General features: G+C 42.8%; 3 protein-coding genes and 1 long non-coding RNA gene across 8 annotated transcripts; 3 read left to right on the top strand and 1 right to left on the bottom strand.

The window, feature by feature from the left end:
* The first annotated feature begins 7,484 nt into the window (after positions 1–7,484).
* REPS2 (RALBP1 associated Eps domain containing 2) lies at positions 7,485–105,678 on the top strand. 2 transcript variants are annotated; one of them, XM_065677383.1, is made up of 18 exons: positions 7,485–7,761; positions 43,468–43,591; positions 46,302–46,450; positions 47,939–48,062; positions 50,799–50,896; positions 52,657–52,795; positions 54,770–54,833; positions 57,221–57,363; positions 60,650–60,744; positions 63,920–63,986; positions 66,207–66,272; positions 70,615–70,657; positions 73,253–73,389; positions 85,622–85,686; positions 97,333–97,416; positions 99,879–100,024; positions 101,293–101,398; positions 103,440–105,678. In XM_065677383.1, the coding sequence occupies exons 1-18, from the start codon at positions 7,510–7,512 to the stop codon at positions 103,506–103,508; spliced, it is 1,971 nt and encodes a 656-aa protein (XP_065533455.1). In that variant the 5' UTR covers positions 7,485–7,509; the 3' UTR covers positions 103,509–105,678. The 2 variants fall into 2 exon arrangements, with proteins under 2 accessions (XP_065533455.1, XP_065533454.1); XM_065677382.1 differs by having other exon boundaries at positions 63,917–63,986.
* Positions 105,679–143,837: 38,159 nt separating this feature from the next.
* Positions 143,838–151,004, bottom strand: LOC136012650 (uncharacterized). Its single transcript, XR_010611875.1, has 3 exons — positions 150,783–151,004; positions 145,664–145,853; positions 143,838–145,515 (listed from the first exon to the last, which is right to left on the bottom strand). It is a non-coding gene; the product is annotated as an uncharacterized LOC136012650 (long non-coding RNA).
* Positions 151,005–186,947: 35,943 nt separating this feature from the next.
* NHS (NHS actin remodeling regulator) lies at positions 186,948–441,785 on the top strand. 4 transcript variants are annotated; one of them, XM_065677378.1, is made up of 9 exons: positions 186,951–187,870; positions 415,224–415,376; positions 417,691–417,824; positions 426,403–426,465; positions 428,735–428,927; positions 432,200–432,331; positions 433,587–436,544; positions 437,012–437,138; positions 437,642–441,785. In XM_065677378.1, exons 1-9 carry the CDS (start codon positions 187,477–187,479, stop codon positions 438,264–438,266), a joined length of 4,779 nt encoding a protein of 1,592 aa, XP_065533450.1. In that variant the 5' UTR covers positions 186,951–187,476; the 3' UTR covers positions 438,267–441,785. The 4 variants fall into 4 exon arrangements, with proteins under 4 accessions (XP_065533453.1, XP_065533450.1, XP_065533452.1 ...); XM_065677380.1 differs by lacking the exon at positions 186,951–187,870 and adding an exon at positions 285,546–285,618; XM_065677379.1 differs by lacking the exon at positions 186,951–187,870 and adding an exon at positions 393,273–393,351.
* Positions 441,786–450,908: 9,123 nt separating this feature from the next.
* BEND2 (BEN domain containing 2) lies at positions 450,909–484,553 on the top strand. The gene is made up of 13 exons (XM_065677137.1): positions 450,909–451,310; positions 455,188–455,245; positions 458,928–459,074; positions 462,337–462,497; positions 463,607–463,678; positions 463,852–463,926; positions 467,260–467,364; positions 469,474–469,987; positions 471,146–471,346; positions 472,315–472,436; positions 473,070–473,277; positions 474,425–474,628; positions 479,917–484,553. Exons 1-13 carry the CDS (start codon positions 450,909–450,911, stop codon positions 480,150–480,152), a joined length of 2,505 nt encoding a protein of 834 aa, XP_065533209.1. The 3' UTR covers positions 480,153–484,553.
* The last annotated feature ends 85,214 nt before the right edge of the window (positions 484,554–569,767 follow it).

Here is a 569,767-nt window from a genome sequence, read left to right as displayed (position 1 = left end):
CCAGGCAGACCCATGCAGGCAGACGAGCTCTTCTCTGCTGTGCTCTGACCAAGACAGGGGACAGGAGAATGGTTGCAACTAGACAGCTTCCCACTCACAACCATTTCATGTACCGCTAACCTGGGGGAAAGGCAGAGCTCTGAAACACTTTTCTTTCTTTCTCTCTTTCTCTCCTTCTCTCTTTCTTTTTCTCCTTTTCTTCATCTCTTTGCCTGTCTGCCTGCCTCAGCTGGTCTCCAGTGTTACAAAATTGCTGCAGTTTATAACTGAATATTCAAGAGTGGCATCAACCATAGATTCCAAATGATGCACTTGGGCACAGAAGCAGGTTTTCCTGATCTAAAGGACTGTATCCTCTGACAGAAGTGAAGAAAGTCCTCTAGCACTTGCAAAGAGAAGAGAAGGGAAAGGTACCTTGTGGGGGGAGGTCCAGCATCAGAAGATATGGAACACAGTCATAAGTCACTGGCAAGGAGGATGAGAGAGGGATGATAGGAAAGGTCCAAGTCACCCAAAGGCAGGGCCAGGAACAGTAGGATCACTCCAAGGAGGGAGATGAAATAGGGCAGGTGCAGCCTAGGAGATGCTCTTTTCTTCTTTTATTTAAAAGATACATCTAAAACCTGATCTGTCCTTTTTACTGTGCCACTGATCATTCATACATCTAGAGCTTTCCTTGCAGGTGTTGTGTTCCCATGCTTCTCCATGGGAAGCTTCTCTAATGTGCAAACTACTCCTGATGCACATCTGTGTGACACTCCTCTGAGCAACACTGGAAATCCTGAAGCTAACACCAAAGAGCTGGTATCTCACCACAACCTTGCCAAGTGCCATTCGCAGATGGTAGCTTGAACTCAAGAAGGGTAGTTCAGCCACTAGCCTTCACCTGAACTTGCCAGCTTAGGCATGGGCAGCTGTACCACTCTGATTTGCAGTCTAGTGGGTCTGGCTCGTGCATGGGATCTCTGAACTCAGCTGTATTGTGGGGTCTTGTTGACTGTACAGAAAACTGAAGTACCTTCTGAACCATGTAATCAAATCCTGCATTTCACTAGCTTATTTCCTATTAGTCACCATCATCACACCTGAAGTGGTTCCAAAGTCAGCCAGGAATAATCTGATTGCTAGTCCTATACTGACTTCATTTGCTCCCCATCACCCTCTGAGAGAATCTGAATGCCAACAATTGCCTGTATCTCACAAGAGACTACATGTATCTCAAAAGTCTGCTGAAATATTAGAAGACATTTTCTCTGTACTACTAACAAAGGGTCTGCAGACTTACATGGCAAATGTAGCAAAGGTAGCAGCAGTACCAAATTTTTCTTAGTCTTGCTAAGATAAACTTCTCAATCACAAGACTGTAATTTAGCCTCCTTATATGCACCTTCTTTCTCCACTATGATGAGACTTAATATCTAATCTCTATACTGAATAATAATATGTCAGCTGTCAACTGCCTGGAATTCTTACGGGGGGGGGGGGGGGGGGATTAAAAAAATTGTAAATGACAAAGCAAATACTATTCTAACAATATTTAGTCTTTGCTAGTCAGTAGTGGCAATTAAAACATATGTGACTAAAATAACAAGATTTTATATAATAATTAACATGATGTTGCCTCAATAACATAATGTTGAGAGCCCAGCTGTGGTCTATTTTACCTGTGCAGTCTCCTATTTGGCTTCAGGGGCTCTGATGGTCAGAAGCTGTCCCTGCTATATGACGTCTTTACTAGAAAACGGGAAGACCTTCTTCTGTGCTGCTGATAAACAATGCCTGATTCAAATGAACACCACCCAGGTCTCTGAGCTTTCTTTAAAAGCAATATCTGAAGTATCTGTTGGGAGCTTGGAGGGGTGGGATAAGGGAAAACCACTACGCTACAGTAGTATAGAGACCATGCAACCCAGCCTATCCCTGGTGCCTGAGTGCTTGTTCCATCACCCTGCCCAGCTCCAGACAAACCCCACCTTGTGACAGAGGTTATTAAGAGATAGAGAGGTCATTGTGTGGTGCTGCAGATGAGGGAGATGCAGCTCTGCCTGCTAAAAAATATGGGCCATATATGTGTTTCTTCATCCTTGCATGTGACATCTAACAGTTGGAGGTTGCTACCACACTGCAGGCCAGGCAGCAGTTACAGGTGCTTTTGCATAACAAGCAATGCAGTGAAAGTATAGCCCTTCCCAAACTGATGCTTAATGATTTGTCAAGTGCAGGTTACAAGGTTTCTGGCACAGTGCACGTTCCTGCAGAAAATGCCTGTCTGGGTACTTTCTGCAATTGCAGTGACATTGGTATAGCTGTGTTTGGTCTGGGAAAATCAGTCATAAATAGAGCTTATTGCTGGTGTATCTCCACTGTCTGCTAACAGCAGAAGCTGTATAGTACTGCAGCTGATTTGTTTGTGGTTTATACAGAGTTCACGAATTAGCTAGGGGACAAGGTGGACCATTTTCTGTGTTAAAATGTAACTAGGAAAATGGCATAAGGGCATAGTATTTGCCTTAAAGGGAACTTAGGGCAAAACTGCATATGAAGCATGAGACTGTAGTAGCAGCACTGAAAATCCTTTTTGGTCATCAGGTTATCTCACAACAGAATGCTTCTTAGAACCGTTTTCCAAGTCTGAAGGCAAAACTTTTAAGATGCAAATTAGCTGAAGGATACACGAAAGAGTGACTGTGCAGTGAGTTTTCACTTAATTGCAATTTCTTCAAATGGAAAATATAAACTCTGCTTTGCATTAATGGCTTCACTGCAATGATTAATGTCTCTGTGCATTTCTGTGATTATTTTTCACTTAAGAGTGTGGTTCCCAGTAACAGTTCATCAAAGAAACAAATGATGGAACATTAGCCACCTCACCAAGCACTATGAAATTTTCTTTAATTAGTTAAATCTATGCTGTTGTAATAGCCCCTTCTTCCTCACATGCATTCCCCTCCTCTTCCACAAGAATACAGTTAACTTCCACAATATATTGCAAGATCTTTTGTCTTGTGTCTATGGGAGAAGACAATAGATCCCTCTTTTTATTTATTTGTCTATTTATTTAGTTAGTTAGTTTTAAGGTTTTGTTTTTTTTCTGTATGTGACTTCCAAGATCATGTAAATCAGCCCCCGGCAGCATTTCTGGGTTCAGGCTTTCGAGTGTGCTGACAATACGACCTCTAGGAACCATTGCCCTGCAATACGGTAAAGCTGGGTGTATTCTGCTTGGAACTGGGTATCTGGTTAGTTGCTGAAAGCTTTGTGAATTTCCTAAGTTAAAGTATAAATGATAGAGAAACCACACTCTAATGCTTGGTTTGTTGAGTGACCTTCTGCATCTATGGAATATAAAAGTAAGTGGATAATCATTTGAAATTAAAACTAAAAATAAATATGCATCTAATTTTATTCTATTTTATTTTTATTTTATTTATGTCATGCGGAGCCATTATTAAAATAAAAAAAAAAATAAACTGCCAGGAGCTTTGATGAAATTAATGTGAATGAGGCTGTACGTTCCTGGAAAGCTACCTAAAAAGCAGTATACTATTATTGGCCTTGCCTTTACACAGATGTGTGCAGGGGCTTAGCCTTATGCCACTAAAGCTCACACTACATCTATAAATCTTTGTGAAAGGACTTTGTAAAAAGACTCTTCTAAACACAATTAGCTGTGATATCATTGTAAGTTACAAAACTTCCCCAGAACTAAGAAACTGTACATTCCTGTAAAGCAAAGCAATTCAAGTAATTATTGTTTGCTAGAAAAAATAATGTCAGTTATGTAAACTGAATTGAAATTTGACTTCTGAAAGTACAGTTTTTAGATTTGTGTGTGGTCCTGCTTCCCTCCCCACCAAAAAAAATAAATACAGAGTTGTCAAATATTTTATGACACCAGCTTCTATTCTCTATTATGTACTTAGCTGCTTACAGAAAAAACTATCAGGAGCTGCATCCTCCACGAGCTGCTCAGAGAAGGCAGTTTTCACCTATGATGCCTATGATGCCATCTAATTTTGAAAACCATGAATTGGGCAGAGCTGGAAACAGTTCCTATTTCATAGGGGGTTTTCATGCATTAGAGGTAGTAACAAGTTGGAAAACAGGGAATCAAATTTTACAGTTAATTAACAATTTTTCCTGTTTTTCTTAGACGTGGAATATCTTCATGCAAGCAACAAGGCTAATAATAATGACAGTATTCATACGCTGAATCAATACATGAAACTACAAGCTTGCCTGTTATACTCCAAGCATGCCTGATGCCATGGCTGGGAAACCTGCCCCACCAGTTGCTTGTCATCAAAATCTCCTTTCATTTTGCAGAGTAAATAGAAAGAGTTGGTATTAGGAACAACAGGTGAGATTAATTCAAATTGATTTGGGAAAAGCCAAATCACAGTTTTTCAGCCAACCATTTGGGTTCACTTCCAAAGCCTCACTTAGTGATATGTGAGGCATTTTCACTGTCAATGGGCAGCAGCTGCCAGACAGATCTCATGCCTTTTGGACCAGGGCAAGTTTGACAGGATCTAAACCATAAGGCTAGTGAGGTAACATACAGATTTGAGTGACCGGTCTTTGGTTATACTGCTTAAATAAAAATAGTTCCCAGGATCCCCTATATACTAAAATACTGGTAGGGATTTTTTTTGCTGGGGATTATGTATTCTACGCCATATTATACATGACAGTTTATACTGATGATCTTGGATATATCTATCATACACATTACTCCTATTCCTACTAGCACTTCTTTGGAAGTAGTATTTTTTACTATGACTTCGGTCTCCCTCTCACACGCAAACATACGATTATTTGCAGGACTGCTGCTGGCTGCATTTGGAGCAAGTCATTGCATTACTAGTTGGGTGGGGAGGGAAGCAGGAAAGGAGGACCACACACAGATCTAAACCATAGTTTGATAAGTCAGATTTCAATCCAGTTTATGTTACTGGATTTATTTCTTTCCCAGCAAACAATAAACACTTGAATTGTTTTGATTTACTGGTACGTAGCATGTCTTAGTTATAGGGAAATCTTATAACCTGTAATGACATCACAACTTCCCTGTAAACAGGAAAGTTGAATCTCTCTTCCTATGATAATTGTATGGCTTCTGTTATCACAAAGTGCCTCGCAGTCTGATTCAAGGCATCCTAACGAGAACTTTAAAGCATGTGAGGACCATCAGTGCCATTGCACAAGGCGCATTGGACCATACGGAAAGTGGCTCTGGCTCCCAGGGCAGGCTAAAGTTCCCCCTAAGTGCTGGGCTCAGCAGAGTAGATGAGTGGGGTTAGCTGCAGAGGTGGCAGGCACCTGAACATCCCCCTGTATTCCCCAAAGGGGTGCTCATGCCCACAGGGTATTCAGCTCACACCTATTACACCTGTAAGCTCACATTTCTTTTGCAGAAAGAAGGGTCCTGCTGTCTCCCTCAGCTCATGGGGGGTTCATTTCTTTAGTGTATTAGAGATGACAGGTTGGAGTTTACAATAGTGGGGTGGACTGCTTTTGAACACAGCTACTGTGTTGTTTCTGATGAGAACGGGATGTATCACGAGAGGAATGCAAGTTTTACAGGTCAAGCAAGAAGAGAAAATTGTCTAAAGATGAAATAAAGCTGCAGTGTTTGCAGTAAGAGGTGTGGCTGGTAGGGCAGACTACTGTGTTCTGGGACAGTGGGTGTTTCCCCTATCTTCCTGCCTTGGTCCACCTTAGAAACACTTAAAAAACTGAGCCCGAAGCATCAGCAAAGGTCAAACAGTGTCTGATGGGGTGTTGGAGCAGGGATTTTTTGTCATGAGACATGAGCATCGCCAAGTATTGAGCTGGTCAGTTATCAGTGACAATCTTCAGACACAGGAAAATGCACAATTCGTACAAATTGCTGACAGTATTTTCCTTTGCTTGTCAGCATAACATCTCTCTTGTTCAGGATGAGCTCTAGAACAGCTGTTCTGCCAAAAGCTAGCTTGGAAATATTATTCTGTTATCATAAGGCTCATACAGTTATATAAGGCAACAGTTAGGCGAAGCCTGACATCGTCTCCCCATGGCTGGTACCATTTTCTCTGATCAGTGTCCTGTACCTGACAGAAAAAGGCCAGCAACATCCAACAACTTAGGACTCTCCAGGGGAAGAACTCTGCTCTGCAGAGCCTTCTCAAGAGGATTCATGGAAAATTACCTTACTCTTTGAAATGCCACAAAGAACTTCCTGGACAAAAAGCTGTGAAAACCAGCTTGAGAGCCACAAACATCCTCTTCACAGGGATGTACCCAGCTCCACCTCCCTCCCTGGGTGATGACCTGCCTAACTTCCAAGGTGGTGTTCAGCCTCCAAGGAGAGCATTTGCAGTGTCACTGCTGGCAGAGGAGTGTTGGAGTCTTGATTCCATAACAAGGGCCTCTCTGCCTTTAATGTCAAAGCACAAACTGTAGGGAACGTGGTGAGACGCTTCTCTGGTAACTGCCATGGCTGACCTATTATGCCTCAATTCAGGTGTGACACGCATTGCAGTGTCACTGCTGTGCTTTCATCAGCAGGCAGCAGTTTTGGAAACATTCCCATCATCTCAGGAAGGAAAACCGAGTGCTGCCAAGCTCCACAAGCATGGGCACCGCAGTGGGGTGGGAATCCCTTGAGGGCTAGGAGGTGTATGGCAAAGATGGGCACCGTGCAGTGGTGGCATGGGATGGGCGAGGTGAGCCACCCAGCTGCATTGAGGGGTTCCAACGCCTCTGCACCTGCTCGGTGGCAGTGGTGGCGGTGCAGGACTCCTGTGGGCCTGTCCTGGTGCCAAACACAGGACACATTTAAGATTAATCACAGAATCACAGACTGGTTTGGGTTGGAAGGGACCCTAAAAATTATCCAGTTCCAACCTCCCTGCCATGGGCAGGGACACCTCCCACTAGACCAGGTTGCTCCAAGCTCCATCCAACCTGGCCTTGAACACTGCCAGGGATGGGGCAGCCACAGCTTCTCTGGGCAGCCTGTGCCAGTGTCTGTGCAGTGCCTCATGACACTCACAGTGAAGAGCTTCTTCCTAATGTCTAATATAAATCTCCCCTCTTTCAGTTTAAAGCCATGCCCTCCTGTCCTATCCTTCATGCCCTTGTAAAAAGTCCCTCTCCGTGTTTCTTATAGGCGCCTTTAGGTACTGGAAGCTGCTCCAAGGTCTCCCCTGAACGCAACCAGCTAAAACAAAAGAAAGGGCCCCGGGCGAGGGCCGGGCTGACTGCAGAGGAGCCATGCGGGACCCCCGCCGCCGGGGTCCGCAGGCAAGGCCGCTGGCTGCGGGGCGGAGCGGAGCGGCGCGGCGGGTCGAGGCGAGGCGGGGACTGGAGCACGGCGGAGCTGGGGCACTGCGAGGCGCTCACCGGCGGGGAGCGGGGGCTCCACCTTCCGCGCCGCAGCGCGGCACCGCCTCCCCCCCGCCACACCTCCCGCCCCGTTCCCCCCGCTGCCCCGCCGCGCGGCTCTGCGTGCGCCGCCCCGCCATGGAGCAGGGGCCAGCGGGGGTGCCCGCTCCTGCTGCCGCCGCCGCCGCCGCCACTGCCACTACCACCACCACCACCGCCGCCGCTACCGCTGGCACCGGGGGTCTGCTCCTGCCGCTGAGCGAGAGCGAGCAGCAGCGCTACTCCGAGCTCTTCTCGCGGTGCTGCCCGCCCCCCGAGGCGGCCGCCGGGGGCAGCAGTGTGGGCGAGCTGTTCCGGGCCTCGCAGCTGCCCCCGGACACGCTGCACCAGGTGGGTCTGGGGGCGGCCGGCTCGCCCCGAGCTTGCTGGGTGCGGGGAGGGAGGGAGGGAGGGACGCGAGCGGACCTGCTCCCTCAGCCTTGCGGGAGAGGCGCTGCCTCTGCGCGAAAGTTAGGGGCTGCGCGGTGCCCCTGTGCCTCTGCGGGGCTCTGTCCGCGGCGGTGGGTGCGGGCACGGAGCAGAGCGCTGCGGGAGCGGGGCACGTCCTCTCAGCGCGGCGGCGCTGCTTCGTGCCCGCTGTCTTGTCAGGCAGGCTCCCCGTGCTGCTGGTGTTCTGCAGCCGCGTTCCTTGCCTCCTCCCGGGTGCTGGTGTCCGTGCCGCCTGTGCGGAGCGCGGTGTGCGGGCAGGGTCGGTGATGGCACGGCTTTATTGAGTAGGGCCCCCGAATCTTACACGGAGACAGCTGTGTTCGCAGAGCTGTAAAGGACATGTGGTGAGTCCAGTTCCTGCCTTAACAGTGGTACTCTTCTTTAAGTGGTGTTTAAGTGACAGAAATGCTGTAGGTGAAATGGTGTTGCAGTGTTTACATGACTGTTCTTGGGAGCGAATACATTTAGCTTTGAAGTAAGAGGGTCTCATGCTATCAGGGCAGCAGGGACCCAGAAGTGATCCCCAACCGTGGCAGGGAGACACAGCCCTCCTTAACTGTGAGGAGGAGCTCAGTCAGAGGGCAGGAAGGCTTGTGTCATCCAGTTTCCAGTGGCAGGGGTATACTGCAAGCCGGACTTGAGGTATTCCCCACCTGTGGGTTAGTGATTCGACTAATGCACCATAGGTGCATAATACTTCTGACAATAAACTAAACAGAGGTAGGGTATTCCTGCTTTTCTGAAGTTTTGCTTACAGGAATTCTGTTCTTCAGGAGCTCTTTATTTATTAAGCAGAAAAAAAGTTACATTGAAATTGAGCTGAAATACACTTCTACCTGGGTTCTGCCTGAGGGTACCAACCTCCTCTCCTGCTTTCCTGGTGGCTACCAGGTCATCTCCTAATGACTTATATAAATTCACATTATACATGAATGAAAATTATGATATTTCAAGGATGTTTTCCCTCTCTTAGTTGTGGTGTTTACCAGAGTTGTCAAATCAAAAATGTTAGCAAGTACTGTTGTACTATTTCATTTTAAGCCGCACTGCGGCCTTGCTCTTGCAAGTGAATGGGGTGGTGAAAATACATTTTTCACGCAGATCTAGCACCAGGAGTTGGTCTTTTGCAAAGAGGAAGAAGTGGGCATTTAATTTCAAATAAGAAGGTATATTTAAGAAACTTGCTAAAGACTTACTAGTTGATTCGTGTGACTTTGGTATTAGTAATTTCGTTTTCCAAAGAAGTATGGAAAACCTCTCTTATTTTTGCATTGTACTTCCTTACCTTATCATATAAGTGAAATTTATTATTATATTATTATCAGAATATGTTTTGGGGGTCATTTGGTAGTAATATGTGTGAATTAAGCCTGAGAATTTTGGGTTTTTCTTTAATGCTTTTGTTGGTTTTTACTGTTTTTCCAAGTGTATTTGTGCTGTGAGGAGAATGTTACTGGAAAATAGCCCTGTAATTGGCTTTAGGAATATTCAGAAAATAAGGCCAGTGGGATCTGGGGATGTTTGTCTTCCTTCTTAGTGCCCTCCCCCTCTTGTGTATATGGCATTAATCATAGGCTTTCTCCTCTATGGCTACAGTGCCTGTCCTCAGAACCTATTGCTGTCAGGTGTTCTTACTAATATTTAACGGAATTTAAGTAAAAAAGAATTAACATAATGTGTTTGGGAGGGGAGAGGAAGAAAAATGGAAATGTGGATGTTTTTACAGGGGGAAACCCCCACAAAGTTGTTTGAGGTATCTGCTGATATTTTGTATTTTATAATCCTCCGAAAATGCAGTCTAATAGTTTCTGTTTAAAGAACCCCACCATTCTAACAATTAAGGGAACCAGGCACAGAGGTGCATGGTAGATGTTTTCTGCTTATTAGAGAGAGCACCCATTTTAGGCAGAGTCAGCTTGTGTGGGTTAAGATATTGAAATAATTGTTGACCATGGAAGTTTTTTGCCTTTTCTAATGCTTTTTAAATCCTTGTGTGACACAATTGGTGCTATACAGGCATCCCTACTGACCGGCTGAGAAATGGTCATGCTGAAATTCGCTATGTCAGAAATGGGGAGATTTGGACTAGAAACCAGTTCTGGATTTCTACTAAGCAGAGCCTGCACAGTCCAGAAGGTGCTTTATACCATTCCTTGGTTCTTGTCTGGGCTATGACAAGGAGCTGCTGTGGACCATTAGTAAGCAATATGCAGTTTACAGCTTTTTATTCTCAAGGTATTAATTGAGAAACAATTTTACAGATCAGTATGCTTCTAGAACTAGGATTTAGTGCCACTGGACTTGAATTTGTACTTGTGTAATAAGTGGAATAAATCTTTAAGAAAGAATGAGCCTTTTCTTATAGCCTGATGCACATAACCGTCATGGGAAATCTTCCATCTTCGTTAATGGTAATGGCAGGGTTTGCCATCTAGACAGAAATCACGTGGGTACATCCTGGCTGGAGTACTGCTGTTCAATGTGTCAGTTCCTGGGAGAAAAAAACAGGGATGCGTGCTCCCAGACAGCAAATAGGCAAGGGTTTTGATTGGTTTAAAGGTTAATTTAGTTCATCCAAGAGGCTATTTAGGTGAAAGAGGCTATGTAACAGTGAGTAGGTAGGGAATGTCAGAGCATGTGCCAGAAGCGGAAATGGTGGAATAAATGGAAAAATTCCAGGCTGCGGCCAGGTCAGCAGGAGCAGATGGTGTGCACCCGAGAGTCCTGGGTCTTGCTAAGAATGAAGTGACTGAACACAAATTCATTACACCCAGGCTCATTAAAGCCAGCTATTCTGCTGGACAGGAGGGTACAGCAGAAATTGTACCTATTTAACTTTCCTGATGGGATCAAAGGATGAACTTGTCGAGTTATTTCAGTTCTGAAAAAATGGATGAAATTAGCACTAAAATTAAAAATGTCAGACACTTTGCAGGGTGGAGAAGGGCATGACAGGGACAGGACAGCGTGGTTTTTGCAGACTGTATAATCATACCTCCCCCGTGTGCTGAAAGTCTTCAACTAGCCATATAGTGTGGTTAAGGACAGAACCAGTAAGATTTTATTTAGACTTGCGCAAAGCCTGTGGCAGATCTTTCACCTTTCGTCTTCAGGGGCTTCTGAACTCTGTAAAATGCCTATACTCTCTTATAGGCAGATCTGAAAGATCTGTGCTAGGATTGGTTTTAGTCTTGTTTTTATTTTATTTATTTATTTGTTTTTAACAATATTTAAGTCAAAGGAGGAAGGAGCAGATTAGTCATGTGCCACGAGGTTATGTAGACTGTCAGAAATAGAAGAAACTCATCAGCATCAGCTGGATTTATATTTACCCATGTTGGTCGAGTTGAAGATGGTGCTCCTTATGTTTCGGCCCCTAATAAAGGGAAAAAGAACTGAATTTGTGAAGAAAAATCCCGAAAAAATAAATGTTTGGAGCTCCCCAGAGCCACAGAAATATTGCTGAGGTAAAGACAATCTCACAGTATACTCTGTTACATAGGTCAGTATTGGTAACACTGCTTGTGAGGGGAGAAGGCTGGCAGAGGTACTCTAGTGGTAAAAGTAAGAGGGGAGAAGTATATGTGTCTCTGGGCAGGAGGCACTGCTGATGGCCATCAGTAGATGACAGCAACAGGTTTGCATGCCCACAAGGGCAAACCCTCCCTGAGGTTTCTGGTCTTTTCCTTGGAGGAATCAGTGGGATTATGCTCCCTGTGAGTATTGGTATGTCAGTACACGAACTTCTGTGCCACAGGTGTTGATGATGGCTGGCTTGGCTTGCCTTGCCTCACTTTGGGCAACCAATTTGTGACCCCATTTTGAGTACAGCCTTTGCTCCTCGAGTCCAGGACCCCAAAGTGCCTTTTTTGTGGGTGCCAATTACCAATGGTACTGATGACTGCATGGATTTCAGATAAAAGAGTGCTTTATAGAGTCATTGCGCACTGATCAGAAAAGGAGAGCTACCTTGAGCTACTTTTACCATTTGTTGGTATTACTGTGGTCTCTGGAGATTTTGCCTTAGGAAATTAGGGAACAAGATTAGACTCAAGATTTACACTGAAATGCTTGTCATTTTTTATTAGTTTCTGACTTACTCTCACTTGTTGTCTGATGGCATCTTTAATTCCCAGTTTTATAAACTTTATTCTGATAGGCAGACTTATGCTGTATCAGCATAGAGACCCAAAACCACATTCTTTCCTCTGTAAATGAACACCCTGTTGTTTTGAGCTCTGAGGGTGACAAATACTAATTGTGTGATGCTGGAGCTGCACAAATGCTGCATTTCTTCTAGCTGGGACTCTCCTTCCAGCTCTGTGTGAAGAGGGAACACAGACCAGCGATCTTGTCTTTGTGAGTTAATTTGTGTTTATCATGACTTGTCTCTATAGTTACAACTCTACATTGTATCTTCGTGTTCAAAAAAGCAGAAGTGTGATTAGATTAAAAAAACAAATTGCCAAGTTGTTATTTTTTTGGAAAAATGCCACTAAGGGTTGGCTTATCTATATTTTTTAACTTTTATTTCCGTAAGCATAAATTATTACCTGCATAATAGCTGGGGTGGTATTAACTGTCTGCCTCAACCAGGCAGAAAAGAGCAAGAACTGTGCCAGTTAAAACAGGAGCTTTTTGAGTGAGAAAAGTCTGGCTACTTTATATAAGATAAAATTCACTCTGTTGTACCTCAGTAGAGAAAAGGAAAGGAAAACTGCCATTTCAGTATCATCATATCAGTACTTCTGGCCACAATCCCCCAAACTGTGATTGCTGTTCTAGAGTCACAATGAAATCTGTGTTTATGTAAGTAGGAACATGCAAAATCCAAAGGTAAAAATCACAGTGGTGTTGTCTATTAAAAAAAAAAAAAAAAAAAAAAAAAAAAGGTGTTTCAAATCACACTGTAAAACCAGATACTCCTAGGCCTGCTTGTCACAGGCATTCAGCGGGATGGTCAGAATTAGCCTGCTCAGGGCCTGCAGCCTTCAGTAATTAACACTCATAACAACCAAGTATGAATTAATTATTTTATTTTCCAATAAAATAATGCTTAGCTGTGCCAGTGATTTAAAATAACTCAAGAGGAAAAAGACTGGATGAAGCGCAGTAACTTTCTTCGTAAGAGTTTGCTGCAATATGAAGCTGGGATGATGATGAGTGTTTATTATTACTATTTTTTAAAAATAATTGGTTTTGTCATGGTACTTGCATACATGCTGTGGGTTCAGCAAACAGCTGAGAATAACCTTTTTTACTTGTGCATGTATCTAAAGCAATATGCTGTCAGTATCATGATGTTTATATGCAGACTGATGTTGTTCACAATCTGTTTTGCAAAGGAGATATTTTATGTGGGATTCACCTGTTTCAGTGGGTGAATCTAGCACAGACACCTACCACAAACACCTGCCACAAAGGAGCATTGGTATAAACTCTGAGAACATGAATTCATTTGAGCTGAAAAATTTAGCCAAGATGCACTCATAAAAGATGGAACAAGCATTTCTGTGACAAGGAATCAGGATAAATAATCTATTTAAATTTAAAATATTATGAATCATGAGAGACATTTGATGCAGTATTTGTAAAGCAAGACTCTTTGATGTATCAACATCTAAACACACCAAGAGTATGGTAAAATAAAAAATTAATGAGCAACTTTTGAAGACAGTCAAACCATTGAACAGCTGAGTTAGTGGATAATTAACTAGAAGAGGTTGCTGGAGTAGAAAGCCAACTGTGGACAAATAGAAATCCGATCTTCCTGAACAAAGGGAATATTTTCTTTTCCCAGTGTATTAAGGAGCATTATTTAGTGACCACTGTATAAAATTGAGAACTCTGTCAGGAAGAACTGTTTTTTTTTTTTTTTCTTTTTTTTTCTCCCCACTGCAGTTTAGACACAATGATGAGGTGGAAGGATGTGGTGGGAGGAGAGCCAGCAGTTCTTGTGGTCTTGTAGGACACAGTGACCGGAAATAATCAGCTAAATCACTAGCTGCAAATTACACTTTATTTATTTACCAGTCTGTTTAATAGACAAAACATCTTTTTATAAACTTCGAAATGTTTGTATATATAAGAAATGTGTGGTTTTTGTTTCCTAGCAGATGTAGATGGTCTGTGTATTTTTAAATGAATTCCAGTTTTCCTCTAAATTTAACTTTGCATGTATCACATGTACTTACATAAGTAGGCGTATATCTTATTAGAGCTGATAATGGAGCAAAATTCCTACAAAATAAAATTTAAAATGTCTAGTTGCTTAAATAGGTTTTAAAATATTATTTGCTGGCAAAAGAAAAATGCTACCATATTTATTTAAAAAAATTAATCTTGTTTTAATGATGATCTTTAATGATTCAACTGATGAGACAGATCTTAAGCTAAAAAAATAGGAAGTTACAGTCTTATATCTTTGGACTTAAATAATGTTTTAAATAGTTTATTTAATAATGTTTATTTCTCCCATGGATCTGCCTTGCAAACATTAAGGTTGGGTTGCTTCATGCTGGCAGCTGTTTTAGACTAGATGGTACATTTGGAGAGGAGTATTGAAGAAGCTGCCTCTGACAAGTGGTGCCCTATGCAGAGCATGCCTCTGGTGTGTGGTGGGTGCTCTCCTGTTGGGACTAGGTCTGCTTAACACTATCCTATGGTTACATGCTGCCTGTTAAATAGTCTCTTGGACCTGTGAGAGTTATTCAGTGGCCTTCCTAATGAACAGAAATCACTGAGAAGAGCAACAAGAGTGCCCTGTTTACAGCAGCATTACCAACAAATGTCTTAATAAATCCCCAGCAGGGTCTTGAGAAACTTTAGGTAGCCTGTCTACCAAAGGACATCTTCAGTGTTTTTTCCTGCTGCTTTGTTTTTTATCTCTATGGGGTTTTAACTCCCCTGAGCAGTAATACGCCATGCAAAAAAGCTGCAAATGGTTCTTTTAGTATCCTTCTGTCACATCTCCGTAATCTTGCAGTCTGAATGTGTACCTCGGTAGGTCTTCCTTTCTGACAGAAGGTGGTGGGGAGCTACTCCTTTGAGCAGGGCCATACTTGAAACACTGGATTTAGACCTTGTAATTCCCACTGGCTTAGTGGCACTGAAAATTTAGAGTCGGCTAATGGGAAACACTTGGCTGAGCTTGAATTTAAGATGTCTGAACATAATCTATGGTGCCTGCTTGCTCACTGCAGTATGAGTCATGAACTGAATTCTACTTTCAATAGCAAATGTCTGTAGCATTACTTTATTATTACTGTTATTATTATTATAAAATTCAAGTGTTTTTTGGCATGAGCCTTTCAAATGAATTTACTTTTTAAAAAATCATTTCTTCTTCTTAAAGTCTCGCTTTCCACACCAAGAAACATTAGATCAGCTTTGGCATAGGTAACGTTTCACTTTTCATGCATTATTTACTTTTGGCATAATTTACACAGTGATGTCCTGTGGAAGCCAAGATGATGGTCTTTCAGAATAAAACAATGTGTCTAATCATTTGCAGAACAGGATGACTGCTATGGGCTAACAAATACAGTCAGAATTAGTTTGTTACCAACAGTAACAGCAGTGGAGCAGTAAAAGGTGATGTACTCTGAGGTTTCAAGTGCCAAAAATAAAAATAAACGTGAAGGGAAGCAAAATGAACTCAATAGTGTGATTTACATGTGGTTTTGTTTATTTGTTTTTCTTTCCCGCCTCTGAATAATTGCTGTCTTTAGGAACAACTTTGTTTTAATAGCCATAGGCTGCTTTTCCTTTAGTATGTACAGACAGAAATGCAAATATAAGTTGTGATATAAAATGTGCTATACCATGCTGACATGGTATAGCATGGGCAGTGGAGACAATGTTGTTTTTGACTGTCTGATGGTGCTTCTTTAAAGTCCTGTGCTCTTTAGCTGAATTGAGGAAAAGCACTTGGTTTAGATGCAAGCAAGTAGGTTCTCACTGGCTGCACGACACATTTCAGCACATAAGGTGCAAGCATGTTGGGTGAAATGGTGGTAATTTTAGGGTGTGTCAAGGTTTTTTGTTTGTGGGGTGTTTTTTTGGTGGTGGTTTTTGGTTTTGGGGTTTTGTTTTTGTTTTTGATTTTTTTTTTCCCCCCCCTCAGGAAGAAACTCAAGATTTTGCAGTATTTTCAATTAGTGTAGTTCAAGATGACTAGATCTGGTGGCTGCCATCTAGCTGGATTTGTCAGACTTTGTGTGTGGTGTTCGTCCCTTCTTGGATACTGTCTCCTGTCATTTTTAGCAACTTGAAGCACTTTCTGCCACTGCTTTCGGAATGAGGACTGGGAGACACCAAACGTCAGATCCACCGTGCACAGTTGTCTATAACTGATCCTCATTCTGAGAATTGAGACGCAAATGTTTAAACCTCTGAAGAATGAGTTTTTTTCTATCATTGTTAGAAGTTGTGGAAGACCTAGATAATTGTAGCTTCTCTTATTTAGCTATGTGGACATGTCCCATATATCCTGGCTGTCTGCTCTTCTGTAAATTCTGAATTTAGTATTAATGGTAAAAAGGGGTCCTGGAAATTTTCCTTTGGACGCAGAATACAGTAATTTCCTTCTTAAATAGAGTAAGAGGGAGAAACTCAATACAAGGCTCTTCCCAAGCAATAGTATGTTTCTGTAGGTTATTGTCAGCTGACTTCTAGGTTACTGGCTGGGTTCCTTTCTGGGATTGGAACTATGATATTCATGCCTCTCAGTAGCTTTTTGTACTTCTAGTGCTTACATGGGATCCCTTATTGAGCTGGTAGGAAGCATAAAGAACCTTGCATGAGGATGAGGGAGGTGGGAGGTAGAAAAACAGGGCAGTAGTGAATCTCATTACAAGCAGCAGCTGTGAAACAAATTGGAAAAGAAGCTCAAAGGAGTTGGCCAACGTGTGTATTGGGAGATATCTGGTTTGGGAGAAGATCAGAAGGCAAAAATAAATATGTTGTTAACTGCCGTTCTCTATTGTTGAATAATAAAAGGCAGGAACCAGGAAGTTGCTTGTTTCTGTTTTTTATTAGATGCTTTAGATAGCATGGTGATGAGCAGGTTATAAATACAAATGTCTGCTGCAGACAGAAGGTGAAACAGGCTAGAACCTGGTAACCTTTAAAGAGGGATAATGTAAGGTTTAAAATTACGCTGGTGCCTGAAGCTTCCTACAGAGTCCTTGAGTGGTCTTATGAAAAGCCTGTCAATAGCAACAACCCCAAAACCTCCCCAAAACAAAAAAAACCCGAACAAAACTACAGAGCCCAAATCCCATCTGTTTTTTAGGTTGAGTTAATAATGAGATGCCACTAAAGTTAGAAACTGAGAACCTCAGCCTGTTTTCTACATGTCATATGTGATGGAGGTGTACATACAACGAATAGTATGTTTGGGGTTTTTTGCACTTGTAAACTACTGCTATACTTGCTTAACTATGGACTTTTATAAAAACAGCACTAAGTTGTTATTCCAAAGATACTTATAAAATAATACTGTGAAGTCATGCCTCTCAAAACATGTTTTGAGCATTGTGAGAGAAAAGAACCAGGATGGGGAGCCAGGGGGTGATGATGTTGCAGCAGCTGGCCCCTCATAGAGTGGTAGGTTGCGGGTCCACTGGCCAGAGCAAATACAGTTTCAGGACAAGAAAGAGCAGCACTGGGCAGTGTTGATGTCAGCAGGAGGATCTTTTTTAATTCTATTTACATCATGTTATCAGTCCCTTTATTTTCCTTCTCTCCCTGCTGTCCCTCCCCCCAGGCTATGTTACAGTAATTATATCTTTTATTTGATCTAATCTAAATCAGGGCTGTTCTTGAGGAGGATATTTTCCAAAGGAATATTTTTTCCTTTGGAAATACTCATTAGCTGTTTTTAGACTGCGTTATTTGCCATGCATATATTTGATTGCAGGGGGAGTATGCAAGAGGCAAAGCATTAAGTATACCAAGGCACTTTATTTTAGTACAACTACTAAATTTAAGCCCTGCAATAAAATAAGGCACTCTGCGTTTGGACTGATGGTCTTCTGTTCAGATACTGAATGACAGGTCTTAAGGTCAGTATCTCTGAGTAGGGGAAACATCCAAAAGTGCAAAAAGTAGGGTATAGGTTGGTGAAGCTCCTCTTCCCTTTCCCCCCCCACTATACAGTTTAAATTATTTGGCAAAATTTAAGTGCCAATATTAGTAACAACCAAATTAATACTGAGACAGGCCAATAATACTTTGGTAATACTTCTAATAACTGGGTCACTCAGGGTAAGTTAAGTTTCAAAATCTGAGTGTTTGGTATCTTAATGAAAACAGAGAGGAGCAATGTGTCAGGGGCTGTAGATGTGAAATACATTTAAAGAAGTGGATGAATAGTGCTATCTAGTTTTCTGTGTTCCTGATTCCCTTCCAGATGGAAAATTTTGGTAATACATGGTTGCAGGACTGTCCTATGGTGAAATTGTCGTTTTCCCAGAACAGCATTTCTACAGTTTCCACAGCACTGTCTAGTTGAGTGCTGTGGTTTGTATGCGACTCTGCAGAGCACAGAGAAGAACTTCGTCTGGAGCAGTAAGATTATTTGGGCCAGCTCTAAATACTTGAAATTTTGCTTTGCACACTGGTGGCTACTGCAAGACAACATGTCTTGCAAGCAACATTGTACAGCAGTTTTAATTTGTAGAAGGTCATTAACCAATTTCAAAACCAGTTCACCATTGCTGTCAGATTGATGTAAGGGCTATAGTTTTGTAACAAAAGTGTACTGGAGTTGTATAGTTCCAAGGAAAGATGAATTTGGATCATAAACTAATACATATTGACATAGTGAACATTTCCCAAACTTAATGCTTAAAAAATTTTTAACCTAAAATGACACTTGGGTCCCCTGAAATACAAAATGTTTATTTTGCTGCTAATGTTTCTGTTCTGTTAGAAGTTTGCCTGTCCGTGCTTTTAATACCTTGTTATGATATGTTTCACTGTGTTGTCTTAGCCTTTTCTTGTGGCCTGTTTGGGAGAACTGCTACAAATGTAATGTTAGAAGGACTCATTTGCGATAGGAATGCTAAGTTTACCCCTCAATGGCAGTAGCTCATTTATTATGCAGTTTGCAAGCAGAATATGAAAGCTAGTTATATTCTTGTGTGAACATCCATCAGTCTAATTAACCATTAAATGGTCAAATGGCTGAAGATGCGTTTGAGTTTCTGAATGTGTAACATCTACAGGGAAGACATTCTTCCTCTGGTTCTCTATTAGGGGCTTGCTTAACCTGTCACCCTGCTCTTTATGCAACACAAGCTTTCATCTTCTGCTGGGAATGACCAGCCAACTAATGATCTTTTCACTATCATTATATGGCTAAACATGAGCTTACATTCCTGAAAAGTCTTGCCATTTCCTACATAGCCATGTGGTTTCAGATCAAAAATGAGCACAAAAAAGAGGTGATCTCCTTTGATACTGCTTATTCCACATCATCTTTCATAATGTAATCTAAAATTTGCCAGTTTCCCATGTCGTGGGTTGGGTTCTTTTTGGCCTGGTTTTCAAAAGAAATGAAGCTTGTGCAATGATGCTGTTAATTCAGCCTAGTAGTAACTCTGAATTTAACTGTTTCACCAAAATTTCAAGAAAATTGAGAGACTTTGAAGTATGAAAGACCCAAGTTATTTGGTAAAGGACAACCCTGTTAATTTTCCTGCTGAGAAAAAAGTCCCCAGGTGAACTCAGCCCTTGTTAAACATTAAAGAATCAGTAGAGGAGTGTCACATGAAGTTAGAGGTCCAGAGAAAGTTGGGATTTGTCAGTTCTGTTGCTCAGGGGCAACTTAATAGAGCTGATGTAGGCTGCTCAGGGAAGTGATGGAGTTGCCATCCCTGGAAGTATTTAACAGACATGTAGATGTGGCACTTAAGGACATGGTTTAGTGGTGGACTTGGCAGTGCTAGGTTAATGGTTGGACTTCATGATCTTAAAGGTCTTTTCCAACCTAAATAATTCTGTGATTCTAAATAGAGGTGTGGGCAGGAGATAGAAGATGGCTGTAGAATAGTATTTTAAAAGTTACTGTGGTAGTGAGTGGAGAGGAAGGGGAGTCTCTCTGTATCTGCTCAATGTCGCTATTTCTGTGCCCCTGTTTGCATCCCCCATCTCTTCCCACGCGGCTCCACCTGCGCTGCTCTTTGTTCCCTTTGCTTCCAGCTGGTGACTTCCACCAGCCAAGAGAGCTGCTGGTTCAGCACTTCTCTGCATCTGCCAGGAAATAAATAAATAGTGGGAAGAGAAACGGAAGGGATGTGTTCTTGCTCTTTTTGTCAGCTTTACTTAGGGCTTTTTTTTTTTTTTTTTTTTTTAAATAATCGTATGTCTTGCAAAAATGGATTACTGTGAGAAAATGTCCTTGAAACTACAGCAGAATCCTATCGCCCCTTTGGTTTCCTTAGTTTTTTTGGCATTAACAAAAATGCAAGTACTTTGGCACTGATGCATTGCAGATGGATTCTTATTCGTATGGCTAGTAAATATGCCATTGCCATTGAGAGGTTTACTGTAGTCCCCTAAGAGCTTGCCAGGCATCTTGTTCTCATGCAGCCCAAATTTGATGCATCTCTGTATTACTTCCAAAGTGTATTTTCTGCCTTGGATGTGGTGTGAAACACTTGGTGCAGAGGCACAAAATATGACACTGATTGCAAACTGCAGAGTGCTGCCAAATGGTCAATACGTTCCTGTGAAGTTCATGAGGCTGGTAAAACACTGGCACAGGTTGCCCAGAGAGGTGGTGGATGCACCATCCCTAGAGACATTCAAGGCCAGGCTGGATGTGGTTCTGAGCAACCTGGTTTGACTGAAGATGTCCCTGCTCATGGCAGGGGGATTGGACCGGATGACCTTTGAAGGTCCCTTCCAACCCAAACTATTCTGTGATTGTATGATCACTGCTGGGCTTTCTGTCCTATAAATTCCCTCTAACTCCCTGGGAAGCTGAAGGCAATGTGCCGGTACTATTTTTGCTCCTTTAGTGCCAGTACTTTCTCTTAGTGTTTCCAGACTTTGTGACTGCTGTCTGTCTGGGAGCTGGAGAGGACATGCCCATTCCTTTTTTTTGCCCTAGTTATACTTAGGTTCAGGTTCCTTGTGATCCCATGTGATGTCTCATCTCAAGTGGGGGTTTTGGATAAACAGGTGGATTATACTTGGCATAAGCAGCAAGCAAGCCTCTCGCACACAATATGGCATCTCAGCATGTCACAACTGATAGCTGCTTGTAAATTAAGTATCCAACTTCATTGCTATTTGCTCATTGCTCATATGTTTGTGAAAGGAGACATTAATTTCTTCAGCCATGTTTAACAAGTTTTGATCATTCAGCAGTGGTTTCCCTTCAGGAAGCTTCACTGTTTGTGGTGCAGGAACTGCTGTTGCTGTGCTGATGTGCAGGAGATTCCCCTGGCTGCCTGATTCCCCTCTACAGCAAGGATATGTCGTGACAAAAAATATTTATCTTGCATAGATATATCTCATTAATTATTTCATTCTTAATTAAGAGGATCATGTAACCTTTTGAAAATATTTACAGGTTTTTATGTATACTTAAAAAATTTCAGTGGCTATTACTAGGAGTAAAAGTGGGCAATAGATTTCCCTTAATTTCTTACTATGTCTCTGCTGTCTGTTTTTCTCAGCTTGGAAGGAAAATTTGCCTTATTTTCAAACTTTCCTTACAGAAATGTTTAAGTATAAACATTGCAGGGTAATACTTTCTTGTACAAAAACTGCACAACTATTTCCAGTGGAATTTGCAAATAACAAATTCCATCATTCATCTCATTGCAGAAGTGTTTCTGTGATACTGAAACTTGGAAAACATTATCTAATTATGAGCCAGACTTTGCTTGACCATGTACCTTTTGACGTTGGAAATGTGTTTGAGGTCTTAAGCTATACAAAATGTTTGTGAAGTTTTTTTGAAAGACTATTTGGAATGCAAAATAATTTCACAGGATGTGAGTCCTGTATGCTTGTGTTTAAGCAGCTTGCCAGGTGTAGAGAGAACTTCATGCATGTGCTGAAAACACCATAGCTGAGCATCTGCTGAGAAGCAGGATATTGAGCAACAGACCATATACCCTTCATCCCTCTAACCCTAGTCAACTAGATATGAACATTTCTTTGCTCTTTGTCATTGACTCTGCTACTTGCAGTGCAAGAAACTGGTGGGGAGGAGCACCATTCCACAAGTTTGATCATCAGGAAGAGTGGCAGTACTAACAGTGAGTAAGGTTTGATCATCAATAAGAGTGAGATGGGATTTTGTCTGTCATTTTTACTTTTCAGGGTGTGACAGGGAGTAAAAGGAAGGATAATCATAGAATGGTTAGGGTTGAAAAGGACCTCTAGATCATCTAGTTCCAATCCCCCTGCCATGGGCAGGGATACCTTCCACTAAACCAAGTTGCTCAGAGCCTGTCCAACCCAGCCCTGAACACTGTCAGTAATGGGGCATTCACAGATTTCTTGGCCCGCCTGTTCCAGTGCCTCATCACTCTCATAGTAAAGACTTCTTCCTTATATCTAACCTAAGCCTCCCCTGTTTAAGTTTGAACCCATTACCCCTTGTCCTGTCACTACAGTCCCTAATGAAGAATCCATCACCAGCATCCTTATAGGCCCCCTTCAGATACTGGATGGCTGCTATGAGGTCCCCACACAGCCTTCCCTCTCCAGGCTGAACAGCCCCGACTTCCTCAGCCTGTCTTCATACAGGAGGTGCTCCAGTCCCCTGATCATCCTCGTGGCCCTCCTCTGGGCTTGTTCCAGCAGTTCCATGTCCTTTGTATGTTGAGGACACCAGAACTGCACACAGTACTCCAGGTGAGGTCTCATGAGAGCAGAGGGGCAGGATCACCTCCTTTGACCTGCTGGTCACGCTCCTTTTGATGCAGCCCAGGATACAGTTGGCTTTCTGAGGTGCGAGTGCACACTGAAGCTGGCTCATGTTAAGTTTCTCATCATCCAGCACCCCCAAGTCCTTCTCCGCAGGGCTGCTCTGAATCTCTTCTCCACCCAGCCTGGAGCTGTGCAATGTATGTAAACAACACTCAACAATAATCATAGAATCATAGAACAGTTAGGGTTGGAAAGGACCTCAAGATCATCTAGTTCCAACCCCCCTGCCATAGGCAGGGACACCTCACACTAAACCATGTCACCCAAGGCTCTGCCCAGCCCAGCCTTGAACACTGCCAGAGATGGAGCATTCACAACTTCCTTGGGCAACCCATTCCAGTGCCTCACCACCCTCACAGTAAAGAACTTCCTCCTTATATCCAATCTAAACTTCCCCTGTTTAAGTCTGAACCCGTTACCCCTTGTCCTATCACTACAGTCCCTAATGCAGAGTCCCTCCCCAGCATCTCTATAGCCCCCTTTCGTCACCAAAAGCATGTCTGAGGGTTTTGTAGATGTTAGATACCACTGAAAATAAATGATGTTTCTGTAGTTTTCTCATGAAACAGCAACTGAGGTAGGAACCCAGAGGCATTGTTTTGTCTTATAGTACTTATAACTCATGTCCTAAGAGTTGCCCCAGAGGTGCCTTCCTTCTCTCGCTTCTGGCCGTGACCGTTGCCTTTTTCATAGGGAAAAGGCAAATGGCAGCATGAGCACTGCATAGCACTTTCATGGGCCAGCAGCAGCATAAACATTAACTGAATCAGAAACAGCCCGTACCCTGATGCATGTGTCAGCAATTCCGCTAAGATCCATGAAAATCAGAGGCTGGGAAATGCACTTCTCTTGACACCTCTGCCCTTCTTTCAAACCAAATGGATGCCAAAGCTAATGGGCTGTGAAAAGTACTGGGGAGAGTTTGGTGTGGTCAGCCTTATCTTTACAGGAGGCTGGATTATCTACAGCTATAGAAAGGACCTCAGACCATCGCTAGGCACCCTCTCCTGTCTGCAGCAAAATCCCATTTCTGTGTTAGTCTTGAGAAATTTGTTAATCCCTGGTGATAACTGTAACTTTTGTAGGCAATGTACGCCTCAGCTGCCTTATCTTTAGATTTAAGAAGGTTGTTTTTAAGCCTTGTGTTTATGGTCTGTCTGTAGAGCATATGAAGAACAGATTATTCCTCTCCCTTTTCAAGCCAACTGTTATCATGCCTCCTTTTAGTTCCGTGTTGCAAACTGTCATTTACACATTTGAATATTTCTGCAGCAAATCTTGGGAAAATGAAAGCAGAGAAATTTTTACTTCAAGAATCTTGACGTAGCATTATCTAATAAGACAGACAACGGTACAAGTGGTCACATCAGACATAAAAGCCATATGGGCATGATTCTTCAGATCCTTTGGGCTTTGAGCAGGGACTCTCTTGCGCCTGAGGCATGCCAGTAAGTTTCCAGGGTCCCTGGGGAACTGAGGTGCCAAGAGAGGCCCTCCCTATGAACAGGGCTATGCCACCTGGTCATGGGTCTGCTGTGTGCCCTGGTGATGCTGCTGCCCCCAAGGCAGCCAAAACGTACTGACTGACTGCAGGAACTTCACTGTCCATTGGTGAATCGTGCCCAGGGGTCATTGCCTGCCTCAAGACCATCTCCTCATCCCAGTGAGCAGATCTAAAGAATTCATGAAGATTTTGATGTTCATTAACCCATCTTAGTTTCCACAAAGGCAGGCTGGAAGTTAAGAGTTCCTCCTGATGCATTAAAATGGTGGACTCTACTGTATAGTGTGTTTGCCAGTGTTTGGGATTGTTGGGTTTTTTGGTTGGTGGGGTTGGTTTTTTTTTTTTTGTCTGTGTGTGTGGTTTTGTTGTTGTTTTTGTTTTTCCTTAAAATTATAGTTTTAAAAAGACGATTGTTCCTGCTGCTAGTGGCTTCCATTTGTGGTCATGTATGCTTTTGGCTTTGAAACCAGCCTTGGTTGTGGACCAGAAGAGAAGGCCTGTTATCAGAGGCCAGTTTTCGGAGGGCCTTTGTTGCAAATCCTGGCACCAATGTGTAATAAAAAACCCCACCAACAAAAAAACCACACAAACCCCCCAAACCTAGCTCCTCTCTAAGGGAATGAACTCACAGTAAGCGTCTTGTTGAGTAGGAAATGTTTCTTACTCATTCCTTGAAAAGCAAACCATACATGAAGCTCATGGTGGTAAGATAGGTTGGATGGTTGCCATCTTATGTGCCTGTTAAAATGTATAGAAGAGTAGCAGTTACCGTGAAAACTATTTCATTAGGGGATGCTTTATAAGAAGACTTAGAACAAAAATGTTAAACTCTTGAATTGTGTGTTTTGATACCTTCCACTCTGCTCCTCTGGGACTTCTGTGCTCAACAGTTTTGTTTGGTGCCAGCTTGTTCAGTGTGTTGTTTTTTATATGCTGCACTCTCATCTGTGGGCTATGTTGTACGTTTGGACCTAAAGAGGCTGTAAATACCTTGTGCGAGAATCCAAGTTGAATCCTTCCCAAAGTTTTTGTAGAAATTCAATTTCCTGCTGGGGAGTGTCAAGATTTTTAAGGTTAATAGTCCGTGGAAATTCCTCCAGCTTTTATAGCAAGCTGGGAAAAAAGAGAAATCTGGTATTCTTACGCAATCTGAATTAAATTTGTACTCTTGATGTGCAGTAAATACAGTTATATACCTCATTAAAATTTCTTTTTTAAAAGGACAGAAGGTTTTGTATTTTTTCAGTTTGAATTAATTCCTTTTGACATTGAAGTATGGTGCCAAAGATTTTCAGTGTTGTGTGAATTATTATTATGAAAGCAGTTCTGAGGGATTTGAAAACAAAGAGACCCAAGGGTACGGTGCCCAAATATGTGACATTAAAAAGAAAGGTACAAAATGCAAATATTTTCTATTATAAACTCTATTTAATTGGATCATTTTTGCATGACTTGTTGTGAGCAAAGGGTTTTCCACATTCTGAATCTGGAAGAATGAAAAGTACAGGTAAACAAATAGGTTTCTAAAAGGGCAGGTCAATTTTAAGGAATCAGAGTTATTTTTCTGAACAATGGTTTTGTTTTTTTGTTGTTTTTTTTTGTTGTTTTTTTTTTTTTTTTTGTTTGTTTGTTAATTGTTGTTCCCAAAGTGCTAATATTATTTTTGTAGTATTTTGCATGATTTTGCTCTTTAATGGAACATTTACAGTTGTCACATTTTTCCACGATGGTTTGCATAGGAAGATAAAAGTAAACAGCAGATGGATATATTTCTCACTGTTCGTGAGAAAAAGGTAGCACAATTTGTCATCATTAGTCAGAGTTAAAATCCTCCTGGTTTTGTATGTATCTAAAGATCACCTGAATGTACAGGCATACAGTTCGTCAAAGCTATATTTTATCTGTCAGTAGTAAATACCTCCTTTGAGCTAGTAAGGTACGTACCATGCAGAGATTCAGAATTATTTGTGACATAAATTGCAAATGTGGTTTTGAAGTTGTAGTGAATTTATGCAGTGTATCTGCCATGCATCCTGGTCTGGTGGAAGATGTCCCTGGCCATGGCAGGGGGTTTGGAACTAGGTGATATTATGGTCCTTTCCAACCCAAACCATTCTGTGATTCTGTGATACATGTTGTGAAAAGGCTCCCTCTGTCCCCAGTACTTCAAGACTTTGTACTCACCAGAAACTTTTCAGAGAATTAGAAATTCTTCTTTTTTTTTTTTTTTGTTTTGTTTGGTTTTTGTTTTGTTTTATTTTCAACTGTATAATGCACAAGGCTGTACTTAATTGTCTTGTCGGAGCAGGCAAGTTGTTTTAATCCAGAACTAACATCATAGCACAGATTATTTTAAAAATAATTTTACCTTGATGTAAGATTTTCTATAAAATCTGAGTCTTTCAAATGGGTAATGTTATGAAATACGTATACAGTGGTTTGTTTACAGAAGAAAAAGTGCTTCTGAGTAGAAGCATTGAGATTTTTTCTGCTTGAAACTACTGTTGTTTGTAGAGCCTGAATATGCTTTGTACATGTGTTGCAGAACAGTTTTCTTAGAAAGTTAGCATGGCAGAGAAGTTGAAGACAGACAAAACTCCTGTTTGTGCTCAGCAGTGAGCCTATAGCTGTGGTGAGAAGCAGGTCATGGATAGAGGAACTTTTTTGGTTACTCTGTGGATGGGTAATACAGGAGAAAAGTGTAAAACTGGCATTTCTTCCCTGTTTCTGTGCAAGCCACAGGCACTTGTACAGCAAAAAAACTGCAAACAACACTATCTTAACTCTTCTTCCCTCCTTTCCTCCGTTCAGCCTACCCCAATACCAGTGATGAAATGCAATCTATATTTAAGTATTCACACAAGTGGAAAAAATACTCCTGTGTTTTGACCTAGTTTCAACAGGAAAATTAAACTAAGCCACAGTTGAAAGATTTCAAGTGAAGAAATGCAGCACTAATGTCTGTTCTGTCTTATTTAAATATTTTTCTTGTCTATTTATCTTGCTTTCTGTAAGCTGCTGTTGTGGTTTAAGAACATCTGAAATTTAACTTCCCATGGTAAAATAAAACTTCATCCCAAGTTGAAGGCAGTTTCTGTGGCAACCCCCTTGCCGCGCAGCAGCCAGGTAGGTAAAGCAACATTTGTTAGGTGGGACCAGAGTGGAGGCGACTGTTGGGGATAGGACTTTTCCTGTATCTTGCTTCTCGTGCTTAACAAAGTGCTTGTTGTAAGTCTACTAAGCCAACAGATTCCTGTGTAAAAGCACTGACGGAATTAAAAGCTTAAGTAGTTCCTGCACTCTCAGGAGTTTAAGTGGCTTAGGCAAGGAAAACAGGGGCAAGAGTATATATTTATTAAGTACTACTGCTTTTGCTTATTCTCAGTTAGGCTTCAAACTAACAAAGCAGTTAAACTTGGGGGTTTTCAGCCCATGAGCTTTCCTAGTGAATTTTCATGGGGCTGTTTAATGTGAATCTCAGAAGTTCTTTGAATTGTACAGCTCTTAGAGAAGAATTTCTAGCTCAGTCATACAAAGAGTATGTGCTTACTAAAATACAGATTTATTAAAAGTCTTCTGTGGTTTAGCTCTTAATAAAGCTTTTGCACTTTGGCTCCCTTTTGTGAATGTGTTGTAGGGCTTAATTGCAAGATAAACTATTTGATCTGCAGGATTCCTGTTTCATTTAGTACAGATATTGTGCAAAGTGAAAGGTAGAGAGTTAGAAGAAGGAAGAGAGAGGCTGCCTTTAAGACATGAATTGGCATGCAATTCAAGCTTGGTTTTTTGGTACCTAGCTTTCATTTACATAAAGCAATAATTTGCCTAAAGACTTCTGCTAATGTGAAGCTTCCCAGTATTAAAGAACAAGGAAGAAAATAAAGCAATTGAAACGAAAAAATGATTGCTTAGTTGTTCATTCACTGACCTAGTGCATAGGATTAGTTTTCAATACTGAAGCAAAGTAATGCTAAAAATTAAGAGGTATTTAGAAAAGCCACATGTCTTTTACAAATCCTTTTTATTTTAATATATAGTAATGTGTACAGATGTCTTTTTTTTTCTAGATTAACTCCAGAAAGTCCTGTGAAAGAGTCATAAAAGCCTCACAGCTAATATTTTTCAATACCTTGCCTGCTGTGTGATTAGTCCTGATAATGGAGTTATATTAAAATAAGCACGTTAGTTGTTGCATTTGACTGAAGAAATGAGGAACTCTGAATAATTTGAGCATTTCAAATACATTGTGAGCTCAACTTGCACACTTCACTATGTGCAAGAGCAGGAGAAGGTGTTTTGGTGGCAGCCATGGGTGGAACCGGTACGTGACCACCCTTTCCCAGTGCATCCCTCTGCTGTCTCTCCTGAGCTCCTTTTCCTTAAACAATGGACCAGTGCTAAAAAAGTGCTTAATGTAGCCATTATGAGAGCAGAATGTAGATACCGAGTTTACAGATGAACAGGGTTTGTGAAGAGAAGGTCAGAGCTGTCTTTCTAAGGCAGGTGGAGACTTACAGCCTTGTTTTTTGGATATTATTCAAACATCGGTGATGCTGGCTTTGTGAATTGTCCCATTTGATTGTAGGAGGATTTCTTGCAGGCTTAAAGATAAGTGCTGGCTCATGTGCCTTTTGTGAAATGAGACCTGGGTCACAAGTACCCATGTTCATATTCTTGTAACATTGGCCTGTGGAAATGAGAGACGGGGATAGAAGCTTTCATTTGCTTAGTGAAAAAATGGGAAAATGTTCCTTGTGAATGTGTAGGAGGAGGAAGCACAGACATAGGAATTATTTTGGAAACAGTTGTAGTATTTTGTGTAAAAAATGAGGGAAAAATCTTTCTTAAAATCAGTGTATGGGGTTTCTGCTACTAGATGAAAATCAGCAAGATTTCATTGAACACTTCCTTCTTGCTTTGCAGATAGCATATGTCTCCTGCTGTGATCATTAGTGCCTTTGGAGATCTGAAATCAGTATGCAATACCAGCCATAGATCACTTTCCATTTTACCCATCTCTTCAGAGTCAAATAAATCATCAGTCTTTGCCCAATGTGTTAAGTTCTTCTGTATTAATTTGCTATATTTTGAGCCACAAATGTTTGTTGGAAGTTGGACCAGAGCTTAGAAATTAAACGGGGATTTGCGTATCTATTGCGAATTTCAGGCATTGGGTTGCTACCCTCAGCTGTGCAAGCCTGTGCAGCTCCCTGGTGCAGTGCAGCAGATATCCTGTGTGGAGAAGGGGCTGGTAGAGATGTACTTTCAGTATTTGATTGAAGTCTTAGAAGTCCAAAGCAGTTTTTGACAGTCTCTTGCAAGGGCAGATTATGCTATTGTTATCTTTAGCTGAGGATGGGAGAGAAAGGTTGAGCAGAAATTGCTGCAGCAGCGATGTGTGATGGATCATGCAGCATCTGTGATGGATGAAAAATAGGCTGTGCCATTAGTGACTTTTGTCTTTCCAGAGTGAACTGGCCTCTGGTGTTCCACTCAAATTGCCCCTGACCTGGTGGTTAGAAAATCACTTTACAGAATTTCTCTTCAGACTTGCCTCTCTGTCAGTGAATTATGGCTATTTCAGTTGAGGGCAATGCTCCTAATAACGTGTCAATTAATTTTAAATTGCACAGATCTTCACTCTGCTACCAAGACTTGGAAAACAAGTTCCATCAACTGCTCCCTTTGGGACTTCGCAAAAGACATAAAGCACTCTGTGTGACTCTTGGTCTCTCTCTTTTTTTTTTTTTTTTTTTTTTTTAATGTACAGATTTTGATTTTTTTCAAGTGGGTTTACATTAAAAAAAAAAGAACGTATTTTTACTAAATAGTTTGCTATATCTTTAAACCTGTTTTGCTAAAAGTTACTGCTGAGTAATGATGTATTATTTGTGTAATGCTATGGAAGATTTTGCAAGAGAGCTGTGTTTTGTGAGTGGTGTGTTATTTGGTTTTGCATATTGTGATATTTAGGTCTTACAGTTGTCTTAAGCAATTAAAGATTTGGGAGGAAAAGAAATGGAAACAAGCATAAAGGTGTTGCTGTACTGAATATTTAAGCACTCATTTATGTTGCGCTGTCCAGAGTTAGAAAAATCTTGTGTTACAAGGTGAATGACACTATTATGTTAAGCATTAATGTGTAAGAAAAGCTTTATTCTTTTATTTACTGGAACCAAGACCTACTGAAAACAAATAGATGCAGAGGGATTAACTTGAGATTTGTCTTGTAGAAAAAACTTGCTATGAACTTGCCTCTCTGTTGGAGAGGCCATCCTGCTTTAATCCATGCACCAGGCTTTCTGCAGTGAAATCCAGAAGCTTGCAGCTAATAACTTTGCTGCTATGGTTTTTTTTGCCAGCTCTGCTATATATCAGTCCCCTGTTAGGTTTAGGTTACTGTATTTTGGTGGGGTCTTTGCATGTTTCCCATGTGCATGCCCTGGGAGTGCCTTGTGCATGGAAGTGCTGGGAGGTGCTCCAGGAGCCTGCTTATGTCCCCCTTTGTCCCAAAAGTCATGGGAGAGCTGAATCAATCAATTGCATGCTTTGTTTTGGTTTTGTTTTTTTTGGAGCAACACTTGCTTTACCCCTTTGTCTAGCCCTTTGTTTGCATGCCTACATAAAAAATGAGGAGCTCTCCGTACTGCTATGAAAATGCTCACTCAGGGGTGTGAGCCCATGGAGGGGGAAGGTTGGCAGCCAGACAGGCACATCGGGGTACTGCCTTGCTGCTTGTCCCCTGAGCTGCTGAGGGTTTTGTGGAAGGGCTCCAGTACTGGCAGAGAAGGATGGAGAAGTGGGTGTCTCTTGAGCTTTGGATAGGCATTTTGTAAGAGTTTGTGGGAGGAAACCTGAAGGATGGCTCAATATGCTTGCAGTCCACTGTGCTACTGCTGCTCGTGACCAGAAGATCTTGGCCAAAATGAGGTAAAATACTGATGATTGCTGAGTGGAGAGGTTTGATCGCTACCTTTCCCAGTGGCTGGAGTGACTCTGAGCCATGTCTGCCTGTGGCTTTTTAGTTTCTCAGACTACCTCATTATTTGGCGTAAAATCCTGTGTACTAGATCTTACACAGCAGAAATCCGTGTTTACGCAGAAACTTCAAAGCTAAAAGATTCTTAGTTTCCTCACAGGCCTTGTACTGTAATAATTTGAGCTGCCACTGAAATGTAAAACTGTAAACATTAGATGTTTTACTGTAATCTTTGTGGTCAACTTCAGGTATGTTCTGTGTTTGATCTCTTGTCATCTGCAACCAATTTGATTCCACAGAGGTACTATGAGTTAAAACAGGGCCTGTGGGGTTCAGCATCCAAGTGTCTTGTGCCTGTGTAGAGGGGTAGGGTGAGGTGCCTTGTTTGATTTTAATCAGAGATGAGTGAGGTGCCTTGTTTGATTATGATTTGAGATGAATTATTTATTTACATCTAATTTGGCTGAGATGTGTGACTGGGTGCAGCAGGACTGCAATGGTGGCTGGAGGGATTGTGTCCCATCAACAAGTTAAAGTGCACTCACTGAGAAGAAAAGGCAGGCAGGTCAACTTCCAAAATAAGTAGAGAAATGTTTTTGCATGGGTATGTAAAGATAACAGTAATTGTCACAAGGCTTGCGCTCGGTTGCTCTTGGTATGCTTTCAGCTGTGAAAACGCCTACAAATGGAACACATTGTAAAGTTATCCTGGCATAGCATCTGAGAGTGAAACTCCTGAAGTATTTCCTTGTTGTAGTTGCAAAGAAATGTGGAAATAATAAGGCAGCTGTTGTAGAGGCAGCATACTGCGGTACTGTCTGTAGGCAGTCCTGTTGACCTCTCCACGGTGATGGCAAGTTAAAATAGCTTTGTTTTCCAAGATTCACCCCTAACAATACAGTGTACTTGGGCAGAGTGAGGTCTTTAAATGTTACCATTGAATGAGAAAAGAAAAATTTGACTGAAAAGCTCCATTATTTTGTGTAGCCTTCACTTGAGTTCAACATTAGAAGTATCAAAAGAGACTTTTGATAGCAGTTAATCTTTATGCATTCACAAAGCAGATTACATGCCTTTCTGCCCATTTTCTTCACTGTACTTTGACTTAACCATTTATCAAGCAGTTGTTTCCATTGTTTTTTCCTTAGGTGCTGAAAGAGTCTCTGAATTTGAGAGGATATTTTGATTGTCTATTCATAAAACCTTACAGTGTGTCCACAGATGTTATCTCCTTACTACTAAACTCAAAGCTTGGCACTTTCAGCCATTTCAAGTTATTTTTTGGGTCTTTAGGTGTGCTTGGTGAGCTTCCTTATGGGTGGTAGGGAGGTGTTTTTACAAACTGTGTTATTCACACTGAAGCTTTTTATGATGATATTTTAACAGGAGAACAAAATGGAATTATGTTGCTGAACGTTGTAAGTTAGCTCATTTATTGAAGAGTAAGTTGAACGAAGAGTTGGTAAGGTAAATCCAGTCTTAACATTTCATGATGCATATAAATAAAGTGGATTTTTCTGTAATACTTATTTGTTTCGTATGAGCAATACTCAAACTGAATTTTGACTTCAACAAAAAAAATTACTTCAGTCCAAACCAGTGGAGATTTTTTTCCAGAAGAATAATTGGTTTCTCAGTCCATGGTGAGACTGAAATTTGACAAAAGGTAGGATAAGAATTCTCTGTATAAATAACAAACTGCAAGATTCAGTCAAGTGTTTTTAAGCAGGCTAGGTAAGTCCTGCATTATAAACGTATTCATGCTCCATTATAAAATCTCAGTATTTTCAATTTATTTATTTTAAACTCAGGGTATGCTTTTTAATCCATATCTGAACTGCAGCAATGGAGAGACCATTTATAAATTCCATTTATAAAAAAGGCTTGGACAGATTGCAGAAACCTTTCCAACAAAAGTTTGGATGTTGAGGCTGATCTTCAAGTTCCATTTAATTTTAGTTTTGTATGTATAGACAGTGTTTTGAGTGGATATTAAAAAATAAGTATATTGAAACACATTTGAGTTAATAATGTCATTTTAAGTAATGAATTTAAGCTTATAAATGGCTGCCACATTTTAAGTCAGTGAAAATGACTCTCGAAATGAAAATGTGCTAATGTATATACTGCTTGTATAAAGTATTCCTTGAAGTAATGAACAGCTTGGTTGCTGAAGTGATCTAAAATGCTAAAACCACAAGAACATACTACTTTTCCCTAAAATCTGTCCCTTGATAAAAATAGTGTTGTCCTTTTAATGTTTGTGATCATCCAGTATTTTCATTCCTACTGGGTGCTGTTGCAGCTTCTGCGCTGAAGAAGATATCTCCATTCGCTGTCACGAGTAGTAAGGTTTCTGTATTACTTTCATTTCAGCCCCTAGAAAATGAAAGTTTTAGGAACAGATGTGTATTTTGGTTGGCTGAGTGCCAGCCCTGTTAAAATTCCAGTGTGGGATAGTTATATCGTGCCTCCATCAAGCTCCCCTTCTAGTGTCAGTTGCCTGTGGTTAAGGGAGTTCAGCGTACTGTCTCTGCAAAGCGGGCAGGAGTTTGAGGGTGTGGGTTCTCTTCCGTAATGTCCTGGACCTTCTCTGTGTTATGTCCCTAGGTATGTTCTTGGAAGAGAAGAGGTGAGCAGGAAAATAAACAGAAATCCTTGGAATGACTAGTGCCTTTAAAGAAGCATATTTGCAACATATCAAATGTATGGTATTAACCGTCTGTAGGATGGGCTTTATGAAACTCATGTCTCAAGTCCAAGAGAATGAAATGTTCTTAGCAGGGGATTGCATCAGGAGAAATTTGGATTAAGTCCTGTGGATGCTTCCTGCAATTTACTTGGGTGGATGGGACAGTGCGACACCTCTGTACTTGCCATTTTACTTGGGACATTTTGCTTCCTCTCCTGCTTCTTCAGTAGGATTTGAAAAGCAGATAAAATATCCATAACCCATTTCTGTGTACTCTGCAGTTTTTCATGGGATTTCGGGTCTTAATAGTGACTTTGGCAAGGCTGTGCGTGCAGTATTTTAGAGAGTGACCTGCTGAATATCTCGGTTTCCATTTCCAGATGCTAAGGAACTGATTATCTACAAAGAATGTAAAGCAGTTCAGTGAATAAGTGGACTCATACTTGCATAAAAATCCTTACTGCTGGTTGATATCTTTATGCTGAGTTCTAAAATCTGGAGTAACCTGTTTTCAGACTTTTAATTTTTGCATTCCAAGTGTCATAAACTTATTAAAATTTCACCCTATACAAATTTATTTGCACAAGCTGTATTTATTGACCCAGAGAGGTTTTTTTATATGGGTTTGATAGAAACTAGTGAACATGAAACACAGCTAGAACAATTTCAGGTGGATGAATGCTGTTCTTGGAGCATTCATTTTCCCAATAGCGAGAAGAAAAAGGCAAGGAGGTTTTGGAAACAATTTACTTTCTCTTTCATCCCTGCAGGCTTTTTACACACTCTTAAAGGCATGTGTTTAGTGAAGATGATACTAGGCTTTTGTTTCAAAGGAAAGACAGAATGAAGTATCAGCAATGAATATAACAACCTCTGACCTAATTCTGTAGGCATTGCTATCATGAAAATAATTTACTTGGTGTGGAGACTGTCAGGAATTTCTCAATAGTTCTTAAACCTCCCAGTAAGATTGACATTAGATGAAAGTGTCCACCTTTTCCATGTCACATGCTGATAAAAGATTAATTAACACTTGCATATTAAAGACGAAAGGTTGAGTGTAGGAGATGGGATTTCTTTCAGCTATACTTCAGTGCTTATGAATATTAGCATGCATCAGCAGCTTTTAGTCCCTGGCAGCATTTTTCTAACCAACACTCCTTAATAATTGAAATATTTTGATTAACAGTGCTGACTCGCATGGCTTGGTACCTGTGCAATTCAGATCAATATTTTGTGGTATGCTGGCATTGTCAGTCTTCCTACTTGAAGACAAGTACTGCATGATTCATGTGCTTGAGTTTCTGTAGGTATCTGCATCTGATTGTTGTGCAAGACTTGGAAGACCTTTACACTGACTGAGCACAAGTGCCCTGCTCCTGCCCTGCTTGCTTGCAAGGCTCTGCTAAGTGGAAACATTTGTGTTTGTACTTTTGGGGGTTTTGACCTCTGCTCAGTAATCGAGTTTTTCTAGTATATAAAATACTTCTGCTGTTAAGCTTCACTGTGAGACTCAAGAGTTGTTTGAAAATGGCTTTGGTGTTTGTTTCATGTGATTCTGTCTGGGACTGTGCTTATGTGTGTGCACAAGTGTGTGCTGAATTATAAGCCTTGTAGTTCTTTGTGTTGGCATAGAGCATTCTGCTTGGGGCTGCTTGAAGAATGCTTCCATGATCTGAAGTGCTTCCCGATGAATGTACAAAGGTGTGGCATGTGAATGTAAATGGTTCTGGGTAGTGCCAGAGGAGGGAATTTGGGGAAACCCTGGCAGTGCTATCAGCAGTCTTTTTCCTAACAGATGTGGTTGGTATCTGCTGCTTTTACCGCTGTGTTAACTGAAGTTGCTATGCTTTGGCAGTTTATCAGGAGCATGCCTTGCAATTTAAAGCTGTGGTGGTTTTCAGTGTAAAGAGATGATCATGCAGAGCTGAAATGATGAGAACGTTTTGTAGTCAGGTCTTTAAAAATTTACTGTATATCTGCTGTCTCATGCCTTAAGCTACACTGTTCTAAATGCCTTTTTTTTTTTTTTAGCTGTTGGAACCCTGCTTGCTCAAAATAGCTAGATTTTTAGTAAGCACTTCAGGTGATGCTTAAAAAAAGTTTAAAATGGATAAACCATCTGTTTTTAAAAGGCAAGACGACAGAAGAAATAAATTGTTGCAGAAATACCACTGATAGGAAGGAACAGAGCTAAAGAACCTAATCCATAGCAGAGCCTCTTCTCAGTACAGCTGGATACGTAACTGCTCCAGCATGTTCCTCTTCCTCCTGTTGCCTTCCCAGGCAGTAATCCTCCTGGATCCAGGATGCCTTTTTTCTTGCTTTGCTTTAAATAATGCAGAGATAGATACATTCTGTTTAAGAATATAGCAAAACTTGTCTGTAACAAGCAGATCAAAAACTCTGTAAACACGAATTAAAAAAAGGGAAAAAAAGGTGAAATAGGTCAGATGCATGACACAACTCTGAGATAAGCTGCTGCTAAGTTGCTGTTGATAAGCCACTGCTGCAAATATTTGTCTTTGAAACAGTTATGAGAGGGTGGTTGATCCAGAAGGGAGCCTGGGGTTGCTCCGTGGCTAAGTCTGAGCTATGGCTTGAAGGCTGGTTGCTGTCCACAGAGCATTGGGTGAGGAGGAGGTGTGCACAAGTGGCTAGCGGCAGTAGTGGCAGAAGCTTTTCAACATGTTCAACATCTGTGTCGGTGACATAGACAGTGGGATTGAGTGCTCCCTCAGCAAGTTTGCTGATGACACCAAGCTGTGTGGTTTGGATGATACGCTGGAGGGAAGGGATGCCATCCAGAGGGACCTCGACATGCTTGTGAGGTGGGCTGATGCCAACCTTATGAAGTTTAACCCTAACAAGTGCAAGGTCCTACACCTGGGTTGGAGCAATCCCAGGCACAGCTACAGGTTGGGCAAAGAAGAGATTCAGAGCAGCCCTGCGGAGGACTTGGGGGTGCTGGTTAATGAGAAAATGAACATGAGCCAGCTTCAGTGTGCACTCGCACCCCAGAAAGCCAGCTGTATCCTGGGCTGCATCAAAAGGAGCGTGACCAGCAGGTCAAAAGAGGTGATCCTGCCCCTCTACTCTGCTCTTGTGAGACCTCACCTGGAGTATTGTGTGCAGTTCTGGTGTCTTCAACATAAAAAGGACATGGAACTGCTGGAACAAGTCCAGAGGAGGCCACAAGGATGATCAGGGGACTGGAGCACCTCCCGTATGAAGACAGGCTGAGAAAGTTGGTGCTGTTCAGCCTGCAGAAGAGAAGGCTGCGTGGAGACCTCATAGCAGCCTTCCAGTGTCTGAAGGGGGCCTATAAGGATACTGGGGAGGGACTCTTCATCAGGGACTGTAGTGATAGGATAAGGGGTAATGGGTCCAAACTTAAGCAGGGAAAGTTTAGATTGGATATAAGGAAGACGTTTTTTACTGTAAGGATGGTGAGGCACTGGAATGGGTTGCCCAATGAAGTTGTGAATGCTCCATCCCTGGCAGTGTTGAAGGCCAGGTTGGATGAAGCCTTGTGTGGGATGGTTTAGTGTGAGGTGTCCCTGCCCATGGCAGGGCGTTTGGAACTAGATGATCTTGAGGTCCTTTCCAACCTTAACTATTCTATGACTCTATGTTCTTTAAAACACAGTGGTAGGTGATGAACTGGAAAATCTTTCTACCTCATTATGGCTTGAGTAAGGGCAAGTAAAAAAGTTGTGCTTTCTGTGATTAGGCTGAGATGGAAGGTACAAGAAGAAAGTTTCCTTTAATGTAGGTGCCAGTGATGTGGCCTTTCAGTTCTTAAAAGGGGCCTATAAGGAAGATGGGGAGAGACTTTTTAGCACAGCCTGTTGCAAGAGGGAAAGGAGCAATGGTTTTAAACTAAAAGAGGGGAGATTGAGGCTGGATATGAGGATAAAATTCTTGACAATTGGAATGGTAAAGTACTGGCACAGGTTGCCGAAGAGGTGGTGGATGTGTCATCCCTGGAGACATTCGAGGCCAGGCTGGATGTGGTTCTTAGCAACTTAAGCTAGTTGAAGTTATCCCGGCCCATTGCATAGGATTTGGACCAGATGACCTGTATAGGTCCATTCCAACTCAAACTACTGTGTGATTCTTTCCAAGTGCATTGAATATGTATTCAGCTTACACGTGTTCCTTTTAGAATCTCACAGCCTACACAGATTTGAGTGCCTTTGGGCTGGGCTTGCCCACAAGTGACAAGCAGTGACCATCTTTTTGGCAGGTAGCAACAGGGGCACAGAACAGGGGAAAACTGTGCTAGCTAGATACAGAGGGTGCTGTAGTAATGTTAATGAATAAATGAAAAGCAAAAATCCCAGCTCTGCCTTTGCCTTACAGCTGGAAACCTTTCCTTGAGGCAGCAGGATGGTCATCTCAGCCTATCCGTAGGATTGTGGAATAGCTATTTCTGATTTTACCTCTTTTTCAACTTAAGGAAAACACACTTCAGCTCTAGGCTCATGTTCATTTCCTGAAGTTTAGCTCTTGCAATCTAAATTAGACCTGCCCAGGGTGTTTGCGAGGTCAGTGCTTTTGGAGGCTGCAGTGGAAACTTGTTTGGAGAGTGCTCAGGAGAGCTGGAACAATGTCAGATTGTGCTGGGAAAAGCTGTTTCATGTGGGATGTCTTCAAGGAGCAATTACAAAAATAACACTCGCTGTCAGCCGATAGAGCAGAGCAGTGAGTGGATAATAAATACAAAAATCTGCTTTGTCTTCTAGCATCTCAAGATTTAGAGCTTTTTTATTAGAAGTTTGCATGGAGAACGGTAATGTAAAACAGCCGCTTTTCCGAACAGGCCATAGCTACATTTTGAATTTTAATGTTGATGAGTTGGTAATCTGTTTAAAAGAAAGCATATATTTTTACAAGCATAGAAAAACTTCTGGCCTGTCAGAAAAGTGTGCAAGCACCTAGATCTGGCTTCTTCTCCCTTTCTTATGGCTGCATGGTTGTGTGTTTTACGGGTGCCTGCTGAAATTCCGTGAACTGAGAGGGGCTGTTCCAGAACAGACTGAGAGCAAACACAATATTAGACATGACAGCTTTCCCTCCTTCTCTGAGAAATATTTTTACATATTGTATGAAATGAACTTTTATCCATAACTGGCAAATGACCTGTGAAATTGTTTTATATAAGCAGTTACACCTTGCAGTAAATTTAAACTCAGTTCTGGTCCACTCAGCATCATGTTCTTTCCTCACAAACCATTTAATAGATCAATTTTTGACTAATTCTGTTTATCATCCTGAGGTTAGTTTTGGCAAGCAACATCTGTAACCTGCCACCATGAAAAATTATTTCCAACATGTTCTTCATTAAACTTTTCTACAGTATTCAGCTGTCACTGGAGGATTACGGCTTTCTGCTGAAGACCAAAAAACCCTGCAGTGAATATTGACTGTCAGTTGTTCTTCATTAAAATCTCTTGTTTGGATTTACATTTGTGTCTGTTTAGCAGCGCACTAATAGAAAATATCAGTTTCCTTGCTAGTTTGCTGAAAAGTATGCAACCCAAACTGACAACAGGAAAGGATAGATATTTTATTTTAAACATCATTTGAATGAAATCAGAACTGATGTTTCCCCTGTATTTCAGGGGATATTTTCATGTATCTTAATTGCAAAGTGCTCTCTGTTTTATTAGAAAAAGAGCCTAGTTTCAGCTTGAAAAAAAAAAAAAATCACATTAATATACAGTGCCTTTAATTCAGATGGATCTTGGAGACTTTTAATAGTATATTGCATAAAGTAGCCTGATCTCAGTATTGCATATCACTAAATGTAATCTGCCCATCAAGAGGCTATGTGCCATGACCCTGCAAAAGGTAAAACTGGGAAACAAAAAAATAATGCAGTATTCAGTCTAAGCTGCTGTGGAAATTTGAGCAGGCAGCATGTTCTGAGGAATTAAATTTGGATAAAGGCTAATCTGATACCTACCTCTAGGTTCACTGGAGACAGGGGCTGCTCCCATTAGCAGCTCTAAGCAGGGTCCTGGTGTAGTAGTACGAAATGCTGTCTGGAAGGAATGAACCCAAGACCCTCTCCTGTAAATGTACAAGAAACCTTTAAATGTAGGAGTAAATGCCTGTACCTGCAATTAATCTATAGGAATACCTGCAATTAATTGGGTAATGTTTTTGGCTACTTTTGTCAGCTTGTATCTTTTGCTCTTGGCTGTTAAGAAAGAGATTAGGATTTAATTGCACAAATAGCAGAGAAGAGCTTGCACCTACAACATATATTTCTGTTGTTGCCACCACAGAGCAGAATTAGAGAGGCAGTTTCAGGTTGTTTGGCTGTAAGTGTGCTTGAGAAACAGCACTGTGCTCTTGAAACATGGTGTACCCTTGATAAAATTTTTTTAGTCTGCTTGATCTGAATAAAATGTTCACGTTTCTGTATCAGAAGCAAGCAGAGCATTTATGGCATTCAGCAACCTTAATATTTTAAAGTTAGAAAAATATACGGAAAATTAACTCTCAGTATTTTTTTCAGGAAGGTGACAGCATCACAAATCAGTGTGAATGTTGCTATTGCTCAGTGTTTCTTCTTTCCAGCAGCCAGTGAGAGGAAACGCAGATCACTGTGAAGCTGTTGCTCCATGCCAGCAAGTGTGGGATGCCATAGCAGGAAAGCAGTCTTAAGAAACCTCACTCTAAGGTACACCCCTTGTACACCTAGGGATTTTGCGTGGTGTTTGTATGCCACAGCAGCTGCCATCCGAGCACTGTCTGTGGGTGAAGCAGGAGTTGAGCACCGTAATCCCCACAGGAGGGCGTGGGTGCAGGGGGATGTCCAGCTTTTGCAGACTCACTTATTTAGTACTGGCCTTTGTTTAACAAACATCTCCCATAATAAAACAGGGCTGTCTACCCAGTCTGAATTTCAGCTTGGTTGTGCCCCTTCTTCACTGCTTTTCCCCAGGTTGTTGAATTTGTGTGCCTGGTATGCACAATAAACCCCAGGCTGGTGGCTTTCCACATACCCGCCACAGTGGTGTTGTCCCCAGAGCTGTGGGGTCTGGTGTGCCTGGGCAGTTTGTGCCCATGGGGAGACAGCTGGGCCACAGCCGTCGTGTATGCTTCGTGTTCTGGGTCAAGCCTGATCGGTTTGTAGCTCTACACTGCCATGTCAGGCAGAAACAGTGCCACTGGTGGGGAAGGATCATGCAGGAGTGGGAGGTGCAAGCAGCAGAACAGAGTGAATTGGGAACATCCAGGGGCAAAGAGAAAGAACCTGCTTTGGAGTTTAGAAATGGTACTGATGCTCTGCCCAGCCCTCCCAAACCACTGCAGGTACTGTGGTGGGCTGTCCCAGCAGCACATCCATGCCACAAGCAGGCAGCCATGACTGAGACAGGCTGAGAGAGTTGGCTGGAGAAGGCTCTGGGGAAACCTTGGAGTAGCCTTCCAGTACCTAAAGGGACCTACAAAAAAGCTGGAGAGGGACTTTTTACAAGAGCATGTAGTGATAGGACAAGGAGTAATGGATAGGACAAGGAGCTGAAAGACAGGAGATACAGATCAGATACAAGGAAGAAATTCTTCACTACAAGGGTGGTGAGGCCCTGGCACAGGTTGCCTAGGGAAGTTGTGGCTGCCTCATTCCTGAAAGTGTTTGAGGCCAGGTTGGACAGGGCTTTGAACAACCAAGTCTAGTGTAAGGTGTCCCTGCCTGTGACAGGGGAGTTGGAACTGGATGACCTTTAAGATCCCTTCCACCCCAAACCATTCTGTGATTCTGTGCTCCCACAGCTCAGCAGGCATCCGCCTGTAGTGTCAGCTCCTGCCCCGGGACCCCAGTAGGCTGCTGTTGGAGGACCCTCTGGTGCAGTGGGACCCTACACTGGACAGTGCTGCTCCTTGTGGCAGTGGGGAGCCCTCTGCAACACTGGTGTCTGCATAGTGTCATCCACTGAGGTGTGGCTTCTTCTATTGCCCCAGATGTGGCATAGTTCTCATCAGAGGAGTTCCCTTTCACCTGCTTCTTCATCCCCGCCATGCTCCCATGTTAATCATGCTTCAGCACTGTCCATCTCAGTCACATGCCAAGAGCCCTGTGTTCCCATTGGAAAAGAAATAAGGCCAGCAATGGGCGAGGGTGGTAGTGTAAAAAAGAAATAATTAGAAAAAGCCAGAGTGACTTCAGGAAAAAAGATATTTAGAAGAAAGGGGATGGCAAATAACACCAGTTAATTGAAGCTGTCCTCATACAGAGAATCAATCTCGCTTTTCATCAAGCAGTAAGAGAAGAGAAAGCTGCTTGATGCATCTTGTGATCAAGGAATTAAGCCATGCATCTCTGAATCTTGTAGGAAGAGAAGGAAGGCAGAGCTCATTCACGCAAAACAGGAACCACATTCAGGGAAGAGTTTGTTTGAAGATAATTTTTGTTCATTAGTAAGAATTACCATTCTAAAACTTTCTTAGTAATTGTTCACATGACATTTTGCTGCTGTATGTGTGTATATGTATACATATATAAATAAATTAAAAAATTAGATTGTTTATGTTTGTGCGTGCTATTCGTTTATACACACCACATGGGAATAGTTTCTGTCATGTTTTTGTAGCTTGGGACATGATTTTCCAGAGAGCACGAAAGACTGGCACAGCTTTGCTGTCCTTCCGCGTGTCGGCAATGCACCTCACCAACTAGGAGATGTTGCTAATCTATGTGTATTTTCAGGGAAACAATATGGGGCTTCCCTTTACATCTGGGGAGAATGGCTTTCACTCTAACCTCAGTGCCCAGCTGAGGTTTGTTTGTGAACATCTGGGAGCTCCAGGGATGGGAGAATTTGTGCCTGTACTTAAAACCTGCTGATAGCTGTTGTTTGTTTAGCTGTTGTCTGAGCGTGTGAATGTGGAGCCATTTTCTTCATAGAGGTGGCTGAGTGAAGCTGTGAAGTGTATATATAGAAATTAAGCTTCAGTGCTGAGACCATGTTAATTTTCATAAAGGAAAATATTCTGCTCAAGCACTGCAATGAGGTATTTCTTCTGTGGTGTTTATGTTCCAGTGACAGTAATTGTCTGAACTGTTGTTATAAGGGCTATTATTAAGTACAGTTTTCTGTGAATATTATAGCTTGTGCAGTGGAATTGTTCTACTGGACAGTGTACTTAACAAGTTATAATTTCACTTGTTGTTAAAATCATATGTAGTATGAAAACCCGTAAGTTGTTTTACAATAGCAGTGTTGCCTAGCAGTGCTTCTGAAAAGTTTAACCACTACCTACCTGTCCCTGACATAACTAAGGACAGTGAGATCAAACAGCAATGTGCAGAGTTGAAACAAATATGTTTGTTAGAAATCATTAAATACAACAAGCATTTATCATGGTTTAAAGATTTTTTTTTTCTTTGTTTATGTAGAGGTGTTTACGTTCTCTGGGAAGAGTGAAATGCATTTAACCAACAGTGTGTCTCTTCTCTCTTAGATTACCGAACTTTGTGGAGCCAAGCGTGTGGGTTATTTTGGTCCCGCTCAGTTTTATATTGCTTTGAAGTTAATTGCAGCAGCTCAGTCAGGGTTCCCAGTACGGATTGAGAGCATTAAGAATGGTAAGTAGCAAATTTTGCTTGCAGCGCTCTGCACTTTTTTCTTACTTTCTTTAATGCTTGTCAGCTCCATGGTGGTAAACTTTTTCTTCTAACATATCTATGCGTAGAAGGTAATGTTATATTCTCTAAGTGATTGGTAGAAAATTTCAGTGAATTACATGTGTGGCAAAGCTGAGATGACATCCCCTTCTAGAAAAGAGTTACCAAAGGAGTGGAATGAATGACAGCTGATCAGTGCTAGGGATTCATTTTTCTCTCACCTTCAGCCTCTCTGATCTTGATAGCTGTCCAGAATGGGAGCTTATTGCTGAGTTGGGTGGAGGCTTGTTGTGGCGGATGTCGCCACGTCAGGGTTCCCCCTGTGCAGGGCAGCTTGCAACATTCATCATGCTTTAGCAAATAACCCTGCTTAAATAAATAGGTAATGGTGACAAAATCCTAATGCTTCCTATCAGTAGGTATGAAAATGTGTATTAGATGTAATTTAAAACAGCTTTGTTCTTCCCAGTGACTTGACAGCAGTATTAGATGTACTATTTTTGATGGAGAAAAATGCTTCTCAAAGAGGCTTATCAAATTCAAATGATGAGGAGAGAAAGCAAGTCCCTTTTAGCTGCAAAATCTTGATAGCAGCTAAATGGCAGAAATTCTGTTTTTAGCTTGGTGATGCATGCTCTGCCTTGCTGATGGATGCCTCGCCTTAGCAGGGCTCAGGCTTTAAAACACATGGCTTTTCACTTGAGCCTGAACAGGTTTGAACCTTTAGCTCCCATATGCCAGGCAGATATTTAAACCATGCCATGAGGCCGTACCCTGGGCAAGAGTGCTTACTACCATCCAGCTGAAGGCCATGATGCAACCAGCCACGAGACCAGAGAGGAGATAGGAAAGGCAGGACAACCATAGCCTCACAGTTGAGTCACTATTCACAGCACAGTTTCTGTTCTCCTGTCCCTGCTAAGGGCAATGAAATGTAAAATCCACCTATGTTACAAGGCACAGTGAAGGGATTCCCGGTCTGCCTCCATCTGAGGGGGAAGCCAAGCTGGCAAGCATGTGCAGACCTGTGTGAACTGAGCTCCTGGGGTGCAGGGCTCCCAACCAAGTGGAAGGGATTGGATGCAGGTGCCTGGCTGGAAGGGGGGTGTAAACCAGAGGTGAAGCAGGGTGGCTTGAATTTGTCTGTCAGTTTTTCTTACAGACAGTTTGTGCGCTCTCTCGGCACTGCTATCCTTGTTAAGCATGTTAATTTGAGCCTCACCCCCAAAATAACCCCTAACCCAACCCTAAAAACCACCACCAAATTCATGTAGAAACATCAACTAAGTGAGATTTACTTTGTTTTACACATATAGCAATGGTTTGGGTTGGAAAGGACCTTAAGATCATCAAGGTCCAACCCTACCACCATGGGCAGGGATACCTGACCCTAGACCATGTTGTCCCAGGCTCTGTCCAACCTGGCGTTGAACGCTGCCAGGGATGGAGCATTTACCACTTCTTTGGGCAACCTGTTCCAGTGACTCACCACCCTCACGGTAGAGAGCTTCTTCCTTTATATCTAACCTGAACCTTCCCTTAAACTTAAGTTTAAACCCATTACCCCTTGTCCTATTACTACAGTTCCTACTGAAGAGTCCCTCTCCAGCATCCTTGTAGGACTCCTTCAGATACTGGAAGGCTGCTATGAGATCTCCACTCAGCTTTCTCTTCCCCAGGCTGAGCAGCCCCTACTTTCTCAGCCTATCTTCATACGGGAGGTGTTCCAGCCCCTGATCATCCTTGTAGCCCTCCTCTGGACTTGTTCCAACAGCTACATGCCCTTCTTACATTGAGGACACCAGAAATGCACACAGTATTCTAAGTGGGGAGTGCAAATAATCTGCATACTTGAGTGAGGAAGGGTACTTGCAGTCCTTGCATTGATATCCTGCTTGCTTACTGTTACTGAAATGCTTCCAGTGCTAATTTCGTTTTCTCTTGAAATATACGAGTGCCTTTAGAGTGGGGTGAGTTACATGTACCAACCCAAATTGAGTTCTTTTTCTTCTTGGTAGTAGCTGTTAGGTGTAAATTATTACAGAAGTAACGTATGGCTTTGCTAGGTTTTGAGCATTCTGTTAATTTGAATTGTACTGATCTTTCAGGGTGACTGCGTGCAAAAGTAAAGGGTGTTTCTTCAAATTAATCATGAATTGTCTTAAGGGTGACAAAGTGTCCCCCTGCTGTTCTGCAGAGCAGATGCGACACGGGACCTTTCGACACTGTCATTTCACCAGGCCTTGGCATGATCTCTGAACCCTACCATTTTGAATTTGTTCCTTTTATGATGGCAGTGTTGAGGATACTGTGATCCTGACTGATTAATTCATCAGTCCCACGGTTTCTGTGGGAAACCATTCTTTTCATTACACACAACGTTTTGAAGACAGGAAATGAGTTTGCCGCTTGCTTTAATAATGTGCACAAGGCTTACTTCTTTCTCTGTGCATGGAGAGATTATATATTAAGCTAGTGAATGTAGCTTTGTGTAACATTCACATTTTTATTAAGATACAAAATAATCACAGGAGTTCCACACTTACAAATGTTACAAAATATAAATAGTAGTCTTTTACAGATAAACTTCATTGGTTTTACAAGACGATACTGCTTGAAGTACTTTTAATGTGCTGTAGTCTCAGCTGAATTTTTCTCTCTTTTAATGAAGAATTGCCCCTGCCACGGTTTATGGCGCTGAAAAATGACAGTGAAGCTCGTTACGGGACTCCAGCAGAACTCCATGGAGTTAAGTTTCAGGTTCCACATGCAGCTTTGGAAAAAAATTCCTACAAAAGAACAGATGAAGGGGACAAACAGGTAACAGGCTTGTCTCCTTCAGGCCAGTATGTCATTACACAGTCTCCTTCTGGGTCCAATGATTACACTCACATGGGCTTACTCAGTTTTGCAGTACTAGACAGGAGATGAACTCCTGTCATGCAAATAATCCCCGTTGGGCTCTGCTCTAGTTTTGATGCATCCCAGTTGCATCCCTGAAGGGAATTTCTCTATATGAGCTTGTATAAAGCTGCCAGTACTGTAATATTCTGTGTGAGTTCTTTCAGCATTGTCCTCCTACTTAGTCCAGCACTGTTTCTTGGAGAGGCCTAAGGGAGGAGCAGCAAATAGAAACCTGTCTGTGAAAGAGAACAAAACCAGGCAATTTCTCATGGCCAGTATGATATTTAGTAACTACAGAAATATTCAGCTGGAGAAGAGTTGTTGAATCATGAGCAACTATTTCTGGGTGGGATAAGACCACCAGGTTTTCTTCCATTCTATCCTTTTAGAGGAGTGGTCCAGAGTAAATCTGCTTTTCTTTGTCCTCAATGAAATATTGTCCCAGCATTCTTTGTTCTGAGTAGCCAATTTAATAAAGCTCTCTAAGGGAGGTTTGTATTACCTGTACCTAGTAGAGTTGAGAGCACTTAGGTACAAGCAGCTTCACAATGCAACCTCGATTTGCATAATCTTCCCCAGGCCTGACACCACCTTCTCTGGTACTGTATCAAGTAATGTTGTAAGTGCCTGATGGCAGGCACTTTATCTTCCTGTAATGTGCACACACATTTATCACACATTGTGCCAGTGTGAGTAACAGCATTCCCTGCCTGAGGTCAACCAACAGGAATGAGCTGATGACAAGATGGTGAGAATAACAGGATGAGGAAGAAGAGCATGTATGTTTATCTGGCTGCGTGTACTGACACTGAAGCGGAACGCTGTCTTCAAACCCTGGCTCCATCTAGGTTATCTTTGTTGTGCTATATTTTCCTTCTTACTCAGTAAAACTGTTTCAGGATCACATCCTCCTCCTAAACAATCTCTGTATGTCAAGGGAAAGAGAAAGCTTTAGGGTAGTTACCCAGTAACACCTACAAATCTACAGAGTGCCTAAAATACTGATTCAAGAGATTTATTTTGATTTTTAATAAGTTTTTATATGAAAAATCCTCTCCCACAAAGAATGCACTCACACTGTGTTATGTAAATTCAAAGATACCCACTCACATTAAGCCTTCTACGTGTACTTCTTAAGGCGTCTTTGGAAGCAAAATATCTTAAGCTGTTCATTGCAAAGCTTTTCTATGGCATTGCCATGCTTTACCTGTAGAAGGCTCAATACCAAAATCTGTCTTTTGCTTTCTCAGGAGCTTTTTCTTGGAAATAAAGGGCCTGAAAGAGCTGCAGTATTTGCGGCTTCTTTGTCCATCATGCTGTATGTGTTCGGATAACTGTGCAGGATTACTTGGTGGTTTTTTGGTCTCAGAATTGCTTTTTTTGTGTTGGTGTGTTTTAAAATAGGAGCCCAGATCTCCTCCAGTGTCTCCAATATGCTCACCTCCTGCTTCTCCATCTACTTACCAGAGAATACCCCTAAGTTATGGATATGGTAAATCAAGAAGTCGTCTGGAGCAGCAGCACGGAGGTAGGATAAAAATTGGGATGCACACATTGTTTACAATTTTTTTTTGGTTTTTTTTTCTTTCTCAGAAGCATCGAATTTCAAATGCAACTGACAATCAGCATAATGATTAAAAATTTAGCTAGACCTGTAGTTTGAAAAATTATTTAGTCAACTTTATTTTGATTGTTCAGTCCTGTCTTCCTGTTCACAATCTGGTAAATAAGTTAGATTTATATGTCATGGCTCACAGATAGCCTTGTCACAGATTAGTTATTCGCATCTATGTGCAATGTATTACAGTGGCAGGGTGTTTGTGAGTATTTTCAGAGTGCATGGTGCCTTTGGTTTTATTAGAAGGGAAGAAAATCTCCTGATTTCAGCAGCTACTATATTAGTTTTCAGAATGGCAGTGAACCTTCCTTTGCCAGGCAGGATAATAATCTCTCTAGTCTCTTTGGTTTTTTAACAGAAATAACACTAAAATATGAATATAAAACCAGTCCCACAATGTCACATAGGCAAAACAGTCAAAAATAAGGCTTCGTCCTTGATCTCGCTGCCATTAGAGTAGGCGGCAAAACATTCTGATTTTAGTAAGAAGGTAGTGGGCAGGAGCCAGTTTTATTAGTAACAGGAACTTCTAAAGCCTTAGTAACGTTCTTGTGCTCTCCTAATTGCAACATCTGGTGACCAAGATGCTGGCAATAGTAGGCATTTGTGTCTATCATCCTTCCCTCATTCTTCCTGCCTTCAGTTAGTGTGTTTGCAGTGAGTGGAGTGTGGTGCTAGTCCTTTTAGCTGTTGTCCTTGTTTACAAATGAGTGAAAATTCAGAGCTATTTCATTTTGAAACTCAGTACAACCATGATAAGACTGTGTTTGACACTGTCAAGTGGCCTTCATGTGAAAATCATACCAGTACTGAGTCACAGACACTCATTTGCCGATTAGGTAAACTGCTGTTTGTTCAGTGATGGGATTTTTCCTCACCCCACCTTTGGCATAACTGATCAAAACAGTGATGGTTGACTTCTGAAGTAAGCAATACTATTGAGGTGGTACATTTCATTTCTGCTCCAGTGAAGAAGACATGTAGCAAATAGCCTACGCCCTGAAGAGCTGGGCAGGAGGTGGCCATCAGGAGCAGCTGACTGTGCCACCTCAGCTCTTTTCTGGGACTCTGTTCCAGATTGGTCAGTGCTATGGGGGCATTTTGGGTGTTGGGGGTTTTATATTTGTTCCTCCTGTCTCCCCTTCTTCCCCCCTGAATTTGGTTGCAAACATAACTCATGGGGTCAGTGGCTGTGCAAAGTGAGTAGAGGCATCCAATCTAAGCTATCAATTTCTTCTAAAATTAATTATTAAACAGCTTGAATTTTTAAGGTGAAAAAATACTACAGCTATAGAACACTACAGTTATTTTCCAGAAAGAGAATTTCTCCTATATTCGAGAAAAGGAAGCTCTCCTATGCTAATCCCACCGGTGATACTTAAGCCAAATGTATCCTCAGTGGCAGTAAGTGGGTCACATTTTAGGGCCCATGCTGTGCTAAGTGCCAGGCTAGGTGACCTACTGGTTCTTCCTGGCCTTTAAGATGAGGACTCCTCCAGTTCTTTGAAGATCACTTGAAAGGATAGTTCTGGAAGCCACTGTGTTAGTGTATGCACAGGAGGTGCTGGTCGGCTGGTCTGCACTGCAGGTCTGACCATGAAACTGAGTGGTGCATCTTCAAGGGCAGCCCTTTGCACTGCAAACATGACTGTACTTTTTTCTTGATAGTTTTGGATGCTTTTCTTGCTAGCAAACACAGCAATGTGGCCTTGTGTTTAAATCTCCTCTCTAAGGGCACCTGTATGTTTGACAACTTCCTTCCCATATTTTTTTTTTTTCTGAAATTAGAAGTTGCTTGTACAGGAATAAAAATAGATGCCTTACGGGAATAAAAATAGATGCCAATACAGGATAAGAACACTTAGAAAAACAAGGGAGTTAGGGGTATAATTTTTAAGGTCTGGACCTATTTTAAGATTTCTTCATCTTGCTTTTCATTATGGGTCTTTTGAGCTCTGCCTGTAAGTTTTGGATAGGCTGGCAGCAGAAGTTCTGAGATCTGTAAGGGTCTGTGAGTGGGTTGCCTTTTTGTTTGCATGCTTGGCCTATTTTTAAAACACTGTTCATAAATGTGTTGTTATGCCACCACTTACTGTATTTTCTGCAGTGGAATGTGACTTATTATAGCAAGAAAAGAAGTAGTTGTTACTTTTATTTACAACTTTACTCCAAATAATGCAAAATATATTTTGATTTTCAATAGAAATTAGGGAAGGAGGAAATAAGAGTATATAAAAAATAGTGATTTACTAATGGGTAACATTGTCAAAGTATGTTTTTTGCAGCTCCATTGAATTATTTCTTCTTATTTGTAATGAATTCTTGTGCTATATATGGCTATAAGTATATAAAACATATAAACAGGCTATATAAATATATATTTCAACATGGTGAACAATGATTTTTGTTATCTAGTAATATATAACCGACAGTTTCTATCAGTAATGTCTGAAGAATGATGTAACATGAAAGACAAGTATGTGGCTGGAATATTGTTGCAGAAGACAAAATGGATTTTGATACTAGGTTCACAAGGTAGATTCTTGACCTTGTGGTATTTAATGATTTCCTTTACCCTAGTAGGATCTTTTTTATTATCCTTTTATTTTTATTTTATTTATGTACTTAATTTTTAAATGTCTGTAGTTCCTTATGAAGTCAGACACTCTACTCACCAGCAAGATGGACCATCATCAGGGAATTACGGAGCCAAGCCTTCACTCACCTGCTCAGCTCCAAATCGGGTAATGAGTTACATGTTTTTCTTTAGTAGTACTGCTAATAAAACAATAGAGAAAGAAAAAAAAGGGCAGAAAAATCCTCACATCAGAAGTAAGAAGTGTTCTTCATGGTGTTTTTAAAGTAGAGGCTGAAACATGCTTTTTTAGTATATGAAAAAGGAAATAAAAAGCGGATGAGGAAGGAGGAATTAAAATAAATAATCCAATTAATTAAATAGCTGAAGCTAAGTAGAAGTAGTATCAAAGAGCATAGATAGGAAAGCTATACTAAGAATCTTCAGTTAAAAAGTAAAAAATTAAAATTGAGGTTATCCTAGCAGAAGTAAAAGTTTTCATTTAAAACCTATGAGGTTTCACAGAGATCCTTGTTTGATTTAGAATGTTGTCTGTAACACATGCACAGAATTTATGGCCTAATATTCTGTGTATTGTTTTTTCACCCCAGTTAGTTAAATCACATTGCAGATAGAAGAAATGAATTTCTGATCATATTTTTGGTTTTATGAGATGGGTCTTATGTTTTCCTGCTTTTTGCAAAAGCAGATCTTTCCAGTTCCTGCATACCTGCTGTGCATTTATTATGTGAACAGGTAGTTTACCCTAAGGATTAGCTTTTCCTAAATAAGTAAGACTCAGAGACTCTGTGCCTTTCCCCAAGTGCTTAGCACTCAACACCCATATTAAAATGTCACTTGAGCCTCAGGAAAAGATGTATAGGTAGTGTCGCATAATTTGTGCTAACTTGAAAGGAAAGTGAGTGCATTAGTGTAGCGCTTTGAAATGAAAATTAGTTTAAGGCTTTATGATGTTGCCTGTTTTGGGGATATTTTGATGTATTTCAGAACAAGTGTTTTGTGTTGGATTCTTAGGAAGTGGTCAGGTATGTCAGAGAAAGGGTTTCGGAGCTGGTTGGAGTCAGGCCGTTGTTAATTCTTGCCCTTCCTCTTTAAAAGCATCGTCAGCCAGGCCTGTATCTTGACTATTAAGTCATTCCACTTTAACAAAGATAGTAACTGTACCAGCAGCCCTCTTCTAGACATCACCACTCAACTACCAAACATACAGACCCCCCTTAGACAACTCAATCAGAAAACAAAGACATAAATGGATAAAATGTCCTTTTCATCCAGAATATTCATCTTCCTGAAGTAGGATTTTTTTACCTAAACCGTAGGAAGTGACAGAGGGTTGAGGAGATCTCAAGAGTTTTGCATGTCTTCCTGGCTCGGTTTAGTGTGTTCTTGAGTTACTTGGGGCATGTAGAAGGTCCAGAAGCAGTGTAGCTCTGTAATAACTAAATATATAGTTTCTTAGCAAAGCTAAGTTGTCATGCACTGTGCTGCATAAATACAGCTTTAGGTCCTTTACTGTTTCCATCCGTTTCAGGTGTACAGTGTGCATTTCAGGGTTGTAATGCATGGCAGCCAAAATGAACCCCTAAAATGAATCTAAAGGTAATAAATTTTGACATGGACTTTGCTTTTTTGCAGTCAGCAGTTATAAGATTTCTTTTTTTCTTTTAGCTTGGGTCATGTAAAACTTCCGTTAATTGTCTGGGTAAAGATGCCTAACATTAGCCTTAGCTTTACTGGAAAAGAAGTGAGGCAGTAATCTGTGTGTCTGTTTCTGTGTCACATCTTTTAAAAATACATATTTTAAATGTAAGTCACTCCCTAACAGAACAGAGTGAGTGTAGCTTCTTGAGGTGCCCAGTGCCCTTCTATCCCACCACTGGTGGCTGGTACCAGTGTCCCTCCCTTCAGTCTCTTTCAGCAGAGCGGGAGCAGCAGGACAGCAACACCCACTATTCAGATGACCCTTGGAGGATAACAGAGGAGCAGCGAGACTACTATATCAACCAATTCAGGTCCCTGCAGCCTGACCTGAACTCCTTTGTTTCAGGTAATTTCTACCAAACAGCATGCATGTCAAACAGAGGGACCAGGCTGAGAAGTGAGAAGTGTTAAGTAGATAATTCTTTTTTTTCTGTCTGGAGTGAGTTTATGAGAAAAAATTAGTTGTGGCAGACAGCTCAAAGAGCAAACCAATACTGTGGCTATTACGTTTTTTCTTAAATATCCTAATTTTAGCAAAAATTGTATCTAAAGGAGAAGTGTTGGCAATTCAGCAGAAATGAAAGTGAACTCTCTATTTCATCCACTGTATTTCTGGATCACATCTGCAGTGTATACTGAGCTGAAAAGCTTAGGGTATATACTGAGCTAAGGGCTGTGCTTGTTTTCCCAGCAGAAATGTGGCACTGTTCATGGGGTGAAAGTGAAGCATGCAGTTAACTGTCACATGTGGCCAAGTCTGAATGTTTATGGCTCTGCAGACTGAGATTTTGATCTTTAGGTGATTAGAAGCAAATCCTGGATAGCACGCGTGTGCTAAAATTATTGTTAACAGCATGAGATTACCTTTCCATCCTGAATAGGAGGATCAGGGTGCTCATGAGAGTCACTGTGGGTATAGGCAGTACCTTTTCATGCTTTGGTTTGGTAAGGAAGACATCACAGTTTGTAAACTGAGGCATTTTTACAGAGCCCTGCTGGATTACTAGGGTTCAGGAGGCTTGGATCCAGCCAAAAATTTAAATAACTTGCTGCTGACAGGAATCAGTGCATCACCAGTTCTTTGACTCAGTTAAGACTCCTTCATATAATCTTCTTGAAAGAGAAAATGATTGTCCAACAACATTGTATTTCCTTACAGACTTATTATGTGTCTGGAACTGTGTATGCATGTATATATATATGCATATACAGCCTCTCAGGTAGTTGTGCATTTTTCTTTATGGTGAGGAAGATTCTCAGGCAGGCCTTGCCTATCTGAATTTACTGTTTATAAATGGTAAATTTGAGCTTCCACAGCATCCTACAATAATTAAGTTGTAGGAATCCTTGCTACAGCATGTTATGGACACTAGAGGTTTGTTCAGGTTCAGGAAGTTACTTGAGAAATCTGTGATTGAAGAAATCTGTCATAAGTTATTGAATATTTAAGTGCTGCCCCTGGTTGAGAAAATTCCTGAATTGCAGGTGATCAGAGGGTGGGGGATATTGTGGAGGTACATTGTTATTATATGGCTTCTTCACGATTACATATTCCTCTCTTGGTATCAGGTGTTGGAGAGGACATGGCTGTGCTAGGCAAATCTTGGACAGCTTTTCTTATGTACTGCAGTGGGTGATCTGACCTGAATGCCCAAGGGGAAAAGGAGTATAGATCTGGAAGTCTGTGCTTCATGTTGCCTTATGTTTTGTAAGAGCCTGTATCCAGCTACGGTTTCCAGATAACCCTGACAGCCTATGCATATGGGATGGTGAAGAAGCAAATGTGTTAGCTAGGAGAAGAAGAATGAGAAGGACTGTTGTGGCAGGATGAATGAGAATGCCTGCAGCAGGATAGTAGCTCTGTGGAAGCTGAATCTCCTTGTTCCCCTTCCTGCAAAAATCTGAGCCTGAAGGGAAAGGTCATGGTTGAAGCAGCTTCTTGGGAGAGCAGTGTAGATACTAAAGCACTGTACTGCCACACACATGGCTTCTGAGTGAAGTAGAGCTGTTTGTGTCTGTTATTTAATCATTAGTGACATACTAATTATGCTGGTTAGAATCACTAGTACTAAAGCGTGGTTTTGTTCCTTCAATTTTTCCCATATGGAGGGAATGGGGAAATGAGGTCAACAGCTTCATCTGGCTTTCTCTGTCACTTATTCAGCAAGAGACATGGTCCAACAGCCACAGTAGCATTCAGTTAATCTGAGCTTCTCTTGGATGTAAAGTAACCAGCTGCTTCTGGCATGGCAGCTCTGGTCAAAGGTAAATAATTGGAGAACTAATTTCCAATGGTTGATAAGGCACGGTTTCCCAACAGGTTCTGTGGCAAAGAATTTCTTCACAAAATCAAAGCTGCCCATCCCAGAGCTCTCTCACATCTGGTAAGTACTGTAATAAGTGTTGGGGATGTGTATCCTTGTATCCTTCCCCGCCCCCCCCCCCCCCCTTTTTTTTTTCCATAAAAGATGCTTAATTCAAGAGTTCTTGTTAAATTCTGAAAAGTGTCTTCAATTATGATTATTGCTCTTAACTCCAGAATCACTTTCAGGGCCAAGCAGCAGGGTGCTCATTGATCTTCCTGACACGCTTGTTTTCTGGGGAGATGTTCACCTACTCAGCAGGACTGGGAAGGTTTGAAGAGATATATAACTGAGAGCTGTTCTTAAGCAGCATCATTAGCTCCATGAAAGTGATGGGTTTTCATTAAATGACACAGAGGAGAAGCACCTCTGGAATGTTTTAGATGTGTTGTTGGTTTTATGTTTCTGGCTGTGTTTTGTCAGAGGAGGCCTAATTAATGCCTAATTTTTAGTAAGTACAGCTACATGATTCATCAGTGCCTTTCTAATGAACCAGTACACTTTTAATGAGCTTATTTAGAAATGATTGCAGATGGAACTGTACATGATAAAATTTGACAATAAACAACATGCTGCTTTGTAATTCAGTGTCATCCTTGCATCTCAGATAGGAAGAACAGTTTTAAACATTGATCAGAAATGGTGATAGAATTTATATATGGTTTTATAAAGAGAGATGAGAAGAAAAGCTTGCAAGAGCTTAAACATCTGTTGGGGTCAAAGAATATGTCTGGAATCTTTTCAAAGTGAATTCTCAGTTGTGAAAATAAAAAAAATAATCAAAACCCAAACAACTGAAGAAAAATAGTGTTGAGGGAAGTGAATATTGGAATTTAAATTTAAGAATACTCAAGAAGAATGGATTAACCTGATATGTTAACAAAACACGTTTTCTTTTTATTGCTGACACAAGTTATTCTCTGTGCAAAACTTACAGAAAAGTATTCCTTTCTAGTAGATAATTATGATTTTGTGTTGTGATGTATCAGGTCATGTTGCTATGTTAAACACATGGGAGGTTTCAAGTCTTCATCACTATAACCTCAACAGCTTGAAAAAATCTCATTAATTTCAAAGAGTAGGAAGTTTTATGTTTATTTACTTTAGTCCATGTGCTCATGATAAAATATTACAGTTCTTGCAAATAGTTAATTTATAAAATTAGTCTGGAGAAGGCCGCGTGGAGACCTCATAGCAGCCTTCCAGTATCTGAAGGGGGCATATAGGGATGCTGGGGAGGGACTCTTCATCAGGGACTGTAGTGACAGGACAAGGGGTAACGGGTTCAAACTTGAACAGGGGAAGTTTAGATTGGGTATAAGGAGGAAATTCTTTCCTGTTAGGGTGGTGAGGCACTGGAATCAGTTGCCCAGGGAGGTTGTGAGTGCTCCATCCCTGGCAGTGTTGAAGGCCAGGTTGGATGAAGCCTTGTGTGGGATGGTTTAGTGTGAGGTGTCCCTGCCTATGGCAGGGGGGTTGGAACTAGATGATCTTGAGGTCCTTTCCAACCCTAACTATCCTATGATTCTATGATTCTATAATTGAATCCTTGCATTTATGAAGACCGGTTTTTGTGTTTAAGAAGAATCCTAGAATTAGAACTGCTTTAGTTGGAAGTTAACAATAACACTTAAACTTGTGAAGATCATTAATTCAACTCTTTTCTTGAGGCTTGTCAATGGTGCTAACTAACCATTGCTGAAGTCTGTAACCTTCTCTGCCTGAACTGGTTTAAGATCCTGCATGGATTGGTGAAAAGTGCTTTCAACCTTTGGAAAGTTAATTTCACCCTTGAAAGTACAAGATACGTATTTCATGTTCTAAAATATGCATATCATCATATTATATGGTATGATATATAACAAAAAAATTACTTAATTAAAAAAGCAAAATGTGACAGGTCACTTTAGAAACATAGAATGGTTTGGGGTGGAAGGGACCTTCAAAGGTCATCTAGTCCAACCCCCCTCCAATGGGCAGGGACATCTTCAACTACATCAGGTTGCTCAGAACCACATCCATCCTGGCCTTGAACACTACCAGGAATGGGGCAGCTACAGCTTCTCTGGGCAACCTGTGCCTGTATTTTACCGCCCTCATTGTAAAGATTTTTTTTCCTCACATCCAGCCTGAATCTCCTCTCTTTTATTTTAAAACCATTATCCCTTGTCCTGTCACAACAGGCCGTGCTGAAAAGTCTCACCACATCTTTCTTATAGGCTTCTTCTATGAACTGAAAGGCCCCAATAAATTAACTTGCTTCACTAGAATCAAGTGCAAATGAGAGAGATGTTCATCTTGTATTAAAATATTCCTTCTCAAAGTTGCATTTCTGTCTCCCATGTGATTGCACATGTACATTTCCCTGAGGTAATGGGTTGGAAAACATGTGTCTCTTGTATCCGCAGGGAGCTGAGCGATGTGGATTGTGATGGGGCACTGACACTCCCGGAGTTTTGTGCCGCTTTCCACCTTGTGGTTGCAAGGAAGAATGGTTACCAGCTGCCAGAGAAACTGCCGGAAACACTGCTGCCAGAGTACCTCCAAGCAGGTAATGTCTCTGCGGCAGGTCATGTTCCTGCTGCCATCTTAAGAACCCAACGTGCCTGTAAGACAGGTTTCATGTTCCATCCTGCAGATAGGATGGCTCTCCAGATGCTTTCTAATGCATACGTTTTTAATGTTGCTGTAAAAGGAATGTATAAAAGCAAAAAAATAGCGATGCAAAGTGTAGCAGTTACCTGCTTCGTTATGTCTGCCTTTTCTCTCAAGTGTGCTTCAGGTGTCATTATAGCTAAAATGGCAGATGATACCCATAGCAAAGATAATCCAGTGACTCTTCTGATGATTTTTTTTCCCTTAAGTATCTGTCTCTTGAAGATGTGTTGAAAACGAGACTGGACTGCTTTAGAACTTAGTATGCCAATATATTTTCTTAGATGCAGTTACTGGTTTATATCAAAGTTTGATTTATTTTTTTTTTCTTTTGTAATTTATTTTATGTAATCCACAGGTTCTTCTATAAGCAATTGACAGTAATGATGGGGGGATTACAACAATTTGTGTAGTACAGGGATGAATTAATCCGAAATATAACATACCTCAGTACGAAAGTGCAGTAAGAGACCTGCCCCTTCATTGCCCCTTCATTCGTTCTCTTCAGTTATGTCTCTTTTAATTATAAATGAGCATTGAAATACATACTGTTCCATCTAAAAAATGTGCATGACTTTCTAGGGCAAGGAGGATTAATCACAGATGATAATTACAGTGCTAAGGGATAATATTTAAGACCTAATAAAATCTCCATTGAATTTGATGACACTGAATATATTAAAAGACAGGAAAAGAGCTAATCAAGCTGCAGTTAGGAAAATTAAATGTTCACCCTGTATCAGATTCATGAAATAATTTCTGGTGTAGTCATGTTCCTTATAATTCACTATCTTCATATCCAAAGTGAGAAGCTCCTCTAAAACTTGCACTTCCAAGTCTTCTTCTCTTTAAGTCTCTCTAATTACATTCCCTTTTCATAATTACAGCTACCCTTTTCCCTCCAGGACCACCACTTTGTTCACTACTCTCGCACCTCATGATAATGAACTTGTAAGCAGGTTCTCATAGTGTGTCTTCACATCAAGCCTTTTTGGGTAAAACCACAATGGAAATAATTCTCTCTAGTTGTAGGGAATATTAGTGTCTATGGGAGGAGAAGCATGGCAAGCTGTGGTTGTTGCCTGGAGGAGTCCTCCATTTCCCTGATTTCCCCCTTTCAGCACTGGGGTCTTAACCACTTTTTTAGGTAATTGTTTTATGGTGTTGTACACAACCAAGCATTTCAAGCTGATGTATGTGGAAAAGATGAGAGGACTGGTTATTGTGGACACTTTAAATTCCTTATCTAATAATGCTAATTCTGGTTACCCTGAGGATCTGAAAATGTCTTGTGCTTGTTCTTCTACCTAGTCAGGGTTCAGAAATCTGTCATTTGAAAGACTTGCATTAATAAAAAGAACAGCATCCCAACACACTAACACCATGAATAGCATAGAGCCTGGTTGTATCAACTTCTGAAATTAAGCAGTGATAAGTAAGCAAGTACCTCATACACCTGCCTGAAGTCCTAAAATGTCAAGAAACTGTTTTCATGTTTCCGTAATAACCCCAATGAGGATTACTGGAAGCTGTTTTTCATTAGGTTATTGTATTAGTTTCAGAATGAAGCAAAATTTGGTTCAAGTGAAATATTTGCATCTGATAAGAGTACTAAAGCTTCAAATAAAGTGACTCAGAGCATAAGACAGAGCATTTAAGAATGATTTAATCTTGCTGGTTTATAGCTTGTTCTGTAAACTGCAAGTGCAGGTTCCAGTGCTGTCCTGGCACAGCTCCATTAAAAATCTGACCCGCCACCTCCTTTTCTGAAAGTTTTTATTTAAAACTAATTTAGAGACTCTGTTAAGCTATTTGCTCTGTATGTAACCCACTGTATGGTAAGTCAAGAAAGATTGCAAGAGCTTAATTTATGCAAGAAGATTAGATGCTAGTCAGAAACTAGAAATTTGATGTGCAAACTGATTATTCTGCCTTTCAGTATATTTCATGTTGAAGAGCTCAACATGACCTGGCAATGTGCATTTGCAGCTCAGAAAGCCAAGCGTATGCTGAGCTGCATCAGAAAATGAGTATGACCAGCAAATTCAGGGAAATTATTCTCCCCCTCTTTTCTGCTTTCATGAGACCCCACCTGCAGTACTGTGTTCAGCTCTGGGCTACCCAACATAAGAGGGACATGGAGCTTTTGGAGCGAGTCCTGAGGAGGCCACAAGGATGATCAGAGGGCTGGAACACCTCTGCTATGAAGAGGTTGAGGCTGAGAGAGTTGGGGCTGTTAAGCCTGGAGAAGGCTCCGGGAGGATGTGAGAGAGCAGCCTTCCAGTACCTAAAGGGGGCCTATAACAGAGCTGGAGAGGGACGTTTCACAAGGGCCTGTAGATGTAGGACAAGGGGGAATGGCTTAACTGAAAGAGGGTGGATTTAGACAAGATATTAGGAAGACGTTCTTCACTGTGGGGGTGGTGAGACACTGGTACAGGTTGCTGAGAGAAGCTGTGGCTGCCCCATCTGTGGAAGTGTCTACGGCCAGGCTTCTTGGGGCTTTGAGCAATGTGGTCTAGTGGAAGGTGTCCCTGTCTGTGGCAAGGGGCTTGGAACTAGATGATCTTTTGGGTCCCTTCCACCTAGTGCAGTAGAAGTGAGGTTCTTGTGAATATTCCCATGAGAAGTTAGAGTTGATTTCCCCTCCCCCGTTTTTATTGTTTTCCCCTCTTCTCAGTGTCATACAGGTAAAGATGCTATATACTACAGCATCTAGTGTCTGGTGTCTTTGCTTTTTGCTTCAATTTTAGTGTATAATGTAGATTCCACTATACTTTTCAGTATTTAGAATGTCAAAAAATTGGAGTAGAAGGTTTGGTGAGTACCTTCAACATTCCTAGGACAACAAACTATAAACTATGAGGACAACTAAATTGATACTGGAATGTGAGGAGGAAAAATCCAAATAAATAGTCTTTGGCAGTTAATGTTTGCTAAGAATCACTTCTCCCAAATTTCACAGTTATGCCTGCAACAGAAATACATGTGGACCCTTTCATGACATAGATTTACTCAAAATACAGGACAGATTTTCTTCATGGTGTTTGTCATCTGTGGTGTACAGGTCAGTAGTGATATGTAGAAATGAAGAGCAGATGGTGCTGGAATACATTCTTAAGAAGTGTGTATTAACCGAAAACTTGGCATATCTCTTCCTGCTCTTTTTCCTTCCCTTGCAGCTTCTCTGAAGCCCATGCGTGACTGTGCACTATTTGATTCTTATTCTGAGCCGCTGCCAGGCAGTCAACAGACTCGGGACTTCAGTCGGTCAGAGGTAAGGAGGCATGAGCAGAGCAGTTTGCTTGCAGAGTGCAGAGGAATAGGCCACCTTCACAGTGACTGTGGTATGGGTAGCAGCAGATCTGCGAGTCTCTGAGGGGATTTTGGGAGTCTCCAGGTTTCTCATTAAGCCATCTTGAACCCCCCTCTCAACAGTTTCTGAAGTGTGTGGAAAGGGCTGACACACTTTTTAAAAGATACTCCCACATAACAGAGTTTGCAGTAGTCATCAGGGAACTCCAGCCTTGTGTGACGTTGGAGCCTGCAGGGAAATACACCTTACCTGCTCGTGTTCTGTGAGGCTACCTCTGGTCCTCTGTCATTGGGAGCCAGTGGTGAGGAGCAGAACCTACACTGCTGGAGTAGCAGTGTGGCACAAGGATAGTGCTCAGGTGAAATACCTCCTGAACTGGAATTGGTCCAAAATGTGAGGCTTCAGGCACAGACTTTGTCCTAGTCAGGCACTCCTGACCATGTAGCTCTCAAGTGTTTCTTCCATTTACAGTGAATGCTCCATTTGCACAGTTGCTCCCCCAGTTTTGGTGATGAGAAGAAAATGTCTTAGCTTGTCCTGATTCCTTGTACTTTGCTTGTTTGGAGGCTGAAATTATTCCGGAGTTTGTACAGTATGGACAGGTATAGTTCTGATCTAAGCAATTCAGTCTTCATTTTAATGTCCAGCCTTTTCATAGTCTAAGGAGCTACCATGCAAGGGTCTAGGTAATAACTATAAGGAGCTGGGAAGAGTGTTTTGAGGGAAGAATGTGGATCCACCATAGCAATATCACAACAGATACCAGCCTTATAATGTAAGACTGTTGCAAGCAAAGCTATATTGAGAAGAGTTTATCACTGAGGTTAAAACTCGGAACTTCAAAGAGCTGAACTAAACATGGCCACTGAGTTGTACTTGGATGTTGCTGCTCTGTATATATACACCGCGGGATTTATGGGTTTAGTACTTAAGGTAGTCGATCAAATGGCAGACTGACTGCAAGAATGGGCCCTTGTGATGCTGCTTACAAGTTAAAAAGGTATAATTTATAATTAAATTATATTAAAATAGATCTAAGCTTATAATTATGCATCTTTTATTCAAATAATGATAAAGCTTCAGTTTATGTAACTTCTTGACTTCAGAATCTACTTCAGTATCTCTGTGGCCTAGGGAGTTTTTTGGGGGTTTTTTTTTGTTAGGATACTGCCCTCACAAGTGACTACGCATATATGCAAATTGGTCTTTGGCTATTGCAGAGTTGTGAGGAAATTTGCTCTTTAGTAGCACAGGACTGCGAGATTAGAATGTTCTTTTACACATTTCAGAGGGCTCAGAAATCTTGATTTCACAGTTATCTTGTGTTTCTTAGAAATAAAGTATCATTTCAGTAACCTAACCAATACAATTTTATCATCTTATTAAATGTCTGGTTTTTAGGCTTGCTGTTGTTTGTGGTCCTTAAATGTATGTGCAGAGTAAGGATAAATCTAGAAGGAGATGATTTCCTGAGAAATGAAACTGTATTGTATTTTGATTTTTAAATTTTTCTGCTGCAGTGGAGATGATAATAGTAGGAATATTACAGTAATAATTAAAGATTATCAATGCAATCAGTTATCCATTATCTCTGTTTCTTTTCACCTATCATCCATTCAGGCTATTTCATTTCAGAAGACCGTTTTTACTGTGACTGCTGCACTACAGTACTGCAGTACAGTAAGAACAGTTCTTGAATGCATCCATGAAGAAAATAATAGCAGGAGACAGGCCAGCTGAATGCTAGGCTTTGTTAAACTGACAAAACACACAAAGACTGCTAATGTTATGCTCTGGAATGACAAGGGTGACTACATTTTCTTGACCATGAGGTTTTATCATCCCATTTGTTTTTTCTCAAGTTTTTGTCTCCCACTCTGGTTCTAGTCCTCCGTTTTTTATTTCTTTTTCTTTTTCCTCCATTCCTTTGGCTCTTTTGCACAAGCTTTCTCACTGCCAAAAACTTAAACACAAGATTTCACACTGTATGCATATAACGACTGGCTGGGGTTGCTCTAAACTCCCTCAGAAATGTCATGCTCACAGTTCACTGAAAGTTTTGAGAGTCATTCCATTGATTCAAGCATTTACTGAATTAGGCCTTTAGTCTGACACTCTTTAGAGTGCCAGGGCTAGTTGTGGATGGGAACTGTTTTGTCCATACATTTTCATAGTCCTCAAGCCATTTTTTTGCTGTGTTGCTTCCTCAGAAGCATTAGGAAATCACACATGCAACTTCATAAAACAGATCTTAAAGACCTTTACTCTGGACTTGGCCTTCTTGAATTACTGACTTGAGATGTTTTGTTTGTTTAATGCCTACAGAATCTGTTTCTCAATTGTTTCAGGCCCAACCTCTTCCCTGGGAACAAACCCAGCATCATTTAAGATTTAGAGGAGCTTGAGGTTTATGATGTTTGTTTTATGGCTGTTTTGGTTGCAGAGTTTATCCTTGTTCTTAGAGGTAATGGAGGTAGAATTTGTTCCTGGTTCCATTTTGCGAGATAGGCAGCAGAAGTTACAAGAACTACAAATGCCTATAAGTCACTACTGAAATAAAGAAAAATTAAGGAATAAGGCTGGGGAGAAGTTCCCCATTTTCCAGTCGGAGGCCTGAATGAGCCTTCAAATGACATGCTAATGAAATTTGTTTTTCCCATCTCAATGACTGCATGTTGAAAGAAAAGAGTAGTTGAAGGATTGGCCATCTCAGCCTGGAAGGCATTAAATGCAGAACTACTGGATTGTAGAGTTTTGGCTTGGGAGATTGGCTTTTGGGAAGGGGCTAGAGAAGGTTTCCTCAACCCTAACATGGATGTGACATCCAAGGAGTAAACACAAAATGACATTTCTCTGTTGGTAGAAGTTTCTCCTTGCATATAGTCCTTAACTCCTTGTAATTCGTTGTGGAAGTGCTTCGCTAACTAATTTCAGGTATGGAACTGCTGTACTTTAAAAAGCAAAGTTATATTGTCTTTCTGTAGGTCCTCTATGCTTCTTCAATCTGACAAAGCAAATCATGGTGCGAGAGAGATTATCACCTTTATTTGTGTTAACCTGTGTTCTTAAGTACTTGACTGGAAATGTGTGAGCTCTACTAATCAGTATAATAAGTAGATCTTCTTTCTTTAAGAAGACATTAGCTGAAGAGGTACCTGATAACTCTGCCCTGTTACAAGATGGAAAGAAAGATGACAAAGAAGGTATTGTAATAAATATATTTTTTTCCTCATTAAGGGTTAAATTCTCTGTGTTTTTAGTAATCCCATATATTTGCTGATAGAAACAATGGTATGTTTAATTTCTAAGATGTCTATGTGTTGCTGTAGGTTAAAGAGGCAACTTATTGGTAGCAGCTGAGTTGAAGATGAATGAATGGGTTTGCTTCAAAATTGGTTTTATCATATAAGAATGATATTAAATGCACCTTCTAAAATAAGTCTAGTCTGAAGGCAATTAATGCTGGACTTTTTATTTTAACAAAGTTGTAGTTGTTGTTATCAATGCTAAACATTGTGCCGTATCTTGGATTCCCCCTTTTGCAGAAAATAGCGACACCTAAAAATTAGTTTTTATTAAAACAAAAAAACCACACCTACAAACAAACAACAAAAAACAAGCACACAAAAAACCCAAAACAAAACAAAAAAACAAAACACCCCCCCAACCAACCCAAACCAACCAACCCCCCCCCCCAAAAAAACCAACAACCCCCCCCCCAAAAAAAACCACAAAACAAACAAACCACCAACCTATGTTTTCTTGCCAAACAAAAGTTTTTGACAAACTGGGTTGAATAGACTTGATTCATTTACTTCACTTAAAATCCATCAGGAGCAAGCCATGTGAAATTGAAGTGATCTATTCCACTCAGTAGCTTCCGGGGCTTACAGAATTGTCAGTGAATTCATTCCCTTTTACATTTCTTTAGCCAGCATTTCAGGTTCTCACTTGCTGTCCCTCAGTTGTGCAAACAAAACAGTTGTGGGTATTTTGTTGCCTGATTCTCAGAACTGTGGATTATACATTAAATTAAAAAAAACAAATAAATAAAATCTTGACCTCCCAGGTGTCCACGTTAAGTTTGCATCAGAGCTGTAGTCCACATTCCTAAATCACCTCCACATTCAAGTGTGACAGGGTTTGTCAGAGTCCCAGTGTTCCTTCCTTGTTCAAAGAATGGTTGTCAGAGTTGATGGGTGTTTGTAAAACATTTTGGTAAGTCAAGGTAGGTCAAGAAAGTAATGTTTTCTTGACAAGGTTTGTTTTGTTGTAAAATTCATAATGAACCAGAGCAGGACTTGGAACCTTGAAGGTTTTTCCTTGAAGTGTCTGGAGAAGGCTTACTTTTTATTAAGGGAAATTTTTTTCTTCTCTTTTTAGGTGAAGAACTGCTTTGTTTTTCATAGCTGACATGTTAAGTCAGATGAGAACCTGTTTTGGTACATGCAGTCCTTCAGGGCTGAAGATTTGCTGTATCTGTGACACAGATTCCTAGCTTTTCAGGCAAAGAACAAGTACTCTTGTTCTACCATTTATTGCTATTCTGACAAATGTAAGAGCAGATTGCTCCCCTGACTGAGGAAATGTCCCCAGAAGCCAAGAACCTATAGTTCAGGACTGTAGAAGCAACTTCTTCCACATTTTCAAAACTGTACATGTAAATTAGCTCCACTGTCAGGTTATAATACAGTTAAATGTCAAAGATAATGTAAATAGAATTGCATCACAAGAACCAGACTTTTCCCATGTGTTTTATTTGATAAAGGCAGATGGAGATGAGGGACTTCAGTCAAGTGGTCATTGGTAATACTGTGGATTACAGTACATTAAAATATGCTATAGTGAATTTGGATTACAGTACATTAAAATATGCTATAGTGAATTAAGGACACCTAAGTAAAGTAATTTAAAAAGGGTGTGTAGGCATCAGTGGAAGGGGAATAAGCACAAAGATTGGGATTTCCTAAATTTTGACCCCAGCTGTCTTGGTGCCCTGTGAGATTCCTGGCTGGTGAGTTGCCAGGAGCAGTCAGTCCTTCACCATGCCTTGGCTTTCCAGGTTTGTAACCTGGGAGAGATGAGTTCCAGCTCTGCCAAGTGTCCCCAGCTTCTGCCTCTGTGAGAGTGTTCCATCTCTAAAACAGAAATCGTCCTTGATTTTAGACACTCAAACCCCCAAATTCGCAAAATTTGAGGTTATTTGGACACTTGGGTGTGCGCCTTTCTGTTCTTGACTTTTGTACCCTTAAAATTATTACTTTTTTAAGTGCTTGGGTGTTCTGAGGGTATTTTGGCTACTTTTCAAGTATGGTGCTATTAGATGTTCTAATACTGGTTTAGATGCTCCTTTCTCAGAGCTGATACCTGTAGATTTTACCTGCACATACTTTAATTCTCATTGTTGTGCTTTTTTTATTAAGCTCTTAAAGTAAACACTGCTCTCAAAATGATACCAAAGGAATTTCAGCACTTGACTGTGAAAACAGGTAAGAAGAAAAAGATTTTATGTGTTACTTCCATTAGAATTTTGATAGAATATTTTTGTCACAGCCTAAATCAGTGTAATTTGATTAATTTTATTAAGATAATTTTGCTTTTATACTATTTTACTGCTGAAATTAGCTTCTACTTCAGAATGACTACTACGTGCAAGGTAAATACTGAATACTAATTAAGAATGTCAGAGGCTTTCTTGTTTTCTTTGTGTTCTTCATATATGGGAAATACTTGTAGTATTTTTTAAGGAGTCGGAAGCTTTTCTGTGCTACAAAGAATATGCAAGTGCATGAATGTCATACTTAGAGTAAGACTTCTTCCAAAGTGCAGAATAACTATGCAGTGTTTCAGTAACCACTCTGAGATGGTCTGTTTTTTTTTTTTTTTTTGTGAGAACTGAGCATTCATATTTTCCGTCAAGAAGTTTAAGAGTAACACCAACTTTGAGGCATTTACGGCACTGATGCAGGCTTTTGATTTGGAGGGGGTGTTTCTATGTTGAAACCGTCCCTGATTTTTCTCTCTCCAACTCCAACATACACTCCTTGTTCCTATCATACTGTAAAATGTTATTTCTGGAACAGCGTATGACAGAATTACTTAGTTGCTCCAGAAACTTTGGGTGCATTCAGTTCAGTTCATCAGACCTCCCTTGTCTTTGTCATTGTTAATCTCTCCTAGAGTGGTAAGAGTGTTCACAAGCCCTTCCTGCTCCCAGTCAAGCTAAAATCTGGACTTGCTTTCTTTTTCCTTTGCATAAATGTTTTCACTTGTAAAGATTTCCTTGATTAAGAAAACTGACCCCACATGTCTGTCACAGCAGTTTTGTCTTATAGTTCGATTTCTTCATGGCTGCTCAACAGCTGCACGCCTCATTTCCCAACTCTTTTTTTTTCCTGGCTTCTTCCCAAACACTTGGCAGCTGCCAGATTTGTTATCTTCAGCTCCTATTCTCAAATGATTGCTGCTTCTCCTTTACACACACACTTACACTTCCTTCTCAGGGGGAGAGGAGGGTGGTTGTTAAGACTTTCAGTTCTGTTCTCCTTCCCCCCACAGTTATACCCAGAGCACCCTGGAGAGTTTTATTTTCAGTTCAGCAATTCCGTTTTAGATTCACTTAAGGAAAAAACCCCAAACCGTACTATCACCTGAACGTCTCCTTTGCCACCAACTTCTTTTCCCCATGTCCTTTATTTCCTAGTCAGGGAGGTCATCCCAATGCTTGTGTGCTCCTCCAGCAGTGTTGCAGTGTTTCTGCACCAGCGGAGACGGTGGCAGAGTTTCACCCCATCATCATGACTTCCATCACTGTAGGGATTTTTTCCTTGGTGTCCTGCATATTGAGGGTTTGAGCAAGCACATTCACAGGTTGCGTGATGTAGTTGATGTTAGGAGTAAAAATGGTTATCCATCCAATGGGCTGGATACAGCACAGTAATTGAGGGCTATTTCAGAATTGGTCACCATTCTGAAGGTCATTGTCATCGTTAACCTTCAGAATGAAAACTCAGTTGGGATGAAGCAGGAGAAATTTTACATACTGCTTTGGTTATTCATTTGGACTGTTTATATAAATGATGTAATTTATGCAAAGATGATATTGTCATGCTTCATTATGAGAGAGTTTTCTTTGCCATCTGGAGGACTAGAAGTTTGAAATCAGTAAAATCTTTGTATGCTCAACATCTCCAAATATCTGGCCAGTTTATTTAGGCTCCTAAGTGCAAGATCGTTGTTGGCCTTATACTATTAAAGGGTTGAGGTCTAAATTTGCAAGAGTTTAGACTAGCTTTCTGCCTAGGCCACCACTAAGAGTTGAGTCAGTGGAGGGGATTTAGACTAGTGAGGAATTCTTTGGGATTTTTTTTTTTCTTACCCATGTGGCATATTTGTACCTTTTATGGTAAAATTTTCCACCAGATCTTCAGCCTGTAAAGCAAGGTGGCACCAGCTGAGTGTAACATATTAGGCTACAGATGAAAGTACTGAATCAGCATCCTATGGAATCTTAAAATGATGTTGCATTGGAAAAGGGGTGTGGGAGCAGTTAAACACCCAAAACTGGAACCTTCACACTCTCCTGTGAATGAATAAATAAGAGTTCATGAATGTCTATGACTTTAATTATAGCAGACCGAGCTGTTTAGTTCATCAGGCTCTACTACTCTAGGAATCGTACAAACTTCTAAATAATAAATGTAATTAATTTTCTCAACAGCTTTAACTTTTTATCAGTTCCATGTAAGTTAGGCTTATGTATCCATAGCTGTAGAAATATGAAAGACTCATGAACTGAATAGTCTTGTATCATCTTGAATGATTATGTTGTGTATGTGAATAAACTAAACACAAAGTCAGCACAGACTGAGTGTACCAGAGTAACTGCACGTTTATGGAAATCCTGCCACAATGATTTGTATGTCCTAATAATGAACTACCTGCTTTACAGTTTTTTTTTTATAGTATGCTCCTACTTTTGAAAGGTAAAGCTCAGTCTGGGTACTGATTATTGTAGCCTTGGAGGTCCTGATTTTTCAAAAGCTTAAAAGAAAATCCTTGGCAGTAGTATACTGTTGCTATCATTTTTTATTAGTAGTCATTTTGGGATTCTCTTTTCTTTGTGTACTTTCCTGTTTACCTCAACAAGATGTCCTTGGAGAGTTAGAATGTCAGTTCTACCTGCAGGTTTTTAGAGGAAAGGCTTTCTAAAAGAAGTATGAAGAGAATTACTGTCTCCATAAAAGAAGGAAAACTTGAAGGTTCTTAAACATTGCTTAGCTTGTAAAGGATTTATGCTTCCTATTTCTAAGTGGCATATATTTAATAATTGTGTATGTAATTAAATAATCAGCAATTTCAGCATTGGAAAAATTGGGTCATATGGCTGTAGGGAAGCGGTGTTTCAAGTTGTATTCTGGGAGTTTGACAGAGAGGAGGATTATCACCACTGCGTATTTTAATAATAATTCCCTCTCCCTGCTTTAGTTGCCAGGAAGAGTTTGTTGCACAGACATCTGGAATGACTATGCGCCAGTTTGGTGGTGACAGTAATCTACTAGAACTTGATTTATAAGTGTCCCTTTATGTCACTGCCAGCTGCATTTGGGTTTATTCCATCGAAAGCACCAACTATCAGTGCGTGACCTTAAAAGCGGTTTCTGTTATGAAGAAACTGTGTGGCTTTACATGTGCCATATGCTGCTGCTTGTCTTCTGTGAGCTTAAAGCCTCCTGTGGAGGGTCTATGCAGTAGTACAGTGCAAGCTATTAAAAAGTCAGTATTTGCCAGAGGCTACCTCAGGTAGCTTCTGCTTTGTGTTTTGAAGGATATGCCGTATTTCAGCTAATGCTGTATAGTAGCTGGTGATAAATATCTGACTTGGAAGTAGGCATATATCTGAAGGAAGCTAGAAACTGAGAATTATGGGGTTTGTTTGGTTTTTTTTTTTCTCCAACCTACTTGGTTCTCTCTAAGTGTTGTAGCTTGATTGGGAGAAAAGGAAAAGTACATGGATTCACTTTGTATGTGCATTGGGATCATTGATGCTACTGTAGTACTTTGAGGATATCGCAGTGGCCTGAATGAAAGCAATCACAGATATGTTTTCTCAAAATGATCTGATGTTAGTAAAAGTCACAAAAAGACAATGTAAACCAAGGAACAGCCTCAAAGAATTACCCAGAGAAGATAATCAGCACTGTTGTTTTCCTATTATGTGAAACCTGTGTGCGGCAGCATGTTTGGAATTCATCCAAATAAAAGAAACTGATTTTTACATTGATAGAAATGTGGTTTATCAACCCTTAGCCTGTAAAACGTTCTACCTTCAAGTATCTTTCCTTCCAAACTTCAAAGTAGTCTCAACCTGATGTGTTAATTTTTTTTTTATGAATGATAAGATGCACGTTTATACTAATTAGTTAAAGTATTTAGGAAAGACATAAAACTTCATGCTTTGGGAAGCAGAACAACTGATAGATATCTAGCTAGGACTAAGATGTTTTCTGTGGAAAGTTTATGCTATTCCTTATGTTGCTTTGTCACAACTACGTCCAGGAGCACAGGTCAGCTGTCAGACCTATTGCTTTACCTGTGTCTGGTAACCAAATTAAAAGGTGAAGCTCTGACCACATGTGGGCTTCTGTGAATTCTTAGGACATCCACACCCTACAAAAACAAAGGGGAAGGAGAAGCAAAAATTGCTCATGTGAGATGAGCACACTCTCACATCCACATTTGCAACACTCTCATTTTTAACAAACACTGATACTGCAGCTAAAAGTTTTTATTTTAAATATGATGTTTGAGTGATTCTCTTTTCTGTTCCAGCCACTCAGGAATCTAATGCACTTAAAGCCAGACCACGATCCAGGTACTGCTTTCATTTCTATTTCAGGACAAGACATACGTTCTTCTGGTGTTAGATGCAAGGCATAAGAACTGATGTCACTTTTTTGACTTTTTTTTTTTCTTAAATATATTTAATTGGTGTTGTGCTGAAAGTTCAGCTCAGACCAGTCAGGTTTACCAGGAGGAGTCTGTAACTACAGACCCTATATAAGTACTGTCCTTGGGCCCTGTGGTCTCCGGTCATAAAGCACTAGGGTGTTTGCCTCTGCCCAGCCCTGCTGCCTCGTTGGGGTGGTGACTGCCTCCAGCCCAGCCCCAGGGGCACTGGGGAGGGACAGTGGGGATCACCCCATCACAGGGAACGTTTTAGCAAGTTTGTGCTGTGAAACCTACACAGTGGTTGCATATGGAGGGAGACACTGCATGCTCCCATAGAAACAGCAATAGTATCTCAGCTCTCGGATGTGGGTGAGTGAATCCTTTCATTGGTGTGTATGCACTTGACTATGGCTAGTTGGTGTGTGATGGAAAAACTAATAAGCTTACACTGTTGTGTGCTAGAAATGATGTATGCTGAAGTTGGATATTTAAAAGTAAAGGGAAACCTGTGCCAGAAAATACTGTGTATAAATGGATTATGTGTTGGGTTTGAAGTTCACCATTCCCATATGCAGCCATATGGTTCCTTTAAAACTTTTGGTTTAGGTGCTAATTAGAGGGTTTCATTTTTTATTCTTTTGTTTCCTCAGTTAATGACAGTATAATCAGGAGCTCCCTTCTTACAAAGCCTGCTAATAAGACAGAATCAGCTGTAAGCATGATAGAGGAAGACTGAAATGCTCTCTTCCTAGGACCTACATCCAGGCAGGCTGAACTGCCTTGTGTGCCATTTTTCTCTTGCTAGCTAAAGCTTTCTAGTTTTCATACTGTTCTAAATTTCCTTGCTGTGTTAGAGAATCATAAATTGCAAATATGAAAAAAAAGGTTTAAAAAAGTATTTTATGCAAAAATATATAAAATAGCAAATGCTTAAACAAGTTGGAAAAAAGTCACTTGAATGTGACTACTGTATCATATCTGACTGTCTCACATCTGACTATGTGTCACTGCTTCAATGCAGAACTTGAGGCTAAAGGTTCTTGAGCACATCTTTGAACTCAGACCTTCTGCTGCACTTGTCCTGCATAGCCTGGAGGGCTCTGTAGAATTGAGGGTCTCTGTCTTCAGCTGTGCCTGGCCACCAGAGGCCACAATTTGTGTCTGTTACAGCTCTCAGGTCTGGAGAGATTCTTGGCTTTCTAGCCTAAGCTGTGTAGATTCTTCGGCTGTTGACTCTTAACTAACTTCTAGATGCCAAGTCTGCCTGCTGCAAGCAACGATTCACTGTCACAGGGCTCTGTGCTGGCACTGTTGGGTTGGCATATTTTTGCCTGATAGCTGCTATCTTACTTGATCTTTTAAAAAAATTTAAGGATCTAAAACTATTAAGTTGCACAATTTTAATTCAAAGAAAATACACTGGATAATATGGAAAGTAGAAGTATAAAACCTTAAGATCCCAATTGAAAGGTTTTCCATTTATTTCAGGGGGTTTAGTTAGGTTTGATCTGATAAGGCTATGGAATTCAAAACTCTACCAAGACAAAAAATTCATCATCAGTAGAGGTTTTTGTGTTGCGTGTAAAATTTGAGGCAATAACGTCTTTCACTCCTGTATTTATTAAAGTTTATATCAGAAACATAGGATGAGCATTGCCAAATGTCTGTCCTGCTGAAGAGCTGTTTTCTAACAACAGCCTGTTTGGGGAAAAAAAAAAAAAAAAAGATCAGTTTCCCATTAGTGAGAGTTATTTCTGTTCTACTCGAATGTGTTTTGGTCTTGCCTGGCATGCGTAATGTGTAACATCTCACATTGTCAATGCTCATTTTGAACAAAGCTCTCAGTCTTGCAGAAAAAATGGTAACTACAACAGCTGAAAAATATTGGACACTATTCAGAAAAATCAAAATTCGTAGCAAATGTACTGCATTGGGTTTGATGTAATGTGGGAAGGCCTGGAAAGAGGTACTTAGTCATATATTTCATCAGTTTGGGTCACTTCGGAGCCATTTGATTTTTCTGGATTTTGTGGAATTTGGTGTCTTAGGAAAAATTTATTTTAAATATTAGAATATTGTGAATGACGAAATATGTACTTGCAAGAGGTAGGTTGAAAGTATACATGTAGAAACACTATCCTTACAGTTGGGAAAGGCAGCAGAAACTCCAAGTGGTGGGGGGAATTTTACTCGGTTTTATTCAATGGAGTTGCTACAATTATCCTGTTGACAGTTAAAGTTGGGTAAGAAGGCCTGAAGCTATGACATAAAAGGCCTTAAAATAATACTAGCCCTGTGAACATGACTCGTTCCTTTCTCCAGATGCTTAGGTCCTTCTGTTGCCAAATTACAAGTGGCTTAGTACAAGTGGGAGCTTCTAGTCATTAGGGCAAGGGATTTCCACCATGAACCTGAGTTCTGCTCACTGTATTTTTAGGTACTGTTCACTGTAGTTGTTTAAAATTAATTTCTGAAATAAAATAATTTTCTGCCTTTCGTGCCCTCTGTTTTTCCTTAGGTCTTACTCTAGTACATCAATAGAAGATGCCATGAAAAAGGGAGAAGAACCCCCTACTCCACCTCCAAGGCCACAGAAATCACATTCCAGAGCTTCCTCTTTGGATCTGAACAAAATATTTCAACAAAACACACAGGGTAATGTTTGCTTTCTTTCCCCATTTTGAGACCATTTAGGTTAGTTACGTACTTGGCAACTTGATCTGTTTGCACAAATGCTTGACAGTATGTGTGTATGCTAACCTTTGCTATAGACATTAATACACTACAGAACAGAAGTAGTTGCACTTTCTTGCATTACATTGCCATTGAGGGGAAAAAAATCACTTTTGCTATAATTAAGGTGATTATAATGTTTTCTGGCACAATAATGGGAAGTTTAACATATGGTAGTCTGTCATCACTCACTGTTTATATCTAGTCTGGCTGTTTAGACAACTCTCATCAGTAACTACAATATATTTGATTTTTATTACTATTTTTTTTGTGGTTCAGAAGCTGGAAGAAACCCCTTAGTGTTTAAACTGGGAGAGAAGTGAGCAAACATTTTTGATGTTAAAAGTCTACTGCATGGGGACAGTCAGAAACTATTCTTTAAGTAAAAAGAAAGGGTGATTTCTTTTGACATGGGTGCATACTGAGGAGAGAGAAAGAAGATGTAGAATAGTAGCTGGAATGAACTGAAAGAAAATAGCCTTCCAGCACGTTAGCGTTTGAGTGTTCCTCTTGCCTTGCACAGGGACCAGTGGAAAGAGGAGCTTTCTGTTCAGGGTAGCAGTCATCCAGCATCGCTGTGATTTAGCAGTGTCCTTGAACCAGATCAGAGCTGTATGTGGTGCAGACCAATCATCTGACTCAAAGACTAGGTTAAACACTGTCATGTTTATGCTTCGGAAGAAAGCTAATGTTTGTGTCAAGGAATGTTTTAACTGCACTCTCTAATGTGGTTGTTAGAGAAGAGGAAGAGTTTCACCTCTTGCTGTATGGGCCTTTTTTTTGTGCAAACACCAGAGAGAATTCAAGAGTCCTGCTCTGAGGAGCAGGAGTCCTGTGCTAAGGAATAAAAAAATAAATTACTTCTTTTTTTCTTTCTTCCCTCTCCCCTTCCTCCCCCACCCCCTCACCCCTGCCTTACACAGAGAAGCAATTCCTTGATCTTTGACTGTGGTTCATGTTGAGAGACCTATTGCCTCCAATTTGGGTTTCATTTGTATATCAAAGTAAAACCCCAGACAGAGCCAAGGACACATTTTCTAACGCAGTAAATACTCTCAGAATCCAGACAAAAAGTATAATTGGAAGGAAGTAAAGTTGGATTTAAGTTTCTCTTGGAACACAAATGAAAAGAGAATCTAAATTATCGAAGAAGTAATTCTGTGAATGAAAATTATCATCTTACTTTTGAAATGGATTATTTTGAAAGCTACCATTACTTCTGAAGTAACATAACATTTTTTTTTTCTGTGCAACAGACAAACAAGCTGACAGTGTTATAGTGAGTGCTGAAATGGGTAACTTGTCTTATCAATACTTTTTGGAGGGTTTCCTCACAGGAAATGGGACAGTTAAGTAAGGAGAGGCAGTTAATTGCTTGCAGAAAAAGTGCTTTGGTCACCCTAAGACTGTTCAGCATAGTAGGCTGAAATTTATGACTATTTATAGTTGGAACAAAAATTGGCTCTAGGCTTACAAACCTGAAGTATAGTGTGCTACCAGATTGCAGAAATGTGGAAGACCTCCCAGAGGCTCAGCTTCTTCCTGTGCTTTCAGGGTGTTGGCTTGTAATTTTTTGCTCTCTTGAATGTTCCCTGATGGCAATGCTAAATATTTGTGGTGGTTATCTTCCTCTAATGGAGCTGTTCTATTTTGTGTCAAAAATGTAAATACTCGTCGTGAAAGATGAGGAGGAATTTGTAGTCTTGGAGGATTTAAGGAAGAACTTGTTAAACAATTTGTAGCCCACCCCGAAGAAGGGTTCCAGTTCAAAGAAACATGAATTATCAGGAGGGGATTAAATCAATCCATCCCAGTGTGCCCAGGTACCATGGTGTATTTACCATGCTCTGTTTTGAAGTAAAATGTCAGCATTGGAAGTCCTATTTTCAGAAACATGCGCATTCTTTCCTGTCATTAAGCCCTGAATAGCTGTTCTGTAACATCCTATTGATAATGGGGTTTTATATAGCTGCTTGTTTTTCTTCCACTTCCCTTGTTTTGATCATCTCACTTTTTTCTCATCATTTTCACTACTGATTTTGCTTCTCAGTTAGAAATTCCAGTCTCATCACTTTCAGATACCTTTTTCACCTAGGGACAGTTCTTCCTCAGGGAGTGGTCATTGTTTCAGAGCCAGTATCTTTACCAAGGTGCACTTTGCACTTTCTGAAAAGGCAGTTTGAAGGAAGACATAGATTAAGCGCTAACTGCCTTGCCAAAAAGGAAATGTGTTTGTGTGAAGTAAGTTGCACGCATTTGTATAATAACAAGCTGTATTCATACTTCTGCTGACAGTATAAAAAATAGAATAGTTTCCATCTGCCATCAGAAGATACAGATTTATAATATAGATTATGTGGCGGCAATGTACCATTTACATTTCTTGGCTACTGGGATAACACAGCCTGCCATAAACATGAAACCTGATGTGTTTCTATCCACAGGTCAGTTGATTACTTTCTGTCCCAATGTACTCTCGACTGAATTTAGGCTTTATGTTTTCTAAGTTTTCCTTCCTTTCTAGGTTTTCAAAAATAGTCTGTCACAGCTGAACAAGAAAAAATAGCTGTAACAGCCATCTCTTCTAGCACCACTGTGTTGCCTAGTGTCAGTAGAGAAAATGAGACTATAAAATCCACCATTTAAATAGTTTTCGGAGTATAACCAACATGATTAAAATAATCGCATTTTGTTACATTGGTTTTTGTCCTGCTAATTCTTGTTCAAAAATAAATCTGATTTTAGGAGTTTGGTGGATAATGTTCTCCCACATCTATGAGGAGTGCTCAGTAGTATTGAGTTGTATTTTCATTTCCTCAATTGTAAAGTGATAGGTATCCATAGGTATCAGTTCTTCAATTGTAAAGCGGTTTGAATTGAATTGTAAAGTCATTTGAAGCATTTTTTTGTCTATTGAATTTTAAAGGGCAGAGAAAGAAAAATCTCTTTTCTTCAAGTAAGTTTGGCGAAAGACTGGCAGATTCTTGTTGCATGCACTGGTTTTTTTTTGGAAGGGTATTTTTGTTTGGTTTTATTTATTGTTGGTATATCATGTCTGCCACCATCTTATGATTCCCCTCTCCTGGCAACTATGAACATGGAACACTTATTTGTGATGGCTGGGACATCCAGCAATTCATTACTCACAGAAACTGTGCTTCAGAATTGTTGAATTGGGATGTAAGTGCACTTGAAGGAGGTGCCTTCATTCATACTCCATAGCTGCACTCTTCTGGGACACCTTAGCTAGTGTTACTCAGGAAAAAAATACAAAAAAATATGAGAACTTACTGAAAGGCCCCACCTTCTGGAATGTCCGTATGGGAATTTCTGTTAAGAGATGTTAAGAAACAGAAATCTCTTTGATTTTATGGTTTTGTTGTTTTCGGGGTTTTTTTTAATTGTGTAGTCTTTTTGATAACATCTGAGAAAAATTCAGTCCTACTAGATTCTCAGAGTATTTCTTTTTGTTGAATGTACAATCTCTGGCATTTGGCCTGTGTACATATTAAGAAAATACTTGGCTACATTTTATGCATTCCTGGAGAGACAACAGCAGGTTTTAAGTAGAAGCAAAAATGTCAGTTAAAATGCTTACTTGACCTGCTTTACAGCATCTTTTCTTCTCTAGCCCGCTGTCTAGTTTTACTCTGGGAGCCAAGAGTGAGACCTGAGAGCCTGTGGCCCTCAGAGCCTTCCTGCTCTGTTCACAAAGGTCATTTGCAGAATTAGTTGCTCTCTGGAGCTTCTTGTGCTCTCTTTCATCTGTCCTGTGATCTGGGTGATGGGGCAGGCATTGAGGGGGGCAAAACTGGCACAGCTCAGAGCCTGGTGCTCCTGCAGCCACCTTTTACCCTCAGCAGCAACTGTAAGCTAGGGTCTTGCCTTGGGGTAACTCTGGGACTGGGGCAAGTCTCAGCTTAAATGTTAAAACCCCAAATGTGTCTATTGTCTTCTGGTGTTTTGCTCAATTATATTTTCTGCCCATGACAACTATTAAAGGATTTATTTCTTGGAGATTACAGGCAGAGACAGCAGTCTGGGCCTTGTTAGATTGATAGAGATGCCTCTGAAATACATTTTATTTCCCATTTAGTTTCATTTCTTAATTGCATGACATCTTTTAATTAGCAGTTCTGTTGAACAAAGGATACTTGTTTGGAAAAGAGATTTTGCTTTGATGAAACAACAAATTGTCACAAGCAGTGTAGCTGATGTGGGAGCAGACTGAGTATCTCTGTGTAATTCATCAAAACCACCATATAACTATTTACAAATGAATTCTTGACTGAAGGTTTTCAGCACTCATTTGCTTTCCAAACTCGCCTCCTGCTGTGGCTGTCCCTGCAGTGAAGAACGTGTGGAATGCAGGCACTATTTCTAACGTTGTCTTGCAAGCAAATACTATATAACCTGGATTTGCTCCTTTGGTGTGCTGATTTCAGCCAGCTACGTGGGGCTAGTATTTTTGGATTTTTTCTCTCTTTTAAAATGTGAGGTGTTAAGTACCACACTTGGTAAGGGGAAACATAGCTAGCATTTTATTGTAAGTGCAGTGTTTTCTGCTACAGATGTTTTCCTAACTAGAGTCAGATCTGTAACCTCTGCTTATCTCTGCTGGGCTAGTGATGGCTGCCAAACAAGAACATGTTCCCTCTACTCTAAATGTTTTCACAGAAAAGGAATAAGAGAACAGATTTATTGGTGTGCATCAGCATTCCTGTGATACAAATGTGTCCCCACATCACTTTTGTATTTCTTAATATACACGTTTCCTACACGGTTTAAAGTGGTTCTTTTCTCAGAAGGCTCAGTCAGTACAAACTTCTTCTGCACACTTTCATTAGTGCTAGAGGAAGACTGTTGTTCAGCATCACATTTTATCCTGTGTTTCATACCTCTGAAGACAACTCTTAGTTACTTCGTTTAGTTCATCAAGCCTTCATTACTTCGTTCAGATAACACCACCTTTCCTCAAATGTACAGGCTTGGTGGGTTTTATTTGTAAAATGTGTAATTTCTGAATAGCGGTGTTGAGATGTCTTTTTTTTTTTTCATATTTGCCTAATCACAGACCAAATTTTATGTATTTCTGAATTTTCAGTCCACATATCAAATAGAACAGTTCTGTAATTGTGTAGGAAAGAGGATTTGCAGAATTAAAATGACTGTTTCTCCATTGTCATACTCTTCTTAATAAAAACTGGTCCAAATAGTTACCCTAGTACTATTTCCAGCTGGTTTCAGCAATCTTTTTTTCAGCTACATCATATTTTTAGTTTAGTGAGCCAAATGCAGGTGACTTTACTTTCTGGGCAAATGGAACTGGGTACTGAAAAACCTGCCAAGCCTAACATAGATAAGTGTGATTACTGCATTAACTTCAGTATTTTTTAAAGCTTAATTGTATTTGCTAGGAAATATCTGCATCTATTGAGTTAAGCTGTATGCAAGTCTTAAGTTACTGAAGGCAGCCTTTTAAGGGGCTTATGCAGGGGTTTATGTTGTTTGTGTTACTATAAATACAGATTTCTCAACTAACTTACTGGTTCAAAAGTAACAAGGGGAACCTAGAATAGTAGTGTTCTTTTTTGTGCTAAATGTAGGTGACAGTGAATTTAATTCAGTAATTAGTTTTCAGAACCCATTCCTCTCATTTTTCTTGTATTCATAGAATTGTTTAGGTTGGAAAAGACTGTTAAGCTCATCAAATCCAGCCATTAACCTAGCACTGCCAAGCCTACCACTTGTGGACATCAAGTCCACAAGTGTCACATCCGCATGTCTCAAATACCTCCAGGAATGGTAACTGAACCACTTCCCTGGGCAGATCTGTATTGGTCTTGATTTAGTAAAATCCAGCTGTTTCCTTAGGTAATGGGGCTGGATTTTACTCATATTGTAGTGCTGTGCTGTCTTGCATGTTACTGCGTTGTGTTTATTAATCAGACTAAAACAATAAATTAGGAAGATAAGTCTGAAAGACATTTCTTTTAGAATAGCAATAATGGCAGATACCGTCAGCAAAATATGCCATTTCACTGAACAGCATTTGCAGAGTATACAAGAGTTCTAATGCTGTCAGCTTCATTGAGTTAAGAATGCAGAGTCAATTTAATATCTTTAGTTGTAAGGGTTGCAACAACAACTGCAATTTACATTAAATTAAATTTGAAGCATACAGTTTTTTCTTTTGGGACTCAGATCCTCATCTGTTACTGGAGCTGCTGTTTCCTTCTAGTCCTGTTGCCCTCCACAATATATGTGATCACTGAACAGAGCTTACTCTGAACAAAATATGAATGTCTTCCCTCTGATTTGAATGGAGGATTTTTACGCTTCTCAGCCTTTTGGAATTTTTTTATGAAGGGTTTATGTGTTTACAACTATGTAACTTATTTCTCTGCTCAACTGGACAAGGAGATAGTTAAGATTGAATAAACTGGAGAAAATAGTGAGGGCATAAATGGATGAATGGTTATTACATGATAGGAATCTAATGGGGTAACTTATTTCTGTGCTTTAAGATTTTAAAGTTTTCATGTGAATCTCTGAGGGCTGAGTCCAGAGAGTACTTGTGTGCAAACTGGGGTAAATCTCAGCAGCTTTTACGTGTAAATGTTTCTTGGCAGTTTTGTGTAAGTGGAACTTACTTGAATTACTTTTTTTCCTTTTTTTTTTTTTTATTTCTAATTGTAGCTCTTTGTAGGATTGAGGCATGGTTATCAGTCTATTTTCATTCTATTCCAGGTTGTTTAAAAAATAAAATTTTAATCCAAAACCTCTTTTATACCGAAAATTGTTAAGATTTAAATGTTCTGACTACCCCTGCCAACCCCACCGACCTATTTTCATGACTCTGTGTGGGTTCCTTGAGAAATACTCTGTTCCTTGAATACCCTGTTCCTTGAAAAAATGTCCCTCATACCTGCTGTTTCTCATGTGGAAGAGGGGGCAAGTTACCTCCCTTGCAGAGAAGACACTGGAGATGCAGATGTCCTCTGGAAGCGCCTGAGCCATAGGTGGGACTAGAGGAGGGTGGTAGCTCACTGCACTTTCTGGCTCCCCTGTGCCTGCTCCAAGTTGATCTGTGTTGAAAAAGGTGGCAAGTGTTGGAGCCTCCAGCACTCCCACTGGGATCTCCAGAGGTGAGAAGCTCTGATGGATGTGTGGGAGGTAGGTGGGAGGGACTGTGCCTCACTACGGGTGGAGAATGAAGCTAAATGTGAAGGGAGAGGGAACAAAATCATTAATAGTTTACTTTAAGGGTTGGAAGCAGAGGGGGAGAAACAGTCCCCAAATACAAACACACAGGAAAGGAAGGGGTAGAGAAAACTGTAACTAGAAAATGAAATGCTTTAGAGAAAATTGGAGACAGGAAGTTAAAAATATAGATGTTGTGGTCATATGATATTTAAAAAAACAAAACAAACAAAAACCCCCAACCAACCAACAACAACAACAAAAAAAAAAAAAACCCAAAAAACCAAACCAAACCAAAAAAAACCCCAAAACCCAAACCCCCAAAACAAACTAGAAAATAAGTGTATAAAAAATACCTGGTTTGCAGATTTTACGGAAAACATGCTGAACTTCATGGATAGGGCATTAAAAAAGAGATGTAAAACCCCGCCCCAGTGGTGTCTTGCTTGTTTGATTAGAAAGTGACCCATCAAATACATAAGCACACCAGTGCCCTAAAATGAAGTCATACCTGTGAGATCACTGTGCAGAAGCATTAATTGCTTAAGGTCTGGCTGTATCTCTTTCTAATTACTTGGAAAGTACTTGGATAACTTTCCATGCAGTTGAGGTATGAATAATGCTCTGTATGATTAGCACATGAAACACATCTGTAACAAGTGTGTCTGTGACATCAGGTGTGCCATATCATTCACACTGTGCAGCATGTTGCTCTTACTGGTTTCTCTGAAGGATCCCAAAGGCCCAAATTTGTTCCACCCTCGTTTTGGCATCCTCCCCTGCTGTTGTGCCTAGTGAGCTGAAGACCTGCTTCCCATAGGTTTGACTGGATTATGATAATTTTATGTTTTCCCTGGTCTCCCCTTCTTAGATTGTTGTCTGCTAGGGAAGGTGAAGGCAGAGCGGCATGGCCAGATAGCATGACGTGACCTGTTCTCAGAGTGTACAATTACAGCCTGGTGTTTGTTTTAAAATATTAATCTAACTTCAGATAGGAAAAACCTGTTTCTTTTTTTTTTTTTTTATCTAGTGTGATGTCCTGTTAGTGCTATCAGACCTTTGTGATTGCCAAAATAGGGCAGAAAAAATGGTCCTGGAAGCTTTCCATGCAGATAATCTGCCTTAAAGTGTAAACATGCTAAGTAAAGAGCCATGATTTTTGAAGCAAAAGCCTTATCACTGTCATTGTGGGAGTAACTAGTGCATGAAAATGCTCTCATTTACAGGAATACTTGTGATAGGGATGCTGGATATGCTTAAATCTATTCTACTGGTACCTCTATGGCCTTTCTACAGTGCTGTCTCTGAGATCTGCTTTATGTGGCTCACCCTGGTTTGAATGCCAGCGAACTGCTCACTTACAAGGCAACCTGTGCAAGGCTCATTGTGCTCCCTCCAGCTCCCTCTACTTTTGCACAGCCTGTGAAGACTTGTTTTCCAAGAGCAGTGGCATGCAGCTTATCCAGGCTCTGGGGTGTGCACCTGAAATAGGACATTTGGCTCTTTGCTGCTCAGTCACAGTGTACCTTCATTTTAAAACCAGACCTCCCTCCCGTATTAGTGTTGGCTTACAGAGCTAACATGCTGTCTCTAACAGCAAGAGTCTATCTGTTTCAAGGGGCAGTCTCCCAGGGAGGAAGGTATTCTGGAATAACCTAATATTACAAGTCACCTGCTAACACACATAAAAATCTATGAGTATCTGGTAATGTCCTCTTTTAGGGTAATGGCACTAGAGAAGGCTGAAGCATGCAGCATTTGTCATTAATTTTTTTGTTTCATTGCCCTGTGGGGGAAAAAAAGGGAGGTTTTATATAAGTTTTTATGAGTCCTCAAAGTCAAGTAACTTGTGTTTAGCAATTGTGCTCATATAAGTATGATTTCCTTCTAACAACAGGCCAAAGATGTTCTGCAACAGCAGGAATTTTATGAATATTTCATGAGTAGCTTAAGCTAGATTCTGCAGGATTAAAAAGAGGAAACTGGGTCAAATGCACATGGTGCAAGCATCTAACTTCTTTAATGCTAAATTCATTTATGCTGTATTTTGAAAGCTGAAGAAGCAGGTTGGGGGGGGGGTTGTGGTTTATATTTATTTTTCTTCTATTAATTTTTAATAGACCATCTTATGGAAGAATTACTTCTGAAATTTTGTGGGCCAAATCTCAGGAGACTTGTGGAGTTTCACAGTGTGTGCAGCCATTTCAGGAGATGCTTTTCCAGCAAGCCCAGTGGCTTTGTGCATAAAGACTACACTGCTGCTTTCCTGGGTATATTGCTGGTTTTGAAGAATCAGGGAGCAAGGACAGTAAGTGCTGTATCCTCTAGAGCTGAAGTTGTGGTGAATTCTCAATGGATGCAGCACTTGCAGTAAAGCTTTTGAGGTCCTGCAAGAGTAAACCAGCAAATACAAAAATGATGGGGCCCTGGAGGGGACTGTGTATATTCAGAAGGGCCAAGGGGAGCTGCTGGGGCCAGTGCCTGCCCTCAGCACCTCTGACCTCCACAGCATGTGCCACTTCCCAGGGACTCCCATGCTGGTGGCAGCAATGTACTACTCCGTAACTCCATGTTTGGGCTCCTGTGGGCTCGTTAGGAAGCGTGCATGATTTGTGCTGCCCCATGACGTTGGAGCTGTTTGGAGAGCAGAGATGAAACCCTCACAGTGCTAATCACTGGTGGTGGCGGGAGGGTAATGTGCACAAAGGTATTCTCCATGGGGTGTCACAGCACAGCTCCATCAAGGTTTCCTGAAGATGCCATATTGAACAGACCTACTGTCGTGGTTTAAACCAATCCACACAGGTCGTCCACTCACACCCCCCCCCCCCAGACCCTCCCTGCTCCCGGAGGGATGGGGAGGAGAATCAAGAGAATGTAACTCCCACGGGTTGAGATAACAACAGCCCAGTAACTAAGGTATAACACAAATCACTGCTGCTACCACCAGTGATAATATTGATAAGAGAAAATAACAAGAGAATACAATACCACCGCTGAACGAGTTCAACCCCCCCAAAGAGAGAGTGTGCCCTTCCAGGTAACTCACAGTTACCTCCCTGGGCATGACGTGCTGTGGTATGGAATACCTCTTTGGCTAGCATGGGTCAGGTGTCCTGTGTCTGCTTCCTCCCGGCCTCCCCTCATCCCCAGCAGACCATGAGGCTCACAAAGTCCTTGGCCAGAATGAACATTACTTAACAACAGTTAAAAACAATCGGTGTTATCAGCTCTGCCCAGGCTGGAAGTCAAAACACAGAGCTTGCACCAGTTACTAAGAAGGAGCAAAACGGCTCCTGGTAGACCCAGGACACCTACCAATTGGCTATTCTTGTGTGTGGCTGGTGGACATACAGAGTGCTGGTGTTTGAATTGGATGGTGTTTTCAAATATTGTTACTAGCTGGTGTTGCCAGTGCTCAGATAAAGTAAATAATAACCTGAAGTTCAGACCAAAGGAAAGGAAGTTTTCTTACTCCACTGTTCCTTTGTAAAGATCAGTTGCACAGCAGAGGTTGAAAAGTAGTGATGACATTGTGCTGCTATGGCAGTGGTCTTAAAACAGAGCTAATTAAATGCGAGACAAAGGATCCTAATGACCATGTTTTTTCAAATCTCTTACACCTGTAGGTGTGTTAGTGGCTCCCTTGCTTAAGCTAAGTTGGGTTTTAATTGTCTTTGGCATTGCATACATTAATAATAGGCTTCGTTTTGCTCGGAAGATGATCAGTGATTTTAGGCCTCGTTATTATTTAGCAGACGAATATACAGAAAGCATTAAGAAAACTGATACGTTGTAAGTCTCTTTGGAGCTGTATATATTCAATCTGACTTATCACTGTTTTCACCCACACATTTTTACTCTGTCACTGCTGTCCTTCCTTAATGGTTAATATGTTTTGTCTTCATATTTTCAACTATGTAAACATTTTTAGACTTGGTGTGTAAAATATGTAAATGGTTAAGCCATTTACAAGGTTCATAATGGTCTTTGTGGCTTTTTAAAATATGCATAAAAATAAAAAGTGTATAAATGTAATTACTGGCTTCAAATTATTGTGGTAAACGGCATTTCTAGGTTTAATATTGTTGGGGTTTTTTTGCTATGCAAATAATCACCTAAGTGCAGAGCCCTCAGTGTGACAGGAACCTGGGGAGGGTAACCCATCTAAGGACTCCTGGTTGCTGTCTTTGTGCTAGCTTCCTGTCTTCCGATGCCTTTGGAAGCCATCATGTGTCCTGCAGTATTTTCCCCGTGGTGGGTTTTAGGTGTTTTACAGAAACTCAGAGATACTGTGGCTGGACCTACATGATTATTGCCCTCCCTTGTGCTGGCTCAAATTAAAAGCGGACATTGCGTTACGTTAGAGGGGCCTGAACTAACCATGAGGATGTCTTCCTCTCCTTACTTCTCCTTCCTTTAAAATAGCTCCAGTAAGTGATAAGATGCAAATACAAAGCATCAAGCCAAAGAAATGGATTTCTTTTTGCTTCATTTAAGCTTTTATCCTGTTAATTCCGTGGTAGATGTTTTCTTTTTAAGCCTGCACTCTGTTACATAGTGTATTTTATCTGGAGTGAATGCTGAAGCATCACTTTAAAAAAAAAACCTGTTAATGGCAAAGAGCAAAGTCCCAAGGACAAGTAGATGACGTTTCTGTTTGGTTTTTCTTAACTAGAATTGGATTGCTTTAGTGACAGCTTTTGTGGCTTACTGCCTTCCATCTCTGCTGTTTTATCATAACATTGTGGGTTTTTACAGCAAATAAGTCACTACTCATTCGGCTACTCAGGAAGTTATTTCAAACAAGGTTTTGTTCAATAAAGTTTGGTTTCTGTTATTAAAATATTGAATATGGCCTCTTCACTAGTAATTAACATGGAAATTAATTCTGGTTTTATTTAGAATTAATGTGGGTTTTATTTTTTTTTCTTCTTGTCTCACTGTTCAGCTGTGAGGTCTGGCTGGCTGCCCCCACCACCGCCTGCACTGCCCCCTCGACCTTCTGCGTCTCAGGTATGGACAAAGGATAAATAATACTTTGTGTGTTATTCACTTACTTATGTTACTGTTGCAGTGGTTAGCACCAGTTGAGTTGGGTATGGCAGTTATTCTTGCTTCCAAGTTAATGCGCATCTGCAGTCTGCTCTGCAGTTTCATATGTGTCCTTCATCAGTCTTTCTAGCCTGGTGTGTTACTGTGTCAAATTACACACTAATTGCATCTCTTTGTAGTGGAGCTGACATGCACCCACTACACAAAACTTTAAATTAAAGGGCGCTAATGCTAGCCTTCTGAGAGTTTTATGCCCGAAAGGCATGGGCTTGATACCTGCTATTTGCTTCTCAAGCTTCAGCTGCTCGGAGGACATCTGCTATGGGAGCTGCAGCATATAACAGCTTATTTCACTCATGGGTTTAAAAAGTAATGCTGAAAGGAAGTGTATGTAATGTCAGTGATGTTACAAAATTTCATACCATTAGTGGTGTGCTTTTGGTTTGCTTTTGGATGAGTTTTTGTTTGTTTGCTTTTAGAACATGACACAACCACATCACAATGCAAATTGACTAAATCACGTGTATTTGAATCCCAATTCTTCTTCAGGCTTTAGGTAATGATGGAGGATCGATGTCTTGTTCTTTTTATGTTCTTGGCTCTCTTAAGTCTTAGGCAGAAGTATGCTTCATGTATTACTCCTTTAGGTGAAGTATAATAATAGAAAACAAGGCCATAGCGGAACTAACTGCCTATTACGTATAAAAACCATCCATGGGCCAGAAACATTTGTCACTTGCTTTTTGGATCTGCTCTTAAGAGTCTGCTGTTGAACTCCTATGGCACAGTGCTTACAATAGAGATGATAAAAGGCTCGTTGTCATCCTGAGCTCCACCAGCAGCTAGTTGCTCTTTTGTTCTCCACAACCTTTTTTAGTATCTGGGTGCAGCTAGTTTCTACCTTGAGGACTATAGAGCGTTCCGTTTTGAGCTTGCATGCTTCCCCCAAGTTGGTATGGCATTAGCCATACTGCTAATACCACATGCTGCTTGTTTCACCTATCACATTCCTGCTTTCTCTAACACTTTATAGAGAACAGAGTTTCCCTTTGGCTTCTCCTGATCCCACAACAGGCTCACTGCCTCCCTGCCTTGTGCCTGCAGCAGCTATTGCTGCAACCCACACTGGCCCTCCTGCCACTGCTTGGACTTGCCACAGCACACCAACTCTGTGCTGTGCAAGCCCTCTTGCTGCTATTGTGAAAAGCAGTGAATATAACAAATCCTGTTCTTGGGGGAGGAAAACCACTGTTTTCAAGCAAGGTTCTGCTATTTGTTAGTTTTCTTGTTCTAAGGTAGATTTGCGTTTCCTTAGCAGAGCAGTGAAGAGAGATGTTAGTTTATTTATGCATGTCCAGCAGCTTTCTTGCCAGAAAATACTGAACCAACTGGTCATCCTACGCTGGGCCATGCAGATTATAGGCCCTTTTTAAACTGATAAACACAAGAAGATTCTTATGTGAAATTCTTGATCCATTCCCCTCCAATATAACTATCTGGTTTCTGAAAGAAAAGAAAAAAAGAGTGGCTTCTGTGCCTACTCAGTAATGAATATATAGCTGATGCTTTGCTTACATGCATCACTTACATTTATTCATTTCTGATGCTTTTTAAAGATATCAAATATCTCATAAAAATATTCTTGTTCTGACATCTAGCAAAAATGTACATAAAACTGGTTCTTGAAAGCATAATAAACCATGCTGGTCACATTGCTTATTTTATCTCCAAGCGTGCCTTTCTGTGATAGAGGTAACAGGCAGTAAGGAAGTATGTGTGATGGGGTCATAATTCAGCTGAGCTGACCCTTACGAATAGGATGTAAGCATATGGATTACATTAGTCCAGTGGGGCCCTAGATTTAAAGAGCATGAAGAAGTTGGAGGGAGGAATCTGCTTTCAAATCTGAGGCAGGATCAAGAACTGAAGAAAAGTCATGATGCTGAAATTGCACCTTCAGCTTTTCCTGTTTCAGAGTTTACCAAATTCTTCTTAAATTTCTGGTTTAACTTATTTTTCAGCAATGCTATTGAAAATCCTATTTTATTGCCATATCATTTCGCTATATGCCTGCAGTTAAGCACTGTGAATGACAAATCTGGCTTGTAAATGAAGCGAATCCCACATACATTTCAGGTGGCTGTGCACCATACAAGTGTGCTCATGGTGTGATTATTTTGGCTCAGCTTTGGAAATCAATTGATGGAGGAGGAGGAGAGGGAAATAATTTCTTCTGGGGACTGCAGTTTTCTATGGATGGCTGGGTAGCAGCTTGAACCAGTTGGCTCTTCAGAGTGAGATTAAAGGCCTCGTGGGATGTAAAGGCCAAAGTGTGTAAAAGAGAGGTACCAAGGCATAGGTATTACATTTCAGTGGAGCAGAAGTCCTTCTGTGAGCTTAATCAATAGCAACATAGAAATGGCATCTTGACTTTGGTCCTGGGTTGCTGTTGGTTTTAGGGGAATTTGCTTCAACCTTTAGGAAAACATTATTTTTCCTGTCAGAACCTCCAAGATAATCAAGCTTGGTAAGACTGAAACACTGCTTATTCAGAGTGTGCCAAATGTCTCTAGTCACATCACAAACTGCTTAAATTATGCCTGTGTCCAAGTCTGCCTCCATAGCGCAGTCAGCTGAATGAGGGTGGAGGACTGTATCACTGCGTGAGCATAGTACAAGGTAAATCTTGGAGCTAATACGGCTGCGCCCTTGACTCCAGAGCTCAGTGGGTGCCCAGGCTTACTATGGGAGGCTCAGATCTTGGGATCCTGTGAGGACATGGCTGGTTTATGGGGAAATAGCAGTGGGGCTGGCTTCTCTGTGCTGAGTTGCTGGGTGGTCAGCCTGTGCCGTTCCACACCTCTGGTGGGTAGACACCTTTACAGATGTGGCTGCATCTGTTCTTACCTCTACGATGGGTTTTAGAATTGGTGGATTAACTTTGCCTTTTCTTTTCCTCTTCTTGGTGGCCTCTAAAAGGCTATGGTAGCTCCATCTCCTTGGGATTTTTCTCCATTGCTAAAGTCAACATTTTGTCAACTTTGTATCAGTCCACAAACTTTACCCAGGTTTTCCTCAGAGCTTTCACCAGACATTTCTCTGATGCAGTGGTGCTTTCGTCTGAGGTTGTTATGGTGATTGTAAATAAATTGAATACATAAAGAGGGGCAAAAGACAATTTTCTATAATGTGGATACTCCATTATCTCCAATTTATGATCTTTTAACCCCAGTTCGAGCTCATATGATGTTTCCAGTAAGATATTGTGAAATGCAGTATGTAATGCTTTATTAGTATTGTCAGTTCATGTTGCTTTCCTATTAAGAAAAGTAAGTAATTTGAGATTTGCCTAAATCCTATAAAGGGCACTTGTATAGAAACAGGTTTATACAAAGACTATAGTTTCATTTGGGATAATACATCATCTTGAAGCATTTTATTGCTGTGTATATGCCTGTGTAAATTCATTGACACCTTCTGTAATCCCTTGTAGCACATCTCACACTTAGCAAGTCTGCAGTAGCTGCCTGGATTTAAGGATAATTTTCTCTTCATTGGTTTCCCTATTTCTTTGGACCACAAATATTTAACATGCTGCAAACTGTTGTACAGACTTTGGGCAGTGGCAATGGTTTAACTCTCTCACTTCCCATGACGTGCTATAGTTATGGCTTTTCCACTCTTTTTTTTTAATTCTGGGGGCTTTTAAAAAGCTTTTAGGGGGTTTTGCATCATCCACTGACCCTGAGTGATGCTATACAGAACAGATAACCTGTAGCTTGTTGGAATATCTACGTTTTTTTTTCTCTGGGCTTGTAGAGGACTGAATTCACGGGCTCAGGTAATTTTTCCTTATCCCATGTTCCTAACTTAATAGTAAGCTGAAATCATCAAGGAGAAATGGCATAAAGATGGCCCCCAAACTTTTTGTGCAGATCCAGGGCTGTACATAGAATATATGTGTAACTTGGAGGCAGTAAGAATCACAAAAGGAAGGCAATAGCTCTGTAGCTGACTGGCAGTGACACAGATTCCAGGTAGGAAATAAATTTGGGTGCTCATGAGTAACATTCCACTGGAATCAAATGTGTACACACATCTCATTTAAGCCTCTGTTATTTTTTTAAATGGAAAACAAAGTAATACTTCATTACTGTCGGCTTTTAGGCCCACAGGAGTTGTTTACCACAGCTGCTTACTGTGTTAGATTTAGTGACATATTTATGTTACAGGAATTATGGATGGACACTGAAGAGCAACTATGACTTTAGGATTTTATCCAACATCAGCTCACTATCTGCAACATTGCCCAATCAGATCAACATTCCTTTATTTCACTACCTTCCTGTGCAGTAATGAAGGCGTATCTTCAGACCTGCCTGTGCTGTATAAGGGCATTTGAAAACAGTGCGACTGGAAAAAGCCCTGTGTACCTTGGCTGAAAAAACTAATGTTCCTAGTCTCTTTTCCCAGACTCTAAATTTTAAGCCTGTTGATTTTGTACATTCACTCTGGCTTGTTCTGGACTTTTATTTCTGGAGACTTTGGGACCTGGTTTTCCCACTGGTTCTATGCTGGCAGTTTTGACAGGCACTGAAAAAATTATGGGTGAAGGCAAAGTGTTCAAGTGGAGTGAAGTAGGTAGGCAGCTGTTAACATTATCAAATTGAGGTATCCTGAGTGCAGTGCAGCTCTGAAGATTAAAATCTCACCGTGTTACATGAGCTCAGAATTAGGCTGTCAGTTTAGTGGTGATCGTTACCATTACATGCTATGGATTTGGTGAAGTCATCATGGAAACCAAGTGCTGTGAGGGATGATGGGTGGGTCACCCTGCCCAGTCGCAGGCACCTGGTGTTTTTGGAAAACAAAGATATTATTCTTTTTAGCATATTGAATGTTCTGCTCTCCAAATGTTACTTGATACTTCAAAATTCCGTGAAGCTTTTTGGCCATTCATCATCCAGAATTGCAAGTGGAAACTGGGACCCAGTTCAAAAAGTTGTCTTCACTAACATGGCTCCAAGTTCTGCTGAATCCACTGAGAGCTGCAAGTGTGGGGTATGCTCAGCCTGGGTCTGTCATTTTTGATTACACATGCCCATGCTGATCTGCAGCACTGAGGCTGAGAGGTGGGGAAGGGCTCCTGTCTGTTCTGCTGGGACCTCATGGCCTCCTGAGAGGCCATCTGTAGGGTCTGTGCTGGGATCTGGTCTGGCTGTTTCCCCACCACCAATGCCTGTGTAAAGCTGAGATACGTGGAGGATGAGGTAGGGCTTGCTTGTATCTGTTATCACAGAATTATAGGTTTGGATTGGAAGGGACCTTAGAGATCATCCAGTTCCAACCCCTGTGCCATGGGCAGGGACACCTCCTACTAGACCAGGTTGCTCGAAGCCACATCCAGCCTGGCCTTGGACACTGCCAGGGATGAGGCCAGCCACAGCTTCTCTGGGCAACCCGTGGCAGGGCCTCACCACCCTCATAGTGAAGAATTTCTTCCTCATATCTAATCTACATCTCCCCTCTTTCAGTTTAACGCCATTCCCCCTTGTCCTATCAGTACATGCTCTTGTGAAAAGTCCCTCTCCAGATTTCTTGTAGGCCCCTTTAGATACTGGAAGGCTGCACTGAGGTCTCCCCAGAACCTTCTGTTCTCCAGGCTGAACAAGCCCAGCTCTCTCAGTTATGAGGTTGTTTGGAGAAAATATTCATCCAGCTGAGGTACTGTCTTACTCTGTAAAATTATGTGAGGAATTTCAGGTACTGGCAGGACACCTGGAGTTTTACAGGAAGCAACTTTTTTTGTAATAGAAATAGAAATTCCAAAACAAAAAAATGTATGAAGAATTTGCTTTTGGCAGCATGCTATTTGTATACTTGGTGGTATTGTACTGGACAACCATTTTATATAAAACCAAATGAATGCTTTCTTATCTTGCATTTACAACCACTGTGCAAGAAGAGGGAGAGTTTTTTGATCATCTCCATGGTCTTGGCTGCAGAATAACATATGTAGTATAATCAATGCAGCAAGTACTGAAGAAGCCTGTAACTGTAATAGAACTGAAAGTCTTCTATAACATGAAAGATTTTGCCATCTGCCACTTTAATATAGTACAAGTGGATTATCTTCCTCTCATGAAAATTATATATTAAATCTACACCAGCCAGACAATATAAATTACAGTTTAAGAAGTGGTGGAAAGTAGCACAGTTAAAATCAAATTTGGGGAGTAGTTGATGGATGCCATAAAATCCTTTCTGAAGAGGTTTCTGGGAGAGTAGAGGAAGGGCGACTACCTTAATTAAAATGTGTTTTAACAATTTTTGAATTTGGCTTCACATTTATTGTAACAACAACAAAAAAGCTAAGAATCCAATGCCTGTATCTCAAGTGGAATAAACATACCCCTTTCTAGCTTACGTTAATCTGGTTTTGTGGAAGCAGAGTATTAGAACAGATTGTTAATGCTTCCATCTGGGTCCTGTTCTTTCCCTTCAAATGGGCTGTACTTTGCAGCAATTTGTTTGTATTTACTGCTTCTTTCCTCAATGTTATCACCAGCCCTCAGATAGCTTGGGGAAAGAAAAAGCTTGTCAAAACTTCAGGGCTCCACAGTGCTGAGAAAGCAGGCAGCACACTAAGACCCTGGCAGCTTGTTGCATTTGCATCCGTATGGGTTTTCTTTCCATCTTGCCATTTTCAGTTTCTGAAACAAGCAATAAAAAGAATTGATGATTCAGTGTGGGATGCACAAGACTCACAGAAACTGGAATTGAGACATCTTGACTTCTTAGGAATTGTCATTTAGTGCAAAAATATGAATGTTTAGAAAGGAGCAAAATACCTCATAAATGAACTTGCATAGAGATGATAGAAGATTGCAGTGGGCACATACTGAGCATTAATCATATTTAGTATCCTCCTTTTTCTTGCAGATAAGCTGTTCTCAATACTTTTTTTTCAGAGCTAAGCAGTGGTATTGTATAGGTAATGATTATAGGCTATTCCAATGAATGCACTGAAATAATTTCATTTCTGTGAGTAGTACCATTGACTACAATGGGACTATTTCCATGTGTAAAGTTGGCCTGGAGCATAAGTGTGGGCGAGATTGAATTGGGGGGAAGATTGAATGTATACTTCACCTCTTGAGAAAAGGCTCTTGGGTAACAAAAATATGAAAGCTCCATGTAGCTTCTGTTCTTGAAGATCACTGACAGATTGTCTTGAAAAGTGTATGTGAAATCTACGTATAATCCAGCATTGCAAAGTAGAAGAACTGGAAATATAAGTGGAGAACCAGTTGTTAAGGTAATGTGCTTACAGTTATGAAGATCTTTCATCTGAGGCTTTCAAAGCATGTAGTGCTTAAGTGAGAATTATGTATTCTTTTAAAAAGGTACTCTTAAGTATCGTCACATGGAGCAGTGAGGGGATTATGAATACCTGGTCAAAGGTCATGTGATGAAAGAATGAGCATTTGTGATTTCCTCATGCTCTCCTTAACGATGAGGAGTTATCTCTCATAATGCTTACTGTTGGCTGTAGGTCACAGGTTGGTGTCTGGCCATAGCAGATGTACAGAATCTTTGTTGGCTAGTTTTTTCTTCTGCCTGGAAGAATGAGGAAGGTATGGCTATTCTTAGAAAATACAAGACTGCAGTGGGGAAAAAGGAGGTACTGCCTGTTAATAACTGGACTTACATCTTTGCTAAGAGAAGATCTTCAGAGGTTTGGGATAGGACACTGTCTTGCTCTTTTCTGTGATCCCTTACTTTTCTAAAATCAAGACACTCTTAGTCCTGGTCTGCAGATCCTTTTTTGCCCTGCTGACGGCGCACATGAGCAGGATATTCTTTGTCCATCTTGCAAACCTTGGATATGGATCCAGCTGTACCCGCCAGCACAGCAGCACTTCTATACCAGTAGTTTGCTCAGTTCTCTGAATATGAGTGAGAAACTTCCATTGAAGCACTTTTGCACTACTAACTGAATTTTCTTCCCGAAGACCATATTGCATACTGTATAACCTTTCAGTTTTATAAACCAGTGGTGAAGATTTTTAAACTCTAATATAATGGTGAGAAGCATCAAAGATGTGGGGAAAATTGTAAGACATTGCTGTGATAGAAGGAGACAGTTCATTGCTGAGTTTCTGAATGAGAAACGAGTTGCCCAGATATTATACTAAGCATGGTATAAAACCAGTGCAAAACTGAAGGGAACCCAACTCAGCTGCTCCTGATGGATTACCTTTTCTTTACACTGTACTGTAGGAGATCAGACTGGAGTATCCTTTAGCCAGTCTCACTGTATCCATGACTGGAAGACTACAGGGGCTTGTTTTCATCCCACAGTGAAGGAAAGGCAATCTGTCAAATCTATCAAAATTAAAAGCAGGAGCTATTTTTCCTTGAAAAATCTGTGTGGGGCCAATGTGGGGAGACATCAACTTGAAAATGTATTTGTAAAGCTTCTGAGGCCTTAGCTGGAGGACTTGTTGGGTTAGCTAGATGAGCAAACCTTTTTTGCATTTATGTATGTTGCAGTCAAAAGATTTTTGCCTGGTTTAATGCCTGCCCATCTTCAGGCACGTCACACTGAAGAATGGAGCTTTTTCATAGAGGAGAACTTGTAGCTCTGATGGCAGATCATTAATATGTAGACCTGGCCTCTGCATGACAGGGAAAGGAGACTCCAAAGAGCAGAGTCTTAACTGTGTCCAGCCCAGCTGTCTGCCCACCTTGCCGACCAGGCTGAGTCTGCAGACTCTGAATAATGCAGTGGAGTTTTTGTACTCTCCTCTAAGCAGGGAGCTCAGAAATGGCCTGTGGCACATACCACTAGGTGGCACTTCAGGGACGTGGCAGTCGCTTGGTTTTATTCGTTATGCATGAGCTGCATCACCCGAACGAGTTGTTTTGGGGGTTTATTTTCCTTTTTTTTTTTTTCCCTAATGTAACTACTTATTTATTTCTGCCACCTGCCTGGTCCAGCCATCCCCTGCCCGGCTGGCTGATGAGCTTTGCCATCCTCATGTCCTGGCAGTGCATACTGCAGCCTTGCAGCACAGTGGCTGCCACAGCTGTTAGGCTGACAGCCACATCACAGCACTTAGCTAGTGAAGACATGTCCTGCATCAGTAGGAACAGTGATGTCAAGCTGTTGGAAATTTTGAAATCTTGCCCTTTTTGGCATCAGCACTCTGATTTGTATTTTCTTCCGCATAAAGTTTATGTGTCCCTCCCCGCCCTTTTCAATTCCCTTCAGTTTAAAACAGTATTCTTCTGCAATGAGACCATAAAACAAAAAAAGGGAGGGGGGAAGAATGTGGATGTTCCTGCAAAAGTTTGTGAGCTGTTTTTGTTTTTCTTCTCTAGGTCCTTTACCTTATGGTCGTTTCAATTTTCCTGCTTGTTTGCAATTGACACTGTAAGGTGCCATGGTATTTAGTTACATCTACACTGTTCAAACACATTGGTTCTTGAAAAACTGCATTTTTTTCTATATGCAAATAACATGGGTGTTGGTCTCCATTCTTTTTAGTTCTGTGGAATAAGTTGATATATTCTTGCTTTTCATGCAAGGTGTAGTGTAGATTCCGACAACAGCGTGAAGCACCAGAAACTGCCCACCTGCCCAGGTTAGGGGGGTATCTAGTGCTCCCTGTCCAAGAAGGGTCATTAGGAGCTGGTTCTCATATTCCTCTGTTACTGCTCTGTGTTGTGCAGCAAAGCTATGCCATGAGGAGTTTATAATATGTATATTATGTGACTCTCTGAAAGACTGTGTTCACTCTTGCTGTCTGTATATGAATGATTTGTCAAAGTGATGTTGTTTGGGCCCAAATTTATTGTGTGGCTCTGTTGAGTATTTGAGCGAGCTTTCCTATCTCCAAATCATTCATGAAAGCCCTGTAGACTTTGTCGGGCCACTGTTACAGTGCTTAGAGCCTTCATTTCTTTCAAATACATAAAAGGTGGACGTAGAAATTGCAGAGATTGTGCATTGTTCAGCTTGCTGGTAAAGAAATGCTCTGTTGCATTAAATGGACTTTTAAAGGTCTTTGATTTTTGTAGACAGAAAAAAAAAAAGATTGCTTTTTTCCATTTCACTCTCCTGTTTGCACCAGAAATCTAGTTACAGAAGCATTACTTCAACCCATGAAAAGCTTTCCAGAATTCAAATCTCAGTATCCAATAGTTATTAAAATCCAAATATTTAGGATATTAGTATTAAAATATTGGAAAATGACAGGGTGAGGTTTTATTTGTCTAACCATCACATAACACTACAGATATAGCATACTTAAAAAGGGGAGAGAGAAATCTTGTCAGCCAAAACCTTTTCCTGCTCTCCCAAGGAATTACATATGTGTCTTAAAAAAAGATCTCCAATCTCCCTCCTCTGTGCACATGTTCAATGCCATATGGTTGGAGAGCAGCAGTAACCTGACAGAACCATGTTTCCCCTGCATCTTACTGTACAGTTTTTACTCCTGTTTAAGTACGCCAAATTCTGTGCTGTCATTTTTGTTTGCCTTATGGTTAAACCCTGGGTAATCCTGGCCCCTTAAAAGTTTGTGCTTTACCCTGAACTTGGTTTTAAATGCAGGCTTTCACCTTTGAGAAATGTGCCTTTTTTGAGAAGGGAGCAGTACGGCGGGTTGCCTGGAGGCTGCTGTCAGTGTGGCTCCAATTTGGCAGGAGTTGGGAAAGAGGAGAAGTCTGCCAGTGCCCGGTGCCCTCAGTCTCCTGCTCCTGCCTGCCTTTCCCCTCTGGGAGAGCCAGCTCATCCCTTCTGGACAGAAAACAGCCACACAGTGTTTATACCGTGTTTGCTGCTGCACACCCAGGGGCACGCAGCTCCAAATCCTGCTGCCCTCCCTTAGCTGATGTGCTGTTCCCTGTCCTGGTGAAGGATGTGGAAAGATCTGGAAAGATTTTGGGAGAGGCAAAGCAATGGATTAACCCTGTGTTTTAATTTGCTGCTCAGTCAGATATGCTAGTGGGAGTGTATTCTGTTTTGCAGAAGCGTAGACCTGTGTGGTGAGCATTCAGCTCAGTTTCTGTTTGAAAGGTGAGAAGGAAGGAGGGAAAACTTACTTGGCTTCTTCTATGACTTGTGTTTTCAGAAGCTTTCCTGGGATTTTTGGTATAATTCCAACTTTCTAACTCTAGGCTTGCAAACTTCAAAGGCAGAGGCTTACTCCAATGAATTTTCATCACTGTCAGGAGATAATAAGGTGAAAGGGCACATCCAAGATCTTTCTAGCGTTTCTCTACCTCTTCTTCTCTGATTATTTAGACCATAAGAGTAACTCTAGAAGAAATTCTGGGTATTAGGTCATTTACAGAGACATGTTTTTTCACAGAAAAACTTTTCTCTTGTTTTCCTAGTACTATAAAATACAAGAAAGCCATTTCATTAAAAATCTGCAAAATACATATGTCATCCATTCTGCTGTCACCCTAAATCCATTTCCCCTGCTGCTGAATTGTTAAAATAACTTTTGTGTATAACGTTTCCTTTCATTGACTTTATTGTATGTGACTGCTAGTCATTTTCTGGGTGTAGCAATGACTGACTTCTTGTTGCAGACAGAGCAACCATCTGAGGTTGAATTACATCCTCAAATGAATAGACCTCCGATGCAGGCAGAAGAAAACAGTTCAGCAAAAAAGGTGAGACCTGCGCACATTGTACCATTGTGGAGTGGTTTGTCTTCATCAACAAATGTGGTTGTTTTAAGTTCTAAAGCAATTAAACAGAGGGTTGGGGTTACAAATTTTACATGTTTACCTTCTCTGGAGGTCAAGGCGCTAGAGAGAGCTGGGTTCGTGTGTGACATCAGCTCAGATAAATCATTAAGAAAGCTCTCATTAGATACACACTGATGCATGTGCTTTAAGAGAGGCAGCTCACCATTTGTTTCAAATCAATAGGGACTTGTGGAGCCTTAGAGAAGAAAAAGAGTTTGATTGTGCTCGACCCCCATCTCGCTTGTGATGCACTTCTTGCTTCCAGTTACTGAGGATTTGGGTTTGATGTAAACACACCCGTTTGCTAGAGGTCAGGATCTGCCACTAAATGTACATAGACTGGGAGAGATTTGCTCAAGATGTGCTGTTTCTAGTATGTTTCTGTATGAACATAACATTTGTATAAATTGCAGTGACGCTCTTCAGAGGGCTTGCTTAGGGATAGAGTGGTCTGTGAGCATTTTCCCACTCTTGGCACGATCCCACTGCCTTCTTCCACCCAGAAGGAATGTTCCAGTCCCAGGCAGAACAGGTTTTGACAGATCTGCCCTCAGATCCTCCCCTCTCTGGCAGCCAGGAAGCACCTGCAAGACCTTTGCTCAGCCCAACTGAGAACCGTTGGCAGGTGCTGTATGTAGTATGTACTTTGACCAGGCAGAGTTATTGCACTTCTTACCCTAATGGGGGGCACAGACAAATATCCAGCGTAATTTCCTATACATGATAGGGTTTTCTGAGCAGCATCCTTGATTCGTTTGTGCTCACTGCATGCTACTTTTAGCCTGGCCCTGCTTTATCCTTGCCTTGCTTTGCAGCCCTGCTGGGGAAATTAAATACTTGTGGTCTACCTTCTTCATGCTTGCCCTCACTCCATCTGGATCCATAAATACAGAGAAGCCCCAGCCTGTGAGGCTCAGGAGGCAGGTTGTTGGCTCAGTGTTGACCCACCTTCCAGAGGCTGGTGCAACAGCAGCCAGCCAAAGGGCCCTTGTGGAGGATTCTGCTTTTAGATATTGGATCTTTTAGGTATTTCTTCCAATAATGCATTTGAAATGGAAGAGGGACTTATCCTATGGTTTTTATTAGGTTTTTGGCAGTTTATGATAGACTGGGGTAATGTATTTGGCATCTAGCCAGTGTATAGTTGTAGAAAGCATATGCAAGTTTCTCAGTTGCCATACGTGGTATGTTTGCAGGAGCTGCACATATGTGTAGGATTTCAGAGTATTATGTTCTCTGAGATCTGTGCAGTGTTGGTATGCTGACATCCTGATCAAAAGATCTAATGGTACTTTTAGATTTTTCCAATAATGGCAGAACTGGTTTTTAATGTTGAAATCTCTTGTTTCCTTATAATTCTACTTCCTCTAATAAGTGTAATCCCACATTATTGTAATACTCATTATTGATGGTCCTATGTTGGTTTCATTCTGTATCACTCATAGTAGTCTCTTCTGCTGAGTGAGGCTGCTTACTACAGTGTTGGGGTTTTGTTGTTTTTTTTCTCCTTATGATTGTTAAGTCATTAAATGCTTCCTTTTTTTTTTTCTTTTTTCTTTTTTTTCCGTTATATTAACATATGTAAGGAAGAAAGTCTGGCTCAGTAAAACGTGCACTCTTGAAGTGATAATAAAATTTGGTCTCCGATCTGTGACTGACACCTTTGTCAAGTCACTTCATCCTTTTAAGTCTTAGCTTTCTCATTCATGAAATGGGGCAGTAATAGCTATATTGCTTGTAAAAGAGCGCTAATAATAGACTGCATTGGAAAGGATATATTTATATTTCAGATTTAAAACAGACATAAGGCATTAAAACTGCTTCTCATTGCAAAAGAAAGGATGTCTTAATTTAAAATAATGAAAACACTTCTTACTACTGAGTTGTTAAAAATCCAAGACACTTTCTTTTACCTAGAAACCAGACTATTTCTTTGATATAACTTATCAAGAGAAATAACTGGCTTTCTACACTTCCAGCATGTTAATTTTGCATGGATAATTTTATACTTTTGTCTTCCTAAGCTATTTTCAGTGTTGCTTCATGTAAGAGAGGAGGGGAGAAGGCAGAGCCTCCATGCTGTATGGGTGAGGTAATAAGTTGCACACAGAGCTATACAATCCAGTTCTGAAAAGCCTGTCATCTAGATGAAGACAAAACACCAGTATAATCATTTCATTCATTAAGGGGTTGCAGGAGTTATTGTTCCTTTTTCGAAGTCAGAAACCTGAGAGGCTATTACTAAATCTGAATTAAGCTCTGTACCTCTTTAAATTATGAAATCTTAGGCCAGCTGTCAACAATTTCTGTGTCACAAATATTCCCCAGCCTAATGATGGGACACATATGGCCTGACTTAATGTTGATGTGTTTCTTCTTTGCAGGAGGTTGTTCTTGCTCAGCCACCCTCCAAACCCACCCGCAGGAAGCTCCGGGCAGAGGCACAGGGGCTGGAGACCCCTGAGCTTTCTCCCACTATAAATGTGACTTCTTCCTCGCCAGCAGTCAAGCCTCACCTCCCAGTCCAAAAGTAAAAACCTGTACCAAGCACTTCAAACTGCGCCATGAGATCTGATAGGGCCGGGTTTGCTCTTCACGTGATTTTGTGCTTAATAGTTCTTGTTTTGAGAATGCTTCACAAGATGCAGATCTCTGACATCTACCTGTGTCTTCTCAAATGCAAACTAAGTCTATGGTGACTGTTTAAGTTGGAAATACTTGATTGATAGCCTCTTCAAAGGTGTTTTACCTCTGTGTGTGGTAGACATGTCTGAAGAGCAAACCTAGCTGTTCAACCAGCACCTCTCACACAACCTCTTTTAGATCTGTGGATGTGTGTTTTTCCTTGCATATATCTTCTGAAGTTTTCCTCATTCATATGGACAGATAGAACCAGAGAAATGTCCAGGAAACTGAGTCATGAAGTGCTTGATGTTGGTCATATCTTTGTGATATTTCTTCATCGCAAGGCAGATTGGAAATGAGCTCGCCGCTGGTATGAGCTGAGCCATAGACCACTTGTGATAAACTGTGATTGCGAACCCCAGCATGTGTTGTTTCTTCTTGTAAATATAGCTGTTGAAGATGTCAGCAGCCAAAGACTTGTAGGTATTTCACTACATATTTATTTAATGGCAGTGGAGAAGGGGCTGTACAAACGGTAAATGAAGGCACTTGAAACCCAACTGGATCTATACATCTCCCTCAACTGAAAGTGTGCAAACATTGTAGTCCATCTTCACTGAAAGCTTGTAAAGACATCTGCTTTAGTCTGAAACAAAACCAAGCTGCCCAAATCAGTTGAGCAGCCCTTAGCAAACTGTTTATCAGTAGACTGAATCTGTGCTGCATAACTGGAGATTGGAATAAGTAGTAAGACTCCTAGAATGCTCTTAAAGTGCTATTTTGTGCTTAGGGAGTGCCTATTCCATTAGTGGTTCAAAGAAAGATAATAGTACTGTTCACACTTCAGCTTAATCCTGCTTTCGCTATATCTTTCCTAAAATGTTTAAATGACCACAGACATATATCGCCCTGTTTTTAATTGTTTTTCCTATCATTTATTACCTTATAGCCTATATTTTACTTTCAGATAGTCTACCTGATTCATTTCAGTGTTACGTTTTTCTTCTCTTCAATCTGTAGTTTGTTCCTTGTCTTTGAAGTGTAGTCCAGTGTGTCTAGAGCTGTAGTCCAGTGTGTATAGAGTACAGACATGCAAAATGGATGGCTGATCTTCTGGCATCGGCCACTATTGAGGCTCTTAATTGAAACATTTTGTATTTATCTGTCTGGCAGACAGTCTTCCAAGCAGAAAAGGGCTATTCAGACCGCTATACGAAAAAACAAAGAAGCCAATGCTGTGCTCGCCAGGTTGAACAGTGAGCTCCAGCAGCAGCTGAAGGTAAGGAATGCATTGAAAATCGGTGACAAAGCTCTCTACAATCAGTTATGTGTCAACTCCAGCAGAGAATCTTGTTCATCCTTTCAGATGAGACCTGCTGTGTTACTTCCTGCTTTCTGGAAGGGAATAAGTATGCTGTATGAGTGGGTTGGATGAGGCTTTCTGGGAAAAGTTATAGCCTATGAGCCTGCAGCTCCACTGGCAGTTAGAGTAAATTGAAAGGGTGAACTTTGTCTTTCTGAAAAATTTGATACTGTGATGGAGTCACCTAGTGCAGGAGAGCAACTCAAGTGTAGCTTTCTTGTCTTCTGGTCAGTTGTGCGATGTAACTGTCTCCTGGAGTTAGGCATTGGGTATGCATGGACTGCCTAAACTGTGTGTTACGTGAACATCTAATACTGATATTTAATGTCTGCTGATTTCTCTTTTAACATCAAATCGTGGAATAGCTAGGTTGGAAAGGACCTTAAGATCATTCAGCTCCAACCCCCCTGCCTTGGGCAGGGACACCTTCCACTAGACCAGGTTGCTCAAAGCCCCATCCAACCTGACCTTTAACACTGCTGGGGATGGGGCAGCCACAGCTTCTCTGGGCAACCTGTGCCAGTGTCTCACCCTCATAGTGAAAAACATCTTCCTAATATCTAATAAGAGTCTACTTTCTTTCAGTTTAAAGCCATTCCCCCTTGTCCTCTCCCTACATGTCCTTGTAAAAAGTCCTTCCCCAGCATCCTTTCTTCAGGCACTGGAAGGCTGCTATAAGGTCTCCCCTGAGCCTTCTCAGGCTGAGCAACCCCAGCTCTCTCAGCCTGTCTTTACAGGAGAGGTGCTCCAGCCCTCTGGTCATCTTTGTGGCCCTGCTCTGGACTCACTCCAACAGGTCCACATCCTTCTTATGTTGTGGGCCCTAGAGCTGAACACAGTTCTCAAGGGGCTGCGTTCTTTTAAATACCAGTTCTTATTTTTCTGTTGTCTTAGTTCAAGGCTAATACAGACTTTAGTTTTTGATCAGCTACAGCTTTTTCTTCTTTGTATATTGTGAATGGGCACTTGATTGGAAAGAGAGGTGAACTCCCAGTTCAGTCAGTGTGAAAGTTTGATTGCATATTCAACTTTATTTAATATAATTTTTTAACTGCTTTTCAGGGATCTCCTGAGAAAGAAGCAGGGTGGATGCTTTATACTGAACTCATAGCAAAATATAGGACAGCAACTGAAATAAGCATGGAGATTAAAGCTTTTAATGACAGCACATTGCTGACGTTCCTTGGCTCAGATCTTACTTGCTTCCGTGCACTATCTTCAGTATGCTTAAATTCTCTGACCTTCACAAAGCAGGCCAGTGCTGTTACCAGTATTTTACAGCAGGGTAGAAGAGGCACAGAAAGAGATTTGCCTAAGTTCACACAAGAGCAGAAAACTGAATTTTTCCTTTAAGTCATATTGCTGCCTGGAAGCTTTCTGATGGAGCAGGGCTTTTGCAGTTTTTATGAATGTCCCTCAGTGCAGGGCCAGCCTTGAGACCAGGAAAGGCTTTCCCAAAAATCACTGATTCCCAAAGCCTTCACAGTTAGTTTCTGACTGAGGCGGATGATCTTCCTGCTACAGCTGTCAAAGAGGTAGATTGCAAAACCTGTGTTGTCTTAGAAAGGCGGTCTCATTCATTTCCGAAAGGAAAGAGATGAGTTTTGGCAACCAGAAGTTCTCAGAAAGCAGTTTTGAGGGAAACGTGATTTCAAGATAACCTGATTTTCTTTGGTAAAAATAGACATTTGTGGCCAGCTTCCCTTCATCCCAGGGTATTGGATGACTGCTCCTCTCCATGATTGTCCAAACAAATATTGCTCCACTGTAAGGAGGAGACACTAGATGGCTATGCAGGGTGGTTGTGTGGTACAGTGTTTTGAGACCACAAGAATTACTTCACAGCAGAGCCTGAAGCCTCGAGTCAGTGACAGTGGTTTGCCTCAATGCTTTTCACTGGAGTTAGCTGGGGCATGTGAGCATCACAGAAGTTACAGCACATCTCTCCATCCTGCAGGAAGTTCACAAGGAACGAATTGCCTTGGAAACGCAGCTGGAGCAGCTACGTCCTGTCACAGTCTTGTGACTTCCCTCACTGCCATGCAGCAGCAAGAGCAGAGCACGTGTCCCAAGCAGCCTTGCAAGAAGAGGAGCCTGCTGGGGCTAAGCAGGGTTTCTGCCAAGCTGGTGATGGTGGGGAGGACTGGCTTGTTGGGTCTCCCTTCACCCCACAGCATGCAATTGCCTTTGCAGGTGAAGAAGGTACAGAAAATAAATATCTGACTGATGGATGTTTCTGAGCAGAGGGATGCTTTGCCTTTTTTTCTCCCTCTTCCCAGTCTAACGTGTAAATGCAGTTTATCACTGAAATGAATAACCTGAGAGTATTTTATTTATGTAAAGAATTCCTGATTTATACATGTTCTGTGAGCACCTTCTGCCCTGGTCATTAAGAGGTACAGCGTTCCTGGATTCTTGCTTACATTTAAAACTCATTCTCTGAGGTGGGCTATTGGATGCTACTGATTCCTGTAGGATTGTATCATGGTAGAGTTCCTGTGATTTTAATATGCTACAGGAATAAAACTCACTAGACATAGAGTCTTTATCTGCAATCATATGTCAGATAATTATTTTCTTAGTACTGTTTATTATGCAATCATGGATGTATTTTAATGTTAGAGAACTTGTATTTTATAAGTTCAAATCATATCAGAGAACAGTGAAAAATACAAAAATATAATTATTTTGGTAATTACAAAAAAAAAAAAAGAGTGGGTTTTCAGCTATAACTGTTTCCCCTCCACTAGTGTTTGATCACTTGCAACTGCCAGTGTCTCTGCATACTTTCAGCATGTCAGAGATCACTGATTTATAGCTTTTTTTCTTTTTTTTTTTTTTTTTTAACCAACTATTTATAACAAGAGGTTAAAAATGCATTCGGGGCATTTTATAAAAGCTATTGTATGTACATTTGTATTAGTCTGCTTTGTCTTAATAGCTGCTGATCTGTTCCAAGGATGTGTACAAGAACTGTATTTCCTAAAGAAGAAAGATAGCAAAAGTGCTATACATGAGATTATAAAATGTGTGATGGAAATAATTGCCTTCTACAACAGGATTTCATTAAGGTTCCTTTGCACCTCACTGGAGATGCTACTGATAGGGTGAAACTGCTGATGCCCATCTATTTTCTAAATGAAGAAGCAATGATTATTTTTTAAGCTGATCCAGGGCAAACTGAATCCCATGGGGATTTTTCCATGGATGCAGTGGTCCTTGGCTTCGGTCTCAGTTCTAGCAATGGAAGCTGGCTCAGTACTCTTAGATGGGGTGACTTCAGACATAATGATGTCAGCCCTGCTCCCACCATGGATATGATGTGTGCTTCAATGCAAAAGAATGTCACTTACCTGTTATCCATCTTAAATGTGATGCTGCAGGTGTTTCATCTCCTGTTGTTCACTGACCTGCTTTAAGTGTACAAGTTTGCCTTGCAGAAATGATGGCAAAGGTTTTTACTGTTGCTGATGTGAAGCTGTAGGGAGAAAGCAAAAGGATGGCTCTGGGGCTGAGAGGAAGAAGTGCGTTTGAAGTAACTGGCTAGCCTTCCTTCAGGGTGTATCACAGAATGGCTGCAGAGGGATATCAGAGGACTACAGAGCAGCTAAACATTTTGTTGAGAGATAAGGCAGACATCAATGGGAACATTTAAAGTGATGAGGAAACAGCTTACTCTTGCTGAAAGTGATATGGATGTGGGACATGGATCCAGAATTCTGAAGGTGAAAATAAGCATTTGCAGTATTGTTACTAAAAATCTGTTTTTGTAACATGTTGGGTTTGATTCAACTAAACGTCACTATGTCGACAAGCAACAACCATTTCTCTGGATTTGGGACTTCTGTGCAGCTGTTGCATACCTGGGTTCAGACAGTCATTCATGGTCTATGACAGAATGTGAGAACTGCAGACTTTTCTGGGAAGCTGCAAAAGAGCTGCTGTCCTCTTATCAGTAGTGGTACTGTTCAGAAGTTACCATTTATTTTGTATCTTCATAACAGTCGTAGAATCATAAAATAGTTAGGGTAGGAAAGGAGCTTAAGATCATTTAGCTCCAACCCCCCTGCCATGGGCAGGGACACCTCCCACTAAACCATCCCACACAAGGCTCTGTCCAACCCCACCTTGAACACCACCAGGAATGGAGCATTTACAACTTCCTTGGGCCCATTACCCCTTATTCTATCACTACAGTCCCTCCCCCGCATCCCTATAGGCCCCCTTCAGGTATTGGAAGGCTGCTATGGGGTCTCCACGCAGCCTTCTCTTCTCCAGGCTGAACAGCCCCAACTTCCTCAGCCTGTCTTCATACAGGAGGTGCTCCAGTCCCCTGATCATCTTCGTGGCCCTCCTCTGGACTTGTTCCAACACTTCCATGTCCTTTTTATGTTGAGGACACCAGAACTGCACACAATACTCCAGGTGAGGTCTCACAAGAGCAGAATAGAGGGGCAGGATCACCTCCTTTGACCTGCTGGTCATGCTTCATTCCTGAGCCTTTAATGAGGTTGAGCGCTTGCTCTGTTTGATTTCTAGCTCTTACGTTGTCATTTGGTTAATAAGCTCCTACTATGCAATAGGAAAAAAACATGGCATGCTTGTTTTTTCTTTTAAGAGTGATTTTTTTAAGGAAGGCTCTTCCATTATTACAAAGAACTGTGCACCTTCCATTTTTAAGGCAGTGGAGACTTTTTCATGTTTCATAGGGACATCCTTTAGAATAATCCCCCATGTATTTCACTTGTGTTATTCATGGAATAGATGCTGTTCAAAGGAAGAGTGGAAAAGTCTGCTTTATATGTCTTTTTCAGATGTCTCCTTTCAAATAATACAGTTTTTTTTTGTCCACTGGAAATTAGGATACCTGGTTAGACAACAGTGAAATATTTGCTCAGTTGTTATGCTACCACAGGACTTAATACATTAAAAATTTTAAATATTCCTGCATTTTTGCATTCAAATGTCCCACTCAGCTTCAAGGCCTAGAGTGAGCTGATTTATATTCCCTTTGATGGAATGTTGGCCCTGATGATCATGTACTACTTCACAGAGAGAGTAAAGCACAATATTCAAGGAGAAATGTTGGTGGGTTATACATACGATGCAGGAAGTTAACTCTTCTGTATGTCTCAGTACTTAAGCATTCGTGATAACCCATGCACAATGCGAAAGTGTGACTGGTTTTTGGGAGGCTGTTAGGATTTTGAGAGGGAGAGGAGTGCATTATGAAGCTATAGACAGTGCTTCTGGCAGTTGCTCCATGCAGGAACACTCATGGCTACCATGAACAGACCCTGGCTGATCAAAATTCACGTATGAATCCAGTTTCACAGATTCTCTCAAAAAATATTCTTCCTGTGGAAAAATGTGGGTACAGCAAAATGATAATTTCTTGCAAAAACCTTTACTTTCTGAAATGCTGGGTGGAAGATCCTCCTAGACCCAAACAGACCAGCTGGTCAGAAAGGGAGAACTTCACAAGCAGTCTGCCACTGTTCAGGGGACTTTATTGAGCTACAGGAGAGCAATTAACTTCAAGCCCCTGGCTGGCCTAACCCAGGACAGCACCTAGGATCTGCCTGACTAAGGAATGAGAGCAGCTTCCTACAGGTGAGGTCTCAACTCTTCTCACTTCCTGGTTTCTGTAGGTACTTCTGCAGGACAAAACATGCCCAGCAAGAGAGGATAAGTGGGAGCATGAGCTGGAGCACAGCTTCCCTGCATCTGAGAGGATGCACTGACCATGAACTTGGGTCCCCTTCTAAATCTTTAGTTTACTGCAGCTATTCTGGTTTGGATAATTAAATATTTTTGTCTGCAGGACAAGGCTAGGCAGAACAGAGAAGGGTCTAAGGGTTTTCCTCAGTGTGTATGTAAGTGTGCATTCACATGTCTTCGTTTTGATGAGGCATTTCTTCATGGATCTGTTAATGTTCATATCACCTGGTATCTTTCTGTGAAATATTTGTTTCACTACATGGTAATTCCGTGGTGAAAAAAGAAAAATGCCCAGCTAAGGGTAGTGACTGGTTGCCTTTGTAGATCAAGCCATTTTTATTTGAGCCTTTAAATATAAATAATGACCTGGTAATTAGGCAAGGCAAGCAGCTTCCATTCGTTTCACAGGCATTCCTTTAAACAAATTGCCTGTGAACAAACATTAATCCTTAATGATCAATGTCCTTCTCCTAGTTATTAATTTTATAGTAGGATGCAGTGGAAACACTAGCTCTCAGTTCTGTCTTCCAGAGAGTTTCAGTGACATAGCAAAATGTCAGTGATTAGTGGATTCAGCCCTGTTACTGGTCAGTTGGTGAATATCCTTTTTAACGCAAAAGATTATCTCCAGACTGTTTTCATGTGCGTGGCAATAGTTTTGCTGCTGGGAATTCTGTATCTGTGTTGGAGAAAGGAACTTGATTTGACTATCATCCATACAGTCCCAGCCTGATACTGCCTGGGCTAACCAGCATGGGTGGTGACAACTTGCACAGTAAAATGACCCAAGTGGGATGGCTGGGACTTGGAACCCCTCCCAGGAAGCATTTAGGCTGTGCATGATAGGAAAATTGCCTTTTGGTGGTATATAAGCTGCTTTCCTCTCAGTTGAACTTCCAGATCAGGAAGAAGGAGAGCTTGTAAAAGCTGCGAGTCAGGGAATGAGGGGTATCCTTTTTCCAGGACTATCAGCCCTTTGGCCTTCAGCACACACAGTTCTTGACAAGAAAATACACAGGCTCATGAAGCCACATATTTTATTGACTAAAGAGTGGAAGTATTTTTTCAGGAAAAATAATGAAGTGATGTAGTACCTTTGAGAAGAGATGATGTATTTTCAAGCTTTTTTCAGTTATCTTCATGATAATGTGCTATGAACATATGCATTATGTTTTACTCTGTTACTGATTTTTTTTTATATATGAAAAATTGTATTGCAAGCATTATCACTGTTAATCTAAAAAGAAAAAAATACCCTGAGGCTAGTATATATTTGAATTTTAACTTATAAAGTAGATAACCAGATTTAAGCAATTTGTTTTCACAGCTGCAGACTGTCCATGTGGTAAGCTGCAAAATGCATAGTGTTCTCTACTATGCCCGTCTAATTTTGGAAAATGTATGTGATACGGAGCTGGGTGCTACATTAAAATAAAAGCGTCCAAATAACTTCAGATTCCCTTGCTTTTGTGGCTTATTTAGTATGTTGATTGTGCAGATCTGCCAGGAGAGCAGAAACTGTGACTTGCTGTGGAAAAAATATGCCATTGAAATGGCTGACCTTCAACTATGAAAGATAAAATCACGTTGGGATTGTGTGCAAGTGAGAGAGACAGAGACTTATTTAAAGTGAAATCATATTTCCTTAGGCTTCGCTTAAGTCAAAACTTCACCTTTACTTTCTCAGGCCTCCCTTTGTCTTCGTTCAGACTTAGCTTCGCGATGAAGCCCAAAGAGGCGCACCCTCTTCTAACCTGGATGTTACAGCCGTGCAGGCAAAGCCTTTCCCAGCCTCCAGCAGACCCTTGGTCTGAGGATACCCAGGCAGGAGCAGAAGAGGACTAAAGCCATTCTCCCCAGCACCCCCTGTGATCAGTGTTTCTGGCCTCTTGTGCAAGAGCTGAAATTAAACTGGGAAAAGAGAAACATTTGAATAGCTGGCATTCATGGGCAGGGGGCTGGAGGGGACAGCGTACTTCTGCTCTTCAACTAGTGTGATTTTTAAGAATTATGTCACAGCTATCCAAAGAGCAGGGCTTTAGAAGAGGAAATAATTAGTGATAAATTAATTCTTACAGCATTAAGCCATGACAATGGATGTTTTATTTACGTAAAAGTATGTCTCTGGTGCATGTGAGGCACAAGGCCAAAGCATTAAAAACTCGTAAATATCCTGTAGGGACCTATTCTGTATCTGTAATGGGATGGATTTAGATGGCTCCTCCATTCCTAGTTTTTACAATTAGATGGTACTCTGGGGTGTCTTCATGCAAATCTAGATTGGGTCTCCATATTTAAATTTATGTTCCAAATACTCTTCTTAAAAATTAAAAGATCCAGCTTCCTGCCCTAGGAAAAAAAGTTCTTAGTGTGTAAGTGGGAAAGAAAAGAAACAGAAGCTTCAGAAGTCCTTTTTTATCCTTCTGCTGTTTTTAAGGTTACAGTGCTTCATTCCTTCTTAAGTTGGGATGCTTACATTGCTTCTGTGGCAAAGCAGAATAAAGGGAAATTACTGAGTGAGTGAACAAACCTCCTGGGTATCCACAGTCTGTAGCCAAGTGAGAGCTCTTTCACCTGATCGTATGATTGCTACCTCCTCCACCAGCCCCTTGTGTACTGTGTGCCCCCAAACAAATGCTCTTTGAAGAAGGAGGCCTTGGGTATGTAAGGTCAGCTTGCAGCAGTCTCTGATGTATTCCCTCAGTGCCCAGTGTTTTGGGCACATGTTAGCTGTGTCCCAGAGAGAGGTTCCTATGCTAAATGCCTAATCAGTATTCCCAATTAAATCCTGAATTGTTTTAAATTTATTGATTGTTAAATAGCATGGGGTAGGAAGAATGTCTTACCTGTGGATATTTTGAGGATGCTTTACATACCAGAAATGCGATGGGATAGGTAAGGCCAAGGCTATATATTACATCTAGTCTGTTTTTTTATTGGAGGAGGGAAGGAGGAAGGAAGAGGGGATTTTTCCCTTAGCTAGGCTGCTTGCACAACAAATGTCATTTTATTTACTTCCCTTGTAGTTCATGTAGGCAAATTATTAACCACTGTGCCATTGTCTTCAATGAAATTTGGATGTAACAGTTGGCAAACATACGGGTAAGGTCTTTGCCACAGGTCCTTCTTGCCCACGGAGAAGAGCAGTAAAGGAGCAGTGATAGTGTGTGCAGCCCCGTGACACAACAAATGGCACGCAGAGCTCAGCAAGGAGGAAAGCAGAGGAGGAGTCAGTGTGTCAGCTCTGGTGGGACCATAAGGGAGGGAAAAGGTGACTCAAGGAAAGTAATCGTGCTTCTGAGGTAGCAGGGAGGCAGTATACCTCTATCACCTTGCTTCACCCCACACAAAAGAGCACTGTGCTTAAAAAAGCTTTGCTTGCTACCAGGAGGCTTGGTTGTAGGGCTGCCACTTGATATATGAGCTATTGTCTTCCAAGGTCACTTAAGGAATTCAGTAGTTCATGCTGTCTGTCACAGGTTTAGGGTGTGTTAAACCAGTGATACTGGTGTTCAGCAGCCAGATACAGAGCATGCATTGTTTACTATGGTTTTCACCCTCTTATCTGAGAGGAAAAAGCCAGCACATGATCTCACCTGGTTTCTTGTTTCATAGCTCCATGCTGTTCCTAAAGGACACTGTATACTCAATGAGAAATAATGGCTTCCTGTTTCATTAATGAGTCCTTACATTAATTTCCCGTCAGGGTAATCACCTTAGGTGATAGAGGTGTGCACTTCCAATACAATAGCTCTCCTGGGAGGCATGTTGGGCCGCACCATTCTCCACTATCAGAAAAGCAACTCGCATTTGGGTGTCTCAGCTTCTGATGTCAAAGCAATCAGTACTGCCAGAAGCATCAGCCACTTGAAGCTGTTAGCCAAAATGTCTCCTGGGATTTAAAGAGCCCTCTTTGGGAAGAAGTTTTTTTTCCAGTGCTTAGTGCCATACTGCATGGCAAAGAAAAAGAAAGTTGCTTTGATTGCTTTCCAAATATCTGGGTAATTGTGTTACTCAGAAGGTGCCCCTTCAGGGCTGTGCTTTCTTTATTACTGCAAAAAACCTCAATTGGGAACTTTGATCCAGGCATCCCAGGTCTTTTAGGGTGCTCTGATATGGAACTGGCCTTCATGTTTCACCCCAACCCGTTTACTCTAATCACCCACATTAGTGCAAATGATAACCCATATTTTTAAGCCTGTATGTTTATCCTTATGTATATCATGCTCCAGTTAGTGCTGTCTATTAAGTGCCCATGGAGCTATGTCAAAGCGACAGTGCTACTGTCAAGTGTGGCAGGCAATAGGGCTAGCACCTTCCTCATGCATTGAGTTTTACCACCCTGGGTAAGCACTAATTTAAGGAAGAAAAATACAGTTTGATTTCCTCCACCTTAGTTATGAAGCTAACTTAGCTTAATGTGTATTTTTAACGGGTTGTATCCTCAGCCATACTTTCTTACTCTTCCCTCTAGTTTGATTCTTTGCCTTGTTTTGAATTTGCCTGGCACCGCGCAATTGCTTGGTTTTGCGCAAACTGGAAAGACTGAGCAGAGTGATGAAACTCGGAGGCCTTTTCATGCTGTAACAGCTGGGCCCAGAAAAGCTGTGGCTGCCCCCATCGCTGGCAGTATTCACGGCCAGGCTGGATTGGGCTTGGAGCAACCTGCTCTAGTGGAAGGTGTCCCTGCCTGTGGCAGGGGGGTTGGAACTGGATGATCTCTAAAGGTCCCTTCCAACCCAAACCATTCTGTGATCCTATTACTTGCAGCATTGCAAGCTGGATATCGAAGCAGTCCAGGGAAACCTGCAATCAATTCAGACTTTGAGCACAGAAACCTGAGGGTGTTTGGCAGAGTTTGGGAAGAGTTTCAGAAATAATCTGAGGCCGATAGCAACACTAATGCAGAAGACGTGGAGCTGTTGCTCCATGTTGGCCCATCTCATCCAGGATGTCACTCTGACATTGGGCCGTGCCAGAAAGTGTTAAGAGGAAAAGGAAGAACAACAAAGTTGTCAAAAAATGTTCAGCAAATAGACTTTGGATGACCACTGCCTTGGCTAACATGCTGGCTTATCTCCTGCCATCTCTGGAAGCTGAAGCATGGATTGCTGTGGTCTGTTCAAGGCCAACATCTGCTTCACTTTTGACCACAGCAATTTCTCTCCTATAGCAGATAATCTGTAACTGTGCATTTCTCAGAGAACTGCATGGAAAGGTCTCTGCATGAGCTGGAGAGGAAACCTCAGGGTTTATCTGATGGAGAGCCTGCATCTCCCTGAAAAACAGTGCCAAAAAAGCTGTCTCTTCAGCCGGATAAAAACTGTCCCCTGACATTGTGAGCTTTGATTTCTGCTCCCTCAGATAACAGCATTGATGTGTGCATCACCTGAGAATGCAGATCCCAAGCTCAGGAGCTGCTTTGCAGCTTATGGTAGTGGTGACTGTGAGCCTGGGCTTGGGGAGCTCCCAGGGAGAAGGACAACTTTGCAGGTAATTTTACATCCTGAGGTGTCTCATTAGCAGTCTAATCTATTTAGTCTCAAGAAGAAGTGGGATCAAAGGCAGGAGAGGAGTGAGATATCAAAATTAGTTCTAATAAAATTAGAAGTAACTCGATTTTTATTTCCCTCAAACAGGAGTGTTTATTGATCCTCTTTGAATTTTCCAAAGCCTTTTGAGAGTTGCTCTCATTTTTGTGCTCAGACATCACTGTGAATTTTGCTGTGTGCAGCTGTCTTATCATTAGGGAAGAAGTAATAATTCAGGCCTCAAATTAACTTTTGTCTAAAAGAAATCAGGTTGATTATTTACTGCCTACACAATAGAATACCATATAATCCTCTCATCTGTTAGAAGGGCACAAGTTATTTATGTTAATCCTCAACCTAGATGTATGTGTTAGTAGCTGTTACTTTGCAACAATACTTTCATTAAGCATCTTTTAATACAATGGGAAGTGGGTGACATATAGGGGAATGTGAATTTGCTCACTGCATGTGTAAATTTACTGTAGGCAGGTGTGGAAGGTTTAAAGCAGTAATTTAAAGAAGGCACAGTACTCAGAAAGGCTGGTTTGTTTTCATTGTCCAAGTTGAGTGAAATGCAAAAGTCGATACACACCACAAGTGGTAAAAATAAATTAAATTTTAGAAATTCTTTAGGGACTTAAGAAATTAGTAGGAAAAACAACTTAATCTAAAAGGGTTTGATTTTTGCTTTCCCTGTGTTGTATTGGCCAACGTGTTACAAGCCCCAGTGACTGAAATTTATGGATCCAGCTTTCAACATCACAGGGTGGGCTTAAAACCAGCAAAAGCTAAAAACAAAATGGGAAGTTTGTTTAGCATGACTTCTGGCTCCTGACTCTATCCAGGGCACCTTTTTAATGCTTGGGCACAGATTTTTCAGAATTAAAGCAGCTAAGCTTACTTTTTTCTTTTTTTAATCCCTTGCTTCCAGCAGCTGGAACTTTAAGAAACACAGTCAATACCCAGAGCAAATAGGCAGCATTGCTGTTCAGCTGTTGATACACATGTAACAGCATTGCTGCTATCCTAAAGCATTGCATCTAATGTGTAAGTAATAGCCATATATAAAAAAAAAAAAACAAAAACAAACAGCTTTGGTATTATTCTTTTCATTCTCCAAAACAAATAAGAGAATTTCAGTGAGTGCATAATTTTTTTTTTTTTGCTCGGTTTCTACTTATTCTAAATCAAAAGTGTCAAAACGGCTAGTATTTTACTCAAACCTGTCCTGTCTTTGGTACCAACTGCAGAGCATGAAAGCTGCCAGACTGACTTGCCTAGATGTGGAATTCCTGCTGCTGTAGATAAAAGTGTTTCCAGCTTCTCTTCTAAAGGTCTTTCTGCTGGTGGAGGGTTCAGTAGTTGTGACTTCCAAGGGCCTGCCATAAAGGACTAAATGCGCACGACCTGTATTTTCCTCTAGCACCAAGGCTTCCTTCTCAGAGACAATTTCCAATGTTTGGGATTACAAGGTGCCCAGTGGCAGAACTAGAGGCAAAGGGCACAACCGGAAGGAGGAGGCTCCCCCTGAACAACAGGAAACACATTTTACTGTGAGGGTGACCAAGTGCTGACACAGGTTGGCCAGGAAGGTTATAAAGTCTTCATCCCTGGAGATATTAAAAAGCCATCTGACCATGGTCCAGGGCAACCAGCTATAGGTAGCCTTGTTTGAGTATGGGGGTTGGACCAGGTGATCTCCAGAGGTCCGTTCCAAACTCAACCAGTCTGTGATTCTGTGATTAATACAAGGTAGGTATTGTCCTGTTAGAAAGGGGAACATTGTATCTTTATTAACCACTATGTCCAGCTTTGTAAAAGAAATTAGAAGACATCCCTTGCTGTATTTTGCTTACGTATTGTGCCCTGCATATATTTCATGTTCAGGCATCAGCCTATATAATTATTTAGCTGAGTTTCCACAGGGAAAATTTATGAAGGAGAATTCTTTTTTCTGTGCCCTGGAGAGGCAGGAGAGCAGTCATCTTTGCTCTGAAAACACTCTGGGCCCAGAAATCACAGCCTGTGTTTCTGACAAAGCCAGCAACTCTTTTTCCATCAAAAATCTCACTCAACCCAACAGTGCTGGCCAGTACCACCAGCCTTCCTTGAGGCAAACAGGACTGCCCTCAGCACATAACCTACTTTTCTGAGGACTGTCCTTTCAGAGAGATGATTGAATTATTTAATCAGCAGCAACCTAATAACATGTATGTGGCAGGTGCAACAAGGCTCAGTGAACTAATGAAGTATGGATGGCCCTGGCTCAAGAGTCTGGGGGATGAATCAGGAAGCTAATATGGGATGAGCCAGCCAAAGAGATTATTTTCTTGCACAGGCAACAGGGAGAGCTCCACAAAGCTGTCTGAAATCCTGCCTTCACAGAAATCCACTCCTTTAAGCTTAGGGACTGGGTTCTTTGGCTCCACAGAGGGAGCCAGGACATCCTTCCACTTCTCTGCAGCCATCTGACCAGGAAACAAGAGAAAGCTGGACTTTATTCAGCATTAGTGTCAAGACAACTGTAAAAAACCTGTACTGGTGCTGCTGATGGGGGGAGATGCTGAAGCTCTCAGCAAGCATCCTGTCCAGTGTACAGCAGTACACTGACAGGCAGCCCATGACAGGCAGCCACTCATAAATAAAGGTGTAAATGGAATGGGTTACAGTTACATTAATAAAATATTATCCTGGGGAAATAACTTGATTAGTTCTAAGAGGAAAAAGTGCTTGAGTCTGTCTCTACTGTTGTAGAGTTTGATCATTTGCCACTGACACTGCAGATGACAGTCTGGGTCTCAGATGCCTGTCTCCAGAGATTAAAGATCATCGGAGGTCTGGTGAGCACCGGCGGGCTCCCAGCACCTCACACTTTCACCTTAAACTGCCTTGTGGCAGCACTACCCTCCTGCCTTCCCGGCCCCACAGCTCCTCCTTCCCACCCTGGCAGAACCCTGTGACCCCTGTGCTACACAAATCTAGTGAGAGAAATGAATAAATGCAAACCTGGCAAAAAATCTGTCTTTTTAACACAGATTTCTTCCTTTGGCTTGCTGTGAGGCCATTTGTGCTGGCAAAAGGCAGAAGCAGTGGGAAACAAGGTGCAGGTGGTGGACATGTGGGGAGCAGGGCTGCCACAAATGGAAACTTTAAATAGATGCCTGTTTTTTAACTGGTTGGCATGAGGGGAGGTGAGCCCCATCACCAGCCTCCCTGTGTTGGCCCAGGGCACTTCCCTCTGCCAAAGGGAGGATGTGTGTGCTGCCAGAGAGATGAGTCCTGCCCCATCGTGGGGACAGGCAGGCACCAGCTGGGCAGGAGTCTGAAGAAAAGGGTAGGAAAGGGATGCCCTCTGGCTCCTGAAATACTAGCACAAATTGGGAATGCCTGGGACAAGCTCACTGCAGGTAGAGGATGCCACCAGACCTATCAGCACAACCTTCACTGCTGGCTTTCAAATCCAGACCTACTACCACCAGCTGACTGGGGCAGCAATCCAGTGGCTGGGGCTAATGAAAAGATGAGCATGAAAGAGAAATACCCTGGCTATGAGCTTTGCATGTGAAACAAAAGCTGTTGCCCTGGGCTGTGAATGGAGGCACATCTCTTTGCCATACAGGCGGCCTCTGCCCTGCTCAGCCACATGGAGGAACCCAAATAGCACCCTCACAGTCCTGAGTGCTCCTCCCATTTTTGAAAGGTAATGTCACGAGTAAGCAAATGAGGAGGCCTGTGAGGCAGGTGTCCATCCTACTTTAGCTCTCTTCCCTCAGGCAAAAGTTTTTAAACTTCTGAAGGTTATGAAACTGTGTTCGGCAGCAAGCAAAAGGAGAAGTTGCATCTGAGCACATGCTTGTAATCTGCAGTCACCTTGTTAGAGTGGGTCCAAGCTTTTGGGCACTGTGGGGACCACAGGCAGACACAGGTACACACGCATGCATATGCCTGCCTGCAGTGACAGCCATAGCACTGCTTCAGCAACCAAGCCAAGGAGCCTGTACCATCCCCTAAATCTACACTCAATAGCCAAATACCTTTTTCTGCAAATAAAGTCATTATCTGTGATGGGCTCCATCCATGAAAAGAATTAAGGCTGTTTGACCGAACAAAGGCAGAGCCAAATCCTCACTCAGCCCTACAGGGAGATTTTTGGCAGGCCAGGGCTCTGAGCCACCTGTTTTGGAAGAGCCCTTTCCCTTGGCATTGCTGCAGAATAACCACGGCATGGTGTCACGACAGTGTAGCACCATGACTCATCACCACAGCGGCTCCCTGTCTGCTTAATCCATCCCAGCCTGTTTCTCACATCAAATTGTTTTGAAAGTTTGAGAAAGTTTTCTTTACTCTTGATTTCTCATTTCTGCACAGTTCATTCCATCTGGGGCTGAAAGTCAAAGCACTGAAATGCTGCAATAACAGCTGTGCTTGCAAGCCTTCCATCCCAGCTGATAATTAAATGCAGAATAACTCAAGAAAAACTCATATCTAGAGAAGACAAGCCCAGTAAAAAAATAAATACTGAAATAAGCATCTGAATCTGTAGGTGCTTGTGCAAACCAAATCTGCTCTCCTCAAGTTAAAGATTTAGCTGAAGGACCTTGCCTACTGTTTAAACCTGCTGGTGCCTGGTTCTTGCAAGAACCTGTGGTTATGCTGGCAGGGACACAAAGCGTCCGCAACCATGGCTGTCCCTCCCACCATCCATCATCTGGAAAGACTGATTCTCTCCAGGCATGGACAGAGCTTGTAAGCTTGCCCTGCTTCTGCTGTTTCCCAGCCTGTGAGCTGGTGCAGTGGCATGGGTCAGTGTTTGCGGCCCTAGAGCTAGAGGGGAAAATAATTTACTCAAGGCTGGCTGAGGGTAGGGCTTCAGCCTGAACCAGCTGGCCTTTCCCAAGGTAGGATTGACTGTGCCTGCATGTTATTGATAGGAAAAGATGCACTTGATTATGGATCATGTCTAGCATGGGTTGACTGCTATCTTGAAGTGTACAGGTTGCTGAGCAAAATGTGAGCTGAGGAGCTGACCTAAACAAATATCTATTTTTCCTCTCTTCAGCTAGGACTTCTGTTGAGTTTAATTTGCTTATGGACTGCAGCACAGTAAGCAATACCTGCGGACCCCAAGTTTGGGTTAGTATAGTGCAGTCCTCCTGGCAGCTCCAGTGGGGGACAGTAGGTAGGGACAGTAGTCACTTTGTGTGGGTATGTCTTGTCTGAAGAGTGCCTGTGTCTCATCCCTGACTTCCATGATCCAGCTAGGGACAACTCCAGAGGACATCTGAAAGCTGGAAATGGTGTGGAACCTCCTCTTGTAAAAGACGACCTAGTTTTCTCATGGGGTGACACTTCAGTATTTCAGGTGAAGAGCAGTGGCTTGGGGTTTGGCAAAGGCAGCCCTGGGGTCCAAGCAAGAGACAGGATGCTGGGGGCACCCAGGCCCCCAGGACAACTCTCCAGGCAGTACACAGCAGGCTGGAAGGCAGACATCCCTGCCCAGTGTGGGACCAGGCAGCGCTGCCAAGCAGATGTGCTCCAGCTTCTCACATGTAGATGAAGGCACCGAAGTATTTTCAACAAGAAGTCTTTCTCTTCCTTCAGTCTGTAAAATCTTGATCTATTTGGACAATATTTCTTCCTCCAGGCTTAGAGGTAAGGGGTAGGAAGAGGACAATTTATGGGAGGAGTATCAAGTGCTTGTTCCCAGGGGTGGAGAGAGCATTTTGAAAGGGATGCTGCACATCAGCACTTTGGTGAAAGGTGCTGTGTTGTACACGCACTTGAACTTCCAGAAAAGCACACTTCATAAATCAAGGAAAATCTTCCCTGGAAACAGGAAGTTGCAGCAAACAAGGGAGATGATGGGTAAAGACTCAGGTAGTTGATGGCTAGCTTGTTCTTCACAGAATTAGCCATTTAACTCAACACTGAAATGCTCAGCAGGAATTATAAGGAGACATATCTAGCCTTTGTGTTTGGGAACTGAATTTTGAAAACTGTGGACTAAGTACAAGCTGCCATTGGGTTTTCTTCACAGGTCTACAGAAGTCTTGAAACCACAGTTTTGAGAGAGGCAATTAACTCCTCAACCTAAAGATGTGCATTGACATGCAGCGTTATTAACGGTTCCCTTGCTAATCACTTCTGTGGTCCTAATCACCTGACACACACATTCCTCCACTCCAGACAGCTTCTCAGACAGCCAGAAGAAATGACCCTCCTCTAACTCAACCTCTACAACACTTCCTTAATACTTTCCATGTTGCACATGTTTTCGTAATATGAAAAGCTGTGGTATATTGAACTTGTGGGGCAGCATAAAATTAATATGAAAACAAATAACACTGAATCTACCATGCTTATTTTATTACTCTGGCTTGTATTTTATTTATTAAAATACTCTTTTTTTTCTTTTTTTTTTTCACTTCAGTGAGCTATCATCTGACAAATTCCCCAGCTCTTACACTGGAGATTTGCTGAACTTAGGGGACTTGCTGGAAAATATGGTTTGATCTTACAACCTCTTGAGACAGAGAGCCAAATTCCCACTTCAGTTCTAAACTCAAGATGATAGACTTCAGCAAGAACCTCAGTCAGGCTGTTACCACCTCCATTAACTTCCCCTTCTCAGCGAGGCTCCAGGAGTTCAGGCGCTTCCAGACCTAAAATAGTTCCCCCCACACAATCCTTAGCTTCTGGGTGTGGCTCCCATATGGAAAAGAGGTGCACAGGTTGCTGCCGCTATCCAAGTTGCCTCTCCTGGGAGAATGTTGCTCAATGATGCTTTTGCTGAAGCTGGTAAACATTGTCATTAACCAATGCTGCAAGGTTTGGGTATTGCGACTGGAGGATTATTGGCATTTTTCAAGGTAAACATGGGGATTTAGTTGAGAAATAGCTTCTGCCACAAATGTTAGCCTAGCTTTCAGCACCATTTGGTGTGTAATGTCAGCTCAAGATGAGAGGCCGTAACCTTCTAGGGGAAAAAAGAAAAAGGCCAAATGGGCACAACAGAGAAATGAACTACACCCTGCTTATTCCTCCTTGTTTTAGTACTGACTGAAGGACTATGAAAGCTCCATTTTGTTTCCAAATATAAACAAAAGATAATGGATGCTGTTTCTTCCAAAAATGCAAACCATTACTATTTTAAAATAATAGAAAAATCCTCAAACTATAGTAGTTTCACCTGTAGGTGAAACTACAGATCATTTCAAAATAAGATTTTTTTTAAAAACAGATAAATTTGGTCTTTCCCAGAAGTGTCCTGTCAGCTTAGATCTTTCTATTTTGCCCATTCAGTATGGGGCACTTTTTTAATCTGAGAGAATTCGAAAATTAAAGGCTTTCGGTTTCTCTGCATGGATAGGTGCTTTCCAACCCTAACTATTCCATGATTCTGTGATACATATGGACAGTGAAGTCAGAGTTTTATAATCTTCAGCAGGCTCATGACTATTCCCTTTCCCTCAGCCAGTCGGCAAATCCCTATTTTGCTCCACTACCTGCCGTCAGCCCCCTGTTACTCTTGATTCAGATATCTCCAAACGTCACTAGGGATTTTAAAAAGCCCTTTTCTGCAGTCATTCCTATTGAAAGGATACCCAAGTTTTGTTTTTTATCTCATTCTTGATGTTTTTCTCTGACATTTTCTATTTCTCTCAGCTTGCGTGAGAAAATGGCCCACAATCACCTCCTAGTTCACCTACTCATTTACTGCTAATCCTGATAAACTGTCAGTAGTTACCTGTGTGAACTGTAGGCACCATCGGCAGGGTTTCCTGACACAAGGTGTTCAATCATTTTATCATAGAATCATAGACCAGTTAGGGTTGGAAAGGACCTTAAGATCATCTAGTTCCAACCCCCCTGCCATAGGCAGGGATGTCACACACTAAACCATGTCACCAACGGCTCCATCCAACCTAAAACACTGCCAGGGATGGAGCATTCACAATGTCATTGGGCAACCTGTTCCAGTGCATCTCTGCCCTTCAGACTAGAATCACTCACTACTATGACCCACCGTATTTTTCTTGGAGGCACATGTAGTGATCCTCTTTACTGGTGCATCAGCTCGTTGTTCATGTGGTATGGTGTGTGTTTCCTTGTTAGACCCCAGCAGAGCTGCAAAGAAGTTCTGCATCATGAAGCCAGGTTTCAGAGGAAACCACTTGCTGTTAATTCTGTTCTATTTATTTTTTTTGTTTTTGCTTTTTTGTTACCAGCTCCCAGCTCCCTGGATTACTGTTCTCCTCCTTTTCTGTATGCGCTATGAGGGACACTTGAGGCCCCTGCCCAGTCTGGGCCTGGAGCAAGCAGTCCAGCTCCCTCTCAGCTTCCCTGACACCTTTCAGATACTGACGGTGTCCCACAGCTCAGACCCTGCTGCAGAAGGGCTTCACTGATGGGAAATCCTTTCTGATCAATTTGATGGCATTCTGTGATGGGGCTATAGAATATAGTTCTGCATGACAAGCTCTGATGTAGGTCTGAGGGGCTACCTGCAGTGCAGGTCCCAGGGGAGGCCGGGCCCCCTGACGGACCACTCAAGAAATAAGCCTATGGGAGAGAGACCAGCGGCCATTCTGCATTGCAAGGGTTTGAACAAATGTGCTGGAGGGATCTGTTGCCAATCTCTACATCTGCGCCCTCTGTACGGTACCCTGACGTGATACTCAGCAGAGCGCTTGAAAACTGTTCTACGCAACTGAGTCAGTTATACTTTTTTCCTGAGTGTCGCAGGGAAAAGCTGCTAAGTACACGGGGTTTAAACAGAGTTGGGATCAAAACACTTCAGTAAGGTACCAAGAACATGGAATTGGGCAGCAGTCAGTGAAGCGTTTCATTCAAGTAGTAATACAAGAGGTAAGCCCCCAAACTAGACACACGAATGTTAATAAACATTGAAATGACCTACACTAAACTAAACTTCATAAATAAATAAAGTACTCTTTCCGTCTACAAGCTTTCTGATTTCTGCCTCCACCAATGCGCGGTGCGGCCACCCCCTGCACCCCGAGCTCCTCACTGCAGCCTCCCCTCTCAGCAGCTCTGTCTGGTGCCGACGCTGCCCCCGCCGGGGCAGCCAGGGCAGCGCTCCCAGACCGGGCCCTGGTCCTGAGGCGACCGCTCCCCATCCCGCCCACCGCCCGCTCTCGCTGCCGACGCCACCCGCCGCCCCACGCGCTGCTCCCGCGCTCCCTGGGGCGGGGTTTCCCCGCTCAGGGCGGGGCCAGCAGGGACGGCCCCGCCCCCTGTGAGCCCCTGCCCGCCTCAGCGGAGCTGCCGGCTCCTGGGCAAGGCCTGGCGGGGGCTCGGGGCTCCCTCGGTGGCTCTCGCCGCTCGGGGCTGAGGCTCCTGGACGCGGGGTTTCCCCTCGCCGCGGGGCTGGGGGCTCCTCTCTGGAGCTGCTCAGCTCGGCCAATGACCGTTAGCTGCCGAGGATGAGCGGCTTCCCTTATTACAGTGGTAAACACATAGGGAGATTTTACTTCTTGATTGGAACCTGTTTTAATTAAAAAAATGGGGGAGCATTGAAGACTGTGAATGGCACATGCTCAAAAAAAAAAAAAACAAAAACCAAACCAACCCAAAGTGAAGGAGAAGAAAATAGAGGAGAGGTGAAGAAAAGAGAAGAGAGGAGATAGGAAAGGGAAAAAGGAAAGGAAAGGGAAGGGAGAGTAAAGGGAAAGGAAAGAGAGAGGAAGTGAAAGGAAAAGGAAAAAGAAAGGACTCGGCATGGTTGATGGTGTCCTTTCAGTTACCTCAGAATCTACAGGTTTGCAGTAGTTGAAGACAGCACTGGTTCTGAATCCACAGATGGACTCTGGCAGTGTTTGAAACATCAGCCTGCATCCTGTTCCCCATTTCATCTACCTCCTCCCTGTTCTGCACAGACAAACAAAGTTCATGTCCATGTTCCCCAGGCTCCCACAGCTGCCCCACACATCTGCACTGAAGGTTGTGCCCTGCAGTGGACAAATGAGCTTGAGCGTGTGAACACAGGTGTGAGCTGGAGGGCAGCTCCTGATCTCCAGTGCTTTCGGACCAGGGCTGATCACACTGCCTATCACCATGCAAAAGGGCACTTCTGGGAGCAGCGTGGTGTCTTCCCAGCTGCAAGTGTGCTGAGCGTGCCACCAGCTTGGGGACCTCTGCCACTGGCAGCTGACAGCTGTTGTCCTCTGCAGCTCTCTACCTTCCCGTTGTTTTCTTTGTCTAATGATCCTGATTAATATTGAAGTGTCCTGTTTGACAGCATCATTTCTCACGGTCCTCATTTCTTCCTCCCATCAAAGACTAACCTTCCTGATGTTAGTCACCTCCTGAAAATTGGTTGGATATTTTGGGAGCCTGGGAGGCAAGGTTGATTTGACCTCTTCTAACTCTCTTCTTCAATAGCTCGCAGCTTCTCCTACAGTGGGAATCCTTCCCAAAGAGAGAAATGAATCCTGAGATAGGATTATGGAATCAAGTAACAAAAATAACTATGCCAGCAGCCTCCATGCTCTTTAGAAACACACTACAAATCTCTATCATATCGGGGGTCACCCCGCTTCTCTGAAGCTACATTAATGCTCTGAAGCCGAGAAGCTCTGCTCTCTCTGGGGGACATTTCCATGGGTAACCCACTTCCCAGATCAACCACACCTTGACAGAAGTATTGCTGTTGGAATAAGGCCCGAACACAGACTCCATGCATGATGGAGTGCATGCATGCCATGCAGGTAGGAACAGACAGCAGGAGGTATTTCAGCAGGGAGAGCAGAGTGCAAAGGTTTAGGTGGCAAAGGGGCTATAGGGAGAGAGCAAGGAGGCTGTAAGTGTTGAACAGAAGATGGGGCAGGTGCCCAAGGCAGCCCACCAAGGGACACAGGGGGCTGCTGGCTCAAGAGTATGGAGCCAGTTCACTGGTCTCACCATTCTGCTGCTCTGACCAGTCTTCTCTGGGCAAAAGGCACTTGTGATTTTGAAGCAAATGAGAGATACTTATCGCCCAGAAATTATCTTGGCTATGTAATTTCTTGCTGGAAGAGGTAATTCAGCAAGATCACCATAACCAACATAATTGGGTCTGATTTCTTTACATACCCTGCACTGTGTAATAACAGAAGCCTTTTGCTGCCAGGTTGTTGAGTCACAATGTGAAAGAAAGAAACCCAAAAGAAACCCAAAAGAAACAAATTACTGAGGAGTTTAAACTGGCTATTTGGATCTATTTATAAGCAAGACTTCAGCAGTAAGAATATTCAGAATTAAAATTCTGCCTGTATAAATAAAATTTGGCACTTCCATGGCGTTGAGTGTTCAAAGTTCAAGGAATAGCCAGGGTTTGGGCTTATCCATTGATATATTGTGAGCAATTGTTTTTTTGCAACACCCACGGCATTTGCAGTTGTGTAAAGCACATGAGCTCATGTTGGCCTTAAAGGAAAGTGGCAGCTATAGCAGCCAAGTGCTGTTCACAGCGCCAGCTCAGATAAACCTCTCTTTCTTCCTCGGGGCCAGCCCCACTTCCCAAAAGTGCAAACCCACACAGTTTGCATGGGAGCGTGAAACTCAAACTGCTGTGCTGTAGCTGAAATGCGCTTCCCCCGCCAGTCCGCTGCTTCTCGGCTTCTTCACCCGAGGAGGAGGGTGGGTTTGAACTGTCTCAGCCAAACAACTCAGAGCTGTTTGTTGAGCAGAACCTGACAGATTTGTGAATATCCACAGAGATGCTCGGATATGACCCTGAGTGAGATTTCCTCTTATAGATTGAGAGACGGGGGCAAAAAGTGTCCAGACCATCTCTTTGCCATCACGGGTTTGTTTTCACTGTATTTCCTCCAGCAAACATCGTGTGAGTTGTCGTACTTTAGATTCAAGGTGAAACTTTCCTGCTTCTATAAGGAAATGTTGCTTTTTTCACTGCAAAATGGCAGTCTTGCTCTGCGGTGGCAACACAGCATCCAGCACTGGTGGCTCACATGCTGGTTCAACAAGTGGCACTGCCCAGGTTGACATTTCCCAGTCATAGAAGCAAAGAGTCATAGAATAATCTGGGCTGGTAGGGACCTTTAAAGGTCACCTAAGTCCAGCCCTGCTGCTATGAGCCGGGGAGCAGTCCTCAGAGGTGGCTGCAGCCTGGGGAAGCCCTTGCTTCAAATGCAGAAGGCAGCTCTGAATCCCTCCCAGCTATTTAAGGTAATAAAGGTTTAAATGAAATAAAGTTTTGTTTCTTGCACCGGGAGCACTTCTGATGGCGAAAAGGAAGACAGACATCCTCCTCCCCATCCCTGGCCCATATCCCCTACTATTTTCTGCTCTCTCCGTTAGGGCTATAGCAGCAGGGTAGCTCATTGAGGAGGTTATTGTTCCATCTGGGAGCAGAAGTGGGTCCAGTGCAGCCACCAAAATACACATGGGGCCGGGTGGCCAGGACAAAGCAGCCTGGCTCCTGCACCCACCAGCAGGCTTCACCCATGGGTGTTTAGTTCTCAGCTAATTTAAGGTAGATGGGAGTAAAACAGATTTAGAAGCTAACTACAGGTTTTGTCCTTGCTGCAGTTCATTGCACAGCTGCAGAAATGTGGGTTTGAGTGGGTCTGGACCCACAAGACCCTTTGGCCTCAGCTGCATGCATATCTTTGAGTGAACATGTGGCAAAACCCACCTTGTAGCTGCTCCATGGCACCTTCCCTGGCTCTGCAGGAGGTGCCACAGGGTCCTTCTGCAGTTGTGTCCTGGGCACTGCTGTACGCTGACAATGCATTCATGCTTTACTGTAGGCGCACATACTCTTTCTAAGTATCTGAAACCATAAAGACTACTATTTACTTATCACTATAATAGTGAGCAGCAAGGGTGCATGGCAGGGGGTAAGAAGGGGCTGAGCTGTGCCCTCCTCCTGCAGCAGCCCAAATGATGAGTGGTTGTGTGCCCCAATGGGGACATCCCACAGCAGGGAGCAAACAATAAAGGGAACTGGAGCTTGCTTTAATCAGAAGGCATTTATAAGGCTCAGACCGACATATTAAGGCAAATAGCAACTGCTCCTGGACCAGATAAATAAGCTGTCTCTTTGAGGAAATACATAACTGAAAAGCAGGCAGATTTTAAAATTATCTAAAAATAGTGGAGCAAAGATTAACAGCACAAGGATCAGCCCAGAAGCATCAGAACACTCCTGGGCTTATTCAAATCACAAGTTCTTAAGGGAGGATTGCTAAGATTTTGAAGATATACAGACTCTACGCATTTTTTGGGCTTGCCTGAACACCAGGAGAACACCATGTTCCCAGCAGGGCACAGTGGCTACCTGGGAAGTCTTAGCACTTTTAATGTGGGTCATGAAGAATTTTATTATCTCAGAAAGGAATATAATAATTTTCTCAATAAAAAAATCTCCTTAGTCAGTACCTGCTGCCTAGCACTGAGCAGCAATTCAGCAGTCTTTAGATGTCATTTCAGAAGACATATGGCAAGAACAAGATCAACCTCATACTGCCTTTCATATCAGGAAAGTTTCCCATTAATAACAGGTTTGTCTATATAATGTGTGTCTGGGAATGAAATAATTTGAGCTATGTGGGGTTTTATGGGCCACTCTAGAGACAGAAATCAGTAGGAATCTCTGACCAGCTCCTCCCTCTACCTTCCCCTCCTCAGACCTAGCTTAGGAATTTCACAGCCTTCAGTTCTTTTTTCTCCTGCCTTTCCATGATCCTGATGATTTTGTTTTGCAAGCATCATTCATTAAATATTTATTACTTTATTAAACCAACTTGGAGCATGAACACATATTTTCTTCCCTTATTTTTGCCTGCTTTTTATGGTGTACCCATTAAAACTTGCACCCCTTGTTGTGGGAGTATGATACTAGTCTAATATAATAATATTGCAGGAGCTTCATAGCAGAGCTGCCTCTTATTTTCTCCTGAGTAATGAGGCTTCCAGGCTCATGCCTCTCTTGCAGTTGCTGTTTGAGGCCTCACCACAGTGGCCTGAAGCATCGAGCTTGCCATGAGAGCTTCCAGCAGCTTCCACTCTGCAGCTGTAGAAGTGACTCAGCTGCCCAGACACTGTTGCCATCTGATCCCTCTCTGGTCAGTAAGGGCTTGGTTATGGATGAGCTGAATTAGTATCTAGCTTCTGCTACAGAAGGGGAGAGCCCATTCTCCTCCATCTCTGCGCCCCCTCTTTACCCACCTCTAGATGCCAGTCCATACCACACACTTACCACCTCCCTGACTGTCCTTGCACCAGCTCTGGCACTTTTCTGATTGCAAGATAAGCTAATTCAGGCCACTAAACCAGAAAAGCCATGAGTTACAAATTCAACACAAGGTGTCTTGTGAAACCATACCCTCTTGCTAAAAGCACAGCTGTGCAATGAGCTGTGTCTGGGCACAGGTCACACCATAACAAGAAATATACAACCTTTCATTTCTTAAATATAGAATTATAGATTCTGAAGGGTATGGAAAAAAATGTCAGCAGTGCATTTGAAACAATCTGCATTTGAACAGCTGCTATATTGTGTGATCTCTAAGAACCTATGTCATTTCTCAGCAGGGCTCTTACAAGCCTGCATTTGAGAGGACAAGGTTGGACAGCTACACCAAAATGACCTATCCCTTGCCAGCAACCCAGCTACTTCTCCAGGTGGTTTGTCCTGCAGCTTTGGATAGGTCAGCCCTTTTAGGCCTCTTGTGTCCCTAACTGTGAAGCTGCTATCTCCCGTGCATCAGGATGCTCCACAGGCTATGCTCCACAGCAGACTGGGTGCAGTGCAAGTGGTGAATTTTTAAGAGGGAGATGTCGTAGTCCTTTCTCTTTTATTGCTTGTTCCCATTGTCGCTTGCACATATCCTTAATTCCTAGGAGGAAAATGTCCTGATCTCTGGGAGTAATTAATGAGAGAGCACAGCAGATAAGCAGTTGCAGTAAGCCTGAGCGATGATCACAGGGCTAAGTATGTACGTGAGAAGTTATAGAACTATTTTTTTTAAGCATTTTAAAGATGAAGCATGCTTTTTCGTGATGTATTCTCATTATATGACCAGTCTTTATATTTACAAAGGAGCAATGACACCTGCCAGGGCTTGCTATCTCTCTCTCTCTTTGTTATTATCAAAGTGTGTGGGGGGGGGGGGGGGTCAGTGTAGAAATCCTGTGCTGGCAGTAAGTCCTGGCAATGCTGCTCTGGCAGCACTGCTGCCTTCCCCTGCTGTGCCAGGGGAGCCTCTCTGCACCTCTCTTTAAATGCGGGCAACAGTTACCCACAGCTTGTCTCCTCAGTGTCATGAGACTGGACTCATTAGAGTTGGCAAAGTATATAGCCACCTGCACAAAAGAGAGAGATAAGCGCTCAGTTTCATTGTTCAAAGACCCAGATCAAAGAGCTAGGGGCAGCCTTGATTTACCATCAGAGGTACACCTGCAAGAAATGTCCAAGTGGAAATCAAGCAGTAAAACTACTGACAGTAAGAACAACAATGAAGGCATGAAGAAAAAGTGTGCAGCTGGTCAGCTGGAACACAATGAAACAAGGAAAACCAAAAAACAGCTGCTGGTTTGCTCTGACACTTTTTACCCTCTTGTTGCAGAGGGTTTTGAAACAGAACAAATGCTCCACAGGATATATAACTTGTATGGGGATTTTTTTAGAGGAAACAAGGGAAGGGCAGAAAGATCTTTCCCCCTGTAATAACTGCAGCTTTTGGAGGAGGGAGGCTCTACATGAGAAGTTAATAACTGAACAGTACATTCCTGGTAGTTAAGGCAGGGACGAAACACAAATCTGTCTCTGCCTCTATTCTCTGCCACTCTGACAGCTATCAAAAGTTGTCAGGCCTTAAGCCGCCAGGAAATTTCTCTGCTCCCCAGCAGCATACTGTAGTCTTCATGCTCCAGTGTGTCAGGTAAGTGCCTTCACATGGTATTATGTACAAGCTGACATGTTTTATGCATCCCCTCTGGTTAGTATGCACTCACATTCCTGCAAGGTCAAGAAAGGGCATTCCACCTGAGAGAAGTAAAAGGATGCAGAAAGGTAGATCGTGGTTATTCAGGAGGGGAGAAGAAGGAGCACAAACCTTTCTGGAGAGCAAGCCCTGGGTGCTGGGGGTCTGCAACCCTACCTCCAAATGGCAGGCACACCACCACCTGGGCTTGGGATGCACAGAAGCCATTGTTTCCCATCTCCAGCACCATGCATCAGCATGACACAATGAGTTTCCTAATTTGTAGGCTACCTAAGGACAGACATGATGAGATACTGTCTGGAAACCAGCCACCTAGAGAGAAGGGAGAAGTGATGGGGAGCTGCTGGTTACGTAGGGCAGGAGCTGTAAATCAGAGCTGGGTGTTAGGGAAAGGGATTTTTCCGTTGGAGGAGTGGAGGAACACCCTCTGGCTTTACTCTATCAGATAGTGAAGTCTACTTCAGCCTATCACAGTGCTAGTGAAGGAAACACTGAAGGGCTGTGGATGGGTGGGTTTAGGGGGTGCATTAAAGATCTTTGCAGGACAGCGAGAAGCAGAAGCAGACGGGTAAAGCAGATATAAAGGAGGGTGGTCAGAAGATGTAGGGAATCACTCAGCAAATCTAGGAAACTTGATTTGATTAAATTTATAAGGATTTTAAGAAAGGGGGAAGAAGAGACCACCAACATAGCAAATGCAAGTCAAGCTAATGGAAGACATGAGTTTTTATTATTTGCTAAAGCAAATACTGGTGGAGATGGGATTGAAACAACCCCTAAATCCAAACTCCCCCCTTCAGAAAGCTGATCAAGTTCCAAATTTCCCTGCTAGCCTCAGCTCCTCTAAGGGCCAGCCCAAAGCCCTGGAGATGAACAGTGGGAACATGAGGAACATCAGGAGCAGATCCAGCTCTGTGTGGCTTTGGCTTGTTTCCCAGCAGACACAGTAAAAGAGGGGAAAAATCAGACCTGTGGAGGCTGGAAAGCATTGAGACACCAGTGGGGTTCCTCTCATGTAGTTGTAGCCGTCTGAAAGCGGGGTGTACAGATCTGCCTGGCTGTCTTGGCTCTTTATTGTGTCTGGACCTGCAATGCCTCCAAAAAATGATTCATCCCAACAACTTGATGTGCCTTTGAGCTATCAAATCAAAATCACATCCCTTCCCAGTTTGCTGTCAGGGCCCAGTCCCCTCATCACCCCTACTGCCTACACAATGATTTGTACTGGGACCCCTTCTAGCATGAAGAGGAGCACTGGCTAATTCTAGCGGGACAGTCTCCCTGGCATCTGCAGGGACTGTTCCCCAGCCCCATTATGGCAGACCTAATACTCCCACACATCTCTGCGCACCTCTCAGGCTCAGAGTATCTAGCCTTACCATCCCATCATAAGGGCACTGCTGTAGCAGTTCCATGCCATGTCTCTCCATGGAGGACAAGGGGGATCTTGTCCTTCCACAAGACCATTTTTCCACTGACCATAGAGAGAGGGCACATGGCTTCCTCAAAGCGAACACCCTGCTTACTGATGGTGGTCACTAGGTGTTACCACTCTTACCCAGAAGGATAATGAGTTGTCCATGGGCACCCATACTCACAATATTGCAACACTCTTTAATGGAGTAGCATTTCTGTGATTCTTAAAATAACTCTGACCCTGAAACTAGTAACACCTAGAAGATGTCTGTCCTTGGTATTGCAATAAACCCAGTGTTTTATGTGCAGAAGCTCCTGCTGCAGAGGAACAAGTATGGGCTGGGATTCCAGACCTTCCTGGAAGACATGCATTTTTTAAAAAGTCAACCCAATAAACTCCTTCCACAAGCAAAGATATCAAGGCTTAGGTAGTGATGAGGAAGCATAGGGAATGAACTGGAAGGGAAATGAAAAGAGGGCTGGCTGATCTGCCATTCCTCTAACTGAAAGGCTGCTGTTTTTTTCTGTGTGATGTTGAGATCTTACCAGAGACCAATAAATTTTAAATATATTGCCAGGAGGGGAAAAGGCTCTTTAAGGGTTCCCTATGCCATATGAGACTAAATAGGTCATGTCTCTGTGAGGGAAAGGGTGTCCCTTGCAGTGAGCAGTGCTGTTCAAACACTGAGCACCCAGGCCTTTTGATGTATGGAGCATGTCAAGGCTTGGGGAACGGCAGTATCTCTGGGAGGAATTGTTCACACACAACTTAGCTGGCCTTTTGAACTCAGTGAGAAGTAAGAATAGCTGGATGAGAAAAAGGTTGCAATATAAAAGAAATCCTTAAAAATACCAGACACATACAACTGTCTCCCACTGCAGGCCCATCCCTGCTTGCTGCCTCCCCACACTTCTAAACTGACCAAAACCAGAAAAAGTCTAGATTTCAAGGAAAAATAGCATAATTCTGTTACCATATGCAGCACATTATTCAGGAAGTTATAGTGCAATAAGCTACTGCAAAAAAACACGAGATACATATGCTCCCAATAACTACCTGCATTTGTACCCTTATCCCACATGAGATTTGGCAAGAGCAAAGTAGCTTCCACCTCCCCAGCTGAAGGTAAACTTCCTTACTTTAACTGAGAGGTAAGAAGTTCTCCCCAGGGACCATGATCATGCCACTGCTCTCCTTCTGCCATAGCTCTGCATCCCTGCCAAGAGCTGAAGATGCTGCTGGATCTGCTCCCTCCCTAGTAGACAGAGAAACCAATGCTAACAACAGGTTACCAGCGTTGCAGCCTTTTTAAAAAATCTCTGTTTTTAAGGAAGAATATTATTGAAACTGCAGGTTGTCTTCATTAAAACATGGCATTTTTTGCCTTAAAACAGTGTGCATTTTTCTCTTAATTGATATTTTTCTCAACCTTCTCCAAATTTATTTCCCTCTCAGCTTATATCCCTTTCTCGATGCAGTGCCTTTCACTAAGGAGTATTACCCTCACAGGGTACCATTTGCCCTTATGCTCTAGCCCCTTGTAGCAGACCCCATGTAAACACACAAACAAGAGGTTACTGTCCCTCTGTAAGACCAAGAATGACCTCCTTTAGTTATGAGGTCCTGACAGCACCTGAACCAATCTCTCCCGTGCTCCAAACTTTTGTTGTTGGGTATTTAGCTGGAGATGGAAGAGCCACGTTTCTCCTTACACTCTTATTATTCTCCTTCAAATGAATATGAATGAAAACGAATCAGATCATTCATCAGATCTGATCATCTCTGCATGAGCAGGATACGGAACACCTCTGAATGAACGAATGCTGATAAAAACCACTATTTGAACACAAAACCAAATTCTCTTTTACACTATCAGATCTCCTTTTATGTGCTTTCCACCAACATTGAAATAGATGAATTTTCCTATCTTTTTCTTTTGCCAGAAAATAAATCTGTAAAATGAAAATCATGTGAGAACACATCTGATAGTGATCACCTGGGGAGCCTCACTGGCAAGGCTGGTGGGACAAGACTGAAACCTCTTTTATGGTCTTGGAATTGTTTGGCCTGAGAGAGAATATATATGAATGATATGACCAATTACACAGATCACATTTCAGATAATAACCAAATCATAAATAGTCCCATAGTTCCTATCTAATTCATGAAAGAGAAAATAGTTGAACTGTGAAAACAAAATTGTGGCTTTCCAGGTTCCCTTCCCAGCTCTGTCTGACAGCTGGAAGAGGAAAGCATTGGACTCAATTACAAATACATGGCACAGCCTGCAAGCACTGAGCTTCTGAGCCTGGCTGGGAGTGCTGATAATCGATTTTCATGCAGCAGTGTTTTCAGAGTTCAACAGTTTGATCTGTAATGCATTTTGAACTGACTTCTTTTTTTAAATTAAAAATTCAGATAGCTTTTCTTAGTGAGGAATTCCTCACCTATGAACACAGAAAAATAAGAATATTAATGGCCATCAAATGAGGATCAGATGAAGGACTTTTGAAGCTCTACAGCCAGAAATTCACAGCTCTATGATAGGGATCTAGCCAACAGAAGCGTGTAGTTTACATCTACATTTTGGCACCTGATCAAATGGTCTTTTTAAAGTAACCACCTCATTTCCCTATGGAGAAGTGCATGCCTTCAAGAGTCTTCAAGGGGATAAACTCTAGGAACAGAAGCACCTAGGTTTCCCTCCATTGGGTGAACAGGAAACTTCTGTGGCAATATTCACATGCCCTCTGAAACACCTATTCAGCAGTGGCTGCAGCCTCTGTGGGGGATGTCCAGGGAGCCTAAACTTGTTTTAGGAACCACCTCAGCAGAAACCAAAGCTTCAGGAAGAAATCATGCATTTTTATATATGCAGCCCAAAGCCCTCCCTACCTGTTCACTGAAGTAATAGCGTGTTTAGGATATTGCGTGAATGTGCAGACATGCAAAACTTTGGCAAATGCAGCCTTAGTTTTAAATATGTCAAAATTCAACTGCTGAAAAGAGCATGCTAACTGATACCATAATGCTCACATGCCTGAATGTCTTTTTTTTTCTTCCACAGCCAAGAAGCTTAAAATACTCAGAAGCATTAATAGAAATAGACTGGGTGAGCATTACTTCCTTCTATGCATATAGTTATCTATTTAAATGCCTATTTATATATTTATAGGACGAGACACAGCAAAATACACGCAGACACAGAGACACAAAGAGACACACACATGCACACACACATATTCATATTGCTGAAATTACATAGCAAGGCTGGAGATTAGACCAGAAATAGGACCCAGATCTCCTGATGTAAAACCTTTTGCTTTAACCATTTGAGAATAAGTAAGTCTCCCTAGCCTTCCAGGCTGTCAGATTAAAATGTAAGAGGAAAAGAATCACAGAAACTTCAAATCAAAGCATGAAATTGACAATCTGTCAGATACATAAAATGAAAATTCCCTCTAAAGGAAAATCCTGACACAATCACGTTTTCTTATGAAATTGGAGCGGGAAATAAGGGCATTCTAGGGGAAAAAAAAAAAAACAAACCAACAAAATACCCCTCGCTCAGCATCAGCCACTTCAGTAAGAGAGTATGAAGGGGTTTGACAAGTAGTGTGGCTAAGCCAAAAAACCCCAGGGCTAGATCTTCCACAAAACCCAGAAAACTTAAAGGGACATTGTCACATTTGGTAGACCAAACATTTGAGCTACTTTAAACTCAGGGTAATACAGAAGGATTCATATTTTTCTTTATCAAAAAGAACAGCTGGAAGATATTTATGAGGGCCATAGTGACATAACTTGCATACTTATTTTATAACTAAGAATAACAGGCTTTGCAACATTTTTTCTGGGTTGTAAAACCTCACTTACATTGTAGGTTGAAAAATTACTTTCTAATTAAAACGTAGTCATTTTGTTTCCTTTGCTCATACCAAGAAAGCTATGGATAAAATCCAGTGGAAAAAGGTAAGTTAAAATGGGACACAGAGAGGGGGGCAGGGGGAAAAATGTTTATTTTTAAGTGCAGCACGACATCATTCTGTTAAAAAATCTGGCACAAACTGATTTTCTGAAGTGCTGAGAACCTACAGCTCCTTTGAATTCAACAGGAGATCTGAGCACTCATCAGACTCTTTGGGAAATCAGGCCACATTGCTTTAGCTTCTCAAGATCTGCAAGAATTTCTTCACATCTACTTTGGCATACATGGTTATGCTAGCTGGAGTTAGTGGGACACTTCACTGATGTTCCATTGGTGTAGGTGAAGAGATTAGTAGCTAGATGCCATTAGTGGCTAGGTAACATGCATGTAATCCAACTGACTGAAGATGAATAAAGACTAAGCCCACACTGGTGTAAGCCAGTCACACCAGGCTCCAATTAATTTTAGGAAACAGGCACTTCTTGGGCATGGGTCATCCCTCCCAAGCTCAGCATACAAACTGAAGTGCAGGAGCCTTCAGGAGCATGTGCATGAAGCACAAACCACTGCAGGAGGTCGCAGGGGATCCCATTGACTTACATGTATATCCTTCTGGGCTTTGTTGTGTTTACTGCTGAAACTCTATAAGTCTGGATGGCAAGAGAGGGGTGGTAGGGAGGACAAAACTTTTCACCAAGGCCAACGGTTAGCATCACATGAGGGACATCCTGGTCAGACATTAGGTTTTCTGTAACATATGTAAGGAGGGTCAGAGCCTTACAAGGGATTCTCAAAAGCCAGCATGCTAAGCAAGATTAGATAAGGATTTTAATGTTAAAACATTGCTAAATCATCTGGCAGAATGTAGCTGTTGAATTAGTAAATATGAAAACCAGCATTTGCTTTGATTGGTACCTTGAAGATTTACCCATGTTTTCCTTGTGATCCTGGTGTCTCTGGGGCATTTTAAGATGTGAGCCCACTTGCACTGTGGGAACATTTAGGTAAGGAAGACCAAAACCAGACTGCATATTAAGAGAAGATGTATGGCAACACCAGGGCAGCTTGTAGCTATTCTGCTTTGCATGTAATCAGTAAATATTCATTAGGCGAGGAAGAGAGGAAAATGTAAGTGCTGTGCCATTGAGATATTTTTAATGAAATTTACAGATAATTTTTGAAGCAGTGCCTGGATCCTCTTTCCTCTGGCCAAATAAATTTCAAATTCTCTGCAGTGAGAAGAGCTATCCTCTCCTGCATGGTCCATCTCAAAATAAGAATGAATGTGATTCCCTCATCTGAGGACAGAATTACATGCAGATTTCCAGTATTTTGGGGATAGTTCCTTAAAAGTGACCCTTTTGTAATACATAAGCTGTGCTGTAAAACATGGCCATTTTCAGCAGCATGAACTGTCTGAATTTGGATAGAGTATATCCCACAAATTTTGGAGATAGAGTAAGGGAACACAGGGTTTAGGAATTTTAGAAGGGTGAGAGACATTCGCCTCTGAAGAGAGGTATAAAGGTAACCCTAAAAGGGTGCAGATTTAAACTCACTGGTAGTGGAGGCTTGTAGGTTTCTGTGGCATTCTATTTAAGGACTTTAGGACATACATTGTTTGTGGTAGTCAACAAGTCACTTTGTTGATTTTTCAGCCCAGATCCTGTAGGGTGAGACATTCCTTCTTAGGAAGCAATCAGTATAAAAAAGGTCTGAACCCATTCCTTATGTACTGTGATCCAGTGAGCTGCCTGGCTGGTCCACATGTTATTATATTTAGTCACAAGAATTAGAGGCCTCCATGGGCATAAGCCCAAGTACAGCACCCATTTCAGTCTGTTTATTTACCACTGGAAAGGAATAAAATGTGAGTTTGGTGGGGTCGTCTGAAATATACTGTGACTATGTCCTCAAACATGGGAAGACTGTTCTGGTAGAGCAATGCTATCCCCAGTCTCCTGCCTCTTTCTCAGTTTACCTGAGAGGTACACAGCTACAATCTGTGATAGACTTTAAAATTAGTGTGCTAAGATCCACTTCAATTATTTTTCTTAGTTTTTCTCTTTGGATGCCTGGACCTGGATTCCCTGTGCAGGGAATCGTGCTCCTCCTTCTGCCTGCAGGAGCAGTTCCTTCTGTGTCGAGGGGAACAGCTTTAATATTTCTACTTGATGAAAATGACTTCATTTTGTACCAGATACGAACGGTGCCACTATCACCTATTTCTACCCCATAGCTGGAAAGCAGCCTACAGATTTCCTCCTGTCCAAAGCAACTGCTCATATTCTTTGCCCACTCAAGTCTCTTGGCTGAACTTACAGAAATAAAAAAACAAAACAAAGGGGGAGTGGGGGAGGGAGAGAGCCAGCTGTAAGCAATGATGCTTGGTTTTCTTAAAAGTCTGGTGAAGGGATCTCATGCACAGATTTCAGCTTACAGGTTCTTAACACGTTGTTTGCAGGGGCGATTTCTTTGCTCTGGAGAGTGTATCATCTGAGAGGAGTGCTTAGTCAGTCCTGGCCCCTACAGTGGGTGGTCTTCCCCATCTGGTGACCTCTCCATTTACATATAAACATGGATTCTATCTATCTTAAATGAATTTCCTTCCTCTTTGAAGATATTCTATGGACCAAATTTTTCCCAAATTCAATTCCATCCGTAGAGACATGGGCATGCATCAAGACATAGCTCACAATTCACACAGCGTATCAGAAATGCTCACCTGATTGTCTAATCTGATTCAGATGATAAACTCTGAAAAATACAGAGCTAATTTTCATTAAAATATGTATTTGGTGACTTTTGTTAAACTGGAATTAATACCTGCAAACCAACAAATGGAGATAAACTGCGACATCATAGCTCAAATGGGAAAATAACCAGAAAACCGTGGTTATGTCAAGTCATGCTGGAAAAATAGTGAAAGACAAGAAAAGCGGAGCTGGGCCTAAAGCCACAAAGAATGCAAAGAAATCTGGATTTCCTAAAGCTTGAGTGTGTTAGGATATAGTTCAGTCATATGATGTCTTATTTCAACAGTCCTACCTATAGCTCCAGTTCAGGTTTGCTTCCAATAGAAAGGTGTGAAACAAGTAGCAAAGTAGATGCTTGAACTTAAGGCCTTGAATAAAGTTGACCGAGAGACCAATAAACAAATTGTGTTGAACTTTGAAAATGAGTTTATTTAATACTAATCTGAATCTATTCTTTTTCCCCCTTCCTCATTTATTGCTGGGATCATCTGCATAAGAATAGGCTGTCCATTTCTTACGTGGTCCTTTGCTGCAAGTGCACAGCTACTGGTGCATAGTGCTGTGCCTCCTGCAGTGCTGTAAGCCCTGTGGGACTTAGCACATGTTTTGACTCCCAGCTGATGAGGGAAGAGTAGTGGCAGTGTATGTGGTGTCATCCACCTCTCTGCGGCATGCAGAAGAGTCTTTATGACATTATAATTATTTCTGGATAATTAAAATCATACCTCAGTCACAAGGCAGAAGAGCAAGACTATCTTACAAAGCTGGTTTTTTAGAAGTATTTTGGCTTCTGGAGCATTTAGGGTTTTCCTGTGGGTATAGGGATCCCTGCATGGGGAGTATAAGTCTGCTGGCAACAGCAGTTCTTTTGTTTTCTCTCAAAAGAGGGACTGAGAAGCTGTTTACGGCACTTACAGGGTGTAATCATTGTACTCTGATTGTAATTTATTTCTTTGAAGAAATACACCAAAATCCACGTGTTGGTCTTCACCTGGTGATGAGTGTTCCGTCTTCAATCAGTGAAGTCTCTGATCGGGGTGAGTGGGAGCAAAGCTTGCATGATGTTTTTATGCAAAATTTCTGTTGTACTAGATTTCCCAAAAATGACTATGTCTGAATATTTCTTTTAAAATGTTTTTTGGCAACAGAAAAACACACATCCAGAAACCACAAATCATTCTATGTTTTCCTCTTCTGAAACAAAATATGATATTACCTCTCAAAACATTTGATTAGTTAAAGAGAGATGTGGACCTTAGCTCAACAGTAGGGTTTTGCCATCCAGAATCATAATCTGGATGCTGCAGGTGAGAATTGGGATGATGAAAAGGGCTTCAAACCTCCACTGTGGTCAACCAACAGACTTCATTACTCTAAGAATATGGTTTGATTTTCAGCCTATCCAGGAAAAAGTCTTCAGATTTTCAGATGTGCAGCTGCAGAAGCAGTGTGGTTATTGGCCTCAGAGCAGATTAGCCCGTTTGGTCCACAGTCTGCACTGTCTGCACATGCTTCATTGCTTACAGGAAAATCTGCAGTTCAGGCTTGAGGTTTACTGGGACCCGTGTTCTTCTGCTGTACGAAAGCATACCTGACTTGAAGATGGGTGTTTTGCTACTCTCTGATGTAACACTGATCACAGGGTGACATCTCACATCTTGAACTAAGAAGGCCTTGTATGCAAGTCACCACATGCCCAGTAGGGTGAAGATGGATATAATATTCCTGCTGTGGTGACTGCCCCACATCTGGCCCAGCCATTTGCAGTGTGACCCCACTGCAACCCGCACCAGCGACCGCTGAACAGCTGCTGCACCACCATATCCTACAGACACAAGTGGAGGGATATTGTGGGCTGGAGAGTTTAGCTTCCAGGAATTTCACTTCTCAGTCCTATAAACAATAATTGCACTCATTGCAAACAAAGCAAAGGCTGTGTATGTTCCAAGATGCTAATGAATGTTAGCACCATAGAGAGTCAAACACTCCTTTCATTGGCTCAGGAAAAATAAATATGAAAACGTTTTTTTAACTTTTAATCTTAAATTACCACAGATTGAGGCCAAAATTGTGCTGTTTGTTTTTGTGGGGGTAGAATTCTGCAAATGTCAAGCATCAAGGAGGTTTCTGCACAGATTATTTAGGGCTGAGCTGGATGAGACCACTTGAGAGGTGCCAACTTCTAATCCCACTTTAGGACTTAACAGGCACAACTTTTCTGTACATGGAGCATTTCTTCGCATTTCTTTGCGTTTCTTCTAAGTCAAGGAGGCTGTTCACAGTACAGAACTTCAAACATGGGTGTAAACCTCTGCATGATCAGGTCTGAGGTTATTATCTGTGCAAATATGTCTGGTGCATTATAACTAGAAATTGTTAAGAAAAAGGCTTAGAGATACAATCACAGCTTTAACACCAAGGATTATGCAAGAAAATAGAGACAAAAGGAGAATTATTTTCCTTTTATTATGTTTCTCAGTGCAAGTATTATGAAAGGACTCTACAAGCATTTCTTTTTTTTTTCATTTTCCCACAGTCATTTATAATAATCTCTTGGAAGAATCAAACTAAAACTCCAGTCCTGAAAAGAAATATTTGCCCACTCATGCGTTTGTTTTATGTACAGTTGTCCATGTGAGCTCAGATGGTGTCATGAAATGGAGTTTATATCTAACTTTTGAGAAGCCAAATATTACTTGGGGTAGCTGCATAAAATTTGCTAAAAGCAGGTCCCAAAACCAGGTAGTGAGATGCTAAGTCTGCTAGTTACAGCAAGTCCTCTACATCAGACTAAAGCTTGTAAGATAAATTTTTAAATCACCCATGGAGAAAAAAAAAAATGCATACTCTTCTAATATGGGTCAGAAACACTAATTAGCCAAAATTGTTTCTCATGATCAGTAACTCAGCAGTTCTCCTCCAGCCTCTTTGTTAGAGAATCTGCATTAAAATAGCAACAAACAGCCTCCAAATCCTTCTAAACACCAGACGGGCTTAAATTTATCTCCCATAGTGCTTTCTTGTGACAGTGGCAATGACAGCGTCGATTAGATAGACCTGACACTTCACACCATGTGTCACTCCTCATTATCTGACGAGAGCCCCTGCAAGAGGTAGGTGCTGGGGAATGAAAGATTAGGTATAGCGTGTGTAATCAGCCTAAATCCTTCACTACCTCCTCCGAGTGATAACACAATGTAAGCAGCTTTTCCTTCCCACAAGTTCTTTCTCCGCTTTCACTGTGCTTTCAAGTCTGCAGGTTTAATTACCCTAACCATGGCTGAGAAACCACACAGCGGAGACCAGCATTTCCAGGATGAGGTTGGTTCTGGACCACAAGCTTGTATTCCAGGCGAGTTCTGTTCTCCCAGTAGTATGTGCAGTCCTGATTATGCAGCCCATAAACTAACATGCAGAAGTTCCCCTCCTTCTCTTCTGTGCAGAAGCTTAAGCTTTTCTTCCTCAGTTTCAGCAGATCCTCTTTCTAATGCTCTTTAATGGCTCTCACACTCCTCACGAATAAGCAAGTGAATTTTGCAAGTGAATGAACATAATGAAAAAGCAAGGTGTGAGGCTTGGCAACATGGACTGGGTTTTGACACTTGCTGCATTTATTTTAATATTTAATATGCCAGTCAATGTTCGACAGTGTGGCTGTTAGAAATGAAGTTCCAGTAATGAGACCTAGAAAGCTTTGTGGAAAAAAGACAACCATTTTTCGGTGCCAATTACCAATGAGAACTACTTGGGCTTTCTACATGCTTTCAGAGACAAATTGTTTCTCAGATTTTAAATGAGAACACTGGCTTGCTAGGGGAGAGCCAGGCCACTCTGGGTAAGACTCAGACACCTGGCTATGGGAAATGATTCATGCACACTGGCCAGAGAAAAGAAAATACATATGTAGCTTTGGGGAGAAATCAGCTACCACTTACTGCCTTCTTAGGCTGTCCCAGATAAACGTTGTCTGCAATTAGCTCTTGTATTAAAGATATACATGGAAAACCACAAAGGAGGTTGCCATCCACATATGAGAAATTGCAACCACATTAGAGTGAACGGGCAAAACGGAAACATTCAGTACTTGCCAGCGGTCATAGATTCAGATTACAGCTGGTGAAATGGCAAGTGAGATGAATGGAAACCTCTCAGTGTTTCACTGGAGGGCTGGGGTGTTAATGAGAAAGAACAGCAGAAAATACTCCAGTCTGTCTACCAAACAAAATAGCCTAAGGCCAGTGTGGTGGTACCTGGGGGAAGAGAAGAGCAGTACAATGATGGTGGCTAGTAGCATTCAGAATCACTGGACACAGTGGGCACCCCTGCTCTGTCCTGCCATTATAGTTCCAGGCCACTGACTGAAAGATTTGGTGGTGGCTGGACAAAGCCTGGGGGGATGCACTGAGCAACTCATTGTTGCACTTCTGGGAAGTGAACTCCAAACTCTGACTTTTTGTCACACCAAATGTATGCCAGTAAACCCCACATGCTTGCTGCTTGGATAGATGTGCATAAGATGGTCCCCACAGTGTGCTGATGTGACACTGCAGTGCTGGGTGGAAGTTTTACCACCTGGATAGAATGTGTACCTAAGTATGATGGTCTTCTCTGTAGTTCAGATGTGCCAGTGATCTCCTTCCAGAGACTGAAGCCCAGACAGGGGTTTCTGTTCTCTGCAGGTGCTCTGGGTAATTGTCTGAAAAATAAAAGGATGCTCCCATCTCACCAGGAAGCACAAGGGAGAGGCCCATGGAGAAGACCTGGATTACACCTCAGGCTGAAGCTCCCTTAAGCTGCTTAAAAAAGCAGCCTTTCATTTTGCAGCTACCGTCACTGCGTGCTGACTTGGGCCTGCATGGGAAAATAGTGTTTTCCACTATAAAGAGGTAAATAGCTATACTTGGTACAGTGTTAGGCCCACACAGTGGTTTGGGAGGAAGAAGAGTTTTCCACGCCACTCTGAGCCACCTCATGCCCAATTTAGTGTGCTAAGAGGAACATCTCCCCCTTCTGAGCAAAGGGCCATGGCCTTGTACTAGCTGGGAGGCAGACATGATATGACAACAGCTGATGCAAACATTTCCCAGACCCAAGGGGAAAACATTCAGTCATACAAAAATCCCAGTTGGTTGCCTCATACTTAAACTGCTGCCCTATGCAGCTGAAAAGTTAATTTGGGAAAAAATGGCTGGATGACAAAGTAAGGAGAATATGGTTAAATGGACTTAATCTTTTTTATAACAGTTGATTTTGCTGGTGGATGCAGTAATACTGGACATAACCCTTATTTAGAACTCTAACATTTGATCTTTGTGGTTTTGAAGCATGTATTCTTGTGTACTCCACACAAAAATAGGGGGGAAAATCCACTGCTGACTGTCTGCTGGGGAATGGGGCTTCAGCAGGAAGAATGCATCAAGTGAAATGTATTTTTTTATACATGGGAATTTCTGCTTTTTTCCTTTTTCTTGCATTTGAATCCAGTCATTTCTATTCTGTGCATGTTTGCCTTTTTGTATGAAAATTTTAACCATGCTGAATATTTTTAGCGTTGTGTTAATTGCAACTGACACACAAAAAGAATATTTCTTCTTTGGCATTTATTAAATGTCACTGATTTTCCAGTCGTGCAACCTGACCCATAAGCTGATCACCTCTGAGCTCCACTGAACCTTTGTGGGGTATACAGCCAATTCTTACAACCTTCTCAAGATAGAAATCTGCCTCTTCTGCATGAGCAATCACTGTGATACCCAAAACATTCCAAGCTTTTGGAAACAATGCTTGGGTTAGGCTGGTGATAAGAGAGGAGCTACTTCTGCACTGAGGTGTACTTTTTACTGGTCAAGCTGAAATCTGGCTCCCGAAAAGATTCACTGGGAAGCTTTATTGCTTCACTTTCCTGAAATATTGCATGCAAGCATGTAGGTTCTTTTGACAGACCAATGTGTAGTCTTGTCTATAAAGAGCAACAGTTCACCATCACTGTTTAAAGGCAGAGTAGCAAGTGGGAATACAAATGCCTCAATGTACAAATCACCAAGTAAAGCCCCTTTTCTACTGTCAAGGTATGGAAAAGTCACATATGCATTACTGAGGTCTTATTTTACTGTCATATCATGACCCTAAAAGTGAATGTTTTTCAAGGGTAACTAATAGAGATATTCAAAAGCCAGAGTATGGGAAAGATAGTGATAGTTTTTGCTATATAGGTAGCTAAGTCTGCTCTCCAGGTAAGAAAACACATTAGGTACATGCACATGTTTGGCCACTCGCAACATGAAGTCTTTCTCCTGCTCCAGTGATGCCATAGGCCCTCCACAGGGTGCTTGTGAGTAGAAAAAGCATCCAAGTCTTGAGCACAAATCAAACTGTATTCACATGAAAGTACATTTTAGAATAAGTTGTATGGATACACAAAACCTCTTTCCCACAGACAGATGTTTGGGATCTTGGACAATGAGCTGTGGCTCAGCATTCATTCTCATTACATGCGCATGGAAATCCTGGAGGAACTGGAAGTTGGTGGCCCTCATGAGCCTCCTGGTGTACCCAGTGGAGGCAGAGAAAGGCACTCTTTCTAGTGGCCTCTTTCAAAGCTGTGGAAGATAAAAATATAACCTAATGTTTACAGGAGAGCAGTGGAGAGTACATTTTACAGAAATTTTTTTAAAAGGCCCTCAAGACTAATTGTGTGAAGTGGTTAGGAAAGTGTCACAGCCATCAAGATAATGCTTACCGCTTCTCAGAGAAGACAGCATGAATTGGCAGGATCCAGTATAGTGTTCTACTCATCAGCTGGGTAAAAACTGGTTTTAGCACTAGCACACTGTATGCTGTGTACCGGATGCCCATGCAATAGGCTGTGTATCACTGTATGCACATGAAACCTGAAAGCCAGCTGAAAGAACTGCAAGGCCTGACCACAGAGATGCACCTGATGTGCTTAGCAGAGACTGTACTGCCCCACGTGTATTTGGCTGGCCCCAGAACCACTAGGATTTGGAGGTTTAAACAAAGTAAAGTTCAGTGCGCCAGCCAGATTGAGAACAGTCACATATCTGGTCTTTTCTTCATCATATCATTTATTTTAGAGCTGACAAATATTGAAGTATTGTGTCCTTTGGTGGACTCTGACACAAGAGCTACCTTTAAATCTTCCTCACCATCTGAGAGGGAGGTGGAAAAGGAAGGAAGAGATGTACAATATGGCATGGGTGTGTGAGTGAAAAAGTAGCTGGAAATTGATGTCCTCAGGGTCAACTCAAAGGACTGGCTCACTGTGCAATATTACTGTGCTGAATCAGCTTACAAAAGCGTTGATGAACTGAGGAGAATGTCATCACATGGACGGATCATGCCAATCCGACCCACATGTTGCAATACTCTCTGTGTCTTACCCAGCTTCCCTTCCCAGATGGCTAAGGAGCTTTCATAGCCACCAGCTGTTTGGGTTTGGGAGGGTTCTAATTGTTGCTATGGCAATACTTAAAATTTGCATCCCAAAACTTACCTTGTTCTAACCTGCTCATTGTCTAGACAGCCCATGCTGGAGGAGAGAAATTATCTATGATATCTAAAACACAGCCTGGATCCTGGATTCCTGCCTTTTTTTTAATTTCTTGGGTTTTTTTCTTTTTTTAGAACCAGGCGAACAGAAAGTACTTGTCCTACTTTCTAGTCAGTAAGCTGAAATTCTACATGTTTAATTATAAATCAAATAATTGACTACAAAGCTATTGTGGTATGGCCTTCCATGCTGTTGATGGTTTTAATTGCAAACTGCTACATGATGTGCTTCAGTAACAAAGAATGAGCCCTGCAGTAGAGGCAATGTCCTACTTTGTTTTTACAGTCAGGATGCAGGAAATTTTCTGGTGTGTCATTACTCTCCATGATGGAGGTGGACAAAAGAACTGAAGGCCAATCAAGGTACCAGTTAGGGATATGCTGCTGGTGCATTCAGCGTAGCACTCGTGGGGACAGCACAGGAGCGTGCTGTAGACTGTTTTTCCTGCCCCCTTTTCAGGCCCCACTCCCATAAGAGTCATGCTTCTCCTGATCCCCAAGAAGGAGCCTGCATAGCTTACACTGGACTTAAGGCTGAGACAGACCATGGTGTCTGCAGTTAGGGCATTCATCACAACAGATGGCACCCCTGTCTGGCAGTCATGGATGAGAGTAAGTACAGGGTGATGCCAAAGATGCCGAACTCGTCGGTGCCCATGGTGCCACTCATTGCATGAGGAGGCAGGGGCACCTCTCTCCTCTTCCTGGCCACAAGGATCCTAATGGCCCCCACTCTGCTGTAAAAAAAAAAGTCAACAACCCTTGATGCCAGGGTGTGTAAAAGGAGTCCCAGTGGGAGCTGCAGGCTCTCCTTCCCTCAGGCCCTCCAGTGGTGTCAGGCCGAGGGCTGGCACACTGAATCTTCTGGGAGATGATGGCACTTGCTTCTGCCTGACCAGACCACTGTCTTGTTCTCTCTCATGCATCTCAGTGAAGCATCTCCTCAATTAAATCCTTGTAGGTACTGGAAGGTCTCCCTGAAGCTGTTTCTTCTTCTCCAGGTTGAACAAGCCCCACATCTCCCAGCATCTCCTCACAGGGCAAGATGCTCCAGCTGGGTAGTCCTCTGCTGAGCTCTCTTTGGGTCATCAATAACTTCCCTGAATTAGGGACGCCTAGACACAGCACTTCAGGTGTGGTCTAACAAGAAAAGAGTAAATGGAGATAATTACATTTCTTGATCTGCTGGAGGCTGCCTCCCAGTGCCAGGGACATCTCCATTGGCTCCAAGAGAGCCTTTGCCTTGCCCAAGCATCGTTTTCAGGCACAGGGTGGCGAGATCCCTTACCATGGAGGCATTGGCACTCCTGGGGCCATCGATGGAGAGACTGTGTTGGAGAAACTGTGTCTGCAGTTTTCAACCCCATTCTAATGGAGGTGTCACTGGAGAGACGTTAGCGGAGGGCCGTGAAGGTAGGTAGAGAGGAAAAGTGCACTTGATGTATGAACAAGGGCTGACGGAGCAGGATTTGTTTATCCTGGAAAATAAACCACAAAGAGAGGAATCTATTTGCTGTCTGCTGCTACCGAATGGGAGACTGTGGAGCCAGGCTCTTCTTGGAGAACAGGGACACAGATTTCAGCAAAGGGAAATTTTGATCAGATACAAGGAAAAAATTTCACAGAGAAGGTGGCTGAGCACTGGAACAGGCTGCCCAGAGGCATTGTGCTTTTTCCAGTTTGGACACACTCAAAACTGAATTGAACAGGGCTCTGAGCAACTTTTTCTAACTGGACTTGCTCTGAATAGGGGACCTCCCAGGGCCCCTTCCAACCTGAATTCTGGGGGGATTTTGTAACATGGAAAAAATTCCAGAGGAGGCAGTATGGGTCATTTCACTGAATTTTGTCTTCAGCAGTGAGAAAGAGACACAAATTTGTGTCCTTGTGCACAGCTGTATCAGGCAGCAGCCCTATCAGCTACTCCAGAGATCCTGGCTGCTCTTTTCCACTCATTTCATCCATCTATTTCCACCCAGCATCCCACAAGGCTACACAGGATTATCTAGAGGAAGGTTTTGATAGGATGCTTGCATAGTATCTGGAGCACATTGAAGTGAGTAAGATGAATGAGATTTTCCCTCAGCGGAGTAACCTGAACTAGGAGTGATTGTCATCTGCGCAGCAGCTGTAACCCACAATGTTCTCAGTGTGGGGCAGTGAGTGCTGATGAGGAAGTGCCACCCAACCCTCCAGTGCCCCGGGAGGATGAGGAGGTTGGGATGAGGCCAGGAGGTACTAGCTCAAACAGAAACATCTCAGAGATAAATGGCAGTGCTGGTGGCAGGTGCTTGTTGCAGGTAAGGACAGGTACAACTCCAACAGGTCAGGAGAAGTGGGGAGGGGAGAAGAATTGTGTATTATGTGGCCAGAGATGTACAGGGACTTCCTAATGGGAGAGAGTAACTGCAAATCTCTTTAAGTGATTACTGTTTTCCTCTCCTGTCCACAATTCTGCTTATCTCTGTGAATCTGTACCTGCATGGAAGGCCTTCTCAGAAGCAGTTCTAAACTCATTTGCTTTCTTTTTCTTAGAAAAGAAATCTTGAAAGCTACCACCAAGATGGACTGAAAACTACGCTCTCCTTTACTCATGACCAGAAAAATCTGGAGTCTTTCTTTGCTAAATGCAGAGACTGAGCAGGGCCAATTACCTGCAGTGACAAACAGTGGTAAAGCAAGTCTTTGGGCAGAATAAATGTGAAATCCTCCCAGTCTGCTACGACATCTTTCAGGCATATCTAGTCATTGAAGCTGAGTATCGCCAGTTGTGCTAAACTGTTAAGCTGTTGAGTTTCTGTTTGCAAGCCACTAACAAAAAATAAGCTAAAATAGTCTTGCTGTGCCTGCTCTTGCCTAGCATTGCTGAGGGAAGTGAAACTTAAAGCCCAGATCAATTCAAGTTTCTTGGAAAAACATGCGAGTCCTTTGTGCTGTTGATGTGCTCCAGTACCTTCCTGTTAAAGCAGGTTTTTTCTTCAGCAGTGTCAAGGGATGTGACTTCTTAAACAGGGACAAGTGAGCTGCTAATTTATTGCACAAGGGAGTCTCTCTTGTCCTCACTCTGCTAAGTGTACTGATGTGGCTGTGCAGAACATCTCTGTGCTCAGGGAATTTTTTGGTCTTGCATTTTTTTAGGTAAAGAGCTATATCCATTTTCCTTTCTCTTATTTGCAACAGCAGTTTCTAGGCAGTATTGACTCAAAATCCTCTATTTTTATGTGACTAACTTTAGCAGCATAAAGCTAAGTGGTTGAGATTACTGTAAGAACTTGGAGTCCAATCTCTAATTTTACTTTTGTTTTTTATCCAAACTGAAGCATATGCATGCATGAAGACAAAAACCCCACAGAGTATAAGGGGGACATCAAGATGACTGACCCACTGACAAATTTGTGGTTTAAGGCTAATATGGAGAAGTACACATCTCCGTCAGCCATTATATTATTTCAGCATGAAGCACTCGTGGAGGAGAGCTGGTTTCCTCTCTTCCACCCTCCCTGGCTGGTGCCCTGTCTGTGAATGCCTCGCACCAGTGCCTCTCCAGCTGCCAAAGGCACAGCATAGGCAGAGATCCTCTGCCAGTAAAGACTGATGCATTAGGCTTTTTCCTTGATGTGCTATGTAGAAGCAGTGAAGGTTGTTGCTATGGTGGGAGGCTGTTTAGCAGGGTCACCTCGTGCTGGGGGTTCCAAGTGTGGAAATTCAGGGGGTCTGGATGGCAGCCCAAGACTGCCAGGGCTGTGCTGAAGCAGGGTGGCTCCTGGTGAGGAGGAGGAGGATGAGGGGGAGAAGAAGGAGGAGAGGATTCAGGCCTGAGCTCCTCATTCAGGCAGTGATGGCATCCTGCCTGCCAGGGGCCCAGGAGAGACATCCAGGTACAGGCAGTGCCCCCCATCTCCCCTGTGGTCTAGTGGGGTTCCTGCCATTGCTGGAGTGAGAGCTGCATGTGGATAAGTCAGCTCCAGCAGAGCAGCAGGTTTTTCTTTTCCAGTTGCATTTCTCTACAGCCCCAAGAGCAGATGATGTTGGCCACTGTGTTGTGTGAAGCACTATTGCTGTGATCTGTATAAACAATTACTGGAACCTTTGTTTATTAATCTCTGATTAAAATCCTGAGTAATTTAGATGCAAATTAACTGCTTTGCTTATGATCCTGGTGAGCAGCCAAGCCGGCCGTTGGTGTGGCAGAGCTGGCTGTCGTCTCTAGTAGCTACACTGCTATTGGGCTTGATACCCCAGCACACATTGCTATAAAACTCCTCAGCCACATGCTAAACCCACTGCAAGGTGCAGAGCAAGCCCACGCAGCAACAGGTAGGTTGGACCCAATGGCTCCCTGGTTGGAGGATGGGTGAAATGGCCTTTCAGTACTTAAAGAGGGCCTATAAGAAAGATGGGGAGAGACTTTTTAGCAAGGCCTCTTCCAGTAGGACGCGGGTTTAAACTAAAGGAGGGGAGATTTCAGGCTGGACATGAGGAAAAATGTCGTACAATGAGGGTGGTAAAATATTGGCACAAGTTGCTCAGGGCACAGCTACAGATTGGGCAAAGAAGAGATTCAGAGCAGCCCTGCGGAGAAGGACTTGGGGGTGCTGGATGATGAGTAAATGAACATGAGCTGGCAGTGTGTGCTTGCAGCCCAGAAAGCCAACCGTATCCTGGGCTGCATCAAAAGGAGCGTGACCAGCAGGTCGAAGGAGGTGATCCTGCCCCTCTACTCTGCTCTTGTGAGACCTCACCTGGAGTATTGTGTGCAGTTCTGGTGTCCTCAACATCAAAAGGACATGGAACTGCTGGAACAAGTCCAGAGGAGGGCCACGAGGATGATCAGGGGACTGGAGCACCTCCCGTATGAAGACAGGCTGAGGAAGTTGGGGCTGTTCAGCCTGGAGAAGAGAAGGCTGCGTGGAGACCTCATAGCAGCCTTCCAGTACCTGAAGGGGGCCTATAGGGATGCTGGGGAGGGACTCTTCATCAGGGACTATAGTGACAGGACAAGGGGTAATGGGTTCAAACTTAAACAGGGTAAGTTTAGATTGGATATAAGGAGGAAATTCTTTCCTGTTAGGGTGGCGAGGCACTGGAATGGGTTGCCCAGGGAAGTTGTGAGTGCTCCATCCCTGGCAGTGTTCAAGGCCAGGTTGGATGAAGCCTTGGGTGGGATGGTTTAGTGTGAGGTGTCCCCGCCTATGGCAGGGGGGTTGGAACTAGATGATCTTGAGGTCCTTTCCAACCCTAACTATTCTATGATTCTATGATTCTATGTGCCATCCCTGGAGACATTCAAAGCCAGGCTGGATGTGGTTTGGAGCAACCTGCTCTAGTTGAAGATTTCCTTACTCATTGCAGAGGGGTTGAACCAGATGACCTTTGAAAGCCACTTCCAACCCAAGCTATCCTCTGATTCTATGATAAACCTCTCCTTGTTTGATGGGATCAGGCACCCTTTCCCTCTTGTCCTCAAAAAAGGAGGACATTGTCATGTCATTGTCAGCACATGTATCTGAGGTGCTGCAGAACAGGGCCTGAGTACTGGAGGATTTCTGAAGGATTCTCTTTGCATGGTGACAAGGAAAGAAGTTGTGGGCAATCTCCTTTTTCTTATGAACTTCTGGAAGGCAAGTTGACACTTCAGCAATATTCCCAGCTATCAATGCAAGTGGGTAGCCCAGCTTTTTCTCAGCTGTGTGCAATGATAGCTCAAAATACCCAGCTAAAACATCATGAGGGATGAAGAAGTGATTTGCTAAATATTTTAATTTTTTTAATATGTATTTGTTGTTAACGAAATTCAGGTAAGCTATTGATTAGATTAATTTTGTTTTGGTAGCTGAAGATACAAATACTTATGGATATTTTTTTGAGTGAAAAACAGGTTTTGAATGACATGTTACATCTCTTCCCCTTCCCCTTCCAGAGCTGATGACAGTTGGAGAGAGGTGATGCTAAAGCCTGGGACAAACCTGTGATGTTTTTTGCCATGCTCTGCCTGAAGGCTATTGTTCCTGCTCCCCAACTGCAGTGACTCTATTTGTTAGTCTACTATTTAAAGCAATGACTTTTAAAAAACATAATTAAATTCTTAATTTAGTAGGAAAGCCCCAAACCCCAGCTCTTCTAAATGTAAAATAATTTATATATTTTAGAAACATAGAATCATAGAATAGTCAGGGTTGGAAAGGACCTCAAGATCATCTAGTTCCAACCCCCCTGCCATGGGCAGGGACACCTCACACTAAACCATCCCACGCAAGGCTTCATCCAACCTGGCCTTGAACACCGCCAGGGATGGAGCACTCACAACCTCCCATACATTTTATGTATGCATAAAGGAAAAAAAAGCCATGGAAAGGCATTATTTTGTATTGTTCTTAAGCAGACTACCCCATCCCTTCATATCTCACCAAGAGTATGATGATCCACTGGTTTCCAGCCAAAAAACACTTGAAAACTGTGGGGGCCATGTCCTGTGCAAATGTTCTTCCACAGGGGTGTAGCAGCGGAGCCAGAAAAAAAGGCTGTGCTGTTTAGATGGCGGTGTGAACACCAGATTTGAAAAGCAAGTACAGTTTTACATTGCAGGGCACAGTCTCTAACGGAGTAATTCCCAGTTAGAATCCCATGTGTCGTGGTTTAAACCGATCCACACAGCTTGTCCACTCACCACCCCCCCACCTTTTTCTCCCTCTTTCTTTCCTCTCCATCCCCCCCCCACCCCCACCCCCACCCCGGGCTCCCGGAGGAATGGGGAGGAGAATCAGGAGAATGTAACTCCCACGGGTTGAGATAAGAACAGCCCAGTAACTAAGGTATAACACAAACCACTGCTGCTACCGCCAATGATAATAATGATAAGAGAAAATAACAAGGGAAGAGAATACAATACCACCGCTGAACGAGTTCGACCCCCTTGAAGAGAGCCCGTGCTCTTCTGGGTAACTCCCAGTTACCTCCCTGGGCATGACGTGCTGTGGTATGGAATACCTCTTTGGCTAGCATGGGTCAGGTGTCCTGTCTCTGCTTCATCCCAGCCTCCCCTTGTCCCTGGAAGAACATGAGACTCACAAAGTCCTTGGCCAGAATAGACATTACTTAGCAACAATTAAAAACAATCAGTGTTATCAGCTCTGTTCCCAGGCTGGAAGTCGAAACACAGCGCTGCACCAGCTACTAAGAAGGAGAAAAGCTGCTACTGGTGAACCCAGGACACCATGGTATAGGCATAGGAAGGCACTGTGCTCCCAAGACCAGCAAGGCTCATAAAGGACACTTTCCTACAGTTTACCTGAGCTTTGAATCCTTTGGTGCTGTGTGGGGGCTGAGCCCCAGTAGAGGGACACAGGGCATTTGTGGTTGTGCTGAGCAGAGGCTGCAAAGCCTTTTCTCCAGTGGGACATTTCCAGGATGTCTCCATCACCTGCCTGCCTGGTTTTCTGAATGGCATGAGTAGGACTGGATTTACGAGATGTCCACCCCTCTGGTTTGGGTCCAACCTGTATGGCAGGCTGCAAAGCTGTGGGAAGTCAAGAAAGGAGCATGGCGTGGCAGCACATGGGTGAATGTGGCTTTTGCATGGTGCTCAACCACTGCAAAAGCTTTTCCTCCTCATGTGAGAGTGTTGGTGCTCCTCCAGCTTCAAGCTGACACGCAACTGGCTGAGGATACTTCAGCAGTTAGGCAAGCTTGCCTGGTTATGCCAGAGCCTAAGAAAGGAGGATTTATTAGCTTTTAAAAGCACAGCTCTCTAATAGAAGTCCATGGGAGTTCATAGTGAGGCCTGGGGTGATATTATTTTCATCAGAATAAAAGTTTAGCATGCTTCCTAGGACTAAGCAGAATTAGGCTTTGATGATACCTGCTTCAGGCCAGAAGAAATAACTTGTCTGTTTTTCGAAGGGCTGCCAGTAGCTCTAATAAAAGATGTTTTGCTCCCCACAAGTTTAAAGTCCTTGAAGCTAGAGCAACAATTCTATTAAAGGCTTGGTTGTTTTGCTATTTAAAGTAATAATTTTTTTTTAAAAAAGAAAACTTTCCTGCATTTTTTAATGAAAACATAATGGTGGGAAGTAGCAGCCAGAAAAGTAGACTTCCCCAAATCACGCTTTGAAATACCACGTTAGATCTTGTAGTAAATGGGCTTTGCTGTTCAGAAATTCTTTCACATACTGGAGCGCTTTCCCTGAAAACCCCCTGCTGGGCTCTTAAAAGCAAATTTACAGAATTTCTGAGTGTTTGGACTTGCTCCAAATGGTGCCATTGAGATAAAAATGTTCAAAAAAGAAAAAAATAAAACCACTACTATTTTACCTTATGCTGATAAATATGATCTAATTTGGCTCTGTTTTTTGTCTTGACTGCATGATGTGGGTTAACTTGCTTAAAAGGGAAGTGAAAATAGATCATTGGAAACAACTGAAGCAGGTACCCCTTAAGAAAATAAGTTCTTAATTCCCTAGGCACTTCCTTGGGAAGGAAACACAGTAACACTTTGTGAGGGCTGAGCTGCTAAATAGAAATATGGAGGTTTTCCCTTTTCTATTTTTTTTTTCCCCCATCCACATGGGCACTCAACTGGGAAGTTCCTGCTAAAAACAGTGCCACCAAACCTGAGAGCAGCTCGGGAAGGATGTTTTTAGAGCCAAGTTCCTTGATTTCCCACCCTTAGCCAAGGTCAGAGCTGTTCCTGGAAGCTACACGGCATCTTGGAAATAAACAAGTTATGCTGAATTAATCTTTCAAAAATGCTTTATGTGGAAATACATGAGGAAAGGATGCCTTCCCTTCTAAGATATTTGCCTGTGTATTAAATACTTTCCACTGTCTCAGGGGAGCCTGGCAAGCACTCACAGCCCGGTGCATATAGTTTGTCAAAGCTTAATGAACTCTTGACTGGAAGTTCTCTGTGGCTTTGTGGAGATTAGGCTAGCAACCACATTTGTGCTTCAAGCTGAAATGAATCAGTCTCCACAGGCGACCTGACTTCCAGAGTGGTTTCCTGTCAAAATCTTTCTCCAAAAAAATTTATTACTGTCTTTCGCCTTCTTTCCACTCACCTCCCTCTCCCGTGTGCATAATGTGTACCTTTGGCACATCTATCCAGGCCTTACAGGCATTTCGCAGGGTTCAGAAGCAGGAGCGGCAAAAATATTTCCGATAGGAACCTCTTTTCACCACTGGACAAGCATTATCCTGGTCACTTCTGGTCTGCACTGCCCTCCACCCCCAAAATAAAAATGGAAAAAAAAATATTATTTTTTCCTGGAAAAGGAAAAAAATAACTGTCCTTTTTGTGAGAGAAGGGAGCTCAAGCACAAAACACACAACTTGTAGAAATTATTCATTTTCCTCAGAGGTAGAGAACTTTACTTCCCCTGAAAATTTTGGAAGAAAACTCAGGCAGTCTGTGTATGCAGAGATAAATCTTCCACCTGTTTCTAATCTACCTGACAGCATCCGCAGCGCAGCTTCACATGCTTACACACAAGCCTTTGCTTTGGTTGCTGGGTATCTGGTCCCTGTGTTGGGGTACTTTCTGAAAGTTTCCCACTGTTGTCTGCATTTCTGTTTCTCTGGTTGTCCTGTCTGTCACCAGAGCTATGCTGATGCTAGACAGAAAGGCACCATCAGGGAAAGCTGCCATGTGCATCATCTTCCTGACACTGGACAGGTCTTACATGGCTTAGGATTTTTTTTGGTTTTGGCTGTATGACTGGTTCTTACAGTTTGTTTCTCTGAGCAGAAACACATGATAGGGAACAATGTTAAAGATGAGGGGCTGAGGTGTTGAGTGTATGTCCTCCAGATGTTTTGTTTCCCTATGGAGATCATTGCTCTCACTCTCCGAGACTGGTCTAGGGCAAATCCTGTGGTGTTAGCAGGAGGCATGTGAAGACACACATGCATCTGTGATGCCAGGATGGTTGAGTAGGTATTTTTGTACCAGTGTGATGCCAGTGGCTTACTGCTTTCAACTGTCTCCACAGCAAGCGGCAGATGCAGATGGCAGCAGGAACGGCCGCGCAAGAACCAAAATGTTTTCTGTGCCACAACCTGTCTCTTGACCATCCTTTCTCTGTGCTGACCTGTAAAGTCAGAGTGTGTCTTTCCAAGGAGCAAAGTCTTCATGTGTCAAGTCATAATCCTCAAAGAGAAAAAAACAAGCGCTGCAGAGCTAAATACTCCACTGTACTAAAAGAAACAAACAAGGTGTCAGAAGCTCAAGGACTACCTCTTACAGCACGTCTTTCAGCCTGGTACTTGCCCTCATGCATGCTCCTATCCCAATAACAGTGGCATAGCTTCTGTTGCATTTGCAGGAGAAGCTATGCATCACAGAAGAAAGCTGCAGAATACTTGGGTAATCTTTTTCATCTGCTCATGCCTTTAATACCTGACATGCCTTTTCCAAAGCTGTGCAGCAGCAGCTACCACCACTGAAGCATCAGGATGCTGTGGCAGCCATAGTCTCTCCCTCCTGTATCACTTGAAAAGGATTTTATGTGGGTAAGACTGAGGCATTTACTACAAACATTCTAGGGTTTCTGTTGCTGTGGTGTGGGTCTCCCCACTTCCCACCCTAGTCATTTCAAATTCCCTCTGATCTGTGTGGTCTGGCCCAAATCTCCAAACCACAGAATAAATTTTGGGAGAGCACAAGCTCTGGCTGCTCTGTGTGTCTCCAGAATCTCTTCTTTGTGCACTTTTATGATTTGGTTCAGTGTTGTGCTCAAGCCTCACTGGTTGCACTTCTCATCAGTGTATGTAACCACGTTTCCTGCTTCCCATTTCACTGCTCTCTCTCAGAGCAATCATCTCTTTTTATGAATGCTGATTAAGTCTAGCCTCAAAATGGTCTGGAAAAGACTGGAGCAAAGGTGCCTTTGAATTTACAGAGATGAGTGACTCTGGGTGCCCAAGAGGAGCAAGCTTTCTAAAAGTCTGAAAGCTTTTTCCTTGGCTTCCAGAAGGTGGATGCCCACCATGTTCCCAAAAAGCTGCAGATTGCACCAAGCTTTGAAGCACTCAGAATCACTTATGACTTCCTTAAACTCCAGCATACATACACGCTGAAGGCCCCTAGCTATAATACATGCCACAGGATATGTTACACTCTGCATGCATAAATCTTCCAAAACACTTTGGAAAGGATTGTGAGAGATGGTCTTGCCCAGCACGTCTCAAAGTTTCTCACCCGTGCCTCTGCTCAGTCCCATTGGGATTTTTTGTGCCCCACAGGCAAAGGCAGCTCTGGCAGGGCTGTTGGTGTGATTCAGAGCACCTCGATGGCTTACCAGAGATCTGAACCCTTCTCTGCCCAAGAGCAGGATTGACTTGTACCTAAGCTGTTCACAACAGATGTTTGCCTAAGCTCTTTTTCAAAAACAAACAAAAAATGATGGAGATGTAACAGCTTCCCCAGCCAATCTGTCTACTGCTTAATTGTCCTTACTATTAGAAATGTTTTCTTGTTTATCATCATAAATCTCTTTTGTGACTATCAAAGCCCAATGTTTCCCATCCTATCATCAGAATCATTCTCCCATGTTTGCAGATAACAGCCATGTATTTGAAGACTGTTATTGTCTCCCTTCAGTCTTGTCTTTTCTAGACTAAACAAGCCCATTTCCTTCAGTCTTACCTTATATGTCATGTTCTAGATCTCTAATTGATTTTGCTGCTTTGCAGAGCTGGATTTGGGGCATAGCTTTTTTTTTTGTTCCCCTAAAAAAAAAAAATAATATGTGCTTAAAACTGAACAAAATATTCCAGCTGAGGCTATAGCAGACTAAATAGACAAAAGTTATGTCAAAAATCTCACAAATGGTGCCCTTGGTGCTGTACCCCAGCACAATGCTTGCAGTTTCTACATTGTTGGTTTCTCACTCCACAGTTACCCCTGAATCCTTTTCTGCTTTCTGGTGCTCTGTCCTGGTGTTTTGTATCAGTCCCATCTTCATATATAAGCAAGTTGTTATCTGACTGGCAGCAGGACAAATGGAGAATATTGCGTTAAGGCATTGCACCTCCTCTTTTTCTGGATGCTGCAGCTAAGCAAGATCTTTCCAAGTCTGTTCCTAATCCTCAGCTCAAATTCAAAGGCTGTGCAATTTGGTAGGTGGTGTCTCCACTCTCCCAGCACGAGGCAAAGTGGTTGCGGTCCATCAACTTCTAAACCTCTTCTGCCGATCATCTGTTGTCTTGTTTCCATAAGCTCCCCCATGCTGTTGCCTCTTGCCATGGGGGCTTGGCTCTCTGAAGCAAGAATGAGCCTTATGTTCTTTCTTTATACAGTGCCTAGCATGATGGAGTCTTGATCCATGATTAAGTATCCTAAATGTAATGACAATAAAAATAATACCGTCGATATAACTGAGAAGCTCCTGTTCACGGCAAAAGAGGAAAGGAACGGGATTTATAGGTGCATTAAACTTTCCTTTTGTAGCTCTAAAAAAATGTAATTGAAAGCAGCTTTTAAAATTGAACTGCTACTTCTTTAGGAAAATACTCATTTGCTGAGGAGAATGGTACATTCCTCTCTGTAAAAATGGCACATTTTCACCTAAGGCAAATTCATGGAAATTTACAAAGATTTACAACAAGAAGCAAAGTTTTAATTTTCATAAATATGCCCCAGGTGAAAATGTGACATTTTTACAGACAAGAATGCTCCAGTTTTGCTGAGAGAGGCAAAAAGGCTTTTCTGTTAAAAAAAATCACAATGGCAACTTTCCGCTTGTGAAAAATATCCATCCCTTTTACTGAGAAAAAAGGAGAAGAAAAAGAAAAGGAAAATGGAGTTGAGCTGCTGCAGAGTTGTATTCTCTATTCCCTACCTTCTGATATGCATTTCTTACCAACTACTGTGCTCAAAGGCAGAGAGTGAAACTTAACCATGTGTTGAATTTACAAATGCACTTCAGAAAAATTCCTTATTTTTCTGGTGAGAACTGCTAGCTTTGCCATTAAAATATCAGCTTTGCTTGCACTAATGCTGTTGAATGGTTATCATGAACCAAAAACTGTAACCTTCATTCATCCCAAACTTTCAGTAAAACTGATGCAAGATGCAACCATGAAACTATCAAATAATGTCATTTCCTAAAGCAAAACCAAACAGAAACCCCTACTGCTTTCTGCTAGCTTTTTTTTTTTTTCTCATTTCCGTCATTGATTATCCGCCCTGTCCCTGATACAGCACAGCCAGCTGAACCTCTATGTCCAAAGCTGCAAAAGGAGGCGGGACTCAGGGCTCTGGATTGGACAGGGCTGACCAGGAAAACGGGGCGATAACGGTAATGTGTTAAAGAAGAGGCTGCCCCTGGGATGTTTTTCAACAGTACTTCTCTGACAGTCTGGGGTGAGCTAGTCTCTAGCCACTAATTAAGGCATCAAGGCGTAAGGTGGACGTGTAGGGTTTTCACAGGGCTTAGCAAATCCCTCCCACCTTTAAGAGGTAATGCTTGTAACCTTGTCCCACAGTAGAAAATTTGCATAGTCAGGGGGAGAGGAAAGGTTTGCTCCCACAGCCCCTGGAATGGACCAGGGAGGACCTTCCATGGACCAAAAAGTCAGAAGCTACCAAGTCCATGTGTCTGCTGAGAGACTTTTCCTGCGCACTAGACATGTCACCTCACTTTCCTGCTGACGGGTCTCCAAAAAGCTTTTGTAACCCAGGGCTGCCCCAGCCTTGAAAAGGTAGGGCTAGTTAAAGAACATTTGCTTCAGTTCTTTGCTGCCTTCCCACCTTCTTGCCCATGCTGTGCCTTCAAGGGATGGGTTCTTAGGTGTTAAAGTCTAGTAAAAGTTTAAAGTATTTGTATAAAAAAGGGAAAAAAGGGGGTATGCACGTATGATAACCTTTGTGTTATCAGTCTGGTCTTGGCCTGGCAGCTGTGGAGGAGAAGGGTTAGCCTACCAAAACTCCTCAAAGTAGGTGGGTGTGCCTTGCTGATGGAGAAACAAACCATCAGGGATGGTGAGCAAGCCCTCTTCTCCTTTGGGAGGGGTGCAAGGGCTGCAGTCTGAGGTAGGAAACCACTGCAGAGGTGAGGCAAAAGAGAAGGACCCAATTTGCAGAGGTGCTACTACTATAGAGGAACGGGAGTGGAGAAACCAGGAGAAATCCCTGGAAAGGAGAGTTGTGGAAAGAGACTAAGAAATAGCAGTACTGGGTAGCTTGTTCAGCACAAGAGCAAACAGGTCAGTGTACTTACTAACAGCCCTCTGCCACCTTGATCAAGGGTGGGAAACACTTTTATCTCAGCCGCACAGCCAGAGCTCACAGCTCCTGGAGGACCCTGGGCTATGCTGCGCACCAAGCAATTTGAGGACCACCAGATGCAAACCTCCTTAACAGGCTGCTGTGCAAGCATTGTGTAACACAGGGTCAGAGCAGACAGAAAAACTGCAAGAGGACATTTCTGTAGGCTTTAGGTGGCACTTGACCTTTTTGTACTTTAGCTGGAGCATTAGAAACACAGAAGGGGGTTATTTGCTGTCTGAAGTGCAGCCACTCTACTGTGAAGCTTCTGCTTGCTGTGTGTGCCTGTGAGTTTAGCAGCAGTCCCTGTGTGTCTAAGCTCTTGTTATTGCCCACTCAGTTGTAAGGAAATGGGAAGCTGATGCTGATGCCAAAACCGGGTCACTGAACTATAAAAAGAAAAAAAAATCCCAGCCAGCAATCTATATACCCTGGAAAAATGGCACCCTATGTTCCTAAACTGGCAAAGCCCTGACAGCTTCCTCAGACTGATATTTGAATTGGCAAGTAAGTTCACTCTCACTCAGTGCAAACCCATAAAATGTATCAGCATAAAAATACTCTATATAGTGAAGTTGTCTCCTTACCCTATGAACTATAAACACAATAATTACCAGTACTCTAACTCTGTGGTATGTACCTGCTAAGTTTTATCACCATACCTTGCCAGGGAACGGGACTCCCATTAACCACTCCTTTCTGGTGAAACTCACCTCTGGTACCTGAGCACATGCAGTTTCCAGCAGCCCGTGTCTTGCCACTGGGCAGGTACAACTACGGCTGTAAGGGTTGTGGCACAAGGTTGCAAACCCAGTGGAGCTCCCTCTATGAAAATGCTCACTGCTGCTTTGCAGGTGTTGTTCACAGATCAAAGAAGAGAAGTTGAGGGCACTGGAAGTCTCGTGTTTCCACTTCATAGCTGTTGGTGATAGCTGAATGGCCACAAGAGGTGGGAGCCAGCAATTTCTCTCCCAGCTCAAATCACTGACCTCTGATACCCAAACGGAGACATGTGCTGTATTAGTGCCAACTCAGTGCTTTCTGTGAACATTTCCCACAGTCACTGCTGTGGCAGGGCAAGAAGAAAAGCTCAGTTCAGACCAGAGTAGTTAAAAAGTTAACTAGACTTGTCTCACTGGTCATTTGCATTTAAGCACAGATCCCAGGAGGCATTTTTGTGCCAACCTCCAAATCGAACTAAGAGAAATCAATAGCATTTAGGTGTCAAAAGTAGAACTAGAAAAATTAGATCCTTTTGAGGACTTAGATGTGAGTTTCCAAGCCAGCGAATTATTGCATGTTCACTGCTGGCTAAATAGAGCCAGTAGGTCTGGAAATCCATGAGAGCAAAACATTTACAGCCCATAGCCATGGTGTTCCCATAAGAAAAAATGGAGCAGCAAGGCAAGTTTTCAGTATTTTCAGCACTGTGTTGCCTTGCTGAGCCTGGAGAAAGAGCTGATAAAGAACACAAGCTTCCTCTGCACTGTGATAGCCCCTGCTCCTCCCCAGGGCTTGAGGAGGTGACCACCAGTCTGTTACAGATGCTAACTTCCCTAGCGTAGATGGATGGGGCCATGGAGAAAAAGGTATTATTATTTTACTTAAATAGCTTCAACTACCCAGTACCAAATGCCCTAGGAGTCTTTACAATTAATCTTACAACACAAGAATAGTGGCCACCCACCAGTATTACAGATAAATCTGTTAAGCAGTGTGCATGCTCAGCCTGCCAACAGCAGTAAATAAATGTTAGTAAGTGAACTTTGGCAGTAAATCAAAGCTACAAAAAAAAAAAAAAAACCAAACCCTAACCGAAACCCTCAAACCCACCCTTTTCTGACTTGCTTCTGAAATATGTCACAGCCTCTCCCCAAAACTAGCTGAAACAGATGACTTCTGCAGCGTCTCTGGAATGTTACGTGGTCCATTATTTTGGAGTGAGAAGGGATTTAGTGAAAGTCGCCTGTCATCTGGCAGAAACCATGGGAGCATTTCCCAGGAGCCACACCAACCCAATGGGAGACCTTGCCTTGAGCTCCCTGTAGGGCTCCCCAACCCCATAGAGACCAGCTCAGGGCTTTTCCTGGGCCTCCCAGAAGCTTCCTTTTCCCTTTCTGTGTAGGAGAAAACCATTTGGCATTCGCCTTGGCTTCAGCTGTGAGCTGGGCTGGAAATCTGGGTGGGATTTGCTGTTATCACAGTGTTGTATTTGGCAAGGCAATATTCCCTGCAAGGATTGATGGCTTTCCCTATAGATTTGGCACCAGATACCTTCTTTCAACTGTCATCATCATATTCATCCTCTTAGGGTACACGGGCTTGGGTCCAGCAGTAAATACATAAAGTAAAATATGAGATATACTGAACATTTTGTATTATCACAATTATTTTAAAATAATTTATTTACCTGGAAAGGCTCAGCTCATGCTCAGCATCTGGTTTTCGGTCAGCTCCTGCTTCATCTTTTTTTCTTTAACCCGGTTTTCCAGCTGAGTAGACAGAGGAACAAACCAAGACCAAACAATTTGCCAAAGGTCACACAGAGAATCACTGGCTCATGCAGGATTTATAGGGAGACTTGCACTGGCTTCAGTCAGCAATTTGTGTTGTCTCTGTTTGGGTTTGCTCTGACACTAGCGGTTCCTGATTCAGCCTTGCCAGTTCATAAGACTTTCTCACAAGTCTATTAATACTTGCTGTGTCTTAGAAAGCCGACTAATTGTTCAATAATTTCAGACTTGACTTGTATGAATTAAGCTTCTAGTTGTGTTGACAGCAGAGTGAAAAATAGAACAAAAAATAGAAACAGAAAATAGAACAAAAGAAGGCTGGTGTATCTTCTCCAGGCTCAGAAACTGGAATACAAGCTTCTATTCTTTTAAAACCGTGTCATTTGCTAGCCCAGCTCCTGAGCTTTGGAAACCAGCCTCATATTTTGTGACTGCTTGGATATCTCTTGCTGTTGAATTGCTGATAGTTCTAAATTTTCTGTATCTTGTAACCCCAGGGTTGTGAACCTTCTGCCTGACTTAATTCAAGTCATTAATTCAAGGATGTTGCTCTACTTTTCTTTTTCAAATTTGGATTGAACTTTTCTTGATATATTTAAAAAACAGGCGAAAAGTGTTTGGTTTTCAGGTTTCTAATATTTTATTTCTATTCAAAGAGTTCTATATTTCTCCTTCCTTCACAGATTTTGGAAAAGCCTCAACCCCAGACAAAGCTGTCATGATATTCAGGGATACTAAGACCTTGATAATCTCTTGTCATCTATGAGATACACAGCTGCTCAGAACTTCTGAAACTGAGGTAGCAAACACAGTGTGTAGGACTTGACCTATTAATTATCCAGCAAGCCAGGCATCTTTGACTATCAGTATGATGGGGATCCCCATGCACAGACATAAGCTTTTGGCAGAGGTAAGCAGATGGAGTTTAAATCGATTCTTATCAGCAACAGCTATTTTTGGTTTTAATTGGGTCTGCACTGAGTTAGGCATAGATTTTGGGTCAATGTCTATGCAAAATACACCAGCAGGCCTGAAACTGCCCATTTGCTCTGTGAATGTTGCATAATAACCTTCCACCCCCCCTTCCTACATCTAAGCAGACCTTAACATCCCTGCAGTGTTAACTGCCTAGCACAGCATGTAATTATATACAGAGAATTATCCCTACACTATGATTAGCCAAATGCATTCATATGCATGTGAATTACTCTTTGTGCTGACACAGTGAAAGGCTGGAGGCCTCATTTTACTAGAGGGGATGGAGAGGAATGTGCTTGTGTGGTCCTCCAGGGTTATCTTGCTAATGGGAACCGTACTTCTTGCATCTTTTCTTCCTGAAGCAGGGAGAGTACCTGAAGTGCTGGGTATGTGCCCTCTGAGCACCATCAGCTCTCAAATGTGTGGAGCTCTAAAGGTTGCATGTTACATCACTGTTAAAAAGATGGTGATTTTTTTTTTTTTTTTATATTTTAAATTCATTTTATTTTCTTTCTATGCCTACCAAACTCCCTGTGAGGCTCCTCAGGCCTTGTAATGGCACAAAACTTTAATGATGCATAGGGGAGGGACTGAGCTGACAAGCAATTGTGCTCAGTGGGTGGCTCATTAGCTGCAGCCCTGTGGATGTGGTGTGCTGGTCTCCATAATCTCCAGGCTATCTGCAGAGCCTGAAAAGAGAAATATTAGTGTGTGAAGTCCTGAAAGTCACCTGGCAGACCTGTGAGGCTTTGCTTGTGACACTAGGGAAGGACTCGCTTCCATTGCTCCACCCAGCTTCTGCTTCCTGATCCTCTTTGTAGCATCTTTTACCACTGACCCAAAGTGAGGAAAGCAAATCTATCCACTTCCTGCTATACAGCTCTTAAGGAGAAGTTGGCATGGATAGCTGTTGCACTTCTTAGCCCAGGAGGTGACATGAGATGGTCCTGAGAGTCTACAGAACCCTGGAAAAACAAACTCCTTTCTTCCAAGTGTCCAAGGCTGTCCTCCAGGGCTGGTGGCTGCTGCTTGTATGACTGCCTCCTTGTTTACATGGTCTCCATGTGGCCGTGAAGCTCTGGCTGAATTTCCTGCTAGCTAGAACATGCAAGTAAGGGGAGGAGACACAGGTCTGATCTGGGATCCTTCTTGAAGGGAATTAAAGGCCATACAGCTTTTTCAGAGAATGATGGTCCTCTCACTTGCATTTTAAGCCCTGAGGCTGGTCATTAGTGAGTGAAAAAGTAGTTACGAAATAAGCAAAATCCATACAGCTCAGTGCCACCATGACTGTTGAAGTCTGTGTTGGCATTGCAGGGTTGTGTATGGTAGAAAAGATGCTACTGGGTGTGCATCTGCTGAGCTTTATATGTCCAGGTGGCTCTGTACAAACAAGCCCAAGGCACCAAACCTATCTTCAAGAAAGTGCTGAAAGTCTGCAATAATTTTGAGCAAGTTGCACAACTAATTCATATTTCCCCCATAAGAGTTTTTTTCCCTTGCTCTCTTCATTTATACAGTAGTGAGGCGAGGGGTTCACAGTTAAAGGTTATTAAAATACTAAGTATCATTTTCTGCTGTATTTAACTACTTAGAATGAATGTGCAGGAGATGGCATACCATATGAAATATAAATACATGTATTGCACAGCAAGCAGCTTTTCTTAGAGATGGTGATTCCTGAATTATGTGCCTGGGGGTTATGATTTGAGTTAATAGTGCTTTTTACTTTTAACTTCTTTTTGGTCCACCCTTGCTAACTAGCAGAGTAATCACTGGCCAGCTATTACAGGTGGGAGTGGAAAAGAGCAAGCTTGTATGCTTCAGACATACCAAGCGTGATCTGTGCAACTTGGTTGGTTTGGAAAAAATTCAGATGCAAGCAAAGGTGCTGAGCACACAAACACTGATCTGTAGCTATCGATGAAGGCTATAGTGTTGCAGGCATATGAGAGAGCTTTGCAGCCAAACCAAATAAATGCTGCCAGAATGAAAGCTTTCCTTGTGTGCCAGCTCACTTACAGCACTCTGGTGCAGTTCTGCCCAAGGAGGCTTATCATAACACAAACCACAGAGGACTGGGATTACTGGCCACCTCGATCAGTGATGCTGGCATGAGACCAGCTGTGCCAGTGTCTATAGCTGTGCAGAAAGAGGGGGTGGCTTGAGCTGCTTGTGGGAGCTAGAGGCAGGGGTGGCCTGCATGGCTGGCAGCCCTGCCCACTGCGGCAATGCCTCCTTGCTCTGCTGTGGCACAACATGCCTGCCCCCCTGGACCGTGTTTTACTGCAGGTAGCACAGGGAGACCATGGCAGGCCAGGGTCCCTTGCACCCAGGGTAGGGGCATTGACATTGCCTCACTTTGCAGCCCTCAGCCACCCTCCCTGGCCATTTCTCCCTCACCTTCTGGACACTGGTTCTGCCTGAAGATCCTTAATCCTTTCTCCAGGGATAAATTACCCACAACTTAGTAGATGCAGTGTTGAAAGAACTGAGAAGTTATTGAGTGTTCTGGAAATATGGACAAATGTATTCAACATGAAAAGCACCCCTTTAAATTAATATAATTTAAATTATTTTTGTGAATAGTCTTAATTTATTTTTTTCAAAGGGGCATAGTTCTTTTCCTAGGACTTTCAAACATATGAAATAAGAAAAGAAACAGATGATTTTGTAGTCAATTCAATGTTGTCCTTGTCTGGATTAGTTCTGTGCAAAGACTTCACAATGGCACTCAAAAATACCGGAAGAGGTAGTGTTTTGCTCTCATGGCAATTTTTGATGAGTCAATATTTCAACAAGAACAAGCTAATCCCCTTCACTTTGTACATTATACACTGAAGGGAAACAGGTGTCTCCAGCATTCCCTAGATCCACTGTACAAAGAGCTTCTCCTATGATGACAGTGAAAGAACAAACACATTTCTGTCCATGCTTTCACCATGAGCTCCCATGGACAGTAGTCTCACAGGCAAAAGTACTCTGGAGAGCATCCACCTTCCTGTGGGCTCCCACTCGCGTGCGGAGCTCAACCTTGTCCTCCCTCTGGCTTTTGAAGAGGCTAAGACAGAAAAGCACCACGGAGATAGTCTTCCTTCTCCATAACTACCCATCCCCTGGATGCCAGAGAGGCTTTTGGGATAGCTCTGGTTTTCCACAAGTTTAATACAATTTAAACAGGATCATGGTTTTCAACATTTTTTTGGTTTGCAAACCCTGGGTAATGTAACCAGTGGAGATGTAAACCCCTATGTGGCCAACAGGCATTTATTTAGACACGGTTTTGTTTTTCTCAAGGCTTTTCCTGGATTGTAGAAGTCATGTAGAGATGAGAGCAGTGAAAATCTACTGGAGGTGCTTCTTGTTGTAGTAATGGTAAACAGCATGAGGTGGTGCTGTTCTGCGTTATGCTCATTTATTTGGTTGGGGTCTAACTCAGCTAGCATGTGTTCAAACATGCTGTGCTGTCACATTCCGAGTGTTTTTGTGAAGGCTTTTGTTCCAGGAAAGACAGTGGGGCTTGTTGCAGGAGTTTTGCTAGTTGCATAAGTTTGCTTTCTTTGGTGGCCCGTCAGAGACAGCTTTTAAGGTAAAGTGGCCCCCAGGGAACTATTGCAGACATGAGCCAAGATACGGGGAGGAAGGAATTGCCTGCACACCTTCTGAATACCAGTCTTCCAGGTGGGATGTTTCCATGCATGCAGAGAAACTCCACATTACTTCTGAGATCACATCAAATCTTCATTGCATAGCATAAGAGTGATGCTGGCGTGATAAGTGCCAAGTGTCAGGGGAAAGGATAGTAATACTTGGAGGAAGATCAGTTGTGAACCAATGAGCATCTCAACAAACAGAAGAACAAAGTCTGCCTGAGTACTGTTACAGAGACTTTGCCTCCAGTCTGCTGCTGGTCTTCACTGCAGTGCTGAGCTCCTACACCTCCAGCTGACTCCTATCCAGGAGCTTCAGTCTGCTGGAAAAGAACAGCTCCCTAATGCCCAGGATAGCAGTTCAAGGCTGATTGCCTGCCATCCAAATGTAAAACAGCCTCTAAGTTTCAGATATTGTGTTTTCTGTTAGCCTCTGGGCATTTTGCTCAACTCATTCAAGCAAACAGGTTGTGTCACTCTCCTCAGTTAAACTCGCAGTGAGGTCTGACCTGAGTTTACATGTTAAGTGGAAGTGGTGGTATTCATTCATAAGGTTTCAACTGCATATTTCATTCCAGGAATAAGCATAGCCGCAACATCTACAACATCTTATAAACCAGTGTCCTTGCCAACAACATTTCCACCCTATTGCCTTAGACAAATTGGGCAAATTCATGGACAGCAGTTATATACACAAATGCTAAAGGCAGGAGGCTGGGATGTATGCTCTGGCATCCTAAACACATGAGCTGCGGATGCTGGGAGTATGAAGAGAAAGTGGGCAGGCTTGTATGCTCTCCCTGACTGGTACTTCTAGCTGTTGTCACTGTTGGAAGCAACACTGGGATAAGTGAATGGCTGGTCTTGCCCCACTGTTTTTTGCGTATGCTCGTATTTCTTTCCTGCAGGGATGTTCAAGGTGCAGCTAATAGACATGATGCTGCTCTGTACAGCAATACTCAAGACAGCTACGGACTCATCGCTCCTGTACCTGTGGCAGTATGTGCCATGCTACTTGCGTCATGCAACTTCTGGCACCAAGGCTATCTTGCAGAGACAGCGAAGATGAAAGCAGCCATTCTACTCAGCTCCGCCCAGCACACCAGTGGCTTGGCTGCAGCTCTGTCCAGACAGAGCACCTACAGCCAAGGCTGCCTCTGTGCTACCAACTGTAGATCAGCATGGCCCAGAAAAGCAGTGCAGAAGTGAGGACTCCATCTGTGTGCACTGAGTGGTGTGACAGTGGCTCCTGAAGGCCCGTGGCTGTAGAATAGGTAGTTGTTTTTTTTTTTCTGGGGCAAGTGTGTGAGCAATAAACGTGTCATGTGGCCAAATGCCTAAAAGAGTCTTCCTGTACTTAAAACCAGGATAAAACCTCAGAATAGGGACATTGCAGGTCCAGGAAAATACAAGGAGTTTTTCACTGATAGTCTTGTGTCTAACATCACCCTACCAGTGACAGTGCTCTTCCTAAGACATTGTTTCTTGAACATTTTTCTGTGCTAAGACTCCATCTTCAGCAGCCAGTGACTTACCTCTCCAACTAGTCTGCCCTCTGATTTCTGGCATTGCTTGCAAAACCAATGAAATATCTAGTCATCCAAGGAAGACTCATCTGCAGATAGTCAAGCCCATCCCGTTTAGCAGCAAGCTGACATTGAGAAATGTGAGCGCTTTCATGGTCCTGCTCTCTGTGTGATCTGCTCCTCTCGGTAGACTTTGACCCTTGGCTGAAGAGCTGCTTCCTCTTGCTCTTCAATTGTGCAAGCAGGCAAAATAAGCTCTTGCCCACCTACCTAGAAATTTCCCTCTGTGAACCCAGATTAAAGAAAACCCTCCCTTTCCAATCCTTTCTGACATAACCCAACACAGAGTGTGACCAAAGTTGGCAGGTTTCCCACCCCTGCAATTCAGCGATCGTTCAAGAATTAATTAGGCAATAAAGTAGAGGAGATTCAGCTCATTTGATCTAACAGTTTTGCCAGGGAATGGTGGCTATGGCTCCATCTGATATACATACCTTGTAACTCAAGTACAGATTCCACATAGTCTCCAAAAATACATTAAAACCAGCTGTGAAATACAGTGCTGCCATAAACTAAATTAAAGAGAAAACCCTTTTGAAACCTTAGCCTAGAAAAGCATTAAGAGATCATCAGGTCTGCTTTAAATAAGACCATTTATGTGAACTGTCAGAAGTATAAGCTATATATAATCAGAAGCATAAGCTGTACATAATCAGAAGTCAAGAACCTATGACAGTCAGAGGGATCTCTAAGCTGCCCATGTCTTGATGGGAACAAATGCAGAAATGCCAACTGTCCAACACAGAATGAGATTTAAGATGGTTAGGAGAACAAATTTAAAAGTTCATTCAACTTGTTGGAGCAATTCCCTGATCCCACTGTAGTAATTCCTTGCAAGCTCAATACTCTTGCAAGAAAGAGTGTTCAGAGATTGTCTTTTCCAGAATAAGGCAGTCTCTCAGTAGTGAAAATTGTTGCTGCTCTGTTAATCACAGCGGCTAAAAGGCTGTTAGTCTTTCCAACACTATCCAGTTCCTACAATCGGAATAGCTTTGTACCTACCAATGCAGACATTTCCACTTATTTTAGCAGTACAGAGTCACGCCTATGAGTAGATACAGGCTGTCAATCTCTGAGAAACCTTATCCCTGCACTGGAGATATCTACCACATTTGGAGAGCTGAGATATACAGACCAGGATGCCACTTTCTTTTGTTTTCCCCCAAGCAGCTTCTCACAGATGCAGGCATTTCTACCTCCTGCTGCATCCTAAACCCCTGCTGTTTTTCACATTTGCTTCCATTTGACATATCTGCCAGGTAGCACATTCCAGAGGTGGGGTTTATCATCTTACCTCTGGGAGGCCGGACTGTGGGGGAGGACAGCCAGCCATCTTTCAGTGCCTAAGCTAATAGTTTTCCAAATAATATATTTGCACTGTTTTTTTGCAAATAATACTTTTGTAAATCAATACCCTTGAAAATTCCTCTGCGAAGTGACAAGAGCTGGGTAGGCTGGAGACCAGTAAATAGAGATACTGATCAATGTTACACATCCCACAAGTACAGCAATTTACCTTGGTTGTGCAGCTCTTGATTTTTGCCTTGGCAACAGTGGCATGGCATGCTTTATTATATTTGGAAGGGCTTCATGGCCTCAAGAATGCACTGTGCACCCATAGAAGAGACTCCACTTTAAGATGTTTGAAGATGTTCGAAGATGTTCAGTATAAAGGATGGTTGACATTTTGGAGCTGAGATGAATCAACAACATACTTTTATTATATGGTTTATATTTCCATGTTGTTCAGCTTCTGTGTGAGACTACAGGGAAATGTTAACAAATTAATTGCATCCATTGCTAAAAGGGATCATAAGAACTGTTCTCAATTGTCTGCTTTATACAGATATTGTGCGTAGAAGGTTGTGTTGTTTACTACCAGCTATTGTCTGTATTACCATAGCACCTATAAGACTCAGAAATAGAGCAGACTTCATTGCAGGGGTGCCATGAACACAGTAAAGAAGACAGTCACAGTCCTCAAAACCCCTCTGAGGTGTAAATCCTTGAAAATTTCTTAAAGTAAAAATCAACATAACTCAGCTGTTCTCATGTCTTCCAAATTTCACCTTTCTAGGTGAAACTACAACTCAGAAGCTTTTTGTTACTGTCCTTTCAAGTTTTATCTACATGCCACTAGATTTAGTTAAGCCTAAAACTGAATATGTATCTTCTTATTTCAACTCGAATTGCATTATTGGCATGATAATGTTACCTTGATAACACTGAAACATGGCCTACATTGGATATATTGGAATCTGTGTCCTTCTAACTACCGTACAACTAGATAAGCTTCAAGGGCAGGAATTTTTCCAGAGGATCTTGAATGCAGAAAGCAGATATACAGATAATATCCCAGTGAGGGATATTATCCCAGATAATATCCCAGTGAGCAGACCAAATATGCTATTTTGGACTGTGAGGTAGCTCTGTCAAGTTGGAACACACAATGTAATCAGTATTAAAAAAAAGAAAGTAAATGAAGCAGATCTTGTAGTCAAGAGACAACCCTACTGTAAAGGTCCTACTCTTCCTTTAGCTACATAGTGTGAGTATTCAGGTTTTGAGCACAGTACATCTCTGTGGGTACACAGATCACTGCTGCCAATGGAACTGGGTCAGTGTTTCATGTCTAGAGTGGTTTTCAACCTTGTAATCCACAAACACATGGAAGTCTGTTGACTGCCTTCAAGTGGAAGAGAAATATCAATAGACTCCACCCAGCTCCCTGGTGGTTTTTAAATCCATTGGAAAATGTTCTGGGAGCCTTGTGTCTCCTCTTCTTCTCCGAGGCAACATAAAGCCAAGACTTCCTGATGGAAGTATGCTTATTTACCAGAAGGGCCAGAAGGAGGATATGGGGAACTACAGGCCTGTCAGTATGATCTCAGTGCTGGGGAAGGTTTTAGAGCAGATCATTTTGAGTACCATTACACAGCACACGCAGGACAATCAGGTGATAAGGCCCCGTCAGCATGGACTTATAAAAGCAGGTCCTGATTAACTAACCTGATCTCCTTCTAGGAGAAGATAGCTCACTTAGTGGATGAGGGAAAGTCTGTGGATGTTGCCTACCTAGACTTTAGTAAAGCCTTCGAGATTATTTCCCACAGCATTCTCCTGGAGAAAGTGGCGGCTCATGGCTTGGATGGGTGTACACTTCACTGAGTAAAAAACTGACTGGATGATCAGGGCCAAAGAGAGGTGGTGAATGGAATTACATCTAGTTGGCAGCCAGTCACAAGTGGTGTTCCCCAGTGCTCACTACTGCAGCCAGTTCTGTTTGGTATCTTTATCCATGATCTGGATGAGAGGACAGAGTGCACTCTTCAGCAAGTTTTCAGATGACACTCAAGCTGGATGGGAGTGTCAGTCTGCTTGAGGGTAAGAAGGCTCTGCAGAGGGATCTGAACAGGCTGGATTGATGATCTGTGGCTAATGGTATGAGTTTCAACAAGGCTCAATGCCAGGTACTGCACTGGGGTCACAACAACCCCATGCAATGCTACAGGCTTGGGCTAGAGTGGCTGGAAAGCTGCTCAGGGGAAAAGGACTTGGGGATATTGGACAACAGCCAGCTGAATATGAACCAGCTTGTGCCCAGATGGCCAAGAAGGCCAACAGCATCCTGGCCTGTATCAGAACTAGTGTGGCAAGAGGAACTAAGGAAGCGATCATCCTCCTGTACTCAGCTCTGGTGAGACCTAACCTAGAAAACTGTACAGTGTTAGGTGCCTCACTAAAAGAAAGATATTGCTGTGCTGGAGCATGTCCAGAGGAGGGCAACAAAGCTGGTGAAAGATCTCGAGCACAAGTCTCATGAGGAGTGTCTGAAGGAACTGGGGTTCTTCAGCCTGGAGAAAAGGAGGCACAGGGGAGACCTTGTCACTACCTGATAGGAGATTGCAACGAGGTGGGTGTCAGTCTCTTCTCCCAAGTAACAAGCAATAGGACAAAAGGAAAGGGCCTCAAGTTGCACCAGGGGTGCTTTAGATTGTATATTAGGAAAAATGTTTCTACTGAAAGAGTTGTCAAGCATCAGAACAGGATGCCCAGGGAAGTGGGCACCATCTCTGGAGGTATTTGAAAGATGTGTGGATGTGACACTTAGGGTCATGGCTTAGTTGTGCTTGGCAGTACTGGCTTAATGGTTAGACTTGATGATCTTAAAGGTCATTTCCAACCAAAATGATTCTATGATTCCATGACTCTGTAAGTATGAATTCAGCCTCTGACGATGGCTTGCGGCTTCATCAATGCCAGTACAAAAAGTTCTTATAATTAACCAGGCAGACTCCTAACCTCTCTGAGGACAGGCCCACTTCTTCTCATACCACTCTCACTGGTGCAGCGTATCACCAGGCTCAGCAAACCACCTGACTTGAGTTTTCTGCATTTGCTGGCAAAGGTCCATGATTTCTTTCACTCATTATTGTTTATAGCAGAAAATGGAACAAGGCAGCAACACAGCCCTTTACAAGGGAAAAACTGAGAATCCAGAGTGATCTCATGACTCCAAACAGAATCAGATGATAAGCCTGGGAAGCTTACCCAGCTGTAATGGTGCCTTGTACCAATCAACAGTACAGGATTAGTAGGATTTAAACAAATCTTATTTCTGGCCATCCATGTCTGAATTTCAGTTTGGCATCTGGTCAACAAAGCAACCGCCTTTTGCAAGGCAGTGTGACAAATTTCTCTTTCCATAAACATTACTGGGGGAAAAGAAGGTGTTCTCAAAAAGTCTGTGAAGTGCTCTGTATTATCTGTGGAGATGATGCTAAAACTGGAGCAGAATGAAATGTTCAACTTTCATTTTGTAACAGGGTGCAACAGAAGCACATCATGAAGTCATATGTGTACATCTGTTCAGGTGAGGTAGAAAGAACATTTTTTTTGTCTTTCTCATATACATCTGCTTACACCACACCCAAGTCCTCCAATGAAATACTTTGTATTATAAATAATGTTCCCTTTTGTACCAAGAGTATTTAACTACAGGTCAGCATTGGCTGACACACTTCAATTCTTAGACAGATGCAATGGAGAAAGGAGGTTCAAGGACATGAAAGGACACAGGTATGCACAGAAGTGAAAGAACTAGTATTTTGCAGTTGCAAAGATGCTGAGATTGCAAGCATTAAACAAAGCATGAGGCTTACATCTACGGGAACATACTTAGGTTTTGGGTGATCTTTGCCAGTAGTTTTCTTCTTAACCAAAGACTCAATTTCTAAGCATGACAGTTTTAAGTCTGATTCTTCATCTCTCAGAGTTAATTTCTCAGAAAGATGAAATTTTTTAAAGATGTCTCAATGTTTTACAGAAATCCTGATCTCTCTTGTGTGTGTGGCTAATAAAGTCTTCTCCTCAGGTACTAGATGGAGGCATGCCCCATGTGTGAACATGTCCAAACCGGCATGGTGCAGAAAGCAGAGCTCAGTCCCAGCTCAAGAACAAATTAACTGCATTTCTCCTGCTCTCCAGGTTTCTCCTCTCTGCACCATGGAGTTGCTGACTTTGACAAATACTAATGGCTGAAAAATACACAAAACTTTTGTAGTAGGTAGGAAATATCATGTCTGCATTTCGATTGTCTCTGACTCCACTGAACTTTGGTAGGACTATTTGAGGCACTGAGTACGTGCTCCCTTAAACCAACAGATTTTTTTAATCTATACCTAGTGAAATTTCAGTAGGGATGATTAACAGTAGTAGAGGCTGCTCCTTGAACCATAAAAAGATGAAGTTCGTAATCCCTTCAGGCAGGGATTAACATCTTTAGATTTGGAACTACTACTCAAATACCTCATTTCTTCTGTCCCAGCGCTGGGTGAAGGGGAGAACTGCCAGCTCCCTATTTTATAGATTGAAAGTTTCTGAGCTGCATGTTACTAATCAAAAATGGCAGAGCTCTGGTGGTGTCACTCCAATTTTTAGGAGCAAAAGATCTGACCCGTGCCTTTAAGAGTAGATGTCATAGGCTCATAGAATCATAGCATCTAATGGTTAGGGTTGGAAAGACCTTCAGATCGTCTCGTTCCAACCCTGTGATATGGGCAGGGACACCTCCCACTAAACCAAGTTGCTCAAGGCCCCATCCAACCTGACACTGAACACAGTCAGGGATGGGGCAGCCACAACTTCCTTAGGCAGCCTGTTCCGCTGTTCCTTATGTCTGTACATAAGGGCTGCCTGCAATGCCTGTCCCCTACGATCCAAGGCCTGCTGCTGCTGTCCTCTGGTATCAAGGAGTGGTAACAGCTTTTTTAATCTGAATACAGCCAGGTATAAACATCATGCTGTTGAGAAACAACATAACACGTAACAGTGGTGCTGCTCTAAAGGGGTGTTTTCAGTTTTATATGAGTTTTCAGTCCAAATGGAAGCATTGGAGCAAGTTCAGTAAGAAATCTAATACTAATGGTGAATAGTAGTAACTATCTTTTAAGAGGTGAAATGCAGAGCTTAAGTGACACTTGTGAGGATGCAGGCCTACATTAATGTTACCAAAGCAGAGTCAGTGGGCCAGTCTGCTGGTATACAAAAGCAGCCTAGCTACATAGAAAGGCAAGAATACCAATTTTATTTATTGCTCAGCAATATTAAACAACACATCCACTAAGCTACCTGGGATGTAACACTTCCCCTCCAGTGTTTGTGGGTGGCTACTAGCTCCTAATATCAAGGGTTTAATGACACACAGTCATTTGGGATGAATGTCCTGATGCCACTGAAGTCACCGGAGCCATGCCATATGACATTGATACATGGGTGTAGCCCCATGCACCCTTCAGTTCATGCCAATCCAAACATGGGCACTGGTTTGTCACTTCACAGCTGCATTAGGCTTTTGCTGGGAAAACCTTAACCCCAGGAAGGCTGGGGAACAAAGAGACTGGTGGTGTTGAAATGCATAGCGTATTTAGTAAACTCTTCCCCTGTGACATTACTCCTTTGGCAGACACCACTGTGGCTGGGTGTGGAGACCCCTCCAAACTGCACCTCCGAGGTCCTTTACTTTTCCATTTCTACTGAAAGTAAAGTCGAACTTGTCTTTGCAGCCATGAAATATGATAGCCAGGACATGAAGGTTTCTAAATGCCATCCTGTCAGGAAGGAAGGAAGGCTGCTAGTTGACCTTCTTAATTCCTTATTCCATGACCACAGCATTCTGGCCAAGCCTCATCCAAGGTCAAAAACATCTTCCTGCCCTCCCATCTTTTGTCTCACTTCTTTGTTATGCATATAGAGTGTTAATTACCTGATAATTTACTTCCTATAGTCCACGCATTTCACCTTTGCATAGGATTCACTTTGACAGCTGATGTGAACTGCTCCAATCAAATTTCAATACATTAGCATGAGCTGTATGGATTATGCCTGGAGTTTTTAGGATGTGTTTGAACTTCCGCAGAAAAAGAATTAGAGGCTATTCTTGAACAGTGACCCCCACTGGAAAGTAAGCCTTAACCTTTGTTCTCATTGAAAGTATTAAATTAATTATGGAGAGCAAGATAAGTAGCTCTCAAGAACAATCTGTGCTTTAGTAACTCATTTCGTGTAACCTAAGACCTTACACTTGAACAGTGATGTTGCAGTGAATTTTTAATGTGCTCTGCACATGGGTTTTTTTTGAATTGCCACTTCAATTTGATTTTACTTTACAATGCTCAGTGTTCTATGCTTGTCAAGGCAGACTCACAAGACTGGATTTCTGTGCCTAGTTTTGAAGTGGAAACAATATTGTTGAGACATTTTGCCTGTGGTAAGATTTTCAGTATTGTGACAATGTTAAAATAGTAACAAATGTAGGTAAAGTTGTAGGAACAAGGTTGAAAAATATACTTCTTTCCTTGTGCTTCTCCTTCCTCTTGATTGATTATCAAAGCTTTTTTTTTAAATAAAATATTAGATACCATTCCAAAAGTAGAATAATCTTAAATATTCTGGGTCCTACATCACCCATTTGAACAGTGTCCTGACGCATTCTCCAGTCAACAGCTTCACTGCAGCTTCATTGCCCCTGCACAGAAGGGAGCCTAATGTGGGTAGTATGGGCTGTATTGTAAAGAACCAGAGGGTTCTGCTCTTGGTTTTTATTCAGGTACTCAGAACATTTTTATTTGCCTGTACAGCCCTGTCTGCTGTCAAGACAGACGCAAAAGAGTAGATATTCCTACATATGCCAGAATATTTTAGTAAAGCACACATTATTTGGAAACTAAAACTGGTAACAGTCACTATAGTAGCCATGGAGAAATCCACATAAAACACTTAGCCAGTCCTTCAAGTATAATGGTCCGGGATAGTGATGTTGACATCATTCTTATAGGCAGAGTATCCAATTGAACTGCTATTCTGGCTCATGAACAGGAATCTACTCTTGTTGAGTAGATGCCATAGCGCCTTCAAAAAAGCTTCCATGCAGCAACAATCATCCATGACGATCCAGTACCACCTCCTGTAAACTGGTTTTCTTACTCACTGGAGTCAGCAAGGTGCTTTATAACCACTGTGGCCACTCTTGTTTTCTGATGTTTTCCCCCATACACTTCATGCTCCCTCAAAATCTTCCAGAGGTCATTGTTTCTCTGCCTTTCAAGGTGAGAAGAGACTCCAGGAAGTTGACTGGAAACCCTGATATTGCTGATCTAATACAGAAGGTACTGAAATGTATTGAGAGCATATCCTGATTTTGGGGCCCAGATTCATTCCACCTGACTGTTGGTGCTGGTTTTTAACACAGATGTCCAAGCTAGACAGACACTGCCTCTATAAACCAGAGGTAAATACAGGCATTTTTAGAGCACAATTCTGGTTTCAGATGAACACCTCACTGACCCATAACATTGAGTGAAGAGCAAGTATGGAGGTTCTGGATAACTTTCTTATATTTATAATCACAGTTAAGAAGATCATGTTAGGGTCAGAGTATCCTCCAAATTGTGCTTTTTCTGCAACCTCTCTCCCCACTCCTTACCCCACCCACCTAAAGGGCCTCTGCATACAGAGAAGAGTCTGTGTCGGCTGGGGGGGAGGGGGGAGCGGATCCTGCAGTACACCCAGCATCTTTCTATTGTTACCTGCAAGGAAAAGAATCTGTGCAAAAGAAATGAGAGCTATAATAAGTTACACAGCTCTGCTTAAATGCCCTGCATTCAAGACATAGCTTTTTCATTTCCAGAAACATTTATTTCACTTACTAACTTCTGGGTTATTTTAATTCGAGCAATAAATACTCTGAACACCCAAGTCATTTTAAATCTCTCTTTTAACAAAAAAAAAAAAAAAAAAATTAAATCTCCTGAGCCCTCTTGTTCTCTGAGCAGTATTATATCGGATTAAACTCTTCAGCAGGCGTTTTGACACATCTGCACAAATGTCAATAAAATTAGAATAATAAGGGCCACTTAGAGAAGCTTTTGAAAATCAGGACAGTTGTGCAATGACTTAATTGTGGTCCTAAGTGGGCTTGTGACTGAGTTTAATTTGGGTTTTGGGTGGTTTTGTTTGCTGGTTTTTTGACACATAGTTGTATAATGTTGGTCATGCCTGTTTAATAAAGCTGCATTACTTGCGTTTGGTGTCATCAGCCATACTCCACCTCCTGTCCCAGCTCTTCCAGCTAGTTCAGAGGACTCTAACAAAACTAAGTACTGGAAAATATCTAGTTATTCTAGATACTGAATCAAAACAGATAAGTCACCCTGGCCAAAATATGTCTCTTGTCTCTTCATCTCTCTGTTCACTGCAGACTGACATGAGATCTGAGACAAACAAATACTCGTTTTTGATCGAGTTTAACTCTTTGATGTGGTATCTTGTGGCTCTTTTGCAGTAGATATACATGTGGCTCAAAAACAATTGCAACCATGTCAATTTTGTGATATTAGGTATCCACATTGTATACCTACCTGATGCTATAAATGGGAAAAAGTACACCTCAGAGAATAAACTTGTGAGGAATAAGAGAAGCTGTCTGTTACAAGATAATACAAATGCCTGTATAAGTTATTGAAGATCTCAAGAAGACTTCAAAATATTTTTTTCAGGACAGGTCCAAAGTACTCAGTAAAGTGGTAAGCTTTACTGTGTCTCTGTAACATTTATTTCTCTTGACGTACACACACATGGGTCGGTATCATTAATGATAGACTTAATGAGTCCCCATGGCCTCTTTTCTATGAGGCATGAACTTCAGTTGTGTACGGTTTGAATTTCATACACTCGAACACCTCTGCATTGAATTTATAAGCAACGCCATTCAGAGTATGGCTGAAAATAACTAGCAACAGAACTGTCTGGATTGCTAGAAAACAAGAATAAGTTTCCTTGCAAATTCTGCTGCTACTCCATCATCTCTTATGGATGCAGGTTCTCCTTTTCAGGTTGCTAATTACTAAGGGTATCTTTAGCCCAGTTATTTAACTTTAAGCAATTGTTTGCCATGGAAATGGTAAGACATAGCTTTGGGCATCTTTTGGGCCAAATTTTAGGTGGAAGTCTCAGTGGGAAAATTGTCATTGTGAGACAGCCAGGTTTTAAATCAAAGCCAAAGGATCTCATCTTAACAAATGTCTTGAGACAGATGTGGCTGTTCTGGTCTCTTTTGATAACTTGTAACTAACAGAGGAGTTGGGATTAGCTGTGGATAAAGCAGACAGAAACACACACAAGGGACCTTCTGTTAGTTCTACTGATATTACTGATGAGGCATCGATTGTCATCATCATAATTTATCCTCTTAAAAAAAGATATATTACCTTAACAGACTTGCTTTCTCAGTAAAAGGGATGCCCAACTTCTTGTAGGTTAGAATATCCAGAAATGCTGTTACATTTCAGTATCTGTATGAGGGATCAGAGAGTTCATTCAGGCTGGCTTGAAGAGATGGAACCATAAGTCTAGCTGGGAATTTTTTTGTGCATTACCAAAACTCTTTTAATACCGTCCTGTTTCTGCACCTGCAGGAAATACTGTGTCATCTGCCAAACCCCAAATTTCAAGGATTAGCTAATAACACTTTATTTGAAAAAGAGAGAGAATTCTTAACCAGTATTGTGAGTCTTTGAAGTCTCAGTAATCTATTAATGTAATCTTTTAATGAACCTTTGAATATTACTCTGCAATTTATTTTCTAATTCTTTTTTTTTTTTTAATTTTTTGGGGGAAGGGAATATGCACTAACTTTTCTCCAAAGAATTTTAAAAATGCATTATTGCTAATAACTTTCAGAATGCCAGGACACCAACTTATGCAGTATCCTTTGAGTGCATCTCTGGTAAATAAATCACAGCTTTGCTGGATTCTCCATCCCAGAAATTAATGAGCTGTAGAAGAAAATTCCAATTAACTCATATCTGAGTTAGGGTCTCTTTTTTCTTCCTATAGGCCAGCTATCACTGGAATTTCTTCTAATTCTCCTTGGTATCTTGTTCTCTGCACTACTCTGTGTGACTACATGCATGCCCATGCCATGTTTTCAACACTGTTTACGAAATTATCACCTAAGCTAAGCTTTGGAATATGTAACACATCAGGAATGGCAGCATGGAGCTCAGCTGTGACTTTTCTGTTAGGCTTTTACAGTGGGCCTTACAGCTAAATTGATGATGATACTATAATAGCAAACTCAGTAATATCCATGCCATGCTTCAGTCCTTCCTGTAAGTGCATATTCTGGCTCGTCTACCATGAGACTCCACTGGCTTTTCCTTATTTTGCATTGGTATAGGCAGCTCATTTGATTCCAGGGAGTATATAACTGAGTCTTACCATCAGCCAGACATGACTTTCCTCACTCTGGCTCACAGCCCACTGCCAGGAATACGCTTGTAGGCACGTGCTGCGGTTGCGCTGGCACAGCTGCACACCTTAGCTCTCCAAAGCATGGAGAACTCCATCCCTAACCTAACCAGGCCACCTCTGAGACACATCCCAACTGAGGCTACAATAGTGGAGGGGAAAGGAGGCACTGATGGGGGTCTCAGCCTCATTTATCAGGGCTACAATCTTGCATCAGGAATGCAGACCTGACTCCATGTTTGTGCTCTTGAATGCTAAACTTCTCTCTACACGCTGTTGTGCCTGGCAGCCCCAGCCTTCTCCCCTGTTTCTGTGTGACCACAACCACAGACTTTCTGTCGATGTCTCCAGAGAAGAGTGAACAGGCCCCAGCCTGTGCAACTTCTTCATTACTGCTGCTTGAAGCCATAATTAGATAATATGAGAGGGTTTTCCTCTTGCCAGCAGACAGGCTTAATGTACAAAATCTGAAGTAATAATTTTAAGTATATTGGAGCTCAACTGTAAACAGGATAGGGCTGGGTTTTTTTCTGTACACAAGGAAAAGATCCTATTAGGCAGAACACAGAAAGAGTAGAAATAAAGGTGGGTAACTGTATAATAGTTCTGTTTATCCTTAAAATAAATGCAGACTTTAATGACATTCCATTACTTAACATGTTTCTGTACCTCTCTAAAACCCCAAAGATACCTTTTCAGTTTCTCTGCCATATTTTTCTGGTTTAAGAGCAGATGACTAATTATGCTTCTATAAACTTTCTTTTCCTTTGAAACGGTAACCACTTACTTTGTCAGACTTTTCCTATTATGGTGCATTTTAAGAGCACTTAAAGTATTACTTGTTAGTTAAACAAAACAGGAAGCCGATTTGACTGGCCATGATGAGACCACAAGTGGTCTCCAACTGAATTTATGTCAGACGAAGATTCTTCTTAAAATCTGGGCCACTGGCTCTGCTTCCAGCGCCAGTTCTGCCATGTGAAGGAACTATTCGGCTTGCTCAAGGGTAGGAGACAGGCTTCACTGCTTTATGGTAAGAATTAAAATATTAATGTTTAGATGCCTTTCCCTTCTGTTGGTAGAGGTTTGGAAGCACTGCCAAGCCACTGAGCATAAAGCTACTCTTTTTGTCTCCATTGTGGACAAAGACATGGAAGAAGGAATTAGCCCACCTACTAAGTAATTATTTATCTTTTGTTATTTTGATTTCTTTCAAAATCAAAGAGTTACTCCTGGCAGACAAACTTTTATTCATAATGAAAATCATACAGCTGGAACGAGTACGTGCAGGGTAGCATGAGCTTTCGCGTTTACTTTCTCCAATGGTCTTTGTACCTGATTTGCTCTTTTTTTCCCCTTTTTTTTTTTTTTTTTTTTTGTTTTGAACCTCATAGCATATGCTTTCTGATAAATTAAACCTCTGCCACCCTGAGCTGGCATATAGCCTAAACACCATAGGCCAGAGCTTCAAATATCATAATGCGGTCTCCCTCACAAGCCCAGAAAGGTGAAAGCAGCTTGATTCACTCTCACTCTTTCTCTGCTGGAATCCACATCAGTAAGCCCAGTGGCAGGATCTTGCCTAAAACAGCTGCGGTATGGCTGGCATGAGGTGCTGCAAGGAAACCTGAGATTTGGACCAACCCTCCTCTCTCAGAAATGCAAAGCAAGCTTGCTCAGTGTGCTCAGCAATCCAAGCAGCATCCAAGGCTGAGTGGCATAAGACCGTGCAACAACACAGGAAGGTATGGGCATGGTGAACACCCACCCAACCAAACTGAAGTTCTCCCTTTCTGGAAGAAGCAGTGGGAAGCATGAAGGCACTGACCTGACCTGGCCTTCCCCAGGGTAGGTCCTTCTTCAGCTCCTCACCATAAGCCTACGGGGTGGAAGAGACATTTTACTGGCCTCAACTTGATGATATGAATGGCAAGCTGGGTTGACATCAGAATACAGAAACTTGAAATTACTTCCACATTGAGGCTGTACGATAAAGAGTTAGCACACGTTCACCGTGCAATCAGCATGTGCCAAATTATTTTGGAATGTGTAAAAGCACATGTTTTTAATATTGAACAAATGATCACCTGTGGATGATGGGGGTTTAACCTTCTGTTACCAATAAACTTTCCTTTCTCTACATTAGTTTTTCTTCCAGTGTCTTGATACAGGCAGAATGTCAGCTTAGGTCAGCTGAGTCCTGAATCAAGACTGCAGTTTCGGCTTCATGTGCACAAACCACCTGATGCCAGCAGGCAAAATTAAAGAGAACAGTGAAAATACCCACAATGAACAGATTAAACCCCCACTGGTATCAAATTAAGTGCAATTAAAAAGTCAGAGCAACAAAGAGAGTGGATGGATCTCACACTGGAAGTAAAACACCTTCTACATCCCTTCTGTGTCCCTTGAATGGATTATATTTCTTCATAAAGAACATGGTTTATTTTTGTCTCCCCATTCTTTTATCATGGTTTCTTAAGATATAACCACCCTTGCCAACTTCCTGTCATCCTGAATGTTCCCACTTGGGACTGTAGAGGTCGAATTAACCAATCCTCTGCACAGGCTGGAGACAGGCTTCACTGTACTCCAGCAGAGGTCACTGTCAGTTTTGCCCCAGCAGAGGTCTCCTGTATAAAATAGAGCTTGCTTTCAGTCTGAGAGCTTTGTCTTCTGAAGAGGAAGCCCTATGTCCGTTCCTAACACACAGCAGCACAGCCCACATGGCAGAGCCAGCTTCCCTGAAGTCCAGCTCAGAGCTGGTGTGGTTACTCTGCTGTGCTCTTTTCTGGTACAGAGTCTAGGAAAGGCACCTCAAATGTCTTCTGTATAACTCCCTTCTTCTGAGATGGCAAACCAAGAATCAATGCTCTCTAAGATCAAGGGTGGATACTTACACAAATTAGAGCACTTAAAACTTTTAAATGTTTTTTATGGAAGTTTGCAAGCAGCTTCCAACTTTATTTTGATTTGGTCTTGGATTTACTGCACATTTTTAACCACTAGTATTTTTAAAGTCTTAAAAGATAATGGTATTTAAACAGCTTTCCTGCTTTCTCCCTTGATGTCTTCCAGTGCTGGTGGTATGTATGAATAGAATGTATGAATGTGAAACTAATATCAATATCAAACAAAATTACAGCATTCGCTGTTCAGAGAGATGCTCCAATGAGGGTTTTTTTCTGACTGGCGATGCCAGGTAGTAGTGATGAAAACATTCAGTAGGTATGCACCCAACATAAACTTGCCAGAGAGATAAGGAAGTTTCCTTATTAAAACAGGCATTTCTTACTAATAAAATCCAATTAGCATGTCAGACTTGACTTCAGGCACATTTTAAAGGAAGTGTCAATTTCATAATCACTCTTCAGTTTGAGATGTCATCCCTACTCTTATTACAAATAAACTCTATAACAACTCTAATTAAGAGAGCATGGAGAAAGGGACTTAGTTTGCAGGTTTTTAATTCTGTTTTGCCTGCCCTGGATGATTTTCAGCACCGTGTGAAGTCCAGTCCTTTTGCTACAGGCACACATACCCCTGCAGGCCCTACATTTTCCCCACTTAAACTGGTGACTAAACCAGTGGGGTCATAGTTTGAGAGTGAAAAGGTTTATGGTAATACAAATATTAACAACTACCAGAAAGAACAGTAGTGAGCTGGATCAATTTGAGCTGGTGACAGCACACGAGTGCCCGGGGAAATGCAGTTGGACAGGAAAGAGAGATTAATGTAGAGAAACACTCATTGCTCTGGTGCCCGTACGCGTCCTCAGCGGGAGGTGTGAGGAAGGTTAGGAAACAGCTTTACTGAGAACTGTAAAATTCTTCTTCTCAAAGAAGAAGGAAAAAGTAGGGGAAAAGGATGCCAGGCCTGGGGGACAAGAGAAAATTCAGACTGCACAGCACTAGTTGTGATCACAAACAGGCAGCAACAGTGCATTTGTAAGTATTGTGAGAGCTCACAAGGACGAGCAATACTTCAAAGGCCAGATCCCATTCAAGGAGGAAATCATCTCCATGTCCTTAACAGAAGAGTATTTTAGGGAACATAGGACATATTGTCAAAAGCTGAATTACCTGCCTTTTGCCTAAGCCACTCAAACACAGGGAGCCACTTCAGCAAAAGTATTTTCCAGCTAAAATCCTAACGTCTCATGTTTTGGACATGATCTTAACACGTTTCTGTTGGAAAAAACCAGCAGGAGTGAGAGTCCTAAATGAGCAGGTCCAGACTCGCGGTGAACTGGCCTGACTATGCTACTTTCCTGCCTTACAGGCTTTTACCTTTAATGTGACCTTGGTGAGATCAGCAAACATCACTGTCAGGTCTAAGTGCAGCATGGCAGCTAAAACTTGAAGGGAGTTTTCCAACAAAGATACTTTTTGCTAACCTGAATGGGTACAGGTTTGGTAATGCTCTGACATCTTTGCAGAGAATAAATAAGCGGTATACTTAGTGGGAGGCTAACACAGGTGATGACAGATGTTGCATTATGGTCAAAAGGCCACAACTTCATTAATACGATGCCTAAAGGCGCCCTCCTGACAGCTGTGGAAAGCAGAGGAAATGACAATAGCCTACAGCACTCATCGGCCTCTCCTCCCTTTCTGGTACTGCAGAACAAGAGATACTGCAGCAGGCCAAAGCAGCCCTGCCAAACCGGGCGAGACTGCCTAATCCCACCTCCCTGCTTTCTGCAGCTCGCTGCAGTGGGGAACCAGATTTCTTCTCATCTGTCAACGGCCCTGTCCTCTGCCTCCATCAGCATGAACATTCCCTGGTTGGTGTTGATATAAAATCACACCTCAGCAAGGGTATCAGCAGCAAGTGCAAGCCAGGGAATGAGTATAGCTCGGGTATGAGGGTGGGAAGCTGCACAGCAGCAACTGTGGGTTATATCCAGATGCCTGCCTACCACCACCACCACCAGTGGGAAATGAAGCAGAACCTTTCTTGTACCCTTTTTGCCCACTCTTACAGTCCCATACTGTATGTGTCTAAAGCAAACCATTGTGTATCCATTCAGTGCCACAGGTGAAAGCCAATGTCATTCACGGAAACATCCCAACCTGTATTTATTGCAACCAACACAGGTAATGCATGTGCAAGAAAGCAGTACAGGCCAACAGGAGGCATTTCCCACTGCAAATAGATGCATAAGGGACCGTTTCACATACTTATCTCTGTTCACAACTAGTATTCTTTCTGACATAGCTCAATCTCCAAGGTCTGTAAGTGCTTCTTAAAATCTAGTGATATGGAAGGTTGGTCCAGACTGGTATGTTTACAAATCGACACCCCAGTGAATACTCCTGAGGTTTAACTTCAGCCCAGGGAAGCTAACCTCCCTGGGCTTCCCTGCAGCCAGTGCAGAAGGACAGGCCCCTCTGAGGGGCACTTCGAAACTGAGGCCCAAGATTAAGCATTCAAAGCCCCACATGGAAGATTTTTTTTCTCTCCTTTGGTTACAGGGAGAGCCTCCAGGGACCTATTCCATGAGGCTGAAGTTAACCTTTAGGAATGCTACCCACTTACTACATCTGCTATTGGACAGACACACCAAGCACAATCTTGCGGCTATCTGAGAAGCTGCAGAACTTGGATTTGTACCACCAAGTACCACTGATAGAAACTATACAGTAGGTATGTGACTGGGTGAGGTATTACCTGACTGCCTAGCACCTGCAATTGTAGGAGCTATATGCTGACGAAAGGAAACTGAGATATGATCTCCACCTGCCTGGTGGGAAGTGCCAGTGTTCCACACCCAAGCTATGTATGGAGTCTGTTCTGTTTACAAGGAAAACCAAAATAAAATGGCAACACCTACAGTCATGGAGGGAAGGACAGAAATGCAACGAGACCTCCAAAATGAAAAGATGCTCCCTATGGTGGAGACGGATAGAGTTGGCAGAACCCATCTCCTTTAGACAAGTTGACTCGTGTGGCTTTGGGACTGTGTTCATCTCATGCTTCTGCATACCGAAGTCACACAATTCTCATGGGACTAGTACAGTCACCCTAAGGTGAGCTGTACCTTCCCAAACCTGGGACAAAGAGAGAGACCATGGAGTCTACAGTAATGTGGAGTAGTAACAACAGACTGGAAAAGTAAAGGAAGAACAAGCACTGGCTTTTGGTAGCTTTGATGAGGATGAGTAAGGATACGTTGCAGGAACTGAGGTGTTGTTTGCAAGGGAAGGAAGAGAACTGCATAGCTCCTGTCCCACCCAACCTGGTCAGACTTTGCATGCAACTGGGAGGCTGCAGTAAGGCACAGTCTAAAATCCTGCCTCTTGCACCTTTAACCTTTTATGATTGGTGCAATCCAGGGGCTCATCAGGTGCCCGAGAGAAAGGCAGGAGGAGTGCCTGAGCTGCTTTCCTCAGAGGGAGCTCCTGCCCCTGCCTGGCAAGTACTATAATGCTGTTTCCAACAGTTTTGACTCCTGTGGTCATTTTCTTGTGACCCCACAGCAGTCTGATGGCTGGGAGGATTAAAACTTAACCACTCCCTCCCCCTCTATGAACCTACAAGTGAAATATTAAAATACCTTTCAGTGGCTTATAAATAACGTGCCATGACTCCCATGGGCAGGAAGAGCAGTACAGCCCATGCTCTAGTACCAGGGCTAAAAGCCGCACTGCTGCATAAGAAACTTGGAAGGATGGGGTACAAATGTCTCAGTAATAATTTTAGTAATGCTTGAGCACTCTTCAGATCTGTGACAGCTCCCGCGTCCCTGCCCACTCCCACTGGGTTGTGCCCAGACTTCAGCCCCCCAAGTAGGCATGGGGTGGTGGTGCTGAGACTGGAACAGGCAGGGGTGGGCTCTCTGCCTTCCTCCAGCTCCAGGCACATGGCCAGGGCTGCCCAATTCAAGCTCAGTTAGAAACTTGAGCTAAACAGTTTTGCTAACTCTGCACTGTGGTGTGCTCTGCTTCCCAGGGGCAGAGTGCGAAGGCACATGAACTGTCCAGGCCAAAAGCCAGCAAAGGGGCCAAAAAGGTTCATCAGCTCAGGCTTTGAGCAATGTGAATGCGCGCCATATCTGCTGTCTGGATCTAAGCTTGTCCCAGGAGCAAGTCACCATGGCCATAGAGCCTGGAGTGTGCATACAACAGCAATGCTTTCTCCAGTGCAGATATTTGCAACTCAGACTGTTTGACTGTTTGACCAGAGGTAGCTGAAAGCTGCCTGTATATAGTCGTGTAATGACAGACTGCATCATGACACACATGTGCAAGGATGACAAGTTAAGGTCAAGTGGGCAGACTTCCCCTAATGTTTCCAACCTGTAGAATGCCTGCATTTGCCGCCACCTGGCTCTCCTTTTATAGTAGCTTGGTCTGTCTTATTCACGCTGTATATTTACCACCAATAATTTACAGCTGACATTCAGATTTTATGCCTGCTCATTAGGCATGTTCATCTTTCAGGAGTGTATGTATCAAGCTCAGCTGCCTTTTGTCAGAAGCAGCCCTCCGTGGCTGACTGGAACCCATTTTTCCTTGGCACCACCCAAGAATCCAGGTGCCCAAGTGCATCCACCTGACTTTGGAGGGTGCCGTATCCTCCGCCGTGCCCAGAGAGGTGATACCAGCTGACAGGCATCTGCCTCCCGCAGCGGTAGAACCTTGTTGACTTGGATTCCCTTTTGCCTCTCTCAGTATCTTCTTCGCACCTGAGGGGTGCTCCCACCGGAGGCGACGCAGGCTGGGCCGGGCCGTGCTCTGTCCTAAAAGGCAGCTCCTCAGCTTGCGGTCCTCCCCTCGCCAGTGCCCCCCGCAGTCCGCGCACCGGGACCGCCACCCCTTCCTCTCCCCGGTGCGGTGGGGCCCTGCAGCGCCTCCTCGCGGCGGCTGCGGCTCGGCACCGCCCCTGCCCCGGTCCCGGCCCCCGCCCCGCCGCTCTCCCCGGGCAGAGGCTCAGCGGTTCGCTCCTCCTCGCGGCTGCGGAATTCCTCTCTCCGGGTTTTCGGGCCGCCCCTTCACACCCGCCGGCGGAGCGGGACGGCGTGAGAGAGACCGAGCGAGGTGGCGCGGATGCGCCCCGGCTCCCGGCGGCGGCAGCGGCAACGGCAACAGCAGCAGCAGCGGCGGATGCTCGGCGGCACGGCGGCGGCTCCGCAGCCCCGTGCGGGGAGGGAGCGAGGCAATGAGCTGCCGGCCGGCGGCCGCCTGTGAGTGACGGCGGCGGGGCAAGAAGCGGCGGCGAAGAAGAAGAAGACGAGGAGGGCAGCGATCCTTACCAGTACCCGTGGGAGTCCGGGAGAGTCCCGGCAGAGGGCTCGGCGATGCCCTTCGCCAAGCGGACCGTTGAGCCGCAGCGGCTGTGCCGGCGGCAGCCTGCTGTCTCCGTGCTGGAGGAGAGCTGGGGTGCGGAGCCGCCGCCGCGGGACCCGCTGCCGGAGGAGCCAGGGACGGCGGGCGAGGGCACGGAGGCGGCCGGCGGCGGGGAGAGGGAGGCGGCGGCTGTGCTGATGGTGCTGGACCTCTGCTCGGTCAGTAACGTGGCCCTGTCACGGATCCTCAGGCAACTCTCCGACGTAGCCCGGCACGCCTGCACCCTCTTCCAGGAGGTCGAGGCTGACATCCAGAGCACCCACCGCCGCGTCCGAGCGCTGCACGGCCGCATCGCTGGGCTCCAGGGAGCTGTGCGCGGACTCGACCCCAAGCAGGAGGCAGTGCGTAAGTACCGCGGGATGGGGCGTTCTGCGGGATGGGGCGCTCGCAGCCCTGCCGCCTGGGTAAGCCTCTCGCCGGTAACCTGCCGTGCAAAGTTTGGGGTCTGAGCCGGTGCGAAGGGAGCCCGGGCGGCAGCGTGAGAAGGAGCTGTGCTGTGACGGGTCGGGCCGGGTCGGTGGGCGCTGCTGGGCGCCGCGGCGATGCCGGCGGGAGAGATGATGTCAGTGGTTTCTGTCTTACATAAGGAGCTGGCTGGCGGGGCTCTCGGGGCGCATCTTCTGCAGCTGAGGGTTTGGCCGGGGCGGGGGCAGACGTCTGTCCGCGGGGGCCCGCGGCTTGGAGGAGATGGGGATAATTCTCCCTCCCCGGGCATCTCTGGATTTTCTCCCCTTTGCTGTGCCGTGTCTTCCCCTTACAAGTGTCTCTGAGGTCCCGGTCGAATTTTTAAGGGCTTAAATAGAAATAATAAATCCGGTTCGTCGTTAGCCAAGTTTCGGGGACCATAAAGTAAGGAAGTTTGGTTAATGACTTATTTCTGCTTAAAGAGTGGCCCTGAAGAGCCGGGGTGGGGTGGGGGGAGGAAAAGATCAAGGTAATATGCGACTCGTGTTATGAGCAGTAGGTGCTTGAATGCTGCTTCTTCTCCACCCAAACTATAAAAGCGGTGACAGGCTCTGTAGTCCTAACAGCTGCTGATTTCTGCTGAATATGGTTCATGTTCGCAGCAGTGTCATGATTTTGTAGTCTCACTGATGCATATGCTTCCCAAGCGCTTGTGGATATGTGGGTTTGGCTTTTTTTTGTTTGTTTGGGGTTTTTTTGGGGTGTTTTTTTTTGTTGTTTTGTTGTTTTTTTTTTTTTTTTGTGATAGGTAGGGCTTGTGGATTGGAAGTCTGGAATAGCAGAGATTCATGTCAATCCTGTCCTCTTAATATCTGGTTTAGGAAAAGCAATGGCTTCAAAGGGGAATTTGGCTTAGCTTTTGCGTTCTGCTGTTCCACTTTAAATCCCGAGTATTTATGATGAGTACAGTGAACTGAATTTACACTGGAGTAAATGAGAACATGCTCTCTTCTAGATGGTTTTTAATGAACATGCCGTTTAAAAAATGGTGCTCTGGGTTTCCTCCCGTTTGGAGTGGTGCAGAATACAAGTAACTCTTCTAGTATCAGTGAAGCTGTACTGATTAACAGAATCAAGCATTAAGTATTCAGTGGTATTTAAACTACATCCTCGGCAGCTGTAGAATGACTTTGCTGGTGATAAATTAATATACATCAGCTGTAGATCAGACTGAGGGAGGCTCTCTGTGGTTTCAGGACGTGTGTGTAATCAGAGTGGAGTGCTGGGCTGTGATTGGAGACTGAGGCTTGGCCGATGTAATGAGGGAACTGTGAGGAAATGAAACTCCTTGTATCACATTCTCATCTATAAGTCTTTTGAGCTGGGTTAACTGTGGGTTTAGACTGATGTAAGCGAGAGCAGAGCTTAGGCTTTCTAATCCATATGCTTTTTTCTTTCTAGATTGTGCAAGTGCAGCTTGTTTTCAAATCACAGTTCAAAACCTTAATATTGCAGCACAGTTATGTGCTTAATTAGAGAGTCTGGTTTTACCCCTGTGGTGGTAAACGCAGAATCTGCTTCTTTGGTGTTTTTCTGTTTTCTTTTACATCCTTTTCAGGAGGGGAGAGACTTTTGGTCATGATCTTCCCCATGCACTCCTGCTGTTCTTCCTTCCCCTTGTATATGGTACAATGTACAGTGCAATGCTGCTGGTAGGTCTGCAGATGTCCCTCGGTCTGGCCAGCCGAGGGTTCATTTACAATGTCGGGCTTTGCCACGACTCATCCTCCAGGAGGTGTGCGCCTTGCCTCCAGCTGTACAGCTGCTGGCAGGCACATCACCCAGCCCTCATTGCTTCCCTTCGTGCAGTGCCGTGCTACATGTGCTTATAGGTGAAAGGCTCTATACAGACGCAGTGTGCACACGCGGGCAACTTATTTTCATCCTGTGACTCCTTTTATTCCCCATCCAATGCTGGACCAGCACAGCTGCATTTGCATAGTGCTACACCTGAACATCTCAAATGGGACCTGAGCTGAACAGCACCGTTCTGCGCGTCTCCTCACATGCCCCAGAGCCATACACATCCACAACAATACCTCCCTTTGGGCTCCAGACTGTTCAGTGTTCCCAAGGGCCAGATAAAACTGGCTGGCAGGAAACTGGCCGTCCGTGCTGTACTGTATAATGATAGTGTGCTTTCTCTTCTATAGAATTATAGAATCATAGAACGGTTAGGGTTGGAAAGGACCTTAAGATCATCTAGTTCCAGACCCCCTGCCATAGGCAGTGACACCTCCCACTACACCAGGTTGCTATCACTTTCAGCAAGACTATTCTAATATTTGTTTTAAGCATGAGGTGCCTACACAGTTCACTCCTGACAGCATTACACTTAAGTCACTGCACCCAATTGTTTTTCTGAAACCAAGAGAACAATTGCAGGTTGTCTCAGGTTTGGCCAGGACCTTACCAGCATCACATTAAGGCATCCTGCCTTCTACCTCCTGTGGTAAACATAGGAATGATGAGGCAGCCTCTGGTCTTCTGGCTGTCCAGCCCAAATGACACATCTAAGAATAACTCAGAACTGGCTGGAGGTTTGGACTCTCACCACAAAGAACAAGTTGGTGACAGGCATGCAGCCACTGCACCCGTGGCATGATTGTAATGGTCACATTGAACTTGTTGCATACCAGGAGTCTGGAGCTGCTGGGCTGCTTGGCACACTGACCAAGACACGTGTACCGGTATGTTAGCAGCACGACAATGCAGCCCAACCAACACATTTTTGAGTACTCAGTTTAAATCTGCTAGGCTATCTTGACATTCTTGATGTTCTAAAACCAAGTGCAGCACAATGATTTGAGAATAATGCTACCAGACATGCCCTAGATACCGAGCTGTGACATTGGAAGGCCTTTTTCTCTGTGCCTTGTGAGCCAGCTGGATTCCAAGATTCTGTTGTGGAGGCATAGGCTGGGTGAGAAAAAGGAAATAATGGGCTAATGCCATCTCAGGAGCTACTGGAGCCAGTGGTTGGAGGGGCTTCTCTACCCCTATCCCTTGCCCAGGATGCCATTCCTTGGCAATTGTGGAGATGGTACCAAGGGGAAGTGGAACAGGAAAAGAGCTCTCTTGAAAACAGCATATCGTACAATTTTGCATAATAATGTTGTATCTTATACTGAAAATAATGTATTGTTGTGTTCAAATAAAACAACTATGTTGGGTTGAAGGAATATTAACAGAAAATGTGAATTAATTAAACCCACCATTTTTCCTGTAATGGTTATCACTATTGCTGTCATTTCCATGAAGCCTTAACAGTCTCAGCTCTGCTTCTGTTGAAGTGGTGAACATTTCCAGGACTGTGTATGCTTTGCTTTAAGAAAAGTACTTGAACCCCTCTGCTGATCTACTGGTAAAGGTGTTTACCTATGTGTTGCTCTTTTGTTTTTCCCACAGTTCAGAAAGTGTGATCCGAAAGTCTTGTTAGGCACAATAAAGGACTGATTCTGGGCAGTTGCAAGCAGGTCATCTTCAAAAACTCAAGGTCCCTTGCCCCTGCCTTCGCAGATGCTGCTTGTCTTTTTATCTTTCTTGTAAGTTTCTGGCCAGCTAGCATCATGCAAATATGAATCCTTTCCCACCCTCTGACTGGAAGAGAAACAAGGGTGAGAAGTGTTTTCCTGCTTAGCTCCTGAACTAACTGCTTTGCCCTTCTGCTACTTTAAGTACTTCACTGCTTTTCATCATGAGCAGCTCTAGGGTCCACTTCTAAAGTGGAACCTTGTGGGAATAACATGATTGTTGTCAGTCTGGCTGTTGCTTGGAGTTTCCTTATTACCAGCAAGAGAACTGAGTAGTTTGGTACTGCCCAGTTTTATTATTAGATGCTTGATTATCTGGATAATACTGAAATGTAGAAGAAATGCTGGACTTGTGTGCAGACTTGGGACTCTGTGCCTCTGTAACTGTTTGGAAAGACGATGTCTCAGTCTAGGGGACTACAGATCTGGTAGTCTAAGTGGAATTTACTTTTCAGAAGCTGATGATGTAAGACATCTTGCTTTCTGAATAACTGGTAATGACTGGGCAGCAAATATTGAAAGCCCTAGTTAATGAGATCTTCTTTGCACCCTGGCATCCCAGAGAATTCCACACATTCCAGGCTTTTTTTCTGAAAGCATCAGTGTGTTACCAGCAGCCAATCTTTCTAAAAACATCGTTTTCAGTGGCTGCTGCTGTATCTTCATTGCTTCAATTTTCCATTCCTGATTTTCCTACATGCTTGCCGTTAGTGATACAACTGCTTAGGTGTGTGGGGATCTCCTGTGTTACTTTGCTCTTCAGAGGCCCCTGGATCTCTGCAGTGAGCTCCCCTATAGTTTTTTTTTCTTTCCTGAAGTGTCAATTTTGAGATAAAGAGACAGCTGTGAACTGATTCTTCATAATTTTGGGCTCTGCATAAATTTATTCTATTTGACCAAATATTTGATTGAAGTTGGTTACTGAGGACAGCCTGGGTGGTGTCACTCTTGCTTTTGGACTCTTTCATTGTGCTTTTTAGGTAGGGCTTGTTTTGGTTTTTTGTTTGTTCTTTTGTTTGTTTTGTTTGGTATTTTTAATACAGTGATATAATGCTCCGCTGCTTGCGTTTTGAGCACTCCAGGGAAATGTTTAATCAATTGTAAGGTTTTTATGTGCCTTCTGCCACAATCCTGCCATTTTCACAAAATGTGTTGGACCCAGAGCTCATCAGATAATGCTTCTCCTCCTTGACTTAATGTGCTGAAGTCTCAGTTGCTGCTTAAATGGAATATAGAAACTTTAATGCTTCCATCTCAGGGTATGGTTACATTCTAAGCACATTCCAGGCTAACTGTAGGTGAGCATCCTTGTAGAGATCTTCAGGCAGGTACATAAGACCTTAAGAGAGGGTGCCATCTTGAAAGAAAAAAACGAAGCAAGTGCAAGTTGGGTAGTTACACTTTATCCCAGCTTCAGAAAATCCTAGAGAATTTTCATTGTACTGATTTTCTGTTGTGCTAAGACACAACTGTAGACCTCCATGAGTCAGATAGATTTGCATAATAATATCTTGGATACTGCTGGAGACAAATCAGAAGAGATTTTTAGCTTTGCTTGACTTTGTGTTATAGTGTTTTATCACGTGTAAGCATATCTAAGTGTAAGGGTAGTTACACTTTTAGAGGTACACACTAATGTAGCCTGGGGCACATGAGCCACAAGGATACATTCAGAGCTCCTTTTGTACACTGAAATCATGTTAATTGGCAAATCCTTGTTGGGTGCAGAGTAAAACCTCCAAAGAAAAGCAGAGTTGTATGCTAGATGTAGTAATCTATTGCCTTCAGCTTTGTGTCCTGCACCTGCCCAAATGGAATGTCACATCCTCTTCACTTTTCCTTCTGGAAAAGGAGAGAGAGGCTTTTGGCTTTACTTGCCAGGTGTATTTTTTTTGGTGGTGTGCTGGTTGCTGTGGACTCGCTCGAGTTAGAGAACTCGCCTCTCTGGTGCACTTGACTGTGATTTGCCCATGAATGCAAATAACCCAAGTTACCAAGTGTGGGAAAGCTGGAGAATTTCCTCTGTGCTTGGCTTATAAATGCAGAGAGTTGATGACAAGTTAGCAGAGTGGAAAAGAGCAGGAGGACAAAGCGTGGCTTTCCAGCTTACCTTTACTGCTGTTAGAACAACAAAGGAATGGAGGAAGAAAAACCTGCTCCCTTAAGGATCCCATCCCCACCTTACCTAACATTAGCTAGAGCACCATTAGCTAAAGTGCTGTCATTTAAGAGAAAGATTCCTTATCTGTGTTTACTGAATGGCAATAGAAGACCTTTTACAGGAGAACACATCTATTCAGAGGCTGGGCTTGAGGATTTTTTTTTTTCCTTATCCATTTAGTACCTGATAGAAGGTAATGGGATGGAATTTGTCAGGTGGCTTTGGCAGGGATATAATGCTTTGGAAGTTGGGGTTGTCACCTTCAGTCATGTTGGCTTGTATAAAGCAGACTCTGGCCTCTTTGCAGATAAAAGTAGAGGGTAAACTCTTTCGTCCCACTGAGGTTAGTGAGACTCGGTCAGTGAGACTCAGTGGAGAGGCTCTGAGAGCACAGTGCTCAGGTAGATTCACTAGCCTTTATGTGGCATAGCCTGGTAACAGATGAAAAGCAGACAGCAGTGGTTTTCCTCCCAAGCCATTCCCTGCTATGCATGGGATTTAAATGTAAAACTTCAGGAGTTTTTCTGAATATCATTGACTTGAACTTCCATCAGTGTAGCATAGAAGGCCTTTGCCTGTTCTATAGTTCCTTGCTTTTCATTCCACAGACAGTGTTTAAACTGATGTGACAGGTTGGAACTGGTGATTTTGTTTCTGGATGGAGAGCCTGCCAGCCAAAAGGCCTGATATCCCAAAATATTCAAAGCTAGATTGCTACCCCACTGCAGCTATATACCTGTGTAATATTGTAATTATTAGTGGAACTTCTCTCTGGCTCATACTAAAGAGCCACGCAGGAGGCTTCCAGTATGTTTATTAGAAATCCTGGTGCACATGGCTTAACTCTTTTAAGACCAATGAAGTCTCCCTTACACAGAAATAAAACAGCAGAGAAGGTAGAATCAGGCCCATAAGAGACAGACCTACTGTAGATCTTATGGTTTAGCAGAAATACTTCCCACAGCCCCTTTAAAATTCCATGCTTCTATTTAAAAGCCTTTATAATTTAATGTATGCGTTCATGTGAAAACATGAGTGTTCCAGTGAAATCAATGGAGTTATTCCTATTTTTGGTTAGTTCCCCTTGCTGATGGAGGAGAGATCTGGAGATTAAGAAATAAGTAGATGGATCATTTACTCAGGGTATGGGGAGGTCATTTGCCTGTTGATTCACAATGCATAAAAGGTAGTAGTTTCCCTTTATGAAAGATGAAGGGCCTGGAGTGTTTCCAAAAAAGTCTTTCATAGTTCTCAAATGTCCTTGGACTGAGGGAAGGACTTGCAGGAAGCAAATATAAATATCCAGTGTAACGGTGCCACTCAGCTGCTCTTCTGGATCAGTGGAATCACATTTTGTTGACATTTCTTATGTAGGTTTACCTGTTCCGTGGCTTCAGTTTCAAGGATCAGATTATGGCTGGTCTGGCAGGGATATGCAAAGGTAGGGAGAAAAGAGAGGGAGCCAGCCCTTACTGGTCGTTGGCATGAGCTGGTCCCAGTCGCTCCTTCTCCATTCTGGCAAAGGAAGGCATGTTAGGCATGGCTGTTTAAAGGCAGCACCTGGCTCTTCCTCTCTCTAAACTGAAACTTAAAGAAACTTAGGACTGAAGTGCTGGCTGTTTAAAACAGCTCTGAAGGTGACACATTTCCTTCACACATGCCTAGACATGGTGTTCCCAAATCAAGCGGAGACCCTCAGGGAACTCTTAAAAGCAGTATTATGATGCCCAAAGTGAGGGGAAAAAAATACGTCCAGCTGATGTGAATAATGCACATGTATTTTAAAAATGTTGTTGCAGGGTTGTGTGGTCTTCTGAGTCAGAGAGCTGGATTTTCAAAAGCTGCTCTTTCCAATCAGTTGGCATCTCCATGTAATCGAAGGCTGACATCAGATTCTCGATTGGAACTGCTTGAGCTATTAGGCTGTGAAGAGCAGAAACTTTCTGTGTTACTCAGTGTGTATGTGGGGGGAAGGTTTTTTCACTTCCTTTGATGTACTAGCATCAAGAGAGGGAGTCTTCTCTCCATTTCTAATTGCTTCTTGTCTTTGAATTTATATACCAATATGTAAGTAACTGCAAAGGGAGATAGCAGAATTTATAAAAAGTTCAAAAAGGCAGGGCTTAGAGCATGATTAAAATAAAAGATAGCATACAGTGTGTGCTGTTTTCAGTTGAAATATCTCCCTAGAATACTTTCCATTTACATTCTCATTATATCTAACTGCTTCTAATGCACTGCTTAGTTTAACAACTGGCATGTTTTTAGGGTAGATTTTATAGTAGATATACACCCACTGTGTTCTTAACTCAAGACTTTAAATTGCAGTATCTGTATTGGACAATCTTTTCTTATACCTTCTTGGCTGAAGGCTGGAAGAAAGCGATAGTGATGGGAACCTAATTAAGCCTGTGGTCTAATTACACCAGTAGCTGTGTACTTGAAATGCTGCTAGATTCAATGAGTGCTGTGTGGCATTGCCATGTTAAGTCCCAGCAGAGGCATTTTTTTATTTTATTTTTCATTTTTTTTTTAATAGGATCACTGTAATTCTCTCAAAGCCATTGTGGTTTTCTCTTTCTTTTCAGCTGCTGAGGCAGTTGGACTTTGAACTATAGCCACTCAGACCGAGTCCCTGAGAAAGTTTGGAGGCACTGTCTTGCTAGCGTGTGCATGTGATTAAGGAGAATGAGCATAAGGCGGTGTGTTTGTGCTATAAATATGCATGGCTTGTTCAGGCCTCTCCAGCTTTTCCCCCTGCCTTCTCAAAGTTTTTTTTGTTAGCTTGACAATGTTTGAAAAGCCCTTTAAATTGGCCTGGACAGAGGGCAAGTGGGGGGCGGGGGGAAGTGCTAATCCTTCTCCTTGAAGATGTGTGTATTAGTGGCTGCAGAATGGGGCCATTTTAGAAATGAAATATGCAGGGTGCTTTGAAAAATTCCTGCATCCACAGGCTCTGGATTGCTTTAAAGACAAAACTGGGCTCTCAGTGCATGCTCTATTTTGCCTATTTCCCCTTCTCTCTCTCCCCAACACCCCCCCCCCCCAAAAAAAAAAAAAGGCAAAAAAAAGCGCAAGGTATTACCAAGCATTGCTCTCTTCAGATGATCTGTGACTGCCCCTGATTGAAGAAATTGGATTTTATTGATGGCGAAGCTCAGGATAGACAGCACTAACTTGCTGTGATGTTCAGAGGCCAACTTATTCTTAAGATGGTATACAGGTTTCTCTGCATTCAGTGTTTAGTGAGATATGATAAGGAGTGATTTAATTTTAAGTGAAATGAGAGATTTATTATGATTAAAGACTTAGTGTACAAATGAGAGTGGGTCTGAGGAGCAGGTGCTACCCAGCTCCATTTTTCCTCCCTGTAAAGTCTGTTTATTCACTTGTAGGAAAAAGAGGGACAGTTACTGGTGTAGGCATGGTCTTTTCTTGGTGACACAGTTTTTGGTGAAGTGTTGTGTACAGGAGGATAGTCAGGAGACATATGTGAATTCATTTCTCAAAAAGAAAAGCATATAACATGGATTGACCACTGACTTTCATGTGCCCAGCTCTTACCCTGGAAGCTACGTAGCTCTGCACAATCCAGGTTTCGAATGCAAGCATCTTTTTGGTTTTTTTCCCCTCCTTGTTTTTTTGAGGGATGAATTTCTCGTACTTATCCAAACTCCTTTATGGCTGCACAGCACAGTTTCTGCTGCTTTGAGCTGTGCTAAACTCAGCTCCCCTGGCCTTCCTATACCCCAGCAGTTAAACATCACAGGGGCTGCTATCTCAGCGTTCTGAAGAGATCCCATCTACCCTCCCATATTGACTCTGGCTGTAGCAACTATTGCTGTGGAAACCTGAAGTCTTGGTCTCTGCAGCAAATTGCCTAAAATCTTTCACGCAGTTAACACACCAAAGCTAAATCTTCCCCATAGGATGGATTATTCTGACAACACCATTTTAAGCTTGGTTTTTTGTTGTTGTTTTTTTTTTTTTTTTTGAAGCAAGTATTAAGGAGTAGCACATTCTGTGCTTCTGTAGCAGGGGAGGTGGTGGACATGCCTGTGCATCTCACACCAGCCATTCAGAAATTTTATATCTGTTATTCAGCTATGATTTCAACTACATTGCCACAGAGTAGAAATCATAAAAGAGGCTGCCAGTTCACGGAGAGAACAAACTATTCCTGCTTCATTTGAAGGAAGGGCTTTTTCTTTATTAGACACAAGAAAATGATTCCTGGGGAAGGAATGGGGAAGGAACCCATATAAATGTTCCAGCACAATAAAATAAAAGTGTTCCAGTTGGTGCTCATATTTTCTTCAATGTGAAAGTCAGTCCTCTGCATGACATAAAAGCCTGGAGAAAACGAGGCTTCATTAGTTCCGCTGCTTGCAGAACTGTTTGTGTGTATTCACCTTTCCCCTCTAGAATTACTGATTGTTTCCCTTAAATTTTATATATATATATATATATATATATATATATTTTTTTTTTTTTTTAGAAACTTATGCCTTGAGTGACTTTTGTTTTGGGCCATCCTATCAATTGCTCCTCTTTTCATGACAGTTTCACAGGGGCTGGATTCAGCTACGCTTTTACCTCTGGTTTAATGGCAAGCACTGCTCACTGTGAGAATGAACAGTATTAATTTTTATGTCTGTGGCTTATTCTCCATTGGTTATCTTCTATGTGATGCTGTCTTGTTCAGTTAATAAATTAGTGATAACTTGATAAGATTTAATTAACCCCCTCCCGCAAACATAACCTGCTTTTAATAGATGTTGTAAATGCATTCATTGTGCCTGACACATTAAAATCACTGGTTTAAGTTCCTTTAGTTTCAAAATGCACTCTAGCTGAAGAATATTTTGTGTCAATCATCTTGTCATTACTGTGCTAATAGCCTAAAATAAGTATCATTACTTCATGACTTCAGCAATACTTTTTGGCTTCCATTACAGCTGCCACAGGCTTGATTCAGCCTTGATGCCCAGATAGAGATTGGATAAGCTGTTTTGGACAAAATCCTCCTAATGGAGACTAGGAGGCTCACCTGAAGATTTACTGTTAATTCTCTATTGCTATTAGCCTGTATGAATCAGTGCCCAGAGCCTGCAAGCTCTCCATTTCAAGCTATAGTGACAAAGAAACACTAGTCTGGGTGCACATGTCTGCAGTTTCATTCTTGCTCATTCCTGGGCCAGCTGACATACCCAGAACAGGGCTATGGTGCAGTGCCACTGCCTGGGCCATGGGACTACCCAGGCAGCAGTATATCTGTTGTAATCTAGCCATGCAATCCGTCCCTGCACAACAAGGCATCAGGGCCGTGGAAAGATGGACTAGTTGTAAAATGCAGTCACATGCACCATGCACTGCAGTGCACTGGACCAGATCTCATTGAAGGAAGCTAGCTGGAGTGCTTGGGAAGTGAGTTTGGATGGCAGCCTTGACCTCAGATTGACTGCAGATGAAGTTGACCACCCATGTCTGACAGAGGAGGAGGAGAGAGGCTGAAGCAGAGTTGTTGGACCTGTTCTCAGAGTTCCCCTTGACACCTTGAATAAATTACAACCCAGGGTGTTCACCTATTTGCATTGTAAACTTTTTTAGTGACCTTTGTGAATACATGCAAAATTTACAGGGTAATTCCGTATCAGATCCAACCGTAAAATCATATGCCTACAGGTAGGCTATGGAAATGAGCACCTCTATTTGAGGTGCCCTGGATCTATAAATGGGTAAATGGGTTATGGCTACCTTTGGCAGCTATAATGTGGCTATTCATTTATGAAATTGTCCAAGTGGAACTTAACACAAATTATTAATGTAGATTAGAAGTATTTTTCATTTATCTACTTGTTCCTAAGAACTCAGCAGAAAGGTAATTCCTTAAAGGAAATGAGAGAGAGCTGCAAAATATCTCAGCTCAGGGTGATTTTTATTTTTTTTTTTTTATTTCCTTTCTGGAATTTCGTTTCCTGTTTGGCTATAGATTTGACCAGATAAGCAGCATCTTGGACTGTGAGACTAAAAGGTTGTGCGACCATAAAATATGTGCGCTCAATTTTGTGTAGACCTTTATAAACAATAGTTGAAATAGAATAGGCTTGGATAGCATTGTCTTCCTAAAAAAATTGTGTGTCACTAGAACAACGTTTTGTGTATCTGTACATATGCATAATCACATATCTAGATAAAGGAGGAGGACCAGTGGAAAGATTGGACAAGATAACACCTCCTAAACCTTGGTCACTGGGGTTAAAAAAGTTTAATAAAGGGGTGAAGAACTTTACAGCTGCATTATCAGCAACTTGGTTAAACAAGAGAGCAAATATTCAGTTCTACAGCTCTCATTACAAAGGCAAAAACTGAAGGCAATTGATATCTCTTGATCTTTCCTTGTTTTGACTTTCTGTCTTCATCCAAAAGCAACTTGTGGTTGATTTCCCTTCCTTCCCATCCCCTCCCTCTCAAAGAGGAAGATCAGTTTGGAACTGATCTTGTGATGGTAGTGATGAAGATTCTTCTATTGGAAGTAATGAGTGATCTTGTTTGTCCAGATACTAGGTACATCTTGCTTTGGGGTGTGGGAATTATGCTGTTTGGTTGTACTTGCAAGAGTAAAGCCTTTGCTTTTGAACGAATTGAGCCTGCTATTGAGAGTTGAAAATAAAATAAAACTGTAGAAAACCTCAGCCTAGTTCATGAAATTAATTCTTCCAAGAAAACAGATGGGTGAGTGAAAGGTAAAGAGGTACAAGTCTATAGTTTGCAGATTCACTGAAGTAATGTGTTTTATTTATTATTGCAAAGAGGTGTGTCTCCTGCCTTTGTTCCCTTTTGTGACAGTCAAACCTTGGGCTTGTTAAATATGTCTTTACAGAAGCTGGCACATACTGACCTTGTTTGCTGCAGTCTGCTCTTCCGTATTTTCTTGATTCTAGTGGCATGAGCCAGATGGACAGAGCCCTAGAGCTAAGTGATGGATAGCACAATTAAGTGTTCTAGTATTGAAGGCTGGAGCTGATTGAGTCAAACTTTGGCCAATATTTCAATATTTCTTTGTCCAAGAAATATTTCTTTTGTTACATTTGCTGTGCTAAAGTAGTTCTTGTTTTTCTTTCAGGTCATATTGCTTGGGTAGGAGGATGTTAAATTGCATAACAATAATATTTTCTTCTGCATAATACAGAGCTCTCTCTACTACTTTGTGTCCTGACAGCCCTTGTCCTGGGTTCAGCCATAGCTGTAACACCACAGCATTACAGGAATGTTTTGTAACCTTGTAGGGCTTGTGGAAGCCTACCTGATTTTTTTCTGTCTAATCTGTATAGCTTTTTTTTCTGCTGTGTTTTGGAGTTGTGGTGGTCAGTTGGGGGTGCCATGTGAACCCCTGCTCCCTGCAAGCCCCATGCCAGCACAGTCCTGGCCAAGCACATTGTGGATACTGGAATGTAGACACCGGAATGTGGCTCTGCAACTCTCACGAGTTTGGAGTCTGAGGAGCCTGGTTTCACACTGACCAGGAAACCATGCTGGAGGACTGTCTGCCATTCTGCAGCCTTCTACCTTCTTGCTTTCATGTGATATTTATAGCCAGTGAATTGTGTCTCCTACCTCCACTTTTTCTCCCCTTCCTTGACATGCTGCTTAGCAGCTTTGGGGGTGCAGAGCAAATCTCGGAGAAGCTGAGGTTATTCCTCTGCTTCCTCTTTGCAACCTAGGTGCTTTCCAAGGCAGTGTGTTCCCATGCATAATGTTGGTGGGCAGCTTGTGCTGCCCTGCCTGCATGCTGTGCAGCCTCTGGCAGGATGGTGTCAATGTGTGGGAGAGGAGCTGGCAGTGGAAGGGAGTGGATGTTACTTTGGATGATGTTGTGTATGCTTAGTGGGAAGATGATTAAAAAAACAAAAGAGAGAGAGAGTGTGTTATCCTTGGAGCAGCCTTGAGAAGAGCTTCCTCAGGTGGGTGTTCAGAGACCAGGGTCTCCTGCTTCACTGCCAGGGAAGTTTTCCATTGTGGGACAGCACTGAATTCCACTGTGTGGCTGGTGAGCACAATGGCGTGAGTTAGGTTAGGGTGCTACAGGCTGAGGACCACTGAAACCTGTTCACAGGCAGCTGCGCTTGGCCAGGCTGGAGGGATGGAGCCTGTGAAACGTTTTCAATACCATGACAGTCCTTGGAATAAATCTTACTGTATAGGTGTTGGCTTGTAGGTGTTAGCATTGCCATCTAAGTGTCCAGAAATGAGTTTGTCTGCCATCCTGAGTGACCGTTGTGTGTCATGGGTTTGGAAGAAACTCCTGATGGGCTGTAGCTGTGGAACCTCACCCCCTTTAGAGGCAATCCTGCCTGGATCTGGTCCTGCAGGGTGGCTGGCCTCTCTGGTTTGGAAAATGCTACAGGAATGACAGTATTTGCTCTGTTTATGGGCCATGTGTGCACTGCTTGTGTGCACCATTATGAGAAAACATAGCAGGTAGCTTCTAGGTAAACTCAGCTGTTACCTGTAAATGGCTGGTAGATGTGTATAAGAGACACAGACCCATGCAGGTGCTGAATCCCTCCTGAGCAGGCTGAGGATGTTCATTTCTGCACGTTGGAGCTGAGGAGGAGGTGGAGAGCCTAATGGCCAAAATACTAGTGTTTAAGAGACCTGGATTGATCTGCTGACTTCTCATGGGGGCTTGGGCAAAAGTTGTTAGTGCAGTTCAGATCCCTAAGTTTCGGCAAGCTAAACTTCAGGCTATCCATCCCATTGCAAGGTGAGCCCCTTTCTCATGGCCAGGCAGAAAAAGTTTCTCGATCATGTGATTGCAGGGGAGCCCCTTAACTTCTGTAGGTGCCATGGTGTGAGTGGGTCCTACCATGGGCTCTGTAGGCCTCTGTTCGTCAGCTCTGTGGCAAGGTGACAGCCATCTTCTCAGAGGTGGTATTGCGCAAGCAGTGAGGATGGGCTGGGTCGTGTGGTGATGGATGCTGTACAGGTACCCCACATACACAGGCCTGCTTTGTAAATGACAAGCAATTTGCAATGCTGAGAGCTGTCTGTATCAAGAGTGCTTCTGTCCTTCACAGACAAATGCTTCCAGGTTCTGTGTGGTTCTTCCTGACGAAGGCAGTATTCTCAGGTGAGACTCTCCAGTCCTCCTTCAGCAAGCAGCATTTCTTGTTACAGGGAACTGCAGCTCCTGCCCTGTGAGGACTAACCTTAGGTTGGGCTACATTTGCAGTTGCCAATCTGCCTTTTGAGGCCTGGCTCATAGAGATTGAGCTTACTTACATTACAGACAATGTGTCCTGGTTAATTACAGTCATGTACAGGTTGTACCTTGGGACTTTGTTTAATTAAAAATGGTGCTGGGAAGTTTAATAAATGTCTGATATGTTCTATTTGTCTGCCAAGTGCTAGCGCTGTGGCTCTCTTCAAGTGCTCTCCCAGATCCAGTCAGAAAGGGCCACTTGAGCTCCACATCTACTCCAGAAATGGGAGGACAGATTATTCTCTCTCCAGCCAGGCTAGTGTCTAGCAGTTCACTTTCCATAGGCTGGGCTTTGGGAAAAGATTTGTGTGGGTAGTAGTGTCAGAGGAAAACTTGCAGTACAGAATCTAAGGCTTTCCCTGTGTAGTGGAAAAATCATGATCATGCATGTGAAATGTGGACTTACAGGAACTTTGTGTGGGTGGTCTTGTTTGGATTCTTTCTGCCCATCCTTTTCCCTTCCCACTCACGTATGCTGAAGACTGGCATCTATTTAACTTGAGCTTTTCTAATGATCATAGGTAACATACAACAAAAACAATAATAAAGTGCCTGCATATACAATCTTTCTGAACTGTAGAAGCCGCAAGATCTCCTAGACATACCTTTTGTTAGTACTGGCTTGTGAGAGACCTAGCGCTCCATGATGCCCATCTGTTAGCAGCATGTTTAAATGTGATTAATGTGAAAGTTGCAAGAATTGAAATAGCTTTTGCTAGTCTACAACAGAATCTGTCACTGTTAATCTCTTGCAGTATGAAAAGCTTAATATAATAAATCTAATGTTATGGAAAGCTGTAGCTTTGCTTTTGTTACTATCACCTTAGAGCATTATTAAACTAGTATTTCCTTTTCCTCTGAATTTCATGAGCATGGTAGGGATAGTGCAGATATATTTCTCCTGCAGAATATTATTTAAATGATCATATAAGCATAAAGTATGTCAAGAAAGAGATGCTCTAGCATAAAAGGGTTTGGGGGAACATTGTTTGATTGGCATTCCTGAGGGAATGTGGCCAGAGCAGGGTGTATTAGGAATCAACCCTTTCCCAAATGCTAGTAGAGGCTGGTGTGTGTGTCATAAGCAGCATCTTGGCATGGTAATTCTTTGCTGTGCCTGAGTAGACATTAGAAATAATTTTGGCTTACCCATTCATGACAGTAGACCTACCTCATGAGCAGCAGCATTGGTATTTAATCAGAACTCCTGTGTCTTTAAAAAAGATTGCGGGCAGGATAAACGGTATTAAGGCACATATGGGGACTGCTTGCTGGAGCAGGCTGACAGTACGGGAAACAAACAGGGGAGGACCCAGAGAAGGAAAACTGCTTTCTTCATATAGCTGCTTGTGTTGGGAAGGATCAAAGAAACCATAATGAGTCAGTATCTTGCTTTAAAGAAAATTACAGAAGAATGATTCAATTAAATAGTAGTTTACTCAAGGTTTGCAGGTGGCTTGTGAGGTGTAATTAGATCCCCTTTACCTTTTAAACCGAGATCTATGGCTTTGTTCATTTTAGTGGAGGTGGAAAAAGAACCCCATTCTTGGATTTACAGTAGGAGATTGGTAGAGCAGAGGACTTGTTGTAAAACTCAGTTTATGGCATGATTACAAGGTGCTTTTGTTTCCAGCAGGGATAGCAATAGTACTTTGGTCCAGGCATTTCAAAACTGCTTTTAATCTGTGCTTGTAAGATCATTGGGCACTGTAGGACAAATTGAGACCTGCCTTTCACTGGAACACCCCCTTTCTCTATCATGCTCAATGTCTTCACAGCAGCCAAGTAGCTTGTTCACATACACTCATTGTGAAGAGCCAAAACCAGATCAGATAGGATAGCACTGTCAAAGGGGTAGTTACAGAATATGTAGTTGCAGAAATCAGATTGGACTCTATGGGATTTTCTAGTTCTTTTGTGTACCCTTTATAATCCAGTCTTTGAAGCATTTAAGAGCTTGAGGTGCCATGATTAAAAGATTCAAAACCTATATTTTTTCATTTATCCCCTAAAAGGATAGGCACCAATTCCACAGCTTGGAGACATTAGGAAAACTTGCAGAGAAAAGAGACCCCACTTTAGTAGGGTGCCGTAAAGGGTCTTTCTCCTTTTGTGGTAACATGCACATTGTTGAAATGATGAAACTGTTCAGTTTTGAGAGCTACTGTGGCACACCTGCACCTGTGGGTCTCAGTGTTGTTCTTGCCCTGTTGTTCTGTGGACTGGATAGTGATGCTCAGTATCCCTACCTCTCTCCCTCCTCAACAGGAGCGTAATGTACCAGAGGCTTCAAGTAGTGAGCTGAGTGAGTAGCGAGGGGCATACAGCATGTTACCACATTAGGACCTTGCTTTGTTGTGCCCCCTCCTGCCAGCTTTTTGGCAGCCAGAGACAGCTCATACTCTGTGAGAAGTCCCAAGAGCTTCTATGATAGTTATTTCAAAGCTTTACAAAGCTGTGCATGATAGCATAAAAATCTGTTTACAGGAGTCCTTAAGGATCAGCTCCATCCTGTACTCATATTGCAGGGGTATCCCTGGAAAAGGGAATTTTTTCATGATTTGGGAGAATCTTGGAGATGAGAGAGTAAGGGAAAGAAGGATTCAGCTGCACTTTGAATGCCTTGCTGTTGACTTAAGTTTTCAGGTCACTTTTTAGCTGTTAAAATGTGGAGGAAAGGATTCAGTAAGCAACTCTGTGTGTGTTTGTCTTCAGTGAGCTCCTGCTCAGGCAAGGCAAGCATGATTCAGCTACTAGTTAGTGCTGATGTACCGGAATTGGCAAACACTGAACACTTCTGCTACTGGATCTGCACCAGTTGCTGGATGTGCAGCCATGAATGTATGAACATTCACCAGTGCTGTTGCACAAACAAATAAGTTAATAAAAAGCAGCTGATTGTGTCATTGTACATTGTAGGAACTCCAGAGTAGCACTGAGATTATTTAAAAACAGATGTTCTTATCTGGAAACTCTGAGAAACAGAACTGTGAGGATTTTGCTCCCCCCCTCCCCGAGATAGACACAAGCCAAACTCTGTACCTTGTCCTTATATATGATTTCATGGTAAAGACTTTTATAAGTGTTTTTCTGTTGAAGCCTTAGTCTGGGTCTGAGTTTGACAGCAAACTCATCTTTGGATTGTCTCACTGATAACTGGGGCTGTGCTGACCTTCTGCAGTGAAAGAATTAACTCACGGGGAAAAGTTTCTTTTAAGGGGACGCACTGGAAAGAAAACACTCTGTGAAAACTGGAATTATACAGACCAGCTGTCTGGCCTCATATAAAATTATACCGGCCTTTTGTACCTCCATGTAAGTGGTATTTAACCCTTGCTATCATTACCGCATGCTGCTGAGACAGATGAACTCCCTGAGCTGATGGCTGAGCCGGGGCCTGGGAACAAAGCGCGGACTGATGAGATTGTGAAAGGACGCGGGGCTGTCAGCAAGGCCAACCGTTAGTTCATTATTCAGGCTGACAAAGCTTCCCGCCCTCATGAATCACTTCTGGGTTGGTTTTATTTGTCTTTTTCTCTCTGAGGGAGCTCACTAAAAGTAGCTGGCATGTGGAGTAGTCGCAGCAAGCTATGTTATTTCCAGTTATGTTTCTTTGTCCTCTGGAGGCAAAAGCAATCCCACTGCTAATGGCATGATTTGCGCCAACGGTGTCCCTTCTGCCCCCTCCACTCCTGTTGCTGATGTGGTGCAGGACTGACTCCTCTAACCCATTTCCCTGTAGAGAACCTGGTTTTCTCTTCAGCTGTGGAAATGAGCCCAGATCACTGGCCCTGTATCGATCCAGACTCCTACTAAATGGCTTCTACAGCTTGAGGAGGACTCCACAGCTATGGCCTGTGGATGGAGACCTACGTTAGCTTCCCCATTTTGTCAGCTATTGAGAAAAACTGAGGAGGAGAGTATGTGCACACCCTCTCCTGTAGCTGTGAAAATGCCTGAGGGTGGCAGCCAGTTTGCAATGCTGCATTCAACCTTGCTGCTACTGGTGAAGGAATGAAGTGCCTCTGTGGAGGTGTTCCAGGGCCATGGAAACAGCTACGTTGCAGTGTTGGTGTTCCTCCTGCAATGGTTGTGGGAGCATCTCAGGTCTGGGATTCTGCAGGCTGACTAGCACAGGGAGAGGGCTCAGGGGGGGTAAAGAATATTCTTTCTACCATGAGTCCCATGTCAATCCTCAAATACTCAAGAAAACAGTTTTGATCAGAAAAGTCATGGCTGGTACTGGATGATTCAAGCAAAGTGTAGGAAGTACTATAGTAAAAAGTAGTAACAACTGCCCACACATGAAGCTTTATCCTAGAGAAAGAAGGCTTGGCTTTGACAGGTCCCTTGAAGCATCAGTTTCTTACATGTTAATTTTTCACTCTATATGTCATCATTGCACATGCTACTATTAATTGAGCAGCGTGTACATGTTGAGTGGTTGTTTTTTTGTTGTTGTTGGGGTTTTTTTTTTCAAATTCTTCCTAAATTCTTGGCCTCAGTGATGAAACATGACCAGCAGTTCTGGAGGTTACCTGTGCATTGCCTGAGAACTCACTGGAATAGATTTCATTTCTTTGAATACCCAATTGTTCTTGCACTACAAAGCTGGATGTTTAAAGAATCACAGAGTTTTTACTTTGTGTACCTCTTTCATGTGCCCTTATGTCTATATTAAACACATAAAACCTCTTCAGTCCATTTCCACCTGTAGATCTTTTCATGCCACTAATTATTTTTATAAGCTGTTTCTGAAACTCTTATTTCTCTGTATCGTTCACCACTCAAAGGAGGCTGCAGACAGCAGTGTCCTTATGTGTATGTGTTCTGGGAGCTCCTTTCTCATTCATTTCTTTCTCTGCCCTCCCCTTTTCTCCAGACTCAGTGCTGCAGCCTTTCTTCACTGTGCCGTTGAGTCCTGATGATTTCAGCCATTGTGAGTGAAGACTACAGAATCCTTCATTTATATGTATTAATGTGATAAGTGACTAAAGCTACAGGCCTGAGCATCTTGGTTAGCTGCCATATTCATTTGCTAATCATTAAGACAGTTGAAAGACTTTTTTCTTTATTAAAAAATGAAGTACAGTCTTTAAAGAGCAGTGTTTTGCAAGTAGAGAAGGCTGTGTTTGTTTTGAAAGGAAGATTTATTGGGATGATATAATCAACTCGTGCTATCTCCTCACCTGTTTTTCCTCAGGGAGACCAGAGAACATCAATCCTTATTAACATTTCTAAATCAAAAGATAAAAATGATAGACAAATTCCAAAATGGAATGAAAATACTAACAAGAGCTGAAAGAGAAATCTCTTCCTTTTAATACCTGCTGAAATTGAATTCAAAGAGGAGCTACTCCACTATAGATGCGTAGGATCTGAGAGCAGTCTTGTGGCTTCAGTCCTTTGTAATAGGAGATTGGACAGAAAGAACAATGGTGCACGGGTCCCATCTGGAGGGATTTTTCATCTGAGATCCTTATGCTGGACTTGCTTTTTTTTTTGCCATCTAGTAGTTCAGTCACATGCCTCATGTGAAAGAGCTTTGAGTGTGCCCTGGGCCTTGGCTGTGTCCAATTTCTCACCTCCTTTTACCGTTTCCTAGCTGCCACTAGGACAGCTGACACTTTCCTCATCCTTCAGGCTTTCCCTCCCTCTGGCTTTGGCAGTGCTGGTTCCATCACAGTTAGTACGTTGTTGATTCTGTGTCTGCAGATGCATGTTTGTGCTACAGTCCGCAAACTAGTATAGTTCTGGCAGAGCTTAACTTTTTAGGATGCCATGCCTGCATCTGAACTATGGGGTTAAACCACAACAACCCCTCACTGCTGGGGGGACCACTGAGTTCACAAGAGTAAGACGAATCACACAGGAAAAGACAGACATGTAGTTGGTAAGTAACTTCCATTTTCTTAGAAAAATGGGCTGATGGAAAAGTTTCCCATTGTGCTTTGATGGAGATGATATCTTGAAATTCATTCAAAGAAAAATGAGGCTTGCTAAGTGCTTTTAGGATGAAGGTTTCAAGAAGAAGTTGTTATGCGGCTCCCAGCTAACTTTGGAATGAAATTTGCTGAAAAAGCAGCAGTTAGGCCTGTAGTATTGGAGTTTGCTCTTCTTTCAGGAGACCACTTTAGAAGAAGTCGTGCACAGATGTTTAATAGCTCTTCTGTGGCTAGCTGAAATCTCTCTCCCCTCTGAACATAGTCTGTGATACCTGTTGTGTGCATGCAGAAAAATAATTTCTCCATAAATTCGGAAGGAACTTGGTGAAGAAAAAGTTTCTTGGTCACCAAGAAACTACATGGTCACCAGTAGACCATGCACTGGTGCCTCTTTCAGACAGAAAAGTGGCAAATCAGGCAAAAAAAAAAAAAGTTCTCAAAATTCGCTTTCCCTTTACTTTTACTATTACAAAATACAGCCTTGTGACCCCAGCAAGGCAAAGAGCTGGGGAGCTGTGGGAGCATGCACCTTGTCAGACTGTGGTCTTTAACACATTTTGAGTATGGCCAACTTAGCTGTAATTTCTAACATCCATATTTATGTACATGCATGTTAAGTATCCATCCGTATATTTAAATTATAATATCTTCAGTTATTAGATTTATTCACACATTTCAATTTCTCTTTCACGATTCTTTGCAGATGGTGTGTTTTATTGCATGTGGAAAGAAAGGGCAGAACCCAGGCTTTTTCTTATTTGCAGATAAAGGGTACTACTGTGATCCAGTGATTGATTTTCTTGCTTGAATCAATAACCATGGATTAGTCCACAGCTCTTCAGTACTACACAGGGTCAGGGTTGAAATTCTGGCCTGTGTTAGAGAATCAGAGCAGGGAAGCACATTTTCTGGTTTGTTTTTACTTTTTGATCTAATACAGTGTATTGTATATGGAAAGAAAGAACAAACACTAGGCTTGTGTTGGAACTGCCTTGTGCTGGAACTTGTGTTGGAACTAAAGAGTGAGCTTTGTAATTTCCAGTGTACAGCATCAGTTTCTTTTGCAAATAGGCTTTGATTAACAAGATATAGTTGCTGTTGACATTTGGTCACTGAAAACAGATATTTCTTTTTTTTTTTAAATGTCTAATAAGTAGAAAAGTCTGATTGTGCTTATTTTAAATACAGAAGCTAAAAAATGAATGCATATAAAGCACATAAAGCACTGCTTAGGACCCCTGGAAGGGCCAACCTGTGTGAAACAGTGACAGCACACCCTGAATTTGTGCTGTAACACAAATTGTGCTGTAACCCCGAATTTTGTGTAACAGACCTGTTCACAGAGCAGAACTGCCGTAAATAAATAAAGCTGATGGGCATGGGTCATATCTTTCCTGTAGAAGCAATTATTGCCAGCTGTTTTGGGAGTAACTGCCTCCAAAGTAGTCAAGGAGGTAATTTCTTCCCATGTTGGCCCTTCCAAACACCGTTTGGTGTTCATGATCATACAGAGGATAATGTTTGTGAGCAAATGAAAACCACACATAGCAGTATGGTTTAGGCTTGATGTACTTTATTTGCCACGTCTTTCTGGCAAAAGCCTTAACCCTAATTACTGGCTTCTCTGTTTGTGAAAGTGCATGAGAAATCAGAAATATCATGTCAGAGATACTCACTAGTACAGAATTCTGGCTCAACACCAGGTTCTTTTTCCTCTCTGAAGAGCTGTAAAATATTCCTGTTCTTATGTGTGTACATTTGTCACAGTGTGGCGGTTGGGTGAGGATGCACTGTGGGTCTGGCTTTGCTGCTGTGAATTCTTTCGCCTGTGCAAAGCCACAGTGAAATTGGAGGAATTTCTGCTGACAGCTTGAGAGGTCCTAAGGTGAGGAATGGGGCAAAGCACAGCAATTTGGATTAGCCTGTTCTTCCCTTGGCTTTTAGCTCTGAAATGGCATGACCTGCAATACGTATGGACCAGTATGAACACACTCAGTGGATATACAAAATGTCTCAGAGCAAAGAAACAACTTTAAGTGAAGTGTTCAAAGGCAAATAAGAGAAGGAGATTGGAGTACACACGGAAGTCTCAGAGAAGACAGGTGCCGTTTTTGAAACAGGAGTGTATATTTTACAGAGGCAGCCTTGTCTGATCTTTTCTTTCAGTAAAGTCTTAACATAGTGTTGGTCTTTACATGGTGCTGCTTAAAGTTTAATTAGGTTCCCATGTTAGTGCCCAGGTCTGAAGGGAAAGGGCAGGGGTATTAAAAAATCCAAAGGAAATGAATAGAAATTGGACTAGTCTGAGGGGGAATAAAATCTGCCTTTACCCTCTTTGTCTCTCTGGAGTACAATGGCTGGTGGGAGGAAATTTACTTCTCATGATTGAGTGACCTGATTTTGTCTCCCACTTGGACAACATAGTCTCTTGTAAGAAAAAGACTAGTCTTAAATTCATACATAATTGCTCAGCAGGGAGATTGAGTTTAAAAATGCAGATTTCTGGGTATTAAGCAGCAGAAATCTGTTTTGAACCCTTGAACTTCCTTTGTTGTTTAAATGGCCACCTATAGAACCCGTCTGCAGAGAGCCACTGAGACACAGTAGCTTCTTTTATATTGAAAAAGTATCTTCCCCCACCCCTCCTCTTCTCCCCTCCCTTCTGACATGAATGTATACTGTTTCCTTATAACAAAGGACACTAATTTTGGAACTTGCTTTTGTATGTCTAGGCTATACAGCAACAGTAAATGAGGATGTATTCTGCTAATCAGTGGTGCTGAGCTTGGGAACAGTGTTACCTTTATTTTCTTGAGAAAATGGGATGCTTGCTTCGTTTTACTTCTTTTCTTACTCAGTTAGTAAGCGCAAGCCTCCTCCCAACTGTATCAAAGGAGCTAATGTTTACATCTTTACACTCAGGCATTCAAAATGCTGGGCTCTTGCTACAAGTTCAGCAATGGAAGAAAACAGCATATACACATCCTACTGTTACTGTCCTCTATATTAGTTACATTAAGTGACATAAATGTAAATTTATACTGTGAATATGGTTTTATAGAGCCTGGGTTTGCATTCTATTGTCTTTGCCAAAGTCTTAACGTGAAGGCAATGTTTGACGAACGTGCTGTGAGGAACCCACATGAACATCAGTGAGAAAACTAAAACAGGGCAGGATGCTTTATTTCATATAAACAGCTTCAGTTTTACAATTTTGCATTTTTCATATTAAAACCAAAACAAAACAACTGAGCTCAAACAAATAACCATCACTGTAAGTGTGTGGAAAAACAAAATTTTCTGGAATGAATGATTTGGAGAAAAAAATGTTTTAGTGCTTGTAGACTTGGCTTAGCATATACCTGCGCTGCAGAATTACCCGTCTGTTACCCCACTTAAGCTATAACAAAATAAAGAAAAATATTCACACTGGGAGGATAAACTTTTTCACAGTTGTGTTTTTGTCCCCCTGTTGATGCAGAACTGGACAAAGTGGGGTTCTAGTCCTGCTGAGGATTTCCTTAAGTGTGACCTGCCTTGTGGAACGTTTTGGGAGATGCTGCAGGGAGACTCTTTGTCCTGACTTTGCATAGAGGCAAAGTGACATTAATGATGTTAGTGTTGCAACTCTACAGCTTGGGATTGCTTGTCTAGAGCCTGAATGGCCAGAATTCCTTTACGAGGTCACATGTTCCATGGCAGAATAGCCATCAACTGGCAGGCGGTCAGTCACCAGCATCTGTGGATTTCTTATTTTGATGACACGAGACACATGCAAGGACCTTTCAGAAGAAGGTGTTTGCCAGCTTGCCCTCAATGGGTAACTTTGCTTCAGAGGTTGTTAGGCTGCATGTGGCAGTGGTAGAGGAGTGAGAATGTCTCCAGATTTTCATAGCTGAGGAAGGTTGTTGGGCAGATTTGGAATATGGTAACAATCATGGGGACTTGAGCTGAGCTTCCATGGTGTTTGGAAAATGCAGCAGCCTTTTAGCGCATTATATATCTGGCGTGGGTTGCCTTGTTTTCTGGAAGCTGGCCTCTTTGGATGATATTTCTTCTTAAAGACTACCATGCTTAGGGTTTTATAGACAAAAAGGGTAATGAGTTAAAACTTAAACAGAGGAAGTTTAGATTGGATATAAGGAAGAAGTTCTTTACTGTGAGGGTGGTGAGGCACTGGAATGGGTTGCCCAGGGAAGTTGTGAATGCTCCATCCCTGGTGGTGTTCAAAGCCAGGCTGGACGGAGTCTTGGGTGACATGGTTTAGTGCGAGGTGTCCCTGCCCCTGGCAGAGGGGTTGGAACTGGGTGATCTTAAGGTCGTTTCCAACCCTAGCTATTCTATGATTCTATATTTCAGTAGCGTCCTGTGACCAGTCATAGGTACTGGAAGCGGTCAGGTCTGGTGGTAGGGGTTTGCAGTGATGTAGCTGAGGTTCAGCTACCTAAGAGGAGACTTCTAATGAGAGGCAGGTCTTCTAAATGGCGGACCTATGCCAAGGGCTGGGACACCTCTCCCAACAAGTGATGTAGGCTCTTGGATGCATCTCCTTTTCCATGACATCACCCACAGCTTTTCTACTTGCTGGGAAAGAGGATGCTTGAGAATTCTGTTGTTGGGCAGGTACAGCAAACCGGAATGGCCACTCCACAAGCTGTGGCACAGTCCCAAAGATCTCTGTGCCTATAGTGTGACCTGCCTCTGGGTTTTTTTTGTATGTTTGTTTTCTTTGCAAGCAGAAAAACTGTTTTGTGCTCAAAACACTGAAGCATTAAGAGATTATTTTGTAGTAAAAAAGAAGCATGTAATCCTACTTGCCTCCTCTGCATTGAAATGACAGTTCAATTGTTTTTTGACCCTTTGTCAGTGCATGACGTGGGGAAAAAGTGGGTGGCTAGGAATAGGTTGTGGCCTCAGGAAAATGAGAATGAGCAAAATGTGGAAGCCAAGGGTACTCTGTAAGGCCTCATTATGTTTAAATGAAAGCTGCACATGGGAGAAACGCAGTGTCTCGTGCACACTGTGCTAAGTGTGCAAATGAAGCCAAAGCATTTTGTCCTCATCCTATTTGTTACAATGCTGTTATCCCTGAATGCAATTAATAGCTATTTTATTAATCTTTTTTGTTTTGTGCTAGTATAGGCTGCTCTGTTGGAGAGATGCTGTTGGTAGCTGTTTGGAAAAGCATTGATGGAGGGGGACCTTGTAAAATGATAGATGGGCTGTTGGCCTTGGCTCATGGCTTGCTGACAGTATGGACACTGTTGCCAGCTTCTGTGATTTTATTGACCATCTTAGGCTGCCAAAAACTCGAGTCATATGTTCATCTGAGGATCAGCTCTCCCTGTTTAAAAAGAAGTTACTAGCTTGTCTGTTTGTGAACATTAGTAGTTTGAACTCCTGAGGTTCACAGCCCTGAAGATAAATTGAAAACACTGAACTACCATTTAAAAAACAACACTCACAGTCCTGGTACTTCTGTCTAAGTGATATGTATGCAGTCTGTGTTTTAGGAGCCAAGGGCATTTAACTACTGATCTTTGAATACTAGGACTTGGCAATAGTGGACAGAGATTAGCATATGGTCTCCCTTTTAAGGTGAATTTACTTGGAACTGATCTCGGCACTTTAAAATAGATCCAAAACATAAATAAATGGTGGGTTGTCTGTCTAGAGGACTTCCTGATATACATATCGCTATGTTTTCTGTCGATGCAGTGAAGAGGCAGTTTCCACCCTATTCAAAGGATTTTTTTGCTGCTGCATTCACTGTGTACTTCCAATGTTGGTTTTTTTTCTGTTTTTATAGACATCTTGGTAGAGTTTGGTGTTTAATCTGAGAGTGGTAGTGATACCTGGCAGTGATAGTACCATCTATTTTTGCAACAAAAGTGAAAAATTATAAAAGAATAACAGTTAAAGTTAGTTGAGATATTTTTCCTTCAAAATTGACCTATGTGCGTGACAGTGCGTAAACATTGTAATTTCTAAATTAAAACAATCTGGAAAAATGCTAAGGACTCATCTTCCCCTCACCCCTCTCTTTCCCCTCTCCAAACACTCTTCTTTAAAGCTTGTAAGCTCTTAAGCTACTGAATAGAGTTCCTTAAAATCACTTTTCATTTTATGATTCAGAGATTGAATATTTTATGACCAGTATTTTGTATCATGCGTATCATCTGTCTGGAAATAATGTTATAAAGGAAGTGAGAAATACTGTCTGGTTTTGGTAGTTATAAATTTACCTCTAGAAAACACAACTCTCAGTGTTTAGGTCTCTATCTGAATGTGTTTTAATAAGGGAGTTGGAGCAGCACTGACAATACCATTGTCCATGTACAGACAGTCAATGCCTTAAGGATTAGATCTGTAAATAGGTATGTTTGGGTATGTTCTTAAGTCTGTCTGTTTGCTCTGTAAACCGTTTCTTTTGATCTAATGAATCTTAAAACTTGTGAGCTTGGCTTGAAGCTTTAGAACACAAAAGGCTTTTAGCACAGCAACTGATAGTAGAACAACAAGAACTACTTTGGATTTAGTTACAAAGCATTGAAACTGCTTCTTAGCATTGACATTAACTTTATTCTACTTTTGTGACTTTTTTTCTTTGTCTCTGGCAGAACTGCAGTTATTAAAACAGTCAGTTTTACCATCCCATCTCAGAACTAGGCTATGTCTTCCCTTGCTAAACGGTGATTTCTGTGATTTTAGTCATTCTGTTCAACCTCCTGGTTCCACTCAACTATGGCAGGCCTTGCCTCCAAGCATTGCTAGCCATGCCTTTCTATGTATGTCACATGTCATATTGGAAATTCCTTACTTGATGGGGTTTACTTCTAATGGTAGGGTCTTCAGTGCTGAGAGTCCAACTGAAGTCTATTAAAAGCAGTAGCAGGAAGCCTCTAATTTGAAAAGGCACTGGATCAGGATGGAAATGGAACAAAGAAATGTGAGGAAGATAAGAGGAGGAAAAAGGGTACTGGTGCAGAATCAGGAAAATAGTGGTACTACTAAGCAGTCAGCATGTCTATTCTGCTTTTAATTTTTAAAAGGATGGATGCCTGGCTGGTCATACTGCATAGGATGTATAGGTTTGACTGCCATTAAGTATGCTCTGCTGCTCTTTCCAGTGCCCACTTTTTTCACTTTCAACATTCACCTGAAAAACAGTAAATTAGCTTAAAAATCATTTATGTGTCAGGCATTCATGGGAATGTATACATTGTTTTCCCAGCACTTAAATTTGTTTCAGGACTATTGCTTTCATTGGCAATTTAAAGTTTTAATAGCCCCCATATCATTAGGAGGGACCTTTAACTGCCAGTTGGGGGACATTGGGGTAACCCTGGGGTACGACTGTTTGTCTTGGGTTTGATGTGCACAGCCCCAGTGTCTGGGCCATGAGGGCATCCCCAGGCCTGCCTGTCCTTGCCCAGTCCCCTAGGGCTCACCCACCCTGTCCCGGACCTCATGTCAGCCCCTGCCCCAGTAATGCTACAGGAGGGCCAGTCTCCAGCTCCCCACAGCCCTGCCCTGCCCAGCCATAGACCTCACTGAGCTCCTCATGAGCACAAATCCTAGCCTGGCCTCAACCTGTCCCCATCCCCAGGGACATGTGCCCCATGGCTGGGGCTGCCCCAGGTCTACAGCACTTGGCTCAGAGGATTTCTTGCTGGTACCAGTCTTTTCTTCCATCACATTCAGGAGCACAGATGTGGCACTATTAAGATTTGGGGGTTGATTTTACCGGTTCCCTCAAGTGGAGAAGGCGGTGTAGCTGGTTCTTGCTGCAGAACCAGGGGCTCTGTTTTAGGTGGTTTTTTTTTTTTTCCCTTCTCCTTTCCCAAACTGCTAACTATGATTGTTTATATTTTACAATATTATTACTCCTGTTATGAGCTGCCTAAGGCAGCCACATCAAAGTACTGCAGAGTGCATGTGGTGCCAGCTCAAATAATAGCAACAAACGCTGGTCTCCCAAACCTTGGTTTGATTTCATTGTTTGAGTAGGAAATGAGTTGGTGTGATCCCTCCATTTGTGAGAGTCTTTGACTGGAGATCATTGTTCTGGCACTCAAATCCCTATTTTAATTAGAAAAGGAGGAAATACTTTGAGCTGATGCTTAGATAAAAGCAGCAAATTATATTTATCACTCTCTTAAGGAGTTTTCTGTTCTTTTAAGACCTCACAGCAAAATCCCCTATTTGTGTAGTTGGTTTTTTGTGGGTTGTTTTGTTGTTGTTTGTTGTTGGTTTTGTTTGGGTTTTTTTTTTTGTTTTTTTTTTTTTTTTTTTTTATTCATTTGGTGTGTGTGTGTGTGTGTGTGTGTGTGGTATCTCTCACTGTTTCTGTGATGGCTGAAGTGATGGCACTGTTGTCTTGGCTTCCACCAGCCATCCCCCATGATGCCTAGCCTCCTTGGCTTCCAAGGGGTTTTGCCATTGATTTTAGCAGGGACACTGTTTTGGCCGTTGCCAACATTGAAGGACTTAAGGAATGGTCCAGCAAGGGCCATTGTTACCATTGGGTGATGTGGGCTTCTGGTACCCAGCTTTGTATGGAGTGGGAATATAGCTGCCCTTTGAAGTAATTTTGCCTGTCCTGGGGCTCCTGCAGCCACTACAAGCCAAAGGAGGAAAGGCTTCAGTACATGCTGTCTTGGCTTATGTATCTGAACTGAAGCCGTTTGCTTAGTGCTCACAATGGCAGGAAGCATCATATTTAGGTCCTGACAATATGTAAGCACACTGATTTCTGAAGTATATGTTTTGAAGTGAAAATCTGACTTGAATCTGAATGAAGACTGTTTGTGTTTCAATCTGGTTGCCACCGCCGTCCAAAATGTGATTAACAGGGAGGCTGCTATTTCTGTCTTTCCCTTGCTTTATTATGTTTTTCCCCAGCTTTCCCTTTTGAAAAGATGGTATGTATTGTCCTATATCTTAGTGGCTGGCAGCAGCCTTTAAAATGTGCTTAAGTGAAAAGGATTAACTTTCACCCAAGTCTTTAATACCTTCCTTCCAGAATCCCAGCCAGTTCAGGAACCTGACTCAGGAAAAGTAATCCCAAGACAGGAAAAATTTAGTGTGTGTTAAAATTGTTCATTTGATTGTTCATTTTTAGAAACCTGCATTTCCATGGAGCAAGCGAGATAATATTCTGCAAATGTGCCATTTTTATTACACTGCTAATGCATAAGTCAATCACAACTGACTTGTGAGCTCCTTATATTTAAGTCTCAAGTATCCAAATTTCAAAGCATGGCCCATCTACAGTCACTGTTAATAATGAACTGTGTTTGTGTGGACTTCTTTGAGTGGCTTCCTTGTCTTCTGCCAACTGTGGCATCTTGCTTTAGAAGTTGTGAAGTCTAGATGTTTGATAAGAGTAAGCTTGAAAAAATGTCATTCTCATGTAGGTAAGAAAGCCCTCAAGCCTTCACTACTTTGGAGTTTTAGAACTATCTTTCTGGGCAAGCCATTCACAGCAATCAAGCAGCTGTGCATGAACGTCTTCTAAAACTAATTGAAGATGATTTAGCTTCTTGCTAGGAGCTTTTACTGTGTTGGTAAGAACTGATGGTTTTCATTTCATGTCACACTATCCTTTAAAACAGAATGCTTGGCAAACTTCTCAGTATCGTAAAATTTTGTATAGCTTTATTCTTAATTATAACATGCATGTGATTAAGCAAAGGAGAGGAGTTTGTTTCAGGGCAGAGGAAAGAATGAAAAGACACTAGGTAAGGTTTTCTTCCTTTAGATAAATCAGCACAGTTTGGAAGCAGACATTTCTCAACGAATGGAAAGATACATAGTAAGTGGGGAGAAACAATTGAACAAGTCGAGTGGAAATTTTATTACTGAAAACTCAAATTTTTTGTGAAGTTCTTATAAAACCTGAGACATGAAAAATAGAAAACAACAAAGTTTTAAAATTTTTAGATCACAGGGAGAAAAGTCAGAGGTAGCTATGTGGGAAAAAAAGGATTCTCAAAATTGATTAATAATTTTTATGCTATTTTCTTGTAAGCTAATGCTAAAAGGGATATTTAAGGAAGAAATGTAAACTTAAAGCCATGTAAAATTTACACTATTAAGCGGCTGACTGGAACCCTCATTTACTATAGTTGTCACCAAAGAAACCAGAAGAATTGGGTACAGTAGAGAGATGTTCGGGACATAAACACGTCAGCAAATGATTAAGTTCAAATTTATGTGAGGTGGGTCCTAAGCAACGAGAGAGCCCCTCACCTCAACTTTTGGGATACTAAAAAGATACATGGAATCTAAAGCAATTGGATCCACTAATGGAAGGTAGATCTACTGAGTGCTGATAAATACAGGAGCATCTACTCTGATCCGGGAAATCACAGAAGGAGGCATTAGTGGAAATGGGGTGCTCTGGAGAAAAGTCATGGGATGTTCTTGTACACTGCCTTGGTTAACTGCTGGTGCCGTTATTAGTTTTTTGGGAGGTGTGGCACATCAGATGCGTGTGGAGTGAACGAAGCAAGCTTCTATGCTGTCTTGCACTCCCATGTAATATGATGTCCTCTATTCTAGAAACCTGGTTAAAGGACTGGAGACAGGGTGCTGAGCAGACCGTTGGTTGGACCTTGTATGGATCTTGTGTTCTTTGGTTCGCTCAAGCAATTTAATAGGAGGGCAGCAGATGGTGGGGCTTGTGCAGTGTGTCACAGTCACTTCGACCTCTAGTTTTAACATTGTGGTTTCCCAATTCTTTTGGAGTTAAGAAGATCTTGCAGAATATAATTTACTCAAGTATAATCTAGATGAGTTTTACAAGCCTTGCTTCTGAATTTGTCCCAGAACCTATAGATCTGTCTTCTAGGACATAATCAAACCACAAAAAAATGAGCAAGTGGTGTTAATAAATAAATCAGAGCATTGGCTTAGTTATAACAACTATTAAAATTGCTTGAATAAGGTAAATGCAGTGCTTAGACAGCTAAACCTCATGTCACTGAGTTGGTTTCACAGCTTTCAGTGACTTGTCCCTTATCTTCAGTAAAACATATGACAGTATTCATCAAAACTTGCACGGAACTAATTTTAAGTTATCTGGGCTTACGCACTGCAGTTGATTGAAAAAGCTGGCAGTGTTTCCTGACATGGAAGTCTTATTGCAGACAGGAATGGGCAGTTCACATTAAAGCATTCTGGAGCCTACAGTGCTGTGTGTGTATGCCTGCAAGTGCATGGGTTGGTGACACCCACTGAGAGGTCCAAGGCAAGTTTGCAGCTGAAGCATGCCCATGATTAAGGGAGGAAGTTGGCATGGTGCTCAATATCTTTTCTCATGTCTCTGTTCTGACACTTCTTCACATTTGTTTCCCTCCAAAGCTAAATAAGAAATGACTGTGTCCTTCCTGGTAAAATGTCTTTTCCATTCTTCTGTTTATCCTTTCTTTATGTCTTACTGAGCATTTCCAGAGTTCACTTAACAGTGATGGCCTGGGAGTGTGATTAAATCATGATTTACTAAACCCTGCCAAACCTAAAGTAAAATATGTTTAACATTCTCCAGCTGTTCATCATACATAATCCTTGCCTTATTTTTATTTATTTTTTTAAATATTGAGCTGGTGTCCTGTAAAAATGCTCCTGGGAAAGCTGCTCATTTGCTTCTATGCCAGCAAGATTCTCTTTACTTGCCCAAGAAGCAGTGTGATATGCTTGACATCTTGGTCCTGACAGGTAACAAGTGCCAGCTGATAGGTTCCCAAAACACAGAGCACTTCCAGAATGGAATGGTGAACTCAGTCTTCCACAGCAATGCTCACAATACACAGAAAATATGAGGCCTGTAGTGTTTTTGTGATAGTGTACAGGCTTTCCGGCTCCAAGAACAGAGGAAAGGAAAGGTGTTAATTAACTGCACTGCATATAGATAATTTTATCATTCCTTAAAAATTAGGAGATATTTTCATTGCGGGAAGTCATTGGATTTCATTCCTGTTATTTTCAATTATCATTTTCTGTATTTTGAGCCTGTGCTATTACAGTTTGAGTTGTGGGAGTTCCAGGTACATGCTAAATTCCAGGCGTCTCTTTTTCATATTGAATTATTTACTGCATTCCTTAGCTGTGTGTGTCTGCCTGGATGTTTCCCCACACACTGCCAGGTGACTGTTTCCTTGCTTCCCTCCTCAAAGTAGCTCTGCCCATCATGAAGACTGTGAGACAAGCAGGCAAATAACCACACCTGCATAATCGTTCTGTCACATGGCATTGGAGGAGACTTACATTGATTCTGCATATCAGGTGGTCTTGCAAGGTATTTAGGGGTTTAGTGCCAGATTGTTTGGGTACTAAGTGGATGCAAATCCTCACCATGTGATAGAAGGTTAAATGGATTTTTCGCAAGGGAAAAAAACTTCATGGGGTTTACTCCTGGTTCTCTTCCTGAGACTGTTGATGTCAATAATCTTTAAAATCAAAGTTGCCTCGACTATGGTAGCACTGAGTGATAAGGCAGATAGTCATCAGAGGGGGCTATGCAGGAGGAAGGCATATCCACACTCTTTTCAAAGATGTGTGTGTTGCTGAAAGGAGAAGTTCTGATTTTGTTTCTTTATGAGAATTTCACAGATACAAACTTTCCTTAAGACAGCTACACCAAAGAGCGGTCTCTGAAGAGGCTCTGCCTAGTTATTTGGGATCTACTTCGAAGGAACGAAGCTCATTTTAAAGTTGTATGTTTTAAATTTGGGAAAGGGACCTATGTCATCCAAGTAAGATTGCCAGTTAATCATAAGGTAATTGAAATCCTGTTCAAACAATAAAACATCTAGCACTGGAACCTATTTACATGTACTGAAGGGCAGTATCTATCCAAGTGCTATGTATTGATTTCAGTTTCTTTAATTGCTCATAGCATGAATGATTAATTTGAGGGAAAATCTCTGTTGAGGTAAAATAAGATCCTGCTTCTTGTCATTGTGCTGTTTTAACGGGAAATGAAATCTGGGATTTGAATGGCTTGACAGTCCACAAGACAGTCTTGCTTTTAACAGCTGAAGCATTTCAAACAGAGCAAAGAGAAAAGAATACAAACCTGAGCAGTGGATGCAAGCCTCTTGCCAGCTGGTTTTAGTGACACCAAGCACCTTACGAATGCAACAGCTTTCCTTAGTGAGTGAGTCAGTGGACTGATGGCATATTTGTTCAATACCAATCATCAGTGCCTTTTTATGTTCATTGTCATGCTTTTGGTGAGAAAGAACATTTGTCATTAGATCCATCTCTGCTCAAGATGTCTCCTAACCAGGTGGTGCAAAACCAGAGCATGTCTACACAGCTTAGGAGCATGCTGGTGTCTTGGGGCTGTCAGGCTGACTTGATTCACTGGCGTAGTTGCTGTAGCACCGTTGGCTTCAGTAGGACAGGGCTGGAGAGTAAGTGGTCCCTCACTTGGCTGCTCACCGCAGCCATTGTGGCTTCTTTTGCTGTTAGAGAATAAAAGAGACTTTTTTTCCACAGTTACAGTACAGCTAGGCTTTAATGTTCCTGCTGATTACCACTGACCCAAAAAGTCTGCCTAGCATGCCTTTTATATAGAGTATATGTCAGTGAAGCTTAAAGTCTCTTCTCCTCCCCTAGGCTTCACTCCGTAGTCATGTCTTTCAGGCAGCTGAAATGCCATACCTCGTTCACTGGGCTTTGTAGGGAAATGCTTGATCTAATAATGTCAGAATATTTTAAGAGGTTTTTGATAACGTAAGGCTAGAAATGTGCTTTGAAAAGGTCTGCATCCCTGAAAAGTGTCTGCATATAATTTAAAACTCTCCCTCCATTCTCTCCCAGGTTTGTCCCTACCAAAGTATTTCCTGATTCTCAGTGTAGTCATAAAACCTTGCCATAGTGGTCCCTGTATATCTAGTGCTCATTATGGTTTTAATTGTTTTTTGTTTTTTTTTTTTTTTTTCTTTTTTAATGCAAGTTACAGCATTTGGAACCGATGGTGACAGACTGTGTCAATGGAACAAGCAGTTCCACCATCACTCCTGCAAATAATTTCCATTAGCTCATATAATACTGTAATATGGAGCATGCTTTGTGTGTCTGTCACGGTTATGCTGTTGCTAAATAACAAGTTTGGGGAGTATTCTCTGGAGGGCAATTTAAATGTGGCTTCTGATGTTTCTGTCCCTCTGTGCTGAGTATCTGAACTACTAACAGCAAAATGTGGCCTTTGCTGTTATTAAGCAGATGCTTTCATGTGGTCCAATATTCAGCTAGATTTTCCCAGTATATAAAATTCCTTATAGCTGGATAATTCCTGAAATTAAACAGGGTAAGAAATCTTACCCTCAAACTTATGCCACAGCTACACTGCTAAACAGATCCTGTTTGAGATAAAGGTGGGCCTGAATTGTTCTTGGTGCTTTCCACTGTTTACATATGGAGTGTTTTGGTCTATGGAAGTCTATGATGTTATAGAAAAGGTATAGTTCTGTCTCATTCTGTTCAACTGCATGTGCTATAACATACATCAAAGTATTACTGCTGCAAATGAAAGTAGCCAGGTATTATATGAGTCTAATATGGCAAGTTAGGATGCTAGCACCGGAAGGGAAGAAGAAAGCAATAAGGTGCTCCCTTAGGGCTAAAAAAGAGCTAGGTCCTTGTGCAGGCATATAAATGCCACATGAACTTATAGCTGGAACTAAGCTTTGGCAGAAATTTCCTGTGTGCAGAGAGCTGCTGCCCTTCAGGAGGGTAGGACATCCAGGGGCCTTTTGAAATGTGCTTAGTAAAAATTCATGTCCTTGGCTCTGTTGAGAAGGACAATGATTACAGGGGTGAAAACAGGAGACTAGCCACGCTACACACATTGGTGTCTTGGGGAATAGAGCTTCTTCCTTTTTTTATTGTTTTTCTTCAGAGACGATGGTGTCAGGTTATTATTATCCTCTTGTTACTCTCTAAATCAGCAGTTTGCCAGAGGAGTATACAGGCTTTCCTCAGAATTTATTTTAAGGGGAAATAAGCCAAACATTTTCTGTCAATAAGAACCTTAATTTAGAGACACAACACTTAAAGAGCCCAAAGTTAAATAGTTAAATACCTGGATTGGTAAGATACAGGCTTAAACAAGGTCTCCTCAAAACTCTGTGCATACACCTTTTCTGTATAGTGGTGGGGTTTTTTTGTTTTGTTTTTGCTGGTTGCAGCACCTTTCTTGAGGGATAATGTGAACCAGTGAGAGGGAGGGAGAAAGAAATAGTGAAAGACTATTTAATAGATCTCCAGCTTCTCATATGGAGAAGAGCCAGCCTCACTAGGTGAACCTGAATCACTAGCAGAATGGGTGAATGCTGTTACAGAGCTCGCAGCAATGTGGCAAGATGCCACCATCTCTGTTGAGAGGCAGGAGATACAGATTATGTTTTGTGCCTGGCTAGTAGCCTGCTCTGTGGTCACAAGCAGGCTTGTTCACCTCTTCGTAGCTCTACTATTCATGAGTATTTCAATTATGAAACTCCTAGGGGAGGGACAGTATTTTCTTGGATACTGGCTAATACCTACGTCAAAGGGGCTGTGACATTAGTGAGTAGTTCAGGCACTTAATGTAAATCAAAGTAAGGAGGCAGTGAAGGCTGTTTAAGATGCTTATCAATCAAAGAAGCACTTGTTTGAATCAATGATGTACCCATTAATCTTGACTAGACATATTCATGTTTATAGTCAGAAACCAGAGCAGAAGCAGCCAAGGATTTTAACAAATAATTGATAGTGCAATACTCGCTATGGCTGTGCTCTCAAAGGAAATTGAAGATGGAGGGAGAATGCATGCAGAATATTTGAGAGAGAATAGATGAACTTAAGATATGTCATCCTGTCTTCACATTAATATAGGTAGTTCAACACATTTGATGCTCTCTTTCCTCAATGCTAGCTCTCCGCAATTCTTTCTCCTCAAAGTAATAATTATTATATTATTATAAAGTAATGATTATATTCTTATAAAGTAATAATTAAGGTTAAAAAGGAATCTTATCTGCCAGTTTCTGAACAAGGTTATGTATGAGCTTTCTGGCTTGCTGTCTGTGCAGTTCTGTATGTTTATCTGTTGAAATAAAAAGAAACAGTGACCTGGGATGTTTGCATGTCCTCCCCACCTCCCCTTTCCGATGTGCTCATATGTTAAAATAGTATATTTTAGGCCTGATCCTAGTGGCAGTGGGAATCTATGTATGAGTACTCTGCCCTCTCTTCAGGAACACGGCCAAATGGTATTTGGCTGAGGTGTTAAGCAACATACATGTTGCATCTTTTCATTGGTGGGGGGAGCATAATGAAGGTTTACAGCAATCTCTCTGATTATGCAAAATCATCTTTCTGAAGTAAAGTTAGCTTGTGATATTAATGCCTACAGTTTGAAAACAGGGCAAGGAATGGGTTTATCAGTGCTGAAGGAGGCTTTGAACTTTGTGTCTGGCATAATTTAATCAAAAGCATTTTTAAAGAACCTGATAAATATTTCTAAAGAGAATTAAGATGGAATCTGAATCATGTTTACCTGTTCAGCTCTTGCTGGTTGGGGCTTGATAGCCATGGATGTGATGTGATGAGAGAGGGAAACAGAAATGTGTGGGAGGGGAGGCAAAATCCTCCCAGAGGGAATCAGAGCTTCTCAGATGACCTAGCCCTCATGAACCTTAATGCAGTTGAGCTTGAAACTGTCTTGCAGCTTCTCTCTTCAAAAAAAAAACCAAAAAAAAAAAAACCAAAAAAACCCAAAAACCCAAGAAAACCCAACCAAAAAAACAAGCAACAAACCAACCACAAAAGTTACATAAAATCATTTTGAATGATGGTTTCATTATTCAGCTCCAGTGGATAAACTTCCTCTGGGCTTAATTTGAAGTACAGATTTCTACTGTAGGGAAGTCAAGGCTTTGGCTGGAGTATCTCCCTCTAGCTGGCTTTAAGAATTAATTCTTTTTGCTGGCTCTCTGGTGTGCTCTTCTGAATTACTTCTTTCATTTCTTTCCTTAAGCTCCATCTTTTGTTGTGGTTGTGCGCATGCCAAACTCTTCTTCCTTATGTTTGAACGTGGAGTTGGTTTCTATAAACCCTTTGGTATCTGTGCAAGTGCCTGCTCCCCTTGGTGCTCACAAGTCCTTGGCTTCTCTCTTTTTTTAATCTTGCAGTTGTCCAAGAGAAAGCAAGCAGGGAGTGCATATGGTCAAGAGGGAGGGGAAGGACTGGTGCAGAAAGCTGACTGCAGAAAGCAGCTTGCTGTCTCCAGTGAGTTTGCCAGCCCCCCTGTGAGTCAGGTAGGAGAATGGGTGTCAGTGCAAGGTGTTCCAGTGTCTCGCCTGTGAATAAGACATCTCTTTGATGCTTTTTATACCCTGTGATGGAAGAAGATGGGTGGTAACGGTGTTCAGGCAGTAGATGTTTATGCACCACCCCTCTGTCTTCCATTAAAGTAAGAGGGATTCCTCTTCTGAGGAGTGTTTGGGATACTTCAGTTAATGTGCTGCCTTTTAATGAGGGAATATTGGAAAGCACTGCCTGTGAGGACACATCAGAATGCAGCATGTCCCATAGCTTGTGTGTATGTAGCTGTGTCATGCAGGATGCAGAAAATTCACAGTGCCAGACCACTGTAACTTAAGAGTTATACTGGAAGAAATTTCTCTGCTTTGCACTGAGAAGGATGCATGAATGAATGAATAAATAACCAAATATGTCTGAAGGAGGAGGAGGAGGGTGGAAGACCAGTCCACTGCTTCACAAACTTCAGTGCCATGTTATCCAGTTTCGTTCCTATAGCAGACCTGATGTGCTATCACAGTGCTTTAATGTTTAATTCACTTTGATTTGCACTACAGAAATATCAAGTGTTTCTGCAGGCAAACCAAGGCATCTAAGGAGCGCTGCTGGGAATAAAACTCCAGAAAGGCCTTCAGAGAAATTAGAGAAAGGGCATTTTATTAGTTTTTATTCCAGTCCTGCAGTTCTGCTCTGTGGCATTGTTTTCTCCCCTCCGTTTAAATGAATATGTGGGGCAGATTGATTTTAATATCTTGTCCTCATTTCTGTGTGTGACCTGTGGAGGCTGTCTCTAGCAAGATTAAGAAAACAAGAGAATGTTTAATTTTGTGAGGGGGAGGGGAAAGGATTCAAGGGCTCTGCTGCTGTTAGAGAGCATCACTGCTGGAAAACAGATGTATTGAAATCTGCTCATGAGTAAAAAAGACTCTGATCAGCCTTGTGAGGTTCCTTGTGTTCCATCCTTGTGGGGAACCTTGTGTTCCTGTTACCTTCAGACATCCAGTTCATGCGCATTTCATAGGGAATCATCAGGAAAAATTAACAACTGTTAACTCTTACATTGAAGACCTGTCAAATAGGTGGTCAAATATGAATGAACTGTGCCACAGAGACACTGCAGACTTTTGGCACTGCTTCAGGGAGGCTGCTGATGTGTCTCGTCCTTTCTGCGTTGCTGCAACAGTGTGACAGCGTTTGAGTGCTGCCAGATAGAAATGTCAGGGAGCTCCATGCAATTAGATGTGCTATCTGTGCACAGTACACACGCTCATTTCTCTCCTGAGGGCACAGGATGGTTGGAAAGGTAAGAGCTGAAGCTACCTCAGTGTCACCACCTTCCTAAAGGATATATGGTGGGGTTTCTGAGCACTCCATGTAGGATTTGAAAGCATGAGCAGGTATGCCATAAAGACCATATTGCAACAGACAGCCCAAGATATGAATTTCTGCAGAGGACATGTCCAAGAGCTTTGTTTTGTGCTTCACCAAACTTGTTCAGCCCACACATAGCTTTTGGACCAACACAATACAATGGTTGCACGTTGCAAGCAGTGAGTGAGGGCCAGATCTCGCATGCATCGTGGGATGCGAGTATCTGAAAACCCTTGTGCCATGGAAATAGAATCAGAAAATCGTAGGGTGTAGGAAGTGAAATAAAGACCCAAGGATGGTCCACAGAATTACTATAATTCAGCCTATTTTTTTTTTCCAGGCTCTCTACACAGTTATCGTGGTGGTGCCTGCAGACTGCGGAAGTACATGTGCGAATAGCTAAGTTGTAATTTGCAAGTGCAATTAGCTGGTTTTGTGAGTGCAATCACAGTAATTGCAGGAGCCTAACTTATGTGCTTCACTGTTTTTCATCTTTAGAGCAAAGACTAATTAAACATTAATAATAACATTAACAGTGAAATTAACATATATATATATATTTGAGACCATGAATTATTTGCTTTACTGCAAGTAACATTAGAGTGAGGCAGACAAAATGCATGCTGAACAAAAAGAAGCTTGCTGCATTGTTTTGGGCTCCCAACTCACAGCTGCTTCATCGCTGTGCTGGTGTCATAGCTATAGCAGCAGACAGATCTAGGCATGGCTGTGAGGATTAGGGCTCTGTAATGAAATCTAGAGAGCGTGTGCTATATGATGGCATATAATGCAGGGAGTCATTCTCAGATTCCCATTACATCTAACACTGCATAAATGCATGTAGCGCATTACAAACACTGGAGGAAATACAGCCCTATTCCAAGTAGTTTGCCAGCACCAGAACAACAATTTGGCCATGAAATAGTGCAAAGTCACTGGGCCAAATCTGGCAGGTGTAGGAAGGCTTCAAGGGGAAAATAGATTCTGTGGAGATTTAGGGCATTAGGTAAAAAGGAAATTGGAAGCTCTTCCAAGTGTTGTGGGTGGTATGGAAAAAAAGGCACAGAGCTGAGAGTGGGAGAACACTACAGCTGTAATAACTGAACTCAAATGTCTATTTTTGTTCACAAGCACAGGAAGTTGCTTTTTCATTTCTTATCTTGGCATATGATGGATTCACACAATACATTATGAGGACGTTGGCTGTTTCTAGATGGCTTTCTGCTCTTTGCTTACCTGCGCTGAAGCCCTTTCAGTCTGTGATTGCTTTAAACAGCACAAGGAGTGATGTGTTGGCTTGGAATGATGTTGTCTTTTCTTCAGATGAGTGGAGGTGAAACTTGACTCACCCTGCTAGCCCTTTATCTAAGTTGGGCATAAACCGTTTATTGCAAGTTTACCTCTATGTTTGTAAACCTGGAGATTTAGTTTTCGTCTGACCAGTTGCCACCTTTACAGCCTTTGGGTTGTCTGTCCTTTAATTAACCCTTTTGATTCATAGTGTGTTGTTTACTTAGTCAACATTGATCAGGACAAACCATACCTGTCACTGAGGATTTCAAGAGGTACAGATGATCCATAGTTTTTATAATAGCTAGAAAGAAAAAATAATGAAACCTGGAGCTTGAAATGTAAAATGAAACTGCAGAGGAAAGAGAGGCATAGAAATAGAATTACTTAATACCATGGTTGAGGAAGCTGTCATGACTCAATCACAGGCTGAGATGGCTGCTTTATCAGGCATGAACCTCCATTTATCCTTTCTGTGCAAGTATATAAAAAATGACTCCTTGTTACTCGTAGGTGGGCTGACGTGCTACTGAGTTCAAGCACTTCTGACATACCAAAGCGCAGGGGCTGTTGCCTGACTTTGGCTTTTATGAGTCGCTGGAAATATTTGTCCAGCTGTTATACCTGAACAGTTTAGGTTATTGTTGAGTGCAAAAAAAAAAAAAAAAAAGCAAGGTAGAGTATGGGGAGAGGGATAGTGCAATGAGGCAATATTGGGGAAAATGTAGCTTATGTCTGTTCTTTTATTTGCATACCCTGGCTTCTGATAAAAAGCTCCTTGTGAGCGCGTGTCTGGTAGACCTTAGATAAGCCAAACCGGAGAGCAAAGTGAGAGAGATGAAGCACTTGAAGCACTTTGCACTATCTGTAGAAGTAGGTAGGGAGGCAAGCCTTGTACCAGAGGCATCACCTTGGAAAGCCTTTCAAAATCTAGGATTTTGTACTTTTTGTAGTTAATTGGCAGATGGCTGCTGTCTAACTCGGGGACACACACTATGAGAGAAAATGGGCCCTGCACTAATTGAACTAAAGGTGGATTTTTTTTCTCTTTGAACAAGTACGAAGGGGAGAAGGGAGATGAAAAGCAAGAACCCTGTGGCTGTGCGCAAAACTCAGCTGAGACCTCCACATTTTGGGCAGCTGGTTTCTACTGCAATTATAGGCATTTTGATGATAGGTTTACAGTTCCTATGTAAGTAATCCTTATCTCTTGTTTAGTGGTTGCTCCAGCCAAGCCAGCAATCTGATATTTGTTGATAGCTTATGGGAGGCCTAGGGCAAAACAAGAGCAAGGTGGAAGAGCAACCCTCCTACCTTCCCCCAATTTTGCAGACAGCAAATCTGCTGAAAAGGGTCAAGGAAGAGAGGAGGCTTGTCTTTGCTTTGCCTTATTGTGCAGCTTGTAGCATTTTGCTGTTGTGCATGTGGATGACATAAAAAACTGCTTGAAGGTTTTCATAAAGAGAGAGCCCAGAGGAATTATCAGTAAGTTAGACCTAGGGACATGAGACCTTCCTTCCTTGGGACTATCTAAAAGTTGGAGCCATAAAAGGCACACCCCATCCAGGCACCCCGTTAGTGCATGCGTTGGCAACCTAAGAATACAATGATTTCTTTGAAACTGTTAAGGTTTATCTGATCAGTGTGGTGCCTTTGACACAATAGAGCTGTTGTTTCAATATTCCCTCAAGAGGCCACTTGTCCAAAATGTACTGTCCTCCAAACTGCAGCAACTGCCTCAGAGGTATCAGACGTGCCAATTGCAATAGGATGCAGAAGTCTTTAATAACAATTAAAAAACACAAGAACAGTTTCTGCTCACCTAATTTGCTTAAATGTCTTCATTCTTTCCCGTGTGCCTAACTATTCAAGAGCTTACAATAAAGATAACTGTATTCAAAATAATTATAGAATCATAGAATAGTTAGGGTTGGAAAGGACCTCAAGATCATCTAGTTCCAACCCCCCTGCCATGGGCAGGGACACCTCACACTAAACCATCCCACCCAAGGCTTCATCCAACCTGGCCTTGAACACTGCCAGGGATGGAGCACTCAACCCCCCTGGGCAAATTCTTTTGTTGTAAGTGAAACACATTATTGATGAACAGTGGGAAGTAATCCTAAATGGCTGGGAGGTCTCTTGCCTATCATACCATATTTTTGTTACCTCTAAATACTCTCTTTCAAAATACTTGTTTCCAGACTAAGATTTCTGTCATGTTTTAAACCCAATAGGCAACTAAGTACCATGAAGCTGCTTGTGCAGGCATTTACCATTTCACAAGAGTGGTGGGGAATACAGCAGCTTCACCTTCTTGTTCTTCACCTTCTCTTCTTACTTATGTTAAACAATTATTTTTCTCCAAACATCCTTTCTGTTTGATCCCTTGGCCCTTTATGCCACCCAAGTTTTGATAGTAGTCTTGTTGATCACTTTTTGATCCCATGAGAACTTTGCCTGGGATGGTAGAGCTGGGTCTGACCCATTGTCCAGGAGCATCTTTTCCCTTACTGGTTAACATAAGTGTGTTCAGAAGAAAGGTGGCACTTCGGAGAACACAACTTGCCTATACCAGTGTGTCACGATGGAGAGAATTTGTTGGGCTCTCCATTTCTTTCTTAGTGGAAGAGTGAGGAAAAACTGCAGTACACTCCCTATGATGTTTCGGAGCTGGGCTGAACTTATGCATAAGAGAAGTTTTCAGATTCATTTATTTGGTAGGTTTTGGGGAAGAGAAGGGTAATCCTCTAAAGGGAGACTTGGCCAGCTTTGAGGGGTTTTGCTGCATTGTGCCATCAATTCATGCTACTCTTGGCAAATGCTTCTGTGTACTAGGCCAAGTCATGATTGCAGATCACTGTCTGAGCTTGAATATTGCAGCATTTCCTGGCTGTCTCCTTGGAAGTGGCATGAGTTTGTGGCATATTCCCATTCTGAAATTTCATTTGCCACTGTCTGGGTGACGTACTTGTATTTTACTCTTTCATGTCCATGCAAGCAAAATCTAGGGAAACTGTTTTAGTGATAGATTTCATCAATCCCCAGGTGTGAGGTTTGGGGAAGGTCAGCTACATATGCAAGTGTGACATACTTTTTCTATCACAGTATAGCAGAGAGGTGGAAATGAAACTAAGGGGAAGGTTTCCCTTGTAGTATAACTGCTGTGAAGATGAAGAGCATCTGAGGGGAGAGCAAGTAGGATGTCCACAAGTGATATGAAAAACAGACAAAAGATTAGGGGAAGAGAGAGCTTTTGCTTTTATTAAGAGGAATGCTCTGTAGGCCTTTCTACAGGAATGAGACCAGGGACTAAATATCATTGCTACAGTTTAAAGACAAACTAAAAATTAATTTTTTGTGAAGTTCTTCCACAAACTAACTTGTTTCAGAGATTATTTCATATTCTATGGCAGAGTAGAATACAGTTTCTAAAATGAAAGTTTTTTTAGTATAACAAACAACTCATAAAATCACAGAATCATACAAGCATTTAGGTTGGAAAAAACCTTTCAGGTTATCAGGTCTGTTAAAATTCATGCAGTCATAGACAGCTTAGGCTGGAGGGGACCATCTCCTCACCCTTAGGTAGATCAACTGTACCAATGCCATTCTCAGAAGGTGTTTGTTTAACCTATGTTGAAAAGTCTCCAATATTGAAGGTTTCGTGGTCAGCCTGCTCCAGGGCTTTGCTTTTTTTGTCATTAGACAGCGCCTCCAGCTATCCAACAGGACTTCTCAGTGATGTAATCTTGTTCATCATGAACATGGGAAATTGACTTTTCTCCATGGCAGACTTTATAGTTTTGAAGACTGTTTTCCTACATACCCTCTCTTCTTCAGATTAAGCAATGCCAGTTCTTCCACTTTGTACTCTCAGGTGATTTTTTTAGACAACCCATCTTTCTTATTTCTCATCTTTTGACTATTCAGAGAAAATACTTATTTTAGAGTGATCCCTTATCTGAGAGTCTGTAAGGAGTGGTGGTGAATAGAGCACTGGCTCTTGTTGTTTCCTTTTAATTCAGAGAGTCCAGATACTGAAATTGAAGACTGGTACACGTTGTTGTGAAATGTCAAGTTGGCAAGAAGTCCAGAGAAACAGATTCATCGTGTTTGACCTTATTAGTCTATTTGAAGTGAGTTCCAACATCCACATAGCCAAAATCCAGTCTTAAAACACTGACATTTATTTTAAATATCAAATAGATATTAAACATAGTAATGCATTTGTTTTATTTTAAAATCTTCTCTACTTTGAAACTTTTGCTCATCTCTGAATGCTCCTCCACAATTATGGGGAATTTTTAATTCCTGTTTTCCATTCTTCTCATTGAAATTATAATCTTAGCTTCCATTCAGTCACCTGACTCCAGGAAGTTGAGCTCTAAGAAAAACACCATATGCAATTAATAAAGTTGCTGTATGTGGTTACTGGGTTTTCTTGAAGGGTGACCAGTCTGATTAGTAATGTGGTCTCTACCACTATAAAATTTAAATTTATCCATTTTTTTTAAAGTTACAGATCTATCAAAATAATTTTGATAAAATCTGAAGTATAGTTGGGTGTTCTTTTCCTTGCCAATAGTTAAAAGGCAAGCTGGAGGTACTGCTCACTGGCAATGTTTGGCCAGTTTGCTTCCGTTTCCCTTTCTGTCTTTTGTGGAAAAGCTGAGAGTAAATATATGCTATAGCTTGAGTGAAGATGACGTTCTCCACCTGTGTTTGGAGGGTTGTGTTACTCTCTGTACAAAGGAGTATTTTATGAAAATGCTTTGAATTGATATGTTGTTTTAAAGATTATCTTGTTCTGAAAATCTGTGGATTCCACTGCTGGTTCTTCTGTCCTGCCAGTCCCTTTGGCCTCTGCTTTTACTGCTGATATTTCGTGTTCTTGGTGATGCCTGCTCAGGCTGACCTGATCGCATTTGTACTTTTGTTGTGCTTTTTCCCTTCTTGCCTTCCCCCATTTCTCTCTTCTGCCCATGATATATTACAGTTTCCAGCACAGCAGGAAAGGAATATTGAAGGACTAATCAAGAGAATCTAAATTAAAAACTGTAAAATCTAAAAGCCAGACTAGATGGTTTAGGATGTATAACTTTACTTTCCAAGTAACTAGTGGTAGCTGTAAAGCCTCCAATGAAATGGATGGGTGGTCTTGTCTGGATAATCAGCAGAAAAATATTGTAATTTATATACATTCTCCACAGCCACATCTGGCAGCTCCTTTCTGGCAGCCGTGGTGGGGATGCCAGGATTGAAATGGTGCATTAGTATCTTCTCACCCCATTAAAATGTGCTCTTCTGAGCTGCTCTCATGCCTGCTGATAGGCAAGCATCTCTAGCACTGCTCTTGGCAGAGGGATTTGCTCTCATTTTATTGTGTGTGCACATGCCATGCTGACAGAAATCAACTTCTCTTTGGTCCGAACAGCATGTGCTCACATGTGTCCCCAAATAAATTGCTTATTGAAGTTTCCCTGCTCTCTCTACCCCTTCATTCTCACACTGGCCATGTTTATGCTGAGGGGTTTGAAAGGATGCCTACTTGGCACATGGGAAAGGGGGAAAGACAGGCTGCATTGAATACAACCCTGGGGTTGTGGTCCTGCTGCTTCAGAAGAGGGGTGGAGGCCATTAAAATGAGGGCTTCTGCTGCCTGTGCTCATCACCACCTTTGCCTTGCCAGCTGTGTGACAGCTGCAGCTGCACATGGGAGAGCATTTTAAGAAGCCACTGTGTTACACAGGGACTGCAATACAGAGCGAGAGCCGGTAAAAAGGGCCAAGGCAGACAACATCTGGACAAGACTGCTTGCAGGGTGTGGATTTTTTGGGGTATTGTATTTTTTACAAAGTGCTTTAATTATTTTGATTTTAAAGTTCCTACTTAAAAAATTCCTACTTACCCAGTCTTAAAATGGCTTTGGTATGGAATCATAAAATAGTTTGGGTTGGAAGGGACCTTAAAGTCATATAGTCCAACCCCTCTGCAATAAGCAGGGACATCTTCAACTAGACCTGGTTGCTCTGAGCCCTATCCAACTTGGCCTTGAATGTTTCCACAAGTGAGGCATCTACCATCTCTCTGGGCAACCTGTTCCAGTGCCTCATCATCCTCATTCTAAAAAATTTCTTCCTTATATTTAGTCTAAATCTACCCTCTTCTAGTTTAAAAACATTACCCTTTGTCCTGTCACAACGGGGCCTCCTCAATGTTTACCCCTATCTTTCTTACAAGCCCTCTTTAAGTACTGAAAGGCTGCAAAAAGATTTTTCCGGAGCCTTCTCTTCTCCAGGCTGAACAACTCCAACTCTCTCAGCCTGTCTTCACAGAAGGAGTGCTCCAGCCCTCTCATCATTTTCATGGCCCTTCTCTGGACTTGCTCCAACAGGTCCATGTCCCTCTTGTGTTGGGTGCCCCAGAGCTGAACGTAGCACTCCAGGTAGGGTCTCACCAGAGCAAAGCATAGGAAGAGAATAACCTCCCTTGATCTGCTGGTCACATTCCTTTTGATTCAGCCCAGCATCCCGTTGGCTATCTGGGTTGTGAGCGCACACTGCCAGCTCATGTTCAGTTTTTTATCCACCAGTACCCCAAAGTCGTTCTCCAAAGGCCTGCTCTGAATCCCTTCATCCCCCAGCCTTTGTTGATACTGAGGGCTGCCCAGACCCACGTGCCGGACCTTGCACTTAGCCTTGCTGAAATTCGTGAGGCTCACATGGAGGGAATGACGATGTTCTAGTGGTATTGCAAAGGTGTTTCCACTGCTACAGGTACTCACAGCACAAAGGAGAAATAAATTACTGTGTTGTGAAATACTTTATATCAGTGTAACTACATTTGTGCTACCACTTGAATTTTACTGGTGTAACATCACACCTCTAGCTGAAATAGTCAAACCATTATGTAAACTTTGGGTAGAACAAGCATTAGAGGAATTAAAGCCCAGAGGGACTGGTTTAGCTTGAACCACCAAGTTATTTAAACTACGCAGCTGATTTTTGCCTGAAGCAAGTGAGGGAGCTGTTTACCTTTTAGGATGGAGTAGGGAAGAGGAAGAAGGGTGTCTGGTACCTACGGTAGGGTGACAAGTGACTGAAAGCAATGGGAGAGGGCCTCTCCCATGAGCAAGTATATCCATGGGAAAATAACTGTTCAAGGACTGACCCATGACAACAAGCATTTAAATGCCTACCAGTCATTTATAGTCTGCTTTTCTCAAGGAAGCTATTGCAGGATTTGATGGTGGTCTATTGCATTCTTTTGAGCAGAGAAGAAATTCCACTATGTTATTTGTGGACTGCTGTACAAAAATGAAGACTTATCTTCTGAACATTATGATATGTTAGACATGTGTAAATTGATAAATGAAACCATACATGAGATTCTGCTAGCATTTAGGATCTTAACACAATGACCGGTGGATTGCAAATGCAAGTCCTAAGCTCAGTACACTCTGTTTAGGATTTTGTAATGAGTAAGGTTAGAAGTGATGAGATGCAGCTGAGGACCATGCTTGAAATTTATATTTGCTTTTAGCTTACCCAAAATAAATATGAATAAATCTATCAGTTCTTCACCCTTTTGTACTCCTTTGGGCATAGTGTCTAATATTCCTGCTCTGTATTTATTGCTGTGGTGCTATTACAAATTTAACATCAGTATTACTTCACCAGCCATTTCAGAAGCTTTAGTAACTATGTACAGAAACAGAGAGATTGTCCATGTGGTGTTGCAGTTCACCAGATAATTGATTATCAGTCTGCGCCTAGGCTGAAGTATTGTGGAATAACCTTTGCTGAAGTAGATCCTACTTCTCATAAGAGCTTTGGCAAACATCTAACTGGGATTTTTTGATCTGTAGCTATTAATATGTGGGGTTTGCTCCACAAAGCTGACATGGTGCAGTGTGCTTGGTCTCAGCAGCTGATTTGGCACGTCCAGCTACAGATCCTCTTTCCCCCCTGTATAAGGTTGTACCTGCAGAGGAGGAGGTGTGCCCCGTCCCCGACCTTTCCTTCCATGTGAGCTGTGAGGATTCCTCAGGTTTGTTCTCTGCAGTCCGTGAGCACGAGGAAGCATTTGACTGTTAGGGCAGAAATCAGTGAATCATCAATTCTCCTGCCTTTTTTTTTTCCTCTGGAGAGATGGGGCTGGATTTGGGTTGTGCTGATGTCTGTGAACATACTTTCTCTGGTTAAAGCTTTGTTATCCTGACTGGCAAGTTGTCTGTCTTCTCAGGACAGCTTACCATATTGACATGGCCAATGAACGGCATATGAATAAAGAACAATAGCACTAAAGAAACAGACAAAAACAACAAAGAAATTGTTCTTTGCTTTTAGGTAGTACAGAGGTGGGTGACCTGGGACCTCTTTTTCACAGAGAGGTGAAGACCTCTCTGAGATACTGCTGGCATTGCCATATTTGTCTTTTTATAAAAGCTGACTCTTCTAAATCTACACATTCCCCTTTATTCTTGTTATGGGCTCCCAGAGTAAGGCATTACTGTTAATGTTTGACTTAGATATGTGGGAACGAATATTTATCCCAGAAAGCAAATCAAAGAAGCCCACTCATGTCTATCCGACCTTCCTCAGCTGTGAAGCTGGTAGGCAGTATCCTGAAAGAAAAACATCTCTTTGAATCTTAAAACCTGCTCTGTGTGACCTTTGAGAGGAAATAGCCAAGAAACTCAAAGCTTTTTAAAAGCAGCAGTTTGTTGCTTTTTTTTTTTTTTTTTTTTTTTTTTTTAACAAATCTCTTTTGGACCTTGGCATGGTTTGGGAAAGTTAATGTTTGGTAGGCTGAGTAGCTGAGCACTAACTGCTTCACCTTCTAACCTGGATGAAGAAGGAGGAGAGCACCTCCTGTGGTCTGCAGACCCTGCTGGGACTGTACTGATATACAGCCAAGTCCTTAGCCATACTGTTATTGATAGCTGTCTGCCTGCCACAACTCGGTTTTGCAGCCTGCAAAACAGCCTGAAAAGGCTGGCCAGGTACTGTAGCACACAGCTTCACCTGAGCACCCTGATGCTGTGACCAAAGTCCTATGAAGACATGAGCCTGGCCAGCATAAATCTTGCTGAGGCATGTGTGTAACTGCCATGTAGCTGTACCCTGAGGATGGCGCAGGGACAGCTTTGCTCAAAGGCTGCAGGTGTTGAGCTCAGCACCCATCAGGACAGCTCCAGGGGGAAGAGCAGAAACGCCAGAAGTTGTAAAACAAGTTCTAACCTGTCTGAGCAAATGAGGCAGCCTATGTCTTGAGGCTGTAATAATATGTTCAGCTCTAAAGCTGAAGTGGTCCCATTTCCTGTGGACTGCCATAGCCTTTGTGATTTTTACACACTTTGTATGCCTGCAGAAATCATAGCCATATCTGTCATCTGCAAGCATAGTCAGAGGGTAGGTATGCAGGCATACAAATATGAGGATGGACGCACACACACCACATACTACTCTGTGTGCATGTTCTTTCTGGCCCTTCGTCTGTGATTTTTCTACACACAGGAAATGCATTACTCTTGGTCAGTCTGTGAAGGCACTGTTAGCTTTGCAGTTGATCCCTGCATGGGATCAAATGTGAATGGCTTTGCTGGTGCTTTTGTGTCCTTACAAATATGAGCTAGCCCGGGAGCTAATCTATACATTTTGCACAAAGATAATTCAGTTTAATGAAACACTGTATTAAAACTGCAGGTGGGATGCTGTTTAGGGGCTGTGTCTTGTCTGAGCCAAGACAATTATAGTGCTTGGTGGGTCGAGCTCCCATTCAGCTATACAGAAAATCAGATCAGCTCTGGGCAGTGGGATTTCTTCGTAAAAATGTTGCACTGCAGTAGCTCTGGTATGGAGAGTGTTTTAGTCTGGGGGGTTATTTTCTTCCTTTATTTTTCTTTTTGTCTGCTAAGGCTAATGTCTCAGTTGCTATCATTCTAGTCTTTGTTTCTGAATATCCTTTTAGTATTCCCAGTTAGCGAGTGGCACTGAACCAGGACGTAGCAGTCTTGCTCCATTAGCTATTACTGTTTGCTGAGGAGTTAATGTAAATGAGGGCAATCAGGAGGAGAAAAGCAAGGGGAATTTGACTGTTCCGTTACGGATCTGCCTGGCACTACATATTTTATTGTAAGTTCAGCACTAAGGGAGATTGATAATAGAAGATGAAAGGTCTGTGTGATCTCATGGCTGGTAATAACGAATGAGGGACCACTTACTTCCTCCTCCCTTGCTACCAGTCTCAATCCCATTGCGAATGTTCTTCACTTCAGTGCATTGTTTAAAGCCCACAGGTCTGGGCTTCTTTACAAGGCTTTTTTTTTTTTTTTTTTTTTGTGGTGCAATTTGGCCTGATTGAAACCACATTTTTATATGTGTCGAAACCAGTTCAGCAGTTAAAAAGAAATCATAGTATAGATTGGATCATATTTCCTAAGTAGATGTCACTGGCTAATTCTTCTGTTATACCATTTAGCTACACAGGATTAAATGAGTGGTTACTATGAAGCAGTTACATATGGGTCCTATTAATTCAAACATTCTGGCACTGCTTTTTTGACTAATATCTTGTCAAATAGGGTAGGATTTCAAAATGTCTGAGACACCAAACTGCAGGGATCCTTCATTTCCAAAGCAGAAGCTAGTCCACTTAGGGATCCACAAGTTAGAGTAGTGTTGACATCAGAGGGAATTCCGTTTCTTAAAAAAAAATGGTTTGGAGAAAAAAGTACCTTTCTTTTACCCCTCATTAGGCTTCCTGCAGTGCAAGAAAATGAGTATGTATGATTTGCAAAAAGAGCCAAGGATGAAAAAGATGACTTTTTAATCTTCTGTTGTCTTCTGGCACACATCTTCATGAGTGAAATGCTCACCTCCTTCTCAAACTTTCTTTCACTCCTGGATCAGCCTTCTTTTTTGCCATTCTAAATTAACATTATTTTACCTTTGATGGGTATTGGGTTGATCCCCGCTGTCATGGCTTATGATGAGACTTTATTTCCATTGCTCTCCTCCCTCCCCAAAAGCTTATGGGTGGTAGAAAAAGAGGAGGTGCTGGGAGACTTCAGAGCAGGGGGTGCAGTGGGGCAGTGCAGTTTGAGGGACACTGGTCATTGTCCCTTAGCCCTTACTTTCTGCTGGGCTATTTCCACATGGGTCCTCCAGAGGCCTCTCTTTCTTGCAGTTATTTCTTAGTGGGAGAACAACATTTAGTTGGAGAGGCAAGAGCTTGGTCAGGGGCAGTAGCTGCTCATGTGCGGCTATCTCAGACCCATGGTACCTGGCACCTCTGCAAGGTCAGAGAGAAGCATAAGCTTTGCCTCTGGGGCAGTGCTGCTGCCAAAGCCCCATTGGCTGCAAAAGGAAGGATCTTGCATTCTCTTAGTAGGGGACAGGAGGAGATGTCCCACGTGGGTTAGGGGAATGAAATGGCACTGGCTCAGGACAAAATGCAGCAACTGAGGGACTAAACAGAAGGGCACAGTCCACTGCCTATTTTCTCAAAGGAATCTCAGCTGCAAAAAAATTCAGAACCACTGACCTAAAATATGACATGATTTTTTTGAGCCCTTCCACAGAGGCATCTGTAAAGCCCTGCTCTGTCTGCTGGTTGTCGTGAATGTGTTCAATCTGTATAAACAAAACAAAAACCTACCACAACTGCAAATATATTCTCTCTCTAACTTCTTCGTCTTCCAGGCAGCATTAACATCTTCGGAGAGGAGTGCTGTCTTCTTTGGTGTTTGTAAAGAAAGCAGTATGTGGCAGGTATGGCCCTAAAAACTGCAGTGAGAGTATACTGTTTGTCCTCTGGCCTCTTCTCATTTATTCTGTGTTTTGTTCTTTTTTGAGCCGTTTGTGGGGCTGAGGTACAAGCATGCCTTGTGGAGCCAGGATGGAGTTCATTTTCTCCCCTTGGCTGGCTCTTTAAAGCCGAGTTCTCACTGGCAGAGCTGCATTCCTTTTGCCTCCTTCCCAGCTCCTCTTCAGAAGGGAGTTTTTCTTTTCCCTCTCTTTATGGATATTTGGTAAACATGTCGTGTTGCAACAGAGCAAGCCAACGAAAGTCAAAACTTCCTCTATTCCAGTCTGTAAACATTTCCTGGAACGGTATGCTCAGCTTTGAAATCCTTTCCAAAGAGTATCTTAAGACCTCCCTCCATCTTTCTATGCATCACTTGATCGGAGCAGCATTCCATTTTCTGCTGTTCAAGCCACTTCCAGGCAACCTTGTCAAAGCAATGAGGATTCTGTGTAAGGGAAACCACTGCCAGTGTAGCCATTCCCTCGGGCATGCAGCTGCTTACTGGCTGCTGGAGCTTCTTGGGAGTCTTTGGGCTCCAGTCCCAGGTCGCAGACTTGGAGCAGGAAATTTTTCTTGGACCCTGTGTGTTAGTCAGAAGGATAAAGTTCATGGGCACAATACAGTAGGCTGCACTTTTTTATTGCTTACTCTTAAAACAAATAAGCTAGCTATTTGCTCCTTCTGCCCTGCCGGTAATACATTACATATTAGACCTTACCTCATTGAGTAGCAGCAGTGAAAACTGAAGAAGAATTGAAATAATACAAAGGAAGTAGGCTGTCTTTTGAGCTATCTAAATTTACCTGCTGGGAAAACCAGAGCTTGCAGATCTTTGCACCACATCTTGTGTTATGGGGAACCACCAATGGCTGTGGCTGGGTTCGGAGTGGCATATGGGCAGCCAGACCACATGCTCCATGGCCTTTGGAGATGTGATGCTGCTGCTCCTAAACAGCTGTACTTCCTCTTACGTGGGCTTGCGGAGAGGTTTAAGTACTCTAAGCTTGCCCCAAGTCCTGAGCTACTACGATACACAGAGACAGAGCTAACCTGGAGCTCTGCTGAGGCAGGAGAAAACCCACAGCCCGTGGCCCTGGTGCTCATTTGGGTTAGAGTGCGATTTATATTATTGCTTAGATCAGAAGCAACCTTCTGCTGTTTTTAGGGATACATGTTGACTCTCCAGCTGAAATCAAGGCTGACATCCACTGTAAAGGAAATCAGACTGAGTTTCTTTCAAGATTTAAGGAAGTGTTGGGTGGAAAAAGAGTTAAAGTACATCTAAAGCCCTACTGTTACACTTCTATGCACATCAGTTAACAGCAGCTTTGTTGCCCATGTCCGTATATTTTTTCCCTGAAGTATCACTTTCCTTATTTATTCTTACTTGCTTTGAGAGAAAGGATGCTTTTTTTTGTTTTTTTTTGTTTTGGTGTGAGCCCAGATGTGTGGGTACGGTGCAGAAGGCACCCATTTGAGAGGGCTGTGGTTGTGCTTCCCGGACCAATTAAGGGAAAGAAAGGATCTCTCTTTTTTTTTTTTTTTTTTAATTTATTTATTTATTTATTTATTTATTTATTATTTCCCCCCCCCCGGTAGCTGGCTGGAAGATTTTCTTTCTAATGATGATTTGAAGGCTCATGGGGTTTGGTTGTATAATTAATTATGCGTCAAGATGCCTAGAACCTCCAAGAAGCATACAATTATTATTTATTAAAGTCAGAATACCAGTAAATATAATGAAGTGGAGCTTTAAATAAGCATGAAAGAAAAAGTGGAGGACACTTTCTGCTGAACACAAGCAGTTTTGCATTGGGCTTGAGACTCTGTGAAAGTGTGAAACTTGAAAGGGAGCTTACCCACTGATCGCCCAAGGGACTCAAGTCATAGGAGATCAAGACACAGTGAGATGCAACGAGAGAGTGAGAAGAGGTCTTCCTGTGGCTGATGCAGACCAAGAGCCTGACTTTAAAAGTGCCAGTTCACCCTAGGCAAGTGCTGATCTTTGTCAATACCACCGCACTCCTTGTTTCTGCTGCAGTATAACCAAAGACCTCTGACACCCAACAGCCTGTACAACACTGCAGTGCTCCCAGACACATTCCAGAGGCTGGCAGGTAGAAGAGGACAATCAAGTGAAAGGTGCTTTGTGTTATTCTGAGGAGCTTTACCATCAGCCTCGTTCTTGAAGGCTAGAAATTAAAGAAACCAGTAACTAATCTCCTATTGTCAATCTCTTTTTCTTTCCATAGATAATAACTGAAATCACTCCCTCATTTTCACAGAAATAACGTAAGGGGCGTGACTGAATAGCAGCTCTGAGAAAGTAATAACACTTTGTTCTGCTTGATGATCCGTCTGATATGGACTTTGCCCTCTGCAAGTGTGGCTGTAGTCTGTTCCAAAAGCTATAGAGTCTGAGAAGGTTTAGACATAAAAACAAATACTTGAGTGCAGGAGAGGCAGCCTGGTGGTTGTAAATGGCTTTACTTGCCAAAAAGCTGGTAATAGCATGTTGGTCAGGCATCTTTGCTTTCCTAACTGGAACCACAGGCTTTTGATTACAAACCTTAAGAATAACAGTACCTTCTCTAATTTAAACTCCCTTTCTAACTTCCATGGTGTGATTTCTTGCTGGGGTGCTTGCTAGTGCAGGCTGCCTGTGTTTGCCTCCCCTTTCATCCCCGGGCTCTCTTCTTTTAGCCCATTGCATCCTTTCATCAGCTCAGTTATTCCCAGTACCCAAGTTCTGCATGGACTAGCAAAAGTTTGAGAGGTTTGTGTGACTTTGTGGAAAGATGTAATTTGCTGAAAAGAGGAGTAACTATGCTAGGATTGCTGCTGTTTGGCACTGGCATTGGACAGCATTGAGTTCATATGGTGTGGTTTTGTTTTTTTATTTAGCTTTGTAATCAGGGATGCACCAATACTGTGATGGTTTAGCAATTCTGACCAGGTAAAGGAGCTGTGCCGTAAGTACAATAGATCTCTATGTAGAAATGGCTTAAAAAGGCTGGTATTTTGAAGTTGGCATTGGGTTTCAGGCTCAGAAGTTCATTGAGAAATGTGTGGAGTAGCCCAGACTTTGCACATAGCCTACCCTAGGGAAGAGTGGACTCAGGCAAAGGCCTTTATCATTTTATATTCGGAGATGTTCGTTGGGCATATTCTGATACAGCATTTTTTCCATCAGACAATGCCAACTTGAAATAAGACAAGTCTGTGAAACTGAGTTGGTTATGACATGATTCTGGCAAACACCAGGCAGCTCTCTGAGAAAACTTTCTTTGCAGTGTGTGATCTGAAACCTGCCCTGTTCCCTGCCAGCTTCCTGTGAACCAGCCAGCAGGCGCATGGGAACCATGATCAGGTAAGTCTCAGGTATGCGTCATTGGTAGCCTGGTCTTGCAGTCACGCGAGCTGTGGCTGCAATGAGACCCAGGTGGTAGGATGCTCTGAAACCAACCTAACTCCTCTGAAGCTCTGCATGTCCCAACTCCTTGAGTGCTCCTAACCCCCATCTTCCAAGACTTAGGGACCTGCAGGAATATTTTTCAATAAATGCTGACATGAAATACGAGTATTTCATGCCATGCCAAGCACTGACTATGCCAACCCACTCTTGCGGCTGGGTGTGTCAAGTTATTTACCTTGGACCTACAAGTCTCCATCAATATGTTTCCAGTAGATTCAGCAGATAGCTCTTAAGACAGATTAAAATCAATGGTCACTCCTTCACCTGTGGGCAGTGTGGTACCAGTGTGTACCACACTTGCTCTCTTCCTTTGCAGGTGCTGTGAAGAATTTTCAGTAGTATTTTCGCTTAGCAGTACCAGTCTCTAGTCCTCAAATATCTTTAGTAGCAGCATGTAGAGGGATTAATTCTATCTGCGCTAGCAATGGTTAGCACATGCCTCTTCACACATACCCACCCCCCAAAAAAAAGCTGGCAGACAACTAAGACAGTGCCTCTTTCAGAAAACACAGAGATTTCTGCCTTCCACTGGCTTGGCTTTTAGCTTTCCCAGTTAATTTTCCCAGGCTGTCTCATATCAGAGGCTTTGCTTCTTCAAGGTGGCAAATTTTAAATGGACAAAATGGGAACAGCAGCAAAAATCTCAAACTGCAAGGGCCTTTCTGCTTTCACAGTGCTCTTTGGAAATCCGTGATACCCTGAGGTTTAGGATGTAGAAGCCACATTGTACTGCTAGTTGAGACAACATTGTTTGCTAGTTGTAAATCGAGTTCCTCAGTGAATAGGAGTCCATCATCTAGATTTGTGTCCAAGTTGTCCATCTGTGCTAACTTAAGTCAATCTCTGTTCCTCTGCCTTCATTTCTTTAATCATGCGTGTTTGTCAGCAGAGCCACAAGCAAATGCCTCTATCTCAACTAAACCAAGGAGAAAGGAGTAAAATCTCTTGTTTCTCATGAGGCTTCCTTTCCCCATGGGTGTCTCTAAATAGTACCAATCAATAGCTTTGAAATGCTGGCAGCAGCTGGGAGAGATGGCATGCTGATGTGGGACTTGACACACCACCACTTTTTCTGCCATCCTAGCTAAAAAATCTCATTTTTAACACTTTGGAAGAAATAATATGTTTAAATAGCCATTAATTTGTAGCTGACACCTTCTCTTACTGCTTCTGACAGTCTGTGTATTTCCTTTGCTGAATGTCATGCTGTTTCTGTTTAGAAGCTAATAATACAATTTTCATAGTTTTTACACAGGCTGTTTGGCTCTGAGGTTTCCTAAGAATCTAAGGAGTGCCAGAATTTCTCACTTGAAGCTTTGGCAGGCTTTAAAGTGAATGACATTTGTTGGGCGCTGTGCTGATTAGGGCTGGAATAGGGAAGTGGGCAAGATATCTGCAGAAACTTCAAATAATATTGAAATATCACTGACTCAAGGTTTAGTTAGGATGAAGCCTTCTCACTATCCTGAAAATATTTGCAAGCCTAGGTAATGGTGCGCAGTGTGCCATTTGATTCCGTTAGAATACAGAAGGATATTGTTTCCTATTATAAGTTATCAGCCTTTTTCTACTGGTAACAGCTCCCCTTGCCAAAGGTATGGGAAGAAGGATTATTTGGAGAGTGATTGACCACCATTACTTTTTGTGATGTCTCATGTCTGACTGATACAGGAGTTCTACTTAAATTTGAGACTGTGCTGAGTCTCAAGAGCATAACAACCAGTGCAGATGCAAGGGATAGAAAATATGTTCAGGTAAAGTTTACATTCCTGTCTGGTGTAGAATGGTGCCTGTCAAATTTGGGAGAACTTGAATGCCAGCTTTATTCATGTTCAGGGTTAGAGTCTTAAACCTTCCTCTTCCTTCAGCTGCTACTAGAAAAAAAAAATAACTGAGTAAGGTTGCAGAGGTACACAGAAGTTAGCAAATGCCCTTGTGTCTCTGCGTTATAGCAAGCTTTAATTACCAGAATAGTAGCAATTATGGCATGGAAAATTTCAGGCTGTGCACTTGAAAGTTTGAACAGAAAGCCTTAATAAGCAGCTGAATAGCTACACTGGGAAGGGTTGCTTTCTACCTCTAATGACATGCCATCAGATCCCATATGCCGTATCAGATCTTAACATATCTTTGGCTCCCTCTCCACACACTAATTAACATAAATGTTCCCATTCCTGCTCTCTCTGTAGCCTGTTAAGTTTGGGGGGCTGTTGTGCAGCTTGTCAGTGTGGCAGTGCGTTCCCATGAGAAGGAAAGAAGGATTTTATTTTTTTTTTAATGATTATTAATTTTTTTATGTCAGGGACTGTGTGATTTCAGCAAAGAAAGGTTGCTCCTGATGAAGCAGTAACAGATTGCTGGCAGGTGACAGCTAATCTCACTACAGAATACATACACAGGTTTAAGTCCTGTTCTTGCTGAAGCTATGATTAAGACTGACCCAGTTTTCATTCAAAGAAAATAAAATCATCCTAATAGTGCAAACCTGGCTGCAAATGCAAACTACATCTGAAAAGGATGAACCCAGGACAGATGTTTACAGTATAAAGAATGCTGCTGAGGATGTGCCGTAGGGTACCAAAAAATCCACTTGTCCTTAAGGCTGCCTAAGGAGCTGTCTGCAGTAACTGTCCACTGCTTTTGCAGGTTTCAAAATTTGCAGTCTAAAAAGTTTCTAACCCTGTGGGACCTGCAGAGAATGGAGCGAACGTGAGCTGGTCCCACGCTGCAGCAGAGCAGCTTCTGACGAGTGCCTTGGCAGTTTTCACTGCTGCTATTTCAGATTCTGTGGGTGGCAGGGAAACAAGCAGGAATTAGGTCAATTTAGCTCTTGCTGCTGCTTGGGAAAGCAACGAGCAGCTGCTGAGACAGCCACAGGAGTTACTCCCTCTACAACAGCAGACAAAAATTGAAGCTGGGGGATGGGTTAAGACAGTGAGCAGTGATGTGAGGAGAAGGGGGATCAGCTGCTGGAGTTGCCTAGACCAGGAGCGGGCATTGCCTCAGGTGGATGGGGCATGCATTGGCTGCTTCCTCATGTGAATAGGCCTGGGGATGTAGTAACAACATCATCTTTCATCCTGGGAAGGAAAAGGGAGGAAGATATGTTTAGTTTCTGTCCTGCAACTGCCCTGAAAATATTTCCTCTTCCCTTACCCTCTTCTGTTTGTATTTGTAGTGGTGAGGATTGGCTCTGTATTTGTGAAGAAACACAGATAGTCTGGTACAGGTTGAATCTTTGCTAACTGAGAAGGTAGAGGAGCTGCATTCCTATCTAAAGCATATGCAAAGTTACCAGAGGGACGTGCTGTTTGCATGGCATTTAAAGGATGTTGTCGTGCTTATGTGAGGGGTGGCTCTTCAGGAAGGTACAGGTAGTCTGAACAAATCACTGCTGTGTGGAGCCAAACAGGCTGCAATTGTTTTCTGGTTAGAATGACTTACTATTTTCTTTTCTCCCCATCATCCAACCAGATGGGCTCGTTGGTCAGGGTTCAGCAAGCCTTCAGAACCAGTTGAATCAGGACTAGAATGGCACTGCAATGGGTAGGAGCAGGCACTGGGCAAGGAGGAGAGAGAGAATGGGCAGAACAGGTTGCCCATTGGGCTCCTGTGAAACCATGGCCCAAGAGGGAAAGACTGGTCATAACATGTAAGATTTATCTAAGTTGCCCCCTTTAGATCTAGCATCTGAAGAAAGATCTTGTCTAGAACCTTGCAAAAGAGTAAACTCTTACTTTGATTTGCTGTCTCCCTGGTAGCTGGCAAGGCTACAGGCAAATGTTCACCATATCTACAGCCCCAAAGGTAGGCTCCAGTGGTTTTGCTTATAGCAGTCGCATAAAGAAAGGAAGAGAACTTGTTCTTCTCTTTTATAATCCACTGACTTTCAGGCATAGTAAATTGGTAAAACAAAACACTCACAGAAAGTCTGGGTTTTGCAGGATGTGAAAATCTGCCATCAAGAATGGTAATGCTGTTTTAATTATACCAGAGCTTGAGTAAGGGCTGCAGGCAGGTTTTCTTCTGTATGCTCCAGGGCTCAGTGGGTGCTGGCATTATGCTCTTTGTATGTCTCGTCTGGTCCCACCAGCTGCCAGGCCTCAATAAAGTTATGTCTGAGTCACTGGTTCCCAAAAGGATGACAAGTAGGTTGTGTGTAGCTGAATAGGGCAGTACTGGTCCTCCACTGATCCTGCCAGCTTGGGTTTGGATTCGGGCCCTAACTGCATGATAAATCCAAATGAATGCTGTTGGCTGTTTAAGTGAGCTGGTTGGTTCAGGGGAGGAGGGGAGAACGAGGCATGCAGCCGAAAAGTGGGCTGGGATGCCAACAGGAAAGCTACTTGCCCTGTTTCAGCTTTCAACAAACAGAATGGGTCACTGCAAAGACACAATGGGCTTTGTTTGCAGCTGACTGTGCAGGAGCAGGGGATGCCTCTCGCAAAGGCCATGCCAGGCAAGCTAGTAGCTGTTGACAGGGGGGTCTCTGTGTGCTTTGGTCCTATTGATGCCGCCTTGTTTAGTGCCACTGTGGATTGCTGAGTTTGTTGTGCAAATATATAGAGGAAGGTTGCTTTTAAGGTTTTGGTTGGTTTTGCTCTTTCAGTTTGCTAAAGGGGAAAAATCTAACATATGTGTAGCCAGTGGGGCAAATACAAGCATCCGTGAAGTGAACCTGGCCCCAGGTCTGTTCCCCACTAAGGGAGCACCCTCCAGGCTGGAAGGCTTGTGGGGGAAGGCAGCCTCCATCTGTAGCTGCTCTCCAAAGCCTGCTGGTAGCAAGCCCAGTAAGTCTCTGCTCAGCTATGGCAGCTCCTGGTGACTCTATATCCTGTTCACAGCAAGGGGATACCTGCAGTTTGGTTGCGTATCTTAGCACCTTGCACGGCTTTTGAGTGTCCCCTTAGCAGATGATGCACCTTACCCCAAAGGGAGATCTGGTCTCCACTCTTTAGGTGAACTAGATATTGCCCAAGTTGAGATTGATGAGTTTTCTGCCATCTTGGCTTTCTTTCTTTGCAGGAGATATGCTCAGGGCTTCAGCACAGAAATATTCCTTTCTTGTGCTTAATACTGCCCTGTTTGTTTGTTGATACCATCTAAACTGTTAATGTACTAAAGTAAAATAGCGGAGAGTCTCCTGACCTGGTGCTGTATCTTTTTCCCACGGGCTAGGTTTGGTTGCACAGTCCAAACACAAGTGATGTCTCCAGCCGTTACATGGTTCCTTTCTTCCGGCTCGCTTTTATATTAGAATCCATTCCAACATAATGCAATGATTTGTGGCAAATACTTGCAGAATATTATTTGATAGTCAAGTTATTTAAAGCCTGGAATAACAGATAAATATCTGACAGGATATTAAATTAAAAAAAGCAATACCAGAATTTGCATAAAATATTTGTTACAAATACATTACAACCTGATTCTTAGCTTGTAGCTCTGCGTTGAATTTGGCAAAGCAAAGGTATTTCGGTTTTGCAGACAGAAACTATAGAGTTCAGTCCTGGCTGATTATTTGTAATGGTTGGCTTAGGTTATGGGAGCTAGTTCATTTGCTAAATGTGATAAAGGAGGTAAAAGATAAAGGTCACACTATCACTAGGATTAGTTGGGTGAATTAAAGGACATGTGGAAACACAGCTAATTACGATACGGGCTACACAAATGCTATGTTCTACTGATATCCCTCAGCATTCTGATGCCTGGAAATAAAACTCCTACACAAAGCAAGGAGGAGAAGTAAAGATGTCACATCCAAAAAGCCACAGGGCTGAGAGCCAAAGATCAAAGGGATACACAAGTAAGTGTTCTGGAGCATTTGACTTTCAGCTAATTTCAAAGTTCTGCACTGCAAGGAACGTCTTTGTGTCCCCTGAAAGCTCTTCCTCACAATTTTTCCTGAAAGCTGTGTCCTTCTCTTGCTGCCTGCAGTTATTAACTCCCATCAAGTGCAGCTGCATGTGCAGGAAAAGTAAAGGTACAGCTGCAGTAGGTGTCAAGGTTAATTTTTATGCTGCAAAACTGGAACATCTTTTAAATAGTGACTGACGGGCTTACCAGCTTGAATGAACTGGTTTACTCCAGCAATTCCGCCAGGCAGAGTCAGCTCATCTGGAGAGCACCAGGGTGTTTGCACTGCTAAAATGAATATGGGTGGTAAAGGTGAGAGGATAGGTAAGTAACTGGAGAAATGTGTGCCAGCCAGCTGGTACTACTGGAGTGGGTGAAGCCTGTTTTAGACCTTTTTTCCTGACATTCTCAACCAGTAAATCTGTACCTGCTCTATTACTTTGGTGTTTGCTGTGGTGGCAAGGAGCTGGATACTGCCTGACAGAAGCAGTTTTGGCACATCCTGTAAAAAATCCTTGGAAGAACGAAAAGAAACATGAATGATGTAGCATGTTCGCATTTGTGATTTGTCTGTAATGGTCTATCCGGAGAGGAACAGGGTGTGTCTGTTTGGGGCTTAGACCAGCTTTTCCTAGGAGAGAATGCTGCTTACATGCACTTTATATGTATGTGGTGCGTATAGGCGTATGCACTGTATGGAGCAGGAGATACTTACACACTCGTATGGCCAGATGCATGGCAGTGTGTTTATTTTAAACAAAACAAAACAGGTGTTGTTTCAGTGTTCTGGCTGCCATCAGGTCCTCCTCATTTACCATGAGATAATAGCAATGGTAAGATGTTAAAGCGATATGGAAGCGCTGGCTGAATGGATGAAGGCAGTCTGGAAAAATCGCAGTTTCTTCTCAGGTGTAAGGAATATCTAGGTAAGGAGAAATTACAAGGGACTCCTATACACAAAGAAATGTAAGTGGTAAAAGCAGATTGGGTGTAGATGAGTAGGGCTAGAAATGATCTTGCAGTAAAGTGCTCTGGTTAGTAGTCTGTTAGCAACTAGAAACTCAGCACTTTGTGGTAAGAGGGTTACAGCAGGGAGAGCTTGATTAGGATCTGTTTTGAAACGGACCTTTTGCAGAATAAGCAGCATCAGAAGTAAACAAGCTCAGAATCTTAAATTCACAGAAAACTATAGGTTGGAAAGGACCTCTGGAGGTCACCTGGGCAAGCCTCACGGGGTCACAACAGGGCTGATTTCAAAGTACTGACCTTAATAATTATAAATATTAATATGAGAAGCAGCACTGGAAATGATTGCCAGGACATGCCATTTAAAGAGGCTGCAGCACAACCAAAATGCAGTGTCTATGGAGCAATGCTATGATGGTAAAGTAAATCAGTGCTCTGGCAGCCATATTTTTTCCTGTGTAGGATATCTACACGAAATGCTTTTTCTGAGCTTATACTTCCCACAGAACTCAATCTTTCAAAATAATCCCATGCAAAGACTTTCAGAAGCACCGTTTCGCTCATGAAGTGGGAACGCAAGCCCTGCAGGAGCTCCACTTCCCAAGAAGCTGTCTAGCAGAGAGCCTGGCACTTCCTGACTGCTGAGCCAGACCTGTTCTGGCTACATGTTGGTGTGGCTCCACCGACTTCTGTGGAACTGCTGTGGCATAAAATGAGGATGAACCACGCATGCAGTGTTTCTTCTGAACTACAAATGTCAGTGCTAGCCTAGAGAAATACAGTTTTCAGGCTGATGTGGTTTGACACCAAATTCTACAGCAGAGACACTTGATAGCCCGATGACTGAGTTAGCTCCTGAGGGACAGTGATGAGTGATGGGCAGGCGCTTTTTTCATACATAGACGCATTCTCCATTCAGGCTCAGTAACATTCAAACCCTGTTGATCTTCATAAAGAGTTGCAGTTTGGGCCCTGTGCCACAGAAATCCCTCCCTTTACTCTCTGCATTACTCATCTTCCTGAGGGCCTTTTGCTTTCAGATTTGCTACTGCTATTTCTGGAAAGCATCCTATTGTAGAGCCTGTGGAGAGTATGCACCTTCTGTCATGCAGTCAAAAAGGCTGGTCTTGGATTCTTGTTTTAAAGTCCACAAGCAAAGCCGGCTGAAAATAGAGAAGAATGATACCATTGCTAAATCCTTCTAGTGTGTTAAGGATTTATTTATATATATTTTTTTTTAATAAACTAAAATGGGCATGGAACACTCAGAGAAGAAGTGATATTCTAATGTGACAGATAACTTCACTCACCTCATTGAAAGGTCTAGGGTTGTAGCCCTTCAGGCACTTCGCAGTAGGGCTATTTATATTCATCCTGCATCCAAAGAGTTTGAAGTCATCTACAGTGTTACCTGTTGTTACCTTGTGCACTGCTAATAAGTGCCGCTAGCTTTAAAGAAGGCAGTGGAGACCCTCTGGTCACCATTTCAGGCTCAACTTCAGAGAAGTGCTGCCAGGAGAGGGCATTTTCGTGCCTCTTGTTTTGTACTCTCCAAACCCAAGTCTGCTGAGGCACATTTTGTCTCTTGGGAGCAGAAAAGCCTTTTTTTTTGGGTTTTTTTTGTTTTGTTTTGTTTTGTTTTTAATTTGCCTTCTCTTCTGGGTATACCTGGTCTAACCTGTTTATGGCAAGATGTGACACATGATACCAGAAGGTCAAGCAAGACTGTCATCTTGTTTCAGGCAAGATTCTGCTTAGCCTTCAAGTAATAACTTTCAGCTTCTAATAGCTATGTTTTGTTATGTATAAACTGTAATAACATACTACTCAAATTAATGAAGTCCTACTTCCAGTACTCTAGGCTAACTATAATTAATTCTTAAGAGCTCTACTTTGTATTTAACTATTTGGTAGGGTTATTATACTTCAGATTATTGAAAAAAACCAACCCATTACTAATAAAAAATAAGGCACCAAGTGTTACAGAGGGAAATTTCATTATGGATTCTGTAATGCTTGGTAAACATTTGTTGGAAAAGCTCATAATTCAAGCCTTTTTAAACACAAGTAACAAACAAATTATAGTAATTTTCAAAAGCATCTAGAAACAACAATTGTGAGACTGTCTGAAGCTAAACAACTCCTAATGAGATGCAGTGGTAGCAATAACAAGACAGACAGAAAATCTATACAGATAATTAAGAAATTATCCATTTGGGTGAAGTTTAACCATCTTTTACCTTCCTGTCTGGGAAAACCAATACGTGTAACTTGTTCTTCCTTCTCACATCTTCCCCACCCCCAATTCTTTAACAATAACATAGGAATCGCTACAGTGTAAAGAGGCAGCTGGGAATAAAGCATGGGAGCATGAGTATTGGTTAACACACTGTCTAGCTGACTCTTCTATTGGCAGAGCTAAAATCCCACTACAAAATACTAGCCCCAGGGATAAACAAACTCAGAAAAAAGACTGTAAGAACATTTTTTTTTTTCCAGAAATAAGAGTGTGATGCATACAATGGACAAGAAAAGCAGAATAATAAGTGACAGAAAACTCATGAGTCTTGTCCTGATTTGGTTTGCACTGTGCAAGAAGAATCGGCTTTACCCACTCTGTCCTTTCATTCTTTCCTGATAGTAAGAAATCCAGTGATTTTGTTACACAACTTTCACACAGATAAAATGTAATCAATAATATCTTGGCTACAGCTATCTGTGAAATAGAAGGATCTTTTACAATATGGAACAAAGTAAGAAAGATTAGATACCCTCCAACAAATGCCGTTCTTGGTAAGACATGTAGTGTTTCTTAGAAGATTAGTATAGACAATAGTATATTAGTATATGCAATGCACACATACAAGGGAGCTTCTGTTATTATATAGGTAATGCTATATCAATGGGGGCCCATCTTCTGTAGAACAAAAGTAATCCAAGATAATGAGGCAGTTGAAGCTCAGGAATTGTCTGGCTGCTGAGTCTAGAGCAGTTTGGGGACTGAAGAGGAAACAGGAAAGAAGGAATTTATGACTCTGGAATTGAAAGGAAAAAGATGAGACACTGCTGTGGGAGTGCCTGCTACCTGTCTACCATGGTGGGATCCCAATGCATTCATCTCTGAAACAGATCCCCATATCTGCCATTCAGAGGAAGAAGGATCTGGTTGATTTGAAATGTATCTTTTAAAGACCATTTTTAACTAATAAACTCTGCTGTTTCTCATGAAAAGTAACATATTTTCTTTCGAGGGAGTGAATCTTATTATTATCTCTCTTTTTCGTTTTGTCCTTCTCTTTTTCACTGCCTTCCGTAACCCAGCCCTCCTCAAATAAGGTATCAGGAGCTGAAAGCAGTCAGTTACATAAACTATTCTATCACTTGTGTTGGTGTTAGATTCCTTACTCTCGGAGAACAGCAGGGAGATCAGAGCTGTGCAGTGTAATACATATTGCTGGTATTGCACAATGATTCAAAATTAGCATTCTAATGCAAATGAAAATGTGTAAATTATGTCACTTGAATGAATGTAAAACTGAGCCAAGCAAATATGGGAATGCCAATAGCACACTAGATGCCTTTTTCTAGATTATTAAAGACTTGTTAATTTGTCTCCATTTTAAAGTAAAAGAATCGAAGTAGGTGATACAAGTGCATTTCATCTAAAGTGGCTTTTTATCAAATGTAATTATGCTAAGAAATGCTCTTACACAGCCTAACTTCAGCAGATTGAAAGCTTTTCATTTATTAGTAAGAAGCCAAAAATAAAGAAGTTATATGGGAATGTGAAGCAATGAATGACTAGGAAACCTACTTGAGATTTCAGAGTTCAAGTCTTTCTCATGCTTTCAGATTCATGGCCAAGTTCTTTGCAAGCAGCTCCACAGCGTTAGATGCATTAGATCACTTGGACTGGGCATCTTTTGATAATATATTCTTCTAAACAGTAAAGTGCCTCACCTGTTAATGGCCTATAAACAGTGAGGGAACTTTCAGAGCAATCTACAAAGTCTTTAAACTATGCTAAAAAAGAATTGTGAAATACTGCTTATGCTGGCTGTGCACAGCTTTGATTTTCAGGCCTTTCGCTGGATGCCTTGCCATGTAGATAATATCAGTTGTGTGAGAAAAGGGAGCAGCGTGATTGTGTTATGCAGGTTGCGTTATAGAAGTAACTAACTTTTTCTGCATAGTGATGGAAAGCAGTGAACTTGGGCTTCTGGGAGGGTTATGCTTTTTGATTAATAAATAAACTGTTCAATTTAATTCACCCTTTTCGTAGGCTTTGCTGTAAATTATATGTTTGCATTATAAAAATCAAGGAAAATTCAGTCACATTTATATTGTATGTAAAGGCTAGACCCACACTAAAGTATGGATGGGGGTGATTTTCAGACTTCTACAGAGCCAAAACTTGGGTACTGCATTCGTCACTGCAGGGTTTTGGTTATTTTTTGTAATTTTTTGGGTTTATTTTTTGTTTTGTTTGTTTGTTTTGTTTGTTTGTGGGGTTTTTTTGGGGTTTTTTGGGTTTTTTTGTTTATTTTGTTTTTTTTTAGCAGGTCCTCAAAATCCCTGCTGCTGCCTTGCTCATCTGCAATTACCTTAACCTTAGCTCAGTCTGATTCTCTAGTGTAGGACTAAAAGAAGTTTTACAAACCACCCCAGTGTCTTCAGGCCATGTCTGCATCATTCCTAACAACTTTTTGTCTATCTGCTTCCTAAAAAAAAGCCTGGTGAGAGATCCCCCAGTCTACCCATGAAATTTATTTAAGTCCTTTCACAGAATCACAGAATCCCAAGGGTTGGAAGGGACCTAAAAAGATCATCTAGTCCAACCCCCCTGCAAGAGCAGGGTAACCTACAGTATCCTTTTCTTTCTACTTTTTTCTTACATTTAACCTAGATGTCTTCTGCTACAACTTAATTATTCCTTAATTTATCCCATTACTTCTTGTCCTACCCTTTCTATTCATGGAGCACAGTCTTTCTTTCTCTTTGGAGTAATCTTTTGCATGCCTGTGGCTTAACATTGTAAAAGTTGCATGGAATATCCTAGTCCAATCCCACTAATCCTTTGGCATTCTGGGGAGACAGGGAAGAGAGAAACTAAGGGTTTAAGACTTTGGGAAGGAGTCTTCCAAAGATGTGGAAGTCATCTTTAACTACTGACAGGCTCTTGACCTCTTCTCTGAACACTAAAAAGAGAAATGGATTCTTATTTTGCTTATGCTGGGTTTAGTCAAAAAGCTGTTTAGCAGAGTGATCCCTCTTATGAATGAAAAGGTTTAAGATGGTGATGCCCCTTGTCCTCTATCACTCCAGAGAATGAGATCAGGACTGGGAAGTGGTTGCACAACCAGTATTAAGCAGTAACAGGAGCAGCAATATCTCTGACTTCTGCACTGGTGGTAAAATAATCTACCCCATGTCTTGTGGTTTTAAGTAAGTCTAGAGTTCTGGTTTCCAAAGGTTTGTGTTACATTGTGGCTTTCAAAGAGATCAAGTCCTGAAGTATTGGGAATGCAGGATCTCAAAAATCTTTGTGTGGCTCACTGCTATGTAAACAGGATCCAGTGTTAGACCAATCTGAAAATGGCACATGTGCAGGGGGTGGGGACGGAGTGGGAGAATAAGGGAAGGAAGGTGGGAGTCTGAGCCTGTGAGAAAATAGGACAATTAAGCATGAACCCAGAGCTGTGACACCATGCCCTGATTAATTTAACAATAATTAAGACTTTCAGTGGAGATCAGTGTTCTGTTAGTTCCCAGCCGGGCCAAGAAGGATGAGCTGTGCAACGGTAACCAGCCCCTATTCATCACAGGCAACACACGCAGCAATTACCAGTGCTGTGTATAAACTGAAGCAGGCTTTTGCATTAATTGATTTGCTGGGACATTTTATCCCCTTTCTCTTTTGTTTCCTCCTTTTGTCTCTTATGTTTTCACTTGAAAGGCTGGCTCATTTGGCCATAATGAACAACAGTGCCTGGCCATGGGGCACATGTCCTTGGGATATAGGGTCCTTGGGATCTGCCTGTATTTGAGACACTGTACTCTGCAACTGTCCCATCCCTCTGAGTCTGTGTTTCCCCGGGTGCTGCCTGTGACACAGTTTTTCTTCTGAAATCCATCCATAGTAAGCAAAATGGTTTAGACATCTGCCCTTTCTGCCGCCCTTCCCCACATCTCCTCTTGCACTCCTGTTTTCAGCAGTGATGTCTTTTGCCTCTCATTTCACACTGAATATGAGAGAGAAATCTCATTTTTTCTGACTTAGAAATTCACGTGTCCCTCTCCAACATGTCATGCTAGTTGCCAGCTTGTTACAGCATCAGAAGAAGAATTCAAAGTGCTGATTTATCTGCTATTGGAAATGTCTCTAGGGGTGAAAAAAGATATGGGAAGTAGGGAGAAATGGAGAGAGCACAGGGCTGCAGCTTTCCAGGGCAAAAATCTAGCCTTATCTTAGTTGGCTTGCTTATTTGCTGCTGTTCTGCTTTCTGGACAGGCACAATGGCCAATGGGATGTGAAATGACCAAAAATGTAATGGACAGGAAGCTTTTGTATCTATGAAGGAAAACTGTGGGAGACAGATGCTACTAAGTCTGCTAGTAGCTGTTGAACAAAAAGAAAACTGAAAACCTCACCCAACCCAGAAAGAAGTTTGATACTTAATCCCAGTCTTTTGTTGGAGAACAGTAGTTTTATTTTAGAGCTGAAAGGCTTCCAAACACAGAGAACACCCATCCACTCCTTGCATGGTATATTGGAATCAGATGTCTCAGTTTGGTTCTCCTTGTATGTTTTTCGTTTCATGTGTCTGGCTCCCTGTAGCATTTGTCAGGAGTGGATAGTTGATGACATCTCTAGCCATGGGCATGATGTTGCTAGCTGTACCCACGGAAGGCAGTGAAATGCTTTGGTGTCCTCAAACACTGGTATTTATTTTGCATAAGCATTGAGCAGTACAAATGAGGGATCAAAATTCCAGAATGCAAAAGACAGAACAGTTGAGTCAAGAGGGCATCTCTGAAGAGTACCTACCCCAACCCCTGCTCAGGGCACGGACAGTTGCAGCAGGTTTCTCAGGCGCATGTCCTGTTGGGTTTTGAGAGAGACTCCACAAGCTCCCCAGGTGACCTGTGCCAGTGTTTGAGCACCCTTTTTAAAAAAAGACTTTTTTTTACTACATTTTGTGTTGCTCCCAGGGCATGTACCTGCCTGCATCGGGCATGTGCTGTCCCTGCATGGGACAGTGGCACAGCACGGGCAGCATTTGTCTGCAGGTGCCGCACAGATGTGTAGCTACTGTTTCAACCTCATGTCTTTCAGAGAATAGGGCACTAGGAGAAGGCAAACAGTGGCATCTTCCATCTCCTCTGTGTGTGTGTGGCAGCAGAAGCTTTCAGTATACAAAGGGAAGGGCAGCACAGCCTGGCAATGCTGTGTGGCAGTTCAGCTATGGAAATGTTTCCCGGCTTTCTTCTAAAATGGGAAATAGTTGGCATCAGTTTCATTTTTGGGGGGTAAAATATACTTTTCCCAGCCTTGTATGTATAAGTTATGTATAAGAATGTACATCTTTTATAGGTAATATACAGATTGATTCATATGGGTCCTAAACTGAATATGAGCTGGTGACTAGTGAAATGGTTAAACTACTTACCTCAACGCTTAAAGGGGTGTTGTGAAAACAAACTGATATTTATTCAGTGCTTTGAAAGTTTAAAGTGTGCATTATTTATTTACCGTTATCATCAGAGAAGTGACTGATAGGTTCTGCTTATGCTGGTATTGACATGAACCTGTAAATAATATATATCAGGAGAATGTCAGTTTGTCTGCAAATAGAAAAGCCAAATTGAGGGGATCCTTTGAAATGATAAAGAAAACAGACAACAAAGCTATGGAGCAACCGTAGAAACATCCTGTAGTGTTAAGATTTCTACTGTATGTATGTGTTGTATTATCAACAGTCTTGCACACTGGCTAGCAGGGTCCAAAGTGTTCACATTTTAACACAGGGAGCATTTTTCATTCAGAAAGAAATTGCACTCTAAAAAACCCCATTAGTATTTTTAAATTAATAGGAGACTGGTAGTAACTCTCTGTGACATCTGCTTAATAAACTGTTGAAGTGATTTAGTGATCAATGAGTGCTGACATTTCCAAAAGGGAAAGGCAAGCTTTGGCACTCCTTTTGATGCTACTTCCCACCTCTGCTGTGTGGGAGATAGAAGAGCATCCTTGGGAACCTGGGTTTGCCCAAGCTGGGCCACCTTTGCCACTGTTTGAAGCAGGCCTCTGGGAAGAAAGATGCAACAGATCTCATTTCCTGCTGGAAAATTAAAATTATACATTGTCTGAAATGTTGATTGGGAAAAGCCTTTAATCTTAAACATGAAAGCTACTCCAGTGTGGGTATGCATTTAAGTACCTTGTATATGATTGCCTTGTGTTTATTCCCTTTTTTCATCCCAAGCACTGCTGCACTGGAATGCTACAGCATGAGGATGCCTAAAGTTGTGTGTAGCTCAGGGGGAGGGAAGCATGCAGGAGCTGGCTTTCTCTTGCTCCAAGGAATGGACTTTTGTACACTTGATGGAAACCTCCATTATATGCATGTGAAAGGTATGTATCACAGGGACCCTCCATTACACCCAGCCTGCATTGCTTCTCCTAGAACAGATTTAACAATTGGAAAGAAATTCCTCAGGTTGTGATTGCTGCTTCCCTTTCGAAACAGCTGACAATGAACAAATAAATGTAGTTTGCCATGTTAGCACAATGGGCTAGAAGGCACAAATTAATCATTGAGTGTAGATACTTCTTGAGAAGAGTTTCTCACCTGGGGTTCAGACGAGGTCCTGTGCTTGTGGCTAACCCCCATATTGCTCATGTGCTTTCATCAATCCTTGCTTAGCTGCACTGTGGAGGGATGTGCAGGCCTATGGTGGTAATGGTGGCACCAGCAAAAAGCGTGACCTGGACCCCAGTGGTGCTGGGGCAGGACAGGCTGTGGTTGTCCTCCAGTGTACCTGCTCAGGTGTACCTGCTGCTGCTGAAGTGAGAGAGCTACTGTGGCTTCCCGCTCTTGTTGCCTATGGAGAAGTTGTGTAAAATAAGATGGTATGAGACCTGTGAGGCCTTACTGAAGGAACTCTGAAAATTCAGAGGACTTGGCAGAGAACTGTTTGCTTGGAAACCTTACTGGAGGATGCGGAAGGGCTGGAAATGTGAGCTTGAGTGCTCTGCAACAGCTGACCCTACAGAAAGGAACATTTTCTGTTCCACAAGGTTACTGAGAGACATTCATCCTGGTGCCTGGGTAGGTCATGCCTGAAAGTCTGAACTGCATGAAGACTTCTCTTTGACCTCTCTCCAGACATCTGTTCTATGAGTGTCTACGTACAAACATGCAGGTGTGTGTATGTACCAGATGTGTGTGTTTGTGTATGGTATGCATGCAATGTATGCTATGTGTGTGGTATATGCCATATATGCATCATATCCCACATATATGGATGTTTTTAATCTCTCTATAGATACATATACAACTTTACATTTTTATTTTTGCACGTTATGATAAAAGTGTGTTTGAAAAATAGACATTTACGTTTTCTGCTGCTCCTTTGCCACTGAATTCAAACACGGATGCTTGACAGTGAGGAAGAGGGTTTTATTTTTAAAGAATGTGTCCCTGAACCTAGTGAGAGAAAGTAAAACCCAAGGATGGTATTAGCATTTAATGGACTAGACCTTTAGTAGGAATAAATCAGTGTAACTTGACTAGTATCACTGAAGCTGCACCTATTTCCAGTGTCTGAGAACCTGAGCCTAGATTTTTGCTTGATTTGCCTCTTTTAATGTCCTTAAATAACTCTTACTTTATTATTAACAGCAAAAACTGTGCTAAGGATCAGATCTGTGTACAAAGCATTCTGCTCCCTGTGTTGGCACACACATGTTGGACTGTGCAGTGGTGGAGCCAGGATCGGCCATACAGCTCAGAGAACAGTTCTGTTGATTGACTCTTTCCTATCTTTTCTTTTAGGTTCATAGATCAAGAATGAGTAAAGACAATTCTACTCTGGATGCACCTTTGTAGATGATTGTAAGGATTAATAGTTCCCATCATAATGTATTTATTTATGTACCCTTTAAATGATAATAATTACCCTACCATAGACTGGTAGCTATCCCAGCTTTTCTGCTCTTCCTTTGTCCACCTCCTCTTCCTGATTTGTCCTGTTTTGGGGCTCCCCAACTTTAAATACAGCACTTGGGTTCCAAACATAAGGCAAATGAAGTAAAGGGTTTGGTGTAAATTGGTATTTGTAGGTCACTTTAGCTAGGCAAGCATTTCAGGAGGCCCATGAAAATGCTTCAAGCATGTAGAGCTACTCTTGAGATATCAGGTGAAGCTTGAAATGCATTCTGCAGTTGGCTTTCCTTGTCTGGCTTGATTGTGGGAGGTTACGATGGGACTGGATGCGATTTTGCTGGGATTTCCAATCTTCAAAAAATGTTACTGAGCAGGTCGATGTGAGCCTTCCCCATTCTGCTGGCCTCCTGTTCAGATGGCTAGGATGACGTGCCTCAATTTGACAGCTCGGGGACATGCAAGGAGATGCTCTCTGGAGTGCAGCCGCTCCACTGGGCGTTTCGAAGGTAAAGTTGGAATCTCCTGAGACGACACTGGCTCTGCAATGTGGCAAAGAGGAATTAATGCTTGGATACCAGTGCTGTGGCTCTTGAAAGGCACCCTGGCGTACTTAACACTCACACTGCTAGCTGCTAGGGAAGCTCCATTTCTTTGGCTCTTTCTTCCCTTCCTTCAAACACCGTGAAGTAAAGGAGAGCCTTAGGTCTGCATTGTAGAAATTGCTGCACATGCTGGCTTTTTAGGGGTTGAAAAGGAGTCTTTATTTTCTCTCTGCTTGAATCTTCTCAATGCTGTCCACTGTCTTACAGTCCTTTCCCCATCTTCTACTAGGTAACATTTGACTTTAGGATAGATATATTCTCTATTTTTCTGTCGCCTTTGGGTTAAAGCGCTAGCCAGTACAAATGTTAATCTGTTGCCTTCTTGAATTTTGTTTTGTGTGCAGGATTTCAGGGAATGTTTACAAATATGTGAAGGGTAGGTGTCAGGATGATGGAGCTAGGCTTTTTTCAGTGATATCCAGTGATAGGACAAGGGGCAATGGGTGTAAACTGGAACATAGGAAGTTCCACGTTAACATCAGGAAGAACTTCTTTACTGTAAGAGTGACAGAGCACTGGAACAGGTTGCCCAGGGGGGTTGTGGAGTCTCCTACACTGGAGATATTCAAGGCCCGCCTGGACAAGTTCCTGTGTGATGTACTGTAGGTTACCCTGCTCTTGCAGGGGGGTTGGACTAGATGATCTTTTTAGGTCCCTTCCAACCCTTGGGATTCTGGTATTCTGGGATTCTGGGAATCACAGACTGGTTTGTGTTGGAAGGGACCCTAAAGATCATCTAGTTCCAATGCCCCTGCCATGGGCAGGAACACTGGGTGCTCAAAGCCCCATTCAACCTGACCTTGAACTCTTCCAGACATGGGGCATGTTGTCTTCTTGATACCACAATTTCCGTCAAAAATAAGTAATGTTGATGCTTTCTTCTACTGGCATGCATTTATGGTGGCTTAAGAATCTGATTACTTACTGATTACACTGCTTACTTTCATGCTAAACAAATTAAGTTAGGTTGCTACCAAAACACAGGGTTCAAGAGGGAGGTCAACGAATGGTTTGAGTATAGCCTTAATACACAGTCTGTTCTAGACAGGTCTTTTTATATTGATCTCTTGTAGGACCTTGGCATTCACTGCACTCTCCTTTATTTGTTTTACTTTTTGAAAACATAATGGCTATGAAATGAAGCAGAGTACCAGTATCAGACAAAAAAGTAAGATGGATTTGTGATTTCTTCTCTATTTTTTTCCCTCCAGCACAAGTAATTACTTGCTTTAAAACTTTATCACTTTAGAGGTAAAAGTCTCACCAGGAGTTCAACCAATGATGGAGTTTGAAGCAGCTTAACCGTAATAATGCACAAATTATTCACTAGCCCGTTGCACTGCATAAAGCTGCTAAATACCTGCAGAGCACTGAGTGTCATAAATATCACCAGCTTTACTCAGAGAGAAGAAGAATGATGTTTAAAATCAAGTAAATTGTCCCCTTTCTGCCACCCCAGGAAACCTACAGAATAAATAAAAAACCTTGGGAACTGTAAAGGAAAATATGTATTGAGATATAGTACAAGATACTCATCGCATGTACCGTGTGCCCCTTTGACTTTCTGAACAGCTCTACAACCCCTGCTACATCAGACTGCAAAAATTCAGTGCTGGCCTGCGGGAAGTCTCACTCTTCTCCTCCACGTAGTCATTCCACTGTGTATCACCATTTCAGCCATGTCACCACTCCCTGACAGCAAAGTCGGCTCCTCTCCAATTAAGCTTTGAGCTTTTACATGAGATCTGCTTTTTACGGTGATCCCAAGCAAAGTAGTTGGGAAGTTTCTGTTCTCCTGTTGGGGAGGGGTCTGCCGAAAACCAAAGAGTTCTCTAGTCTCCTCTGCCTCTTCTGGTTTCATCAGCATGGAAGTGGGGTTTTCTGTGAATGGGGTGGAAAAAAAAAAAAAGGAAAAGTCCATTGATTTACTAGATACAGGCTCCTTTCTGGCACCTATTTTAAAATACCTTCTGCAAGCAAAACAAAACAAAACCCCCAAAACTCTGGGAAGCACAAAACTACAAGTGTCTTTATGGAAAAAAAAAAACAAAAAAACAACAATTAAGGTTGCAGAATACGTGCATAAAGTACCAGAGCTGGTGTTCTTCGTGCAGTCTTACTTCAGCCAGCACAGGTATGTGCCTTATGCTGTCTTCAGTCTTCATTCATATGATGAGATGTAGCACTTTCTGGTGCAGGATTAATGACTAAAGGCCTTTTATAGTGAATACTTGGAAGGAGTGTGTGAGCGCGGCATCAACCCACCCACCTCTATTTTAGGCAGACAGTGGAGCAGTCCTCTGAGGCTGCTTGCCTATTCATTGGAAAGAGGTGGGTGTTTCTAGGGCAGGTCATCCCTGTTTCCCCTAGGAGTTAAGGCATGTCTGTTAGGAAGGCTGCATCCTCCCCTCCAGTCTTCTCATTGTTTTTCTCGGTGTAAATAAAACATGGCTTACGGTTTTTCTGTCCTCCTTTCTAACCCTATATTCTGCTTCTTTTATACTATTGTGAAATAAAGCCTGTGAAGCGCACCGATGTCACAGTCCATTAAGGCAGCAGCACTTGTTGGCCCTGAAAGCCTCATGCATCTCTCTCCTTGGCATGGCACAGATGGGCAGTGCATGATGGCTGGGTTTTGACCTGCTTCTCACGGCCAATGGCACAGGCAGCATGGTGTATCTCTCCATCGTTCCATCTCCAGCTGCCCCACTCCCATGTGGCTGCTGGCTGCCGCATGTTACAGCCATCAGGGCGGAAAGAAGGTGCAGGGCTGTTAACTTCTCTGTGTGTTGAAGTGGCCAAGGGAGGAGACCTGCATGTTGCAAGCAAAGCTGGCTTTGCAAAAGTCATCATAAAGCATTTTTACTATGCAGGGAGGCAAAGGCGTGGGAAAAATCTCAGCTCTTTGACTTCTAGAGGTTTGAAAAGCCAAATCTCTGCGTGCCTCCACCTGCAATCCTGATGTCTTCCAAATGAGCCCATGTTTCAAGCAAGCCATAAAACCTGACCGAGGAAACAAAATGTGAATGTGGCTTTGTGTTAGCCCTGGAGTGGCTGCTAGTGGCCCTACCAGAGAGTCGTTTGGGGACCTGCCCTGGCTCCCTGTGGGTACCACAGTGCCCAGGCCTCATGGTGTCAGCCTAGGGCTTATGGCACATCTGGGTTAAGAGCTAGGATGAGAGATGGCCATAATGAAGACAGGATGTGTTTTGGCAGGGAAGAGAGTACACTGTCACAAGAAACACTTGCCCTCTCCACACTCTTCTTTCTGGGAGCGCAGTCCTGTTGTGATCAGGGCATTGGGAGATGCAGACTGGTATCCTAGGTCTGGCCAAGCTGTGGATTTACCACAGCTGGTTCACCTCTTTGCACTTTCCCCCAGCAGGGTCTGTCATACTCATTTATGCAGTCCCAAGCCATAGCGCCTGCCCTAAAGGGCAGGGAGAGCTGCTGCCACAGTGTTTGTGTAGTGCCTGCCTCCATAAATGTGTACGTTGGCAGCTGGTGAAACTAATTGCCACCAGCAGACATAATGAGCAGGTCTAACACAAGTTGAGGAAGAGGAGGCAGGGAACACTGAGCTTTCCTTGTTCTCTAGACATTTTCATTCTGGCTTGTCAAGCTTCCCTCTGGATGAATCCAATGACAGCTGAAACAGTGCATGAGCTGTATGAACTGTAACTTCCTTGGAACACTTGGGTCACTTTGGCTGGCAGATATGGGCTCGGGATTAACCTCTTCAGTCATTCAGCAGCTTCTGGTCTCCTTTGGAGCAAGGAGAGCTGAAATAATGCAACAGAAGTGTACAAACAGCAGAGAAATCTAGAAGCAGCTTTGTCAAGAAAACTTAAATTGTGTCTTACTGTTTCTTAAGTAGGTCCTTGGTTTTAATGCAATTACTGTAGTCTGAGTTAAAGTGGATTCATTCAGCTTTTTTGCCTTCAGGACTAAGTTGGTTTCTCAGGGACTTCTGGAAATCCCTTCCCTAACCCATTACTGTGCAACATGATATGATGTCTGTAAAGGGGAGCACTGCAACTGAGCTTAAAGAGTATAGGCCCAGGTGTCCAAAAATACCTGTATGTCCAACTGCCACTAATCAGCTTAATACCTTTGTTTTCTGGGCTGAGGTGATGTAATTTGGAGAGAGGGAATAGGGCAAAGAAAACTTCTCCTTCCCCCCACCCTCCCCTGTACTCCCCCAGGGAATAAAAGCAGTTTCCATCAGGAAAATTGGAACAATTACTTGTGTTTATTAAATCATGCTCCCTTTTCTGGTAATGGCTTATCTTCTCTCCTGTATTTTCCATCTTGTTGACCAGGCTCTCCAGCTGCCTTGCATCCCCCTGGTGCATCATGGCCTGCATCATGGTGTTGCTGCTCAGACCTACATATGCTAGGTAAAGAGCATGGGTCATGGAAAGAGACAGAAGCACTTAGATAAATAATCATGGGCTGCTCCGGTGAAAGAGAAGGGAGGGAACTGGTTTAAAGCAAGAGTCAAGACCAAACAATGTCTTGTTGAAGGGAAGACAAAAATTTATTTTGGACCATAACATCAAAACAATATCTGTCAGTCTTTCCAAATGGAAAAACTTCAGTTTTTAGCTCAGGACTGAACTGTTTCACTTTCTGGGTGCCAGAATATCTTTGGTGGATTTTTTCTGGAAACTGAGAATTGTCAGCCAAAAACAGACACTTCAGGATAAAACTGTTTCCCATTAAAAAAACCAGCCTGAATAAGAGAGCCATGTGGTCGTTTCTTGGCATCGCAGCATTTGTACAGCAGCACTGGAATGTGCATTTTGTGTATGAATGAAGAAATGTTCATTTTGAAATGTTCCTTAAACTATCTCTTGGGACATGCAGGAGAAGGGGATGTGCTGGCACTGATCATTCTGTAAAATGCTAACTATGAAGATGAGTAGAGAATACTTATGCTTGGTTTACTGCTTTAGTAAAATTAAATGTACCTTTTTGTTGTTCCCATTAAGAAATAAGGGAGATATTTTTCATGTGCTCTTTTCATGAGGGACATAGGTGCTGACTTGCTGTAACGGAACATTTCCCTTGCAATTCCTCTATTGACATTAATTATTTATACTGCTTGTGCCTTAGTTGCCATACAAAGTTTCTGCCTTGAGAACTCTGGCTCCCTGTTGCAAGGGGCTGTTTCCCACCCCAGGAGGCACAGTCTCAGCAGGGCACTAGCAGCTGGTGGCATCTTCAGCCCTCCTGTTCCTGCTCCTGTGCACTGTGACAGGTCAGATGGAGAGGGAGAACATCGTGTCACCAAGTGCAGTGTCTGCTCCCTGTCCCTTGGCCAGACAGCTCACAGGATAGCATGATGGAGAGGGCAAGAGGGAGTGGCTCCACCTTTCCCGCTTCTGCCCTCACTGCTTGCTGACTTGCAAGGGAACAGGGTGGCTTGGAGGCTCCAGTTTTCTTTTTCCCTCATCTTTTTCCCCAGTCCTGCTCAGACAAGTGGGAAAGCACATCCCCTGGGACTCCGCTGGGTGGATTGGCAAGACCATAGCACAGTCAAGCCCCAAATAAGTAGTGAAGGAAGTGGGAAAGGACAGGAACTTGGATCCTGTGTCGCAGTGGGTTTGGTTAAGCGTCTATCTTAGGATATGTTTGTTTGTTTGTTTGGGATTTTTTTACTTACCGTTTTTTAAAAAACTTTGATAAGGCTTTTACTGTCACTGCTGTCCTTGGCCATCAGCCTGCATATGCATCTAGGCAAGAACAGACATTTTTCTGGGCTTCATTTTTATTTTCTTTAAAAGGAATTCAGAGCTTTTTATAGACACAGTAGGGAAGCAAAAAATTTGATGCAGGAAGTTCATTATAACCATAACTCTTCCCACCTTCTGAATGCTCTGCTGTACACTGAGGTGATACTAATTCACCCAATCTATATTTCCTTTATGATGAAGCTGTAGAGGCTGCTTTAGAGGGGAAAAAAATATTTGTGTAAGCTTCACTGTGCTAGGACCAAACGATATGGAGACTGGTGGGAAATGGAAGCCTTCCACCCACATGCTGCCTTTCAGCAGGTTCCTTTCTTGTTCCTATTTCTATCACAACCAGTTGGCTTCATGCGCTCCTGCCATGTGAAGTAGATGATGTGTTTCTGTGTTTCTCTGCTGGTTGCTGTGCCAGTACGGAACAATAAACTTTGTTCCTCATGTTTTTGAAAATAGATTCATAGTTTGGAACTATATATGTATATGTATGTATGTGTGCATGTGCATTTATACTTTTGCATATTTGGAAATAAGCACTTGCTAGTGATGGAAATTGTGCTAAGGACGTTCTCTGATTATTGTAGATTCCAGCCTGGGCACCTGTCTCACAGCAATATTTATCAAACTGTTTCTGGGTTTCAGGTCATCAGGAGTTTGTTAAGAGCAGCCTAGGGTATAATTGATGGTGACCCACCTATATGGTTTTAGACTTAATCTTTCTCACTTTGTTTCACAATGTTTCTATCATTTATACGTCCTTCTTTTTGCTCAGTAGCTTAAACTGCAGATATGCTTCCTGTTTCTCTTCCAGAATGACTTCTAGAAAAGCAGAAGGAGCACTTCAAATCTAAACCTAGTTGTGCAAAGTACAACGTAGTCATCATGATTATCAACATAATTTATCAGTGGATAATTGAAAGAGGAAAACTGTAATTAATCCCAGTCCTTGCAGTCAAAAGACATATTCTAAATAAATCCTGGACATGAAGAAAATTTGTTGCAAACAAGGAGCTAATGCAAAATGCATATTTTTACTAGAAATTTCTGAGTCCAGAGCAACTTATTTGAGCAAAAAAGTATGTGACATAGCCCGTCATTCAGTTTCCTTAATGATTGTCTCTTGGCCTGAATAATGCCAGTTGTCTTCTGTAGGCAGCTGGAGTCATGGGTATTTAATCTGATCATCTCAGTAATATTACCCAGATGTGAACTTTCTAATGAAAGAATGGATGGGTTTGGAAGGGACATGCCTACAGTTCTAAATAAAGATGGTCTTTGTCAAGGTTGCCATAGGGAACTCTGGAGCATATGCGGAGGAGGCTGGCAGAGTTGACAGCATGCTCCAAGAGCCTAATTCCCTCTTCCCATAAATGGTCGAAACTCCATTTACACCTGTGGGGAATGTGGTCCATCCTTATCCCAAATAGCATTAACTGTTTTCACACCCTGCCTAATAATATTAACTTTCCCAGAGGTCTCCATTTGTTATCCCTGTCAGTGATGGCGTGATGACTAGAGCCAGTTAAAGGCTTTTTCAAGCATGCTGTTTGTGATCAGGAAGTACAAGGAATCCTTTGCCAAAATTGGAAAACTACAAAATCTCAATGGACTTTCACAATTGATGTGAATTATACAGCAGGTCTTCTGGAGAGAAATACTGCAGACACCCTGTGGAAAACAAGCTGGGAGATGCAGCTCTGGTTTGCAGGGGGAAGGAGAATACTGACTGGGCTTTTCAATAAGTGGTTGTTTGGATTCGGTGCTTGCTGAAGCATAGAAACATCAGGAGGAGCATCAAGGCTAAACTGTGTCCAAAGGAGGTATATTCACATTTTATAAAACATATACTTTATAAAGCACTTACTTTTTTACCTTGTGCTTTCTAAGAAATCCTTCCTCTATATCCTCTGATATTGTCACTGTAGCTAGGACAGGATCCTCATGTTTGACAGGACAGTTTCTTCATCTACTTTATTCTTCCTCTTGTACGCAGTTGCAATACTCATGTTGCTTTTTAACACTTTTCTGAACAGCTCTAATGTTTGCTTTTTAAAAAAACATGTTGAAATGAATGCTAGGAAATAATGATCATTGAATGAGTAAGAAATCAAGGTGTCAGGTAATAGAAGAAGAAATATCAGAAGAGAAAACCCATTGCAGTCTCAGGGTTACATGTTTCTGTAACTAATGGCAATTATAAAAATGAAGTGGTGAAAAATATTTCCACAGTGGCGAATTCCCTATTAGAATCACGAAAACATTTCCAAAACAGTCACCTGATTTCTGCTTTATCTGATCTACAAGAAAGAACTTGAAGCCATACTTGCGGGTGTAAATTTCTAAACCAGGGAGCACTATTTTTTTTCTCTTAACCGAATTGAAGCTGAATCTGAGGTGACTATTCTAGAATAAGGATGGAATTTAAATGAAGAGTTAAGATCCTTATTTACCCACTTCTAATTAACTTGCTTTCCTTGACATGTTTCTGGTCCAGACTGCATCACTGTTCTGGGTTCAGCAGTAGCGGTCATTCTTTCTCCTTCTTAGTAGCTGATGCAGTGCTGTGGTTTTGACTTTCAGCCTCAGAACAGCGCTGATAACACCGATGTTTTTAGTTATTGCTCAAATGTTTTAGTCTGACCAAGGACTTTCTGAGCCTCATGCTCTGCCAGGGAGGAGGGGAAGCCAGGAGGAAGCAGAGACAGGACACCTGACCCAAACTGACCAAAGGGGTATTCCATACCGCAGCATGTCATGCCCAGGATGTAACTGAGAGTTACCCGAAAGGGCACTCTCTGCTCGGTTGGGCTTGTTTTGGCGGGTGGTATCGTATTCTCTTCCCTTGTTATTTCTCTTTTCATTATTATTATTGGTGGTAGCGGTAGTGGCTTGTGTTACACCTGAGTTACTGGACTGTTCTTATCTCAGCCCATGGGAGTTACAGTCTTTCGATTCTCCTCCCCATCCCTCCGGGAGTGGGGAGGGGGGGCTGGGGGGGGAAGGGAAGAAAGGGGTGGGGGGGAAAGTAGCCTGTGTGGCTGACTTGCCGACAGGGTTTAAACCACAACAATCACATAGCTGTTGGTGTTGCAGGGAAGTTACTCTGGACTAATGCCCAAGGTGGAGTTAGAATCATAGAATGGTTAGGGTTCTAAAGGACTGTAAGATCATCTAGTTCCAACCCCCCGATATGGGCAGGGACACCTTCCACTAGACCACTAGACCAGGTGGCTCGAGGCCCTGTCCAACCTGGCCCTGAACACTTCCAGGGATGAGGCAGCTGCAGTTACCTTGGTGAGTTGCTCAGATCCTGGCCTCAGGATGAGAATGGTGATTGAGTATCTTTCTAGACTGCACATGGTCAACATTTTTTTTTCTTCTATATTTTAAGCCAAAATTCAATGAAAAAGACAGGGGAATGGACAGGTGTTAGGGTCCCTGCAATGGACCCCCAGCAGCGGGGATTCCTACACTCCCCCAGCATTAGGACTTTTAAGCCATGTGTGTGGCAAGCTGGGATTGAGGCAACTCTGGGCTTGCATGAAACCTGGCTCTTAAACTGTGTCACTGTTTCAGGGCTCAAAAAGTTGAGGACCTGGGAAGTTCCCCCTGAAACCTGAACAGAGGGTTGTTTCTGGTCTCCCCTTTCTTCCTGCACCTCAGCCAGTGTTTCACAGTGCTGTGCAACAAATACGGCAGCAGCAGCAGGCATAGCATGTGCTTGAGGAGGTCATTGCTGGTGGGATTCAGTGGCACTCCTGCAGCTTATTTCTGCCTTTGTTACAGCCTTGAGCTATTTGTAGACTTAAGGTATTTGGGAGAAGAATACTTCTCTATTTAAATAGTTTGTCCAAAAGAAGCTGCAGGAGGGAAGGTTTCTATGTGGAGATACTTCTAACTGTGGCTCCAGGGGAGAAGTGTGGCAGCAACATAGGAAATTTTGCTTTACAGTGTGTGACAGTACACGTGAGTGCAGGCACCCTCACTTGGCTCGGCATACATACTGTTTTACAGTGCATCTTAATCCCAACATTCTGGTTTTCACAAAAATCCCTGAATCTCTCTCTTCTCTTGAAAAAAAGTTCAGGTGTCTTTTGAGCTCATGTAAAGCCTTTGTTTCAGCTGCCTCTCCTAGTAACTTATTCCACATGGTTTTTACCTTTAGCTAAAAGATTTCTGCCTGACAGCTTCCCTGTTTACTCCCAGTTCTTGTGTTTGAAATGTTTGCAGCCTATTTTGACACCCATTGCCTTCCTTTCCACTGCTCCTCCACCCTAGCTTGGTAGGGGTTATCCTGATCACCCCCTTTTGTGATTTTGAACATCTTCCACTAGGTCACATCAAAGAATTCTCTTTTCCAATGAGAATAAACACAGCATGCTCTTATTTAACCCACCTAGTAATGTAGGGCCCGGTAAGAGCCAAGATCTGTTTTCACTTTTTGTTGCCCTGCTCTTCACCCTCTGAGGCAATAATATTCTCGCTGTGATACAGTGACTAATACAGAGCATCTGTTAAGCCTCCATCTCCAGAACAAGCCGCTGATTTCTAGTTGTTACTGCTGTATCTCTACTAACACAAGTTTGTATACCATTTTATTTCCTTTTCTCTGTTGTTCTGCCATATATTGGTGGCTTTAATTATGTTTTTTCCACTATAATCCTTAAAAACCTTTACCTCTACAAAGTGCCATGTTGTTATGGTACTTAGCATACACAGCTTTGCCTGATTCCTTTCTCAGGGATTAATTTATTTTGTGCTTTTTGTGTTGAGCTACATTTATTGAGTGAACCAAATTCTTCTGCATTGACTGTGCTCAGCCTACATTTATTTCCTAACACGAAAGCTAGAATACATGTGAAGATATTCTTGTCAGTGTTTCTGTATTAACGTTAGTGTACAAGTACAAACTTGGTACTGTGAACCACAGGTGACTCTAAAGGCCATTGTTCAACACTGCTGCAATGTAAGAGACCTAACCAAATGCAGCATACGTCATGAGGATGTTTTTGTCTCAAAGATGCTGACATGGAAGCAGTGTTTGGGGCAAAGTGGGATGCGATAACCCTTTTAAATCTGACCCCCCACTCAATACCCTTTCCCAGTATAAAGTTCCCATCCAATATCTGGGTTTATCTCTTGTTCCACAGCCATTGTTCCATCTTTTTACTTTACGATCCATAAGTTTTTATTTGTCTCCATTAGTTGTCTCTGACACTGGACTTTGAAAAATCCAACCTCAGTGTGCTATACAGCACCTGTCATGGTTTTCTTATCTGCCACGGCAGCATTATCTTCAAAGATATCCAGCAGGTTAGTTAAGCATGACCTCCTGTGTCTAAGTGCATGCTGGCTGTTCTTAATCAAACTGGCTTTCCAGGTGCTCTCATGTCACATCCCTTAAAGGTTTCCTGTGCCAGATGTTAATCCTACTGCTCTATAATTTCCTGGTTTGGCTCTTGACCTTTTCTGGGGGCAGAGAAAGAAGCTAGAGTGCCACTTTTAGCTTTAAAAATTTCTGCCAGACTCAGGGTATGTTAGTGTAGTATCTTACTTGCCTTTTTATCACCATTCTTATTCAGTCTTGTTAATGGGGTCTGGCAGTTAATGGACACTTAGACCATATTCACCTCTCCAAGCCAGCCAGTATCTTAGAGGCATGACAAGTTTTTATAACTGAGAGGATACCTTGGTGCTTTGCCAGAAAAACAAAGGGCAAAACTGATGTACTCAAAATGGAACAATATTGTAGCTACTGTTATTTACTAAAGGGGGAAAAGCTTGAAGAAGTGGCTCAGATCTCCTTCACCAAGATGCAGAGCCTTGGGTTTTCTTCAAAGAGATGTGTTGGTGGATGGATCATTTGAATGGTAGTAGTTACGATGGTAGGAACAGTGTTGGTACACTTTTTTTTTGGTGTTGGAGAAACAAGTTGCAGTGCAGAGACAGCACTGAAGGTGAATTGTCCTGTATGTGATGAGTTTTCCCTCTTCTGTATGCCAGATTGGAGATTTTTTTCTCCTATTCCAGAAAGTCATACCATTTCTTACACCTCTTATGTGCTAATGATCTGCAGTCCATGAAAGGTGGGGTTTGGGTGTTTTTTCACACTGTTTGATTTTTAGGCTGGTGGTCTGTGTGAAGGAACTGAACCAAAGAGCAGCTGCATGGATCTCTATTCACCTTTTTCAGTGGGTCAAAGATTCACATTTCTCAGCTTATTGCTCTGGGTAAGACATCGGTGTCAAGAAAGATAATAAGTGTGAGTAGGTGTGGAGGGGTCTTGTTCTTCCTTGTGGCTCTATAGAAACAGAAGAGAAATGAAAGAATGAAGTGTCGGATCGATTGTCTCATATTGTAATAGAAAAAATAGAAAATATGTATTATACAACATGTAAGTAAAGATAAATGCCATTTTTCATTCCGCTAATTCCCCAATTCATGGCTCTTTTTAAAATATTAGATTAAAGTAACCCCATTTTATCTCCATTAGAAACAAAAGCATACTAGAATGTACAAGTGCTAAATGCTCTATTTTTAAAAAGGCCTTGATAATATTTAACTAAATCACTTTCCTTGTTTTTTAAATACCCAGAGCAGAAGTGTCATATGCCTTTACAGGTCAGAGTAGGTGGAATAACCTTTATGGAGTGTCTTCATTTGCTTTTTAATTAACCTCTATACCCTTAATGTTGTGATAATTAAGGGGTATTTTGAAGGCCTTAGATCAGCAGTGAACGTATTGACATCAAGTACAGGAGATTTTCTCTTCATAAGGGGATTTGTTGAATGAAGGCCAAACAGCGGACTCTTGTCAGTCTATGGGTCAGTATGATAAATGGGATTTAATCTTTGTCTACACAGCAGAAAAAGCACACTGATAACTTTATGTATACAGGTGGTGGGAGTTTTGCTGTTGATTTCACTGCATGAACAGGGGCTGTTCATAGCATTTGAAAGAGTGGGTATGTAAGGGTTTGAGTCACTGCTGCCAAATGATGAACTTGGCCTTAAGTAAACCAAGACTTACTCTCTTCCCCTCAGTTCCCATTCACTGCTGCTTCAATTAGAAAGCTGCCAATATTTCTAAAAGTTTGGGATGACTGTACCTCCAGGTCAGGCTCTTCAAAGCCCAAAGGGCAGCTGAAATACCTAGGAGGTACCCCAATGACCCTTAACATTTTGGTCCTTAATCTCCGTGAAGTGACTGCAGAGTTTTATGAGTTTATCTTATAAAGCCTTTACTTTTTTTTTCTTCCCTCCAGTTTTGCATTTTTTTGCTTTCATATACTGATCTCCTTTAGAGATATGCCAAAAAGAAAAAAGAAGAAAGAAAAGAGGCAGAAGCATGAATACGCAACTGAGAAAACTCTTTCAACAAGTATTATTACCACAAACCTGCATACCAGTCTGGTTTGTTACTATAGCAGCAGCACTAGTGGGGTATGTTCTCAAGCTGTGAGACCATAAATCAAGTGCAAACCCTCCACTTGTGTCTGGTAGGATCTTGTCCTGCTCTTCAATCTTCCCCTACTTGCGCTTTCTGTGTAGTTCTGTTTTGGACAGTGGAACATCTGAAGCGTAATTTGTAGAAGAAATCACTTTCCTCTCCAGCTGCAAGCCAGAAAAGCCAAATTTTCTTTCCATCAGCTGTGAAGACATTCTCTGTTGCAAGCCAGCTTCATTCTGGTTGTTTAATAGGTATTAGTAAGTGTGGAGGCCTGAAAGCATCCAACTCATTCTTTATAAAAATTAACAGAACATAAAATTATTTTCAAAATTTGTTTGAAAACAATCCAGAAGAATTTGTATTGCCTCATCATTGTTAGGCAAATAACTGTATGAATGGGCTGCTTAGTTTTGTTAGAGGAACAAATGTGGACTGAAATGACTGGCAATACGCAAATAATTAGTTTGGCCAGTGGCCTGATTTGGCTGGTTGGTCAGTTTGTCTGTCTTTGTTTCTTCCTCCAACAAAAATAAATGAGCTTCCCAGCTCATCTTTCATTTTCAGTAAAGCAAGTCTAGCCAGTCAGTTTTCTTCCTTGAATGATCAAAAGATCCAGAAACAGAAATGCAACCAAACCATGTGCAGCATTTGAAGGCAGGCTGTCAAATTATTTTTATTAAATTGATTAATTGCAGGAAATTCCAGTTTCTGACTGACATGCTATACTCCAGATGCTCTTCAGAGACAGGGGTTGTTTTTTCAAGAAACCTACCATGTATTAGGTTTCTTTGGGCCTTTTCCTACTGTGTCGATACTTGCATCTGCATTCTTTTTGTTTTGCCTTTCTTTTTAAAGCAGGGGGAAATACAGGTTAGTAGAAATTTTTGTTAAAATAACTCTTGTATTTCTTTGACTCATGGCTATTTTAATGTGATAAAATGCCAGTGGAGAGAACGTAGTCTGTGCAGTCTTTTGCTAACAGGAATGCCATCTATGTTGGCAAGACTTGCACATTAACTTCCACTGGAGAAATGGAAGGCTAAGCATGACAAGAGATGACAAACCAGAAACTTGGTGTGGACAAGAACATGTCACTCAGAAAATATATAGAATGAGCTGCAGAATAATGGACAAATACCTATTTTCCCAGAATAAAGGAGAAACCCCTCCTTTCCCAGTTCCTCCCATCTTTTTGCTTTGATCTTGGGTAGCTACTGAGAATTCAATAGATATAAATGTGGTTTTTTTTTCTGGCTGTCTACATTTTTTAAAAACTGCTGGTCAAAAGAGTTGCTGGTAGACAGTTTGGTTTTGCATACAGAGCGGTGTAGTCTTCATGCTAAATACAAGACTGCACTAAGTGGGTTGGTGACCTGACAGCATACTGCCCTTGCTCTCTCTCTCTCTTGCTCTCCTCATCCTCATCCCCTCTGTTCTCAAAGCACTGCAAATGAACTCTGTTTTAATGACACTCCCTCATTGCATGTTCCCCTGCCCAGATCTGTAGTGGACAGTGTTAATCCGAGGTGAGCTTGAAGCAGGTAGCAACTGGACAGTGAAAGCTCAGTCTTTAATGAATATGAGATCATTCTGCAGAAATACTTCACCTGGTTTCCATGCATCCAAACAGCTAAAATTTCAGTATGATCTCATACATTGTTTCCCCTGGGCATCTTACAGATGGCTTATCTTCCCCTTTTCATTGGATTTAATCCCCATACCAGTTTACTTCTACTGCATTGTATTGTTGTTTCACCTACGTACGCTTAATGTACCACCTGGGGTTTATTTTCAAGCTGATCTCCTTTGTGTCCTGGGGTTTACTATGGATTCAGATGAACTCACTGAAATGCATCCTTTTTTCTATAAAAGCTAAAAATGCTTCTTTTTTTCTATACGTTTATTTATTTAAGCGTATGATAAGTTTAGCCTCTTTAGCTATGTAGTTCTTGTCTTTTGTGCTGAGCGTCATCTGTTACATACAATTTTGTGAGGAGACTAAGAGTTTTAGTATACTATACTGAATTGTAAGCTGTTAGTTTACTATACTAAACTGTAAACTGACAACTGTTGTTGACATTTCTGCCTTGAATACAGCTCGGGATTTGTGTGGTGGGATGTACATCTATGCATGTGAGATGCTTGTATCACATATGTTTGTGATTACCTTGGAGTACATTCCTAGGTTTCTGCACCACTGGAATAAATTGTATTTAGTTTGCAGTTCTGACCTTCTCACCTGCACTCTGCTCACTATAATCTTACTCTGCAGGAATTGCTTTGAACACCTCAATTCAATAAGGCTGTTTTTATACAACACACTATTTTCTAATAAAAATAACCTGCTATAAAAATACTTCTCTTTTTTCCTCCCTGCCATCTCTTGGAGCCTCCACTGAGTCACAGCAAGGAATGAATATTGTGCTGATCTAAAACTTAAGCGCTACAGGCTTAGGACTGTATATATTAAGAACAGATTATCTCATGAATCATCTAGACTAGAACAGAAGATGTTTCACCAAGGTCCTTGAAAGCTTTCTTTTACAACTGTCAGGAATAATGAAATGTTATCACATCTTAGAAATAAAATAATTATGTCGTTCAAGATGAAGGATGGAAATGATTTCTCCTGCTAGGGTGAAGGAAACTAAGACAAAGGACAAGGCGAAGTGGGAGGCCAGGAGATGAGCCAGGTTGTCTCTCACCTTTCTCTTCCATTAGTTCCCTTCATTGCCACAAGGAGAACAGCAAAATTACTTTTCAGGGCCCAGCTCAAACCATCTCACTTCTGTGAGCATTCCCATTTGAAGCACCTATGGGTTTTATTTTTGAGAACTTTAGGTTTCTCCTAATTATCTGTAGGGATCCAATCCAAGAGGTCTGAGTACAATTTAATTCCATCTAGTAAAAGATAACTCATGCAATGGTTGTTTCAGAAAAACTCATATTCAACATATGCTGGAATGGCATATGTAGATATTGTCACCCAGACATTAGCAGGAAAACAGTGCATTGTGTCGTCTGTCTATATACATGCTCCACTTTGAACACTTGCCAATTTTCTATACTTGAGCTAACTACTATGTTGAGCTTCATTAAAGTCATGCAATATATGATATTTTAAAATGGTTATCACTGGCATGCACAGCAGATGTTGTGGAAACATGTTTTCAGGCAGAAATAGTAGCTGACAGTGACTGTTTTGGTGCAATGAAATAGCAAGCACTGGATAGGAGGTCTCTCATACCACCTCCTTCTCCTCCCATATTTAGTTTGATGGTGCAGAAGCTCAAGTGTAAAATCACAGGTTAAATCACCTGTGTGTCAAGAGATAGTTTTCTAGTTTTCTTTTATGCGTCCAAAAGGGTAAGACGGTTTGTTTCCAAAATGCACAGGGAGGACTTAGAGTGTGGCTTTGCTCATTCTAGTACTGGAGAACTGTCAGACGTGCCCTGAGGAGACCGAGCAAGGAAGGAGACAAAGCTAAGAAGGCACCATGTGTTTGTTAACCCCGACCCTAGGTGAATTTTGATCCTCCTAACTTGTGGGCCACCTCTCCTGTAAGTTCTGAAATGTGATTTGGCTAACAGTAAGTGTAATTATCCTGGCTTCCTAATTAAGTCAGACTTAGTCAGTCTGCCTTTGACTTAAGAGTAACTGCATCAAAAACGCAGAAACCGGTTTGTGCACAGGGCTGGTTCCAGGCGACTGATGTGGCTCTGCTGGTCCACATTTGTTCCAAAAACAGCATTGGGGGAACTTTGTACTGGCAGGCTTTCTGCGGGATCGAGTGTCGTTCATCCTCCCACAGCTGGCATGAGGCCAGCATAAACTCCGTATCATGTGTTCTAGTTAATTCATCTTAAATGTGATTATGTGCCCTGGGCTGATCCAGATCAAATGTGTACTGAGAGCAAAGAGCCAGGATTAACGATCGTAGAGGCGTGACCTGAATTCAGCCATGGAAGAGAAAGCTGTGATATAGTCCGGTTGCTCCAACTGAGCTGTCCGGTACTTTCTTCCTCAGGGAGCAGGGCTGGGAGTGGGAAAGGACCAAGTCACTCATGGGACAGGTTTTTCATGGTGGTGGTGTCATTTGGTTCCTCTGTGAAGGTGCCTGTGTTTATTCTCCTCCTTTGAACTATGTAACCACACACATTAATTGACACGGGAGTTAGAAGATCCCACTGTAAAATACCAGCTTCTCTCTTGCTGCAGTCTGACCAGATCTGATGGTAAAGTTGGACCTGTCCATTGCTTGGTTAGACCCAAGGTTCTCTTGCATTCTTAATTTAAGAGTCTCTTGTTGGACAAAGCTGCTACAATTTTCTCTCTTTCTCCTTGACTTTGAGGTCAGGGCTGCTGGATGTGCTCCTGGAACATCTCTGCACTGGAATGCAGAGGTTTCTTCCTCGACCTCCTGCGCACCAACCTGTGGTGTTTGCTGTCCAAGAGATGCAGCAGTGCTGCTCTCCACTGCCTGGCCATGTGGTTCCTGTCTGTCACAGGCGCTAGAGATTGATAAGTCTTTAGGCGGGAGACCTGGCAGGAGGGCAGGAGGAGGATGATTTGTAGGTCTGATCCCAGTAACCCACAGGACCTTCTGACTGTAAAGCCATTGCAAGGGGTGGAATTTGACAGCGAGCATTCCACGGGGAAAAGGAAAAGCTCTGGTGTTTTTGCTAGCATTGCAAGGACTACAGCAATAGGGAGTGTACAGCAATGATCTCCTGTCACCTTACAATCCAAACACAACTGCCCAAACGTCAACACTGTAAACTGAAGCTCAGATGGTGTTTAAAAAGAGGCCAAGGTTGTCTGAGCTTGGTGGGAGAACTTGAAGTAGTTTTGCAGTGAGGCTGGAACAGAGGTACGTATTTTGGAAACATGGGGCTCTACATATATTCTGCTTCTCCGTCATCTTGACCCTGAAGCCAAAAGCCCTTGATCACCTTTGGCTCTTCCTGCTCTTGTGGCTCAAACCACCTGCGGTAGAAGCTTTGGCCAGGCTCCCATCTTCCCTTCAGAACTTACCCATCTCCCCCAGACCTACCCCTATTCTTCCACAGCAGAGCTCCTTTAATCTCACTCTCTATAGCCACACTGCCATCTACTTGAACGGCTCCTTCTGTTTTAACCATTCATGCTCTAGCTGCCTTATTCCCTTTACTGGTTTACTCCTGTGTGTATGCTTCTCTTCCACACTGGCCTCTGGCTCATTTGGTCCACCAATACTGCTAATGTTGCCTGCAGATTTTTAATTTTTTCTTACCAAGCATACTTTAGATGTGAAATCTGCAGTTGATCTGTAAGTAAGGTCTTTTCCTGGCCCTGAAGACACTCTTTAACGCTGTTTTCTACATAGAATTACGCAACTGAGAGGCACTGGATGAGAGGACTCAGCACTTCATAATAATATTTCAGATATACAAATTGGAAGTATTTGCTTACATCTTTCTTACCATACCTTTGCATATTACTTTGGCAGACTGTGGTGAAATGCTTAGATCACAAACTCCCCCAGGCAGAGAGCAGGTCCTCCTATTTGCTTTTTCCCTGGCACTGGTACTGTTATCACATGAGCTTCTCATGATGGTAATTGGACCTAAAAATGGGGGGATTTTTTTTTTCCCCATATTAAGTTTGTGAGGTTTTGATGAAGCATTTTCCCCTAGCACCTAAATATATTGCTTCTGAAACCCTGCCAGGGCACTCTGTGTTTTATAGATGCTTCAGGCTTCCATTTTTCTCTTTAGCCTGGTCCAACCGATGGCTCCGCTGTGGTGAAGGGGCACAGCCCATCCCAGACAGGACCTAATGTGAGGGGTGCAGGACATGACCCCAATGTGAGAGCATGAGCAACTATGGAAATAGTTCCCCAGGTTCACTGCAACAGCACTTAACACCTGTACTCTGTGGTATTTAGTGCACTGATATTTTTTTTCAATAAAACCCAGGAGTTTATTCAAATGTATTCCTTAAGCAGAAACCCAGTTTTCTGCATAGTTGTTTTCCAAAAATTTCTGTTAGTTCTCACAATAACAATAGCTGAACCATGAGCTGTGGCTGTATTTTAAGCTTCCAGGAACTTTGGAGCCATGTTAAGGGCTGTACATAGCTGTGCAGTGTTGAAAACTCTCCCTCTCTTACTGTATACAGTGGGGATGCAGAGCTATCTTTGGAGAAAATAAAAAGGGTCAGAGTGTCTGTGTAATTCGCAAAATCAAAGGAGGTTTGGAAATCCGGTCTGTTGTCACATTCCAAACCCTTTTATAATGTGACCTGGGAAACACTGTCTCACAATGTTGGAGGTTGCTGGCATGAAACATGGTTCACTCATATCTCAGATACTGACAAATGAGAGATGGTTTCATTTTTGCAAAATTATATTAAAAAACACTGAAAATATCTGTCTGTGTAACTGCCAGTGGGCAAATTTATAGTGGATTGCTCTTCAGAATTAATCATGTTAATTTATGGCTAGATGTGACTCTGATTACTTATGAAAATTAAAGCTGAGTGACTTTCTTTATAGTACATAGGCAAAGGGCAAGTGTCTGTGTGTATATGTGTGTGTGTGCATTATCAAGAGGGCATTACCTCACCAATGACACTTCTTTGCTGCCTTTCATCCTTGCCACCCATGAAACAAGAATTAATGCAAAATCAGTTTTCAGTGCTTTTATTTTTTTTTTTATTTTTTTTTATTAAGGACTTCCCGTCACAGCAGTTTTCTTCATTTTTTCATGGGGAAATCACAGGGATTTCTCAGCGCAAGATGTCTGACAGGATTACAGGAGGTTTCACTTTCAGCATTTTGATGGTTTCCCATGTTCTGTTCTTTATTTTCAGAAATTAGCACAAGGATAGCTTGAAACAATTTGACCTGTTTGTACATCTCATAGCACAATGGGGCTGTAATGGAGCCATCACACATTACTGAGCTGATGCCATTATTATTTAAAAGCAAGGGGGTACCTATTAGGAGTATTTATTCCCTGTCTTCTATCAAGAAAACAGTTTTCTAAAGAGAGACGTGTTTTTGTGTTATTTAGGGTATTGATTACCTACTGCTTTGAAATAAAAGGAGATTTATATGCTCTGCTGCTAAATAATCTGTGAAAGGCTGTTAGAGTAAGATTGAGGCCCTAGGCTGGGAGCCAAGAAGAGAAGGATGTTTCACAGCTTGGCTCTACCATTCTCACATGATTCATCAGGTGCTATTTAAATCTCTTTGTACCTCTGTTCAGTTCTTGATTTCACAAGAAAGTTGTAATTGTCGTGATGCTGAGCTCTCTGGCTCATGGGGCCTGCAGGAATGTTTGTAATGATATGGAGACAACGTGCAGACAGCTATTCCACTCTGCTGTCAACCCCAGATATTAAGAAGTCATGCCCAAATCACCCAAGATTTGTTGTTGTTGTTATTATTATTATTATTATTATTAAAATCTTGAAACATTTTGAAATGTTTCAAGTCTTTTGTATTACTCTACAATGAAATTAGGTAGAAAAATTCTCAGTTTTAAATCAAAAGAGGGGCTCTTGCGGTCAGGTGACTTTCGTCAGAGCAGCAGATACCATAGTTAAAATAGCAAGGGTTGCTGTACACTAGCACGTAAATGTGCAGATGTTGTTCTTCCTTCCCAGGAGAAGAAATGTGGAGCTGCAGGTGGAGCGGTGAAGGAACCTGCAGACTCTATAGCAGCAGTAGTGGTTTCCTAAAGCTCCCCTCAAAAGGAAAAAGGGCTTTCAACAAATGGAGATATTGGGAGAACTTGTAGGGAGCAAAGAAAAAAAAAAAAAAGGAGGAAAAAAAAGAGCAGTTTGAAAAGAAGGCAGAGTGAATCTTCATGCTTTCACACAGATGCAGAGTTAAGGGCTTGAGAGGATGCTGAAGAATTTAATATTCCCATCAGTGTGTCAGTAGGTATGTTTTGAGCTGCTTATGTTGAGTGAATCTGAAGGAAGTGCTGAGTAACATGTTCCTGTTAGTACCGTTTGCAAGGATGGAGGTAAAGGAGCACTATCTCCCAAGCTGTTCTTGAAGTAGTAACACCATATTTTGTGTTGGCGTGAGAAACTCTTGAGTGCAGGCTGTGCATTCTCCTCATTCCCAAAAATACCTGATCACTGCTGCTTACGGATTGCCTATACTGAAAAGGCAGCTTCCCCAGACCTAGTGGTCTCCCCCAGCTCCCCCAGTCCTGATCTGGTCCTACCTATTTTATTTGGTTGGTTTTCTTTATTGTACACATTGACTTGGACTCAGTGGAAAATAGGAGCAGAGCTTGTAATAAATCTGTAATTTACACATCACTCTTGAAGCAGAGGATGATGAATATAATGGGGCTGCAAAGGGGGCGTAAGAAACACAGAGAGGTGGATTGTCTGCTGCTGCATGTTTTCATAGCCTCGCTGACCTCAGCCACCTATTGGCACCAAGCTGGGGTGCTGGCATGAGCTTTTTTGGGCACCACAGCACAAGGGCAAGGACCTATCCAAAGGACTCCCCACAGCCTGGCTGGCAGCATGCTCCTGCTTCTTGGGGCAAAAAGCTGAAAACTCCAAAAGCTGAAAGCTTCCATCAGTGACCAGAGCTGGTCCAAATTTAATGTTTCTGCAGTGAGACGCCCTGCCTAAATTGCTGGTGCCGACAAGTAAGGAGGGGGCTGTCGCCAGCAGGGCAACCTGATGAGCATCCACCCTGCAGCAAGTGCCTGCAGACTGGAAGCTGCTGTACACTAAAAAACCCAGTCTGGATTATAAAGCCTTCAGGAAGGCAGAGCCCCAGCAGGAGAGCATCCTCATTTGTGGCAGCATCTGCAGCATCTTTTCCTGTTTCCCCTCTGAAAATTAGTTTTAGGAAATTCATGTGGTTGCATTTTTTTCTCTCTCAGTATTGTGGTGAGGCAGTGACAGGGCAAGAGGTAGTGTGGGGTGGTTGGTAACCCTGACCTCAGTGCTTGCCAGCTGTTCACTGCTGCTGACAATGCTTTGGACAACACAGCTTGCATTTAGTGTCTGCTCCATGTTGCATTTTCACTAGGGAAATCACCTATGAGGGATTATTGGGTCTGCACAAACCCAGTTGGGGGTCTGGGAGTGACATGTATTTAAAATGAGATAAATGAGGATTGTCACTTGAGTTCAGCCTTTTCCAGAGTTGTTGGAGATTAACGATTTATTTCAAATTCCTGACATAGTTCTCAGTCTCAGGTTTTGGCTGTATCTGTTAATCCTCCTGGCTGTACAGAAATATGGAAGATGGGAATCCTAACGTTTCAAAAGGCAGAACATAAATTGAGATCTCCTCAAGACAACTTTCCAAAGTTTTTTTTTAATTGAGATTTTAAAATTGCTCCCATTCTTGCTTGAAGTGAAAGTGCAAGTGAAGGGCAGACAATGCTGCATAGTCTATGTGTTTTGAAACTTCCAATCATTTGCTATGTGTATGCATGATTGTATTAATTGGATTATATTCTGAGTGCATAGATACTGCAGTATATTTATGGAAAATCAATCTTACAAACACTAATCCTCAGAATACACCAGTGAAGAAAAATATGGAACATTATATGCAACTGATAAAACAGATTTAAATTACTTGCCCCTAAAATGGTAGTAGAGGTGGGCCTTGAACTGTTACTATTATCGTTCTCCAAAACCTCTTTTCTCCATGCCTCTTATTATGATCTGAAATTCCCATTTGTTTTAACTTCCTTCCTTTTCCTGTCTTTGCACATCTCCTTTTGAAAGAGCTGTCATAATGTGTTGAGTGAATACTCAAATTTTGCATAATAATGCTTAGATGTGATCTCACAAGTTTGGTAATCATAGAAATAATGGGCTTCTTCAAAATCTAGGGCAATTTTTGGCTATGCTCATCAGGCTTGGGGTTTGCTTTCCTACTCAGTGCACATATACGCCAGATTTTTAAATATATGCTGCGACCTATAAGTGGCCCCTGGCCTGCAGCGACATGTTGCTGCATTTGCACCCAGTGAAGCTGAAGATTCCACAATTTGTGTGACACAAACATTTCCTGATTCATAACAAGCAGTTGCTGCTTACTTGGGAATGTTTTTGGAGGGTATGAGATGGGGAAGGCTAGAAAAGAATCCACACTGCAAAGAGCTTAGGTATTGCAAGCCTGGCTTTTTTGCCAACAGAGATTTGCTAGTTTTATGGTAGCATGGTTTGTGTTGGAAGGAACTTTAAAGCTCATCTAGTTCCAGTGTGTCCTGTGGCAGGGGCACCTTCCACTAAACCAGGTTGCTCAAAACCCCATCTAACCTGGCCTTGAATACTGCAGGTTGGTGGCATCTAAAGCTGTTCTGGGCAACCTGTGCCAGTGTCTCATGACCCTCATAGTAAAGAATTTATTTTTAATGTCTACTCTCATTTAAAAATTGTTCCCCCTTGTCCTATCTCTACAGGCCCTTGTAAATGGTATGGATTTTTTCCCTTTTTATGGTATAGGAGTGGTCCATATCTTACTGGATAACGTCTTTGTTTTTTCTAGGTGGCAATGCAAAGAAGAGCTGCTGGAAGTGGGCTGCAGGGTGTCATCGGAGGAGCAGCATTGTGCATCTGTGGGCGGGCTGCACCCTCCTCCTGCAAAGCTTGCCTGGCAGAAATCAAGAAATGGCCAAATGATTTCTTTAGGTCAGCTCATACGTGGGGCAATAGGCACTAGGCTGGGATTCAGGAGCTCTCAGGAACTCTTTCTGCCACTGGCTTCACTTTTGCTGTGTTTAATTTCCTCTCTACAAGCGCCATAGCCTTCAAATAGGGATAAGCCTCACAGGAATAAGCCTCATAGGGATAACGGGGATGCTTAATTATTTTAGGCTTGAGTAGCACGTGAAACAGGTCAAACAATGTGCGAAAGTAATTTTTTTCCCCCCAAATTTTACAGCTCTATCATTTCCTAGAATTCTCCACTTAGCACCTGGGGAAGTTTGGAGGGGAAAACAGCTCCTGTGCAGTGGAAATATTTCCTCTGCCGCAATTGCGGTAGCTCACATGAGTTCATAATTCCTGAAGCCTTGAACCATACTAGTCACAAAAAGAAACTGTCTGAGGATAAAAAAACCTTTTTTTTTTTTTTTAATGTGATTTGAATTGTGTTTTTGCTTAAAGGACGTTTGCCCTTTCTACATCCAGTGCATTCATTATATGTTTCCATAGAGCAATTCTGTTCTTTCAGTCAGAATGACCTTTATTTTATATTTAAATGAAACAGCAAAACAAAGAGAAAAAAAGAAGTAATGTGCATTCTTCTTCAGAGCTCCTTCGCTGGCTCACTCTCTGCACATGAATGCAAAATGGCAGCTGCCACTGCAGCGCAGTCGAGAGTTCCCATTTAAAAATGCAGTGCTTACAAAAGAAGCCCTAAAGAGCCATAAGCTACAAAATCCAACATCTGATAAATGGAAAAGGACAAAATCAGGTCATGGAGGCAGCACGTATTTTTTGCCCTTGTGTCACGTCTTTCATCTGTGGATCTAGAGTCTAGGATCTAGGCATCGTCCTACTTCCCGAGTGAAGTGTGAAGGCGAAGAGAAGACCTTGAATCCCAGGGAGATGGGGAAGTTGTGTATTTGTATACAGCACCATTTCTTAAGAAAGAAGGTAAAGAATTTCAGGCCTGGCTGAAGCTGCAAGTGGCATTTCTTTAGGCATAGGTAATTAACTGAACTGGAATTAATGCTCCTGTGTGCTTCAAAAAGCACTCTAGGATTTTAATCAAAGCTATTAGTCAGCATATTGGTAAAGCGGTGCTGAATTCTGCAGCCCTCCTTATGCGGCAGTCTGGAGTTGATTACGAATTCACCAAGAGCCTTCATTTTTCTTCAACTGCACCTCCAGAAGTACCATGCGGTAGAAACATTTGTCAGGTTCTGGGACTCTTGGGGAGCACCCCTATGAAGGGGGGTCTCTACATGGAGGGCAATGTGGAGGGTTGCTTTTCATCTTCCTGCTGGTTTATGTAGTGCAGAACATAAACTGTGTTTGCATTTATGCAGCACCACTTTACAAAGAACCCTCATAGGCGAGTTTCTGGTTGCTGAAAAACAGAGTGGAAGGAGAGTGTCCTGACCAGCAGCAAAATGGTTGCCCTCCCCACTGGCTTCACTCTTATTCATTTCAGAGGATTTCTGGCCCATTACCTGCATGACATCTGACAGCTAGTGAAGTCCCAGCATCATAACCCAGGAATTACGATAGTAGGCATATTTTTCATTTCTAACTTAGTGTCAGTGGCTGGCACTTTCTGACTGTGGCTATTTTACTGATCAGTCCGAAGTGTTAAGGTATTGTCCAAAACTAAATTTGAACATAGTTGCATGTATGCATATGTGCATGCCAATCATAGAATTATACAACGGTTTGAGTTGGAAAGGACCTTAAGATCATCTAGTTCCAACCTCCCTGCCACGGGCAGGGCTGCCTCACACTAGACCATGCCACCCAAGGCTCTGTCCAACCTGGCCTTGGACACTGCCAGGGATTGGAGCATTTACCACTTCTTTGGGCAACCCATTCCAGTGCTTCACCACCCTCACAGTAAATAACTTTTTTATATCTAACCTGAATTTCCCCTGTTTAAGTTTAAACCCATCACTCTTTGTCCTGTCACTACAATCCCTGATGAAGAGTCATCTCATCATTGAGATGTGTGTACATGTGCATATGCAAGATGAATTTTGCACCAGTTTTCTATCATGTATCTGAGTCATCAGTGCACACAAGCTGTTTGATATTTATCAATAGGCAGAACAGAACTCCACTTGGTTGAGGTTAGGAAAGTTGGTACCTGCCGAAGGAGACTGCCCAAGTCAAAACAGAAGTGCAGATCAACCTCTAGGTTTATGTTTTCAGGCTTATCAGATTTTTTGAGGCGTAAGCTATGGTAATGCAGTTCCCTTTGCACAGTATCTAGAAAGAAGCATAGTAAACAAGAGCTTCATCTGTGTGACAGAGTAGAACAGCACCCATGGGCCTTCCTGCCAATCAAAGACTGGTATCATCAACCCTGGGAAGTCAGGAGGCTGGCCTGAACTGAATATCACTAAAAGCTGTTGGAGCAAAGTCAGTTAATTCCTTTTGTCTCTGAAACTCCCATCAGTCTGTGCTCAGAGTCTCCTCATTCCTGTTGCCACACCTGGCTTTTAAAAGCAAAACACCCTTGGTCTCCACTAAACATAAAGAAAGAAACACAAAAGGGAAGCTATAATTGCTTTTCTAAGAGTGTTTCTGCTTCCCCACTCCCTATTCCTGCTGCTTGGTCACCTTTATTTTTTTCCCTCTTTCCCTGAAGTTTGATGTGTTTGCTCACCATTTTAACTGTCAACAGTGCACAGCAAGCATCATGGAGTTGGGGACCTTAGGTGTGGTTTTGATCTCATTTTCACAGATGTAAAGGGAGTTACTTGAAGTTTCTGGTGGTGTAATTGATAGTAGAATCAAACCATCCTCTGAGATACTAGGAACCCATCCACCCCTGCCATGGCATAAGTGTTTGTTACTTTCATAGAGACTGCAGAGAGAGCCTTGTACACTTGTGAGCTAACTGCCAACCTTTGTGTGTGTTTGTCTTTCTCACTCTCTAGTCCCTTCTACTCCGTAGCATTTAATTTAGGATTAACTATCATTTACTTACAATATGTTGCAAACTAATTACCAGGAAATTAATTTTTCGAATTCCCTTCCTTCCTTCCTTCCTGCACATAAGGGCCTTAAATACACTCCATCAGGGCAACTGAATATTAGCTCCAGGGCATTTTCTGCTGGTGTGGAGCCAGCCCAGTGTGATGCCAGTTTCCCTTGCCTCTCCCGGGTGCAGAAAGTGTGCCAAGGCGAGGGATAGTGCATTCCAGTGTCTGAAGAGTACTTGGATCTGCCTTGACAATGCAGTCACTTCCAAGAAACCATAGCAAGTTGGTTCTCATTAGCAGCCCCCAGTTTGGTCTGGTTTCTGCCAACTATGGGTTCAGCCCTGCATTTGGTGAAAGCAATGCAGTGGCTTAGAGCTGAGCTGGGCACAAATAGAGAGGCTGTAGAGGGAAGGAAATGCTGCAGTTTTTAATTATGGGTGGGTCTGCCTTATTTCTGCTGTAATTCTTCGGTAGGCAACATGGTTGTACTACAAATTAATGCTGTTTTAAATGAGAGGTGCCTGGTTGGGAAGGTCAAAGGCTGATACAAGGACATAATATCTAGCGTCTGATTTTGGGGAGGCAATGCTACTTTCAGTGTTCTTCAAGGCTATTTGCAAATGGCAGAAATGGAAAAAAAGCATTAAAATTCCTGATGCTTTTTTTACATTTGGAACATCAATTTGAATGTGAAGAAACTGGACCAGCTCTAGATCTTGACCTGTACTCGCAGTGCTTAATTCTGTGTGCCAGCTATGATGGATGCAAACGCACTGGAGCTGGCATTAAATCATGGCTGTGTAGCTGCATCAGCATGGAGCTAACTGCTTGAATATTTACTCACCTTGTCAAGCAGGCTCTGCTGTATATGCTGAGCTCCATGCTTTCTTGACTCTACTGCTAGGAAGCATTCGAGCAGCTGAGTGTAAAGTCTCTGTGTGCCTGTGGCCACACTAACTGTTTTTCCTGCTATGATAGCAGCTGTGTTTGCTGGTACGAACTCTAACACCATTGTTGTAAGCGGGTTTAAGCTGACCCCTGGAGGTACTGCTGCTGAGGGAGCTGATTTTGCCCTTCCCACTGCCCTGGCTGTCCACTCCTGCCCCTGTGCTGTAATTCGTGTTTGCTAGATTAGTTATGGCCTGGATTAGTTCCCCTGGTCTGGCTCACTGCGGAGCTGAGCAAATGCTTCTGCCAGCCCAGGCAGAGCAGAGGCAGGGGTGGAGGAGGACAAAACAATGTCTTAGAGAAGTAGGGCCAGGGAAAGGAAACTGAATTTGTGGCCTCTTGCTCTCTTTGTTTCCCTTGTTTGATGAAGAGATACTGCTATTTTGTCTTCTTGTTTGCTTTTAATTTCCTCCCTCAGGATGATTTTAGAAGTAAAGGATTGGTAGGTATTATACCTATAGGCCGAGTTATCTCTGCATGAGCTTGGCTAGTTTTAGTTGCTGTATTTTGCTTCCAGGGCTTCATATAATTCACTATTGAACGGCTCCCCCAGTATGCCTGGCAAGTCTGGCTGAGAACATTTTCTGTAGACCCCTTATGTACCCACTACCCATCAGTGCCATGAGCCCCTTTGTTGCCCCAGCTGAACCCCAGTACTCAGTGTCCAACCAGGGACTGGTGCTGAGCTGTGCAAGAGCTGAATAATGTCTTGGTGGTGATCTGTGAGTCTCTGAGCATCCCTGCTATTGCCTTTAAATACAGTGCTATTGCCTTTAACTACATACACTGCCAGGTGCTCTCACCTGTGGAAGGCAGGAAGGCAGGCAGGCAGTTTGGCATGCAGTTCAGGTGATAGAGTGCTTTGTATGGGACTCCTGGGAGAGCTCCTTGCCTGTTTCCTCCACTGCAGCACAAAACAAGGATGGGTTTTATTTTTCTGAGCACATCAGGTCTTCTGGCACAGCGTGATGTTCTGCATACTGTCAACTACTTTGGGCTGCTTGTCAAGGAGGGGTATGATGTAAACTGAAATGCTGCTCTAATTTTTGCATTATCATTCCTGTTGCAAATGCCATTATTTAATTAGGCCGTGCAATGCTTCCAGAGGAAATGTTTTGAAGGGAAGGCATAGGTGTTACTGCATCTCGGTGTCTTATTACATCTGGGATAGTTGAATGCAACATGCAATAAAAATGCAGAATCAGTGGCTTGGGTCCAATGAAAGAAATAGTTTCAGCAACTTCAGCCTGGCTCCATATTTGGCCATGGCTGTTGTTCCTCTTGCTGCAGCCATAGCCGTAAAAGGGGAGCTGGCCAGCTGGTTTCCAAGAAAAAGTGTGACCACCTTCCCTACGGCATACAGACTGATCCCTGCAGGATCCTTGCGAAAACAAGTTTAGAGTTTCTAAGTCAGCAAGTGAGTGGGTGCGTGAGTCTGTGCAGCAGTGCACAGAGAGCTGCTGCTTTTCCACCTATTTATTTATTTATTTTTTCATAATGGGGCTTTTGGCAGCATCAAGGAAAAGAGATTAGGTTCCACGCTATCCTCAAAAAATAAGTCATACTCAGCTCCCTTTTTTTTTTTTTCCATAGGAAAGTCCCTACCATTTACTGGGTTGCTGAGGTGTTGTAGAAAGGCTTGTCAAATAAATCCCCACATTTTCCCTCTGTTGCTAGTTCATGCACTACTTTCATTTTGTGTCTCATGCTGTTTTGTAACTATCAGCCACTTTTGCAGAGCCCCATTCCTACTCAAGTCTTTCTCTGGTGTTGCAGATGGGAAAGCCCAGAATGCTTTGCTGTGTTGGCTTTGCAGTAAGGATTTATTTATTTTACCTTTCAAAAGGTGACTCTAAAGTCACTATTACTTAAATAATATGTCTGTAGCTGCTGCCTGTTGCTTTTTTATTGCCAAAGTATTTTTCTTTTACTAAAAAGGACTGTGCTTGTTGGCAACAAATAGATGAAGTGCTCTGACATGAGAAGTACCTCCTGGAGGAAGGACTAGGCTGTTCATGTTGTTTAGTATTAAAATGAACTTTATTACAGGTGGTAGGCTGTGGAAGGAGAGGCCTGTTGTTGCGAAGTTTTATGCAAGTAACATCTCGTATTTCTATAAATAGGATTTAATAATGATGCTCATATTTGGCTAAATTGCACCATGCTTGCTCAGGATGTGTGTGATGTTCACCTGGGGGATAACTGGTTGCTATTGATGAAGCTGTTGCATTTGTCTCCTTTGCCAAGATTGACTACTCAAAAGGTCTTTGAGGACTTGGACCTGGTGTTGATCTGACCTGACTTGTAATGCTTCCTTGCAGAGCATGGGTGAAGAAGGAGGTCACTGTGGACTCCATCATTGGGCTCCACCTCACAACACCACCGTGACAGAGATTCAGGTCTCTGATGGACTCCTATGAAATGCCTCCAATAGGCTGTTAAAATTGAATGGTTTAAATCTGTCCCTCATTTCCAAGTTTCCAAAAAATAATTGTGTGCAGCTGCTCTTCTAGAAATTTACTTGTATAGACAGAGGAAGAATTTTCTAAGGCTTGCAAGATATTACTTATTCACAGCCACTTAGATGAAAACATCATAAATTTTTAGTTCTTTAGCTCTGCATTTCTCCAAAATAGTAAAGTAATAGCCAGCTAGACTTTATGGAAGGATTAGTTCTATCTGATAGTTTTTTACTGAATCACATCCTGCCTTCGTAGATGAGGGTTTTTTTCTTTCAAAGGTACCTCTGCTCCAGGATAAGGTGCTCATATGAAGAAATTTTTCAGCTTTAGTAACAATTTGGTAACAATTTTTATAGAAATAAAAAGATGAAATCCCACAAAACAGACTGTTTTCTTTTTTTTTTCCCTGTTTTTCTTTTTATTTTCTCTTTTTTTTTTTTTGCTATGAGTCAAACAGTAAGTATAAGGAGACATTAAGGGGGATCTAGAAGGTGGGAATGAGATCCCACACCTTCTTACCCTCTTACATGTTTGTACCTTTGCAGATTTTCCATCTCTTTGTCCATTCTGGAGGATTGCGCCTGATAGAGTTAAGGTTGTTTTTTTATTTGCCTTTGGCTTTCTTTTCTCCTGTGTTGTAACCCAGTTAATGTAACAGTCCACTTAAGAACTTAATTTGATCCCTTATCTCTTCTCAGGTTGGTTGCCAACCTTTTAGAGAGTCCTGGAGGAATCCACCCAGCTCCATAGCAGTCAAAGCAGGTACAGAGCAGGATGTCCTCTGCTCTGCAGGGTCATGCATCCTTGGGTCCATAGCACTTAACATGTAGGCAGCTTGCAGGGGGGTCCTCCAAGTTGCAAATGCTCAGCAAAAGGAAAAGCAAAAGGCATTTCTTGTCAAGGGAGTGAGAGCAGACAACAGCTGTTCTTCCAGTGCATGGTACAGACAAAGGCTGGTGGGCACTGTAAAACATCTGGGTATCGGTGGATTATGCTTCTCTGTCTGGAGAAGGGAGAAGAGAATCAAAAGCAGAGCAAGCAAGAGCATTCAAAGTCATAGCAAGAGAGGGGTAGGAAGAGCTACCCAGACACTTGAGTTACTGGAGTATACCCCACAGACAGACTACATTTTTTTCAGGCACAGAAACTGAAGAGCTGTGCTGCAAGCGCCTGTGTTCATCTCACACGGACTGCTCATCCCCTCATCAGCAGTGATGTGCACATTTGAGAACTACATTAGTATGGAAAGCTGTGAGTCTGGCATCTCTGGCACACTCATGTTTATGTGCCAGTGAAAACCTTCTACTCAAGTGTGTAGTAACTGGAGCAATTTTTGCCATGTTCTTGGTAAACACAGGTGGGAGAAGGTCATAGAAAGGACAACATTTCAAGGTCTAGTTGAGACTTCACTTTTATTTTTGTATGTAAGGGAAGATTTCTCTCCTCCCTCATGTCTGCTTCTCCAGCCCCTCCTCCCCTTCCTCAGGATCACCCTTTGCCAATGTCTAACACTCCAGGGGGATATAGATGTTAATGTAATGACTTGGTTTTGTTCGTCCTGGCAGCCAGTAAAGAATGCCACGCTTGGTGGCATGTATTTCAGAGGCATTTAATGATCTTCAGTGGCTTGCACTTTCAAGCAGAGCAGCTATGAAATACGTTGACAGCCTGTCCAAAGCAATGCCCGTGCTGCTGAACCCAGGAGAATTTCCCAGCATCTGTGCCTGGGTGTGTGCCACAGCCATGTCCAAACTCCACGTCAGGGCACGACCAGAGCATGCAAGGAGCCAGAGCACACAGGCTGTATGGGAGCCACAGATCACTCCAGCAGATCTCATGTATACCCACTGAGACTTGCTGAGGCGTGTCCTACCAGGCAACCTGGATAAAACCACTGTGGCACATAGAGAAGGTGGCAGAGAGTGGATTTGTAACACTACACCTAAGGGAATAGTGCTCAAGTATCAGCTTCACACTGGGGTGCAGCAATCAAGGTGGGAGGAGAAATAAGGGATGCTCCAATGAATGGTTGTTTATATCCTAAAGACAGTGCAGGATGTGGGAGTAGTGTGTGCCAGATCAAGTGAGTAAGTAGTCTGGCAGTCAGATGAAGAGCTGGGTGAGATGCCAGCACACTGGTTATAACTGATGAAGTTAGGAACCAAACGTTTGGAATGAGGTAGGGCAAAATCCCACAGTTAAAAATGCTGTGCAACAGAGCAGCATAAATCATAATTACTAGGAAAAGCCCTGCAGGTAAAGGATGTGGGCACAGGAAAAATGCTGCAGCAGCTGAGAAACACCATGAGGAACAATGAATTTGGAACTGTGGTTTCCATAAAGACTCGGTAAGACATGCAGAACGAATGCTGGGCATGACCAGCCAGCTGAATCTCAGGTATGATTAGAGAGAAAGATGAGTGAGGATTTGGAGAGGCACATATGTACTGTGCTAACCTTATCTGCTGAGAGCATCTCTTAAATTAAATAGGTGGAAAAGACTTGCGAAATTATTTTTGTCAGGGGAAAGGTTGGAGACCAAAAAATAGATCAACCAGCCTGTAACTTGTTTTTTTTTCTTGTGGGGTCTGAACTCTTCTGTGGGTTTATGGTGGTGTCACATAAAAGGGTTTGAGTGCTAAGATATTTATTCCTTCTAAGAAAACAATATTGAGCACATAGGCCTTTTCTGCCATCATTAGCCAGGCAGTCTCCAAAAGTGTGTGGATGGTGTCTATGCATGTCCATGTTGTTATTTTCTGGTACAAACAGTTCTGCATGCTTAACCATATACAAATGTTGTATGATTAATTATTCAGACACCACCACCAAGTGCTAAGAGCTTAAAAAAAATAAATAAATAAAAAAAGGAAGAGCACAAGGTTCTTGCTCTACAGATTTTCTGCACAGAAACAGGGAGGAGGGGAGGAAATGTGAAGGCCAGCTCTGATAATGTAGTCTATAAATTCAGTGTGGGAAGGCTGCATCCTCCCTTTTAATACATTCTGAATTTTTGTGGTTTTCAGCTTGTCAAAAGAAAAATGAGATAAATGTTTATCTTCCCAAAATAATCTCTGGTTAGGCTTATCTTGTCTATAGATTGAAAATCAAAATATAAATCATGAGCCTTTCTTATGCAAATACCCATTGTTAACATTTGTCAGACAGAGAGAAAACACTCAAAGTTCTCTCTCATCTTCACAGAGGATGAAAACAAATCACACAAGTAAGTAATGCTGAAAGTGCTAATATTATTTGAAGCCTTTAAGCAGCATTAAAAATCCCAAGAAACCTAAAGGTGAACTGTCTATAGAAAAAAAATTAAAAGATGCTTGACATACTAATGACCCAAAGTCACCATTTTGTAGGAAGTTTCACACACTGAAAGGGTCATAAAACATTGGAACAGGCTGCTCAGGGAAGTGGTGAAGTCACCATCTCTGGAGGTATTTAAAAGACATGTAGATACAGCACTTAGGGACATGGTTTAGTGGTGGACTTGTCAGTGCTGGGTTAATGGTTGGACTCTATGATCTTATAGGTCTTTCCCAACCTAAATGCTTCTATGATTCTAAAAATACCCCCGGCAAAAAAGATGCCAAACACATTGGCAGTTGGAATCGTGGGATTTCATCTTTCTGCTGTAAGGCATGATGCTCTCCAGGAGAAAAAATAGCAGTAAAGGGAAAGGTTACATTGGCTATATCAGGACGAAGTCAGAGAAAAGCTAAATTTGCTAATTGAGGAAATATTTCAGACTATTCTCTATCCCTGGAGGGCTCTAAGTTTCTTTTTTGAAAGCTGTCACTTTGTAAATATGAGGTACTTGGAATTCTTGAGTTATTATTGTCACCAGCTTGGAGAGGCTTTTGTGACTGGTGTACTTGGCTGAGGACATTAGTGAGCCCATGAGGGCTTTTGTAACATTTTTTTTCTCTCTCCTAATTTGGAGAATATTACCTAAATCTCAATCACAGCTTCTCATACGTATCTGAATAGCATCATCACAATCTCAATGACTACATTGAGAGATGATAGCGTCTAGATAAACCATACAAACTGTATTGATGAACTTGGTAGTCTTGACCCTTGCTAGTTTTGAATGTGTCTGATTTAATGAACTTCCTCTTTCTTTCTTTCCTCTTTAAGATCCAGCCTGGTGACTGCTTTCTTTCACTTCAAAGTTTTTGATGTGTTACATGGAAAAGTGGACCCCTGGGCTCTTCAGAACCTCATTTATCTCATGCTTTTGCCATCAGTCATGAAGTGCACATAGCAGAAAAATTATATAAAGAATCCCTCCAGCCACAGTAGGCAGTTTGAAATTAGAAGTGAGGCTGTGTCTGCGTGAGACATGGGAGTGTAGGTCTTCCAGAGGTCCCTTATCTAGCGGTATCAGGTCTGTTGGCCTTCAGTGGCAGAGGCATCCTGGAGTTGCTCCTGGGTGATTGCACCAGTCATCATGGAAGATCTCATGGACCTGCTGTAGAAATAGGTTTAGAGCATATTTCAGAGTCTGGAAGATTTGTTTGGAAGTAAGGGGCTTTAATAGATCTGATGGTTTGTTCCAGTGCTAGTTAAACTTCTCTAGCTGTGGGTGATCCTCAGGACTTGTCTTCTTTCTGAGACCTGTGAGTGATCCATGTCTTCGGTGAGCCTTCAACTGCTCTTAAGGTTTTCCATCTCTCAGATATCCTGGACGTGGTGAGGGGTCTTATGTGGCAGAGGTAAATGACTTCTCCTGAGTCATGCAGGGAGCTTTTGATGGGGGAGATACAGCCTAATGTCTCTCTCGATCAAAACTGTTGCTGTACGTGTAAATGTCTTTTATACATTTTTGTGTAAGGGCAGGTGCTATTACTATCTCTGCAATGAACTAATGCTTATCAAATTTTGGCTGAAATTCTTGTTTCTCACTGTAGAATCCACTCATTTCCTCAATTTTCAATTCCATATCAGTGGCAAGGTGAACATTATATATTTGTACATGACTGGCACAGTAGGTCCTGTATAAGTAGGTACCCTACATTACATAGCAGTGGAATTTAACAAAAATTCCCAGTCAAGAACAGAAAAAGTCTAAGTAGGTGTCTGTAATACAGAATAAGTCTTTCCTTTGTCTTCTTTCAGTGTTTTTCTTCTATCTGCTCAAGTGAAAACCAGATCCCTTTGGACAGTCAAAACTTTTAATCTCTCCTTTCTTTGCATTTTGTTATCTTCTTATCATTAAAAGAACTGCAGTCTGCAAATGAGACCTTTCTTCCATTCCATGCTTCCATATTGATGCGCAGACTGACGGATTAGCATACTCAGGATGTGTGGCTGTTCTCTGATCTGTCTTTGCAAGAGGACACAGGGATGCACAGAAGTGTTGCAGATCAGTTATCAAATGTTGTGATTTGCAGGTATGCAGGATGCAGTGCCTTCTCTCTCTGTTGTACATGGGGGTAAAGATAGCGTGGGATCACTGCAGAAATGTTCCTACATGGAAATCATCTGGTGCACTGGGAATGTAACCCTTGGGTGATAGTAGGGCTTTTCCTGTACTGCTGTTTTTTCATTTTCAAGCTGAGACAGCTCTGAAGGTCTCAGCAACTTTTGAGCTCTGACAGTCTCTTGTTGGGTCCCAGCCTGTGTTGGGAGGGGCGTTAAAGTGTTCATTGGGGTGAGGATGTTCTTTATTTCAGTGATGATTTGACACAAGGTCAGCAACACTGAACAAGTCCTAAAGAGCATGGCTGAGGGAAAAGTCCAAGTTCAGCTGCCTTTGCTGTGGGGCTGATGTCAGAAAGATTTACCCAGCTCTGGGGACTTTGTTTGGGGAGACTGACCGCTTTTCCAGAGACAATAGCCATGCTGGTGCTGTGGCCGGAGCAGCGGGAGACGGGCACACAGCCGTTGAATGGGCCCAGCCTCTGTGCAGATGGAGGGATCAGCCAGCAAAACAAAAGTAAAGCTGCTGCCAGCACATTGCTGAAAGGAGGGGGCAGGACAATGCGCCTGGGCCAGAGCTTAGCAGTGTCTTTGGTCCTCTGAGAGAAAGGACGCAGCCCTCATTTTAAACAGGAGAATGAAAGCAGGCTCTCCTTCTGACTCTTGGCATCAAAAGGGTCAAAACCCAGTAGGGGCTGGCATTGGCTTCATACCTGCCCAGCCACTTCTGTAGATTTAGTGATGAGCTGAGCAGGTTTTTGCGGGATAACAGGGTCCCAAAGAAACTGCTAGATTCTCCTTCGTCATTTGCACTGAAGCAAATCCTGTGCCTCCATGGACAGGCTTTGGCTTGTGAGAAATTGGGGATTTTGTTCTTAGGAGTAAAATAGTATTTGTGAATGACCTGGATTGGCTGGAGAAGTCATCTTTGCAGTTTGAGTGAATGGTTTCTTGCTCCAAGTGAGTGGCCATGGCCATTGCAAGCCAAGCATGGGGTACATGTGAGGAGCAAATCTGAACCTCTTGCAGGCAAACCATAAAGGTCTGGGGCAGAGACCTGAAAGCAAAGTGCCAGGGCAAGACAGCTGCCTGGTTGAAGCAGCAAGTTACCAAACACAACTGAGGGGTGCCTCATTTGCTGGCCAGCCAAGCCGTTTATAAACATGCTTCTTCCTCTTGGAGCAAAATAATTCTGTTTGAAGACACCAAGATATCTTTTTCTGCCCTGGTGATGGAGTAAGTCATACATGTCACTAAGGCTTTAACTCTACTAGTGGAAGGGTCAGCCATACCTAGCCAGGAGATGATTTTAAGTGAAATAGCAACACTGTAGGAAGTCTTCTGAGTTGCTTTGAAGACTTCCCAGGATTTCACTACTCTAAAACTTAGGGGGTTTCTGATTTCTGGCCAGGATTAATTGTGACCAGTTTATAAGAATTTATTCTTGAACCAACTTCTATAGCCTGCCTTTGTTTTTGGCTTTTATCTCCACAATGAATTTAAGACAATAAATATAATCTCACCCATATAGTCCCCCAGCCTTCTTTTTGCAAGCTGAATTCTTCTAGCCTCCTCTTGTAAGATAGGTTCACAAATCCCCAATTCCTAGTAGTTTTCTTGTTTCAGAGCTTAGCTAAGAAATCTTATCCCAAAAGGACTGTGAGATTTTGTACTGCCACATCCCTATGGCTTTTATCACTTCTACTAGTATAACTGGGAAAATGTGTGTATTTGTAAATGTGTGTATAATATGTAGAGTGTATGCACATATGCATATTTCAGATGTGATATCTGGGAACTGTTATACGTATTACATTTTTGTACAGGTAAATCCTTACTTATATTCTCTTGAATGATTTGATTTCTTTTTTTATTCCTTACTGTATCATAGAATCATAGAGTAGTTAGGGTTGGAAAGGACCTCAAGATCATCTAGTTCCAACCCCCCTGCCATGGGCAGGGACACCTCACACTAAACCATCCCACACAAGGCTTCATCCAACCTGGCCTTGAACACTGCCAGGGATGGAGCACTCACAACCTCCTCTGGGCAACCGATTCCAGTGCCTCACCACCCTAACAGGAAAGAATTTCCTCCTTATATTCAATCTAAACTTCCCCTGTTTAAGTTTTAACCCATTACCCCTTGTCCTGTCACTACAGTCCCTGATGAAGAGTCCCTCCCCAGCATCCCTATAGGCCCCCTTCAGGTACTGGAAGGCTGCTATTAGGTCCCCACGCAGCCTTCTCTTCTCCAGGCTGAGCAGCACCAACTTCCTCAGCCTGTCTTCATACAGGAGGTGCTCCAGTCCCCTGATCATCCTCGTGGCCCTCCTCTGGACTTGTTCCAGCAGTTCCATGTCCTTTTTATGTTGAGGACACCAGAACTGCACACAATACTCCAGGTGAGGTCTCACAAGAGCAGAGTAGAGGGGCAGGATCACCTCCTTCGACCTGCTGGTCATGCTCCTTTTGATGCAGCCCAGGATACGGTTGGCTTTTTCAAAGAACACAAATAACTTAGTAATTTCAGAAAGGCCCAAATCAGAATTACATATCACAATTCAGTATAGAAAAGGCACCAAGTATTGCCCTAGAAATACCATTGATCTCTGGTTTTCATCTATTACAGAGAAATACATGTTGAAGTAATTTTACCCCTTTCAGAGAAGCAAGTGAAAGAGTTTCTAGGGAAGTTGGTATTTCAGAGATACAAGTTTCAGAAGAATTAAAAAAGGTTACTCTTTTAAAGCAGCGGGTGCTGGCAAACAGCAAACTAGGCTATTTTGCCACCTAGTCTTTTTAATTTTGATTGTAAAGAGTAATGCTGGTTTGAATGATGGGCTGTTTGGGAGCAGGTTTTTTTACAGTGCTGTTGAAAAATTGGAATCACGGCCCAGCAGGGGAATCTTTTAGTTTTGGTTTCTGTGAGCATTAGGGATACTTCTTCTTAATAGTGTCTCCATCTGGAAGCTGAATATCACCCCACTGAGCTCTAAAGGCCATTTTCTTCCAAAGCTAGTCTCCAGGGTCCCCTAATGTTACCTAGTGTGTAAAATGCTGCATTTTCTATCTCTGTTTTAACAATGCAGTGGTTGAACTGGTGGCAAGTATGCTAAACACAGCCTGTGGCACACTTTAGTTTCCCAGAGAGATACCGGAAATGCCTGTGCCAGGAGAACCAGATATTGCTGTCTGCCTGTGTTCAGGAACTGAGCTGATGATGGTCTCATAGAGTGGGGGCTGACAATCACTTCTGCAGGCAGAGACAGCTTACAGGGGATCTCAAAACCTGCATCTGGATGTCAGAGTTCAACCCTCTTGTCTTTGAAGAGGAAAATCAGGGTATTAGAGTTTTACAGAAACAACAGTAACAGAAGGTGAGATCCTACACTGAGACTGTGCAAGTGTCAGTGGGAAAACATAAGATGTAGTTTGTCTCTTGCCCAAGGTCTGCTCTGTGATTTGCTGGCTCCCTACAAGTTCAAATGGTAGTCATGTCAAGGAGAGGGGATTTGGCCAGAAGGATGCTTGGGCTGTGTGCTGTTTCACCAGATATGTTACTGACAGCTTGGACAGACTTTTATCAATGACTCTAGTCCAAGATGATCTGATAAATGGAATGATAGTTGTTTTGAGATAACTGATCCCAGCAGTAAGTCAAGGGCTACTCTCTAAAGCTGCACATCATGGGAGGGTCCATCTGCCTCTACAAAACAAGGCTTGTAATGTGCCCATATAATTTCCCTGATGATCATACCAAACAAGGATCTTTCTTTAGAGCTCTTCCTAGTTCCCTGTAATACGATCCAAAGAGCTCCCCAGTAGGCTTCCAAGCCTCATGTTGCTTAAGAATTTAACAGCTATTAGGTTGGGAAGAAGGAGGGCATCTCAACTGATTGATACACTGTGCTCATTTCAACTGAGTATGGCTGGTCTCCAGAGTCAAAGGTGTTAATGTGACTTTGATGTGGTGTGCTGTTTAATGGTCAAGTGAGGTTTCAGAGTTTGAGCCCAGAAACCTCTGCCTGCTTGGGCATATTGCCAATAGCTTCCATTAAAGTCTCTTACTTATAAAGACTTCACATTATGACATAATATTCACTCTACAATACTACGTCGTTAAAAGAGATGAAAAGGCAGAGGAGCAATTGAAAGTGTCTGAATGGTGTTGTATGGGCAGATCTTATTTTGCTTCTGAAGTATGTTCTGTTTTGCTTCAGCTACTAAGGTTTACAAGGAAAATACAGTTTGAGAACTTAGAATTGGCACTAAATATAGCATTAAAGACCATCTTTCTGGATGGTGAAGTCACCCTAAATAAACTGGAGCAGTTACTGCTGCTTTGTTGGAGAACAGTGTATTCTTGCTTGAAAGACAAATAGGAGAAAAAAAGCAAATAGAAGTGATAAAAAATGTTACTTCCATTTCTGTTGCTGAGCATCCCGGCAGCCTGAGCATGGGAAGAAGGCTGAGCACAGCCTTATCACTCACTCCAAGACTTGGCAAATTAGGACCAGTATTAAGCTGTTTATGGCTGTTTTTAGCTGCCATTGTGAGCTCACTACAGAATTGCCAAAGTAATAATGCTGACAGCTGCCTGGGCTCCTTTAGACAAAGGGAGAACAGAGGAAATTAGGAAGAAGTGGAAGAGCCTCTCCTCTCATTCTTGCTCAGAGTTAGGAACAATATTCATTGTGCAAATTTTAGTGGATTGATTTCTGGTTGTGAAGTCTTCTTGCTCATGAGACATGACTTCACAGAAACCCTGCAGTTAGTTGAGCTCCTCTGTGGACTTACTCCAGCCTTTATTTTTCACTTAGATTTGTATTTTCATAAATAATTGCATGCAGACTAAGCTCCATTGTTTTTTATTAAAGTCTCTGTTAGGAGCAGGGAGGGAAGAGAACAGAGTGTATTTTGGTCTGGCATAGACACAGAGTGAAAACAGGCAGTGGGAAGCATCCTCAGATGTGCAACCTCTTCACTGCAGGTGCAAGCTCATTTACTAGCATTTCATCATTGAAACAGGGGTCTGGCCTCAACTCAGCATCAAGCCTTTGGGAGAACACTTAGGGATAGATGTTTTGTGTCATCATAGCATGGTCAATAATCCATCCATTTGTTTGACGTAGTCATGGTGCTGGCAAGAGTTCCAGTCACAGGTAATGAGGCTGAATGAGGCCTGCCCTGTTAGTGGAAGATGTTTTCTCTTGGCAAGTTCAGCCCATTCACAGAAACTGTAGCCAGGAGGTATGTTGCAACTTTTAATCCATTAAAAAAATGTTCTTACTAGGGAATCTTCCATTTTGTCCATATACTGTTGTATTGACAGACTTGCAGTTTACAGTTGGCAAACAAGACTTGCTTTCCTGATCGCAGGTTGAAATTGAGTGGATTTCATGAATGTGGATGAGAAGGGAGTTTGTTCCATCGAGTGTATTGTGGCAGGTGTCTGCCACATTACAAAGGAAACCTTTTTATAACCATGAGAATAGCTTTTGCCTAAGTCTCCCTGCGCTTGGTTTTCTTAAATCACTATTAGTAGCAGGCAGGCACCCAACATCTGTTGTACTTACAGCCATGAGAGTTTGACCTCATGGGCATTTCAGTTCCTATTGGTTGAGAGCTGTTTTGAGGCACTTTTGGATTTCTTTCTCTTCAGAAACAGGCTTTTATATTGTAATGTGTGAAAGGAACAGAGATGAATATTCACACACACCATTTAATTTGATGGAATCATAATTTGTCAAAGGAAGAATGGAAATAGACATAAACTTTAATTGCAGTCTTAAGAAAAATGAAAGAAAATAAAAATTCAAAATGCATGCCCAGTGGTGCACCACAGTTTCACACCTACACCATCTCATGTATCTCTGCGTTCACATTTTCAACTATAACGCGAGTCTCACAGCTTGCCTACAAAGTCAGTTTGAATTTTAGGTTTCATTTACACAGGACTAAGCATAAAAATTACTGTCTGTCATCTCTCTCCCCCTGTGCACACACATCAATGATGAAATGGATTGCAGAAATTTATGAGCAAAAATCTTATGAAAATTGGAATGGGTTATGCAATAAAATTTTAACTGCAGAAATAGAAGTTTATTGGTGCTTCACTGCATCTTTCAACGTAGAATTGAGGTTATGAAAGATGACTAAGCATTGTAATTGTGAGATTTCAAAACACAAGCAATTGGAGCTTGATATTATGGCTTGAGAAAAAGGCTATTTGCCTTTGTCATGGAATTGAATAGGCTCGTGAGGAAAACCTGATGGGATGTATAAATTTGGGAATCAGCAGAAAAAAATGCTATATTCCCAAGTTCGAAATGATACTGCTTAATTTAACCTGGCTGCTGCTGTAATGACTATCAAACAAAGATTAAGGTTTATGGTTCATGGAGCCACAAAGCCTAAAGTTCCAGGGACACTGAAGCTAGAAAAGTCATGCCAGGGGCATCACAGCACTGTATCAACACTGCTCCTTGCACTCCTTTCTCATCTGAAAAAATGACAGTGCTGGAGCCCACAGCCTCAGTGTTATGCTGCCTTAAAGATTAGGGTTAGCGTTAGGGTTCAAAGAACCACAAAGCCCACAAGTCGAGAGATACTGGGGCTGTAAAAGTCATACCAAGATGGGTACGGCACTGCAGCAACATTGGTGTTTGGGCGTGTTTGGACATGTTTGTCTTTGGCAACCCGTGGTGCTGAGGACATTATCCATTCCAAGGTGCTATTAAGATAGGTTTAGGTTTAGGATTAGAGTTTGGTTTACAGTTAATGTTAGGGTTAGGGTTCAGGGAGCCACAAAGCCTAAAGTTCCAGAGACACTGGGCTGCAAAAGGCATGCCAAAATGAGTACAGCACTGCAACAACACTGGTCTTTACACACCGTTCTCATCTGGAACACCTACTGTATGTACTGGCCACCACAGTGTCAGTATTATGGTGTTATAGAGGTTAGGGTTAGCAATAGGATAGTGTTATGAGAGCCACAAAGCCTAAAGTTCCAGGGACACAGGCTCTGAAAACGTCATGCCAGGGGCAGCACAGCACTGCATCAACATGGCTCCTTGCACACCTTTCTCATCTGAAAAAATGACTGTGCTGGAGCCCACAGCCTCAGTATCACAGTGACATAAAGATTATGGTTAGCATTAGGTTTAGGGTTCGGAGAGTGACAAAGCCTACAGGTCCAGAGACACTGGGATTGTGAAAGGCACGCCAAGACAAGTACGGCACTGCTTTAACATTGCTCTGTACACGATTTGCTCATGAGGAACACCAACTGTACTGGAGACTTGAGCTTCAGTATTATGGTGTCATAAAGTTTAGGATTAGGGTTAGGGTTACGGTTCAGAGAGCCACAAAGCCAACAGATCTAGATACATTGGTGCAGCGAAAGGCATGCCAAAACATGTACGGCACTGCACCAACATTGGTCCTTGCACACCTTTCTCATGTGGGACACCCTTGGGCCTGGATATGTGAGAATCAGTTCCAGGTGCCATTCAGGATAGCGTTAGGGTTCAGAGAGCCACAAAGCCTACAGGTCCAGACACACTGGGGCTGCAAAAGGCATACCAAGATGAGTGCGGCACTGCACCCACAATGGTCTTTACATACCTTTCTCAGAAGGAGCACCAATGGTCCTAGAGACGTGAGCCTCGGTATTACGGTGTCCAAGTTTAGGGTTAGGGCTAGACTTCAGAGAGCCACAAAGCCTACATGTCCAGAGACAGTGGGGCTGCTAAAGGCATGCCAGGATGAGTACGGTACTGCATCAGCATTGCTCCTTACTACATCTTTCCCTTCTGGAACTCTGACTGCTCTGGAGACGACAGTCTCAGTGTTATGGTGTCATAGAGGTTAGGGTTATGGTTATGGTTAGGGTTCAGAGAGTCACAAAGGTTACAGGTCCAGAGACATGGCAAAAGTCATGCCAAGATGAGTATGGCATTGCACCAACATCAGTGCTTAGACATGATTCTCATTTGGGACACCTATGGTGCTAGGGATATCAGCCCTTGCTGGAAGATGGCATTTAGATACATGTCCAGGGATATTGCAGCTGGAGAAGGTATGCCAAGGTGAACACGGCACTGTACGAACATTGGACACCTTTCTCATCCTGGCCACTAACTCTGCTGGTGACCTCAGCGTCAGTTCCAGGATGCCATTCAGGTTATGGTTACGTTTAAGGTTCAGAGACCTGCGAAGTCTCTAGGTCTAGGGAAACTTGGGCTGCAAATCTCATGCCAGGTAGAGCACAACACTGCACTAACATGGTTATTTGCACAGCTTTCACATCTGGGCAACCCATGGTGCTGATAATCGTGGCCTCAGCTTGAAGATGTATTTCAAATTAGGGCTAGGGTTAGAGTTCAGAAACATTAGGTCAGATGTCATCATAGGAGAAGTAAAATGGTAGCTCTGCATAGCTCTGAATACCTGGGCATATTAAGCCGCAAAGGATTAATCCATTTACTGGTTGATATATAGGTCACAGACATATTTTCCAGCTCTAGCATGTTTCAGCCATGAAGGTGTTTGATAGATGGATCTTTGCTATCAATATGTTTCTATGACTTAATAGCATTTTGATTTTGGGACGTTAGGTAGATGGGTACAATACATTGGGATGACTTGAAAGAAATGAGATAGATGGTAATCAAATCTCTCACTGTAACTCCATGTCAATGAGTCCTATAGTTTGTAGTGCATGAAACTCAGTAACTCCATCCCCAAATTTCTCTTCTTCTCCTGGTTAGAAAATAACTTGAGGAAATTCAGAGAGGTGTTTTCTGCACCTCAAAGCTCATATGATGTTGTGAGGATTTGGTAGTATGCACTGTGTGTAGGTCTGTCACTATGGCTTATCTTCAGAGCACACAGCTAGTTCTCCCAGGGGCATGAGAAGTACAAACCAACCCCGATAAGGGGGAGAAATCCCGGATGTTAGCATCAAATGTCCTTTTTCATGTAAGCTCCTTTCCAGGTTGCCATGCACCAAATTGTTTATTTGCCCTCAGAGCACTTAGTTCCAGTGTATATGATTACATACCACTTTTTGGGCCCTGTTTAGAGACAATGGGTGTGTGTGTTTGTTCTGGTAGCTTTAGGCTAAGGAATAGTAAAAGATGTACCACCTCCTCTGTAGCCGAGAGGAAGGTGAGTGCTGATTCTGTTACTACAACAGACTCTATCCTGCAGTTTGCTGACGCCATGCATGGACATGCACAAGTGAGAAGAAGAGCAGGGAAATGAATAAATGGAAACAGAACAGTAGTACTGAACACATTTAAATGTTAAATTTTAGTTTTCAAGGCAGTCTCTTTCCTTTCACAGAGGATAGTGCTAGTTGCATGTTCAAGGACAATTCACCCATAAAACATAGCCCATCACCGGGGTGGGATCAGGGGGTCATTTCTCAGCACACCATGCCATTTTTCAAATCGATACATCTTTTAGGAAAGGAGGGTAAGTGGTTGTGAGCTTGGCATTTAAAACTCTGAAAAGTGTACTTTCACTGAGAAGATAATCTTCTGCCACTCAGCTAACAGCAGATGTGACACCCAGCCAGTGAACTTGCTCCTGGAGTGTTCTAGGCCACAACGGAACAGTTTCCTTCAAAATTGTAAGACCATAATGTTTCCAGATCCTGTTGGAACCAGCATCTGGCTGAGCAGTGGAGAGGAAAGCATTATTTTCATACTTGGCTGGGGCAGTTTTAGTTAGGTTTCTCGCTGCAGTTTCTTCACCTCTTTACCTTTTCTGTTATTCCCATGTGAGCACTTGGAAAGTGTGCGGTGGACAAGGTGTTTCTAAGTCACCGCTGAGCCCCACAGGAATTCCCAGAGACTAACACAAGCTATAGAACCAGGGGCACAGCCATTTTCTCCTCCTCTCTGCTGCTGTCTCTTAGCCAGCAAATCCTGTCAATCGAGATGGTATCGTTTTCTTTGCTGGCTTTCCCTTGAAAGGAAGAATGCTCTTTCTCCAAGTCCCCAGAAACCAGAGGAGAAAGGCAAGAAAAATGGGAAAAATAGGCCTTCTCCCTAGATTTGCCCTCAAGCCTTAAACAGACCTATAAAACCCAAAGTTGGGGTCTTTGAAGACTGGAGAGCCTCTTGGGCATAAGCTGTCACTGGCAGGGATGAGTGTGCTGTGGAAGGGTGCAGGAGGGGATTCCTGGGGGAAGTCCTAGGTGCAGAGGACACGGTGCTGAGACTCACAGCTGCCCCCACCACTGCTTTCAGTGCAAAGGCAAACAGTGGTCAGCTCAGTTCCGCTGTACGCCTGTCCTCCTGGAAACCTGCCCCCATGCTGCTATCTGCTGTCCTGCTCCTCCCAGCTGACTGCAGCTTGTGCCCTGAGGAACAGCCTAGCTTCCCCCTCGTTTTGTGATCTTATCTGGGGAATGATGAATGTTTTCTTTCACTGGGTTGGGTTGTTTTGGTTTGGTTTGTTTTCTAGGATAGGACACTTCCTGAGAGGATTGAATTAAACAGCAACACTAACAGCATTTTTTGTTTCTTGCTTGTTTTATTCCATTCCATTTTCTCCTTCTCTTTATGGGTAGATTTTAGACATGATACTCAGTGGCACTGAAAGCAATTTCTGAGTGCTGGGAGAACCAGTATACCACAGGAACCTTCCTGCAATTTAGAAAAGGTTGAGGAAGCAGGGAGGAGAAGAGCAGCTGTTACTGTAACTGAAATAGGCTGCAGGATACAGCCAGCAGTTCTGTGGAAGAAGCAGGACCATGCATAGATAAGCTTCCATAATCATCAAGAAACTAAAGGGAAAAAGTCTCAAGTCCATAAATGGCATTTGGGAGGACTGCACTGTTGGCTGTTGACTCACACATATTTGGGTTAAATAAGGCTGGGACAAGGGAAAAATGGGCCACAGGGCCATGCTTTGATTCTTTTCAGCTATAAGCAGTTTGCAGGGTCTTTCAGATTTTTTCCTATGTAAGAGGAAAAATAAATCTTCAGGAATGAGTTGATTAACAGATACTGAATCTTGAAAGTGTCTGACTCTTGTTTCATGTGTCTGGTTATAGAGCTCATGTGCATCTGCACTTGTCTGCACATACTTGGTACACATCGTAATAAGCCTCTTAGCCCTCGTTCATCAAAGTGTAAATTATCAGCCATGAATGCAAAATTCATTCTAATGGAATCAGTTGATCTACTAATGTACTTAAAGTTAGGTATGTTCTTAAATACCTTGTTGAGTAGTGGCTATTGCTTTTATCTTTTAGCACAGAAAATACGTTGGGAAAGAATCCCAAAAAGATTAAAAGATTTTCCTCAGATTTTGGAGAGAAGACAGGAAAAGCTTCATTCCCACCAAATTAAAAAAACCCCTCACACCTTTAAAGGAAATCCATACCCATATGCAAAACACAAGATAAAGAAGTATGACTCTAAGTGTTCAAAAAAACACATAGACGAGGTGCTCAGTGATATGGTTTAGTGGTGGTCTTGGCAGTCCTGGGGTAATGGTTGGTCTTGATAATCTTAAAGGTCTTTTCTAACCTAGTTGACTCTGTGATTCTATAACTTGAGGGCAGTAATATGGCTGCTGGCATGGTCATATCTGTTAAGAGAAATTCTGTGGTAGGAGATTGTTATCCAGGTGCAATGTCAATAATAGAAGAGATAATTTTATAACTTGTGGATCGATGCTACAAATACCTGATTTCATGTTGTGCCATAGATCAGTGAAAAAAAAAAAAAGAAGTTAGGGAACAAAGCATTCCTGCATTTTCAACAGTAGTGAAAGGTCTTGTGTTTGATGTGGAAGAGGGTAAGAGACACAGTTAGGGGTCTGATTTGGTTTTATTTCTAGGTGTACATTGGCAACATAAGCCTAAGGACTTTTGTATGGCTTTCCTTGTCCTGTGGTGCACAGGAGGTGAGACACAATAACTTAAGAATCTCTGCTGGGTTAGTGAAACCAGCTGAGCTGAGTTTGCGCCAAGGGGAGTTCCAGACTATGAGCTGAGTGCACCTTTAGCCCCATATGTCTGTGGGTATCATCTTATTTTTCTGTGTTGCCTAATTTTGTGACTCATCTAAAGAACTTTCACAGTTTACGCTCTCTCTGTGTTCCATTAAACAGTTAGAAACTTCTGTCCCTTCAATTACTTTTGGTTTTCATACCAAAATTGTAGTGGTTTTCTACCCGGTTTCTCAAATTCTGTGATGCTGCTTCCCTAGCTCCTTAGCCCTGTGAGCTTCACATCAAACTACAGAATCCCTATAGAGCTTTTCTACAAATCCAGACCTTTTTCTACTAATGGTCTTGTTTTCAGGGTATGGTGGCCTGAAACAAGTGGGGGTGACTTGTGGGGTCAAGTGGGGTGACCTAGAGACAGTATTATGTATTTCAACTTTTAGCTGTCTGTGAAAGAAACACTGACTTCTCACTTGTATAATGTCTGAGTTAAAGATGGAGTGGCGGTTTGGGTATTTTTTTTAACTAAAGATCACTTCTTTTCATCCACATTGGCTCAGTATTGCCTCTCTTCCCCTCTAAACTGAGTAATAAGGAGCTTAGCAGTCAGAATGTTGGGTGGCTCCTGTAAAACCCCAGCTTTGTATAGTGGGCTAATTTACAGTGCAGAGATTTACTGGGAAGAGTCTCAGGGTTACAGTAGTCTCTCTTTATGAAGTGGCTGCTTCTGTTCATGTTAACACGTCAGACACATCATCATGAATGATAAATGGTGCAGAGCCCCTTATGTAGAGTCCTGAAGTGCAGGCTGTCTGTTTCTCAGCCAGTGCTGCAGAGATGTCTGCAGCAGCTACTCTGCCATGACATGGCACAGCTGCTCCTCCAAGATTTCTCTTCTAACTTCTAATTCTTCAGTCCTTCATCTCAGACAAAACCCACCCGTGGAAGCCTTTACAGTGCTGTGTTTTCTTAATTTCTGGTCTGCTGTTCTTTGTCTGCTTCGCTTTCCAAACAAATAAGCCCCAAATCCCTGAATGTACTGATTTGATGACGTGTCTGGACAATGATGCCACTAGTGATGTCACTGATAGCACACAGATACATAAATGCATTTAATTTAAACAACCCAGTGATGGACTGATTAAGTTAATATGCATATTGTTTAGCTTGCACTGGGCTTACTAAATTTCTTATCTGTTTTTTTCATCCATCCTGGAGAGAGATGAAATTAAATAGTTGTTTGGGATACATGGTCATGAAAGAACTGAGTAGAGAAAGGACACAGTGAAACACACCAGGCTTCAGAGTTCATCTTAACAATGGCCATCATCCTCAGTTTGTTGTCTCATTTCTTCCCCAGGCTTTTTGTCCATTTTTGGGTGCCACTTGGGCTCAGAGGCTAGGTGACTTTAGCCACATTCCCTCCTTGGTGTTCTCCTCCCATACTTGCCTCCTTGTATACATAGAAGAGCATCTCTGCCCTGTTCGAACTCTTCTTTCCTGTATCAGCTAGCAGACCTGGATTAAGTCAGGCAACACAAGTGCCCGTGTGCTCTGCTGTAACCCATAGGTTCTCCTCCTGTACAACTGCTGCTGGTCCAATGGTTCTCTATCATGTATTAGTGCAGACAGTTCTCCCAGTCTTCACCTAGAAGCTTTCTCTTACCCAACCTGAGTTATAGTATGTTTTTTTCAGAATGTTTTTCCAACTTAAATTGTATTCCTGTCCTCTGGAGCATGGGCAGCATCCTCTGGCATGGTGTTACTTAGTGCTTTTTTCCTCCTGTTTTCCTCTCCCTTCTAAAGCAAAGATTCATGCTTACCCTTTTCCAGCCTCTGGACCTTCAGCCATCTACAAGTTCTCAGAGATGACTACTAACATGCTTGTTAATCATTGCATTTGTTACTTTTCTAAGTACTTTTGGATGAATTTGCTCAGAGTCATGTGATTTAAGAGTATCTGTCCATTTGAGTACTTTCTAACCCAATCTTTCCATGGCTCAAGCTGAGGTCATTCCCCTTCATAGGTGCTAGTTGTTAAAGAAACGTTATTGCTGCTGACCTTTTTTTGGTAAAAACTGATGCAAGGAAAACATTAAACACTTTGAACAGGCTCATTCCTCTTCAGGCATGTGCTTGTCTCCAAAAAGGGAGCTTGTGAGGAAGCATTTTGATTATATGCTAGGCTTGCCTGTGTGCCCTGGCTCAGCGGATGGGACCAGTGCTGTGGTGTTCACCACATGCCCCTTTTCACACAGATAGTTTTCTCAGAGCAGGAGGGGAGCGCAGGTGGAGGACCACTTGCATCCCACTCACTGTGGTATAATCTGCCCTACAGACTGTTTGTTCAGGTGGTGCTGTACTATCATTATCAGACCTCACACTACAAAAACCTCTCCGTTTCTGTGCTTTGGATTAAAAGAGTGATGACATGACAGATTAACTTTTTCCCACTTCACCCCCCCTGCATGCACCTATGCTCTTTTCCACAACCTCCATCTAATAACAATAATAATAACAGAAGACAAAGCAAACCCACAGCCCATGCAGGAAACTGCTCATGAGTCTCAGACTCAGTGTTATGTTTTATGTTGTGTGCGCCAAAAACAACATGAGTCTGCCTCAGGGCTGTGAAACAATCTCAGATTTATTAGAAATGAGTATTTTTCATGGCTCCTCCCTGTTCTTCGCCTACCATTTTGATGAACAGCCAGTCCATAAAAGCTTTCCTGCAAACTCTGCTGTGAGGGAACAATGTGTAACAACTTCAGTTTTGCACAGAAAGGCAAAAGCCTCGAAAACCACTGCTACTATTGGCTGGTTTCTGGAGAAGGGTGTTCATTAGTGCACTCCTTAAAAACAGACAAGATCCTCTCTGCAGTAGTTGGTTGTTGGCTGACTAAAGTGTGCGTGTGTCTGTCTGTCTGCCACCACCTCCTCAGTTTCTGGGAATCTGAGTGGCACCCCCAAAGTAAGTGGCATGCAAAGAAGCACCAAGTTCTGGTCCTGCATGCTTCTTACTGCGTTAAGCATATGGTATTTTGGTGGACTGCATCTGGTCAATGTGACATCAAACATTCCATGGCTTTGTAGAAACTGGGGAGAGTGCTGAGCATTGGAGCTGCGGTGCTGAGTTGTGCCTTTGGCCTGCCTAACTGCGCTTTGGGCTGAGGGCGTGGCTGGCATGTGGGTCACTGTCTGCTGCCGTCATGGACACGCTGGGGTGCTGCTGCACAGGCTCCCCAGGACTGCTCCTGCATGGCTTTTTGTGTCCCTATTGTTGGGCACACCAGCTGCACCAATCACATGTCCTCTCCTGCCACATCTGTAACTCCACATAGACAAGTTCAAGACATGCTGCTAGAGTTTCTCTCGTTATTTTCAGCACTCACTGTAGTGTTCTAAACACAGTGGATTTTCTCTGCCAATGGAGAACTGGAGAGCAGAATCTTATAGAAAGTGCATGGTGGGTATTAACAAGAATATTTATTTATCACTTCATCCTTTGATGGCCATAGCTGTTTCGTGAACCTCATCATAGGAGTCAGAATTCTTGGCAGCAAATTGGCTGCATCAGTTTTCCCAATACCTGTCATTCAAGGACCAGAAATTTACCATGGTTATTATGTATTTTTTACAAAACAATTTTCTTTCAGATTTCTTAGCTTATTGGGTGTAAGCTTTTCCCTGCAAGCAAAAAAAGCTAAAACCATTTTGTTTTCTTTCAAATATACCACTGGTGCTTTAAGAAAATAATTAGAGTATGAGTAGGCATGTGTTCACACTTCTAACAGCCAAGGTCTAGAGTGTCTGGTGCACAGGTGACCATTTGTCACCATAAATATATCCAAACAAGCTGTTTGATACAAAATGATATGTGGCAACTAATCAAATGAAATTTGTAGGTTACATGTGGGCAGAGTCCTGGTCCTGAACTTACACATTTTGCCACAACTATGTGCAACACTGCAAAGTGTTCTTGTTTGGAATTAACCTTATTTAAGCTCCATTCCTTCTAATGTAATGGCTATCAAAGATTTCTTCTAACTTTTTAAACACTTGAAGTTGCAGGGAGTTGTTGGAAAATACATCTCCCGATGTCTGAAAAAAAAAAAGAAAAGAAGCTAAACAAAAAGGTATCCTGATGTGTTATGAATTGTTCAGGCCAATCTTGTGAATTGCTTAGGGTCTGATTTTTGAAACAAAATGCCATTTTAGAAGTTATTAACAGATTCCCCATCCACAGCATTGGGATGACTGGTGATTCAGTTTCAGTGACTGAATTCATTCTAACAGGAAGAGAGAGTAGACCCAACATGATTTATTAACATGGTGGTCATCCTTTATCTTGGAAGAAGAGTAGCTGACAAATTGCAAAACAAAAACAACAGCAACAACAAAAAAAGTGGGTTTTGCCCTTTGTCACTTATCTTTAAAATCACAGTATTCTGAATAGTTTCATTCTTCCCCATCCTTCTTTTCATGCCAGCATGAACATGGTTGCCACTCACCAGAGCCACTGTGAAGATGCCCTGTGAAGCTCTGAAAATAGTGTGTGGACTTCAGACTGCAAAAGCCTTTGTGTGGGTCTCTGTCAGCTCCTGACATGGGGAAATGGAGGTGGGGGTACAGCTAAAAGAGGGGTATGCTATACAGAGAAGTGTCTGTCTCATCAGGTGACAGGACCTCAAAGTCTGGGTCACCAGTGCAGTGCTCACAGAGCCACCAGTTTTTCTAAGCTCTTGTTATACACTGGTGGTGAGAGGAAAATGGGAGCATGAGCTTCAACTCAAAGTTTAGGAGGAGACAAGGGTTAGGTGTTTATACAATTGGTTACAATTATATAAAATGTAGTGTTTTGAAAAGATACATGTCTGTGCATCAGTTTGAACATGGAGATGACCTGTCTTGTTCTGCCACTTTTACAACAGACAGACATGTTTGGGAGCCATAATCAGGACAGATTGATGTTTTTGCAGTCTATTGGAAAAAAAATTATTTTTGTGAGCATAGGGTTGGGGTGGGTTTTGTTCTGCAAACCCTTCTTAAACTAAGATAGCTATGGCAGTGATTCATGTCAACTCAGAAGTAACTGGTGCAGGAACGTGAAACTCAGCCTCTGAAAGGACAGGGGAAGGTTGCTGAACCTGGCAGAACTGGAGGTTGGCCTTTGTTACCCATTCAGGCAAATGTCTGAGTGTGAACCCAAAATACAGCTTATGGATTTCTGTTACAATGATGATGCAAGCTGTAGACATCTGTAGATACGTGTGTGAGAGAAGAAAAGGCGGGTTTCTGTGAAACATGTATTAAAGTCCAGATATGAGAATTCTGAAGGTGGATCTGAACCTTTTGGGGCTTGGCTCACCCCACTTAAATCATTCTGCCCTTGGTCACTCCTTGTTATTACTAAAATGAAACACACTGTGTTCAGCATGTCTGAAAAATGCTGTCTGCTAATGCTGTCCAGAGATCTAGCTTCCTGAGCAAAGGAGAGCCTGCCTTTTGGTAAGGTTAACATGCTGTCCCCTTTTAGCAGTGGCGATGACTCCATGAATGGGTGAGCAGATGGTTGTGGCTGTCTGGCTGGCTCTCTGAGGGAGCTGTGAGGCCACGTGGACAAGCCAATCTCATTGTCCCTATGAGCTTCTGTATATAGTTACTCATTCACAAGATGAAGCAGCAGACTGGTGATGTTTACCAGGTGGAGGTTTGTGTGTTTAAACAGAGACACATTCTGGACAATCAGGAACAGCTGAGTGGCAGTTTATGTATATTAAGCCCCAATTTTACAACACTGCTTGCTCACTGACCTAGAACAAACAGGGCAGAGGGCCTTTTGTTTGTTTTCGCATTGTTTTTGTGTTGCCCTGATCAAACAATTCCCCATCATCCCTGCTTCTGCCCGGGGAGCTTGTGTGCATAAGGAGAGCGTAGGCATAGAAGCATCACTTTCAGAGAGGCATGGAGAGCCTTCCTTTCAATGGGACATGGCCATGTCAACTAGCTTCAGAGCTAAGCCACCTTGCTGGACACCCCTGTCATGTTCTTGTATGTGTGTCTCACTAGACTGAGAGAGGGAGCATTGTTCCATTTGTTCCCGCTGGTGCATCTCTGCTTCAGAGTGTAGGTGTGTGTCTTAAGCCAAACCCTTGGCAGTAGACAAGTGGTTGCTATGGCTCCTGCCATAGAAGACAGCATGAGTTTGGTTACAGCTAAGCATCATTCATCTGTAGTTCTGTAAACTAAGTTGACTGAATGAATGGAAGATCTGTGTTGCATTACCAGGTGGATGCCTGTTGAATGCAAAAAAAAACTTGTAGTCATTTCCACAAGCCATAACATCACCCTCTTGTGTGTATACTGAGTATCTTGTTTGACTGCATGTAGATACGCTTTAAGTTCGACACATTATATAAATAAAGAAAAACAAATCATCAAGAGAATGGTAAACTTCTAAACTTCATCTCTCAAAAGCCAAACAATAGCATTTAACCTTAAGTCTGCCTGTTTGGATTATGGTAAAATAAACTTCCTCACATGTTAGTCTCAAATAATATAACCTATACTATAGGTTGTATTATCTATCCAGCACATCTATCAGTCAACAAAGACAATGTATTATTTAAAAAGCCAGTTCTGTCAGTAGGAATTGAACATGCTCATCACTTTGCATGAGTATGTCTTCTCCTTTCACATGTGGAAGCCAGTTTTATCGCCAAATGCCAAAAAAAGCACCTAAGCATTTCTAAAGAGCAAAAGAAGGAAAGAAGAGTGGCCCTTGCTGGCATGCTAAAGCTTGTTTACCTTGAAAGGGAATCTCTAGGAGCTCCCAGCTCCCCTGTGCTTCCCCATCAGCAGAGCAATTTCCTTCAGACCAAGTAGGTGTGCTTTGCCCCTCCAGTGGTTTGTGTGTTACTTGTTTTGTATGGTTTATCACATAGGATTTTGTACATATGGATATACACAATGAAAGTGCTTTCTCCACTATAACTGTACCAGCAGCCCACTGTGATCTGTTTCTTCTCAACCTGACACTTTTCAGTATTCTGTAGTGTTTGTGTCGAAGGAGAGATGAAATGGATAGGTTTCCTTGATGGCACACAAGATGGATGTTATCTTTGATTATGTTAAACACAGGGGGTTCTGTGTTTCCTCAGGGATTGCGAATAAACAGAGAGAAAGGATGCTCACTCTTGAAGTGCATGTGAGCTTACGTCAGAGCTGTGGTCCCTGGAGAGCTGGCATCTCTAGTCACATAGCCTCATATTTGGGCAGACGGAATGAGAAGAAAACATTCCTGTGAAATAAGTCCTCTCCAATGGAAGGAAAAGGAAAACCCCACTCAGTCTGTATCCACTGTCTGTATGAGGCAAGCTATATATAGAACATGGCTATTTAGTAGGCCAGGTCTAGTGGGGGCTGGTAGAGCTGGTCTGACAAAGAAGGGGAAGAGTAGTTTTGGTAGGAGGCTTGCCAGACCGGTCAAGGATGCTTCAAACTAGATGTGTTGGGGGAAGGGGGCATCATTCCATCCCAACACACCCAGTCAGTTGCCAGCACCTATAATAAATGCTTGTTTGGAGCAATGTAGAGCTATTCCAGCTGCTCCAGCCAATGAGCCGGCTTCAATTGGAGCTCAGCTCAGATGCCTCTGTACAAATGCCTGTAGCATGGGGACAAAGAGGAATTAGAGCTGTGTGCACGTCTACAGGGGTATGATATAATAGGCATCACAGAAACATGGTGGGATGGCTTCTATGGCTGGAGTGTTGGAATGGAAGGTTACAGGCTCTTCAGAAAAGACAGGCCTGACAGACAGGGATGAGGAGTTGCCCTTTATGTTAGGGATAGGCTGGAGAGTATGGAACTCTGTCTGGGGACAGGTGAGCAGTCAACAGAGAGTTTGTGGGTCAGGGTTAAAGGGAGAACAGCGATGGGAGACATTACTGTGGGGGTCTGTTACAGACCACCTGATCAAGAGGACTCTGTGGATGAAGCACTCTATAGACAGATAGGAACAGCCTCGTGCTTGCAGGCCTTTGTTCTCATGGCAGACTTCAACCACCCTGATATCTGTTGGAGGGACGGTACGGCCTGGTACAAGCAATCCAGGAGGTTCCTTGATTGTGTGGAAGACAACTTCCTTCTGCAAGTAATAGAGGAGCCGACAAGGAGAGGTGCCATGCTTGACCTTGTGCTCACCAACAGGGAAGGGCTGGTTGGAAATGTGACGCTCCAGGGCAGCCTTGGTTGCAACAATCACGAGATGGTTGAATTCGAGATCCCCAGGACAGTGAGAAGAGCGTGCAGCAAGCTCACTGCCCTGGACTTCAAAAGAGTAGACTGTGGCCTCTTCAGGAACCTGCTTAGTAAGGTTCCATGGGATATAGCCCTAGGGGGCAGGGGGGCCCAAGACTCTTGGTTGATATTCAAGGATCTCCTGCTACAAGCTCAGGAGTGCTGCATCCCAACTAGAAGGAAGTGCAGCAGGAGGGCCAGGAGACCTCCTTGGATGGATAAGGAGCTGCTGAGGAAAATTCAAAGGGAAAAAGAGGCTTATAAAAGGTGGAAGCAAGGACAGGCAGCCTGGGATCAATACAGGGATGTTGTCTGGGAAGCTAGGGACCAGGTTAGGAAAGCTAAGGCCCAGTTAGAATTAAACTTGGCTAGGGATGTGAAAGATAACAGGAAGGGATTCTATAGGTACGTAGCTATTAAAAGACAGATTAGGGACAACGTAGACCCCCTCCAGAAGCTATCAGGAGAACTGTCTACCCTGTGTTTGGAGAAGGCTGAGGTTCTGAATTACTTCTTTGCCTCAGTCTTCACTGGCAAATGCTCTGACCGCACCACCCAAGTCTTGGAAGGCAGACGCAGGGACTGTGAGAATGAAGACCTTAGGCCCACTGTAGGAGAGGATCTGGTTCGAGACCATCGTAAGAACCTGAATGTGCACAAGTCCATGGGACCTGATGAAATCCATCTGCGGGTCCTGAAGGAGCTGGCGAATGAAGTTGCTAAACCACTGGCCATCGTATTTGAAAAATCATGGCAGTCAGGTGCAGTTCCCGACGACTGGAAAAAGGGAAATATAACCCCCATTTTCAAGAAGGGGAAAATGGATGACCCAGGGAGCTACAGACCAGTCAGTCTCACCTCTGTGCCTGGCAAAATCTTGGAGCAGATTCTCCCGGAAGGCATGCTAAGGCACATGAAAAACAACAAGGTGCTTGGTGACAGCCAGCATGGCTTCAATAAGGGGAAATCCTGCCTGACCAATTGGTGGCCTTCTATGATGGGGCTACAGAACTGATGGACAGGGGTTGAGCAGTTGATGTCATCTACCTGGACTTGTGCAAAGCATTCAACACTGTCCCACACGACATCCTTCTCTCTGAGTTGGAGAGACATCAATTTGATGGATGGACCACTCAGTGGATAAAGAACTGGCTGGATGTTGTGGTCAATGGCTCAGTATCCGGTTGGAGACCAGTAACGAGTGGTGTCCCTCAGGGATCGGTGTTGGGACCGGTCTTGTTCAACATCTTTGTCGATGACATGGACAGTGGGATTGAGTGCGCCCTCAGCAAGTTTGCCGATGACACCAAGCTGTGTGGTTCGGTTGATACGCTGGAGGGAAGGGATGCCATCCAGAGGGACCTCCACACGCTTGTGAGGTGGGCTGATGCCAACCTTATGAAGTTCAACCATGACAAGTGCAAGGTCCTACACCTGGGTCGGAGCAATCCCAGGCACAGCTACAGGTTGGGCAGAGAAGAGATTCAGAGCAGCCCTGCGGAGAAGGACTTGGGGGTGCTGGATGATGAGAAAATGAACATGGGCCGGCTTCAGTGTGCGGTTGCAGCCCAGAAAGCCAACCGTATCCTGGGCTGCATCAAAAGGAGCGTGACCAGCAGGTCGAAGGAGGTGATCCTGCCCCTCTACTCTGCTCTCGTGAGACCTCACCTGGAGTATTGTGTGCAGTTCTGGTGTCCTCAGCATAAAAAGGACATGGAACTGTTGGAACAAGTCCAGAGGAGGGCCACGAGGATGATCAGGGGACTGGAGCACCTCCCATATGAAGACAGGCTGAGAAAGTTGAGGCTGTTCAGCCTGGAGATGAGAAGGCCGCGTGGGGACCTAATAGCAGCCTTCCAGTATCTGAAGGGGGCCTACAGGCATCCCTGTAGGGGATGAGGAGGGACTCTCCATTAGGGACTGTAGTGATAGGACAAGGGGTAATAGGTTAAAACTGAAACAGGGGAAGTTTGGATTGGATATAAGGAAGAAATTCTCTCCTTGTTAGGGTGGTGAGGCACTGGAATGGGTTGCCCAGGGAAGCTCCATCCCTGGCAGTGTTCAAGGCCGGGTTGGACAGAGCCTTGGGTAGCATGGTTTAGTGTGAGGTGTCCGTGGCCGTGGCAGAGGGGTTGGAACTAGATGATCTTAAGGTGCTTTCCAACCCTGACTATTCTATGATTCTATAATTGACAATATGGTTTGGCATACTAGGGCTGGGCAAACCAGGGAAAATACAGTATTAGTAGGATAATCTTCATGGAACTTCATTACTGGGCAAACGTGCCACAGGAAATAAAACAACTGCCTGAGTGTGTTCACCTAGGTGTCAGTGTCCGCAGCTGATGAAAAACATACGGGTAGCTTTTTCCTCTGCCCTTTTTCTGTCTTCTTTTTTGTCAACACAATGTCCCAGACAAGACAAAATGCACAAATTCTGCCATGTTTTGAGAGAGAGCAAAGTGGTATTTCTGGTCCAGCAAGAAGCAGGAAGTCTTATTTTCCCATTTCCTCAGCAGTAAAAACCTTTGCATTCTCTTGTGGCCTTTTGCCATCTTTTTCCCCTGACAGTTATTCTTGCACTTCAGTAGTTCTTCCTGTAGCTACCTACTAATGAACTAAAAATTCTTTTTCTTTGGTGGACTGAGAGCCTCGTGAGCCCAGCACGTCCAGCTGGGATACCATTGCAAACCTTGGATATTTGACAAATGTCTGAATGCTCCAGATTATGTATTTATGTGACACGGTGAGACTTTCAGCTTTCAACATGGAAATGTGTCCTATGCATGTTGCAGCTCTTCATCATGCAGATGAAACACAGCCTACACTGCTTCCTAATCCCAGATTTTCCATTAGCGTAACTGTGCTGATGTTAGCAGTACTGCCATCCCTGTCTGCTGGTCCATTTGTCCTCTCCCAGTTGCAGAATGACACTCAGAGTGTTGAATTCTAGTAAATTTTTGGGTGTGATCATGCTCTTCATCTGACTTGCAGCCAAAGAGGCAGTTGGCCATGAGCAAACTGTCCCTCCCCAGTGCTAGTCTGTCTGTGGGTCCAGAAACCTACGTGCATTGCCCTTGCTGTCAAAATCCACTGTTTTTTCAAGATCTGTAGATGTCTGCTGAGTTCTTGCAGCCATGGTGTTACTGCAGTGGCAGGAGACCATTTTGTAGGGAGTCTGGAACCAAGCTTGAGTTAAGCCCTTTATTTGTATTGGTTTTACAGCTGGTGATGGCATTGAAACACTCTAGGCCTCTCCAACCCTTTCCTGTCCTTCTTTGAGGACTGGATAAAGAACGGATTTTGACCCTTCCTGGAAGTAGGTGGCAATCTGTATGGGATTTTGTAGATAATAGGTTTTAGGTGTTGTATTTTCTATCTCATCTGCTTCACTTCCAGGATGCCAAGAGCCATTTCAAGGCCAAAAAGCAGGCCACAAGAAAGCACCCCATTTTGATAAGCTGTGTCTCAAGCTTAGTTGCAGATCTCAGTGAGCTTTCTCCCACTGAGGGGAGACTGTTTAAAAGCAAACAAAACAACTTTTCAGATCGCTTATGAATTTTGATCATGTGGAAGGGGGCAATGTAATAACAGGGTAGAACAACTTGTCAGCTCTGCAGTTAACATCAATACATGCTATTTAGCTCCCTTTATAGACATATAAACACACTTCAAACAGCCATCTCGTTAGAAAAATCGTGACTGCTATACATACAGCATAAAATTTCAGGCTCTTGAACAGCACTCACCATTATTTTTAGTTTATGAAAACAAAAGTCTTAATTAAGTTTCCAATGACAACAGCATCGTTAGCAACCAGATGTTTTCCCCTTAAATTAGAACACACAAAAAAAGATTGTTTGGGGGCCTGTCTGAAACACAGGTACACTTAATGCAGTTGGCATTGAAACATCAGGCTCTCTACAGGTCAGGATGACATTAGGAAGCCTTTAAAGAGCTCTGCAAACACGTGATCCCAGCCACATGCTGGCTGTAGCTGTTCCTCTTCGTTGCTTGGAAAAGCAGTCATCTGAAAGACAGAAACCTTGTGTTGTCTCCCAGGGCACCTCCAAAGCAGTACAATAATCCAGAGATAGGGCACAGGGCTGATGACTTTCACATCTTCAAGGCCAGGTTGGACAGAGGCGTGGGTGACATGGTCTAGGGTGAGGCATTCCTCCCCATGACAAGGGGGCTGGAAATAGGTGGTCCTTTCTAACTCTAACTATTCTATGATTCTGTGGTGTTACACCATTGGTATACATTTATTTGTCCCATAGAAGTTAGCATCACAGTGCCCTGGTCTGGGACAAGGGTTGCTACATGCTGTACTGTTCCTCAGGGCAAAATGCTCACCGTGAGCATCTGTCCCTAGCATTTATGGACATTAGTAAATCCTGAAAAACTTCCACTGCTCACAGAGAGTGATGATGAGGTGATAGTGAGTACCTGTGCCTCCACATGAAGGAAGTTTTCAACCAGCCTCTTCCAAATCTCCCAATAGAAGCATGTGCGTATTTGTGGAGGAAGGAGGGTGTTTTAGTTCTTTCCAGAGTCTAGTAATGGATCCTCAAAACCTGGGAGATGGACCCTTGCTGTGCAGCCCATGACTGAGCTGCCAGAGAGCAGGAGCAAACTCCGTCCTTCCTGCCTCCTCTCCGTTCTCCATGGCTGCCTCTCTGTTCAAAGTGTATTTCTTGCCCAAAAGTGCTGTGTAGCAGCCCCAGTGACCAGCTGCACACCCCTGCCCTGGGGGCTCCCACTTTTCTCCAAAGCCACCATTTCTACATTGCTGTTGCAACACAAGGCAAGGGAGGGGAGCTGAAACATGGCTGGTGGGCCCCTAGCAGGGCCCTGTACTGCTGCAGCATATGCAAGTGGTCCATGCTCTCCTCCCACTGATTTATTGCTCTTGCTCACAGTCACTGTGCTGGAGGAGCCAATATCTTGATTTAACAGAGCAGGGAAAAAGCAAGCAACAGCCCCCCTGCCCCTCTCACCACATCTCACCATCTTTTCATCTCCCGGCCGTGTCGTCTGGCTGTGTCATCCCTGCCCTGTGGGATACGGCTGGGGATGTCAGGTTGTTTGTACTGACTTCATCTCTTCTCAGTGTTTTTCTTTGGAAGCATTTATTTGCTTGTCTCCAAAAGCTCTTGCTTGACCCAAACTGCAAGGAAAGGCTGCAAAGAGCAATTTCTGTGTCCGCTCCTTGTGGTGCAGCCTATTTGTTTGCTCACACTTTACAGTACTTGCAATTTGAAGATCTATCTTCTCACCATTTCTGAAGCAGCAATTGTAGTTCTCATGGTCTTTTTACTCAAGCATTTTTATTAGCCCTGGCTCCTTTTGCTATTTACCAAATTTCTTCTATTTTGACAGCATCTTCCTCATGCTGCACAATATGTGTGAAAATCGCAAGTACAGTAAGAGCATCCCTTCCTGCTTCTTGCTGTGGTGGCTTTTAACACTCAGCCTCCTTTTTCATGCTACCATATAAAAATATTTACAACCCATCTTTTGCCATCATCAGATTGTATGTTTTTAAATTCAGTTTCAAAATTAAGGGCAGGGAAAATTATAATCATTTTCACATTAGTCACTCCATCCAGTTTCTTTGGAGTGATGAGTGAATCAACTCTCATTCTGACTTACTGTAGGGGTAAATATGTGTAATTTGAGCAATTTTTGGTTGCTCGATGTAATTGTTTGCTGCTGTGCTGCAATGCAAAATGGGGGGATGTGTTGAGGAAATACTTGCAGCAGGCGAGTGCTTCTTGTCTTTGGTCCTTGCCAGTTTCTGCTTTGCAATGCCAAGTTTGATGACAGCCTGCCTTAGGATGCAAATGGGCTTAGTAAAAGGACCTGGTAGACAGTTTCCAATGCACTGTCTCTGTATAATCATGTGAGGCTGCGTGTTTTAGACAGGATTTACTTTGCACACCCCTGTGCTGTTTGCTGAGGATGGCACACAGCAGCAGCAAATGCCATGTTTCACCACTGGAGAGGAAGGGGCCCTCTTCTGTTTGGCAGCCGTGAGAGTGGCAGCAGTGTGGGTGCCAGCTGTCCTTAGTGCAGCTGGGGCTGGCATGTTGCAGATGTGGGATATCCAGGGAGTGTGATGCGCATGGTGGCACTGCTGGGACAGGGGTTGCTGCCATCAGGATGCCTGACTGCGTTTAGAGCAAGCCTAGAAGTGTGAAAATGTTGAGCCTTGGCATGAGTTACAGCTTGTATGGCAACACAAGATAAGCTTGCTGGAGAAGATGGGCCGAAAATGAGAATACATTTCACTGGGTGTTTTTGTGCTGTCAGGTTGGTTCACTCCCTGCTTTGCCTGGGGCATGGCTCCGCTCTTCACCCACGTGTAGGTGTGTTTGCATTCAGGGCTCCAGTCAGAAACAAGCCAAATATTTCTCTTGGCAGGGAAATGGCTGGACCCCACATCAACAGCAGACATGAAAATACACATCGTTTGGCCTTGGGGTGAAGGCTGACTCATGGCATGGAGAGTCAACTGGGACTGAACTTACCATTGATCACCAAGACTTTTGTGCAAGGCTAGTGCACAGCAGCGTCCCTGAAGATGTTAAAAATTTGGCAGGACTTTGTTGCAGCAGGTCTGCTGAAGCGACTGGTTTGTTATCCAGTCGCCAGCATGGAAGCTGTGGCTGCTGCTCTACTGGCACTTGCTTGTTTGCTTTCTGAGAGAAAGCCTCTTCCAGTGGCTGAGGATGCAATCAAGCAAAGCAGACGAGTCAGGTTGATTCTGTAGTTGCGTTTCAGGTAGACTGAGGGGCTGAAAGCATGCTAAAGTAGCATCCCTGTCTTCCATGAGAGGCTGCAGAAGGGCTGGACTTTGGGGCAGGCTTTTCTAATGACTTATTAACTATTTGACTTGACTTTGGCAGGGAGACAGCTAGTGGCTGAAAAGAATTAAAAATGTTAGAAATGAGCAGCTTTGAAGTGGCTGAAAGCCTATTAACATTTGGATGGGAAATTTCTTTCCAATGGTATTTCTTAACCACTGCAACCTGGAAAGGTGAGCTTTTCATGCCAAACTTAGTGGAGGAAAAGGAAGGTCGAGGTAATGGAGTGGAGTCTCAGGGCTGCTGCCACTCAGTTATTTGATAGCTGTAAGATACCTTGTATAACCCATGTATCCCATAGATTCTGTTTTCAAGACAGAGTATTTTGTGTTATGGGAATATTCTCCTTTTATCATATTTCTGATCTGACACAGCATGCACTGTGGTGGAGCTAAATACTGTATCATTTTCCGTGGCCAAATGAAGCTTGGTCGGAGAAACAATCTGCTGCAGAAATGACTCCAATTAGGACTTTCTGCAGCAAGTAAACAGTGATCCAATTCTGTAAGTCTGAAGGCAAGACTGTGGCAGATGATAGGCTGTAGTAGAGGTGACGGGAATTTTCCAGAAGAATGTTTTTTTCTTAGAATAAGGTGATTTTTTTTCAGACGTAAAACATAAACATGCTCCTTGCAGGTGATTTTGTGCCAGTCACCCTCTCTCCTGAAGGCCCCGATGTGACCTTGTCGGTCAGGCAGGTTTCAGAACTTTCCTGCCAGTCAGGTTTTCTCAGAAACCTCATGGGCTTGCTGCCAGCTCACCTGCACAGTAACTTAGAATTCTGCCTGGATGATGGCAACAAAGTGGGGAGCACAGGGGCTTTTGGGGTCCTCAGCTCCAGAAAATCCCCACTGCATACTCTGCCCAAGGAAGTGGACCTCATGGTTTCAAGACTCCCAAGCCAGCTGGTTCCTCTAGCTTCTTCATCGTCATTGTGGAGGGAGCCTCGCTGTCAGACCTAGCTCTTCAACCAGGTCTCTAAGGGCTCTGAGGCTTCCTGTTTCCCACCCAGTTCATGATCTGGGAGTCCTACATCTGTGGTCTTAGTGTGTTTTCCACTATGGTACTGCCAGAGAGCTGTGACTCCCAAGGTCCTTAGCACTCAAGCAGTTAGCTTGGCTGTTGCTGGAAATCTGGAAGACATGTTGTGTATTAAGAATGAAGTAATTATGGATTTTAGTCGCTTGAAAATGTAATTTGTCTTTTTGTCCAACTTAAAATGTGAAAAAAAAAAAAAAGCCTTTGGATGTCCAAAAGTGATCATGGAGCATGTAATTGGTTTCTCAGGCTTATCCAGCTTTTAGCTCTGCGTTCAGCAAGTACGTGCAGGAGCATGGCTTTAAGTTCATGAGTAGCTGTGCTGAAACAAGTCAGTGTATCCACTAACTTAAAACAAGGCTTGTGCTTAACACTGCCCTGAACTGGGCCTATGGGAGTAAAGCGTGTTTTCTACAGCTCATAGGTCATAGTTTCCTCTGGGGCATTTCAAACCAAAACCTGATGGCTAATGAAGGGCAAATTGTAGTACTCTAATTTACATGGGCACTCAGCTGCAGACCTCTGACACACATTCAAGGAGATCATGGCTGGAACTACTTTTAATCAATCATAACTCCTGCTGGCATGAATCTGTAACAGGAACAACTTAATTCAGTGCAAACAAGCTTTACAGCTACCATGTAATGAAAATAGACAACATATAGTTATTCTCCATATAGCTGTGTAGCCACTCTTGTAGAAGTATTATCACACCTACACAATGCACTAGGTACTTCTGTACAATCATGACTTCATTCTACCAGAAAATGACAGTGTTCTGGTCTGTGCTGACAGTGTGTACCTCAGTACAATATACACATATTTCATGTAGTTCTACATCATAGCTATATATGAAATCCTCTTCTTATTCTAAAACAAAAATAGAAGTTCTCATAAATAAAATTGTTCTTGTGGTTTCTCATCTTCTTTCACAACACTGTGTGCTCTCATTGTGAAAGGAACTTGTACAGAGCTCTGGAAAGCTTCCATAGGTAAGGATGACTGAGTGGTTCTATCATAATGGGCTTTGTACGTGTTTGTTATGCAATAGTTTTAGCTAATTTTGGAAAGATAGAAGGGGGGTGAAGAAGGTGAGAGAGAGATGGGAGGAAGGAAGGGAGGGAGAGAGAAAGGAAGGGAGGGAGGGAGGGACGGAGGGAGGGAGGGAAGAAGGAAGGGAAAGGAGAGAGGAAGGGAGGGAGGAAAAGAGGGAGGGAGGGAGGAAAAGTTAAAAAGCTGAAACTCAAGACGATGAAAATGTATCATAGTAGATGGGAAGCTCTCCTATTTACCCATTATTTCCAGGGAAGGTGGGACTGGCAGTGGCCCAGTCCCCATGCTGTTAACTTGCTGACCTGCCAAGCAGAATGGCCATGTGTAGACTTTCTGGCAGTATTTTGCGAAAGGTGGTTTCCAGTTTTACTCTGGATAATCCAGCTGACGTGGTGGTACATTTTCTCTTGTCCTCTGTGTGTTAACACCTTCTTGGCTTTGATCACAGCGCTATGAGCAAAGATTACTGATAAACACTGGCAGAGCCATTCCTGAGTGGCTAAGACACTCTTGGCACAAAAGCAGAGCTGCTTCCTTCCTTTATCCAGGCAACACAATATTCTTCTCCAAGAGGCAAGGGAAACCTCGGGCTATCACAGCCCTGTTCGTGTCAGCTTTTTCTCATGGCGACACTCCTGCTGAAGTACGCAAGGTATTTGTACCAAGAAGGGCTCTTGACAGGTGCTGTGCAGGCTCATGATAATTACGGAGACATCACTCAGTTTGCAGAACATTATACAAGACCTCAGTCATGTGAGTCCACTTGATTTTAGGGAGTAAAACCCCATGAAAATTACTTTCAGGGTTCATGTGTTCCAAGTGTCAGGAGGGGTCCATGTTTTTCTGTAATTAATTGCATGTTTACAGTTTTACTGAACAAAACCTGGCTTAACTTTGTGATATGAAATATGTCTACTGAACGAAAGCATCCAATTAACATGGCCCAATTAAAACTTTAAAAGAAATAATCTTCAGTTAACAAACACCAGATGTACTTGTCAGGGTTATCTCACTGCTGTTATATTAATCATTTATAAGCTCTGCTCATTTGAGCACTTACTTGGTAGAGAATACTATTGCAAGATTGTCTTTCTAAATATTATGTCCAAAATAACCACTTCCCTGATCCTGAAACCATTGAAACATCAGATTAAAAAAAGAGTGAGAGAGAGAGATTGGGAAGGCAAACTTTCTTGATTATTTTTTTTAATACAAACCAATCACTTAAACTATTAAATAGGTTGAATGAGAGACTTTACCGCTTAAAAAAAGTCAGAAATGTTTATTCTGTAGTGCGTAGTACTTTGTGGGGAAAACTAAGTTATTCTTCTGCTAAAGCAGCACATATGTGACAAGTGTAGAACTGATCTGCCAGCAAAGAGATGGAGGAATTTTCCAAGAAATGCAGACCATAGCCAAGAAGAATAAACCAAGGAACAAAAAAAGACAGATTTACTGTAGCCCTTTTGCACCCTGGGCATTCCTGTTTATGTGGGTGAAGAGATGCAATTTCCCCATCCAGGATTTCCCAGTCCTTTCAGCTTCAAAAAGTACTGCTAGACAAAAAGACTTGTTTATTAAGATCTGGGTTCGTACCACCTGACGGGAGGTCTGCAACGAGCAGTGTGGTCACCCTTTGCTTAAGACCTGAGGTGCTTTCTTAAAGTGCCTCATATCCAGCTGCACAAGGGACCGACATGACCGTGCTTCTCACCTCAGCCCCTGAAGTAGATGTCTAATGTTAGGTTGGATGAATTTAGACATAAAACCCCAGTTCACAAAACTGGGCCTTCAGTCAGTTGCTGACTGTCTCTTCAGATGTGCAAAGGTGGCAGATGTCAAGTGGCTATCATTTCAGAGACAAGGTCTTCTCTGCAGTGGGCCAGTGTATTTTGATGGGATCTGGTCTATGGCACTGAGGCTGTCAACACTCCCTGCCCTAGTCATGCACATCACTTTGGCCAGAACTCCTCAGATCCCCCCACTGCTCTACTGGGTGAACTTTGTGGAAACTGCACATAGGAAAAGCTTTTATTTTTTCGCCCAGCTACAGTCCATTCAGTGGCCCCAAAGAAGAAAGGAGGGTTATGTGTGGGTGTGTATTTTATGTCCATATTAGATTTGTTTGGAAGCATATTATACTGGTAGTTATTTTGCATTGTAGTAAATCTATATAATAGATCTACAGATAGATATATCTGTTTCTTTTGTCATCTGTTTTCCCACTTTTGACAAATGTTACTGCTATTGCACTGGGCAGTGCTGGGAGGATAATGGATCAAGAATGATCAGTCAAACAGGAAAGTAACCTTTCAAACCATCATGCTTGGTATCTGTATTTGAATGCATTCAGAACCACAAGAAGGGAGAGAGAATCCTCATTAAAAAGGGAGGGATTTGAAAAGACAGGGTTCTGTGGGGAGCTGGAAATGATGTGAAAAAAATGAAGACTCAAACCTGAATGAGGATGAAGAATTATTTCTGGAGTGCCATTGAGAAATTAAGGTCTTTGTGGTCAGAGGTGAGGCAGTGTTGATTTTCCTTATCTGGAGCTGTGACAGCTAGGTTGCACAAATCCAGAGCAGACCTCTTCAAGTGAGGTCTCCTCATGCTCTTAATCTGGGGTCTGAACCATTTCTAACAGTTTCCTTTATTCTTAACCCTTAATCTTCTTCAAAGATGACATTCTTGCACCTCCTCAGGAAACTTGTAAGAACAAAAACCAGGGATTGTCTAGAGTGTGCTGGGTTTGCTTTTCCATGTATTGCCCGAGTTCCTGCCTGCTGCTGCTGCCCTGTTGCATGGGTCTTTTACACAGTTTCATCCCACTCCCTGATGCCCCCACCTGGGTGGAGCCCATCCCCATGAGTGGGGAACGAGATGAAGTTTTGGCAAGAAACAGTCAGGGTACAGGTGCCATTTTCCTGATCTCCCTTTCTTTTGTTGTTCTGCTCCCCACAGTGTTTACAGCACTGTTTTACCCATACAGACATTTGTCCTTTGAGGGGAAGATGTCAAAGTTTTAAAAATCATTTTATGTTTTTACATCATTACAGGGCCTCATGTGGCAGTGTCTTTTGGGACATATGTACCATAATCTCTTAACTATTTTCCCAAAGTGTTAAAAATGACATCTGTCAAAACTGGAAGAAAGTTGTTCTTGCCTTACTGGTTAACAGTGATCCCCATAGGTTGGGGGGCAAAGGGACTTAGCTCAGGTCATGGGTACTCTTATGTAGCACATCAGTAGCAAGACAAGTCTTCCTCTGACCTGATGTGGTGAAAGATATTTTGCATCCTTCTAGGAGGCTAAAAAAACCTTGGATGACTCTTAATCTTGCTTTAAAAAGTAAACACAACGCTTTGTGCTGAACCAAAGACAGCATCAGACAAGACCCTGAATTTGGTGATTGGTTTCCCTTATTAGCAGAAAAGGGAAAATTTTCTGATCTTGCAGAGTGAGTTGAGAGCAAAAGCTGGTAAAGAATCCCAGACAGAAATCAGGGCCATGAAGTTGGTGAGAGGCTGCTGAATGGTGAAGGGATTTTGTTTGAGGAGCTCGGCTTGCCTGAACCCCAGCCCTTCCCCAGTCTTCTTTTGTGGTGTGTTTTTCTTTTCCTATACCCTTGTATTTGTATCATTGTTTTTTTTCTGGTGTTTTTCCTAGTCTAAGCTTGTGATAATTTAATTAGTAAACTGTATTAGTAATTAATTATAGCTTATTATTTTAAATGCCTAAATGGACTCATTTGAGTTCAGAATGGAGGGTGGTGTTGTTCTTTATTCTAAATGTTATTTTACCAAAGGGTCATCAAGAAATATATTTGTTCCTGATGTTCTCTCCCCTCTCATTTTTCAATATTCCCAATTGTTTTGCATAAACCTAAATTTTCATAAACAACAAATGGCAGTGGTAGAAAGCACTGCTGTATGGATTATGGCACAGACAGAAATACATTATTTTTCTCTCTGTACTCCTGCCAGTTCTAGTAGAATTCATACAGACGTAGGCAAGGGATTGGCAGAGGTGTATGCAGGAGCTCTGTTGAATCTGTGGGAGTATTTGTGTATATACTTGTGTGCAAAAGAGAGAGAGAATGTTGAAACTTGGGAACCGTATCATCTGACAGCTCTGTAGTGACATGCATAGTCCTGATTTAACAATTTGCTTTAAAAGGCACCATGGGATCCTGTTTTGGGATCCTGTAGAACCTCCAACTGTGCACAATACAGTTTTGTTTTCTCTCTCTTTTCTAAAAGGCTGTAACATATCAAAGTTAGTGTTATCTGAGCTGTTTGTTTTCAAATTAATTTTGAAGTGAATGTAGTTTTAATACAAATTACCAAATTGACAGCTCATAAACTTAGGTCTTCTGGTTTATTGGTGGTACAGCAATCTACTACAGTAGATTCATGCTGAAACATTGTAAGCTGAGCTGGAGAAGCCACATTTAAACTGCTGTCTAAAGTCATGGTTTAATTAAAGCATTTGGAACCCTCCATGTATCTTGCATGGCACTTTTATGGACCAGCTTCCTTGCCATGCACACATTTGCTGTGGTTGAGGTTAATATGAGCAGGGACTGCTTACACCTTGTGTAACAATTTCTTGCAGGCTTCCTACAGGTGGAGGCAGACAACTCTTCTTTGTCTTACTTGTAAAGATTTCCTTTACAACTGTGAGGAACAGGAACATATTTTTTTTGTGAAATTAAGGTTTGTGCTCTCACCACATGAAAAAGCTGAGACCCTTGACATGCCCTTATGATTACCATGGCTAACTCTGTTCTTGGTTGCCACCCACTGCTTTCTGTTCTCCTCAGAGTCCTACCAGGACAGAATTGCTCAAGCCTATGAATTATTAAGACCTCTTGGAAAGTCTTATTTTCATTTTGGGAACCTATTCAGTAGAAAAAGAGAAAGTCCTTCTGCAGCTCATGATCTGTGAAAGCCAAGACAAAGCTGACTCCAGGGCAGGTGGTCCTACCTCACTACCTTCTTATTGCTTCTGCTACCCCCTTGCTACTTGAGGAGCAACTGAGACTTTTCTTTGACATAGGAATAAGAGTAAAGCTGTGTGATCAGTTCTTTGGCAATCTCGTTGTGAGAGCTTACTTCCCTTTAGATGCCTGGGAAGATTTGGTGTCTCTGTACTGTCCCTCTCGTCTACTCATTCACCATTTCTTCTTCATATGCTGTAACACTGGTGAGAATGGATATTGCAAGAATATGTCTTCAACAGTGCCCTGGGCTTATACCCAGAATGAGGGTTTTTACTAATGAAAAAGCAACAGGAAAATGTTGGGGAAGTCAATAAAATGAAGCCTCAGAAGATGTGAAGACTATCAATAAGAATTCATTCTGCTAAGCCATTCTGAATCCAAATCTTGATTTGGTTTTACTTTTCCAAGAGATAATGTTTCCACAGTTTAGTTACTTTCAGTTATTGCAAAGAGATCTGTACAGCCTTGAGCATTAATGCAATGTTAAGAAAGCAAGCAAAACTACTGAGACACCCAACTTCTAGCCAGCCTTCTGAGGGATAATTAAAATGCAGTCCTCCTGGTTAGACACTGTGTAAGAAGTTTTCAATATCATGCCAGTAGAATAAAATCTTCTAGAGACAGAAGAACTGTGACAGTGAGTCATGCGTGTGATCTGCTTCCTTGTTCCTGGCAACAGCTGATACTGGTGGATTTTCAACATAGCACAGATCATGAGATGAACATAGCACAGATAATTGCATGCAACAGCATTTCCCATTGGCAGCAACAGCAGAGTCAGTGTTTAATCCAGGTTTTTGTATTATTTTTTTTCTGTTTTTTTTTTTATTACAGCTGTAAATTGTAGCCTCTATTTTACTTATTGTAGTGTCTATTTTTTTTTTTTTCCCTAAAACAGAAAGCTCTCTGCTTGTAAAATGAAGTATTAACTCCATAGAGCAATGGAGAGCCTCTAATAAAAAAAGTACATACATTTTGTGGAGAAATAAAATTCACAGATGAAACCAATTTAAGTAGCAGAATGTTGCGTAGTGACTCCAAGCATCACTGGCTTGTGTATCTGTAGGTAGCCAATTCCCTTTAGTTCCCATTAGAAGCATAATTGTTCTGGCCAGAAAACCAACTTTTCTCTAAAACCAGAAAGATAAAAATAAACCTTTTAGCTGTGTACATTGTAAGTGATTTAAAAGACCTTTTTTAAACAACTTTTTATTCAGCTGTATTGCATGAATAATAGGAAATTAGTTATACCTTCTTTTTTAATCATTGCTTTTCTCACTTTTTAATATCTCAAAAGCATAGGCTTCTTTCCTGCTTACATTTCATTTTTCATTTGCTAAGATTAAGTGTTAGATTCTTTTTTTCTTTTCTTGGTAATGTAGTTTCTGAAAATCCATGCTGTTTCCGTGTGCTCCTAAACTTGTAATTAATTTTTCAGACAAATAGATCCAATGGAACATAGAAGTGTTAGTCTTAAAAATGGAGGCCAAGTGTGCACAGCATCAGGAAGTGTCCGTAAAAACAGTAACCAGGGCCCAAAGTGTGAGCAGGGAAATATGGGTCTGCCTTGACTTTGGACGCCTCTGACCAGGTCTCTTCTTCGCTTTCCACAGATGCCTTCTTGGTTTTTGCAACACAATACTTTCTTGGTGTGAGAGAAGTCTGAAACTGGAAAAGCTGAAGGTTAGGGTATATGAGGCAAGCAGGGCCTAGTATGATCAGTGATGGCACAGGTAACTCACATTAAGTTTCAGACTTAGTGGGTCTTCATGAGGCTAATATTGTTGACCCATGAGAACACAAATATTATCAACTTACTCCTTTAAAGTTCTCAGTTTCCTAAATCATTTCAAGGAGTAGAAACAGCTTTCTTCCTTGATTGGTTTTAAACTCATTCTGTGAGAATGTCTGGATTTTATGGGAAATTCTGTTTTCATGGCATGGTAGCGCTGTGCTATGTATGACAAGATCTGAGAGCCCAGCTTGTTGCCTGTCCACTGTGGGTAGAAGAGATTTGAAACTGGTTTTAGAAAGGAGGATTGCTTTATCAAAATGTTGGGAGGCTTTCCTGAATTGCAGTGCATTTTCCCAGAGACATGGATGTATTTGATCTGGTTTTCCACCCCTCTGTCAATCGACAGCAAGCGCTTTGCTGCACAGCACTGTTAAACTTCTGGCAGCGGAGACAGAGATAGCTGCAGATTTCCCTTGAAGTCTGTCCAAAGCCCCCTTTGGCCAGGCGTGTGAGCTATGCACATGGGGATCCCCAGGTCCCTTGGAAACAGTAAGCCTGTTTCCTCTAAAATGTATTAACTTTTTCTACAGCTTCACATTTCTGTAGTGGCTTGGCCCTCCTGGATTTCACACTGCTGTTTTTGCTAGCTGTGCAGAGCCCTTCTAGTTTTGTGGTTAACATTAATAACAGAACATAAAAATATCTGGCTTACATGCAGTCTGTGAGTAAATCAAGACCACATGCATGTGGGTACCCCTCCCCTGCACCAGTGCACGCTCTCTTGTGCAGCCGCTCCATCTCTCAGTCTAGCCACAGCACCTTGGCACAGACAGATGCTGAAGCATATGCCTGACTCCAGGCCCTTAGACTTTACATGTACACCACAGCTCTTGACATCTTGCTCTTCTATGAGCTGGGGTGATACGGCATTACCCTCTCCTGCGTGGGTGAGGTACAAATTGTGAACACTGCGTTTTTCCACAGAAACGTTGCTGCTGCTTTTTTGCTATGGCTCTTTCCTACTGTGTGACTAAATGGGACACTTTTGCTCTTTGTCAGTAGGAGAAAAGAACGCTGACCTTAGAAGGAGTGAGTGTAGCAAAGAGCACATCTGACCAAGTCCTCAGAGTCCAGATGATGGGAAAGTGCATAGAAATATCTCATCTACAAACTTTTTTTCCTATTTGCCATGACAATTGTTTACCAGTTCATCTTCTGCTGAATAATAAAGGAATTATAGAAGATGCTTTTTGGTTTAAAAAAAAAAAAAAAAAGCACTTGCAATTTTTCAGCATAAGCCAGATTTTATAAAATTATAATTATAGCATTAAATTCTGCCATTCTAGTCCTATATTAACTCTGCAGGAAAAATTGTATCTGAGCAACTCATCATAAACTGTTAATCTCCATTCATTTCAAAGAGTAGCAAATCTGTGCATGTACCCTATCCTGAGGAGCTGCTGGGTTCTATAGTACTTTCTTTCCTGGGGCACTGACAAACCTTAGGAGCACCAATTTTTTCCAGAAAGGAAAATAAAACAAAGTCAAATCTTTGCAACAAACACATGGCAAATTGGGATCAAGTCATGGGTATCCTCCAACTACATTTTGAACCTTATATTGGAGTGGTCTGTCTTCCACTCCGGCTTTTGTGAACTAGTCATCTCTCCACAAGGCAATGTTTCAGTTTAATGGGCAAACAACAAGTTAAAGAGGGAAGAGGGTTCCTTGATGCCTGTGAGATAAATGGGAGGCAATATGCTTCAAGGGAGGTCTTGCAGTGTTTTACAGTTGACAGCAATTGTTAAGAGGTCAACATTAGCGTTCTACTGCTCCAATAAATGTGTCGGGTTGGAATGCAAGTGTACAGTCCCAGTGTCAGCTTTATGGCCCAAGAAGCATATGCTATTGAAAACACAACTGCTTTCTCAGTCTACTTGTATAGGTTAACTAACTTTCTTCGTGATCCATTTCTTCCCTTGATGACCCCACTGAGGCTTGTTGTTTTCTGTGCGGACTTCATTCTGATGTCTATGTATCGGTTGCTCTCAGGCTCTCTTTTCAGAGAGAAAAATTTGTAAGAGGACTGTGTAAGAGCTTTTATGTCTGCAAGCAATGGTCAAGGATAGCCTCACTTTGGAGCCTTCTTCAAATGGTGTGTGTGCATGCATGTCGTTTTGTGTGTGAATACTATTGTATGCATAATTTGAGTAAGAAATTACCACAACTGTTTGTGAAAATGTTTGACTGTCAGGTAGCATAGATTATGCTGAGAGCCAGACTCCTTATTTTTCTAGGAGGGAAAGGAGAAGAAGGCAAACCTCTTTAAAACCTGTCAGTAGTTTCAGCGGTGTTCTCTTCTTCGTAATCCAGCGGCCTGTGATGCTATTTATTATTGTGTGATAGTTCTTTCAGGTATGGAATGTGAATTTGTTTGGTGTAGCCAGTGTCCTCCTACACCCTGGCAGTGCCTTGAGATGCTGAAGAGGCAATACTGTTGAGATGATGTCTCTGACCATGTTTGGTCCTTTTTTTGGTATTGGATTCCCAGCTGATTAAAGCTGCTATGAGTGGAGATGGGGCTTGTTGAACTGGACCTGGTACAACAGCAGAATGTGTGAAGGAGAATAAAGGGAACAAGAACAAGATGCATGTGTCAGAGCTGGATTTTTTTTTTTTTTTTCCAGAAGTTCTCCTAAGTTTCTTAGAAGTGAGGTCAGAGCCTCAGAGAAGTATTATGAGGAGCCTGAGAACAAAAGCAGGAGAAGTCAGCTAAGGCAAAACAAATGCTTAATAAAGTTCAGTCAGCAAACAAAGGTGCTGTAAAAACATCACAGACGTGACTGATACAAGACTGTTGACTGTTCCCAAGAACAATGTCACAACTAGTTGTCTGGGCTTATTCCTTCATACCAGTGAATACCTCCACTTGCCCACCCAAGCTTTGTCCATGCGCAGTCTAATGTAAGGGTTTCCCCATACGGCCTGTCTTCATGTAGAAACTGAAAATCTGAAAATATGAATAATCCCCCAAAACAAAACCGTATCAAAGTACATGACTGCATGCACAGCTTTCTACTTCAACAGGAGGTAAGGGGGAGGATGAAGCATATGTACCAGATGGCAGGTGTGCTGCTGGGTGCGCTGTTGGAGGGAGTTCAGGATCTGCTGATGGGGTAGTCCTGGAAGTGGTGGAGAAAAGGGGTAATGTGAAAGTTTAAAGGCTGCCAGTACTTTTGATGATGGATGTTTGTCCTTCTGCACCAATCAAAGCTCTGTATTTGGCTGCCTTCAGGGCTTTGATACTTTGGGGAAGAGATGTTTTCCTGTGGGGAGGAGGAGCAGATGGATTTGACAGCTGCTTAAAGTGGAGCATGCATTAATTTTTAAAATGTTTCATAATTCATTATTTTTAGTCTATTTTTAAAAAATTGTCGTGCCCACAGATACCCTGAAGTAGTTGTGCTGATCGTAGACAGTGAATTACCAAAAGAAAACACCATATAGCCTCTCCCATTTGCTGGAACTCATTGATACCTCTGTCATTGGGATTGAGGCTGTGAGAAAGGAAGGCAAGGAAAAAAAAATAAGTAAAAAGACTGTTAGAAACTTCTCCATTTCTGAGGGGAAAATTTCACAGGGTACAGAGGAGGGAAAGCAAGCTTTCCTTTCCTATCATTCATCTGTTCACTACATTAAGTTGTTTAGGAGAGGTTGTTGGTGATGACAGCACAGACGCTATCTGTGTCTCCCCCTGCCTTGTCACAGCCAAAGCACCAAGTTCCAGCATGTTCTCTATCAACCCCTGAGGAGACTGGGTTTTCCTGCCAGAGGAGAAAAGGGGATTCCCTGCCATGTGTGCATTTGCACTCAGGAATGACCATGCAGAGCAGACGTGTGCCTATGTAGGCACAATTAATTCAGAAATGCTGTTCTGAACTGGGATTTTTAGGAAGCACTTATCCCATCCTTGGAGCAGCTCAGTGGTGACTCGAGCAGGATACTGCTTGCAGCAGGGAAACTGCGGTTCCAGGAGATCTCTTGGAAGATGACTTATAATTGAGCAAAACCCAGAGAGGGAACCTCTCATTTCACCATGAGGAAATTTCTAGACTTCAGTGTACGCTTGTTACACTGAAGTGCTGCAATGCCCTAAGGATATGCAGTGTCTAGGAGTTAATGTGGGGTTGTATGGATTAATAACAGTTCAGTTTTGTAATGTGGCAATGTGGAAAATATAAAAATCCTTAGTAGGGATTATTGTCTTGGTTGCGTAAATATGTAGTTAGTTATACTTAAAATGAATATTTTTGACCTCTTTGGAATCATTGCACTCCCTCATATAAATATGTATTTAGGGCATTTTTAAAATGCAGGGTTTTGCCCTGGTTATGTAAATATGCTTGTACACTAGAATGGGAATTTCTTCTTCACCCCCTCCCCCCCCCCCCTTTTTTTTTTCTTTTTTAGACTATGTAAGTGAATTTCATGCTTAAGAAAGTGAGGAAGGACTAGCACAGAATGGCTAAGAATATTTAGGGCAGGTCCTACTCAGTCTTTCTCAAAGAGCCTGTCAGTCCACCTAATATAGCTGTCTCCATATTCCAGTCCTTGTTTTTTGCTGAGCATGCTCGTCAAGACTGTCAAAACTACCAGACTGGAAATTACTAGGCTGGCATTTTAGGCACAATCGACACATTTTCTGTACTTCGTGAACTGGAATACAGAGCTTTCTTTATAGAAATATAATATTCTTCTAATAATAGATAGTAACCATAAATGTCACTCCTTTACATCAACAGAGAACTTGGATTTCTTTATCTTGTCTTGCCTCCTATTAATCACTTTTCTTTAATATTGAGTCAGTTTGTTCCACTGATTAATTCTATCTCTCAAATTGCAGAATTGGAAGGAGCCAGTTTTGACACCTGGGTGGAAATAATTTCATTTTTCTTAGCTGTCTAAAAGTATCTAAGATGTCCTGTAGAGACCGTGGAGAAAGACCAGTACCTCTGAAGAGTGAGCCAGCCCATCCTGAAACAGGTGGGATGAACTCTGTTAGGGAGATTGTCCCTTCCCTTCCCTTCCCTTCCCTTCCCTCCCCCTCCCCCTCCCCCTCCCCCTCCCCCTCCCCCCCCTTCCCTTCCCTTCCCTTCCCTTCCCTTCCCTTCCCTTCCCTTCCCTTCCCTTCCCTTCCCTTCCCTTCCCTTCCCTTCCCTTCCCTTCCCTTCCCTTCCCTTCCCTTTCCCTTCCCTTTCCCTTCCCCTCCCCTCCCTTCTCCTCCCCTCTCCTCCCCTTTCTTTCCCCTTTCTTTCCCCTTTCCCTTCCCTTTCCCTTCCCTTTCCCTTCCCTTTCCTTCCTTTCCTTCCCCTTCCTTCCCCTTCCTTCCTTCCTTCCTCCCTCCCTCCTTCCCTCCTTCCTTTCCTATTTACAAGACAGTGGCTGGTTTGGGTTAGGTTCCACTTGATGCTGGCCCAACCCTGTAACCATGTTTGCACAGGACTGTCTCTGCCTTGCAGTTCCTATGGGACCTATGCTGGAACAGTGCAGGCAGCTCAGCTGGTCTGCCCACGGATGGCTTGAGTGCACTGTGGTTTGCTACACTGGCTGGTGACTTTATAAACTGCTTTGCCTTAGAGGGACTTCTGATACAGAGCATCAGCTCTGTTTCAGTACTAATCAGATGATCTACAAGGAAAAAATGAGGCATTCCTCTCATTCGTCTGATAGCCTACTCTGTGCACCTGCATACTTCTTCAATTGTACTTGGCCTCGCTGCTAATGTGCCATCTTCCATTTGAACAAACGGGGATATAGAGGGAGGGGAAGAATTTACGGAGAGAAAAGAAAAATCAGAATACAAAAAAATAAGACAATGTTTATTAAATAATAATAATAATAGTGACAGCCAGTATTTTATTTTCTAAGAAAACCTACAATAATATGTTCCTTAGAGACAGGCTTTGTTGGCAAAACCCCCATTTGTTCACTGGTGTTTTCCATCACCATTTCCATGCAGTGCATTCTGGTTGCTCTCAGTTTTGTGGGTTTTTATGCAAGCCTTGGACAGCAAACATTTAATCTAGGGAACTCCTCTTCTGTTCTCTTGTATTCCTAATAATATGGAGTGAATTACCATACAAGATATAGGAGACTTTGGAGGCATGGTGGAGGAGAAGGAAGGACAGCAATTGACTGCATTTTGAGCCCTGCAGGCAGATCTTTAGCTGGTGTAAATTGTCACAGCTTCAGTGACTTCAGCAGAGCCCTTAACAACATTCAGTGGCTGAGGATCTGCCTCCTGGATTTGGCTTTCTCTGTTGAAGGCCTGCTGAGAAACCCAAATTAGCATCTGGATGAGAGAGACCAAGAGAGAGAAAGAACAAGAGCAATGCCACAATTTTTCTTGGTGGGATTTTTGGTGTTTTTTGTTCTTTTTTTTTTTTTTTTTTTCTTCATTTTAAACAGAAGAGCATTGGTGGAAATGCCTTTATCCTGGAACATTTAATTTTTTTTTTGTCACAGCTGTTGTCACTGAGACAAGCTATTCTACAAAATAGGGCACATACCATCCATGGATGGATAGTATTTTAACCACATGCACAGGCACGTTTTTGTTTAAAATTAGAGAATGGTGGGTGATGAAGATGCTTTTTAATTTGTTATTTCTGATAGGTTGAAAACTGGCAATAACCCCTACAAAGCTGTGAGCACTGTCTTTCATAAACAAATTAATGTATATTGAAAAATATCTATAAATTAGAAAACCAGTTGACTGATAGAAGAAGCTTTCCATTGGCTTTTATGCCCCTTGGATGAGGATAGAATTTTTTCTAGGCAGAACATTCAGGGTGATAACTTCCTTTCTTCAAAAGAGAAAAAAATGTGGTTGCCATGGGAGTAAGGACTATTCCATTTGAATATCAGCTCTGCTAATGTCCTTAGAAATGTCCCCTTCAGCCACTGCACATCCTTGCTTTACTTCACTGATGGTGTTATGATGTAGCTTGAGTTGAGACACCAGCTGGGAATTCAGTCTCATTTTTGTATTCAAGCACATTTCTTCAGAAAATTTAGGTCTAACTACCACAGAGATTTTTCATGCTGGGAAAAAGCTTTCTCTTAAAACCCTTAGCACCCAAACCAGGGAATGAAGTGTCTAGACTGTTTGGTACCTAGACTGATTATTGGTTGGTAAATCTTGCAATTTGCAGGATATATATTAAGTGATACTAATATATATGTGTATAGATTTAAAATGCTACACTTAGATATCTTTCTAGTCCCTATAGGACAGTTCGTCAATGGATTATGGAAATCATGAGTTAATCTGTTAGTGGGAACACTGCTGTTGTAGTGGTGAGCTGGACAGAAGGCCTGGTAGACTGTCTTCAGCTATATTTTTATGAATCATCATAACAATGTAGGGCCTAACGTCTAAAATTCCACATCTGCAATAACTGTTGGTGCCCCATATCCCTAAAAGTTAAGCTAATAGAGTATTTCTCCAAAAGAAAAGGAAAGTGTTTTAAAGGGAGAGGGGTAGCAAGAGAACCCAGAAGAAGAAGAAGAAGTATGGATAAAACATTTTTCAGAAGTCCATGTGTGGCAGTAGTCATTGCTCAGGTTCAAAGAGACAACTCAAATATTCAAGGTCGTTCTTATTTGATGCCTTTCTTGTTTGCTGCAATTTATGGAAATCAGGCTACTAGCAAATTGCCTTAAAGACGTATTCATTGAATGGATCTACAAACATCTGCCTGGAGAGGAATGAATATTATTGCTGAAGACCATCAAAGCAAATGCAACACATCAGACATCATCCCACACCTTTGCTGAAGACTTGGCGACAATTAGTTCAGGCTGATCATAGCAAGGGACTTATACTACTGAGTAACCCCAATACCGTCAATAGACTCGTGGCCAATCATACAATAGAGTGTTGGTATGGGAGCTGCTCCACAGCCATAGCTCTCCTACTCCCAATCTAGATAATTTATTATTTGGTTGTTACCTGGTTTTTGGTAACACCTGAAGTATGTAAGAGACCATAGAGTATCACTGTATCAGATTTCAACAGATTGATCTGTAAAAGTCCCTCTTCTTAGTCACACAACAGAACATCACAAAAATCTCCTGTAATTGATGACAACAAAGCTTTGACAGTCATAATTGATAATGCAAAAAGTATTAACTCCATTAAGTTCAGTAAGATGTTACCAACAGCTTCCAGGGTGTGTAGAGAGCGGGAAAGGAATGCGATTTTTTTCCTGTTGCTTTTCTTGGGAGCTATGCCTAGAAGTAATAATGAGTCTGTTAATTTATGTTTCTGACCTCTGTATGGCTCAAGTTTAAAGGTTGTCTAGGGAAAGGAATATCACAGTGACTAGAGTGATTTGAAATCAGGATTCTTCCTCTTAACGCACTGTTCCCCAGCTAGCAGTTACCTGTAGATGTCTCATCTGGGGCATCTGCAAAATGGGCATACACCAAACATCAGAGGAGGGGCGGTAAGGCTTAATGGGCATCTGTAAAACAATCTGAGGTTGAAGAAGAATTTTACGTAGGTGGAATACCAGTTTTTCTGATCTTGTTCCTGCATATCATTAGACATCAACAAGATCTTCTCAAGGAATAGGGGACCTACATTTCACTGTGTGGCTGTTCACCAAGGCTGCTCCATACTTTTTCTAATCCCAAGACAATGGACTTTACATCCTCTGGTTAATTCTGCTGGGTCTGAGAGGCATCATGATCGTTCTAGCTCTGCCCATGCTAATGCCGCTTTCATGGCTGGGATTGTGGGAACTAACTGCAGCCACTCCTCAGAGAGCAGGGGAGCAGTGACAAAAGCAAGTTTTCTGCAGGAATTTGGGGAACAATGTGCTACCTCTGTAATGTCTAAGTGACCTCCCCCCTCCACGGCAAGGGGTTAGACTGGGTGATCTTTAAAAGTTGTTTCCAACCCAAACCATGCTATGATTATATGACACTCACTTGCCACCTGGCTCTTCTGGTCAGGCTTTCTGCCATTTGAGTATCCCTGCTGTAAACAGCTCTTGTGCAGGAAATGTTAGCTGAATGTCAGATTAACTAAATTGATATGTCAGCTAGAATAGCATGTCAGATAAACACAGCGAATCCTCATTCTAGCTGTTATCGCGCACAGTATTCACACTGATCTGGTTGGTAGGTGCTGATTGCCCATCTGTGTTACCTGCTGGAGAAATTTTTTTTTTGGAGTAATGCCATTGTGTTAGAAGTAAAATCCAAAGATGTGGCTAAGGGCTGCTAACAGGTGTCCATAAAATCTAGGAATCAAGCCAGCTTTTATAAAACCGGGAGCCAACCTAATTTGCACCAAACTGTTACAGAAATCTTGAGCTAGATTATTTAACTTTTGGATTTAAGCATTGGGTTTATGTTCAACTATTGCTCAATGATTTCAGCTGAATCTGAGGAAGAAGTTCATCACACAGTATTCCGCATTTGGGTAAAAGATAGTAGTCCTGGGAGTGTACTAGAAAGAAGCAATTCCCATGAAAACCCCAAGGATATTGTATGCTTGCGGCTGAAAGGGAGAGTGCCAGGAGGCATTAAGCAACTGCCAGTAATTTCAGGAGTTGATAGAGACTTCAACAAGAAGCGAACTTCAAAATATGTGATCTTATTTGAACAGATGCCAAATCGTAATGCTTACATGAGCTGATCCTCACCATTTTCCCTTATCATTGATAGAAAATTACCTTTAAAAGCCAGTTTCACTGAAGAGCTTGTTAGGAGAAATCTGGTTGTTTGTAGGTTCAATTCCAACCAAATGAAGTGTAGATGGAGCCCCTGAGGCTGCAGTGTCCTAACAGCTAGGTCTGTCCCAGCCACATGAGAGATGCCAAATGCAAGAGGAAAGAGGGCTGTGAACTTGCTGAGTCTGCCCTTTAGTGAAATGGGGAAAGCACATCACTGGACGTCATCTGAAGGCCACTTCTCTCCAGCTCAAATCAGGGTAGCACAAGCACAGTGGAAGAAAAGTTTCTTCTGGAGAGGCTTCAGATAGTTGGCTCTCAGTAGGTCTTTGAACAATTGACAGACCAAATGTTATGTGTGCAGTGGGTATCTGACTGGGAATGACAAGTTTTCTCTTTCAAATTACAGCCACAAGGGTAATGTCATGCTATAATAAGGCATGCAGACATGCTGGGTCAGATTTTGCGGCTTCCAAAATGCAGGAAGAAAGATGCAAACATGAAAGGCAGTGTATTCTGATGGAATTTTTATTCCAGAAACAAAAGATGTGGTATTTTGCTGCTATCCTAAAAGCAATTGCATAGACAAGACATCCTTCAGGTTTAGGCAGTGTTATCTTAAATCCCATTTGAAATGTTTTCCTGATTGTTTCTTTTACTGTTTTTCCCCAGAAGATTAACTTGTGTTTGGGTCCTCAGAAGACACTTTTGTAAAGATGGTAATTGCAAAGCAGAGGAAAATGGGTCACATGGTGCACTCAGCACTTCCCTAATTAATACTCAACAGCACATGCTCGTGTGGAACTGGCTGCAAATTCAGCTCTGGCTGGCTGAACGCTAATGACAGCACCTACTGTAATAACCCAACACTAGCAAAGAAAGTGAAATGGCCTGTTAAAATCCCGAATGGGTGATGCAAGTTCTACATCATCCAGACCTTTTAATGTAATTGTGTAATAGCACAGACTGGCACTCAGCCTACCAGTATCCACTTAATTAGTAAATAAAACCCTCTGAAGGCCTTGGCTATATCATGATACACTTAAAAATCCAGCTGAAGGTTCTTGACTACATGCAATAAACCCAACCAAAACTTTATGATTGGAGGTAAAAGTCATCACACGAAAACACATGGTAAGATGTGCTTTATTTCTGTATTTCTTTTATTTATAACACATAGTTTAGATACCACTTCTGCTGTTTCTCCATATATTTAAATAACCTTTATTTCCCCTGTATTACTTCTGAGCCATTGGAGAGTTCTGTCTTGTGATATCCAAATATCATTGTGTGACTGATAAGTGAGGCTCCTTCAGCAGTGCTTTGCTGTCCTATGGGTTACACAGTTCACAAAAGGCAGCTTCTGTTGAAGGCTTTGTAAAGCTGCAGGGAGGCCATCTGAAACACTTTTTATGATGAATTGTGACAAAAGGAGTTGGCTAGAGGATATTGCCAGTCCAGCACTTGTTACCGTACATAGTCAAAATTACGGGTTTTCTGCAGTGTTCAAGCCTGCATTTTCTTTTTGTCTTTAAAAAATTTATTTAACTTCAGTGAAAATCCTATTGTGAATTTAGAGGATATTTTGCCTCAAACCTCAAATAAGTTTTACATTGTGTTCTTCTGAACCATAAACAAAACTGTTTTGTTTTCCCTTCCTCAAAAATGCTGACCCTGAATAAATGGCTCACCATTCTTTTTTGTCTGTGATCTAATTAATCTGCATTTTCTCCTCAGTACCCTGCTGTGCATATACTTGTACAGTGCCGTTTCCTGCCACACTTTTGGTAGCATTAGCAATGGGGAAGGTCAGTGCAACTGTCCTTCCTGGCTTCCCCCCAGGCAGCACAGTAGCTGAAGCATGAGCTGGCAGAGGCTTCTGCCCAGCTCTAGGCAGGGGGTCGCCCCGCTTGCCAGTGGCTGCAATACTTGATTTTCTGCTAGAGATCCCTGGGCTCCATGTCTCCATGGAAATGGCATTTCTATGACTTGGGAGATGTTCCACTTGAAGGCAAATGTTTTCAGCTGTAGAAGAGCAAGCCTAGTGTTACTCCTAGGATTAGAAGCATCCTTTTGTGACAGTTATGGTAGGTTCCTCTGCCAGCCCTGGTTACCCTCAAACTTCTCCATCATGTCCTCTGATGCTGTGTGAGCTATGTATTTGAGATTTTATGGTACAGTTGGAAAGAATGGGTATCCGAGGATCACAGAATTGCTGAGGTCAGAATGGACCTCCAGAGGTCATCTTGTCCAGTCCTCCCTGCACAAGCAGGGCCACCTAGAGCCAGTTGCCAAGATTGTGTCCAGATGGCTTTATGAGTATCTCCAAGGATGAGGACTCTACAACTTCTCTTTCCATTAAGTCATATTTAAGGGCTATGATTTGAGAGGCAGATTAAACAGGAATGGAGTGTGAGGGAAGGTGGAGGGAAGGGGCCATCCAGTCTTTCCAAATGCTGTCAGCTTTGCACCCTCGACCTATGGATGGAGCACTGGGGTTGCTGCCCAGCAGTGGCTCACCAGACCCTACCCAAGGAAGCCATACGGAAAGTTAGAGACTGGTTTCAGAGACTGTGTCTACATTATCAAGTAGCACACTTCAAAAGGAGAGAACCAAAGAGCACTGTGGACTGATGTTTGCATCATATAAATTCGGTGATTTTATTGTGGACTAACTCTTGTTTGGTACCAGGGAGCTGCATGTCCATTAGTGTTTGAAGAACACCGAATGCACTCTTGGGGCACACCTTCCAATTAAATTGCAAAGTAAAAAAGAATCTGATTCATAATCTCCGACAGTGTGATGTGTCCCAAAGTCTGACAAGTGAAAATGATTGGGAGATTTGCTATGTGAACTGAAACAATAATGTAGACACACCCAGAGAGGACAGCTTCTCTTTTAGATGTTTAGGAGGCAAGAGCAGAGAGAGCTGCCAAAGACATTGTGCAAGTTTTCCCTTCTGCAGACAAACATCTTTTTGAGTTTGGGGGGTTTTATATTTTAGTTTCTAAGAGGTTATGAGCATCCAAAAGTGCAGAGGTCAAAATGCTGGTTGCTGGGGAGCAATGTTCCTAGGAGTCTGACTGCTGCAAATTAAAACTATGTCACCATTGTAGAGCAAGGAATGCTCAAATAGGCTGTAAAAATAGACACAAGGCATTAGTAAAACAAAGATGAATTGAAGCCATGCTGTTTGTAGCATTGGTCCTTCAAACTCAGCATTGTGGTGTACAGGACTTGAAGAATCGCACTGTCAGATAACCACCACATGCTGTGCAGTGTATGTAACTGAAGAGGAACAAAAATGAGACAGGCACACCCTCCGTGACCCTTCGTGACTTTCATTTCTTAAAAAATATTTCTCCTCACTCTTGGTAATAATAACTTTTAAGTTTGACGCTTGGATCTGCTTATTATTGTAGGGTCTTATTTTTATTTAAGAACATATGAATAGTTTAACATGTGTATACTGTGTATATGTATCTTTTCTATAACATATATGCCATATATACTTAGGTAGGTAGATAGATACATATGTACTTGGGAAAGGATTGATTCTGAAGTTAACAGAAGCCACATTGCCTCAGATTCTCGTTGGTGTCTGGACTTGACAAAGCACTTAGAAATATTCTCTTTCTCTCTAGCTCAGGTCCTTTTGTTTCTTCTGCTATACCATGTGGAGTTAAGTAACAGTCTTCAATTGCTCCTTGTTACTTGCCATAAGGAATTAGGGAAGGATCAGCCCAAACACAGAACTGAACCTAGATGTAAAGTCTTCCAAATGCTGAACCACTGCTTGTGTTCTTCTGGTAAGAAAAATGGGAGGTTTATCTTTGCCCAGTAAGAGAGACCCCTTAACTGAAAGACCCCTTAACTGCTGTTTTATCTGAAAGGTGATCTTTACTGTAGGGCTGAGAATGAGACAACTGCAGCATTTCTTCCTTTGAAACTGAACTTATGCCCACAGACCAGGTAAAGCTCAGCTGCCTCGTAAGTCCTGCACTGCATTTGGGCACTTGCTTACAGGTTATCTAGTTCTTCACCTCTTCCCAATAGGGCACATGTACTGTTCCTAATAATTGGCACTTTTGGCATAAATGATCCCTCATATGGAGAGCTAGAAACCACAAAAGCAAGAACCCAGGGGAACTGAAGCAAGACAGAAGGATGAACAATGAGGCTTGGACAGAGATTTTTAGCTCTGAGGTTTGTATTTAGTGTCTTTAATTTTTAATTTGGAAATTATTACACTGATGCATGAGCTAAAAGGGAGGGCAGAGACAGACTTGAGAAAGCAAGAAAAGCAGGAAGGATGGGGTAGTGAAGTAGAAGTATTACTGAGTGTAAGTGGAGTCTGGGCTCCAGGAATCCATGCAGAGCTTTCCTTTTGCTGCCATGAGGGTGAGGATTTCAGCCACAGTATTTAAAGAGGATTCAGGAACAACGTCAAAGGTTGACACAACTTCAAGAGTCTGTTTTAATTTTTTTTTCTATTTTTTTTTTCACCCCTCAATGTGTTTGACACTGTTAAAAGACACAGCGGGTATATGCTTAGCTAGGATTTTCCACTGCAGTATTTTAACTCACACGAAAAGGGAAGTCTCTTGATTGTTGAATCCCACTGGACAGGAAATTAACTAATAGTTAATAAAATCCGCACTTCAACATTCACATGGCAAGGTGCCATTTGAAAATACTCATTGGAGCTGTCTGTCATTGCTGTGTTTAATCTTTCTGAATGTGCTGGCTCTCCTGGGATGCTGAATGGCCTTTTTCCTGGTGTTCTGAATTCCTTGCAAAATATGAGCATATCTAACTCACTCGTGGGTGTATAATGTCCAGGCAGGCCTCTTCAGTGTACTGATTTGACTATTGCCTGGGCAGCAAAACTGAAGGGGGAGCCCATTGAGTCGTTAGGAAATATTACTCTACATAGTGCTTGTATCATAAAATAAAATTTAATCTGTTTCTGCCTACATACAGATACTGTGCAGCACTAATAGACACTGACAGCTAGTTGTGGCTTTTTAGCCACATGTCATATGGGGGCTGGATTTTGTTCTGTGGAAACTGGGATGAGTTTTCTGCTTTTAATGAGTAAAAGGCAGGTCAATGACAAGCGGAAGTGCAACATTGGCTCTGAACAACTCAGGTTGTATTTGTGGTGATGCTGCTCTGGTCCAGTAGTGTATTGCCAGACTTAATATTAGACACACCAGAATGGTTGGGGTGTTTTAGGAACAGCAGCCTTCTCAGGGCCTAGAGTCTAACTAAATTAGAACCTTAACTAAAACAGATTCACAACTGAATTATGGGGCTTACACCACTGTATCTTATGGTAGCATCGGTAGTGACATAAATGGAAATGGAACAGGATGCAGCCCTGTGCTGCTTTTAAGTAGTTTTGCAATTTGCTTGTCAATCTGATGGTACAGCAGCCTATATGTAGAGCAGTCTATTTTCTCCAGTATTTTAACAGAACCATGCTAATTATGATGGGATCCTCTTGGGTGTCTGTTAGTGTTAATTAAGGGATTGCAACTTTCAGATGAATAATCTTCTGTCTTCAGCAAACCCTGAGCAGAGTTATCAGGTACATGGAAGGTAAAAAGCAAAATAATGTGAATTTTTCGGCATGGAGACAACTGCTGACCCTGTTGTTTTCCTAACTGCTGTCATGCTAAGAGATTATAAAAGATGAATTATTTTAATTTCAGTTTTAGCATCAGATTTAAATCTTCCTTTTAAAAAGCACTCATTCCTAGAAACAGTCAATTAGGCTTGCTGAAAAGGTGCACTTCCAAACAGATGTTCCTGCCAATAATATTCATCAGATAAACCTGATCATTTCATCCCTGCTGGTAGCTGGCAATGGAGGGGAGAAGGATGCTGAAGGGTGAAGGAGATTTTGGCATAAGGAGGACATGAAGATATGCTGAGATGTTTGCTTTAGTATTTCTCCCGAGTCTGTCCCATTTCACTGTGCTCCCTCCCTTGCCCTACTAAGGTTACACCTAACAGTAAAGAGCTGGGCTCGTTTATCATACCTGGCATACAGTGATTTCATAGGGCTGTGGCATCCTGCCAGTAACTAGAAGAATAATGTTGCTGCCTTCTACTGTATTGCTTGAAAATATCTAGGTCATCACATTCATGCAACAAACCTTAGTAGGATTGTTTCTAGACATGGTGTGAAGCGTGATTAGTGTACTCATGGAGATCTCACTACGTGCTTGGTACATCTGTTTATCTTGCCCAGTGGAGTCTGTAGGCTCAAACTCTGCCTTGGGGAAATTCTCTGACAGCCTTGCCAGCTGGATGCATCACAGTTATCTTACCCTCAGCCTCAGGAAAATGAAACCTTCTCACTGGGCCTGTGGTGCTGTGGTTAAGAGCACAGCCTCTCTTCCTTTGTGGCATCCTTGAAGAGTATCAATCACGTCTTGACTTTTGACCTTTACATTTGAGTAGCAAGATGTGTACTATGTGCAGTAAAAGAGTGAGTTGTTTTTTGTTTCAGTCAGGGTGTCTGTGCATGCTGCACCCTAGCTTACCCTATGCTAACCTTGCATAACCAGCATTTGAAGCATTATTTATACAGCTTCATTTTAGCAAGTCCTTAGCAATGCTACCCACACCTACCAGCAGGGATGTGATAGCACATTTGGGTGGTTTGTCAGACATGATTGAATTTGAGATCCAGCTTCGGCTTCTTCCACCCTTGATGGCATAAACCCCTCTAAATTTGGATGGTTGGGAACCCACTGCACAGCCATACTTTGCCATTCGTACCTGTTAAACAAATATCAGGCAGTGCTTTTACTGAGCAGATCATAACTTGTAGAGCAACTATTCCTGTTGCTGCATCACTCCTTTCATGCTGAGAAACACCCCAAATCCATCTCATTTTATGCGGAGCTTTTTTTTCAGTTTTACAATTTATTACTTTACCTTATCTCCCCTTCCTCACCCTATCCTTTCAGATCCTGTCAGTTAATTGGATTTGTTGCCCGTTTTAAAGGCTATTCTGTTATTTGAATGTGTTCTACTTGCAGAAAATAGCTTAATCAAATAAGAAGCACTCGAGTGCCTGAAAGCTTGTCCATTTTTTCTAAATCTGGTCTATGGGACTAATTAACATTGCTGTTTCAAGCTGCTCAGCAGCACAGGGAAAAATGATTTTTGCTGCTTCAAAAGCAAAGGCTTGTGGCAAAAACAGGGCCAAAGCTGTGCGATGAATTGAGATGGAGAGATCTGCAGATCTGCTACCCCAATAGAGCCTGAAGGGCTGAAAGCAGCAACTCCACCAGCGAGAGCAGAGTTGTTGCTTTCTCTTATCTGTTTGCCTATTGCTTTTCTGAAGCAGCAGCCACCCTGCCTTGCCAAGGCTCTGGTGTGAGCAATGTCAGTAGAAGGACTGGGGCTGTTTCACTTTTGCAAGCCCTCTGTTGCCTTAAGAGACCATCCACTTCAGTCTGGACCTGGCCTCCATCTATGAAAAGAAATTACTTCTTCTTATGAGCCTTACCTCTGTTGTATCTCAGCTACAAGAGCAAACTTAATCAACACTGAAGAGACTAGCTGAGAGTAGTTGTCAGCCAGAATTGATCTAAAAGAACAGTAAGAAAACCATAATCAGTACTTGAGGATCATTTGAGGCAAATTCTCTAGGTAGGTGGCATGCCAAAGAGTAGCCTTTAAAAAAAACAGGTTGTTTTATCAATGCCACATGGCTTGAATATATTCTGAAGATGGAGGGTTAATATTCACGTCATAACATAGATCAGAAGGCAATATAGTTCATTACTTGTTCAGCTTCAGAAAGATTTTTGTCTCTAGTAAAAAGAAAAGAGAGGGTTAGTGGGGGTGTATTACATGTGTTGCATGGCATGCATTCAGTGCTGTAATGACGGTTAAAAATTCTTTGGCCTTGGAAAACAGCCTGGGGGATAACATGTTCAACTTCTAGCTGAACTGCAGCTTCCATATGAATGGCATGGCTGTATCTTGACTACATTATTGATTTTCTCAGGATTGTTCCAGTGATGCAAGTGGATAAACTTGGCATTCATATTAGATGCTCAGCATCAAGTAGTACACAAGATACCAGCTGTCAAAGTAGCTTGTTTATCCTAACACTTTCTAATATGCGTGGAGCCACAGAAAAACTAAGGTAGTGCCTACTAAACCACTCAAATCCAGGGCCACAGACAGTGGACAAATGGCTCAGGCCTTTGGGATGGAATCTGGGGAATTAACCAGTACTTTCCAGTACTGTCAACCAATTGATTCAAGAGGCACAACACTAAAAATACTTTCAACTTATAAGAGTGGAAGGTTCTTCCTAAACATAGGCTTCTACTTTGTTATCCTAGCATTTATATAGCACACTGAAGCAGTTGATCTAATTTTTACCTACAGGGCTTGTAGAACCATTTGTAAGATGCTCTGCACTTAGAAAACTCTGTTATTGCCCTGATGCAGGTTCTTGCTATGAATGTAGGATTATGTCCTGTGGTGTGTCTTGTTTGCAAACTTTGGCTAATATCAGGCCAGCAATTCACATATTGCTGTCTCTGCTTCCAGTGCTGTAGTGTTGACACATTTTAGACTCGTCTAACTCCCATAACTTTAGAGAAAGCCAAAAGGTGCCCTGGGGTAGCAAGTGAAATCTGAATGAATTTTGATTTCCATACACATCGTATGCTTGCAGTGGTATCGTAGGGTTAATGGCTTCCCAGGGTGCTTGAGAAACCCATCAAGAATGGTGCTTCATGGTGGTGTTTTTTTTTTAAAGAGGCTGAATACAGTAGTGTTTTAGAGATTTTCTCCCCCCTTTTCTCTCTCTTCTTTAGGCAGTGTGAATAAAGTGAGAGACAAAAAAGCTCTATCTGCTGTAAACTGTGATCTAAAAATTGAGGGGGCTGATGTGGATGGCTGCTGGCAGTGTGTTATAAATGTCATTTCTGTGCTGGAGTTATTCCAGGAGTAAGTGTGCTGCTAGTGCAGTCCTGCTGTTAGTCAATACACATGATTGTAATATGCTAGAATAAAGTACAGGGGCTCGTAAGTGGGGGACAGGAGATGAGAACCAGTAAGGAATTTCACCCCATGGCTGCTTGTCCCATTGCCTGTTCCTTGGTTGCCTTTTGGGTTGAACTGCCCTGCATTTTGGTCTTCAAAACCCTCCAGGAAGGCTGGCCCAGGTGCGCAGTGGAACCCAGGCAGAGGTCTTCTGCTCACCTCCCAGGGCTCCGCTTGCCAGAGGTGCTGTCAGGGTGCTCCCAGCTGCTGCTGTAAATCTCAGCCTAGCTTTGAACCTTTATTTCCTTTCACTAGGAGTGGTTGTAGTGTGATATTAATCTGGATGCTCAGGCAGTAGATGCTAGCATCTTCCCACTGAGGCTGCATGAGCTACATCAGTAAAGGCCCAACACAGGCCCCAAAATTTATACACAAGTTGGTAAAATGGGGCTCTGTCAAGTCTGAGGTTGGATTTCCAAGTCCTTTGGCCACAGCTGAGATTCACAACTCCCTTTGTTATGAATGCAAACTCGCACTGTGCAATAGAGCAGATTTACTTCTTGCACGATGCCAGTGCTTGGACAGTGGTGTTAGGTGGGATGCGCAGTACAAGTGGAACAACGGACATTGTGAAAGCTTAAGAAACACAGAAGATCATTCCTTCTTTTTTCAAACCCATTATCTACAGTAGTTGCATATGTATATTATGCTTTCATCGTGGCTGTCAAAACTGTTCATTGAGGAGAAAAGAGCATTTATGTTGAATGTGTTTCTCTTTTCTGTCTCAGGTTATATTTTAGTTAAGCCTAGGCTGGATTCATTCAAATTATAAATAAATGAAAAAGGAGATGAGCAAAAGAATTAGATCTGCAAGTGTATGAGCAAGAGAATAAGATCCATAACTGTGGGATGAAGCTGGCCCTGTACTCCTAGAAATTTCACAGTATATTTTTTTCCAGTTGCAAGGGCTGATTTCCTAAAAATTGAAGTCTCCCCCAGATTTGTTAACTGCAATTTAATTTTATTGGGTAGAATAAATTTGAAGTGTTCCAGTAAATTTTAAAAATTTAATTCTAATCTTCATCTTACTGAATGGTTTCATTTGCCTGTTGGAAATAACTTTCCTTTCAGCAGAAGCATTTTTCTAAAGTAATGTGATAGAAGGTAAAGCAACCTGAACAAAGCACTTCTACTGTTGCTGAAATGAGAAAGGATTTTGATCAAATCAAAAGTAATTCTTTTTTGTTTGATGGGAAATTTAGTGATGATTTGTGTGTTTGCCCAGATTTTAAGAATATAACAAATGGCCCCAATTGGAATTTTCTTTCAAGACTATTTGTTCCTTAGAACAAATTTCAAATACTATTCCTGAGCCTAGAAGCAGAAGTGCTGTCGGCAAAATCAAAATGGTTTGCAGGGAGAACAGCCAGGAAATTAATGCATTGGGCATCTTGGGCATCCCAAGGAACTGGGAACACAGTATTTTGCTCAGTCACAGCAGGCAGGAGTTTGAAATCCGTGCTAGGAACAAGGGAAGGAGAACTGGATACCTACAGAAACATAACTCAGTTGCCATGAGCCATGCAAGTGCCAAGCTAGAGGAAGCAGACCCAGACACACATAGGCTGTATTCTCTCTGGGCTGGGCCAGGGGCCCCCGTCACACCGACCGAGCATTGCCCGTTCGATTACTGCTGGAACCAAAGCCTGCCTTTTTCTCCCACTCTCTGACCTGCTGTTCACTGGTGCTGGCAAATTTTTGGTTCTATTTTGACCAAACAAATAAATAAATAAATAAAGTGGCCCAACTTTTTAAGGCTGTTCCCTCCCTGTCTGTGTGCAGAGGACTGCAGATCTGAGTGCGATATAATGAAGGCCTAGGGGAGAATATTAGCACTTCTGAAAAGAGCTCAGGGAATTCTAGTTTTTTGCTCTGACAACTGAAGGCAGAGGAGAGTTTTTCCTTTCATGTTTGTTTTCAGTACATAAAGTGATTGAAAGCAGCTTCCCAAAGAGGAGGAAGGGGAGGGAGCTCTGAAAATTTTTAGCAATTCTAATCTGCTGCCTGAATTTTGCTGCTGCTGCTACACTCTCCCACAGAGTTGGAGTGAGGAGAAAAATATGGGGACACTCATTTTGTGGGCTTAAGCTAGGAAAGCCCATGCATTGCAAGAGAGACCACTGTGGTGATGGGAGAGGGGCTGCTTTGACTGGACACTGGAACCACCAGCATGCTGAGCCTCATGCCCACAGGTACCATGGGGAACAGCGAGGTTACTCTACGTAGTAACACCACTCTGGTGGTCACCCAGCTCCCTCTCACAGCACCTCTGGTGAGCAGCAGGCTGAGCACCATGGGGCTGGTCCCAGACAAGAAAGAAAGAAAGTGAAGCGGAGGATGGGCTGGCAGTTATTTTTCCAAGGGATGCTCTCACATAAGCTGGGGAGACTGCCTGATTTTGGATCTGGTTTGCATCCTCCTAGCCCAGGTGAGAGTCAGTCCCCCAGGCACATTTGGATCAAGTTAGGATTGAGTTCAAAGCCCCTCTAGGTTTTATTTGGGTCTGCATTGGGCTGACTGCCCTGTCCAGCTGCAAAGAGGAGCTCAGTTTCCAGGACTGTCCATCTGACACCTTCCGCAATGCAAAATAACTGAGAGAGGGTTGCCAAGAGCCTTGTATCTCCCTCTTAATTTGAGCTCTGAATTGATCCACTTGCTCTGTGTGATGCTGATCGTGATGGTTACAGTCCCAGACCTGCTACTGGCAATCTCTTCTGCAAGTATGGAATACAGTTCCCCTTACTTGCTGCCTTCTGTTTTATTGAACTCTTGCTGAGACCCCCTTCACCTTCATGCAGTACCTACAGTAGATACTAGTGCGTGTTATTTGCTCTGCATGCTCAGTATCTGTCTTTAGTATACAGTGCATTGGAAATGTGTAATTGTAGCTCAGTTTTATAAAAGAGATGACCAAAAAGCTATGTGGAGCTGGGTAGGATAGCCACAGTTGCTCTCACCTTTTGCGTCATGTTACTTCTTGAATAATAATTCAGAAACCAGAGCTTAGCATGCTGAAATTCCTCACTGCTTTTAGTTAGTTCTTAAGGAAAAAAGGAAAAATAGTGGTGCGTGTTGACATATATATGGCACAGAGAGGACTAACAGCAGCTAGTTAATAATCTTTGTCTCCCTCACTGCTGGCACAGGTTTCAAACAAATGCATGCAAAAAATGTCCCAGGCACGTGTGCTCACAGATGCCTATGCATGCAGGCATGGTTTAGCATGCAGAATCACATAAATTAGCAGGATTATAATTACTCTTTTTAATCCTTTTGCTTTGAACAAACAAGCTTTAATCAGCAGACGGGAAGCCCATTTAAAACCTGAAATGTAATCCAAGGTCAGAAGCTAAGGGTCACCACCCTTGACTGTGGGCTGAACAACCAGGTGTGAGGAAAAGCTGTAGTGAAAAGCAGCCTCTCCCCCTTCCCTCGGGCACCTGAAGGACACTGTGTCCAAGCAGGGATGTGGGCTCAGCCTATCGCAGCCTGGTGCTTGCAGAGCCCTTGGGGCTATGAGGGCAGCCACAGATGGGGGCACATCAATGCCTTGCTCCTCACAAGCAAGCAAGCAGCCACAGAGAAGAGAGGTGAAAAAGAACAGGAAGCTAATAAAAGCAGTTCCCCTCTCCAGGGATAATTGGGGAGGGGTTACAGTTAATTAGTTTATGTGGGTAACAGAGGTTAATAGGATTCTTGTTTTGGTCTTTCTCTTGCTTTGATGGAGTGTGTCTGTTGTTCAAAGTTTACAAGCTGATGAGTTATAAAGCAAATTGATTATGTAACTCAGGTGTTGCCAAAAGTTGAGGCAGAAGTGTTAAAAGTAATACCAGCATAAGATGTGCATATAAAAAAAACCCCAAAATCCCCCTAAAACCCCAACCCAACCCTTGCATTATTTGTAACTCACTATTTAACTAGTAGACAAAAAAAGCTGCAAAACCAATGTAGGTATTAAGAACAGCCCTCCTGCTGCCCTCGTGTATCTTTACATCAAGGTGCTTCCAAAGTACTACTGTACAGCTTGCTGCCATTTTGTTCCTCAGCAATAATAATAATGAGGAGACTAAGAGTTCAGAGGCTTGTTCCATGAATGGTACAACAGCATTTTCTGCCCAGGCAGAGTAACCCACCCCCCGATGTCTCTAGACTTCTTAACTTCCATATACCTTGCAGCTATGTGAAAAAGTTTCAGACTACCAGATCTTCAGGAGGAACTTTCCAGAAATGCTGGGCAAATGCTCACAGTTAAAGCTCTGGTCTTCCATGTGGCACCATGGGGATGCTAATATTGGCCAAAATAAAGCTGTATTCATATAAAAGTTGGTAACAAAAGTCAACACATCCATAACAAACTATTCCACCACCTGTCTTACTGAATCCTACCTGTGCCCCCGACTCCTAGTGACACTAAAATTTTAGTGAACATTTCTAAGAGCTGGTTCTCCTTTTCACCATGCTATCTCTATTTATTTTTATATTCACTGGCCAAGGTTTTCCACTCCTTCAGTCATCACCTGTTTAAACTGAAACTACAGATGTGAAGATGACCAACTTCCAAAACCTTCTATTCACAGACATAAGGTCTCTTATGCTCTTAGGAGCAGTGGTTCACCTTTCATTCCTAATGTTAGCAGGTTAGCTTAGAGTGGAAACGTCCAGACTGGAAAATATTTAATCAGAAGAGTTTCCATACTATATGACTTGTCTTTGTAGATGTAACCAGCATCCTTCTAGGAGCTTGGGCCAGTTGCAAAAGCAGAAATTGCCCTTATGAAATGTGTAATTCCATGCCCTGTATCAGCAGGATCACACTGCAGATGTTGGAAGGAAGAACACCCAGCTGGCCAAGCAAATAGTTTGTGTGATGAAGAAAATTACCAGTAAATGGCATGAAGGTTCTTTATCCTGTGTATCATCAAGTTTTGAGGTATTCAGGGATGCCCTGTTGGAGCCTGTAACATCAGGGGAGAATGGCAATATGAAGGAGACAAAGTTACTGAAGGAGATCCATGGGTATACAAAGGCACTGTGGGAAAGCCTGTTAGGAAAATAGTCCTTTTCTAAGCCGCATGCACTGCTGGGTGCCTCTAGTTCCAAAATGTTTTTTAGACAAACCACTTGGCTGTTCTACAGGATTCATCAAGTGTGAGGCTAGCATAATGCGCTACAGCTTTTGCTGCTGCCTGCAGACTAATTTTAAAATATCCCCCAAGAAAAAGCAAATAGAACAGCTCTGTATGCAACCTCGCTGAAAAGTGAGATTTGGAGCATCAGTCCATGAGTAGCAGAGATGTTTGTGGCCACCTCCAGGTCTTTCCTGGGACATTTGTTCGATACAGCTTTGATGTGGGGAAGGAGGAGGAGACAGGATTCCTCTTGCAGCCATTGATAACTTGAGAAGGAAGTCCAACCAGCTTGTCAAATACATCAGCTTCGTGTCCTGTGTTTCACAGTTCCCCTTGCTCGATAGGTTATTAGTAGAGCAATACAGTTGCTTCTGCTGCAGCCAGTCATCAACTGTCTTTTGTGCATGCTCCCAGAGAGGAGCAGACTGTAAAAAATAACCCAGAAGAACGTAGCCCTGAGTTCCTGATGCCCAGACCTGGAATAACCTTTGAAAATGCAAGAGGAGTGTATTTGCCATCAAAGGGCAGAGAGAAAAAAGGTGGAGAGGTGATGGAAAACTTGTCACTACCAACCATCTCTTCATTTTTGTGGTTGAAGTTCAAACAGCAAAGAAGCACCAACTCAGAAAAAAAGAAGGGATCAAATGTGCTGAAAAGCACTGCTTTCAAAAAAAAAAAAAAAGCTGGGATTTTTCTTTTTTTTGGGGGGGGGGGAATGAAAGAAAAATCTATTTAGTACATGTTTATGGAACTTGTCTTTGATGCTCTAAAAATAGCCTTGAAGGAGTGAGTCTCCAACTCCCTCCAGGAAACCCTACACGTTCCTAGCATAGAAGAGCAGCTTAATCCTGATTTTCACAACAAAAAGAGCAATTATTTTTAGCACTATCAAAAATAGACTTCAGTTGCCCAGTGCCAAGTTGTCAAAGCAAGACATGGAAAACGTGTTACTTCACAGGAACATGGCACAAGTTGCTGGATTCTGCATGCCCAGAATGTCTGACAATAATATGGCGGTTCAGATGTGTCAAGAGGTGTTAGGATAAAGATTTCAGGCAAGGCTTGGGGAGAAATGATAAGATGGGAAAAAAAAGGCCCTGAGGAATATCGTGACAGTGATGAAGGGTGAGACTGAGGAATGGGACATACCAGGGAGTAGTGCTGAGTCTCTGCAAATGAGGGCAGAATGAGAGCATCCTGCCTTCTCCTGGCTGCCGCACCAGGGTATCTTCCACAGGACAAAGGCGACCTTTGGAAGGTTATAAGGAATATAATAGGGTCTGGTAATGTCATGACAGAAGCCCAGTTAAAATCTGGTCTTAGTATAAGCAAGAGCCAATCTCTTGTGGATTTAGGTCACACACAGTTCTGTCATCTGAACTCTGACAGCATTGTCTCCTGTGGTTTGTAGATGGGTCTAGGAGCACAAATACCTTATAGGACCATTGTTGTTGCCCAATGAAACTCAAATTAGGGTTCAAACCAGAGATTTCCTAGATTTCCCACCTACTTACCAGGTCCTGAGCAGAGCTAAAGCTTTTGTGAAGAAGTGAGGAGCGGTAGCACCTGGCTTCTCCTAGAAGTAATAAAGCTCAGGTCAGAGTCTGGACTTAGTGCTGAATGACTGACAGGTACCACACTAGCTTACCTTGAAGGACCCGCCAGAAGTTCATAGCCTAACAGAGAGCAGCGTCAGCATTTGTTCTCTCCTCTGAGGGTTTATCTCTGCCTGTTTCAGATGTCTGGCACTTTGACTCCTTGTTGCAGGCTAGTAACCTGGGCTCCCTCTATGGTCAGTGGAAAGGACAGGATTTCCAAAAGGTGACTATTGCCTTTGCAAGATGTCAAAAAAGCCTAATATATGTTGCTGAGACCATGAGGGAAAACAAAGGAAAGCAAGAGTTCCCTAAGCTGGCTTTGCCGATACAGAAAATAGTACATGTGACTACAGCCCAACTCTTACATAGGATGATCTGTATGATACATTTGTAGCTAGCTTTTCCTAAATATAAGTACCTCCAACCATGCTTTAGACAGCTGCCTTACTAATGTATACTTCCCATGCACCATTTTACTGATCTGCTCCAAAGGGTGCAGCTGGAAGATCTCAATTTGGCTGATATGCCTCAAAAATGATAGGATAGTGCTCATCTGTCAAACAAAACCAGGAGAGAGATGAGATGCTTATCTCTTACAGACAAAACACCTGGCTGTCTGGCTTTGTGAATGCTAATTTTTCAAGCTCAAAACCCCACCACCACCATTTCCCCCCCCAGACTAACATAAAAATATATCACATTTCTATCAGCCTGTATTTCAGTTAAATAGAATGCAATTAAAATCCATAGAAGGGATGAAGAATTACCTACTTTTTTCAATAGTTCTAAATACGTTTATTTGGTATTCACTTAAATGTTTACTTAGTATTCACCTGTGGGCTTTTTCCCTTTTTTTTTTTTTTTTTTTTATTTTTCTGTTTTGTCTTCAAGCATTTGTATTCATATCATTCAAACAAGGCTGGGTACATAAAATCCCCATTAATAATCTGCATTGTCAGAAGTATTCTGTAAAATATCAGAAGAGCTAAAATTGAGTAATGATGAAAATATTGAGGTATATGTGGTCTGCTGTTGTAAACATGCCTTGCACATGACTCAGCGAGTGTAATCTTTGTTGTTCTTGACTTGTTTTTCATACAATCCTTTGCTTCTACTCCCCCAAGAAGATGTATTTTGATATGAAGTCTCTGAAAAGTACAGTGCCTTATAAAAATAGAATTGGCTCACTGAAACACAATTGTCCTAATTAATGTGGGTAAACAGAACTTCCTTTCCAGAGGGAAGCAGATCATATGGGGAAGAAAACCCTCTGCTTTGAGAAATGGGATGTTTGCCTTTGCCACTTAACATGCTATCACTTAATGTTCTAATTTGAATTCATATGGAATTTGTAGGCTTTAGCAATGTTCAGTTTCATACTTACTGATACTTTCAGCTATAACGCCTGTAACTTCTCCACCATCAACTGTCAGCGAGACAGTGCAGTTTAGTGCACACAGTTAATGGAAAAAATAGGATTTTGTGACAGTTGCTGTTTCTGTTTCTCTCTTTGCTTTGCATTTAATGACCAAAGACCAAGAGCTCTCTAATGCAGGAAGCTGCAGTAGTCAATTAAACAGGAATGAGTAACACCATCTCCTTCAGGCTACAGAGTCATGGATGTTGATATTGCAGGTGGGCACAGAGATGTATAGTCGGAGCTGACTTGTGCCTCTGGTTTAAACCAGCATCACACTTAAGGATGAACACAAAAATTCCCATTGGACTTTTCAGAAGCAAAAGGGTATTTTTTTGCCATGAAAATAAACTGGACCTCTGAATTCTTGTTGGGTTTTCCTGCTTGCCCACTGCACAGCCGCAGGGCTCAGTCCTTGATGGTGCTAGGTTCACACGCCTCTCTTGGTGGTGGAGTGGTTGGTGAGCACTTGCTGTAACATGGAAATTGCAGCCATGCTCTTCAAACAAAGCTCTTATTTTGGATCTTCCCAAAGTAACTCCTAAACATTTACTGCCAAAGTTTTGGAGGCTAGCTAAATATTAGACATTTGTAAGCTTAATTGCAAGCAGGAGGACAATGGGCAGAAGGAATGCATGGTGGTATACTGACAATTGTCATTGTCAAACCACTCCAGCTTTGAAGGGGAACATTAGGGTGTCATTTACTCGGTGCCCTGGCTTCCTATAAAGCACTTCTAATGAAAGACCTCTTTGTGCATGCGGCCACTAACTACAGAGAACAGTCAAAGACTTTATGGACAACCATAAAAAAGAGAGCCTGTAAGCCAGAACCAATCCTACAATTAGCTCCTGTCTGTGTGAGTGAAACCACCTGCTTCTGCCATGATGCCTTTCAAAACTGGAGACTTTTAAATCTCTGTCAGCTCCAAGGATTGCTTTTTCCCTTGAATAACTTGCTGTGTACCCACATGTGCACATGATATATACCAAGTTCAGTGGAAAACACTAAGAGGAAATTGCAACGGGAGGCAAAGACGGGGCTTGCGTATTCCTGTAAATACTCATCTGCTTGTGTAAGGTAGTGTTTTGGAGAGAGGCCACGCAGACTTTGCAGATGTGACTGACAATCCTACAGATCCATGGCCATACAATGTGAGTTTTTAAACGTCTGTCTCTGCCCTGTCCTTTTCTCTTCTGTACAAACAGTTTGGTTTGCAGCTTTGCTCTTCTTATTGACTCTCCTTGCTGTGGTAACAGCAGCCCATTATAGGAGCAGGAGGTGTAGAAACTGCCACGGGGAGCTCATGGCACTGCATTGAAGCTGTGCCTCTCGGGCACACTGCATTGCACCTCATTTCAGAGTTGCCTTTCCTTCAGGATGCCAAGCAAAGAGTATGCTGATGCCCTGCAGCTCAGGGTGGCATAAGTAGAAATGGTTGTGAAACAGGGGCTTATCAACCCTTGGTTCCACATGTATCTCAACACATATGAGAAAACTGCTAAACAAACTTTTACAATGAGAAATTATACATGTATTAAATATAAGTAAAATACATGCACTGTGATGCACACACAGATGACTGAAGAGAACTGAGTGTAAATTTGTAGGTTTTGGCTTTTCAGCTGTAGACATCTACTTTGATACAGATCTGTTTTCACACTAAATAATCAGTACCACGTCACACTTTCCTCATATATCTGAATGTTTCAATTGTTTCGACAGCATTCAGCAGTTTTTCAGACCTCTAATATTGCTCAATAAATAGTGAACTGCATGTTTATAAAAAGTCATGTTGGTAGGAAATTCAGACTTGCCAAGAAGATATCTCTTCTAAAAATCAGAAATAATTTTGAATGTGTTGTCAGCTTACTGAGTTATTTTGCCTTTGACTGCCAGGAGTATTTTATTTTCCAGCTTCAAGTGAAATTTGTCTAACCAAATCAGGTCTGGGCCTTATAATCAGATAATGCCATTCATGGAAAAGATCTACCTATGTGTAAAAGGCAAATCTCTGTCTAAATGCACAGCATATAGCTGGGCATAGTTAAATAGCACATCTGAGATCTCAGGTTGCCTTCCTTACATTCACCACTGGGCAGAATGAACTGGCCTCAGCAGCAAAGTCATGTGTGCTTAAGTACGCTGGGCAAGCTCAATTTCAAAGTTTAAATGTTTGAGGATAAAAATTGGGTAACAGTAGGATAAAAAAACCCACACAGTTTGACTTCATCAGAGAGGATTTTTTGTTTGCCATAGAGGATGCCTGAGCTTGGCAAATGCTCAACAGAATTAAAAGCAAGGACTTCCAAATTCGCATTACATTACAGCCTATCTGACTTTATGTTCACTTAAATGGATTTTTAAACATGTACCAGAACCCAAATGTCAGTGAGGTGGTTATTTTGCAATTAAAAAAATTAAGCCACTCCAACAAGGTGGTCTTTTGCCTCCAACAACAAATTGGTAGTGGAAATGAAGGAAGAAAGAGGGCATTTATTGCAGTAATTGCCTAAGGTAGTTGTTTATTTAGTTCCTGCAGTGCAGCGTGAATTAGAGGGCTGGTTGCTGACAGTTGTCAGTCAGGAGAGAGGAAGGAAAGACAGCTCTCACAGCTGGTGGCCTTTCACCTCTGGGAACAGGAGCTTGATCTGTCACAGAGCGCGTGGCTGCACCTTAGCATATAGATTGGCATCTATGCTTTGACAGGTGATCTTTGGGCAGGAGATTTGAATTAGGCAACCAAGAAGATGTAGGTCAGAGCTGAGGCAGTGGCAGAATTTGCCAGAGGGATTTTGTATAGCTCAGAAAGGGGCTAGGTCGATGTGCATGAGCACTAAAATTAATACTCCAGAAAACTCAGGATGCTGGAGATATCCAGGTTATGCAGTAGGTGGGATTTTAAGCAGCCCCTTGGAGTCTGGGAATGTATATAATCAGTGTCATGAAACAGAAACACATCTGTACACATCTTAAAAACATATAGCAGTGTAAGATGCCACTGTAAGCCACATATTCTGTATTTTCATAGACTTCCAGTTTTTCTGCTTTTTCTACTTCATGTTCTTTTAAGTTGTACCTGTGTATTTTCCTGAGGGTAGGCTTTGGTCTCTCCTTGCTAGGAGTAAGGGAAAGCAGGGTGGGGAAATACTCTTGGTGGGTACTGCATTGGAAAGGCTGAATTAAAAAGTCCTGAACATTTTCTTCATGAGAGTCTCCTTGTCAAGATCAGCGGATGCTTGAAGCTCCCTTTGCCCCTTGACTTCCCCAGTGGCTGCCTTGCTGACAGAACAAATGGGCATGCCTGAAAGAGGGCTGAAAGACAGCAAGCCTAGGTATTTTCATTTTAAAGGAGTAACCATGGTTTGCATTTTGCAGCTTACTTCCCTCAGACAGCTGGCAGGCTGCTTCACCCTACTGCAGGCAGGACTGGAAAACCTGTGACTTCAAGGAAAAGCACTCTATACCTCCTGAACACAGGCAGTCTTTCAAAGAGACCACAGCCATCCTGCCACCACAGTGGCTGTGCTGTCTTCTGTACAGAAAGGTTAGAGCATCTGTAAATCCCAGCTAGTGAAAAATGGCATATTTATTCAGAAATAGCAAGATGCTGTCAGCGCTAATGGGGCCTCCATTTCTAAAAGCGGCTTTGTAGAGCTCTTTGCCTGGGCACCATAACCCAATCTACTGGCATTAGAGAGAGGTTAGTCCCTGTGCTGAGCACCAGATATGCAGAGACTCGCAGGTTATGAGATGGTCGTCGTATTTCCTCATTCCTTCTGCAGTGTTCTGTCTGACTGTGTCTGACTGTTTCAGCTACTTCTCCATCACAGCCCATTGATCTGTTGGATAGAAGTGGAAACGTTTCCAGAAATGAGCATGTCATCTGCCACTGTTTGCTGAAAGGCATCCCTCTGCTCCAGAGGGAACTGCAGCTTCCATCTGCTCCCTAATATGAAAAACATGTATGGGCCCCATGCTGCAGAGTCACTGTGCTACCAAGCTGCGTAAACTCCTGGAGATCAGTGACTGTTGACATTTGATTTGAGGAAATCAGGCCACCACTCTGCAATTACTTCATTAGGCCCACAAATAATCAGATGAAGGGTGGTCTGAGATATGAAAAGCTGGTCTGTTGGGACTTTGAAAGACATCCAATTCTTCACATTCTCTTTTAGCTCTGTTTAGATTAAGTACAGCATGTATTTGAAGTTAAAAACTGCTGAGTTTCGGGGCGGGGGGGGAAATGTTTTTAATGGGTATTCAAATAGTACGCATGTTATCCACATGGACAAACTGCCCCACATCCTTCATCTTATGTATACGATGCCTGTTGAAAACCTGAATGTGCATCTGTACAGATACAGGAAGGACGTTTAGCAAGCTGGACCCAGCTAGTTCATCTGTGTGGGGTTATGCTTGCCTTGGTGGAGTGGAAATGTTCAGCTTTATGTTGCTGTGCAGTGGATGGAGAGCTCTGGTGCATTTTTGGGAGAGAGCTCGCTCCAGGACTGCAAGCTCTGAGAACCGACAGGACCCAGTTCAGTGATACGGTGAAGCACTACAGAATACAACCAGCATGGTGGGGTACAGGCTTTCCAATGATAGGAGCTCTTCTGGCACTGCAAGCCCCTTGGGTTTGCACTTCTGGGATAATATGCTCTTCACAGTAGGAGCTTCTGGAATATTGCGTCTGGGCCCCTCTGTTCAAGAAGGACAAGGAATTGCTTGAAGGAGTCCAGCGCAGAGCCACAAAGATGATTAAGGGAGTGGAATATCTCCCTTATGAGGAGAGGCTGAGGGAGCTGGGTCTCTTTAGCTTGGAGAAGAGGAGACTGAGGGGTGACCTCATCAATGTTTACAAATATGTAAAGGGTGGGTGTCAGGATGATGGAGCTAGGCTTTTTTCAGTGATATCCAGTGATAGGACAAGGGGCAATGGGTGTAAACTGGAGCATAGGAAGTTCCACGTTAACATCAGGAAGAACTTCTTTACTGTAAGAGTGACAGAGCACTGGAACAGGTTGCCCAGGGGGGTTGTGGAGTCTCCTACACTGGAGATATTCAAGGCCCGCCTGGACAAGTTCCTGTGTGATGTACTGTAGGTTACCCTGCTCTTGTGGGGGGGTTGGACTAGATGATCTTTTGAGGTCCCTTCCAACCCTTGGGATTCTGTGATTCTGTGATTCCCTACAAGACCTTGGTCTGGGTTTCCCCCCAGACACTTGGCATCCATGACCCCCTTCTTCATAAAGAAGCAACCTCTGGAGTGGAAGAGATCAAGAGAAGAATTTTTGGCCAAGAATTGGCTTGGGGGCTGTGAGAAAGAGATTTGAAAGGAAAAGTGACAAGAGGCTCCTTCATGCCATATGCTTCTTCCGTCCATGCATCCCTGTCCCCGTCAGTCACAAGTGCCCCTCTCTTCCTCTGCTGGGTTATTCATGGCATAAAGTGGTTTTGTGGTGCCTGCAGCTTTAAAACAGGAGCTCTACAGCAAATAAAGGAATTAGTATAATGAGGAAAAGCCACTGTTTGGCCTAATAACTGTACAATTAGTAATACTAAGAAGCGGATGAGGGCAGGCTTCTTGTTTGGCTATAATCTTTTGGCATATCATGTTTTAATTACAGACCATGCTACCATCTGGAATATTAATCATCTCTTACTGTCGTTCTTCTTGATTATTTCTTCCAGAGAGAAGGAAGTCCCCCTTTCTTTGTAATTGGTTTTGTTTGTTTTTTAACTGGCTACATTGTTTTGAAATACACTATGCACTTTGTGAGAGATTGTGCTTAAGTCAAGCCCCAGTAACCAGAACTACATGATTTGCTCTTAGTTCACTGCATAAAAGGAAATGTTGGAGGGTGGAGGGTTAAAATAAAATTCAGAGCTCATTCCTTTTCTTTAGCTTTGCTTCACGTCCTTTGCAGTTACTCATCTCATTGCTCTCAGACACAGCCAACCAAAAACGGGTAATTTTTAGAAAATATGTCAATGAAGCTATTTCACTAGCAATCTGAGAAGGAAGAAAGATGATAATTTTTGGTTTTGTTAATTAAGCACTTGCTAAGAACTCAGTACCGTACCACAAGGGGGGATTGTGTAACTAGAGAGCAATTAGAAAGAGAAATGAAATCACTTGAAATAAGATGAGATATTGCAAGTGAAATCTTGCCTCTGAAGCCAAACTGAGTTTGATTGTGGGTTCTCTATTGCTGATGTTATATAGATATTCATTTTCCTGAACATTTAGCTGAAATTCATCAAACTGGAGTACGCTCTTGAGAACACTGATACCAGAGTGTAGAACCAAACTTTATATATAGCTATACATTAAATGAGGTTTTGCTTTTACAGAACAAAAATCAGGACATCTCTGTGTGATCTTCTTTTTCTCGTGCTGATGTGGGCAAATCCCTTTAAATCTCCGTGCCTTAATTTCCCTGAAAGATCAGTGAATAATGCCAGCTATAGGGAAAAGCAGAGACATTACCATTTGTTTTGAGATCTTCAACAAATTTGTTTCTTTAGGCAAAAAATAATCCTTTTGCATTTGCATTTTTCTGTATCTGGTTAGTACTCACACAGATGGCAAAGTCTGCCACTTTGGACTGGCTCTGCAACTTCCTTTGCTGGCTTATTGCATTCTCCTCTTCTCTCTTCTCTTCTCTTCTCTTCTCTTCTCTTCTCTTCTCTTCTCTTCTCTTCTCTTCTCTTCTCTTCTCTTCTCTTCTCTTCTCTTCTCTTCTCTTCTCTTTTTTCTCTTTTTTTAGTTATTATTAGGAAGGCTACTTTCTCAAACACCAGTTGAGGAATTTGGAGGTAAAACTGTCTTGGGAAGAATTGGAAAAGCCAGCGAGAACCATGAGCAGAACTGAACAGGAAGGCAGGCAGGCCTCGCCAGGCTAGAAAAATGTGCAGAAAATAACAAAGTGAGATTTGACTTGTTAAAACACAAGTTCAAGCTCTAGGGAAAAACATGAAACATGGTTTTGATGTTTTGAAGTGGAACACAGTTGTGCTAAAGGAGCATGTGGGAAGGTGAGCAGCACTTCACTGACTGGCTTCAAAGGTTTTAAAACATAAGGTGTTATGGAGAGACTTCAGCTCCCAGGGAAGGAGACATGAGTCTCCATGAGACTGGATCTGTTACTGGAATTTTGGGGTTGGTTCTGATCTATTGGTTGCCAAAAAAATAGAAGTAATTTGGCTTCAGTTCAGTAAAGGGCAACAAAGATGGAGCTGGAAGGGTTCTAGACTGTCAGTTGTGCTTTGCAAGAATTAAACCTGGCTTCCTTGGCAGTGCCACAGCCAAGGGGGAGATGCAATAGTCTGCACCTGTAGAACATGTAAAGACTAAGGCAGGAGAATTACTCACGGTAGTTAACAGCTACTCCTCAAAGGGAAAAACATCCTGATTTTTTCCTGTGCTGTGCAATAATCTCCAAAAGGAGTAGTGAAGATAAAATCGTTGGTGCAGTTTACATCAAACAAGGAAATCAGTGTATGTAGAGCCTCTTAGGCTAGTACCATCTCTGGTTTACTCTACCGAAAATACCAGAGCAGCTCCAGGCTCAATGGACAAAACACTGCAGGGCCATATACGCGTGAGTCACAGTTTGACCCATTTTCTCTGCTATTTATGGCAAAACAGCCTGCCACACTTGCCATAGCCTGCATGCTATTTATGGCTGTATTTTGGATAGCAGTGGCATCTGTGTATACATGACTGTGACTCCATGTGAAATTTGGGAGGTGGATAGGAGCCAGTTGCCTTCACTCCAGCAGACAGGCAGAGCTGCAGTTGCAGCAGCAGTGGTGAAACCTGCTGGCTCTTGCCCACCATGTGTGTGACCTACATTCGGTGAGTGTTTGGCTGCAGCAGTGCTGCATGCCCTGGTAGTCTCCCTGCAAGCTCTGTGCTTGGCAGGGAGGAGGCAATGGGGTGGGCTGCATGGGGGCAGCGAAGTCCTCCACTACTCCCCAACCCACATCCTAGATGCCAGATGTCCGTCCAGGAAAGCACTCCCCATGGTCTCCTTTTCCGTTTGCTTTGTGGCATGGACGCCTGCTAGGCACAGCAGCTCATGCTCCAGGTGAAGCCAAACCAGAAGATGTGTCCCAGGAGGACACCCAGTGCCTTTGTGCTAGCCGTCACTCAGTCTGTGGGGTAGGCAACAGCTGGGGCAGGTTCTGTGGACATGAGGTCCTCACCAATGTTTCATTCTGCAGACCAGCTCCCATTGCCCTGCACCACTTGCTAACACAGAGCCCAAGAGGAAGCTCTCTAAGGGCCCACATGCCCTACATGTGTGATGATCATTGCCTTACCTAGAAGGAAGGCAGTCCAGATGCCTGTTCAGTGCCCAGCCTCTGGGCTGTGGCTGGAAATCACACTGAAATGGTTTCTGCTGAAGCAGGTATGTGTTTTGTAAGAGTTAACGGCATTTCAGAAGCTCTGCAAGGCAGCTGGAGCAAGTAAGGATAGGGGGGATCACAGCTGACTTCGCGTTTGAACTGGTGAGTTAGAAGAAAATCTTGCTAACGTGTTAGGATTAGCAGAGGCATCCAGCCTTCCTTGCCTCCTTTTACTCCAGGCAAGCAGACCAGATAATGTAGCAGCAGAACAACAGGAAGACTATAAATACTCAAGATCTTTTTCTGCTACTTGTTTGTGTATCTGTCAAGTTATCACAATGCAAACATGGATGGCGCTGATGGGCAAAGAGGTAACGGAGAGAAGACAGAAAACCAGACATACAAATTATTTCAGATAACATGGGAGCAACTTCTGCACTGGAAAGAGCATTGTCTGATGCCTTAGGCTTTCGTTTCAGCATACTTGATGTATATAACTCGTAATAACATATGTGGGATAACAGCAGTGATTTCTGGGGCCAGGAATAAATTTGGGATTAAAATGAAATAAGTATCCTCAGCTGAGGCAGTCAAGAAGTCTGCCTGTCTCTTTACAGCACAGAGACATCAATCCCCATACTGCGACCTTTGCAGCAACCCATCCCTAAATCCTTGGAAATGGGTGTTGTCTCCAGCAGGAGGGAAAAGCCCTCCTCTACCCCTGTGAGCAGCAGACCCCATGATTGTTCTTTGTCTCCCTTGGAGCAGGGCTTGGGTTCAGTGGAGGTTTTTTGCTTTCTGGAAGTTGAGCTGGCAGCTTCATTTGGATTATGTTTATAGTACCCTAGCGTGCTATAGCTGATGAAATGTAAATGATGGAGTCAATTCTGAGGGCTGTAAAATAAGTCCGGTGTTAGAAGTGCAAAAGCAAGTGTGCTTTTGCTTGGTGAAATATTTGTTGCTTTTCCAAAGGGGTCATTATTTCAATTTTCATGTGCATTTTCATCACTTAATGGAACATATTATTTTGCACATTTGCACAGCTTTTGAGGTAAGTGCTGGAACATAATACTGAAATAGTGCTCCTGCTTAATCCTTCCCATGAACAGCACTGCCAACTTTGTTCACTCAGACTGTGGAGCCAGGCAAGGCAAAGGTCAAACACCACCATAAAAATGGGGAAATCCAGGATTTACACAAAATGCAGGGCCTCACAGCTTCAGAAAATGGTAGGCTCTTTCCTGGGCCTTGTGCTGCTCCGTGTCTGGGTCTCTTGGAGCTTAGAGGTTCACTTTTGTTTGGACTTACCGACTGAGTGATCATCCAGGTCTAGTTTTCTTGGCAAATTTGGGTGTGGGTTTCCTGCTTGCAGCTGGCTGATGCTTGAAGGCAGTGGGACATCCTCCCATACCACAAAGATCCCACCATGCTCAGAGTTTAGCAAGTGTTAAGAGAAAATAGCATTTTTTCAAGTCAAGCTGTCATCCAAAGGGAAATGTTTCTCCTCAAATCCAGTTCCAGCAGCTCAGCTTGGACTTTAAGGCATGGATCATATTTGAAAGATTTACCAGTGTATGCCAAACCTGGCATGGGTTAATTCCTTTTGCTACTGACTGGAAAGCCCAAGTCAATCTTTTCCTGAGACACATGCTATATTTAGTCAGGAAATGATAAATAATGCTATTTGAAGTGCATTCTGCTTCTTCCCCTTTCCTCCCCCAACCCTTCTTCCTCCAAAATAACTACAAGATATAAATAATTTGTACATTTAACCTGAATATTCTTTGCCTACTTAGGTGTGCTCACTTTCTGTCCCTACGCAAAAAGTCACTAAGTGGGTTGAAAGTTGTTATTTTATTGATGTACGGTATAAATAAGTCACGCTACATGAGACGATTTGCAGTTAACGTGTGCATGCATGATTCTCTGTCTTCTGCTTTCTTATCCGATGTGCCTTCACCGCTTGAACTATTCACCCTAAGCAGTTAATTCACTGTTTGATATTTAAAGGGAAACATTTCTACCACTGGCAGAAAAAAAAAAAACCCATTGTGTGCCTGCAGTTTCATGCTTTGGCTTTGTACTTGTTGAAATGTCCTCTTTTTTTTTTTTTCTTTCCTTTTTTTGACCAACATATATAGATAGCTGCTTTTCTAGTAAAGCAGGATTGTTTGCTTAATTAAACATTACGTAAGGATGACATAGGAGACTTTTAATTAGTTTTTCATCCATGGAAATTTTTAAATAAAGCAAAATGTCTTTATTAGTAAGGATTTTTTGTTGTTTTTTTTTTTTTTTCCCCTATGGAAACAAAACAGTCTTCCCTTTAGTGTGCCTCCAAAGTGATGGTATTAATTTGGAAATCAGAAAAAAATATTTATTCTTTTCAAAAAGCATTTCTTGCTGAAGAAAGTTTTCAAAAAAGCCCCCATAGGTGCAAACATCTTGCTCAACATCACTTGAGAAGTATGGATAAAACCTTGGATTTATGAGCTATGAAATCTTTTAGGTCAGGTGTTTTTGATGGAAATCGCAGGAGACAGATTGTACGAGTTATTCAATAATGCTGGGCTGCAGGATGTTTGTATCGGAGCAGCATGAGGAGGTTGTAAATCAAAGGAGAGCTGGGCTCTGCGTCAGCAGTGGGTTAGCTGCTGAGGCCATGTTCACTGGGAGCCCTCATGCAAGGGCCAGAGCTCATGCAGATAGCAGGGGCACTGTTTGGTAAGTGGTGCTTGGCATGCAGGGTCAAGGTTAGTCTCATAAGAGGGAAAAAACAGACAAATCATCAGTTTTCAGTTTCAATTTTTCGGGGTGAAAAAAACCAACAAAACAAAACAAAACAAAAATCAAACAAACAAACAAAAGCCTTGCAAGTTTATTTATTTATTTACTGTGAGGAAAAGACCCTCCAAGAAGTTTAAAGTTTCTTCAGAAAGGTGCTGCCTGGCTACTTGTTCTGGTTATTGAATCTCTCTGGTTGAATTCATCTTTTGAAGAGTGAAATGGGTTTGGGAGAAAGAGAAGGAATGGTGCTAGTGGTATGGGAACAGACACTTCCCTGCCTGGAGCCTAAATTGAGGTATTTGAGGGCTTTCTCAACAGGGATCTCTGCCAGGGAACAAGGAGAAAGAGGAAGAGACTACAGCTAATTTCTAAGGCTGGGATTCATCTTGTCTAACATCAGCTCCCTAAAAGTGAGTTATCTGGTGTAGGGTGCTCCAGGCTTGCTCTGGTGTCAGGGCAGAGCAGTAGATGCTTGTAGGTGAGGGGTCCAAAGTAAGCCATGGGAGTTACCCTCCATAAGTGCTTGTTGCTGTTGACTCAGAGGACTCTGGACGACTGGATTAGGTCAGGCACTTCACTTTTTGACAGCTGGTGTTAGACGAGTTGAATTTCACTGTCTGGGGGAAGTTTTCGACAGGGTTTAGTCCCATGGGGGTATATCTAACTTACGAGTTTTTAGTAGTGCTGTAATATCACCTAAGCATCATTGAAATCAAGAGTAGCTGAATAACTTTCCTTCCTTTGAGAGGAATTTATCCATAGGTATGCATATATATTTGTATTCTGTAAAGCATCTGTCAGGACCTTTCAGCATGCCTTTCCAGTCCATTTGAAAATATGCCTCTGATACAGTTTTGCAAGCATCAAATTCTGCATGACAGGTCACCTTCTGCAGCAGCTTTTATCCAGCGCGATCCACTGCCTAGCGCTGCTGTGTCTGAAAGGCCATCAAGGAAGAAGGATCATTGCAGGTGTTTAACATAGGTACCAGGGCTTATTGAAAACACCATGTTCTTGAACTTCAGCATAGTTTCTCCATTTAAAAAGAGAAGGGCATGTTCTTCTAAGGTGGCTTGATTTGAAGAAAAAGACCAGTAGTCATTTTGTGAGACATATCAAGGTCTTTAATGACCACTACTGGTTGGGACATTAGCGTTTACAGCCCAGCAGTTCATCCCTCCACTGAAGAAAGACCAAAAACAGAATAATTAATTTAAATTCAATGTCCATGTCACCAGTAAGTTAAATTAGGTATCTGAGCACGCAGCAGCAAGCACAGAAATATATTCCCCACCATAGCCAAGTCTGAGAAGGAGCTGAACACTCACAACTCATATTGTAGAAATGGGAAGTCAAGAGGTTTGATGGCATGTAGCATATGCTTGATATTTAGGGCAATTTCCAAGGTCGACAGGGCTGTTGTGGACTGATGGCCGTCAGTCACGTCTATCCATCTGTGTAGCAGAATCTGCTGCAGTGATCCTGCATGTGAACACATGCACATGTGAGTTTAGTATTTTTAAATTCCTAATTCAGTTAAAAAATTGCTTCTTTAGGGGCAGCTGTGATCAGCAACACCTGACCACAATGCCCTCCACCTGCAAATAAAGAAAACCATCATTTTCACGTGCTTCAAATTCATTTCACTCTTTATTGGACTTTGTCTTGGATTTTCGTGTGCTACTAAAGAAAAAAGAATATCTTCTGCCTCTGCAGTTTCCTCCCTTTATCATTTTACTTCCAGTAGCCAGAACAGCACCTTTGTACTGCAGACAGGTACTGATGGTTAGCAGGAGGGTTTCAGCTTTGCATTGCAGATTACACAGCTGCATAATCTCCCGTCTAAGCAGCATGGTGATATGCAGTCAGCTGGAGGAGAGCTGGGAGTTGGGTATTTCTTACCTGTTTTCCAAATCTCTTTCATGACTCTGAAGAGACATGAAGAAGGGTGTTAAAATAAAAAGGAAGCAGTTTATTCTTACTACTTTTTTCCCTCTCATGCCAGTGAATATTATGTGAGCAGCAGCTAGCAAGTTTCTGTAGGAGTGCATTAATGGAGCAAGTATGTAGCAGTAGCTCTGAATAAATCATTTATGTGTGCACTGCAGACTGTGCTTCAGGGATTGGCATTAACGGTGGTGAGCTTTCAGACAAACAGAGGAAAAGGCTTTCACCCAACTTTTTACTGAAACCTCAGAGGAATAAACCAGGTCAGCAGTGAATATTAAATTAACTTTTGGCCATCCTCCAAAGTGATCTGGCCTAGTTAGGAAACATCAAGAAGGGAAGAAAGCTTTGCTTCTTTACATCCTGATTTCTCCAGGGAGGACAGAGAAGGAGATCTGTGCATGGTGTTACAAAGGCAACCTGATTTTATAAGTCAGCAGCTCTTCCATATGTACAGAGACAGTCCCATGCAAAGCTGCTTAACACCTGCATGTGCTTTTCTTGCAGTGCTGAAGCAATATTTAATCCACCTGTATTTTTTAGTGCTAACTTGTATAGTCTGATGAATATGAGTAGATCAACAGGGTGATTATTCAGTTGTGCAAGATCATCAGTACGGCCTTATCAGATGGAGCATAGTGTGACTTTGCTTCCCTTGCCTCCCTGGTGCATGTGACAGTGTTGGTCCCTCACTGGAGTGTATATCTCCTTATCTCAGCCACAGAAAAGCCTAGCAAGGCTGACTTCAGTGGAAACTACTTAGCAGCTGCAGAGATACTGCATGGAAATACCACCCTCCATTTTCTGCATTTTTGATGGCTGCCCAGAACACATAATTTGTTTTAGGAAATTACACTGTTTAGTATAAGCCTTTCTGACACACATCTACAGCTAGAAGTTGGAAACAGCACTGCAGGCCATATGGGAACTGTATGGCTGTTCATCTTGCTGGGGGTACTGGTGTTCCCCCTGTCTGTTAGTGAGACCCTCGTTCTATTCAGCATGGAGAGTGCAGCCTGGCCAAGAGCCCAGCTCAGACACCCTGGCTTTGTGCTGTGGGGCACTCCAGCACTTCCACGTTAGTGCTCTCCAGGCACTGAATCTTTCTAGTCTGGGACAATTTTTTGATGGCAGAAGAAAAGCTTTTCACAGCTGACTTTGCTGGGTCAAACACATTATTTTCTCTGGGTTTTCAGGGAAATTATAGATTTTTATAATTGTAATTTATGCTCAATAATATCACAAGCTCAGAGCTGGATGCACCCAAGGAGGACATAGGGGTGCCAAAGCACCCAGCTCTCCCTCCGAAGGCTGCCCTGGGCTCCCATTCTCAGCCCCCACCCCTCACTGGGAACCTGCTGGGCACCAATGGCTATGGCAGACAAACCCAGCCATCTCCAAGGCTTTAGGGCTGTTTGTGATCTTGATCACCTTTAGGCAACGGACTTCTTCCCCGAGCTTGAAGGGCTAGCTGCTGAGCCACCGAACCCACAGTTATTTTCCACATCTGGTTTGATTCTCTGCAGATAAACAGCAGCCATGCCATTAACAACAAAAACTTAATTCACTGAGGTTTATTCAAGCACTGAGAGCAAATATTTTTCCTGTGCAGCTTGGGGTCACTTTAAGGGAAAAATAGGGCTGGAGGTATATCGACCCTTAAAAAATTATTATTACCTCCTAGAGAAAATAAAATGTAAAGCACCTTTTCCTTCCATTTGTGAGGTTATTTTTGTGGAAAAATTGCTGTCTTGGGAAGGAAACATTGCTTTGTGCCTGACTTGGGATCAGAGAGAGGATTTGAATAAATATATGGATTAATTTACCATTTTTTCTTTTAATGAAAACCCGCATTTGTAAGTTATACCTTGATAAAACCCCACAGAAATATTTGTTCTGTTATTCTGTTGTCTGCTCCATCTCAGTGCCAGGGCTTGCACACAAAGGGAAGGGATGGAGCATCAGGCGAGTACCACAGTTCTAAGTATTTTAGGAAATGTCTGTGGATGCATAAGCTGCTGATTCCCCTCGCTGCTGCTTGGGAGACTGAAGCCCCTATGTAGGTCACATTCTCGAAGGCTGCTGCCTCCCTTACAGCCAGACCTGCTGTTGACTTGGGCTGTCTTAATGCATCAAAGAGCCTCTGCTATGCTTCAGCTCCCCTTCTGAACTCAAGCTGCGCTGCTCAGCTCTTCTTGTAATCGCTGAGGTGGGTAACCTGACCAGGGGAGCTCGAGCACTAATCACAGCCTTTCTGCTTCCCCAGGCGGAGGAGAAAAGTTCTCATTTTGCCATCACCGTTGTTACTTTCAAATCTTTGAAATCTCTCCCTAAATCTCCTTTCCCACCTTTTTATTTCTTTGGTTTCCATGTCTCATAACCCAGTTACCGTTATCAATGCAGTGAACCAGAAGAGGTATTTAGGACTTTTTTTTAATTATTATTATTAAAACCTACTTTTAAGAGAACAAATGGGCACCCTCAGAAAATGAAAATAGGAATGCTGCTGGAGCACATTTCTCTCTGCTGCACAGCAATATTAACATCAGAGCTACCAATAGATGAAGGAACAGCCTATTCCAACAGCCAGTGGGTTTGGGGTAGGGATTGCTCCTTTGCTGAAAATTGCTATTCCTGCTTGCCATACTGCACACTCCTTTGCTGAAAATTGCTATTCCTGCTTGCTATACTACACAGCATCACCTCTGTATGTAGGGATCAGAAACTAAAAGGGTGGAAGTATGCAGCTGACAAGTTCTCAGAAAACCTAAGGAAGTATTGCAGAGAGGTGCTGGTCATTTGTCCCTCTTTGCTGTATTCTCCATGCCTGTCATTACAGTGCTAAGCCTTGTGAGCAGTGCAGTATGGGGTCAGCTTCTTCTGGCCTTGACCCGGCCAGGAGAGCGGCATGTGTCTTCTGTAATTGGGAATTGCCTGACAGGCAGCGAGTTGCAGTCGCTGCACTTGGGCAGAAGGAGATGTTCTGTGTATGATGGCAAGAAATGGCTGGTTTTAATCACATCTGTGGGTTTTATTTTCCTTTTTCTTTCTAGCAAATTTTACCAGTTGTAATTTATTTTTTCCTTTGCTGGCCAGGTTTTTTCTTGAACATTCCCTCCTCTCCCAACCATGGCAGGAATGTTTCCGGATGTCTCTGCCGTTAAGACAGAGCAGAAGCCAAGTAAGAAAACTGAGCTTCCCCAGGGCAGGAAAGCGTTAACCCCCTCACATGATGGCCAGCGGGAGCTGGGGGATTACTGCTCCCCACTCCTATTTGCCACCCAGCTGGGCCATGGGGAGATTAGGAGGATGGGGTCCTGGGGCTGGGCCATCTGTATGCCTGGAAAGGGAACGAGAATGCTACGCAGAGGCTGGGTCTGCTGCCTTGCTGGCTGGGACTCAGTGGGTGCCATGGAGGACAAAGCAGCCCAATGTGCAACAAGGAGCTTTGCTAGAGGCATAGCAGAGCATGCAGCTATGGCCCTGAGCTGCTGTGGGCTGAGGAGTGCAAGCAGAACCCATTTTCTCCCAGGGTTTCCTCGCGGGTGCCACTGGTGGAGGGAGGATGTTTTCCCCAAATGCCTGCTGAGCAGAGCTCACTTTCCCTCTCAGAGTTGCACCTCATTCTAAGGATGCCTCCTCCCTTCTTTTTTTCCATTTCCAGAGCCAAAGAATGCAGTAAAACTTTCAGTAACAGGTACTTCTTATCAAACCTGATTTACAGAGCGCTCAGGCTTTGCAGTGTTTGTCCTTGCTTTCTGTGAGTTGGCAAGCCTGCCTAAGTATTTCATTTTTACGACTTTAGTTTTTGTTTGCACACGGCCAAGAGACTTACACGAGTGGGGGATTCATGAAGAACCTAGAGCCCTGCCCTGCCAGCTAGTGGGCTGTGGGGCGATAGCAGGGAGCTGGGTAATGCTGAGCTTTGTACTGGCTCTATGCCTCCTCCCCAGGACTCTTGGTTAATGGGTGGATGTTTACCATTTGTCAAACAGTGCTAACCAACTACAGATAGTTTCATGGGACCGTGGAGAAAGATGGCACAGTTCTTGTAATAACCTTATCTGAAATTCAGCCATCCTTCAAAGCTAGCTGATAACACTTCGATTTATTTTTCCTCCTCTCCTAGCAAACATCAGTGGGAGCAGGGTGAGGGTCTCTGTTATTTTTTTAAATGACAGCACTGATATCACCTAATTGGTTCGGTGATAAAATCTGTAGAAGAAGGTTGTAAACCCTTTCTGATTTGTTTGGTTCTGCTGCCGTAGAGAAATAGGTCTATTTGTCTGCTCCTTGCAGAAATAAACCATGCAGACTGAGCAGGATTGTTTTTGGTTTTAAATGAAACACCAAATTAAATAAATATTTATTTAAGTAAGACCCCAGGCAAAATGCAGATTCAGTCAAACATTTTTTGTGTCAGATGCATGATCACTTTCATAAGGGAGATCCAGCTAAATGCTCAGAGGGAGGGAGATGTAGGAAAGAGGGCTGGAGAGGGAGTACCAGGATGAGGCTTGATGTGTTTAGCTAGACAGTTAGCTCTTTCAGCACTTTCTTCTGTAACTTGAAGGGTCGGTAGGATACGGTTTGGTTTTGTTGTTAAACCTCATTAGCGTCAAATCTGTCAATGTCTAGTAAAGATTACACTAATGTGTAAGCCTTTGGGGGCTCTGTGTGTGTGTGTGCATGCGTGTGCAACTGTATTACTAGCAAATGCTAACGGATTAAAGGGGAGGTCAATAATGTATCACTTTACATTGTGTCCAGGGTTGGTCATCTTAAAACACTGTCAGTGGGTGGATGGCACCCGATGACAAAAATCTCAGGCATCCAAGTGTTAATGACTTAATCACACCCCCCTTTTTATAGTTCCCCTGGAAATGATGCATGTGCCTTCTGCTGTATTCAACACAGCTCTTTTCTTTGGTCTGACGCTATTGCTATATAGTGACACCTCCCAGTGGCACTCTGCAACATTTCACTGGAGTCCATACAGAACTGCTGCTTGACAGGTTTATGAAATCAAGTGCTATGTTTGTGCAAATGAAGCCTTATGATATGTAACCTAGCTTTGTTGATACCTTCTTTCCAGAAATCATCACATATTTGGATCCCTATTAATTATTGATTGAGAGAAAGCAAGTACTTTCTAATTATGTATTCAGTATTTTGGCATTATGCTACAAGTTTCTCAAAGGTAGTGACGTTCTGTACCTCAAGAAAGCAATGTCCTCTTCCAGATGTTGTTGCTGTATTAATGGGTTTATGTTGCAAAAGTAATCTCTCTGGTCTTTTGGTGTAATGGTGTGCAACACCTGCTAGAAATGTCCAGGGACTCCACAGACCTGGAATATAAAACTTAGACATGCTTTCACTCGGGAATAAAAAAAAATCCAACAGGATTTTGGGGAGATTCAGATACAGTTTAATTATGGTAAATTACCAGGTTCCCCACCATCAGCAGAGCCACCTCCCCCCATCTCCGTGTTTAGCGGTCTTAATTCACCTGAGCTTAAAACTTTCCTCTTTTAACGGCTTTCCCTGAGTTATAGGTCCCACTACTTATCGCATGGATGAGTATTTGCATGGTAGCGCACACACTGGAGCATCTCTGCAGGTATTACTTGCTATGTTATTGCAAGCCTGTTGTGGTTGCACCCTTAGTTAGAAACAGTCTGCAAAGACAATTTTGTTTTGTATAATAGGGACTTTCTTGGTTCAACTGAACTCAATTCTACGTCTTTGTGTAGGTCAAAAATACATTCTCAGCTAAAATAAAGGTGAAATTGTAAAACAATTACATTAAAGGGGTGCAGACCCTGTGACAGACAGGGCTGTTTTTCTTTGGCAGCTTATTTTGGGTTCAGCAGGAATGGAATAGGTTCTGTATTCCTGGGGAAGTGGAACTGATGTATAGCAAATGCAGCCACACTCTGATGATATCTACTCTGGAGTAGCTGCCTTTGTGAACTGCCTTTCAGAACAAATAGGGATTTAAGAAATGATGAACATTGTGCTTCTTGTGTAAATCTATTTTTGTTATGGAATAGAGAGTCCTCATGGGAAACTACGCAAAATGGCCAGAGAGAAATACCATGTGCTTGTCAAATACCTCATATTAAAAAAGGCTTTTGAAACCAATTTGCTCCAAAGCGAGCAAGAACTGCGTTTCAGTTTAACATAAACAGTCTGTACCATTTAATAATGCATCTTTATGTTAATCGGTACAATTTGATCTGTAGACCATCCCTTAATCATAACAAGAGATGCCATACTCCTCCAGTAGTTCTGCTAAAGTCATCCCCATGGCAAAAACAGAGGGGCTAGTCTGGAGCAAGATAAGACACGTAAGAGAGCTGTCAGAATTTGATCAATGAAATTAAGAAGAAAGATGGGCAGACTGTGAAACACAAGGCTGCAGGGTCCTCGGTCTGGCTCAAGACAGCGAGCGCAAAGAAATTCAGACTTGCCGTCAGCTAAAGCTCCAGCACAGCCCTTTGACATTACTGTGTAAAGCAGCAAATCTGTTTCTCGTCATGTGACGCTCCACCGAGACCTCTTGCTTATGCTTAGCTGGGAGCTTTGAACGTCCTTGCTTTTGTTGGCCCCTGTCGAAGTCCCTCAAAACCAGTTGATCTGAGATTTTACTCTGCCGTTGCCAACCGTCCTGGTTGTTGTTGGACAGCAGAAAGCTAGTAGCAGCTGGTGTAACAGTGGATTTTGTATTAATGCAGTCAGGGTAGCAGGGCAGCAGTTGTGCTGCTCGTGCAATCCCTGGCAGGGCATGGTCAGGGTGAAAGGAGGACTGCTTTGCTCTACTGGTGTCCAAGAAAAAGGGCAGTGTGGAGGAAGATCTCCACTTCATAGCTATCCTTGTGCAGCAGGATGCCCAGATGCTCTTACCCCTTGGGGCTTTGAGGCAGTTTCCCTACCATGTACACAGTCACCTCTGGCACTTTTTTAATGCTAGGTGCAGAATAGGAAGCCAGGTGCCTGTCCTGGTGCTCATGCCTGGCATTTCAGCCAGTGAGTGCTAGATATGCACTCAGTTTTGCCCCTGGCAGATCTGTGCTCACTATCGTAAATGAGCAGTAAATGGGGAATGAAGTCATCCTCTCCCTTGCTGAAATCTTCACATCTGGCCTTTGGATGTCTCTTTCAGTCCCTCATTTGGAAGAGCTTCCACTGCACTAGGGTGGGGATGCACAGGTTGGCCTGAACCTGCAGGTGAAGCGTGGGGCAGTAGCAATATCAGACCTGGGAGGAGGTGGCTGTGGATGGACATCCCAAGTGCTTATGCCTATGTTCCTTACTCCTGAAAAGCTGTCAGAAAAGGATGTGGTACTCATGTGCACCTCATGGTAAGGCAGAAGCACAGAAATAGAGTAATGTGCAGGAGTCTCCCTGGCTTTGGGCTGGATTCTGAAACCGAGTCACAATTTCTCAACAGCACAAGTGAAGTGCCAATGTCAGACATGGATAAGATGAAGGAAACAAATGTTTTTGCAAACTGGGAGAAAGGAGGACTCCATGGAAATGCTTCATTCCCCTTCTTATGTAATTACACCCACAAGTAGTCAGGAGGAAACTGATTTACGTTTTGAGCGCACAGTAAATCACTGTGAGAGCCATCACCCTGTCTGTGCTACACTCACCGGGAATGGCCTCTGGCCATCAGCAATTGCAACTGCCAAAGTTTTCTGCCTCTGAAAGACTCAACAGCAATTTGGGCTTGGGTGCTGAATTTCGAAATGCAACTGTGCTGTAAAGCCTGCTTGGAGCACACAGTCAAACAGCTGGCCCGCGGCTGCAGGAGATGGTAGCAGGTCCTCGCTCGCCTCATTGAGAAGCAAGAGCACTGCTGCCCAACCTGCAGCAGCTGGGGGGGCCAGTGGCACCCGTGAGTATGTGCCTTGCTGGGCTTGGAAAAGAGCTAAAGGAACAAAGGCTTGATGTTTTCGGAGGGGGTTGTGTGCTCAACACTGTAAAGACACCCAGGGACAGATATGCCAGCTTTTCTTGAGTGTGTAAGGGAAGCCTGGAGGCTCTCTCTGTCATGAGGAATTAACTGTACTGGACTATATAAAGTGGCCCATGGATTTCTCCAGAGGTATTGTACAGGAGAGACTGGGAGACCAATGCAAACCTGCCAGCATGGTGACTCCTATCCCAGTGTGATTCCTGAGCAAACCCTGTGGGCAGCACTGCCTTTGAGCAAGATGGAGTCCAGCTGCCTGCTATCCCTGGCTTTGGGGTGCAGGCTGCAGCTTGTTCCCACCTGCACCAGCTGCCGCCTGCTGCGAAGCATACCCTGGGCCAGGGAACACAGGGCTTTGCTGGAGGGCTCCGGAGAGACCGGTAATGGGTGCATTAGCCTAGAAGCTGCAAGGTTTGGAAAGCATCATGAAATACGTCTAGCAGACATTCAGCAGTACAGGATGCAGTACAGGTGTCTAAATCCTTCCTGCCTCCAGCTGCTGCCCCAGGGTCCTATTTTGTGTTGACCAGCCCCATACAGATATGCTGCATACCCTAGAGCATCTCAAATGGTACTGGACACTGTTGTTTCAGCAACTAAACCCCACCCTTAGTGGTTTCCTCAAGATCATATATAAAGCCTCTACGAGCTGGGACCCAAGCCCAGACCTCTTCACGTGCTATCCAGCATTTCGATCACTGGAACGTGCCCTCTTTCAAGAGTGAACATATCCATATGCTGGGTTTGGTTGGATTTATTTTTGCTTTTCTCGTTTTGAAATAATTTGACTAGCCAAGGGTCATTAAGGGAAGTTTTGCAGTGGATGACAAATGCTTCTCCACAGCGTATGTCATGTACAGAGAAGGGGTCAAAATCCTTTCACCTAACCTTATTATACTTTCTGTATTTTTGTTTCAGCCTTCAGTGTTATTAAGTCTTCAGTGCTGGGTTTTGGCAGGGAGTGCACATACTGTTTTAATATCCTTGTGCCAAGTCTCGCCCTGACTGTGCAGTGGCCTTGGGCTGTTTGTTCTGCTGTTTGAGAAAATGTCTGTGTGAGCCTTCAGTATGGAAATCATATGAGACAGAACGAGAGGGAGAGAAACCCTGGATTGAAAGAAAGTACACAGGGAGGTGGGGTTTAGGAAAGCAGCCTCACGCGTGGCATAAGACCTGATGGAAGTCTCAGCGAGACAGCCTGAAAGTTCATCTGGTGTGCAGTGAGTGCAGCAGTAAGGTTTTTCAAACTGGCTCTTTAGTGCAGGGCTTTCTAGGCTCACAAGATCACTGTGCTGCATATTTGGAGCAGTACCTGACAATGGGGAGAGCCTGGTATCTCAGCTGTCAGTTTGAGGACTTAGTGCATTGCTGAGAGAAGCAAGAAAATTAGGGGCCTGGGATGGAGAGAGGGGAATAAACTGAATTTGGAAGCATGAGATCGATAGTTTGTAATACCACTTTGGCTGAGGCTTGCATCGAATGAGAAACCTGCTGAAAACAATTATCAGAAAAAATGAAGCTGCTCAGATTTCTGCTTTATAAGTCTCTCCATTGACTTAATCCCTCTCCCCATCCGTTCTATGAGTGCCATGTCCGGTCTAATGAGACCCCCTTCATTCTTCTCGTTTGGGCAGCTGTCCGAAACTACGCCTGTTGAAAAGGGCTTTTTCAGCCCCAGCAGCTCCCGAGGGATTTGGGGGCAGAGAAATAGAGTTCAGAGGAGCAGCAACTACTTGCGAGAGTTAATGAGGGGAAATGAACTCATTTGTGATACTTGTAAACTTGAAACCCAGTTACAGGGAGGGGGAGAGGGCTGGGGCATCTAGCTGGTTAGAACAAACACAGACGTACCCAGCTGGGGAGGGGCAAGCTGCAGGCTCTGGGGAGCCTGGCCATTTGCAGAGCCCTGTTTCTGGCTCTGCAGATGGGATTCATTTGAACAAGAGTCCAAGTTATGATGAAAAAAAATGCACATGCCCTTTCCAAAAATCCTATCCCAGGGCTCGGATACTGACAGCATGCTTTGTATCCCAGAGGTGCTTTGTACCCTCAGCTTGCAAAGCCCTGTGAGCCTGGCTTCCTGCTGTGGCAGCCTTTAGTGGGATGGCACTGATGGACATCAGTCTAATCCCTTATCTTTATGACAGGTACTGCAGAGAACTAAGCACTAACAAACTGAGGAAGCTTCATAGGCCACCACTTGGTGACTTGCGCTTTACATTGTTGCCACATTATATTTCAGCGGTTTCAAAAGCAAATATTAAGGAAAGACATGTATGACTAAAATATACTGGTTTGTTCCAGTCTTCCCCTGAACAGCATCCCCTTCCCATACCCCCATCTCTTTGATCCCTAAAACCCCAGCTATGGCTTTAAATAAACTGTAAGTGGGGACACGGCTCTGCTTGATGCCTGGCCTGCAATGGAAGTAATGTGTCACTTCTAATTTTGTGTGGGTGCAGAACAAAGATGCCTGTGACCAATCCACTGTACAGTGCACTGGTTTTGTTTGAACAGGGAGCTGCTGAGAACCATATTTCAAAAGACCAGGGAAGCAGATCTTAAACGCTGTCAGAGAGAAATGATTTTACCTTTTTTAATTCCCATTCATGGTATCTTGCACTCCTACCTCATGGATGCTCTGCAATAACTTTGCAGAGTAGAGCAGACAGCATGCCAAAGACTGGCTTGGCTCTATGGGTCTCCATCCCGGGCAGGTATTGACCCATGTTAAGTCAGCCAAAGTGGCTGCACATGAGCGTGTTTGCAAATAGAGGAAAGACAGAAAAGCAACTAGGCTGCCTGTAGCACTGCTCAGTTACAACCAGCAAAGCCTAACCGCATTTGTCTAACCAGCTTCAGTCACTGTTTCCAACGCCAAATCAAAAGGCACTAGGTCTGTATGAGCTAATACTATCTATGTAGCTGTTGGCACAACATTTTTCAAGAGTGCAACAACCAGGAAAAGACTTTAATAAAATTAGTCCCAGATTTACTATGAATAGGAGTTTAGCCAGGTCTCATAGATGCTAGCAGGGAGATAATATTTTCCTAGCAAATAGCAATGTAGTTGAGTAAGGAATTGAGATAAATTGTTGGGATGACTTCCAACTGTAGACTGTGGTGAGTAAATGAGGTAGGTCATGCCTCCCCAGCAGCCTGGGTTTCAGTTTCACATCAGGCAGTTCCATATCACTGTATCTGTCTCTTCTGCACCATTTGCTTCATATACTTTATGTACATTCTCCCCCCACTTCCACTCTCGTTTGTACATATTTAATCATAAAATCCCTCTACCTTTCTGGTTCCTTGCATCTGACGTGTGATTTATCCTGGCTACTGCCTCTGGGAGCTGGTCCTTAGTGAAAAGGGACAAAGAAGACCATTAAGCTATCATGCTTTGTACAAGGCATTATTTTTTCCATCTGTCAAAATTAAATGGTGCTTGGGTTTTTCCCTTGGCCTGTCAATATTTCCACAAAATTCAGGGCTGTCTAATGAAAGTCAAGGAAAATAGTTGCACAATGACATTCCCTCACATGTTGTCTTGGTGTCACATGGCTCTGTGTAAACGTTTGGGTTTTATTTTGCTTTTTAAAGATTGATCCACAAAGAGGATTACCACTGCTGCTTACTGCAGCCCTGCCACTGCTGTTGCCCACATCTACCTGTTACCAGCGTGCCCAAAAGCCTGCTGGCTTTTTCTGACAGAGCATATTAGCACTGATTCAAATGTTTGATATATAGAAGGCACTTTGGGTATCCACAGCCTTGCCCAGGTTCATCCAGGCATCTTGATGGCTGGGACATCATCTCTGGCTGCGACAGGATTTCACCACTGAACTGTCTCCAGATGGAGGTGAGGTGACCACTGTGGCCTCTTACGGAAAAAGCTTTGTCACAGACTCCCTCCCTTTCCTATGAAAGAGTCTGTCTTAAGGCTGCTCATCTCTAAAAAAAGCAGCCATTTGTTTCCAGGACATGAAGGCTCAAGGTTTTCTCCTTTTTCTCCTTTCTCTGTGGCTGGTAGGAGCAGCACGTGAAATCGGTTCAACATTTGATTATGTACATCCCTCTCTTTGTTTTCCCAGAGTGGCAATGAGGGCAGGAACAAAATACAATTGTTCTCCCCTTGCACCATCACCAAGGCAAGCACAGACACCGAGCTTTTAAGCTATTTCCTAGATAAAAGCAACAGGAAGTCAGAGCTTGTCAGAAGAGACACCTTGTTCCTCAAAGACACATGGTCAGGTGCTTTCTTTCTCCCGCTTTCAGTGTGGAAGGGAAGTTGTGTAGCAGACATAGCTTTTACAGATGCGCAGTAAACTGTGATAAGACTGAGAAATTGGGATCGGATGTATCCTTTCCAGGCTCTTTTCTTCTTTGCACAACTGTGTCCCCCCTCACTCCTATGGCCACCTTCTCATCCTCTGCAGAAGAGCCACAAGCTCCAGATGAACGCCTCAGCCCTGCTGCTGCGGGCTGGTGCTTTTCCAGTTGTAGCACAAATATAGCACTTTTAGCTCACAGGGCAAATGATGATCTGCTCCTTCATAGCTAACGGATGAAACAAACGGATATGGAAGAATAAATATAGAATTCCCATGATTGTCTTAAATTCTGTGTATATTGAAAGGAATTGGGGTGGTTCTCCTGGGGCAGCAGATGGCAAGCTCAGTTGGGGATAATTCCCATTGGATTCTTGTTTTTGTGGTCACTGCTTATAGAGGTCACTAATCCCATAGCTTGCCTTCTCCCTGGGGGTCACTAAATGCATTGTTTTGGATTTTGGAAATCAAACACAGTATGTAAGAGTGGTATGAGCTAAGTGCTCTAAAAGGAAAGTCACGTGTAGTGTTTTAATATGTATTACATCTCAGACTCTTGGCAAGACAGGCACATAGATGATGAATGTAATTTGTCAGTAAAATTCGCTGGATATATCTTCAGGGTTTAACTCAGTATCAAAGCAAGAAGGCAGCACTGAAAGTATAGCACTGAAAATCAGACTCCTCAACTCTTTCCCATCAAGTAGTATTAATTATTAGACAAGTAATGATGACTTTTACCAATGCAGTCAGTACTCAGTGGTAGCTCCCTAGATTGTTATTTGGATTCATGGGTAAAGCCTGCTGCAAAGCACATGGTAAACACTACAGGATTATTGCAGTTCTGCCTTGTTTTAACAGGTCAGAATAGGTTAGTTGTTGCTGGATGATTTACAGGTTTTTCAGATATAAGTTGTGCTAGGACAATGACATGGTTACTATTTTAAGCACTGGGTTACTTGAATGTGACTTGTATTTCTATTCATGTTAAAAATCCTTACAGTCTTTCCAAGCACGTATTAATATGTGTTATAACAACTGCGTTTGAAAAGCAAAGCCCTGGCAAGCAGAAATACAGAGTTGCCAGGCTAAAAGCAAAATATAGTAAGTCAAACATCAATATTTATGACACAGTCAGTAGTTCTGCTGAAATAAACAAGAAGAAAATCTTGTGAAAAAGCATGCGGAAGGCTGGAAACACTAGTGAGAGGCAATAAGCATAATATAGTTACAATATGAAACATAACTCAGAGCTTTGCTCTTCTAAGAAGAACCCAAGCACAATTACCTTTGGCTAAGCAAAGGCTTCAGACAAATGAAGCAAATGATACACTGTTGGGCAAAAGAAGGGTCAGTGAGATGACCTTTTTCTGCAATCCTTATTTTGCAGCTGCTACCCAAATAGAATTGTAGTTGAGGCATTACTGGATTACATAGAAATGGATAGAGCTGCATATCCAAGTCTTTTAATTAACAAGTTGTGAGTTAAAATAACATTATGAATCCAAAATATTTATACAATTCCTATTTAAAAACCACTTCCATTCTGCTTCTGGCGATAAATAGACAAATAAATCAGTACTTCTACAACATCTTTTATCATTATAAGACTTGTAAACCACATCATAATTCTCCCAAAGCAAGGGTTGTACACCCTGTCAACCTGGGGTGGCATGGAAATTCAGTGGGATAGTGGGAATAGTAAACAGGTAAAACCCTGTCACCCAGGGAAGCACTCAAGATTCAGTTCCAAGTTTTGTTTTCCAGTTCAATAGCAATCCAGGTTCCATTTCATAGCCTGATATACTAGTTAAACTGCGAGAAAGAAACTTAATGTCCTAGTGAGTAGGAGGTTTTCCTTCCTCTTAGTTGATAAGACTTCAAAACAAACCAGGATCAGTGTTGAAAAACAATGCCAGAGTAGTGTATTGCACAGTGGATGACACACTGTACTTGTAGGTGTGAAATACAGCATCAGATTCCTTCAAGGAGAGGAGGGTTTTCATCTGTGTCTCCTGTGCTCTAGGTTGTTATGGTCACTGCACTGTTGTAGCCCTGGGGGAATACAGTTTTCACTAGGTGTGGGTGATGTGGAAAACCACATCCTTTCTTCAATCTGTGAGAAAAATAAATTTTCCGAGTTGTTATTTTTCACCCTGGTATCACCTACCCTGTGTGGATCTGGCCCAGGCTGTCCAGGAGGGCCATGGTGGCTGTGGAGGGGGAAAAGGCACAACCATGTGCTGTATGATCCCATATAGCAGGCTGTATGATCCCATTCCACTTGTTTCTGTAGGAAATGAGGCTACAAGCTGCTTGTATGGTGCATGTGTGCATCTGAGCAGCACCCTGTAATCACGGTAGTAAGAAGAGCAGGAACCCGTAACAGTCTTCACCCGCAAGTACCTTGATAATTTGTACCTGCCACTACTTACAGCGTATTTATGACCTGGCCTTTTATAAACAAGGCACCAGCAGATGTAGCTCTGGTGGCCTTTGCTTGGTACCTGTCCCCTGGATCCATCACGGTTGGCAGTCTGGGGCAGAACAGGAAGCCCCCAAGGAGGGTCTCTCCTCCTCAGCCCCCAGGGTCTCCATTTCTCATTTTCCAGCTGCACCTTGCTGGTGTGTGTCTGTTCATGAGGGCCTGACTGAGTAAGAAGGATATTCCCAGTAAGGATATCCAGGGTCAGCAGAGTTGTCATCACCTGCCAAATGGTGGGGTGCTTGAAGCTGCCCCCGCTGAGGACAGCCAGCTCCTCTGAAACAGGAGCAGCAGGCTGGAGCTGCTCCTGCTGTACCACGGGTACCATGCAGTTAAGTGGAACAGGAAGAAAAATAGGCAATGAAAAATTGGCACTGAGATTTCCTCTGAGAGGAATACCTCACTGTTCTGCTGCCTCCTCTTGTGTCAGGTCAGCAGAACTGGTACTGGGTCTTATTTTTTCTTTCTTTCCTTGAGAAGGTAAAATAGAGGGGAGGAAGGAATATTCACGCTGCTCCTGTTTAAAAGCTAACTTTTATGTAGTCCAAGTCAGCTTTGAATTTGAAACCTCCCTGGGATAATGAAATAGGAGAGGCTGAGTTCCTATTTAGACTAACACTATTTGGTTGAGGGCAGTCTTTACTCAGGACTAATTCGGGAAAGTGACAGACAGCCGTGACCTTGATTTACTTTGTAACATTTTGAGTTGAAATGGCAGAGTATTGAAATTTAGAGGTTTTAAAAAATTGCAGGGACATCATTAAAGAAGAGGACTTTCAGTTCTTCCTTTCAGTACACTCTGTAACGTTACAAAAATAGCAGAGGATGTAGATGTCTGACATTTATCTGCTGCCTTCTTCATATCTGTTACCAGACTTGATTGCATTTGAAGACTGGTCAAAGCAGAAAAGTAGACTGGGACTCAGCTCACCTCTGAATGATTCTCAAAACGGGAAACACCCATTTATATGATATAATACATTTGTTAAACTGTGCTCGTGGGAGGCATAGTGTTAGATTAAAGAAGATAGTGGGAATGCTGAATGAGGTGCATTTGCTAAAGCAAGTGGAGAATTCATACAATATGGAGCATATTCTACCCCATTTACTTTGGAAATACCCCAAGGTACACTGAAATGCATGCACTGAGGCAGGGGTGCTACTTGATGCTCTTTTATTTCAGCTCTCATCTTCAACTCAGACACCAAAATACTTGAAACAATGTGTTTGCCAAGTGAAACTGTTAGTTAATGTCAGTATAGTAGGGGGAAATGATGGGAGAGATGGGCAAGCTCCTCTTCTTTCTGTCTGGAAGCATTTCTACTTCTTTGATTGAGAGTTTTGGGAGCTGTGGATGTAGTTTCAGCCCTCATTTATTTAGGTTGGGTTCTTTCCACCTCCCAATCCCGCACTTAGTTTGCCTGGTCTTTTTTACAGGAACGGGTTTGTTTGCTTTCCTACAATAACATCTCATGACCGGGAACCAGCATGGAACTTGTTGGGTTTGGGAACTGTTATAACCAGCTGGCAGTCTGCAAATGTTTCTGGCTGCTGATGAAGACAATGCCATTGCTTAGGAGAACCAAAGTAAAATGAGAAGGGCATGTTCAAAGGTTTCATCAGAGGATAAAATATCTATGCATTTGAGTTCCAAGGTGCTGATAGACACATGAGGAGCAGATTCAGGAAAACAGAAACACTAAACAAATTGTCCCATTAACCAAGAAATAAAGACTTAAGGTGTATTTGTTGCCTTCTCCTTTGTTCTCTGAAATGCTGTCTTCCTTCTCCAAAAATCCACAGGACATCTTGCTTCCAGGGCAAGGGGACTACTGCTAGCACAGAGCCAGCCAGCCCGCCAGTTCCAAGTGGAAAGTGCAATAGTCGAATTTTACCTGGCTGTCCTCAGTGAGACTAACACTGATTTGTTAATTTTTGCCCCCTAAAATATATAGGAACTTAATTATATAGAACATAATCAAATTATTCTGGCAAATTTGAGCAGGGATCTCAGAAATTAGGCTGGGATGCAGGGAACAGGCAGCAGGTTGACCTTTTATCCTTAAGAAGATGGGTTAAACACATGTTTCGTTTAGAAGGGAAATACAGAGATTCATCTGGTGAATTGGCATACTTTCTGCTTTTTCTCTTTTGGACTAGTATATGAGGTATAATTGATGTTAATTCAGAGATGTTAGTGTTGCTGCTACATGTATGAAGGATCCCTCTTTGTTAATGTCTGTAGTATCCCTATCAGAGCAGTGAGAAAACTGAGGTTTGATTAATGAGTGGTGGCAGAGGATACCCTCTTCTGTTTTTATCTGAAGGTTCACATTGGTGGAGCTCCAAAGATGGTCCCACATCCCCATCCACCACAGTCATCCCCCCTTAGTCTCAGGCTCTTACCTGCTTGTGCCAGAGGCCTGTGCCTGCTGCATGCCTAAAGATGGATGCAGCCTGACAGGGCTGTGGTTTGGAGACGAGAACCTGCAGGACCATGCACTTGTTGTAAGAGAGGGAGATTCTTTAGTGGAAATCCTGTCCCTGGTTTACACCAGCTACTCTTTGCTGAGTGTCCCAGCTGTCAGGAGATGCCAGGTTGTTAACTCTGGCTCATTCAGGAGGGCTCTGGTGTTTGATACAAATGTGTTACCAGCCCACATGCAAAACACAGCTCTGAAGAAGGAGAAGAGGGGGAGGAAGTTATGAATAAACCCTGAGGCAGGATTTTTACTGACTTCCTCCAACTTCGCACTTGCTCCTTGTCTCTAGCAAGGATTTTCTCTGGGACCTGATGCACCTGCATGTTCCAAATTCAGAGGGCTGCTTGCTGGGGGGTTTCAGTACAGGGAAGATAGGGACCTGTTCAAGAGGGTCCAGAGGAGGGCCACAGGATTGATCAGAGGGATGGAGCATATGAGAAAAGGCGAAGAGAGTTGGGGTTGTTCATCCTGGAGAAAAGAAGACTCTGGGGAGACCTTATTGCAGCCTTTCAGTCCTTAGAAAGGGCCTATAAGAAAGGTAGGGAGAGACTTTTTAGCAGGGCCTGTTGCGACAGGATGATGGGTAATGGCTTTAAAATAAAAGAGGGGAGATTTAGGCTGGATGTGAGGAAGAAATGTTTTACAATGAGGATGGTAAAAAACTAGAACAGGTTGCCCAGGGAGGTGGTGGATGCACCATTCCTGGAGACAATCAAGCCCAGACTGGATGTGGTTCTGGGCAGCTTGACCTAGTTGAAGATGTCCCTACTCATTGCAGAGGGTTTGGGTCACTTCTAACCCAAGCTATTCTATGATTCTGTAATTGCTGAAAGACTTTTACAATGCCATCCCCTGTCCACCCCGCAGGGCATTTCTACCATACAGAGAAGTACCATTTGTTATATGACGTGTGTGACATACCACTATACCTTTCAGAGGAGTTTGTATGAGTTCTGTGAAGCTTTTACAGCCCTGTGTCAAGCACTCACCTGTAATCAGCACAGCAGCGAGTGTTACATTTTTGTGCAGGCTGTATAGACAGGTAGCACAAAAACGATTCTGAGCGTGTTTGCAAATGCAGCCTTATCCCATCGATCCTGTTACGTGTGCAGTATTTGGTATGTCTGTGGCATTGCTGGTAGCGGTAAAAGATCCAGAAAGCACATCTGTGTTTATATCTGCATGTAGCTCTGTGTCTATATAGTAGGTATAGGAAAGCATATGTTACACATATGCACGTACACACAGACTCCTGTCTCCTGCCAGTGCTGTGGCTGCCACTGCTGCTGGCTGCCACCATGAGCATGGGAGTGTGCAAGGGAGGCTGCGGAGCTCAGAAGCCACCATCCATCCCTCACCCCACAGCAGTAGTGGGGCTCACCCCACCCACACTGGTGCCTACTGGGCACCTTAAGGATGGGCAGCGCTCAGCACAAGCTGCAACACTACCCCAGGAGACAAAACACAAGTAGCAAAAATAAGGCGGTGGGTGCCCTTGGCAACAAACAGGCCCTATGCTGAGGCTGTCCCTGAGCTGCTGGCTCCCGCAGCTGCCAGTCAGGGGTGCCGGTGTTTTTGGCAGGCTCAGCGATGCTTAGGCTGAGGAGCTTTGGAGAGTGGAGGAGCACTGGGAGCCTGTGTGCTGGGTGCTTGCAGCTGTGAGCTGGCTGAGGGATTTTGCTGCAGCATCCTTCCCAGTGGTTAGGGGAGGGAAGCAAATGGAGCTGCAAAGTGAATCGTGGGTACAGGGGAGAGCTCCGGAGGTACCTGCTCCCTTTTGATGATATGGAGCTGGGATGCTGGTGTAGAAACGAGGTTGATCTCAGCCCAGCAGCTGGGCATTGTGGTCTGCAGCAAGCACAGGGTTATTAAATCCAGATGACACTGTGGGAGCAGAGAATTTTGCAAGAAGCGAGATCCTCCAGATGACCTCGTCCCAGGTAGCTCTGCCTGGGATCCGTTTTTGCTACAGAAGTGGAGTTGGTGTCTGATGATGTCACGCCTGGGGGGAGGGAAATAAAAAATACTAAAAAAAAGATAGATTGCAGTCCTAACGCAAGGAGGATGCAGCAAACCACGGAGAGGGTCCTCTCCTGTGAGCCGAGGCAAAAGGCAGAGCCCCTAGGAGGGTCTGTCTCTCCCTCCTGCTTCAAAGAGGAAGACTGCTTGCCTTCTGTAAGCGGAGCTGGCTGTGTAATGCATTATACATCACGAGGTTAGACCTCTTCTGATTTCTTAAGGGAAAGGCTGGTTTATTTCTCAAGCGGGTGCCAGCAGGGATGCTGTAAGAGCGCATAGAGATGCATCCTCCGCCCCACACTGACACTGACCCGCACAGTCAGCTGCAGACCGGGAACTTGGCGAGGAGTGAGGACCAAATCTGGAGCCAGTGCAGGGGGAGAGGAGCAGCCTCAGCTTTTTTAGCAAGTGAATGGGGAGAGGGAGGAGGGTAGTATGAGCAGTGATGTCATCTTTAACCAGTTCCTTGCAGAGCCGGGGAGTGAAGTTAGAGGAAAGAACTGCAGTCTCAGAATGGCTCTCAGCCTTCACTGGAGACTCTAAATGACTGAGGGTCTCCACAATGGTAATTCATTTTCCTTCCTATGCAGAACTGTTCTGTTATTTTGGGTCAAGCAGAGGGTGTTTTTTTATTTTTATTTGGTTTTTTACTTTTTTCCTCTCTTTTGGTATGCTTTGAGGGTTTGACTTTAGCTTTTGCCTCCGGTTTGTTAAATACCTTACAGGTTATTGGAAGTTTTGCCTGGGCAGTTTGAGAATTTTTCTCTGGTGTGGGAATCCATGTCGTTACAGGAGAGAGTTTAGCATGCAGCTTTTCTGCTACTCGTCAGGAGGGGAGATGCAGAGGTTGCCAAGCACACAGCTTTCTGCATGGGAAATGTACTTTTAAAATCACAGGTGGAAAGAAAGGGACTCGGCTGGCATTTGTTGCTGTAATGGATGGCATTTAATGTTTCTTGTAAGATGCAGAAAGACTTCTGGTCAACTATATAGATAGAAATTAATCTTGCTTTGGTGACTATTTCTTTGCTTTTGATTGCCAGGTTTCTATTACGAGCATTTTAATTCTAGTGGAACTGAATGGAAAATATCAACATAAGAGATTCTAGCTGTTTGAGACAGTATGCACATATATTTTTCTTCATGGCATGCATTAACCACTTGCGTGCCGCTCCCTCCACTGCAGTTGCCCTAATGGCTGTCTTTCACAGAGATCAGAGGGCTGCCTGGCTGCAACATGGGCAGTCAGCAGCACACAGGGTTATGCTGCTCGCCAGTTCCTGGAATCAGCAGAAGCAGACAAGCCATTTTTAGATAAATAAGGTTGTCAAGGCAGGTCCATCAAGGGTAAAGTGGCTTAGCCAAAATGGCAGATGGGGAAGAGCATCCCCGTTTTATATCTCCAACTCTTCAGCTACTGGTATCACTGGCATAGTTTGGGTTCATGGTTGTTGTGATGCTGCTTGGTGCAAAGGCAGAGGCTGTAATGCTGAGAGTCTGGTTGCTGTGGAAGGCTCATAACATTCCTTCCTCTCTGGGCTCCTGTTTGCCAATGGTGAGACTTGCTTGTCTTCTCACCAAGGAGAACATTCAAGATAGGTAGCTGAGGAAGCCAGACCTCAGTTTTGCTGACTAGGAACTTGGGTCATGCATGTCATAGCCACATAGTTTGTGCTGTAGCCTATCATGGCAACTAGAAGCTCAAAGACGTGAGATTTGGGCTTGACAATTAGAGAGGCAGAATAGAAATGGGAACATTGTGACACCTTCTGAATATGAAATGTCCCGTCAGGAGGTACCTGCTGCTGGTGAAGGCTTGAGGAATCTGTTGCTCCCCTTGAGAAAGCTCTCACTGAAGAGTATCCGGGAGGAATAAAACTCTCTTTTACCAGTTGTCATGAAGGTGCTGGCAGCCCTTACAGGGGCCATTTTGAACTCCTCCCCCTGCAACACACCATGGTGCAGAGGGAGAGTAAATCTGCTAACCTCTTTCTTCTGCCAGTCCTCCCAACTGGAATTGGAATATGTAACTTAGTGTTAGAATATGTAACTTAGAGCCAAAAGCCAAGCTTTAAAAGTGGCGTGTTTCTATCAGTGTGTTTTTTATCCAGATGTATGCTTGCCTTCACTGATAGTGCTTACATGGGGGCTGTGTGCCTGGCATGTGGAAGGAATGGATAACAGGCTGTACTGAGCTAGTCACCATGGCATATGGAATTTTTCCATCTCTCTAGCACTAGGCTGAATCTGCTCCTGTGGATAGCCAGATTTGTTTTCCTCTGTTTTTAGCATGACACCCTTCACCAGTAGGAAAAGAATGCATTTTAAAAGGGAGAGCGAAGAACTGTGCATCTGGAGTAAGCATTGGTTTATCTTCCTCCTTTGAGGGCTTAGATATTTCCCCTGCCCCCTGCCTGGAGTATTCCAGGGCACTAGTTCTGGCTTCTTTGATTCAGCTCAAGTCATCTGAGGTGAGAAATTGCAAATTCACAGCACTAGGGTCCGCTACCCAAAGAAGAGGGGAGCTGCATGTGACTGCAGCCAGTGTGTCCGCTTCTGCAGCTTTCCCCCTTAGGAACCAGCTGACTTTGCAGCAGGGAAGGTTAGGAAGACCTTTCCAAGTGCGAAGAGAGATAAAGCACAGGAACAGGCTTGCTATGGAGCTTACGGGATGTCCTTCATTTAGGCTTTTTGAGAGGAATTAAGAATAAACTCAAGGTTGACTAGAAATGCTCAGTCCCCTTTAGAGCAGTGGAATTATGCTTGGCTTTGCATTTTGGCATTTTTAGGACAAGTTCAGTCACACATCAGTCAAAAATTACTACAGGAAGCATCTTATGTGTCTGGGGATGGTTGCCTCATTTGCTGTTTACAGCATTTTAACTGTGTTTCAGGATTGGAAAAGTCATGGACCAGACAGCTCTCTCATGGTTCCCTCCTGCCCTCCATTTCTACTGCAGTATGACTTAGCCCCATCGAGGTCCTACCACCAAGGGAACAAGAATGGTTCATTGCCTGAGCCCATTCAGCTGTAAAACTTTCTGCTGTTCCTGTCAGCAAAAGCATTACTGATATGTAAGTGATGGACATGATTGTTAGGGAATGGGAACCAGTGCACAGAAGAGACTGCAAAGGTTGCAGTATCTCATTGGACTCAGTGAGCTTTCGGTCTTATTAGCTGTTAGTTTTGCTTGCTTACGCCAGACACCGATCAAAACGGCACTTGGTTTGGAGTGGTCTCTGGGAGAGGGCAGGGGCAGTGGGTTATGAAGGAGACAGACTTCACTCAAGTGATGTAGTTGACCACTACCCACGAGGAAGCACATTTTTCATACTGTAACTCTGACACAGTATGACTTTCAATCCACAGTGTAAGCCTTCTGTATTGCTTACGTGGTAGAATCTACTTACTGTTCCAGTTGTTCTCACCTTGTATGGTCTTCTCGGGGGAGAACAGCATAAGCTCCGTGGGAGTGACTTCGCATAAACAGGTGTGTCAAAGAGGCATTTTATGATGCATGCAATGATGATCAAAGTTACAGAAGTAGATAACAAAGAGGACTGAGGCTGAGTATGCAAAGGTACCAGAGGGGGTGAGGAAATCAGTTTCAAGGGATGAGATCACATCTGTCCTAGGAAAGGATCCTTATCAGGGCTTGCAGAGCAAATGCAAATAACTCATGTTGGGGGGGAAGAAGAACTTCCTAGACCCAAATTTAGCAATGAGCAAACTCTAAGCATGTGACCAAGAAACACTAAGGTCAAGTGTCTAATTGCATTTATGCCATTGTCATCCAAGTAATTATCTTTCCCCCCTGGCATTTCAACAGAGTAAAACTGAAGTGGGTTTGGACTGCTATCAGAAACTAGGTAACCTCCACAGCTTGCCTGCTAGGCCATCTCCTCTCCTTTGGGCTCTGTTGGTAGAGCAGACAGTGGTTATATTCCTCTGAGGTACTTTTTTTAGGCTACATGTTTAAGTTTGGAAGAATCTTCATAATGATGTCAATTCTTGCAAGGTAGAAGAGTACATCCCCAGCCAGCAGCATGTCTTTGGTAATAATGTTGAATTCAAGTGATGGAATTTTGAACTGTATCCTCACATGATTATATGTGAGGTTGATTCTACATCTGCTGCAGATTGGTGTGGGGTCAAGTATAATACATCACTTTAACAATGCACAGTAAAGACAGATGATTCTGGTCTGTTGCAATACATGCATCAATCCTAACATCTTCAGTCATTTTGAGGAAATAAAGATGCTGGCTCACATAAGCACATAACTGAAGGAACAGCTATTGTGTGCCCTTTGAAGTGTGCAGACACAACGTGTTTAGGTGGTGGTAGCCTATATAAAGGACGCTACTATCATTGCTGAAAAATGGTACCCCTTTCCTGCAGGCTCCTAACAGGCAACCTCTTAATGCCAGAAAGATCATACTGGCATGAATCAACCACAAAAGCTGTCATTAAGAGCACTTTTAAAAGCTGTCAGTAAGGTTTAAGATGAGCACTAGAACAATTTGCTGAAATCTGAAGCCATTTTATGACCCTTGCATTTCGAGAACCCTCTGGATATAAGTATAAAATGCTGTGCTGTTTTCTGCCAGTGTTTGGAGAGGGGAAAAAAAGCAGTGGGAGAAAAGGTGAGTTCTGCACAATCTCCTCTTGTTTCAGGAAGGACTGGTGTTTTCTTCCAGGTTTTCACAGCCATGCTGCACATCATTCACCTCATAATGATAATAGTGTATAATCTTCATAATAGTGATAATTGTCATATGCAGCTGCATATTTTAAATTCCTCCCTGGTTTTAGTGCAAATTTCATTTGTTGGCATTAGAAGACTGTTTTTTTGTGTCCCTGTCTATTTACCCCTACATAACCTCACTGCTATCTGTCAGAGCCCAACTTCTGATAAGAGGAAAGGTGATGCCCCAATGTCAGAATATGCAGACTCACGTCTCACAGTTGTACCTCAGCTCTCGTGTACCTGATTTTTTTTTAATTTTTTTTTTTTTTGGCACAGCACAGGCAATCAAAATTTATCATCCAAATTAAGACTGTAATTATATTTTGATAAAGATCTGGCAATTCAGTGACAATGAAATTTTAAGGGTTGCCGGGATACAGATGACTCTGGATTATGGGGAAGCGTTTGCATGTGGAATACTAATAAGCCAAGGTTTTTCAGCATCCTTATCTAGACTTTTCCAATAGTGTCTGATAACCCACACAATCAAGTGCTTTTTCTTTGCTATTATTCTGGCAAAGTGACGATTAAAGATACAGGCTGCCTTTTATGAATGAAAAGGCGACATGTGCAACATTTAGAGACACAGATATGTCCCCGTTTGATGTACATGGAAGGTGGGGGAATAGAGTGCTGACCATGCCCACGTTATTAAGTCCACCAAAATAAAACTTGCCTGAGGTTTCCCACAGCCTCAAGAATGGCAGGGAGACTTTGTGGAAAGAGTAAGCCTGTTCCATTGCCCAAGATGAGTGCTGCTGGAAGCCTTCTTTCACAGAGCTGGGTCCCCAGTGGGCAATGGAAGCTAGAGGATGTCTCAGGGATGAGCATGGGATAACCAAATACCCCAGAGCTTGCTGTCCAGGCAAGATGACCACAGAAATAATGGCACCATAGAGCTGGGGGAGATGACAAATGGCTTGATTCAACACACAGCTGCCAGAAGGAAGGTTGTGTGTGTCTCCTGTGTGGGTACTTTCTTGTGCCAGCCCTGGTGATGAGTAAAGCTGCAGCTCAGTGCTGCAATTCAATAAAGGAAGAAGAACTATAGCACTTTCTCTCTTATAAGTGTCTGGTCTGTATGTGACACTAATTAGTTATTATGGAAAGTTATTGCTATTCAATAATGCGGCCTGCTGACAAGGTGTTATTTACTGCCAGTGCTGCGGTAGCCCTTGGACCTCAGAGGGGTTCATCTGTGGCACTCCCGGCATGCTGCAGCCTGAGCCCTGTCCCAACCCAGCCAATATCGCATGCCTGTCTTCTAGGGTTTCTGCTGTGCCACTGGCCAGCAGCAAGGCCAATGAGTAGTTTGTGTTATCACCTTGCTATAGCTCTGCTCCAGACTGCCTACTGCAGATATAGGTACCATAAGGGAGGCCAGTAATGGAAGGATCTATCTTCCCTTGCTCTTCGTCTGTCCCAGGCTCCCTCTCAGCACCCCCTTACCAAAGCCTTTTTTTCCCAGATGTCTAGCTCCAACTGTTAAGCCAGCACCTCAATAATGATTATACCCTGTTCAGCAGTGGTTTAGGGACTTAACTGTAGCACATGGTTGTCTTTTTCCTACATATCAGAACAATTCTGTTACTTTCCTCTTTTTTTTTCAATTGACTATGAAACAGTGAATGTGTCGTAACAATCTAAAAAAAAGTTCTGGTGGCGTGTCATCTGCATCAAAATGAATGGCTTTATTTCCCTGCCGAGCTGAATTCCTCCCAGGTTTTTGGTGAGTAAATTTTATTCTCAAGATGTTCTTTCATGATCTGTAAAAAAGGGCATTGTCTTAAAGCTGTGCAGTTTGAATAGCAAGTCAAGCAGATGTGATTCAGGAGGCCCAGGTTAATGAGCATTTTGGGGAGGTAGAGTCCATTGGAGATGCTGCAGCTGCGATACAAGACTGAACCCCTTCTGTTATATCTTGAAAAGCCTTTTAAACTTGAGGTGTGTAGTGCTTAAGTTGTAGCCTCCTAGCCTTCTCAAATTCAACCTGCACAAGCAGTAATGTGCTTTCTTTCTTCTTCTGTAAAGTGCATGAACATGTGATGCCAACCTCAGACAACTGCAGGGTAGTTTGTGACCTCAGGAAAAGGGTTTCAGCTTTGCTCAGTGGAAATTCATACTTCCTGGGCAGAAGTATTTACTCAGTTGGTAAAGTGGGGAAGAATCAAGAGAGGGAAAGTTCCAGCCAACGAGGCTATGAATAAAAACCGCGGTGTCCCATGCTTTTATCTCTTTCATGTAATCTGAACCTAAAAGGCAATGTTTCCCATAATATGTCTGAATGAAGATACAGAAGCTCTTTTTCTTCACTGATTATTTGTGCTTGTGCAAAGGTGTGGGATAAGGCTCTGAAAAGTGTGTGATCTTTAACCAGTATAACTGTGCCAGCCAAAGCCATTACCATAATTTATCAGCATAACATGTCTTTTTGATGAATGTGGGAGTGTGAGGAGTAGGCTAACTGCTAAAACACAGTTCTGTCAGCATGGCTGCAGTTACTTTGCCAATATAACATATTGTAGAAAGGCAAAAGTCATCTTGTTGCCTTAAAATCCAAGGAACCTTTATCGTTTCAGAGCAGAAAATGACCCCAGCTGGAGCTAAATTAGCTTGTATGCACAATATACTGCCTTGTACACCTCAAGACCTCCCAACACCTATATGCGGAGTTCCTGCATTCAGGTGAATTGTCAGGCTGGGATATACTGTGAGTTTGAGCTTAGATGCAAAACCGGAAGCATGAAACATGACCATTCTCTGTCATGCTGGTAGAACGGATAGGAAACGATAGGATAAGATAGGATATTTTAAATTGGAAGTGACCTACCTACTGTGATCATCTAGCCCAGACGGAAGATTACTAATACAAAAATCAGAATAAAACTGGTCATCATCAGCTATAATGGTAAAACCAGTGTTACGCTATGTAGGCATCTGGCTGGAAATGTGAGGTACTGCTGAGACTTGTACCTAGGGGACAGGTAACCCCGAGTCTCCTCGATTTCATCACATGAAAGAGGGAATAATTAGCTGATGATCTGTGCCTCCACTGACACAGCTGGGGACGACAGCAGCTGAAAGGCAGGTCTGGAAAATTCAGAGCTGTGGTTCAATGGGCCTTTGCCTCACAGTGGGGTGTGGGCTGAGTAAGGAGTTGGCTGGAGGAAGAGACATTTTTTTCCCTGCTGGGATGAATGAACCTTTGCAGACTAGACACTGACGGCACTGTTGCAAAGCTGTGCTTTCTGTGGTAGGCAACAAATTCATTTGCGTTTGGCCACCCAAAAAAGAATTTCATAGTACAAAAAATTACCTTAGGTATTACTTGAATAAGCTCAGCTCTGGGCATGTATCTGTCTCAGTGGTTCATGAATAGGGTGAGAAAGTGTTTTCTGCCTATGACCCTGCTTCGAGGCTTATTTCTGTGAGTGGTGTGTGGCACTTTGGTTATCGTTGCTTTGTTGTAGCTGCAGTACTCCTGGAACAGCATCATCTTACACTCAGTGACCACAGATAAAAGGGCATCAAAGGGGAAGGAAGATGAGTAACTTCTAGTTATAGCTTTAGCAAATATTTCCCTTAGTCTTAAATATTCATGGTTGTGGCTGTAACTTCGGTCATGATAGAATCGGAATTTCTTAAAGTCTTGAAAATTGTTACACTTGTCCTGCAGAAGTATCTGCAAAATAAATTGTTTTCTGGGTCAAAACAAAAATCCACAGAGCTTAGGTATTTTCTTCTGACAGGCTGAAGTTGTGTGGCTTTTCCATCCTAGAAGTATGTGTAAATGTTTGCAGAAAACAGGGAGAGTTATGCTAACTGTGGAGAGGATGCTCTGGCCCTTGTAGAGTGAGGAAGCATTGCAATATTTGGAGTGTTTCTATTGTGCAAATATTGCAGACAAAAGGAATCAGGACTCTAACAGAAGGGAAAAAAGATAACCAAAATGAATCTCTCTTGAATTAATCTTTGACATTTTCATAAGTAGTGGCTGCACTTTTTAGATACTTCTTCTTTTGTGCTGTTGCATAGATTCTCTTTTCTTTTTTTTTTTCTTTGAGAAAATCAAAGCGTGTTAAGTATGCCAATACCTGAACTTCCGAAATAACTGTGTGACTGAAATATTGCCAAGCACACCAAACCCTCACTCACTATGCGAAGACATACTGCATCCCACAGGAAATCAATACTTACTAATGTGAGCAAGCATGAAGATGAAATTATCTAACTGGCAAGTCAGGGAAGCAATCTCGATTTATCAGAATTAGATGTGATTTAAATGCAGTAGTTAAAAAACCTCAAGTGATAATGAATCTGGCAGATGATCAGTGAATTTGTGCATCTTTCCACGCCATGTGGGTCTGAGCTCTGGTGGGAATAAACCAGGACACCAGGCTGCTGCTTTTTTATTCACTGACCATGGCAGGTTAATTCTGAATAATGAACCATCCATTACTTATCCAGGCCAGCATTTCTGAGCTGCTTGTCAGTGGTGGAGTTCGGTTGTGCTGCAAAAGCCTGTAGGTCCAAAACTGCAGCCCAGGCAATACAAACCACAGCTCATCTGCAAAGGTTCAGAACATGTTCTGGCAGGGAATAAGCAAGCCTACTTTTATCTGGAAGAATATAACACTAAACAAAACCACCAATGAAGTATGATTGGATTGGCACAGGGCCTATTATTGTATGTGTAAATGCTTAGTGCAGAGGATGACTTCTGCCCTTAAGACACAAAAGTAAAAGAACGTTGAAAAGGCTAAGAGGTCTATGGGAGGACAAGAGATGGCTGTGAAGGCCAGGAGGTGACTTGGCCCAGGCCAGAGTGGGGATGTGCCAGCATATCCATCCACCAGGCCAGACTGTCTCCAAACAAAAGCAGCCTAGGCAACCACCATTGGAAAAGGCTGTCTCATTGCATACCAACTTCTATACTTTCTTCTTCTTTTCCCTTTTCTTTTCCTTTTTTTTTTTTTTTTACCATCTTAAGCTCAGCAGCAGAGGTAAGAGCTTGTTTTCATATTCTCTGTAACACCCTTACAATACTTTAGACACTACATAGAAAAAAAGCAGATGGCTGTGAACGGGTCTGTATTTGTATATAAAATGTCTTCAACTTTGCGAACAATATCCATGCTATAAAAAAAGTTGGCTGGAGTGGCTCCCCCTCCCCCAGGGCTGGCAGATGCTGCGGTAAATGATAAGATGTGAGGATTGATTGCCACCTCCCCCCAGACAGCATCCTGCCAGATCAGGGCTGCAGTGTATCTGTGGGTGTCGTCTGCCTTTCACTGTTCAGCATGTATAGCATCTCAGCCTCTAGAGCAGTCTGGCACCTCTTCCAGCACTTCTTTTTTTAACGCCACTTGGAAAATCCACACAGAAAGAAAGATGCAGAGAGGAGAAGGCAGTGTAGTGGGAGGGAGGTGATTAGGGCCAGACCTGATGTCCCAGTGTAGCCGAAGTGTCTAGAGAAGTCAGGAAGAGCCACAATTCAGAAAGAACAGAGCAAGGACAGCAGAATTTGGCACTGGTACAGCTTACTGTGTCACATTTCTGAGTGTGTTTACCCCCCTCGTCATAAAGATTAGTGTATTTATTCCAGTTCCCAGGCAATGCTTCACCTTTTGAGTTAAAAGTCACATTATACCTTGCTAGCTTCCTTAGTTGTGACCCAAATTTGTTTTTTTACTTTGCCATTAAATATATTCAGTAAGTAAACTCCCACCCATAGCTTTGCAGACTGTTTGTTTCCAAGTAGGCAGTCCTGCTAACCTGTAAAGGCAGGATCTGTCCTCTTGGTGTCTGGGGCTGCTGGGGCAAGGACTCAGCACAGTCCATCTTCTTCTCATGGTCCTTCCACAGTGAACAGAAGGGGACAGGCTCTGCCAGAGGACTGTTCAGAGCTCTCCGAGGCTCATTTGTACTCAAAATCAGTGAGGAGTCTATCTGTTAGCTACAGAAATTCTCCAAGGAGACAAATCTCCCCTGGGGGAAGTTACTTTTGTGATTACTTGCTGTTGCCTGCTTCTTTATGTTTGGAAATGTTGTCAACTTTGCTCCTTGTGAACAAATCCAAGAGTCCCAGGAGTGCTGTCTCCCCTGATTCACCATTCCACTCAATACATGATACATTAAGGTCAAACACTGTTTGCTACTCAACGGCCCTATTTTTTACTTACACTTTCTGCATGGTCATTTTAATGATGATGTCCTTCTCCCCTCTTTCCTTTTTTCCTTTCCTGAAAGTGTTTCCTGGTTTAATTTCTTTTCCTGTGGATTTTTTCCCTGCAGCTTATTTCTTGCAGTTTATCTTTATTTCATTTTCATCACTGCTTTCAATTGAGAGTTTGAAGGCTTCCTGCCCAGCGTTGCAGTCGGCAGCATTCCGGGTTGGTATTTCTGATAGTTACCAGTAGGTGTTGACACCTGACATTCTGGTTTTGACTGGCTGAAGTGAAAACGTACCCATTTCACCCCACCTTCAAGTTTTCTTCTTCATGTGCAGTACTCAGTACATGGTCACAATAAATGCCTGCCCACACTTAAAAGGCAGTGATTCTATATGGATGTTAATCAAACAATTGTTTGCCACTCTGTGCATTTGCTGTGCTAAAGCCAACGTGTTGAAAACCACCTTGTACTCAGTCCAACATGCACACAAACACAGATGAGTTACAAATGCTCAAGAATTTGCTATTTGCTATTTTGTTCTGGATAACAAATCTCCACGGAGAGTGGTCCACACCCCTGCAACATCTGACAAACCCTGCAGCTCTTCAGCAGTTGTGGTTTTTCAGAAACCCCATCAGAACTCAATTAGGCTTTCTGCATAAGTTTGTGACTTAACAATATAAATGTGAGTACAAACAATAGGATATGGTTTTGGCTCATAAAGCCATACTAGCCATAACAATAAAGGATAGTCTATGTTATGATCTTCATTAACACCTTATGACATTTTACAAGAAGTAAATGTGTTCATGCTGCATTTTATGTGCTAGTTGTCATTGGGCATGATGCCTGTATTCGAAGTGGGGGTTAGTGGGTTAGCATGACTTGTAGGGCCTCCATAGCTGGCATGGTAACAGGTTTGCATCTTCTGCAGGGATGTACAGGGGGATACAGGTAACAATGCTTACCCCTCAGTTAAATTTGCAAGCTAGCATTTCCCATTTGAGGCTTGTGAGCCATTTTAGGTAAGCAAGTATCTGAAATACAGTAGAAAAAAATAGTGCAACTCTGCAGAAAAAAATATTAGTGCCTAAGGTGAGCAAGCTGAGAATATGTTATTCAAATAATAATAACAGTGGGAAAATAACTTATCTTGACATAAGTTATTCATCCCACAGTCTAGGTATGCAATATCACTGACAAAGACATCCAGTTACCAAATGCTATTTGGATGGGTTCCTTTTAAAAAGTAATCCAGTATATTTCAGTGGCTTTGTATACGTGTGTATAGAAAGTACTGTAAGCAATACAGTTCCATTCATATACCATAACGCATCTTTGCTTTACAGATTAAGGGCTAATTTCAAGCCCCCAAAAGCCTGGAGGGGAGAGGCTGGAGCCCTAGTGGGGAATGGTGCTGGGACATGTCCTTGGCAGTGCAGGGCAGGGTGGAGGGGACTTGTAAGACCAACAAGAATCCATCCCTAAGCAGGTTTCTTCATTAAAACCAGTTCCTTTGAGAAAGTATAGAAGGGGAGGGAGTGGTAATCTTGATTTTCAGGTGGCTCTCCCTGCCCTTACAAGACAGAAAAGGACTGTGTTCAACGTTGTTTCAACAAGTGAAACTCAGCAGGTCAGCAAACCATGTTACTTCTTCCTAGCTGGCTTCTTGGCATGGCTCTCTAAACCTTTGTAGCTCTATTTGCTCTAATGTTTTACATATAACTCTTGTCAGAAGTGGTACTGGAGAGGGATATTGCTTGACAGTGTTTAAATAGGCCTCTTCTCCTGGCCCAGAGCCCCTTCATGGGTTTGGTGCTCTGCAAGCCCAATTCACAGCCTGTTATCTGAAACTGGGTTTCAAGTAATATGCTTGGGAGGCCAGGGCCAAAATGAATATCTGAGAGGTCTGGTGATGGAGGACTTGGGTATTAACTGAGTTTGGGGAAGAATTTTCCTGAAAAGACCCAGAGGAGTACACAGTGAAGTGGTTGTATCTTTAACTGCATCCCTGTGCCCAGCCACCATAAGGGTGGCTCAGGAGTAACCTTGCGGAGTCATGCATGTGAGTTTTGTTGCCTGCCACAAGAAATACGTTGGCTTACCATTACGGGGAGGAAGCTTCCTGAGACATTCATGACCTCAAGAGCAATGACTGGCCTGAGACAGAGCCAGGTCTCTGAGTCCCTCTACAGGAAAGGACTGATGGAGCTGCAGGAGCAGGAAGAATATTTCCCTGGGGGAAGAAAATAGAGCTGCCGTTGGTCCCTCCAAGATGATTGACTTTCTGTCTTCTCCCAGATGTCTGTGAGTAATTCAAAAGAACACGTGTAGCAATAGTAGCATAGTACTTACTAAATATAATTGGAAGCAACTATTGCTACTTTCCTCAACTTGAAGTCATGCAGGATTCAGGGCATCTAGCCAAGCACGCTGAAAAAGACTGATGGGGAGGAAGAAGTGTGAAATACGAGATACCGCTTCTACTCTTAACACATGGCTTGCTGTTCCTGACTTTTGGAGGTTTGATTTCTCAGCCTACTTGCGATGCCAGTGGAAGAGAAGAGGGGCCCATCTTGTTCATTTTCTGTGTAAACTCTTCAGTCTTGTTTTTCACTTGGGAGCAGCCTCCAGCCTCAGATACTGGCTTCCCCATTCAGTTTGCTGAAGGCAAGAGGGTAAAACTAGAGCCAGAAAAACATCCCAAGTACTTTCATACCAGGTACAAAATGTAACCTGTGTCTTTGATTTGGTTTTGCTTTTCACATTTCACAGTGGTTTTCCACTATAGCATATGTATTACCCTTCCAAAACAATGGCTACTTGTTGGGAGACACATCAGGGGCTAATAAGATGAAGCAATGGGGATATAGGGCATTTTTTCGTAAAGGTTATCAGCTTGAATGAAGGACAGGTCAGCAGTAAACAAAAAGCTGTCACCTACTGATGGCCTTCTGACACCCTGCAGAGAGTAAGTTGATGCCCTCAACCTGTCATCCAGGAGACAGGTACATGTATCACAGCACTGCTGGTGTAATTGATGCTAAATGCCACTTCTGAGAGCCAAATGGAGATGGTAGGGAGATTGATAGAGACTAACTCTTAGAGCTTTGATGGAAAGTTGTGGTTTATGAAGATTTTAAGGAAAACAGAAGTATATTTGCTGTACTTGGAATAAGTCAGCTGAATCTTGTCTTCTTATATGGCAAACACAGCGTATTCTGTGTCAAGTCATCTTCCAGCATGCTTTTTCAAGGTTCGCAGTCTTTTACAGGTGGTTTGTATGTTCGCAGTCGTAGAGAGGTTGTTTGTATTATGGATGCTGATGTGGAAATAGGTGCTCCAATGTGTGAGGAGGATCCCCAGCTGTTACTGGAAAATGACCACTTTAGGTGTAAATGTTCTGATAGAAATATGCAGGGCAATTGAATGTTTGGAGTACAAGAATACGCAAGATACAGTAAAACTGCTCCCAAAACACTGTTTGACCTATCACAACAATGTCTATAAGCTGGGGAATGTGAGGGTGTATTTTTCGGAACATTCTGAAGTTAAGCGTTTACCAAGGCAGGTAGAATAGTAAATGAATTTTGTAAAACTTTGTTCTTGGGTGCTGGCATGTGAAATCAGGGTGACTGATCTGAGAACAACATCACAGTGATGTTGCTATCAGAAAAGAACACTCCTCTCTGATAAGAGGGAGAGCATCATTATGGTGACCTGCTGGAGCAACTTGGGCAAGCTTAGTAGTGGTTTGGGCTGAGTCAATGCAGGAGAAAAATAGAGGAGCAGTGAGGGAGAGAAAGAATTGCAAATGATATCTAAAAATGGTCTTGCAAAGTGTTTATATAGAGACCACACACTACACTGCCAGAGATAAGAGACTTTATCTTGCTGCACATCGAGAGTGGGAGTAATGCCAAGGGTCAGCATGGGAAGAAATCTGTGTTGACAAGTACTGAAAGTGCATCAAATTGAAAGTGTTTTCAACTAATTAAGCATGCAGAATTGAAAGGGCTGTCTCAAGACACTGCTTTCAGTTACATGCTGTCTAATGTGTGTGTACACAAACGTGTTACACATGTGTGTGTGTGATGTCATATCATCCTGCTATAACCATCCATTCTTACCATTAGGTCCAGTAACTTTAAAATAGTTTGGTTTGTGTTTTTTCTTTAACACTGTTTATGCCTTCACTATTTTACTGGCTTTTTGGTTAGCTTTTAGTTAGCTTTTTTATTTCTCATGGAGCATGGTAACAAACTGAAATGAGTATGACATGAATACTCCTGCAGGATAGTCAACCTAATGGCAACCTCAAGCTTGCCAGGCAGGACTCCCGTGTTGTATGTCTTTTTTATGATTGCCCTGCAGGGCACTCTTAAAGGCCATGTAAAACAGGAATAAAACAGGAATAAAAGAAGAGGAAGAAATCATTGGCTAGAGAAAACGTCACAGGAATGAAGGCTTGAACATATAAAATGCTTTGTATTTCTGAGAGGTTATTGTCTCTCCTGCAGTGACAGCTTTGAAATACTTTGAAATATCAAGTCTCATTCTGGCAGCCGTAACTTACCTGACAGAGTTGGAAAAAGCAGTTAAAAATATGTTCAAACACCACCAGCAGTGACTGAAAGCAGCAAAGCCAAGAATGGGATTAGCATGTGGTACTCTTCACATAAGTGCATATTGCTTAACAACCTAATCTTCTTACGTGTATAAGAACCATACACTTCCCAGTCCTCTTGAATTATGTCTGGTTTTGTGCCAGTCAACTGAATACCAGGTAATTGCAAAATTCAAGGATCTGCACATGGAAATGACATCCAAATCATATGGTTTCCAGTATTTTAATCTTTCCAGATAACTGAACACCAAATACAGACGGTTTTTTGTCCACTTGACCATTTTTCTCCTGAATAGCTGTTATTTGTATGTGTGACATAATGGGAGGCAGAAAATGTGACAGGGATGCGCTAAGAAACCAAGGTTGAAATGTGTGAAGTTTCACTTTATTGGCAAGAAATAAAACAGCACAAAGAGCATAAAAGATCATGGTCTTTCTCAACAGCTTCTGCTGTCGGTGAAGCTTCTGCCTTTTTGCTTGTGTTTGAAAAATTTGTTAAGTTGTCCATCCATGAGCGCAGAGCAGAATAATAATTGTGCTCATGTTGTTGCCCACACATAGCTAAAGACTTAACTTGTTTTGTCATGTCTCCCCTCCTGTTTGTCTGGAGGGCAGCTGCAGCCTGTGTAGACACAGTCATGATGGCTTTGATTTGCACACGTGAATGCCAGTGGCAGGACAGATGTGGTGATCCAGGCTTCAGGTCCAGACCGGCTGCCCAAGCTATGTCTCACAGCCTGTGCCACTGGAGTTGGCTCCTCACATCCATCCTGGACTCCAGTTACACAGCACAGAAAATCCTCATAAATCATTTGGGTTTCTTCTGTGATAATAGCAATAATAAATAGTGATGTTCAAAGCCAATACAAGCCATGTTTCCCAGCATGGGCTCCCAGAGAGAAGTAGCCAAGAAGCAAATGACCCAAAACGGGGCATCAGTCACCCACAGCCCTGTGACAGGGGGTGCTGTGAGGTGTGAAAAGGAAATGTCTGCAATGAGCAGTGCCCTCACAAACATCAGAGTACACCAGGAAAGCAGGAACAAAAGATGTGACCAAGAAGGGGAGCAAATTTCGTGTCTTATGTGAGAAGCACGCTTAGAAAGCTCTGTTAAGGCCTAGGTTCTGCCTCAGCTCTACATCTCCTGGGGGAGCTGGACTGCACACAGCTACCCAGGGGACAAGAAGACAGGGAAGCACAGGCAGGGTCCTCAGCAGCACCCACTGTGCCAAGAGGCCAGAGCATCTCTCCTCTTCCCATCACTGGATGTCCCCCACGGAAAAAGGGCTTCAGAAGAGAAAGCCACCACTCTCAGGTGTTGCTCTGGTGCTGACATGGACAGAAGTTATTTCTTCCCCTTGGTGGGGAAAGGGCATCTTGGCCCTGCCAGGGTGAACAGGGCTCTCGAGGGCACCAGGGTATGTCTGAATTTCTGGCTCCAGTCATTTGGTACTTTTCTTCTAGAGGTGTGAGGGAAATTGTGCGCATGTCCATGCTTGTAGGTGTTAGTCACTGTAGGTAGCTGGTGAAATTATGGTGAGGTTGCCATTGCTTAGCTGAGTGATGGAAATGATGAAGAGCCAGGTGCCTTATTTGCAAGGAACAGCAGCCTCGCCAACACACTCTCTTTGCATGGGCATTTTTCAATCCTTTAATAAAGATGGGACAGGAAGGTAGATCATCCAAGCAGCTATTTGTGGTTCCAGTTGGTGAGGTTTGCCATTGGCAAATAGGTAAAAAATGGAGGGAAATGTCTGGGTGCATACGTGGCTGGGAGGAAGCAGGACTGTAGAAAACAGCAGTTGTCCCACCTCCAGGCTCCTGTGTCCCTGCTGAGTAAGCCCTAGCACCCTCTGTGCCATCACTGTGAAGCAACAGCTGCAGAGGGAGCTGCTTGGAAAGTACTGAGCTTGCTGATGCATGTGGGACATGTACAGCAGAGAAGTGACTGTAGATTTTTACCAGCCTTGTAGGCTTAAGCCCCCTGGGTGTTACAGGGTACACGAGTACTTGGGGGAAGCATACATTAGAGACATCCAGGGCTATAAATAAAATTCACATCAGACTCAGCACTTGCCTCAATGAAACATTTATGCACTAAAATGCATGATAAAGTTGGATGTGTTGCCAGTCTTTGAGATAATCTGGTCTTTCTCAAAATTAATTCTCTTGTGATATTTTCACATGAATTTAGCAGGCAGTAACTCACTGCTGACCTGAGCAGGAGGTATGGAAGTTCGACCAGGTTGAACTCGGCGGCTGGTATATGCCTATTTATGCAAATCTGGGTGAACGTACAGCTTTCTTACAACATTGAATCACAAGAAAAATATCTCCATTTTTACCTGAAATGCCTGGAACAAAATATGATTTGCTAAAATGACAGGCCAGCCACCTTGACAGTGGAACAGAAGGGCTTCCCAAGAAGGGCCTGGTATGGTTCTGCTGGCCACGGCAGCCTTCAAGAGCATCCCACACCCATGCAGGGAGGAGTGGTGGAGATTTGCTGGGTGTGCAGCCCCCAGCTCTTTGCAGCTCCTGCAAAGGGCCTCTGTCATTAGAGCCTCTCATAAGAGTAATTGGGCCCTGGAATGGGCTTATTTGCTAGTCTGATCCTTTGTAATTTTGTTTATTTGTCTTTTGGAATTCAGATACTTTATTGAGGATTCAACAGCTGCAGGTTTGGGTTTGCTTGAGCAGGAGCTCAGGGTGTGACAGCTCTGGGCTCTGTCCCTCAGCATGTAGGCACCTTCTTTGCTTGCCACTCAAATCCCCTCCAGGCTGCACACTTTTTCACAGTTTATGCCAAATTGTATTTTCTCTTTGAACCGCGAAACATAGGAAATTATATCCCCCCCCACACACCTACCTACCCTACACATCCCTCCCCATCTCCCTGCCCCAGCACCTGATGGCAATTATAATACAGAAAGAACTAATAAGAAGCTGAGAAACAGAAGGAGCTGGAGAGGGGGAGGGAAGTGTCTCGAGAAGCAGACGGAGTTGGAGGGGGGGGAAACCCCTGGATCTATCAAATAAATAGAGCAGAAATCTTTCTTGCTTGGCCTTTGTGGCGTTATTATTAGAACAACCACGCCTGAGTGCACTAAAGCCGCACAACCTTCAAGCATCCAGCTCTGCTACGGCAGAATCTTTTTTCTGCTTTGCTGAAGGAGGGAGGGAGAGTGAATGAGAGGATGTGAAGCTGAGAAGGGTCTATAAATGATAAATATGATCAACATTGATAAAACAGCTATTTGGAAACCTTCAAAAATCTTCTCATGAGAATAGCCATTAGTGTGTGTCTGTTTGACATTGGTTGTCAGGAAACCAGCCAAAGTTAATGGATACACAGAATGTAATGGAGAATCCATTTAAATGGTCTTTTGTCATTTTGTCATCCCACAAGACAAAAAAAAACCCCACACAATTACTTTAACTCAGGAATGAAATGAACATGATAGTTTATATGATTCACTTGTATATTCTCAATTGATCAAAGCACCCACTAAAAATACATTAGCAATCTATATCTGATGCCTGAAATGCAGCATTCCCTGTACCTGTACAGGCTTTTTTTCTCATTCACTGTGGTGTCCAGCTGTTAATGATTTAAAGACTGGCTTTACAGTTTCTGTATTGCTTTATTTATTATGTGTATTATAATGATGCTCAGGGGCTACAGCCATGCACAGGCTCAGCATTGTAAAAACAGCCTGCAGTGTAAAAGACTGAGTAAAAAGAAGTGCTGGCTGAGAGAGATACTTTATCCCTATTTTACAGAATGGAGGCATAGGGAGTGTTAATATTTAACCCAGGCTCTTAGCAGAAACATGTGGCAAATCTTTGACTGCACAGGTCTTCTAGATCTCAGCCCAGTGGTCTTTGACTGCTGAATTACCCTACCACAGGGTTGGCTTTTATCTTTTAGTGGAAGCTTTTTAGTTGTAGCCTCTGGCTTCAGCTCTCAGCAATGGTGCCCAGCTCCCCAGGGCCCATGCCCAAACAGCGAGGGCCAGGCAAGATGCTGTTGCAGGAGCATAGGCAGTATGTAAAGGATATGGAAGGACAAGTGCAAAGGACAGTGTGCAGGGACTGAAATGGGAGCAGGTCCCTCTTTCAGTAGCCAATCACGTCTGGTAATCCCCTTCTGAAAGGGTGCAGGCTCTCCCGCTTACTGGGTAGCTTTTTCCCCCTTCTTCCCCTTTCCAGGAGGTTTTTCTACAGCTTTGCTGCTATGAGGTTGGGATGCTGTTCTTCAAGCATCCAGCCTAATTGCATTCATGGTGAGTTTATACTTACTTGGCCTTAGGCTAGCATTGTCCTTTGCCCTACTCAGTGCTTCTCCCTCCCTCTGAGCTTCTCTCCCACTGCAGGCTGAGAACATTCATCCCCTCACAGAACTTTTGCCAGCTCTTTAAGTTTCTATTCTGAACCTCCCGGAAAGTCTACTCCAGCTTTAAAGTATTTTAAAGGACTGATCAGTTCAGTGTGTATTCTGCAACATTTCTGCTTTCTTGGTGTCAGTGGGGCATATTCCCTGACACGGCAAATCAGAGCTCCTGCAGGGAAAGGCAAAAAGATATGGATGCACGCTGGCTGGAGCCATGGCACAGGGTACTGTAAGCTTCTTAGTGCCCTATCATTTGAAGATAAGCAATGTATTTGTGCTTTATTTTTCTACTGGTACAGCACTACGCACAGCTCTGCCAGGTTTGCTGGCTAAGGGAGTCTTGTTGGATGGCTAAGAGGTCATGTTATTTTATCTTCAAACAGCAATGTGTGTCTACAACAGCAAGGGCGTAGCAGAATTGTATTAGTTTGGCTTCCTTTTTAAGTCTTACACCAAGCACATTAACCCAACTCCTACTCTTATTTGTAAAACACTGCTGCCAAAGCCAGAAGATCTTCCTACCAGTTAAATTTTGCAGGGAAATCTATTCTAGTCCAATGAAATGCCTGAACATTTCATGAGTAGGTAAAACTTTCCACTCACTCACTGAGCTCTGTCAAAGGCAGCTACTGGAGCTTCAGTCTAGACAGATTTTTTTTCTGGAAGTAGGAAGGAACTGCTTGTGTCTGCTGTTTCATTAGCCTCCAGGGTACAATTTGTGATCATGAATATCACATATCCTCAGTGACAGAAAGAATGGGTGCAGTATCATTACTATCACAGATTTTTGTCCTGTGCTTCCAAGGAGGCAGTGTGGCGCAGAACAGGATCGGGGCAAGTTGCTTTGTGTCTCAGTACCCAGTCTGTAAAATAGTTATAGCGCTAGTGAAATATTCACCTAATGCAGTTGTGAGACAGACAAGCCGCCAAAAGCTCTGCTTGTGATTTGGCAACATAATGCTATTACAATGTCAGTAATTTAATCAGTAAATCCTCTTGATGAACAAACACCCTACAACTCCCCTGCACTTGCAATAGTTTTTTTCTTCACCCTGGTGCCTTTCCTTGCGGTAACGCCATGACCAGTTGCAGGGAGCAGCACTGCAAACATGCTCTAAACTGAGTGAAACCTCACCTGCAAAAATCCACTGAGCAGCAAGGCAAGGCTGTCAACTGGACACAGAGCTCAGAGTCCCTTTGATGGTGCCCTGAGTCCCTGATTTTCCACAGGTCTATCACCGTATTATACCACTACTTCCATCATGACACCCACAAAGTTTTGTGAACAGTGTTGGGTTTTTTTCAGCAAAGAAACGGATAAAATCTGTCAGCATGCCGCACATGGCAGCATGGTTCCTAGGTATCTCCTCTTGTGTCTGCTTCCTCCTTCCTCTTCTCCTACTGTACTTTCCCAGTTTCTTTCTCTATACAAAGCACTGGTATGCCTTCAGCCCAAGTGAATGTTGTTTTGCATTAGAGTAAAGCATCTCCAACAGAGGGCAGCTCTCTGCAGGTTGCGCTGACTCCTCGTTGAAAAATGGCAACTGCTCCTGCAGGTCGGAGAGTGTGAAAGCGTGGAAAATATATGAGAGCCCCAAAATGTGATAGCTCCTTGGCTGGAGACAACATACTGCTGTGGACATCCTGCTGCAAACCCCTTCCTTTGGCATGGCCTCCCACTGTGCTGCATTAGGAGGACTGCACAGATGGGACAAGCCTGCTCCGTGCATCTTGCTAGGGAATAGTGCTGGTATGATCCTCCTCTCCTGCTTTGGTGCTTGGAAAGCTAACTACTGCGCACGCTGAGGTTGGACACATCTCTCCTGAGAAATTCTCTCAAACTTTTAGTGGACTTGGTTCATGTAACTTTCAGAGGCAGACTTCTGGGATTTCTCTGTAGAGTTGAAGTGTTCCTGTCCTTTACAAGTCCCTGTCTATTAAGGCAACATCTTTTGATAAGTGACAGTTAAAGTCGCTCAGCATGGCGGGCAGTTAATCTCAATCATTACATGCTGGAAGAGAATGAGCTAGCAACCTGTGTCAGAAATCAGTCATGTGCAACATGATGTAGTGAAAGAGCATATTGGCAGGAGAATCGGTAAATGAAAGACCCATTCCTCCCTCTGCCCTTGCTCAAAATGTCACTGTTGGAAGGTTGCATAGCTTCTTTGTGCTTTCATTTTGCTATCTATAAAAATACTATCCCTTTAGTCCATATATTTAAGACCAATACAGTACCATTGCACCTCCTTGCCTCAATAGAGCCATTAGCAGATTGGCAAAAGCACATTGTCTAAATGCTGAGTTGTGTAATGTGGTGTGGAAACACAGAGAAGATAATGGTCAGAGTCATTTGGTGGGAGGAGAGGTGCTGTAACATCCCCAGTGCTTGTTCTTGGCAATGCTGTTCTAAGCAAGAGCCTTTGCCTTTTAGCTAGTTTGATGTAAGAGAGGCTAGGAGCCTTACCTTGCACTCCATTTATATCCTACAGCTGTCTCCAACCTGGATGCAGAGAGCAAACTGAGTGTCTATTACCGAGCACCTTGGCATCAGCAAAGAAACATCTTCCTCCCCTCCACCAGACCACCTTGCGTGGAGGAGCTGCACCACCACGCCAAGCAGCATCTGCGGGCCTTGCGCAGAGGTAGGTGCTTGCACACATTCTGGCTCCACGCTCGTGACACCTCTCCACAGCCCCCTCCAGGCAGCAGCAGGGTGCTCAGGCACAGCCACTCGGCTGTGGGCACTGATGTCCACTGAGATTGAGGTACTCAGTCTAAGAAATAAAGCTGAAGATGTAACTCTAGCAGTAAAAAAGGCTTTTGCCCTCTTCAGCTTGTTTATGATTACTAGAGGAGAGCTGAAAAGGACTTTCTGCTTTTCTATTTTACATTCTTGGTTTATGTTTCCTATGGAAGTGTAATCATGTGACCAAATTCATGCACTGACCCCAAAAGGATGGAGGTACTGAGTGTTTCAATAAAGCCATCTTATCTCCCTTCACTAAACAGACGTTAAACAATGTCTCAGCTCCAGGACAGATAAGATTTAGCTTCCCAAGGGCTGAAACTGGAGCCCCATGGTATTACAGAGTCTGCACAGAGACTAAGTTGTGTGCACTAGGGGAGACCTGCATCCTTAAAGGGTGGCAGCTGAAAGCCAGGTGAAGCCCTGAACAACTTGGAAGGGTCAGGCAGATGTCCCCTCCCCAGTCCAGGGAACACCTCCTGATGTTGCCGAACAGACTGGAGACCTGTAGCCTCAAAACCAAATCATGTCACACAGGAAGGAAGCAGAAGCAATCGAGGTCATAACGAGGCTCCTGGATCCCTGCCATGAAGAGAATTTGCTAGGTGTAAATGGTCCTACAGCAGCACACTATAGGGAAGGTAAAAGATGGGGAAAGGTCAGTTTTCATTGGGAACCCAACCAAGGGAAAATCCTTACCAGGAAGCTAGTTAAAGTAAGCAAACAAGCCTTTCTTCTGTGCCATAACAAAGGAGAAAATCCACGCAGGTCACCCTCAAAATGTTCAGCAGCAGCATCCTGTGTTGGAAGTGTTTTGCTATCCAACAGCTATCATTGCCTTGCTCATTTATTATTGTTACCAGGTTATAATAATAATCGATTACTTGGATCTGCAAACCATCTGCTAGCTGGATAAAATATTCCAATTAATTACTACATTTGACCCTCTCCGCAGATTTTAGCTCAGGAACACATTGTGGGTGCAGTACATCTTCATAGCACTGCAGAGAGCGATACAGCTGAATTGCAATGACAGTAGTGTTACAGTAGAGCAGAAGTTGGCTTTTCTGCTCTTCAGCGGCTCTGCTTTGCAGTTGTCCCAGGACCAGGCTGATCTCTGCCTGCCACCTTGTGGGCAGGAGCAATCCTGACAGCAGCACGGGAAGGCAATTGTCAGAAAATGCCTCACCACTTTAAGGTTACAAATCTCAGTTTTGGCAGTTTCCCATCCTCCACGTTTAACGGCAGCTGTGCAGGAAGCTTGTCGCATCCTGATTTATCTTATTTTGCGAATAAATGCATGTACTGGAGTGAAAATCTAATCTGAAATTTCCCCTACAAGCTTTCATTGTGTCTCAGTTATTTTTTCTATCAGAATTTAATTCTCTGTTTATACAGAATTAAAACTAAAGATTAGATTAGAAAACAGCAAACATGGTTGGCTGGATCATAGCTATGTTCATCCGGGAAATCTGTCATCTCCTTCCAGCAGCACTCCTTGCAAACAGTAATTATCTGTCAGTTAAAGTTAGAGATGGGAAGTCCATGATCATTCTCCCGTTCACTTGGAAGGTTTCAGAGACCTGGGACTCATGCTGGAAAAGGGCTGCATGTTGTAAGCCCACGGTGAAGGAAAGCTTCTGTGGGCCAAGAGACATTTTGACTTTTCCAGGGTGATCTCCTTCATGCTGGGACACAGAGCTGCCGCCGTAACAACTTCACAATCTCCAGCTAATTCTCAGGACCCAGCGCTGCCCTACAGCCGGGGAAGGAGACCCTACCTAGGGCTGTGTTTCCTTCTTTCCCCTCAGAGGAGTGTATTTTATACGGGTAGAGTGCAAGCATTACTACATCTTGATGTTTTAAGGCACCAGGAGCTGCAGGTTCCCATTGGGAACCAGGGCTTGGGTCCCAAGTGCCTAGAAGGTAGCTCCTTTGTCACTTGGGAAAAAGTGTATAAATCCCATCTGGGGACAATTCAGCTCCAGTGCACACGCAGGGGTGTGTTATATGAACATTATTCTTATGGGGGCTTGGATGTCCAATAAGTGGTTGCCCCCTTTGGTTGCAACAGGGATCATAGATACTGGTCAGCGTGGAAGAACAGGACTTTCATCTTCTAAGTCCACGTCCTGTTTGTGTCTTTGTTGTGCTGTTTATATGGTTTTAATGGTCAGAAAGACTCATGTCTCCTTTCTCACCCAAAACAGAACACCGAAGCCGAGGTGATAAGAGAGAGCAAAAAGTGCAAGGCCCCATTGCTGTGGTGGCTCCCCCCTTTCCTCCCTTCCCTGCAATCTGCAGTCAAAAGAGGCAAGCGATAAAGGACCGACACTTGCTACCAGTAAGTCTTTCACTACAGCTATCACACACAAACACATTATTAGCATTATGGGACCTAAATGTGCCAGAGAGTGCTTCACAAGTGCCCCTACCCAAGCCTGTGCAGGTACAGCACAGCTGACTGTTGGCAGCATAACAAAGGTTACAGCATACAGCAGCCAACACCAGGATGGACATTTCCATTGAAAAAGCCTCTTATATTTCTCCTTTGGCCAGCACATTCTCACACTTCTCCTCACAGTGATTCACATTCTTCTCTCCTGCTTCAGGTAGCACTTCCAGAACCCTCCTGTAATTTCAGAAAGTGCTGTAATTTCAGCCTTAGCATTAGCATTGCCAGGAGCCAAGAACTCAAGGTCTTTGAGTGCTGCCTTGAGGCTCACGTGTGCAGATAGCCTCAGCAGCACTTCTTCAGCTACAAGGAACATCACTTCCCATGTGTATATGGGCAACAGTACTGTTCTACACTATCCATCTCCATACATTTTTTTTTCAGATGCTTCATGTCACATATCTCCTTGTAGCCAGCCAAGTGGGAGCTCCAGCTGAAGAGCTGGTCTTGTATGTCCTGTATGTCTGTGCTGACTTGCCACTGCTGCACTATTTTGAAATCAAATTGTGGTGGACAATATGGTGCTTATCATCATTAAAGGAAATGCAGCAGATCCACAAATTTAACTCTGACTGGGTCCATAATTCTCACTGGTTCAGGAATTCGGTACCTCTGTGGCTCTGAGCATTTGACCTATGAAAGTGCCATAGTAGCCATTGCATTCCTCAAACCAGTTTAAACTCCACAGGTCAGACCTGGATTTGACTTTTAAGTCAAGTCTTAATGCCAGCCCTCATGCATCTGTCCTGCATCTGCAGTTACACGGATATTGGCATCTACAGAGATGCTACCCCTATGGGCACATTTTAAGTATGTAGCTATGAATCGCACTTACTTAGCTTAAAAATGCAAGTATATTTATCCTAATCCATTATATTAACCATTTGTAATCCTGTAGTGGTAAATGTGTCACAGTGGAAAGCACTTGTCCAGGGACCAAAATGTCAGCTAGCCAGTCCATAAGAAGAATTTTGTTTCTCTTTTGAAAGCATGAATGCATGGTAATGTTTTGATTAATTTGACTATTCTGGCTTTTTGGCTGCTTATCTGCATCATTTCAAGGAAACCATCACCATCACTGCAGTCTTTGAACTGATAAACTTTGCAGAACTTAAGATTCAACTGAAGGAAGATATCGTGATGTTAAGGGATAGAAAAGCACAGAAAAGAACTGGAAGACAGAAAGGAGAAACAGCCTTACCTGTTTTTTCTTCCTAAGTCATCATCAAAGCTAAGTGCTGTTGTAGGGTCACTGAAAGGTAGAGGAGATGTGACCCCATGTCTTGTGGATCAGAACGAGTTACAGATGATAGTTTGGACAGTATATTGGACACAAAGTTCTCTTAGTATCAGATAGGGAACAAGGCATGCCTTTTGAAGTTGCATACTCAGTGGTGAAAGGCCTGAATCTTTGTTGTGTTTGGAAAACAACCAGTGTGTTTTAGACATTACTTCCATCTGTAGAGCACAAAATAATAATAAATAGTGAGCAACCCTCTGAGTCCTGTATTAGTTGGCAAAATTAAGTCATGCTGAATGCAGATGTCTTGGCTTTATCTGCAAGTTTACCTTTTTCTTTTCAAGAAGAATAATCTTAAGCTTTGTGCTACCCATATTGGACCTTTTCTTGGAAGCTGACCAGATTCAGTGTTCCCCTAAGGAAAAAGTAGCTGCTGGAGGCTGAAGTCCTATTGATTTCAAGGCATCTGGCAATATTTTGCTTTGGTAATTGCAAATACACCAAGGCCAGGGTACTTCAAAAGGCTTTGACCTGTTTCTGAGAGCACTCCTTGTGCGTGGGGCAACTCTTAAAAATCAGAGAAAATAAGGTACAATGAAGGTGCACATGAATGCTCTGTCTGGCAGAAGGTTAATAAGAGATTTTGACAGGGCACTGCAACAATGAACAGCTAATTGATGTGGTGCAAACCTTCATGACTTAATAATACCATTACGAGAGAAAGTTGAGAATGCTGTTATTGGCTAGCTTGCCCTTTTTGGCTTAAGCTTTTTGACATCTGCAAATGCATATCTACTTCAGGGACTGTTGGTAATGTTTGATATCTGATTCCAGTCCTGTTGCATTCATAAATGAGCTAAAGATGTTAAATTCTACAGTAATTTTTATTCATGGCATAGTAGTCCAGCATGTATTCCACTTTTCTGATGCATTGGGAATGTGCTGGTGAAAGCAGTACTAAACAACAGTAAAAGCCCCTTTCTGTGTTTCTTACGAATTAGGGAAGGGATTGTTTCTTTTAAATTGGGAAAGGGCTCAATGAGAAGCTGGGAAATTTTTAAAAGTTACAGGATCTGACTTTTCCAAACTGACTAAGTTAAAAGCATACATTAAGGCACTGAAATAAATGGCTTGATTTTGAAAAATGTTCAGATTGCCACTGTGTGATCTGTGAGAACTGTCACTACTGAAAGCTACTGAAAAACAGGTCACCTGTGCCTAAGGCCAGCCAAAGCTTCCGTATTTGTGCCTTTTGGCAGCTGTTTTCATTGCTACCAATTAGGTGGCTATGAGCTTTTCCAAAGATCTTGTCTATTGTGCTAGAGAAAACCAACCACAAGAGATAAAGATTCATTTTATGCACTTCTATCTTTACAAGGAAGAAGATGCCAAAGTCCCATAAATTCCAAGAAAGACCAAATGAATTCAAGCACAAAGTGCCTAATGCCAGTATAAATGGGTCTGGAGGAACATTTTAAACTGTTCCATCACAAGACCATTTTTTCATGGAGAAGAAGTAGAGAACTAGAAATGATATAGGATGTTTTGTGTCCCAGCGAAGACAAGTTTGAAGTTAGCTTTATAGTCTACTCTTGTTACAGGAATTGCCCTGATTTGTCTGATGAAAGGTCCACTTAGCCCAGAGGCTAGAAGGGATCCTTCAGGAAGTAGTATAACAAAAGGGTATGGTTTATACAGTTTATCGTCCCATGTTTCATATCCTTCCAGTTTCATACAGAAATTGGTCACAGAGCAGAGCTCCTGAGACAGAGATCAAATACAGAATAATAACCACCAAGGAACCTGTCTGCCCTGATTTTGAGACTTGCTTAATCTACTTTTTCTTTTTTTTTTTTTTTTTTTTTTTAGCAAATTTACACCTTTGGACTCAACAGCATCCTGTAACAATTTTAAAATCTGTAGGAAAATGTACCGTTTGTTTGTTTCAAACCTGATGCCTCACTTCCAGTTCTTAGACTGTGAGAAGCAGTAAGCATTGCTTCCACGTTCCCTTTCTCCATACTCCTCCTGGTTTTGCAGACATGATTTTACTTTCCTATCCATCTGAGTCATTGATTTTTAAATCTGAAAAACTCTGGCATACATAGTCACTCTGTACACAAAAGAACCATACAACCAAACACATTCATGAGTATCATCCATTCAGGCATTTTTGCCAATGGAAAAAAAAAACAACCCACGATAAAATGAAACAAACCTCAGATAATCTGAGGAGAGCATGGGGAAGTTATGGACTTGATAAAATGAGGGAAATGTTCCTTACATGTGTTCCCATGACAACCCTGCCTGTAGCACTGCTGAGGCCAGTTGCTGAGTGTGAAGATGCTGTGTCATTCTAACTGCATTTCAGCCTTCTCTTTCATTTTGTAAATAGTTTTTTATTTTCTCTTTTTTTCCCAAGTCCGTCTGGCCAGGCTCCAAAATCTCAAGTGCTCAAGTTCAGAATGTCATGGGACCGCACTTTCTCAAACCTCTCATGGCACAGCTGTTACAATAAAACAAGGGAGATGAAGCAAGGAACTCAATATTTGGAAATTCACACTCACAATTGCACAAAGTTCAGCGTCAGTTTTTCTCACAATTATAATCTGAGCAGAAATCTTAAGCGACAAGAAGGAGGAGGCTGTTTTCCAGCCAGGCTTTGCCTGTCCCTGAGACCTCAGCTAGAGCAAATGTGAAGAGAAAATAATGCATTGGGTAATTTTATTTCACTCCATGCCAGTTAAAAAATATTCTCTGTGGTCTGCTTTAGGGTGCTTTGTACAGTAAAGGGAAGCACAACTGAATGTACGGACTTTCATAGTTTCATGCTGAAGACACACACAAAGCCTCAAATAAAATAACTGAGTTAAGGCACAAGATGGCCTCTGCACTTTCTGTGTGCAAGTCCTGCCTGTAGCTGTTTGAAATAAGACCTTCCTGGCATTATCCATTAGAATGAATTAATATATATGTATGTATTGCACTGTTTGTGCCATGAGCCTAATACCAAATACCCTGTATTGTGGGATGATTGTTTTGTACCTTTGTCTGATGGAGTGCCATGTGTGGTATGACTTCTGTCAGAAAATACATCTTCATTTTGTCTTTACCTTGTCAAAACATTGGAGCAGTACATTAATCATTAAAGGATTGTCAGTACTTTAACAGATCGCATTTGTGATGCTCCAAAAGAGAAAACACCCACAAGCAGATATAACAAAAACTTGAGCAGAATTAAACATATGGAAACGTAAACATTGGGAGCAGGCAGGTGAGCAGGATTGTGTTTTACAGCAGAAATAACATGGTCAGAAATATTCCCATTATCTTCTTTTCAGCATCAGTTGACTGGATAAGAAAACTGCTGTATAGGTACAAATGTTACTTCCTAATTAAATAGTCAAATAGTCAACTGTGCTCTAAAAACACTGGAAAGCTCCTAACTTTTTATTAGTATTTCTTCTCCTTTTCCCAGATGTTTAATTTTTCCAATGTGTAAATCAATACCATTTTCCGTAACTCATGTGAGTTAATGAAGCAGCAAGCTCTCAGTTTTACAGGCAGAGAAAGGAAGACACAGAGGTTTCACCCAGGGCCGCAGAAGCAGTCAGTACTCAACTCATGAATGTGGGATTAAACACTAGCTCACACTTATTCTACATGTTACCTTTCCAGTACATGTATGATTGCTTTCAAACAAGAAGTCAGGAGGTACTATTAATACATACATATTATTTTTGCCACATAATGTAAAAGCATCCTGTATGTATGTTCTGTTCGCTGCTGAAAATGGACCATATATGAAGCTTTCAGAGGCTGAAGCTAAATGCAGATGCTCTGCTTGGGTGAATATCACCCACTTTATTCATAACGTCATCCTGGGAAGGAGGTTTCCCCCACCTGGTGCTATAGAGGCCTGAAGTCAGAAATAACATTGATCTGTTATGCTTTTCATTAGCTACAAATTTTAGGCAGCAGGAGTCAAAAATAATCCTTTGGATAATAATGCTGTGCTGCTAGCCATCTCCTGCCCTCATCAAGGCTGTGTTGGCACTGGCCCTATGCTGCTGGGGGCTGGGACTTAGCCACGCAGATTTCCTCTGAGGCAACAGCTTGCCTACATGATCAAACACAGCTGAGGGGTAAGGAGTCAACTCAGCCATGCCTAAATTTGACAAACATGTTGAGGATAAATGCTCTTGAGAAGGCTTTAGCGTTCTCAAGGCAACTTTAATTACCTGGAGAAAAACTAGTTCTTTATTCTTGGGTTTATGTTTTTCCTTCTGCCATTGCACTGTGTTCAGTATGCCCTGTGCACTAACTGTGAAAGCCCAGGTATCTCCTGTAACGCTGTCACTATGGGTAAGGCAGACTAGGTATATGCCTTTAATGAAGCTGATACTTCTTGCACTAGTCTTCCCTTAAATCTTGAAGATCCCAAACAACAGTGGCAACTCAAGGCACTGGGTGATGGAAAACAGAAGAGGGGCTGAACTGACATTTTTGCCTTGTTACTGTACCTGCAAGTAACACTAAGCTCTTCCTAAAATTAGTGGGAAGAGTGTTTAGAGGTGCTTGATCTCACCCAGAGTTAAATGCTGAATGAAGGAGAGCTGAATTGCTCTGCAACAATGCTGCTTTCTCTATAGGGGAAGCCTTATTGACTAGGTCAGACACGGACGTGTGACTTTTTTGTTGTAGTGCACAGAAACCTCTGCAAGTGAAGTTGATGGGGTAGCTCAGAAAATAAAGATCCTCACATTTGTCAGTGATTGCAGAATAAATCCCTATTTGAGCAATTACTCACCAGTTTGGTTTCAAAGCAAACTTTGCCCATTAAAGAAAAATGCCTATTTAAAGTATTCTAGCTTCGTATTTAACAGATTGATTATCACCATTGCTGTTTGCCAAGCACACCCACACAAAAAAAATTCAATTTGAAAACTGCCTAGCTGCAGATTTGCCCATCAGACCAGAACAGCTTTGGGTATATAATAATAATTTCTTGCTTAATTATGTGTTTACTCAGGACATTTAGAGATATTCTTGTCTTCTGAGTGAATGAGAAAATTTGGGGAATGGCAGCTCTCTCCCTTCCCCAGTGTGGAGATGTCGAAATGCTGAGTCTACTGCTGTACCCCAGCATTCCTTGGCTGCCCCACCATTGGCATCACACAGGAATGGGCAGTAGGTCAACTTGAGACCCTTTGGTGAGGTAGCAGTGGCTTTTTCAGGAGCAGCAGTGTGACAGCAGGAGCTGAAATTTTCCTGATCACCTCCGTTCTTGTCCTGTCTCTTCATGGTAGGAACCTACCTAGGAAGTTTGTCCTGCCATGCTCAAACAGGGACCTGAGACTTTGGCATATAAAATGGTGCCTGGGGGTACATGTAACTGGATGGGTGCTTCTTGGAGGCAGCAGGCAGAGCGGCATGTGGGAGAGGGAGGAAAGCCCTGCACCAAGAGGGCAGACAAATGGATAGCCAGAAATTGCTTGTGTTGGCTGTTTCTCTCCTAGGCTAAAGTCAAGGTCCCACTGTTTTTCCTGGGGAGGTTTGGCCCTGAATGCCTTCTACATGTAGCCATGCTTGGAACTTGGGGTGGAAAATCCCTCACATGCTCTTCTCCTTGTGCACTGACTAGGACCATCATAAATAGGCCTTTGTGGGATATTGCAAAGATTTTAATCTCCTGAACTCTTGTCACCTCAGCAGCATTTGTCTCCCACTGTTTGGACCCTCCCCAGAGATCCTCTAATACCTTCCATGGGGAAGCCGAATTTCAGTTCAAATCCTGATCACATTAACTGCAGTCAATCTGCTCAAGGCAGGTGACAGGAAAATCAACCTGAGGACCCAGACTGAAATCATCCTTGGGTACCTAAAGAGTAGGCTGAACTGGTTGATGCATTCAGTATCTCCATAGCCTTTGTTTCATGAGCAGTGGTGGTTTTCCTGTGATAAGGACTTTTCCCAGCTTAGAAGAACTGTTTGCACTGACCTGGGTATAAACTAAGCTGCTGGAAATGTTAACTGGCAGCAGTCATCTTCTGATTTCCACACTCATCTCTCCAGTGAGGCTTATGGGCAGCTCATCTGGAGGCTTCCCATGGTTTCAGTCCTGCACAAGGAGCCAGGGCAAAGCAGGAGGTGTCTAGGAGGAGAGTCGGACAAGACAGAGAATTTGGTCTTTTGAGACTCACCACAGCTTTTTTTTTTTTTTTTTTGACAGGAGGACCATAAAATGCAGTCTTTTTTTACTGACGTTTGTGGTTCATCTATCGCAGTGGTGCTGATAATGACTGAGAAGAAAAATGTTCAAAGGCTTTTATTTGACAAGTCTGCTAACTAATGCAAGTGGATATAATAAACCCCAATGAGAAATATGTGCTAGAGCTTTCCAGTGTGATCAACAGACCTGTTTTCTTAATCCCCCCTTTTTTTTCTTATTTCCTATTTCAAAGAAGTCATCGTTCATGCCTTGGTTGTGAAAACAGGACATCGCAATAGAGTTTCTGCCAGAAGAGGATTTTGGAGGTTCAGAGATTCAGTGAACCCCAGGGTGTTGTGGGCATCACTGTTTGTCCTTTCAAGCATTATAAAAAGTAACAAAAAGCCAATTTGCCATTGTCACCCTGACACAATGATTGCAATCTTAGAGATGTAATGATAACGTCAGAAAACCTTAACAATCAATGTATTTGATAAGTCACCCTCAGGACCAGCATTATTTATATCCATTGCTTACAACCATCGTGCAAAAACATTTCCCTTATATTATGAAATAGATCATTTATAATGTAATTGGATATGTACCCTGCACTGCTTCAGCTCCAGGCAGTACACAGTTTGAGTTATCAAATCAATACAAGACATTCTTGGGACAATTTAAGCATGTCCGTACAAGGAATTTAAACCAATTTCACTGCAGTTTTCTTTAGTCTGAGTAGGCAAAATCAGCACAGACTTCACAGGGATCCAAACCACTCTATGGGCACAGTTGCTTGAGCTGCATTTCACAGAGAAGTGATCTGTTCTGGGGAACAAACCCACCTGTAGGAAACAGGGAGGAAATCTCAGCTTGTTTTGCCTCTGATGCTAATTTATCCAGACAGAAATGATGTGCTTTTACCAGAAATGTCTTGAGTATGTTTTTAATTTGAAATTATTTTTGTGTTTGTTTTTTTATTTGTTGTTGTTTTGTTTTTTCACATTTCACGTTTATAGTTTAACAGCACCCGCTCGCCCTCCCCAATTGAGTGTTGCCACATGACCCCCTGGAGTAGAAAGGTACTGGAAAAACAAGCAATCCTTAATTAACAGTCCTGTCTCACTCTGCTCCCTGACAGATCCTAACCCTTCCTCTTGCTTGCTTTTCACTTACTAACTTTGCTGCGCTAAAAGAAGCCTTTTCTGTTTTTCTCATGTCAGTAAGACACAATAATAACGTTTTCTTTCTTCCCCCCTTCTTTCATTTTTAACCTTGTATGGGTTTCAGGGGCTTATGGCCACAAGGGCCACCTCCTCCTATCGCCACTTTTAGAAGGCCTGAATCGGGACAGACTCAGTAGCATTAGTGACTGCATTTCATTCTCTTGTGCTGTTTTTGCCAAACTGCTCCTTTTCTTTTTTTTTTTCTTTTTTTTTTTTTAATGTATGGTAAGAAATTATTCAGGCAATGCCATCATGACAGTGGGTATTTATTCTCTGGTCCTGTGGTGATGCCACTGTTTGGAGAGGAGGAGCTCTGGCAGCCAGGGTCACTTTGCCTGCTTTGTCCAGTACCTCATTGCCATCCAGGGGAGGGACTGGCAACAAATGCAGCCTGTGTGTGTGTGTGTGTGTGTGTGTGTATGTGTGTGTGTGTGTGTGTGTGTCCATGCATCCGTGCGTGTGTGCAAGGGTTGGTTTTTTTGCATGCATGCGACGAATTTTTTGGGGGGGGAAGTTACCTAGGAAACAAAGTCTTTTGTGCTTGAAGTTTATATGAGCTATTCACGTCTGCCGAGGTTCGGCACAAAAGCTGCAGGCAGAAAGAAGGCTGTGATGTTTGACTGAAATCCTACGTGGGAAAAGGGGGTTTTCTGTGGGCGGGAGGAGGAAGAAACGTGCGTTGTCTCAGGTCTAGGGGTGCTGCAGGAGGTGACGCTGGCAAGGTAAGTAAGTGCCCTCCAACAGTTTAAATAGTAGCTGCCGAGTTAAGATCTTAAACGCTTTTGGGGCCGGGGCGTAAATGCTGTTTGGCAAGCCTGAGATGGTTAATTCTGCCAGGATTTGTGAGGAGCCTGGGTGGAGGAATGACAGAAGTACAATGGCAGCCCGGGCGCGATCCTGCAGTGTTCAACACCCGCCTCCTCAACGCCCTGCCAGGGGGCTGGGGAGTAATATTTTATCTTCACCATGTTTGCTACCAAAACTAAAACTGGCAAATGAAGTGTAAACAGCAGGCATGAGGGGGAAGGCTGGTAGTTAAGCAGCTGGGAATTCAGGACCGAAGAGAAAGCTAGCTTGAAAGGAATTGCACTTCATTTTTAAAATCTGAGAGGCAGATGGAGGTCCTGGGCTGCTCAAAGAGTTATCACAGCTTATAGAAGAATGTATTAATGGAAAGAGGGAGGGAAATTAGGCAGAAAAAGGTAAGTGTTTCTCCCCTCCATCTCTTTGAATTTAAACAAAAACTTTTTTTGCAAACAAAGAGGCCCCCAAACCTGAGCTGGTAGCCAGCACCACATGAAATTGTGCTTAATTTATTTCTGATGATTAGTTTAGATGAAGTGATAGTGGCTTTGAAGGACACGGTGGTGTTGGGGGATTTGTTATTTCTTCTAAAAGAAAACAAACCATCTGTGTTTCTTCTATGCAGTTTACTTTTTCCTCTGTTACTTTATCTTCCATATCTAGCACTTCTCATATCATGCTGTAAAACTGTGCATGGTTTCTAAATAACCCTCTGAATTTCTTCTGGTGGTGGCTACTCTTCTCTTTGGCCACTGTCCCCCTGCCGTGGTGCTGTTAATGCCTGCTGCTTCCCACGCACAGCTGCTGGGTGGCTGTAACTTTGGTCTGCTCATGATCTGAGTTTGTAAAATGAAATGCAAATGGCTTTCTGAAGTACAGAGGCATCTCCATTAAAACTTTGGGCCTTCTGATACTTGTCCTCAAATGAATGGTTCTGTGGAACCAGTCCTCACTAGTAATCAGCAGACTCGGGTGTTCGAAAGGTTGCAGATGCAAACGAGGGCCCATGTGTCTAATGCTGACGGTAATTCAGGGCATGTTTGCAAGGGCTGCCCATGAATGCACGACATGCCCGTTCTGATGGAGGAGATGTCCTGTAAATGTCCTGTAAATATGCTGAGTTCCAGTATGTTGAGGTATTTTTCTCGTATTAGCAGGTTGTTACTTTTCCATTGGAGAATGGCCTGGGCTGTGTGACTTACCTAGAACAATTCTTCCTTGCATCCCTGTAATTGATTTCTGATCTGTGTGTCTGCTTTCTTTCAAAATTAGCTTTGTGTGCCTGAGTGGGAACACTGATTTTGAATGTATTCATTTGCAGTCCCATCCACCAGAGGACGAAGATACAGATGTCATGTTAGGGCAGAGGCCGAAAAATCCAATACACAATATCCCTTCTACACTGGATAAACAAACCAATTGGAGTAAAGCACTACCTCTCCCAACTCCAGAGGAGAAAATGAAACAAGATGCCCAAGTGATTTCTTCTTGCATTATCCCCATCAATGTCACTGGTACAAATCTCTTCTATTTCTTCTTGTATTTATTGCATGGTTCAAGGGAGGCCAAGTACTTATTTTGTTTAATTTATTTGAACTCACACAATTGTGCAGTCTGGGGCAAAAACCCTAGCTTGAGGATTTAGTTTCTGGAAGTCAGTGGGCTAAATTCATCCCTCGTGTGTGACCACTGGAGTCACTGAAGCCGCATCTAGGATTAATTTGGTCCATATTTTTGTAGTCATGTTATAGAGTATAACGTAGCTCTGGTTCCTTGTATAAACAATGTACTTTTGTTGTGTACATAACCTACCGTCTGTGTTTACAAAGACCTCAAATAACTTTTTCAATGTAGCTGATTGAAATCGTGCAGAAAGCCACCGAAATTAATCATATGATTATCATGTGTAGCAGGAGAAGAAAAACTAGAGAATGTAGGCTACTATTTGCAGTGCTTAAAACATGCGAGGCATGACTGTGTAGCATGCAAGCCATCGCTCTGAGATCTCTTTACATGCAGCTATGCTGAAGGTATAGTAATGGCATTTTCTTTTATTTCTATAACATTTGGCTATATTTGACTAGATTTATTTGAAGGACAGTTGTTTATAGAGTTAGCAGCTATTTTACTTACTAACTGTGATAGATGACTTATTTCCAGAATCAAAAATCAGGCTGTTTTTCTCTTTTTCTCTTTCTCTCCTTCCAGAGGGCTATGGTAAACTTAAAGTTGATCTGAGTTTTCCTCAATAATATTTTGCACCAGGTGTTGATTAATGTAAGAGCATAAAGTGGGATGACTTTCATGGTTATAGACTTGAATACAAGCAATCAGAAAAAAAAAGGAAGCAGCATTCAGTTAGCCTTCATTCCCCAGAGAAAATATCTGTATCTAATTCTATTTTCCCAGTATCTGGGGGTTTGGGGGAGAGGTCACAGCCCCTCACACCCCACTTCCTGTGTCTACCAGCAGTGCCCAACCTTCCTGCAAGACAGGCTGCAGGGTTCACCGTGGTGCTGGGGAGGGTATGCCCACACTGCAACCTCAGCCCCCAGCTGAGGGGCTCTGGGCTTTTGGGCTTGAAGCACATCTGTCCTACAGTGTCACAGTGACAAGCCCCCATCAGCTCCACCATCAGCTGTATAAATCCTCCTGGATGATGGCAACATGGTCCCTGTTCCACTCCACCTCAGCAGCAGAGGGGACAGTGCACTGTGCCACTGGCTCTGCCTACCTGCAGAGGTGGCAGCCAGGAGCAGTGGTGTCACTGCCACTAGGATGGTGCTTCTGGCTGGCTGGGATTCCACAGGAGGAAAGGTGACTGACTGTCAGAGCTTGCATAGATCCTGCCAGGCTGGAGGTTGGGAGCCAGCTGGTTGAGGTTGCAGCTTGGGCACTGCCACTGTTTAATGCCCATGGAAAGTCATAGATAGTGTGGCATGTTTCCATGAGGTAGATGGTGTTAAATTGATGACCTTTCTAGATTCAATATAGGACCCTTACTGGTGTAGGCTTTCTAATGTGGCTAACATCACCTGATTCAGTTCAGAGGCGAGTTAGGTCTGGGACCAATGTTAACTTTTCCAGTAATAGACATTTTTGCCTAGACTCCACCTGCCATACATTGGAACCAAATTTCCACTGATCAGTTTTACAGATCAAGAATGGTATGTAATCTTCTGGATGTTTATGTGTATCATTCTCATTAGCACTAATGGGAATAATTTGTATGCGTCACGGGGAGAATATACCCTCTTCCACTTGCCTCTTGGAGATTACCCCCGTGCATCTGGCACACAGAGCATGTTTAGCTAACTCACGGTTGCTGGAAAACCAGCAGTGATGCTGATTGATTTTTTGTTTCAAAGAGTTTGCTTTCAGTTCTCTGGTTTGTTTTTCTGTGGTTTGTTTTTTAAGCTTCTCCCAACCCTGAGAAATGTTCACTATTTTGAAAATGACTGTTGTTGGAGTTTACAGCACTTTTGTTCCATATTAAAGAAAGTTCTTCCTCTGCTTATTCCAGGGGCATTGGTGGTTACAGGACATCTGTCTGAAGCCTCTATTTCACTGTAGTAGATTTCAAGAAGAACTTTTACAAGAAAGTTACTTTTTAATGTTTTACATTGTTATGTAATGTAATATGTACATGTATGTCTGTGTATAATTATGTTTTCTATAATTATACGCTATTAAAATAGAGCTTCTTATCAGGATTTTTTTTTTTTTTTCCTTCTGTTTGGTTTAGTTCGTTCGTTTTTCTTAAGATTACAAACCACTGTACCAGCGATCCTTATGTTAAGTGTTTCTATGGACCTGGCACATTTTTTCCAGCCTGTCCCATGTCAACTTTAGAGAGCATGAGTGTACAGCTGTGCAAAAAGCCAATTGTGCAAATTGGTGCTCATTTTCTGGTAGGCCTCCTTTTAATTCTGTTTAGACAACACTGTGTAAAAAAACAAAGTGAAAGACACTTCCTTGTGCTAATGCCATGGAAACATAAAGAAAATGAGGAATTCTAGCCTGTTCTGTATATCTGTGGTCATAAATAAATGTGCCAGTGAACTTGGGCTCCTAAATCCAAACTGAGGATCTTGATTGACTGTATGAGCTGATTCCCAGAGTGGACTCCCACATATCCCACTGTGTGCTGAGCACTTGCAAAAATCAAGCCGCTTCCTGATGTACGCAAATAAATAGCAGCTGCCTCTTTATGTCACCCTTGGCCACGTGTCACTGTCATGAAGAATGCTCTCTAAACTTGCACAGGGACTCAGCCCCATTTTAGCTGTCTCCTTCCTTTTTAAAATGTAGCCCCCTTGTTATATTGGTCTCCTAAGAAGTGCCCTGCTACTGCAATATGGCGTTAAAACCTTAAATTGTTTTCTTATGCTTAGTTTCTTAAAATAAGTCAGGCTATAGCTGAACAGATTACGTTTTGCAGACAAGTTACTGTCATTGTCCCTACGACAGATGGATAAATAGCTGTAAGAAAGATGCCCGGTTACCAAGAGCTCTCAACTCTATTTTTCTTTCTGATTTTCTTTTATTTTCCTTTCTTTTTTTTTTACACCTTCTGTTATTTTTGGCAGACCAGGCTGCTGAGGGGGAGCTGGAATTAGATGTAAAACTGTGGTATACTGTGATATAATTTACATAAGAGCTACATAAGGGCTTCCTTATGTTTATTCACAGGCTTAATCCAAGCTCACATACCTCCACTGTGTTCCAGCCATGAAAATTTGTTTACTATTTCTAAAGGCTAATGAGACCTATTTATGGGTTGCAGGAGTTGGTTTTGACAGAGAGGCTAGTATACGCTGCTCTCTTGTTCATTCACAATCTGTACTACAGCGGAGACGAAAGTTGAGGAGGAGGAAAACCATCTCTGGCATCCCCAGAAGAGTGCAACAAGAAATAGGTGTAGTATAAATACAAATCTTCCGTAGATAGCTGTCTAACTAACTTAAATTACAGCGATATGATCTGGTAGCCATCCTTCCAAAGAAACGAAATCTTGAAATGCTTGTGGAGTTTGGGAATTATGTGGTTTGTTTTTTATTTACTAGAGTAAGCAAAGCTATATTACTCCATATGGTCTTGACAGACCAGGGGCCTTACTGAGTAATATAGATGTACGTGTTCAGCTCTATTGTGTAAATGTTAATCAGTTCTTTTATTTTTCCATGTTATTTCTGTTACGAACCCATAGTTATGTGCATAAAAAGTAACTAGATTAAGTGAAAGTTTTTTCTTGCTTGAGGGGATCTTAAGGTAAAGAACTGACAGATGTTGCTCAGCAAAGTGATGATGAGCTGTCGCAACAGACAGATGACTCACTCAGATGAGCACTTGGATATCCGCGTTAGAGACAGCTGCTGGGACCCTACAGGAAACTTTGCTAAATGTTCCTTTTACTTACCGCACTCATCCTCAATTCCTTCCTTTCATTCTTTATTACCTTGGATATTCACTTGAAATTGAGTGTCTTACCGCACCTCTTGTGCCAGGTAAATTAGGAGCTCTGTTGGGGGCAAATCCAGTTCAAAGTTGGTATTAACCCAAAACAAACCTAACGGGATCATTATTTGTTAATGTACATCTGCACCTGAAGATGGCTTCTGGTATCTCGGTCCGTTGCTGTGAAACTTGATGGGAAGCAGAAGGAATGTATTTATCATAGGGAATAAGCAACCAGAGAACCTATGAAAGAAAGATCCTGTTGCCTTGCAAATATTCTTGGTAATAAAGAAGTAGATAATGGAAATTCTGAACAGACAGGTAGTCAAAATAGAATTACTTTTAGAAGCTCACAGAGTGTTTTTCCAGCAGCCACTCCTGAAAACTGTCTTTAACTAGTTGAGATAGAGTGACAAAAGCTGAAAACTTAATATTTATCTTAATATTTACCACAGCAAGATCAGCTCTTTGTGAGATCACATTGCAGAAATAGGAGAAGAGAGATCACATTGCAGAACTAGGCTAATTTCCCCACCTCACTGTGATGAGGTCTGCTTTATATACTCTTCATAGCCAAGTTCAATTTGGTCCAGTGCTCAGAAAGATTAATAAAGAAAGAATACAGCAGATAATGCTCCTTGGGTTGCCCTGCGGGTCATCTCGTGCTAGGAAAAGTGGATCTGTCTCCCACTCACCCGGTTTTCCGTGTGTCCTAGATTCAGACGAGTCACCAGTGGCGAGAGAGCGCAATGTGATTGTGCACACAAACCCAGACTTCTCCGGCTCCAGCAACAGGAGGTCGGGGACCCGGGACTCGGAGTGCCAGACAGAAGAAATCCTGATAGCTGCTCCCTCCCGGCGGCGGATCCGTGCTCAGAGGGGACAGAGTGTTGTCGCTTCTCTCTCCCACTCTGCTGGCAACATCTTGGTGCTGGCAGACAATGGGGATGCTGTCTTCGCTGCTGCTGTAAGCAACCGCATCCGCTCACGGAGCCTTCCTCGCGAGGGCGCCCGGGCCAGTGAGGGCCATCAGGATGCCACCACCAAGAGTGCGGGGTATGAAACAGAGCTTTTCCTAGCTGGCCAGGAAAGGATCCTGAAAAAGGGAAAGGAGGTCTTGAGCAACCAGGGTTCACAAGAGTGCCAGCCCATTGGTTTAACGTGTCCTCAGCACCTGCACAGCCCTGAACACAGCGTTGGCGAGAGGGGGAGATCACGGCTGTCAAGGATGGCTGATTCGGGCAGCTGTGAGATTTCGTCCAACTCGGATACTTTCGGGAGCCCCATTCACTCTATCTCCACGGCAGGAGTCCTGCTCAGCAGCCACATGGACCAGAAAGATGACCATCAGTCCTCCAGTGGCAACTGGAGTGGGAGCAGCTCCACATGTCCCTCCCAGACGTCTGAAACCATTCCTCCTGCTGCCTCTCCTCCACTGACAGGTTCTTCACACTGTGACTCTGAGCTGTCACTCAACACTGCTCCTAATGCCAATGAGGACTCCAGTGTCTTCCTCACGGAGCAGTTTGGTGACCACATGGACAAGGTCAGGGGCCACAGGGCGAGCTCCTTCACCTCCACGGTGGCCGATTTACTGGATGACCCCAACAACAGCAACACAAGTGACAGTGAGTGGAACTACCTGCACCATCACCATGACGCCTCTTGTCGTCAGGACTTCAGTCCCGAGCGCCCGAAGGCAGACAGCCTGGGATGCCCCAGCTTCACCAGCATGGCCACCTATGACAGCTTCCTTGAAAAGAGCCCCTCTGACAAGGCAGACACTAGCTCACACTTTTCTGTGGATACTGAAGGATACTATACCTCCATGCACTTTGACTGCGGTCTGAAGGGTAATAAAAGTTATATTTGCAACTATGCAGCCCCAGGCTCTGAGAGTGGCCAGATCGGGAGCATGACCTCCAGCCTGGCTGACTGCACCTGGCAGGAGTGTGTGAGCCACAGGCGGCAGGGACGGCAGAGCATCTCACTGAAGAAACCAAAGGCAAAGCCAGCCCCACCAAAACGCAGCTCGTCTTTGAGGAAATCAGAGGACAGCACTGACCTTCCTGACAAGAAAGAACCAAAGATCGGTGGCGGGCAGCACGTCTCTCATACTGCCAGGGAGATGAAGCTGCCCCTTGAGTTTTCAAACACACCTTCCCGAGTGGAAGGCTCCAACCTGCCAGCCAAGCAGGAGCTCCCCTGGGCAAACCAGGGTGACAGCGGGTTAAAGGACACTCCATTCGACACAGCTGATATCCCCTCCTTTAAAGATGAAGGTGCTGAACAACCTCACTATGCAGACCTCTGGCTTCTAAATGACTTGAAATCCAGTGATCCTTACAGGTCCTTGTCCAATTCGAGCACTGCTACGGGTACTACAGTCATAGAGTGCATCAAATCACCAGAGAGCTCCGAATCCCAGACGTCCCAGTCCGGGTCACGAGCTACCACCCCATCCCTCCCCTCTGTTGATAACGAGTTTAAACTGGCCTCCCCTGAGAAGCTGGCAGGGTTAGCCTCGCCCTCCAGCGGGTACTCCAGCCAGTCGGAGACACCCACCTCCTCTTTTCCAACTGCTTTCTTCTCGGGACCCTTGTCTCCAGGGGGTAGCAAGAGGAAGCCAAAAGTACCAGAGAGGAAGTCATCGCTGCAGCAGCCGCTCTCGAAAGACAGCACTGCCTCTGTGAGCAAAGACCTCGAACTTCCGATTATACCTCCTACTCACCTCGACCTAAGTGCTCTTCACAATGTCCTGAGCAAGCCCTTCGCTCACAGGCACCAGCTGCATACCTTCAGCCACAGCAAGCAGAGCACGGTCGGGGAAGCCCTGCATCCCAGCCCTCCCTCTGCCCTCGCCATCACGCCTTCCGTTCTCAAGTCTGTCCACCTCCGGACAGTCAACAAGCCTGAAGGAGGCAAACAGAAAGGCAGTGCCCCAGACCTGCTCTGCATACAGGAGACCGCGTTGATGGCGACTGACATTTCTCCAGGCAAAATGAGGCCACTGTTAGCTAAGAAACCAGTATCGCGCCAATACTCCACGGAGGAGTCCATGATGTTGTACATTGACACCTCCCCAGCAGAAGTGGGCCCTGGAAAGCCACCTTTTGAGAAAAGCTCCTCTTTCAGCGGGCAGAATAGCTGTGAGCGAGAAGCTGTATCTTCAGCAAGCACGAGCCTGTTTGAAATCAAACCCGTGAAGGACCAAACACACCCAGCCACTGAGCGCTTGCCAGAAAGCACTCTGAATCAGATGTGTGCTGTCTCTGTGGACGGGTTTCAGAAGGGCTCAGCTGTCCCCACAGGTGATGATGATGCGAAGAAGCCTGGCCAGGGAGCAGAAACAGAGCATGACCTTCAGCAAGTGCAGGCTCAACAAGAGCTCTCTGCAGGCAGTGAGGGGAGGCTGGAAGCTGGGCCTGTGGGTGAAACCCTGTCTCAGCCTGAGGGAACAGCCATCAGTGAACAGCTTAAGCACCAATCCGATATAAGCCAACATGTGCCTGGGAATATCAGCTGTGAAGCAGAGATGGCAGCAGTGCATTCACTCAGTGAAGTGTGTTGTAAGCAGGAAAATGATACTGTGTCAGGTATCCCAGCCAAAAGTGCCTCTGAGGATGGCAGGGTGGATGAGATGGCAGCCGGTGTGGACAAGCCTTCACTGAAAGGTCAGTTGTGAACTCTTTCTGTTTTATACCCAATTAGTGGAGTTGAAGAGCAGGCTGGAGTTACAAATCGGCTTGCCTCTGTAGGTTTAAGCACAGCCTCCCCCTGATCTGTTAGCTGGCCAGCCAACCTGAAGATACTTTATGCCTTTTCAGTTTATTCAGAGTGTATTTCTCTGATACTTATTTCCTCCCTTGTGCTGCATTTCAGCTGAAAAGGGAAACGGGAGGAGCACTAACCCAGGGTACAGAGAAGCTGTACAGTAAACGGGAGATCCCAGATTCAGTCCCTAGCTGTGCTCTCTTTATGGGCACAGCATGCAAACTACACAATGTTTAGATCAGAGGATAAAGTCTATATGGTGGCATTGACCACACGCTTGTGAGCCAAGCTGGTGCCTCGCGTTGGTGGTGCTGTTGCAAAGTGCGGTGGAATCTGACTCATCGTGTGGCCTCTTCTCTTGTTTAAGAGTCTTCTCCAAGTGACGAGTCCATCACGTCTCCACTGAGCGAGGAGTCGCAGGCTGACACTGAGGATGTCTTTGTGTCTCCAAACAAACCCCGCACTACCGAGGATCTGTTTGCAGTCATTCACAGGTGACCTAACCTTGCAGTAATGGGAAATGGTAACATGCAGCCCTGCATAGTTGCCCATTAATGATAGCTCCAGGATGGTTATTCCATGTTGAAGCCTTGTCCTGAAACTATCTTCTTTTAGTTTATTTAGTCTAGTTTTCTAAAAGGCAGCTTTAAAAAAAATGCTTTATTTTGGTCTGGTATGCACTCCAAGTATCTTCATGTCATGTGTAGGATGCCTAACAGAGAGCAACATCAGGCTATTCTAACAAACATATGTGTCTCCAAAGAAAAATATCCACAGTGGTTCCTGTCTTCTGCCTACCAGCTCTGTTCTGCTGAGTGAGTCATTGTAGTGAGAATGATGAGAAAGCATCATTCATAAGGCTGAAAGCTTAGAGTATTTTGTATTCAGCTAAAATTTGTGATCACAACTGAAATCACGGATTTTTGATATCGAGTAGGTTATGCTGAGTACTATTATTACCTAAGACTCTGCATGCATTGTCATTTTGATTTTACAGATCAAAAAGGAAAGTTCTTGGGCGAAAGGATTCGGGAGACCTTTCTGTAAGAAACAGATTGAGAGCTTCATCTGGGACCAGCAGCCAGCCCCACTCCAGCAGCACACTGCCTGCCAGCAATGTGCCACCAGCCAGCAGTGTGAGCACTCCCATTAGCAGTCAGAGGTCCCCTGGGCTCATATACAGGAATGCCAAAAAGTCCAATACATCCAATGAGGAGTTTAAACTACTGCTCCTTAAAAAGGGCAGCCGATCCGACTCCAGCTATAGGATGTCCGCCACGGAAATTCTGAAAAGTCCTATTTTGCCCAAGTCTCCAGGAGAGCTGACAGCGGATGTCCCCCAAAGCCTGGAGGAGCCTCCCCCTGCGGCGAGCCCCGATGCATTGTCCCCACTCTCCCCCTGCTCCCCCAGGGTCAACGCAGAAGGATTCTCCTCCAAGAGCTTTCCTATGTCGGCATCTTCACGAGTGGGGCGCTCGCGGGCACCTCCAGCAGCCAGTAGCAGCCGGTACAGTGTGCGCTGCAGGCTGTACAACACACCGATGCAGGCCATCTCTGAAGGAGAGACGGAGAACTCGGATGGGAGTCCCCATGACGATCGGTCTTCTCAGAGCTCAACGTAGGCTTCACGGCACCAGGGCCAGGCTGCTGACACCACTCGGGATCTGTAAGCGTGTGAATATAAGAGGTCAGTGCTGTAGTAGTCAGAAACAAGAAAAGAAAAAAAATCGCAGGGCAATATCAATGCTTAAATATGTTTGTGTTCGTAAGATGCTGGGGAAACAGAGGACTACAGCTGTAGCTATTTATTCCATTACATTCTCTAAAAGGAGGAAGATACGCTATGTCTCTTCTGTTTTCTTTTGGCTTCATTGGTTTATCCCACTCTCATTTCTGTTGTCACTATAGATTTCAAGGCAATACACTTTCCATAGAGTTAAAAGTGACTTTGGGTTTTTTTTTGTTTTCACAGAAGGTGCCCATCTAGAAAAAAATCCCTCACTGTAGTGCTTCCCTAGGGAGAAAAAAAAGAAAAAGAAAAAAAAGAAAATGCTCTTGAGGATTGGTATTTTTCTACACTAAAATGAGCTGAAACAAAATTTAGAAGAAATTAACAAAACATATGTAAATACCATATTTTTGATAAAAAATTGTAAATAGAATTATCAAAAAGTGGATGTGGCAAATGATTTACTGCATAACAACTTTGTTTATAGAAGACAAACCAAACGTAATAACTGTATTCTGTGAATACCATTTTCATATCAAACATAAAAAGTTCACGTGGCCACCGATAACCACTTTCAGCGCAACAAGCTTGAAGAATGACATTGAGCAGTGGAAAGGAGGAATTATCCACCTTAGTTAAAGAAATTGAAAGGCTGACTGTGATGGGATTACAGTAACCATTTGTCTTTCTAAGGCAGCTCCGAAGAAGCTAACTGGAAAGCAGAGCTGGGAGGGTTACCATGCGGATTGGTGGGGAAGGAGAGCATGCTTCTGTCAGAACAAAGTTATGTCTGATGCAAAGCCCCAAAGGTCCCATCCCACAGCCTCCCCTGGGCCTTTATTCTCGCAGGGATCACTTCAGAGAGGATAGATGTGAGACGAAATGGTACTTAACTTTCATATTCCTATTAGGCTATTGGGATACATAACACAGTCATAATCTGGTAACTATAATCTTTAAACACGGTAGTTTCTGGTTTGTAAAGGAAACAAATTATAAGCATGCAAGAAGCGCTTTCGATTTATCAGTAAATATCTGCGATGAGTTTTCAGTGAAGCTTTCTCTTTGTGCTGATGAGATTCATGCTACCTAAATATTTACAAAAATGACACTGTGAAAACGTAGCTGGGAAGTAGGTATGTGTATGCATTATTTATATTCATCGCTGAGCTGGGAAGGGGAAAGCTCTGGTTCATTGTGCCAGCCAAATACAATTGGGATCTTGTCTGGATTTACCAGAAACATGGAACAGGGTGGGGGGCTGGGGTGGGGTGGGAAAGGAGACAAATCAAAGCAGCTGCTTTGATACAAAAGAAGGCAGGGAAATAAAAGCTGAATTACTTGAAGTTACTTGAATTTTCTCATCTTAAAACCGCAAGAACGTGTACTTTTAAGACTTAACCAGTAAGTTGCTTTATGCTTTTAATTTTTAAACAGAATAAAAGCAACAGGTCTGATTCTCCTTTGGGCCACCACAGTTTCCATCAATGGAGCCCCATCCATGCTACTTGGAGAACAAGGCCCCTTTGTCCAAAATTGATGCAGTTGGTGTTGGTTACCGTAGGATTGGTTTGGAATAGAGGAAAGGTTAGTGCAGAGAAAATAGTGTGAGGAGGAATGTGGTGTGCAGTAGGACAGGTTGAGTAGGATAGCAGAAAGAGTGTACTTTGGTACTAAAAAAATCAACTAAAAGCTGGCTTTAAGCATAAGTAAATGATAGGGAAGCAGGATGTGTGAAATCAGGTTTTACCTTTTCTTTTTTTGCTTTTAATCATGTAATGAATAAAGCTGAGAGTTTTTAAAAGTGGGCAGAGTGTGTTTTAAAGAGGAAGGTTCTACCTAAAACTGTTAGGGTTTTAAAAAGCCTGAGTAAGTCAGAATGGTTTAACAAATCCTGAATGTTATTCCTCATCAGGTTCACATCTGATTTTGCCTAGTGCTTATCACAAGAACTATATCATTCAGGGTTTCCTACTGTTCTCCTGCGTAGCCTGATTGCGTTCGGTGTGCAAGGTAGAGTTGTTGTGTATGTGGTAAGTGTGTTGGGAAGAGGAGTGGTCCATCAGCTGAAGGGCTGTGAAATTAGGAAGTCTAAATAATCTAGAAATCCAAAATAGTTTTCAAAAAGGTAATGGGGGCAAGGTTTTGGAAACAAAAAGCTAATCACATTAGTAGCTTAGTCAGGGAAGTATGTTTGAACTTAAGTGAAGTGAATGAATGAGTATGTTTTAAGAGGGAATGTTTAGCATATAACAAACCAGTTTCTGGAGAACATGAGTAAAGGAAGATTAGGTATTGGGTAGAAAATCCTTGGGTTGTCATCTTCGGTTATTTTCAGTCAAAATTTTACCAGGAGCACTTTTAGAACATGTTCAATACTCCTGAATTAAACAGTCACTCAAAACTGTAAAGAGAATACAGCTGGATTGGCTTTGATGATACCACTTTTACCTTCCAATTAATAATTTCATAGAGACCATAAATAAATATACACTAATTACTTTTTTTTACCAGACTAGTGAGGCAATACTTTATGTACAAAATGGCCATGGAACAGTCCTACTAAAATATAGTTCTACTTTTTTTTTTTTAATTTCCTAGTTTATATTTAGCAGATTGAAACCCAAATAGAGATTCTAAACCCTAGAGTTCATAACAAATATGAGAGTCAGAGGAAGACAAGTGGCGGGGACCCCTGTAGCACTGCAGGAGTGCCTTTAAGGCACCGGAGACAAGCTGTATAGCAAAGAGGACATCACTCACCTCTTGAGACAGGGTACAGTACATATATCAGGTAACCGCTGGACCATCATTTCAACCTACTGTTCCGTTGTTTGCACTGATGTTATGGAAATAATTTCTGAAGTTAAACAGCTGTGTGTTCTGAAAAATAACATTTCCCCCCTCTTTTTTTTTTTTTTGGCAGCATATAGGACATGGACTAGTTGTAGCAAATAAAGCATATATTTGCTTTTGCCAAAGGTCAGTGATTGAGTGCATTTGCTGCAATGGTGGCAGATAGAGAAATATTGTAGGTTATGACTTAAAGAATTAAAAAAAAAAAAAAATAAGAAGGTTACAGTGTAACTATTTTGGTACTAGCACCAGTTCATGCTGGCAGAAAAGACAATGGTTTATGGACTTGCATCCATTTTGTATTTTTGTAATATTTGTAAATACGAACTTTTTAAATTGTTGCAAAGATGGTTTCTTTTGTAAAATGTTTTCAAAGTTTACATTAAATCCAAGCCTTTGTATATTTTAGAGCTGTGCAACACTTTAAGTCTTGTATTTATTTTTAGTAAAAACAGTGACAGTTTCATTGTGAACCCCTCTCAAAAAATGTGTTGGAAAAGTTTGATTACCTAGAAAGTGTGTATAGAAACTGCAAATAAACGTGACTGCAATTAAATCACACCTTCTCTTTACTTTCTTGTAATGAGATGTGAAGTCTAATCTACAGGCTACAAGTATGATGTTTCCAAAGGTAAGCCTCAGCATATTACACATTTCAAGCCATTTAATCATGGTTTCTCTAACTTGTTTTTCATAAATTGAGTAAGGGGAAATTTGTATCTAAAGTGTCATTGACTTTAAGTGGAATTTTGCCATCAAGTACAACTTTGCCAGAATATAAAGACTCTTGAATTTGCCTAAGTCTTTTGCAAGGTAAGAGGAAGAAAGATGGGATGAAAAATAGTGGATAGACCATTACTTTATTTTCATCAGGAAAACAAAACAAATCAGACCCAAGGCATAGAGAATCCAGTTACTGAACTTTATCAGATAAAGGAAGCCATAGGCAAAAGGCATAAATTATGAACACAAACTTAGAAGTGCAAACATAATTTTAAAAGGGTGGTTTGGTTATCAGGAGGTTGGGAAGTGAGGACATGGACGCTAAGTGTTTAAATGATAACTTCCATATGTGTCTTCAAAAATTTCATATCTGCAGGAAAAGGGAAGATGCGCATCATGAAACTTTGGTTTCATGTCATTTTGTCAGTAGCTTTGCAACACTGCACTTGGTTTTTAAAAAAAATGCATATGGAAAAAAAAACCCTGAAATGTGCACATCTGGTGCCTTAGAGCATGTGGGAAAGATGAGCTTTGGGGAATGCTGCTGGGCTATCTGCAATCAGGCTTTGTAAGGATGTGAAGATTGCCCCGATGGGTGTAGTCTTCAAGTAGTCTCCAAGTGGGAAGCAGTGTGCATTAAATTTGTTCTAACCAGATGGTCAAGCAGTTAATGATTATGTAGATCATTTCCTGATGTGCTGTGTGCCTTTCCAATTCAGAAATACAGATAAGCAAGACCTGTAGGAAAAGCTTAACCCATAGAGGAAGGCACAAGTTGGTTTTCATCTGCCTGCTGTATGCCTGTGTTATTTTCATGCTTAGTGAAAGAAAAAACATTAGACCATATAAAATATACCCAGTACTTCCATATAGGTATATAAGGTGAAATCATTGTAACTATTTACAACATATGTGAAGTCACTGACTTTTGTTAGTCTTTGTGAAATCCAGGCTTCAGCCTTTGGGTATGTGTTCATGGCAGAAAACTGCAAGACCCATCCAGTGATTATATAAACTCAATACTATAAGTAGTATCACTGTATACACAAGCTTTCCTCAGGTTATACTATCCTGTTTCTCAGCAAAGCATCCCATCATGCTATGTAGGTATATATGAGGAACGTATGTAACTATACATTGGAAAAGTTATGGTTTTGAGGAAGTGGGGGGTAAAGGACAATAAAACATAAGTGTGTTAAAATTTCAATGCCACATTGAAAATTCTGACACCTTCTTCCCAGGATGGAATTCAACCACTACCCAACAAATCTTCCTATAGTGTTCTGGGAGACTTGGCAGCTCAAGCTACATATGCAGCCTGGTGGGGTTGCTAGCCTTGAGCTAGCAAGCAAGAGGCATATCTTAATCTCCGTATCTTGCTGGAGCTTTTATCTGGAACAGAGAGGCATTGATCCACAACAGACATCCCATTTCAGAGAGGGGACTAGCACAGGCATTCATTCCATGTACTAAGTGTTAGTGCCTGCTCTCAGGAGCATTGCTGGTCATATCTGATGCTCTGCATAACACAGATACGGTCTGGGAAGCAAGGGATCCTCTGATCACTAGACTGCAGCCATGCATCGTCTCTTTGCCTTTTACCATGGCAGGGCAGGAAGTACACTCCATAGACAGCCACCAGGCTGTCCCCACAAGGAGGGTAGCGCTTGGGTCTGATCCCCAAGTATCTCTGCAGGTCTCCAGCTATCAGGCTGTCCTAGCAAATGGCAGCGACAGGACTGATGTTATAATGTCACTTTTCACCTCAGCCTGTGAGAGGGCCAGTCTTCTTGGTGAGCAATGCTTCCATTATCACACCTGTAAGACGGGGTGTTTGGAAGAGCCAGTTGTGCACACACAGGCTGAAAGCCCCTCAGGTCCCTGCTGTCCCAGGGGTATGCACAGCATGTGGGGGCATTCAGGGAGTGTTAGTGGAAAGGGTGGGGACATCTGAGAAAGCAATAGCACCTCCCAGACTGGGCAGCCAAGGGTCAAGAGAAGGAAAGGGGTTCAGTGCCATCTGTTTGGATCTGGGAGCTCACCAGGCCCTGAGGCAAGCGGCTTTCTGGAGAAGACGGCAGCTGAGTTCTGGCTGCAATCCCAGTACTGATTTCTACTCACATTTCTATGGGCACTTAATTGACAGACTTTATTTTCCATAAACCTGGTTTTGGTTGCATTTATGATTATTTCCCTCCTTTAATTCTGTATGTGGTGACAGAGGCATGTATTAACTGTTCTGATAGTTTCCTGGGATTAAAGTCATGCTGACAGGTTTTTAATTACCCAGCTTATCCCTTTTCTATTTTTAACTATTGTCACACTAGCGTTCTCCTGAAACTTTTTGAGTTATTGGTTATGAAGATTCTTCAACAGGACCCTTCTCCTAACTTCTTGGATGCAAGTTACCTGGTTCTGCTGACTGAAGATAGATATCTTTAATTTCTTCAGTATGAATGGAAGAGGTTTCATTGGTATCATTGGTATTCCAATATTGAACATATCAGTATGAACATATGTTCATATTGAACATACCAATGATACTGAAATGTATCATTGGTACTCCCCAAAGAGAAAACTGAAGAAATCTATTCAGAAGAAATACATATCCTCCAACATGGGCTCATGGTCAGGACAATAAGTAAGCAGCTAGATACAGGCTTTCCTATTATTCACTTGCCTTGCCATTTAACTTCCCCAGAGTTGGAAAATCAGAAAATAACTCTGAATGTTAAAAGCAATTTATCCTATAACAGCTGCTGATATTCTTAGTTAAGTTTACTATTTCCTTAGAAGATTAATTAAAAAGCTGTGCAAACCAGTGATGGCAATGACAGCATCATGGAGAGGAGTGCTAAATTTTGTGCACTTTCACTTTGAATAGGTAGCTGTCAATTTATTTTTTTTTTCTTAAGATTATTGAGCTTCAACACAAATACTTCTTACTATTGCATTGGCATCTTCATTTGGGGTGAGAAGAGAGGCAGGAACTGCTCCCTCTGTCTGGAAAGAATAACCAAGGCCAAGGAAATTCCATTTCTTGATCAGCTCATAGGCTAATTCACCCTAAGAGTGAGGTACTAATTAGGCAGAAAAATAAGCCTTTTTGCTAACGGCACTTGTACAAATAAGAGAAACCTTGCCCCCTAATAATGGGTTTGCAATAGTTTTGATTTAACTTTAGGCTGCATTCTTTACATATCACTCAAAACCCATGCACCTACAAAATAAGCATCTCCCAATGAGTTTCCTGTGGAAATTCACACTATGGTTTTCACTGAGACTGAGAAAACTAAGTAACATGACTGAACCTATGGCTTGGCCAGTCTGTTAACAACTCACATTGAATCTAGGTCTGGTGGCTTAGTTCTCTTACAAGCCTTCGAATCTGGAAAAAATAAATCATCAGATAAAACCATTGTTATGAGTAAAGGAGATTCAAAATCTGCAGGAACATGAGATTCAGCTCCTAAGCAGTCAAATTTATTTAAGTACTTATAAGGCTGGCACAGGGCTATTATAGTATTACTAGTATTTAGTCTTCACCATTTAATGTTCTCCTTTTAAAAAATACTTCCTTTTGCTAGTCAGTTAAGGCTTACTTAGTAGCAACTGGGCACCCTTTACATAGTTTCTTCGTTATGGGTAATGAAAACAAATCATTTTATGACTATTTAAGAATCGTAGAGCCTCAAAACTGAATCCTCTGGATCGCACTTCACACTTCCACTGCTTTCTTGGGTTTGGTAGATAATTTAAGAGCTGTCTCAAAGAAAAGTGAATGAAATATAAACCACATCCTCAAGTACTGATGCCAAACCATATTACCCTGTTACTGTGATCTGTCTCTGTGCATTTCACTTTGCCAAGCCAGCTGAACCATCAAACAAATCCTGAGAATATAAATTTAGGCTATAATTCCTGTTACTTTCCTCAACTTAATGCACAAGTCAAGGTTTGAGATCTGTGAAGACCAGTGTGTAACTGGAGTTAGTCTACAACTGAATTTGTCATTTGAAATGTCCAGCAGTACAAAATACCAAGTTTCAAACCTGAAATGAAGACATTACAGGAACAGATAAAGTAGGTAAACTTTTATTTTTGTTTTATTGGATCAGATAACTGTGAGTTAGGACAGATGGTTAACAAATTAATTTCAAGAAATTTCCTGTGAAAACTGATCCAAGAAAAAAAAAAAATATTTGTAGATCACGTTTTCTCACTCCTGAAACTATGATTCTGCATTCAAACCCATTAATTATTAGCTGACTCCTCTCCCTGTAACAACTCCTGCCTACCTCCACTTTCTTCAGTTTTCAAATCCACGCTGCCCTCTAAATGGCTAGTAAGCCACTGAAACAATATTTGTAGAAATATAGAGGAATGCCAGCCACTTTACATATTCAAGACAAAACTTTCTACAACAGCATGCTGTAACTCAGAACAGTGGTGTTACTACCTCTAGTGTATCAAATCATTCAATTTAGATTCACATCTTAAAGATTGTACTCCTCTTAGGCCTACTTAAATGTCTGTCTTTTAGTTCCTCCAAATACCATGTACCCACAAGACTATGTAAATCAGATTTCAACAAAGGAACCATTGACTCAGTCTGCCCAGTAGCTGGCCCCGGATCCCAGTCTGCCCAGTTGCTGGTACTTACAAGTCCCCGAGGCCACAGCACCACTGCAGTTGCTGGTGCAGACCACCATCAGGCCACTGCCTCCCCAGGCATGCAGAGCTGGCCAGGACTCTCCTGGTTCCCAGGACTCACCATCTGCCCCATGGCCTCACCTTTAGAGTGGCTCCCAGGCCACTGCACCGACTGGCTATATAGTCCAGCTTGGCCTTCACTAGGGCTCGCACACTCATGCACATACCCACACTCGCTCCAGTTGCTGCACCAGGTTTCGGGACTAATGCTCCTTCAAAGCTTGGTCCTCATAATGCAGCTACTTTAGCTGCTTGATCTGCTCTTCAGTTTCCTTTTATATCTGTATTTCCTTTCTGATGCACTTTAAAATACATTATTAAAACTTCCTTTGGTTGAAGAACCACTTGCAATAGTCTCATAATTTCAGTTCTGTATTTCACTGGGGTTCCCTGTGAAGTTAGAAGTCCTCTCCCTTCCAAATCACTCCATGTGCATGAGCTACTCCAAAGGCATGTCTTGAGTCCATACAAATGTTGACTCTTTCCTTGACCTAATTCCATGGCTTGAGTGAAGGCTAATAATTCAATTCAGCCTTCTGGGGAGAATTACTGCTAGGTAATTATTTGCTTTCCAATAGATCTGTTAGTTACCACTGCATATGCAGCTTTTCATTTTCCATCTGACATGTAACTGCTTCCATAAGAAAAAGTTTGTCTCACATAACTGTTCATCTAGACAATCTGGCCCGCTGGAGTAAGCATAATCCTCCAGTTCCCAAGGCCAGGTTAAGAGTAGGTGGTTGAATGAGTGTCATCTTGCTCCAGCAGCGCTGTTTGGTACTGAGCTAACTGACTTGAAGAAATCGAGTAACATCCATTATTTTCGAGTATGAGTTACATACACAGTAGGTGGGTGGCCCACTGTCAGTTTTCAAGACTCTTCGATCAGAGTTATGGTTGCAGCTACTGCTCTCAAACAAGCAGGCCACTCTTTGCTTGCTTCCTCCACTTGCTGGGAGAAGTATCCCACTGAGAAATATCCCACTGGGAGAAGTATCTCTTCCAGCTTCTTAACTTCTGTGTAAGCACTCCCAATGCTACTTGTTGGCTTTCATGCACATACAATTGGAACAGTTTCTGAAATTTTGGGAGTCCTCATGCAGGGACTCCATTTTTCCTTAATTCCATCAAGAGCTTTTCAGCATCCTAGAGTCCATTCAACACTGCTTCTGGTCCTTTTGAAGCAGCATATAAAGGTTTGACTATCAAGCCAAAATTTAGAATCCAGGGCCAGTATTATTCAGCCATCCCTAGAAACCCTTGCAATTGTTTCATAGAATCATAGAATGGTTTGGATTGGAAAGGACCATAAGATCACCTTCTTCCAATCCCCTACCACGGACAGGGATACCTTCCACTAGACCAGGTTGCTCAAAGCCCCATCCAACCTGGCCTTGAACACTGCCAGGGATGAAGCATTCACAATTTCCTTGGCCAGCCTGTTCCAGCGCCTCACTACTTTCACAGTAAAGAATTTCTTCCATATATCGAACCTAAGTCTTCCCTGTTTAAGTTTGAACTCATTGCCGCTTGTCCTATCACTACAGTTCCTGACGAAGAGTCCCTCTCCAGCATCCTTTTAGGCCCCCTTCAGATACTGGAAGGCTGCTATGAGGTCCCCACACAGCCTTCTCTTCTCCAGGCTGAATAACCTCAAATTTCTTTGCAGTGGGAACAGCAATTCTGTGTATCACCTCTATCCTGTCAGAACCCAGCTTTCTCTATCCTCTCATAGTCTCAAAGTCTATATAGTGGACTTCCCTTTTTCCAATTTGAACCTTTTTTAGAAACTCAGTATCCTGCTAGGCAAAAAAAAAAAAAAAAAAAAAAATAAATTGAGTTGGCTTACAGTTTTCTCCAAACACTCTTCCTTTCTGATCCAATCAATATATCACATACCTATTGCAACATAGAAATAGTTTCCTATTCACAATGCCATTGTTACAATCCTTTTGCCAAAATATTACCAAATATTGTGAGGCTAATCTTGAATCCCTGAGGGAAGATGGGCCACCACAGCTGCATCTTTCATCCAATAGTCAGATTCTCCTGTTCAAAGGCAAAGTTGACTCTGTCCACCCACTGGTACGCAAAAGGTAGTATCTTTTAGATCAAGCACTGTAAAACATTCATTAGTCTCTGGTACTGAGGTGAAGAGAGTATAGGGACTTGGGACTACCTGGTGTGCATCAGCTGTCTGAGCATTAACTTCTCCTAAATCATGTATGAACCTATATTCCGACTGGGAGGATTCAAATGTTGAATTCCAATTCACATTCTTGTAACAGTCCAAATTTCAAGAAAGAATCTATTGTACTGGTTTGGGGTTTGTTTGTTTTGTTTTGTTTTGTTTTTTAACCTGATCCACACTTTTTTCTCATTTTCTTCAGTGCATAAGCATATTTGCAGTCTCGTTGCATTTTCTGGAAGGATATGCAACTGGACAGAACCCTCAGACAAAGTTAATTGTGCATTCAACTTACAACGTAGATCTTGTCCAAGGAATAGTTATTGCATATTCCCAGTTGTAAATTCCATTGGTTGCAAAAACTGCCTGTGGAATTTCCTCCCCGTTGCACTAACATTTACTTAACGGTCCCTGGTAACTAGTAACTACAGAACAAGTAACTCCAGTGTCTATCAAGAATCTATTGTTTCATTCCAGAGCTCAATTGGAACCAGAGGATCGGTTCCAGTCCCCTTCAATCTAAACTGATTTCTGACATAACTCCTACTGCTTCTTCCAACTCCCTTTTCTGCCCACTTACAAGTTGTGAATATTCTCTCTTCCAATGCCCTTCCCACCTGCCATAGGTACATTGGTCAGCTCAGAGGTATTTCACCATGTCCTCGTCCTCTCAGTCCTCTCCATCCTCAGACACTCATTCCACTTCCTCGCCCTTGTCCACTAGTTAAAGCAGCTAACAACAAGGCTTAGAACTTGGCCTGGCTCTTTTTCTATTTTTCCTCTACCTTGTCTCTGTTATTATATACTTTGTAGGCACTAGACATTAGCTGTGAAATCACCATTCCACCCATAAAAAGCAGATTAAATAACATTCTCCTTCTTTCACTCTCCAGGGTCCAGATCATTTCCCTTACAAAACACTTCACAGAGTCTTTCATGGAAGGCTGAAGGAGATTCTTTCTTTCCTTGTTTTATCTCATATAATTTTGCAAGTGTTGCACTACTGAATAGCTGGTCATCCAGGTTTCAGGGCTGGTCATACAAAGCCCACAGTCAAAAGGTCAGAATTCACCCAGCCAAACCCCTCTGCTGGAAGTGGTTAGTCAATCTGGGCAAGGGACTACAGATGTTCCATGTGGGTCGCCAAAATGCCCCATACATAGGATCATTACCTACCGTAATCCCTATTGCTTCTTGTGATTCCCTCTTCTGTCCACATACAAGTTGCACACATTCTGTCTTCCATGCCCTTCAACAGAGTGCAAATTATAGGTATTTCTATTCTTTTATTCTAGCTTGCGCAAAATAGGGAGCAATGCCTAGCTCCCCAACTGTCAAAAGCTTTACACTCTTTATACATCTCATCAAGCAAAGACATCAGCCCTCATTGGTTACAAGTTACATAACTCTTTCATTACTTACTACACAGTTTCCTATTTGTTAAGCAACTTCTTATGTTAATTAGTCCACATGATCAATGCCTACTTCTCTTTGGTTTGGGGGGTTTCTTGTGTCACTGGTCAGTGAGTTGGTGGTCACAATAGGAATTACCTTTCACCCAGTTAGTGCTTAGTTTTGCTGCCAGTTGGCTCATCCATCCTGTGGAAGCACTTCCATCTTGAGTTTCTCCTTTAAACAAATGCTTTGCTGGCACTTGATAGAGAATTTAACAGAACATACAAAAATGTGTATTACCTGAACTATTAATAAATAAATCGTTTTTAGAGATAAGCTACTAAGAATGCATTTTATTAAGCAGCTGGTATCAACCCCACTCTGTGCAGTTCTGTGAGGACAACCTTTTGCAGCCCTCTGCAATTGGATTTCTCTCATCACAAGTGGCTTGCGAAGAACCCAAACCGGACCTCTTGGCGTGGTAACATAAACGGACATTACTGTATGTTGAAACCTGGACCCACAGAGGGCACACACATGAGGCTCTGCAGTTTGAGAATCGCGAAGGGCACAATTAAGCTACCCACGGACGTGCCCTGCCACAGAGACTCGGAGAGCAGCTCGCCAGTTCTCCATCCTCCTAAGGACGGGGAAGCCTGAATGAAACTGAGCTCCCTGCCCCCATTCAGGCCTGGGCAGGCACGGAGCGTGGCAGCGCCACGGAAACCACAGCCGCGCAGAGAAAGCCGGGGAACTGTTCGTAAGGGCACAACCGGCCCCGGCATCGCACCTCCGGCGCTGCGGAGGAGGCGGCGGCGCGGAAGGGCGGGCGGCACCGCCTCCGCCCCCAAGGCTCCCGTTCGCCAGGCGCGCCCCCGTGCCCAGCGCGCAGCCGCACTGGTTCAAAACAGTTTGTCGCTCACGTCGGAGAAGCTGCTTCCGTTTCCAACACCGCATTCCGGCCACACCTGCCTGTGCCGGAGCGCCGGCTCGCTCCGCTGCCCTGCCCGCTTTCAGGAGGACGCCGTGCTCTGCCGACCCAGCAAGCTATGTCCGCCGACGGTAAGGCTGCCGGCCGGCCGGCCGCCCGCCGCGCCACCGAGGGAAGGCAGACGAGAGGCGGCACGCACAGAGCTCCCTCATCCTTCGCAGCCGCCGCAGCGCTCGCTGCCTAGCCGGCCGAGCCACGCCCACCGCGCCCGCCGCTATTCGCCGGTTCCGGCGCGGTGCACCGTCGCCATTGGCTATCGCTGCTGCCCGTTACCGCCGCGTCGTGGCGGCGGCTGCGGCGGCGGCTGGGCAGGCTGTGCGGGGTGGGAGCAGCGGGACCCGCCGCGGTTAACGGTTTCCGCGCGCGGCAGGGAGGGCCGTCGCGGGCGAGAGCCGTTGTTGTCGCCCCTCTGGGCGTGCCCCAACGGCTGCGGGTTTTCCCCTCCCTAGGAACGCGTATTGCCGAGGAGCCTCCGCAGCGAAGCCGGGGGCTGAGGGGCGGCCGTGCGTGGCTGTGCCGCGGGGCAGCTGGAAGCGGGAGTCCCGCGGGGAAATTACTGTCCGGGCGAAATAACGAGGCCCTGCCACAGTTTGATTGTCGCGCGGTGTAGGGCCCGAGGGTGACAGCGGCAGTTGAGTGGTGCGCGGTGGGGGAAGCACTCCCGTTCCGTAGTCTTCAGATGGTGAGTGTAGAGCTAAAACGCTGTGGAGACTTGGCTGTGGAGCAGCGGTGTCTTCGGCCCTGGCAGGTCCTTGGATGCTGCAGTTACTTTGCTACAAAACCTGAGTACCAGCAGAGATGAGTAGTGCGCCTAAAGTGTGATGCCTGACACAGTGATCTTTCCAGTCAAAGACATAATGCATAATGCAGCTTCTGTATCTTAGAGTTTAACTTAACTTTGGTTCAAACCAGGTATTTCTGTCAGGTGCGTGCTCCACCCTGCCCTTCCAAGGAGTAACGTTTATACAGCCTCACATCAGTTTAAGCTGATTTAGCTTGTTGCTGTCACAGGACTCTGCCCTCAGCAGGCTCCACTTGTTTCTTGCTCAGATGCGTGATTTCCTTGTGTGATTTCATGATTCAAGGAGCTTTTATGGCTAAAAAAAGTTTTATTTTTGTTGTGGTTAGGTTTCTGCCAGTTCACTGGGCAACAGTACACGTGCAGCATGAAGTAAAAGAGTAGGATTAAGATGTAGTAGGGTAGGAGCATAGCAATGCTGATATACTCCAGACTAAGCAAATGTACGGGGTAATGCATTGGGTGTTTGTTCCTTTTCCTTTGTCCTATTTTTTTTTGGTCTCCTGATTGGCTTTGTCTGTAAGTAATCTTCAGAAATATTAAGACTGTTCTAAATTCCTCAACATCAGAAAAGATGTGCCGTTAATAGTATTCCTCAGTCAAAAGGTGCAATATGAGTTCAAATCTTATTGAACAGAGACCTCTTTCTGATGCTTGTTTTACCTCGAGTTTTGATATTATTAGCATTTTAGTAATCCAGATGAGACATAATGCCACAGGAAATCTGGTTTCATTACTCTGCTCCTCACCATAGTAATTGGTTTGCATTTGCTCAATAATATGATCCCATTGTCTTAATCTGTTGCAGACTCCAGTCATGCAAATTCTGACTACAGTATTCTAAATTAACTATTGTTCCAGTGTTTACCGGCTGTTGATAGGCATTTTATCTCTGGCAGAGTATTCTGGTGTCTCTGACCTGCGACAACATATCTAGATTAATGATGAAATTATCAGAAACATGCTAAATTCAAGGATGCAACTTGAGGTAGATGGTACCAATTTTTTCTGAGTACAGTACTTGAGCATCATTATGAAATCTAGTTTGTCTTACATATAGCTTCCATGACTGTTGCACCTGGGAGTATTGAGATCATATTTACAGAAATACGTGTCTAACTGAACTCTTAGAAAATAAAGAAAAAACACTGTATTTCTTTGGAAAGTTTGACTTAGTCTTTGTGGTTTGGCTAGCAGCCCCCAGGACCTCTGCAGTAGAGGTCGGGATAGGATTTAGTTCTACTTAGTGGTTTCAGCTCTCTCATCCACCTGCCTTTAACATTCCATACCTCACGGTTACCTACATTTCTGTTTCTGCAAAAAGCAAGAGCATTCATTGGGTAACGTCTGACTCAGTATGAGTCCTTCCTTATCCCTCAGGCATATGTTGTGTATTTAATTAGTAACATACTTGGGGAAAGACATGTCTGTCAGTTTCTCTTCAGACCTCAGCTGTTGCATTAGAATCCATTGTATTTCTTCACTCATAGGTTTGATTATCGTAGTATGCAGAGATGTGCTTAAAAAAAAAAAAGTTCAGTCTGCAGTGAGACTGAGATAATATGCAAATGATTACTTGAAGATGGGATGGGATGATACTAGCCCTGAAAAGGCATCATGACACTGATATCTCCGTGCTCTCTCTTTTATTAGTTCTTTTTTTGTGTATGCTAGCATAAGTGTCTGGCCATAAATAAAGCAGGATCTAGCTGTGGTCCAAGTTAATGCTAGCCAGGTTGCCTTTTGTAACTTAGTTTGAAACCAGGTTAGTTAGTTCCTTGATGGTTTTTTTTTATGTGGTTGGGTAGGGTTGCTTTGCTTTGTTAGCTTCGGTATGTAATCTGTAGTTGCTACAGAGGGGTTTTTTGGCATTTATTTTTGTTTTCTTTTTAACTCTGAAAGACTTCATGTTTGGCACTTTGTTTTTGTGAGGGTTTTGGTTTCAGTTTGCTTGTTTCTGCTATTTCTGGATGTTTAATATCAACATCTTTCCATCTCTAAATTATTTCGGTGGCCTGTCCATGCATCTCTGAGTTTTATGTATGTTTCAGTCTGGTTCTGTTTGTCTCTCATTCTTATGTTTTGCATTTTTCTTCTGTTTTAGCTCTTTTCACCAATACCTATACTACTATACCATTCGGGGAAAGGTGATCGAGCAGCAATAAAAAGATAAACATTCGTTTGGTTGCTGGAGTAGGTTGATCAAATGAAAGGGTTTCAAAAGAAGAGAAAATTTTTAAGTCATAATTACTTTTACATATATTTCTCCATTGGTTATTGGAAATAAAATCTTTATGATGCTTGGGTTTCCTTTGGTGCATAAAAGCAGCATAATATAGTAATATAACTTCTGATTCAGGGTTAGACACACAGTTGGATGTTTCTGCATGTAAATCATTATGAAAGCTGAGCTCAAGTTGCTTGAAAGCTCAGTAAGTGCTTTTAACTTCCTACAAATACCTGCTGTGTGATGATTTAGTGTAGAAAGAAGCAAATAAGAATTGCTGGTGAAAGAATTCTAAATGGTGAACATAACGGCTTTTAAGTTAAAAAGAGCACCTCCCATCTTGGTTTTCTAATTTGGTCATTTCATAGTACTGCTCTGTCTCCATCTATTTTTCTGTGTAATGCATTTTTCTGTATGTGCATTTATCTATTTTATGGATGTACAATACATCCTACTGTCTTACTGAAAATCATAAGTTGTAGTCTATGCCATACAATCCAGAGCATGCATTGACTCTGAGAGAGCAGTTAGTTTGGTGAAGTTTTCTGATTTTAGATGATTGTCAGTTCAGTTTTCAATCAGAAATTAAGCATTCTCTTACACTGATAAATTGTTCCAATGACTTGATAAGCCAGCCTACTTAGTAAGTTTTACTTACTAAATGTGTAATTCACTTCATGGTAGAAGCCTTATTTGAAATATATAAACCCAAAATATTTTCTTAATCACACTTCTTTAATTTATAATTTCCTGTCAAGACTAACTGGAAGCACCTAAATATCTATGTCATTATATTTTTTGTCTCAGTGGAGTTAATGCAATGGAATTACTAACTTAGCACCAGAAATGCAGTTACATCTTCATTCAAGTCTCATGTGAAAAATAATCTTGATGGCTTAATTTTTTTTATTTTTTTTTTCAGGACCACAAATTAATCACAGAATCTGGCAGTTTGTGCTTTCTACCTGAAAGACAGATAGGTATTTAATATTGTTTGGTGCTATATATGATATTGCTTCATATTGTTAATGCTTCTGAGAAGCAAGAGAAATACTCAGAATTGCTTATAGGACTATGTTGCAGTTTCTTTGTAAGTGAATAGCTGGAATTATTTTATTCTTTTGTCATAAGTTTCTGAAGGTGTGTGAAGATTGCAATTGAATGAACAAAGTTGTCCTCACATGTAAGAATTACTTCAGTTGTGACATGAAGTATTGCTTCACCTTGCCTGAATAAGATATGTGAAGGACTATGACATGATAACTACTTCTGTTGTCAAGGCTTTCTAAACAAAATACTTTTGAGCAGACCATTTTTATTTTATTTTATTTTTTTAATGAATCTAACCAGTCTACAATAAAGACATTTACATTTGTTGACTGACTTCAGAGGCAAGGCAGATAGAATACATCAGGAAAAGAACTAAGTGCTTAGTATAAAGCAGGTGGGTCTGTGTTCCTTGGAGCAGATTTCCTTACTGTTGAAGTCACCAGTCATGTTGATAAACCTTCATGGAAATGGGTCATGTATTCTAATCTCAAAACTTCCTGACTGTGTAGAAGTGCCATTCTAAAGAAGGAATAATTTTCTTTCCCTGCATGAAAGCAGCCATGTTGAGCAATGGGTGATGGAGGATAAAAGCTCTTGGGATGAGGAAGATTGTGGGCACCATCTTAGAGGAGAGACTAGTGCATGCTGCTGCACTGCCCCTACATCATTGTAGAAATGTGTTCTAATTAATTGCCTATGTTTTGGAAGTGAGGCATTTTCTGTATCTTCTGTTTCATGTGTTTATCCTCCTGCTGAGAGCTGCTCTAGCTACAGATTTTGGTGACTTTCTGCTCAGAGTCCACTGTACTATTGATACTCTGATACTGAAACTTATTTAAGGGAGGGTGGGGGAGGGTGTGGAAGACTGAGCTTTGCTTACAGTATCAACTAGCTGTAGAAACTGTCCTGATTTCTGATCATATTAGCCTTCCTCTAGTCCAGATGGAGCTGCTTTGTCTTTGCTACGTGCTGGTTCCGCAGAATTTACCCTCTTTGTACCTGTTGCTCTGTCTGCTGTAGATTTGAGTGGCATAGTTGTTGGTCAGCTAGGCTTGATTTGCCTGCCTTATTTCCTGTGGGCCAAAGAGAGGCATGAGATTTGTGGTGTAGATCATGAATATACAGGAATATTCTGTGCATTGTAAGGCTGCACAGGTAATGTACAATTTCACAGGATACTTGAGGGTGGAAGGGACCACTCGAGGTCATCTAGTCTGACCTTCCTGGTCAGGCAGGGTCACCTAGAGCACATTTTTCAGGACTGTTTCTCTTGAATTATTTCCAGGGAAGGAGACTCCACAGCCTCCCTGGGCAGTGTATTCTAATGCTCAGTCACTGTCACAGTAACAAAGTTGTTCCTCATGTTCAGGTGTAACTTCCTGTATTTTGCGTTATGCCCATTGCCTCATGGCCTGTTGGCTGGCGTGACTGAGAAAGAGTGTGCCCATCCTCCTGACAGCCTCCCTTCCAATACTTATACACATTCATCAGATTCCAGCCTTGAGTCTTCTCTTCTATAGGCTGAAGTGACCCAGGTCCCTCAACCTTTCCTCATATGAGAGATGCTCCAGACCCTTAATCAGTCTGGTAGCCCTTTGCTGGACTTGCTCCAGGAGCTTTATATCTCTCTTGTATTGGGGAGCCCAGGACTGGACACAGCGTTCCAGGTGAGGTCTCACCAGGTCTGAGTAAAGAGGGAGGATTACCTACCTCAGCCTGCTGGCAGTGTTCTTCCTAATGTAGCCCAGGATACCATTGCCCTTCTTGGCCACAAGGGCACATTGCTGCTGACCCATGGACAACCTGTCCACCAGGACCCCAGGTCCTTGTCTACAGAGCTACTTTCCAGCAGGTCAGCACCCATCCTGTCCTGGTGACTGGGGTTATTCCTCCCCAGGTGCAGGAGCCTCCACCTGCCTTTGTTGAATTTCAGAAGGTTCCCCTCTGCCCATCACTCCAGCCTGTCTAGATCCTCCTGAATAACAGCACAGCACTCGTCCGAGTTTTGTATTGTCAGCAAACTTGTGCCGCTTTCTGTCGTTAGGGATAGAAAGATGATTGCAGGGCAGCAGCGGCCCAGCTGTAAGTAAGGCATTTGCCAAGGCTATACAGTACCCTGTTTGGGAAATTGCCAGAGAGGATTCTGTTCTTGCCTGCTTCATTACAGTTGCACTTTTCCTAACTCTGTTAACTTCCTTCCAGAGTAGGCAGAATACTAGACAAATGTCAACAAAAAAGTTTGTGCCTGTGAGGCAGTTAAATAATTCAACACGTACAAATAGTTCATGTTAGCCTGCATTGAACTTCAGTCAGTGAACATCACTGAAGTGCTAAAAGCTGCACCTAAATTAAGTTCATGAGTAGTCCTCTTGTTTACTTCTATACAGCTAATTAAAACGGGCCAAGAACTGTTCTCTGGGCCTAAGCAGTGTTTGCCAGCTCGCAGTCCTAACAGCTAAACTGCTTTTTGCAGGGCAGCTATGCCCCAACTAGGTTTTTTTGCTTCATTTACTAGTGTAAACATAGCTACTGACTGCATGGCAATTGATTGATGTTTCTGAACAGACCCTCAATTTGGTTAAGTCTTTTGTAATCTGGTGACAGCCAAATCCAAATCCTGCTGAATTGTTTCTTCTGCATTAGATGGGAGTGATGGCCAAAAGGAAGACTTTTATGACCTATGGATTTCAGCTTCTTTCCCACCTCTTGGTCTTTTAAGAAATTGGAACAGAAGAACGGATCAGCATTTGACATGAATTGTTTGTGTAAGAGTAAAGATCCAGACTGCTATTATAGTCATGCAGCCCTGATTCATTCCTGGAGCTTAGTCCATGCTGTGCCCTGAACAGGGTAGAGATCCTGTGGAAAAATAACTTGTCCATATAGTTAGTGTGTCATTATGCATGTGTGCTGGCTGAATTTACATTTTATTTCCTAACTTCAGTGGTTCACAGTGTTGTTCCTTCCATTAATTTGTTTAATCAAGAATAAATTCCACTTCCTGCCCTACCCTCCCAAAACCACCAGATCTAGCACTAATAGCTATAATACAGTTATTCTGAAACCAGGGTTTTTTTTCTTGATATAATATGTTTAATTGAAAAAAAAATTGGTACTCGAGATTTGCCAGTGTTTCTGCACAGCATCTTACTGGGAGCTGATGTTTGGTTTGATCTGAATACCAATTCTGCAGTTAGGATTTGTAGAATTTGTTTCAAGTGCATTAAACACTTCTTGTTTATGGAAGTAAAATTTCATATCCAAATTAATGTTTTGTTATATGCTTGAGTGTAAATGGTGAAGTTCTTAGAAGTTTTCGGTACTGGTTTATAACTATTTCTGTTGAAGCTGGATGCTGTAGGGAGAGTTGAGTACTGAATAATTTCATGGATCCTGCCAGCTAAGTAACAGCAAGCTGTTTCCCTTCTAGTGTGTGTTGAAACCTCAATGCCTGTGTTTAAAAGTGTCTGCATTTAGATGCAAAAGTGAAACTGGGTTAAAATTAGCCGGTGGTACAATTTAGATAACGCTAGACCAGATACAAGCGCTAGTCACCTGATACGCAGAGGGATGTCTAGGCTTACCTGTTTCTCCTTCTACATATGCTGATAGATTATGTACCTGTGAATGCTGAAGATGATATGGAAGCAGTGGTTACTGACAATGAAGAAAATGGGCTGTCCACACAAAGCTGTGTGTCAATGGAACAAAACTCTGAAGTAAACAGTGGTGTTAACCATGTGGCTCAACTTGCCTGTGGTAATTATTGTTCATTTTTATTGTAATTAATAGTTAATAGCTAGTTTTAATGCTGTATTGACAGTGCTGCTGTCCTGAATGCTTTCTGCGTTACCCTTATGGTTAAAATGTGTTTTATTAGAAAGCTACCTTATAGAAACTGATTGGCAATGCATTTAAAAAGAGGGACCTTTTTAGTTACTACTTTAGAGGTCTTTATTAATAGTGAACCCATAGAAATATTACATTTTTACATTTTTTATTTAATTATAAAGAAGTATACCTAGGAATGAATTAGCAAGCAAATTGGAAAATAAATGCCATGGAAAAACCTAACCCAGAAAATGAGGTTTTTAGGTAAAGTGGCCTGTGCAGTTCAGTGGAGCACTGGGGGTATTGATGTGCAGTGATAGTAAGATGATTGTTTAAGGTGATAAATTACTAGCTGTAAGTAGCTTTTGGTGTTTGTCTTTAATTCACTGTATTTATTTTAACATGCAAGATCAAAGTCTCTCAGAAACCTTACCCAATTCTCTGTTGGCCCAGATAAAAATTAATCATAGCTGTTATGAGCATTTAGTAAGTCCAGTAGCAGTAAGTAAGCTTGCAAGAAAAATGACTGTAACTGAGTGATGGCCCTTATTGGCCAGTTGATTTTATAGAGAATCTCATCAGTATTCCTCTTCAGCAGAGTCAAGTTACATTTCCGCTTCCTAGTGTTGTTAGGTGCTCTTGAGAACTTTTAATCTTTTTTGGTCTTCTACTTGACAGTAGAGTATATTATAATTTTTTGTACATTTATGTCTGGAAACATATTTGGGGGAGGAGGATGGTTTGGATGGCTTACTTTGGGGTATGAGTCTGTTTAAAAAAATAATAATTAAAAAAAAAAATCCTGCCTGAGAAACTGTCATAGGCAGTTGCTGGTCTTGGTTTCAGGGCAGGAACGATTATTTCTGTATCGAGAGAAGAATCATGAGTGGGTATGATTGTTTTTTAAAAGGTAAAAGATGGTTTTGTCAACTTCGGGCTTGCAGCTCGTGTTATTGATCGTTAGCATTTGGTATTGTCTAATTAAAATTGAGTATAGTGAGATGTATGACTAAAACGTGGCATAAATTTATCGTTTAACTTAACTCTTTGAACAGCATTTCTCTCGTTTTATTCAACCATCTTAGGCCAGTGACTTGTCAAGCAGTACCTTTTCTTCAGATCTGGTTCTGTCTGTCCAAACTGGTTTCTTTGACTTTTGTCTCATATCTTCTTGCCTACAGATACTGAGCTGGCAGAGCAAGCCAGCTGCAGAACACTTCAATTGTGTTTTCACTTAGCCATTTACGCCCACAAACTCGATATCACTTTTGCTGGCGCTCTTCTTTTAGGTCATATTTGTGCCTAAATCTAAGTTTGGGAAGCTAATCAGAAATATGATTAGTTTAACATAGTATGTTTAAAATATAGTTAAACCAGGAGCTGATGTTTCTCCAGGTAAAGTAACATTCTGGTTTGTCTGCAGAAAGTGTCTGAAGTTTGAGGGACTACATTGTGCCTGTGAGTTAATCCTACTGCCCTGCACCCCTTCTACTTTCCAACATGTCCTCTTGCCTGTATTGCTGTTGGTCCCTCAGGGTGCTACCGTCTCTCAGGCTCAGTTCTGGGGGTGCTTAGTGCTGGGAGATGAGTGCTAGATCTGTGTGGTGAAGACAGAGGAATGAGGTGATCTGGGAAACTCTTAAACTGGGTGGGAGAGTAGGTAGGTTTTAATCGTCACCTAAGAGAATAAGTATTAAGTTTAATATTAACTGCGTATGTATTTGTATTGCTGAGTTATTGATTGTGATTTCAAAATGATGTTAACTGCACTGATCTAAAACTAACACAGATCTTGGCGTAGGTAGCATCTGTCAGCTCTGCCACATTTGTCTGGGCTCTTAATGCAAAATTTTTTATTTTTTATGGTTTTTTTTAATTAATCTGAATATATTACTAGTTTTCTGTCCTGCCCCAGGCCCTTCCTCTTCGAGTGCATAAAAGTAAAGTGATTGTCTTTGCTTTCCAGTATTTCTCTTAGCTTGTCTTTGTCCCATTGGATTTGATTTCTCTTCTGCTTTTGGGATATTAGTTCTGCTTTGCAGGTGGGCCACAAAATAAGTTCCATTATTTTGCAGAAGCAGTAAGAAGTACCCTTGTAACTTCTTCTGATACAGCCCCTTTTACTTGGAAAAAAATTATTGTAGGTAAACACAAAACTCCCCCACCATACCTTTTCAGCTTAGGTTAAGCTGCAGAAAGCTCTTTCACAGCAGATAGTATGGTGGAAACTTGGTGTTGCCTTTTTATGCCAGCTGTTTTTCCTTAGTTCTTTCAAACTTTCCAAGGTCTTGTTTAGCTTCTTCAGCTTTACTTGTCTGTTAATATCTTCTCTTACATGTATCTTGTTATCTATATAGTGTTTGGCCTGTCTGTAGCAAAAATACATAGAAGTCAAGGGGAAGTAATTACTTTTTTTTTTTTTCCCCTTCTTCCCTTCTTAAGTTTTTATTTCTTTTAAAAAAAGAGCTGCCATGATAGCCCTTTCTAGAAAGTTTGAGGTAGAAGCCTGTATATGATGGACAGGCAGAACTGACAGTGGAGACACAACTTTCCCCTTAACAGTGAAGAACCTTTAATGTTCTTCAAGATATAGGTCTGGGCTTCAGAAGAATTAGGACAAAGCCTCTTAACTGTGTGCCAGTCCGACACACAAAAGGTGGAGGCATTTTGGGTACCAGTTATGCATAGCTTGGGTTTGGTAGTCCCTGACTACGCTGACTCAACAGAGGAGATACGTGGAGCAGATCTCATTTTGTTGCACAGTGTTTCAGTGACAAAGATGGAAGAGACCCCATAAGTGAAGGGAATGGACAGATGAGGACTAAACAAATGGAAACTGTGTTTTACATTGTGGGTATTTCACCTGAATTTTAGTTAACTGGTCTTGTTGGGGTTCTGAATTTTGTGACTTTCTAAAATTGGACATGGAAATGAGAAGAGAGAATCAGCAGTGAAAAGCAAGGCAAATGAAACAGAGGGTGGGAGAGAGTTTGGAAGAAAGAATATTAAATTTATGATTTCAGCTCTAAATAAATTGGATTTAGTAAGTGTTTAATAATATGCTAGTAAACAAATTTCAAATAAGCAGTTAGAAAGTAAAAAAAAATAATGTGGCTGCATGCTTCTTTATAGTGAAAAGTTTAATGCAGTGGGAAGCCTGATATGCTTTGCTTTCTCTCCATTTTTTCAGGAAGCCAAGGCTTATCACTGCTAGCTGAACGATTAACATCGCATATGAGCCATTCTGCAAGTATGCAGAGAGGAAATGGTCACAGCCCTGAGAAAATGAATTTTGTGTTTTCACGTAATAAAAGAAAACGACTTGCCCCTACTCTAGTGGGACAGAATGCGGTATGTTTCCTCAAACAGTAGCCCTTTGTTTTGAGGCTGGTTTCAATGTCATTGGGCGTGTAATTTTTCCTTCACTTTTGTATGCTCGTTTAAGTGATATCCCAGTGAAGAAGTGGGGGTAGGATATCCATGTAGTGCATAGAAGCTTCTAGCAAGAGTAAAACCTTGTTTTGCTGGAGACTGTATGTGTGTAACAACAGCTAGTGTACAACAGAGAGTAACTCGTACTGATTTCCCCATGTAGATGCTGTTGTTTTTCTCAGTAAAAATCTTTTCGTAGAATTTACGGTAAGAGTTGGAACTTTATGTTGAATAAGGGTTTGCCTCCATCTGTCCAAAGACAGACTACATAGTTCTAACTTGAGGTAGTGTGAAGCTTAGTTCGCATCACTAAAATATTCTTAAATTCCAAAAGTCAGGATAGCTCTTTAATTTTGCTTGTTATGAAACAAACAGCACCCCTGTATCACCAACCTTCCCTTTTACAAATAAGACCTGATTAAATATGACTTAGTCAAAAACCACACAAACAAACAAAAACTCCCCATAACAACAAGACTTGAAATCCGTGATGGATGATGGATGGATGATGCATGATGCTCCCATCCAGTAAAAGAAAAATGTCAGAATTGTCCAGGTGATGGCACTGTTGATTCCTGTCTCAAAACAGCTTTCAGGCAGTAAAAAAATTATGTCTTTTACACATTTTTACAGCTTCTGCATAGAAGTTACACCCGTTGAAATAAATAAATTTTTGTTTTGAAGTTGTTTTGTTTAAATTAGTGTAACTATCTATAAGGAGTCTTATAATTACATAAGACTGGCTATATAGACCATACATAGGTGAGAAAGTTCTGGCTTTAGAATAACCAAATAAAAATGCATACTATTACATAAATTTACAAGAGGTTTATGTTATGACCTAACCACAGGCACATAAATGAGATGACTGCTAAATCTCACTTTCTTGGGGCCTTTTGTAACCAGGGAGGGAATATAGCTACAACAGAAAGTGTCCGAGTTGGATTCCTAGAAGGTTCTCTCTGGAGCTGATATTTTGAATTCTTTCATTGTTCACAACATTGAAAGTTCCTTATGTTATTTCCCAGATGAGAACAAGGGAAGGAGAATATGAAGATAGTGACAGTGTCATTTACGAGTATGAACCAGACTATGAGTGTGTAAGTTAATTTTGACTGACTTTGAAAAGCTGCTTTAGGGATGCATGTTTTGGGGTAGACTTAAATAATGTGTGAGGTTTGAAGGGTTTTAATGGCTTAATGTGGTATCCTAAGACTTTATATACTACTATCTTACACTCTCTTTTTTTTTTTTTGTTATTTTAATGAAAAAGGGGAGCGTTGTATCCGAAGCTTCATACACTGGAGATCAGCAGAAAACTCTAATGGAGGTCCTCAGTTATTGCCAGGTATTTTTTTTATTTTTTTTCCTTTGTCTCCAAAATAGCATTTAAACCATTTTAGTTGACTTTCAGGATGATTTGCATTCTATAGTCAATAATCTATGACTTCATCCTTTCTGGTTGTTCATTCGTTAACTGTCTGCTCAGTATTTTCAATGAAAAAAAAATCTACTTTGTATTTTCTGAAGTTTTCACATCATAGCTGGCAAGAATACTGTTCAAATATAAAGCTTCAATACAAATTGTAAAGTCTAGTGATTACTGGAAGGACTTTGTGGTAATGGGAAAGATCTGACTGTCATACACACCCAATTTTTGAAAGTACACGAGGCTTGCCAAAAGCATGCCAAAATCCTGTTAGTGGTGTTTTGGTGAGTTCTTTGCTTTTGACTTCTGAAGCAATAGCTGGCAAGATTGAAAATGACTGCACCGAAAATTAAAGGCATCACATATTTATTCAGGTGAGGAATTATATTACTATGGAGTCATAATACTCTATAAAGATACTTAGACCAAGCTTTAGGGAGAATAATTTGTCAGTGGCTTGTAGCCAAATATTAATGTCTTGCAAGTCTCCTTAAGCAGATTGTGTGACTTATATTATTGCTGCTAGTCTGGGAATGTGTGCTGCAGCAAGTAGTGCTAATGAGAAGCTGTAGCCTCTTTTGATGCCTACTAGGCCATTTCCATCTCCTTCACCCCACTGTTATACCCTCCTCCCAGTAAGTCTGCCCTACAGCTACATGAAGCCTTTTAGTAATGCCTGTACTGTCCATATCAATTTAAGGACTTTTAGTGCTTGGGGTATTTATAAATTTTGGAAACATTGATAGCTTCTTTTGTCTGAGGATAATTATTTTTTTTCAAAGATAGCTATTGTATTGAAACCTAACTGTTGGTTTTGATAGAATTTCAAATTATTTTCAATTTATCTACTACATATTCATCTAGCATTTTTTTTCATATCCATATGTATTTTTAAAAATTTATCTAATTATGCTGTAGACCAACAAAAGATATTGCTTTGCTTAGTTGAAGACACGTTTCCTCTTTGTAACTCGCATGTCTATAATGTCCTTGTGTGTTTTTTGCAAAAATAGCTGATGACATGTATGCGATAGGTATTTTCAAGTTGTCAGTGTCCTTTCAGTATTAGATTAATATTGTTATCTAATTCCTTTATATTCTTATGGCACAGAATGTATGTCTAAATTGCTGTGTAAGCATCGTGTTTGACTTGGTAAATCCTGGAAACATTGAAAAAGGAAATTTCTATATCACAATATCACAATAACGTATAGTAATAACTGATGGACTTTGAATGCTTTGTCTTACCTGGGTTTTTTTGTCTGAAAATTTTAGCCTTCACAATAATACTTTTTAAATGTGTCTGATTGCTTTAGTAAGGCAACACGAATTCTTAACATCTGAAAGAAAGCTTCACCTTGGGGATTGACTGAAGATCAGACACTTTCAATAAAGAAGTTTTTTTTTCAAGTTTTTTATTTTTGATTCTATGATTATGAAAAATGTATATGCAGTTGATTTCAGTGCCATGTTCTGAAAGGCATTGCTGAGTTGATTTCTTTATACGCCATTTACATCTCATTTTCACAGAATCACAAGCTGGTTGAGATTGGAAGTGACCTCTGCAAACTCTCTTGTCCAAACCCCATACTCAAGCAGAGCCACCTAGAGATGGTTACCCAGAACCATGTTCTGATGGCTTTTGAATATCTCCAAGAAGGGAGTCACCATGACCTCCCTGGGCAACCTGTGACAGGGCTCGGTCACCCTCACAGTGAAGAAGTATTTCCTGATGTTCAGAGGGAACCTGGAACCTCCTGTGTTTCAGTTGGTGCCCATTGCCTCTGGTCCTGCCACTGGGGACTGCTGGAAGAGAGGATCCTGATTCCATCTTCTTTGCACCCTCCCTTCAGGTGTTTCTAGACATTGATGAGATCCCCCTGAGCTTTCTCTTTTGCAGTCTGAACAGTCCTGGCTCTCTCAACCTCTCCTCACAGGAGAGGTGTTCTAGCCCATCATCTTTGTGGCCCTTCACTGGACTTTGTTCAGTACGTGCACAACTCTGTTGTATTGCGGAGCTCAGGCCTAGACCTAGCACTGTAGCTTCACCAGTGCTGAGAAGAGGGAGATGACTGCTTCTCTTGACCTGCTGGCAATATTTTGCGTAATGCAGCCCAGGGTACCATTAGTCACCTTTGTGGCAAAGGCGCTCATATTCAACTTGGTAAGCACTAAGAGATCCCAGGTCCTTTTCTGCCAAGCTGCTTTCCAGCTAGATGGCCTCCAGCATGTCCTGGTGTCTGGGGTTGTTCCTCACTAGGTGTGGGGCTTTGCACTTCCATTTTATGACCTTCATGATGTTTCTGTCAGCCCGTTTTTCCTGCCTGTTGACATCTGTCTGGATGGGAGCACCCCTTGGTGTATGAGCTGCTCTTGCAGGTCTGATGTCATCTGTAAACTTGCTGAGGGTGTGCTCTGCCCATCATACAGATCATTAATGAAGATGTTAAACAGAATCAGACCCAGTATTGACTCCTGGTGTACTCTGCTAGTTACTGGTCTTCATCTAGACTTTATGCTGCTGATGACCACTTTCTGGGCCTGGCTGTTCAGTTTCTAATCCATCTCCTTGGCCTAAGGGCCAATCTTGATCATAAAGAGTGAGGCAAAGATAGCACTGGATCCCTCGTTGTTTTCTGTGTCCTCTGTCACCAGGTCCCCCACCTCATATCGCAGTGGGACCACATTTTTCCTAGCCTTTCTTTTGTCACCTATGAACTTATGGAAGCCCTTCTTGTTGTCTTTGATATTACTGGACACACACAATTCCAGTTAGGATTTTTACTTTACGAATAGTATTTTTCTAAATATATGTCCCATTGGTGATATAGAAATCTGTTTCAATTTTCTGCCTATAAGCCTTCTACCTGTGTACTTGGAAGCTTATCGTGACTTAATAACATATTATAGCTGACTTGCCTTAGAACTTGTCAGTAAAATGAAATGTACCGAATAGGTGCAAATAAAACAAATGCTGAAAGCAGGAAGAACAACATTTAAGTGTCAGACACATTAAAGTCACAAGAGTAAACTTCTCTGAGAATTCTTTTTCTTGTGTGATATTTACTACTGGTATTTGGATTTTGTATCTAAATTGATCTTTAATATGCTTACAGAATGTATATATTACCTAAAGATCTTACCTACTTTTTGGGAAGGAATTTTGCTCTTAATTCAACTTTCTTGATTTATTCAGATTTAAATTGGGTTCTTGTGAAACAATACTGTCCTAACTCTTGTGTGTGTTGTCAGGCCATGTATGATGCAATTCAGAACTTGGATAAAAAATTTGACCTGCTTCATCGTGAGGTCTCAGAAATGCAGCATACTCGTGTAAAGCCACTGTTGCTCAAACCTGTGAGTATTAAAACCCTAAGGTCTTTTTCTTTACTTTCATTCTCTCACTTCCTCTAATGCTTATTTAGAAAAAAAAATTCTCTCAGTAAGATTAAAATTAATAGCAAAGTAGTAGACTTAAAATCCATTTCAATTAAATTATTCTAGATTTCTTACTGTACACCAGCTTCAGTCTCCTGTGTTGTTATTGACTAGTGGTCATTGAGTGGCACCCATCAAATTCAGGATGCCATAAAATTCTATTTGTATTGAAATAAACAGAAATGGATTGTGTAGGTTACATCTGAAACTTGGGTAGATTGGTGGTGTTGCTGTATAAGATGTGGTCTACTTTCTCGTTGGTTTCTGCGATTAGAAGAGAGTTTATGCATCATTCACACAGGCTGGTTCAATTGACTAACCAATTTTTAGATCTCAGCAGTGTGGTGTCATATTCATTATGGTATAGAATTTTATTCTTTTAATAAGATGGTTTTTTTTTCCCTCCAATTTTTTTAAGAAAGTTTGATATTAAGTGTACATTATCCATTTTATTCCTATATGGTCTATCCACTTTTAACTAAGGAGACAGAATATCAGTACTTATAACTATGCTCTTTTAAAGGAAAACAGATGATTTTTGAGCGAGGTCATAAAATCTAATGACCTTTCTTAATCAACAATATTGCAAAGCTTTTAGTGTGGCAGAGGTGATTCTGCTGTCAGGAGATGCCAAGACAGCTCTATGGCCATTTGCTTTAGGGGTGGGTAAAAGTGATGACACCCCTGTGCATGTTGTATAGGGTGCTACATTTTATTTGGGAATGCATTTTTGTTGACAACTCTAAGCTTGTACTGTCCACACATTCAAAAATATGAGATTTGGGGAACAAATGGCTTGTCAGCTACACTTGGACCCTGTGACATCTGTGCTGTTACCCTCCCCTCTGATCATGTGGGATGGCAGCTGCTTTAATGTCCAGATTAAAAGTGTCCTGAACTGATAGAGGGTTTTTTTTTTTTGAGGAAGACTTTCCTTTTATCACTATAAGGTGTAAGGGAGAAGCCAGCAAATTGGGGCCTGCCAATCATTTTCTTGGGTTCTTCTTTAAAACCATCAGGAATGCTGTAGGTTGTTTCTTTTTTTATCTTTTCTTTTATTTTATTTTGTAAATAGTTGTACCATTTTTTATGTGTGATGGGCTAAGGATATAAATAAGGAAAGGTTGGTAGTAAAGGTTGTTTTGTTTTGTTTTGTTTTTCATTAGATCAGCTCCAACAGTTGGAGAAACGGACAAACTTTCTGGAGCATAAGCCCTTCTTTAGGTCATATTTTTAATGGCTACTAGGGTGGAATATAATCAGATTTCTATAAACGAAAAATGCAAACAAAACAAAGATACAAAAAGTAAAACAAAAGAAGCAACAATACTAAAGCCATGCCTGCCAGCTACATTTGGTAGCTCCTGCTCCATGACTTATGGTTGAACAAGAACACATGCTTTAGGGTGCATATGTTTCTTAGTTAAAGTACCCCAAGCCTTGGAAAACATAGCCCCTTTGTCTGTCTTAGTCTCTTTCGAATCTTCCATTGTAGATGAGATCTAAATGTTTAACGACTAGCAAGCTAGCAAGTAAAGAATGAAGAGGCAGCCAGGAGAGAAAGTGAATTGTTTCCCTTCTTGTTTAAAGGGAGGCTAACATGGCAGTGTGGCATCCCTTGAGAATTCAGCAGACTGGGTCAATGGCTGACAAATTTTAAATGTTATTTTGCCTGTTCTTTTTTTCATCAAGTTCATTTTAAGAGCCTTTACAAAGCTGCCTTTCTCATTATATATTTCCCTGGCTTTTTAGAAAGCAATTGCACCAACACCCCAGGTGGAAGCAAATTGAGAAATGTTGAAGCTGACCAGATAAACTCTTAGTGTCGGTACTACAAGCAAGAATAAAAGAAAATAAAGGGAAGGCTAAAAAATAATAGTACTAGCTTCATGACAATTAATACTGTCATTAAGAGTCTATTGCCAATAGCATAATTACTAAAATGTAGTCTTCCTAGTTTGCAAAAGAAAAAAATTACCAGATATGTCTAATATAACCTTTTAATTGTTTTCTGAATCACATTTGCAGAAACCAGTTGGATTTACATACAGAAGTTCCAGTCATCTGCCCCAAGGGAAAATAAGAGTACAAAAATCCATGGAAAGGGAGCCAAGTCTTCATCTTTCTTCACCACGACAGGGAAGGCAGAGCCCAGTCATAAGGGTTGCTTTACAAAACAGCCATGTTCATGTCAATTCCACAATAAAGCATGTTCAACAGAGTCTTCAGCTTGAATCACAACAGCCTGTTCACAGCCAGAGCCCACCACTTCCCACTATAGTTTCTGCACATTCATTGCATTCTTCATGCACAACAAACAAAAGGATGCCTGACCTTTCTGCACAATCAAATTTTGTAGCAAGTGTTGTGGAAAGTACTGTCCATGTTGCATCTTCACCAGTGGCATCATCATTCGTGCCAGCACCGTCTGAGGCCAGTCTGGGAAATAATGTGATGGTGGTGAACTACAGAAATGCACCTGGGAGTGTGAACATTAGTAACGAACTAGCATCATCTTCAGTCTCCATCAATCCTAGTTTTGGTGAGTTCCTTTGTAATAAATACTCAGAAACAAAGGCTAAAATACTGCTGCTTGTATAAAAAAATATGCCTAACAAAATCTGTCGTTATTTAGAAAAGGAGCAGAACTGGCTGCCTCATAAGTGTTTCTGTAATGGAATACTTTTTAAAATGCTTGAAGCAAAGGTCAGGGGAATGTTTAACGTGCCAGGGATCACTTAAAAATCTCTGTAGCGTACATACAGTTGTATAGACTACCACAAGATACAGTACATCCTTTGGGTTCTTTTAAGACTAGGTCCTCTTTCTGTCTTGATACGCCTGCTGTAACCTATTTTTAACCTGTGTATATGTCACAAGTAATTCATGCATGCTATGTGTATGTTTACAAAGACAAAAGAGATTGTCAGTAAAGGTGAGGCACATGCCTGTATACATGTTTTGCATTTAAGAAAGCAACTTGCCTGAGTTGTCTGAAGGAAATATTGTTTTCTTCTTGTGAAGGATTTTGTTTATGCAAAATCGTTTCTATCCTCTCATCCTCCAATGTTTGTTCTCTTTCAAAATACTGAATTCCACAGAAAATTAAGAATTCTGTAGATTGTTGCATTATAATAAACAAGCGCATATAAAATAGCACCATGTTTTAAAAACTAATGCATTTCTTTCTCAAGTATAAATATCGAGTTATGTAGAAGGCTAAGCTATGAGGCTTTGGTTGCTTTTGGTCTAAAAAATAAGTTCATACAGCTGAAAAGCTGCATGAATAGTAGATGAAATACTTAGATATCTGTGAATTTGTAAACAGTGTGTGATTTAGCAGTACTGTATATGGATTATACCATTCTTCATGGGCCATTGTCTTGAAAACATGCAGTTCTGTAACATAGGCCAGTCTGAATATTTTGAACTCTTACATGTCTAATGCATTTTCTTAGGTGTTATTTCAGTTAGTTGGTGGTTAACATAAATAAGAAAGATATTTTTGTCACCATTCCAGTTTAAAGCTGCTTTTGTAAGAGCAAAGATATGTAATACATAGTGGAGTTAGGTGTAGTAGAAAACATTGACCAGAGTACTGCAGAGGTCAAGAGAGAGTTTGAAAAAGTACTCTTTTTTAACAACTTGCATGGGGTTTTTAATTATTATTTTTTCTTTAAATGTTCTTGTTTTACAAAAGAATTTGTTGGTGACCCAGTGAGAAATGTAAGAGTTCCTGGCACCTATCTGATGAAAGCTCGGCAAAAGACTAAACCGAAATACGCAGCACGCTACTTAGTTCGTGTCTTGTTCCCCAAGGAAACCTTGCTGTGCAGCATTATGGGAGTGAGTGCACGAGGGCGCAGAACACTGGATCCAAACAAAATTGCTGCAGTGAGAGGTATGCTTCTACCTTTTGAAATACATAGCTTTACTTGTTCAGTACTTAACAAAGTTTCTAATTTACAAGAGTCCTCCTCTGTATGTTTCTGCTAATCATTTTCTAGCAACTGGTGAACTGATAAAGACAGTAGTGGATGTCCAGCTCCACTCCACTGTCTTTTGGTTTTGAAATTCCTGCTTCGTAATTCTCAATATTCATTTTTCTACAGTGTGGATAAACCAATTCTGATTTTCTCCTAGCTTTGTGTATTTCATGTTCATCAGTCATGCTGACTGTTTCTAAATTTTTCATTGCAACTTATTCTGTGTTTGTGTAGCATAGATTTTGTGGTGAGTTTTTGGTCATGGTATACTTCGGATTAGCATTAACTTGTGATTCTTAAATACTCTCTTTTAAGTTCTGTTCACTTCTCTTGTTTGAGAAATGGGAAAGATGGGAGGACAGTTTTGTAATTTTTATTTTTTCTTTTCCCCAGTGGCAAGCCCTTTCTTTACAAAAATCCCATGGCACATACGTGTGAAACCATACACCTCCTTCTTCCTGTTTGAAAGGCAGGAGGTTATTTAAGCCATGTGAAGTAATTGCACCATCACCATGACTTTGGGTTCTTTTTGATGTTTGGTTTTTTTTTTTAGTAGGGGGTGGGGTTGTTGGTGACTTCTTTTTTTTAAGTTAGTATGGTAAATCACACCTTTCTTCTAATTCTACCAGAAAATGCTTAGTAATAAAAGCATTATTCACAACACTGCAAAAAAGTATTGCTGCACATGTTAAATTCACAGTGCTGCTTAGCTTCAAAACACAAGTTTACTATCTCTCTGTAGTTAAAGCTGACAAGCTAAAGCTTCTAAACAAGGAACAGTAAACATGAAGCATCTATTTCTAAATTTCTTTCTTTCTAAATGAGATTATTTTTAAACGTCATGTTTTTTCACAAGGCTTAAAAAATCTTGTTTTGTATGCAGAATTTCTTGCAACTAATTTTCCAAACTATGATTTGAGTGAACATGGAAAAGACTGGAAAACCTGTATCACAAATGTCAATGCTATGATCCGCTGTTTACGCTCTGAAACGAAAATAAACCCAGTAAGTTGTCTCAAGGTGATGCAGCATTAAGTACTAAATTATTGCTTCTTTCTCAAGTTAATTATTGGAATTTCTCATCATAGGAATGTGCTAATTCGAAATTCCTTGAGTTCTTGCTTTGCATTGCTCAGCATAGGCCTGCTGACTGCAGCACTAGTTCCATATGGAGAATATGAAGCATATCCCTTTCTCTTGCTCTGCATCTTCCTGTTCCTGTGTCCAGCATTCAGTTAAGAGTTGTGTACGCATAGGATGCTAAAAGGAAAGCACTGTAAATGTTGCCCAGAAGTAGTGTCAGATTTGATTGCAAGCTTAAACATGTAGCTACTAGCACCATTTTCACAGGATTTCCTTCAGATATATCCAGCTATGCATTTCAACTTAATATTGTCTGAAACATCACTCCCAGAACACCTGTAACTCCCATTTACCTGTGCTTCTAAAAAGCTTTGTGCAAGTCTGTGAATTTTTAGTATCTGTTTCACCTGTAGTTTTCATGATTGAAATTCAGGAGTAACTATATTGTAAATATCTGGAATCTAATTTATACTAAATGGGAAATGAACTGGAGCACTATTTAGAAAACTGGTAGGCTTCTCCCAGTATATGTGCTAACCTCATGTAATGTTTCAGGAGACTGCTGAAGGGAAGGAAAAAGTGACTGATGCTCCAGATAAATCTCATTGTGTAGATTTAAATTGTAATGAGGATAGTGAAGGCAATTCTCAAAACTCTCAGAAAATGGCCACAACTGACATGTTGCAGAATTTGGGATTGGAAAGGTTTCCAGAAGCTTTCCACGCACCTTCGATCAAGAAACCGCAGTCTTTGGAACCTATGGGTAAACTAAGAAATGTTCATCTTCTGGATTTGTATTACATTTTAAATGGTTAGTGAGAGGCAGAAGATGCTGCTGTAGGTGAAATTGTGCAGTATAGGGACTTGCTAAAGTGTGGGACTTTAAGGCAGTGACTTGGTGTACATATGGTAGGTCTTCATGAGAGCAAACTAATGGTTGGCTTCTACCAATGTCCCACAAGGCATATCCACTCTAAGATTGGAAAGTTCATCTGTAAGATATTCTGTTGAGTTTCACTGAATAATTATTTTTCAAGACTTATTTTGTAGTTGCCCTGATTTTGGTTGGGTGTGGTGGGGTTTTGTTTTTGGGGGGATTTTTTGGTAGATGTTCTACCTGAATGGAGCAAGCTGGCTCAGAATATCTGTTGAATGGTATTGCAGTTTCAGAAGAAAAGCACATGTTTCTGTAAAACTGACTGTTTAGGACAATAAAATTCTTAAAGCAGCCTTTATAACTTCTTTTTTTAATAAAAATGCGCAAGATACAAATGCATTGGAAAAAATTCCATGTACAGCATGTGACGCTGCAGAGACCTTACAGGAAAATAAGCAGAGATTAGTTGACCTTCGATATAATTTATTTGATTAGAATCACTTTGGGGCTCTATCAGACCTGCTCCTGGACTCAAGATTTGTTAGTCTGATCCCACAGACATGAGTTACTATCCACATTTTATCTTTTTTTTTAATGTTTTTAATAGAGTCAGGTTGAAGTAGTTAAAAATATTTATCCTGTTTTTCAGTTTCTACTTCCAGGATCTAAACACCATTGAAACAGCAGAACTTTAATTATCTAAGTGGAATAGCATCCTCTTTTGAGACGAAAACAATTTAGAAAGTGATCATTAACAATTCAGGTTATATTGCTAGCACTGCTGAAAGTATATCAGAAGTGCCGTTACGTTGCTGAAAAACAGGGAGGGTTTTTTGGCTACTTGGATATTTGTCTGCAACATGTTGTATTTTACTATTAGATGTAGTGTTAGTTTTATCCTGGTCTTGCCAAGCAAGTACAGTAGATTTGGGATGAGCTTTTTGTGCCCTAGTTTTACTGTAATGCAGCCACTTTGAAGCATGGTTAATATTGGAGAAGTAAAATCTCTCTACCCCCCCTTTATCATTTTTAGAACTTCTTGGGAGTCCATGGCGCAATGTTCAGTTGCCTTTCTCAGTCATTTATGTAGCTAAGGGGAAGTCTCGGCCAGAGTTGTCAGCTCGCTACCTAATTCGTCATATGTTCACTGAAGATGTGCTGGTAAAAAGCAATGTATATGGTAATCTTGAGCGTGGCATGAGCCCACTGGACTGCAACAGAATTAATGCTCTCAGAGGTAAGAAAATCTCTTTTCAAATGATAATGTGGAGAAAATAACAGGAGTGATTAATTTTGTGCCCTATGAGCAAACCACAGTTTCAGAAATAAGTCTGTGTAACTGTTCTGCAGGTATTAGTGTAAGCAGTGGAACAAGTTGAGAGAAAGTAGATGGAGTTATATTAAAGTAATTCAAGGAAGTCTCTGGATCACAAATCTGGTTTATATGATGATACTTTAGTCTCTCTGGCATCTGCTCGGAAGGGCAGCACAGTGAGAGATGAAAGCAGTCCTAGAGGATTCTGGAGGGTCTTGGGGATAGTTTTGTGATACAGGAACTAGGTAGGCCAGCTAGACGTCATGCACAGCAGGTTATGGCACTTTTGACAAAAAGGGTTGGAGAGTGATAATCAGTGGCAGTATTGTCTGTAGAGACTATGAAATAATGGATCCTGGTCCGCATCAAAAGGAGCGTGACCAGCAGGTCGAAAGAGGTGATCCTGCCCCTCTACTCTGCTCTCGTGAGACCTCACCTGGAGTATTGTGTGCAGTTCTGGTGTCCTCAACATAAAAAGGACATGGAACTGCTGGAACAAGTCCAGAGGAGGGCCACGAGGATGATCAGGGGACTGGAGCACCTCCCGTATGAAGACAGGCTGAGAAAGTTGGGGCTGTTCAGCCCGGAGAAGAGAAGGCTGCGTGGGGACCTCATAGCAGCCTTCCAGTGTCTGAAGGGGGCCTATAGGGATGCTGAGGAGGGACTCTTCATTAGGGATTGTAGTGATACAACAAGGAGTAATGGGTTCAAACTTAAGCAGGGGAAGTTTAGATTGGATGTAAGAAAGAAGTTCTTTACTGTGAGGGTGGTGAGGCACTGGAATGGGTTGCCCAGGGAAGTTGTGAGTGCTCCGTCCCTGGCAGTGTTTAAGGCCAGGTTGGACGAAGCCTTGGGTGAGATGGTTTAGTGTGAGGTGTCCCTGCCCATGGCAGAGGGGTTGGAACTACATGATCTTAAGGTCTTTTCCAACCCTAACTATTCTATGATTCTATGAAGGTTTCTCAGGCCTGTGGGTAGTGGTGGTTGGGAATAGTCAGCACTTTATCTGGCCTGTTTAACATCTTTATGCCTTGGAGAAAATGGAGAACACACACCAAGTTTGCGTTTGACATTATTAACAGGTACGCAGACAGGAGATCAAGGGAAAGTTTGCCCTCTGTTTAGTATTTATGAGTTTGCATTTGGATTACTGTGTCAGATTTTGGGTCCTCTAGTTCAAGAAAGAGATACTGATAAAACTGGAAGGCCACCAGGAGGGACATGAAACTAAAGCATCTGCCCAGTGAGGAATCTGGGTTTACTTCATCTAGGAAAGAGGAGGTTCTAAGGGACCTAGTAGCAGCCTGCCACTGTCTCTCTTCTCAGCAGATTCCTTCTAGATTCAAGCTGTTAAGAGCATTGAATGTGGGAGGTGAGAAACCACAGGCATAAGTGGAAATGAGAGGCTCAGACTGAATATGAGCAGACTCCTTTTCCCCATCAGGACAAACAGTCTAGCACTGGAGTACATTGCTCCATGAGCTTGTGCCATCTCTGTTCTTTTTCCACACCTCAGTGAACAAAGTGCTGAGCAATCTGATCTGACCTTAGAGTTGTCTCTGCTTTGGGCAGAAGCACAGAGTAGAGACCTCCCAAGGTCCTTCACAGACTGGATGACTTTGATTGGATAGGAAAGGGTTCAAGTGCCTTGCCCTTGTGAGTCATCAGTGGTTGGCTGTCCCTGTTCGCCTCAGAGGCTCCATAGAGAGAAAAGGTCTCGGCAGATTTAGTTGTTTAGAAGCTGAAGCTGGGATACAGACTGCTGCCAACTGAACAGGCAGCATTTTGAACTAGACCAGTTTTGAGTTTTTTGAGTAACAATTTTTTTACTGAAGTGTGTCTTTTAAAATAACATGTAGCAGCCAGTTCCACTATATGAACATGGACAGTTTTACAGTTTCTTCAGCTTACGTGTATCCAGGATTTCTTCAGGTAACTGGTATTATTCACCATAGTTGCAAATGCTATTCTAGAAGCAGAGGGAGAGTATGTTATGGTTGGAGTAGTAGCAGATGTTTTGCCTTCTGCATTGTTCTGGCTTCAGCATTAAGACTTCTGGAACACTGATCCATGCTCCCTCCCACCTGAGAGGGAATCTTCTGTTAGTCTCATTTGGTCCCTCCTGCAATGCTGGATAAAGATAGCAGAAATGTGAAAAGTAGAATTAGCATAACAGTTACATAGCAAGTGAGGAGGAATGTGAAGTAGGTTATAGGTAGAAAAGGGTGTATGGGTTATCACACAGAAGAAAATTTGGTATTATCTGGCAGAGATTTAAGCATGGCCACCATAAACAGTGGTGGTGGGGGGAAAGATTATCAGGTTTTTGGTGGCCATATGCTCTGTGACTATAACAGTATCTCAGAGAGTTCAACGTAGTTGAAAAGGTTTGGTTATGCAATATTGAAATCTTTCCACCTTTAATTTTATGTGTTCTTCTCATATTTTAATTGTAAAAGTCAGCTTTTTTTCTGTGAGAAATCTAAAGAGAAAATACATGCATTCTCTTAAGTTTTGCTTGGGGATGTTATTTACTGGGCTGGATCCCAGGTGATAGGTAGTGTAATAGTGGAGTGCTTCCAACATTTCCCAACAGCACTGGCTTGATGTAGGGTTTTATTTCCTCCTGTTTCCTCATGGTATCACTATGGGATAGTGATCACTAAGTTAGTAAGGTTGCATATTTGACTAGTTACGCTTGTCTGGACAGCAGTCTTGGTCATAGGATTTAGTTATAGGGAGCACTGTGAGGAGAACAGAGTTGAACTAGATGATCCTTATGCGTCCCTTCTGACTTGAGGTTTTCTGAGATGCATCACACTTTTTTGCAACATGCATCTTCTAACAAATCTTGAAATTGCTTCTCCTCCATGTCTGGAACACAGGGAGGTTAAAAGGGTCATTAACATCTGAACAGTGCAGCCTAACAGCTCTGCAGGTGTGGCAAGATTGCCCCTGAGGGCATTTAGCGCTACTCTAAATAAAATGTGGCTGGGGCTCTCACTCTCTGGGTTCCTATGTGGTATGGCTTGAGGGATAGAGCATGCCAGAAACCATTCCCAATATGGCAAGGTAATACAGAAGAGTGGGCTTTCCCAGGCTGTGCATATTCCTTCACCAGTAGCCTGGGAAGCTTTGCCACTTCAAGCATCTCCAGATGTCACGAAACCAAATATGTGTATATCTTGAACTTAAGAAGCATTCAAAAGATGCAAGTGTGTCTTAGGGCCGCAGGAACATCATGTAGGCTCCAGATCAGAAGAGAGACAAAGTCCTCTGTGTCGTGGTTGCAGCCATGCCGTGTCACTTGTCTGTGGGGCCAAAGGGCAGTCCCCTGGTCCTGTTTTCTTTAACATTATAACATGGCCTGAATGTAACCTTGCTGAGCAGGAAGGTGCCCCACATAGCCCCTACCATAGTCCCTACAATTGGTCAATTTCTGTGACAGAAAAGGCATAATTTAAAAACTTGTTTTGTGGGCCATGCACAATGGTTCTGTTGGCCTGTGTCGTGGTTGAAGCCCAGCCATAACTCAGAACCACGCAGCTGCTCTCTCACTCCCCACCCCTTCCTCCCCCCAGCTCCCAGAGGGATGGGGAGGAGAATCAAAAGAACGTAACTTCCCATGGGTTGAGATAAGAACAGCCCAGTAACTAAGGTATAACACAAACCACTGCTGCTACCACCAATAATAATAATAAGGGAAATAACGAAGAGAATACAACCGCTCACCACTGCTTGGTCAGGCTGGTGATCTAGCCCTTCTGCGTAACTGCCCCCAGTTGATATAGTGGGCATGACGTGCTGTGGTATGGAATACCTTTTTAGTTAGTTTGGGACAGGTGTCCTTGTCTCTGCTTCCTTCCGGCTTCCCCTCCTCCTTGGCAGAGCATGAGACTCAGAAAGTCCTTGGTCAAAGTAAACATTACTGAGCACCAACTAAAAACATCGGTGTTATCAGCGCTGTTCTGAGGCTGAAAGTCAAAACCACAGCACTGCACCAGCTATTAAGAAGGAGAAAAATGACTGCTACTGCTGAACCCAGGACAGCCTGGTACAAGGAATCCCTGTTATGAGTTGTAGCTTTGAGGCCAACCATTTTATTGAATTCACTGCTGGGGATGGAAGGGAAGAGAGCCCAGCTGTTGCTTCAGCCAGCAGCTTGTGTGTCCTTTGTCAGCATAGTTTATTACAGGAGCAGCCTAGGAATAAAAGAACCCAAGGTGCTCTCACTTTCCCCTTTGACCCCGCTGGAGCAGAGTAAACTGCAAGAGCACAAGTCTTTCTCTCTGTTTGTTTTTTTCCTTCAGACCCATGCTGCAAGTTAAAATTACCACCTGTAAACAATGATACTATATTAGATTTTTACTTGCTAGTTTATGAGAGAGCAATGGAAGGACAAAACTGGCATAATACCAACTAGCTATAGCTTTCATTCTGTAAAGGTAAATCTAGATGTTAATCAGAGAAGTAGAAATAGTATTGCATTTGATTTGAAATAATAGCTGAGATTTCGTTTTGGTGCTTATTTATATCTTTCAAGGGCTTGCTTGAAGAAAATGTGTAATTCAACTAAGTTCAGAAAGAGAATCACTCCTCAATAATTAAAAAATAATATATCTGTTTTAGAAGCTACGTGTTTTACTTGTTGAGGGGGAAAAACAGTGCTGTAGTCTTACCTTATTTATCCCATTACTACCAAACTCGAGTATCTGTTTATTGATCTTGTTGCAGTATGGTAAGGAACAAGCTCTTGCACTTTTTCTGTTACTGTTCCTCTAAAGCTGTGTTACGTTGAATTGCTCTGTTTCATTTTAGTGACTATAGTTGTTGGAGATCTCTGAAGGAGAGATTGGTCCTGCTGAGTAACGATCATTTTTAAATGCAGCCTGAGATTTCTTTGCCCTGGGTGACCACATTAGAAGCTGAAATTATTCAGCACTTAAAGGGATCAAGCCCACATACATGGTTACGTGCTTCTTTGCAAATTTTGCTTTTATGCTTAAACCTCCTGTTACCCTTTTTCAAATCAAAAAAGAAGGGGAGGGAGGGAATACTTGCTCTCTAGCTTTGCTTTTCAAGCCTTATAATATGCCTAGCTGTCCTGTTTTGGTAGAATGCACTTGTTATGGCTTAATTACATCAACAACAGAGTATATAGCTTCCATAAATGATTCATAACTCACTATTATATACTTGATTATTTTTAGACTTTCTTCAAGAGAATTATCCATCCTTTGATCTAAAGGAAACTGGATATGATTGGAAGGCATGTGTTGCTGCCATAAACAGCACAATCCGCAGTCTCAGACATGACCATAAAAAGGCCACAGTTGGAATCCGCCAGAAGGTCTTGACCCTGCCACCACTGAGTGCAAAGAGTCCTCCACAGAGTCCCACTTCAGTGAAGCCATTTGAAAGTGACACTATCAATCTCATGGACTGAAGCTCTTTAATACGTGTCTCAAATCCCAGTACAGTGGTTTTATAAACCCCACGTAGAAGCCTGTTGCATCAAGTTGTCCTATTATACTGAGTTGTCAGCCACATGGAATAGTAGTATTTCATGAGACCAAAGTTAGCAGAAGACTTGGGAACTGTAACTTCTTCTATAAGTAGCATGTGTGTTCCTCAGAAATTACTTCCACTGTTCCCTGCAGCATTTGCAATGTGCTCTCTCCTAAAAGCACTTTTCTTCTCATGATTCATTGACTCTGAAACATTAATCTAATTAGAAAAGATGCACTGTGCATCAAGTCAGCAGAAGCAGATAGAAATGTGGAATAATTGGTCCTCCTCGGAGTAAGACTCATAACCAGTAAAATTATCTCATGTGTGAGGAATGAAATTTGCTTTGACAGTTGGATATTTTAAGCCAAAATATCTAACGCAGAAAGGAAAAAAAAATAAATCCTGCATCCAGCTGACTTGTTATGTTGCTCACCTTTTTTGCCTCCTACAGCAGTCTTTGTTGTAGAATAAGGAAAGAGGCAGGCAAAAATGTAATTACAGTTGGTAATATTTTCTTTGTTCATTTAGCTCTACAAAAGCACAGAGGAAGCGTCCAGAACAAACAGTTTGATGGTTGGTCCTGTTCTTTCTTGATGAAAATTAAAGAAAATACTTCTTCAGGGCCTTGGTCTGCTGTTCAGAGGTATATGTCTCATCAGCTCGTGTGGATGTCCACAAGATGCAAATCTGTTGCAACTTTCATCTAGAGGATTTGGATGTTGTACCAAGTTGAGAAATAATAATTTCCATCACCTTCAAGTTGGACCTTCAGTTACAACTGAGAACACATGCTGTACTGTTGGTATGTAGTCAGCGATGATCAGCATCAGTGGTATGCCTTCTCAAGATCAATAATCATAGTTTTTAATACTCAGGTCTACAAGGCTAAAAGTGTTTGCTTTGCTGTCTGGGTAGGCTGGTGTTCTAAAAACTTGTCACCCTGCCTTTAACTTAAAATTTTGAAAGATGTGCAGTGGTTATTTGCGGAGTCACAGAATGGTTGAGGTTAGAAGGGATGTCTGTAGGTCATCTGATCCATTTTTCCTGCTCAGGCAGGGCCACCTAGAGCCAATTGTGTAGCGCAATGTCCAGACTGCTTTTGAATATCTCCAAGGTTGAAAACTCCACAACCTTCTGGGGCACCTGCTGCAAGGGCTCAGTAATTGTCACAGTAAAAAAAAAAAGTGTTTCCTGATGTTCAAATGGAACCTCATGTATCTTGATTTGTATCTATTGTTTCTGGTCCTGCCACTGGGCACCACTGAGAAGAGCACGGCTCTGTCCTATTGGCTATATGTCCTCTTTACAACCTCCCCTCAGGTATTTATATATATTGATGAGATCCCTCTTGAACCGTTTCTTCTCCAAACTGAACAGTCCCAGCTCTCTCAGCCTTTCCTCACAGGAGAGATGCTCCAGTCTCGTCATCATCTTTGTAGCCCTTTGGACTTTCTCCAGTATGTCTGTGCAGTCCTGTACTGGGGAGCCCAGAGCTGCACCCAGCACTCCATGCGTGGCCTCACAAGTGCTGAGAAGAGGAGAAGGATCACCTCCTTGAGCCCTGCTGGCAGCAGCATCCTAATGCAGCTCAGGGTACCATTAGCCACCTTTGCAGCAAGAGCATGTGGTTGGCTCATGTTCAACTTAATGTCCACTAGAACATCCCATGGTACACTCTGTCTTATCACTGAGGTTGTTAATGAAGATGTTAAACAGGATCAGATCCAGTATTGATCCCTGGGGTACTTCGCTAGTACGTTAGATGGTACCTTACTGGCCTTCATCTGGACTTTGTGCTGCTGATTTACCACTCTCTGGGCCCCGACTTTTTTACAGTTTCCAGTCCACCTCGCTGTCTGCTCATCCAGCCTATACATCAACAGCTTGTATGTGAGGATCTTATGGGAGACAGTGTTGACGGCTTTCCTCAACTCCAGGAAGACAGTATTCATGCCACTTCTCTCATCTACCAGTCATTTTATCCTAGAAGCTTATCAGGTTGGTCAGCTCTGACTTACCCTTGGTGAAGCCATGCAGTGACTACTCCTGGTAGTGAAATGGTTTACAGGATTAGCTGTTCCATCACTTTCCCAGGAAGGGAGGTATGGCTGACTGGCTTGTAGTTCCCTGAGTCCTCCCTGCCCTTCTTGAAGACCACAGTGGCATCTGCTTCCACCCTGTCTTTGGACACTTGTCCCATTAAACCTTTATCAATCAAAGATTAATCAAGAGTGGCCTTGCAATGGCATCAGCCAGCTCCCTCAGCACTCATGGGCTCATTCCATCAGGATTCTTGGACTTAATACATGTCCAGTTTGTTTATGGATTGCCTGACCAGATCCTCTTCCACCCAGTGTATATTCATTACTCTAGCCTTGCCCCCTGGCCTCTGGATTCTTGAGGGCCAATCTCGCCCATAAAAAGTGAGACAAAGGTGGCATTGGATTTCTCAGCCTTTTCTGTGTACTTTGTTACCAGGTTCCCTGTGTCATTCAGCAGTGGGCCCTTTTGGCACCTGTGTATTTACAGAAGCTCTTCTTGCTATCTTTGACATCCCTGGCCACTTTTAGTTCCAGTTGGGCTTAAGCTTTCCTAACTTCACTCCCGGATGCTCAGACAATGTCACTGCATTCCTCTTGGGTTACTTGGTTTTTCTTCCATGTTCTGTATGCTGCTTTTGAGTTTGTCCAGAAGCTCCCGGTTCAGCACAGGCCTCCTGGCATTTTTGCTGGATTTGTTCATTTTGGTGTCTCTCTCTGGAGCTTAGAGGAGGTGATCCATAAATTTTGACCAACTTTCCTGGGCCATCTTCTGTCCAGGGCCCTAATCCCGTAGGACTCTTCACAGCAGATCTTGGAGCAGACCAAAGTCTGCTCTCCTGAAGTCCAGGATTGTGAGCCTGCTTTTTACTCTCCTCTCTCCCCTTAGGAGAACTGAACTCCACCATCTCAAGGTCACTCAGGTAAGGCTGCTTTTGACCTTCATGTTCTCAACCAGCCCCTTGTTGTAGGTGAGTATGAGGTCAGCAAAGCCCCTCTCCTTGTTCACTCCTCTGTCATTTAGAGGAAGAAGTTACTGTCAACAATAAATATGCCCTTCCTGGCCACACAACACTAATATTTATTAGTGTGCTGAATTATGTATTAAAAAACCAAATGAACTTTGAAAAGGACATGGATGCTGAACTCATGAAAATAAATAAAAATTAATAGCTCATATTCAGTTTCACATCCCCCTCAGTTTCATTTGTAAGTTGAAATTGCACAGCAGTAACTGCACAGAAGTTCATGGCTCTCTTTGTTCGGTGGGTTCTTTGTTGTTTGGGGTTTTTTGGTTTGTGGATGTTTCGGTTGTTTGTTTCTTGTTTACAAAAGAGGAAGTATTTGGTATATGCCTTTCTGTTACTTGTTTTTCCAGCATGGGTCACATAGTCTTCTTACTGTCTACGTGTTGGCTAAGGTAAGCTTGCTTTGCCACTTGCATTGTGTCCGAGTGTTGTCTCGGGTGTCCAGCTTTTTCACAGAAAGAAGCTTCTCAGAAGGCTGACGCAGGGATCCAATTTCAACTCTGCAAGCTGATGCAGTGGTGGCTTCCAAAATTACGCCTGTGTACATAGCAGAACAAGATTTAACCAAATCTGCCCTCTCCAAGGCAAAGGTTTCATGGTTTGTTCTTTTGTTAGCAATAGGATAAAATAGCAGAGTTACTTGTTCTCACTTTAACTTCTATTCATAACAAACAGGCAGTGATTATTATATACAGTACAGGATCATCTTTTTTTATTGAAAGTTAGGATATGCAATGGCCTTATCAGACATGAAATTAGTAACTTAAGTGTCATCTACAACCTCCTTGCAGAAGTCTTCTGTAGGATTTCAGAAATAGGCTGAATTTCTTATTTTTAATTATTTTTTACTAGAAATGTTGTACTGCAAAATTTGGTTGTTCTGGTTTACTACTAACAAATTCTGCTGTTACTGTTCTAAAGAATCATTCTTGTAAATGCCAGGGACTTTGTTGTGTGTAGATATTACTAGTTCCAGACCTCAGAAGAAGCCAAAAATGCTGTATTTTTTCAGTAGTATACTTTTTCAGTGTCCTTCACAGATTTTAATGGTAGAATGATCTATTTATTGAATGACCTGTCTGGCACTGAAATCTGTTAGTGTGGTGCACACCTATGCTTCCATATTGAAAAGAGAATTGAAGTAGAAATAGTTTTCTTGTTTCTGTTTCAAACGTATTATTTTTTCCTAACTTTTATATAATAACATTAGAATATTTTGCTGTTAGGAATAAAGTATTTTACAAATAAAACTAGCATATAGCTCCTCGACTACCTGTGTGTGAAGTATTTCTTGCACCATGAATCTACAGTTGAGGTACGGTTTCATCTGAAAAGATTCTTTTGATCTTTCAAGAATCAGGGCTTTGAGGAGACCTTCTGCTTTCCAAATTTAGACTGCCTTAACTGATTCAGTAACCAAAGCAAACTCCTTTTAGACTTCACTTGTTAGTTGCAGCTTTGTGTGAGCTGTCTGAAACAGAGACTTCCACAAAACAGCAGGAGTTAAATAAAATTCTCGAGACACTCCTTTAAACTGGTGCATTTTTAGTAGACGAGACCTTATTCAGGCTGTGGAATCAGTTTCTCTCCGAGTCCTTGTTTGGGGAATAAAACAGGGCTGGAAGGTAATCACTCTTGAAACACTGAGAAATCACCACCTGTCCTCCATCTGTGTAGTCCTAATAGCTGTCCCTAAAGTGTGTGACTGACGTTTCTGGACTTGAGTTGATATTTCATAGTTCGTCTGGTACTTGATGGCTCTCTGATCTAGTGCTCTTCATGTCTGGGGTCTGCTGTGTGTTCCCTGGTAACATGTAAAAGATTTAGCTTTCTTGGTGCTTCTTGATGTTGTAACCTTGTGAAGGTGCATACAGTATTGCATATGAGATAATAATTACATATATAACTGATATGCAAAAAAAAATTTATATATTACACAAATATTAAAATGCTTTTAATTAATTTCTGTCTTAGGACTGACCCTAGACATCGGCAGAGAATTGGCAAAATTCTCTCCTGATCTCTAGCTCCCACTTGGTTTTGTGTATATCAGCCTTGCAGTCCTGGGTCTTGATGTATCAATGACCAGAACTTTGGTCTTATGAATAGATCTTCCAAGAACAACAACTGAATAATTCTGTTTCCAACGTGGCACTTCCATATGAGTTGGAAAAAATTTGCAAGGGAGTGCCTTTCCCTTCCCTCTATGGTATGTAGAGGGTGGGGACTTGGTTGGGGTTTTTCTTGTTGTTTCTAAAGTTTAGGCCCTTCAAGGAGTTGTTGGGTGACTGATATATCTCTGTGTCAGATCCTCTCCTGTTCTTGGTCAAATTAGATATGCTGCTGGAAACTCTTCCAGCAGATTTCTTAGCGTTTGCTCCCACATTCCGGGAGAATGTAAGCTGTTACATGAGCGAGCGAAGAGAGCAAACCTTCGTTGGTCTCCCTGTGCTTGCTAGTCCCTTAAATGGTTTCTGTGGGTGTCGTGGTTTTGGTCAGCATTGTCTCAGACTAAAGTCGAAAACACAGCACAACTCTAGCTACTAAGAAGGAGAAAAATAACTGTTACAGCTGAACCCAGGACAGTGGGAGTTGAGAGGTAAGTTTCCAGGAAATTCTTCCGTTCTTCCTTACCTGCCTGTTGTAGTGTGGATGACTCTTGTGCATTTGTGAAACAGATCACTGCATGTCTTGTCTAACAAACGAATATAGTTCGTTGCACTTCATGTCAAGGAGCAGCTTGAGTGGTGCTCCCCCAGTGAGGGAGAGGACCCATGGCACAGGCAGCACCATGACCTTTACTGAACAGGGTCCTCTGATACAGGGCTGAGGCGATGACTAACAGAGGTCACCGACAGTCCCAGAGCAGACAGCATTAACAAGTCAGGTTTGGAGTCCAAGGTAGATGGTGGGTAGGCTGCTCAGGGTGGCTAAGGCCTCTTGGTGTCCCTTGGGGCTCAGGTTGAGAATTTTTGAGGTTTCACAGCATGTATGTAAATAACCCATCTCACAGGCACGTTCAGCTTTAGAACTTATGTCTTAGAATGATATTGATACCATTCTTTTGCATTCAAGTTTTAGTTCAGATCACTTAATGGGCATGCTCTTTTGATTTAGAATATGCTGCAGAAAGGTCTAAATATTTGTGCAGTTCTTAATTTCTATTTTTATCTATATAACAATGTCATGATTTTTTAGTTGTCTTGTACAGTCACTTTATTGTTGTTCAGTATGTGGTATGATGATATCGGCGCGTGAAGTGAGATGGAAACTGCTGACTTTAAATGCCGTGTGAATTGTGAGCTTATCTAAGTATTACAAGTTCAGAGCAGATAGATTTATTTATTTATGTATCATTTATTTATTTGTTTTCCCCCTTAAATGGTGAGGTGTCCTTGATTATGCTATTCCAAGAAATTCACTTCGGCACTAGAAACAAGGCTGCAGCTTGCTCTTTGGTGGCCTGAAGGGCGACAGCACCACCTACCGACGGACAGCCGTTTTTCTGGGAAACTAAAAACCGCCCTGCTTGAAGGAAGTTCATCAACCTGACAGAATGCTGTGGTTCTGAGAATTTGATTTGGTTTCACTCTTAGCTCAGCTTTATCCTTTGAGGCTAAGCCTTTCCATTTAAAAATTACCGGAGTTTGGTTATGTTTGGTCAGTGATATGCTATTTTTGCTTTAGTTACTTTTGACATCATCTGCAAGCTTTTTAACACACGGGACAACTGTTCACATACGGTTTTGTATGAGTAATAAAATGCGGGGGCGATGGAGCACCAGGATCAGCATCCTCTTTTCTCACAGCCTCAAGCAGAGTCTTTGGCGTTGCATCTGCTAACATCAACCTTACAAGGGTGGCATTTGCTTCATAAGCCCCACCGAGGCAGAGAACTCCAGCGCCCCCGGCGGGCAACCAAGCACACGGGGTTTGGAAAATCGCAGAGCTCTGCGAAGGGAGCACAGGTTGTCCAGGAGGACATCTCTCTGCTTGCAGTCAGGTTTCAGAAGGCAGTATAACAATATTGCAGGCTAGAATACATTAAAACATACCATCGGGTGTCTAGTTTGACATAGGAAGGGTTGCACTTACCTGACCGAGGGTAACAAAACAGCCCAAATTGACGGGATTTTCAGAAGTGGGAAGTGACTGTATCCCAAAGTACTGAGACAGGTGAACTTATTGAAAGAGACTGGTTCTAGCTTCACTAAGACTTTAGAATGATGTGGCAGTGAAACTATACCAAGTGCCAGAAAGACTTGCGAAAAGGAAGGAACCTAACCAGATGTGAAATCCTGCAAGAGCTGCTGTTTGGCTGCAGAGGCTGCTGACCAAAGATGAAAACCTATACTGCTAATAGGATTCTGTGCATGTCTTTCTTAATGAATGTCCTAAATTTCTTAGTTTGGTCCATGTTTCTAAGGAGTTAAAGCTCAGGTGGCTGCAAATATGGCTTATTTGGTGTACCCTCTTCTTATGCCAGCTAGTGCCTGTTCAGGTCACTTTTAAACTGCATATAGACAAAGCCTGAGTCTCTAGGAATCTAGGGTGTTATCTTACTCAGGTTGCTCTCAAAGGTATTGACTCTGAAGGCTGTTTGAGGGCTTGGTGATGGGACTCAGAACATCATTTAGAGGAGGCCCGTTGTAGCCAGCTGAGCTTCCTGTCTGCTTGCTGTGTGAAACACCCATTACTAGACAATACAATATTTACCTTGTTTACTTCTGTTACCCAGTCCTGTTTTGCCTCACTTTTTTGAACCATGAAAGCTGACGAGAAAGGCAGGCCTGTGTCATTAAGCATCAGTTTGCTTTCCAAGGTCTGCATTATCACTGAAGAATGCTTAGGGTCTGCAAGCAATGGGTTTTAGTAAGCTGGATTTTGAGACCAGTTCTTGTATCGCATCCTACTTTGGTTCTTATTGCCCAGAGTATAAATCTTCACTTATATTTGGCAACAAATATGCTGAAAGGGATTGGCTTTGTTTTCCGATCCACAAGAAAATTCCTTTCCCTTACTAGTTACACAGGCAGGACATTTTAGAAGTAAAGGGAAAGCTCTTTCAGTTGACACTGGGGGGTGTGTTGTACTGACTGTTGCATACCACTGTATTTCAATGGCTATAGGAAAGTGAACACAGCAGTCAGGTGCTTGGGATGTGAAAATGAAGTACGTAGGCATGGCTTTTTTTTTTTCCCAGTTGTCAGATAAAGGTGAAAACACTGAGAAAGTGTTACTGACATGAGTGGTTTTATTTAAATGTTTTCATAGATAATTTATTGACTACAAACAGAGAAAAGTGAGAAAAATACAGACATGGCTTGGTTTGGTTTCTTAAAGAAACCTTAAAAAAACCTAGAAAAGCCAGACACCACAAAACAAGAAACTGCCAGCAATGACCTGCCACTTCCTCTAGGAGGTCAAAGATAAAATTTAAGTGTCGCTATTTTCTGTTCCCCTTTTGCTACTGCTATGAAAGAAGAGTTAGTTTTCTGCTTTATGGTGGTGACCTTCTTGGAAATAAATTCAGTCCTTGAAAGCAACAGCCTATTAAAACATATTTGTTTTGCGCACGTTGCAGAACTCTTCTTTAAATTCTGGCGAGATAGTTTTCCATAGAACATTCTTTCCATCTTTCCATGTATTTGGATTGTAAGTGAGGATTATTTTTCTGCTGCGTGATCTCATGGAGGTGTTAGTTGAGCAATTCTGTCCCCTGTACTTTTAAGGATGTAGTTCTATAGACCTGCACTTTCAGTGTTCACTGGAAGCAGAGATGATAAACACAAGCAAATATCTGTAAAAGTCTTTACTTTCTTCCACGTAGCCACTGGGGTGTTTTTACATGGAGATCTTTATTTTTTAATGTAATTTCTTTCTCCCTCTTATAACTGCAGCAACAGAAAAAGGTACCTTTCCTATGACAAAACCACAAAGGCAGCATATTCTTTATAAAAGGAAAAAATGCCCACACCCCAAGCATTGAAACCTTACGTATTTTTGCAGCTTTTCTCAATTTCATTTTAAATACACTTGTCCTAAGAAAGCCATTTCTTAGATGCTGTGGGCAAAACTCAGTCCTGCTTAGTCTGGAGGCAAATCTAGTCGAGCTTATGCTTGGCTTTGAATTTATTACACCGATACTTGAGTCTGTGGCCCAGTTCTGAAAATGGCATCTATGTGTGTAACTTCCTTCCTATTTATTATTCCTTAAAGTAAGAAAGATGAACTATGGAAACATGGTTGAAGGATCAGGATGTAGGTTAGCAAATAACAGCTTCAGTCTACTACTACTAATAAAAAAATACCCAATAATTCATCAGGCTATCACAAGGAACAAATGTAGGAAATGGGTCTTGTGGGCACTCAGCCAAGCTTTGCAAATTTAACTATTTCTTCCTTCTGGGATTACTGACCCAGTCACAACTGTGTAATTTACCCATTCCAGTTCATAATTTGCCACAGGAGCTGGCACAGCACACAAACAGGAGCTGACACAAGTACCCTGGACTCTGCAACGGTTTAGCTGCCTGCCCAAATGTTCTTCTGCGGACTTCTGTGAAGGCAGAAAGACAGACCAAGAGAAGTGATGATGCCTGAGGCTACCACAAATCTCTGCTGAGGGAATGCGAGCCAAAGCCCCAGCTTCCCCTCTGTCACAGGCATCTAAGGATATGGTCACAATAGCAACCAGTTAGTCATCCTAACTGCTTTGTAAAATGCAGAAACAGAATCTTCAGTACTTTGGGTTATGGAGATATTTCCCGTGTCTGCCTTAATTTCTCCAAAGACAGTCAATTCAGCTAAATGTCAGGAAAATGACAGTGATCATTATCAACAGCCACTCACTGACAGAGTAGAGGGATGCTGAAACCATGACAAGTAAGCTTTCTGGGCTAAGGGGTCACTTTATTTTTGTTTCTATCTGCATTGTTTTGTGCAAAAGTGTTTCTGACCAGGGAGCCCATCAGCAGTACAGAAATCAAGTACATTCTGGCCTTATTTGAGCGCCTGACTCAGCCCCAGCTGAAACTGAAAGTAATCTCTCTGCAGATCTTCCTGGAGGTGGGCAAGATTGTTTGAACTATAGGTGTATAAAATTGTTAATTTTGTACAGGTTATGTGTGAATAAAAAGTTTTAAGCTAGAGTTATTTTGAAATAGCTTTTGTAATGAATATCAGGTCTTCAGCCAGGGGAACAAATGCAAATGCATCTCTTCTCCAGCTGCAGATGAGTTGAAATGTGGGGTCCCTAACCCTACATGCACACTTCGAACACTTTTTTTTCTTTCTGCTGACAGCCTTTTAGCAGCATCCCCTCAGGAGGCTTATATTATAAAGTGTAATCCATCTTCTGTTTGGTGGGTTCTAGGATAGTTAAAGAAAAAGTGCTGAAAGAAGCAGACTGCTGCTGTACACCCTGTCCTGAATCAATTTCTGAGTCCTACGTGCCTGCTTACCAGTGAAGTCCTACTTATCCTTATTTTAGGATTAAGTATCCTATCTGCTAGAATGTAGGAATTTCCTTTATTTATCTAGTGCCTCCCAGTCTGCCTCCTGCTTTTCTGCCTACACCCTTTAGCCTTGAACCACCCTTCTTTGTCCCCGTTTTCTTGCCAGAACAAACCCATCCAAATCAGCTCCACCTATAGTGGCTCCCCAATGGGACGCCCATCTGCTTTCCTCCTTTCCTGGCTCCACAGCATACCTGGCTACATAAAAGCACTTGGGGTTTTGAACACTGAACACTTTTTTGTCTCTATATGCTTTCTTCTAACTTGTAAAGGTCAGCTGGGAGAGCTGTTGTTTAAGCAAGCGCAGCTTAGCAAGTGGTGACTCAGTAAGTCGTATTGTCTGGTATCTCCTGTCTTGCATCAGAAATGGAAGAACAATAGCAGGGTCTGATTCCCCAAGGACTGTGGGTTCAGTTTTTGGTTTGTTTTTAATAAAACCAAGAACATTTGTTGGTAATCGAAATGTCATAGGATATTACACTGAGGTCATATATTTCAGCTGAGTTTTAGGAGGCCTTCTAACTGGAAGAATTGAACAAAAAAAGAATTGTTCCGTGCAGAAAGAGGAACATTTTTCATGTCTGCAAAAGGCATTGAATTTTGTATGTGATCTCGTGTTCTGAAGTGCATTGTGAACATAACTGAAAATATACCGTACAGGACTGTGTAGAAAGGTATAACCTCAAATAAGCCATGTAAGAGTATTTTCTTCAAGAGAGAAAATTTTATGAAAGGGAAAATAAAATGCCTCCAAGCCTCTATCTTGAAAGCGATGCAGATGTTATACTATTCTATTTTTGTATGTCTCAGCCATCCCTTTCACTAAAATGAGACATTGATCCAACCCTTTTATGCAGTAAAAAACACGGTGTTTCGACCATCTGTAATAAGTATCCTTCTCACTTCAGCCTTCTTGTAGCCCATCACCAAAATCTTCATTCTGATGTGCTGAAGAAGGGAATTTATCTCCTCACAGGTTTTTTTCTTTTTCCTGCCTAATTCATATGACATTTCTTGTGAGACTGTGAGCCCTCCTATCTGTGCACGCCATAAAACAAATATTGAACTTGCAGGTCATTTTAAAGAAAGCCTTTTGAAGAAAAGTGCTTTAATTAACATTTACTTTTATTTGCAAAGGAACCTTGAAGATCCTTTATATCAGAATATAGGTCACGGCTCCCAAAGAATACCAATGATGTACTGTAAACTATGCTATTGATATATTAATATCAGACTCCCAGGCATATTAAATCTGCACGATTGTGAAGCACTCATTATTTCTATTAATTTTGATTATGGTAATGTGTAGTGACTACAGCAGAGGGCTGAGCCTGCCCTAGAAGGTGAGGGACACTCAGAAGAGCCACTTCCCACCAGGCAGCACTCACAACCCAGGCTGGTAAGAAGCAGGCACTGGACAGCACCACAGCCCTGGCTGTGGCAGGAGCGGAGGCACAGGCCCTGTCCCTCACCCAGGGTCACTCTGAAGCCTGTGGCAAGGCTTGGCCTGGAAACCCACGAGTCTTCAGCCAGTGTGCTGGGAGCGGGCTCTGCTGGGCCACTGCCCATGGACACCTGCTTGTTCCTGCACACAGACTGTGCAGCGTGGAGCAGCCACAGAGCCCTGGATCCCTCTCCTGTTGCCTGCATGGAGCAGAGACACCGTGGGGATTTTTTTTCGGTGTTTGCCTTGGAGGCCTGAAGCTGTGGGGGTTTCTTACCTCAGGTGTTGGAGGTAGAAAGGGTAAAAGTAATGAAAACCTGCTAAAGACTGAAAATAATAGAATTCCTCATATTCTCCCCATCTTCTCTAACCCCCTGGAGCATATGAATTCATTGGCAAGATAAGCCAGATACATTATCCACTTGGCCACGCAATCTTGGTTTGTATCCAGGGGTCTTTACAGGTGTAAAATTAACCACAGGAGAGCTCTTCTATTGTCCACTGACTGCAGTGCAAACATATGGAGGACTACAAGTGAAAAAAATAATTAAAACAACGTTTGAGTACATGCCCCTTCTCTTATTTTATACGTACCATACATGTAAATCCATCCCCTTTTTTATTTCATTATCTTAATGCAGAAAAGTGAAACTTTTTTGTTCAAAATACAGTTTTCTCTGTGAAATAGTACCTTTTGGAGATGATTTGCCTGTGCTGAGAGCACAGCGGTGTTCAGAAATGTGCACAAAAAGAAAGGTTTTATTGCTTGGCATGAGCAACAGAATACCTTGGAATGATCCTGTGAAAATACTACGGCAGACTTTTCTAACTTGGCTGCCAGTGCCTTTCAATAGCATACCTCTTAAAAGAAATAAATCTGGATTTAACTGATAGTAAAAGGTCATGGTCCATCAGCTACACTAAGATGTTTTAAACCTGTCCCAATACACACCCATCCAATAAACCAGGGAGGCTCCTTCTGAGGTTTTCTTCTATTTGGTACAGATAACGTATTTTAAAGTTCGCGCAGACACGCGCTGACTCAGCAGACTGGAGTGGTTCCAAATTAAGTGGGTTTTTAATTGAAAAAAAAAAAAAATAAAACCTACCTAATTATATCTTTTTCCTCAAGTGACAGGAACAGCTGCAAAGGTACAGTTCTGATTTCTCTGATAAATAGCCTGCACTTTATTTACTTATTAAGGCTATTTAGCACCCCTCAAAGGTTTGAGAAGCCAGTTTGAGAGCTGTAGAGCATCCAGCTATTTTTCCTTTATTTTTTCTCTTGTGAAGTGGTCAGAACAACTGTGGCACAGGCAGCTGTTGCTGGCTTCCCCACTGGGCCTGGCAGCCCCAAAAAAAGAGAAAGGGATTCACTCCAGTTTCTCCCTCCAGTGTAAAGGGTGGCAGATTCATTGAATCTTGAGTGGGACTAAAGGGAGAAGAAATCAAGGAGTAATAGGGACAGCAATGTGCTGGGGGGAGAGTGTGGTGGACAAGCAGATGAAGCGAAGCATTACTGAGGAAGGCAAGGATGCTCTTCCAACGAGGGAGAGGACCACATGGCAGCTAGATGTATACAGTGAGGGTGCAGATCTATTCCCACCTCAGACACTTATCTGCTGTCTCAGTTTTCCACCCAGACCCTTTTTCCCCCACTTGAATAAAAGCAAATCATGCTTTTGCTTCTGGCAGCACTGTGCAGTTGATTGAGGATATAAAATATCATGTGGCTGTTAACGTAGATTAATATGTATATATGTCATTCTATTTGTGTGCATGGTGACTGAGGATTTCTGCCCCAGAGTTTGCCATCATAAATTAGAGTGCAACTGCTCCAAACTATTAGTAATCCACTACTAGCAATTGCTGGGGGGGGTGCGGGGGGAAGAAGGGGGGGAGGAGTGGTGTTTCATGGCAATTACATCTGCAAATATGGTATGTGTTATGTTCTACTAATTCTTATTTTTTCTAAAGCAGCAAACAAAAAGAAGCTTACAATACAAACCACCGCCTGGTTAAAAATATGAAATCCATTAGATCAATTAGTAGCAGAAGAAGGAACATTTGGGTCTGTATTTGGGGTCATTATCGAACCTACTTCTTACATTTATTGTGGTCAGCTTAATCTAATGACCCTCCCCCACTGCGTGTGTGCCTGCATGGTTGTGGGTGCACAGGCAATATGTATATCAATTATTTGCATGTAGGAATACAACTGGTTAGCATTATTTCAATAGCATGCAGGCACACACCAACAGGCATGTGTAATATTTCAAGCAGAACAGTTATTTTTGAATACTGGATTTGGAGATTGACCTCTCGAAACTATTCCTTTGGCCTGACTCCCTACCATGAATATCAGCAGGAGCAGATTTACAGCTCACCTGTAGTTGAATGCAGGTTTGCAGCAGTTTACAGCTCTCCTTGAACCTGGATTTAATATGTACTGCCAGTCCTGCTGGGATGGTGCTGGGTTATGTGAGCTGGAGCCCAGGAAGGGGTCAGGCTGATAGAGCTGGATAGTGCTGGTTCCAGCACAGCACCCAGCCAAAGACCAGGTAGGTTGAAGAAAATATAAGTCCACAGCACCGCACAGCTGTATTGCTGAATATGTTACAGGCAGCACAGACCTGAAGCTAAACTCTGTCCCCTGTCAGCTACATCAAGTCTGGTCGACTGGCTTTTGCTCAGGCATAAAACCCCCATTCTTTTCAGGCCCCTTGGCTTGCTTGGGGGCAGGACTTCTCCAATTTCTGTTATGGGCCCCTGTGCCTATGCCCCCTTCCTTTGAGCAAGGGCAGCTTCTGGAGGGAATCACTGTGAATTGTTTCATTTTCTTCTTCCATTGTCTGCGGTGGGGGGAGATGGCAAAATATCTTAGAAACAGTAATGCTAGAGATGATCTCAGAGTGTAAGTGGAAAAAAAGCAGCAGCAGGCAGTCCTGACCAGCCCAGAGCAGGAGCAGAGCATCAGGATCTAAGGGCAGGCAAAAAAGCAAGTCTTGCACCATCCCTCCCTGGATTCAAGGGGCTGGTGCAGAGTTCAAGGCTTCTTCACAATGAAGCAGCTGGGTAACACCTGCAGGCAGTTTACTTAAGTCCTTACTGGATTATTTTGGGAATCTGACTGGGTGACAGGCTGGCTGCTTATGAGGAAGTGAACACTTAAAGATAAAATGTTTAAATGTTTTGCCTAAGCTGTGTGTGCTGGCAAGAGGAAGAAAATAAAGCAAAGTGTACGGTCAACAGCAGCCCAGCTAGACTGGAATGTGGAGCTCACAGAAAGAAGAGACTGAAGCCTGAATGGAGCACAGCAGAGCAGAGCCGCCTCTGTCCATGCATCCCTGCCCACCACTTGCACTGCTGCATCCCCCTACTCTCAGCTCAGGCATCCCTGCACCAGGCTCCTTTGGACAGCGCTGCTGGGTGACATGCAGGCACAAAAACTTTAGGCATGTGCTCTTCATGAAATCCAGCTAGTGATTTTAGTGGGTGGGGAAAATGGGGGTGATTGAGACACCCAACCCCACCCCCCAAACCTTAAATTACCCTTCTAGATCCTGGGTAGCACATTCTGATTGTACAAGGGCAACTACCCGTAGCACTACCACACAACAGGGCAGTGCTAGGATGAATGATGGTGCCACAGGTGCCAGGTAACACCAGCCAAAATTGAAGCTTCTTGTGTTACCAGAACAGGACTAGTGAGCAGGGCTGGTCAGACTTTAGCAGACCATTTCTGAAAAGACATCTTGTGTGTGAAGCACCCACTTTTAACGTTGCCATAAGAGAAGAGGAGCCGTTCCTGTCTTCAAGGGAAGTGGGTTTGATGGTGGTGTGGTCACATAGGAAATGTCCTCTCTGGCATCTCTTGGGGCTGTGCAAATTCTGTTTTCATTTGTAGGTCTACAGGAGAATGAGGACTATAAAGTAAAGCTGGGACGTCCCTGTGTTCATCACAGCATTACACACACGGAGTAATCCAATTTGGTACTACAAGGTATGGGGTGTATGGTGGTCCTGTCTGAAAGCACTGCCAGTCTATCTAAATCAAACAGGCAAAATGTTGTACAAGGGCAGAACAACCAATGGGAAGGTGTGTATTCCCTCTGTGTATTCCTTTTAAAGTGTGCTGGGGCAGGCAGAGCTATCATTAACTGAATGTGTACTTTGAAGAGGAAAAGAGCATTTGCAAACTCTAAGGCCTCCCAGACCTTCTTGTGGTGAGAAATACCGCAACTGTACAAGCCTGTTTTGCACTGGAGTGGATCTCTGCACTTCATGCTAAGACACCACCTTACATGTCCAGTGGCTGCTATCATCTGCCAGTCCTGCAGAAGGCAGCTACATCCTCTTCTGGATTTAAATCCCTTGTCTTTGGGTCCCAAAGCCAAATGGCAGCAGATAGGGCTTTCTACCTAAAAGCCTTTATTGTGATAACCTACTGAGTCACAGCATCGGCTGATGGCAGGGGACATCCTGGGAAGCTCCTGAGGGCTCAGGGAAGCCAAGGGGCTTCTTGCTCATGGCCACATGGCAAGTCAGCAGGGGAGACATATGACCACAGCCACGCAGGGAGAGACAAAGTGCAGTCCTGGCACTTCAAGTATCAACACCACTATGCAGCACATCAGCCATGTCAGCAATCTTCCCTTTTTCATGCCATGCTTACAAATGTTGCCATTCAGGGCTGTGACAGAGGTGGGCTCGCCTAGTTGAGCAGAAAGTCTGGCTGCTTCAAAATCCTGCCTTCAGCAGCTTTGCCCTCTGTTTGCTCCTCCCAGGAGCTGCACTGCTTGAGCCTGACTCAGGCAGACAGATTCTCTCTCAGCTGAAAACAGACTGAGAGCCAGGAGCTGCTGCATGCGCTCTCCGCATTCACACTTGCTGGATCGCAGCAAACTCTCCCATACCCCCATGATCATGCTGGTCCAACCAGACCTGCAGTGCCTTTCTGCTTGGTAATGAGCATGCTATGTGTTCATGGGGGGATACCAATATCCTCTGACCTATTTCTGTATCACCCTCAGATCTGTGGGTAGAACGGATTTCCTCTTCTCTGCTGCTGACCCTCACATTGCTAGTTTTTCATAGCACTGCTGGTGCACACTTACTTGGAACAGAAGAAGGAGGTTACTCTTTCCATTTGTTTCTTAGTTTCTAAGCCTTTTGCACTTCATTTTAGCCCAGGAGGACAAGAAGACCACTAAAGCATTCTCTCACCTGTTACGCCTTTCTTCAACAATGTCATTTGGACATCATTGTTAAAATGAAGCTGGGAAAGAATATGGGCAAGTTGAATACAGTGTTGAGAACTTGGGAGCCTTACATTCATTCCTCAAGCCAGGATGCCTGCTGTAAGACTTCCTGAAACATGGCTTTTCCTCCAGGTTGACCAGCAAACTTAAGGCCCTTCTTCACTGTTGCAAGTGGCGCTGTGTGGGAACATTGCATACCAAAGAGCACAAGCCCCCCAGCATGGAAAGATTTTGTTGTTGCCTTGCAGATAGGGACAGAGCAATTAATCAGAATGTATTTCAGCACCTTTCTTTGTTACCAAGCCCTATTAATTAAATTGCTAAAGAACTACTGATACCTTTTCAGTGAGCTTCTGTGCTACCCGTTCGGTCTTCAGAAGATTAAAATAGCTTTTTCTCACGGCAGCACAGGGAGGACTGGCTACACATCCATTGATCTTGGGCAAAAGATGGCGACACCAGCAGTCGGGGTAGGATGCATGACAGTAACAAGGACAGCAACGGGTGTGTTGGAGCCACCTTTTTCATTCTGTACTGCCAGCAAACACAGTTTAGACAAGGACAGAAGTGTCTGACTGACACAGCTTGCACAGACATGGATAGAGATTCAAGACATCTGGTCCCTTCTAGGCATATCCATCAGACCTGATCCCAGGCCTTCGAACAAATGGGAGAATTTTCTCTGGCTTGGGCTTTCAGGGGGCAAAATGCCAGAGGATCTGGCTTCACTCCTGCTCAGTTCCTGTGACAGCCTGTGCTGCTGAAAGCATAAGCATTACTTGTTTGGGTACCTCTCGGGGAGGTAAGCGCCTTGAGTAAAGTCTTATCCTGACAGTAAGTGCTGTGCACTTGAAAGTGTGGCCCATCATTGCTGCCTAAGTAAATCACCTGCAATGTGCTTGAATCGGATGCAGAGTGTGCAGTCACCTTTCTAGATCAAAGGAGGGTTTCCCTTGTTCTTGAGATCTACAGTTATGAGCCTGCTTCAGCCACCCATGCACTCTGCAATGGTCGGCAAATTCTGTTCAGATTTAATGTCAACAGCTCTTGGTGTAACACTCCTATGGAGCAAGGCTAAGCAAGGAGAAGAGGCAAAATCTGCTCAGTCGTGATGACTAGTGTCCTGTCCTTTAGCAGTTCAGCAGAGCGCAAAATACCTATCTCTTCAATGAGGGAAGTGGGTAATGAAGCAGTTACAGGAGAAGGAAACAAAGCTGGAATGGGGACTTCAGATCAGATGTTAGTGCATTTTGCAAATAAATCAACGCACAAGTAAGTTATTCCCACCATCATGCTCCCACCCCCCTCAAATCTCTCTTTACTTAAAACTTGAAGTCACATCTCTCCTCTCCAAAATTAGTGTACTGTTACCTGCGCAAGAGTTTTGCTTCTGGTTTTACAATACAGCTTTCCTGTCTCAAATTTGTGTTTATCAGTTGCACAAGCCCAAATAATTGAGTTGCTATTGAGGCTGCAACTTTAATGAAATGCTCCTAAATACACGCAAAACTCCCAAGTTTTGGAGGCTAGAAATAAACCCACTGACAAACGGTGGCTTTTCTGAGAAAATGAGAATAGAAAGTATCTACAATGATAATATCCTTCTGAGACCTGACTGTGTGGATAAGTATGCGGAAGACCTGTTGTATCCCCTATGGGCTGACACTTGGACTCTGTCAGTGACACCAGCTTCCTCCTCTAAATCACTATAGTGAATGACTACAACATGCTAATTTAGTTGCTCTTGGTCTCTGTAAACTCAGTTTTTCTGTCAAACTGGCAATGAGTTGGTACGCCTTGCCTTTTTCCTCCATCTTAAGACAAGACAATGAAGCCACAGAGCATACGATAGTGGTTTTGTTGTGTGCGGAGACATTGGTTCCTGAGGAACCATGGCTTTGTTTAGGAGTAGCTTTATTAAAGAAGAGAAGATTGTGGAGATTAACCCTACCTCTTGCCATTCCTTGGGGCAGCACACTGAGTGTCCCACAATGGAGGAGTGGAGGTGGGATCTCTTTTCACCTGAGAGGTGCATAAGAACATTATTCTCACCCTGTCCCTGAAATACCGCATCAGACCAAAGGCTTACCTGATTCAAGACCTAATCTTCCGCTGTGGCCAGAAGCAAGCACATTGAAGAGTATGCAAAAAAATGCTAGTGCTGTGTCACCCTTGTCCTGGCACACCTTTTCAGTCACCACCAGCCAGCTATTGCAAGACGCCCCAAGCCAGAGGTTGTGTTTGCAATTCAGTTTAATAGACTACCGATAGACTCTCCCCCGGGAACATCTCTAATCCCTTTTTCAGTTGCTTTGAGCCATTTATGGCAAGGAGTTGCACAGCTGTAATTATGCACAGTATGAAACCAGCATCTCCTCTGTGTTGCTTTTCTAATCTGCTGCCTGTTTATTTCATGGGGTGCCTCTTAACTCTTGCTGTAAGAGAACAAAATTTGCTCCTTGCCTACCTTCCCCGTGCCATCTATGGTTATATAGCCTTCAGGTATAAATCATCTCCACCATCTCTGTTACCACTGTAGGGGAACAGAAGAGTCTTTGTCTTTTTAGTCCTTCTTCATGTCTAATGCTTCTGATCACCCACATTATCCTTTTCTCTACCTTCTTTAATTCCTCTGTTTCTCTTTGGGAGAAGACTGGTCACAGCTGCACACAGTAGCCATGATGTTTGTGCCCTATAGATTTCTGCACCAGTATTGCTTACTTCTTTACTCCCAAACATGTACAGCACAATAGCAATGATAATTATTCCACTCTGCCTTATCAATGTTTATTTCTCAGACTACTGAAAGGTAATCTTCTGACGTAAGTGGGTAGTTTGTCCTTCAGTGCCCATTCACTCACCAGCGTTCATGGAAGCTGGTCCTGGAAGAAGAAGTTGCAAGTTTGTGGTGTTGGTACATGCTCTCTGAACGCTTAATATGTCCTGATAAGCCACTGAGGGGGTGATCAGATTGATTCTGCATGCTACAATGCAGTCTGGCCTCAAAAGCATCATCGAAGATCAGTGGAACAGTTTGCTCTCCAGCCATATAGCCCAGAGGATCTCCAGGATTTACTCAGTGTTTTCAGAAGCTAAAAAACTCTGACCTTCTCAGGGAGGTGCTTGAAATTTCCTGAAGAAATTTAAAATCTTTCTGTTACTAAATTTAGCCTAGATCCAGCTTAGTGAAACATTAAGTATTAAACATCTGCTGAACATGAAGAACTAAGAATGCTAAAAATGTGTAATCCCATTCCTATTTAGGTCTTTATTCATTGTGGCAATTAAACACGTGCATTTGTGCTCTGCTGCACAAGGATCTAAGTACCTGCATACAATTAAATACTGTGCTGAACTGAGTCCCAAAGCCAGCATTGCTGCACAAGATTTTAACCTGTATTTCTGTCTACTGTGCACCTCAGTTAAATACAGAGAATATTTCTTAATCTAAGAGATAGTTTTCAGTGAAGAGGGATTTATGCTAAAGTATGTCACATGCTAGTTTAATGATTCCAGCTTGCCAAATTATTTTGTGATAGGAATAATTAGTAAGTTCAATGTATACATATATAATACTATATATATAATAATATCTTTTGATTAACCACTTCCAGACTGTTCTAAGCAGAAGTGTATTTTCAGGTTTGGCTATACATACATCAGAATATTCTGGGGCTATACGTACAGTAAACTAGTCAGAGTTTCATATGCTTTACATATATTTTTTTTTTTTTTATATATGGGATTTATTATAAAGAATGCCTGAAAAACAGGATAGAAGCAATCTCAAATCTCATCTTATCTGATCCATTGCACTTTGGGCTGTAAGCTTGTATGACCATTAAGATCTACAACAGTGCAAAGGCTTCAAGAGACAACACAAAAGCTGCTGTTAATGCTGGTGCTCCCAGCTATCCCTGGTTTCTTTTGGGTTTGCATTGTGAGCTTATTTAGCCAAGAATGCTTCTTTCAGCAGCGGCATCTGCAGCATATTGAATATTGGAGCATCCTGCCATCCCTTCTGCTTTCATCCAGTTGAATTGCTGGAGTGTCTGAGATGCAAAGACGACCCAGGACTTGCCCAAGGCCACACAATGAGTCAGTGGCACAGCTTTTTTAAAAAAGAGAATAATTTTCCTGTCCCTTTGCTTAAGAACTTTATTGCAAGGCATCCTTTGTACACATTAGACTATTTCTCTTTTCAGAAGGGATGGAGCTTCATGGGTACAACTTATGCTTCCCCTCACATGCTCAATCACCTTTCCTGATGGAAAAATTCTTCCCTAGGAATTACTAGTGATTTTTTTCCTCCTTGTTCTATGAAGTCAATGGACAAAATAAGCTAAATAAATTGATTTTCCTTGGTGCAAATAAAAATACTAAAATTGTTGTCAACATTGGTTATCATAAACCCCCGTTTTCTCTCTTGCTTTGCAAACCTGGCATTACTCTCTTCAGAAGATTTTCTCCTCCAAGATCTACCATGTGATAGTTCTGTGGAATGATTGCATGACATGTTCTCATGCCTTGTAACTACCCAGCCACTTACTTCTAAAACTTATTGTTATTGTTTAGATTTAGCATTAGTATTATTTATTTCTAAGTGGAAACCAGAATGTTGTTCTGTTCATGGGTCTTGTGTCTTTGTCTTTTCAATTAACTTTTTTTTTTTTTTATGAGGCCAGAATTCCACAGAGGTGATAGACTTATACCAATGGATGGCAGTGTCTGCATCCTTGGAAATACAGCAGCAGCAGTACAAAACACCATGTTGCTGGCATGCCAATGTGCTCAGATTTAAACTGATAACCTGATAATGCCTCAAGAGACCTGAGGATACCCACAAACACTGTAGATAGAAATGTGCTTTTTACACAAAAGTTCACTGGGACACAGGGTTATTTTTTCATCTTTCCAGAGTAGATTTTGACAAAATTCATCAAATGACATCAGGAGTTGAGCTCAGCTGCAGCATATGTATGTGAACTTGTGATCTGATCAGTCTTGGGTTGCTCCTTGGCAGGACCAGCCCTACTTACCATTGTCTTCACTCAGCCATAAGTTCATCTTTGCTCTGTCCTAGATTGTGTCTTCACCAACTTACTCCCAGGGACAGTAAGAAACAGGTAAAATTTAAATTGGATTTTTTACCTTGGAAGAATCCAGTAAAGTTAAAAAAAGTTATTTTGAGCTGCTTGGTTACTGCTATTTTTGGGTTACAGTGAATGAACCCTCTATTAGCAGTGTTGCTTGCTACACAAGTTGGCAGAAATAGGCTCATACAATGAGCTTTTTTTCACATGACATCCAGTGTTTCTCATGTCTCACTTTCTTCCATGGGAATATATGAATAAATCCAATAAAAAAAGAAAAATTACTCCTTTTTACTCCCACTCTGTTCACCAGATGTGCAAACTCATCTTGGTGTTGGTTGCCAGCCGGGCATCCTTTTTTGTTTATTGACTTACCCTCAGTAATGTGGGTTCCCTCAGGGCCAAATCCTGGGTTCACTTAGAGCCCTGTACCCCATGGTCCTCAGCGGGTGCTTGCACTCACATGGTGGGTGTAGAGCTGGGAATATGTCCCTGCCTGCGGGGTTTAGTCAACATGTCCACAGGGATGCATAAAGTGGACTAGAGCCCATCACCCTCCCAGGCTGTTGGGAGTACTTGGCACAGCTAGCAAAAATTAGCATAACTGAGATCATATACATTTTCATTAATCATTGTGAGCCTTAAATAAAAGCAGCCCTGTTGGCAGCTCTGATTAAGAGCTTTCCATTGATCATAAAAGCCTAACACTAAAATGAATTGTTTAATGTTGAAGGAGTGAGATAACAGCAAAATAATTTGATTTATCACAAAACCAAGACATAAGAAGAAAAAACTATTTCAAAATAATAATGCTACAGTCTCTGTGGCTGGCCATGAGCTAATTTCAGGCAGAAAAGGAAAACATCACAGCCTCCATGGCCAAGTTTGCACCACAAGGCAGGGTAGTCACAGCCCCTCACTGCCTGATGGGTGCCTTGGCCAGCACTAATATGGAGGAAGGAGGCTTGAGATGCCTTAGCTTTGCACAATAAACCCATTCCTCTCTTTTGTGTGTGTGCTTTCACATGCCCTCACTATAATATATACACATTTTTATACAAAGCAAAAAAATGAATACAAATACTATACATCGTGAGTGGAATTCACCTCATCTGACCACTTCAGCCATCTGAAAGCTGGGCACTTGGGCTGGTTATTTATATTTAATAGCCCCTATTGTTACTGGAAGAAGAGAAAGCAGCTCTTTGGTGAATACCTATTTGACGACATACGAGTCACCTTCTGGAGGCATTTGTTTCTGTTCACTGTCTAGGAAGGGTACCATGACTCTTAGGTTAGATCAGATACCTAGTTTTCAGATTAAGCTAGATACTGTTATTCCTCTGTGTATGTGCAGGATGATAGGAAGTGTGAACAAATAACACCATTACTCATCTTTAGATGCTGATGAGCTCACAGAACTCATTCGCAAGAATTAATCTCCTATTCTGGTGCGTGCTGAAGGCTCCCACAGAGCTCACCATCCCAAATGCACTTGTAAATCCCCTACCACACTCCTGATAATGAGTAGAAAAAACAGAGCTCCTCTTCTGATCACCATTCTGACTACCTTCAGCAACATGATTTTCTCTAAGGATGGTGGACTCCTTGAAAGGGTTTTGGCCATTCATCGTCAACCCTGTAGTCTCAGACAACAAAGGAATAGGGAGGCGGTGGATGAGTCATTTGGAAGAAATGAGAGATAATCCAAACTTCTCTATGCCTGCTTAGTTACCAAAATGCCTGCTCTGGCTCTATGAGCAGCTAAGCATCTGTCAAGCTGCTCTGCTGTAACCCAGGCTTACTCAGCGGCCAGCCAACTGCAGGCTGGACAGTAGAGCTCTACCAGGGCTTAAAGCAGACCTTGCCTGTGAACTGTGAGCTGTGCAGAAAGAGTTGGGAGAAGCCCCAAAACTTGCAGGCTCCTTCACTTGTCCATAAGAAGACCACACTTGCCTTTGGGTGGGCAGAAGTTTGCAAAGGAAGTGTGGTGTCTAAGTGCATGTACCAAGTGTGGGGACATATGCACTGAGCATGAGACATGTTCAGGTAGTGTGTGTCCATCTCATCAGGGCTTAGAGTACAGAAAGCTCCAATATGGGGCATGTGTGTGGGGCATATCTTCCCAACCTTCGTTAGGTTAAAGTCCTTTCAGTGTGCCTTATTCACAAATGTATGTGCATGTTTGTTTGTGAGCATATGTTTTAAAAATGAGTGCATAAGCTACTTTATTCTGCCACCCAAATTCTCCTCCAAGTCTCCCACCTGGTTTATTCAGGACTCATCTTGCTTTGGTTCCCACTTTAATGGCTGCTCTTCTTTTGCCGTCTCCATATGCATGAAGGTGCATAGATGCCAAATAGCATCAAAGATCCCCACAATAATTTCCCCCTGGAGATCTATCAGCAAAAAATAGGTCAGACAACAGCTCTGTCCACACACTGTTGCGGTAGAATTAATCTGTTCCTTTGTTTTTAAGGGGGGGTGGGGGGGTGGGGGGTGCTGTAGTGTAAATCAGCCTGACTTTCACCCTTCTCCGCAGGAAGAATGTTCCTGGGTTTCACTATTCCCTTGTTGGTGGTTGAGCTTCACTATTCCCGTGTTGGCTGTTGAGCATCAGAGCTGAAGCTTTCTCTTTGAGTCATGATTTTCAAGTACTGACCCTTTAAACTTCCTGGCATCGGATCACTTTAATGTCTTTGTCCTCTTTATTGCCCAGTAGATATTGGCTCTTGCAACACCACAACGGTAATGGCTTTGCTTTTGGATATGGCTCTTTAAACATTTTAGCAGGGCTTAGTCACAGGCAAATAAGTGCAGGGGAAATTCCTGTTTAGTGTTAGTGCCCTTGATTTGGTGGCTGTGCCTCTTTGGGCAGCTCACTGTGGATGAATTTGCATTTTTTGATAAATAAGTGACTATTAAAGCATGAAGGGAACATTCTTTCTTCCCTATTGTTGCTTCTTTGTGTCTTTTGAAGTTTATTTTGAATTCTAACGTGATTTGCCCATATGAATAGGAACATTCCAAGCACTATCTGCTTGCTGTGATCGCAATAAACAGCGGAAGCCACTAATGGAGTCCCTAGCACATTTTTGGAAGAGGAATATAGATGGCATATGGCACAGAAGAATAATTTCATACTAAAAAGCAAAAGCCAATTATTAGTGGGACACTGCTTTGTAGTGTCTAATGGTGTTGCGGATAATGAGGGTGGTTAAGGAGAAGCTGTTCTGAGTGCTGGGAAATAGGCGATCTCTCCCCTCAGCAGAAACAATACCGTTCCCAAAACGTCATCAGTCCTTTGATAGACTTTGGGGGAAGCTGTCACAGTGCTCAAAGGCGAGCTGCAGCACAGCTTTGGGACTCGGCTGTGCTGCTGCTGGTAGGAGAGCTTCCTGGCAGCTCTACTACAAAGCCAGGCCAACCTGAGCAGCAGTACAGAAAGCCCTGCAGGTGGCATGGCCATGCAGCCATTGACATTGTGCTGCCATCCCTGCATGTTCACAAGCCACTAATGTTTGGGTTTGCATCCACAGCAGTGAAAGCTTGTCAGAAGTAAGAGTCAGAATTATTTCCAGGTTGTTTCAGGAAAGGGTTGTTGGTTTATTAAAAAGCAGTATCTATCTGAAGACTATGTTATAGCTATTGAAAGAAGATCAGCAATGATAGGAGTGTTCACAGTTTATACTTCTCCACAGGCAACTTTGCCAGTGTACCACACTTCCGGCTTGCAAACAGGTTTCCAGTTCTCCACAGCCTGTGAAGGAAACCCTGCTTATTTTGACAAAAAAAAAAGGGGGGGGGGGAAGGAAAGGGATGGCACTTGAGGATATGTGACCATGCATGAATGCATGATTGCCAAACTTCTCAAAAGTCACTACTGATTTTGGGTGCCTCTGCTCCCAGCGACTGAAATGAGCCAGGCTGGCAGAGAGCTGCATGCCCGGAGTGCCCTGATGAGCCACAGACGCTCCACACACAGCCATGCTGCTCTCTGCATAGCTCAGTCCACTGACAGGCTGGGTCAAGGGGCCTCTGCAGCAGTGCCGGGTGGCTGTGTTGTTCGTACCCCTGTGCTCACAACAAGACCTTGGTCTGGACCCTGTTCCTTCAAAACAGTCTTACTGCAGAGAGGCAGTGGGTCTGACTCACAGCACACTGGTTCCCCTCACAGCTGGCATCGATCACAGTAGCCCCAGCCTTCCCCTGCAGCACGGACACCCCTGTCAGAAATTAGGGGTCCTATTTAAAAAAATAAGGGTCATGTGTAAAAATAAAGCCAGCAGCAGGTTCCTATTGCAGCCATCCCCCCACATGCCCCTCATCCCACCTTGCAAGGGGGCCTACGGTGTCTTCTCCCCATGACACCCAGCCACCAGCATCTCCCCACACCCTGCTAATGGCAGCACCTCCCCTGGATTTAACAAGGGCGAACAAAAATAATAATAACAAATAATAATTCCATGTGGAATTGTTATTAATAATGACAACAGCAACACTGGTGCCAGCACCCCCTGCTCCACACACTCAGGCGTCATGCCCACACCAGCCTATGGCCCCAGTGCTGCAGCAGCCGCCCTTGGTGGCCATAGGAGCTGCCCTGCTGCCCTTCCCAAAGGGTTTCCCCAAGGTTTCTCTCCCACACCCCTACATAGCTATGGTTCTCTCACTCATGGAAATACAGCCACCTTTGGAGCATCTGTCCTGCAGCTGCTGTCACCCAGAAACTTCTACAAAAAGCTGTTTGCAGTGTCACTTGTCCAGGGTTCAGAGCCATAACAGGGTGCCCATGCACCCAGCCTGCACTACCTTCCTTGCTTCAAGCCACACTCAGCTGGAAAGCTGAAATGTTGCTGAACATGGTTCATGGGACAGGGGGGGCAGAGTATTTTGCTCCCCCACTCTGGAACGTGCGGGCCAGCTGGTGAACATGAGCCAACACAGCTCCACAAAACCCACCCCCTGGCCACCCGCCATCCTCCCCTGATGAATGAGCTGCAACACACTCAAAAGGTGAGAAGGCCCAGCCTTACCCGCATCTCACAAACCTCGGTGAAACGGGCAGTAAAAACCCAAAAACCTGTGAAATAGGTTTTATTTGTTTATTTCTATTCAGTTTTTAGGTTTTGTTCTTGCTTTCTGGCTCCCTGCCCCTGTGCAGCATGCCTGAGTGGGTCAGGGCTGCGGCAGGGTGGGAAGGAGGGCGGCCATCAGGTCTGAAGTGTTCGAGTGAACACCGTGCTTTTCCTAGAGTAACATCAGGCCACCTTTTGTGCTCAAATTGTAGTAAAAATAAATACAGCTAGAATGTGTGGGCAAGGTTTGGAAAAGGATTAAGGGGACGTTTCAACATTGGTCTCACTGAAGTGGAAATGATTTCTGATAGCCAGCTGGAAGCTGGCAGAGGCACTAGGCTGAAGTGGAGAGTTCATGCAGCTGGGGTTTCATAATACAAAATTGCTAGTCTTTCGTTTATTACTTGAGTCAGATCTTAAAATCTTATTTATATGATTAGTCCCTCTGGGCCATATCCTTGTTACTTTTACACCAGACTGACTCAGAGGAGGGGACGTCTGTGATGCAAAGCCTCCTCATTAAAAGGTCCCCCTAGAATGGAAAAATAAAAACCAGCTATGATAATGTCCTCTACCCTGGAGCTACGAGGCATGGACCAATACAGAAATTAAGCTACACACCAGGCAGCTCTCTTCAGCAGCCCTCCAGAGCCCTCCACTAGCTCCTTCTTCAGATGAGGGTTCAGTTCAAGTACCTGGTACTAATCATCCAGCTCATTAATTTTTTGGGTCCAATTTACCTCAAAACCTGCTCTCCCCTCCACAGTGAGCCACACAGCAGCCATTACTAGGGAAGTATTTGGCACAGAGATGGCTGGCTCATTTGTTTGAGCCCACAACCAGGTGCCCAGGATAGTGTGGGGTTCCTGCTAGTTTGCTGACTGATGCTCATTTAGAGTTGAGCCAACCCCAAACTTTCTGGAACCTCTGTTCTGGAAGTGTCATATGCACCCTTCCTGCATATCTAATCCCATGCCTGTCTGTCTCCCACACAGACAGTTAGGTGCTCCTTGCATCTGGTGGAGCAGACTGCCATATTTTGACTCCTGAGCTTGTACCTTTATCAGCAGCCTCCTGCAATAGCAGTTGTGGAACGAAAAGGTGAGGAACAAAATACAGGAGGAGGAAAATTAAAGAAATGGCCAAGGTCTGTGGCACACAACATGAACTCAAATGAAGGCAGCCTGCTTTCTGGATCGTGTTCATGCTGTATGAATATCCCCAACAAAACGAGAGATGGGTAAAAGACTGTGGAGCAAGAGCCTGCAGAGTTAGGGCTGCAGGGACATGTACAGTGCACTTATTCAGGGATGTAAGAGGCTCCAGGATCCGGGGCAGAAATTCCCCAGGAGAAACGTTATGCTGGGGGGAATCCACCAATTACTCCTGTTAGCACCTGCAAGCATACTTTTTAACAAAGCAGCATTCTCTCACCCTGTGGAAATGCACAGCATATCCTGCCAGGCTAATTAAATAGCAGCCCCTCCCTTACAAATAAGGGCACTGCAGTGGGTGTGGGTAAGCTCAGCCCATGTGCTCAAAGGGCAGCCATTCCCCAGTCGTATTCCATCAGTGAAATAAAAAATTCCAGCAACAGGGATCTGCTCTGCGCCTGATGCCATAGCGCTTGCCCTGCAAAGCAAGCTCTTCTCTGCCTCACACCCAGCCAGAGCAGCTGCATGGTGTTCTGCCTGCACCAAGCCTGCATCCAAGTTCACGGGAGCAGGCTGGCTTCTTGGCTCAGCTTCCTAGGCCCAGCCTAATGGTCAGCCAAGGTGCATGTAACACCATGTGCCGTGGAGCAGTTATGTTTGTCAACCTGGAGGGCTTTGTGCAAGTCCTATAAAACACAGGCAAAGTATATGCAGCACAGCATGGCTCGTTGTGCAGCACAGTGATGTCGTCTGCACCTGGACACCTCTGGGACCCATTACCATTGCCAAGGGTGGGATAAAAAGTACTTTGTTTCTCGACTGCGTTTTTGAAAACTGAGAAGACTGCTCAGGGGTTTCTGAAGCTTGAGTTGATTAGCAGTTAACGATGTGTGTCCTGAAGAAAAAGTAAGATTAAATATTATGCTCGCATTGAGCAGGGCACTTTAAGCTTGAGATTTACAGCTATTTTGTTGGTATTTCATGAAGTGTTTAGGTCTGCTCAACTCTTGGTTACACAGCCGCTTGGTATTTTGAACACTCATTTTATGCAGATACAACTTAAACAACCGATTGTGTATTAAAGAATGTAAGTGTATGTGTTATAGCTGCACGTTAACTCTCAGGGGATGCTATTGAAAAACAGACATCCAGTGGGATGGGAGTCACTTCTTCAGCACCACACGGGTCCATGCTGTAGAGCTGCCAGCTCATCCCAGGGTCATCCCAGCACCGAATTATTTGCCGCTCAGACACTGCACCTTCCAGCCTGGAAAACACACTGCAGAGAAGCTTGTCACCTCAGCCTCTCAGCTAGAGTTGCCTTATACTCACTTTTGGAGTACTGCACATGCACAGTCCTGCCCTTTCCCACATGTTGTATTTCTGAGTTATGTTGCCCACCTGTGGCCTCCACCCCACAGGCATGTCCCAACTCAGCTGCCTCAATTCTTCCACTGTTTCTGTCCACAGCCCTTAGAACGTGATGCAGCTTTCCAGTGGGAAGCTACCATATTCTTATTGCTTTCCTGTTTCGATGCTTTTCTTCCTGAAGACCTGCTTCTGTCATCTCATCCATGCATAGGTTGGTGTAAAAGAAAGGTGAAGAAGGAGGTGATGTTCTGTGATCTCTGAGGAGAGAAAAAAAAAAAAACACACCTTATTTCTAGGGCTTTTTCTCCATAACAAGATAACATGTGCTTATAAAGATGTACAAGAGAATCAAAGATATGGAGGAACAGGGTTCAGCGTCACTGACAAGTCTTAGGAGGGCAACTGGGTTGCTGAGATGTTCTGATTCCTGTACACCATCCTTTCAGTCCCCTTGTTACCCAGGCTAAGTAGATTCAATGAAGCATAAATATGCCCAGCCATTCATAACATCATTTTGCTACAAAGACATACTACAAGATTGACACCTAGCACATCATACTTAGTGAATGGTGACAATACAGTGCATAAAATGGGGGCCATAGGTTTTTTTTCCTCACTTGGAGAAATTTCTCTCACACAGTACCACTTGGGCACAAGAGTAATTATTTGCCAGCATAGGAAATGTAGCAAAGCAAACCAAGCTGGACAAAAGCTTCAGGCCCTACATAGCTATTAAGAGTTTCTAATTAATTGAACACTCAACTGATAAGTGCACACAGCCACATTTGGATAGGTATCTTGTTAAAAGCCAGCCTTCTACCCTAGAGAAACCCTAGGGAAATAATTTATAATGCAAGCCTGTGGTGTACTTTATAATATAGAAAATGTGTATCTCAGGCTGAAAAAAAGCTAAAGCTAGAATTGGCTGAAAGAAATGAAGCAACACATCTCTCAAACCTTTTGACACTGGATATACATTCATTAGTCTTCATATGAATTGATAAAACTTGTACTTCCAGTTTGCTACACACACAGACAGAAAAAGCAGAGTAACTAACATTGCTCAGTAGATGTTCTGTGATATTACTGTTGTTGCCAGTATGGAGCTTATACAGATTTCGTTATCAGCATAGCTGTGAAAACCTTTCAACTTTCTCTTCTCCTCTCTTATTTTCCAAAGCAAAGCTGAATTTCTATCTTGTAAGAGGTACTATAGCTCACATTATAAATTGGCTCTGCTCCCTGGCCTGGCTGAACCCACTCTGTGTGGCCAGGGGGGATTAGCAGAAGTCAGCTTAAGTGATTTATTTTTTTTTTTAGAGGAAACAGGGTGCATTGTATGTATGTGAGCCTTGCAAGACAGCTTAGCAAAAGGACAGCAGCGCTGCCAACAGGGATAATAGCACTGCTAATAGGTATAGCACATCCTCCAAATGCATTCAAAATACTCATGGCTACATTTCTTTTTTTCTTAACTTTTTTTCAGGTAACAAACACCAATGAAAAGCTATAAAATAATACTTTATTTTCACTAACATCCTCTTGAAGGAAATGTGACTTAGTCTGGAGTTATCTGCTAATTTGGGAAAGAAAGGTTGTTTTAATGCACTGTAAAACAACCATTTGAATTGCGTTTTGGCACTGGTTTTCTGTAAAAGTCTAAAGGTCACGTTCCTACTTACTGTGGGACTATATCTGGTGTATATCCAGATTCACAAATAGCTAAAGAATAAAAATTCTTTCTTTGGCAGCTGGAACAAAGCATCTTAAGCAAAATCATGTGTTTGAATCTACATCCAGACATGGGTCTTACTAGTACAGGTCTGGAAATTTCTTCTACAGTCAGACGTACATTGCAAGCCCTGTATTTTGAACAGAGCACTGGGCTTAATTTGCACTGCTTTGTCCATACAGATTAAAATACAGATATTCACAAACATGACCCTTGGATCATTTTGACAATGCGGCTAGAATCTAGAAGAATAAACTCATCTTGCTAATTTGGTTTGGCTTTCTAGGAGATCCCTTCTTTAGGCAGACCTTTCTACCTCTAGAGCTGGGGATGGGACACTTCTTCAAACAGCAAGCTCTTGTACATGTCAGAGCTTGAAAAGCATTTTGAAAGCAAAACAAAGTAGAATTGCTTCAAATGCTACAATGAATTGAAATGCTTGAATTCAAATATGGTTCATGACTTACTACTGATTTCCTCTGAACATAATTATTGGCTGAGAGTTTTACCCAATATTTTGATGGGATATCAGAATTCTGGGTTCTTCTACCTGGTGACTCTTCGTGTTGCACAAATTTTATGGGTCATATGGTAAGATTTTTTTTCTGCTTGGATGAATAAAACATTTTATGTAAGAAAAAAACCAAACACCACTAGTGAATGAGGTGCTTCTGGCACAAACACTTAGAGGACTACTCATTCATTCTTAAAATTCATGCCACTTTCCCACACAAGGGTTGTCACATACTTGGCAGTGGTCCAAATAGCATAAAACATAATCTAGGAATAAAAGCAACTGCATGCAGGTCTTTTAGCAGCAAAACATCTACAGATCGGATTCTGAAAAAAATATATTTTCAGCCATTTCTATTAACAGTGTTTGCTGTAAAACAAAACCTACTTACACAGATGGCTGTGTGTTAGTCCTTCTGGTTTGTTTGGTTTTTTTTTTTTTAACCCTTAATTCCTGCTTTTTATCTTCTTTTGTGGATTTGAGTCAGACCATCAGTGTTATTTTCATAGAGCTGTTTGTGTTCTAATTAAGCAATAAGGAGCAGAGCCCATCCTGGGGATTAAGAGTGACTTGGAGTGTTGACGCAAAGCTGAGAGCCATTAGCGACACCTGGCCATTAATTTCCCAAGAGATGCTAGTGCCAAACTCATCAGGGCTGTTTCTAACAATCCTTGCTGTTTTTTTAATGGGGAAAAATATGTTTTTTTGACTTTTGGAAAATACCAGAGGGCAAGCAAGATTACTAGTTTACCATTGAGGAGTTGACAAGAATAAAGGGAATATGGATGACTACAGGAAAATATTTTCTTATTTGTCAGCCCCCACGCACATTCCCACAGCAAGTAGATATGCAAAATACTAATCTGAGGGAAGAGGTGGGAGATATTTTCCGAGCTGATAATTTACAATAAACCAAATTTCATTAGACAAACACAGCTGACTTCCAAACTGCACAACTCTTGCTGTTTATCAGGTTTTAAACCACTCCCATTACTGTTGCTTGATAACCATATAGAATAACAATATCAAAAGCTTATCCAATTAACGTATTTATGCTTTATTTGTCAGAGAGGGAATGGTGGGTATACCCTCTAAGCACTGTTGCATTCCTGCTGGAAATATATTGAACATTCCTATCCCTCCCCCCATCTCTCCTCCATGCTATTACAGCACCTTCATCTGAGACAGACTTGCATTGCTTCTGGGAGAACACTTTTACTAAATTCTTACAGGATATTAATGGACATTCATGTATAGTATTGCCATATGAATGTTTCAATGACCTAGATAAATGTGCATCATTTCCTTTGTGTGTAATGGGCATGAGTGTTTAATTATGACAAGTTGTGACTTTTGTAGTTTATCTCAGCCCCCCGGGGAGCCCTTGAAAATGAAATTTCCTATTCCCTGGTATGCAGCGAGTGCAATTTTACAATAACGCTATACTAGGATATCATAATCCTTGTTATTTCCTTTTTTTTTTCTCCACTTAGTGTATAGAGAGGAGTACAAAAACTAAAACTGGAATTCACGTGAGAAGGTGGGTTTGTACAGAAAGCAGAAGGTTACAAATGAAAAGAAAGATTTAATGCAAAATGGAATTGCAAGACACCAATCAGGATGATTTTTATTTTTTTTTTTTACAAATCACTTAAATTACTGACCACACATTAATTCCGAGGTTAACTCCATTGGTTAAACTAATCACTATTAATCAATGAAGCTGTTAATCAAATTGCTGAGAGCACAGGGCTGAGTAAATTGGACAGTCAGATAATCTCTTGGGCTGACCAAAGATGCAGAAAAGTTTGACCCCAGCCTCCACCAGAAAAATGAGCAATGAAATAACTAGCTTGCCTGCTATCTGCAAAAGATGTCTATTTGCAACAACATTAAACCCTGCTATGCCTTAAGTCTTAGGGTTATTTTTACCCATCTCCTGCCTTTCTGCCAAATGATGTTTTTGCCCCACACTTGCACCCTCTCTCTCACTTATGCACATGTTAGTAAGGATGGAAAAGGCTCGAAATGGAGAGGTTTCAAGTGGGGGATTGATGGCCGGTGATTGTGAAGCCAAATCACTCACTATACTTGCTTAGCACTACATGATTTCCTGCTGTTGTTTCTAGTTTGCAGTAGATAATAAAAACTGTTACAAAACCCTCTTAACAAGAAAACAAAACACAGATGGCATTTTGAATGTAAAGCATCTGGGGATGGCAATTGACTCTGGCCTCAGAAGCTATTTTGTTCCATCCCAGTTTTCTTGCTAAAGTGGGAAAGGGACGGCAGGAAACGCTGTGCAAGTTGTTGAAGTGAACTTTGCCAGCTACCAAAGAACTAACCTTATGCTGGAAAGTAACTGGGTTTGGGGGGGATCATGGCTTTCAGGAATGCCCAGAGCTAATGTGTAATATCGTTATCCTCTTATCTTTTGAAGCCTTGGCTGGGAGATCCATCTCTAAGATGTTCATTCCTCAGATTGAAAGCCAACAATTTGAGGACCTACATGGATACTTCTAAAAGAAAGAAAATATGGTTATTATTTGTGTTATAAATTCTGCAAATGGAATAACAATCAAGGATTAAAAAGCAGATGATGCCTTACAGAAAAATTTTAAAAACGTCCCATTGAGACATATTTATGTCTTGCATCATATTTTAAGTCTTTATCCTCCTTTGTTCTTTGGTAATACAGATAGCGAATCAAATCTGGAAATCAATTACACAGCGTATGTTTGGCATAACTTCACTGACCCCTTTTGTGTTCGTTAGCTTGTCTTTACAGCCCAGCAACTCGGAGATCAGCTAGGTTCAATTTCAATGCAAAGGTCCCTGCAATGAATGCATTCATCTATTCCCGGGGGCCATCCTTGGAGAGTGCTACCTGCTGGGGGAATATCACCCGTTTGTCTGTGAGAACATGAAAACAGATAATGACAGATAACAAAATGGCTATGCCCTCATCCTTGTTGGCGAGGGAAAAGCAATGGAGCGTATCTCAGGGAAGATTTACACCAAGATCCTTTGGTCTTACTCCCTGATGTGAGGCTGATGCAGGCCACGTGGGCTGCTGCAATTTATGCTGACTGCTAAGGCCTCCTTTTCCAGCAGACATGAATTTCACCAAGCAAGAGAGGGGCTTCCATGTTTGCTGTGTTGGGTGTCTTCAGGCCTCCAGGGTCTGGATGGAAATGATTTACTGACAATAGGTGTCAGCATCTGCATTTAGCCACATATTTAGATGGCTTTTTCTGGCTATTTCCTCCGTGGGAGCTGCCAGTATTGCACTCAGGTGGTCCAGAGTCTGCTCAGCAAAAGCAATACGATGCAGAGTGGACTGAAATCTGGGGGACAAGCAAGAGGTTCAACATCACATATTTTACTGTCCCTACTGACAGAGGTAGAACTTCACTGACCCTTTTTTGTGCCCATTAGACTGTCTTTACAGCCCAGCACCACAGAGATCAGCCAGGTTCAGTTTCAATGAAAAGGTGCCCGCAATGAATGCATTCATTTATTCCCAGGGGCCAACCTTGGAGATATGATGCAAAGATAGGAAATCTGGTGGATGTCAAGAGGCTCGACATTGCATAGTTCTTTCTTCCTACTGACACTGTTCCTCTCTCACCAAACACACCACGAATGCATTGCCATGTCTACAAGGGGCTTGCCATGCAACAAGGGACAACTTGATGAAAACAAGATGGAATGTAAGTCAAGCTGGCATGGATTTTGCTTGATTACTTTGGGTATGAAAAATTCATGACAAATATATGGCAACGTATTGGGCACCGCAGAAGAGTGAGTGAGTGGGTTTCATATTTTGTTGAGGACAGCTAATGCTTGACTGGCTTTGTGTCTGGAATAGCATCTGCCTAGAGTTCAGTTATTCTGAAGATGGGGTATTAGCTTAATCACCTACCTTACTCACTGTGGTGTTACTCACTACTTCCCAGTGACTCCAAAATGTCAGAGTTCAGTGCAGGTGCTCTGATTCTGGGGCATGTTTTAGGTCCTGCTGCTTGAGCATCTTGTGTAGTTTTTGAGAATCAGAAGGGATCTGCACGTGGAAGATACTCATCATTGCTCTGTTGCACTTGCCCAAAAGTGCCACTTACCAAAATTTTCAATGATAATGGCATTTACGACAGTCACAATAGCTTCCCATTGATCAAGAGGCCAAGCAAGAGTATCACATGCCAGAAAGAACCTCCAGGGACTTTCTGGAAGGTCGTTACAGCAGAGGCTGAGCAGTGCAATGGAAGCCAGCAAGTGCAATGAAATCCAGCCATGCTTTCTCTTAATCATGCTCTGTGTAATGCTGTTTCAGTGAAGTAGCTAAGCTTGTGCTTGAGAAAATTTGCTTCTGTCAGTTTGTAGCAGGGCACACATCCACTGGGAGCTATTTGAACCCTGTCTGGGATGTCACAGAAACTGGTAGTCAAAAAGGAAATGGCCTCAAGACATTCAGTGAGGGCTGTGACACAATGTCCAGCACCTTCCCTGCTGAAACAGAGGTCTGTTGCAAGGGGATGCTTGCCCCTGTATGAGTTGTGTGAGGGTGTTGTGCTTTGCTGCTGACCAGTCTCTGCTGTTAAGATGTGGGAGCTGCTGTCTTAGAGTCCTGCAGCAATGCTGCAGTGAGGTGTAGAAGTCTTTCTTCAGCAAGAGAAACCTAGGTAAGAAATGGTCACCAGAGAGTCCAGAGCTTGTCCACGCAGTCTTCAGGTGTGTACCTACCCAGGACTTTCTTACTGGCGGTGGAGGCCCCTAGGCACTGGTGCAATGCATTGAACAGCCTTCCCTAGGACATGTGGCAAGTCTGCTGTTCTTGAGCCTTTGGTATAAAGTTTCTCTGTGTGCTTGTGCTTATGCTATGTGAGCATGCATGGTCTGTGAGGTGTATCTGGCGTCAGACTTGCAGCATGCATGTAGAATACCCTCACGACATGGGGGTCCAAAGACCTAGCCTTTTTACACTCTACAGCATGAGCACAGCTCGTGTTCCTCAACTGAGGACAAAGCCAGAAAGCCTTTGTGGAGATAAGCAACCTGTACTTAAAGCCTCAAGCACAGCTTTAAGCACAGATACAGATGATTGAAAACATGTCAGCTCACTTATGTGACAGGACATGTCCTCCACCCATGTGGAGGACAAGGGTTTGAATCTGAGACTCTGATATGGTGTTACCTCATCCTTACCCTTCAGATTCCTCTTCTTTACCTCCTCTGTCTGTCATTCTGGATCTTTCTCTCTGCCACTGCTGCCTCAGCTCTGAAAAACATTTCAAACACAGCTTCATTGAAGCCATATGTGTGGTTTGTAGAGCTCCTGTTGGTCTGATCGAAAAGGTGGAGGTTGTTGGAGAATTCAGAAACATTATGAGGGGGCACAGACCCACGGCATTTATTCTTCATGAGGCCAGACAGTGGCTTAAAGCCTCACCCGTCCCTCAGGATGCAGGTACTACTTTCTCCTCCTCCTTGTCTGCTTCTCCAGGCTGCCAAGCACCTGGCCTACTCCTGGGAATTACCTGACCTGGTGCCATTAGACACGTGGCCAGCTCCACTCTCATACCAATCTCTTAGGCCCAGATCATAAAATTATAGTACTTACATGAAAAATACAAAGGTTGGCATGACAACAAAGCATTACATTTAGTACTTTAGACTAGACATATATGTGTGTGTATATATATGTAAACAAAACCAGACCTAGTGTTTTGGTGTGTGTATTTTCATCAGTCTGCCCACAAAATCAGAGATGGCAGATGGTTGGTCTCCCAGCAGGACAGGAGTTAGGATTATTTGGGAATCTTGGCTGATCCTTAATGTATATTCAATTCAGTTTAATGCTAGTTTTGATAGCTTCTTTAACCTGGGGTATCTTGTGTTCTTTGATGTGAATGCAGGGTTCATTCTTGACTTCATTTTGCATGTGTGTGTGTTTGGTGAAGACAGCAGCATAAGCTAGGGAAGAAAATGACAGTGTGTGAACATATATTACCCTTCCAGCAGGTCATGTTTGCCTTAGGCATTTAGAGAGTGAGATACCTGGAAATTTTGCATTGGAGGACTACAAGACCAGGAGGAATAACTAGAAGGGGTTGGACAGCCAGATATGGGCCAGGAAGCAGACAGTTGACATCTAGCACTAAGCAGTCCTGTCTGCTGCAGGTACAGACAAAGCACATTCAGGGACACTGTTCCTCCCCCATCTTCAGAAAGCTGTGATTGCCTCTGCAAGGAGTTATCATCCAACCACTCTGGATATTTTGCTGGGGACTGCTTTTTACTTAATTGAGCAGAAAATTACATGGACATGGAGGGCTTATAACAATGCAGAGAAATGGGGAGCATGTGCTGCTTAAAAAATAAAAGCCAGCGGTCCCATTCCTACATCCAGTACTCAGGGTGTAAATTATTGGCATGCATTGCAGTGGCTGGAGCTAGACATGTCAGCATAACTTTGAAGGTCTGTTTGATTCCCTCATAAAGTATTTAAGCCAATTCTAGCTAGAAGCTAATTCCCTTTCCCTTAATTGCTATTCAAATAATAGGAAGCCAAAAAATAAGCAAAGAACAGCACAATAGATTCTGTTGCAGAGGTGCACCATATTTTCCCCCAGAGATGACTGGATTAGGGGTCTGATGTTCTCCACTGATTTGGGAATAAAGCAAAGCTGTAGGACCTATTTGGTAGGAAGATTGTACACTGCTTCAAAGGATCATGGGACAGTTGAGGTTCAACAACACCTCTGGAGCTTGTTAAGCCCAACCCTCTTGTTCAAATAGCTTTTTAGATATGAAGTGTGTATTTCCTACCTTGCAGGGCTTTAAGCTTTAGCAATACACTAGCTAAGAAGGAGAAAAGAAAGATAGACCCTTCCAATTTGCAAAATGCATTAATTTTTCTGTCTTTCTACCAGAAGGATGAGAAGCAGACAGGGCCCATTTTGTAATCTGAAAAACTTATTATGTCCTAAAGATTCCTCTGAGGGTGAAATTCTAGCCATTCCCTAAAATACTGTAAACTGTACATATTCCTAGTGAACTGTATTCAGTGAATGAAAGAGCAGAGCAGAACAGTGCCGCACTGAAGACAGGAGGCAGAACCGCCTCTACTCTCTTTCATACAGACACTGCCTCTTTTTTTTTCAGTTCTTTCCTGGATAGCAATGTCTTACATGAGTGTCTCCTTTAGGTGCTGCTACAGCTATTCTCAAGTAGTAATCCCGCATTGTACGTTGTCTGTCTGAGAGGTGACATTAGGGAAAGACCACCCTCGCCATTGGTGGTGTGGCACTGCAAAGAGGCTGCATTAACATTCCTGGGCAGCTCAGAGTGCTTGAATGCCCGACTGCTGTGATCTTCAACTAAACACGCTGGCACTGCAGTAAGAGGGCTCTGGATTTTTTTACATTACATCTACCTTATCTCTTTGAACGTGAAATAAACCTTTCACCACATCCTCTTGCACTCAGACTGTCGTGATCCGTTTTCCACTGTGTGCATCCAGATGGCTTTCACAGGTTAGATTTCTCCCACTGATTTTTTTTTTCAATAACAAAGATGTCACTGTTTACTTTAGACACTAGGAGTACTTCACCAGGATATTACTTTCTCCTGGAAGTTTTACTTTCCTAATCATGGCTGAGTGACTTTCACAGACATGTCCTCAGCCACTGAATTGTGGCTCAGAAGCTTGGCAGTTGCCTCCATCCCTTTGTAATATGCAGCCTGTTGTGGCTGCTCACAGAAACTTCATGGTCCTCTGAGAGGCCAGCAGACCCCAGTCCTCCCCCCATCTGAAGCATCGTGGCAGGTGAAGGATGAGCTCTCCTGGCATGCAGCTTGAGATCCTTACTGCATATTCTCAGTATCACGGGGCTCACTGATTGCTGCTTGGTCATGTCTCCTCATCAAAACCTGCAGGGTTTGGTGATGTGCTGCTGCTGGTGTGGGAAGCTTGGCAGCTCTGCATCCCTGTAGGAAGGCCTGCTAGCTGAAACTGAGCAGTGAGTGTGTCTGAGGACAGGGTGTTTGTTCTAGTTCTGTCCTCCCGTTCCATTAAGTAGTTACTGACATGTATGATGCATTCAGGTTTTTTCATATTACACTCCATAATTGTATTAATGAAAGGTATTTACCCTTCATTATTTTCATTCTCCAGAGGATTACTCAAGGCAGGATATAATTAATCCAGATGCTCATACGAATCCAGGGAGGTTGTGTGCAACAACTACTGTCTTTACTAAAAGTAATTGCACACATTCACCACAGTCCAACCTCAGTGGCATTTTAAGAGGAGCATGTCTAATTCATGAAAGGGAAGGACTGGTTATTATCTGTATTATCTGTAGCACTCCAGCTTAATTAAGAGTGTTAAAGAAAGATAAAAGGTAGGAGAGAAATGCAGGAAGATGAAATGATTTGCCCAAGGTCACAGAATGGAGATTAGCACCTGGGTCTTTACCGTCCAAGTCTAGTGCCGAGCCCATTAGATCAGATCGCTTCCCAAATCACTCTTCCCGAAGATCAAATGCTTTGAACACCCATGTAAGCCTCTCAAGGAGAAAACCTAATATGTCTCAGTGTAGTCTGACAAAATTATAGCAATGTGCAAGACATCACTGGAATTCATTAAAAAGAATATTTATTGAGAATCAGTGTTTAAAAGGAAAATTTCATGTTTTAAAGAAGTGAAGGCAATGAAATCTTCCACCATGCTTCAATTTGGAACTCATATTTATGTAAAACTAATCAATTAGATCATGCTTCTAATTTAGAGTACTGATGCTTTCAGCTACATTTCTGAGCCAGGAACGGGCTTTCTAGGATTCACAGCTTCCGAAATAAAAATAATTGGTTTCTGAGGAATGCAAAGTGCTAAGGAAGTAACACTTACCAACCTATTCATCCGGGAGCTGCTTAAGGGGCAGCTTTACATCTCTGGGCATCTGCAAGATAAAAAAGATACAGTTCATTAGCAGATAACAACATTAACACTCAGGTTACAGCTGAAAGCAAAAAGCAAACTTCTTGGGTGTTTCAGTAAGGACGGCAGTATGAGCGTCATCCCTTCTGAGCAGCTCTTGTTCAAACAAGTCCCCTGACTGTGTGCTCAGTCCAAGCCACCCCCTACTCCTCCAGAAGGCCCCTGCCCACTGAAGCAGCCGGTGCCTATTCTCCCTCACCCCTACCCCCATGAGGGATGCTGAGGGGCTAGTGGAAAGATCCAGCAGCACCACAGATCTGGATCTGTGCCCATCTCCTGTGTCCTCCCCTGAAACTATATGGTGAAGGGAGCAGTTGAGGGATGGAGCACTGGTCCTGCTGGCAATCTCAACGTGGGCAGTAACCTCTAAAAGCTATAAAAAACCAAACCTCTATCCCCCAAACAAAAAAGGTAACAACTAATATAGTGTTTGCATTAAAAATCAGTGCCATTCTCAAGCTTCTTCAAGGAAATCTGCATGCTAGTTTTCCAACATAGGAGTTTCTGTTAGAAAATATTGCTTTGCTGAAATAAAAGATCTGGAGGTGAAATCTGTCAGTTCAAAGATGAAATTTCTGCCCAAAGAGTGGAGAGTCTCCAGAACAGCCAAAGCCTTGCTCAGCTCAAAGGCCTGTGAGACTGAGGTGATTTCTAGCTGGTGTAATGGAGTGAGCTACAGACTCTACCAAAGCCCACCTAAAGGGGTTAATCCAGAGTACCTGTAGAGACTGTAGGTGTGTTTTGGCTTGAAATTGTCACATAGACCTATGTGAGCTGGATATTAAAGTTCCCATTTTCAACCACTGGTGATCCAGTGTTTGGTACAGTTGTGTAACCATGGGTGTCTGAAGCTGTTTGTGGTACAATAAGTTGTCTGAGACATCTACTTGAGATTGCAGATGTAGCAACACATCTGTGTCCTGAACCACCAGCTGGGGTTGTGCTGTCCCTACAGCATCTCAGCTGATAATAAACATGAATGTTTAGATAAGAGTGGAGCCTTTTGCTGCCCTTGATGAGGACACTTGAAGTTAGATCATCTCAGTCTGAAATGCCACCATGGGCACACCTTCCTCTCAAACACAAGCCTGTTTGATGTGCCTATCTTGGCAAGCCCCGCCACCCAGCAAAGCCAGTTGTTTGGGTGCAGCTCTGTATTGACACAGCTATAAAACCTGCCCATTCTGGCAGCAGGGTAGATCATGTTGGGCTGGGGCTCTGTGTCCTGCTTTTCACAGCACAGTATAGATGAGTCCTTTGTTTCAAGCCTCTTGTTGGATCAAGTGAAGCAAGACCCTGAACCTTGGGATCCCTTATCACTGACACTACACTCTTACATCTTTTTTTTTGCCAGCTCTCTGGAAAGAGAAGTCATCTCTAGCGCTCAGGAAGCACAATCCTAAACCCCGCTTGACACTTCTGCATTGAACAACTGTCCGATGGATCTAGTCCAAGGTGTTGTGTCTCAGTAGATGGGTTAGTCTGTCTTGAGCCTCTGGAGTCAGTGGAAAGGATCCATTAAAATTTATCAGACTATGAAATTCCATCAGGTTTTTAATTTGAAACAAGAAAGAAAACACAAAAGATAGGATTAAAATCGCCTGATTTTAGTAGGTGTCTAGTGTAAGTGACTGTCAAGGCGGCAGAGGTAAGTGCCTTCAGGGGTTAAGTCATAATGTTTCTCTCTCCCTAACATTATTTTTTATGCTTAAATGGCTATTTGTTTCAGGGGAGGGGAAGAAGGATGGTGACAGAAAGAAGGGAGGTGACGGAAAAAGTTCACTTGAAATGGACATCTCACATCTAATGGATTGGACAGGCTAATTCCCTGTCCTGCTACAGCAGCAAGCCCACAGCTTTTCCACCTAATACCTCACCACAGCAGTGCAAGCAAAGGCTGCCCTTGAAACTGCTAAAGCCAAACTGATCACCAACATTGAACAGCCCACACTGCACAATGCTTATTTTTTATGATCAGGATTCAATTCTCACTTGACCTTCATAGGAGACGGATTTGAGCCCTACAAGACTGTGGTAAAAAACGGTACTTCAGAGCTTGCATCTGGTTCTGAGTGCTTGGTGCATATCTTCTTCCTAAGAAGAAAATCCAAAACAAAAAAAGATTAATTTGAAATTTAATGGATGATCTGAACACTCCAGGGATTATGCTGACCTTTATAAGGTGATAAAGGAATTACACTTTTCCTTAGACACTTGTGCTAAAGACTCATTTTTCACTTGTGTGCTTCCCAAAACATGTAAATCCATTTCCTGATGTTCATTGTAGCTCTCATATCAGATCCACATACACCTAAACTTTGATATTCTTCTAAGGTCCAAGGTTTTCTAACTCAGCAGAAACTGGCTTAGATAACTCAGCAGAGTCTCCTCAGGAGCACTTTTGAACCCCCTCTCTTTGGGAGAAATCCACCGGAGCCAAAAAGTTGTAAATTTTTAGAAATGACAGTAGGTACACAATGCACAGATATTGATCTTGCCTAGAACTTTTGCTTTTTCCCAGGTGCTTTTATTTGATTCTTTGCCAAAGTGTCATTGTATCCCGTTTTTCTGGATTAAGTTCTTTCATACTCTATTTCCAGCATTAATTTCTTCAAGGCATTTGAAGTGGGATTTCACTCACTTTCAAGTGGGTGTTTGTGTTTTGTGGAGTCCTGTGGTATTACAGAGAACCTCAGGCATTTAGATACTAACTAGTGGGCACACTTCAAAGTAGCCAAGATCTTCAATGTGGGAACATTTATTTTGGGTGTAAGAAAACAGCAATAAGATCCTCAATCTTGCTGATTGAGAACAAGGATTTAATAAACCCAGCCCTTCAGCATCATTCATCAGTGTCCTTAAAGCCAACACACAGGTAGTTTTTCTCTGTAGTGCTTCATGATGCTAGAACAAAGGAAAAGTAAAGAGTGAATGGCAAACCATCATGCTTTTCTTAAAACGGAAACATGTGAAACCCACCTGGTGGCTTTCCTTGGCAGGATGACTGGCAAAGCAGCTGCACAATAGCTGTAGTAGGTGTGGATATTACAATTTTTTCTGTATTTTTACACATAACACTCATAAGAATACTGGGGAGACATGAGCTAAATAATGACCTTGAAAAGGGGATCCATATCTGGCTAGCAAACTTACTTTGAAATAGCCGATAGCAGTGAACCGAGATAATGAAAAATATCACACCTGCATGTGTTATCAAAATATCAAACCTGCAGTTTCTATATCAAGTGAAAACAAATTAAATTATTGATAAGTGATCTGTACAAAGGCAGGCGGGAGGGAGGGGAGGGAGGGAAGGAAGGAAGAAAGGAAGGGAGGGAGGGAGGGAAGGAAGGAAGAAAGGAAGGGAGGGAGGGAGGAAGGAAGGAAGGAAGGAAGGAAGGAAGGAAGGAAGGAAGGAAGGAAGGAAGGAAGGGAAGTACAAGCAAAAGGATAGAGGATGGGCAGGGGGAATTGTTTGTTTTCTGAAAGGGAATACTAAAGGGCAAACAGGGATCTCAAGAACATCTTAAAATGTGTATAAACTTGCTACAAGTAAGATGTTGCTCATTTCTTCATCATGACCGAAGGCAAGGCAAGAAATTATCAGCTTAAATTGCAACATGAGAGATTTAGGTTAAATGTAACAATTGAAAAGTATTAGCATAGGCTACTGAGAGTGACTGTGGAGTGTTTTAGGGCTACACAAGACACACATCTCTCAGTAATGGATATTCACTCCTGCTTGAGGACAGGAGGATGGATTAAAATTAGCTGACCTCCTGAGTTTTAAGGTAAGCCTACATTCGTATGGTTCTACAAAATCAAAACCAGTTTGCAATAGAGATGTCATTTCAAACCTGTGTCTCTGAGGAATCCTGCTATTCCACTGTTACTATTGGTTGCTAATATTTTAGGCCAATTAGTTGCATCTGCAATTATTTACTCAAGTTAAGCAGACACACAAAGCAGCACATGACGGGGATCTTTTTTCAGTGTGGTCTTTGTTTTAAGCCAATCAATTAATTTGGCATCTAATCTCTGTTCTCTTCTTCCCTGGGATTAAATATTTGAACATGTTAATAAAGAATTTTAAATAAAAGCTAGAACACGCATTTCGTTATAAATCCCTTTGTTTTGCAGAAACGTACTTTGACATCTTGTCAGTTATTAAACAGCTTTTCCCAGGTACTTTACCTACTGCAGTATTAAAGGCAAGGTCTTGTTGAAATAAGAAGAATTTACACAGAAGTATGGAGACTCACTTCTGCATTTCAAGATAAAGCTCCCGCATCATAGTGGAACTCAGAGTTTTATTTCAGAAAGAAACACTCTTATTTTCTTGAAGAGTGAAACTTGTTACTCTTATAGCCCTGGGGGTGTACAGAGGACTTTTCCAGAAGGGCTTATAGAAATAAGTGTACTATTTTTAGCAATTTATTTTTATTTAGTCTTTGAAGGAGTGGGTTTCTCGGATTTAAGAACTCTGTGGCTCAGATAATGAAAAGTAATTAAATCATAACCCATGACTTGATAACCATAACCTGATAATCTCTAGGAAATGCAAAAGTGCATTCAGTATGTGTTCTCACATGGCTGTTCCTGGAGTCTTACAGATCCAGGTGCAGCATTCTTCCTAAAATTAAAAAAAAAAAAAAAACCCAAAACAAAACAAAAAACCCAAGGTGCAATGAGATATTACTGACATTAAATTGACTGGAAAATATGTAATGATAGAATGATTGAATACTTTCTACTGGAATTGAAATCACCACTTTCAAACCCAGCAATATTTTCAGTAATCACTTTTTCATTGTGTCTCATTGCTGCCTCTATTCTGTGGGCACCAAGTGTGTAGGTGTCAGACGATTGTGATCACCTACTTGATGCTCAAGCTGCCAAGCACACATTAGCATTTGAAATTCAGGTATCCCTTGCACTTTCTTGCTGGCAGGAAAGGCCTTTCATTTACAATCCTGTGAGGTCCTTTTGTTTCTAGGTTTAGCAGCACCGAGGAACAGAATGCAGTTTGAGCCAAGGGCAGCGAACTGTAGGTGTGCACACCTTGTTGTCTACATTGGGCATGAGGTTTCTGCACTCTCATTGCAGAGTGGAAGGATCCAAGCTGGGAGGGATTTGGATAAACATGGCTGTCCTGATGCCTCCTGAGATGTCTGAGGTCCTGCCCTGGCCTCCAGCTGCCACTCCAGAAAGGCACCCTTGGCCATATCTCATATGTCAGCCCCATCTGAACACTCTGGATGCCCCTGGGAGTCTGATAGCATAAAGTATCCAAGTTCAGATGCTAGTGTATAGTACAGATTGGGATTCAGCTGGGCCATCAGTGTCTACCTTGGGATGAGGAAGGTTTCTCCCCACCTTCCATTGACTGGGTCTCCATTGATGAAAGCAGAAATTTAGGCATGCAGTTCTGACCTTGAGACTTACCATCAGAGACCTTATCCTGGATCTGTATCCCAAAATTTCCCTGTTCCTGTGTGAGCACTCAAAGTTATTTGCTATCATTTCTGAGATCACCCCAGCAACTCCTGCTCCTCGAGCAGCATTCCTCAGAGCCTGCTGCTCTGCTGACTGGAGGACATCTATGTGATCTAACTCTTCTTTAGCATTGTTTTTTTCAGTAAAGACAGAAATTGCTTCCTTGATTGTGTTCCAAAGAAGCAGGAGCCTAGTTGCAACTGGCACACAAATAACAAAAGGAAGCCTTTAGAAATTAAAATTAAAACCAATACAGTTACATATCTGCAGCATTTTTTGTTTCTTTCAAATTAATTCTAGCTAAGTTTCCAGGATGTCTTTCCACACTCCTCCAGCCATTTGCTTTTGCTTCCTAAAAAGCTCTGTGTTTTTTCTCTTCATTATTTAGCAGTTGCTGTTTTCCAGAACAGAATGGCTGTGCTTCAGGTTTTGGCAGGAACAGCCCCTTTTCCTATGCTTCGTGCTGTTTGTGAAATACTTTGGGAAACTTTCCACTGAAAAGCATTGTAAAAGTGCAAGCTTATTATTCTTGTGGCAGGGAATAACAGGTGAGGCTGTCAACTCATTCTGTGGGCAGGTGCCAAAATCCTGCTGGGAAATACTGATGGCTTTTGCTGATTCACTGCAGCAGATGGGACATGTTAGTCGGGCTCTGTGTACCGCGGGTTTGCAAGGGTTTGTCTCAGCATTGCTAGGGGGTCTTGGTCTGGAAGTGGGAAAGTGATCAAGTCTAAGATTTATACTACTGTAGTGCATAAAGCACAGGTTTTAAAAGCCCAGCCCCCAGGAAAGTGGATAGGTTTTGTCCTTCCTCAGAGCCTTGGAGCTCAGTTTTGGAGCAAGCTGAGAGAGCCATCTGCTTGCTGACTGCTCTAGAGGCGAGTGATGCTTGTCTCTCCTCCACCTCCCTGTAATTGTTTGCAGCATGCTGAGCTTATCCCACCTCTCTGCAGGATTTGCAAGGACCCCGGGCCAAAGTTTAAAAGATTTGCGGGTGCTGCACTTTACAAGACCTGTGTACCTTGCTGCCTGGCATCCTCAGCAAGGGAAGGTGGTGGTGGGCTGCTTGTCTTGACAAGACAAAGGATGCTGCATGGGAAGTCAAGCTGTCATGTCTGAGGTCTTGAATGTGGTAGGGTCTTACAGGCTAATGTGACCTCTGCAAGGCAAATGTGAGGAAAGCAAGAGTTGCTTTGGCACATAGTGAGTAGCACATCTGAACTGAGTGCTGTAATTGGGTAATGCCCAATGCCAGGCTTTGCCATCTTTGTGAAGGCAGGACCCATGTAAAGTGCTGGCATAGCTGAGTTTTCTGATGGACCACACTGCTCACCTTTCCATCCACTTCTGTCAGACTTGGTGGGATGTGGTCAGCATGCTCTGAAAGTGTGAGCCACAGGCTAAAGCAACAGTGAACTGTTGTACCCTGCTCTTTAGGCAGCCCAAGCTGGTAATTCCCAAGGACTAGATGAAAGTAAGGGGGTGCTCCATAAATTCATGCAGGGATGTCATATCCCTGATTTCTGGATATGTAGAGAAAATGAGGTTTGATACAGAAACTTGGCTTCCACAGTGTCCTTGGCCACATGTAGCACTGCAGACTCTTCTGAGGTGTTATGTGGGGCTGAATGTCTGCTCCAGGGCTCCTGCTGCTAAATAACTCCCGTAATGGATTGAAACAGTGAAAATTTTGGAGGGAGAGGCTGGTCACTCTTGCCAGTGAAGCTGCAGCTTTCTGTAGGAGATGCGCACATGGGGTGAGAGCTCTGTGGGTACATGAGGTGCCCATACTGATGCTGGGTGCCACCACCTCATGCACCCAGGGCTGACAAGCCTGTTGCCATGGTTAGTCCCCAGCACTGCAGGGCACACCAGCATGCATATATATGCCTGGTGCAACTGACCCCAGAAATTGCCTGCATGCTTAGGGGAGCTGTTTCACCTTGTTCCCCAAAAGAAACTCCCTTTCTTTTCTTTTGGCGTAGTCACTTATTTCATGCAACACGCCCCTGGGGTCCTGGCCAGCCCCACTCCTCCCCTCTGGCAGGTTGAGCCAGAAGGTGCTGGGACCTGTGCCTGCAGGCAGCTGAACTGGGGTGCCCAGAGAGCAGGGACAGCTGGGCTGGAGGGCAGCAAGGACCAATTCAGCTCTCTGCCTGTTCCTGTCCAGCCAGGGTGGCCTTGGCTACTTCCGCTTCTTTTGTTTTTCTTACTTTCTGAAGATTCCCTGGTCCTTCCTTGTCTCCCATGAACAGCCCTCCAACCCTGACCATGGAAAGCATAGCCCTTGCACAGCTGTCACAGGATGCGCTATGCTCCCTGGGCACTGTGCAAGTCCCCTTGTTTGGCTGGACCAGAAGGCTTTGGGTTGGGAAAACACACAGGAAAGTGAAGTGGCAGGAACCTCTGCTGTGGATGCATAGTTCAAACCATACAGTGATGCACAACAAAAGCCTCTGGAGGGACCCTATGGAAATGGCTCTGGGAGGCACCTATGAGACTCAGGGGACAATTGAATAGCAGATGTGGAAATGACACCATTACCACAGAGCGCTGTGAAACGCTGTCAGCACCTTTCTTCAGGCACAAGGAAGGGACCATGTTGTTGAACTGCTAGTGAAGCTGGTGATTTGCCCCATGTCATTACTTCTGGTGGTCTCCCAGCTGGACTTGTGGGGCTGGACAGCATGCGTACACCCTGCTGCCACCCAGACTGTCCCAGGAGCACAGTGCTCTTGGCTTCAGTGGCAGCCTGCCCTGACTTGCCAGGGGGAGTGAGTTGTAAGGGCTGCTCCACTGCAGAGCAGTTAAGCCTTGAGGGGTTTGAGCTGCCCACATCAGATCTGGAAGCGCTTCTTGGGGACTTGCTGCTTAACAGATTAGCAGGTAGCAAGGAAAGCAGGAGGCAGAGGGAAGCAACCAAGTAAGAATCAACAGCAGTTAGATAAGTGCTGTGACAACATTAGGAATTGCATCCTAACTTCTTAGTCGGCATTGTTGAAAGTACTTTAAAATAAACACAAGGTGTAGGAGCAAAAAAAAAACAACAAACTATGCAGAAAACAGTTTAAAGGATTTCCCTTACTGTGGTATTTATGGACTTAAGGCACTTTTTCCAATGGAGGCTGTTAGAGTATTAAAAGTACCCTTTGATTTTAGTAGTAAGATTTTTATCTCCATCTCTCAATTCATTCTGAAGAGAGAATCTGCGTTACTGACTTTAACATAACCAGACAGAAATAAACCTAGCAAAGGTAACGAGCATTCATTGGCAAGTAAGAGAAAATCCTACCAAAATGGGTTTTCCTTACATTAGTTAGGTCTGCTGTTCTTCAAAGGAAAAATTGTAATACAGAAACATTTAGTAATCGCCCCAAAGTGTCCTGTACATGTCTCAGCTGTGCCATTGCTGTTCAAGTTTCCTTTGCCTGGCAGTTCCCTCTCCTCTCCCCTGACTCTCAATTCCATTTCTTCACATGGCTGGAGGAACCAGTAACATTTCCACAGCCTTGACTATTCAACTTTTAGCAGCCATTTCCTCATTTTTCTTCATAAGGAAGCACTTTCCTCACTCTGTACTTCCATTAAGAAAATGTACAAGCTTAATAGTTACTAAAAAGAAAGTGACTAAAGCTATCCTAATGTTTTTATGGACTCATTAAAGGTCTTATTAATTTTTCTCTGTATTGGAAAAAAACTAATTTTTTACTTGTGGCACAGTCAGGAGTGGTACCCAGGTTTTCAGAGGTGAAGCATTCGCATGTTAACCTTTCCTTCTGCTTTGAGCAATCATTCTTGTGAACTTGCTGAACTACAAATCAAACCAGGGCTTTTAAAGGAGGCCTTTCTCCTCATGATGTCTGTTTTACTCTCTCTTTGCTCTTTGAACTATTTCTCTGTGCAGCTGAGCTGGACCAAGGTGACTTGTGGAGAAACACCAAGATAACAGCGCTTCAGTCTCTCGTGCCTGGGCTCACCCGTACCAAGTTAAGGCTTTGCTGCCAGGGCCATAACTCCGCTTGCTGAGGGTCTTTGGGGCCAGCTGCTGCTCCTTGTTTGCTTGCTCCACTTTGCCTCCTGCTTGCTCTTGGTGGCAGGAGCTAGAAAGTTGCTCTGGGCAGAATGTGAGTCCTGAGGTAGCCCCAAGCACCCCACATGCCAGCCTGGCACTCGGTGTGCACTGGTGGGAGAGCCACAGGTGATCATGCTGTTGGCCTCCTGCAGGAATGGGGTTGGGAGTACCCACATGTTCCCTACCCAAGTATGATACGCAATAAGTAAACTTTTAATTGATTCAGTTGCAATAGCTAGCAGCTAAAGTAAAGCAATAAAACTACAAAAGCATAAAAGCAAGGATATGGTGAGTGATTTATGGCATGCTGTATCTGCTCACCACTTACCGGGGCTTCAGTGCAGTGCAAGCAGGTAATACGTAGTGATGGTGGCGGTGTGAATGTTAAGCATGGTGTTTCACAAAGCACCCTACCCTCCTGACAGCCAGGCATGAGTTATTTCAGAAACGCATGGCATGTCTGTCAGATCCCAATGCATCTCTTAACAATGGTACTTCATAAATCCCTTGTTTAGAAATTCACTGCCAATGGAGGAAAAAAATGTCAGTCTACAATCCGTTGTCATGGAAATAGTTGGGAAGTTCAGCGTGCAAAGGTGTGTAACTGGGATGGGAAAATACAAGTGGGCTCATCTTGATTTTGCCTCTTGAATTCTTCTACTCCGGAAATAAAGGTAGAGGTTACATTGAAGCCTGAGGGAGATGCATTTACTTTCCGGACAGATGTGTTTCACTAGCCAAGAAAACTGCATCCACCTTAATCCCAGGCATCCAGATGAATGTGTTGTAGAGCAGCACTGCATTTTCTCTTGGGTGTCATCTGTCACCCGCTGATCATCATTGTGCTTTCTGTTCTGGGGACAAAACATCTTTTATAAAGAAATCCCACACAAGATGAAAGCGAGACAAGGACACGGAAAGATAAAATGAAGAATAAATGTTAGAAGAGGTAAGCACAGAAAAGTATATTCTACTTTCGCCATTATGGAGGTTTTAATTTCCTGAAATAATTTTACATGCCAGGCAGGGACACGAGTGGATGGCAATCGAATTATCAGACCTCTTATCAAGCTTGATTTTGCTTGGCCTTACCTGAATGGATTATTTTTCCAATAGTTCAGCAACTAAATTAGAAAAAAGATGAAAGAAATCACACTTTGGTTCAGGATAATGCATGACATACTGTTTCATTATTTCTCAATTCATGTGAATTTTAGAATAAAAGCATCCTCTCAAAATAATGTGTTGACACAATTTATTCTGAAACTGTCAAAATAAAATATCAAGGAATTACCAAAAACTTCTCACTCCTCCATTTTCCTCCATTTATCCATTTAATCTAAGTCCAGTCAGTGCATAGTTCTCTCTGGAAACTGAATTTTTCATTTGTTCTACTTACTATTCATCAAAACAAATCATGTCTACTTCTATTGTAGTTATTTAATACTCACTGAGCTGCCATTCTGTCGCTGCAGTGATAAATCTTTCATCCTCTTTTATTGCTGCTCCTTAGGGGCTAGAGAGATGCAAAAACATTTTCTTTAAGGAACACTATGAGGTGAACTTCTTGAGGGGTGTCAGGATGTGGAGGCTGAGGCCACTTAGGTAACATTCACCTGGGAGCACAAGTCAGTCGCAGTGACCTTGGCACAGTGTCAGTACTGAGACCAACAGTATCAGCTGCCTGCCTCTCCCGGCACCCTGTAATGGCAAGGCTGGGGGACAGGATTTAAGGCACTGGGGGGGAGTTTGCAGCATGGATACATGGAAGTGATGTCTCAGGCACTCTTCTGGCTCAGGCATTGTCCTTCAGCCCACTGGTGGCAGCAAGGAGCCAGGAGGAACAGCCCAAGGGAACTTGGGTCACAGCCATGGGAGCAGGGGTACAGGTGATCCAGCTTTCAGTGGCTGTCAGGAGCATTGAACCATGGGGAAACCTGAGGCAGTCAGAGGGTCTGTGATGAACAGCTTATCCTCAGAGGGTTTTTCACTGTCAAAGTGAGAGTTTGCAGGACTGTTTCAATGATTGTATCTAAAACCCAGAGCAATTTCTGATCATGATTCCTGCTGGAAGATGCTTTCTTTCCACCACCCCCACCCCCCCACCCCCCCCAAGGAAATGACTGGATTTGTACCATTTTCTTTGGGAAAGGTTTCAGGGGCCCTGTATGATCCAACAGAAGGGCTGTGAAAGACTCTGAATCCCATTTTTGGATAAGGGGCTCAGGATGCTGTGTCAAGGGTCACAGAGCTTCTGCTGCTTCAATATGCCTGGTGCTGGGATGGGGACTTATAAGCAGCTGTTGATGAAACGAAGGGGCATTTTTTCTTTTTAGGAAGTACTGTCTGTGCTGGAGCAAGGACATTTCCTGTAAAGGAGAAATCTGTTTTGGTAAGCATTACAGCTGGTCACTTAAAAATCTGTATTCCTGGGAAAAGCAGCTGGAGACCCATAAACCACAGCTTCAGGAGGCTTTGTCTGTTGGTTGCTTTCTTCAATGGTGGTCTTTGGGCACAAGTCTGATGGAGGAAAATTACGTTTGGGCTCTTCCTTGCAAGGGGGAAGGGGGGAGGAATTCCCATTGATTTCCAGTCGAACCTCAAGCCTGGACTTCTGGAAGGACCAGCTCTTGGTTAGCTGCACCAGCCAAGCTGTGTTTCACCCTCACTGTGAGGATGCACACGGGGCGAGTACTACCAGCCCCAAACACAGCATTGAAGCCAGGTGTTAGCTTAACTAGATCAGACTACCTGGGCAGGGGACAATGAGACCCACATGCCTTCCACTCCCCTGATCAACCATTGCCCAGGGAGGTTTGGCACTGACACAGACCCAGGAGCACAGCTTCCCCCTAGTTTCTGTTAGGACTTCAGCTTTTCCATGCACTGAAACCACACGGGTTTCTTTGCAGTTAGTACCTTTGCAGGAGGCTTAAGTATTCAGTATAGCTTTTGCCAACACTTGTCACACCCTTTTTTCCCTCCCTTCCCCAGTCATTGCCATGCCATCACCAACTAACAGCCTAACTGATTGTGCTCCCTCCTGCCGAGATTTATGTCTAGGAGCAAACAAGGAAAGAGAACTGCTCTTGCAAAGCTGTCCTTGAAGTCCTGCTCTACAATAGTTTTCCTTTTTTTTTTTTTTTTTTTTTTTTTGTGGGGGTCAGAAAAGCATAAATTGCAGTATATCTTCAAAGTGTTTGGGGGGTTGTTTGCCACATGACTCATATTGACTTTAATGGGAGTCACATGCAACTCTTGGAAAGTTTTAAAGTGCCACCGCTTTGCGCAAGAGCCACTAATGAAAAGCTACTTTTGTTTCCCTGCTCCGCAGCACTGGCATTGTCCAAGCCCAGGCCCTCCAGCAGAAATCTGCAGGGACAGGGTGGGAAAAGCCCAGCCAGGGAGATGGTGCTGCTGCCAGGCACCCCCTGCCTCCTGCCTCCCCACCCTCCCCACCTGCTAGCGTGGCACGCAGGTGGAATCAGTGCGGTATCAATGCCTATGCAGCCCTGCCAGGACTCCCGCTGAAAACAAGGCCAGGCTGAAGATAGCTCTGGCTCCAAGGTGCTTACATTCCCTCTCCTGTTACTAGTGCCTGCCAGTTACCTTCCCTCTGTTTTGCAGGGTTACCTGTGTTGGCAGTGGTGCCTGTCTCTCCCCTGATAGTTCCTATTAAAGCTTCTCATTATGGAGCCTTGAAAGTCACTGCCTTTATCTTGGCATTTTAAAATATAGCTACCATAGGGAAAGAACGGAACAAATGTAAAGAAAATTTCCCCACAAAAAGAAGAGCTCAGCCAGCAAGACACAGGAGGCATTTTTCTGTTTTGAACAAGAGCAGAGCAAAATCTCCCGCCCTTCACCACCCTCTGCCCTCAAAACAGGTCATGTATTACCCTGCTGTCAGGTCAAATGTCTGAGAGTGATTTAGAGGGATAAAAACCATGTTAAAGCAAACTAAGAGCAGATTGTTCCAAGTGCACACGTAGCTAATCCTTGCCTAGGACTAGGCAGCCTGGGCGCTGCTTGTATGAGAATCTCTCCCGGTTTCTTTGAAGTACGGGCAAGTATATTAAAGTGGGAAGAAAGCACCGACTCCTTCAGGTGGTGATTTGTGTTTATTGGCTGTGATTTTTATGAGTTGGGGAAAGAGGTAGAAAGACCAGCGTATGGTAATCGAAATGTACGGGGTTGTCGTAAGAGATCGTTTCATGATCAAGGGAAGGTGACAAAGCCCTTTCAGAGGGCTTTGTTTTTCAGGCTTCGCTAATGTTGCTGTATAAAGGGTCCTGGTGCTAATGCTACCTTTAATGTTGTAAGTGCAAAGCTGTGAATCATCTGCCCGATGATTATAAATAGCAATACATCCTTGGCCACTCAGAGCACTTGCTTTAAAAAGCCTTTCAGTGCTGCGGGTGGGATCTGTACGGCCACTGCTGGCTGCTACAGCTCCTCTGGATTGCTTCGTTACCTTGCAGTGTTGCCTCATCCCGATTAGGGAGGGAAATGGAGGCCCCGGATAACAGCTGGCCAATAGCTGTTTCTTCTGTCTGCCGTTATCAAGCCATGTTCACTACTGAGTTATGCATGCCTTGAGCCAGGAAAGAAAAAACACATGGGGATGTAAATCCGGTAGTCAAGGACTCCAGTGAGGTTCCTCAGTGGTTTTGGCAAGCCATTTATACAAGCAGGAGCTGCCAGATTGGGTCCCAGCAATACACCCTCACCATGAAGGTGACAGCAGTACTGAGGTGGCTTTCCATGCATATGACTATTTTTCTGCCTGGAACTGTTGTGTAGATAGGATTGGGAATTTCGGATATTTTTTCCAGCAACCCAGCTGTCATTATGTCTCTGCTGGACACGCAGAAATGCTGGACAAAAGACCACTGCCTGCAAATAAATCATCTCCGTGGTGCATGTGCAGTGAGCTCAGCGTGGCTGGGGTATTTATCACACAGGCACTCTCCTACCCTACAGATGGCCTGTACAGATGCAGTAAATCAGCCCCATCCTGACATGCTCGAAGCAGCACATCTGGGCAGCGCATGCTGGGAAAGCCAGCCCAGAAGCGCTGCCTCCCCAGGGGCCGCACACACACAGCCCCCCACATGCTGCTGGCCTCGCCAGCCCAGCGTTGAGAGTCTTCCTGCAGCCAAGCTGAGAGGAGACTGGAAATCTGTCTTCTTTTCCAGCTCCAGCCGCTTCTCTTAACGAAACGGGAAAGTGAGCAAGGTGCTCTCAAAGGTTGAGAGCATCCATTTTCTCAGCCTGGCCCTCACTCTACATCCCTCTGTGAGTGCTACAGGACCACCCGTCCTTTGCCCTTGTTTCTCCTTCCTCACGCCCCTAAAGTTCAGAGAGAATGTCTTAAAAATAGTGTTTAATTTCAATTCTTTCCTGGAAAGGGGATTCCCAATCTCGACTCTTTGTGGAAGGAGGGCTGGCACAAATACCGTCTTATCTGGAGCTGTACATCTCAAACTCAAGCCTGGGGGGTTTTGCACTGCACCCACCCTTTCAGGCATTTGTGCGCTATGGCAAATGCCAGGACAAGAGCGGTGCACTGGTAAGTGAATGCTGGAAGTGAGATGGATGCGTTGTTTCCCAGGGAGCCCTTCCGTACAGGGATCCAAGGCAGTGGACAAAGCAGCGGTCCTTTGCTAGGGAGGGCAGGGCAGCTGCCAGCTTTCACCTCCACATGACAGCATAGATTACCTTTTGAATTCTTTCATCGTGCACTGTGGGACAGTGAGCCCTTCACTGCATCGGAAAGCCAGGCAGGACATAAGTCCTATGGTTAAACCTTCTGAGGGCTCAGCTCAATACATGCTCAATACGGAGCATACAGCGTTTGTTTGTATCCTTGGGTTCTTTTTTCATTTCTCCTCCACATTCTTCGCCGGAAAAGTCTGCCTGACCTTGACAGCTGTCTGAAAAATTTGGGTACATGCTTTCTCGGCATACCATACAGATTTTGTCTATAACAAGCTGTTTTGTAGGCAACAAAGCTTTTTAAAACAGGGAAATGCTGAGACACTGTGCTTTGAAAAACTGAATGTTTGTGGTCACTGTCAGTCCCTTTGCCGTGCTAAAATGTTCCCGTGCAAGGTGATGATCTTCAAGACTAAAATATGCAAAATATTTATATAGTCAAAACAAAATCATCAGTGGTCTCCAAGGAAAATGGTTTGAACGTTTAAAAAATTTTACAGGCTATTTACAATATTAACTGGTTCATTAGTTTTTAAAATTAAAGTGTTAGATCAGAACTGTGCTTGAATAGAAAATGTCAGCAAAAGTCATCACTGTGTGCATGTGAGAGAATATGGGCATAGCTCCGTGTGTACATTATCTCCTCAGATGTATAGAAAATTTAGGATGTGAGAGTTTATTAAAGAAGCCCCTGCTCAGCCTAGGGAAAAACAGGCACACTGTATTACTCATTTCGTTGAAGACTTGGAAGAAATAAATGTATTAAGAGAGTGAAATTCAGTGACAGTCTCATCAGCAAATAGATTGTTAGTAATGGAGGACCTGCTTCCTGGCAAACCTGCTAAGGTCTTCTCCTTTTCAGAAGCACCTAACCAATGAGTTAAGAAGGTTATATTCTGGATTAATGAATGTTTATGTCATCAATGAAAAATTACTTCATTAGAAAAGGCTGAGCTCATCCTGGAGAACTCCAGGGCCCTATGGTTGTGACATGGTCCTAGGAGCTGGGCTGAATCCTCTTAGATAGAAGGTGGATATGAGGCTGATTTCTACTATATATTTGCTGCTCCATGAGCTGGACTGGCACAAAGAAGTTTTGCGGGCAGTTTTGTGAATCCAGCCTTCATTTCCTTAGCTTTTATAACATGAACAAAAATCAGCATGTTGTATTTTATATTGTTTGGCTGAAATTGAATTGGGCACCCAGACAGAGCAGATGAGAGGGGAGGCTGCAGTGCAGAGCTCGGAGTGTGGAGGGTGCCTGCACTGGGCTTGTGAGGAAAAGGTGCAGGATGGGCAAGGCTGCACTCGGTGCTCCCTGGTGGAGGTCCTCCTGCAGCAGGGGCTGAGCTGCGGGGCACTGTCAGTAGCTGCAAGATGTCAGGGAAGCTGAGAGGAAGCAGGAATGCTTGCTCCGGGCCCAAACTATGCAGGGGCCTCAAGCTCCCCCTCTAGCTCATGGAGGAAAGAAGGAGGCCGTTATCCCCGGAAGCTGGGAATTAGTGACAAAAAAAAAACAACAAAACAACAACCAATAAAAACAAACCAAAAACAAAAAAAAAAAAAAAAAAGGAGGAAGAGGACAATTATAGGCAAGGGGCTTCCTCCTAAATCTGTTGTCCCCACGCAGAACCGCTTTGCTGTCCTGCAGGGGGCTCATGAGGAAACGCACTTGCACCAGAAACAGCCGGGTGGTGCCCTGGTAAAGATCCCTACTGATGCTGCAAGGAAAAAGCAGCGAGTCATAGTAGTAGGGGACTCTACTTTGAAAGGTACAGAGCAGTCATCTGTCGGCCTGACCCGGTCTCCAGGGAGGTGTGTTGCCTACCTGGGGCACGGATCAGGGATGTTACAGAGAGGCTGCCTGCTCTAGTGTGTTCCACAGACTATTACCCACTTCTAGTGATCCATGTGGGTGCTAGTGATATAGATAGGAGCAGCCTGGGGAACATAAAGAAGGACTACAGAGCCCTGGGAGAGGTGGTTAAGGGCTCTGGGGCTCAGATTGTCTTTTCGTCAATTCTCCAGGATACAGGGGAGGACCAAGAAAAAGCTAGGAGGATTGGCCAGGTCAATAGATGGTTAAAAGGGTGGTGTCATAGTCAGGGGTTTGGGTGTCTTGAACACGGGACCCACGTTTGTAGGCCAGGTCTACTGGGGGCTGATGGAGCTGCTCTGATGAAGAAAGAGTAGTTTTGGTAGGAGGTTTGCCGGACTGGTCAAGGATGCTTTAAACTAGATGCGTTGGGAGAGGGGGGCATCATTCCATCCCAACACACCCAGTCAGTTGCCAGCACCTATAATAAATGCTCAGAGCAATGTGGAGCTATTCCAGCCGCTCCAGCCAATGAGCCGGTTTCATTTGGAGCTCAGCTCAGATGCCTCTATACAAACGCCCGTAGCGTGGAGAACAAACAAGAGGAATTAGAGCTGTGTGCACGTCTACAGGGGTATGATATAATAGGCATCACAGAAACATGGTGGGATGGCTCCTATGACAGGAGTGTTGGAATGGAAGGTTATAGGCTCTTTAGAAAAGACCGGCCCACAGGCAGGGAGGGGGAGTTGCTATTTATGTTAGGGATAGGCTGGAGAGTATGGAACTCTGTCTGGGGACAGATGAGCAGTCGGCAGAGAGTTTGTGGGTCAAGGTTAAAGGGAGAACAGCTATGGGGGACATTACTGTGGGGGTCTGTTACAGACCGCCTGATCAAGAGGACTCTGTGGATGAAGCACTCTATAGACAGATAGGAAAAGCATCACACTCACAGGCCCTTGTTCTCATGGGGGACTTCAACCACCCTGACATCTGTTGGAACGACGGTACTGCACGGCACAAGCAATCCAGGAGGTTCCTCAATTGTGTGGAGGACAACTTCCTTCTGCAAGTAATAGAGGAGCCAACAAGGAGAGGTGCCATGCTTGACCTCATGCTCACCAACAGGCTCGTTGGAAATGTGACGCTCCAGGGCAGCCTTGGATGCAGCGATCACGAGATGGTCGAATTTGAGATCCTCAGGACAGTGAGAAGAGTGTGCAGCAAGCTCACTGCCCTGGACTTCAAAAGAGCAGACTTTGGCCTCTTCAGGAGCCTGCTCAGTAAGGTTCCATGGGATATAGCCCTAGGGGGCAGGGGGGACCAAGACTCTTGGTTGATATTCAAGGATCACCTGCTACAAGCTCAGGAGTGCTGCATCCCAATTAGAAGGAAGTGCGGCAGGAGGGCCAGGAGACCTCCTTGGATGGATAAGGAGCTGCTGAGGAAAATTCACAGGGAAAAAGAGGCTTACAAAAGGTGGAAGCAAGGACAGGCGGTCTGGGAAGAATACAGGGATGTTGTCTGGGAAGCTAGGGACCAGGTTAGGAAAGCTAAGGCCCAGTTAGAATTAAACTTGGCTAGGGATGTTAAGGATAACAGGAAGGGATTCTACAGGTACATAGCGAATAAAAAACAGACTAGGGACAACACAGGCCCCCTGAGGAAGCTCTCGGGAGAACTGGCTACACAGGATTTGGAGAAGGCTGAGGTTCTGAATGACTTCTTTGCCTCGGTCTTCATTGGCAAATGCTCTGACCACACCACCCAAGTCTTGGCAGATGCAGGGACTGTGAGAATGAAGACCTTGGGCCCATTGTAGGAGAGGATCTGGTTCGAGACCATCGTAAGAACCTGAATGTGCACAAGTCCATGGGACCTGATGAAATCCATCCGCGGGTCCTGAAGGAGCTGGCAAATGAAGTTGCTAAGCCACTGGCCATCATATTTGAAAAATCGTGGCAGTCCGGTGAAGTTCCCGACGACTGGAAAAAGGGAAATATAACCCCCATTTTCAAGAAGGGGAAAATGGAAGACCCGGGGAATTACAGACCAGTCAGTCTCACCTCTGTGCCTGGCAAAATCTTGGAGCAGATTCTCCTGGAAGGCATGCTAAGGCACATGAAAAACAACAAGGTGCTTGGTGACAGCCAGCATGGCTTCACTAAGGGGAAATCCTGCCTGACCAATTTGGTGGCCTTCTATGATGGGGCTACAGAACTGATGGACAGGGGTAGAGCAGCTGACGCGATCTACCTGGACTTGTGCAAAGCGTTCGACACTGTCCCACACGACATCCTTGTCTCTAAATTGGAGAGACATCAATTTGATGGATGGACCACTCAGTGGACAAAGAACTGGGGGGATGGCCGCATGTGAAGAGTTGTGGTCAAGAGCTCAATGTCCGGCTGGAGACCGGTAACGAGTGGTGTCCCTCAGGGATCGGTGTTGGGACTGGTCTTGTTCAACCTCTTTGTCACTGACATGGACAGTGGGATTGAGTGCGCCCTCAGCAAGTTTGCCAATGACACCAAGCTGTGTGGTTCGGTCAAACACTGGAGGGAAGGGATGCCATCCAGAGGGACCTCGACACGCTTGTGAGGTGGGCTGATGCCAACCTTATGAAGTTTAACCATGCCAAATGCAAGGTCCTACAGCTGGGTTGGAGCAATCCCAGGCACAGCTACAGACTGGGCAGAGAAGAGATTCAGAGCAGCCCTGCAGAGAAGGACTTGGGGGTGTTGGTCAATGAGAAAATGAACGTGAGCCGGCTTCAGTGTGCGCTCGCAGCCCAGAAAGCCAACCGTATCCTGGGCTGCATCAAAAGGAGCGTGACCAGCAGGTCGGAGGAGGTGATCCTGCCCCTCTACTCTGCTCTTGTGAGACCTCACCTGGAGTATTGTGTGCAGTTCTGGTGTCCTCAACATAAAAAGGACATGGAACTGCTGGAACAAGTCCAGAGGAGGGCCACGAGGATGATCAGGGGACTGGAGCACCTCCCGTATGAAGACAGGCTGAGAAAGTTGGGGCTGTTCAGCCTGGAGAAGAGAAGGCTGCGTGGGGACCTCATAGCAGCCTTCCAGTATCTGAAGGGGGCCTATAGGGATGCTGGGGAGGGACTCTTCATTAGGGACTGTGGTGACAGGACGAGGGGTAACAGGTTCAAACTTAAGCAGGAGAAGTTTAGATTGGATATAAGGAGGAAATTCTTTCCTGTTAGGGTGGTGAAGCACTGGAATGGGTTGCCCAGGGAGGTTGTGAGTGCTCCATCCCTGCCAGTGTTCAAGGCAAGCTTGGACAGAACCTTGGGTAACACGGGAGGTGCCCCTGCCCATGGCAGAGGGGTTGGAACTAGATGATCTTAAGGTCCTTTCCAACCCTAACTATTCTATGAGTCTGTGTTTCTATGAATGTCTGTTTTGCTGTCCAGGTACAAACTGGGAATCTATCACATATAAACCTACATTTTGATGACCAGTTATTTCTTCTACATTGAAAATAATGGAGATAAAAAAGTCATTACTCTTCTGTTGTATCCTCCAAGGAGGTATTTACATGTGAGAGAAGAAGTTCATTGGCTTAGCTAGGATGTTTATTACTGTCCCTTGAATAATAAAGCCATCAGTCAGGGCGGAAAGGGGTGAGGGAGAAGGGAGAGCCAAATCACTGCAAGAGAATTTATGTGTAGATAGTTGTATATAGGTTTTCTTTTATTTTATATGTTGATTGGAGTACGAGGTCCAATAAGATATACAGCCCCGTAGCCTACACATGTGCTGTTATAATACACCCTTTCATTCAAAAAGGCTGGCAATGGTTAGGGTGGCAGATTTATTGTGTGTACCGCAGGTTAAGGATCATAGGTCATTTTGCAAATATCCTTTTCAGGTGTCTGTAAATTCCTGTAAAAACACACACAAAGTGCAAGAACACTCAGAAGAGTTAGTTTTTTATTACTTTCTTGACTTAGAGCCCAAATGAAAACAAGATAAACATGTCCTTTCTGGGAACACAGGGAACAAGCTAACCTCTCAAAGTGGGAGTCCTCTGCTAGCCTATACGGCTGTGACACCTAAAGTTATCACTGCATGTAAGCTTTGTTTTCATTTCACAAAATGCCATAGCAGACCATAAACTTCCTCTCTGTTGAGGAAAGTCTGCTTTTAACTCCTGCTCAGAATATGTACCTTCACTACAGGGTAGCATAACCAGCCTGACCACCTTTTGAAAGGCCATCCTGATCCTTCTTCCCACATATACAGTGCTTAATGGGAGGCTTCATGGTATCCAGCCTGAGTTCTAAGTGATGTAGTATCGCTTATGCAGATTATCAGACAGTAGCTCAAGTGGGGTTACACATGCAGGACTGGCTATGAGCATTGTCCCAACAAGGGCTGCCAGCCAGCCCCCATGCAGGAGGGTCCCTCACCTCACTAGGGTGGCCTGGCCACTGGGCACCACTGCCTGCCCTCCAGCTCCTGTGGGGTCCACGATCGGAGGGTTTCCCTGCTGCTGTACAAAGCTGCCCTACTGCCTTGCCAGCCCTTTCAGTGGTGGGTGCTCATCACTTTACCTGCCACCCTCTGATTTCACCAATTCAGGACCAAAGATGTTATAATAATATACTACCCCTTTTCCTGAGAAGGCAAAGACTTAGAACCGTGCTAACAAATTTTACAGACTCCCCAAAGGTTCCTGAAAAAGGGCTAAATCACACAAGCCTGTCAGCTCACCATCCAACCAAAATGCCCCCCATGAGGGCCTCTCTCTCCATACCCAATGGCCCTGACTTACTGCAGGTGTGCTAGAAGAGGCAGCACCACACAGGCAGTGCAAGAGGGCGATCGATACACGAGGTGGGACACACACTGCAAGATGCTATGTGGAGATATCCAGAGGGTTCACAGTGCTGCATCTGTGCTTGCCCACCCATGTCTCCAGAACCAACCAGCAGCTTTGGTGGGATTCCCACACCCCTGCTGCAGCTGGGCAATTGCCACTGCAATTCACATTGCAATACCCAGTGTGATTCTCACTGCAATTCCAATTGCAATTTCCACTGCAGTGCCCATTGCCTTTGCAATTGCCAGTGCAATTTCCACTGTGATTCCCACAGCAATTCCCACCTCAATTCCCGCTGTGATTCTCAACACAATTAATTTTGCAACTCCTAGTCCAATTCCAAGTGCAATTCACTTTGTGATTCCTAGTGCAATTCCCAATGCAATTCCCTTTAAAATTGCCAGTGCAATTTCTACTTCAGTTCCTGTTGTGATTCTCTTTGTGATTCACTTTGCAATTCCCAGTGCAATTCCTACTGTGATTCCCTTTGCAATTCCTACTGTAAGCCCCAGCAGGACCTCAGGGCTGGCCCTTCTGGCCCATCACCAAGCAAGGGGTTTACCTCAGCCTCAGCAGGGCCCATGGCAGCGGCGAGTCCTGAGAGATGAAAGGCACCCAGTGACTTTTTTCTGTTGTTTTTAATGTAAGATTTGGCAGTCGAACTAGCCAGGGGCATTAGTGGCATAACATGAATAATAGTTTCTGACAGAAGGAGGTCACACAGCCCATTTCAGCCTGTCCACCTACGTGGAGGAAAGAAGCATGACGAGGCAGGAACACTAAGTTCTTGTCTGAGTTTTCTGACCCTTCACTGTGCTACTGTAGATGCCTTGGCAGCCTTTCGAGCTTCATTGCATGTTAATTAGTGTCAATGGCAAGTTCTTTTTTATTAACCAAAAAAAGGAGAATTTTGCTGACAAGGTGCTCCAGCTTCCTTCCAATATATGTTTTGGCTGTAATTGTGGAAAGTCTCCTTTTTCTGTGAAAACAATATCGTCTTAACAGCTTAGTTTACCTCAGTGGCATGGCTCTACATTCACCAGAAGAAATGGCTTTGGTCAATGAATTGCATTAACCATCAGTTTGATGAAATAACTCCCCCCAAAAAATCAGGTCTTTTGAGCACTTTAGCACCAGGTGACACATTCTGAAAATGACTGGGGGTTTGTTTCTTTGCCACTCCTTCTAACTGGTCTATTGGCATATTTTTTCCTGGATGTTGACGTCTTAACTACAGCTCATCATACTCCATGAAGAAACCTTGCCTGATCTAGGAAGGAAGGCTGGCTCTGTGCTTGATGCTGCAGCGCAGCATTTCTGCACCCTCCATGCTGTGCTGCACCTGGAGAAGAGATGCCTTTTTATAAAGGTCTGTGTGTGGCTTTCATCACTGCATTTACTCTTTGTGTCCATTTGTGCCATGCTCCCTTTTGGAGCTGGTTTTGCTTTTGCTTCAGTGTTATTTGGCAGTGTTAAATGACTTTACACCCTCCTGTTACATTATATTGGCTCCCCACACTAATGGGATTTTATCACAGTCAGTAACAACACATAATAACCTATTTTTCATATGTGATTTTCTTAAATGCTTCCTTTCTAAGGTAAAGAGCTTTAGACATGACCGAGGACTCATTATTCAGAGTATATATCAAGAGAGATGGAGATTTGAGGGGGGGGATTTTTTTCTAATATCCACATAGTATTTTTTAAATAGTTAAAAAAAATAGTTTAAAGTAAGTGTTTTTCATAATAGTTCATTTTTCATATTTCATCTGCTTTTAAAATGTTAAAAAGGAATAGAAAAGCCCTCCTTCACCTCTCAGGTAATGTTTGGGATGACTGTGTACAGAAAAGACTGTACACATCTTTTACTATCCTTTGGCCCTCTTCCCTGAGCACCCTGAGCTTGGGCAACCGAGGGCAGGGGTCTGGGTGAGAGGTAGGAAAGTGTGATTTCATAACATGCATTGGAAGCCCCCTTCCCTGTTGCCTTAAACCACTGTCTTTTTGCAGTGGTTGTTTGGTAGTATTGGGTCTTAGTATTAATGACAGCACAATATTCAGATGAGTGGAAGAATATGGTAGTTGAGAGATCCACTTCAATCCTCATCACATAATACTTTATATTTCAGACTAGCCCTATGTGTACGAGTAACGCTAGTATTAGAGTTATTGCACTCCAATCAAAATGAATCTTAATTTTTAGAGGAAAATCCATGCTAAAGCCAAGCTTTGAGGTGTCAAATATTGCAGCTGTTCCCACTTCTACCACAGTTGGAGAAACACATTACAACGAAGTTTTTGAAACGACCTGCGGAGAGGGAGGTTCCTGGAGTCTCACTGTGATTCGAAATCTCCAGACTCTCTTAGAAATCACCCTTTATTTGTTGCCCCACCGTCTTCTCTCTAGCAAAAATGCATTTCATTCATTTCTTTGCAACTGCTCCTTATTTAACTTGGCAAAGAGGAAAGTGCAAGTTGGTTCCCCTCATTCAAAAGTGATGCAGCAGTTTCTCAATGCTCACGTTGAGCTGTGTCCTTGAATTCACTTTGTCTGATCAGCAGCCATTTTTCAGCCCAACTGTACTTTTGGCGCAGCCAAGTCAGGCTGGGAATGAGCAAAGCCAACGGAAGATCATGTCTCTATCAAGCAAACTGCCTGGTTCCCTAGCTACAAACAAGGATGTGCCAGAAAACCCAGCTTATGTGAGAATTTTGTGCTAAGCACTCAGGTCACTGTGACCTTCACAAAGATTACTTCATGCATTTTGATTTCACTAGATGTCAACAACTGTGTTGAGATAGCCTGGTTTGTGCTGCAGCCAGAAAAAGGGTAGGGGAAATGAGACACTTTGCATAGGCTTGGATTTTAAATGGAAAAGTCCTGCTCTCTTTTTGTTTGCTCAGCCTAATGCAAACCTGCTTTTGCTTTTATCTTATCATGACATTCAAATTCAAAAGTGGAGCACAGGAGCTCAGGAGGGCAGCCCTGGCTGAGAGACGTCCATTTGCAACCTTTCAAAACTGCCCTTTCACTGCTACCTCTTGGATTTTTCTAATATGAACTAACCCCACCAAGGCTCATGAAGCAGCCTGACCAGAACACGACTTTGCCCCCATGCTGGCCACCCCAGTATCCCCTCCCTACTACCTGTCTTGGCCACAGGAACAGGCATATGGCACCCCTGGGCTGATCTGCGTCCTCCACAGGGGCAGGGTGGGCATGAAAATAAAATTTAGAAGAAGAAGAGTAAGTTCTCATCAAAAGGGGTGGTTGGCAGAAGGCTCAGCCTCCCACATCGGTCTGGGCCATTGATCACATTAATGAGCTGAACTGCAAATACATGCCTCTACCTGGTGTACAGGTGCAATAACCCAAACAGGTACGAGTGCACCATTATGGTTATGGGAAGCAAGTAAGCAACATTTCTAACAAATGCAATAGCAATAAACTAACATTAATTAAGAACATTAACTCTTTCCAGGATGTTTGATTTCCCTTCCTGTCCTGCTTTCCAGAATTGTCTGTCCTCAGTGGATAAACACTACTATAAACCAGTAAAACAGTGTAACAGTATGGAAACATAATCAAAATGTTTTAATTTGAAATGTTGTACATACTATGAAAAGAATTTCTAGGAATAACACTCTGAATGCTTCAAACAATGAGAAAAGTAATGGTTTCTCTTGTGCTCGCCCTGCTGCATATTGATCCAGAAGGGGGGTTTCTGGCATGGACATTTGTGGAAACTGAACTTCAAAAATGTGCCTGAGGAGTACTGAAAAATGGATCTTACATTAGCAGGAATGATAGTTCCTGCTGAAATATCAATGTGGCGATCTCTGCCTAATGATGGCCAGCTTGCAGCTTTCAAATATTGAGCACCTGCAGAACAGTGTTTCGAATCAATTCAGCCTCTGAATTTAAGATTTGCAATGTCATTCAGATAATCAAGTATATCTGAAGGACCTGCAGCCCACTTTTCACTATCCACAGGTAGTAACAGGAGACTCAATCCAGCAGACAAATTATTCATTGCCAGCCACCTGCTCTTCTCAACTCCGAAGGATCTGTTTCATCTGGAAGTGGCTCTCTGATTGCACCCCCTCCCAAAATGCAGCTGGATTTACCCTCCATAGAATAATTTTCTTCAGCAGTAAACACACCATCATTCTACTGTACCTCTTGCCTGACTTTTGGTACTAGAATTTAAATTAGGGGTATCGTGAGCAGACACTCTCAAAGCAAACTTGTATCCTCAGGTTCTAAACCAAAGAACAATAGCCTAAATTAGGATAATGTAATGTGCAGCAGAGATATGAATCTGGACATCAATGGTGTAACGTGGCATTTTTCAGCTCTGTGTTGCTACTGCAAATTCAACTTGCAGTTAAAGAAAACTGGCTGCTCTATGAAATAGCTCCTTCTTATCAGCCCAATTTTTCATGGTTATTGAGCTCAGTCCAAGCTTTAGTAAGGTGGAATTTGGCTCCTTTAGAAGCAAGATTGTCTGGACAGTCAGTTCTGGGGGAGTTCAAAGACTGTGTTTCTGCTCAGGGCTGGAAGAAAAACATAAAGAATTTGGTTATTTCCACTCATCTTGTAAGAAATCAGGATGACTTTGGTCTACATAATCTATTTTTGTAATATTTTTGAGATAAAATATAATGTTTTTCTCTCCTTCGAGTCTCCTTGTCATCCTTAAATGAGCAAAATAAAGCTGCTGCTTTGCAAACCCACAAGCATAGTTATCACCTGCAAGTACAGCACCAGGCACAGTGACTCTGGGGTCAGGGTGGAGGTTAGGGCAGGCTTAGAGCATGTGCTTTGCCCTGAGGACAGCCCAATGCATTTATCTTCAGTTTTTCTTTTTTCTCTCTTGCTGCAGCATCTGTTGGCTGTATTTTGGACACGAAGACTCTCTGTAACTCTGCTGGGTTAACATTACCCGCTATGGTACAGGCAGCTCAAATGATGTTTTAGTGGTGGACTTGGCAGTGTTAGGTTTATGGTTGGACTTGATGATCTTAATGGTCTTTTACAACCTAAATGAGTCTATCATTCTATTTTTCGCATGTGCACCAGGCCCACTCAGAGAGAAGGAAGGAGAAAAACCTCTTTTATATTCTTTTTTCTATTCCTCTTACCCCAGCTCTAGAGTGGTTGGTGCACAAGACTGATGTATACTTGAAAAGATTGTACTCCTATCCAAATATCCCCTATTTTCCCTTCCATCTAAGATAAAATTAGGTTCTTTTTCCTAAAATGAACGAGTGACACCTTCTCTTCATGTGGCCTTCCTGGTTCCTTACACCTTTCTCCCAGTCTTCACATTCCTCTGTCCCATAGGTTCTTTCATCTCTTGGGCTGGGCTTCCTAATGAACTTTTCACTCAAGACATGCTGGGGCAAGAGTTGAGACTGACCCTCTGTGTATTACTATTACTATGTAATAACGCATTGTAATAATGTGATGAACCAAGCCCGCTCTGCTTCGTGTTGCAGAGCATGGTCCAGAGCATATGGCCCTCTGCTCTCTTTTGTTTGGTCTTAACTCAAAAAGCTGGTTTTTTAAATTTCTTTCTTCTTTCACAATTTCTTAAGCTTTTGGCCAGGCTTTGTCATTGCAAAGTCTGCCAGTGTCATCCACAAAACTGGCTCTTGCACTGTCCCCGTGCCCAAAGGGAAAAGAGCGAAGAGAGGAGCCATGCAGAGTGGGGCTAGCATTTCACAGGTGAAAATGTCCAGGCTGCCCTGTGCGCTGTATGGCATTACAGGAAAGCAAACTCTCTCCTGCCTGGCCACAAGGTTGCTACCCAGCCTGTGCTTTTGCAGTCTTACCTCTTCCTGAAATGTCCCGTTTTGACAACAGCTGGCCTGTCGCCAGGTACTAGCCAAGGAAAGCAGAGGAAACATAGGAGCTTTCCCTCGTGGTCTCTCTGCAGCCATCAATGGCTGCTGTGTTCGTAGGGTCAGTCACACCTTGAGGTGTTGGAGGAAAAACACCCCACCTGAGGGGTCACTGTGTCCTCTTCATACTGCCAGCATTCTCCTCAGCTGGAGGGGAAGATTTCATGTCTCTGTGCTCTCCAGCTCTGTGTTTTATGATCCTCAGTTCCTGACTACATTCATTGGCCTGATCACCTGAATCACTGCTGATCTGCTCATAGGCTAATTGCAAAGCTTCTTCAGGCACACATATCAAGAAATAATCTTCCAACCAGCTGACACAGCCAGAGCAGAGGCAGGGGTGGGACACTCAGGCCTGTGTCAGGGAGCAAGAAAATCTTATGGGAGCCTGCAAGAAAGGCATATGGTCAGACTGTTGCATGTGCTGCTATTCTCCCTTTACGTGTCCATCTGTCAGGAATGTACCTGTGGTGGGAAGATACTGGTTTTTCAGAGCTTCAAACCCTCCTCCTAGGTCGTTACGATCTGCAGGACTTTCTTTGGTCCCCTTGGGCTTTAAGAACTAGCTGGAAGGAAGCTTCTTATCCATAGTTCCTCTGGATGCTCAGCAGCCGCTGCTACAGGAGCCAAAGGGGTGACCCTCTCTGCTAGGATGTTCTCTTAGGTCATGATCCAGAGCTCTGTGTAACCTCTTAGAAGAGATGGCCTAGGACAAGATGCCTCAGCCCCCCATCATCCCCTCGCAGACAGCTGTGGAGGTCATCCTATGCCTTACCCAGGTAACATTTCCCTCCTGATATCACCTCTACTTGTTTCAAATTTGCTTCCAGAGTGGGATATTCTGCCCGTTCCCCTCCCAGGAGGAGTACCTGGAGGCACTGGTCCACCCCCTCCCACCTATCTCCATCTTCGCTTGCCTGAAGTCCACGTACCAGACAGGAGGAATGTGTGAGTTATACTCAAAAATGCATCACAGAAATTGCAGTTTAAAACTCCAGAAATAGTGAAATGAATGAAAACACTCACACAGACAAAAAAGCATGGGCTGATCCTTGTCACCTGCATCACCCCAAATGTTCCCCTTTGAAATCATACCCTCACTCTCTTCACCCATTCAACCACAGCAGTCTTATTTCTGTGACACTAGCACTGTATTGCTTTACATTTAGGACATTGAGGTCACAGAAAGTGCTTTGTACCATGAAGAAGTTATCTCCACTTGACTGAAAGCTTTCTGCAACTGCATATTGCATTCAGTGTTTGCAGCCACTGATCCATTATTTCTAAAGGGGAAAAATCCCATCCTTGATTTTTTGGCTGGCTGAAGATTTAACCTTCCCCCACCAAAAGAAATATAATGGTATGAAAGATTTCCAACAATTTTCTTTTCTGTTTCTTTCTTTCTCTTTTATTTTCTTTTTTTCTTTTTTTTTTTTTTTTTTTTTTTGTTATTTCTACTATCCTTGTTGTTGTTGTTATCTGCCTGCTTTAGCTGTGACATGCAAAGCTTGTGCAGCTAACACCACTCAGCATGACCGAGTTATTTTTCACGGTAACGCTGCAAGAGGGGAAGCGTTGAGTCCCTCTATCCTATTTCATTAAAAGGCAAAGCATTTTATGACTTCTCTGCTCCAGCTGCAATGATACAGTGCCAGGTGCTGTAGCTTATTCCCCTCTCTTTCCTTTGCCTGCAGAAGCAAACCAGCTCAGATCTGCAGCAGTCACAGGTAAGACATTAATCAAAACCACAGGGGGATCCAAAAGTAGTTCCTGGAGCAGGAAGCTGTTCAAAGAGTGTACAAGATCATTATTTTACCTATGTGCTCAGTAAATCCACCTACAGATGAGAACTTAGGAAAGAGGGAAAGAGCATTATGAAATCAAACCCTAATGTTAATAGCGTTTGTCCATAAAAACATATGCTTGCTTGGGTTCAGTTGTTATCCCCTTCTCCACCAAGACTAGGTTCTAAGTGAACAAAAAGTATTTCATTTACATTATATCTTAATGCATACGTATGGGTAAATGTGTGCATTTAAATGTGCTGTGTGTATGCCTGTACACAAAGCAGTGATCTTTTACAAACATGTATTTCCTAAGACTACTAGATGCATTGGTGTGAAATGAAGTATTTTCTTTAAATGATCATTAAAGGTGTTCCTAAAATGTCACCACTTATTTTATTTTCCCAGCTTGCCCCACAGTTCACTTTAGACTGAAACTAATTTAAATTACTTTGTAGCTCCCAGCAATAAAAGGAATTTAGTAATTTGCAGTTCATTTGCCCTTGCTATTCTTGGAAATGGTATTTGAGGTTGTCCAATCCTTTACACTAGGAAATGTGCAGAGTGCGAGTAGCAGTCATGTCATGCCTGGCAGATTTTGCCAAGGAAACTATTGGGTTTTGCAGCTTTGAAATTCTGGGGATAATTGACATGTGCTCCATTCCCACAGAATAGCTGCGATCCTCATCACTGCCTGGCTGTGGATGAGTTTAGCGAACATTGTATTTCCCGAGTGGTGGTTAAGCTAACTTAATTAGGGAAGTGCCTTTATCCCAGGCCAGACAAAGGCTGCCCTTGATGGAGGACTGTTGAGAAAACAGCTCTGAGGCAAAGGGCCTCTGAACTAGAGTGCAGAGGTGTCTCCTCCCTGGCCTCGAGTTTCTAGGCAGGATGAAAACTTGGGTGGAAAAAAGGGGAAAAAAAAAAAAAAAAGGTAAAAGAATGACTTTTCTAACCTTCCCAAATATGACCCAAGCCTAAGCAGCATCTTTTCACATGGGGGTGGCCGGAGAGGTCAGTTTAAGGGGAACCTGTTGTAGCCCAGGCATTCCCAGCCTGCAGCCTGCCAGGAGGGAGGCAACAAGCTAGGCAAGCATAGACAGCATCCCGAGACAAACTGGAGATGTGTCTGCCATTCCCATTGCACCAGGGAGTCTGAGGTTGCTATGGGCCCTGCCCAAGCCTACACCACAGGGTGGCCCCGGAAGGGTGTCTGCAGATAAACACACCCACCAGAGCAGGTTTAGGTGGCCTCTGGGGCAGAAGCCGTGTTGTCTGAGGCACCATCAGATCTGCTCCACATGGGACCCACACCGCTGCCACAGGAGCCCCACGCCCCTAAATCAGTATTATGACTAGGCCTTGCAAGAATAATGAGAGGGAAGGGTGCTTAGATTTCACTTAGAAATCCAGCTTTAATGCTAATAAGAGAGAGGAGATAAACCAGTGTTGTACAAATGAGATCTTAACACTAATGGCTGCAAACAAGCCACTGATGATGTACATAAAACAGCACTAGAGAGAAAGCACCGCTCTGGATATATTAGCTGCTTCTGTGTGTGCCACAGGGTTCTTCCCCTTGTCTCTCTCGATTATTCAGTGTAAAAACATGGGAGGAAAATGTGTGTGTGTAAGGCACCACTATCATACTGGGTTTATTTTTAAAGTGGACGTCTCCTATCCAGCCAGGAAAGAGCTTTGTACTCCCAGGATCCCCCAGTTTTATGAAGAAATAAAAGCCTAATTTTCACAATGTCCATAAAACAAGCAAACACGTTTTTCTCCTTTTCCCTTAAACGTATTTTGGAATGTTGCTCTCAAGCCTTAACTCTTAGCAAAGGACTGAGCATTCTGGTCCCCCTTGCCTGTGCTAAGCGCAGGATCAGGGGGTTAAGGAAACTGCCTGATGGTGCAGGGCACTTCGTCTGCTGTGTCCACACTGTTGGTCAGACTGACAAACACTGAAGAGCTCTGCCTGCTTTCTCATTATGCAGAAAAATCAGTTCCTCCATAGAAATTTTGGTTTATGTTTTCAATTCAACCCCTAATCTGACTGACAGCTCTCCATGTCCTACAGCAATGATAACCTGCGCATTAGGGTGTCTGAGGATGAGGCTTAGTCTTGTAGATTGAATGTTTCCCCATTGTGATAACCACACATGCAGAGAAAGGCTGGGAGTGGGAGGGAGAGAAGGAGGGAGGCAAAAAGAGAGCAAAAAAAAATCTGTGGAATGAAGTTAACCACTGGCTTGAAGATGTTTTTCTGTAGCAAGAAAAGGTCTATGGTAACAGTGCTTTGCAATTTTGGCTTTTAGCTGAATTTTGAAGCAAGTAAAGCTGCTATTCTTCCTAAACTTTTCCCAGTTTCCCTCTTGAGATTACCCCCAGAACTTGAAGTCTCCATGCTGCTCATTGGCAGCGGTTCTGAAGTATCCAGCATGTCCCTCAGGTTACTGGAAACCATCGGCCCATACATTGCCACTGTGGAACGGTAATCGGGGACCGAGACTTCAAGCAAACAAGAAATGGCATTAAAACAACTGTTATGGATTGGTTTAATTTAATTTCACCCCAAATAGCCCAGCAGCAACATACGGCTTTCAGTGAAATCTTGCTATTACAGTTTGGCAGCTGGGCTGACTGAAACACGAAAAGGTTGGGCACCTTGCAAAGAGCACAGTATGTCAGCATCTCAGACTGGGAGAGAAAAACCAAATTTTGGGCTCAGTTTCTTGCCGGTATTGCTCTTGGCTCCCAGGGCTTAGACCCTGGGATGGATCCAGGCTACAAAACTGCAAATGAGATCTTGATATGGATAGAAGACAACTTCAGACACCGAAGCTAATGCATTTAATCAGCACTGCCATTTCCATAATAAGCAACAAATGTACCAGCTCATGACAAGCTCATGATAACGGTTTTGTGAGATGTTTTCTAGTTGCATGGGGTGTACAGCTTGAAAGAGCTGTTAGATCATCTGGTCCAGCTTCCTGGAGGTTGTCAGCTACTGCACCCCAAAAAATTTGCATCAGACCTGGAAATCCTGGTGAGGCCACAGAGCTCAGACCTGAGGAACTAAACCTGTGTCACTGGTGGAGCACACCCAGTGCCCACTCACCTCAAGTCCCCCAGGGGTGTGGGGCTGCCCAGGCACTACACACCCCCAAGTGATGCTCTGAGATGAACCAGCCTCAGGCAATGGAGTACAGCTGAGGGCTTGGGTTTAATTCAGCCTGCTTCTCTAGCATTTGTTTTGTTCTTTCCATGTCCTCAAAAAACCCTCCTCCCCAGCTCATCGTGTTCTCCCTTCCTGTGTTTACAGGTCTGGGCACAGCTGCAGTTACCTAAGTAAAGTTGATGCTCGGTCAGAAACCTGGGAGGGAAAACCATTTTGATGACTTGACTCTGAAAGTCAAGGGGATTGTATCCCAACTGGGAGGAAACATTTCTTTTTATCATCTGACTCTAATGCTTTCACACAAATGGAGCCAGTTAAACAAGTACTGTGTGGGGTCATCTGCTTAGATTACATGCTCAGCTTATCCTAGTAATGTGCCTTGGCAGATAAATATCTGATCACCTTTAGCTGGGTGGTTTCTAGTTGCACGGCAAAGTACCTTACCAAGTATGTTTTACATGATCTTGATACATCCTTCACCAGTAAATTTACTTTGTATTAACATTTCTCTTCACTGCCCTGAGTGCATCCAGTTTGTTGGTTCCCCCTGGAGTAAAATACTGTGCACCCGTTGAACAAGGGGTGCCTAAAAATCAGCAGCTAATGGAGACTTGAAGGTGGTGCTACACAGAGGGTGTAGGATGAGCCTAGGGGCTCAGGGTGCTGAGCCACCCAAGTTGCCTTTCTCCTTCTGGCTGGAAAGATCACTCAAAAGATCATTTTCCCTCTTATGTGGATGGGGAGAGATGCAAGTACTTTGACCTCTTAAGACAGGTGCTGGCTGGCGCTTCTTCTTTATTTATGGTGACTTGCATGACACCTCACCCTCTGAGCTCTGAGCTCTGCTGAGGTCAGGCCAACAAGCACATATGCTCTCATGCCTCCCTGCATTGTGTCTTGAAAAAATAAACACTGCATAGTGAACAGTATACCTTGTTCTTTGACACTGAAGCGGGAGCTGTGGCTGGAAGGCTATCTATTGCATTAATTCAGAGCCGGTGTAATGAAGGTGCCAAGGAGAGGAGCGTAAGATGGGATTCAGTTTCTGACTCAGATGTCCGGAAGTTACTCCCAGTGTGTGTGTCTACAGGTGAGCCTGGAGTTTAAGCTCCCGTGCCAGTCAGTGTACATCTGGAAAATACCGCCATGGACCTCAGGGGCGTATTCAGCTGATAAAATGTGGGTACTTCTGCACAAGCCTCTGGGGCCAGTAATAGTCCATGGCCTGCCTGCAGGCACCAAAAGTGGTCAGAGATGCAGCAGGACTTCACCCCAAGTCCCCCCAGGCACCAGCCTCCCACAGCCCTGCAGCATAGCTGCGAGCTCAGCAGAGCCCAACAAGCATCCCCAGTGGCGCTAGTGGGGCAAGGACTCCTCCTCACACCTTGCCTCCCACCTCCAGTGCCTGACATCAGCTGTGCAAACGTTGCCTCAGCCACCACACTTTGATTTTAAGGAATGAAATTTCATAAGACTATCAAGCTTCTGCTCAGAGAGTGCCGCTTGACCTCTATAAACACTATTCCCGTGTTGGCATGTTAAATGCTACACACAAAAATATTCATGAAGTGCCTTTCCTAGCAAATGGTTTCCTTACTCAGAAGTCTGCCTTGTAACTCAGAGCTTGAGCACTGCAAAGCTGAGGTTTACGCTCAGGCACTGTGACTTCTACATGGCTGATGGCTACAGGGGTTTTGGTGGGAATTTTTAATAAAGAGCTACCACAGAAAAAGCAAATCTATTTACTGTCTGGGTAATTTCTGCACTTACCTCACCTTGGGCAGTAAGGACCGGTAAGAGCTGCTTGCTTTTCCTGCTCCAATTAACTTTCAAGTTTTAATGAACAAGTGCTTTAGCTCAGTCAATGCAAGGCTACGAGGTTTAGAAGACTTACAAGACATTTGTGGTCTCAATTGTTGGTGCTGTTATTTTAAAGCTTGCTTCAATATCACCTCAGATGAACGCTTGGGCTCTTTTTTTAGGCTGAGAAAGGCTGGGGGAAATTGTGCTGCTTTCAAATCTGGAAGCTGTCAGCTAGGCCTCCGGTCGCATCCCCTTCCACTCTGTCTTGTGGCTTCCCCCTGCACAGTGCTGAAATACAGCATTTTGTTACCTATTAAAGTGTCACTCTCAGCTATATTGTGAAGCCATTAAATTCTGCCGGATCATCCTTTGTGAACAAGAGGATGTTGACAGAACCTCAGCCCCATCCTTCAGCTATTATCTGGTATTCAGTGTCCTCCAATTAGTATGCACAATAAATCTAGTCCAAGACCTCCCACTGCTTTATGTCATTTCTGTATTAACCTCACTGCTTCCCAACGTGTTCCTATTATTAAGCCATTTAAAGACTTTCCTTCATTCACTTAACAGAGCTATGTCTCATTTTCCTTCTTTCATCTGTTTGCATACATTTCCAAAGGTTCACTTGACATTACTTCAGTTGTTCTTGATTATATTTTTAATTACAGATTATTTCCAATATACTTTCTTTACTCCATCCTCCTACACGTGTTGTCCTCCTTATCTCTATGAGATTATGATGATTGGGTTGAGAACAGATTGATTGTAATTTCATGTTTTCAAAAAGCCAGCCATTTAAGTCTGCCTTGGTAATTCCTGGGCTAAAACTGAGGTTTGAGACACTTTTTCTTAATAAAAAAATGTAAGATTTTTAAGGCATTGCATTATGTGATACCCTCTGTAGTTCTTACTCTGTGGGGTCTGGCAGGTGTGTGCTCCCTTTGCTGTACAACCTCAAAGGCAGATGATTCTTAGCTGGGTGGGGAAGTTGGAACATAGGATTTCAGGTTGAGGAAGGCTGGAAATTACTTGTTCAGCTATATCTGTAACTGTTTAGAAAAACACTGATGGAGATGCCAAAGGATTATTGTTGGGATTTTGCAGATAGGTTGGGGTTTATCTTTTTATCTTGGATATTTTGTATCCCTGCACTGTTTTAAGTGAATGGGGTTTAAGTGAGGGAGTTGGGCTTGTTCAGCCTGGAGAAGAGTCGGCTTCTGGAGGATCCAACAGCTCCCCAGTACTACCAGGAAGGTCATCAGGATGGAGCGGGGCTCCATCTAGGAGGGCAAGAGCTGAAACAGGAGGGTCAGGCTGGGTTTAAGGAGAAGCCTTTCACACAGGACAGCCAGGCAGTGGAGCAGGTTTCCCTGCAAGGTTTTGGTGGCTCCATCCTTGGAGGTTTTGAAGGCCAAGCTTTGAGCAGCCTGGTGTGACCCCACAGCTGGTTTGGCTTTGGGTTGGAAACCTCCCTGCCAGTCTGAATAATTATTGCTTGGCCCTGTGAGGAATGAAACACTTGGTTTAACTGGGATCCAGACACCAGGCAAGCCACTTGCTGCAGTTTCAAGAAGGTAAGGGCGGCCAGCATCCAGGTGCTACTCATTTCTTGTAATCAAGAAAGGGGATGGTAAGGCAGTGGTGTGTTACCATGCTCCAGATGATGCCTGGCTGGGGTGAGGAGCTGCCAGTGGTGCAGGGGGTGGCTGAGCCTCACTGGTTTCTTTGTTGTCAAGACCTTCCCCAAGGAGGGCTGTGGGGGGAAAAACAGTAGATAATGCTCCCTTACGCCCTAAAGGAGCAGAGTGGAACCCCATAGCGGTAGCTTGTGGATGAGAGGGAGCGTCCTCTTGTCCTTTCCTTTCTCTGCCAGCTTTCTACCAAGCTATGCACCCTTTCAGGGTATTATACATTTTAAAAGCTGTGAATAACCACAAAAAGGGAGAAAAAAAGTTGTAAAATAAACTCCGTGGCAAATTCCCACACACACACATTCTGAACACATTAATGCAAAAAAAGTTCAAAAATATTAAACCAAGGGAAACTCCAAGGAAAGTTGTATGAAGGATAAATTATGTATCTGCTTCCTTTTTTAATCATTTCTGGCAGAGGAATGAGGAAAAATGAATATTTAGAAAATTCTGCACCCATTTCTTTACAGGGCAGGCTGGGTACTACACTACTGCTGTATATTCAGCATGTCAAACCCCTACATTTTGCTGTCTGGAGCTCAAGAAATGCCTTTTGTTCCCCTTATCAGTAAAAAAACTGATTTTAGTACTGAATAAACTATACCTAGGGTAGGGAGCACAATGCAGCACTAGAAGAAAGCCTTTTATGTGTATTTCTGCTTCCTAATCTAAATGCTCACATCAGAGGTGGTTTTTAACTCCTGTATCATAAGTACAAAGGTGGAGAGCAGTGGGCTCAGCTTTCTTTGTGCTCCCAGTTTTCAAGCAAGTTGCTAGTTTGCTTTAGATTTGAGACATCTAGTAAAAGAGTCTCCAAAGGCTTGAACAGGGAACGAGCATCTTTCCTCCACCCCAGTGATAATGCCCAGGGCCCCAAAGGCACGCACAGGCACAGGGCTGGGAGGTGCTTCTGCCACTGCTCCCCTTGCTGCCCCAACCAAAGCACCTCAACATGGGCTCTGATTTTCATGGACTCGGTTGGAAACAGCCACAGCAATACCAAAATGTGATGTTTCTCATCCACCCCTCATTGCACACGCCTCCATGCTCGCAGCCTGGAAGGCTCAAAGGCATAGCCCCAAAACTGTCATGAGAGCATCAGCTTTGTTAGACCAGCCAGCCCTCCGAACCACAAAAAGGGAGAACAAATCAGCCTTGGTTTTCTGGTCTCTTTTCTGGCCCGGTAATTGGGAAAGTGAAGCTGAAACTCCTATATCCACGGCCGTATTGCCAAATGCAACACAAGTGACGTCGGCTTGTGCAGCCCAAGGAGGTGCTTGGCATTAAGCAGCTGCTCGTGGAAATCATCTGCTTCTCCAGGCAGGCGTTTCCCTGGCTCCTTCCTCTCTGCCTGCCTGCAGCACCAACCACAGTGCTCTCTGCTGCTATTAAAGGGCAATTCAGCCCAGCACAAGTGGAACACATCTGATATGACAGAGGAGGAAAAAGGAGGAAATGGGCAATTGTAAGGGATTTAAGCAACCCTCCACTCGGAAGTCTTTCCACTTCCAAGTGGCAGTGGCCACCACTGCCTTACAGGGCAGCTTGCGCTGCAGCCATATCCCTGAGGAGCAGATCTCACTCCCCTGGGGAAGGCTGCCTTTTCATGACTGGCCTTTCCAGGCATTTCTGTGCTCCACACAGAAGAGGGGAAGAGCAACCGTCTTCCCTCCCCTGGCAGCTCATGTTCCATTTTTATTCTAGATGATTAAAATAAAATAGCATTTCCACCAGCTGTGGTAATCTGCTTGAGAAACAGATGTTTCTTAAAGGAAATGGAAGCAGCTTAGACATCTATGATGGGCTGATTCCTAATTCCCTGACGGAGAGCTGAAATTATCTTCATGTAACTTTGAAGAGGACATGGTATTTGTCTCTCCGGGCTGGCAGCACTCTGCAATAAGCCCCTGAGCAGGGCTGAGTCTTTAAAGAATTTATATCCCCTGAGGGACGCCGCCTCTGGTTTATCTACTTTTTTTTAAAAAACGTAATTTCATAGAATTAATTGATTATGGAAATTCTTTTAAGCATTGAAGATGCTTGGTTTGGTGACCAGCAGGAGCTTACTGTGAATATTACAAGTCCACTTTCATGATCTGTTTTTCTCCATTTTGCCGCTGGCTTCTAAGAACATCTGACCAATGTTGGGATGTAACTGCAAATAAAAGTGACGTGTTTCAATCTCACTACAATAAAAATACATGTCAAGCTAACACTTTTAGAAATAGAAAGTATCCTATATGTGTATGGAAGTGATTGCTATCTCCATCTATGGAATTTATATGTTATGAATTGATTGCCCTTTTGCAGAATTTGTGTTTGCTGCCTCCATCAAACGCTGCCAAACTTGTTCTCAGCATCACTTTCTGGCAGCATAAATCCTTGTCTGTGTGGGCTGAATCCTGTTTGATCCGTCTCCGTCACACACATGAAGTGGAATGATCTCTAGTCATGAAGCTTAACTTAAATAAAAGAGCATTTGTTGTTTTGGAACCAACTTAAACACACGTTCATAATAGGGGGAAAAAGGGGTCCTGTGAAAGAGGACACACAACAGATACAGCTGGACAATATCTCCTCTTCCCATCTGCATTTACCCCAGTACTGTCTGCATCATACTAGTGAAGGTGATGGAGTTACCTATCTGCCCTGTGTCTCACTGGCAGCGTCTGGCTTTCAGCTGCTTGGGATGAGCACTACTGTTATTCATCCCTTTAAAGTAATTAGGATAGCCCTCTTCCCCCAGGGAGCTCCGAATGGGTGGCTGGCTGCACTGTGGACCAAGTCACTGCTACTGCTGATACTATATCTGAAAACGTCTCAGGTGTGCACTGAGTGATTAATATCACTTAGAGATGGCTGACAATTTTAGAATTTGAAACAGAAAACAATCCACCTTTACCACCACTTTCCTTTGTTTTGTTAGTGGGACAGCTGCTTTTTGACTGGTACAGGGAGAAGGGACCCCTCTATCTCTCCCCAGTATGCTCACCACATCCTCCTGGGATTGCAATGCCACACTGCTCACAGCACCCAGCCCATGTGCACTCACCCTCCACCATGAGAAGCCATCAAGTCTTATAGGCAGTGCCTGTGCTCAGAGGCTGTCAGGCAGAGAGGAAACACAGGCAGGAGGGAATGCAGGCAGCAGGCCAGGCGGCACTGCCGGCTGACAGGAGCTGCTCTGAGTTACCCTGCCAGCACTCAATGATAGCAGTGCCCTGGGCTTGCCTGTGAGGACAAGGGACCACATCCACAGGGCTCCTTCAGCAACCCCAGTGTCTGCCTCCAGCCTCCAGAGAGGTGGGAGAAAGTAATTTTATTTCGCACTGATTTACACTGGGCTGGGGGTTTTCTCCTTTTTGCTCTCTGAGGGCCCATCCTGTACGCGCAGCTTCCAGCTGGACATAGCAATGAGCTGCAGGAAGCTCTCTGGACAGAGGGAACTGCAGCTCAGCATCTCCTCAGAAAACAGCCTGCTGCAAACCTATCAGACTCTTTCCTCTACTCTCTGTCCTGGTGTCCCAAAGACAAAACAGTCCCAAGGTCTCCATACTTATCTCTAGTGCCTTGGCCCAGTGTACTCAAAACATCACCATGGCTGTATGGGAATATCAAGCAGTGGTGCTGATCCCCTAAGCTCCCCAGGCAGAGGAGCCACTGCAGCATGGCACAGATAACAGGGATCAGCCTCCTGGCTCTGCATCCCCTTTGCCACACTGGCCATGCAGCTGGGAGGCACTTTTGTCACCCATCATCTCAAGTCACCCACAAAGCACCAAGGTAAGGACAGCTGTCACACACAATGCACTCTGCAGAGCTGAGTGACCTGTCTCTTTCAAACTCATCTGAGCAAGACAGAGACTTTTCTCAGTCCTTTTGTTTCTGAGACTGCAGTACCAAATCCCACAGGGGACCAAGAAATCTTTTTTTCTTCATTCATACAGTATATTATTCTGGCCTGGACTTTCCTCATTTAAACGCAGCCCAGTGTGTATGTTAAAAGAAGAAAAAAGCCCAATGCAAAATAGTCTCCTGCACACTTAGCTCTTCCCCAGAGAACAGATGAGAGAAAGAGCAAACTACATGTGACAGATGTTAGTCACGTTGCTGACTGCACCTCTGGCAGGAGCCATGGTGAAAGGGCAGTTGGGGAAACCCTACAATATTTCTACCTTAATAGTTTCAGATCCCGGGCCAAGATGCTATTCCATACTGTTGGTATATACACAACTTGCAATTGTTGTTTCTTCTGCTGTTTGTGTCAAAGGAAATTGATTTTACAGATTATTGAGCTACTGTTTATTTGTAGAAAACCTATTTTTAAACAGCAATTAGTTATTTTATTGAGTAACCTGACCTTTTGTATTTTAGTTGTTTACGCTGTGTGCCATGCAGGGCTAGCAATTTCCTAACTTGTATGTTATTCTGTGCAAGGGGATATTTTGGTTTCTGCTGCTGTGTCAGGCTAATGCCACTGTTGCTATGGTAATGGTGATGTTTGAGTCTGCTTTGTCACCTTTGTCCTGCTTTTTTTTTTAAACACAGATTCATGCTGCAGAGGCCAGAAAAGCAGGCAGAAGGTTTGCTATGGGAGCTCAGCCCCATCTCTTGTTTACTTATTTGTAACAGATTATAAAGCAGTGTGGCAATTTCGTAGATTAATAAAATTTGAAGCCAGCAGAGCTCATAAGATCTGCTGAAGCCAACCTCCTATATAAATGTCACCAAGTTGTCCTGGTACTGCAGACCGGACATCCCAGTTGGGAATTACTGCAAGGCATTCTTAATTAGAAGATATCCATAACTATCCATCTTGCGCATTTTCATGCAAAGTTTTAGCAATTCTCCGTGTTTTTGAATGAGAAAAAGTCTACCAAATTCTTATCAGCTCTACCATAACCTCCGGTGCTTTTTTAATGGTCACTGCATTTCTTGCCATGCTCCGTCGTCCCCAGGTATCACCCTCAGGACTGTGTTTTTCCTTCCCATTTGCCTGCAGTAAAACACATTTTGCTTGTCTGGTGCAGCTAGCCATATGATCCAGCTATCCTTTCAGCTTTATTTACCCTCCCACCTTTCTTCAGGCATTTTATCAGCAGTGATTTCATATTTATTTTCACAACACTAATGAAGATGCTGGGAAGTGACTGCATGTGAATCTCTAAGAAGCTCCAGCAGCAACTTCTGCACCTGAGGATATATCTGTTTTCTTTCCCCACCTTGTCACTCCACAATGGCATTTTCCCAGTATGGCAAAGTGCATCAGACATGAAGGCAGGCACGAGTTCCTCAGCCAGCTCTGTTAGGATTGCTTAGTTCAAGCTATTTTGAATTGTGAATCTCTTGTGGAGTTACTGCGAGCTGTCCTGGACTGCTGGTGGATGGACAACACATACTCCATCCTTCCCAGCTTGGACTTGGACTTGCCATGCGTGTGAAGCAAAGCAGGCCTGACCTCTTGGTTGATTTCTAGAGAAAACCAAAGAGAAACAGTGAAGGTCAGGTGGACTGCTCAGTGCCTGGCACGCACACCTCCATCTAGCTGGAGCTGGGGCAGCACGTGTGGTGAGGGGAAGCAAACTACAGCTTGGCCTTTAATGAAGGAATGCAGCTCATCCACTCCAGGCCTTCCAAAACCCATGTGAGCCTGTGCTCTGAAAAATGATAATCTAGTCCTATTTTGTGGAAAGGATGGGCCTCAGTTTCCCTTGCAAGCAGGAGGAAGGGTGCCTTTGGAAGTGGGTTTTGAGCTGGACAGTCATGCTAGCCTGCAGCCACACAGTTCTGGGGCAGCTCTGGGCTGCAATTAGCTTCCAGTGACCAGAGCATGAATAGCCCTGCAGGAGCAATCAGCATCACCCATACTCTCTCTGAGCTGGGGTTAGAAGCCATGAAGCTCTAATTCACTTTAAGCTTTGCTCTGTGCCAGAAATTGACAGTGTTTTCTTCTGAACCGTGTAGGCTTCCCAAACACAGGACCTTCCCATAGGCACCGTTTCTTGCTCTAACTCTCCTTGTGCTATGGAGCTAATACAAGGTGCCCTTGGGGCTGCAGCCCACAGATGGGTATGTGCCTGCCTTTAATTGCCCCTGCAATTCCTTGCCTCTGCAAATATAATGGGGGAGGATGATTTTTTGGCAGAGGGTCAGGATCCAGGGCATCCTACCCGTACTATGTACCAGCAGTACCGAGCTGATTATGAAAGAGCATTTATCATTCCTGAGCGGTTCATTTGAGGCAAATTGAACAACATGGCAATTACCCTCAAGGTGCCCAGGGACCATCCACTGTCTCTCATGTGCACAGGATATGATGAAACTGTTTTGGAAAGGGGGAAAAAAAGAGAGTATTTACATCCTTTGCTATCTCCATGCCTTCTTGCTATCTCCAGGCGGCGCAGCTACGGAGGTCTTTGATGTCTGCTACACAGTAACAGCAATAGTGGTAGTGCTTGCTTTTATAGCGCCAATACAATATTAACTGCAGCAGTTTAAGATAGCCTTTAAAGAGATCTTGTGCAACTGGTTAAGTCTACAGATACGGTTACTATTGACGTCTGATATTTTGTCCTAATGGGATCAAGGCCATGGTCTACAATCCTCCCTGCCTCTTCCTAAAATGTAGTTGGCAGTTTTTAAGCAGTGTTTGTTCCTCAAGGACCCATAAAATCACCTTTTAAGAAGGGTAAAGACACAAATCATCATGAAGTTCTGGTTTCCAGTAATTTCTGTAATTTTTAAAGCCTTGCTGAGAATTAAAAGAAAATTAGGGTTTCAACAGAAGTGGACCTTGCTTTTTCAAGAATGTAGAAACCAGACAAGGCTGGGGGGGGAAAAATCACTGTAAACCATTCCTTACATCACCGCACAAATGCCAAATATATCAACTATGTTTTGTCTTCTCTGTCATTTCTGGATAAATGCCAAGATCATGAATATCAGAGCTATTAACACTGCTACACTGTTACTAACACTAGCTTTGTTAGATGTAGGCCTGCCTGCATCTGAAAATGAAGATCACCTTTAGGGGAAAAGAGAAAAAAAAATCTCTTAAAATCCACCAGAGAGGTTTTTCCTTATTTCAGTTGCAGCCGTGCTACAGGAGAATTAGTGGAGAACTTGATTTCTCTAGATGGCTTGCCGAGTGTACAGTGCACTATCAGTGAGTAGAGCTTTGCAGCCCTCCCAGTGCATGGGCACTGCAAGCGTGGGAGAAGAGAAAGTGTCAGGAATGGCCACACTGGGGTACATTTCCATCGCTCCTGTTGCAGCTGGTCAGCCACCTCCAGCACCAGGTCTGCCGCCCTGTCAAAGGTCTCCCAGCCTGCCTTTCCCCAGTGGGGTTTCTGTAGCCAAGGAGCCAGCCATGCTGCCTGCAAGCCATGCAGCCACCAGCCAGAATCCTTTTCTTCAGGCTGCCTTTGTGCTCATTTTTCACATCCAGGAAGGAGTAAATCACATTTATTATTTATTTCAGCTATTCCTCCCTTACAAATAAATAGAAAAAAAATACAAAAGATGATCAGTCATTTTACTCTATTGGCTTCCTTGAAGTTGAGTTATCCCTGCCACAGCTTTCCTGGACCACAATGATTGGCAGCATGTGGAACAGCTACATGACAGGTAGCCAAGATCATTCTCCTGCAGGTTAGATGTGGTGTTGTCTGCTTCCCTCTGCTTTTTGTTTGTGGTATTTTTTTCTTCTTTTTTTTTTTTTTTTTTTTTTTTTGGCAGGGTGAGCACTGTTTTATTCCTTTCTCCTCTTCTCCTCCTCCAAAGATGAGCTGAAACTTGACCTCCTGATTGTTCATCCCAGACACTCTTAGGAAAGCTCTGAGTGGTAAATGAGGTTCCAAATGCAGGAAGAGATTACTGTAGTTTTCTTTTCCTTTTTAAAACCTTGAATAGATGAAAATAGATGGTAATCAACAAACCTGTGGCTGGAGGAAAAATCCCTTTAACTCGCATTTTACTTCAATTACGTTCAGGACAAAGAAACACATTGCACCATGTGCCTGAATAGACGTTTTATTATTCAAAACAAGCTTCAAAGAGCATTACGTCCCCTATAGAAAATATGCAATCAGTGTTTAATTCAATGGTAGGATGCAAATTTAAATTCCCATAAGGGGAAGACTGTTAATGCCATTTAAATTGGTTGTAAATTACAGATAATATGCTTGAGACCCGAATACAGATTAGGATAGTGTAGCTTTATGAATCCAGCCCTACTTTGAACTTACTGAGTATTTATTTATGGACAGTAAGACAATGCAGGCTACACCTATATTTTCTTATCATCTGACACAGTACTTATGCAGAAAATCCCCCAGTTTCTTTTTTAAATACAGAAGCTGTTATCTTTAGTGTTATAGGGATTGGTTGTGTGGAGATGCTCTTTGGTTGCAACCATGTCTGTCCTCTCTGTCTGCTACAGTATTATGTGATTATATACCTTTCAAATCATAGAAATTAGAACAGAGGAATCACTATTTGCCTATTTTACTAGCAGCAGAGGGAAAATTCCCTTGCAGGGCTTGGAGGCTGATGGCATATTTGCTGGGTTTGGCACTTTGGTTGTTTCATTATGGAGAGTCCAGTGTGTCCCTCCCCATGGCCATATCTGCTGAGCGAAGAGCCCAGGATCTCAGCAATAGTTTTAGGGTATTTTTTTTGTTTCCAGAGTAAACAAAGTTCTGTGGCTTCATCCTTTGTGCTCCAAAATAATCACTACAAAAAAATCAATGCATTTTAAGACCAGGGTGTTCAAAATGAGCTGCGTGTCTCACATGGCACCACGTCTGTTTGCTGTTACTTTCTGCAGCTTATTTCTTGCCCATTCTTCTATTGCATTTGTGTAAGACAATAACTTGTAGAACCAAGAATTTTTATTTTGTAAAAAGCAACTAACTAGTCATTCGAGAAGCAGCTCTGCAAACCACTGATGGTATGAATGAGCCCTTCTGGTATGGATCCCATTAAGGCCACACTAGCAATGTTCTGCTGGGTTGTGTCATGAGAAATTTTAAGGCGCATTTCTTTAGGGCCAGAGCACATGTTGTACATTCCCAGGTGTATTGGTATTACACCAGCATGTAATTACATCAGCAAACTGAGTACAAATATTTTGTGTAGCAAAAGCCCCAAAACCACTTTGTGGTTAATTTCTTTTAAGGCAGTACAGCTTACCTACCCAGAGTCATAAATATGGCCACTGCTCTCAAACACTATTTTACAGAGTGGGTTTTACTTTGAATGTATATGTGTGAGTGGAAAGGAGGGTGGAAGGGCAGAACACACCTCTTTCAATCATTTCTGAACCTTCTGGCTTCATGAGAAATGCCCATTTCAAAGTCACCTGGAGTTTACACAACCACTTGCATACCCACCCTACTATCCTCCTACTTTTTCAAGGCCCATCCAATTCTCTAATACAAATGAAGCACCAGCTCTCCGTGTGCTTTTCTGTTATCCTAAGGGACTCACTGCCATCAGAAAGCTCTTCTTAAGTAAGACATAAAGGCTTTTATGCAGTCCTAACTTAGACTTCTTGTTTGCACACTACCAGCTCATGCTGCTGCAGCCTGCACTGGGGAAGCCACAGGGACCTTTCCACCTCCTCCTGACCCCTGCTGAGATATGGACATCAGAGGTGGATACAGTGTTGTGATAGTGATCTCACAGAAAGGTAATTTCATTGTATGCAGGGATCATACCGTTTATCTATTTCTACTTCACATGCTCTTGAAACCTGCTTGTTCCTCTGGCTAAATCATTATAGTGGAAGGAACATATTTGGTAATTTATCTCGAACTACTTCCAGGCCTATTTTAGGGTCACTGATTTCCAGAATACAGTCCCCCCATCTTACACTCCTGATCTGCTCCATTTATTTCTAATACATAACTGCACCTATGCCTACATGAAAATGCATGTGGTTTACATCAGCTGTTGTCACCAGAGAAACAGTTCTCTCTGTCCAGGGTATAAAACCCATATTAAATAGCATTAGATCAAGAACAGGCATCCATTGGACTCCACTAAAACCATTATGTATGGCACTACTCTTCCCTACTTCTTCATTTATTTTTCAGTCTCTCAGTTCACTAGTTTATCATTCTTTGAATGGGAGCTGCATTGGTTTGTTCAGTGCTCTTTTTTTCTTTTCCCAAAACACAAAGCTGTAGGTACTTCATGGAAATACAGTCTTTTGTAACCTACAACTTGTGATTTTATTAAAAACATATGATCAAGGATATTGGACAAAACCTGTTTTCCATAAAGTGATGTTGATTGGCATTACTTATACTCTCATCTGTCCATTTTTTACAGCCTGTGTCCCCTCTCAGCCTTTCCCATGACTATTCCTGGGATCAGCTCCAGGATAACCAGTTCAGAGTCTCCTGCACCATTCCATCAGCTTTCTAAAATATTGGTCCAAATGTTGCTTTTAGCACCCTCCTGGTTGTCTTCTCAATTGCTTTTTATTCCCTTCTCCTATTCCCGTCTTTGGGGGATTTTCTCAACGCTTAAATTTTTAGTTCAGAGGACTTCTCTGCTGGTTCTTATGTTACTCTTGGGTGCAAGTTACTTAGGCCCATAGATTTTAAATAGCTACAGATTATGAATAACCACAGGCTAGGATTTCAGACCAGCATGCCCCTCTGTTCAAGAAGGACAGGGAATTGCTTGAAGGAGTCCAGCGCAGAGCCACAAAGATGATTAAGGGAGTGGAACATCTCCCTTATGAGGAGAGGCTGAGGGAGCTGGGTCTCTTTAGCTTGGAGAAGAGGAGACTGAGGGGTGACCTCATCAATGTTTACAAATATGTGAAGGGTAGGTGTCAGGATGATGGAGCTAGGCTTTTTTCAGTGATATCCAGTGATAGGACAAGGGGCAATGGGTGTAAACTGGAACATAGGAAGTTCCACGTTAACATCAGGAAGAACTTCTTTACTGTAAGAGTGACAGAGCACTGGAACAGGTTGCCCAGGGGGGTTGTGGAGTCTCCTACACTGGAGATATTCAAGGCCCGCCTGGACAAGTTCCTGTGTGATGTACTGTAGGTTACCCTGCTCTTGCAGGGGGGTTGGACTAGATGATCTTTTTAGGTCCCTTCCAACCCTTGGGATTCTGTGATTCTGTGATTCTGTGTAAAGGGAAGGCAAGATCGCTCTGATGAGGTTCAGACATGGATCTAGGTTTCATTCTAGATTCTCACAATACATTTTTGGTATGAATGAACATGAAACTTTTCCACCCAGTGGGCCAGCTCAGCCTTTGCTTCATGCTTTTCCTGGTGGTTTGTAGCAGTTCAATGCGGGCATACACACATTAGCGAATCAGCTTGACATTTATCACTTTTCCGTGCTGCCATCTCAAACCTGACTGTGCTCTGATTGAAGTAATTTGATTTTGAAATGGACATCATCCGCATTACAAGCAGGCTCTGGATTTTAAGGTGCAAGTTCTGAAGTTTCTTGCTATTGCTAGGTGCCAAATATCTTTGATCCCCTTGTAGTATGAATAAGTTAAACTCTTTCATTATGCGTACATTCATTTCCATCTCCACACTATGGTCAAAAGTGAAGTACTTTACCCAAATAATTCCTGCAACAGATATAGTGTTTTTTTCTAAGTAATGCCATCTCCTTGGTTGGTCCAGACCCAACCCAAATTATTCTATAATTCTATGATTCTACAATGAATGCCACTACAAGGAAGAAGACAGCAGAGTCTCACCCAGTGTATGTTTGATCTTAGCACACAACGGGCTTGATCCTGCATGGTGAGTCTCATTGATCTTCACTGCAGGAGATACCCCGCACTTTACAGCCTCAAGGCCCCAGAATCACCTTCCCCAAAATTTTAAAATTTCATAGAATCATAGAATAGTTAGGGTTGGAAAGGACCTCAAGATCATCTAGTTCCAACCCCCCTGCCATGGGCAGGGACACCTCACACTAAACCATCCCACCCAAGGCTTCGTCCAACCTGGCCTTGAA

Source organism: Lathamus discolor, chromosome 4 (genome assembly GCF_037157495.1).
Source record: "Lathamus discolor isolate bLatDis1 chromosome 4, bLatDis1.hap1, whole genome shotgun sequence".
In the NCBI taxonomy this organism is placed as follows: Eukaryota; Metazoa; Chordata; class Aves; order Psittaciformes; family Psittacidae; genus Lathamus; species Lathamus discolor.
The sequence above is the reverse complement of the archived record's forward strand: the minus strand, read 5'-3'. Positions and strand labels throughout refer to the sequence as shown.

Excerpts from the sequence above, each read along its gene's own strand:
- NHS (XM_065677378.1), top strand. The coding sequence starts at position 187,477 with ATGCCCTTCGCCAAGCGGACCGTTGAGCCGCAGCGGCTGTGCCGGCGG. Across the intron at positions 415,377-417,690 it reads TCTGCGGGCCTTGCGCAGAG|AACACCGAAGCCGAGGTGAT; the intron begins GTAGGTGCTTGC and ends CACCCAAAACAG. Across the intron at positions 428,928-432,199 it reads TATCCCCATCAATGTCACTG|GAGTTGGTTTTGACAGAGAG; the intron begins GTACAAATCTCT and ends TATGGGTTGCAG.
- REPS2 (XM_065677382.1), top strand. The coding sequence starts at position 7,510 with ATGGAGCAGGGGCCAGCGGGGGTGCCCGCTCCTGCTGCCGCCGCCGCC. Across the intron at positions 63,987-66,206 it reads AAAGAAAGATGACAAAGAAG|CTCTTAAAGTAAACACTGCT; the intron begins GTATTGTAATAA and ends TTTTTTATTAAG. Across the intron at positions 66,273-70,614 it reads GCACTTGACTGTGAAAACAG|CCACTCAGGAATCTAATGCA; the intron begins GTAAGAAGAAAA and ends TTTCTGTTCCAG.
- BEND2 (XM_065677137.1), top strand. The coding sequence starts at position 450,909 with ATGAAACTGAGCTCCCTGCCCCCATTCAGGCCTGGGCAGGCACGGAGC. Across the intron at positions 459,075-462,336 it reads TGTGGCTCAACTTGCCTGTG|GAAGCCAAGGCTTATCACTG; the intron begins GTAATTATTGTT and ends CCATTTTTTCAG. Across the intron at positions 463,927-467,259 it reads AGGTCCTCAGTTATTGCCAG|GCCATGTATGATGCAATTCA; the intron begins GTATTTTTTTTA and ends GTGTGTTGTCAG.